General features: G+C 41.0%; 2 protein-coding genes across 3 annotated transcripts; one reads left to right on the top strand and one right to left on the bottom strand.

Annotated features, from left to right (window-relative positions):
- Positions 1 to 71,496: 71,496 nt before the first annotated feature.
- Positions 71,497 to 520,189, bottom strand: LOC124555196 (dedicator of cytokinesis protein 3). Its single transcript, XM_047129040.1, has 33 exons — positions 520,103 to 520,189; positions 461,364 to 461,512; positions 251,415 to 251,499; positions 218,576 to 218,611; positions 218,215 to 218,360; positions 218,025 to 218,106; positions 217,578 to 217,896; positions 214,028 to 214,275; positions 209,339 to 209,501; positions 202,695 to 202,964; positions 196,209 to 196,399; positions 191,867 to 191,967; positions 183,059 to 183,302; positions 174,620 to 174,809; positions 172,630 to 172,775; positions 171,840 to 171,944; positions 170,515 to 170,790; positions 167,520 to 167,679; positions 163,112 to 163,260; positions 162,879 to 162,964; positions 150,415 to 150,577; positions 144,931 to 145,173; positions 136,945 to 137,139; positions 124,157 to 124,298; positions 123,621 to 123,790; positions 112,919 to 113,134; positions 100,448 to 100,579; positions 95,398 to 95,582; positions 94,162 to 94,321; positions 92,852 to 93,024; positions 85,926 to 86,125; positions 84,395 to 84,474; positions 71,497 to 72,352 (listed from the first exon to the last, which is right to left on the bottom strand). Exons 2-33 carry the CDS (start codon positions 461,510 to 461,512, stop codon positions 71,912 to 71,914), a joined length of 5,646 nt encoding a protein of 1,881 aa, XP_046984996.1. The 5' UTR covers positions 520,103 to 520,189; the 3' UTR covers positions 71,497 to 71,911.
- LOC124555197 (innexin inx3) lies at positions 406,527 to 417,135 on the top strand. Of its 2 annotated transcripts, none has more exons than XM_047129041.1 (7): positions 406,527 to 406,684; positions 412,773 to 412,958; positions 414,138 to 414,352; positions 415,212 to 415,430; positions 415,526 to 415,691; positions 416,021 to 416,250; positions 416,436 to 417,135. In XM_047129041.1, the coding sequence occupies exons 2-7, from the start codon at positions 412,796 to 412,798 to the stop codon at positions 416,625 to 416,627; spliced, it is 1,185 nt and encodes a 394-aa protein (XP_046984997.1). In that variant the 5' UTR covers positions 406,527 to 406,684; positions 412,773 to 412,795; the 3' UTR covers positions 416,628 to 417,135. The 2 variants fall into 2 exon arrangements, with proteins under 2 accessions (XP_046984997.1, XP_046984998.1); XM_047129042.1 differs by lacking the exon at positions 406,527 to 406,684 and adding an exon at positions 407,211 to 407,282.
- Positions 520,190 to 553,843: the final 33,654 nt, after the last annotated feature.

Raw genomic sequence — 553,843 nt, 5'->3', positions numbered from 1 at the left:
CGAGCAGCTTACCGTACTGCGAAGAACTGCGTCGGCAGCCACTGATGGATATGGGCTCGAGACGACCGCACCTCATTCGACAGCATGACATCTACATCTACATATATGCTCCGCGAGGCACCTCGCGGATTGTGGCGGAGGGTACTTCGTGTAACACTGTCAGTTCCCCTTTCCTCTTCCAGTCGCGAATTCAAAAATGGCTCTGAGCACTATGGGACTTAACATCTGGCGTCATTAGTCCCCTAGAACTTAGAAGTACATAAACCTAACTAACCTAAGGACATCACACACATCCATGACCGAGGCAGGTTTCGAACCTGTGACTGTAGCGCAGCCGCGAGTGGTTCACGGGAAGAACGATTGCCGGTAAGCCTCCGTGTAGTCCGCCCGGGTAGCCGTGCGGCCTAAAGCACTGCTTTCCGAGCGGGAAGGCGTGCCGGTCCCCGGCACCAATCCGCCCGGCGGATTAGTATCGAAGTCCGATGTGTTGGACAGTCTGTGGATGGTTTTTAAGGCGGTTTTCCATCTGCCTCGGCAAATGCGGGCTGGTTCCACTTATTCCACCTCAGTTACACTATGTCGGCGATTGCTGCGCAAACACTGTCTCCAGGTACGCGTACAGCATAATTGCTTTACCACGCAAACATTGGCATTACACTCGTCTGGTGTGAGACGTTCCCGGGGGGGGGGGGGGGGGGGGGGGGTCCAATGGGGGTCGAACTCACAATAACCCTGGGTTCGGTGTGGGGCGGCGGTGGGGTGAGTGGACTGCTGTAGCCTGTTGTGAGGTTGTGAACCACTGAGGGCTACGGCGGGGACGTAGCCTCTCTGTCGTTTCTAGGTCCCAGTTCCATACAATACAATACAATGCCCGCGTGTGGGCTCGAATCTCTCTAATTTCATCTTCATGGGCTTTTCGAGAAATATGCATAGGAGGAAGATGCTTCAAATGGCTCTGAGCATTATGGGACTTAACATCTGTGGTCATCAGTCCCCTAGAACTTAGAACTACTTAAACCTAACTAACCTAAAGACATCACACACATCCATGCCCGAGGCAGGATTCCAACCTGCGACCGTAGCGGTTCCAGACTGAAGCGCCTAGAACCGCACGGCCACACCCGCCGGCATAGGAGGAAGAAAAACATTTGTCAACTCTTCTAGGAATGTACGCTCTCGGAAATTTAACAGTAAAATACAGCTGATACAGAACGCCTTTCTTGAAGCGTCTGCCACTGGAGGTAATTGGTCATCTCCCTAATGTTTTCGAGCTTCCTAAATGTATCTGTAACGAAACGCGCTGCTTTTCTTTGGATCTTCTCTGTTTCCTTCGTCAACCATATCTGGCACGGATTCCACGCTGACGAACAGTATTCAGGTACTGGTCGAACGAGGGTTTTGCAAGCTATCTCCTCTGTTAGTGAACTATGTTCCGTGAGCATTTTTTCAATGAATCTCAGTCTGGCATCTGCCTTTCCTGCGATGATTTTCATGTGGTCGTTCCATTTTAAGGCGCTCTGTACACATATTCCCAGATATTTTATGTAATTAACTGTTTCCGGTGGTTGTTCTGCAATCGCGTACTGATACAGTAATTGATCTTTCTCTCTATGTACGCACAATACGTTAGATTTGTTTATGTTCAGAAACGACAAATTCCAATCTCTGCAGCACTCAGACAACGAATGAATTCGTTGGTGACAAATGAAAATTTGTTCCAATGCCGGGATTCTAACCCATGTTCAAAATGGTTCAAATGGCTCTAAGCACTATGGGACTTAACATCTGTGGTCATCAGTCCCCTGGACTTAGAATTACACTACTGGCCATTAAAATTGCTACACCACGAAGATGACGTGCTACAGACGCGAAATTTAACCGACAGGAAAAAGATGCTGTCATATGCAAATGATTAGCTTTTCAGAGCATTCACACAAAGTTGGCGCCGGTGGCGACACCTACAACGTGCTGACATGAGGAAAGTTTCCAACCGATTACTCATACACAAACAGCAGTTGACCGGCGTTGCCTGGAAACGTTGTTGTGATGCCTCGTATAAGGAGGAGAAATGCGTACCATCACGTTTCCGACTTTGATAAAGGTCGGATTGTAGCCTATCGCGATTGCGGTTTATCGTATCGCGACATTGCTGCTCGCGTTGGTCGAGATCCAATGACTGTTAGCAGAATATGGAATCGGTGGGTTCAGGAGGGTAATACGGAACGCCGTGCTGGATCCCAACGGCCTCGTATCACTAGCAGTCGAGATGACAGGCATCTTATCCGCACGGCTGTAACGGATCGAGCAGCCACGTCTCGATCCCTGAGTCAACAGATGGGGACGTTTGCAAGACAACAACCATCTGCACGAACAGTTCGACGACGTTTGCAGCAGCACGGACTATCAGCTCGGAGACCATGGCTGTGGTTACCCTTGACGCTGCATCACAGACAGGAGTGCCTGCGATGGAGTACCCAACGACGAACGTGGGTGCAGGAATGGCAAAACTTCATTTTTTCGGATGAATCCAGGTTGTGTTTACAGCATCATAATGGTCGCATTCGTGTTTGGCGACATCGCGGTGAACGCACATTGGAAGCGCGTATTCGTCATCGCCATACTGGCGTATCACCCGGCGTGATGGTATGGAGTGCCAATGGTTACATGTCTCGGTCACCTCTTGTTCGCATTAACGGCACTTTGAACAGTGGACGTTACATTTCAGATGAGTTATGACCCGTGGCTCTACCCTTCATTCGATCCCTGCGAAACCCTGCATTTCAGCAGGATAATGCACGACCGCACGTTGCAGGTCCTGTACGGGCCTTTCTGGACACAGAAAATGTTCGACTACTGCCCTGACCAGCACATTCTCCAGATCTCTCACCAACTGAAAACGTCTGGTCAATGGTGGCCGAGCAACTGGTTCGTCACAATACACCAGTCACTACTCTTGATGAACTGTGGTATCGTGGTGAAGCTGCATGGGCAGCTGTACCTGTACACGCCATCCAAGCTCTGTTTAACTCAATGCCCAGGCGTATCAAGGCCGTTATTACGGCCAGAGGTGGTTGTTCTGGGTACTGATTTCTCAGGATCTATGCACCCAAATTGCGTGAAAACGTAATCACATGTCAGTCCTAGTATAATATATTTGTCCAATGAATACCCATTTATCATCTGCATTTCTACTTGGTGTAGCAATTTTAGTGGCCAGTCGTGTACTTAAACTTAACTAACCTAAGGACATCACACACATCCAAGCACGAGGCAGGATTCGAACCTGCGACCGTAGCAGCAGCGCGGTTCCGGACTGAAGTGCCTAGAACTGCTCGGCCACAGAGGCCGGCCCAATCCATGTCTTCTGCTTCCTAGATAGATGTGTTAACCAACTACGCCACCTTGGCAGAGTGGGTAGACAGAACTGCACAGGCTATCGAAGCTCGCCTCCCCCCTCAATCCAAATTCTCATTTGATGCACACTATCAAAATAGAGTCCCCTAGCCCTTTTTTCTCTTTTTGCTCGTCGCATCACGCAAAGTCCCGCACGAGATCGAGCGAAGAGTGCTCTGCACTGAATAATCATATTACCTATCACGGCGCATATACACTGGTAAGCCAAAACATTACGATCACTGCCAACCGCGACGTTGGGTGTTACCTAGTGGCACTGTGCGCACATGACGCAGTAGCAAAGATATGTAAGCGGAGCTGGCAGAGACGGGAGATCTCCCTAGCGAAGGCATGGGCTGCAAACGGGGACATCCATTGAGGTAAGCGACTTTGACAAAGCACAGATTATCATTAAGCAGAACCTATGAACGAGTATCTCGAAAACGGCGAAGCTAGTCGAATGTTCACGCACTGTCTTATCTACGGAGAGAAGTGAAAAGACAGTGAAACAACGATTAGGCGCTAAATGGTTGAACGTCCACGACTCTTCACAGAACGTGGCGTTCGAAGGCTTGTCTGCTCTGTAAAGTAGAATAGATGGTGATCTGTGAGATCTCTGCCGAAAGAGCACAATGGTGGTGCATGCATACCTCTACGCGTTCACATGTTGACCAAACAACATCAAATGGTTCTAAGCACTATGGGACTTAACATCTGATGTCATCAGTCCCCTAGACTTAGAACTACTTAAACCTAACTAAGCTAAGGACATCACACATATCCATGCCCGAGGCGGGATTCGAACCTGCGACCGTAGCAGCAGCGTGGTTCCAGGCTGAAGCGCCTAGAACCGCTCGGCCACAGCGGCCGGCCAAACGACATCATCAAGTATGATTGCAGCGGGCATGGACCTCTGGGGTTCGACCGTCGATCACTGGAAACGTGTCGGTCCTTCGGGTGAATCCCGTTTTTGCTACACCAGGTTGACGATCGTCTCCACAAATACCGTCATCGAGGTGAACGGCGGCTCGAAACGTGCAGCGCGCCACGGACACAGGCTGGAGGGATCACCATTTTGCTGTGGGAGACATTCTCCTATGCTTGCATGGGACCTGTGGTAGTAGTCGAAGACACGTTGACAGCTGAGAATCCTGCATCCGTTCATGCTTAATGTCGTCCCCGACGGCGATGTCATTTTTCAGCAGTATAACTGTCCGTACCTCGGAGCGAGAACCGTGCTACAGCAGTTTCAGGAGCACAATAGTGAACTCACGTTCATGTCCCAGCGAGCGAATTCGCCTGATGTACATCCTATGGAACTCATCTGGGTCGCATCGGGCGTCATCACCGCGTACGCTTATCAGCAGCCCGTGATTTACATGAATTACACGACCTGTGCGTATATATCTGATGCCATATGCCTCAACAGACCTACCAACAAACTGTCGGCTCCCTGATACGCGGAATCAGTGATGTATTTCTTTCCAAAGATGAACGAAGAAGCGATTAAGCAGGGAGTCATAATGTTTTGGCCCATCAGTTTATGTCTATGTGACTGGTGTCTGTTCTTTCGGACATGTCTGAAAGAGCAGACACCACTCAAAGAGATAGATTTGTTTCTTTTGTGGATCAGTTGCCACTCCCTGCAACAAGTGTTGATCCTCTGCAGGTCTTCCTGCAACATTCTAGTGTCCCAACTTCTCTGTATACAATAGCACCACCCACAAAAAGCCTCATGGAACTTCCAACATTGTCTAGTATGTCACTTACAAATATTGCCTTGGGATACGCTCGAAGTTACTTTTATGTCTGCAGACTTCTCTCCGCTGAGAGTGGGATGTTGTATTCTGTTTGTTCGAAACTCTTCAATCCAGCCACACAGTTGATCTGATATTCCTTACGCTGGGATTTTGTTCATTAGGTGGCAGTGCGGAATTGTATCGAACGCCTCACGGAACTCAAAGAAGACAGCATCTACCTGCGTGCCGGTATCTACTGTTTTCCGGGGCTCGTAAACGAATAGAGCGAGTTGGGTTTCTCATGATCGGTGTTTTTGAAATCTATGTTGTTTCTGGCAGAAGAGATTTTCGGTCTCCAGAAATATCATAATATCCGAGCATAAAAACGTGTTCCAAAATTTGGCAACAGACTGACGTCCGAGATAAAGGCCTACAGTCCTCTACCGCTGTTCGACGACCCTTCTTGTAAACACGAATGAACACTTCGTTCCTCCAGAGACTTACTATCATTGTGCTGGAAGAATGGCAGGTACTTTCGCATATTCTATGTAGAATTGTTCTGGTATCCCATCAGGTCCAGTAGGCTTTCCTTTGTCATTACTCTGCAATTCACATCGAAGTTATTGGCAGAGGGTTCATCGAACCAAAAAAATGTTCAAATGTGTGTGGAATCTTATGGGACTTAAGTGCTAAGGTCATCAGTCCCTAGGCTTACACATTACTTAACCCAAATTATCCTAAGGACAAACACACACACTCACACACACACACATGCCCGAGGGAGGACTCGAACCTCCGCCGGGATCAGCCGCACAGTCCACGACTGCAGCTCCTGAGACCGCTCGGCTAATCCGGCGCTTCACCGAACCACTTTCAGACTATTTTTCAACCGTTCCACTATCGAATAGCACGTGAGAAAAGTGAACACCTAAATCTTTCTGTGTGAGCTCAGTTTTCCCTTGTTTTATTACGATTGGCATTTCTCTCTATGCAGTTGGGAGTCTATAAAATGTTTTCGTATTCGAAGGAGAGAGATGGTGAGCGGAATTTTGTGAAAAGTTTTCGCTAGAACGAAAAAAGTCTATTTTAATGATTACCATCCCAGCTTGCAGATCCTAAAAAATGGTTCAAATGGCTCTGAGGACTACGGGACTTAACTTCTGAGGTCATCAGTCCCCTAGAACTTAGAACTACTTAAACCTAACTAACCTAAAGACATCACACACATCCATGCCCGAGGCAGGATTCGAACCTGCGACCCTACGGTCGTACGGTTCCAGACTTTAACTTTAGCGCCTAGAACCGCTCCCCCCCCCCCCCCCCCCCCCCCCCTGTCGGCTGCAGGTCGTATCCATGATACCCTCTACAATATTTCGAGATAATACAAAAAGAACTATTCTTCTTTGTACATTTTCGAAGTCCTCTGTCAATCCTGTCTGGTAAGGATCTCTAACCGTACAGCAATAGTTTAGATGAGGGCGCACAATCATAATGTAGGCAGTACTTTTATTATTGTTAAATCTTCTGAGAGTTTGCCGACAAAACGCAGTCTTTGGTTCAATTTCCTCACAACGTTTGCTGTGTGACGGTTCCGATTTAAGTTGCTCATAACTGTAGTCCCTAGGTATTTGGTTGAATTGTTATGTACCGTTTTTTCCCAAAACTATCCCGTAACTAATATAAAATCTGGGTATAAAGACCCATCAGATCGGAATAATTAATCAACACGGAGAAATGAAATGCATATCAGTACAAATACTAATGATTGTCAATAGTTAGTTATCTTAATTTACGTTTTGTTCGGACTTGCATGGCATATATAAGTACGCAGGCACTTCGGAGGCACATTGGGATGAGCTGCCAGCGCTCGAGTGAGCAGAAGAGTCACGTAGATGGGCAGAGGAACCACCCTCGAACGAGTTCTTAGAAGGACATGCCAGGAGCAGTTTAGATTAACGCCATGCAGTCCACTGGACTGTCTTCTGTAGTATTGCAGCTGGGTGCCGCATGCACCACAGCCAACACAGATACGATTTCCTTCGGTTAAGGCCCCCAGCTGCGACCGTCTTACAACTCAGAGGTGGAAAGAGAAGCAACACTGTTTTTAACAAGATCCAGGAAGAACCGTTGAGAACAAAACGTAGAAAACTCTGTTTCTTTGGAACACAACGGACGCCATGTGGAAAACGGATTGAGAGCTTGCAGTTTCGGACAGCTTTGTAAGTGTAGAACGCCGCCGAACTTTGGGCCCACAAAAAGTAAATACTTATGCAATATGAGAACGGCCAGGATTAGCTAATGCAAATAAACTGGAAGTTAAGCAGAGAAACTCGACTGTGCTGCTGAGGTCCCACCTCGTTGCCACAGAAAGAGGGTGAGATGCTTTTTCCACCATGAAATGGTATGAAGCGTGTTACTGGTTAATCGGCTGAAGCAAAACTCGAGGAAGGGGACCAGCATCTTTTAAGAAAGCTCTTTACTGGTGGGCTCTCGGAATATCTGCAGCTCGGCCAATCTGAACAAAGTAAAGAACACAGAACGCAGAAATACGAGTATCTATTTAAGAATCATTCGGTTCAACTTTGGGACTGTTCACCACCGGGGCCTTCACCGACAGACTCATCCCCCGCCGGCCTCCATCGCCGCAAGGGTCCATCTCCGACCAGATGGTATGAGCGACTTAGAAAGATTTAGGGCTGATTTGAACTTAGCTGCAGGTGCAGGTCGTTGCTGCAGTGCCACTGAGTGATTCTGCAGCTGCTTCAGCTTCCACTTACAGACTGCTATGGTCAGATCGAGCTGCAACAGTTACAAGATCCATAGGGACAGTAAAGTCATATTTATACACTACTGACCGTTAAAATTGCTACACCAAGAAGAAATGCAGATGATAAACGGGTATTCATTGGACAAATATATTACACTAGAACTGACATGTGATTACATTTTCACGCAATTTGCGTGCGTATATCCTGAGAAATCAGTACCCAGAACAACCACCTCTGGCCGTAATAACGGCCTTGATACGCCTGGGCATTGAGTCAAACAGAGCTTGGATGGCGTGTACACGTACAGCGGCCCATGCAACTTCAACACGATATCACAGTTCATCAAGAGTAGTCTGGCGTATTGTGACGAGGCAGTTGCTCGGCCACCATTGACCAGACGTTTTCAGTTGCTGAGAGATCTGGAGAATGTGCTGGCCAGGGCAGCAGTCGAACGTCTTCTGTATCCAGAAAGGCCCGTACAGGACCTGCAATATGCGGTCGTGCATTATCCTGCTGAAATGTAGGGTTTCGCAGGGATCGAATGAAGGGTAGGGCCACGGGTCGTAACACATCTGAAATGTAGCGTCCACTGTTCAGAGTGCCGTCAATGCCAACAAGAGGTGACCGAGACGTGTAACCAATGGCACCCCATACCATCACGCCGGGTGATACGCCAGTATGGCGATGACGAATACAAGCTTCCAATGTGCGTTCAACGCGATGTCGTCAAACATGGATGCGACCGTCATGATGCTGTAAACACAACCTGGATTCATCCGAAAAAATGACGTTTTGCCATTCGTGCACCCAGGTTCGTCGTTGAGTGCACCATCGCAGGCGCTCCTGTCTGTGATGCAGCATCAAGGGTAACCGCAGCCATGGTCTCCGAGCTGATAGTCCATACTGCTGCAAACGTCGTCGAACTGTTCGTGCAGATGGTTGTTGTCTTGCAAACGTCCCCATCTGTTGACTCAGGGATCGAGACGTGGCTGCTTGATCCGTTACAGCAGTGCGGATAAGATCCCTGTCATCTCGACTGCTAGTGATACGAGGCCGTTGGGATCCAGCACTGCGTTCCGTATTACCTTCCTGAACGCACCAATTCCATATTCTGCTAACAGTCATTGTATATCTACCAACGCGAGCAGCAATGTCGCGATACGATAAACCGCAATCGCGATAGGCTACAATCCGACCTTTATCAAAGTCGGAAACGTGATGGTACGCATTTCTCCTCCTTACACGAGGCATCACAACAACGTTTCACCAGGAAAAGCCTGTCAGCTGCTGTTTGTGTATGAGAAATCGGTTGGAAACTTTCCTCATGTCAGCACGTTGTAGGTGTCGCCACCCGCGCCAACCTTGTGTGAATGCTCTGAAAAGCTAATCATTTGCATATGACAGCATCTTCTTCCTGTCGGTTAAATTTCGTGTCTGTAGCACATCATCTTCGTGGTGTAGCATTTTTAATGGTCAGTAGTGTAGAATTTCAGTATCCTCAAGCTTCACTCTGAAGACTTTCTTTCCTATTCGTATGATCAATATACTTTCAACTCCGGCCACAGATGCAATATATTCCCTTCTCTAGCGCTATCTCTATTTTTATACTAATGTCACGACAATAACGGTACAGCTTTGTGATAGTATATATTCCCTTCTCTAGCGCTATATCTCTCTTATACTAATCCCACGACAATAACGGTACAACTTTGTGATCGTAGTCGTTTCATTTTGGTGCGGGATTGTTAGAATCTTACCAAGACCCTTTGCTCAGATGTGTCAAGGTTTTACTTTAGAATAGCTTATGCTTCTCAAGTGATTTATGAATCACTTTAATGTAATAAACTGAATTAATTGTGATTCTTGTTTCAGTCAGAAGTCATTGAATTCCTAATTCATTATTTAGGAGGGTGTCTAATTAATTTATGTTAAATAACAAGGCCATTTAGCATACACTTAGACTACCTAATCCACGTCGACTTACAGAATGGACATCCTTCAAATTTGTATTATTCATAGTGTAAGAGAAATTTAATGTATTCCTTTTAATACTCACGTGGCGGATCACACACTTTTTACTGTTCAGAGCCAACTGACACTTATAGCATCATGCAGATAACTTGTATAAATTATTTTGCAATTCGTATTGATCTCCTGATGATTTACTAGACGGTAAATGAAAGCATCATCTACAAACAGTGTAAGAGGGCTATTCACATTGTGTCCCACATCGTCTGCACAGATTAGAAACAGCAGAGGGCCTATAACACTTTTTTGGGGAACGCCTGATATCACTTCTGTTTTACTTATCTGATTTCCCATCAATTACTTCGACAAGATGGTCAATTCAACAAGGTGGCGTCCATTGGTTTCGTATTTGGGAGGAATGAGGTTCAAATTCTCGTCCAGCCATGGAGATTAATGTTTTCCGTAGTTTACTTGAATCAGTTAATCTGAACGTTGGGATGTTTCCTTTGAGACGGACATAGTCTGTTTCCTTCCTCATGCCTGTCCCACCTGAGAATGCACTCCATCTCTAACAACCTCATCGGTGCTAAGCTCCAGTCTTCCTTCCGTCAGCGTATAGTGTGTTTCCTGACGCGTGTAGTGTGCCTGTTCGCGGGCACGAGCAATTGAGACCATTATGTCTTCAGTCGATAGCTATGCTTTCTGTACACGCGAGAGAGCTCGCACTTAAGCAGTGCTACAGGGACATACTTCATTTCAGATATCTCAGTATACGCTGCAACCCCCGCACACCGCCCACTGTAATGAGGTGAATGAGTTACGCTCCACCGAACGCCTACTGATCTCTATTAACTTGTCAAACGGACCAGTGACCGTTTCTGCTGTCACAATTGCACCGACGTCGAGCGCTTCCGCCGACGACCGACATCGTCCAAAGAAGGTCAATCTTTTCAAATCAGTACACCAGTACGTACATGGTTTCTGTGAAACCGATCTCAACGCCCAAACGTACAGACTTCGGACGACTTTGGGTGGAATTCAGATCAGTTTGTTACCTTCCGTCAAATCGGCCGACGTTTGTGAGAAACTTAAAAATTTAATACGAGAAAGGAGGAGTCTGTGGCATCCTGAGGATGAGAAACATATAACAGGGACATGTCTCGGAATGTATCATCTGAAACTGCTACTATACTCGAAACCACAGGTTTCGAACAACTTAAAAATTCAATAATAATGTATTGAACGTTATCTTGTATCATATTATATATGTTCTGTGGCTGCCTGTAACAATTTCAGCCTCATGTCTATACTTTGTGCAACATGTCATCTGCAACACAGGCTAGTATAAAAAATTTTGGGTCTAGATTATAGCCTCAAGAAGTTGTGTGTTCAAGTGATAAAGGTGGCGTATGTTAATTTTGATGCTTAAAGTTACTGTAGGGAACTTTTTTGGGTTGTGGCTTGTGAGCTTTAGTTGTGTATTGCTTATTAATAAAGGAAATGAATTTCCTGTATGATCCCGCGATCATTGTGAATATTTCATGAATAAAACCGTCTAAATTGCATGTTAAAATTTATTTATTTATTACGATGTTTCGGCTAGTGCCATTATCTGATATCTGCAGTTAATATGAAACGAACATAAAGAGCTAGCAAATGATAATAAATTAAAATGTTAAAAAACATGTTTGGAGGTACACTCACCAAAAGTTTTATAATGTAACTTTGAATGTTCGTCTTTTAAAGGCGATCTGTCTTTTCACAAGTATGAAGAGACAAGAAAAACATTAAATAATGAAATAAAATTTGAAGGCAACGTCCCTAACACTAGCTACACCTGTCGACTAAAACTTGCATCGTTGACTTTTTTTTAACCAAGTTATTAGGGTGTTCGTTGTATATTGCTTATTAATAAAGGAAATGAATTTCCTGTATGATGCCGCGATCATTGTGAATATTTCATGAATAAAACCGTCTAAATTGCATGTTAAAATTTATTTATTTATTACGACGTTTCGGCTAGTGCCATTATCTGATATCTGCAGTTAATATGAAACGAACATAAAGAGCTAGCATGGGTTTTAGTACTGACACAGATCAAGCCTTTAAGAGGACACATTTTTTGGTGAATGTACCTTTAAAAATGTTTTTGTCCTTTTAATTTATGATATTTTATTAGCTTATTGCATTAAAAAAAACACCTGTCTCTCTTTATGTTCCTCTCATCTTAATTGTAGATATCTGATAACTGCAATAGCCGAAACGTCGTAATAAATAAAGAAAATTTAATAAGCAATCTAGACGGCTGTATTCACGAAATATCTACTGGTTATAGCTATCTTTAAGTCAGTAGGTTGGTGATTCTGTTATATGAGGTGGTTTTGCAAATGTGCGCTGTATGTTTTTCTACTGTTCAGTGCTTTAGGTGATCAGGATACCTTATTTTAAAATTTATGTTTGTCTTTCATGTATATGCAGAAGACAGTTATTGAAAGTTAGTTGACATATGTGTGTTTTGCTTAATTTATTTGAAATTGTGCAGAGTGTTTGTAATCTTGCTTTTCAATGTCATCATGAATCATCTCGAGTATGTAATAGAAAGTTTTTCTCTTCATCTCATAGACTCAAAAAAATTTCTGGTTATTCCAGTAACTAAGGAAAGAGTGTACAGTACTAGCCACGTTCCTTTCGAGACAGTTGTATGTTAGAGATGACTGCTAACCACCCTGATACGCCGGCCGGAGTGGCCGTGCGGTTCTGGGCGCTACAGTCTGGAGCCGAGCGACCGCTACGGTCGCAGGTTCGAATCCTGCCTCGGGCATGGATGTGTGTGATGTCCTTAGGTTAGTTAGGTTTAATTAATTCTAAGTTCTAGGCGACTGATGACCTCAGAAGTTAAGTCGCATAGTGCTCAGAGCCATTTTTGAGCCACCCTGATACGTCAAAAATTGATGGATGAAATTGGACGCACTGTGACCAAGCTGTCGGCCGATGTTATCGGGAGACCTCTGGCGACAGAACCTGCTTATCTTTTTTGGTGCCACTGTGTACGCAGCATGAGTCGCCCAGATAGAAGCTCAGCAAGACTACCAGGTAGGCATGGGAAATGAGACCGCTTGTCTCGAGAAACTCGAGAAATTCTCGATGCATTTCTCGTAAGGCAGACTCTTGGGAATGTAAGCACGCTTCTGACGTCACGTTTCTCGGAGTCTGAGGACAACCGGCTCGGTCGTCTTGCAGAGTGGGCCAATAGGGTGAGTCATACACGGCGGTGAGGCCTTTCTACAGTGAATAGCAGAATCTTTTGATAAGTGTAGCATTTCAGGACACGAAAGAATATAGTTCAAAATCAAACAATTTAGTAATGCTTGGCATTGTCAGGGAACGGGGAAAGTAATCTTATGTAATTTGTTAAATGTAAAGAAATCTTTTAATCGCTTAGATTGCGTGTATATATAAAAGGTAAAATATTATGACTGAACTAGTTTCAGTTCCCAATACAAACATCCTCAAATCTGCAAACAAACACAAAAACACAAAATTACCTTAGAAAAATCATTTATTTCATTTATTTATTTTTTAAAGTGTAAACTTCAAGCTTAAAATGTCTGAAGTAAACACAAGTACGAATCGAATAGCCTATAATTCATAGTATAAAAGACAGCATCTAACGTACGGAATGAACATCAAATGAAATGTTATATGAACGTGAATCACAGGTAACTTTACAGTGTTAAAGGACAGAATTTTGTTTCAAACGTACCATGCTCGCTTTAGACGCACGATGAACAAAAACTGGATGCACCTGCAACAACCATATCATGCAATAACTTGCACTGGTATAAGAGTAGTAGTAGCAGTAGTAGTAGCTTTATTCATCTGTAGAGCTCTTTTACAAGGATATAGGACATGTCAAAGTATTTACAAGTTTAGATCAATTTAAAATAATCTAATTCGTATAAACATATATTTACAGACTTCTAGTTAGAGACAATCATTAGATTTACTCCTGGTATATAATACTTTTTTTTACAAATAACTTATTGAATAATATAATGCAACACTGTTCACTCATATCTCACTATCAGTCACTGAACACACTATATGCACATTGTTTCATAACACTTCACTCACTACAGACACACACGCACACACACACACACACACACACACACACACACACACACACACACAAACACACTGTTTCATAACACTTCACTCACTACACACACACACACACACACACACACACACACACTGGTGATCTCTGGGCCATTTTCTGTATCGCAAATTCCCATTTCCTATCCTGAAAAACTGAGTCAGCATCCCTCCATAATGAGTGAGATGTTGAACTCAGAAAGAGGAAGAGGTGTTAGTATTGTGCTATGCATAGCTTGGGGGTAAGTATTTCTAGAAAGGAAAAAAGAAGGAAAAAACAAAAAGTGAAGGTGTTATGTGGAATGTTGGATATTTTATAATCATTATTATTTATTTGTATAACATTTTTATCAAACCCCTACTCTGTTTTAGCTAAGTAATCCTTCAATGTGTAAAATGTACTGCGTAGCAGGTACTTTTTAGCTGCCCTTTTAAATAAGTGCATTTTTGCAATTTCTTTAATCTCTTTTGGTAAATTATTATACAGTTTTATTCCTTGGTAGTAAACGCTGTTTTGAGTTTTATGTTTATTTTTTCTTGGTAAATGTAAGTTCAGTCTGTCTCTTGTTGCATGGTCATAGGCAGAGCTGTTAGTACAATAATTACTAATGTTATTTTTTATGTGTACAAATGACTGGTAAATGTATTCACATGAACCAGTTAAAATCCCCAGTGTTTTGAACAGATCTTTACAATGAGCTCGACTAGTATTTTTTGTTATTATTCTTATGGCACTTTTCTGGAGTTTGAAAATCGTGTTCACATTTTGTGCGAATGTTCCCCAAAAAAGAATGCCATAGCTAAGAACTGAGTGTGCATATGAATAACATGTAACTAAAAGAAACTGCATGTTAAACACTGATGATAGGATTCTAAGGGCATAACATGCTGATGACATTCTGTTTGCAAGTACCTTTGTGTGTTCACACCACTTCAACTGAGAATCAATATTCATTTCTAGATATTTTGCATTTGTTACACAGTCTATAGCGGTGCCATCTACATTTAAATTAACATTGTCATTTTTTTCTCTTAGAGCTGAAATTCATGGCATTAGTTTTCTTTATGTTCAATTTCACTTTATTGCTTATTGACCAATCATAGATTTCCTTGAGAGTTTCATTTGCTTTCTCAGCAAGGAGTAATATTGCTGTCATCAGCGAAGAGAATTTTTTCACCATGGGTAACACCACTGGGAAAGTCATTGATGTATATCAGGAATAGTATTGGTCCTAATACGCTACCTTGCAGAACCCCTTTATTAATGTATTTTGGTTCTGATAAGTGTTTTACTAAATGTTTAGATCTATGTGAAGTACGTGTTATCTCTACTCTTTGTACCCTACCTGCTAGGTATGATCGAAACCAGCCATTAGCTACCCATCTTATTCCAAATACTTCTAATTTATATAATAGAATCTTGTGGTCGACTGTATCAAACGCCTTAGAAAGATCCAAAAATATGCCTGTGACACACTGATCTTTATCAAGAGCATCAATCACAACTTTTGTGAATTCTACTATGGTTGACTCCATATTTTTGCCACTTCGGAATCCAAACTTTGATTCGCTTAAAAGTTTGTATTTATTCAGGTAATTCATTAATCCGTCTTTCATAATTGCTTCTATTATTTTTGAGAATGCTGACAGCAGGGAAATGGGCTGGGAATTTTCTATGTCTTCTGCATCATCTTTCTTAAGCAAACTGTTTTAACTGCTCTGGAAATGTTCCCGATGTGAAGGATTCAGTTATTATATTTGTTAAGGGGCCTAGTATAATCCCTATGCATTGTTTCAGTACACACATTAGTACTTCATCTAAGCCTACTGACTTCTTACTTTTTAGTTTTTGAACAGTTTTATTTACTTCATTCTCTGTGATTGGAAGTAACATTATTGTATTTAGTGCAACATTATTTATAGGTGTTATATTTGTATTGGGGAATTTTATGCTATAACTTGTCTACAGTACTTGAAAAATGCTAGTTTACATAGTTTGCTAAGTTTTGTGGGTCATTTATTACTTTATCCCCCTCCCTTATCAGTATGTTTTTCTGCGTTTGTTCACCTCTCTCCATTTCCTTTTTTATAACATTCCCGACTGCTTTGCTTTTATTCTCTACATTATATGTTATTTTGTCATTAAATGACTTTTTTGCAGCAGTCAGCACCTTCCTATAGATCTTTTTGTATCTATGATAGAAATTTAAGAATTCTGGGTCATTGCTAATCTTATTCATGGAACTGAGGTGTTTAAGTGTTTGTGCGGACTTCTTAATAGCTGCTATTATCCATCTGTTTTTGTGAGATGTTGATACAGACATGCGTACTTTTGGAAATGCCTTTTCAAAGTTCAATTTAAACAATCTGGAGAGTTTCATATTCACATTGGTTTCCTTATACACTTCATCCCAGCTTTGTTTTTCTGGTTCTTTTGAAAAATCTTTTATTTTGATTTCTGATAGATACCTTTTGTAGGCTTGTAGTTTAGGGAATGATTCGATGCCTGATTTTACTATTGTTATTTGATATTTGAGAGAGATGGTCTGATAGTCCGATATCTTTTACAGCTACATCACGTTTTTCCCTGTCCATATTTGTGGCCACATGGTCAATTACTGATGCAGTCATTGTAGTAACCCTTGTTGCGCTATGGACCAATAGGGATGTGCCAAAACTTTGAAGAATATTTATGAAGGTGCTGCTGGATTCATTTATGATACTAGTGTTGAAGTTAATGTCCCCACACAGAATTACGTTGACTTTATCTAGAACTTCTGTTAATTTATTGAAAAAAAGTGTTCACACTACCACTGGAAGATCTATACACAAAATGATTAATTTCTTGGTGATACCATGCCCTGTTAATTCAATAGCTGATATTTCAAAGTATTTGTCTTCACTTACTGTACTGAGGTCATGTCTTGATTTGAACTGTGTTCCTTTTCTGATATAAATGCATGATCCTCCATCCCTTGAAGTAGTTCTACAGTAAGAGTTTGCCCTTTCATATAATGATAATACTACATGTTGGATTTCTGGGTCTCTACACCAGTGCTCAGCAATACAAACTACTGCGCAGTTCAAAGATTGGAGCTCAACTTCTAACAGTTGTATTTTTTTACCGATTGCATGTTTTAGTGGAGGATTGTTAAGTCTTTGAAATGCCCATGTTACTCTTTCCATTGGTTGTTTTTATTTGCTATATCTGGTATGTGGCGAGTTAAATGAAGAATTTAGTGGTGACAGCAGCAACAAACATGAAACTGATTCTATACCTGTAAGAATACGCAAAAACATTAGAAAGTAATCTTCAAGTTTAAAATGCCCGAAGGAAAGATAAACAAAGCTAATAACCTATCACTCATACTGGAAAAGTCTGCAAATGACGTTGGAGCGAACATCATAGTTAAATGCTACCCGAAAGAGCTACATGCAGCTTTAAAGTGTTTCACCGCGGGAAATTTCTTTAAAACGTACCACGGTCTTATGAGACGCAAGCTGAACAAAAATTAGATGTATCAGTAAGAAAAATATTGTGCAATAACTAGTATTTGTATAATACGCAAGTTCACCGAAAAATTTTTTCGTTGTAACAGCATAATAAAAATGAGACTGTATCTACAGCTGTAGGAGCCCACGAATCATACAAACGTATACCAAACAGTAAAACATTAAATCTAAAGTTAAAAGCTATGAAAAAGCTATAGCGAAGAACATACCATGGATAATAAAATCATAGTCAAAGCTAAATTATAAAAATGCCATCGTTACACTGTTTGTGTATCCAGTTGGGCTAACTTGACAAGTACCCTTTCAAAGTCATAAGAAAAATGACTTCTGTATGCACTCGGTCGGGCCGAAGCGAAAGTTGACAGGAGAACGTACAGGTGGCGCGCAAGTACATACAGGTACATAGAACTACAAATAAAAAGCAATAAAAGAGAACATAGTTACATTTGTTGTAGATAGGGCACAACAACATTTAAATTAACTTGGCAAACAAAAGTAACTATAGAAACAGAAGACAGAAACTCGAGTCAATATTAAAAACAAGCAAATTACAAGCAGAAAGGAAACAGCAAATTACAATCAGAAAGTGAAAAAGCAGTATGGCCTGTTGGCACAAGATATTACAATGATTACATTGCCATTGTAACACATTACAAAATCGAATTATCAACCACAGCGAGAGAACAGCTGATGCAAATGTAGCGCCACAACGAATCGAGTAAATGCGATCCCGGCTTGCAGTCATACGCGCAGTCGCAGCTAGATGGCGGTAGACACCAGCGGAAGCTGACAACCTCGTGCCGGAGATGTTACGGTCTACCATCAATATAACTTGCCAAAAACTCTACAGGCACTCATCAAAAATACAAGAAAATTGTTCTGGTTAAATTCCTTCTGCTCATTTAATACTCGTCAGGAGTCCTCTTCATACAACTGTGTATCTCTAATTCCTCAAATAAATCGTGCTTTCCAGACAACGAATTCGCTTAGGACACGCTTGCAACACCGAACAGACCCAAAACCTAATACGTTTAGTAAGTCGAGTATTTACAAGACCAACTGAAATGACTGCGATCGTTGCTATATCAGCCAGACGGGCTGCACCTTTGATGCACGCTTTAGAGAACATGCTCATTCCCAGAACAGAACAGCTTTGAGTGGGCACATCTCTATGGAGAAATACACGGGGTGAGCGCTGCATAGAGATGTTGCATAATACCCCTAAAGGAAGAAAGCTACATTTACTCGAGGAGTACTCAGCAGTTGACAACGCATGAACATTTGTTCACCAAATGTCGCTCATAGCGTCGGAAGATGACCGTCGTAGACCGAGACTGGTCATGATTGTGTCATAAAAAAGTGATTTCGTTAAAAATAAAGGAAATCTTGTAAGACCAATAAGAGTTTTTCAGTAATTTGACATCGAACTTTTAATGTAGTGATATCAAATGTGAGCTACGTAGCACAGGAAACTCTCCATAGATCCCATAGGAGATGGGGCTCAACATCATCAACTTATCACACAAGAGGCAACACGGTTCGTGCAGTTGTTCACTGGAGCGAGACGCATTCAGAATAGGCGATTTGTTCGGATCAACGGCGGTACTGCTCACTTTAAACTGGTGATCATGTTCAGACGGTGATCTCTCCTCTCTCCTTCCAGCCCTGTGTGGCTGGATAATTGAAAGAACTCAAAACTAAAGCGTTTGCAGGCAGAAATATGCGATCGTTCTTCTAGTTTCAGAAGCCATTTTCTGACCGATTGTCTCCAGGCTGGAGTAACTGAGAATAAGAATTATATCTGGTGACGTGATATTCACTTAGCGAATCGCGTTGAAAGCAAGAGAGAAATACGACGTGGAAAGCGAAGTCAGTTCACCTGTTCACTAAGCGTGAAATTAAGCTTACAGTTCATATATCATTGTTCAAACTGAAGAGCTCATATATCTGCATAGAATAATTTCCTAATCTAAAATTTTTGAAAGCATTTGAAGTAAGAGGCTTCTTTTCGAGCGTTACAGAGTCATAGAAGCAATACAATAGATCTTCAGTGTTCAGAAATCTGCATTTTTTTACGGGCTGGAAAGTAAGACACGCTCTGCCAAATGTGGTGACCTTAGTGACGTGGGCGAAGAGCAAACATGTTCTTCTTATGACAACGTTTAATTTAAATCGTGCTGGAGCCAAGAGCTTTAAATCCTTACCCCCTCCACCACAATAGTCACAAAACACTATCGAAGACAGTGCTGCCAAAGCAGAGTTACTAAACACAGCCTTCCGAAATGCCTTCACAAAAGAAGACGAAATAAATATTCCAGAATTCGAATCGAGAACAGCCGCCAACATGAGAAACGTAGAAGTAAATATCCTCGGACTAGTTACACAACATAAATCACTTAATAAAAGCAAGTCTTCTGGTCCAGACCGTATTCCAATTAGGTTCCTTTCGGAGTATGCTGATACATTAGCTCCAGACTTAACAATCATATACAACCGTTCGCTCGACAAAAGATCCGTACCCAAAGACTGGAAAGTTGCACAGGTCACACCAATATTCAAGAAAGGGAGTAGGAGTAATCCACTAAATTACAGGGCCCTATCGTAAACGTCGATATGCAGCAGGATTTTGGCACATATATTGTGTTCGAACACTATGAATTACCTCGAAGAGAACGGTCTATTGAAACACAGTCAACATGGGTTTAGAAAACATCGTTCCTGTGAAGCACAACTAGCTCTTTATTCACATGAAGTGTTGAGTGCTATTGGCAGTGGATTTCAGATCGATTCCGTATTTCTGGATTTCCGTAAGGCTTTTGACACTGTACCACACAACCGGCTCGTAGTGAAATTGCGTGCTTATGGAATATCGTCTCAGTTATGTGATTGGATTTGTGATTTCCTGTCAGAGAGGTCACAGTTCGTAGTAACTGACGGAAACTCATCGTGTAAAACAGAAGTGATTTCTGGCGTTCCCCAAGGTAGTATTATAGGCCCTTTGCTGTTCCTTATCTATATAAAAGATTTGGGAAACAATCTGAGCAGCCGTCTTCGGTTGTTTGCAGATGACGCTGTCGTTTATCGACTACTTAAGTCATCAGAAGATCAAAACAAACTGCAAAACGATTTAGAAAAGATATCTGAATGGTGCGAAAAGTGGCAGTTGACCGTAAATAACGAAAAGTGTGAGGTCATCCACATGAGTGCTAAAAGGAACTCGTTAAACTTCGGTTACACGATAAATCAGTCTCATCTTAAAGCCGTAAATTCAACTAAATACCTAGGTATTACAATTACGAGCAACTTAAATTGGAAGGAACAAGTAGAAAATGTTGTGGGGAAGGCTAACCAGACTGCGTTTTATTGGCAGGACACTAAGGAGACTACCTACACTACGCCTGTCCGTCCTCTTTTAGAATACTGCTGCGCGGTGTGGGATCCTTACCAGATAGGACTGACGGAGTACATCGAAAAAGTTCAGAGAAAGGCAGCACGTTTCGTATTATCGCGAAATATGGGAGAGAGTGTCACAGAAATGATACAGGATTTGGGCTGGACATCATTAAAAGAAAGGCGTCTTTCGTTGCGACGGAATCTTCTCACGAAATTCCAAGCACCAACTTTCTCCTCCGAAAGCGAAAATATTTTGTTGACACCACGATAAAATAAGGGAAAACAGAGCTCGTACGGAAAGATATAGGTGTTCATTCTTTCCGCACGCTATACGAGACTGGACTAATAGAGAATTGTGAAGGTGGTTCGATGAACCCTCTGCCAGGCACTTAAATGTGATTTGCAAATTATCCATGTAGATGTAGATGTAGAACATGTTGGACGCTCTGGGCTGGAGAGAAGTCGATGCACTAACTCACCGCAAAGGTGTTGCATTTGGTTCAGGTCGGAATTCTGGGGAGGCCAGTCCATTCATGTATGTTATTGTCCACGAACAGTTGTCTCACAGGTGCTACTTCATGACAGGGTTGATTGTTATGGTGATACAACCAGTCAGCGTCTCCGAACTGTTCTTCTACTGCATATGCTGCACAGTGCTCTAAAATGTGCTTATATGTAATGGTTCAAATGGTTCAAATGGATCTGAGCACTATGGGACTCAACTGCTGTGGTCATCAGTCCCCTAGAACTTAGAACTACTTAAACCTAACTAACCTAAGGACATCACACACACCCATGCCCGAGGCAGGATTCGAACCTGCGACCGTAGCAGCAGCGCGGCTCCGGACTGGAGCGCCTAGAACCGCACGGCCACCGCGACCGGCATATGTAATGTGCTTATATATATTATATATAAATTTTCCTTATATATAACGAATTTAGCGTTCCCTTAAACTGAAAAAGGGGACTACACCCTAATCACGATAAATTCCCCCTTACCATAAACTATAGCCTCCACCATACTTCACTGTTGGCGCTACACATGATGGTAGGTAACGTTCTGCAGACATTCGCCAAACCCAAACCCTTCCATCGGAATACCACAGAGTATAGCATGATTCATCACTCTAAATAACTCGTTTCCAGTCCTCCACTGTCCAATGGCGTCCCTCTTTGCAATACCTCCAGAGTCGCTTATCACCGACCATAGAATGTGTGGCTCACGAGGAGCTGCTCGACCATTGTAGCCCATTCTTTTTAACTCCCTAGCACACTCATTGTGCTAGGTGGGCTGATCATAGCACTTTGGAACTCACTAGTGACTCCTTCCTCTGGTTCCATGCCATTTTTACAACCATCTTCCGCTGTGCTCGACGGCCCCTAGCCGTCAGTATCTGAAGTCCGCCTGGTTCTGCTTTAGCTGTGGTTGTTCCTTCGTGTTTCTACTTCGCAATCGCATCACGAACAGTCGCTTTGAGCAGCTTTAGAAGGGTTGAAATGACCGTGGTGGATTTGTTGCTCGGGTAACATACAATAAATACTCTACGTTCGAAGCCACGAGCTCTCCTGACCGACAAATTCTGCTATCACTGCTTCTCTACAGACAAAGCAATACTCCTTGACTCCTTTTATACTGGCGGCCCCACCTCTCGTGACATCTATCGATCAATTTCGCATTGCCTAGGGGTGCTAGATACTTTTGATCAGATAGCGCTTGTGTGTAGCAATAGGTTATTTGATAACATTAGATCGTCCTCTATTCAGTTAGGTTGGATGCTACCAGATAGACGGCGTGATTTTTCACACGCTCTGTTTTCGTCATCGATTTCTTAGTCACTGGTGCCCTCAGTATCATTCCATCACTCCTCACATACACTACTGGCTAATAAAATTGCTACACCAAGAAGAAATGCAGATGATAACCGGGTATTCATTGGACAAAAATATTATACTAGAACTGACATGTGATTACATTTTCACGCAATTTGCGTGCATAGATCCTGAGAAAGCGGTACCCGGAACAACCACCTCTGGCCGTAATAACGGCCTTGATACGCCTGGGCATTGATTCAAACAGAGCTTGGATGGCGTGTACAGGTACAGCTGCCCATGCAGCTTCAACACGATACCACAGTTCATCAAGAGTAGTGACTGCCGTATTGTGACGAGGCAGTTGCTCGGCCACCATTGACCAGACGTTTTCAATTGTTGAGAGGTCTGGAGAATGTGCTGGCCAGGGCAGCGGTCGAAAGTTTTCTGTATCCAGAAAGGCCCGTACATGACCTGCAACATGCGGTCGTGCATTATCCTCTTCAAATGTATGGTTTGGCAGGGATCGAATGAAAGGTAGAGCCACGGGTCGTAACACATCCGAAATGTAACGTCCACTATTCAAAGTGCCGTCAATGCGAACAAGAGGGGACCGAGACGAGTAATCAATGGCACCCCATACCATCACGCCGGGTGATACGCCAGTATGGCGATGACGAATACACGATTCCAACGTGCGTTCACCGCGATGTCGCCAAACACGGATGCGACCGTTATGATGCTGTAAACAGAACCTGGATTCATTCGAAAAAATGACGTTTTGCCATTCGTGCACCCAGGTTCGTCGTTGAGTACACCATCGCAGGCGCTCCTGTCTGTGACGCAGCATCAAGGGTAACCGCAGCCATGGTCTCCGAGCTGATAGTCCATACTGCTGCAAACGTCGTCGAACTGTTCGTGCAGATGGTTGTTGTCTTGCAAACGTCCCCATCTGTTGACTCAGGGATCGAGACGTGGCTGCACGGTCCGTTACAGCGTGCAGATAAGATGCCTGTCATCTCGACTGCTAGTGATACGAGGCCGTTGGGATCCAGCACGGGGATCCGTATTACCCTCCTGAACCCACCGATTCCATATTCTGCTAACAGTCATTGGATCTCGACCAACGCGAGCAGCAATGTCGCGATACGATAAACTGCAATCGCGATAGGCTACAATCCGACCTTTATCATAGTCGGAAACGTGATGGTGCGCATTTCTCCTCCTTACACGAGGCATCACAACAACGTTTCACCAGGCAATGCCAGTCAACTGCTGTTTGTGTATGAGAAATCGGTTGGAAACTTTCATGATGTCAGCACGTTGTAGGTGTCGCCACCGGCGCCAACCTTGTGTGAATGCTCTGAAAAGCTAATCATTTGCATATAACCGCATCTTCTTCCTGTCGGTTAAATTTCGCGTCTGTAGCACGTCATCTTCGTGGTGTAGCAATTTTAATGGCCAGTAGTGTATCAAATACTCTGCGTAACTCTACGTAATCTACGTAACTGCAATATCAGCATGGCGGAAAGTGTCTCCCACAGATGTTACCGAGGAAAAATGTTTATTTGAGAGGCGACCAAATAAGTAGGAATTTTTTTCCATAGTGTATTATTTTTATACCGGCCGGGGTGGCCAAGCGGTTAAAGGCGCTACAGTCTGGAACCGCGGGACAGCTACGGTCGCAGGTTCGAATCCCGCCTCGGGCATGGACGTGTGTGATGTCCTTAGGTTAGGTTTAAGTAGTTCTAAGTTCTAGGGGACTGATGACCTTAGAAGTTAAGTCCCACAGTGCTCAGAGCCATTTGAACCATATTATTTTTATGGTTGCTATGCCGATACACAATATCACTAAAATCTTTGTACTTGTAGGACCTGCAGGTTTAGGGAAACAGGTACATCTATTCTGATAGCGGATCCATCACAAACAAGACACGGAAAAAACAGCTGTGCAGTCATAATACGTCGAAGTGATGAAAATGGGGAGTTATCGCTGCAGTAATATGCTACCGAATTAGCCGAGAAAAATCGTTAGTTTGGGAGGCGACCAAATGAGTAGCCATTTCGGTTCCCTGTTTGTGCTGATGGAATACTTTCCCTTTTTGTAATCTGGACTAAAACGCCCTGTTTTTACGACTAAAATGTTTTCTTTCTCAAAAACTGCTAATTCTATAGCTACGAAATGTGTACTGTTATTTCGTTAGAGCATAACAATCATAAAAATAATAATGCAAACAGCTGAAATGGTGAAGGAAATGGAGAACTGCACGGCTCTGGAACCAATTATTCTGGAACCTACGTTCCTATGTGCCTAGCAGAAAAGTTGAAGATAATAGTGATCCGCTTTGGTAAATAGATCATATCAGGAAGCTTCTTAAGAAAAGCCATCAGCTACATAATAGGTATAAATCGAAACATAAATCTGTATGTAGGCAGATGTTAACTGAACGCCTTCGGATATCAGAAGGGCAACGTTTGAAGCATTTAATAAACTACCGTAGGAGAATACAATCATAGGACCTTTCTCAAAACCCCAAGAATATTTTGGTTGCATGTTACGGCTGTTAAGTGGCACAAAAATGTCCTTTGTAGACTGTGTAGACTAACTGACAATGAATCGTAACCTGCTATTTGTTACACCTACACCTGAGACTGTGTCATTGTTCAAACTATTACAGCTCCTGTCCGAGAAGTGTAATACCATTTCCTTATTCAGTTAACTGAACACGCAGAGTTTTCTGCTTACTTTTTAGTGCTTTGCATCTTGATGCTGATTGTTTCTACAACCTCAAAGCGATCGCTGTGTCTAGCCTCTGTGTAAAACATCGTCAAAGCGCTCAAGCGTATTGTCAACAAGCCTTATACATTTCGACCATGGGCACGGTACGAAACTACCCGTGCTACGTAATTTTCAGAGAAGACTTCTATAACTGTTTTACAAGAGGTTTCTCACGTATCCCACTTATAAAGTAGTAATTTCCCCAATAGATTTTAAAATAATAAAAATCTCCTCCAGCTGTTGTAGCATGTCTTTGATACATGATTATTAGGAAATGGAAATTTTCAATGATGTTGTCAGTTACTTCTGCAGCTGAGTCTGATTGGCGATAGAAGGATCCAACTACAACTTGTATCCCATTCGTTACTTTTTTGTACCAGAATCATTTCACATGCTGTTTTAGTTCCTCTACTTCTTTTCTATTGCTGCAGATACATGACTTGCTATTCCATAAAGCCTGCGTTTTCGGTAAACACTTTGATTTGATCCTGCGAGCTCGCTACCTGCAAATTCTGGCTTTAGCCAATTCTCAGAACCGAGAATCAAGTGGGCTACACAACTTTTCAACAGTGATTCAAATTACGACTATGTAGAACTCCTGGACTCACTAAAACCATCTTCTTAAATTCTCTCTTTCGAAGCTTTTTGGACTGATGTGATATATTTTAAGTAATCATTTTGAGTGAGATAACTGACAGGTAAGACCATAAACTTGTTTCTTACTCAATATGACAACTGCCTACGTATGCTCATTACAGAACTTTGATCTTGGTACTGTATTTGCATATGTCTAGATTAAGAAATGAGCGAATTGTGTGGATGTACTTCTAGAGCTGGTAGTCATCTTAAGCATCTTATTATGTATTGGAGTAGTTCATTGGAATTTGATGTTTTGGGCAGGCTTCTAAATTCGACAGTGAATTGGCATCACTTAGTACAAGTAAGATGGATGCATAGGAATTATGGGCAAAGTTTATGCAGATTGTAAATCGTGGGCTGGAGAGTTACGTACCTAGTCAGTGGATAAAGGATGGAAAAGACCCACCATATGCTGAGGAAGCAGAGGCTGCTGCACTCTAGGTTCAAAAGGGGAAGCACAAACGGCGACAAGCGAAGGTTAGTAGAGATTCGTGCGTCTGTGAAAAGATACAACTACCACCATCACACCTTAGCAAAAGATATGGCAGAGAAGCCGAGAAAACTCTGGTCGTATACAAAATCGCTAAGCGGGTCTAAGACTTCCTTTCAGTCCCTTGTTGACCAGTCTGGTGTGGCATTTGAAGATAGTGAAAGCCGAAGCTTTAAATTTCACGTTCAAGAAATCGTTCACGCAGGAGAACCGTACAAACATACCGTCATTGGACCATCGGACAGACTCCCGTATGGACGAGGTAGAAACAAGCATACCTGGCGTAGAGAAATAACTTAAAGGTTTGAAAACAAATGAATCACCAGGTCCGGATGGAAACCCAGTTAAATTTTACAGAGAGTACTCTACTGCATTGGCCCCTTACCTAGCTTGCATTTATCGTGAATCTCTCGCCCAGCACAAAGTCCCAAGAGACTGGGAAAAAGCGCAGGTGACTACAGTACATAAGAAAGGTAAAAGAACTACAAAATTACAGACCAATCTCCCTAACTTCTGTTTGCTGCAGAAGCCTTGAACAAATTCTCAATTCTAATACAATAAACTGTCTCGAGGCTAAGCAGCTTATGTCCACGAATCAGCATGGTTTTAGAAAGCATCGCTCGTGCGAAACTCAGCTTGCCCTTTTCTCACATGATATACTAAGAACTATGGTTGAAGGGCAACAGGCAGATTCCATATTTCAAGATTTCCGGACAGCATTTGACACGGTGCCCCACTGCAGGCTGTTAACGAATGTATAAGGATATGGAATAAGTCCAATGATAATGTGAGCGGCTCGAAGGCTTCGTAAATAATAGAACTCGGTCTTCGTCAAAGAAAAGGGTATCGTCAGGAGTGCCCCGGAGAAGCGTGATAGAACCGCTGTTGTTCTTTATATTCATAAATGATTTTGCGATCAGGGTGGGCAGCAGTCTGCGGTTGTTTGCTGCTGATGCCTCGATGTACGGTAAGGTGTCGAAGTTGCGTGACGCTAGGAAGATACCAGACGGCTTAGACAAAATTTCCAGTTGGTTTGATGAAAAGCAGCTAGTCCTAATTGTGGGGAAAAGTAAGTTAATGCGAACGACTTGGAAGAACGAACCTGTAATGTTTGGATACAGTATTACTAGTGTCAAGCTTGACACAGTTAAGTCGTTTAAATATCTGGGCGTAGCGTTCAAAGCGATATGAGGTGGAACGAGCATGTGGAAACTGTGGAAGGGAAGGTAAATGGTCGACTTCGGTTTATTGGGAGAATTTTAGGAAAGAGTCGTTCACCTGTAAAGGTGACCGCATATAGGGCGCTTGTGCGACCTATTCTTGAGTACTGCTCGAGTGTTCGAGATCCGTACCAGGTCGGATTGAAGGAAGACATCCGAGCAATTCAGAGGAGGGCTGCTAGATTTGTTACGGGTAGGTTCGAACAAAGCGTAAGTGTTACGGAGGTGATTTGGGAACTCAAATGGGAATCCGTGGAGGGAAGGCAGCGTTCTTTTCGGGAAACACTATTGAGAAAATTTAGAGAACCGGCATTTGAAACTGACTGCCGAACGATTCTGCTGCCGCCAACATACATCGCGCGTAAGGACCACGAAGATAAGTTACGAGAAATTAGGGCTCATACGGAGGCGTACAGATAGTCGTTTTTCCCTCACTCCATTTACGAGTGGAACAGGAGGGGAAATGACAAGTAGTGGAAAAGAGCACCCTCCGCCACGCACCTTACGGCGGCTCACGGAGTACCTACGTAGATGTAGATAGGGACAAGAGATAAGAAGTGCTCTGCCTGTGGCTTCTTGTTACTTTTAAGTAGAAAATAACTGGGGAACAGTAAGCATTAGGAAACAAAGCCACCTAACTTACGGCTTTTGTAAAGTTACAGGTTTCAACAAGAGGCAGAGACGTCCGTTCTCTTTGAACACAATGCCTTGCTATAACTCATACATTAAGAATACTTCGTGGCAAAGTGGTTGTGTAAGGCACACGATGTGCTTGGGACATACATAGACATCTATGGTGGCAATCTGGCGGGAACAGTTTCCGGCCGACTACAGGACAATGCATTCCAGAGACGTTTTCCTCGAAAAAGCCCGACAGACAAGGACTTTCTCTCGCACATTACCCCTCGAGAGGAGGGAGATTTTCAAACGGTGAGCGTAACTGTGGGACTGGACTATGGCACGAAATCTCGAGTCCTAAAATTACAAGTAAATATCACAGTGACCGATCTGGTTTAATAAGAAGGCGCCAAAAGAAAAGAAAGATAAGGACTCCTATTAAAGGGAGACGTATGCCACTAGTTAGAAGTTGCAAAGTATTACTTTTTTACAACAAAGGGAAGAGGCCTGGCTTGAGGCGGAGGCTTTGGTGATCGCCTGTTGGCTCAGTTCGAAATCGATCAGTTGAGTGCGTTACCGACACCAGCCGCCTATAAACCGTGGGACAAAGCTTCACTCTTGGCTGTGGCAAGGTAGGCGACGGAGATGCCCCAGCCGCACACCGAGCGAGGTGGCGCACACTGGACTCGCATTCGGGAGGACGACGGTTCAAACCCGCGTCCGACCATCCTGATTTGCCGACGCAGTAGCTCAGCGTGTTCGGTCAGAGGGATAACTGCCCTCTGTGACAGAAAAACTGAGTGAATGGATGGACGATGAACTTGAACAGGAGTCATGGGACGTCCGCCCCGAGCAAATATAATGACCAAAAACGAACAAAATGAGATTTTAAAAAAATTAGGTTTTCCGTGAGTTCCCTAAATCACTCCAGGTAAATGCCGGGATGGTTCGTTTGAAAGGTCACGGCCGATTTCCTTCCCCATCCTACCCTAATCCTATGGGACCGATGGCATTGCTATTTAGTCCCCTCCCCCAAACCAACCAACTAACCAAACCCAGCTGCACAGTTATGGCTGAGTAATACACTACCGCTAATTAATTTCAATACACCCCTGGTATTTCAGATTTACAACACAAATCAAACGTTATTTCTCACAAAATATAATTGTGTGTGTGTGAATTCCTAAGGGACCAAACTGCTTAGGTCATCGATCCCTAGACTTACACACTACTTAAACTAATTTATGCTAAGAACAACACACACACCCATGCCCGAGGGAGGACTCGAACCTCCGACGGGGGCAGCCGCGCGAACCGTGACAAGGCGCCAAAGACCGCGCAGCTACCCTGCGCGGTGGATGTGGTGACATATAGAAAGTCTGTCACCAGTAACATTCGTTATACTAGTATTTTTATTTTAGTTAATAAAACCAAACGCCATGTGAGATCACAGGGCACTCATTTCATCTTTTATTTCAGCTTAACATGTTGAATATATTGGTTCTGGATTGGGATTCGAACTCGAATGTTGCCATTCGCGAGATATGATCTCTTCGTGACGATACAGTTCCAGCAATTCCTCGTTTGCTAAATATTTCAAACTTCTCAAGGCCTCCAAGCAAGGTGCGTGTCTGGAGTCAAATCCTGGTCCGGTACGAAAGTATCCATCATGTCTTTTGAAGCTCTAGCATCAGCACACCTAGTTGCTGGTAGAAAATAATTTTTATTTTTAACATCTTTCCATTTTTGACAACAATAACGATATGTGACGGATTCGACTCCCAGTGAAACAGAGCTACCCGTCGCACCATTTCGGGTTCAAACATGCCATTCCTAGCTACTGGTGGAAAAGAATTCGACTTTTAACGTTTCTTCGTGTGTAGTCAACGACGATCTGTGGGGGTTCAATTCCCAGTCAGCAATGAACTCCTCGTCACATTATTTCTGATTCAAACACGCGCACATCTCACCATTCATGGCTAGAAGACAATGGCGATGGGCGCTGGCTCGAATAAATGGAATGAATAAACTGATCACTTGTCTCGTCATTTCAGTTTCAAACATCTCGATACTGCTGTGAAAATTCGATACCCAACATTTGATTGTGATTAGTTAACAATCCGATTAGGCGCTGGGTTCGAAACCCCCTGCTTCACAAAACCTTAGGTCATGTCATTTCAAGTTTGTTATTCGTAAGTCAAACCATATTTAATATCTTTCGGCGTTACTTGACAGGGACAATAATTGCTGTATAGGAGTCCCTGTCCAGTACAGGAATTTTCTTCATTTAGTATCAAGTTCATATTTGTTAATTAATACTGGCTAAAAATGAGGTATATCACATCGCTTTATGCTTAGTCAGCAATGAAAATCAGACCTGTGTTCTAGTCTGGCTCAAGTACGAAAACTTTACTTTGTTAACATTACCTATAAGTATGCTCAAATTTGCTACGTGATAATGGCTAAAAATGAGATGTATCAGGTTCCTTTAAGCCAAGTCAGCAGTAAAAATCAGTCCTGTGTTCGAGTCCTGGTGAGGCACGAAAATGCTGTTTCTTAATCTTTGCCTACAGGTGCTCGGTTTTAATCCAGATCCAGAACAAAACAGTTCGGCATGCCCTTTAAAGTTCAGACACATACACAACTAGCTTCTCACGAATGACGCATATCTTTACGTCACTTTACGTCGGACAACAAGCGCGGTAGATGACTTTCGAACTACACATCGAAACACGAGCCACCATGAGTACAGTGAAATTACTAGTGATACTTTGTTGATGGTGATGATAGACCACTTGGCGTTTTTAATCGTTGTTTTTCTAACTAGTTAGTTCATTTACCAGCTAATGCAAAACCACTTACCAAGCGAATGACTCTTAATAGGGGTTTAGAAAACCTGCTGGAGAGGTATCTTATGTGGGCTGCATGCAAATCAGGCGAAACGCAAATAAGGTCGACCGGATAGTTCTGAGCATGATAGTAAATGGATGGAAAAGTCAATATTTTTAGATAGTGGAAGACAGTTCAGCTTGAGTCTTTTCTCTTTTTTTTTTTTCAGATGGTCCTAATGGCAAACATACTGAGTATGTTGCAAGAGATCCTCTGTATTCATATTCATATTAATGACATCAGCTGAACACAGAAAAGGTCTGATGATAAGGATAGTAACTCTTCCATGTATAAGCGGCGATCAAAAAGTTTCTGTCCGAAGGTCGAACAATCCAGAATCGGTATGGCAATCAGGCGAAATCGCCGTGAGCATATCATCTCTCGGCGTACCAGGTTAAGATGCCCGTGTGGTGAAACACCGTTTCCTGCTGCTTGAAGAAATCCGTAATTGTGTGCTACACATCCTCGTCCGGCAGGAATCGTCGACCCTTCAAGACCTTTTTTAAGGGACCGAAGGCGTGATAATTGCATGGGGAGAGATCACTACTACAGGGAGGGTGTCCGCGCACCTTCATTTTGAGTTGGCGTCACTTTTGCGTTACGACATTTGTGATATGGGGACGCGCTTTATCAAGAAGCACCAGCAACCCTTGTCGCAGTTTTCCCGCACGTTTCGTCTTACGGCTGTTAATATACCCGCACCGGAGCCATGCGGGGGAGGGCACGATAGTAAATGAACGGAAAAGTCAATATTTTTAGATTGTGGAAGGCAGTTCTGTATGAGTCTGTTTGTTTTTTATTCAAAATGGTCCTTGTGGCAGGCATAATGGTTATGTTACAAAAACGGGAACTTTTTGATCGTCCATTGCGAACATTAGCCTGCATATCAGCTCACACAACGTGCACGCCAGTATTGAAGGTTGCCTCACTCCCAGGCAACCCCTGTGGGCTTTCCGCTGTAAAAACAGGAATTCTGTGTTACGGGTGAGGGTTAACGCTTACTACGAACACACCCTTTCTTCAATTTCTTCCCAATACGTCTTATAAACTTACAGTAGGTCCAGAGTTACAAAGTTCTATTCAATTTCAGCGTGTGTACACCCGTTTAATACGTGCAATGGCTTTCCGTAATGCCATGTTGTCCCGTCTGGTGAACGTTTGCCTGTAAGCAAATTGTCATTGCTTTATCACAAGCGGTTTCAAATGAGTTTTTCAGCAACACATTTCAGTATTAATTACCTGCAACGCATTTCAGTATTAATTACCTTTCGGGGCGCCCGGCTCTCTCAAAAATCACTTTAGACCTTATGTTACAGTGTTACACGTGCATTTGCCAACACCCTGAAGCACCCTTTCTGTACCTGTTGTATCCACAGAGGCTCGTCATGTGCAATGCCGCTCATGTTTTGGCAAATATTTTCAGTTCCACTTTTGCAACTAGTAAGTAGAGTCAGCTTATTAAGCGAAGTCTGGTGTCAACAGAAAACAAGGATTATGTGATAATTTTGGCTGATCAAGTCCACCCCGTGTTTGTTCCCCAGTGGTGATGCTCGGTTCCAAGATGACAGTGCCCTCGTTCATACAGCTCGCATCATCCATGACAGATTTTGTGAGTGTGAGGATGAATTGCATCTCCCCTATCCACCACAGTCAACAGATCTTGATAAACTTGAGCCTTTGGTCTACTTAGGAGAGAAGGATGTGTGATTGCTATCTGCCTCCATCATTGTCACCTACACTTACCACTATTTTGCAGAAATAACAGTATATGATTTCCTTGAGAACCATGCAGGATCTGTATTTATTCATTCCAAAATGAATGGAAGCCATTTTCAAAGCCAACAGTTTTCCGACACTGTATTATGCATCGTAATGTGTTGTGGTTTTAGTGTTTCACATTTTTACCCACTCCCTATATGTATTCTGTTTCATTCATAGATAGTGCAACTATGCACTGTTTCATGCAACACCATGTGATTGGAGCATTATTGCACAGAAATATGTGTCCTGTAGCACATTTCCTTCATTTCCTGATGCCTGTAAAATCTGCATCACTGCAAAACCACTACTTCTTGCTCTTATTTTTCTGATGAGTAGAATATTCAACTTCCTGCAGCTGAAGTCAGCTATCTTAAAGTTCTCTTCGGATTTTGGGTGTCTGAGTGACTTGGATCACTCATTGATGTGTTTTCATAATTCGCTGCATGTGCCAAGTTCAATATTGTTTTCATGCTAAACACAACAAACCGACTGTCACTTCACAGTATGGAAAGTCTGACATTGCTACACTGATTTCTTCAACTTCTCCTTGCAGTGAAACTGGAGTTGTTATGGTTTTTGAGTTTTTCATTCAGTATATTTCTGCCATTTCTTTAGTATATCTTCTTGAAGAATATAGGTACCTTCTCTTGCTCGTTTGATTTCAAGTCTAAGATACATTGTCAGTTCTTCATAAATTGTAATACCAAAAATTTTCTTTACTTTTTGTAGGAGATCTTTCATTTGACAGATGTTTTCTCCAAATAGAATCCCATCATCAACACGTAAAGCAAAATACATTTTCCTGTCAGTATCTGATTTGTAAACACACTGGTCAGATTTCGGTTGGATGAGTTTTTTATTCTTAAGAACTTCATTCAGTTTCTTATTCCAATGCAAAGAAGCTTGTTTCAACCATACAGTGACGTTTTGAGCAGAGAAATTTTAAAAATGAGTGCTTTGTATCCCTCCAGAGCTTTCATTGAGGATCTTTTAGATGACAAATAGTTTGGCTTTAGGAAAGGCAAAAGCACCAGAGGGGCAGTTCTGACTTCGTACTTGATATAATGAAAGCAAGATTGAAGAAAAGTCAAGATATGCTTGTAGGATTTGTTGATCTAGAAAAAGCATTTGACAGTTTGAAATTATGCAAGGTTTTCCAGACTCTGAGAAAAATAGGAGTAAGCTGTAGGGAAGGATGAGTGATATACAATACATACAAGAACGAAGAGGGAACAATAAGACTGGAGGATCAAAAACAAAGTTCTAGGATTAAAAAGGGTGTAAGATAGGAATGCTGTCTTTCACCCTTACTGTTGAATCTACAAATTAAATAAGCAATGACTGAAATGAAATAAAGGTGCAAGAGTGGGATTAAAATTCATAAACATATCAACAATAAAATTCACTCATGAGATTGCTATCCTTAGTGAAAGTAAAGAAGAACTTCAGGACCTGTTGAATGGAATGAACAGTCTAATGAATAGAAGATATGGAGTGAGACTAAGCCAGAAAAAGACAAAAGTAGTGAAAAGTATGGGAAATGAGAACAGCAAGAAACTCAACATCAAAATTGATGATCATGAAGTTAAGGAATTCTGCTACTCTGGATGCAAGATAACCCATGACAGACAAAGCAAGGACATAATAAGCAGACTAACATGCACATTCCTGGGCAAGAGAAGTCTGCTAGTGTCAAACAGGCATTAATTTGAGGAAGAAATTTCTGAGAATGTATGCTCGGAGCACATCATTGTGTGGTAGTGAATTGTGGACAGTGGGAAAACTGCAACAGAAGAGAATCGAAGCATTTGTGTGCTAAAGAAGAATCTAAAAATCAGGTGGACTGATAAAGTGAAGAATGAGGATGTTCTCTACAGAAATAGCAAGGAATGGAACACATGGAAAATAAAGTCAAGTAAAATGGGGCCACATGATAGAAGATGTGGTAAGGCATCAGGGAATTACCTCCATGGTACTAGATGGAGCTTTAGGGGGTAAAAACTGTAGGGGAAAACAGAGACTGGAATACGTTCAGCAAATAACTGAGGATGTAGGGTGCAAGTGCTACTCTGAAATGAAGAGGCTGGCACACAAGAGGAATTTGTGAGGGTCTGCACCAAACCAGTCAGAAGACTGATGACCAAAAAACAAATAACTTACAAAAAAACTTGCTCTTTCAGCTCACAATTGAGAAAGGTTGTTTTGACATCAAATGTTATAATTATCAAATCTTTGTGTGCAGCAAGTGCACAGTTTGCACAACAGAACTAAAAATATCTTTAAAACTGAGTTTTCCTTGATCCTGTTGACATCCTTTTTCAACTAGCCTATCTTTGTACTTTCAATTATCCTTTTTCTTGAAAATACATTTTCCTGTAATAATTTCTTTTTCACAAGCAGTTTCTTTAGCCACCAGAGTCCATGTTTCATTTTTATTCAATGATTCTTTCTTTTCATTTAAAACCTTTATCCAATTTTTCTTGTCTTCACTTTCAGTGCGTTCCTTGTATGTGAGCATAACATATCACATCTCTTTGGCAAATTTGTTAGACATCTTGATTTGTGATATGTTTCTTGGTCTTCTTCTGGAGTTTCTCTTCTTTTTTCTTCTGGATCTTCTCTTACTCCTTCCACAAGGACTTCTCTTCTTTCTTCTTCAAAAATTTGGTCTCCTCTTTTTTGTCTTCATATCGATGAGTGAACTCAACCATCTCTTGTTTCAGAAAAATTTCCAGTCTTAGGATTCCAAATGACATACCCAGTTGTCTGTACATCCTACAAGAACAACTCTTTCTCCTTTTACAGGTTATCATAGCTTGTGCTGCACATTATTGTTACTAGATTTGCCATCACACATGTTTCCCAACAAGGCATTCCCTCTGTTTACATGATTTTGTCCACACAGTTGCACAGTTCTGTTATTTTCATCAGATTATTGAAATTTAGGTGTCCTAGGTTTTGTGCCACTGTATAGTTTGCTTCTTTTGTGTCATTAGTGCCTCCTTTTTACTTTCATTTTTTATGTCAATGGAGTACTGTCAGCTTTTTCATTCTTTGTCTTCAAAAATAGCATCTTCATCTTTCAGAATTCTCATCTTTTTCTTATCAAATAGTGCCACTCCCCTTTTCTTCAGGAATAGCATTTATTGAAAATAAATTTCATGACAGTTGAGGAACACATGGCACATTTATCAACAAGACCTTTTGTGACTCTACTTCACCAACAAGTTTCGAACATATGAAATTACCATTTTCATTCTTAATTTTTGTACCTTCACAGCTTTACACGTTTGATGTAACTTTCCTTTCATTTGACATGTGCTTGTTGCCACCACTGTCTGTAACAAACTTGGTATCCATTTTATCAGTCTTCTTTTCTTGCTTATCTGTCACAAATACTTCTGGAAATAAACTGTCTTTGATGGTTTTTCATCTGCTGATGTTGCTCTTTGTAGTAACATTTTTCATTTGAATGATTTGTTTTTTTTGCAGTACTTACACATAGGCAGCCCTTTATTGTCCAGTACTTTCCCAGATGATATTACCACAGGTGGAACAGTGTCTCTTGTTCTTGTTACCACTATGTTTCTTTTAACACTCATGCACATAGTGACCTAAACATCCACATCCAAGGCACGTCACTGATTTTTCATTGTTTTTATACTGATCTGTTCTCTTGTAGGCTACAGCTTTGAATGCAGTGCATATTTCTTCTTCATTTATCTTCACTTTATATTCTTCTACATCGACATCTACATCTACATCCATACTCTGCAAGCCACCTGACGGTGTGTGGAGGAGGGTACCTTGAGTACCTCTATCGGTTCTCCCTTCTATTCCAGTCTCGTATCATTCATGGAAAGAAGGATTGTCAGTATGCTTCTGTGTGGGCTCTGATCTCTCTGATTTTATCCTCATGGTCTCTTCGCAAGATATACGTGAGAGGGAACAATATACTGCTTGACTCCTCGGTGAAGGTATGTTCTCGAAACTTTGACAAAAGCCCATACCGAGCTAATGAGCGTCTCTCCTGCAGAGTCTTCCACTGGAGTTTATCTATCATCTCCATAATGCTTTCGCGATTACTAAATGATCCTGTAACGAAGCGCGCTGCTCTCCGTTGGGTCTTCTCTATCTCTTCTATCAATTTGGTATGGATCCCACACTGCTGAGCAGTATTCAGGCACTGGGCTAACAAGCGTACTGTAACCTACTTCCTTTGTTTTCAGATTGCATTTCCTTAGGATTCTTCCAATGAATCTCAGTATGGGATCTGCTTTACCAATGATCAACTTTATATGATCATTCCATTTTAAATCACTCCTAATGCGTACTCCCAGATAATTTATGGAATTAACTGCTTACAGTTGCTGACCTGCTATTTTGTAGCTAAATGATAAGGGATCTTTCTTTCTATGTATTCGCAGCACATTACACTTGCCTACATTGAGATTCAATTGCCATTCCCTGCATCATGTGTCAATTCGCTGCAGATCCTCCTGCATTTCAGTACTATTTTCCATTGTTACAACCTCTCGATATACCACAGCATCATCCGCAAAAAGCCTCAGTGAACTTCCGATGTCATCCACAAGCTCATTTATGTATATTGTGAATAGCAACGATCCTATGACACTCCCCTGCGGCACACCTGAAGTCACTCTTACTTCGGAAGACTTCTCTCCATTGAGAATGACATGCTGCGTTCTGTTATCTAGGAATTCTTCAATCCAATCACACAATTGCTCTGATAGTCCATATGCTCTTACTTTGTTCATTAAACGACTGTGGGGAACTGTATCGAATGCCTTGCGGAAGTCAAGAAAAACGGCATCTACCTGGGAACCCGTGTCTATGGCCCTCTGAGTCTCGTGGACGAATTGCGCGAGCTGGGTTTCACACGATCATCTTTTTCGAAACCCATGCTGATTCCTACAGAGTAGATTTCTAGTCTCCAGAAAAGTCATTGTACTCGAACATAATACGTGTTCCAAAATTCTACAACTGATAGACGTTAGAGATATAGGTCTATAGTTCTGCACATCTGTTCGACGTCCCTTCTTGAAAACGGTGATGACCTATGCCCTTTTCCAATCCTTTGGAACGCTATGCTCTTCTAGAGACCTACAGTATGCCGCTGCAAGAACGGGGGCAAGTTCCTTCACGTACTCTGTGTAAAATCGAACTGGTACCCCATAAGGTCCAGCGGCCTTTCCTCTTTTGAGCGATTTTAATTGTTTCTCTATCCCTCTGTTGTCTATTTCAATATCTACCATTTTGTCATCTGTGTGACAATCTAGAGAAGGAACTACAGTGCAGTCTTCCTCTGTGAAACAGCTTTGGAAAAAGACATTTAGTATTTCGGCCTTTAGTCTGTCATCCTCTGTTTCAGTACCATTTTGGTCACAGAGTGTCTGGACATTTTGTTTTGATCCACCTACCGCTTTGACATAAGACCAAAATTTCATAGGATTTTCTGCCAAGTCAGTACATAAAACTTTACTTTCGAATTCATTGAACGCCTCTCATATAGCCTTCCTCACACTACATTTCGTTTCGCGTAATTTTTGTTTGTCTGCAAGGCTTTGGCTATGTTTATGTTTGCTGTGAAGTTCCCTTTGCTTCTGCAGTAGTTTTCTAACTCAGTTGTTGTACCACGGTGGCTCTTTTCCGTCTCTTATGATCTTGCTTGGCACACACTCATCTAACGCATATTGTACGATGGTTTTGAACTTTGTCCACTGATCCTCAACACTATCTGTACTTGAGACAAAACTTTTGTGTTGAGCCATCAGGTACTCTGAAATCTGCTTTTTGTCACTTTTGCTAAACAGAAAAATCTTCCTATCTTTTTTAATATTTCTATTTACGGCTGAAATCATCGATGCAGTAACCGCTTTATGATCGCTGAGTCCCTGTTCTGCGTTACCTGTTTCAAATAGTTCGGGTCTGTTTGTCACCAGAAGGTCTAATATGTTATCGCCAAGAGTCAGTTCTCTGTTTAACTGCTCAAGGTAGTTTTCAGATAAAACACTTAAAAAAATTTCACTGGATTCTTTGTCCCTGCCACCCGTTATGAATGTTTGAGTTCCCAGTCTATATCCGGTAAATTAAAATCTCCGCCCACAACTATAACATGGTGGGGAAATCTATTCGAAATATTTTCCAAATTATACTTCAGGTGCTCAGCCACAACAGCTGCTGAGCCAGGGGGCCTATAGAGACATCCAATTACCATGTCTGAGCCTGCTTTAATCATGACCTTCACCCAAATTATTTCACATTTCGGATCTCCGTCAATTTCCTTCGATACTATTGCACTTCTTATTGCTATAAACACGCCTCACCCCCTTCACTGTCCAGCCTGTCTCTGCGGTATACATTCCAATCTGAGTTTAGAATTTCATTACTGTTTACATCTGATTTCAGCCAACTTTCTGTCCCTATTACTATGTGGGTATTGTGACCGTTTATTAATGACAGCAGTTCTGGGACCTTTCTATAAACGCTCCTGCAGTTTACTATTAGCAGATTAATATTGTTATTCCCTGTTGCATTTTGCCTACTCCTACCTTGCCGCATCTCAGGAGGCGTCTTGTCGGGCCTAGGGAGGGAATTCTCTAACCAAAAGAACCCACATGTGCACTCCACGCGCACTCCGCTACCCTTGTAGCCACTTCCTGCATGTAGTGCACGCCTGACCTATTCAGGGGCCCTACATTTCTCCACCCGATAGCAGAGGTCGAGAAATTTGCATCCCAGATCTAAGCAGAATCGTCTGAGCCTCTGGTTTAAGCCTTCCACTCGGCTCCAAACCAGAGGACCGCGATCGGTTCTGGGAACGATACTACAAATAGTTAGCTCAGATTCCACCCTGCGAGCGAGGCTTTCCGCCTTCGCCAACTCCGCCAACCGCCTGTATGAACTGATGATGACCTCTGAACCCAGACGGCAGGAGTCATTGGTGCCGACATGAGCAACAATTTGAAGTCAGGTGCACCCAGTGCTCTCTATCGCCGCCGGCAGGGCCTCCTCCACATCTCGGATGAGACCCCCGGCAAGCAGACAGAGCGAACACTGGCCTTCTCCCCCGACCTTTCCGCTATTTCCCTAAGGGGCTCCATCACCCGCCTAACATTGGGGCTCCCAATCACTAATAAACCCCTCCCCCCCATGTGCCTGCTCGGACCTTGCTGAAGGAGCGGCCACATGTCCACTCACAGGAAGAGCAGGCGATGCCACACGGCCAGCCTCCACATTGACCCTCCGCCTCGTGCGCCGCGAACGCCGCTGAACCCGCCACTCCCCTTGGGGAGAGGGTGGCCCAACCGCGCCCGGTACCCACGAAGATGTCTCGACAGCAGGGACAGTGGGTGAAGCATGTAACACCTGGGGTGTACCATGCAACGCACCAGACTCCCCACTGCCGCTACACTCCGAGGCAGCAGCCTGAAGATGGCTGACCGCGGCCATCAACACGTTCAGATGTTCGCGAACAGTGGCCAGCTCCTCCTGCGTCCGTACACAGCAGTCACACATCCTATCCATCCTAAGAAATCAATTTACTGTAGAGAGTTAATTAACTTTTAACTAGACGGCTAATTCACTAAAGGCGGCTGATAGTTGACTAAACTGTGGTTACTAGACACTTCTTGTAGAAAACAATGAAAATAGCACTACCTGTCTCTGGACTGTATTCAAAACAAACACTAGCACTACTGGCACTGTGGCTGACTAAAGGGACTCTCTCTGGCTGTATTCAAAACAAACACGAAATCTATGGAACACTATTACTAGCACTCGACAATTAAAGCTTCCTAAAAGCAAAACCACATGGAAGAAGAAGTGACAAGTAAGAAAAATACAGTTAATACTTAAATTAACGTAGCTCGCTGCACAACAGACGTGACACAGATGGCAGTTACGACGACACTTCTTCAGACAGAATTATTGATTTCAGGTTTTCCGTTTTCTTCTCCTTAGTGGTAGAGACCCAAGCATTTCCAAAATGTATATGTTCACCAGGCAACTGTGTTGTTATCCTTGTGATCAATGCTTTTCATCAATATTCTGCTCAATGAGGTTCAGTCTGCATACTAGGGTTTGCACCTTAGCAATACTGAACATCATATCTAGATTTCTATCACATTCAGAGTTGTAGTACTCTCTAAATATCTGAGTCCTCTGTTGGTCTGTATTCTTCTGGTATACCTTTGTAAGTGCATCATACCTTTCCTCAGATGTTTCACAGATAAGGATATGTATTTCAACATCAATATCAAAGGTTCTCAAAATATAGTATTCTGTAAACGTGTATTTTTTTCACATGTGGATTTTGTTTCCTGAGGTCTCTTGATATTGCTAATGTATCCACCAAGGCCTTTTGCTGTGAGCATCACATTTATTTCCAAGTCCCATTGCAGAAAACTTGCAATGTCTTTTTTTTTTTTTTTTTTTTTTTTTTTTTTTTTTTTTTTTTTTTTTCACACTGTTTAATGCCATATCTTCTGCTGATGAATCCACATTTTGAAACATGAGTCCCAAATCTTCATACAGGAAAAGCTCAGTCTTTTTACACCCATAAATTTTCACATTTTTTGCTTCCCTAGATTTCCAGCAACACTGAGCCCATAACGGGCCAATATATCTGTTGTAAAGTTTGGAAATTGTTGTATATTATTTGAAACACTATATGGGATTTCTTTTCCAAAGAATACATTGAAAAATATAGCTACAAAGAACAAGTGGCCTCATTTTTTCATTTAAATGAGAACCAACTCATGTTGTCAACATATTAGGGCAACAATGCACTGATACCAGTTGTGGCCTTACATTAACGGGCACATATTGTTTTGTCCACTATGATCTTTTCTTAAATTTCAGCATAGCTCAGTTTATGGAATCAATACCAGAAATAAGGATAATTCTCAAAAAGATCTCAAGTCAGTTACATTGACCAAGAAAGGTCTCCGTTATTTAGCAACACAGCCTCAAAATTATCATATGCACCTCTGTGAATTGTACATTTACATGTTTTGTGGCAAATTTATTATTATCCTTCAAACAAAAATATGTTTAAGATTTTTTGTCTTATTCCATATCCATGAGGACCATTTGACATAAAATACATGGAAGGGACATTATCATATCTCATTTCTATATGTTTTGTGTGTAATTGTTCTATGGCATATTTTTTTGTTGATGATCTCTTCATGAGGGAACAAAAAATACAGCTAATCTAATTTAACATAATTTAATCAGATCCAGCAGTTTTCCTAATTAACACATAATTTAGGGGCAACATGTTGTCTGTTACGATGAACTAGCCATCATGACCTGATAACCTATTTAAAACTGGATGAACACTAACTCTGTTGCCTATATCTTCACATTCCAAAATATAGTCCATTAAGGTGCTACTACCCTCCATAGTTCTGGTGGGATAGTTTACAACCAAGGTTAGTGTATACTGTAAGTGTTAAGTAAAATTCCTATGTCATGTTTTCACTAAGACACCTAAAAAAATTAACAGCTAAATCACTAAACAATATTATTTGCCCCCTTTTATCTGAAAGATGACATAACAATCATAGCATGTAGGCTTTCACGGCCGGCGTCTTCAGTAATTAAAACTTCCGGGCTAAGAGGCTGTGGTCCAATAGTAGAAATACTTCCCCCTGATGTTTCGTTGCAGCTGCGGGCAACATCATCTGAGGTAAGTCTACGACTGGCTGCTAGGCCGTGGAGGTCCTGTTTATATAGAGTGCATAGAGGGCACCACCACTAGTCACGTGTTGTCAACAGTAAACCTGTCTCTGGCTGGCGTCATTACTCTCGATCGAAGGTAATCGATTGTCACATCTTTGGTACAAAATTGATCGCCATATCTTATCTAACTTCAAGCCTTCTTCTTTCCTGTTAAAATTATTGTGGTTCTTAAAAATCTCTACAGCCTCTCTATACATACGTGCATAATAATGCGATGTCTTAGCTAGCACGCTCGTCTCACTAAATGTTCTGCTACAGCCGATTTGTCCATGTGTCCCAGTCGACAGTTCCTTTTGTGTTCAGTTAGGCGAGTATTGATACATCTTTTTGTGGTTCCAATGTAAACCATCCCACAACTACACGGAATTTTATTCACACCAGGAGTAGCTAAAGGGTGTCGTGCATCTTTCGCTGATCTTAAGCATTCACTAATCTTCTTGGTGGGTCTGAAGATTGTTTCAACTCTGAACTTGGCCAGCACTTTCCCGATACGGTCCGTAATATTGTGGATGAATGGAAGACAAACTTTCCCCACCGATGGTTGTTGTTGTTGCATGTCCAGACATTTTTCTTCTGGGATGGAGTGCTCGATCTATCTCCTTGCCAGCGTACCCATTTTTCTGGAAAACGGTTTGCAAGTGGTTTAGTTCCTCTTGCAAATAAGCTAGCTCACAGATTTTATTAGCCCTGTCCACTAATGTCTTGATAATACCTCTCTTCTACTTTGGATGATGGTTCGAATCCTTACGAAGATAACGATCGGTATGCGTATCTTTTCTGTAGACTTTTTGACCCAGAGTTCCATCTGCTCATTTAATTACTGAGACATCCAAAAAATTAATCTGTCCATTACTCTCTGTCTCCATAATGAATTGTCGACTGGGACACACGGACAAATTGGTTGTAGCGGAACATGTTTTTGAAATGGGTGACCATGAAATAAAATTTAGTGAGACGAGCGTGCTAGCTAAGACATCACATTATTATGCCCATATGTATAGAGAGGCTGTAGAGATTTTTAAACACCACAATAATTTTAACAGGAAAGAAGAAGGCTTGAAGTTAGATAAGATATGGCGATTGACTTTGTACCAAAGATGTGACAATCGATTACCTTCGATCGAGAGTAATGACGCCAGCCAGAGATAGTTTTACTGTTGACAACACGTGACGAGTGGTGGCGCCTTCTACGCACTCTATATAAACAGGACCTCCACGGCCTAGCAGCCAGTCATAGACTCACCTCAGATGATGTTGCCCGCAGCTGGCAATGAAACGTCAGGGAGAAGTATTTCTACTATTGAACCACGACCTCTTAGCCCAGAAGTTTTAATTACTGATGACATAACAATGTTTCAAATTCTTCTAAAAAAACTCTTAAAACTTCCCAATGGGGATCTGTAAAGTCCAATAATTATAATTGTGCTGTTAGGCAGTATGAGCTCACATGTAACTGCTTTCATATGTAATTCTGAGTAAAAACTAATAATGCCTTAGTTTTAAATTTGTGATTATTTCTCACATATATGGAAACTTGTTTTTTCTCCATATTACTTCCACACCAGGAAGCTGCTAATTTATAATCTTCAACATCTAAAATTTCTGTTCATGTATTTTCATTGTGTGCTCATACTGGCAAAGTGCAGTAACTCAATTCTACCTCCTAGCTCATTTAGGTAAATAATAAGCATAGTATCACATACAAAAAAGTAGACATAGAATAACTAAATCACTTTAATGAGGACACCAATTAGAAGTTACATACAACATGAATGTACATAGCTAGGCCAAGTTCAAACAGGTAAACATTGTTGTTTGGTTGGTTGGTTGATTTTGGGGAGGGGACCTAACAGTGAGGTCATTGGTCTCATCAAATTAGGGAAGGAAGGGTAAGGAAGTCAAAATCATGAACTTTCAAAGGAACCAGCCTGGTTTTTGCCTGAAGCAATTTGGAGGAATCACAAAAAACCCAGACACAGGTTTGAACCATCGCCCTCCAAAATGTGAGTCCAGTGTGCTAACCATTGCACCATCTCACTTGGAGGTAACAATTATCCCAAGAGCTCAGGTAGTGCTGTCTGTGGGCTGTGAGCCCTGAACTCACTGTGATGCTGCCTTCTCTGTATGACTGTGCCACCACCTGTGGGCTGGACCTGCACTGCCAGGCACTGGCCTTGGTGACTTGAACCTTAACAAGTTGAGCTGGAACCCCATACCTGGTTATGTTCACGGCCAGTGTGGTTCCTGTGCAGTAGATGTGGTAACATAAGCTTACCACAGTGCTTTCACCTAGTGGAGACAACTGTGAGATTGTACTCCTCTGGTGACACTGCCCCACAGCATAGAATGGTGCGCAGCCCTCAGGAAAGCATCATCAATGTCTTCCAGGGCACTATTGACAGGTGATCGTGGAGAACCCAAAAGTCCCTGTAAGCAAGCACCGGACATTAGGGTTGGAAATGACCCTGGCAGTGACAGCTCCACAGTAGGTGGTGCATGCAGGTGAGATGCTAGTTGCAGGGGGTGCTGACACAGGAACAGGTCCATAGGGTGACTGAGACCTCAGGGGTGAGGGCAGGAGCTGGCTGGCATGGTACCTACTGATGATCAGGCACCACCAGTTGCTGCTGAAGCATGTCCACACCCAATCCCTGAAGCTCACTCATAGAGGTAGAAAAGGCATTAGAGGCGGGTGAAGTACACAAGATTATGCTCAGCATAGAGGGTTGGGAGGATGGAAGAGAATGAGAGGATCTGGATGCTAGGAGGCAGGGGGGCCCCAGTGTTGCGTGGAGGGATGGTGGAGACTGGTCCCCCATTTGTTTGCAATGGTGCGCCACCAGACTATCCTCCATCTGCAGCGAGATGACTCTCCAATCCACTTGAAGGTGACAATTACTGGGATCCAGCACTCACAGTTACCAAAAATGTAAGTCCAGACACAGAAGCCCAGCATGTATTATGGTGACAGAGGTGCCCAAGGAGGGCACAGGACAGGCAGCTGGAGGTTGAGGACCATGCATGGCTGGTACCTAAGCAGCAGCTCAACCAGGCTCTTCTCAACCAGTGGCATGGACCTGTAAGAACTGAGAAAATGGGTGAGTGCATCTTCAGCAAGAGCATACCCTATATACTTCATCTGTGTCTTAAAAGTCTGGACAAGATTTTCCACCCCCTTGTTTGATTGTTGGTGTAATGGGGGTGCTTTGATGTAGTGGATACCATGTTGCATACAAAAGCCGGTCGGAGTGGCCGTGCGGTTCTAGGCACTAAGGTCTGGAGCCGAGCGACTGCTACGGTCACAGGTTCAAATCCTGCCTCGGGCATGGATGTGTGTGATGTCCTTTGGTTAGTTAGGTTTAATTAGTTCTAAGTTCTAGGTGACTGATGACCTCAGAAGTTAAGTCGCATAGCACTCAGAGCCATTTGAACCATTTGCATACAAAAGTATTGAAACGTATGTGGGATAAACTGTAGGCCATTGCCCATCAACAGGGTGTGGGGAAGGCCTTTGAGAGAGAAGGTCCAGATGCATACAAAAGCCGGCCGGAGTGGCCGTACGGTTCTAGGCACTACAGTCTGGAGCCAAGCGACCACTACGGTCCAGAGACCAGAGTTTACAGTGTACAGAAACTGATAGTAGACATCTATGATCAACAACCAGTAAATGTCCAGAAAGTGCCTTAAAGTCAAGGTGGACTCACCCCCATAGCTGTGAAAGTTTGGCCATGGAAAGTAACACTGCTGCAGGGCAGCCCTATGACCTGAATGCTTGGAACAAGCAGCAATTGAATATTCAGTTTTATGATCAATCCCTGGCCAGTAGACATGTCAGCCTGCAAAGATCTTCATTCATGATGCTCCCCAGTCAGTGACCATGGTGTAGAAGGCAGAGGATGCCATGCCTGATGGATGCTGGAATGACCATGTGCAGCACAGCATGTTCTGTAGACAACAAAATAACAACATCAATGAGACTCAATCTATAGCACAGCAAAATAATTATGAACAGAATCTGACGCACAAGCCAGAGGCCATTCATGCCCACCACACTGAATGTACTGTTGCACCTGATGAATTACAGGATCTGAGCTGAGTGAAGCTGGGGTTGGGAGCCATAGAAAGGCAGGGGAGGGCATCAACATTCAATTGCTGAGCTGTTGGGTGAAAGTGGATCTCATAACGCTGATGAACTGAGGAACAGAGCCCCCTGTTGAGATCTATGTGCCATCTTGTCTGGCAGATGTGCCATATACCTACATAGGGAAACTAAAGGCTTATGGTCCATAATCATGCAAAACTTGACACCAATTGTGAGGTGGATCTGTCCATGGGCTACATGTGCTCTCGTTAGATGCTGCCATTGCTGTTTGACTGTGCCACTGCCTGGCAGTCAGACTGGTGCCACCAGGCATCAGTGCAGGTGAATTGAATCATAAAATGGTGAAATGGCTCATCTTGCCTTCTTATTATGTTCATGGCCAGTGTGGCATAGCTGCAGTAGATGTGGTAACATATGGTTAGCACAATAACATCATTAAGTTTGTTTTGTGAGCCTCTAGTCTTACACTGTGTGCTACTAAATGTACTGTCCAATGTCTCTATTCTTGCAGAATTTGTATCTATGGTTACTTTAATCTCTTTCAATGATGTTGTCTAGATGAAGAAGATAACTTACAATAGGAACACCTTAACATAATTAATTACAAGACTTTTATGATGTGTGAGTGTGGTCCCTTTATTCTCTCATCTAACAAACCTGCTAATCTGTATGTCTCCTTCCTACTAAGCTGCAGGTATTCCCACCTCTCAATATTATCAACCTGGATAGGTCTCTCAGAAGCCTGCAGCAACCCTTTCAGTTGGCAGTTAACTTGCTATACAGCCTTATTAAGTCAAGGCTGATCCATGGCAGTGAAAATCCTTAACAGGAATCACATTTGTTTGCACAGTAGCTACTCATAAAATGTCCAGGTCACTCCTGATGTTATACTTCTGCTTCCCCAGGTATCAGAACCTGATCCTTCTCAATCATCCACTGTGAACTAGCCAAGATTCGCACTTGGTTTCACAATACTTGTGACCTGCAATCATGATCACAAACTTCCCCTACAATTGTTGGCCTGTATCCCTCCATTGACTGCTGTCTAGCAGCAAGAGTTTTCATTTCCTGTCTGACTTTATTTCTGATCTAGTGGAAATATTCTTCCTACCAGGCTGCTGCACCCAGTTTACATTTACTGGTACATGACACTCTTCAGCTCTTGACTCAGGTGACATTTCATCTTTATTACTCAATTTGACACAAAATTTGGTCTTCAAACCAATCCCACTTTGCATATTACCTGATACCTTTGCCCACATGCCAAGTTCTTTTCCCTCCCTCAATTACGCAGCTCAGATTTTGTGGCTGCAAGTTCTGCCTGAAGTGCAGAAGTTCCACACTCCATTTCAGTGACTTACCTGTTTCTGCTGCAAATCTTACACATCCTTTGAAGGGCCTCATTTGATATTCACTTTTCTATCTGCCACCCCCTCCCCCCCCCCCTCTTCTACCACTCCCACACAATCAATCATATAAAACCAGACTTTACAGTTCCCACAGAACACCCACATATCAACTAATCTATGACAGCATCCACATTTATCACCCATTGTAGTATGGATATTAAGAGACACTAGTGTTAAAAAAAAACTAAACTCAGCTTAAAGTAAAGACACAACACAAACAAAATCACTCTTTTTAAATTTGTGTTGCTAGGTAGTTCACTTTTTAATTTCTCTTAGGGATAACTATCAGACAATTGCACAAGAACAAGCTCTAATGGATGAAAAGTTAATTGGAACTACAACACAAATTCAGGTGTTCTAATCCTTAACACATGTCATAACAGAATCATACCTACAGTGCGAAGAATCTGTTACAGAACAATAAACTGTTTCCTGTCATTAATAGAACCGATACAGATAAGCTATCAATACCGCAACTACTTAGTATAATACATGAATTGTCTACTGTGTAAAACATGTAAAATAACAAATAAAACCCAGTTTAGAACATTTGTTTATTTTTACACATGACTAGCATCAGTCACTTGTACAACACAAACACTTCCTTCAGACAAGTTTTGATAGAAGAATACATGGAGCTCCTAACAGGTATAATGAATTGCCAGGTGCTTGATGTCATAAGAATACTGAAGAAAGTGCGCTCTTTGACATAAAACCTAGCCAACAGTCAGCCACCACAGAGTTTAAATCCATCCCATTCATGACAAGGGACAAATAACATGGCTACACCAGTAATTCTCTGAGCCTGGATATCTGCACAATCTGGCGAACTTCTTGGTTGTGGCAGTTCCTGGATGAAGTCTTTATCTGCCAACTGACAGTCGTCAAGAAGGCAGCTATGAGGAGGAGGTATTTAGACAGTTATACTTTGCGAATATGCGAGAGATTTGACCAACTGTCAGAGTTGAATGGAGAGGAAGCTCTTGTAGCTGTAGATGTAGGGAACATGCAGCAGTCCTCAGCAGTTAGGAGGCCTAGGTTAGTTGCAACAGAAAGAAGAAGGTTCTGCTGGTAGGTCGTTTGCATGGTAGAGGTGTGGGCCAGCAGTTGCAGGAAGTGTTGGGGAGTGAGTACCAGGTCACCAGCACTGTGAAGCCTAGTGCAGGGTTGGCTCAAATAACTGACAGCATAGGGGAGCATAGGGGAGTTATGTAGGAATTTTACAAAGGAGGATCAGGTAGTGATAGTGGGTGGACCAGGGAACAGTCTTGATAGGGATGGGGAATGTGATGTTGGTGGTGACCTGGTAAATATGACTAGGTACTCAAACTGGTGGCACTAATGTACATTTCATGCAACTGTTTCAGCATCATGGTCAGCCTCATATTAATAGGGCTGTTAGGTGTGGTAACATGCGGCTGGAGAGGGCGCTGATGGCAGAGGGCATGGGTCACATTTCAGTGGTGCCAGCTGAGTCTATCAGTAGATCAGGTTACACTAGGCATGGCCTCCACCTCAATAGGTATGGGAAGGGGAGGCTGGCAAAGCTTATAGGTGACAGTGTTGTGGGTGGTGGTGGTGGTGGTATCACTCATGGAAAAATTCCTGTAGTAGTTGGTGTTAGAGGTGCACCATTTTTAGACTAAAGTCAGCTGATAGGTATACCTGGTTAAAGGAAGTCCCTCTAACTAAGGGCTCACCTTCCGAGGATGTCATGTTTCCATGTAGAGATGGAATTAGCATATGTCATCAAAATATAAGAGGTATTAGAGATAAAGTTAGTGAACTGCTTATAGATGTTGACTATGAAATTATTGGTATGTCGAAGCACCACTTAAATAATTTGACAATTCAGAGGCTTCCTTTACCAGGATACAGATTAGCTGGCTGGTTTTCAAGGAGTTCCTTGCTGGGTGGGGGAGTGGCTGCGTACGTAAAAAACAGTATTCCATTTGAGTCCATAGATCTTCATGGCACGGCACTGAACAGATATTTGAATGTTGTGCAGGGGCAGTTGAATTTAGTGAAACTAAACTTCTTATTCTTGTTGTTTATAGGTTCCCTAACTCTGACTTCAGAGCATTTTGCTCAAGGTAGAGAAGGTTCTTGGTTCACTTTGCAGGAAGTATCAGAAATTAGTTATATGTGGTGACTTCAATATAAATTTTGTGTATGATGGTGCTAGATAAAGGATGTTGGTAGATCTCCTAAATTCTTATTATCTGATGCAGACTGTGTTTTTCTCAACTAGGATGCAGGGGAACAGTAGCACAGCCATAGGCAATATTTTTATTCATTCTTCATTACTAGATGGGAGTTCTGTTAGTAAAAGCGTGAATGGCCTTTCAGACCATGATGCACAAATTTTAACACTAAAAGGGTTTTGTACTCAAACAAATGTCACATGTAATTACAAACTATGTAGGAAAGTTAATCCAACAGCAATAGAGAGTTTTTTAAACTTTGCCAAGGAACAAGAGTGGCAGGATGTTTATAGTGCCGAGAACATAGATGATAAATATAATACTTTCCTTAACACTTTTCGCAAGCTCTTTGAGAGTTCTAAATGGGCTACTAGCAGTAATAGGCAGCCCGGGTAGCTGACTAGTGGGATGAGGATATCATATAGAACAAAGTGGAAATTATATCAAAATGTTAGAAGTAGTCACAATCAAGCTGCAGTAGCCCATTATAAACAGTATTTTAACGTGCTTAAAATGTTATTAGGAAGGCAAAGAGTATGTGGTATGCAAATAGAATAGCTAAATCACAGGATAAAATTAAAACCATACGGTCAGTTGTGAAGGAAGTGTCTGGTCAGCAGCACAAGGTCGATGATATAAAGTCAGTTCACAGTAAAAATATTTCTGTTACTGATAAATCAGATATATATATATATATCTGATGTCTGAAATACTCCTCTGATACAGACAAGGGGGAGATTGAGTCAATAATTAAATCACTGAAGACTAAGGAATGTCATGGTTATGATGGAGTGCCTAGCAGAATATTACAGTACTGTGCTGTGCATGTTAGCCCTGTATTTAGCCACATTTGTAATTTCTCCTTTAGAAATGGTCAGTTTCCTGAACGATTAAAGTACTCCATAGTAAAGCCACTTTATAAAAAAGGGAAACGGGATAATGTAGACAATTTTAGACCTATTTCTGTGCCATCAGTGTTTGCTAAATTTATTGAAAAGGTTGTGTATGTAAGGATTTTTGATCATTTTATATCACACAATTTGCTATGAAATATACAGTTCGGCTTTAGAAGTCACTTAACAACTGAAAATGCTATATTCTCTTTTCTCTGTGAGGTACTGTATGGGTTAAGCAAAAGGTTTCGAATGCTAGGCATATTTTTTGATTTAACTAAGGCGTTTGATTGTGTTGATCACAAAATGTTGCTCCACAATGTTGAGAATGGCTGTGATGTGGGGTCTGAGTGTGGTACGGTCAAGTGGGGGGTGCCCCAGGGATCAGTGTTGGGGCCACTCCTGTTCCTTATTTATATAAATGATATGTCCTGTAGTATTACGGGTAATTCTAAAATATTTATGTTTGCTGATGACACTAGCTTGGTACTAAAGGATGTTGTGTGCAGCATTGGCTTGGTTTCAAATAGTGCAGTTCATGACCTAAATCACTGTAAGACTCAGTTTTTACTGTTTCTAACACACAATTCAACATAACCTGACGTTTTAATTTTACAGAATGAGCATACAATTAGTGAAACTGAACAGTTCAAATTTCTAGGTGTTCAGATAGATAGTAAACTGTCATCGAAAGCCCATTTTCAGGATCTTGTTCAAAGACTTTACTGTTCGAACTGTATCTGAATTGAATGATTGTTCAACACAAAAATTAGTCTACTTTGCTTATTTTCATTTGCTTATGTCAGATGGTCTTATATTCTCGGGTAACTCTTCCCATTCTAAAAGGATATTTTTGCCTGAGAATTGGGCAGTTCGGGCAACAAGTGGTGTATGTCCACAAACCTTTTGTCGACCCCTGTTCATGGGGCTGAGTATTTTGATATTTGCCTCTCAATATATATATTCCTTACTGTTATTTCTTGTTAAGAATATAAGCTTACTCCAAAGACTAAGCAGGTTTCACACAATTAATACTCAACAGAAAACAAACCTGCATTTGGATCGAACATCCTTAACTCTTGTGCAGAAAGGTTGCAGGATACTGCTGCATCCATTTTCAATAAGCAACCACTCAAATTAAAAAATCATAGCAGTAATCCACGCACTTTCAAATCGAAACTGAAGGGTTTCCTCATGGGTCACTCCTTCTATTCTGTCAAGGAGTTCCTTGAAAAGTAAGCTGACTCTTATTGTACTGTTGATTGCATTCACTTAAACTTATGGATTGACTTTTTTGGGTTCATAAACATTTTATTTTTATCCGTTATTACTTTTAAGTTGTAATTTCATGTACTGACACATTCCATGACCTTGGAGATTTGCTCCTCCATTTGACCCTACAGAACTTGACATGTTCTGTTTGAGTTGTTATGTCTATGCCTGTGGTCTAGGGATAAACAGCACATTATCTGAATGTAATGTCTCACAGTATAAACAGCTTATTGCCTAAATTTACAATGCATTTCACTTTCTGACACACCAGTAATAACAGTTCTGTCCAGTAGCATTTTTTTTGCTGTATGTCTTTGAATAGAGCATATCTCAGACCTCTCCAGCACCCATTTCCTGGTAATCACCAGTGGCTTCTGCAATGATACTGTGCCCCTTCACCTTGTCTAGAAAATGTCAGCCACTGCTCATCAGTTTGGAGAGCAATTGCATTCCTGTTGATGTACTGCTGAGGAAACTAGAGTTTTATGGGGTGAGAGGGAGCACTTTAGCTGTGATAAATTCTTATTTAAGTAGCCAAAAACAATTTGTTTCAGTCAGAAATGTAAATTCTTCTGTAATGGAAATCAGCACAGGTGTACCAGAAGGGTCTATCCTTAGACCCTTCTTCTTTATTTACCTAAAGACATAGCCCACCCTGCCATATGTTAGGCTGGTGATACAACACTACTTACCACACATCAGAACATTTCAGATCTGAATACCCTAACAAAAGAAACACTTGATCAGGCCCTGAACTGATTTGCAGCCAATAAGCTCCTATGCAATCCTGATAAAGCCCAACAAATTTTAATGGGAATATCAAATGAAGTAGACAATAAGTCAGTAAAAGTCTTAGGTATTCACATTGACTCAAAACTCTATAGGGAGGAACATGCCAATCATGTATGTGAAAAAATATCTTGGGTGACATACCTTATCTTGAAACTATGGGAAGGTAGTGAGCTTGGAGTACCTTAGGGTGACATACTTTGGACTATTCCAGTCACATATTCCTATGGTCTGATTCTATGGGGGCACTCCCCTAACATCAAGAACATCTTGAAATTACCAAAAATGTCTTACATATAATATGTAAAAGAGGTCATAGGGAGCACTGTCGTCCTCTTTTTTCCAAACTCAGAATATTCACATTTATAAATTTATACATTTATGTGTCTGTACTCTATATTAAAAACAATATTTCAGAATTTATTACCAGAGGGGAAATACATGAACACAACACCAGGGCTAAGGGTAATTTAGATATACCATGTTACAGATTAGCAATAACAGGAAATTCAGACAAAGTAAACCCACTCAAAATGTTCAGTAAACTGACAATTCATGTTCAGTCTATGAATATACATTTTTAAAAAAATTAAGTGGTACAGTTGGCTGTCAGATCATCCAATCTATGACATTAAAGAATTCTTCGAGATGCCTGAGGAGGATATTAGAATTTAAACGTTGTCTGTAGTTAAACATATTATTGTGTGCTGAGGTTAATCATGTGTAATTACATAGTGTATACAATACACAATACACTATGTACAGAGTATACTATACAATATTATATTATATTAGATTAAGGTATAGCTTATTGCATTAGCTTTTAGAAACTATACTGGTGTAATTTGGTACACTACCATGCTTAGAATGTATACTGTAATGTACGGACACTAGTTTATTTTATTGTTTTGTATGTACTACTACATCCTGTATGATGAATCCAATATCATTGTAAAATGATCTATGATGAATAAAATTCTTGGTTCTTTACTTTTGTGAAGTGATGCTCCACAAAAAAGTCTGTGATTTGCAATTCACACTCAAAAGCAACAGAGCCAGGTGACCCATTTTTATATGATGAGAACTGTATTATATTAACATGCAAGACATAAATATGGCTCAAAATTAATTTTATAGGTTGTGATCCAATCAGAATACCTGACTACAGTGTTTAATGTTATTATCATGCTTTATATCTCGTTACTCTTCCTTTTAAATGTGATTCTCCATGGAATATTTTTGCCAGGAATTCATATATTCCCATCAAGACATAGTGAGTATTTGTGGATTATTAAGTTTTACTGTCAATGTCTGATTTCTTACAGTAAATATATGCAACAATCTGTCTGCTTACTCTATAGCAACTCAGCCACACTGCACATTTTGAGGTCGACGTATGGATTCATGGAGAGTTGCTAGCACAAGTGTCAGCAAATGTCTAAAGGGGTGTCTAATTCCTATTAAACAGTTTTAGCACAGAGTAACTATGTTCACTTCATAACTATTTCTCTGACATACAGGTCCTTATGGACAAAAATCAAACTTTTGTCGTTGACGGTCGAGTTGAAGTTTTTCAGAGACATTCATATAGTGTAGTGTTCACAAAGCAAGCATCTATGACCATTAACACATCTTACTGAGCTGAGCCTCTGAGAGGGCTTAATTTGTAAAGGTTTTCTTCAGATTGTGTTAAAGAATTTCTTCTAACCAACTGCAGTTTCATTAAATAAAACAGAAAATAAGAGCCTACAGTGCACTGGTCTGCAATGTGATTTGAAATATAAAATGGCATCACAAAACATGTGGAAACACTGAACTAATGAGACACTGCTGGGATATGATCTCTTTCATCAAAATTTCAGTTGCTGAACCTCATAACACAAGCTTAACAATAAGAACAGATATTACTTTTATGAAGTATGGCATTCCTGGAGTCCAAGAACTAAATTTTCTGTCTCATTGTTTCATGTTACATGAGGATTATGTAGCATAAATCATTTAAGTGGAAACAGAATGCCAAGTGAATTTAGTGGAACAATTCAGGACTACTCGTAGAAATAAATTCACTGTCACACAGTTGTTGAATATTTGCAATGATGATGCCAAGTCTTAGCTGTGCTAGCTTGTCAGGCTTGCTTTATATGGGCCCTCAGAGGGAAGGTGTGAGGCCATTTGTTGTTTATGCAGTATTATCTGCTGATACTTTCTAATGTCATTTTTCAGGCTACCTAAAGAGGTATTCAAGTAGATTTACTCTTGCATTCCTCATTTTGAAGCTTCCCAGTGTGGAATTTGTCTGTTAATGGTTATATTACATAATTTCAGCATAAGAATACCAAAGCTAGTGATATTAGTTTCCACTCATGCAACATATGGTACTTGAAATATTGAGGTATATAATTTTCCATCATAATTACTATTTCTCCGAAACAGAAATGAATAAAAAACATCAAGTGGGGTGACTAGGAACATCTTAAATGTATTTTTGTATATTAAATCAAAACTTCTCAAGATATTCACAAGAAACATTTTTCGTGGCTGCAAGATGTATTACTGAATATGACAAAGCAAATTATATATTTTTATCTCTCACATTTTGTTTATTTATTGATTTTTTTAAAATTTCTCAATGTTCACACTCACCCCATGGGTCAGTGTCACTTTGAACATGGAAATGTTTGCTTGTTCTGTGGAAGACATCTACATCTACATCTACATCCATACTCCGCAAGCCACCTGACGGTGTGTGGCGGGGGGTACCTTGAGTACCTCTATCGGTTCTCCATTCTATTCCATTCTCGTATTGTTTGTGGAAAGAAGGATTGTCGGTATGCCTCTGTGTGGGCTCTAATCTCTCTGATTTTATCCTCATGGTCTCTTCGCGAGATATACGTAGGAGGGAGCAATATACTGCTTGACTCTTCGGTGAAGGTATGTTCTCGAAACTTTGACAAAAGCCCATACCGAGCTACTGAGCGTCTCTCCTGCAGAGTCTTCCACTGGAGTTTATCTATCATCTCCGTAACGCTTTCGCAATTACTAAATGATCCTGTAACGAAGCGCGCTGCTCTCCGTTGGATCTTCTCTATCTCTTCTATCAACCCTATCTGGTACGGATCCCACACTGCTGAGCAGTATTCAAGCAGTGGGCGAACAAGCGTACTGTAACCTACTTCCTTTGTTTTCGGATTGCATTTCCTTAGGATTCTTCCAATGAATCTCAGTCTGGCATCTGCTTTACCGACGATCAACATTATATGATTATTCCATTTTAAATCACTCCTAATGCGTACTCCCAGATAATTTATGGTATTAACTGCTTCCAGTTGCTGACCTGCTGTTTTGTAGCTAAATGATAAAGGATCTATCATTCTGTGTATTTGCAGCACGTTACACTTGTCTACATTGAGATTCAATTGCCGTTCCCTGCACCATGCGTCAATTCGCTGCAGATCCTCCTGCATTTCAGTACAATTTTCCATTGTTACAACCTCTCCATACACCACAGCATCATCCGCAAAAAGCCTCAGTGAACTTCCAATGTCATCCACAAGGTCATTTATGTATATTGTGAATAGCAACGGTCCTATGACACTCCCCTGCGGCACACCTGAAATCACTCTTACTTCGGAAGACTTCTCTCCATTGAGAATGACATGCTGCGTCCTGTTATCTAGGAACTCCTCAATCCAATCACACAATTGGTCTGATAGTCCATATGCTCTTACTTTGTTCATTAAACGACTGTGGGGAACTGTATCGAACGCCTTGCGGAAGTCAAGAAACAAGGCATCTACCTGTGAACCCGTATCTATGGTCCTCTGAGTCTCGTGGACGAATAGCACGAGCTGGGTTTCACATGACCGTCTTTTTCGAAACCCATGCTGATTCCTACAGAGTAGATTTCTAGTCTCCAGAAAAGTCATTATACTCGAACACAATACGTGTTCCAAAATTCTACAACTGATCGACGTTAGAGATATAGGTCTATAGTTCTGCACATCTGCTCGACGTCCCTTCTTGAAAACGGGGATGACCTGTGCACTTTTCCAATCCTTTGGAACGCTACGCTCTTCTAGAGACCTACGGTACACCGCTGCAAGAAGGGGGGCAAGTTCCTTCGCGTACTCTGTGTAAAATTGAACTGGTATCCCATCAGGTCCAGAGGCCTTTCCTCTTTTGAGCGATTTTAATTGTTTCTCTATCCCTCTGTCGCCTATTTCGATATCTACCATTTTGTCATCTGTGCGACAATCTAGAGAAGGAACTACAGTGCAATCTTCCTCTGTGAAACAGCTTCGGAAAAAGACATTTAGTATTTCGGCCTTTAGTCTGTCATCCTCTGTTTCAGTACCATTTTGGTCACAGAGTGTCTGGACATTTTGTTTTGATCCACCTATCGCTTTCACATAAGACCAAAATTCCTTAGGATTTTCTGCCAAGTCAGTACATAGAACTTTACTTTCGAATTCATTGAACGCCTCTCGCATAGCCCTCCTCACACTACATTTCGCTTCGCGTAATTTTTGTTTGTCTGCAAGGCTTTGGCTATGTTTATGTTTGCTGTGAAGTTCCCTTTGCTTCCGCAGCAGTTTTCTAACTCAGTTGTTGTACTACGGTGGCTCTTTTCCATCTCTTACGATCTTGCTTGGCACATACTCATCTAACGCATTATGTACGACGGTTTTGAACTTTGTCCACTGATCCTCAACACTATCTGTACTTGAGACAAAACTTTTGTGTTTAGCCAACAGGTACTCTGAAATCTGCTTTTTGTCACTTTTTCTAAACAGAAAAATCTTCCTACCCTTTTTAATATTCCTATTTATGGCTGAAATCATCGATGCAGTAACCGCTTTATGATCGCTGATTCCCTGTTCTGCGTTAACTTTTTCAAATAGTTCGGGTCTGTTTGTCACCAGAAGGTCTAATATGTTATCACCACAAGTCGGTTCTCTGTTTAACTGCTCAAGGTAGTTTTCAGATAAAGCACTTAAAAAAATTTCACTGGATTCTTTGTCCCTGCCACCCGTTATGAACGTCTGAGTCTCCCAGTCTATATCCGGCAAATTAAAATCTCCACCCATGTAGAATGTTAACCTTGTCATAATGAAAGTGCATGGTATTTTGTGTATAAATTTAGTTTTGAAAGCAACTTATTTACAGTATTTGAGTATTATTAATGACTAGAGTTTCTTCTTTAATTTTTCCTGTTGTGAACTGTTTGCATTAACTACCACTAAAGCAATGGCAGATTGCTTCATTTTTTTCTTTTTGCTCTGCAGATATCCAAACAGAATTAACTAACAAAATGGTAAGGAAAGTTTTGCTTTGTGCCAACTGAACAAGCCGCCTATTTTAATTTTTAATTTTCAACCTTCTTCCATAATGCAATAAAATTAATTCATTATTAGTTTGTTGCTATTACTATTATTATTGTTAGTCATCCACTCGCAAGAGCTTTATTATCCCTATTTTTTACCAATGCACATGACTAGTGAATCTGGAAAAATGGAATGTTGGATGTTTGATCATGCACGATATGTACATTTACCTGGGTGTCTCATTTCCGAGGAAATAGGAAAAGCCCAATAACAAAAAATAATGGCTGGCCAGTGACACAGGTAGAACTCTGCAACAGTTTCTGTTGATTTAACATTGTGATGACAGATAAATTTGTGTTACAGTATATTACTCAACAATCTAATAAGTAGTTTTGGCTCTGGTACTGCTACAGATATGAACTTGTGACCATGGCCATGGCTTACTACTGGTTCAGCTGCTGATTATAGTGTTTCAACTGTAAATGGAAGACTATATTTGTTGATTTTGGTCTGCTGCTGTTCAAATGAGTTATGCCAATGAATAAATTAAGGTTTCTTCTTGCTTTTATTTACACACCTACTTACAGTAATGTGCACATTCCAAGTAATCACGTGCATGTTTTAAGGTTGCTGACACAGGGCAAGAAGTGGTAGCCAGTTCTGGCAATCAGAAGTGGATACCACCAGTTTTACCGGCCAGTAAGCTTATACACAAAGCCAATAATGGCTTCCAATATTTTCTCATCTGTGGCCGCCAGTGTGTCATCACAGGTGGTAGATTAAACAGTGTTAAGTGTTTCTTGGTGAAAAATATGGAATGTGACAGTGATAGTGAGTTTGAGGAAGCTTTTAACCAAGTGGTGGGCAAAATTGTTGTAACTTTAAGTGAGAAGGTGAGAACCATTTTAAATCAACATAGAGTGTGGGTAAAAGACTGGGTAGGTCAAAGAGAAACCCTTGGAGCATCATCCACTTTGTTTCGTGAACTGTCAGTGGAAGATCCTTTAGAATACAAGAGACAATTAAGAATGACTTGAACACTTTAATGAGCTTTTGAGCATAATTGAACCACAGGTAGCCAAGAGAGATACTATTATGAGAAATGCAATAACTCCCAAACAGAAACTAGAGGTTACACTGCGGTATTTAGCAACTGGCGATAGTTTTCAGTCTCTAGCATTATTATTTCGCATACCAGCCACCACAATTTCAAGATTCATTCCTGAAGTTCTCCAGTTAATCATAAGTGGATTACAACACTACTTAAAGGTGAGTTTTACTGGTTGATTATTGTATCATTTTATAAAAGTAGAATTTTAGAAAGTCATCTAGGCATACCTTCTATTAATTATGTAATTATTTTATCAGTATTATTTAGAAACAAAAAATCTTTATCCATAATCTAATATTACAATACTTTGTCAAGGGAAATAAAAAGTTCATCCATTTTTCCTAAGGTATTATAATTGACCAAAAATTTTTTACAAATGAAACATTACTTTATGTAAGCATTAACTCAGCCTTTATTTGTGGAGAAGTTACTGAAATTTTCTGTAGAGCATATCATCAACTGTGAATAGATGTGAGTCCAAACTGGAAAGGTCTTCCTCTTCATCTGACACATGAGAAGAAGTATTTCCATATGGTGATGCAGAAGTAACTAGTGAATCTGGCGGCAAGTATTTTAGCTTCTCATTGGTGATAAGGTTCTGGAACTTTTCTTGCAAGATTGCAGAGCTTCTGGCAGGAAGTGATCTCAATTGGCCAGCAATATGTTGGCCAAACAGTTCATACTCGTCCACAACTTTTTTTTTGAAGATTAACAGAATTAACTAACAAAATGGTAAGGAAAGTTTCGCTTTGTGCCAACTGAACAAGCAGCCTATTTTTATTCTTAATTTTCAACCTTCTTCCATAATGCAATAAAATTAATTCATTATTTCTCCAAAACAGAAATGAATAAAAACAAGTGGAGTGACTAGGAACATCTTAAATTTATTTCTGTATGTTAAATCAAAACTTCTCAAGATATTCACAAGAAACATTATACTACAGTGGCACTTTTCTGAAAAATACAAATGCGACATCACAGAAATTTTGCGATGATTTGCAGATTTCTTTAGTATTTTCTTCTTTATTTTCTTGAGGCTCAGTAAGGACACTAATGAGTTCCTGTTGTCCATCATCACATTCTTCAGTGGGACTTTTCCGAAAAATACAAATGCAATATCACAGAAATTTTGCGATGATTTGAAGATTTAAGGTACTATTTGCTACTTTCATCTTGCAATTTTTTGTAACTTGTTAATTGCACTTTCAACTTTGGAAAGTTTTGAAATGCGTCTTTTCTTTGCACCTGACATCGCAAATCGGTTCTCTTGCGCCGACGTTCCAGTTGCTTTTACTGTGCTCTTAGCAATGCTATCATCCATCATCCATGTCTTCGGTATTTTCTTCTTTATTTTCTTGAGGTTCAGTAAGGACACTAATGAGTTCCTGTTGTCCATCATCACATTCTTCAGTGGGACCTTTCTGAAAAATACAAATGTTACATCACAGAAATTTTGTGATGATTTGTAGATTTAAATAGTATATTGTTTGGTTTTGACATAGACTAATAAATCAATAAATTATATTTTAATGTTTATTTGTTTTGTTGAAGATACCTCAAACTTTGGAAGAGTGGAGTCATATACAAAATAGTTTTGAGATCAAATGGAATTTTCCGTCCTGTTGTGGTGCATTGGATGGTAAACATATAGCCATCAAGCGTCCACCTGGAAGTTGTGCAGAATCCTTCCCCACGTGACCCGTGTATGTGTTTCGTGTCTTCGTAATATTGCTGGTCTCTTCGTATACAGCTCCCAGGTCAAATGAAATCAAAATAGATTTCTGTGACCGGGAGCCATCAAGTGAATTAATATACATTCTCATAACCATGAAAGACCAAAACAAGTTAGTAGTTTCAACTTTCTGATTTTATATTATTTCCACATTATTAGCAATCAACCATTAATGTCTTAATGAAGCTATTTCTGTCTGTTTTGTAGAGAAATTTGCTTCTATTAATTTTTTTTCCGCTGAGGCAATTAGTTTATTTGAAACAAAATGTATCATTCCACACTATTGGCTAGTTTCAGCTTCGTTCAATTTCAAGTGCAAATTTTCATTTTCTGGGACGAATGACATTATACCATAATATAGAGCCAAACATGATAATACAGTACTGGACCTCCGAGAAAATTGGCATCATGAAAACCACACGAAAAGATGAATATAAGGTACTTCAGAGTGCATCTGGACATATAAATGTGCAATTAGAGCAGAATGAAGCATTTTAGTGTGGTTTATGAAATTCCGATGCTGGCTGGAGTAGTCTCTGATGTCCTGTTCCTTTTATGACACTGTAAGATCTCATAATGCTATATATATACGAACATATGTAAACATTTACTTGAAGCTGACTAAGTAGGCAAGTTTGGTCAGTAGTTTTGAACTAAATATTTTGTTTCAAATATAATGACAGCTGTAGCAGAATTTTACAAATCTGCCTTCTGTGAAACAGTGTTTTTTGATCACTAGGCACTTGTCTAGTACTTCCTCTAGACCTGAAGTTACTTCCTAATTTGTGTTTATGTCTTAAATTTATAGAACGCCATTCCATGATAAATTGTAGACTGGCAGCATACCATGTTTTATCATTTTAACTCCGCACATGGCTTCATATTTAATGCTAGAGTAGAAAATAAGCTGTCAGTTGTAGAGTTTCTTTGCCTCACAGACAACTTTGTTAATTTTTTGTACATTTTGAAATAGTCATGAGATTCATTGTCCTTTATTCTGGTGTAAGCTACACAATAAACTTTTTTTCTTTTTGGCAAGAAATTTGTATTCCATCCTACTACCTTTATGCAGTGCTTTGTAGATGTAAACCTAATGGAAATGCTACATAACAATATTGCAGAGCACAAATTTAAAAAAAAAAATCTGTCAAATTCACCCCATAGCAAAATGTTATGGTACTTCGAGCTGTGAAGTCTAATTTTGAAATGATATTTTGCCAAGAACGGCTTCCTTATTTGCATCCTTTATCTGGGTGGGATTTGATAAAACAGTCGCTCTATGTACAACTCTGTATGTCCTCTCAACAACATGCCGCAGGGCTGCACATGGTCACGTGATGCCCTATTACGAAATTCCACCAGAAATGCAACGAAAAGCGTATGGGCAGAGCAGGCACCAAGCCTGCCTACATCATCGTAGCTGCACATGCGCAGTACAGCCTGTTGCCCGGCGCTGTCTGGTAACTGCTCAAACAAACCTTTTGACTTTACTGGCCGCCACTCGCTAGTGGCCATGGAAGGCGCCAGTACCCCTATACAAAAGGCCAGTAGCACCATAATTGGTGGTGGCCAGTACTGGCTAGTTATAGTGGATGCCACTACTGGCCCCATGTACAGCAACCTTTACTTGTGAAATTCCAGTTTGAATATAAGGCCTTCTGGCGACCTTGATCCAATACCTTGTGGGAGTACCAATGAACAACATACAAAAAAGTTGATGAAAGGAATCAAAGGAAAATCATTTAGGGACCAAACAAGAAGGTAACTTTATGAAAGCAATGAACATGTTACTTAGTACGCATTATATGTATGGATCTCAAGGCGAAAAACATATAAAGGCTCAGAATTGAACACTGCCAAAACGTATAGTTTAAATTTTGTATTAATGCACATAATTTTTAGCTTCTTCTCTTTTGAATCTTCAAATGAACTGATTTCTGCATGGCATCAAATGATTAGTTAATGGATTTTTTTCCTTGCTTCCAATGCCACCAACATATTTCTGAAATTCTATTTGTATGTGGCACTAGACTGCACATAGACAGTCAGTTTTGAAGTGAATAGTGTTTGACATCTTATTGTTTCATCACATGTAGGGCAAGGTTTATTTCCAACTACTTTTTATTCCATTGTAATAAATTTTCATTGAAATCTATTAAAGTAAGGTGTTTTATTCATTTGTATCTTGGGGAAACTGTAATCATGACTGAAAGTTTTACACTTCAAAGTTTCACATACCATATGCTGCATGTCCCTGCGCTGAAATTATATAACACCAAGGTTCAGCACCCAATATTTTGATTAGACATATTACCTCCCAGTAGCATCTCATTAGCTCCGTGTTTCCATTTGTTTTGTGGTGCCACTGTACAGTTCGAATCGTGTTGCAGACCAGTGCACTGTGGGTTCTTATTTTCTGTTTTATTTAATGGAGCTGCAGATTGTTAGAAGAAATTCTTTAACAAAATCTGAAGAAAAGCTTTACACACTAAGTCGTCTCATAAGCTTGACTCAGTAATCTGTGTTTATGGTAATATATACCTACTTTGTGAGCACCAAGTTTTTTTCACTTTACAAACATCTCTGAAGAACTTTAACTTGACCATCAATGACTCCAAGCACTCCAAGGCATTCACACAGTTTATTGCATACATTCGTATTGTATTGTAAGAAATCAGACAATGGCAGTAAATTCATTACGCCACAAACACTCACTGTGGCTTGACAAAATAAGGGTTAAACAGAACTGAAGGAGTTGAAGTAGTCTACAAAATGTTAAGGAAAAATATTTCTTTGAATGTGTAAAGTGTTTGCTTAATAGCCTTCATGTTGTGTATCATAACGTTTCAGAAACATTGTTATTGAAAGAAAATAGAGGGACTAAGGAGTGATGCAGAGTCTGTTGCTTTTAATTGATGATGCAATAGACCTACAAAATGTTCAATGATGTGTATTTTATTAAAGAAAACACACAAACATATTTATTGATTAGATAGTTAAAAATGTGCAGTACTCAGAGTTTTTCTGTTCAGGATCTCACAACTCTTGTAAAAGTTGGATTTTGTTTGTGTTGATGAACAGTTAGTATATTTACATAGCTTTTTATGTACCTTTTCTAGAATCACACATGCATTTGTAACCCTGGTGAATTGTTAACTGAATGCTTATATTCTCAGTTGTTCCACAGTATAGGATGCAGTTTACTGAAAATGCCACAAACCGTAATAGTAAGATATGTAACTTACCAAATAGATATTTGGTCCATTGATACAGTTAGTGAGTGACCATTAAAGTCTACACCCTGCCCTAAGAGAAAAATAAATCTGGATCGTACACTTCCTTCTTGTCTTTATCTCTTTCTCTTATTCCACATCACATACCTTTCCCATGTGCTATTTTCTAAATGTTTATCTTAACAGCCTCCTACCCTGCTCCCACCAAGGGATATGGATGAACCACCTCTCATGCATGCATTATATCTTCATGTGCATAAATATATTTTGTTTTGGATTTTTCATTGGTTTAAAGGCATATAAAAATAACATGTATTGTTCTGAGGAAGGCAGTTTATTTTGCACAGTTTTTTTTAGATTATGAATGAGCTCTTCATTTTTTCCATTCACAAACAACAAAAGTGAGCTGCAAAAAAGTTGTTTGTAGCGACAAAGTTTTGATTTGATAAAATTTATTTGTGGACATATTTGTAACTATTCCATTACCACTAAATCTTCTGAAAGAGTGGAACTGGAAAGTCTGCAACTAGAGTGATATAGACAACTAGGTCAACACATAAAGCTGAAATACCACAGTTACAAAGTTACAAGCAACAGAATGATACTGTATAGAAACAACAGAGTTTGATATATACATTTATGATGCATAAAAATAAATGTGAGACATATAGCAGTATGCTTAGGTACAAAACAAACAACTTATGTACTGTATCACATTCTGAAACACTTGATTTAGGTTTCAATATTTGGAATTAGATTATTATAGCCACCAATTACAAATATACATTTCAAAACACATTCATGAACTAAATAAAACACTTTGTCTAAGATTAACAATTATATCTCAGCTCCATTTTCACTTATTGTGTTATAGTTGTTCATTGTTAAACTGTGTTGTTACTTTCATAAACAACAGATTTTTTTTTTTATAAATACATATAAGGTGTATTACAGTGTGTGTGTGTGTGTGTGTGTGTGTGTGTGTGTGTATGAATGAATACCAAATATTTTTTCACATGTGTGACAACAAAATAAGTTCTACATTGCATAAGGAAGTAAATGATAAATATGTGGCTGACACATGGAAATGAGCAATACACTTCATTCCAGGGTTTAGTCAAAACCAGTTTCTTATTGCCTACAGAAACTTATGTAGACACATACAGATCAAATTATGACATTTCTTTCAAAATTCTTCTCTTGAAAAGTAAGAGAGACCTTTAAAGTCTATCATTAAAAAATCTAAGTGGATCTCTCTGACATTTTTGTGTTTTTTCCATTTAAGTTAAACGTTAAAACTCGGTGTGGAATTTCCTCTTAAAATTTCTATGTAATACAATTCTCATTTCATATTCAGCAAACTTCAGTCAAAATCCTGGTTAGTGTTTGATTTCACAAGTGCAGCAACAGACAACTTGAATGAGTGGCAATACTAGCCATCAATGCAATAAAGTGGGGATCAGTTCTATCATAATAATGAGGTACAGTCCATATCCTAATGATGAGACAATTCTGGCAGTACAGTTAGCATCAGACCACAGAATGTTAATCACATTATCCTACTATGCACCTATTAAAAAAGGTAGTGAATTATTATCTTCTTTTTATTCTAAACACAGAAGCTATATATTAATGAATATAGTTTTCAAATATGTGATATTGGTGGTAAATGATACATTACTCTTTTCCTAACAATATCCTTATAAGACACGAGACATAATTGGGAAAAATGTCAAAAATGCTTTGAGAAAGATTCATTAGAGCACTAAATTGCAAAATAATGGAACAAGTAAGGACCTCTGCTTGCTGCAAAATAGAGGTGTTGAGTGGTGGGTAGGTACGTAAACAAGTACTCAGCTTATAAACTCACATCCTTCTTCATAGCACACATGCAGGTACAAATTCACACAGCATGATTTAATATGTTTAAATTATTATTTATGTACCTATTCACTGCTCAACATCTGAATAATATGGTGAATGGCTGACTTCACTTATTCTAATGCTCATATTCCACCAGATATTTTCACTATTGTACTAATATTCACAATATTTAGAAATAATTTAGAAAAATATTGTAGCTTTATAGGACTATCCATGGATTACAATATCTTCTTCAGGGAATGATGTCCTAAGATAACTTTTCTAAAAATCTGGAAGAATTACAATACACCAATAACAGTTGAAGTGATGTACAAAATAATCACTCTATATATAATGACAGATTTAATTGGGGATTTGTCTGATTTATATGAGGATACTAAATAAGTACTTAACAGTTTTCAATGTGGGATGGTAGAAAAAGGAAATCATACATCAAATGAAATGCTATTCTTAAAATTCTTACAGGGTGTCTTTGTAAGACATTCTCAGGAAATTTTACTTCCTTCTACATACATATCATGCAAAGATTACAACAGTTAAAATAGATAAAAAAAGAATCACACATTAAGGCCCTTTTTTACCTACACACAACATATATTTCGAATTCTAAGAGGAACAAATAAGTTGTCATTTAATGATTGTGGTGTATTGGCTTGCACAACTCAAATATGAATACAGATTTCTCCAGAAGTTTCAGCAATGTCTTTGTTGCCAAGTACTAGAACACTCACAGATGAAAACCACACATATTTCTGAGATAAAATGGTGTCAGAAGACTTTGAGGCTTACAGTGAGGGACTGATGACCTTTGCAGTCTGGTCCCTTCAACCCCCACAAAACATTGTTGGTTCTGTCATTAATAATACACCAGTAAATAAGAAATCTTCATCCAAATAGGTATTAACAATTTGAATAAACATATGTGGAAAAAGGATCCACTTTTGTACACAACAGAAGATTCAGTGCAATGCAGTATAAATCACAGCAACTGAGGCAGTTTCAGTTGTACTCATTGATTATAAAATTAAATGTAAATGTCTTGACACTTATGGGGCAACGTGATGTACTATGAAAAATATATTGAATATCAGATAGTCTGAAAGTAGGAACTGATGGATGTCATATCCATCACAACATTAATAATATGTTTACAGCTGCAATACATCAGTCTTTGTATTTTGAAGAAAACCGATATTGCTTTCAGAGTTAGATGTGAATAATTTAATATCTTGAACATCAAAGCTGCCAACATTTCAGCATAGAAAAGACAACAACTGAATCAGTGACTAATGATAACTATGTGGCTGTGAGTTAATCATTCAATAGGTATTGATATTAAATGATCTATTAACAACTATAAGTAATATTGTGAGTAGGAATCTGGCAGAATTTTGTCATATACATTACCAACATGAATATACGCGATAATGTAAAATAAGTGAATTATGAACCAAATCCAACTGGTTGTTTTCCTTTGTCATATGAAGTTGATAGACTGTACACATGGACTGTTCTAATGCTACCTACACCTCAGTTTCCCTAGATCCCCATGTACCATATCCTTGAAGGCAAAATTACCTAACAAACTTGCTTGTATGAAAGTCTTTTGGAATGTAGATCAGCCATTCATTCATCAATTAATTCCTACATGCTACACTATTTTCCACAATAAACATAATAGAAAATTTTGAATAATTTTCTAATATTACCTTCAGGTAGTCACAAATATATATTTTCAAATTGTAAATAAAGACCACTTATAGTTACCTTTTACTTTGTCTTAATGTTACAGCTCATTGTGCAATGGAGGAGTTTCTTCCTATGAATTTCTTAGCTTTTTAATGTGTACAACAACAATGTCACATGTGACTGAAGAGCTACAGGTATTTCTATGATATTAAATATCTTGTCTGTCTAAAAGACTGGCAGTTTCAGTTACATGCTACCTGAGTTTAATGCTTGTAGCATAACAAAGACATTATAGTCACTATCAAATGACAATTCTCTAGGCTGATTGTGCCTTTTAATTCGCTACTGTACGCCTGTGATACATATTCTTTACCACAGGTCAAAGAGGAATACATTTATTTTATTTACAAAAATATTCTCTACAAAAAGAATTACTGAAATGTTAAAACCATAATCTCCTCATGAAATAACAGTCTTCAGATACTTGACACTAATCCACATGAAATCATTTCTTATCTGTCATGTTTCCCACAAACTATGGAAAAATAAAGCAGTCTCATAAAAAATATACTGTGGCAAATAACAGAAATTAACATCTTCCTTACACTTTAACTGTTTCATATTGCTTGTTTCAGTGCATCCACAGAAAAGAAAGAATGCACAAAAATTATAAATAAGAATTTCAGTCAACTGTATTTGAAATGTGAGAATATTACCACGAGTGTCATGGTTCCAGTTCTCTGATGTCTAGAGCATTAGCATCAGCAGCTGTTGGACCATTTCACTTTCTACATAACATAATGTCATTAACTTCTACTTCACCTGATAGTACTTTTTATGCTTTGTAATTCTAACAATGTAGTCATACATCCATAACTTTATTCATTTCACTTCTTCTTTATTCAAATATCATAAATTAGTACCAAAGTAATAAAATATTTGAATATAAAATTATATAGCATATCTTAATAGAAACATGTCATTTAGCAGTTCCATACAAAAATTTGCAGACTGCAATTTGTTCACAGAAAGAGACTAGAAAAAAAACTATAACTTACAGGAACAACTATCTCATTTGTCACATTAAGGGGTATATTTTCACTGTGTGATGAGATGAGTCTTAGTGCATTGTCAATCAAAGTATCAGCAAGTTCATTGTCATTCAAGATTGGCTACAAAAGTTGTGTACAAGAATTTCTGTAAATGTTAAATCTTTACATGAGCTGCTGCATGTAATCTCAAATCTCAAAAATGTATTAACCAATTATGAATCTAGAAATTATTGTGAGATTTATCTCTCAATTCGAATTTTAAAAAATGAAGCTTATGAAATATTTTATTACCCACTATTCCAGTAGGTTAAACACACAAATATGGACACTGTACAGTTGGTTTTACATACTGGTTTGTAGGTATGATATCAAATAATGACACTATGTAAAATAAATTAGATTACTGATTCATTTGTGGAAGACTGGTAAGCTGAGTTTTTTCATAATATAAAATGTATAAAATGCATCATTGCAACCTATTCTTGGATACTGTACAAATGACAAGAATTTGCTCTAGATCAGATTGGCAGTGGAGTCTGGACATCTGATAGGCAGCCCAATTGATGACTGATTCAATCAGATAACACGATAGTTTCAAAACGTCATTTGCTTTTACGCCACAATCTCTGGAAAGAAAGATTTTGTGAAAAGCTACTAATGTCTGTTCAAGAATCAATTTTCAGCAAGAAATATAAAAATAATTTGCTGTTTTCTATATTTCTCAGAGTTTTGGTGAAGTTACCATTAATAACAATGTATATAAAGGACTTTAAACACTGTTTCTTTCCTACAATGTGTCACTGAATGAAATGGGACAAACACTCTGTATCACAGGTATATAGGCAAATAATGGCCCACAAGGTACAGAGATGGAAGTTTAAAATTTCATGAGGGAAAAGTAGAGCCACAGAAATAATATGCCACGATAATTGTTGTCATGAGAAGGAAATAATTTTGACAACAATAAAAGAAATGGGTAATGGCTTTCTTTTTTATTTCAATATTTATCAAAGAAGACTTTCTGAGTTACCTTACTTTAGTATGTACATCTGTTACACATATAAATAAAAATAACTTACACTAACAGAATTTATGTGATTGCTCCATATACAGGTTTCTTTCTCTCATGTAATCAATGATTAACTAATTATCTGTACAGTTTCATTCTATAATACTATCATATTTACATAATTCCCTCATTAAAGGAAAAAGATAAAGATAATACATTAGGAATAGTTTTTTACCAGTTTCACAAATTATAAAATCACAAATGTTTCAAAATCAAATTAGTTTCCTGAGGATCAGTGTACATCCACTTATCTTTGCTATTCATTAAAATAGTGAAATTATGTATCACCCCTGTTTGTGTTATTTTTGCTCTGTTCTACCATAATGAGAACATAACTATGAATTCCTTATTCATTACTCCAATATACAAAAATTACAACAAGTATGTAATCTTGATATCACTTAACATGCTAGCTATAGTATTGCAAAACGTATGATGACAACACAGCTTTGGTGTTCACACTTCACATGCTGTGAACTAGTGTCTAAATCCCACATAGCATAGACATTCAAATGGTCAAACAAAAATGGAGTATATTACACCAACAAACACTTTTGTTAGCATTGTATCTCTCTACCAAAAACCTGACCATCTGGTTGTTTGATTATTTTTTTAAGAAAACATTTGAACTGAGTGCCACAATCAGAAATTAAGGACTCAACAACCATTGTTTATAAATATGAATGAAAAATTCACAGTGAATATAGTAAAATGTGGCACAGAAATGTAAACTAATGAAAACTTCAGTTGCACCTATTTACGTGACTCCATATAATCAAATATTACATTCTCTCATATGCATAATGTAGTAATTATTGAAAGACACATACTACACACAAAAAGTTTTTCACAGACAGTCTGAGCACAAAAAAATGCTCTTTTATAGTATATTCTCATCCTGAACATCCATCTTTCATTTGAGAACTTGGAATACAAAATAATTGAACTGAAAAACATGCAGTATCGCACTAACTGGCATGAAAGTTCATTGCAGTTAAGAACATAGAACTAAGGTACTAATACTTCATAAAAGGTTCCTGGTTGCACAGCAGTTTCTTGCTGAAAGGTCACAAATTTAGTGGAAGAAATGTATGGAATATGATAAACATACATAAATTATTGCACAAACTGAAAAGAGTAGGCACACTCTTTGGTGCTGGAGTTCAGGATGTTTTTTGGTATGTACACACTGGACAGCAGCAGTCACTAAATGGACTCACAGCACAAATATGATCAGTAAAATTTACTGTACGTTTTCATTTTTCTTTGGAACTGAGTAATTTTCTGCAATACACAATGGTAATGTAATTACACCACTGTCGACAAAGGAAGGTAAGTGTTGATTTCGTTCCAAGGTTCCACTGCTTGTTCTTGGAGGGGAAGTTTCTGGTGATATATTTGGAATCATGTTGGCTGTTGCTTTTGGAGGAACTGGTGGTGGTGTAGGAAATGACTGGGTGCGAGGTGATAGAACTGGTGGTGAAATGTTCACCTCACCAAAATGTGTTGGCAATACAAAGTCTTCATATGGCATATTGTTAAAATTGTTGGTTGGAGTGGTGCGGGACATTGGAAACTCTGAGTACCCAGAATCACGCAGGTCATGCCCATCACTACTGCTTTCAGTTTCAGCATCAGCATTAATATCCATAGCTGAATCTATGCTGCCTACAATTGATGAACCCTGTAATCATAAAGAAAAAACAAGATATTTCAGAAATTATTTTGCAAGTGGTTAGCACTGAGGCACACTAGGAAATATCTCTACATATAGGTTTATAGCTCTCAGTTCACTTTATATTACAGGTCTGCACACAGGAACATTTATAATATAATTTGTTCTTGCAGTTTTCGATCACAGATACAAGTGACATAATGTTGATTTTTCAGATCAGGTTAGAAGATTTTATATATAATTATTACTTGTTACTTGTGAGAGGGAATAGCTATATGCTGAAACTTCTATACTGATCTGAAAAATCACTAACTGAATTTTCACATCAGCCATCAATGAAGTGTCATAATGCTACAACTGTTTGGGAATGGTGAAGTATTTATGAAGAATACCAAATACTGGAATGGTATGTCATAATGCTAATGCACAAACACTACTGTTCATGAAAATTGCAACACCAAGAAGGAGACATGTTATTACAATGATATTTATTCCACTGATTACGGACATGACAATATATAAATTATTAGAATTGCAGAACTATACAAGTGCCTTGACTGTTAGAATTCACTGTAGTGAGAAAGCTGCAGTGCTACAAACAGAGTCTTTAGATGTCATGGAATGGGCTGAAAGAGAATCTGGATATATTACTGAAAAACATACTGTCATATGGGTATTAGGCATGCCTATAAAACATCAACACTGTCCACAGGAAAAACAGAATGAACAAGGTGCTGAACAACCATACCCCAGACTAGTTTGATGGGAAACCTGTCAGGTACATGTGCAGGACAGGGAAGCAGACGTACATGTCTTTCTTCAAAGAAGGCCTTCACATTCCTCACCACATGTTACCAGGCTTTGTCCTGTTAAAATATGATAAGTGTAGCTGGTTTTAGGAGGGGCAATGCCTCAGGCTCTAAGGCTTCCCTGATGTAGTGTTTGTAGTTCAGATTTCCCTCAATATGTAGGAGACAAGATTTCATGTTATAGGTAATGGCATTCCAAAACCATCACACTTGCCATTTGTCCACTATGCTACTTAACAATGCTGTCTGCCCCACTGTGTTCACTGTGGTAGAAAGAAACACATACACAGCCATCACTACATTCTGCCACTCAGCATGGCAGTAAAGGCATTCCGTCATTGCAGTCCAAAGCAGTGTTGTTGACAAAGCTGTTCTGTCAGTTACAGCCATGTGAACTAGATAGCAGTTGCCCCTCATTATTGTCACATTGTGTAGTTCAGTACCCACTCACCACAGAGTGTGATCTTCTTCTATCCACTAGTTCCACACACCCATCACTGTCATATCAACATGCCTTGTATGGGCCACAATGTCAGAGTATGATAAACCTGTTTCCCAGGGGCCAAACATTCTGTCTTACTCAAACCCACTCATACACTGCTATTGCATTCTTTGACAGTGATGAAGCATACTGGCATTCACTTTCAAATTTCCACTTTCTTTGACAGCTTTGCACCAACTGGACAAGGCATAATCACTGACCTGTCTGAACACACAAAAATGGGCACTGCTAGGCCTATGTACACACCATCTCTCTGCAATCTTAATAACTTATTATGATTCCACTGTTGTACACATCCTCCAACTTTGAAGTGGTTCAGACCATTAATTCAGAGCACTGTAATAGTCACAAACAGTAGCATACATTTGTTTTACTTTTGCACCAACATTTAGAGCTTTCTCAATCACTGCAGATACACCGGGTGATCAAAAAGCCAGTATAAATTTGAAAACTTAGTAAACCACGGAATAATGTAGATAGAGAGGTAAAAATTGACACAGATGCTTGGAATGACATGGGACTTTATTAGAAAAAAAAAAAGTTCACAAAATGTCCGACAGATGGTGCTGGACAGCAAAATGTCAGTGACTGCACATGACAATCATGTATAAAAGGAGCTGTAATGAGAGAGAGAATCAGATGCGCCAGCAGTCACAGCATGTTGATGTTATCTGAAAAGGTGCTTTTAGTGAAGCTGTATTATCAGAATGGGGAATGTGCTAGTTCAGCATTACGATCCTATCGCCATAGGAAGGGGATTCGAACGGGTAAAGGTACGTTGACAAATGCAGATGTGGCGAGAATGATTTCGAAGTTTGAAGCCACGGGTAGTTTAGACGATAGACCCTGTAGTGGCCAACCGAGCACAAGGCATAATGCTGCTGAGACAGTTCAGGAAGAAATGGAGACTGTAGCGGGTTCGTCTATGCACGGAGACTTGTGCAGTCACATGTCGCACCGGCATTCCATACACTACTGTTTGGTTGGCACTTAGGCGTACTATCTGATGCTATCTGTACAAAATCCATCTTCATCATGAACTGTTACTTGGCGATTTAGTGAAGCAGAGGGCAATTGCGGTGTGGGCGTTTCAAAAGATGGCGGAAGGTGATGATTGGTTGAGTAACGTGTTGTGGGCCGATGAAGCTCATTTCACGCTCCGAGGGTCTGTCAACACCCACAACTGCAGAATTTGGGCTACCAAAAATCCTAAAACTGTCGTGGAAACTCCATTGCACAATGAGAAAGCCACAGTATGGGTTGGATTTACCACATCTACCATTATCGGGCCTTCTTTCTTCGAGGAAATGCGTGATTCTTGTTTTGTAACTGCTACCGTGACAGGTGAGAGATACGCCAATATGTTACAGAATCGCATCATCCCCAGCCTGGCTGATAAACACCTGCTGGAACGTACGATGTTTATGCAGGATGGCACTCCACCCCATATTGCTAGATGCGTGAAAGATCTCTTGTGCGCATCGTTTCGTGATGATCGTGTGCTCAGCCACCACTTTCATCAGGCTTGGCCTCCCAGCTCTCCAAACCTCAGTCTGTGCGATTATTGGCTTTGGGGTTACCTGAAGTCGCAAGTGTATCGTGATCGACTGACATCTCTAGGGATGCTGAAAGACAACATCCGACGCCAATGCTCACCATAACTCCGGACATGCTTTACAGTGCTGTTCACAACATTATTCCTTGACTACAGCTATTGTGGAGGAATGGTGATGGACATATTGAGCTTTTCCTGTAAAAAACATCTCTTTGCTTTGTCTTACTTTCTTATGCTAATTATTGCTATTCTGATCGGATGAAGCACCATCTGTCAGACATTTTTTGAACTTTTGTATATTCCAAGAATGTGTGTCAATTTGTACCTCTCTATCAACATTATTCCATGATTTATTCAGTTTTCAAATTTATACTGACTTTTTGATCACCTGGTATTTTTCAAGGCCTCTGCTATCATTTTTCTCACAGTATCAACATTTGTTTATCAATGTTGTTTCAAGTGAAATAAATGGCATGCGGCACCACAGCCTGATGCAAGTGTTTTAATTGGATGCCACTTCAGCAACTTGCATGTCCTGTTTCAAGTGTATGAAATATCTTCAATGGACAGCCATCTTTCCAATAGTTTAACTGCAATTTTTCCTCTAAGGAACCTCCAAAAAATACAAATTCAACATTCAAACCTCTTTTATAATTGCACAAAATCGTGACAACCAATTTGAAATCTCAGACTGTAGGTTAAATGTACAATATGTGCTTTAATAGTACACATATATTATATAATGACAGTCATATTTTTGTTTAGATTTGTTTCTTAGATAATTAGTTATTTTCATGTACCATAGGTTACTTGCATGATAGGGTGTATGGAACAAGGCAATTTACAGATTGTTAACATAAATTGTATTTCAATATGGCTATGTATTGACCATTTGCAGATGAGTTCATGTACCAGATAAGAATATTTAGTTTAGTAACATGTGTGTGTATGGAATACATTTGTCCCAATTAATTTGAAATTTATAGGTAAATTTTTTTTCTGTATGATAGGAACTGCTCAGAAAGAATTTCTTTAACTTCACTATCTATCAGGAATGTAACATTATTTGCCTTTTTGTTATGTGTAGCACGAGACATCTGTTTGCTATATGATTAATTCTGTTTTGGCATAGTTAATAACTTTCGTAAGAGCCTCTACACTGTCAAATTCAGTTCTCTTGCAGCTTGTACCTTACATTTTACACAGTATGTCTAGCCAGATCTGAAATATTTTCAGCATGTAATACATGGCTTCTGGACTGAAGGACATTCTCTTAAGACTGTAGTATGACATTTAACCATGATATTTCTCTCAAATTTTTTCCACACACAGTGCAACCCTGCAGAATTGTTTTGATATATGTGTCATATTTATGCAAGCGATCTCTACTTTTAGTTTTAAACTGTGTGGAGTTATATTATAAGATCTTTATCCTGTGATGCAGTGCAGTAAGATCTTCACTATTATAAAATAATAAAATCTCAATCTTCTCTTAAGACTTCAGGGGAAAATGGTCCTATAGAGTGTTCCCACTGCATTATTACTGACTGAATATGTTTTCTTTTGTTTCATTGACACTGCTCAGTTACATCACTTATTATATTCTGCATACATTATTTAGCTTGTTGCAGTGCTCTGTTCAGGTACCTGACAATTGAAAATGAAGCAGTGTTAGTGTCAAGAGTAAGTGTAAACCTAAATGAGACCACCAAAGCTAAAGCTGTGCAATAGCCTACTGCATTCTCTTATGACATATCTCTTCAGATTCTTGCAAGAATCTGTTTCCATAATAGTAAATCATCTGATTCAACTTTTAATCTGAGCAGTTAGTTTACAGATAGGCATTTAGTGGTCAGTCCATGCCAAAAAAGAAAAGAAACCATAATGTTTGGACACGGCATTAGTTGTGTCCTGCTTGACACAGTCACATCATTTAAACATCTGTGTATAATGTTGCGAAATGATATGAAATGGAACAAGAATGTGAGGATTGTGATAGGGAAGGCAAATGGTTGCCTTCAATTTCTTGGGAGAATTTTAGGAAAGTGTGATTCATCTGTAAAGGTGACTACATATAGGATGCTAGAGTAACCTATTCTTGAGTACTGCTTGAGTGTGTGTGATCCGCACCAGGTTGGATTGAAAAAAGACATTGAAGTAGTTCAGAGTTGAGCTGCTAGATTTGTTGTGGTAGGTTTGATTAGCATGCAAGTGTTACAGATATGCTTTGGGAACTCAAGTGAGAATCCCTGGAGGGAAGAAGACATTTATTTTGAAGAACACTACTGAGAAAGTTTAGAGAACTGGCATTTGAAGCTGACTGCAGAATGATCCTACTGTCATCAACATACATTTTGTGTAGGGACCACGAAGACAAGATACAAGAAATTAGGCTAATATGGGGGGCTATAGATAGTCATTTTTTCCCTTGCTCTATCTGCAAGTGGAACAGGAAAGAAAATGATTAGTAGTGGTACAGGATACCCTCCACCAAGCACTGTGCAGAGGCTTGAGGAGTATGTATGTATATGCAGATGTAGATGTAGAAATGTGTTTGACGTACTAGTACTACTGATGCCTCCTTTGTTGGCAACGTTTTACAATGCTGAGTTTTCATTTAATGTCATATAACACACAATTTAATGTCTTATTACTATTTTTGGTCAGAAAATTTATGTAATGTGACAAATAAGCATTGTTGTGATCAAGATTGAAGCCACCAAATGGTGCAAACATAATTTGTGACTACAATTTATATTCAATGACTTCCTAAAAGAACTTACAGAAAACTAATTGCATTTTCTGATGACTGTGCAAACTTAATTAACCATTCAGCGATTGTACCAAAGGTGATATGATCAAAACCATATATACAAAAACTTCAGAGGGAGCACTATATTCTACATGAATTGGTGTACTTTGAATTACCATCTATAGAAAGACAAAAGAGATTTGCTGTGAGGAGGATCAAACTTAAAGTCGGCAAAGACCATATTCATACATAAAAGTTATTAACAGCGGATTTTAACTGTGTGGGTTTTATAAAACAATTTGTTTCTCATTAAAATTGTAGCTTGATCACTTGGTGGATGTCCAATTTCAATTATGCAAATAAAATTCTTGAAAAGACTTCAATATGGTGGAACCAACACATATTAGCAGTGCTATCAAAGATATTAGCAGTGCTGACAATGATAAGTGAGCACTTGACCACATATTTACTATTCATCAGGTAACATTTACACATCTGGTGTTTTGTCACTGCCTGAATTTTGCTTTTACAGACAAACGATCTATATCACACATTAAAAAAAGTTTAAGCTTTAGCATATTAATATTGGCTATGCATCTCATGATGATAAAGATGTGCATCAATTTTAAATAACTACATTATTTACTTGCACTGAATATTTAATGTGTGAGTTGTTGCACATAGTACAATTGTATACCAATGTTAATGTAATTACATGCCAGTTTGTTAACTCAGTTTCATTGAGTGGAAGGTATTGAACTGTGACAAAAATAAAAATTTCATTTCAAGACTATTAACAGTAGTGACCTATTACTGACCATAAGTTTGTGTGAGTGGTAAGTAATGCATTCATATCACTTATGGCAAAGTATAAGCATCTTGCCTTAGCCCCAATGTCTTTTAGACAGACACAGGTCAAGTATATATATTTTAAAGCAGCTGAAACCAACTGTCAAAGAAACAAGCTATGGGCTCAAAATCATATTACAAACACAAAAAGAAATTATTTTTAATAAGACAAACATGATTCACTCTTTAAACACAGTGGAGATCGACTGAAATGCTAAATGTTGATAATTTTCAAGAACTTCTCTGAATTATCACTGAAATCTCGAGAGATGCGAGGACATATACTGAGACCTGCTAAAAGGAGATCGACAATTCAGTAACTTTCAGTCCTGTCATTGTGTCTGTGATCTTCTGAGTGCAATCAGCTAACAAAAGAGCTCAAATCAATGGTGTAGGAGCATAGACTACACAAGAAGAGACCAACATAGAAACTCAACAGACAAGCTGGTGCACTCTCACTTGCAGAAATGAACTGACACTTAGAAATGGGAACATCCTCAAGAAACAATGATAAAAATAGCATACAAAAGCAACAACTCTATGCCAAAATGTCAAAAAACAAGAAGATTGAACTGACATCTACCAAAATCTAACTCCAATGTAACAGCTGTGATGCTCTATACCTGCAACAGACAGGCATATTTTTGAAATAACATAAGAAAAACAAAAGATGATGGATGTAAGACACCTGCCATTCAACATTTGCAGAACACGTCTGGCAAGAAAACCACCACCCTACCACAATAGCAAAAGACAAGAAAATAGACAGATTCAGCAACCAGAAACATCTCCTATACTTACAAGAAACTTCCAAAGTAATAACCCCAAAACCATTGCTGAGCTGAAAACAGACATTCAGGTGGTCATCAACAGCCTCAATATTCTGACACTTCAATGAGCCATGCAGAATTTTGCTATTCATCTGCGCCACATCATCGCCGGTAATGGCAGGCATATTGAACATATCATAACCTAAATCCGAATATGATTTGTGATGTTTATATGTTGAATAAAGTGTGTGCATGATGATGATGGTTGGTTTGTGGGACGCTCAACTGCTCACCCAAAGTGTGAGCATGCTGTAGTTTGTAACTAATTTATGATTTTTTTTCATATAGTTCAATAATAGTCACCCTGTATTCACATTTCTGTGCTGGGAAGTATCAGTGTCCTCTGGCCATTTTGTGTGTTTTGTTTTGCTATTGTGGGATGCATTCATATTTTGTTTGTTTGGGTAGTGCTGGAAGCAACTGCTATCACTCTGTGAGTGTTTATATTTTCCAAAGAGAGAGAGAGAAGTGTGTGTGTGTGTGTGTGTGTGTGTGTGTGTGTGTGTGTGTGTTTGTTTGTGAAGAGAGCTAACATGTCCTAGCTACTGTGTGTATAAGTTATTGCTTTACTATGGTGCACTGGTGTATGATCTAAGAAAGGGATATTGCCTAGTGTGTGATATTATTTTGTGGTGTCTATGGGGATTGTTCTTTCTCAACAATATGTTTTACTAGTATAAATAGCGTCTAATTACTGAAGTTTTTCTGGATATTAATTATGTGTTTCTTCTCTATAACTGATGTGTATGGGTCTGTCTGTTTGGGGCGTTTAACTGAATTTGTTTGTCCATATTGCTGTAAACCTTGTCTTTAATGCAGCCCCACAAAAATGAGTCACATGTGTTCTGATCCTGGGAATATGATGGCAAGTTCAAGCCCATGCCAGTGCCCTCTAGGTACCCAAAGCCAGAATACGGTCCCCAAAGTGCTTCTCCAGGACTTCAAACATTCTCCTGCTTCAATGGGATTGAGCTCCATCTTGGATGAATCACATCTTGTTCAAATCAGGGTCACTTTGGATAATGGGGATGAAATCATCTTGACTAATCTTCACATACCGTTTAGTAATCACTGTACTGTCAAGTAATATCACTCCGATTATTCCGTGACTGGACACTGTACACCATACAGTCACCTGTTGAGGGTGAAGAGACTTCTTAATCATGAAATGCAGATTCTCAGTTCCTCCCAATGCACCAATTTTGCTTATTGATGAACCCATCCGAATGAAAGTGGGCTTCATTGGTAAACCAAACCATATTAATTCCCATCATACCCCATGGCTAACCGCGCAGTTTGAACATCCTAACCCAAATCATTCAGAAGTTATGATGATTTTATTTCACATAGTTCAATAATTGTCACCCTGTATATTAAGTGAAGTGAAAGTTCTGTGTGAAAAAACTCAACAAATACACATGGAAGATGAAGAAGAATACAAAAAACAACAAAAAGACTGTGAGTAAAAAAGAGAACAAAAATTGTTAATAGTAATAAGAAATGCATGTGAACTGTTAATGACCATAACAAATAAAACTGTAAGAGGAAAAACCATATTGTTACAGTGACCACTGAAGATGCCTTAAAATAAAGCTAAATGCATCTGGTCTTACTACGACTTTTATTACAGTTGCTAAAGATGGCAATTAATCTCTACAACTTGTATATGTGCAACTGCAGAAAAAAAGCAGATGAAAAACGAAGAAGACAACATTAATATGAAGGGCTTATTTCAATAGTGGTACATGTCCATTACCTCCACTTTTCTGTCTATAATGCTTCTGAAATTAATGATCCAAACAAACAGAAAGAAAGGTTCATCTCTAGCAAGAAGCTATATGCTTGAATATTTCTGGTATCTCAACTGCAGGTTTTTCAGCACTCATTTAACTTTAGGACTCTGTATCTCACAATGAACAAAAATGGACTTGTACCACTATTGAAATAAGCCCTTCATAAGATGTCCAGTACAGCATTTCATGGAGACCTTCACCTGAAGTACCAAAATATCTATTTCAAGCTTCATCATGTGATACAACACATCACTTTAAATAAATTTAAATAAGATAAATTTAAATAAATTTGTAAATTTAATAAGCTTCAACCCAAGCATGTGAAGGTAACAATCAGAAGCAGTTCACATGCAGCTCAGAGACCAAAATCATTAGCCCAAAAATGCTGGCTTTCAACTGAAATTAAAACATTACACACACACACACACACACACACACACTCACACACACACACACACACACACACACACACACACAAAATGCATGCTGAATCATAAATTGTATGAAGCACACTTGCACTTAGCTGACACTATAAGCAACAACACCCTTCTCTGCTATATGCTGAACAAAGATGACAAACACACTTGTAATATCATAGAACAACTAAAGTGAAGACAGACTAAGAAACTAAAGATGCTTATGGACAAACAAATTCAGTTAAACACCCCAAACAGACAGACCCATACACATCAGTTCTACCCATGTTTCATAAGCCTCGCAGACACCAAACTTAATGAAGAAGAAACACAGCTGTTACATGAAGGTTTAAAACACAATGTAAACACAGAAATAAATGAACATTTCATAGAAAGTCTGATCATGCAATCTGAGAACATGTTATCTCAAAAACAGAGGAAAGACACAAGCACCATGAACATATGCCTAACAAGAGAATTAATAGGCAAATAAATTAAAAACATCACATAATGAGGACATGAACACAATAAAGCAAGAGACATAACCACAGAAGCTAAAACTATAAAAACTCTTTAAGAAAAACTACACTGAGACAATGCAGTTACAACAAAGGCAGACAAAAGGAATACATTTTTCCTTATGGATAAACAAGAATACAATAATAAGATACAAGAATTCAATTCACAGAATAAAATCACAAAACTAAAGTCAGACACAACAAGAAGGTTCCATACACAAATGAAAAATTAGGCACACTGGATGACAGACAAAAACCAATCTGCGCATGATCCTAATGCCCCAAAGCTCACCAACCAAAGCTTCATAAAGTGTGAGACCAGCTGTTAACTACAGAAAAGCATCCACATACATCCTCATCACACATATACTACACATACACAACAGTGTAAAACACAAACTGACAGTGAAAAACATAGAAGAACTAATAAACCACATGAAAGATCTATATATTCCAGATACAGCTATGTTGGTCCCAGTTGATGTAGAAAACATTTACTCCACAATCCCAGTCAAAGAACATACAAGATAATAGAACAAGACCTAGCTATTTACAATCAGTTACCACAAGAACACATAACAGAGAGTGAGTAACAAAAAGAATAAAAATTGTTTATACTAATGACTAAAGCATGTGAACTGTTAATTATCATAACTAACAAAATTATAAAAGAAAATACGAAACTGTTATAGTGACCTCTGAAGATGCTTTAAAATAAAGCAAAACGTGTCTGGTCTTAATAAGACTTTTATTGCAGTTTCTAAAGATTGCATTAAACATATACAATTAAATGACTTTATTGTAGGAGCACAGACTAAATTAACTTTATCTTGGAGGTACAAGTCAGAGCCTCTCAATACTTAATAAAACGATTTCATGGATATGAATTGCAAAAGTTCCATCTATGTCCATCAATAGTATGGTTTCTTTAAGGCAGTAGGATGATTATACAATGTAGCAGATTACGATGCACCACACAGCACTGAGACCATGTGGAGATTGCAGCCATCCTCTTCCTTCAACCAAATACGTAAAAGAAAATGTTTTGTTGTGGCATAGGCAAGTGTTGTAAACAGTATTTCTGTAGATGTTAATATTGGCAATATATCTCAAAGCCAAAATTAAGACATGTGTATGCAAACCTAATGGGATGAAATCCTCATTGGTAATGATAAGCATCTCATTTTATATAATAGCCTTGTTTTTGCAAAATATTCAGTGCTATACTTGAAGCTTCTTCATTGTGTGTCCATGGGTTGGTGAATATGCTGTCTTAAAGTTTCTTGGGCATCCAGTCAGATTGATCATTGTGGAATGAAATGTTGATGGTACATTACACAATTGAAAATTCATTCCACAATGATCAATCAATCTGGCTGCATGCCCAAGAGACTTTCAAGCAGCTTCTTCATTAATCAAAGTAAACCATGAGTTGTATTCTGTTGATAACACATTAATACATTGTTTAATTTTTATTTACAGCAGACATATCTAGTTAAACTGTAATAAAAGATATGCCTGTATTTCATCACACTGGCAGTATGACTCTTTTCATCTTGTTGCAACTGCAACTCTATATACTCATGCTACACTTTGATAGCAATGAAAGCAAGTGTGTAAGCTGCTTTGTGGCTGCATGTCATTAATGTGATGAGAGATCCAGTTGATTTGATATGTTAAAGTTCAGTTTCAACTGCATTATTAACATACATGTGCCTATTTTCAATGTACAGCATCTTTGGTCCTTTTTTCCCCACCATCACTTTTGTCTTCTGTAATTTCCATCTTACATATGGCCCAAAACAGCTGCTAGAAAGTTACTGATTTCCAGTTGCTTACAGAATTAGAAAAACATGGAAGCACACCTGACAATTACCATGGAAGAGCATGAGAAAAAGAGGAAAATTAGGATACATCTGTGGATTTCTACAAAAACACTGAGTAACACCCTAGTATTTTTTTAAGTAAAAATATATAATTAGCTTTGTTTTCAAGACAGAAGTTACTGATATATGTATTTCACATACCTTTTTAATGAGTCTCTTTGGTGGGGCTGGTGGCATTTGTGTTGTATCAATAAATAAACTAGTGTTTCTTCGGTCTGGAGCTGCAGAAAAAATTTTCAATTAAACATTTTCATTTTATCAATAATACTTGAAATTTTGTATAAAATAGTTAATTTCAAGGAACAAAAGCTGTAAATCACTATTTATAATAATAAATATTTTTTACCACTGAATTCTCTCTAACAATCCCCCCCCCCCCTCCCCAAAAAAAAAAAAAAATATATATATATATCACTCTTTTTAATGTTTCTAACTCTTGAAGATGAAATAAGTGGTAACAAAACTTGCTATTATACTGACAAAATAAGACAAGCATGTCAGGTCATCCAAGAAATGGTTAATGGAGCAAGGAATCCTTCACCCTCATATGAGTATAAACACTTCAATTTCTTACCTATGTCCAGTCAGCTTCCAATAATCTGCTCCCTGGTCTTATATTTGACAACTCTATTAGGAATTATAGTGGGTCACAGAGGAAAACACATCATGAAAGCCATCACTTTTGTCAAGAGCCTGAGAACTCTTGTGACAGATCTGGATTCAAACAATGTAATGGTGACCCTTAATGTACTTTTTCTGTCTGTGATGGTACCAAAGGAAGAGACACAGAAATAATCAGACTACCTCACTACAGCTTCATAGCAACATATTTTCTGATCATTATGTATAGTATTAAGTGACACAGTACATAGCACGGGTCCATCATAACTGCAAGCCTTAGAAAAACCCATTTGTAGAGTATTTTTAAGAATGGACTTTAGAATAAACTGCTCTGCATGAACCAGTAAAATGTCTAGGCTACATTAAGCTTTTTTAACCTGACAGCAATGGCAACACTGCATTGCATCAGTTCTTGAATCACATGAATCGTGCCCAGTCAGATTATGATGGAAATGTAGAGAGATCAGAACCATTCATTCCAGGCATACTGGCTGAATACATGCTGAACAGAAATCTTAGTCATTCTATAACTTGCATACCACACACTAAATTACATCTAAACATGAGTGGTTTCAATCACTCAAAATAGAACAGGGCGTCATGAGCATAGTAATACAATGAACAAAAATCTCACATAAATACCAAAGCAAAACACTTATGGTTTGTGTTTGAGAAGAAACATTACAATCAGGATGAAAAAAGGACAGAATTTATGTATGAAGAATAAAGGTGGTTTTGTGACAGAGAAGAGGATGATAGACACATTTATAAAACTCTCATTAGTTTACAGATATGTGAGTCTCCGAGATCTGGGTTCTCAGACCTTAAACTGAAATATTCTATTTCAAAATCAAGGACATGATGAGAATAGTACTGCATAATGCTACAATGGTGGGTCACAAGCAAAGAATGTTTTATTTCTTGGCTCTTCAGACACAAATACTATTTAAGCACTCTTCAGAAATTATAATTAAAAACAAGTCACTATAAAGGAAAAACTGTACCTAATTTTAAATGATTTTCAACAAGTGGTTAGAAATGAAGTACTAACTTTGTCCTCTTGGAGGTAGAGGTGGTGCCTCATCTGTAGTTGCCTCTGACCATGAATTCCGAAGCTGACTGCCATTGCTGTTCTCAGAACTGTTGTAGCTAGCTGGAGCAGGACATGAGAGTAGTTTACTGAGTGATCTTTGATGCGTTGGTTTGGGGGGTCTTGGCATTGTAGAAACTGTGTCACCTTCTGTAGAATCTCTACAAACATGAAAAGATAATTGTGAGCTACACATGGGTGATAATAATCTTAAAGACACTCCTAAACAAAACTTACTGATATTGTTAATTAATGTTGATAGCAAAGATTTATTTTAAAATATTGAATTATCAAAAAGAAAAGTTGTTCCCAAAACAGTTCTATATTCTCAAGAGGAAATTTACATTTGTAAGTCACTGTTGTCTACTTCATTATGATCTTATGATGAACAACTGTAAATAATCGCCTTTTTCAATTTCCTTATAATTGTTGGATCAAGTAATTATTTTAGTCTTTATCTACCTAAAAACTCTGTTAACACTTGTGCTAGTTGCTATAGCCCTGTATGTAATACTTGGATACTCACCATGTCATCAGGCTGCTGGCATGCTACAGTTCTACAGTTTGAATTTTCTGCCAATAGCATCTGCATGGACTAGCCACCAGGGGCCACCTGTGCTGGGACACATGACTTGTGTACATGGCATGGCATTTGCTCTGCCATCTACTGGAGCCCTCCTCTTTGTAAGCGCATTCCAGCAGGTTCTTGCTCTCATATTATGTTCATGCTTATTGTCAGCAACTGCTTGTGTCAGTACCTAGATTGTTCCTATGCCCTCAACTGTTGTTTGCTTGTATATGGAATGATAATAAACTTTTGTTCGCCCTGGCTGTGTTGTTGTGTCTTACAGTATGATCCAATTGGTGACAAGTCTGGTGTTCACTTCCATGTGCTCAGTCTATTTGCTGGTTCCTATGGATCTTCCATCCAAAGAGGCAGAGCTCCAATCTCTCCTGAAGCAGCAGCAGGCTCTTACAGTTGCTATCACGAACTTGTCAGCCACACTGACTATGCAGGCTTCCACACCATCAGCATATCCACTGCCATTTCCCCCTGATGACAATGCGATGAAGACTGGGAGGCTTACAAGAAGTAGCTTCGGCAACACTTCCTCACTTTTGGAGTCACTGATTTAAACATGTGTAAGGCTTTTCCTCAGCTCTACCAGTTCAGCCATTTCACCCCACTCCAGGAACTTGCATCACTTTTGTTTGATGATATGTGTATGTTGTCATCAAATTAACACCATAAATGTACAGTTCATTGCAGCAACTGATTAGCTTTGCCTCTGCGATGACTTTAAATTTTCAGTTAATGTACAGCCTATCAATGACACCTACATTTTACCCTTTCCAGACAAGTTATTGGCTAAATTCACCAGGGGCCAGTTTTTCTCCAAAACTGATTTATCTGAAGCCTATTTACAGATTCCACTGGATAAGGATTCTAAATGGCTCCTTGTGATTAACACAGCCTTTGGGTATACCAATATTAGTACCTCCTGTTTGGTGTAGCTAGCACCCAAGTAATTTTTCTGTGTTTTTTGGAAGAGCTAATAATGTGTGTTCTGGGATGCATCAACTATCTTGATAACACCATCATGATGGATCAATGCATCCGTGGAAGAGCATTTACATAACTTATGCACCTTGTTCACAGTCTTACATACTACAGGGTTGAAATGAACTTGGTCAAGTCACACTTTTTTCAGTCATCCATTGTGTATATGAGGTTTGAGGTTTCTCAGTATGGCGTTAAGCCTTCACTTCATCAGTTACTGTGGCCACAGCTCTGCCTCACCCTACAAATGTGAAAGACCTCCAACCAATTTTAGGTGAAACTGCTTACTGCCAAAAATCTATTACACATGCTTTCAAATCTAAATTACATTCTGCTTCTTGTTTGGCTACTTTCCATTCTGGTGACCACTGGGTTTTGGCTATGGTCACCTTGCAGTATGGGCTCAGGGCCACTCTCACTCATCGATACGAGGAGGGTTCCAAACTTCTGACAACTTATCCATCAAAAACACTCAACTCTGCACAGCAGCACTACTTCCTAGTTGAAAAGGAAGTGCTGCTATCATGTATGCCCTCAAAAAATTTCATGTGTTCTTGTACAAGTCTAAGTTCCACATCATTACTGACCAAAAGCCCTTGGTTTCATTGTTTAATCCTTCTGCTTCATTGCCTGACAAAGCAGCACATCATCTCCAGCACTGGGCCTAGTTTCTGTCTCACTACAACTATGAAATAAATTTTTGGCCTACTGTGCAGTATGCCAACGCTCATGCTCTGTCTCAGCTTCCAATTGGGCAGTTCCTATTTTTGATCAGAAATAACTCCTCTGTTTTCACTTAGGTGTTGGGGCACAACTTACAGTGGAAGGATTTCCTATTACAGGCTCCCAGATCACAGCTGCCATTGCTGCCAATATGATTTTGCACCAACTGTTTCAGATCATTCAGCAAGGTAGGCCGTACAGGCCTCCGGGCAGAGCTTCTGATCCTTTGTGTAACTATTTTGCCCTCTGTCAGTCACCTAGGGCTGTGACCCGAGCTGCCTCTAAGACAGGATGTGCTTCAGCTCCTATATCAGGGACACTGGGAGGTCTCGCATACCAAGTAATTGGCCTGTCTGCATATGTTTTGTCCCAGTATCAATAGTGACACTGCACACCTTGTCGCAGCCTGCTCTCAGTGTGCTACCCAACAGGTGGCACCATGGGTGATGCTCTCGTGAACCACATTGCAACGTCCATGGGAATGCATCCATATTGTGTTCCTCGGACTCTTACTAAATTCTTACTGGTTGTTGGTAGTCAAAGCTTTCTCTTAATTTCGATAAATTATCCCCTGTCCTTTGATGCAAGCCATATCTACAATTCATGCACTCTCCAAAATTTTATCTATGGAGCACTGCCCTATACACTTACTGTCGATAATGGTCCACAGCTTGTGTCTCAGGTCATCTCTGATTTCTGCACCCATCAAGGCAGTCACCACATGACTGCTTCCCCTTTTCACCCCCAGTCTAATGGCTGGGTAGAACATCTCATCCGAATGTTCAAGGTTCAAATTTAGAACTACTTTACGGACTCCTCCTATGGACAGTGCCTTGAATGCTTCTCGAATTTCTGCACGTTTACACCAATGGGAGATTGGAGTCCAGCCAAGACACTCCATGGTTGCCAGCCATGCACTCTACTGAATTGGTTCACGCTATCTCATGCCCATAAGCATGGTCCTCATCAATGTTCAATCATGGCTCCGAAGTATGTGCTTGGGGGTTTGACCACCGACCAACGTGGATTCTTGCCACGCTCCACAGCTGCTGAGGCCACTGCCTCTGTATGGTGCACACCAGTTTTCAGCTGGTGGTGCACCACCATGACCAGCTGCACCCCCCACCACAGCAAGGGCTGCAGTTCTGCCATTGCCGCCTCTGCCTCCCCCTTCTTCCTCAGCACCTGTTCCAGCCTTGCAGGGCATCCCTACTGCAAGGGTGGACCTAATCTCCATGTGGATGTTGCCATCTCCTGAATTTGCTGCAGGGTCCAGCACCCTGGCACCTCCTGCACCTGCTGCTAGGTTTTCCCATGATGCTACCCTGCCACCAGCAAACCTGCCTCCAGCTGGACTGACACCTTTAGGTTCTCCAACAATGGCACCCCCAACCAAGCATCTGGTGCCTTCACTGCCAGCATAGTCCCACCACATCGAGGGACCAGATGCTACCAGGGCCCTTGTCACCGATCCTCTCTTCTGGTACTTTGGAGTGGGGGGGGGGGGGGGGGGGGAGCAGCTACCTTGCAATGTCCACAGCCACACCCCTACACCCCTTTTACCCTTAATCATTGATTCTAGCACAAAATCTTCTTCTGCCACTATGTTCATCACCTGCGGCATTCGCTCCAGAGGCCATGAACATTTCAACAGTTGCCCCGATGCCTACATCACTGTAATGTCCTTTCCCCAAGGGGAGGGAGGGGGGGGGGGGCTATAACACTGTATATAATACATGGAGACGTGCAGTGACACCAAGCCACCACTGCCATGCTGCACTTCAAATATTCCACCAATGGCGTCCACACAGGCCAGCCAACAGAGGCTGCCAGTGGTGGGCCATCTGAGTTCTGCAAACAGCACCGTATCCACAGTGCAGTCTACCGGAGCCCTTTTCTTTGTAAGTGCAATGCAGCAGGCACTTACTTGTTCTCATACTGTGTTCATACTTATTGCCAGCAGCTGCTTGTATCAATACCTGGATTGTTTCTCTGTTTGTGTCTGTTGTTCACTTGTATGTGGAAGAAGAACTTTGGTTCAATGTGGCAGTGCTCTTGTTTGTCTCTTTATAGTACAATACCCTACCAAACATACAGAAAGGAAACAAAAGACAAGAGGGAACAGAGAAGCAGGTGGGTGCAGCACTTGCAAAGCCAAATACATGTCAAATAGAGAAAAGGTTCTTACTTCCTTGACAAGTAGACAGGTTAATTTATTCTTCCTCAAACAACGTATTAGGACCTAAGGTTTCCCTCCTGTGTTTTTATGAAATAACAATCACATAGTAACACCAGGGAAATGAGGGAGGAAGTAAGCTACTATCTGAGAGGGGGAAGTTAGCATGTAAATATAATCAGAAAAATAAGTCAAAATATTATGACAACTGCACACTGTTAGAATGATCGCCACATGTTGGTGTTGCAATCATGTTGGAAATACAAAGCTGGTTGGCTGTTCATGTGCGATTGTTGTGAGTACCTATGGAAAGTGGCTGAAGGATGGTGAAACGGTGAGTACGCTACAAGGTGTTGGACATTCACACCTTGTGGTGTCACCACCAGCCACCATACTTGCTAGGTGGTAGCTTTAAATCGGCCGCGGTCCATTAGTACATGTCGGACCCGCGTGTCGCCACTGTCAGTGATCGCAGACCGAGTGCCACCACATGGCAGGTCTCGAGAGACGGACTAGCACTCGCCCCAGTTGTACGGACGACTTTGCTAATGACTACACTGACGAAGCCTTTCTCTCATTTGCCGAGAGATAGTTAGAATAGCCTTCAGCTAAGTCCATGGCTATGACCTAGCAAGGCGCCATTAGCATTATATTGCATTTATCTAGAGAGAGTCTCACTTGTCTCATCAAGAACGATGTATACAAATGATGGATTAAAGTTAAGTATTCCAGCAGCTACGTACTTTTCTTTATAGCATTCATTACGTATCCTGTTTCAGACCTCATGCCATCCTGTGTGAGTTTAAGCGCGTGCCTTTCGGCTACTTCCGAGTGGCGTGGCTGTCTTGCTACGCCACTACACACCTCATTACCGAACACGAGTTCGGACACTTCCTCAGTCTGTAAAGAAGGATAGGCAGCAAACTGTGGCAGATATGATGACAAAGTACAATTCTGGTGCAGACACAAATGTTTTGGAGTATACACCTCAGTGCACACTGTTGAACATGGGGCTCTGGAACACATTTTTCCCATGTATTCCCATTTTGATCCAATGACATGATCAGTTATAATTGCAGTCAGAATGGGAATATCAAGATGTTCACCACAAACTCATGACTGCAGTTCTCTAGCCAAATATCATTCTGTTCCCTTTCATGGTGGTATTAATTCATATAAGTTAAATCTTGTCTTTTATAGTACTCTAATTATATATATATATATATATATATATATTCCAAATCTGGAATACTGAGTGATGTGTCCTTGGATGTACTGTACTCAGCACATTTGTCTTTCTCATTTTTCTCTCTTTAAGTCATAATTAAAGAACTTCTGTTTCCTGAAGATTAGAGGACATCAACTGCTCTTCCATGCTATTGTTGGCCACACAAAAGTTCTGAGTTTGATGGTTGAAAATGTATTCTCTGTCTGCACAGTGACATGGTGAGTGCTGATTAACCTGTATCTGCACATATAGTTCACAAATGCTTTCATGAAGGTGGCCTGTGTGCAAGATGACCAAGTATGTATACCATTTATTTAGCATAATATGACAAAAGTTTGCATTGGTTTAAATCAGCAGCAATCATTTCACTTTGCAAGTAAGTCCCCATTTTATGCTGAAATTAAGTCTCATCGTACACTTAGAAGAAGAGGGACTAGAGGCATATTAGATGCACAAAATGTCATTGGAACTGTATAATACATAAGTGACTGTAAGCTTTTCATGTAACTGCATATTTTTTCAAGCATGCAAAGAGATTTTGGTCCTCTACATGACACCATGATCACTTAGAGTATTGGGATAACATACAGGATATTAACACAAGACAATTTCCACAGTAACAGGAAATCATTCTCTAAGACAACAATTGCTACCGAAACAGGAGATATCTAGGTATCCAAGAGTGGAAGAAACCCAGAAGACTAAGAATGGAGTATCCAGGTAAGTAATTGGATCTTAAGATGCTTGGATTGATAACTGACAAGGCTGATCCCTTATCCACAGACTCTAGAACAGTGACTTTCAAAGTTCCGGAGTACAAATAGCAACTGAGCTTGTTTACACTCATATTAACATAGTGTAGCATGACTGCAGTAATAGGAAGGTAAGTTTTTTTTTTTTTTTTAATTGTCTCTATAAAAGTTACATGATTCTGTTGTATTTTATTAAAAAAGTTAGCATCTGTGCTTCAATGTTTTGGAAAGTTCTCTTTGGAAGATGTTTTATTAAGTTTTGTTGTTCTCCTTAAGACATTATGCACTTATAATATTCAAAGAGTTCTTTATTATTAAAAACTGATTTCCATTTTTTGCTTTGTTTATGAAAATTTAAGGACACAATACTAAGCTTATAGCTCCCCTATCTTATTGTTTTAACCTGGAAGTGAAATGAAGATACACATGAACACATTCCCGTTTTACCTGTTTAGGCTTACAGGTGGCAGTGATGAATATTCAAGAGTTCCTCGAACTGTTATACGTCCCATATCTGTCAGGCTGTAGCCAGCTGAACGTGGTCGTGACTCACGCATTGGTATTGGTGGTGGCGGAGGTGGGGGTGGAGGTGGTGGTGGCACATGGCTCTCATTCATTTCCTAGAAATTGAGATGATGATGTTAGTTTCAGTTTTGAATAAAATACATTTAGTATCAAAATAAAACATCCCTCATTAAAATGTGCACCAAAGTTTTATTATGTTTCAGACAATGACCCATTACTGTTTTCATACCAATAAATTCACCAATTTGCACTCTTGCTTTTACAATAAAAATATTCTGAAAATTAGTTATGTTCATATATAGCTAAGCTATGACAAAATAGTTTACAGAACAATTAAGAGGGCACAAAACTGACATAAGGTAAGGATCAGTTTACAAAGAGTTATTACAGGTGTATCTAATTATGAATGGAACACATATGAAATACACCAGAACAGCTTTCTTCCAAAACTAAAAACATCTTAATGTGAACACTAAAAACTTATAAATGAGAGCAGACTGCATCCGTGGCTTTGTCCCCTCTAAAATAATATTTTCATGACAACTGCTTAATACCTTCTGGCAGGTTAGTCTTTTTACCCAGAAACATTTGCACGTTAATGAACTTATGTGCAAGATAAGATCATGCTCCAATTTTGATTTAAGGAAGATCACTGGGTGGGTTTTCAAGATGTCAAGATGTGGATTGGTGGGAGGGATGCAAAGTGAAAATTGTCCTCTAGATTTTATAATACTAGACTGGCACGGCAAACCTTGAGAATTTGCATTTCAAAAGTAAAAAATTTCATAACCTTTTGGCCCTGCTTCTTTGCCTACAACAGTCTTTCAGAATTATGAAAAAGCACTGAGATGATCAGTCACATTATTTGGTAGGTGGAATTTAATAACAGAGTGGTGAGGAATATATATAGTGGTACATGATGTACCTCCCACATACACTGTAAAGTGACTTGTAGTGTGTAAATTGTAGTTGTAGATGGAAATAGAAATTTCACAAAGCTTGCTGTTTTTATAGATTTCTCAGAATTTCTAAAAGATAATTTCAATCAAGTTAAGCAGAAATGCATATGTTTCAGAAGGTGTGATACTTTGTTTCATATGTCATCTCTGACTGAGGACATATCTTTGTCCCAATGAAAAATAGATTATCAGTTCCCCTTCTTGAAATACCATCACCAACCATCAGGCACATCATGCTGAATATGTTCTACAATCATGCACTATAAGACTCACCACTGGCTTGCTATATATATCTTCATCATCTGTCACCTGATCATCCATAAGAGCAAAGTGGTTATATGGTCCTCCACTGGAAGTAGAGGAACGATTACTGCGACTTTCATTGGGCTGCATGAGCATCTTCTTCTCCATAGGAAGGGGTGGTAGAGGCATGCTGCAATTGATTATCAAATTTTTAAACCACAAGTTATTGTAAGAACTGACTAAAAAGCTAAACATGTACAGGACCCTCAAATCTATAGATTTGCAGTGATGTGAATTTGGGTTCTTCTAGTTTTGTTAGAAGGAAAGAGATACCATTTATCTTTAGTGCTTCAAAGAGGAAGAATGAAGCTCCCAAAGGGGCCATGACGATGGGCAGAAACAACACTTTGCTCAAGGTCATACTTAAAAAACACTGCATGTTGTACATTCATACAGTGACAAAGGAAAATAGCATCATAAGCTGTCAGCTGTCAAGGGTAAAAGGAAAGGCAACCACTGATATGCATTATTCCAAGAATAGAGATTGAGAAAAAAGTTTCCAACCTTAAGGTTTCATGGAAAAAACCTCTTTCTTGAACGGTCCCACTTTCTGGAAGTGTCTCTCAAAAGTTAGGAGGGGCTTAGTGACTGTCTAAAAGAGTATGCTATGTCCCTATCTGATGGAGAAGGTTCTGTCAAGACCATCCACTGTAACTTCCTGAGACACACACTGTCTCAACAAATCACCTAAATCCATGCAACAGTAATGTACAAGTACCCATGCAAAAGTAATGTACAAGTACATAGTCTGAGAAGTTATCAGACATTCTTTAACGGAAACAATGTATATTCAATTTACATCTCTTTCTGGCAACAATCCTGAGTGTCTCAATTTATGTCATGCTATTTCATTTATAAAATCCACAACTCACTTCACCCTTGTGATTGCTGTCTATAAGAGGTAAGTATTGTGTTCTATTGTGAATAATAAATAATATTATGTATTTTTTTATCCTGAAAAATTATTTCCATATTAAGTAAAGCAATCAAAGTGAAAAAAGCATTCATCAGAATTTACCATTAGCTAAAAGTGAGTGGTTGTCTTTGATCATACACTGCTGATATTAAATTTAGGATTGTCATTTATCACACTACACTTAAGTTGTGATATCTGGATTAAATAGTGGATTTACCTTCAAGCAGTTTGAACAAACATCTGAGGAGATGTGAAAGCATAAATAATCATTTAACACCATGCAGTGATACCTTAGAATACTGCCACAGGAGGTTGAGTCTGTACAAGAATGTCCTCTTGATGAGCGAATAGCAACTAGCTCTCTCAGTCCTTGACGTAACTGTGACAGCCTCTCCAACAGTCTACGGTGAAGTGGTTGCACACCCGGAGGGGCAAGCTGCCCATGAAGTGCAAGACCAGTCTCTAGGATATGGAGCTGAAGCACAGAAACAAATGTGTGGAATAACATATTTAGAAATATTAACAGATTATAAGCATCACTTCCTATATATAAAGAATGTAACTGAACATGAGTGGGTATGGTGCAAACTGATATCAAGAAGTGATCATGGGAGCAGAATTATATTTTGTGGATGCCTATATATGGTCTCTGTACATGAACATGCTTGGAGAAACTCAAAATCCACTTCTTCTAGTTTTTGCTTTACTTTGTACAGAGACAAGTAAGAATTTTTTGGCCCACAGAATAGACATTTCAAGAGCTTTTATGCACACCCAGCTGTCATTGAAGGCTAGGAAGTAGGCTTTGGAAGTCAAAGTGGCTAAATGAAAAGTATTTGCTCTTAGATCACATTACTACTTGTTTAATACTATCCAATCAAACTTTAAAGAGGGATGAAAGAGTCAAAGCAGACGAAAAAACATTTAAAATTTGATTAAGAAGTAATTTCTCCACTCTCCTCCCTCCTTCACCCACTTCTCGCATATTGGCTTGTTAATAGATGCTACAGCCATGTGGTTAAACTGCCGACATGTAAGATGCAGCATCAGATACTATTTCTGGGGCTTCAAGCTCATGTGAGTACAATCATACCTTCAGTTTACATTTCCATATATGTACATACTCTGCAAGCCATCAAACAGTGCATGGCGGAGGGTATGTTTTACTAGTACTAGTCATTTTCCTTTCTGTTCCACTGACAAATACAGGAGGAGAATTACTATATGCAAATTAAAGTGGGATGGCCACTATCAGCTGCAGAGGGAAATTATGTGGAATCAGTGTCGATGAGCGAAAATGTGTACCAGACCAGGATTAAAACCCATGATCTACTTTGCAGTAACCACTGCGCCATCTGGGACACATCGTTATCACAACTGCACAGTCTATCTTGGTATGCCTCACGGTTGATCCACACTCCCACTGAACACAACCTATCCACAGTCCCTGTCCATTATACTCCTGTTCACTACTTAGAGATTCCCACAGGAGGTCGGAAGTATTGGTGCATTCACACTGAAGAAAGTGGATCAATTGTCCAGCCAAGCTTTGAATTATTTGAAATCAACACGTCTAATGCTTTGAAAGAACAGACACCATGCATATTACGCAGTTGTGAAACACTATCTGCAAATTGAAGGAGGATGACTGCTATCAGCTGCAGTGAGACATTATGAGTAATCAGCGGCGATGAGCGAAAATGTGTACCGGAGCAAGATTCGAACCCAGGATCTCCTGCTTACTAGGCGTGTGCAGTAACCAAGGCACTATCTGGGACACAGCATTATCACAACTGCACGGACTATCTCAGTACGCCACACGGCCAAGCCACACTCCCACCAAAGACCACCTATCTGCCATCCCTGTCCATTATACTCCTGTTCACTACTTAGAGATTCCCACAGGAGGTTGGACGTACTGTTGCATTTGAGTGCACTTGGTGGGAGTGTGGATTGGCCATGAGGGGTACCGAGATAATCCGTGCAGTTGCGATAATGCTGTGTCCCAGATGGGACAATGGTTACTGCACCTGCCTAGTAAGCAGGAGATCCAAGGATTGAATCACGATCTGGTACACATTTTCACTCTTAGCCACTGATTCTGCATTATGTCCCACTGTAGCTGATAGCAGTCACTCCTTTTCAATTTGCATATAGGGCTTCACAGCTTCAGGAGCTGCGTGGTGTCTGTGCTTTCAAAGGAACAGAAACCACGCATTCAAATAATTCATAAGCCTGGCCGGGCAATTGATCTACTTTCTTCAGTGCAAATGCACCAATACATCTGTCCTCCTGTGGGAATCTCTAAGTAGTGAACAGGAGTCCGAATTCCAGTCCAGTACAAGTTTTCACTCATAGCCGCTGATTCCGCATAATGTCCCACTGCAGCTGATAGTCGTCATCCCCCTTCAATTTGCATACAGTGTTTAACAGCTACAGAATCTGCATGGTATCTGTTCTTTTGAAGGAACAGACACCATGCATTCAAAAAAATTTGAAAAATTATTGTGTTTATGCCTATGTACAGCCCCTGAACTCTCTTATCATATGTTCATGGTCCTTACATGATATGTACATTTGCAGGAGCAGGATCATTCTGCAGTCTACTTAAAATGCTGGTTCTCTAAATTTTCTCAATATCATTTCTCAAAAAGAACATTGACTTCCCTGCAGGGATTCTATGTGTTGACCAAACCTACCAGTAAAAAATCTAGCAGCCCCCCCCCCCCCCCCCCCCTCTGAATCTCTTAAATGCCTTCCTTTACTATGATCTGGTGGGGATTACAAACACTCAAGCAGTACTCACAAAAACCATGGGCTATCAAAAGCCAGTATGAAAGCATTAACTATTCTCAGCATCCAGATACTCTTTTTGTCATATATCTAACTTTTTGTTATACCCTTGTGTTTTGCCTTTTCTTCCAGACCTCTTCCATCCTTATCTTCCATGCTGCCACATTCCATAACAGGGCATTGAGCAGTCTTACAGTGACAGGGCAATATCTTAGAAAGTTGCTGTTCAGGAGTCTCATGGTCTAACAAGGAGATGCAGCCTCACTTAAGGAAGTGCCATTTATCTTGAGGCATAAAAAAAACAATAGTTGCTCTACAGATACAATTAAAAAACCCATGGCTCTCATGCTTTGAAACAGGTGTTTCTTCTTCCAGAGAAATGAGGAAAGCATATACAAACTTTTTAAGGTCTACATGAGAAAATATCCAATAATCCAAAGCAACGGTATGGTAAATAATCAGGAAGAAGAAATTAGAATTTTTTTTTGTTTGTTGCCTTCATGCCGATAAGGAGTTTTTTTCAAAATCTTTATATTATAATAAAAAAAATAAAAAAATGAAAAACACTGTCCATATTATGGCAAATGTCCCTTTACTCTCAGTAAAATAGGATTGTTTCTAAAAACTGGGTTCCCAATAAAGTCGTATTAGAGACCACTAGTGGGATATTCAAATCAATGGGAATCTTTTTCTATTGAGAATGGGCTATTGTTCTGGATGAAAGAGCAGTTCTGGAAATATTAACTCTGGCAGAAAGAGTTCCATATGCCTGATACAAATGATCCACTGTTAAGCATAACACATATATAGAAATACTTTGTGCATTTTCAATTTCTTGTATGATATGAGGAGGTCATCTTTCTTTGTTAATACATTTCTTACACTTTGATGAACAAGTTCAAATTTATTTTGATTTTTTGGCAAAGAGACTCCAACACCTTGACATAAATTGAAAATGTGATATTTCAGCCCAACTTTTCTCAGTTTTGAGTCCATCATCTTAACATTGGGACACTTCACTTGTCACTTGTCCTCTTCCAGTCCTCTCATTATTATATCTTTACAGTAACAGTTTCTGGAATGTTTCATAAATATTTTGATATACCTCACAAGGAAATGAATCAACACACTTGCAATATCTGATAAGCAATCCATCACTCTTGACTGGAATCCACAACAATGTATCTTCAGAGATCTGTTGCCATTTGCCTGTACTATCTAAACAGGTAAATATTATGGAAGGAGTGAAGGTAAACACTCATCATATATCCATATAATTGAAACACTGAGCCACAGACAGGCACATAAATAAGGCTGAGCTGTAGCTAAGCTTTAGGAGATAGGACACTAGACGTTGTCCTTTGTTATAGCTCACAAAGTAAAAAATAAAAATATGGAAAAACTGAGGCTACATTGTCCATGCAATGCGGCACAATTGTCAAACTGTTAGCTCTAAGGAACAACATTGTTCAGAAGCTTAGCTACAATTTAATCTTGTGTGTACGCTTATCTACTGCTCAACAACTAATCTATATAGCACATAGCTTACTTCACTTCTTCCATTGTTTGCATTCCATCCAGGACTATGAAGAATCATGTTCATGTACAAATTATGATACAAGCATCGAATTTATTGCCTAGATTACCCAGTCATGCACATTCTTAATCAGCATTTCCACTGTTCATTTATCATCCTCAGTCAGATAACAAAATTCAATCTCTTTCACTTTTCTTTAATCTCTTGCTGCTCCCCATAATTTTTATTTGCTATTGCTTTTTGATGTTGTTATTTTTCAATGGAGTGACAAAAACTTCTATGGTCCTCAGTATTGTTAAAATATGTCAGATACTGTGACCACTGCATAGATAGTTATGTGTCCCCTCCTGTGCCCGTCACACTCTTGCTGTAATCACCCACCACCACCACCCACCACACAACAAATTGCATGGATGCTGCAAAAGGTCTCTATGAAATCAATCTATACAGATACTAATTTAGTTAGTCACTCTTTTTATGAGACAGATTCACAGAATGTTACTTAATTCCACTGTTTTCCCTAATCCATCGTGAATACTAATATTTTATTCAGTTATTCTAAATTATTTAGACCCTAAATTTTTTATTGCAAACTCCAGATTTATTTATTCCTTGATTTAAGAAAGTCAGGGTACTGTCACAGTAGTTGTTCAATCAGTAGAGCACTCCAAAGCTGGAGATAGAATCAGCATAGTAATTTTTGTCTGCTACTTTCTTAGGGACTTAAGGGATTATGTTCTTATACACATCACAAAAACATGATAAATACAACAAATTTAAGAATAAAATAACATGAATAATGAGTGTAGTACACATTTCCTATCTAAATTTGTCCAGAGAAATAAGAAAGAGAGAGAAAAGAGAGCTATGAAGCACAGTTTTCACACCACTAATGTCATTATACTGAAAGTGTTGTATGCCACCTATTAGATGGAGATTGTAGTATTATCACATATACACAAGGCATTAGACACTAACGAAGAAAGTAACATTTAATGTGCAATATTTACCTGATCAAGTGTAAGATTCTTCAAACGTTGTACATGTTCTGAGAATTCAGGGTGGTACTTCACAAACTCAGGATTAAGAAATGCTTGTTGGTATTTTGCTATGCCACCCATAACATTTGCATCAATTATCCCCTAGAATGATAAAACAATACTGCATTGCTCAATAAACACATGTTTTGCATTAACATTCATTCACAACAATTTGATGTAAATTTCTTAAATGAATTCTTCTACATTTGATTAGTACGTATTATAACACCAAATTTAAAATCAACATATTCAAAAAATGTTCTTCTGTTCCATTATTTACAAGTAATGGGGTGAGAAAGAATTTTCAGTCATCTTAATGTTTTTATTAAAGGATTTTGTCATATTTTTACTTGTGCACTGCTACATTTTTCTTCATAAACAGCAAGTGAATGAAACTAATCAACAGGGAGAAAGAGGATGAAGATACTTTGGATCCTGTATCTAGACCAAAAGTGATTTTTAATGTGGAGCAATAGCTATGCAAATCACTTTAAAAAATAATGATTTTTTTGCCAACTTCAGCCTAACATGGATCATAGGAATCAGCTGGTTTGCAGGTTAGACCTTTCTTTACCTCCCAGTCTCTCTTAATTCTGTAATATTGCTACCTAGTTTTAAGGAAAATTTGTGGGAATATGTAAGAAAGTCACTCTGGACCATGGTGTTAGCAACTGTTTGCCAGTAAGCATGCAGTTTCTTGAGCATTATTAAAGTTTCTTCTTTATTGTTGGCAAACAATGCCAAATCATCAGCAAATGCTAGGCACTCCACTTTCAAACTCTGTTTCTTTGGATCTTAATAGATTTCTTCTACTCCTTCCTCTTTTGTGACATCATTCCATTTTCTCATTATCTCTTCCATGATGATCATGAACAAAATGGGTGACAGTTCATCTTCCCACCTGTCTCTTGTCTTAATCTCAATGGGCTCTAAAATTTCCCCATTAACTGAATTCTTCCAAAATACTGAAGAGGGTCTGCTGGATGATTGAGTTATATGCTTTTTTGAAGCAAACAAACAAAACTACAGTATTTCTACCTATTATTGTTGCCTTGGTATTCACTCATTTGATGGTAATAACAAAATTCCTCGGTAACTGTTTGGGTCAATCCCTTTTATGGATGATCAGACAACCCAATGTTACACACATACCATATGTGAGCATTTGTGGACAGATTAAGTCATCTGCACATATACAGGTTTATGCTGTTTGTAGTTCTGTATCAAGTACAGTAAGAATATCGGATTGTGGGCAATAAAGTCAGGAGCAGAAATCTAACTGGCTCAAGTTACTTGGCATACAGTAAGATGGAACTTCAGGTAGAAATGTCATATAATTAGAGTGAAACAATACTCTGTGGGTCAAGAACTAAGAAGTATGTCTCCGTTTATTTCTACGATAATGATAACATGCTGGAATCATGACAAAATTGAGGACATGGCTGATTCCTATAGCGGTGTGCACAAAAGAAGTTAGGTGGTAGGGGGAAGTGCCTTGTACCACATGATGCTCCGCCCAATAGCTTCTTTCTACCACATCTGTCTACAGTGTGCAATTGGAGGAGTGCATAGAACTTTTAGCATTGACTATCATGTTAGTTTAGTATGGTCAGGGTACTTAGCTACTGTAGAGTTCATTATGAGTGAAACAATGCAAAACATGAGAAGAATAATATTACGAAGTAACAGTGATAATTTTTCAAGCATATAAATGTTTACAGGGAATGTCAGAAGTAGAAACAGTGGCCCGGTGTGGCACTACACCAGTATTGCCCATTACCATGGTAGGCAACAGCTGGAGCATGGGGTATGGGTCAGAGACAGAAGGCACACTGGTGGAGCCATAGATGTCTACTCCATCTCTTTCTGTGCAGAGCACACCACACAGCTACTTCTTCACAGCGCATCACTACAGAATCACAATGGGCCAATTTTGTGTGGCTTATAGACTGCTGCAAGTAAACACTAGATATTCCTACAAATTATCTAGTTGTCTATATTCAGCAACTGAAAATGTCTGTTAGTAACAAAATAACCATTAATTCTTGCATTATGCAAAGAACTATTACTCACCAACAATTAATAGTGTAGACACATAAATAATAAGGATACAATAAAAGATTAACAGGAGGAAATAGGTAAAAATGAGAAAGCAACAGCGTTTCATCTGATAGTGTGTAAGATATTCAATTACATCCTATCTAGGCACAAATACAATAAAGCCACTTATCATTAATGATAACTGTTAACAGTCAATTTTTAGTCTTTAATTTTTAGTATTTATGGTTTTCAGAATAAGCAAGGTTGAAAATGTAATTGTATTGAGTGCTCAGTATAGAATAATTGATAAAAATATCAAAGGCCTAATCTAAATATTAACAAAAGCAGAGAACAAAATATAAGATAGTTGCAAGTGGTCATACTGAACCATTATCATTAACTGGTTTACATTCAAAAACATAATACATATCAAAGAAGAAAATGGCTGAAGCTAATTGGTCATCCTATGAAAAATGAACAAGTAAGGAAATTTCAGTCATTAGATAATTTTGCTACCTTATACTGGCAGCATGCCAACTCACCTGCTAATATTTTGGTAGTTAAAAGAGATACCTGTAGTGTTATTAATTATTACTGAATTAATAAGATTTGAAATACATTTTCTGCTTTTTTTATTTTCATTTGACCTTTAGTTATTGACTGTCAATTATGTGTGTGACGATATCATTAAAATTATGTTTGATTAACTGACTGACTGATTTTTATTGGTCCAGATATATCATACAGCAAAAATTAACTCTGATACATTGTAATTCTGTGATTGTTTTGATGAATATTTGCTTTCCCTCTGGTATATCAGTTCTGCACATTTTTGTTTTGTAGTAGTTTGCCTGTTTTCAAGAAGTAGTCTCTTTTTTTTCAAGGTTTCATTTCACATCTAATTTTCAAGTGTTCTTCTGGTTGATGTTATATTTTCTTTGGTTAAGCTCAAAACAAGAAAATAACTATTTATCCAGTAACAAATGCTGATGCTCTCTCTAGTCATTAAGCACAGCTAGTTGGGATAAATAATATACTGCTTACAGCATTGATACTCTATAGTGGAAATCAGTTAGAATAATTAATGGTTGTAGGACAAATGTTTTTGAGAATGGTTTTATAATGAACTAGATGCTAACATAAAATTTAATCTATTCAATAATAAACTCATATCATTTTTAATAAACTCATATCATTTTTAACTTTCCACATAAGATAATCCAAAAAAAAACATTAAACAACCACATAAAAAAGCACAGATCACTATCAGGATCAAAGTATTTTGCGAAAGGAAGAGAGAAATGTGTCTGTTGGCAACAATAAGTAGAGATCATGCAGTAGTTGCACACTACAATTTTAAAAAGTTATTAAAAATCAACTAACATCCACAGAATGTCAGAAATCAGTAATTCTGACAACAGACTTAGGGCTGTATGGAATGAAGTGATACAAGAGACAGGATAACAAGGCACAGAACACGATAACATCACTATTGAACTGAATGAGTCCTGAGTAGCAAACAAATTTAATAAACATTTCTTAAATAGAGTAAAAAGTATAGTGGCAAACAGTTCAAGAGAAAAATCACAGCAGTAGGTTGGAAAAGCAACGCTTATAAAATTCAGTCATATGAGAGTATCACCAACTTCTTCTGAAATTAAGAAAATTGTATATTGTCTCAAAAATAAAATCTCATCTGGTTTAGATGGTGTTCCGAATAGAGTACTAAAGAATTGTTCCCATATAGTAAGCCTGGTCTTATCTGAAATATATATAATACATTGCTAACTCAAGGCATTTTTTCCAATGAGACTGAAATATGCCACTGTTAAATCACTCTTTAAGGAAGATGATATGAGAGATGCCAATAACTACTGACTTGTTTCACTGCTGACATAATTTCCCAACATTTTTGAGATGGTGATATATTCTAGAAGATTTTACATTCTGTTGGGCCCACAGCATACTATACATTTGTATAAGACATTATGGAAATGAATGCTCCAAACCAGCTGCATTAAGGTGATATGGTGTTTAATATTTTACATGACAGGCCTATTTCGGCTTATTGACATCATCAAGTGACCTGCAAAATGACATAAGTGAGATTATCTGTACATAAATTGTGGCTAGAATGAGATTTTCACTCTCCAGTGGAGTGTGCACTGATATGAAACTTCCTGGCAGATTAAAACTGTGTGCCGGACTGAGACTCACACTCGGTACCTTTGCCTTTCACGGCTAAGTGCTCTACCAACTGAGCTACTCAAGAGCGACTCACTCCCCAGCCTCACAGCTTTACTTCTGCTAGTACCTCATCTCCTACCTTCCAAACTTCACAGAAGCTCTCCTGCGAACCTTGCGGAACTAGCAGAAGTAAAGCTGTGAGGACACGGTGTGAGTCGTGCTTGGGTAGCTCAGTTCGTAGAGCACTTTCCCGCGAAAGGCAAAGGTCCTGAATTCGAGTCTCGGTCCAGCACACAGTTTTAATCTGCCAGGAAGTTTGATATGAGTGCACAATTCACTGCAGAGTGAAAATCTCATTCTGAAAACATCCCCCAGGCTGTGGCCAAGACATGTCTCCACAATATCCTTTCTTCCAGGAGTGCTAGTTCTGCAAGGTTCGCAGGAGAGCTTCTGTGAAGTTTGGAAGGTAGGGGACGAGGTACTGGCAGAAGTAAAGCTGTGAGGATGGGATGTGAGTCATGCTTGGGTAACTCAGTTGGTAGAGCACTTGCCCATGAAAGGCAGAGGTCCCGAGTTCAAGTCTCGGTCCGGCACACAGTTTTAATCTGCCAGGATGTTTCACAAATTTTGGCTGTTTTACTTTTATATTTGTGTTGGTATTTATGTCTAGTCAGAAGTTTAGAAGAGTATCTCACCTGAGCAACCATAATATCCTCAGTAAATGACAGTTTGGATTTCAGAAGAGTTGCTGTACTGAGAATTTCACTTAGATGTTCACTCACCAAAGTTTACAAGCATTGAATAACAGAATAGCACTGGTTTGTATTTTCTGCAACCTATCTATGCAACATGTGTGAACCACAGAGTGGCGAGAAATCAAGTACGAGGTTCCCCAAGGCTCAGTCTTAGGTCCACTATTATTCCTCATAAATCTAAATGATCTTCTGTCTAATATACGACAAGCAGAATTAGTTCTTTTTGCAGATGGCACTAGTATAGTACTCAATCCAAGCATGCATACAGAAGAAATGTTAATTATTGTTCTTAAAAGTATCATTGACTGGTTGTCTGTGAATATTCTCAACCTCAGTTTTAAAAAGACACATCATATTCAGTTCTGCACATGTAGGGGTACACCAGTGATTAATGTAACACATGATGAAGAAATAATAAATAGGATGGAAACTTCAAAATTCTACATATTCATATTTGTGCAGCTCTAAACTGGAAGAAGCATCATTTTGGAGCTCCTAAAACAATTTAGTTATGTCACATTTTCACTAACAATCATTGCAAATGTTGGAGAGGGACAAATCAGCATGTTGACATATTTTGCAAATTTTCATTCAATAATACCAAACGGTATAATGTTTTGGGGTAACTCATCTCTAAGAAAGAAAATCTTCATTGTTCAAAAATGTATTGTAAGAATAATATGTGGTGCATCTTGTAGACATCTGTTTAAGGAGTTGGGAATTTTGACTTTTGCTTCACAGTATATTTATTCCCTGATGAAGTTCATTATAAATAATCCACTGCAGTTCAAAAAGATCAATGATGTACATAATTATAATACCAAAAGGAAAAATGACATTCTTTAATCTACATTAAGGTTGTCTTTAGCACAAAAGAGGGGTGCACAATGCTGCAACAAAAAATTTTTGTCACTTGCCGGTGATATAAAATATGTGTTAGAAGAATCTCTAGTATTGTAATGTCTAGAAGGTGGTGGGTAGGAATTACTAACTCATGTCTGTTTATTTAATGATAATAATACACAAAAATTTTTAAAAACGTATAAATGTTTAGCATGTAGCCATATTTTCAAATCACGTGAATTCGATGTGAATGTAAAATGATTCACTCCACATAATTATGATTTATTGTAAAAATTTCCCCCTGGAGCATGAAACTACATAACTATTGTTCCACAATGTATTTCAATAATGTATGCAGGGTTAACTGACACACACATTTTGTGGTTAACTGATCAGTGGTGTAGTTATACCCACAAAAAACATCTCTTATGCCTACTCTTGTATTTACTATATCATACATAAATAGAAGTATAATTTAGCACTGGAACTAGGTATACTATGAATTACAGTGTCAAAAATGTCAACAATAAGACAGTGGACCACCAGTCATTCAGATTATCCACCATAACTGCTGAAAGATGCAGTCATTCATCATAATCACAAACCAATTTTCTTGTGGATATTAGACACAACCATTGGTATCCTTTCACAGTATACAGAAAAGCATTTGCTCTAGAAATTGACACTGTCAATTATAGGTCATCAAATAAACATTTGGAAATTTTCACAGAACTTAGAGAAAAGACACTTTCTGTATTATTACTGCTTGTGATATCCATTATGGTTTAACCACAAAAAGATGCATGAATCTGCTAAAAGGGATTGTAAAATACTTACCAAAGAAATGGGAAAGGGATGACACAACTGAACTGGAATGGCTCACAATGTTGATGAAACGGAACTGACTTTAAATGAAAAGACAGGTTTGAACTGCTAGACATACAGGTTCACAAGCTGGAAGAGGCAGCAGCATCCACTATGTGGGAGTCGCCAGTAGTGTTCAATATGACACACTGCAGAGCATGTTAACAAGCTATGTCTTGTAAGGTATCTTTGCCTTATGGTGTTGTTTGGTATAGGAGTCGAGTAGTGGCTAGCGCACCGAACCTATTTGAGGCTGGAGTGCTGAATGAGATTTTCGAATAGTTTCATGGTTTAAGAATAGCCTGAGTACTAAATGCATAAATAGACAAAATACAAGTGTACATTAACGAAATTGTCTTTAAAGTAGTTGGGACATGGTTACTGTGACTAGAAGTCATACAAATGTTATTGTTGTCGGAAGTTGAAATGGGAGTGGGTACATATAGTGCAGTAGAAAAAAGTATATGTGTTTGTATTCATTTTGTGATATACAAATAATAAAGATTTTTGATATAGCTGTGGTATTTGAAGAGTTATTTATCTTCCTGAACGAGCATCATATTGAGGGACTTGGTACTGGATTGTCTGGTATTTATTCCTCCCACAACAATACCTTACAAGTGAAACCATGACCAGACAGTCTCTGGTATAAGAGTATGTGGGGGAGAATAAACTGACATTATGAGGTTAAAATTAAAACAGAGATTGCAAAAGAACTGGCAGCATGTGCTATCAATAGCCTTGATGATACCCACCGTCAAGCAGAGAGACAGTGTGGGCTAAAATGAATGTAGTTTTTGAACTGTGAACTGAATAAATTCAGTGCATTCATATGATTTGGATGATGGAAAAAACTATGAGGACATCATGAAGCAGCCTTCAACACTGAAGAGGATGCAACAAACCACAACAATAACAGTTCAAGATAACAGGAAGTAAATATGCATAGATTTTAGTTAACCTAGTTAGGTCACACAAAAAGTTATGCAGAAGATGAAGAATGACAAAGTATGCATGACGTGTTTCAGAATTATTTCTACCTTCAGAAATCCAAGTGCAAAGACAGCACAAGACAAGAGCATTACCAGTTGTGTAAGTAGTCTCTCATCTCATGTTACATACACAACTGCTAACACTCGTATCCTTGTGCTATCTTTGCACTTGGATTTCTGAAAATGAAAATAAATCCAAAACATGTCATGCATACTTTGGATGAATAAAGTCATTCTTCACCTGCTGCATGACTTTTCATGTGACATAAATAGCTTAACTGTAGATCTATGCCTATTTAGTAGAATTGTCTCTAGCTTCCAACATGACTTAATGTCATACCTTCATAAAGGAAAAGTAAGATAATGAGAAACAAAGTTATAGATTAGGCAGAGCAGTGGTGCAGTAGAATATTTGTTTGAAACAGTCATACTTTTGAAGTGTGAAATAGTGAGTGGCAATTCAAACTGGACTGAAGAACTAGTGAATAGTGAATAGTGAATAGTGTTTTATTCGTCTCATAACATACAATTTCTAATCATATGATTAGTGTACAGGAGACACATCAAAAAATGGATAACACAACTTAGGCCAAATTGGTACAAAAAATTTTAACATTAATATAAACTTTCATTTTTCTTTCCTCCCTTTTGTGAAGGACAGCTACATTTACACACAAGACTATATGTAAATTTATCCTGCTCAAATGTTCAGTTCATCCTTCATGAACTCCTCAACAGTGTAGTAGCAGCGTTTGACAAGTATATCATATAGCTTTGTTTTCAGTGTCTCTAGGTTCATACTCAGAACATTCTTTCATTTTAGCTTGTTATGAATTTTCATTGCCATATACTGAGGAGACTGTGCATATACGTTTAACCGATGAGTGGGAAGCATAAAATTGTCTTTGTTTCTCGTGTTATATGAGTGATTGAAACAGTTTTTCTTGAATAACTCTAAATTGCTATGTAGAAAGATTAATATCATAGATGTATAAGGAGGGAATTGTTAATAACTGTTGTTTTTCAAATAGTGGGCGACATGATGTCCTTGGATGGGCAGTACACATATTCCTTATTATTCTTTTCTGTAGCTTTAGTATGAGCAATATGTTTCCAATTTGTTAAGACAGAACTATTACAAAATTAAAAATTATTCATCATAGCTCAAACTGGGAATGATGTTAAATGTAGTGGCACACCTTCTTCAATGTCATGTCATGGGTGACAAAAGGAGGAGATAGGTTATCAGTGAAGTGGGAATACAAAGTCAACTTAATGCTTTCATTGATTTCCTAAGGAAAGAGAAGGAAGAACAGAAGGCACAACAGGAAAAGCAGGAGGAGGCATGAAAGAAAGCATTTCAAGAACTGTGAAAAGGTCAGCAGAAAAGAACAGCAGGACATAAGAGAACTTAGAGAAATTTTGATATCATCATCTAGTAAGCTAGGAGAAGATATGAGGATTTAGAAAGTGACAATCAAGAACAAAACTTGCAAATGTGGATGAAGGACTACAAAAACAAGACCAAACTGAAGCAGCTGCAGATACAAGTGAAGAAATCTGAGTGAGCGCAGATTTATATCAGGTAGACTGAAAGAAAAGAGCAATATGCAAACAATGGATAATAGGGAAGAATGTACACAATGGGCACTTTGGAAGAAAAAGAGACTGCAAGTTTTATTGTGTTGTAATGACAGTTAGGGCACAGTGGCGTTTAATACAACTTTACAAGTGTAACTTATGTTACCTGTTAGTAGACGCTTAGGCACATTTTAAAAATGTCATGGGCTAATAGCAACATTTAATACAGATGACTGTATCATGCAAGCACAGGATGCACTCACAGCAGCCACATAAGGGGTTGCTGGAAGCAATTCTGCACATGCACGGGGCCCACTGCCACCACAGGCTGCCAGCACTGAGTGAGAGCAATGATCTACAGCTACTACATCAAGACAGCGCTGATGTTTACAAACAAGACTACCTGTACTAAAGTGTGGGCATGTGACGTGCAGTCCATCTCCCTATTATGGACTGCAAGTGGTTAGCATCACACCCTTGAAAGTGCTTATGTGCATAAGTGCAAGTGCGAAAAAAGGTGCATAAAGAGAGAGAGAGAGAGAGAGAGAGAGAGAGAGAGAGAGAGAGAGAGAGAGAGAGAAGAAGTGGAGATACAGAGCACATGAAAGTGTAAGATGGATTGGAAGTAAAGGTGTAAGATAACTGATTAGGGGCTAATGTTTCAAGTCTAATTATTTTTGCTTAATAGTTAACTCTACTTTATCTTTTCTCTGTTTGCCATGTTAAAATTGAAGGACACTGAATCACTTGAGAAAGATGGATTTATTTATCATGAGTATATATGCATGTGAGAGTATATGTTGGTATTCTCTCTAACCTTTCCATAATGTTGAATGGTTGTACGGAAAATTAGTGCATCATGTCAGTATGTGAATTCACTTTTATTGCCTGAGAGCTTTTGTCTGTTTTTGTTTTTTCTGTTTTCCAAATTTTCTTGCCAAATTTGAAAAAATAAATTAGTGTGGGGTTATAAGATATCTTTACCTTACAGAGATCTTTGGTGTAACAGTCAAATGGCAGCTAGCCTGCCAAACAGAATTGTGGCCAGAGTGCTGAGTGAGATTTTGGAATAGTTTTCTGGTATAAGAATAGCCTGAATGCTAAATTTATAAGCAGACAGAGTATAAGTGCATATTAATGAAAATGTGTTTAAAGTAGTTGACCCATTGTTGTCACAACTAGTGGTCATACAAATGGTATTGGTGTTAGAAGTTGAAATGGGAATCGGCATGCTGAGTGGAGTAGGAAATAGTGTATGTGTCTGTACTCATTTTGTGATGAAGAATTAGTTTCTGTATAATAAATAGTTCTCGATATAATTGTGGTGTGTGTGTGTGTGTGTGTGTGTGTGTGTGTGTGTGTGTGTGTGGAGGGGGAGGGGGTGCTTCATCTTTCCAAATTATCAGCATATTGAGTGACTGTACTTTACTCAGTATTTAACCTCCCTCCCCTACATATTGATACCTCACAATTTGTTGAAAGAGATGCACTTGTGGCAGTGGTTGCAATAATTAGCACTTCAGGAACAGCTGCACTCCCATTACTTGTGTTTCTTAGAGTGAACTTTGAAAGATCACATACTGCTCAGTAAGCCATTTGGCTCTCAATATGAAGCCTTAACCTTGGCCTGGATGAAGAGTGAATTACATTTACCAGCTCTACAGCACATCACCTAATGCGAAAGGCAAACAAAAGAACATCCTATGCTCATAATCTTGGACAGTTGTGAATGCCACATAAGCATAGCTCCATTTATCATGTGCAAAAGAGAATTGTACTATTCTGATTACTCTGCCACCTCATATAAGCCACAATTTGGGAGTTTTTCTTCCTCCAAAAAATTCTATGATTCAGCATGCTGTGATTTTATGGCAAGTGCAGGGGCATCAATAACAATCCATGATATTGCTGGTCTGATGGGCAGAGCATTTCCCCTCAACTTCACTAACCAAAATATGTGCAATGGTTTCAGGGAATGTGGCATTGAACTACTAGACAGAAACATCTTTGAAGCTCAACACTATCTGATAGCATTTGACTGGTGAAACTATGCCACCTCTATCAAATCAATGAGTCAAATTTTACTGCTGCTTATCATCATGAGCAGATAATAACTACACATCTGAACACTGCTCAACCTACCAAGAGTCTGATGTCTTAACTATGAGGAATCATCTTAACCAGAGTATGTTTCTTGTGATGAAGACAGTGTGGTGTAGTCCTCAGGAAATTTTGTGATTGTGAAGGCCCAGAGCACAGATTTTACAACTTTTTAAGTTTATCCATATTTTGCAGCTTCATTACATTATGTTGCTATCTTCCTACATCTCCTAAAAGATATTCATTTTACATAAGTATAACTGGAACAACTAAATTTATGTCAACAGATGAAAGAATTTGTCTAAACCATTTCAATTAAGATTACTTTGCTATCCAAGTATGATATTGTTTCCTTGCGCTCTGAGAGAATCCATGGTGTATTAGCTATTTATGAGTCTTTTCTGGCTGTTGTTATTCTGTTATTGTTATTTTTATGTCAGTATATTGTATTCAGTAAGGTAAAATCACTGTTTTTTTATGATAAGTATAATGTTTTTGAATGTAAACCAGTTAATGATAATGGTTCAGTTAACCCCAGTACATGACACTGTTAACCTGCTGCAGGAAGTTAAGTGGACCACTTGCAACTATCTTACTTTTTGTTCTGTGCTTTTGTTAATATTTATATTAAACTCTTAATATTTTTATCAATCATTCATTGCTGAAATCTAAATACAATGACATGTTCAACATTTACTTATTATACAAAATATAAACATGAAAAAAATTAAAAGTACAAATGGCTCAGTCAAACTAATTTTAGCTTATATATTGAATCATTCTCTGCACTTAAATATTGTTCTGTTTGACAGGATACATGGCAAATTATGTGCAAAGAAAACATGGAAATTCCTACAGTAAATTCTGAATGATTTTTCTTTTCCAAGTTAAGTTATTCCCATCTGTGTTTTACTTTACTTTATCAGAACAGAACTTGTACATATTTCCATTTATCAGAACAGAACTTGTACATATTTCCAGTGCATTTTTAGTTGTGTGCAGATGCCAATCACTGTAGTGGAAAGTTCCCTCTCTGAATGTCAACATTATAATTTTAGAGGAGAAATACTATATCATACCTGCAACCTCATGCTGAAAGGGTTGATATTTCTCTTTGGTTCAGCAGTATACTGATTCACAAGTTGCCGCAATTCCTTGTTAACACTTTCCATTGTTTCACATGCAAACTGCACTGGTGCCAATTCCTCCACTCTTTTTTCAATGACTTCAAACCATCTAAGAATTCCTGGTAAGGAACTGCTTGTAACAAGTATGGTCCTCTCTATCCATAGACTCTAGAATTAAATGACAAAATAAAATTTATTCATATAATCATGAGGAAGAAGTTACATACTATTAAATGTTGCAAGTTTGAATACAAAAAATTATTAAGTATGATCTGCTGCGGCAAAGCAATAGGAATTTTGTAACATTTCCATAGAGCAAACATAACACTGTAACATAACTAATCTTCACATAAGGGCAAGATAAGGTAAAAATACTACTAGATGTTATTTTCATTAGACTTATCTTGATCAGAGCAATACCGAAGTGATCTGCACTCCTGGCAGAACTCCCAAAACTGTGCACCACTATCCCCCCTACACCCACCCGCAAATTTTGTAATTCTCACAACATATTTAATAAAAATTAAATATTGTTGAAAAATATTACTTAAATGGGCTATATTCATGAAATCATTGCACAAAACAAATTAAATGTGTCATTGTAGTAAATAATTACAAAGTATATAAACTTCATAACAATTGAAACTAAAACAATATTTATATCTCATGGTTTATGGTAGCTACTGCACATTGTTTTATAAGAAGAGGCAAGTCTGTGTTGCACAGCCTGTGAGCAGGCTACTGGCCTGACTAGGTAGAATACAGCCTTCTCTAGCCACTGAACTAGGAGCAGGAGGGTGATGGTGTATAATTAAGAATGAATTTTATTTTCTCATCATAATTTATTAATAGTGCACAAATAATTAATCAGGTATAAAAGGAAAGGAGTTATAATGAATAGTTGAGAAAATATTCCAGCTTAGAATTTGCATTTTCATTATAATCCTATTCTGCAGTCCCCTGCTTTGGGCAAAGCAAACTCATTGATTATATTGCTGATGAAGATCAGTCACAGAGCATACATCTGTTTACATGACGGTTCAACTTATATGAATGGAGTATAGCTGTCTATAGACATAATGACTAACAATTCTTGTAATATTATTTTTCAACCACAGAAGGATTTTTCTTGAATTCTTTTTTTAATTTACACAGCAGATCATACTAACTGAAATCTGGGAGCAGCAAAAGTAGTAGCTGGAGTGGGGGGAGGGGGGGGAATCCCTCCACCATATTTCTTTGATTGCACCACCACTGCATATTACGCCATTCCTCAGTTAGCAGAAATCGACAAAAATCAGAAGCCTTGAGTCACATAGCACATTTGCTTCAGCACCTACCTCATCAGTCTCTGAATGTCTACAATACTGTAGTGATGTAGCAGGAAGAACACTGTGCAGGTGACAGCTGTATGAACATAGTGTATGTAAATCATGTTAATGACAAAAATCTTTTCAGTAACAGTTGTTTTTGTATGATGATGTTACCTGGGCAAAAAGACACAGCAGAAATGGCACTGTGGCACCAATGTGCATTTACAGTTGCAAGCCAAGAGAAAGGCTCAAGGTATAAGATATGAAAACATGGCAGGAGAACTCACATCAGTTTAGCACCCTCTCTGTGCCTCCACTGTTGGTTCGGGCCTATCTCACTATCCCTTTATATGGCCCAGATCATGAGACATACATGCCTCTATTAGATTTCAAAAAGTTCTGTTAATTAAATAACAATTTCTAATTTTTGTATCAATGTTTCTCAATTTTGTATTTTGGCCTACACTAGTAGCTTCTAATACATGTATGACGTTTCTTAGTTTCAGTTTCTTGACAGCACAGAATATAACATCTACTTTATGTGATGTAAGTAAATTCTTAGATAGGTTACACATGGAAAGTTTTTTTTTTTTCTACCTTGGTTATCACCATCTGAAGTACATAGTTATTTATAAGTATCTCTAGGGCTTCAAAACGACTGTGTGGCAACTACAAGAGATAGCTAAGACACATACTTCAGTGATTACCCAACAGAGGATCTCTGTAAGCTTTGATTCAGTAGAAGTGAGTCAGTTGAGACATTGCAGCAGAAATTTCATAGTAGATAGCAGCAGGAGTTTAATGGATTAAAGACTAGTACAAGAAATTAAATGAGATACGATCTTGTTGCAACACAAAGAGCCACACTGTGTGGCATGTACGGGAAACATTTGTGAGCAGCACAAACAAATCAATGAAACATCTGCAGGTAACTTCATTTCGCTATGTGAGAATGCTCAGACTCACTTATATTCAGTCTTTATCACAGTCTTCCAGCACTGGATTTTATATCCCACCCATCGTAACTCTCCTCTTCTGTAATGGCCTCCATGGCTCCAGGAGATTATTATCATATTGGGTAATTGCAAAGATAATGTGCTCGTGGTCCCATGTCTGCAAAAGCTGGAACAGTTTTGATGATAGGTCATGAATTCAGTTTCTGATATTGGAAATGGAAATGCCATGTGGCTAGGGCCTCCCGTTGGGTAGACCGTTCATCTAGTGCAAGTCTTTCGAGTTGACGCCACTTTGGAGACTTGCGTGTTGATGGGGATGAAATGACCACTGGTATAGAACTTTTAAGTGTTACAGGGTTTAGGTTAGCATCTCACTATTGTAGATCAGAAATGGAGAAAGGAGGAGTTGCCACATTCATCAGGAACTGTCATAAATTTAAGAACATAGACATTCATAAATTTTGCCTAGAACAGCATATGGAAGCATGTGCAACAGAATTAGATTTTCACAAAAAATCTTTCATAATATTAAGTGTATATCGAGCACCTGCAGGTAACTTTAATCTGTTTGTAAACCACCTTGAAGCTGTACTGGCCCATTTAACAACCAAAAACAAAGAAATAGTGGTTGCTGGTGATTTCAATGTAGATTTCCTTAAAGACTCTCCCAATAAGAACCTATTTGAGTTAGTAACACTATCATTCAACTTAATTCCCACAGTAAAGTTCCCCACTAGGATAACCACTTGCTCACAAACAGCCATTGATAATATCTTTATAGAAAAGTCAAATGAACAAAATTATATTACAAAACCAATAGTCAATGGCCTCTCAGACCATGACATGCAGTTCCTTCTGTTAAATGTTAATACTGAACAGGATATAAAATCTGTTAAATCTGAGCTCAAGAGGGTAATCAGTAAGCCAAAAATTGATTATTTTAGAACACTCCTCAGAGACATTCACTGGACTGATGTTTACAGTGCTCATGGCATGAATGAAAAATATAACATTTTTGCTAATAAAGTGCTTACCTTATTTGAACACTGCTTTCCCCCAAAACTTACCAAGGTTAGAGCAAAGTCTACAAAGAAGCCATGGATTACTCGAGGAATAGGGGTATCTTGTAAAACAAAAAGAAAACTGTATCTGTCAATCCGAAACATTTCCAATGTTGATGCTATAGCACATTATAAGAAATACTGCAAAATATTAAAGACTGTAATACGGATGTCAAAGCAAATATATTACAAGGAAAAGATAGTCATATCAGATAACAAAATAAAGACAATATGGGATATAGTGAAGGAGGAGACCAGTAGAACCAGACATGAAGAGGAACAAATAGCATTAAGAGTAAATGATGCATTGGTGACAGATGTGTATAGTGTTGCAGAACTTTTTAACAAACATTTTATAACTGTTACTGAAAAGATGGGGTTGTCAGGTTCGGTAGATGCTGCTATGGATTACCTTAGACCAGACATTTCAAGTAACTTCCATAATATGAATTTGACCCTCACTACCCCAACAGAAATAATGTCCATCATAAAATCTTTAAAATCAAAAACATCTAGTGGGTATGATGAAATATCAACAAAGTTAATTAAAGAATGTGATTCTGAGCTAAGTAACATATTAAGCTATCTGTGTAACCAGTCGTTTATCAGTGGAATATTTCCCGAATGGCTGAAATATGCTGAAGTTAAGCCACTGTTTAAGAAGGGAGATAAAAAAATAGCATCAAATTTCCGTCCAATTTCACTGTTGCCAGCATTCTCAAAAATTTTCGAAAAAGTAATGTACAGTCGTCTTTATAACCATCTTATCTCAAATAACATACTGTCAAAGTCACAGTTTGGATTTCTAAAAGGTTCTGATATTGAGAAGGCTATCTACACTTACAGTGAAAATGTACTTAATTCATTAGACAAAAAATTGCAGGCAACTGGTATATTTTGTGATCTGTCAAAGGCATTTGACTGTGTAAATCACAATATCCTTTTAAGTAAACTAGAATATTATAGTGTAACAGGAAATGCTGCAAAATGGTTCAAATCTTATATCTCTGGCAGGAAACAAAGGGTGTTATTAGGAAAGAGACATGTATCAAGCTATCAGGCATCATCCAACTGGGAACTAATTACATGTGGGGTCCCACAAGGTTCCATTTTGGGGCCCTTACTTTTTCTTGTGTATATCAATGACCTTTCATCAGTAACATTACCAGATGCCAAGTTTGTTTTGTTTGCTGATGATACAAACATTGCAATAAATAGCAAATCAAGTGTAGTCTTAGAAAGATCAGCCAATAAAATATTTGTAGACATTAATCACTGGTTCCTAGCCAATTCTTTGTCACTAAACTTTGAAAAAACACACTACATGCAGTTCAGAACTTGTAAGGGGTGTCCCAAGAGAATATGTCTAACATATGATGACAAGAAGATAGAAGAAGTGGACGGTGTTAAATTCTTGGGATTACAGCTTGATAATAAATTCAACTGGGAGGAGCACACCACAGAACTGCTGAAGCGTCTTAACAAATCTCTGTTTGCAATGCGAATTTTGTCAGACATAGGGGATATAAAAATGAAAAAGCTGGCATACTATGCTTACTTTCATTCCATAATGTCATATGGGATTATTTTCTGGGGTAATTCATCAAGCCAAGCTAAAGTTTTCCGGGCACAAAAACGTGCAGTAAGAATTATATGTGGTGTGAACTCAAGAACATCCTGCAGAAGCCTGTTTAGGGAACTAGGGATACTAACTACAGCTTCCCAATATATTTATTCCTTAATGAAATTTGTCATTAAAAATATATCACTTTTTCAAACCAACAGCTCAATTCATGGAATCAATACTAGAAATAAGAATAATCTTCACAAGGATTTAAAGTCACTTAGTCTTGTACAAAAAGGTGTGCATTATTCAGGAACACACATTTTCAATAACTTGCCAGCAGCCATAAAAAGCTTAACAACCAATGAAATTCAGTTTAAGAGAAGCCTAAAGGATTTATTGGTGGCCAACTCCTTCTACTCCATTGATGAATTTCTGAGGAAAACCAACTGATTTGTATATAAGTACAACATAACTTCTGCACAATTTCAGTGCAGTAATGTGTTCACTGAAAATTTGTGTGTGTGTGTGTGTGTGTGTGTAAGTATAATCTAACTTCTGCACCATTTCAGTGCAGTAATGTGTTCATTGTAAATAAGTATTACAGTAGTTGTATTACATGTTTCTTACCTTATAAATAAACATAAAACTTTTTTATTTTAAATTCAGTGCAATAGTATTTGTAAAATGACTCTTAGTGTTCATTAAAAAATGACGATCATTCCACTTGGGACCTGTGGAATGGTACATTAGCTTATTTGTTTTAGTTTAAATATTTGTCATGTATTGTTGTTTTTCTGACATGTTCCACATCCTGGAGGACCTCCTCACTACGGATCAATTGGAATGAAAGTAAATCTAATCTAATCTAATCTAATCTAAGGACAACACAACACCCAGTCCCTGAGTGGAGAAAATCTTCGACCCAGCTGGGAATCGAACCCGGACCGTGAGGTACGACATTCTGTCACAATGACCACTTAGCTACCAAGGGCGGACAGTTTCTGATATTGATGGTGATACATTGAGCAATTTTAGGCAAGAGTAAATGACAATGCCGACATTTGTTGAATCAACTGATGTACCCCTTTTTGTGTCATTTGTAAATACTACACAGATATGTTCTGAAGTCCCAGAGGCACTTATGAATTACTGTATAAAGCTTCAGCTGTTTGTATTTCATGACACTGTTCATTAGATCATAGTAGAAAGCCTGGTAGGGAGACAGTTGTCCCATTACTCAGCCAAACCAAAATATACCATATAGTCTTTATGAGAAAAACTACTCTGTTACATGGCACCAGCTGTAGTTATTCTACAAAACTTGTGAGAGAAGTGTGCAACATCAGGAATTGTATAAATAAAATGGGCCAATAAGTAATAATTTGTTTTGAGACAAAGACAAAAGTGTATAATGGTTTTTCTTGTCAGTCGATAGTTTTCTAGAACTCAATTCCCAATATGCAATTCAAGCAAAAAATCAATAAATGAGTATATGAGACTAAACACAAAAAGACAAAAAAGCTTTCTTCTATGTGACAAAATCTCACTACTTAAGTTAGATGTAAAATTGGATGCTTCTGATATTAATTGGTAGAAGGGCATATGTGAATAATAGCTCAGCAAATGCAAAACAACAACTGATATTAGAGCATTCCTTGCAACAAAACCAGGGGAATTATACTTGTAAGTTTTCAAGCTAGCTTTTGTTTGTGTATGCTTGTGTTCTTGTGCATGTGTACATATGTATGTCTTTATGAGACATGAGATATGGAATGTTTCAGATTTCCTGTAAAATTATATTACTTGGATATTCTGATTGACACCTTAGAATAACAAAAGTAGAAACCACATCTTGATACTGATAACTGATAAATACAACTAAAGGACACCCACTCAACACAAGTTAAAATTATGTGACAAGAAAAGAGCAATCATTACATTTATGAATTCTTCTGTCACATCTTGGTTGAATAGTTTAATATTTAAGATTAAAAAACAAACAAATTTTATTTTTGTTTTACTAATATTTGTTTATTTTGAAACATTTTTTGCTTATTGGGCCACCGTAGGGAAATAATTAGATGCTGGCATCTGCCAGGCCACAGTGTTTTTCTGAAGATGGCCCAGTAAGCTGAAGACTGGACTGAAATAAACAAATATTAAGATTAGTAGAACAAAAATGCAGTAAAAACAAATGTCTCGATGCTGCAATTAGAAAACAACATAATCAGTACTGATATTGATATTCTCTAGTTTCTTCTCTGCATTTTAAATTGTTTATCCAATTCGTATAGAGGGATCCTTATTTTTATGCAGTTGTTTGACTTTGTGTTCTCCACAAACACAAAGATTTGTCAGAAATTAGACACACTAAGGGCTACTAAAATTTCATAGGTACATAATGCCTCAAGTAAGTCACAGATGCTAAATGATATGGATAAATACATCATAACAAATAAAATCTCACACACATGTTCAAAAACTGTAAAGATAAAAATAATGGTTTAGCAGTGGATCAAGGAAAATAGGAAACAGGTGTTGTGAACTGAAATGAAAATGAAACAGTTGCTACCCTGCTCCCTCTTAACTGCCCAATCTGTACAGTGCTATCATGTTTGCAGTGTGGAATTGTAGAGTTGTCTTCATTTTTCTATTAATATATCTGCAGTCCTTCCTAACCACTCTTATAAGGAAGAAGGATTGAAAGCAAGGGCTGGAGATAAGAGGCCTTGCAATCAACAAAGTTCTCAACTCTATCTTCATTTGCTTGACCTTTATTCTCCTCCAACATTCTAACTTGCCTACTCACACTTATTATCCAGGTTTCAAAGCAAACATAACACAGACATTCAAATAACTCATTATACAAATACCATTGTCACCAATGTATACATTTAGTTACATCCCGCAAAATATTTAGTATGGTTTTCAAATATATGGGATGTGTAAAGATTGGTTAATCCAAATAATAAGTATAGCCCCATGAGTGCAGTGCCAAAAATGCCGAGCTGAGTGAACTATATGCAGAGTCCTCATAAAACTTACTCTTCTGTTTGTCAGGCCACTGCAACAGAAGCCTATAAACATCATTTACACCACATGTAAGATTGGGAATAGCTCAGCACTATTTAATATAAGGTTTAGCAAAGGGGTCTCATGTCTTCTGAATTCATCTAACACACACACACACACACACACACACACACACATACACACACACACACACACACACACACACACACATAAAGAGTTTGTTTTATTGGGCAAAGAAAAGAAATGTTCTCCTTCATTTGCCACATTATGTTTCATAAACATGTCCATCAGATGCAGTCAACTAATACATAATACTCTTGGAAGCCCCCATAATATTTTCTACTGACTCCACATCACATTTTTTCATGTCTACTGTGTAGTTGACACTAATGGTGTCTATAAGGATTTGAATCTGAAAAAGATCTTTTTGATACACTCAGACACATGCTTCCGTTCCCATTACATTATTAACATCCACCATTTTGAACACAGTATCTGTCAAAGCCCCCTGTTTTAAATTAGCATTACACAGTAACCTATGTGCCTTCTGCAGCTTACAATGGGAGGCACTTTAAAATCTGAAGTATTAGTTTGTACAATAACTGATGGAGGATTATTCTGCATGACATGTTGCACTACTTCAAAGATATGTGGAATATGATAGGTATATGGTACCCCAGCTAATTATGTGGAATATGATAAGTATATGGCCCCCCAGTCAAAGTAAATCACAATATGAATGTGATCTGAAGTAATGACAGTAAAAAAAATAATTAATTAATTATATTGTGTAAAGAAAACTTATGTTAAACTGACACATTCCACATCAATATGTAATGTTGTATTCATGATCTATGGCACAAGTATTAATGTGATGTAATTGTTCAAAAATTGTTCACATGTTAGAAGACGGTCTTTCAGTTTCACCCATTACTCACAGGATACACCTGACCCTTTTCAAATACATTTTAATGGTAAATGCTAAATGGACTGCAATCTGTATCACTACTGCAGCAAAATGACATTAATGATTACTCCTATTCTTTCTGTTCCCATCCAGCCACTACAGACATTAATACTGACAAACTGAAAGAATTGGAGCTTTTTTCAGCCCTAAGATCTATACAAAGAGCAGTTATTTCAAACAATTAATTAATTTCTTCCCCCGTGTAGGCATTCTTTTTATATTGCCATGGGGCATGCTGCTTGCTTTATGAAGTAATGTGCTGCACATCACCAGTTGAAATCCCATCACCAGAAATGATCTGTTATTTAGTAGTTATCATTTCAGGAAGGTTCTCACAACTTATTATGTTTTGAACATTAGCATGTTCTGGAGTATTCTATGTTTGTACAAATAGCAACACTTTCTATCCATGAATCCAGTTCTAATCTGGCTGTAATGCTGGTGCCTGTTATTAAACGTGCTTTCAGTGGTAAGTGTTGTACTTCATTTATGACCCTGCATTTGGATTTGAACTTGGTTGTGACTATGATGTCACATTGTTTGGTGGAGATGTCAGGAACTTTAAGATATCTACATCATTGTGGCTTGAATCAGGCAACATAAAAGCTGTCAACTGTATGGACAAGAACTGGAATAGCAGCAGTGCATCATGCTCAAGGTCCATATATTGAGGAGACCAACGAATTCCAAGCCAGCAGTAATTCAGCTGCACATCAGGTATCCACCAGTGTTTCACAGAGATGCTGGCCATGACCTGACAAAATGGCTGAAAGGATTCAAGTGAGTTGCCAAATACAATAAATGAGGTAACATGTGTTTTGCAAACATGTACTTTTATTTGGATGGCACAGCCCAGCAGTGCCTTCAGAACAACAAAGAAAAGCTGAATAACTGGGACAGATTCCAGGCCAAACCATTTTGAAAACATTTGGTGACAATCTACAGCAAGTTTGCTTAGCAGAAGAATAATTGAAGAACAGGGTCTAGTGTCATGAGGAAATGACACAGTCGTACATACAACCCTATGCAACATTGTGAATCCAAGAAACAGACAAAATCTTACATTTGATGTAAGACATGAAGCACTTTTGGTAAAGGATGGCACAACATCATAAGAATTCATCAAGCAGTGCCAGCACATTGAAGAAATGCAGCAGAAAAGAATCAGATGAAAGAACAAAGGCCAACTCCTGAATGTGATTCCTATGGCAGTTTTGGGAGATCACCATGGCCTCACCTCTCATATGCCAGGTAGTAAGGGAAGAGATACAGTAGTTTATGGCAGTCAGAAGTGTTGGACCGAGTATACAAGAGACAGCAGCCCTGAATGTTGACTCTGTATGTCAGGAGCTAAGAAAAAATGTTGAAGAAGACATGTAACATGTTTTAGCACCAATCTGAATCACCTGTCAAATGCACCATGAATAATGGACTCTATCAACTCAGACTTTTACCATAGCCACATGTTGATTACAACCTAGACTGCTTGAAAGTGTCAATAGTATTTCTTAACTACTGGAATGCAGCACGGTTTGAAGAAATATTATTTTAGAGGTATGTGACCACACAACTAAAAATCCTGTAAGTCAGAGTTCAAAAATATCAACCACAATAACTTTTGTTTCATTAGTTGAAAAAAAGGATAAACTTTATATAAAAGTAGAATTTCCAGGGAGGTTCCGGCAACTACATAAACACGGTGTCACAACATTTCATAGCTTCATGATTTAATAGATTAAACACTCTTCATTACACACCTTAAATTCATTTTCCTTGTCCACCGGCCCTTTGTGAACAGGTCGATCAAGCTGGAAGGTGCGAACATCATTAACCTGATAGAAACTGGAAATTTTTTCTGGTATATCAGCTCCTGGTGGAAATAATGGATTTTCCTCAGGGATAGGTTTTACATTACAGATCTGTATGTCTGTTATCACAGTCAAGGTTATAATAGCTAGATATTCTTTAAATTTTTGCATTTTTGGAAATAAATATTTAATTCCTTCCACTGATATTCCGCTTCACACACACACACACACACACACACACACACACACACACACACACAGCTATATTCTGTTAGCACTATGGGCAGCCTGGCTGGAAGAATATGCCTCAGAATGCAACAATAAAATAGACACAAGGAAAATAACACAAAGTGAAACACAGCTGTCAAAAGGATTTCAATATACGATTTATAAGAAGTGAAAGTATTTTATAAAAATAACTCTCAAGCAGAATATCACACAACAATGTCTGTTACAATTTTTCATGTAGAAATCTAAAAGGATACATTGTCCATCTGAATTCATAATTGTGTCATCAGGTGGTGTGTTTTTCATGAGGATCTGGGCAGATGGGAATTCTGTTTGCAGCCTCTGAGTAAAAGCACCTATCCTCTCATATTCCAGACCTCGATATATAAACAGTTTGTTCTGAAAATACATCCACACATACAGAATCATTGATGAGAAACAAATCACTAGTGTCAAGTAATAAATAAAATATAATGCTAGCATCACCTCTTGGTTTACTACTTTTTTCCAAACTTAATGACTTCATATGCTTGAATGAATGAGTGTTCACAGTGAAAGGTTGAGAATACACAAAGTAATCCCAGTTACTCAGTGAGCATAGTTTAAAAATTCAGAAATTAAATGTTCTCTAGTAATTTTTCATGTAAAAATTTAACTTCAAGAACTAGTATTAGCAAAATTGTGTTACATAAAACATTATGCATAAGTATACAAACTTTGAGGGTGGGGGGGTAGTAATATATCAAATAAGGTATGTTTTAAAAACAGAAACACAAAGCCACTAATTACTATAACAACATACAAGATGAAAAATAATAATTAACACATTTAAAAAATCATAAATAATTATCAAAACAGCTGGGGAATTACGTTAATGTGAAGAGCATTCAAAATTTATTGCAATTTCACTTTAAAATTTTTACCTTTTAGCTTACTAAACTTAAGGCTTTGTTCAAAGCACTCCCATTCTCTGACAACAAAAAATTTTCAAAGTTTCTTTCATTATTTATATGCTTTCTGGAGTGCATTCATTGGGATGGTGTGAATTTTTTTTTTCAATCAGTTTTCTTGTATATCATCTATGGTTTGGAAACAATGTTGTTTCAGCAATGTCCAACCAGATCAAGTGGCAGTGTTCACACAATTTAGCAGCATGGGGAAGGACATGGATCTCTAAACTTAGCTAAAAGTTTAGTGTTGTTTTTGTACCTGCCTCCTACCCAACACTCTAGCTATATGGTGAATGGTTGCCTTTAGTCTTTCCATTGCTTGTACTCCATAAAGAACATATTAATGACTTCAAACTAAATAGCGCTTCTTACTGAATTCCTCCAAATTGTAGAGTAACAAAATAACTTTTTCCTTTAATATACTTTTTAAGTGATACTATCACCTTATTTTTGTGAAATATGTACAACAATCATTTATACTGCTATCTTATTGATGCAAGAGTTACTTATTGGTAGGGATGATCAGCTACAGACTATAAAAATAAGAAATTACCATTGGTTCTACATGCTAACTAAGAATATAAAGGTATGTTGATGAACTAAAAATAACTCACCAAAGTTTTTTTTTTTTTTTTTTTAAACATGGCGTCCGGTACAGTTGTTTATAGTGAGAAAGTGAACAAAAGTTATAGTTGTGTGGTGAAAAACGGAACATACGTAAGTTATAACAGTGAAATAGTGAAGCTAAATGAACGTGTATCAAGCCTGCAATTAATTGTAGATGTACTAAGGCAGGACATTGCGCATTTAGAAAATGAAAATGCCGAACTGAAAAAGGCGTGTAATATCCTGATCGCCAAAGCAAGTAAAACACAGAACTGGGAGCACAGGACTAGCATGATCACGGAAGAAAGAAGCGAAAAGGTGATAAATACAACGAATGGAACGAACCGCGGCAATAAAAGCAGTTTCAGTGTCCTACCTACAATAAACGAGTGCTCTGAAGTGGATATAGGCCTAAAGGCAGAAACAACAAGGCAACATATGTTTACTACGCCAAAAAGGGTTGGTCGTGTGAAACCCAGTGACTGTAGAATTACTGTGGTAACAAAAAACCGTTTTCATGCACTAGATTCAGATATAAATGTGGAATCCATGGAAAACTGTGACGACAACAACACGCCGAATCTATATAGTGACAAGCACATGAGCAGAAACTTCCGCAATAAACGTGAAGACAAACTCAAAGTGAAAATATTCTCTGATAGCCATGGACGTGAGATCACAAAAATACTACGTTACAGTCATTGTATACAAGCAACTAGTATTGTCAAACCAGGTGCACCCTTCCAAGAACTCGTTAGAAACATAGAAACTGAAAATGATCGTCATATTGTCGTCATAGCTGGAGCCAATAATGTATATAAAAACGACCTCCACAGTGCAACACGAAACCTTAAGGCAATACTAAATTCAACAGGAGAGAAATCAGTTTTTGTAGTCGGAATTCCACATAGGCATGACCTTTCGGAATGGTCATGTGTGAACGTGGAAATCATAAAAGCAAACAGGCAATACTCAAAGATTTGCAGGGCCTACCAAAATGCATATTTTATAAGTATGGACTCCTTGCAAAGAGACTGTTACACGAGACATGGCATGCACCTTAATAACAGAGGCAAGAAGATTCTGTGCCAAAACATCAGCATGATACTGAAAGCATCTGACAACCAAGAAGTAATTGCTGCTCTTCCAGTTCCTTGCTTGACGCAAACAGAGCCTGAAGAAATGGTTACTTCTATTGCAGCAGTAGAAGTAGAGGTGGAAGCAGCAATTGTACCTACACACATAACAAATGCTGCAGCAGCAGTACCTACCACACTTCATTTACGGGATTCAACAGCAGCAGAAGATGAAGCAACATCCTAATCTCCACTGTCACTAGTTGCCACAACAATGCCTACAGCAGCAGCAGCAGTACCTATCACACTTCACCAGCAAGATTCAACAGCAGCAGAAGAAGAAGCAACCACCTTATCTCCTCAGTCACCAGATGCCACAACAGTGCCTCCAGACACCATAACAGCAGTTCCATCAATTCCTCTAGTAGCAGCTTTATCTACAATATCATCACAAGGAGGGAAGAGTAGGTATACAACAGTAGATGTGCTACCACTCCAAGTGAACAATTTTTTAGTAAAAGGCAACAAGAGGCAGAAATCCAAAAGATAATCCCTGAAAAATATTTGAAAACCAATCACCATAGTGTTCAGTGTGTAAGCAATAAGAGCATGGATCTTAAAATATGTTACCTTAACGTTCAAGGACTGAAAGATAAAGAACTTATTATAAATGAGTTTGGTCTTGATAACCAGTTTGATATTTTTTGTCTGAGTGAACACTGGGCTAATGAGAATGAACTTGCAGTTGCCAAATTTGACAATTTTAGTATAGTAAATAGCTACTGTAGGAAAGAGCACATTAGAGGTGGTGTGGCAATTTATTCCAACCAGTCACTCAATTGTACAATAACCAAACTAGACCTAAATTCCTTGTGTGATGAACAGCACTTTGAAGTTACGGGTATAATCATTAATAGTCATAAGCTAATAGTAGTATCCATGTACAGATCACCAAAGGGAAGCATTAACATATTTTTAGAAAAAATGGACATGCTATTGAGTGAATTAAGTAATATTAAATGACTACATTATGATATTGCAATAGGAGGTGATTTGAATGCTGATTTTGATGTTACTAAATGTAAGGGTAGTGTTGCAGATCTGGAAAACTTACTAAGACAATACAATTTACATCATGTTAATGACGGGCCCACAAGAAACAAAGCATGTTTAGATAACATCTTTGTAAACTTCAAGACCACTGAAAACACATGCGAAGTTGTAGTGTTCCCATTCTCTGACCATGACTCCGTATCTCTAAATTATGCAAGTAAAATTCCCCTCAATAGGAGCAACGCAAACAGACCTGTCCCAACAGTTGTGATTACCAGACCCATAACTGAGGATAAAATTAACACATTTCGTAATTCCCTTGCTGACAGAGACTGATTTGGCCATTGTAGTGTCGATGGACATTACACATCAAGTAATGACCTGCCAGCCAAAATAATATTTGATAGGTTTTTTAATCCATCTTGACCCTATTTAACCATAGCATTCCCATAAAGAAAATCAAAACAATGGACAGCAGCCACAAATCCAGATCTCAAAACAGACAAAATATATGGTACACTAAACAGCTGACAGATCTAAAGAAACAAGTTTTGTTACTGTACAACATATACAATAGTATGAAGTCTGACTGTGCCAAATCAGCCTATGTGGAATGCAGGAATGAATACAAAAAAGCCATCCTGCAAGCCAAAAAAACCTACAATGCCAACAGCATACTTAATTCCACCAATAAACACAAAACTGCTTGGAAAGTAATTAACATTGCTGCCAGAGATACTAAAAAAGACAAAATTAATATCCCACCACAAACACTCAATGAGTTTTTTATTAATTCAGTGAAAGAAATAGGATACACAATTATCAAACCAGACATTAGTCCATCAGAGTTACTCTCCCAAAATTGGGGTAGACAGTCACTAAATACAAGCATGGTAACCTTCTCCGAAGTATTGCCTAGTTATGTACAAGGGGTCATAAAACAACTGAAATCATCTGATAGCTTAGATATATATGGCATATCATGCAACCTGCTAAAAAAAGTGTGTGGCCGCATTCTCTACCCCTTAACCCATTGCATAAACAAGTGCTTACTTGAGGGATATTTTCCTGATGAGTTAAAACTGTCTAGGATCGTCCCAGTATACAAAAATGGAATAAAGACTCTCCATCTAGCTACAGGCCTATTTCAATAGTACCCGCATTCTCCAAGGTAATAGAATGCATCATGTACCAACAATTATCATCTCACTTTGAGAATCTAGGAATAATTAACGCTACACAATACGGGTTTAGGAAGAATCTGTCGACCATTGATGCAATCAACACAGTAGTCAGTTACATCCTCAAAGTTTTTGAGAACAAAGGCTTTGCTCAGGTCTCATTCTGTGACCTAAGCAAGGCCTTCGACTGTGTTGAGCACATGCCACTACTAGAGAAACTATAATTCTACGGCATCAAAGAAAACAGTCTCAGACTATTAAAAGCTTATCTCAACAACCGTAAACAGGTAGTTTGTGTTGGTAAGGAAATGTCAAACATAGAAAATGTTAAAGTAGGTGTGCCTCAGGGATCTGTACTGGGGTCCTTCCTGTTTCTGATAATGCTCAGTGACCTCCCCTCGTTTATTAGATCCACCGCTGTATTGTATGCAGATGATACGACTTTTCTCCATAGCAGTAACAATCTTAATTATCTTAAAACCTATGCTGAAAATACACTCACTCATGCAGCATATTGGTTCAGAGCAAATGGTTTCCTGCTAAATGAAAATAAAACTCAGCAGATAATCTTCACTCTAAGAGACAAGCCACTATCTGATGACCCTAGTTCTGTTAAATTCCTGGGAGTTTATTTAGACGAAAAGTTATCCTGGGGCCAACATGTAAACTATATTAGTAGTAAACTATCTAGAGTAATTTATTTATTAAGACAACTCAGAAATTGTGTACCTGAAACATACATCAGATCATCTTATTTTGCATTTTTCCAGAGTATAATATCCTATGGCATTATCTTGTGGGGTAACTGTAGTCATATACATGACATCCTATTATTGCAGAAGAAAGCCATTAGGATAATTACAAATTCTTCACATAAGGCTCACTGCAAACCCTTATTTACTAAACAAAAAATTATGACTGTAACAAACCTCTATATATACAGTGTCTTAATCTTTACGAAGAAGAACCTAAAAGATGTGAAACGTAGAGAAAATGTACATTGTTACAACACAAGAAGCATCAAACACATATACACGCCTTACCACAGACTATCAAAATCAATAAATAGCTATGAAGTCACAGGGCACAAGCTATTTAATAAGCTGCCACATGCCATACAGGATCTTCCTGAACATACATTCAAAGAAAGACTGCATGAATGGTTTATTGCCCACCCATTCTATGATATCAATGAATTCTTGAACTGTAAAATGCAGTAATCCAACAGATGACCCACTGTACATTTATTGTAATATAAGCTAAAATATTTCAGTAGTCAATACCTTATCACACTGTATTATAAATTGTAACTTCATTTGACGTTGTCAATTGCTGTAATGGCCTAAAGACAATAAAATCTTTATTATTATTATTACTTATTTAAATAAACAAGAATCTATCAACATCAATTATAATAACATACCAGAAATTGAAATCTTTTAGTGGTTGAATATGGAGGTAACTGTTTAGTGAGAAGTAATAAAATAAAGAACCCAGGTTTTTTTCCAAACACTTTGCTGAAGAAACAAAAATGTCTTTAAAAGTAAAACATTTTCAAACACCAATAATAAGGATCTACATCTACATGATTACTCTGCTATTCACAATTAAGTGTCTGGTAGAGGGTTCAATGAACCACCATCAAGCTGTCTCTACCATTCCACTCTCGAATGGCGCACGGGAAAAACGAGCACTTAAATTTTTCTGTATGAGCCCTGATTTCTCTTATTTTATCATGATGATCATTTCTCCCTATATAGGTAGGTGCCAACAGAATGTTTTTTGCAATTGGAAGACAAAACTGGTGATTGAAATTTCACAAGAATATCCCGTTGCAACAAAAAATGCTTTTGTTTTAATGATTGCCACTCCAATTCATGTATCGTGTCTGTGGCACCATCTCCCCTATTTTGCGATAATACAAAATGAGCCGCTCTTCTTTGAACTTTTTCAGTGTCATCTGTCAGTCCCACCTGACGCAGATCCCATGCCGCACAGCAATACTCCAGGACAGGGTGGGCAAGTGCGGTGAAAGCAGTCTCTTTAGTAGATCTGCTGCACCTTCTAAGTGATCTGCCAATGAATCGCAGTCTTTGATTTGCTCTACCCACAACATTATCTATGTGATCATTCCAATTTGGGCTACTTGTAATTGTAATCCCTAAGTATTTAGTTGAATTTATAGCCTTCAGATTTGTGTGTCTTATGGTGTAATTGAAATTTAGCGGATTTCTTTTAGTACTCATGTGAATAACTTCACTCTTTTCTTTATTCAGGGTCAGCTGTAACTTTTCACACCACACAGATATCTTATCTAAATCATTTTGCTAATTTTTTTTGCTCATCTGGTGACTTAACAACATGGTAAATGACAGCATCTTCTGCAAATAATCTAAGAGAGCTACTCAGATTGTCTCCCATGTCGTTAACATAGATCAGGAACAATAGAGGGCCTATAACACTTCCTTGGGGAATGCCGGATATTACTGCTGTTTTACTCAATGACTTTCCATCTCTTACTATGAACTGCGACCTTTCTGACATGAAATCATGAATCCAGTAGTGCAGCTGAGGTGATATTCCGTAGGCACACAATTTGGTTAAAAGACGCTTGTGAGGAACACTGTCAAAAGCCTTCTGGAAATCTAAAAATATGGAATCAATTTGAGGTAGCCAACTTAAAAGTTGAACAGCATATTGACACACTGTTGTGGTCTTCAGTCCAAAGATTGGTTTGATGCAGCTCTCCATGCTATTCTATCCCGTGCAAGCATTTTCATCTCTGAATAACTACTGCAACCTACATCCTACTGAATCTGCGTACTATATTCACTGTTAATCTCCCTCTACAATTAATTCACTTCCGTACATGGCTAGTCTCCAAACATAACAGCCATGTAATGTGGTGCATTATCTCAGATGTAAGGAAAAATTAGTTATCAGTCATTTGAAAATGTTTTAGGAAACCCTACCAAAATCATCATAGGGTGGTAAGGATTTGAACTATGCTCAGGTCCAATACAAGTCCAGAGTCTTAACTACTGTGTCACCTTGCTCTAGGGTAATAGAAAACATTTTTATACTTCCAGATTTCATCTTCTTCAAGTTAATATCCACTAAACGATGTTTGCACTGACTTTTTCATAGCTTCTTGGTTTTCTGCAGCATGTACGAGATGTGTGAAAAAATTAATGAGACTGATCTGCCATCTACCAAACATTTCATTTTCTTCACACAACAATTTCATTCATCACAGCAGCTATACAGTGGCAGAATCATTGTTCCCAGTCTTGGTAACAGTCTGAAAGGCTTCAACTAGTAGAGCTTTTAAAATGTTGGTCACATTCTTTTGAACGTTATCCAGTCCCAAAATGATGTCCTTTTAAGACATTTTTCAATTACGGGAAAAGAAGAAAAAGTCACAAAGACTCAGATTAGGGGAATAGGGGGGCTTTGGAACAACAGCAATGCCTTTTGAGGTCAACAATTCTGTGATAGAAGTGGATAGGGCATTGTCATGCTGCAGCATCCACTTGTCTGCAATGTCTGGTCTGACTCAATTCACCCTTTTCCTAAGCCTTTCAAGGGCATCTTTGAAAAAACCTTGGTTGACAGTTTGTGCTAGACAGATTCCTTATGCACAGTACCCCTACTGTCAAAAAGCAACTCATTCTTGTTTTGATCTTTTATTTGCTCATTTGAGGTTTTTTCAGTTGAGGAGATGTCTCACTGTGCCGCTCCTCACTTTGCTGCTTTGTCTCAGGACCATACTTAAAAATCCAGAATTCATTACCTGTCATCATACAACTGAACCATTCATGGTCACTGGCAATCCTCTCAAGAAGATCAATGCACACCTTTCTTCAACTGTCCTTCGCTCAGCTGTGAGGTCTTTTGGCACCAGTTAGGCACAAACCTTCCACATGTGCAAAACTTTGGTCAAAATTTGATGTACTGTAAAAGTGTTAAATTTAACAGGTCATCCATCATCTTTATTGTTAAATGTTGGTCTGATCTCACAATAGCATGTATATGTTTGACATTTTCATGTGTCTTTAAAGTGTTTTCAGACTTCCAAAAATGATTTTCACCAGTGAAAAACTTGTGTCCTTGATAAGGAACATTCCTCATAGGCCTGTTTCAACTCACACAAGTCACACTTGTGGATTCCCCGTGCTTAACACAAAACTTGATGGCATAGCATTGCTCTATATTCCATTGTTCCATTTTCATTATGTGCAACAAAAACACAGCTTCACTAATGTCCGTATGATGCTGAAACTCAGACTGAGCATCAGGAAAGAATGAATTCATTGGTCTACACAAGTAAAACAACACAGCATTGCCATATCACTCACAGTGTTGTCAGTCTGATTACTTTCCTCATGCACCTGGTATCAGTGATTAGGTATCATTTATTTTCATCAGTTGTCTATCATTTTTCGGTCATGATTTCCACTTTTTCTCCATGTTCTCTCCTGCCTTTAGTTATCAACTGCAAGTTCCACTACTTTTTGTTTTATATGATATTTCTTTAATGTACCTTCTTTCTCTTCTCTAATTATACTGTGTAGTTCTTGGTCTCTGGCAATATATTTAAGATAATGGCATCATAATTTATCATTCCCATCAGCCAGGGTTTCTTAAGTTACAATTTAAGTCATATTAAATCACATATACAGTAATTTCATGTTACATTTCTGAAAATTTCATTTTACTTTGAGATCCACACAGCCCAATTTATAGAGTGAGATACTTAAAAGAACCCATACCATATCTACCCAGAGTTAGTAAATATATCTAGGTATAGTTTTTGCTAAGTTATAACAGACAACATGGCACATTTTCTAACTGTCAACATCATCATCATCATCATTATCATCATCATCATTATCATCATCATCATCACCACCACCACCACCAGCCACCAGTTCAGTAATTTGGGATGTGGCCTCTTTGAGTAAGAGTGCAACACCAGATCCCTGCAGGTTCTTACATTTCTACCTGTCTTGGACTTTCTGTTGTCAATCCATTCCAGTTGTATTTCTTAAGTCTCCATCCCATCTGTCCAGTGGTCTTCCCCTTGGTCCTTTTTTGGTAAATTAGGTTCCACTCTAGTACTTGTTTTCAGCACCTAGCATCTTTTCTTTGAGAGACCTTACCTGTACACTGCCATTTCAATATATACACTCGTTCCATTGTGTCACTGACCTTTGTTGTCTCCCTGATATTAGCTATTTCTTTGTGTAGTCCAACATTGACCTTTCCCTTCCTTTTCAGTTTACTATTAGTTTTCAAATGTATGCAAGTAATTTTTGATATTTATGGTTCCTGAATTATGACACCAGCTTACATTTTTTTAAAAATTGAAGTAGATAGTTTTTTTCAGTGACATTGGGAAGAACCTTCAAAACTCAGTTCAGTGTCATAACATTGTGGAACTTGATCAAACAGCACTACAGACCGTTTCCCTGCTGTCAAGAGAAGAGTTTCCACAAATGTCTCTACAGTAAGCATACATGTAACTCAGGTAAGGTTTTTGTGGGTACTTGTGTGCTCAAAGCCTGCTGTTGTAGTGATCAGACAACTTGCTCCTGAAGCTATTTAGACTTTCATAATGTATACAATAGTAAAAAATGTGGATATGATTTTTGTTTGTGGTGAATGTCACCAAACGGTTAGAGCAGTGGTGTGGTTGTACAGCAGAAAGTATCCTGATTGTGCCAATTCCTTACTATCTCTCTTTGCAAACATTATCAAAAAATTACAACAAACTGGAATTTAGAAGAATAAAATATGCCTACAAAAAAAGAACAGCAACTGATGAAAGAACAGCAACTAGCATTCCGTCAATAGTGACATACAATCCACATGTAACCACAAGGCAGCTTGAAGGTGCAAGTGGTACCAGACAAAGGAGTGTTCTGGAAAAATTAATGGCTACTGCACTTCAACCTGTGCACATTTCACTCTATCAATGGCTTCATGACAATGTCTTTCAAAATCAGTTATAGTTCTCCAAAAGGAGCTACAAAAAATGGCAAGTTGTTACAGTGTTTCTATGCAAGATTTTATTTCTGGATGAATCATTGTTTCCAAACCTTGTGCAAATCAGACTTCACAGTATTCACTAATGGTCAGCTGGATATCCATATTGACTGAGAAATGTCCCTGTTTTATCGATGGAACTAAATATCCACAAATATCTGCAGTTCATAGCAGATATGTTGCTACAGTTGTTGGAAGATATCCCACTGGACATAAGTCATTTTATGAAGAACAAACATGAATGATTTTTTGCCCTTACTTCACAAATAATTTCACAACTTGTTTACAGAACATTTGGTGACTTTGGATCATTCATTCAGAAAACATAAAATGGCTTGCACAAAGTAAGGGAGTGTACAAGAAAACATTAACAACTCATAAATACAGGAGATAGCTTATAACATGAGCCTGTCCTCTGATAAGTCCAGATGAATTTCAATGATTTTATAGCATGTATGAATGCTCAACATCAACATTTTGTGCACTAGATATGATAGTCATACTAATATGTACATGAATTGTGTGTGATTCATGTATTTGTTTGCATGTGGCACAACAGGCAAGATTTTTGTTGGAGTTCATCTCCTGATGGGAGGACAGTGATTTGCAGCATTGTTATCCTGTTAATATTTGATTAAGTTCCACACATGTTATATCAATGAAGTCCACCTTGAAGGTTTCCACAGTGCCACAGAAAAAGTATATAGTTATAAAAATGTCAGAATCATAATTTGACAGCCATTAATCTTAAAATCTACTTGCATACATCAGAAACTTGCCACACTGTCCACCATAACTTTGCAAAAACCTCATCTTGATGCATTTACTTGTTCTAGATATACAGAGTGGGGCAACTGAAAGTGGCCCATGTGAGTGGATATGACTGGACGTAAATATATGCATATAACCACAACCTAACAGGATGGAGCAACTGCCCATACAACCAGTTGAAACTTGGAGCACATTTACACAATTTTCATGCCTCACAGAGTTGTTAGCAGAGGTCAGTCTTGTCATGGCCCTTGCTGGCCACCCAGTTCACATGATCTGTCAGTGTGCAATTACTTTGTGTGGGTAGCCCTCAAGTCTCAGGTGTATTACAACAACCCCCATAGTCTTTAAGAATTGCAGCAGAACATTTTGGATGAGTCTGCTGCAATTCTGGTATTACATCTTCAATCCACCTTCATAAACTTGCTGACCAGGGTCCAAACGTGCCAAGAGAAGAGTGGTGGTCGCTTTCAACATCTGCTATAATCAGGCTAGTACTGTATTTCCCTTCCTCTACTGTGTTTCTTTGCTCCCTGGAACTCTGTTCTCTGGGCCACTTTTATTGGCCCCACCCTGTATTTTGTATGGCCTGTCTTAGCTGCCCCCATTATACAGAGATAATCTGTTAAAACCCTGATTGTGAAGCAAAGCTGCATCATCAGAATGCACAAATAAGACTAAAGAACTGCAGTGAACAAATTCTTATCAACCATAATACGCTGCAATTTCCTGAGTTAAGTGAATGTACTGTTGAGTATACTATGTCTGTTGAATGGGATGTTAAGTATCGTGACCTTTTAGTATGGTCATCTAAGCTTAACAGTAAAACTGCAAACACAGCATTCATAGTTTGTGAAAACAAACTGACAGTCTGAAGGGAGATAAAGAGTATTTTTGGTATGATGTCTGAAACTACCCTCCTCAGTTTCCCAACCAACAATGTAAAGCAACTATACTTTTTATTTCCTTTTACTGGAAGTAATATTATCAGCAACAAGACAAGATACAGAAGAAGATTATCAAACAACACACTCACACATCAACAAGATAACTGAGTAAAAATTACTAAGGAGTATAGGCAAATGTCATAAATAACCAGACAGAACATATTTGCAATAGTTCATTTTACTGGGAATGATAATAGTTCACTGTGTTAGCTCATCTGAGAAACAAATATAACTTTACACATTTTGTCAACAAATGCAGCAGGAAATGTACTGTCTTGTAATTTGCTGATACAGTAAAATTCAAAAGGTTTATCTAATGCTCTAAAACAAAGAAATAACTCTGTCTAACAACAGGTGGTAGTTATAGTCAGTTAAAGGAGACATAAGGAAAATCTATACATATTTTTACATACCCTAACAAATAATGGAAAGCTCAAACCATAAAATCCAACTCTGAAGTATTCTGGCTCTGGTCTAAGCTGTGTTAGAATGTTATCAAAGAAACTGGCCTGTGTCTTAAGAATTTGGCTCAGTTTAGCATAGTCAAAGAGTCTATGCTCATAGAGATCAGCTAATTCTTTGCAGAGGGGGATGCCTTTCTCCCAGCACTGCAACAGAAATAGAAAATAATGATTTTATTTTAAGCACATGATAATAAACATAGACAAAATAAGATCAAATAAATATAGAAGATAAAAAAACATACCCTTTCATTGTTAGATTTTACTCAAAATCCAGTAGTTACTGAAAAGACTGAAATAATAACAGTAACAAATATGGGAAAAACAATCTCATCAGATGTGTGAAATATAACACAAACTGCAATGAAAGAATTAAATAAAGTGCATAAAAATCTCGATTGTCTACTCTCTCCTCTCCTCTCTTCTCCTTCCACTAAATATCACATTCCAGGCTACAAAATATAAGATAATTTTTATTTATCAGTACTAATGTGTTTGCTATTCATTATCCCATAAATAGTAATATCTGATTATCAGAAGTTGGTGCAATTTCTGAATGATGTGACAGAAAAACAGGAAAATCTACTAATCCAGCCTTTGATCTGTACTATAGCAGCATCATCAAATTTAATAGATACTTGCAAATTTTATTAAAATTGTAAAGCTGATATTCATATCTCATTATTCTAACTAGTCTCTCAAGACTTTCACCTTCATCTGTCATCATCATCATCATCGTCACTTGGACAGTTTCCAGCCTCTGGTCGGGTCTGCATGGAACATAGGCCTCTCCATCGTCTTCTGTCTTGCCACCATCTCTCCATCTTCACCTAGGTCCAGTATTCTCCTTTCTTCTGGATGCATTCCTCTACTCCTTTCAGCCATCTGTCTCTTGGTCTTCCTCTTGATCTCTTTCCTTCCAGTTTCATCTTGTGTATCCTCCTGGGTATCCTCTTCTCCTCCATTCTCTTAACGTGTCCATACCATCTCAGCCTTGATTTTTCTATCTTCCCCATGTAATGGTTCCACCTTCATTAACTCTCTGATCCTCTCATTTCTTAACCTGTCTATCTTTGTCACTCCAATACTGTTTTTCAAGGATTTCATCTCACTAGTTTGTACTTTGTCTTTCTCTCTTCCTTTCATAACCCAGGTTTCTGATGCATTATGTCAGGATCGTGACATAGTATGACCAGTATATAAGCTTTTCTACTGATTTGGGATACATCCTTGCTCCATATCAGGCTTCTCAACCCTCTTCTGAAATGCTTCTGCTTTTCTCCCCCACTCGTTTATTTCTCTGTCGTTTTTTCCATTTTCCTGTATCAGTCTTCCTAGGTACTTGAAACTCTCCACTCTCCTCAATCGTTCCCCAACAGTTGTTGTTCCAGCTGTTCCTCCCTCCTTCTTTCTTGTTGTGATAATCATCTCACTCTTACTTACACTAAATTTCATCCCATATTCATGTACTGTTTATTCCCATACATCCAACTGCTCTTGTACTTCCTCCTCCTTATTCCCCAAGATCACCAGATCATCTGCAGGCACCTTAGCTTTCATCTTTCTTTCATCAGTTACTTGTGCTACTGTACTCGTTATATCATCCATCACTACAACGAAGAGTAATGGTGAAAGTGCGCTTCCCTGCCTCAAGCCACTCTTCTGTTCAATCCAAGCTGATCTCTCTCCTCCCACTTTCGCACAGCTAACACTTCAATGGTACATTTCCCTTATCCTCCAAATAATCTGTTTTGTTAGTCCTATGTTCTCCAGGGCTTTCCACACTTTGCTTCTGCGTACACTATCATATGCTTTCTCGATGTCCACGAAGGTCATTAGTAGATCTATCCCATATTCATAGTGATGTTCCTGCAGTTGTGTTACAGCCAAAATTGGACCTTCCTGTTCTAAAGCCATGTTGCTCTTCTCTCGTTCTTCCTTCTAATTTTGCCTGAATTTGTGCTTCCAAAGCCGGCCGCAGTGGCCGTGCGGTTCTAGGCACTACAGTCTGGAGCCGAGCAACCGCTACGGTCGCAGGTTCGAATCCTGCCTCGGGCATGGATGTGTGTGATGTCCTTACGTTGGTTAGGTTTAATTAGTTCTAAGTTCTAGGCGACTGATGACCTCAGCAGTTAAGTTGCATAGTGCTCAGAGCCAGAGCCGTGCTTCCAAAATTTTCTCAAAAATCTTTGCACAATGACTCATCAATGTTATCCCCCGATAGTTCTTGCACTCTTTTCTATTTCCCTTCTTAAAGATTGGGACAATTATTCCCTTCTTTCACTCTTCTGGGATCATCTTCTGTCTCCACACAATTTTCATTACTCAATATAGCCATTGTATCCCCACCTCTCCTGCTGCTCTCACCATCTCTACACTTAGCTCATCCAGACCTGGTGACTTCCCTCCCTTCATCTTTCCCAATGCCTCTTCCACTTCTCCCCATGTAAGGTCTTTTTCGATTTTCTGTTCCTCCTCTTTTTTCTCCTTGGCTTGCTCCTTCTCATTCAGGTCTCCATTCAGGTTCAGGAGTTCTTCAAAATACTCATTTCACATATTCTTGAGTTCCTCCTTATTCATTACATCTTGTCCACTTTTGTTCACAATTCAAGCATAATCTGTCATACCATTTTTCCTCTTACTTTTAATCATCCCATCTAACACCTTTTTTAAACCTTCAGTATCCTCCTCCATCATTCTGGTCCACTGTTCCATCCACTTTCTTCTTTCCTCCGCCACCACTCTTTTTGCTTCTTTTTTTCTTGCCTGATACTCTTCTCTTATCTCTACTGTTCTCTTCTGGAACCTACCCTAAATGCTCTATTCTTCTTCTGTATTATATCCTTTGTTTTATCATTCCACCAGGGTGTTTCTTTCCATCTATTTTTGTTGCTTGTCCTTCCACATATTGCTTCCATCACACTTACTAATGTTCCCTTGAATCTACCCCATTCCTCTTCTACCATTTTTGGTTCATCCTTTGGGATGCTTTCCTTTACTACTTGTAGTACTGTAGCCTGCTTTCTTCCTCCTTCAACATCCATACTCTTATATGTCTTTCCTTGTTTTCTGTCCCTTTATTATTCGTAGTCCCTCTCAGGTTCATTACCAGCAAACGGTGGTCGCTATCCAAGACCTCTGATGGTATTACCTTAATGTCAATGATGTTCCTATTCATCTCACTACTGTACAGGAAGTAGTCAACTATCGACTTTCTTTTTAAGTCTTGACTGTACCAGGTAATCATGAGGCTCTCTCTTTTCCTGAACCAAGAGTTCCCAACCAGCAAGCCATTCCTTTGGCAGAACTCCAATAGTCTTTCACCTTCCTGATTTCAGAAGCCCCAACCCTCTGATCCAAACACACTTTCACAGCCTTGTCTTTCTCTTCCAATGTGTGCGTTTAAATCCCGCATTACTATCATATTCTTCCTTCCCATCTGCTTCTGCATTTCCTCTTCAAACTCCTGCTTCTCCTCAGAAATGCAACCCACCTGCAGCACATACACTTGTATTACCTCTATGGTCGTCCCCTTGAGTGATATTTTGGTCTTCATCATCCTCTCACTTATTCTCTTCACTCCCTCTTTTAATCCATCTCTTACTATTATTCTGGATCCAGTTCTCTTTCCTCATCATTTCCACTGCAGTACAGTCAGTAGCCTTTCCTCAGTTCTCTCCTTCCGTCTCCTTTCCATCTCATTTCAGCAGTCAGTGCAGCGTCATGGATCCGCGCAGCCTGCTCCATGGAAGTCCACCTGCTGTTCTGGAGTCTGAAGATGATCCTTAAGGAATGAGACTGGTCACTCTGATTAAAAGAACCATGCGATCAAGACTGTTTTTTAAGTATCATAACCCCAATAGGTCTAACTTCCTTCTTTCCATCATGTTTATCTTCTCCTCCACCTTTCCAGTAAATGTTTGTATATTTAATGTTCCACATCTTAGTCCTCGTTTATAGCCAGTTTGTCATTAATTAAATCTGTCCGTTCCAAGGCCCATTCTATTTTTGAAAGGAGAAATCATAATCCACTGCTGGCTTGCTGGGCCTATCGTAGCTTTACCAGAGCCCTGTTAGCAACCATTTCTCAGGGTTCCTGTGGGACCTTCACACCTACCGTAGTGGTCCTGGAGCACACACAGTACCCACTATACCTCGCTCCTACAGGCAATCCCCTACTTCATACCATTGCCCACCTCCCATGACTTGGACAAAGGGTGGGACTTGTTTATTCTGGTGTAATTGGCATAATCTCCAATGTTCTGGTTATTGCTTTTTTCAGTATACTTCTTTAATTATGTCAAGATTGAGTTGTTTTGAAATAGCTATCATATCACCTATTTACTTCTACCTAAGTAATATGGTAAAACCATTTTCATGAAATAATATAATAATGAACCTCAATTAATTAGATTAGTATCTCTCTTGCTAATGATCATTTACTGAAATTCTGTTCATGTTTCTGCAAGTAAAAGTAACCACCAACAGTTCTGAGTAGATTTTTGGGAATAGGAAAGAAGCTTTAGTAGAGCATGAAGTGAGACTGTAGCAAAGTGGAGGCATCAGAACACTCCATAAATGTGGAAAGGTGTGTAGTACATCTACATCCTCATCAGTACTCTGTAAACCACTGTACAGTGCACGGCAGATGGTACTTCCCATTTCACCGTGTACTAGGACTTCTTCTCATTCAAATAATGTATGGAATGTGGAAAAGATTACTGTTTAAAGTGTCTGTGCATGCTGTAACTAGGTTAATCTTGTATTTTTGGTCCCTAAGGGCATGATACTGTAGCATATTCCTAAATTCCTTGTTTAATACTGGTTCTTGAAATTATTGACGTAAGCTTTTGCAGGATAGTCCACATCTATCTTCAAGTGTCTTCCATTTCAAGTTTTTCAGCATTTCAATAATGCACACCCATGATTCAAACAAACCTGTGATCACATATTCTGCCCTTCTTTGCGTACATTCAGTACCTCCTGATAGCCCTGTTTGGTATGGGCTCCACACTCTTGAACAATACTCTAACATGGCATGTTTGTGTGTTTTGTCAGCACTCTCCTTGTAGAAAGGCTTCACTGTCCCAGAAATCTACTGATGAACCAAAGTCAGCCATTTGCTTTACCTACAATTGAGCCTATGTGATTGTTCCATTTCATATGCCGACAAATTGAGACACTCAGGCATGGACACCTACAGTATTTTTTCTTGGGGAGAGGCAAGGCTCTAAACTGCAATTTTTAATGAGTTGGTCAGTTTCAAGATATGTCATGCCATAATACCAAATTTTACAGATTATAAGACGCACTTTTTTCTTCAAAAAATGCCTCCAAAATTAAGGTGTGTCTTATACTCGAAATTAATATAAAAATGTCCAGTGTTTGATTTAAAATTCCTGCCAGCATTAAAAATGGTCATGCATTTGATGCCATGGGAAACCAGATCTGTCTGACAACACTAGATTTAACTGGTAGCAGCAGTGCACCAATGCAACAAACATGAGTTGCGGGGATTCACAAGCTTGTTAACAATGTCTCCCTTCCACACTGCCATCACAAACCCAGAACGCTATCTAGGTCATTGCAGTCTATGATGCCTTTGAATTTGAATTGAGTTGATTTGTGTTATTGCAACAGTACAATATTTTTGTTAGTTGCTAGTTTCATAATGGAAAGAAATTAAAGGTATTCATATGACGCGAGCTATAAATTGAGAGTAATAGCATATGCAGAAGAACATGCAAACAGAGCAGCTGAGTGGCATTTTGGCCCTTCATGAACGGAAAAAACCTTTAGCAACTGGCAGGCTAGTAAAGAACAACTGAAAAAAATGAAGAAGGCTCAGTGTTCAAATAGAGGACTGACTGCAAAATGGCCAAAACTAGAAGATGATGTATTGAAATGGGTTCAAGGACATGATCAAAATGACATTGGAATTCATACAAAAACGATTCAAATACATGCTCATAAGCTAGCACTACAATGGAACTTAACAGACTTTAAGGGTGGAGTTGATAGGTGCAACAGATATATGAAGCGTCATGGACTTAGCATCCAAAGCAAACCAAAATAGCTCAGAAAATGCCACAAGAGTATGAAGAGAAAATATTATCTTCCTATTGCTTTATTATTCAACACTGAAAGAAAACTAGTGTGGAACTAAGCCAAATAGCAAATATTGACAAAACTCCACTTACATTTGATGTGCCAAGTAACAGAACTATTGCCATGAAAGGTGCTAAAACTGAAAACATGTGGACATGAAAAAATGCACTACACTGTTCCCCTTTCATGTTGTGCTGACAGTACTAAACTTAATCCAATGATCATTTTCAAGTGCAAAACAGTGCCAAAACCTTCTGAAATTCTGCCAGGTGTTGTTCACATACATGGCAAGAGTTGGATGGATGAGGCAGGTATGAAATTATGGATTAACAGAGGTTGGGAGAGAAGGAAAGTTGCTTTATTGAAAAACAGTTCTCTTTTTGTGCTAGATCAGTTTAGTAGTCATTTGAAAAATTCTGTGGAAGAGAAACTGAGTTAGGGAAATACAGAGCTTGCTGTTATTCTGGGAAGACTTACTTCAGAACTGCAACTTTTTGATATAAATAAAACATTTAATGTCCATATGAGAGAGGTTACAGAACAAATGAATAATGAATGAAATCCAACATGATTTCACACCAAAGGTAGCTTTAAAATGACCTACAATCAAACAAGTCTTAACCTAGAGTGAGAGAAGACATAAAAGAAGAAAGCTCAGATGACAATTGTCAGGGAGTTTAAAGGTCAGTTTGGTTTTATAAACTAAGATTTTTTTAGTCTGGCTTTGTAGTTTTATAATAAAAATGGTAAAAATGTTACTTTTTTTTTTTAAACTGCTTAAAAATTAAGGCGCCTCCTATAGTCCAAAGCATCTTATAGTCAATAAAATACAGTAACTAAATTTTAAGGTGACACAAAAAAATTATTATAACCTTGAGAATTGATGGCTATCCACTCATTATATGAATAAAAATTCTGTAGCCTACTCCAAATTCCATGTGGTGGGCAAGTGTCCTCTTGGACCACTTTGCAGATGCCTATTCAGCCAGATATTTGTATGAGTTGACTGAATCTAGTTATGACTCAATGACACAGTAACAAAAAGCATACCACTTTTCATCATACTGTGTTGTGAAGTGTACAATTTTACATTTCTAAATATTCAAAGGAAGCTGACAGTCTTTGTATTGTTTTTAAATCTGATCAAGATCTGACTGAATATCTGTGCAGCATTCTTTCAGGCAGTGTCTCATAATAGGTAACTGCATCACTGGGAAAAAAACATTACTTGAGAAATGGAAAATACAGTAGACACACTTAATAAAGGAGTTATCAACCATCTACAAATTATATTATTTATGTGGGTAGTTGTATTATATGGTAAACGAACAACAACAAGAAGGAATAGCAAACTGAGCTGGAGAATATAACATATCTTTTACTAAGGAGAAACTTCTGCTGCGAAGAAATGCCATTCTGGAGGCAATGGAAAAGAACCTTGCAATGACATGCACAGGTGCTGAGTGCAGATTGTACCGTAGACCTTCCTCTCTCATCGCCCTCCATTCTCTACCATACACTCCTGCTCCCATTCTAGACCACAAAGTAGAGTACAGAGCAAAATTTTACAAACTGTTATAAACACTCACTTAATATGTGGTACCACTATAGGTTAGTCTACAGTATTTTATCACTCTCTTGTCATTTTTGTGAACACTATCACCACTCTCAAATCCCTCCCAGTGGGATCAATAGAATACAATGAATGCATAAGTGATGAATGAACAATAAATGTTGCTGAACCTACTCACTTTAGAAGATCTGCAGACACACAATGCTACAAAAGTGAAAAAAAAAAAAGATTTGTACAAAGGCTATAACATATCTTACCTTTCCTCGGTCAAAGTAATGAATAATTTGCTGATATAACTGCTCCTTTCGCTCCAGCTCTGTGAGACCAGGATAGTGTGGATCTGATACAAGTGTTTTGTCTGACCAACTTAGCTGGTCGGCATACAGCTTCATTGTAAAGCCAGCCTCTGTATAATTTTCAGCAGGCAAATGCAAGTCATGCAGCTTGTAAATGTATCTCAGATACATTTCTTTGCGATTTATTTCATTTTTATAAAAATTCTGAAAGAAAAAGGTTACAATTAAATTATAGCTTTAAAAATAGAGTGCGATTAATTATGGGTATCTAATCATTTACCAGCTTTGTAAATATATTGCATAATAATAATAATAATAATAATAACCTTTATTAGTCCATAATAACATTACAGTATGGCAAATTGTCATCTTTTGTACATTAAATACTATTACATAAACATTTATAACCATTTATGTATTTTTATATACAAATGCAGTATTAGCAATAATGAAGTCCAAAAATCTTTGAGTTAGTATAAACATACTATAGGAAACACTTGTTTCAATTTGTCCTTAAAAAGATTTCCACAAAGTTACTTTATGTTATTTGGCTACTTGTTAGCTGCAAGTAGACTGTGATCTGCAGCTCTTTTATTATTCCGTATCCTATGATAAGCACATCTGGTTTGAGTATTGTAATTATGACTGTCCATATTCATTATATTTGTTTCTTCACTCTTTTTTATCAACATACTTGTCTTAAGGATATACTATTCTAACTGCTCTTTCCGGTAGCCTGAATATCCTATCCATGCAGAGTGTGTGTGCCCCACCCCACATTTCAATACCATATTGAAAATGCGAATGTATTAATCCATAGTGTATTTGTTTAAGAACAGGAGAAGTTATTATATTTATGAGAGATTTTAGTAAGTTAACATTGCAACTAATTTTTTTACTGATGTGCCTTGTGTGCTCTTTCCATGTAAGATGTTCATCAATCACAATACCTGCATATATAAGTTTATTGGTTGTTTCAGCTTTAGACAGTGATTCAATATTTATGTCCACTTGAGATTTTTTACAGTCTTGTACTTATTCAATGTAAGTTTACTCAAGATTAGATGTTCTGTGATTACATCAAAGTTATCTTTATTGTTTTGCATTTGTGGCTGTTCAGCACAGTACAAGATAATAAATGATGTAGCGCCAACATAGTACACTACTTTTGAGTTTTATGGCTCTGTTATGTCATTAATATACACAAGAAACAAAAATAGCCCAATAATTCTTTCCTGTGGGACTCCACAGCTGTGAGTCTTCTATGTAGATTTTACTTTGAGTATTTTATCTTTATTCTTAGAACATAGTTTATCATGCTGTCTTCTATCTCAAATATAAGAACTTTAAGAAATTTAGTTTAATCCTCTTATACCATAAGTTTATACTTTGGATCAAAGTACTGCATGATTCACAGAATCAAAGATCTTAGGCAAATCCAGAAAAGTTCCAATGTTGCTGCATATTGCCCTTTCCAGAACCCATGCTGCAAGTTATTTAGAAGGTCATATTTACAGCAGAAAGCTTCCATTTGATATAAAATTACTCTTTTCAGCAACTTGATAAGTCAACGAAACTGTCTTATGATTATTTATGTCAGTGGTTGCTTCTGTTTTATACAATTGTCATATGTCAGAATTCTTAAAAGGTCAGGAAATGCCTCCTGGCCAATTGAACTGTTTAAATCAATTACGAATTTTAACTGAGTTTATTTTGTAGTACTGATTCATCAATTTATTCTCTGCAAGCCATATTAAACTGTTCAGTAACTGTTTGGTTCCCATTACATTCAGATTTGTATTGACTACACATATATGTGATGTAGAAAATATCCCAGTAAATTCCATTCAGTAATCCTTTTCCTTTGCCTGAGCTTCTGCCCATTGTTTCAGAGGCATGATTTTATCAAACATGTTTAATTTCATTTTACCCATAGGTATTCACAAACTCTTTCTAATGTAAACTCAACATATGAAATTCTTATTGAAACAACAAGCAAAGACTTTCATCTTGGTTTGTTGCACTGTATAAAACAAGCACAACAGTTTAAGTACATCAGTTCTCTTAATGTTGCTGTCAAACTATTTTGCTTGGACACTTACACTGTCACCTAGACTGTGAATTGCACAATGAAATCAAGGGCTACATGTGGGCTTTATTCTCCTTCCTCCTCTTGCTGACACTTTTTTAAAGAAAATTGTTTCTTTGGATATTTCACTTTATTGTCATGAATAAAACAAGTAAATAATGATTACTTTAAAACTCTGTATAGACAGAATTTTTCCAAAGATTTTGCATGAAGTAAAAACTACAAAATTTCACTAATATCAACAAAATCTTTATGTCAAACTGAGAACTTTCCATGTTACTGTTATAACGAGAGTTCAGTTAAGTAATTACTATTCATAGTTGTGGCACTGATATTTTTAAAAGTTCAGAAATTGATATAACCGTAGTCAGATTTAGGTTCAGAGAAACTTTTGCTTCAAGTAGTAGAAAGAAGTCTGTGTCCTTCTTCTTGACTCTTGGCTTCAACAATATTTGTGTTACACCTCACATATACAAGCAAATTAGAGTTTAATTGCAGAAATTTCTTTCATAGGTGAAATATGTCAAACAAAAAAGTAAATTATTGAATTACAATGTAATTTGCAGTTGATGGGGTGACACACTCAATTACTTAGTTATTTCCCAGAAAACTAGATCACAACTCTTCCTCCATGTTCTATGCCATTTGTCATTTAAAGCATTAGGTGTGAATTACAGAACAATAATGCCATACTGGTTATTCTGAGGTACAAAAATCTAGCTGCTCTAATTAACTAAGGATAAGTATTAATTTCTGATTTAACTAATTTATTTTCTAATTTCACTTTGTGAATCATTTTTACAACATTTCACAGTCATATAATGAATTTCTCATTTAACCACATTCATTATTGTTTCCACCGTTTTCTGTCATACACATTCACTTTTACATCAACAGCAATTGATAAGTGGTCACAGATAAGATTGAAACAAACAACTGCTTACAGTTCTGTAACTTGGACAAGAATAATTTTAGCAAGGTGCATATATCACAGCCCAAGTCTTCTTATTAATCATTTTCTGATTGTCTCACAGATATGACAAAAGAAAACAAGTAGATTAGCATTTGCTGATAATTGCCTGACACACATTCACAAAACAGTTAAAACTAAATCCATAATGTGGTACAACTGTTAAAACATACCAAAAATAATGATTGCCTGAAAATCTAGTATACTGAGATGAAGACTTGAACTGAAACAAATTATGGGATCTAGACCAATTCTGTAAAACTTTTTTTTTGAGTTGGCAGACAATGGAGAAATGGACATATTACGAAGTACAGTTATCACTTCCATAAATCAAGCACTGATATGAGCAGAGTTCTATCAGCGCTGGTATAGAGACTGATAATTAAAGGCAGCAAACTTTATAGTCATCTCATAGACTGACTGGAGGTCAGATGGTGAATTCAACTAATATTATTGCTCACAGGACATGTCAAAGATAAATGTGGTAGTTGCTGCAATTTTGTGCAAAACTGAAACTTTAACTCAGTTGGCTGCATGAAAAAAATGTCTGTTGTTAACTAGCATCTTTCATTTCCATCCCATTATATAACATCAGTCCTCTTAGCTCAATGTGGAGTTCTTATACTGTGTGGTAATAAATTAAAGTGCAGCTACTCATGGAGGTCCAGAGTGTGCTTTATCTATAGTTTGGCAGCAAAACTTGATAGATATGCTAATTCGTTACTGTAGAAAATCAGTTTCAATTTTGGCCACCAGGTGCAAGTCTGGCACTGTACACTGTTTGTATGACAGTATGACATCCACACTGTCATTTTACATGTCATAATGTGAGTGAGCAGTGTGGCTATTGAGAAGAGAGACAGTGATCTGGAATTGAAGCTATTTGTGTTAATGACAACAGTTGCAATGTCACAATGAGAGGGTGTTGCCAACTGAAAGGTCTGAGGAGAGGCACAGTATCATTAAATAGTTCAAAGAAAATGATAATGAAATTTGAAAACACAGGTGAGCTTGGTGTGGCACCTGGAAGAGAAAGGTGTCCTATCCCAGTGGAAATTATTCACAAGGTTGCTGTTGCTGTAACTGACCACGGAGGATGTGCCCAAGGTAGTGCTAGTACCAATGCAATGTCATGAAATTTGTCCACCCATTGCCAACAGTATAGAAAGTTTTGCAGTCCAGTCAGTGCAACAACTGGAACCTCATGTTCAGCATCAACATCCTGAATTTGCTCTTCAGTTTTCTGGCAATGATTGAAGTTGACATGTGACTGGGCAATATTGTACAGAATGATGAGGCACATTTTACACTACACGGTGCAGTGAATACACAGAACTGCTCAATCTGGGGTACCATTAAACAATGTGTTGTGCACAAATAGCAGCTGTACTCACCATATGTGACTGTGTCATGTGGATTCACAAGCACCTTTATTCTCGGTCTGCTCTTCTTTGAAGAGAAGACATCCAGAGCACCTGTCAGGTGTACCATGATATGTACACGTTATCAAGACCTCTTTGTCCAGTACCTGTTCCCCACTTTGGAAGAGAGTAAATGTGTGGAAACAACTTTTTCGTGCAAAATGGAGCAACACTTCATGTTCACTCACTCAGTGAAAGATCTGCTTAATGCAACCTTCCATGAATGTGTTATTTCCAGGGGTCCTCCAGATTCATGGTCTGCAACATCACCTGATCTGAATCCACGTGACTTTTGGGTTTGAGGATATCCAAAAGAATGCATTTACCAGGGACACATTTGACCTCTACCTGATCTGAAGGGCAGTATACAGGAACATGTTGCTCCAATTCAACCGGAATTGCTGTGAGTAGCTGTTGATCATGTTGTTTTACAGATGCAGCATCTCGTTGATGTCTCCAGTACCCATATTTAACAAATGGTGTAAGCTGTGATTCATAATAAAATCAACATTATGCCTCTCTCACTTGTTTGACCTTTTCTGCCCACATCCAGGCAATATTCTGTGGAATGACGAGGCACATTTTACACTACATGGTGCATATGGAAACATTTCTATACATCTTTCTTGCATTCACAGTGTCAAATTTGCACCTGATGGCCAAAACTGGAACTATTTTTTTCCCAGCATAGGTCAGTTCCACCTTTAACACATTCAACCAAGCTTCACTGCCATATGATAATTACAGTCCACACTGGACTTCTGTGAGTAAATGCACTTTTATTGTAACCACCTGGCATTATCAACAAATTCTTGTAGTTGTGAATCAGCCGTTATGAATACATAAATCTACTGACAAGAGACTATCTGTTTATATTCCAATTAATACAAAAAAACACCAGAAATTAATATTAGAATAGCTATTTTTAATGGCCAAATATAGTTAATGGTAGTGTAGTGACTCACAAGAAGATTGACAGTGCAGGACATTCGTTTGTCCCTGTTCTCATCCCCCTGTATGACACTTCTGTAGTCCAGCAGCCTCTCCAGCAGTCTAGTAACAGAACTTATGAATGCTGCTCCACTGTCTTTCCAGGCAGGGTCTTCTGACTGCACACGCTCTAGGAGTCTGTGGAAAAACTTGGCATTTATTTCATGACCAAAAAAATATAAAAAGAACTTCATCTTTATCAGTCTCTGTTGTCATATTTCCTTTTTTAATACACGTAGCAAATTCTGAGATGGTTAATATTTTCCTAAATTATGAGGTAAATCACTTGGGGATTAAGTCTCTTTACAAGACCACTGACATTACAGTGATATTGCACAGTAACAGCTAAATCAAATGGAACAAAAACAAATGCAAATGGGAAATGCTAGCAAACTTTATTCAGCAGAATAATAACGTATTTTCTCTTGTATATTTATTCACTTTCAAGCATTAATTAAGTAAGTTAGGAATACGAGTAGTAGAATGGCCCAGTGACTGAATTATATGATATAAGATTATAAGACACATGTATATGAGGCCTTTTTAAAAATTAATATTTTATTCATCTCAGAAATATTTAATTCTTGTTTCCTTGAAAGTACTCCCTTCCCCTATTCACGCACGTATTGCAGTGGTGTTTCCACTTCCTCAAGCAGCCCTGGGAACCTTGTCTTGGAATGTGCTTAAATGCTTGTCATGAATGATCCTTCTTGTTGTCGGGGTCTTCAGTCCGAAGACCAGTTTAAAGTAGCTCTCGATGCAACTCTGTCCTGTGCAAAGCTCATCATCTCCAAATAACTACTGCACGCCACATGCATTTGAAACTCCTTACTGTACACATCTCTTTGTCTCCCTCTGCAATTGCCCCCCCCCCCCCTTCCCAACACATACACACACTTCCAAGTTCTTTCTTACCTCTAACAGAATTACAGTGTGGCATGTGCCAGAGTGGAAGTAAATTTTTATACATGGATTCCAGAGAAGATGGCATCTGAAGCAAGATGCTATATGGGTGTGCTTATGCAGCAAACAATGGAGGTTCTGAGTACCATTCAATGGCTAGGTGTTCCATTTCAGAGTCTATAACTTTTCCTTTATCTTTCCCTATGTATAATGAATTTTCTCTTCTCCATGATCCATAAGATGAGTAATTAAAAAGTCCCTTATTTAATTACAAAAAAAAATTAAAAAAACAGTGGAGTTGTCACCTGCATTATAATTTCTCTTACAGTGTCACATTTCAAAAAAGTTCAGACTAATGTACACATTGTTGTCTTCCACAATTTATTGTTAATGTCCAAAAGAGGTCTCTGCCAGTTTAATACTAGACATAACAATTTTCAAGTTTTCTATAGTTTGCTATAGAACAACACCAGAACTACAAGTTCAGGATGTGCATAATTTCCTTTTTATAACTGCTTCAACAAAAGCTACTACTATTTATTTCTACAAAATCAAAATCTTACAGCCATGCAAAATAAATTAAAAAATAAGATCAAGAAACTAAGGAGAAAACTATGGAGGTGTTTTATAAAATACAAAACATTGTTAAATAGTCATAAAACCACACTCATAATACTCACAATGATGAAGTGATAAGTACATACACATTTGCTGAAGATCATAAATGTTCTTTAGCTTTCAGACCAAGGTTATTTATTCAAAGGAGGAGGGTTAAGCTCAACAGACAACGCCATTGGCTCCATATGAGAACACATGTACTAATGACTATACATGATTTCTTTCCCTCATGTGTTGCCATTTAGTATTATAACTTCTATTTTTTGCATTTTATACCAATTACTTAGTTATCTATTGTACAAAGATTCCAAAAAACAATAAAATTATAATGCTGTGTGACATGCAGTAGCATGCAGATTATATCATGAAACTAAATTTTGGCTGTCAAGTTTACACAAAATTTGAAATACATTCCAAATATTTTTCAAGAAGGCTAATGCTATATGCAGTAATGTGGAAGCTGCCCTTTACTTTTTTTTCTTTCTAAATCTTCATGCAATTAACAGGCACATAATAATCAAGTTTAGCATCACAGGTACCCCCAGCAGAGCTTTTCTGCGTGCTGTTGCAGTGAACAAGAGATCTACTGAAACATGGGCAGAAGGATTTGATATTAAATCATAAGGATACACTACCAATGAACCAAATTAACACAAAAAGAGAGAGAGACAAAGAAGGATTTGTGTCAGTGGCTGCAAGATACACACAAATTTAAATACATACTTACACTGCACTTAAGTGTTCCCTTGTTAGCAAGAAAGAAATAATGTATAAAAATTACTATTGGAATAATTGAACAAGAAAATGTAGTTTAGCTATGATGCTGACTGAAACTGACTGAAATTATTTCACTATGAACTTTCATGAAGTATTTATAGTAACTGATATCCAATTAATACTTTCTCTCATTAATTCTTTCTTTTAGAGAAATTAGATTTTTATGACATTGTAAGAAAATTCTTTACTATGAATTCTATGTCTTCAAGGAAACACAAAACCACATACCACAGGAAAACATTAAGAACTCTGAAATTAAAAGAAAAATGTTTTTTACACTGGGGGAGAGTGTTCTACTTTGGTACACTTTTAAGAATTTTGCCTCTATCCAGCCTTGTAATAGAAGTTTAATATATTTTCTTATTCTATTTCTAAATCATGGTATTCACTTTTTCCATGATGCAGTCTTTTTCTGAAATTACAAAAATTACTTTAGAAAATAAAGATTTTTCCAAACGTGAAAACATGTTCCAACGTACAACATGGTCATGTACCTACGAAGAAATATTCAACTGAAATTTAAAAGTGTTGCAACTTAGAAAATCTTGTCAATAGTCTATCTGTTGCATTATTACTGCACTACACACCAATAATCAGTTAGCGAAATCAAATTAAGCAGAAGAATTATCAAACACTGGCTACAAGTTAAACACATTTTGTAATAGAAGCTATTTGAAACTAACATAAATTTCTGTTGTCAAGGCAGGTAAAAATATTAAGACATCAAAGAAATTCAGTTCATTTGCAAGTATCATACATTCCACAGTAAAGACCGCCTTCTGTTTCAAGGTATAAGATGGTGCACGACCAACAAATTACAACTCAACTGTCCACATGTTATGTAAATAGTTCTAGAAATATATAGCATTTCACTCACCATAAAATTCTGAACCTGATGAATTAACAACACTTTCCAAATAGTTTTAATACAGGTTGACCTAAAAATCTGCTAACATTTGGAAATGCACTAATTCATGGAATAATGCAAGTAGAGAGGTAAAAATTGACACACAACTGAAATGACATGAGGTTTTATTGAAACCAAAACTAATGCAAAACCTGGCTGACAGGTGGTGCTGGACAGCAACATGTCATTGTGACTGCATGAGAATCGTGCATAAAATGACCTGTAGGGAGACAGAGAGTCAGCAGTGCCAGAAACCATGGCATGTTGACTTTACCAGAGAAAGAGCTCTTAATGAAGCTTTCCTATCAGAATGGAGAATCTGCTAGTGCACCTTTATGATAGTATCACCATAAGAAGGGTACTCTCATGGGTAAAGCTCATGTTACAAGTGTCACTATGAGGAAAGTGATCACGAAGTTTGAAGCCACAGATTGTTTACACCACGGGCCCCACAGTAGGTGACCAAACAAAAGTGCTACTGCTGTTCAGACAGTTTATAAGAAATGGAGACTTCAGCAGGTTATCTTCACATTATGAAGTCAGCATTCATGAAGTCACATGTTGCACAGGGATTCCACACACACATACAGTTTCAAAAGCACTAAGACTCATGCTCCAATGCTATCTGTATAAAATCCAGGATCATCAAGATCTGTAATCCACTGATTTTGTAATGTAGAGAGCATTTGTGGTGCAGGCACTTCAAAAAATGAAGGAAGATGACAATTAATTGTCTAATGTGATGCGGACCAACGAAGCCCATTTCACACTCCACTGGTCTGTCAATAACACAACTGCAGTATTTGGGCTACCAAAAATCCTACAACTGTCATGGAAACCCCATTGCATGATGAGCAAGACACAGTATGCTGTGTATTCACATCACATCATGATCAGACCCTTTTGCTGTGAGGAAATGCCAGGTGCTGTTTTTCAAACTGTTAGCATGATGGATGTGAGGTACACTGATATGTTACAGAATCATATCAACCCTAGCCTGACTGATAAACACCTGCTGGGAGGTATGACTTTTATGTAGGATGGTGCTCCACTCCTTATTGCTACACATGTGAAAGAGCTCTAGAGCACATCATTTGGTGAAGACTGGGTGCTGAGCTGCAACTTCCATCATGCTTTGCTCCCAGTTCCCCAGACATCTATCTGGGTGATTGTTGGTTGTGGGGTTACCTCAACTCACAAGTCTACTGGGAGCATCCAACCTTAGTAGGGATGCTAAAAAACAACATCCGATGGCAAGTTCTCATCATAGCTGCTGATATGGTGTGCAGTGCTACTCATAACATTGTTTATTGACTACAGGTATTGTTGATGAATATGTTGAGCATTCGTTATAAAGAAAACCATGTTTGCTAAAAACTGAATTTTATGCTAAGTACTGTCTTTGTTTCAATAAAACCCCATGCCATTTCAAGTAAGTGTGTCAATTTTTACCCCTCTACCTATATTGTCACATAGAAGAAGGTCAAATTAGATGAATGACAAACACTAACTTCACTTAACGAGGGTTTATTCAGCACTTGCACATACAATAGTGTGGAATGAACTGCCTCCAGCCAGAACACATACAGTATATATACAGCTACAGAACCTTCCAGTACAATGATTCTTGACATTTGTGGATACTTCTAGAATGTACTCAAACCAAATATAGAAATTGAAATTGTACAATCCAGGTGAGTTTTGAACCCACAACCCTCCATTAAACACTCTAGTATAATAACCACTACACCATGGAGCTACTCAGCTTCTTATGCGACATTGTTCCCTCCTTAAGTGAATAGCGTCTCAGTGTTACATTGTCCTAGTCCGGGATGAGTCATCGGTCCTGCAAACTCCAACTCCTGATGACTGATTCTCGATCTAGCAGTGATATTCTTAGAACTTCTTTTGTTGTTATGCTCTTCATCACCTTTCCACTTGTTGCCTGTTGCTGGAGCTTTGAATTTACCCTGGGTTGCAGGATCCTTATAGGGCTTCATTCGAAGACCATGGACCGTATCTCTGACCTTTTGCCATCTTGTGTCGGGGTTGAAATCTTCAACTTCATAAGTAATATCAGACAACTGCCTTACAACCTTATAAGGTCCAAAGCAGTGCCTGAGGAGCTTCTCCAAGAGACCGGCCTTCCGAACAGGAGTGAAGATCCAGACGAGGTCACCAGGTCGGCAGACAACAGGGTGGTGGCTCACGTCATACCTTTGGCAAACGTTTTCTTGAGCCTGCAGTGTGTGGAGTCGAGCTAACTGCTGAGCTTCCTCAGCTCTGGTTAACACATGGCTGATGTAGTCGTCGTCCATGTCATCAGGATATAGTGGAAACACAGTGTCCATCATAGTAATCGCCTCACGCCCATGCACCAGGAAAAATGGCGTAAATCCTGTGGTGTCTTGTTTGGCGGTGTTTTAGGCAAACATCATGAAAGGTAGCACCTCATCTCAGATGCTCTGCTCAACATTGACGAACATTGATATCATGTTGGCCAAGGTCTTATTAAGAGGTTCAGTAAGCCAGTTAGTTTGCGCATGGTAAGCAGTCATCATGTGATCAGTAATGTTGCACCAGCGGTTTATCTCTGTCACAAGATTCAATTGAAAAACTTACCCTCAATCCGTAATTAATGACCTTGGGGCATCGTGTTTTAATACAATGTCTTCCACGATGAATTGGGCTACCTCGGATGCTTTGCATTCCTTCACTGCTTTTGTAATGGCATAGTGTGTCAGATAATCAGTGCAAGCAATAATCCATCTATTACCACTAGCAGACATTGGAAATCTTCCAAGGAGGTCAATCCCACCATGCTGGAAAGGTGTTTTGGCTGGTGGAATTGGTATGAGTTGGCCAGGTGGTTTCTGAGGAACTGCCTTTCTCCTCTGGCACTCTCGACAGTGTGACACAGAGTGACGGACACTCCTAAATAAACCTGGCAAGAAAAATCTCTTTCAGATTCTATCGTATGTCTTAATAAATCCTAGTTTTCCGGCCTCAGGTGTGCCATGGAATTTCTGCAGAACATCCAAGAGCATGTGTTTAGGAATCACTGGTAGCCACCTCTTTCCAAATGGATCAAAGTTTTTCTTACAAAGAAATCCATTAACTACCTTAAACTGTCCTTTCACATCCTCTGACCGAATTAAGGCAAGCATAATTTGAGATATCGTGGCGTCCTTCTTCTGCTCAGCAGAGAGATCCTGGAGTGCAATGAGACAGTCACTATCTTCATCAAAGTTTGATGGTCTTGCATAGGGTTTCTTGAGAGACAGTCGACATCTTGGTTTTTCTTCCACTTTTGTACACTATGGTAATGTCATACTCTTGAAGACATAGTGCCCACCTGGCGAGTCATCCTGTTGGATCCTTAAGACCAGTCAACCAACAAAGTGAATGATGGTCTGTAACAACTGTGAATGGCCTTCCATAGAGATACTGTCAAAATTTGTGCATGGCCCAGATCACAGCAAGACATCCTCTTTCTGTAGTTGAGTAGTTTCTCTTGGCTTTTGTAAGTGTCCTAGAAGCATAGGCTATAACCTTCTCTTTTCCATCCAAAATTTGCACCAGAACAGCACCGATCCCATACCCGCTGGCATATGTGTGTAGTTCTGTAGGTGCTCTCCCATCGTACAGACCAAGTACAGCGTCAGTCGTCAGAGCTTTTCGCAGCACATCAAAAGAATATTGTTGAGCACCACCCCAGATAAATTTTGCATCAGCTTTTAACAACTCTTGGAGTGGCCTGGCTTTAATACAAAAGTCTTTGATAAAACAACAGTAATAAGAACATAATCTGAGGAAGCTTCTCACATCTCTAATACTTTTAGGAATAGGAAATTCCATTATAGATCTCACCTTTTCTGGGTCTGGTTGCACACCTTCGTTTGACACAAAGTGTCCAAGTATTTTGATTTCTTTTGCCCCAAAGAGACACTTCCTTGGATTAAGTTTCAGTCTGCCTTGTTGGAGACACTTAAGAATGGCCCTCAGTCTTTTTATATGTTCATCAAATGTCTCTGAGAACACTATAATATCATCTAAATAACAAAGACACATCGTCCACTTCAGGTGCCTTAGAAGAATATCCATCACTCATTCAAAAGTTGCTGGCGCATTACACAAACCAAACGGCATTACCTTATATTCATACAGACTCTCAGGGGTGATGAATGCAGTTTTCTCATGATCAGCCTCATCTACTTTGATTTGCCAGTATCCCATGTCCATGTCAATGGTTGAGAAAAACTTAGTGCCCTTCAGACAATCTAGTGTAGTGTCAACTCGTGGAAGAGGGTAAACGTCCTTTTTAGCTATCTTAATTAGCTTCCTGTAATCAACAAAAAAGCACCAACAGCCATCCTCATTCCTGACAAGGACCACTGGCGATGACCATGGCTCTGTGAAGGCTGAATGATGTCATTCTTCTTCATTTTCTCTACCTTGTTGCAAATTATTCGACATTCCATTGCTGACACACAGTATGCTCTCTGGCTTATTATTTGATGGTCTCCAGTGCTAATCCGGTGCTTCACCGTCAATTTGTTTAATTTTCTCTTCACCTGTGGATTGAAGCATTCAGAGAACTCCTGAAGAATGTCAAGTAGTTTCTTCCGTTGTTCCTTAGTGAGATCTGGTGATAGTCAAGCTAGAAGATCTTGTCTCATAGTGGTAGCGCTAATTTCACCCACAGACTCAGCATGGGAGGTTTCTATGGTGCTCAGCTGTTCTTCAATTAACAGCTCAGCGTTTGCTACCCACATGTGTCTCAGAAGGATCTGCAGTTCTCGGCGACAGTTAACTATCCACAATTCACCGAATCTATTCTTAAACGAGACAACAGAGGCTGGAATGTCCAAGTTATTCTTCAGTGGTATGCCTCTCTTACATTCAACTACAAGAACCACGGGTTGATGCATGGCACGACACATGACAGTTAACTTTCTAGCACTGATTGCAGTAATGGTCACTTCATCCAGCACACATAGTCTCCACAAGCTCGGATGCGCATCTTCCTGCCCACAGTATCTCATCTTTTCTAGCATAATCTTCGAGCGCCTGAGAAGCTTTCAGAAAGTCCCATTCGAGAATGACGTTTTGACTACACTCTTGTAAGACAATGAATTCTAAGGGCTATGTATGTCCACTTATACCCACATGATGGTGCATCTTCCTGTAGATTTTACATATTTCGCATTAGCCACCTTCAGCAGAGATGTTTTGCTGTCGATGAATATGGTTTTCTGCAACTGGCAATGGTACTTCTTCGAAATGACTGAATATGATGCTCCACAGCCCAAAAGAGCTTCGGCTTGTTGGCCATCCATGAGGATATTGACATAGTTTCCTATCATTTTTGTAGTGATTGACAGTGGAGGATTTTTCTCTTCAGTAGCCTCGCCTCCAAAGAAGGTTACACCCTTCAGTTTTCCAGGTTGCAGCTGCTAGATGATTGGCTGGAGCTTCTAAACGGTGATGGAGACCTCGATCGGCATGTAGGGGAGAGTCCTCTCTCAAGTGCTAGCTTGCGGCGATGGTGACCTACTTCGTCCTGCACCCACATCTTCTTGTTCATCTTCGTCGTCCCGGAGTTGGCATTGGCTAAGATTGGCCTGTTGTCCTCTGGCACAGACGTCATCAAATATCTGCCACCTTTCTCAACAATAGCACACCATGTGTCCCAGTTGTCCACAGTGGAAACATACTGGTTGGTTATCCTGGGTCCTCCAGACATCAGTCTTCCTTGGTGCCCAAACAGGTTCCTCATGTGGCATTGTAGGAACATAACTCCACCTGGGTCTTGACTTTTTCACCATTTTAAAGGGAAATGAAGGATGAGAGATTGGGTTCAATGTCTGTTCCACTTTCTCCCTTATGATGCTTTGAAGTGTCTTGGTTTTTTGCTCACCGTGCAATCCAAGTGCCTTCTGAACTTTGTCTCTCATTATCTGATAAAAAACACCTGTGGAATCAGTTGCTTTCTCCATCACAGACATTGATACAACATTTGGAAGCCATTCAAACTTCTTGCATGTAATTCTTTTTTGATGCATTGTCTCGATATACTGGCACCATTTTATGAAGTCGTCTGCTGTCGAAACCTCCTTCAGGAGTAGGGCTTGATACATGTCCTCAGCAACACCCTTCATGAGATGTGCGACGTTATCTTCCTCTTCATTCTAGGATCCACTATTTTACACAACTCCAAGACATTTTAAATGTAGGATGCTGTAGTTTCTTCTGGACGCTGTGCTCTGCACTTTAATTTATCTACAGCCTTGCACTTATGTCATTGTGTGTCACTGAAATACTTGCGCAGTTCTGCCTGGAATACTTCCCAGTTCGTGAACTTCTCCTTGTTGTTCTCATACCATTGCTTGGCAGTGCCCTCCAAGTAGGAAAATACGTTAACCAAACACACGGTGTCATCCCACTTGTTAAATTTGGTAATACGCTCACTTGTTTGGATCTTGGCCATCATCACCAGAGAACCCGGAAGGATGTCTCATGTGGTGACACACAGTTGCTGTCATTGTAATATCCTCTTCTTCTGTCTCCAATAGATTGCAGTCTGTTGAATATGGCTCGAACTCAGGTTTCTTGCCACGTAAAAGGTGGCTCTGTCGTGGCCTGATGGGAGCCACTGTGTCGTCAATAATGTGCGCTATCACAAGTTCCAATACCCAGCGCCTCCACCAGAATAATGTCACACAGAATAAGGTATAATTAGATGAATGACAAACACTAACTTGCCTTACCAAAGGTTTATTCAGCACTTGCACATACAAAAGTGCAGAGCAAACTGCCTCTGGCCAGAACACATACAGTATATATAAAGCTACACAACCTTCCCATACAATGATTCTTGACCTTTGTGGATACTTCTAGAATGTACTCAAACCGAATATAGAAATTAAAATTGTATGGTCCAGGTGAGTGTTGAACTCACGACCCTCCATGCAACAGTCTAGGATCATAATCACAACACCACTGAGCTACTCAGCTGCTTCTGTGACAATATTATTCTATAATGTTATTGATTTTTTAAAATGTTAATGGACTCTTGGGTCAACCTGTATATTACACAGAACTTAAATGTGTAGAGAGTGAAATGTTTCCTGATTCTGTGCAAAACACAACCTCATTTCTAACAACAGCAAAAACTATAGAAAAAGGTGGAAACTGCTTATCATGGTATCTAGTGTGATTTCCTTCATGTGATTCTAAAATCAGTCACTAGATGAAGTACCAACAAAAAATTATGTATTCCTAGGTACTTCTTTTTAAATACTTGACTGAGGTATTTGTAAGAGATTTTTGAATTCTAATTGATGGCTTATGTCTGATCTGAATGTAGAGATCAATATGGTGTATTGTGAAATCAATGTCCTGTCTTTAGCTCTTTCGATATTGCCAAGCAAATCCATGATGCCTTTATGCTGAGAGATTAAGCCTAAACCTAATACTATCATTGTTTTTCCTGTAAGTGTGGATTATAGAGCTCCACCACATCAAAACAGGTCTCAGGGACAAATCACACGAGTATCATCATGCTCTGTGCTTTAACACATCTGTTATTGCCAATGCTGAGACAGTTCTTTGGAAAACAGCACAGTCAAATTCCTTCCTTATTTATCTGCCTTTCATTCCATTTTCATTGAGTAGGTTATGCACTGCCACTGACTTCAGTATGAAATATTGTCCTCGTCCGTACAAATTGGGCTCGAATTTCACCCGTGGCTCATGTTTTAAACATATTTTATCTAACTGGGAGCATATTTCACACTGTATTGAGTGGAAGCTCATAATCACACATTTCTACATCTACATCCATATCTATACTCCGCAAGCCACCTTGTGGTGTGTGGCAGAGGGTACTTTGTGTTCTTCTGTCACTTCCCCCATCCCCGTTCCAGATGTAAATGGTTTGTGGAAAGAACAATTATCGGCAAGCATCCATGTGAGCTCACATCTCTCTAATTTTATCTTCATGGTCTTTACATGAGATATACGTGGGAGGAAGCAATATATTTGTTGAATCTTTTAGGAATGTATGGAACTTTAACAGTAAACCACATTGTGATGCAGAACACCTCTCTCGCAATGTCTGCCACTGGAATTGGCCAAGCATCTCCATGATACTTGTGGGCTTTCTAAATGAATCAAGAATGAAATATGCTGCTCTTCTGGAATGAATCCCATGCTGGGAATCTCGGTCAGGCACCTTCTTCCCAGCAGTTAGTTTTATGTGGTCATTCCACTTTAAATTGCTCTGTACACATACCCCTAGATATTTTGTGGAGGTAATTGCTTCCAGCGATTGTTCTGCAGTCATATACTCATACAATAATAGATCTTCCTGCCTACATATATGCAATACATTACTTTTTTATGTTGAGGATCTACTGCCTCTCCCTGCTTCAACTGTCAGTCCCCTACAGGTCTTCCTGCATTTCGCTAAAATTTTCAGCATTGCGATATCTCTGTATATAACAGCATCACTGATGAAAAGCCTCAAATAATTTATGATGTTATCTACTTTGCCATTTATACGCATTGTGAAAAGTAATGAACATGTAACACTTCCTTGGAGTACATCCAAAGTTCATTTTATGACTGAAGACTTCTCTCTATAGAGCATGACATGTTGTGTTCTGTTTACTAGAAACTCTTCAGTCCAGTCACACAGTTAGTCTGAAATTCTGTATGCAGTGCAGAACTGTATCAAATGCCTTACAGAAGTCAAGGAATATGGCACCTACTTGGGTACAAGTGTCTACTGCCTTCAGGGTCTTGTGAACGAACAGAGCGAGCTGGGTTTTACATGACCGTTATTTTTGGAACAAATGTTAATTCCTACAGAGAAGAGTCTCACTCTCCAGAAAAATGTCATAATATGCCAGCATAAAACAGGTTCCACAATTCTACAGCAGATCAACTACACTGAGAATTATCTTACATACAGTTTGTTTGCAAACCCATGTTTACTAGAATGTTTTTACTTCCATTATTGCATACTTCCATTCATGGCAGTTTCTACTAGATGTTTTAGAGAATTTTGCATTTACCAATGGTTTCACCCAGCTGAAGAATTATGAAAAATTAGAACCAACCTTTTCATAATAATTTAATCATCTGCAATCTGCACACAGAAAAAATTGAAGAAATAATGGTATAAATGAATTAACAATAATTCCTTTACTTAAGGAAAAAATTACTTACATTGTATTGAACAACTGCCTGTATTCATCATCACCCTTATTTTCACTAATCAGAATATCTAACTTATCAATGAGCTCAGACTCTACCTGAAGAGGAAGAAAAATAATAAAAATTATCACAGTGTGGAGAATATTGAAAGACATGAACACAGTTTTCTTAAAATTACCACATGAATAAAGTTATAAGATAGCCATAATTAGGTCATTATACTTCAAAGGTGTATAAACACTCACTTGCTTGAAATTTCCTTTTGCTTTTTGTTCACATTCCATCATATCAAAAAATATGTTCAGAGTTGCCTTACGCAGTTCTGCTTCTGGTACCAAGGTTACTTCCAAGAAGGGTCCAACCATTGTTGGAATAAAATTTATTTTGTGCTCTCCTATAACAAAAGAAGTGAGTCTAATTGAGCAAACCTGTTTCCCTTCTGTAATTCATAAAATTAAAAGCAACTGTGTAACAAACATTTTATTGCCTCAACATTTGTATGAACAAAGACACTTCTGAAATTTTTGTATCATCTGAGATAATTCCTTCACTACTGCATCGAGCTGTTAAGACAAACATATATGTAAATAGTAAACTAAGATAGAGGATAGCTAACTTAAATGTTCTGGAGTTAGCAAATTCTCACTTTATATTATGAGACAGCCATATTCTGTTTGTTTTGGAGTGGAATGAAGTGACTATTCATGATAAAAATTAATATAAAACAGTTTTTAGTATCAGCCATATTTTTATTACTATCCACAAAGCATTTTGCAAATTAGCACTCTCATCCAACTGAAATACACATGTAAAAATGAAATGCTTCCATCTGAAAATGAGAGGTGCAAATACCCTAAATATGATGTGAATGTTTATTTAAAAAAAATAACTGTGACAGATACCTGTTTTCCACATTTCAGTGCTATAAAAAGAAAATACTAATCAAAATTCCCAGAATTTTAAATGCATTTAATTTTATAGAATGGTAAAAATGTATTTTATGCAACCCCGTACATCTTGACTTTTATGCACTTTACAAGATACCACTGATTTCCCCATTAAATAGCTGAAGTCCATGAGAGGGTGAGTCAAAACAAAATATGTCACCAGAAGTTTCAAAAACTGTCAAATCTCATCCAAATGGAAGACATGGAAGAACAAGCAGTTCTCACACCTCTTACACATCAGACCATCCAAGACAAATGTCAAATTGAATTTGGAAAACTGATGAACAGCTGCAGTCAAATATACTGACAAAGACTAAAACAAGCAAATTTGGCTGTAGTTTCTCAGAGTCTGGCAATCTCCAAAGAGTGGTGGTATTCCACACAAATGAACCACGCCAACTCTACTACGTGATGAGTTCAATGCGGTCTGTAAATCTAAATGATATGACACATTGTGCAACTAAGATCACTTGATAAGCTCTCCTATTTTGATGACCACCACTAAGAAGTTAGATAACAGTTTTACTTTGCATGCCGAAATAGTAAGAGGCATAATCAAATTTATAGCATTCTTTTCATTTATTTCAAATAAAAAATATCATCATCAGTTACAGAAAATTAAGCTTGGATACATCATGAATGTGTATAGGGTATCAGGAAAGATTTGCAAATGAGGCCAAGTTGTTTAACTCTACAAAGTGAAGTTTTGTTGGTAACCCACATAAGCTTTGTTTCTGAAATATGGTGGAACAGTGCAGTTTGTCATCAACTACAGCTAGTGTCCAATTGGTTACCTCTGCCACCAACAGATGGTGCAAGACACCAATCTGTTAATTCACATGGCCCATACATGATGAATAAAACATGGTAACATGCAAATCAAGATGGACATGGTGTTTGAAAGTTGTACTGCCTTAGGAAAAATAAACAGCAATTGTAGCTCATCCCACAGATCTTTCTTTACAGGAAAATATATTCGTAAATGAAATGAAGAAGCTTAATTATTAATATACAAATTATGTACAAAGATGTCAGAGACAGTACAATCAAAACCACAATTGAAATAAGGTGTGCTTTAGTGATATGCTTTCTGTGAGAACAACTTATGAAGACTAAAAGAATAAGTTCTGCCATGCTCCACAATCCAATAAATATCAGAAACTGGATACCGCACATTAATTTCAAGCATCCTAGAAGTGACACCTTCAGAATATAACAGTCTGTCTAACGAAAATGAGGCAGATGGAAAACAAGAAAGTAAAATGTTTATTATTTTAAAAGTAATTGCGATAACTGTTAATACATTTATCGCTCTGTGAGACAAGATGGTTAAGGCCTTCATGGAAAAACGTTTGGAGTTGCCTATGAAATGATGATTGTATTCATGTGTGCACCTCTTCGTCCAAAGAAAATTGACGGTCATGAATATCTTTCTTCAGGATTCCAAAAATATTGAAATTGCATGTGGAGAGATTGGGACAGTACAGAGGATGTGGATGGGCCTACATGTCACTACGGTTGTTTTGAGTGCGCTGCAGAAGTTGCCCTGGGAAGCCCTTAAGCGTCCTCCACAGAGTCCTGACCTCTCCCCATGTGATTTCCATATTTTTGTAGCCCTGAAGAAAGGCATCTGTGGCCATTGATTTCTTCACATGAACAGGGGCAAACACGGGTACAATTAAGGTTCCATAGGCAATTGCAAACATTTATCCATGAAGGCGTTGACAGTGGGATAAATGTACTAACAGCTATAATGATTAGCTGTGACATAATAAACAGTTTACTTACATTTTTCCCATCTGTCTTATTTTCATCTGACTGTCCCTTATATGCAATCCCCTATAACTCAATTATAGCTGCAAAGTGAAATAGGTTACTTTTACATCTGTGTGGGTTGGAAGCACATACAAAAGTTTGTAAGCTGCCTCAAGATCCTTTTCTTTATTGTATTTTTTTTAGACAAAAGTGCTGGCTGACATGAATCTATTAATGATAAATTACATCTGTGTAGAACAAAATTAAGATCAGTCACCTGTTTCTTTTTAGATTTATTGCAGAGCAAGTAGTCATTTGGACACTGTAAAGGATGTTTCAAGTCCTTATTGCCACACTTCAAGATCTGATAGATCATACAAAGATCATGATTTGTTTTGTTAAGAAACAATGGATTTTCAATACATTGTTTATGAATACTGCTCATGGATGAAGTATGCAGTGCAACTCAGTGGCAGTTGTTGGCCTGCTTCTAACCCTTCAGTGTGCTTTAACAGCAGTAGTAACTGTTATTGTATTGTTGTTTACACATGATATTCTGAAACCAGCATGAACTATAAATTGTTTGAGAACACTGGCATGATTATAAGGGTTACTAAAAGTTGTGAGACTTATTTTAATTATGATCTTCCAAAATTCTTACATGTACATCTTTCCAAAGTACTCTCCCCATGACAACAACATAAGGAAAAGATAGATTGCTACTCACCATAAAGATGACATGTTGAGTTGCCAGCAGGCACAATGAAAAGATACCTACACATTAGCTTTTGGCCAAAACCTTCTTCAGAAAAGGAAACACACACATGCATTCATCCAATCAAGCAAGCGAACCTCACACACACATGAATGTCATCTCCGGCAGCTCGGATCAGATCTTACTCTTCCAATGTTCTATGCACCACCACTCATTTCATCTAAAAGACTGAATGGAAGTCTCACAATAGGTTTAGGTACATACCATGACAGTCTCTAAACTGAATCTGCATTTTTTTATGAGTACGGAACCACATTGGAATAAAATGTCTACCTTTGCTCCTTTAATTAATTACTTTGTTTATTATTTTCTGCTGACTATTGCTCACATTCTCGCAGAATACATATTGCTTTATTTAGTCCCATATGCAATCTTCCATGATTAGCAGACCTTCACTGTCAGGGACCCAAAAATAAGCATCAGTTCTTGTTTGTTTTGAATTTCTATTAAAGTACACTTTATGAAGATCTCACAGTTTCATTTTTCATCTTCATATGACTCATTTCTCCTTATGCTTTTCTCACAAAGTCTTTTTCACAGCAATTGCAAAGCTACGCCAGAATTTTCTGTATGTCCCAAATACGATTTCCTTTCAATGCTCCATTCAGTTACAGAAACAATAGTAAAATTTAAATTTACTAAATGAACTAATAACTAACAAAGAAGCTCTTACAAATAACTACCTCCATAGATGAATACTTATTTACTTTATAAATTACACATCCTGTTTATGTATGCCTCTCTCATTTCCTGGTCGTGAGTGACTTTCCATTTTGTCTACTACTTCTCCCATTTCCTCCACCTTTCTAAGTTGTCTGTTCCTTAATTTCTTATGAGAAAATTATTTGTTCTAGGAGAACATAATTCATTTCTAGCAGTTGAAAAGACCTCCACCAGTTACTGTTGTCAAGGTGGATTTCTTTATTAAATATTAAGACAATGATGTATGAAGTTATGTTTTGCTTGCTTAACTGTGTAGAATGAAACAAATTACCATACAATACAGCTCTTGATTCTGTTGGTGATACAAACATCTATGACAATGATAAATGTGTATACAAAAGTAACAGTAATCTTGGGATGAAATACAACACTCTAAGATACAAAAAATTCAGTAACTATTTCTCAATGTACAAATAATTAATAACATAACATTTACTATCTTCCAGCTCTTACCTAAGCTTGACCACATTGAGAGAATCTGAAATCCCATTAGAACTCTCATGTCTCCACACTTTTCTATTATCTTCTCTCTTTTCACTTCACTAAACTTTTCAAGTTGTAGAGATGGTTGTGTTAAAAAGGCAACAGCTAGGTTGAAATAACTGCTCCACAGCTGAAAAGAAAACATACAATTTTTAACAGACTGGAATAAACATGTACAAAATTAAAACTTATTATTTATTTCAGTCAGAGCTGCAAAATCATAAAGGTGAACATGAACAGTTTCTGCTGTCCAAGGCTGTATTGAGAACTATATAGGTTGTTTATAATATACAAATTTTTAGGAAGTCATTCATGACGACAATTGTGGTATGGAAAATGGCAAACAACCAATACAAATTTTAGAATGGCCAAAACCAGTCAAAACCACTTACTCATTTTGCAGTTATGACTGAAATAAAAAATCTATTTTAACTCATTAACAGTTCCTATAACTCTCAAATACAAGGTGTTGGCCACTATAAAGGCTGATATACAAGGAAAATTGGTGTTATCTGCTAATCTTGGGGGAAGGGGGGGGGGGGGGGGTGGGAAGTAGTTTCCAAAGTTATTACAAGCTTTCTCTCACTTCACTATTGAAGATTTTTGTGCACTTTGTAATCAGTAAGCTACACTGAGATGAAGAAGCTTCATGAATGTGATCATTTTATATGTGAATTAGTTAGTTTTATGGTATTCTGATTAATAATAGGTGAGTTGCATCAAAGTAACAATATCACCATAAGTAATTAATCGATTTCTTTCAGCATTACTTGTACATTATTTGATTTTCTGTATGCAATAAGAAGTCATTCTGTGAATGTATTTATCAAATATTCATGTTTTTATGTAGATACAAGTTTATCTAAAAAAAGACGTGTGTGTGTGTGTGTGTGTGTGTGTGTGTGTGTGTGTGTGTGTGTGTGTGTGCGCATGCGCACTTGCTTTTTGTTGTCTGCTAATGCAGAATGCAAGATATGAAACATATATGCAGCAATGTTGGGAAACTGAGGAAAGTAGATACCCTACTGTTTTTCAGTTCAACTGTATAACAAGGAAACTGTGTACTGACATCTATTTGATAATTATAACTTCACCGATTCTCTTTTCCAATTCTTTCCACCTATGTTCTACATCTACAGCTGCATTTGTACTCCACAAATATCTTATCATGTGAGGAGGCTGGCACTTTTGATACCAGTATTGTTTGCCCTCATCCCCACTCCATTCAAAAGTGGTGTGTGGGAAGAATGACTCTCACTATGCCTCTGCATCAGTTCTAATTTCTCTGATTTTCTCATCATGGTCATTTTGTGAGATGTATGGGATGTTGTAGTACGTCAGCTTATTCTTCTTGGATTGTACGATGATGTTCTTAAATGAAATTTCATTTGGTTGCTGTCTCAGTTACAAGTGTATTGCCTGCTAAGCCCCTTAATTGGTTGGAAATTGTGTTCCTTTGTGAGCTCATTGAACAACTTCAACAAATCAGTGATTATTAGCACTCATGTCCCAACAAAAAGACAAATAAAGGAAGGTGTGCATTCACTGATCTAAACACTGGCAGTTGTGGGTGATCATTCCTGCAAGCAACTCTCTGTTCAAATCCTTCTAGCTTTCATCTCATTTCTGGTTTCATATAACTTTTAAAAAATTAAAGGTGTTACACCTTTGTAAAATAAGTAGTATCCATTTGCTTTCCTACAGGACACTCAACGTAACTTTCCACATAGACAATTTTCTTGGTCCAAGGAAAAATGGTTCATGCGTGTAACTCCTATCAGCTACTGGACAAATTATGTTATTCCTCTTAATTCTGGAAGATTCCATAATACATTGCAAAACATTTGCATACTGCATCTGAGCTCTTAGAGAAATTGTATAGTGCTCATCTTTCAGAGAGAGTCCATATGTCCAGTCTGCCATTGATGTGTCAGCACAATAATGCAACAACATTCTTTAATTCTCTTGCTATGTCAAAGGAAATGATGAGAATTTTCAAAAACAACCACTTCACTGGAACAGTATAAAGCTACTGTTTCAACACCTACCAGTGTATCAACTCGTCATCTTCTCACACATTTGTCATGGTGTTTGTCAGATTATTTGCCAAGAGTTTCTAATTTCTAACTATAGGTGATTAGCAATGAATATACCACAAATAGATTACTAATATTATCTCCAATTTTGTGTGCTAAGTGAATGGTATCACTTTGACATCAGATTATACCATAAGTGTATGACTTTTTGTATCACAGTTTTCCTTTCACAAAAGCCAAAAAATAGTTTTAGAATAAGCAAGTGAGGTTTTTTTATTCACTGTCTTGCTATCAGGATATTCACTGAAAAATTATGTGTGTATATGCTGAACATGCCTTGTACAATCATAAAAAAAATGGGTAGCACAGATGTAAGTGTAAGCTAAGAGCAATGAATAGATTACAGGGATTGCATGGTTTGTCTCTGTCCTTTTGCAAATGTTGAAGAACCAATATAATAGCTTGTTCTTCGGCAGTTATGGAAGGATCTCAATATGCGATTGACACATCTGTATGAACTAAAGGAAGAGAACATGAAAACAGACTGAGAGAAAGGAGAAAGAGGCAGTATACTACAAGATTAAGATAATAGAATTATGAAACACATAAGATGAAAATAAATGGTCAACACAACATGGTACAAGAGCTTACTGTTTGTTATTTTTATAAGAAAAAACAATTTCTTACTATTTTCGTAGTCAGACTACCACCCATTGTTACAGTTGTTAATGAAATATTGTACTGAAGAAAATGTAATCTCAGAGCTTGTAGTTATTACACATAACTTCATAATTTTTCACTATTGCTTACAATCAATTTAGCTGAATTCTGAAATACACCCATACCTCATAATTGAGTCACCAGATTACAGAACAAAATTACACTGATAGGACATACATAATAATTATGGTAATCAAATGGAAACATACCTCACTATCAAAGTGGCAACAGCTGTCAAGGAAATTAAATGTCAGTGGCTGTGCTAGTTCACGAAGAGCATTTAGCATAACATTGTTGGCTACCATGCGCATGACAAGCCAATCAGGAGGGAAAACTTCCTGTCGCACTAATAATCGAAATACTAAAAATACTCTAAGCAGGAAGTCCTTCTGAGACTTTCTGTCACTAAGATGCTCCCATAATCTCTTGTAATGAAATTCATCCAACAGCTGCAGCAATCCAACAAGGCAAGACACAAGAGAACCCTGGAGGCACAAAAGAAACAGTTATTAAATAGTATATGTCAAAGGAATCTTACAGTCTTACACACTGACTACAATTTTGAATCTGTATGTTGACAATGCATTCAGTGGGGGCAACATAATCCATCATACAGTTTCAGATAAAAAAAATCCAATTTTATATTCAGAGGCCCTTCTATAATTTATCTAATGCATGTTTCTTGTAATTAAAGCAAAAAACAACTAAAGTCTTTGGAAGAAGAATAAAATCTTCCTTGTATGATTCCAATCAAATTCCTTAACAGAATACCTTCATCTGTATCCTGAAATGTTCAAATGAAACTTAAGCATGGCACTATCAGACATGGACAATTAATTTAGTGGCCTTATTCTGAGTAAACAGTTACAGAAGCGAATGACAAATTGGTGGAGGAGGGGGGGGGGGAGGGGGGGGGGGGCGGGTTACATGCTACAGTGCTGCTGCTTGACTACTGTACCTCTTGCTTGCCACAACAGGAGTCTATTCACAAGTCAATTCAGAAAACTTGTAAATATCTTATACCTGTTTAGATTGCTGCTTTTGGGCAGAAAGACTTGAGCAAAAAATTTTGCATGGAGACAGTGAAAGATACAACGGAAGCAAATTAAAATTTTAGATTGCAACTATAATGTGGATCACATAATATTTTCAGTATAATGTTAATTTACTCTTGTCAAAATTCTGTGAAATGGGCTTAATACCTCCAATAGGACCATGACTAGTGAAGCACTGTAGTACTCAAATCAACCTTCGGGTTGAGGGCAACTTTTTCAATAGTAATCCTCACTTGTAAAATATATGTGTTCTTTCCTTCCACATAACCTATTCTCAGCCAAAGAAGGAACTTGAAATGAAAGCAGACAATTTATAAGTAATTGAGAATGAAGATTGAAACCTTTCACAAAGTATTGTTTCTCTCTGATATAGAACTGTGTGTTTTGATAATGATGCAGAGTTTTAAGAAGTTCCTATAATTTAAGTAAGAACTTAAACTAACAAAGCATATCAAATTAATGATTCAATGGTCACTCACCAAAACTGATGCAGAACGATCTATAATGATGAGAACAGTCTGTATTAGCATTTCCAATGTATTCAGGCACAAAATTTCAACATCATGATGCAAGCAATTATTAACCTGTAATTAAAACTCATAGCAGTTACATTAAATTGAAAGAAGATATCGCATTAGCAAAATACAGTAGATTTTAATGACTTAATAACTTAAACAATAATAACAAAAGTAAAAAAAATATGTGCCAGTCATGTTATTAGTGAAGATGGCTGTAAATAGCTTAATAGTGAGATGGTAGTAGAGTTCTGCAAATCTAATTGATCATTTGGGTACAAATAGACACATAACAGAAAACACCATGATTAGAGAAAATGAAATAATCATTCTAATATATTCTATGACGTATTTGTGTAGTGGTTAATATACAGACAAGTAGCTACTCTACCATGTCAATTAATGAAATCACTGAATTATCACTAGTTAAATGGAATTTGAAAATGTTACATGAATACCTTTCATACATTATTTGTGAAGTAGATGGCAGAAAACACTTCAAAGAAATTCTTGTACATTGTGAATATATAGTTATATCTCTCATATTATATGCTCACTATTATTATGTCACAAATATATAGTTATATCTCTCATATTAAATGCTTACTATTAAAAAGCATATGATAACTACAACCATTCTGTATTGTCCCATATAAGTGCAGAAAACCAGTAAAAATCTCAAAGAGAAAATCATTAAACTAGAAAACAAACATAATTTTTATCATTTTCAATACATATTTTGAAGAAGACGTACCTTTCCTTGTTCCTGAGCTTGTTTTTGCTTGTAAAGGAAGCTAAGTATTTCAGAAAGAATGTCCGTACAGAGACGCAGTTCATCTCTATGAGCTAGGTGATGTCGGAGATGTTTACAGCTGATTGCCAGAAGTAAGTTTCTGGATTCTGCAGCAGTACATAGACATAGTTTCCATTATCAACAATTAACAGTATTATTCTTAAAGTATGCACACAAGCTCACTTGAGAAAAATGTAAGTCAACCCTGATGAAATATTTATAGGATCTTTCAGTGCAACATACCATAGTGTCCTTGAAATAAATAATATTAATAGGCACTGAACACTGATACCTATTGTAACCCTATATATGACATACTACAAATAACCTTAAGGTTAGGCACCACAGCTGAAGAACTTGTATATAATGTGAAAAACAATCAAACAATTTAAAATCAGAGAGGGTAAAATAGTCTGTATTAAACTCAGTGGAAGTTCAAATCTGCAATAGCTGTTTATTGTGTTTTCACTGTATGATAACCAGTTTCATACCCTGGAGGTATGTCTTCAGGTCATGTAAAGCTAATACGTCATGTGTCATTCCTTTGTTGACATGAGAAATGTGTACCAACATAATTAAATATCTGTCAACGATGTAAAACACAACTGACTTGCACAGCTCATCATAAACTCTCACTGCAGCTATACAGGTAGATTATAAATTTTACCCACAGTACACAGTATCCTACTGCAGAATACAGTTTGTGGCACAATAGCAAAAGTCTGGCAACGTATTCCATTACCCACAGAAGGATATTCAGTTTTACAAACGTGTCAAAAATGCACAGTTGGGAACTTACTTTTTAACATTTGCTTGGCTCTTGCATGTTAATATTATACGTTATTCGAAACCAAGTTCCACCAAAACAGTAATTTCTTGAGAATTAAGCCCACAAATTTCCTGTTCAGTGAACGAGGTGGCATTGTAGTATGACACTGGATGTGTATTTGAGAGCATGGTAGTTAAAATCTTCATCTAGCAATCTACATTTTGGATTTTCAGGACTTCCCTACACTGATTAAGGTAGCTGTCAGGATAATTCTGTTATAGTGACATTGCCACTTTTCTTCCTCATGCATTACCAATACAAACTTGAGCTTTGTCTCTAAGAACAATGTTGTCAATGAGAAATCAAACCTTAATTTTCCTTCCATATTTCCTCCAGTTCATTACTTTATCATCATTTTTAACTGATCCTTACACATTTGTCTTTAGATTGGGTCCAAAATGATTTCAACCTGGCCTTGCCATGTTTCATAACTTTCATCACGTTGTTTTCCCTCTGTTCTTCCCCTTATGTCAAGATGAAGTAACTACATTCAGCAAAGAATGAAATTAAAATGACAGATATAGCCCATGTATTAGAGATTCATAAAGCATAATAAGGCATCAAATTCTTGAAGTGATGTTATGGGAATACTTTCAGAAACAACTTTTTTTAATAGTGAACAATTTTTTATTCCAATGAATTTTAATGGAAAAGTCTAACACTTCACTGAAGACACATAGCACACATTTGAAGTTACAAACTTTACCATTAAGAAGGGGTGGAAGTTGAATATCATCATAATAATTGTGTGAGGCACAACAGATGTATGATACATCAAGTTTTATGCAAGTAATTGATTTATAAAACTATATTCTTGTAATATTGTTACTAATGACAGTCGCAGAATGCATTTCTTGGATGACATCTTGTGGAAAAGCACACAACTAAATGAAGAACTAAATATACTTAGTGCAAAATACATGAGAATTTTTTTAATTCTTTAATGTTGTCAGAAATGGAAAACATCCCTTTTTTAAGTACTAGCTTGATCAACTTTCTCTGAACAGTTCAAACTTTAATCTTTTGGTTATAAATGTCTGGCTTGATAAAATTGTCATTTCTAAACATTATTTATCAAAAATAAAAATCCAGTGTATTGTCAAGCCTAAAATATTTACTTACCATCATCAGCAAAGAGTTTACTGGTAACCATATTGCGAATGGCAGTAAGCTTTGCCTGGGTGAGTTGGGGTGAGAGATCCCTTGATGGTAAGCTCTCTAACATCATAGTGGCTAGCTTTGTTACCTCTAATGCTGGTAATACTTGTATTAGCTGCTCAAATACTGCACTGATGCTATGCAAAAGAGCCACCTGGGAATAAATTATTTATGGTTCACAATAATTAAGTATTGCTTAACAAATAATAAAAACACTACCTTTCTCATAATATAACATAGTTTTACACAAATTTAACAATTTTCCACATTTAAAAATATTAATAGGTATGTCTTCTTCATGTTTGTAATCTTCTGTATGTAAGTAACCACTTTAACATCATTGCTTGCAATTTTACACACACACAACACACACACACACACACACACACACACACACACACACACACACAGGTGAACCAGACCTCCACTGTTAAATTTTCAGAGATGGTTGTATGGACCAAAAGAAGAAAAAAATGCCTAGTATACATGGGCTCTATAATGCATATCTAAAGAGCTACGAGCACCTCAACCTTGCTACTGTGATACACATCTCCTCTACTGAAAGCTCTTTGATTTCCATATTTTGAGAGTTGTTAGTATGTACCGAAACAAGAAAGAAATTTTCAGTAAACATAGGCTTTAAAGTGCATACCTTAAGAGCTATGAGCCCTTGTTCATTTTTGTTCCTGTGAAACACCTCTTTTCTACTGAACAAATGTTCATAGCTTTTAAGGCACGCATTTAGAGCCCACATTTAAGGGGCATTTTGGTCTTGTTCTGGTCCATACAACCTTCTTTCAAAATGTGGAATGCAAAGAGCTTACAGCAGAATAGGTATGTTTCACAGCATCAAATATGAACAAGTGCTCACAGCTCTTAAGGAACACATTTTAGAGTCCATGTTTACCAGGCAGTTTTCATTTTTGTGATGTGTAGCTGGAGTCTGTGCAAAGTAATATTAGCCACCATGTTTTTCATGTGACACCCAGTATCAATGAAAAGTGTTGGTTTGTTTTCCATTACAAGCAAAGTTATTCATAAACCTGAATTTTAAATGCCTTTCAATGGAGTGATCCAAAATTAGTCTAGTGTGTCCTACGTTTTATCAATATTTATTAACAATAACAGTAAAACACAAACAATACCCAGTACTTCAACAGACACAAAGTACTGCTGCAGCACAGTGGTAGCAGTCAGCACTGGTCAGGTCAGTGCTGCCACTGGTGGAGTACTGGTTATACTTCATGTTTTACTGTCCCTGTTATTAAATATACATAAAATGAGCATCACATAAGACTAATTTGGGACTACTCTCTCAAATGGGTGCATAAAATTCCGCTTTGAAAATCATGTTACTTGTAACAGGAAACAAACTGATGTTTTTCATCAACAATGAGCACTGCATGAAAGACGGACAAGCAGTAACTGCTTAGGCTGCCTCCAGCTAAAAATTGCAAAAACAGAATTATAAATATGTGCTGAAACAGCAGAGAAAATGTGCCTGATGACTGTTAGGAAGGCACCTTGTATATATGATGTCCTATTTATCTTGACCAACCAAAACAACTTTTTGTCCAGAAGTCAAACAAAAATATATCAAGCAAATGTTGTCTAGTTACTAGGGGGACATTAACCAGTACGATGATTTGTGTAAAAATATTCATTATGAAGATATGAATGGCGTTACATCTTTTTAAACATCACCATACATTTTTGTTTGGTGATCAACTTCTTCTCCTCAAGACCTGTTCAAAAATATATCACTGGGTACAATTCACATAAGCTCGAAGTTCTTAAAAACATAAAACTAAATTGACTGACTCCCCTGTACTACCACACAGCACAGGTACCTTGCTGGAGTTGACAGTAAACAGTAAAGAAATGGAACAGAGAGAAAATGCACACCAGTCACTCACTCAACAATAATGAAATTTTTTGACTGAGTACACCTGTGCATAGGACTCAAACAAGGACTTGTGCCTATATGGGTAATATTTTGTGGATAAGGTTGTTGTACAGATAGCACAAGTGAAGACAGCACAGGTTACAACAAAGTACGGAGACAGAAAACGCAAGTGGGAAGGGAGAAACAGATGGGACATCTGTAAGCATGAAAGGGAAGACAAAATTCAATGGTTGGATGAAAAACCTAAAAAGCAAAGAAGGATGAGGAGAAAAACAGAAGGATGTAACTAAAACATAATGGAGGGGTAGGAAGTGGGTATAAAAAGTGTGGGGAGTCTGACTACCTCAGTAACATATAATGAACAGGGAGATGGAGAGGGAGAGGGAGAGAAAATAACAAAGTATGCAACTGTGAAAATGAAAAAAAGGAAACTGTGAAAATAAAAAGTACACTGATCAGCCAGATCATTATGACCACCTACATAATAGCCAGTATGTCTACCTTTTGCAGGACAACAGCAATGACATGTTGTGGCATGAAAGCAGTGAGGCCTTGGTAGGTCACTGGAGGGAGTTGGCACCACATCTGCCTGTAAATTCCAGAGCTCTGCTGCCATTTTCAATCACATCCCAGAGATGTTCAGATCTGGCAAGTTGGGGGGCTAACACACCAATAGGAACTCATCACTGTGTTCCTGGAACCACTGCATCATACTCCTGATCTTGTGACATGGTGCATTAACTTGTTGAAAAATGCCATTACCATCAGAAAACATTATCGTCATGAAGGGTCATACATGGTCTGGAACCAGTGAGTGATACTGCTTGGCCATCATAATGCCTTGCACAAGCTCCACTGGTCCCATGGATGCCCACGTGAGTGTTTCCCAGAGCATATTGGAACCACCGCCAGGAGCTGTTCCCCTGGAAGACAACAGACTCATGCCCTCCTATCAACATGATGAAGAAGATATCAGGATTCATCAGACCATGCAACACTCTGCCACTATGCTAAAATGTCCAGAGTCGATGGTCATATACCCATTTGAGTTGTAGTTGTCAATGTCGTGGTGTGACACTGGCACAAGCATGGGTCGTCGGCTTAGAGGCGCACCATTAGGAGTGTTTGGTGGACTGTATGTTCATACACACTTGTACTCTGTCCAGCATGAAAGTCTGATGTTAGTTCCATCACAGTTCACTGCCTGTCCTGTTTTACCAGTCTGACCAGCTTACAACGTCCAACATCTGTAATGAGGGGCGGCCGCCCAATCCCCTGACATCTGGATGTGGTTTCATCTTGGTTTTGACATGTTTTGAAGACACTCACCACAGCACTCCTCGAACACCCAACAAGTTACTCAGTTTCCGAAATGCTCATGCTGAGCCTCCAGGTCATCACACTCTGCCATCAGTCAAATTAAAACAGATCACGCACCTGCCCTAATCTACACACATGCAGCACACTCACTGACATTACATGCACCATGTGTGTATCTGATTAGCACTCATTCCTTGCCAGATGATGCTGCTATCACCTGAATGGGTTTATATCAATAATAGGTCAGTGGTCATAATGTTCTGGCTGATCAGTGTTTAAAAGAACGAAGAAGAAAAAATATTAGAAGTAGAAAGCAAGAAGAGAAGATGGCATGGCTGTTAAGGATTTAAATACTGAAGTAAGAAAATTCAGCTACTGAATAATCCAGTTTACCGCAAGGAAAAGCTCTTAGGTCACCATCAATGTGGCAACAATGAATTCACATAATATTATCATAGGTTTGATTCTTATCACTTTCAACAGAAAGTGATGAGTATGACCATTTCAAAACATCACAGAAATTTTTAAGTGAGTCAATTGTGGGTTCTTTGTAAAATATTGTATATTGTACTAACTAAATGAAACACTTTTATAGCGTTGTGTCACAAACTTTATTATTATTGTGTGGACTAGGTTTCAGGTTACAAGCCCATTCACTAGAATATAACTGATCCCAAAGATGAGAACCAAGGAAAGATAAACATGTCAACTTTTTAAACTATTGATTCTTGACATGAACTGTAAAACGTATCCCTGTTGACAATTTTGACGAAATTACAAGATTCATTAGGACAGTGTCTACAGTAACTATGACTGAAAATATTTACAAAATCCATTATGACAGCATTTACAAGAACTATGACTGAACATACAATGGAGTAGAACTATGCACAGGAATGGAATTTTGTTAATGTAAATGAAGGTACTCAGGTTCTTCTCCTCCCTAGAGTTGCAATATTGCCTAAAAGGGACAAATAACTGATTTCAGTCTGTTCATTCAGTAATAAATGTGGTGATACACACATCTGTTTCTTAATTTCCAAAATTTCTAACTGAATGAGCTTTGGACCCTTTCCCTCTATGTGGAGGACTTCTATATCTATTAAATTTTTGTTGTTTTCATTTATGCAATGTTTGGCAAAGAATGAATCTGGCTTCTCTAATTCCCAACATCTATGGTATTCTTGGAGCCTAATAGAGATAGAACTCACGGTCTGTCCACGTTTACCTTTTATATGCAAAAACTTGAAATAGGATGATCAACATTTTAAAAGCAAAGGGTTTCTGTGTGTTCTTCTATGTCCCACAGACAGTAAATAAATGTCTCCTCAATTCAAAAGATAAAAAACTGGACAACATAAGAAATGAGGTTTATAAAATCATCGGATAAGAGTGTCAGTGTTGCTCTATTGGACAGACTGGACTGTCAATCTGCACGAGGATCCGAGAACACCATAGAAGTTGAAGATTAAAGGAGCCAGATTTATCATTTGTAAAACATTGCATAAATGAAAACCACAGACACATAAAAGATATAGAAGTCCTACTCATGGAAGGAAACAGCGCAAAGCTAAATCACTTAGAAATTTTAGAAATTAAGAAACAGATGTGTGTATCCACACATTTATTACTGAATGAACAAACTGAATTCAATTACTCACCCATTTTAGACAATATTGCAACCCCAATGTATGAGAACAACCTATGTGCCTTCATTCACATATATAGCAAAATTCCATTTCTGTGCATAGCTCTACTCCAATGTATGTTTTTAGTCATAGTTACTGCAAATGCTGTCCTACTGAATTTTGTAAATCCATATGTAATTTTTCCAAAACTGTCAACAGAGATACGTTTTACAATTTAAGTCAAGAATCAATAGTTAGAAAGTTGATTTGTTTATCCTTGATTGGCTCTCATCTTTTGGGTCAGTTATGTACTAGAAAATGGGCTTATAACCCAAGAAATAGGCCATGCAGTAATAATACAGTCTGTGAAACAAGGCTAAAAAAGTGTTTTGTTTAGTTAATATAGTCACATACTTTTCTATGCTGTCACTCAGTTGAAAACCACAGAGCTTCTCATCAGCAGTATAATTTGGGATTTATAGAAGAAAGGGAGGAAGGAAGAATAGGTTTCAATGTCTCATCAATGACATCGTCATTAGAGACAGAGCAGAAGCTTAAATAGCAGATGAATAGATAGATCTGGGGAGAAAGGACAAGCAAATTTGTTCTCTTCTCTCTCAGTCCATTATTTGTGTATTTATTTCCTCTCTTTGTATTTTTGCTGTGTACAGTTTGCTGTGTAATGTGTCGTCTTCCTTAATCATTTTCCGCAAAAATTTACATTGTGTTTGGCCTCACCTAGATCATCATACACTCAGTATGTACAAATGTACAACAGTTGTATTATTGTGTTGGAGGAGTATGTGTATGCAGCATACAACACCCCCCTTGCTGATTAATAAATACCACAAAACCGCTACAGAAACTTGCTACTCTTCTGTATGTGATACTCATGATTTCATCACTGAGATAACTATTCAAAGAGAGAAAATTGTGGCAGTAGAGAGAGAGAAAGATATGTGGAGAATGGAGGTGATAGGGTAATGCTGGAAAATGAGATATGGTGGTGACAGATGGATTAAACAGGGATGGGGAAGATACTCAGCCATCACATAGTGGCATTTCTATTTTGACCTGCAGGAAAAATAGCACAGGTGGATTAATTATGTTACTTATGTAATAGCCCTCGCTTAAAAGTATACTGTGGTTGATGGATAGGGGATAAATATACATGGATCAAATACTACATTTGAAGGTGTCATTGTTGTAAATGACATCTTGTTTCACCAGTGACAGTCAGGCAAAGAAGTAAGTTGGAAGAGTTGACAGCTACACTCTGGAACACAACAACATACTTTTGGATAAAGTGTTTTTCACAACATATAACGAAGTTGAAAGTCAGAACCAGACTGAGACTCCAAACAATAGTTTTGAGGTCCTGTTGGAATGAGTGGTAAGCAGAACACTTTAAGATGGATTGTTAGTTGTAGCATTTCAGATTCCTTGGGTATTTTCAAGGGCTTTCAAGCTGCTGCACCAACAAATGCACCTCACTTTGACCAGGACTGGATGGTAAATTGCAAACCATATCCTGATAACAGGTCTTGGGGCTGAAAGTTAATGAGGGTACTAGCCATTTCACTGCCCTTATGAATTTTAACAGCAGACTGATGCATCATCAGATACTCTTAATAATTCTGAGCCATCCTGAATCACCTCTTCTGTTAAGACATAGGAAACATTTTGGCTGCATGTTACTACTTTCACTAATACTAACAATGTTTATTGCCTGCATTCAAAGGCATCTTCTAAATTTCTTTCACTGCTTAATTAGAAAGCGTTTATTGTGGGATGGAAGCATTGCTAACAAATTTCTCTGCACCAGTAATCATGAGCATCTCATTTGAAACTTGCTAGATGGCCTAAATCAGAGGCTCCATGATATCTTTAATAATCTGAGAGGTAGACAACTCAACTTGATGGAAGGAAGGAAGATTAGCATTCAACAGTTCCATTTTTGCTATCTTGTGGAGAGCTGTAGGGCCTCCTAAAAGAAACACACAATCATCACAAAATGGAGACAGTGACTCATGTTGCAGAATATGTGTAACGTGCACAAGAGGATGTTTTACCAGAGTAGCCTTACTGTAGAGACATGAGCATCAACCTGTAGAATCCACAAGGATGGAAGTTGGTCTTCCACTTTAGCCACTATTGACTCGTATAAGAAGCAGGGGTCAAATCCCCCATCCATCCATCCAAATTTATGTTTCCCACGGTCCCCCTAAAGTGCATCAGGCAAATTCCACTATTGTGTTTTTGAAATGGACATTGTTGATTTCCTTTCCCATCCTTCACCTATTTGAAACTGTGCTCTGTCTCCAAGGAACATATCCTCAACAATAAAATAAACCTTAACCTTTTTTCCATTTTTTGGGTCATCCACAGCTAAGGAGAAAGTAAATTCTTATTACATCTACTTATTATAAATGATTATTACATCTCATCAACTCAAAATCTAAAGTAACCTGACTGAAAATACATACAAAAGATGTTCCAAAAATAATAATTAGATTATTCTACAGAAAAGGAATGAATTTATTAACTATTAACACAGGAATTTAAATTACAAGAAGGCTTTTCTTTTATAAATTAATGTTAGCCCATCCATGAATAGACAGAGAGGTTGGCTAGTACTCAACTCACAGCACAGCAGACAGTTAAAAAGAGAGAGAGAGAGAGAGAGAGAGAACGGTTGGGATAATACAAGAGGTCAGCAGTTCACTAAGAGCACTGAACACTGCTTTATTTTTTGTCTCCCTTCCCTTTTATATGAGGGTGATGGAAAAGTGCTAAGTGAGATTAGATCTCAATTGCAAAAGCTGTAAACATTAGTTCCATTTCAGCACTGTCCATAATGTGCTCCAAATTCAAAAAGTGTCTGCAGAATTGAAACAGCAATGTATTGACCTGTGTGGTCTTCTGCAGCTTGATGAACAGCAATGTGATGGCTTCCTTGCAATAACTGAAATCAAGGGCCATTACTAGCAACCAAACATGAAGACAGTGTGTAAGAAATGCTATAATCCCTCATCACTCAAATCACTGGATTTCTGAACACAGCCATCAGTAAAAACAGGTACACTTACCATCTTAGAGGATGAAAAGTGCATCATCTCTGAGCTTTAGATGTCATGATGGAGGCTGATCAATAATGCATCATAATCAAACTATCTGAAAAATTATTTTTAATTTGCAATCATTTGAAATGATTGGCTTGTTATTTGTAAGTGTCCTGTTGCAACAGTTGTGAAAACCACAGACCTGGAATTTAAGTGCCTTACATACTAACCAAACTCAGCATTAGATCTTTCTCACTTTTTATATGTATTTCTATGATCTGTACTCAGAGTTGTATTTCCCGTAAGTAAGTACTACTAATCCTCTCTGTCTCTCTCTGAGAATTTAACAAATAGCTGAGCTGAATTTTGTTTTATTCTGTAAGGTTATACAGAAATAAAATTATTATCATTTTATTACATACAAAATTAGTTATTCTGCAGGGAATAGGACAAGCCTTTTTACAAAAAAATGTCCATGCATTTGTACCTGTGTTGGTAAAATTGCATCATATGAAGTGGCCAATGTCTTGTTTAAAGCTGCAAAAACATTATAAAGATCCCTTTTAAAGCTGTCTTCATACTGTCCACCAGTAGCCCGAGCACACAATAGCCGTGATTGAATGATAAACTTGAAAATATATTCAAGAGAGTGGAAGCACTTTTGTAACGGTTCTTGCTTTTCAGCTGATACAACCCAGCTTGCACAATGTTCCACACTGCTCAGTAAACCCCTGAAATATAATATAATTCACATCATTAGTATTCTTGGTATCTACAGTGATCATAACAGAAAGAATTAAAATGCATTTATAATGTACTTAACCACAAATAAGCACTTATTTTAACGTGTGTTGTATAATATTACATTTAGAAGTCTGAGCATTAATAGGAGATGCAGTTCATGTTTTTGAGCCCCTCTCACTTTTGTGACCATGTGGAAGGGAGATAAGCACTTAACATTTTAACATCCAGATGATTTAATATTACTTGCAATCATAATGAGCTGATAGAGACAAAAGAAACAAAATTCCAACACTGATCAGTGGTTTCATAAAAACTGATGCAGATTCTTAAAATGAGGATTTGCCATCTACTCATTTATCACAACAGATTTTCAGTACTTAATTTGTAAGGCCAGGAAACAAGATAATAAACAAGCTTTTTGTTTATTTATTGTATGTAGTCTATAGAGATAATATACAGAACCTTCAATCACTCCAGAAAAGGACATATCACTACAAGCATTTCTTAAGATTAATTGAGATGCTGGGTGCAGTATCCAAGTAAGTCAGTTTGGTTCACTGGATTTCCATATTTGCTAAAGACATCTCAGTTAAACCACTAAATATTATTATAGACAGATGAAAACACATGACATGAGCATCCATCACATACAACATTGCTCTCCAGTGTTGTTTGAAATTTACAATATGAATGACACCACGACTTCCACTAATTCTGGTTTTTGTTAGTAGGACACTACATTGCTGTTTTTATTATCCTTACTCGTGTTTCATAAAATGAATGAAATTGTAAGTAAAGTGATTTAGGCATAGAAATGAAAGTAAAGGAAAGAAGTAACTGCTTCAATACAACTCTCAAGTATTGTAAATTGAAATGAAAGCATGATGATAAATATATGGGGACACAAGATATCATGCTGCTGCAGCCACTGACAGTATCAGCTGCTTATAGAATTGATCTATCTTATTACTTTTTCCTTATGAATGTGTTGCACCATCAATACTAGCAATGAAAGCAAAATAACTGCCACAACCTGCGGCAAAACTGCCAAAATGTAATAGTGTCTTGCCACTGCCTAAAGATTCTTGTATGTTGTCTGTGATGGATGTACCAAATCACTTTTCTGCTCTCTAAACTCAATCTGTTCTGTGTGTGAAGAGAGGCTCATTCAGTGATTTTGACATTACATTACCATAATCATACACTTTGGAGAGGGGTGTCTGAGATGACGAATGAGGTCAAAGATTTTTTTTAAGGGAAAATAGAAAAGATTAGAATGTGTAAACAACAACATACTAGTTAAAACAGTTACTCATTCTCTCAACAAAGATTTTTTATTTGTTGTCAGCACACTGCTATACCTCTGGAATCTGACAGTGAGATCAGTGCCCTGTGATGTCCACTAGTTAAATAGTTTTATGTTCCATGGATCATTCTGCATGATAAATCATAAGGATGTGGAACAAGCCATTTTACTGTAAATACTGCAACATACTGAACATTTACAAAACCTTTTTTTCCTAGTATACAGATATGAGACAATAATTCCTATGAACCACCTTGTACACTTTGCAATAATACAAATTCTTCTATGGAATAGAAGAAGTTGTCAAGGAGAAACCTTTTCAGTTTGTTTTCAAATTTTACTTTGCTGTCTATCAAACATTCCATATCGCTGGGTAAGTGATCAAAAATTTTAGTTACAGCATTGTGTACTTCTTTTTGTGCTAAAGACAATCTTAATGTGGAGTCATGAATGTTAGTTTACCTGCAGGGATTGTAATTATGTACATCATTGTTTCTTCTGAACTGCAGTGGGTTATTTACAACAAACTTCACGAGGGAATAAAATGCTATGAAGCAGTAGTCAGAATGCCTGACTCCTTAAACAAATGTCTACAAGATGAACATGAGTGAGTATCACATAGTATTCTTACAGCACATTTCTGAGCAATAATGACATTCTTTATTCAAAATTTTTCTCCCCAGAATATATGAGGTGACATAAGTCATTGGACAGCAATATGCACTTATACAGATGGCGGTAGCATCACACACACAAGGTATAAAAAGGCGGTGCATTGGCAGAGCTCTCATTTGTCCTCAGATGATTCATTTGAAAAGGTTTCTGGGGTGATTATGGCAGCAGGGCAGGAGTTAACAGACTATGAATGTGGAATGGTAGTTGGAGCTAGATGCATGGGACATTCCATTTTGGAAATTGTTGGAGAATTTAGTATTCCGACATCCACAGTGTCATGAGTGAGCCGAAAATACCAAATTTCAGGCATTACTTTTCATCACAGAAACACAGTGGCAAGAGACCTCCAGTTAACGACCGGGAGCAGCAGTGTTTGAATATAATTGTCAATGATAACAGACAACAAGCAACATAGCATGAAATTACCATAGAAATCAATGTGGGATGCAGGACGAATATATCTGTTAGGATGGTGTGGCGAAATTTTGCATTAATGGGCTACAACAGCAGATGACTGACATGAGAGCATTTGCTAACAGCATGCAATTGCCTTCAGCACTTCTCCTAGGCCTGTGACCATATTGGTTGGACCCTAGATGACTGGAAAACCATGGCCTGGTCAAATAAGTTCCAATTTCAGTTGGTAAGGGCTGATGGTAGGGTTGGAGTGTGGTGCAGACCCCAAGAAGCAATGGATCCAAGTTGTCAATTTGGCATTGTGCATACTGGTGGTGGCTCCATAATGGTGTGTATGTTTACATGGAACGGAGTGGGTCCTCTAGCCAAACCGAATCAATCATTGACTGGAAATGGTTATGTTCAGCTACCTGGAGATCATTTTCAGCCATTTATGGACTTTCTGTTCCAAATAAGGATGGAATTTTTATGAATGACAATGGGCCATGTCACCAACCACAGTTATTCACAATTAGTTTGAGGAACATTCTGAACCATTCAATCAAATGTTTTCGCCACTCAGATCAACCAACCTGAATCCCATTGAACATGTATGGGACATAATTGAGAGGTCAGTTCATGCACAAAACTGTGCACTGGCATCTCTTTTACAATTATGGATGTCTACAGAGGCATAATGGCACAATATCTCTGCAGGGGACATCCAACAACTTGTTGAATCCATGCCACTTCAAGCTGCTGCACTATGCCAGGCAAAAGGAGGTCTGATATGACTTTGTCACCCCAGTGTACTGAATGATAATATGAAAAATATGTCAACTTATTGATTTGTCTCTCCCCGAAATATGTAATGATTCTAAGTGCAAATGTGACTGAACTAAGTTGTTCTAAGCATTTCAAAACATGCTTTTCCCAGTTTAATTTCTAATCAATATGGACACTTAAGAATTTTGAATTTTCCATGCTATTTATTATTTCCTCACCATATGTTACACTTATCATTGGTGTAGTATCCCTAGATGCACAGAACTCAATATGCTTGTATTTAAAATTGAAGGAGTGGCCATTCACAAAAAAACAAGTCAATAATACATTTACGATACTTTTAAGAACACTGTTTACCATGCCTTCTGTTTCTGTACGCATGCTTGGATTGATAAAATACTAGTGTCATCTGCAAAACGAACTAATTCTGCTAGTTATATATTAGACAGTAGATTGTTAACATATATGAGGAACAATAGCAGACCTGAGACTGAGCCTTTGGGAACACCATACATTGTATCTCCACAGTCAGAATCATGTCCCCCGACTACATTAATTGAATTAGCAAGCACAACTTTCTGCATTGTTTTAGTTGTATATGACATTATCCCATAAAACTTCAATTTATCTATGAGGAAACCATGATTTACACAGTCAAATGCCTTAGAAGATAACAGAAAATACCAACTGCCACAATTTTATTATTTAATTGCTCAGGTGAGATACTATTCTATGATACATCACCTTCTCAAAAATTTTTGAAAATGAAATCAGCAATGGCACAGGTTGGTAGTTATTGACACCTCTCCTATCACCTTTCTTAAATATGGGTTTGACAATGGCATATTTCAGGCTCTCTGGAAACATTACTCCTCCAGTGGCTGGTAAGAGGGACTAGTTACAAGGACCTGGCCACTGACATCAAGTCAAAGTGAAAACCCAGCTGCCAGTCTGCTGCAAGACACTTCAAACTGTGCTGTACTGGTGTCTTTCTCTTGCATACATGGTACTTTCATACCCTGGCTCTTTACTGGATTTCAACTGGACTAGGTTTTGGACTGCTGCTCTATGTATTATTGACAGATTGGCTTGACCATGGACTATCTGGATTATTCTCTTGGTGTGTTCTACGGTTTACAAGGACCCAGCATAAACTGGAATTGTGAACTATCAACTGATCACAGTGTATCTATATTTTCTGTGTGATAAAGAGAGTGTTGCACCATAGCAGGTGATAATGAGGACTCAAACTTGGTGCATGTCTGAGAACAACACACTAAATTTAGTAATTGTGCATCTGTAAGTCATGAAAATGTGGATCAAACAGTATGCAAAACAAGATAATAATGAAAGCAACAGTGGCAACTTCAAATGCAATACCTGGCGTGGCAAGAGGAACTACAGAAGCAACCTCCAGAACAACACCAGCAGCTACAAGTTATAATACAGCAGCTCATCAAGCCAGCACAAAATCCACCATCACCGCCACCATTGTACCATTTCATTCAGAAGCTAATACAGAGGCTTACGGAGGATCACTCTTCTCTCACGTCATTCGCAACTCAAACATGGAAGGGAGGGATCAGTTAGTGGTACCAGAAGTACCCTGCGCATCACTCTGCTAGGTGGCTTGTAGAGTATGTTGTATAGGTGGATGAAGGCCAAGATTGGAACTCATACTACAGATGTCTGCAGATCCACTTCTACACAAGTAGTATAAATGATGTTGCAAAACATAGTGTTTTTGTGGTGTCTAATAACCACCAAATACTTCATCTTTTACAAAGATAATTCCCTCTCAATAAACCTGAGTATTTGTATTTGTCTGAAGTCCATAGTTTGCTCCCTAAGCACTATGAGAAGCAAACATATGTTGTAGTGGCTAGTTTCACATTTTTTTCATTCTTGCAAAAGGTCTTTAAGAAAGAAAGTTTTCATTGCACAAAAATGTGCAGTAAGAATAATACGTTGTGCTCAGTCATGATCATATTGAAAATATGTGTTTCAGAAGTTGGGAAGAGGAGGAGATTAGTGTTTAATATCCCATCAACAACAAGGTCATTAGAGACAGAACACAAACTTCGATCAGGGAAGAATGGGAAGGAAATCAGCCATGTCTTTTCAAAGGAATCATCCCAGCATTTGTCTGGAATGATTTAGGAAAATCATGGAAAACCTAAATCAGGATGTCCGGACACAAGTTTGAACCGTCACCCTCCCAAATGTGAGTCCAGTTTCCTTATTACTGCGCCACCTCACTCAGTTAGGAGTTGGGCATTCTGACTACTGCTTCACAGTATATTTATTCATTCATGAAATTTGTCGTAGTAATCCATTATATTTCAAATGGAACAATGATGTACAAATTACAATACCAGAAGAAAAAATGACACTCATTATTCCTCATTAAGGTTTTCTTTAATGCAAAAAGGGGAGCAAAATGCTTTATCCTTTACCCAGTAATATAAATTCAAATTCAAATACAGAGAAAAAAAGTTTCTTCTTGACCTCTCCATCTATTCTGTAGAAGAGTTTCTGTTACTGTAATGTGCAAAAGGTGGTAGGTAGGATTTACCAACACAACTTCTGTGTATCTTTTTTCTCTTTGGGGAAAAGAAACCTTAGAAATGTTCAGAATGTAACCATATGTACAAATTTATGATGTGAATGTAATATGACTTGTTCCACAACATTACAATCTATCATGGAAACTGATACATGGAACATAAAACTAACAAACTATGGTGGATGGGCATATGACCTCAAAAGGGCTGACCAGTAAGTCTTGTGTGAAACTCAGACTTGTAAACAATCCTTTGCTGAATCATTAGTGCTTGATTGAATAATTATATATGTTCTCAATAAAAAAAAAAGTTTGTTACAGCACTGAAATTAACAAATGTTACTCTGAAAGAATAGCAAAGAACTTCTGAAACGCCACATGCACGACAGCACAATTTTGAGAAGAGCGGCATATTGTCTCTAAAACTGCTAAAAATACTGAAGGCAGCACAGCAAAATTTTGAGGAAAGTGAGTTAAATTCTGTAAAAAGTAATTGCGATTCCTGTCACGGTAAGCGTGATCAGAACTCATCACATTCATCTTTGTCTTCTGGCTTGGGACTCAAATTCTAACATCCATTTAGGGACAAAGCCCAAACAATAAATCAGCAGTGGCATGTATTTGACTCACTGTGTTCCTGTAGTTCCTCAACCACCCAACCACAATATAAAAACAACAGGAAGTGGTATCCAGGGTGTGCAGATTGTTTTACTAAACATATGCGCACTTAGTGCCCATATACAAAAATGCACTGTTCACAGTGATATAAACAAGCACATGTGGCAGAAGTTAGCAAAAGCAGCACCCCATTGCACCAAAACCGCTGCAGCATCACAAACACATTACCGCCACAATTGAACCTGTTACAGGGTGTCCACAAAAGTTTTCTCTCCCACTAAGTATCAACAACCAATTTTAAAATTTCTTGTTGATGTCAGTTCACCATTTTCCATTATAAATTAAGAAACACGTGCTCTGAATGGTTCTCCATCTCTTCAGCCAACATCAGAAAGGTTACAGTGCTACAGCAAGTACCACTTACTTTTGCACGCTAAATGGACAACAGTGTTATACAGACAAGTCAACCATCCAGTTGCTTTCTGAATTGTGGCATCAATCAGGCACAAAACATTTCTGGGCTGGACACTTTTTCATCTTTTGGTTTTAAAATAGTTGATGACATAAAGATTGTATAAGCAGTTGTACCGACTTGATGATCTTCAATCAACACACACCAATTTTTCTGGCATACACCATGTGATCAAAAGTATCTGGACACCTGGCTAAAAATGACTTACAAGTTCGTGGCACCCTCCATGGGTAATGCTGGAATTCAATATGGTGTTGGCTCATCCTTAGCCTTGATGACAGCATCCACTCTCACAGGCATGTTCTCTTCCAGAATTTTGACTACCTCTCGGCATGCCCTGAAACGAAAAATATCGTCCCATCCCCTCCCTCATTGGTATCCTGACCCTCACTTAACCTATGCAATATCCTTGTCCACACCAATTCCACCCCTCGCCCCATGGCTCCTATTCTGGTACTAGATCTAAATGCAAGATCTATCCTACACATCCTCCCACTACCACCTACTCCAGTCCTGTCATAGATATCTCCTACCCCACCCAACTAAAGGGCCATGTAATCTACAAATTTAACTGCAACCATTGTGTGACATTCTATGTGGTTGTGACTACTAACAAGCTGCCTGTGCACATGAATGGCCACCATCAAAATGTGGTCAACAGACAGCGGGACCACCACGTTGCTGAGCATGCCGCCACCTAACACGATGTGCTTGACTTCAGTGACTTTTTCACAGCGTGTGCCATCTTGATTCTTCCCACCAACAGCAGTTGTTCTAAATTGCACAGGTGGTAACTCTCACTGCAACATACCTTTCATTCCCAAAACCATCCTGGCATCAGTCTTCATTGGTCCCTGTTCTCCACCTATCTTCTTCCCTGCTGCCACTGTGCCCCTAGAAGTGCCTTGTATCCTAGCAGTGTTCCTGCATAGTCTTTTCCTCTCCTCCACTTCTCTCCTCTTCACTCTGACGTCCCTGCCCCCCCCCCCCCCCTCTCCCCTGCAGCACAACCACTCAATGCTGCACCTAGCAGTGTACTATCCTGTCCATGCTCCCACAAGTATGCAGTGTAGAAACTTCCCCTACCCATACCCTGACAACTCTCTTCTCCCGACAGCACACCTATTCTGTAACCCCACTATCAACCCAATTACAGATCACAATTCATCTCAGTCACAGTCAGGCCTTGACAGTCAGAGATGACAGTGGCCATGTGTGTGTGAGTTACACATATGTGAATGTGTGGGTTTTATGCCTACGTCTGATGATGGACTTCAATGTTCCTGACTGCCACTCACTGCCTACATGTCAATGACTTTTAAGTTTTTTTCCTTCCTATTAAATTTGATACATTTTCAAGTATTTTAGTTGGAGAATACTGCAAAGACTCAAGAACCAATATCTGATTCGTCCCAAGATTTTTTTTCTTAAATGAAGTAAGACTTTCTCACCAGAAAACACTTGTGCTGTATGATAATGCTTTGTTAAACTGCACTGAATAATTCATATCAAAAGAACATTTTGTTTTACTCATTGCTTTTATCGCATTTATGAAATCACATCCTTCTCATACAGAGTTGTGCATACTGTGTTCCATCTATGTTAAGTGGTACTTCATTTACAACACTCTAATTATCATAAGAATTTTCAGACTGATCACTTCTTTATTTTGATTTCAAACCTGTAAGAAAAAAATAGTCTGCTTCAAATTAAGTTACAAACTTTTCTTACTCACTTGTATACGAGGGCTGCAGCAAAATGACCCTTGATATATGCATCCATAACTGGCTTGAAGTGTTCAAATTTGCTGTCTTCTAGCAAACTGAATATGCTCACCTAAAAAAATTACAATAAAGAGATTAAAAATTTCATCACCTTGCAGTTATTAGACTTTGTAATAGGTGCAGTACAACAAACTCTCTCTCTCACTCACACACACACACACACACACACACACACACACACACACACACACACATACATAAAGCACAAAGCACAATATGTGAAAAGCTACCAAGTAATAATCATGGGTACTGTTCAACGTGTATCTTTAAATATTGTGAATGTGACAAGTGTATATTGCTGCATCACTCTGAAACAGTCATAAACTGGATTCAAGAAAATTTGGATAATGAAATAAATAAAAAAATGAATAATTTTGATTAAATAATATTCACTCTACAGTTGCTACTACACTATCCTTATTAAGTATCTTGTTTTATCCGATGGGTTCATTGGTAAATTGTGCACAGCTTGCATATGCATATTAGTTAGCACCTTTTCTCATGGTTGGATATGAACTTTCTAATATGTTAGGCCATGTTTGTGGCTATTTCTTCAAGTAACATTGCAATGATATATCATACAGGTATAAATACATCAACAGTAGATGTTACGCACTGGACTATCTGTCCATATCACTATTGAGTTGATGTTTTATGTAAGCTAGCTTTATCTGATTTGAAACTCTTGATAGGAATAATATTTCTGTATTTAAAGCAGACCACTGACTTAAAAGCAGGAGTGCTGAATTGTCAATAGGCACAAACAAAATAAAGAAAACTTGTTAACTTTAGTAGTTATACATTGAAAACACCCCCATTCCCACCCCTCCAAATACACATCTACGCCCCTACATGATGCCAGCTAGACTAACGGTGCCAATGCAGCATTTTGAGATGGACTGGTTGTGGTGAGGAAATCTTTGGGTGGGCTGGGTAGAGGGAGAGGGAGGTGGTAGCAGTAGGCAGGGAGGGGAATGGGGGAGGGGGGTTGGGGGGAGGGCTAGCAGCTCAGAAAGAAGCAGTTGGTTTGCCAGTTAGTATTGCAGGAGGAAGGGGTGGCCGGTATATGGGCTAAGCATGTAAGGCACGATTTGAGGGCACACACTCAAGATGACATGAGTATGTATACTGGGAGAGGGTGACAGGACAGAGGAAAGAGAAACAGTTGACTGAAGGATGAAGGGACAATGGGTTACCTGGGACTGATGCCAGTAACACTGCTGTTAACATTTCCACAAAAAACCTCAGTGCCACAGAAGTTTCAGCCCTAACCAAAGGCCTCACCTTCAGCTCTTCACCCAAGTCTAAATATGTTGAACTTGTCAAACATCCACTCTCCTTCTCCTATTCCTTACAGTGGAAACACTTCTTTGCCACCAATCCATCCAACAAAAATCAACCTAACCCCAACACTGGACCTTTCCTCTCCCATTTCATACCACCAACCAACTGTGGACCTCCCCCTCCCCTCCCCTCCTGTCTAATCACCCCTGGTTACCTTCCAGGAATTCCTTACCTCCAACTTGGCCTCCTCATCCTTCCCCAGGTCTCTTCCTAAGAACACTAACCTTTCAGCAGAAGAAAGGACTACCATACACAACCTGAAAATAGATCCTGTCCTAACCATCCTCCCTGTAGACTACAATAAACCAAGACTCCATGAAGCTCCATGAGAGGCACCAGCATTGCCCACCAGCAGTGCATGCAGCTAGTTGTGGCACTGCAAATGCGGCACATTTTGTCTGTGCACCATGTGACATGAATCTGCATCTCATATGATGCTCATGGAAATCCTTTCATTGGAATATTTAAGATGCTGCACAACCACTAGGCAGCCCTTGCTCTCACCCCAAGCTCAACACTGGCTGCTCCTTGCAGCTCATCCATCAGTAGACGATCTTCATAAGTAGTCTTTGGCACTGACTCGATGTTTGACTGGCTTTCGACCCAGTGTGGCCCAGGACTCTGACTGACTTACCAATTTGACTGTACCTGACTGAACTGGACACCAACTAGGACCAGGACACATCCCCATCTAGGACATCAGCTGGACATCAACCAAACACCAACCTAAGTCACCAAGTTGGACTATTGTGTGAACTCTATTGTTCTACGAGAAGTATCTCTAATTTTCTGTTTGATGTCAGAACCATGAATTGTTCATTTGTGTGTTACTAATAAAAGTGTTCTTCCATTGTAATTTTATTATGTGCCATCTTTTGCACACAGTAAAGACCAAGACATAAAATACTAATTGTATAGAGTATACAATACGGGTTAAAATTGTGGCTCAGCAACGGAGCTACTCAAGCACACTGCACAGACAGACTCAACGTTTCATCATGTGCCTGAGCTGATGCATGAGATGGGAAAGCACTCGCTGGTGAAGGCAGCATTCAAAGTTAGAGTATCACTTTAAATCAGTCATGAACGTTCAACTTCATTTACTACGAGAAAATTTTTCTTTCCAGTAACAACACTGGAATCATTCCACTCTGCAGCTTTTTATTCAGGTTATTGGTCCAACAGGATTAGCAGAGGGGAATCTGCAGAGAAGAAAGGTAGATTAGGATTTAATGTCCCATTGATGATTACTAGAGCTACAACATCAGTTCAGATAGGACAATATTTGGAAAAGATAAGGGGTACACCTTTTTCAAAACAACCACCCTGGCATTTGTTTTATCAGTTTAAGGAAACCAACAAAAACCTAATTCTGGATGGTTGTATGGGGATTACAACCTCTTCCCTTTTGCATATGAGTGTTTTTCCTCAACCACTGAACCATCTTCACTTCTTGTTGTTTGATATGATGGCTCTCTTACAAGAGGATCAGTTGTGAAATTCAGCAGCACAGGCTTCAGCCTGGTAGCTGCTTTTTAATAAATTCCTAGCTCAAAGCAGTGGAACAGTTTCAGATTGTCAATGTGAGATGCACTGATTTACAGTTTCTTCAAATGTGATGGAGCTATCACATTTAAAGAAATTGTAAGTCAGGGTATCTCACATGACAGTGTTTTCACTGCTTTTAGTTAGGAACTTATTAGAAAAAGGCTACTGAGCTGAACCCTGCTCTGCTGTAATTCACAAAATCACATTTCAGTGCTCACTACATCACTCTTGTTTAATGCTGAAGACGGTACACTGAACTATCCTATCTCTGACTGTCCAAACAGGTGCAAAAAAGAAGTAATATTAGGGTTGACCATTTCATCAATGAGAGTGGCATTAGACATGAAGTGCAAGCTTTAATTAGAGAAATAAACCAGCAAAGTCCTATTCAAAGGGACTATTCTGGGATTTGCCATAAGATATTTAAGGCAACCATTAAAAACCTAAATGAGGATGACCAGATAGAGATTTGAACTGTTGTCTTTCTGAACACAAGTCCTGTCTTTTACTACTCCACCAACTCACTTGGTGACATATAAGAGCAGTGAAGTGTAGTAAATGTACTGTGTATTTGAATTAGTTTTCCAGGCCTGTTATTAAGGTAGTAAGAAATGGTGGTCAAACTTATTTTTCTTTATAAGTGATCTGTAACAACTACAACTTTTAATTTTAAGATGACGATATAAAAATAGCTACAATTATTTCAAATGAATACATATCTACAGTTTCAGACCTATTTGAAATTAGTCAAATTGCTTTAATGACTAACAATTTGCATAATTTAGAACAGTTATTGTCATTACTTTGAGAGATAAATAATAACAAACTTACATCCAGTTAAAGCCATATGCTAAAAACAGTTATATAAATACAGATTGCTTTCTTTAATGCTGGACTATTGTGTTTTATGTAGATTAAATAGAGATCTAATCACCAGTTGAAGTTTTTTTTCTGACCACAATTATTTATTTGAAAGCAGCTCCTATTACTGTGTTGAGCATTATGTTTATTTATTTCAGTTTCAAATATGGTTAAGAATTATATCTCATGATTCTCTTTCCTTTTGTTGTCTAAAAAAATTCTTGTACCGTTTTCAGAAACTGCTTCCCTCATTTTAGCATTATGCATATTCCATAATAAATTATGAGCTTGGTACATCATTCAAGAAACCTTTACAGATGATATGCCATATCACAGTTAACAATCAACAACTTATATTTAAAGAAAGGAAAGTTTGTAGGCCAGAGCATATGAGTTCACCACAAAAGAAATGCTGATTATTGCTTAAAACAATCACCATCATTTTCTAAAGATATTGTCAGATATTGGAACAAACAGAACTACAAGATCACTAGAAAAAAATGTGTAAAGTGAAAAAATGTTGATTTTCAACTCTCTTACCAGAGACTGGAAGACAAGACCCGAGTAAGATGTAGAGTTCCCTTCTTCTGTAGAAAACATGGCAAATAAAGCATCAAGGACATCCTGTAAGAATTTCACTAGTTCTTCTCCATCAAGTAGTATAACTCGAGATAGTGCTTCCTGGATATTTTCTGGGTGTTCCTTCCACTGGAGGAGTGATAAAAGATCCGCTGAAAATATAAATTTATGCACTGAAACTTTGTCACTACTTTCACACCCTTTATTGAAAATTCAGCGTGGAAAAATCATAAAAAAGCAGATCAAGATGTATTACTTTTCAGGAAGCGAAACTAAATATCAAGTTAGCAATATAGTCTAAATTATCTTAGATTTTCAGGCTAAGGATTTCTTGCCAGTTATGCTAAAGATATATCAAACATCCAAGTCAACAAGTATATGACCTTTCAATATAAGGGATGTGAATATATAATACGTGGATACAGATGCACGAGGTTACGGTGACAGCTATGCCAATTATGTTTGTACATCCCTCTCACCTCAATTACTGTTCTATTACTGTTCTAGCACATGAGAGTTGAAACCACTGATCTTTCCTTTCTTTTTTTAGTTAATATCATGTGCTAGCATGTGCACATGGGGTAGTGCCTGTAGTTGTTTTAATGCCTTTTGAAAGTGTGTGGGGAAAAGCACTAACTTCTTCATTGATTTGCCAAGAAATACAGAACAAATGAAACGTTAACAAAAATATTTATTGATGTTACTGTACATTACTGAAACTCATTCTCATCATTCCTGAAATGCATCAAAGTAAAACCCAGTCTCATTATCATTTATTTAGTGTTGGTAACAATATGCTAGGTCTCAATGAAGCCAGTTTACTTTTTCCTTACTCCAACTTCTTATAAAGTGTATGAGTTTATCTACATCATGAAGTAGGTTGTGTTTATGTTATTATGGGGGAGTGTGGAAGTAAAGGAAGGAATTGAATTATACTTAATGCTAGGAAAAGCTCCTAGCAAATAGCACTATAGGATTGCCAAGCAATCCATAGCTGATGTGCAAATCACCATCTTGACTTGTTCCACATCTTAGAATTCCATATGCATGAATGGAACTATTGATGTCAGTTTATCACTGTATTTAAGCATTTCATATATATTTCCTCAAGTTAGCATTTAGCATTTCATATATATTTCCTCAATTTAGTTAAGTTCTGTTCTAATTTATAAGATTTTTTATGTAGAAGCATACTTTGTTTGAAGTTAAAAATCACTTCTCAACTAAGTTTGACTTCTTGCCAAATAGCAAGTGACATTCTGTGAAGATTCTGTTTCAAAAACAGCAAAGATGGAAGAGACAGAGAGAATTTATTAGCCCTTACACTTGGACTTCACAGCCAAATTACATACATTGATGAAATATGCATTTTTGATACATCAAATATATTCCATTGGATTTTATAACTGCTATTATTGTGACCATGAATATCTTGTAAAATGTAGTTTTTTTAACTCTCAGTCTATTTATTTCATATGTGTTAAGACTCAGCATGAGCAATGACAGTAATTAAAAGATGTATAATTTTTCTTAGGGTCGTATAAGGCTGCAGATATACTGAATTTTGTACTTTTCCACAGAATTTCAGAACCAGTGTGTCTCATTGTGACTAGTACTAGTACTAATACTAGTGAATCATAGTATACATTTCTTGTTTTTTGTGTCAAATAAAGAAATGAAGAAGATATGAAATTACTGCATCAGTTAGACATATTTTGACTTGGCTGATCTGTATATGCAGTTTTTTTTTATCGTTTTTGTAATGATAATGAAAAACCTATAAAGGAAGAAATGCAATGTTTAGAAAATATTGCAGATGATGCAACATTTTTCAGTTACTGTTAAAGATAACATCACTTGTTAAGTAGTCATCATTAGTAACACACTGTTCAGTTCCTTCACATAAACTGTCAACAGGTATGTAAGTCACAGCTAATAAAATGCTAATGAATTCCTGTTTTATTGTTTCCTCTAACCATTTATTGCTTCTAGGTTACTTCAATATACGTCAACTTTTAGGTATCACCAGAGAAAACAACATCAGACAAAGTTAAATCAGATCATTGTGTGGTTCACATGAAGAAATAAGGCAAGAAAGAAACAATTCTCTCAAGGTCAAGAATAATCAACAAGACATGTAGACTGTCCACACCTTCACGAATCACACACCCACGCTGTACATTATCACAGTTACTCCCACACCTTCTTCCTCAAAATATTATGGTTTTCATGTGGTAAATGTTTCTGTAACATACCAATCACATGAGGGCTATACAATAAATGCTCATGAAGTCAATGAGGCTTTCTGCTACCCTGTCCTAAAAGTTTTCTTTGTTTATAATACAACACACCTCAAAAATTATCACTAAACCACACAACAATTATAAATATTTAAATTAATCTCCTGACCTAGGGCTCCATGCATTTTCTAGTTCTTGGGAGAAGAGTATTTTGCACCAAAGACTCCCAAGATATTACTGCTGCAATTTAATCATACATATCAAAGATAGCAGTGTGCTTTAGAGGAAACCTTGGAGATAACGTCATTTATAATGTCATCTCTAAACAGTTACACATTGGCCAGGCTGTTTTTGTATTAATTTTGACTCAAAAGCTCTCTCTGTAAACCATAGCAGCAGTATATTTTCATCAGGAAGAGATGTACACCAATCAAAGCTTACATCAGTTTATAAGCCACCAAATTCCAGTTTCCTCCTTCAGTGGACTGAATGACTTCAGAAATCAGAAAGTAAACTTTGTGTAGGAGTTTTCAATTGTCACATTAGTGAATGGGGATTGAGCTCATTGATGACAATGCTGAATTACTAAAACAATAGGCAGGTGGTAGTGAGCTATCTCTTATTCTTAGAAGTAAATTGTCACCTTCCTTTAACTGTAGCCATTGGTGAAGAGGGTATAATCCTGATTTGATTTTTGTCAGTAATAGCATATCACAGCAATGAACTGAGACAATATGCAGCCCTATTCCTCATTCTCAACACACCAATCCTGTGCCAGCTTCACTTTGCTATATGAGTACATTATGTACCATTTTACCACAAGGATAGCTTTAAGAAAACAGATTCTCCAAAATTTTCTGCTACTTTGGACACTATGACATAGGGCATGAAGCCAGTTCCTAAAGCAATTGACCATTCATCAAAGTTGTTAAGAGGAGTTCCTGTAAAATCTATTCCCTGTGGATGTCACACCAATTACGTTGAGAACAATGTTGAGGTGCCTTGTTGTTCTGAATTATGATGTAAAGTTCCTTTGGACATACATGCATGTCCAAAGGAACTTTGCATCATAATTTGAAATAACACAGGCACTGTAATATCATATTTAGAGGGAAAGCTGTTGGAAACTAATTGGAAAACTAGACATGTCAGTCAGTAGCCAGAAAGCCTGAAGACTCTTAAAGAACCTCAACAGAGATCCAACTATAACCAACACACATTCAAATGTAACAGCTAATCAGATTACTGACCAAATGGTCATGCATGGTAAAACAAAACATCAAAATAAACCTAAGAGACCTGAGTGGAAGCTACCTCTGGAGAGGAATGAAGAAACATACAAGATTTTAATATCACTGAACTGGAAAATGCAATAAATTAGTACAAATCATGGGAAGCTCCTGGTTTGTATAATATCAGAGCAGAATAAGTAAAGAACATCTATGTGTTCACTAAGGAATGGCAGCTACAACTCTTTAATAACTGCTGTTTAGGTTCAATATTCCAAAATTATGGTGGAAAGCACACATAATGGCCAGTCTATACCCTGGAAAACACAGTGGGAATCCCAAACACTATATACCAATACCTCTCCTGTGTCAGTTATACAAGATATTCAAAAGAATGCTACTCAGCTGACTCATTCATGCTGCTGACCAACAGCAAACAGGCTTCAGACTAAGTGAGAGCATTGTTGCACAGGTCTTCAGCCTAACTTAGCATATTGAAGATAGTTTTAAAAACAAACACATCACAGGAATAACCTACATTGACCTTAGTGCTGCATACAATCATCACACTCCCTCATAAAAAGTATTTACTCTCACCAAGGATCCAAAACATACCATGCCGATGTCAACACTGTTACAGAATCATAGGTTTCTCTCTGATTTTAAGGGGCAACAAAGGAAGTGAAGAATCCAATAAAACTGGTCTACTTCAAGGAAGTGTGCTAGCTTCATTGCCATTTATTATTTATACAAATGACTATCCAGTTCCTTACAATACAAGAAGTTTTAACTGTGCCAATGACATGGCCCTGACCTCCAGTGGAGGAAGATTCAAAGAGATAGAACTATCTCTTGATGGTGCTTTGAAAGAACTAGGCACATTCTGTAAGGCAAACCACCTGAAGCTCAACCCCTCAAAAACTCCACTTTTTGCTTTCCATCTCCGCAACAGGGAGGCATCAAGACAATAGAATGTGTCTTGGAACAGCATCCCCTTGAAAGATGGTTTCAATCCAAAGTACCTAGAAGTAATCAGCTTCAGACAACACTGCTCCTAATTTCAAACAGAAAACTAGCACTTGAAATAACATCTTGAGAAAGTTAAGAGGAACATATTGGGGAGCTAAGCCACAAGTTCTTAGAACCAGTGCTCTGTGCTATTCTGTAGTGGAGTATACCTCCTCTGTTTGGTATAAATCATCTAACACCAAAACTGTGGACCCTGCACCAAACAAAGCTTGCAGGCTGATTGTAGGATGGTTAAAACCTAACCCTTATGAGAAGATTTACTGTCTTGCTGGTATCGCACCGCCAAATACTCAGTGAGAATTTGCAGCCAATCATGAACAACTGAAGGCTGAAACCGCATAAGCTGTCATGGTTTGGCCACGAGTTATCTCAGCCTAGGCTAAAATCAAGAAAATTTCTTCAGACGAGGCACCAGACTCTTTCAATAGAAATCCATGCCACAAGACTGGACAGAGCCATGAGAACATCTTCCAGACAGTCACAGCGATGAGTGGGGTGTTTGGATGTCCCTTAACTGCTTAAGAACTGGTGTCAGTAAAGCAAAGACCCCCAATGTACTACAGATTTTCACTTCAGAGGGTAACAAGTATGAGTATGGAGAAGAACAAACTGTTGTACAGCCAGTGATAGTGGCCACTTTGTCCACTTACCTTTCCAATGCAGGACATTATGCTTACAAAAGATAGTGCCCTAAGTGTGGTCCAGGTCTAGACAAATGTCATCTGATTTGTAAATTTGATTGATAATATTTCTTAATGTTCTTTTTTTTGTAAATATTTGTATGCTGTGTCTAACTGTGTGTACAGTAAAGGTAGGCTTCTTACATTAGCAAAGAAATAAATAAAGACTGAAGTACTCATGGAATCTTGCTGATACCTTAAAAGCACATTCATTACTTATATATGATGACAATGAAGTGTGGCACCTGCCCAACTAATGCATGGTATTAACAGGAGGTAGCAATACCACACTACTAATCAATGACACCCATGAACCACTGCACTCTAAACAATATGTGTCACATTGTAATTCTGTCAGAGACTGCAATAGAATTGGAAGGGTATCTGAACAGAAATGGATAGCATCCTGAAAAAAAAAAAAACGATATGATTGAACATCAACAAAAATAAAGCATGGATTATGGAATGAAGTCGAATTAAATTAGGCAACATTCAGGGAATTAGATTAGGAAATGAGACACTAAAAGTAGTGGTTATTTTGGCAGCAAAACAATTGATGCTGGTTGAAGTAGAGAGGATATAAAATGCAAACTGGCAATATCAAGAAATATGTTTCTTAAAATGAGAAACTTGTTAGCATATGAAACAAATTTAAGTGCTAGGAAGTCTTTTCTGAGACATTTGCCTTGAGTGCAGTCTTGTACAGAAGTGAAATGTGAACAATAAACAGCTCAGACAAAAATAGAAATACAGTTTTTTAATTGCTGTGCTGCAGATGAAAGCTGAAAATCAGATGGGTAGACCCAATAACTAATGAAGAGGTACTAAATCACACTGGGGAAAAGAAATTTATGGCATAAACTGACTTAAAGAAGGGACTGGTTGATAGGACACATTCTGAGGCATCAAGGAAATGAATGTTGGTTGCAGTAGTTATGCAGTGAAGAAGTGGACTGCATAGGATTGACTAGTGTGGAGGGCTACATTAAACCAGTCTTCAGACTGAAGACCACAACAACAAAATCCCTTCACACATTTTTACTTCTGTGCTTTTAAGTTTTAATGATTGTGACTCTAAACATTTGATTTTATTGACTTTCTGTTATTTACACATTACACAATAGCCAGTTTAGCAACACTGTTGCATTTCATACATACTGTAAGACTAATAAATATCATGGAAAATATCCTGTAAATGAGGATTACTACATTCCTAACTGAGTTACACTCTATTCTTAAATGTCAATGTTATATGAGAATACAACAAACCATTCTGGGTTAGTTTTGTCGAACAGAGCAATGTGTGGACATATACTGCCTCCTTGCTACTGCGAGAGAATGGTGATGACACAGATGGGCCTGCATCGTCTCGTACACCTGATGGAAGATTCAGGTACATGGAGGGTTCCAGTCGTGTCCGTTCCTCACATTTATAAATGTATAACTCATGCTGACCATCACTCAGTGTTGCTCCACCTTGTTCCATTAGATGCGCAAATGAGAATCCAAACAGTCTTTTGTTATCCATTTTGTCACGAGCTGCAAAAATTTGGAGCAAATAAATATAATCACATTGGTATTAAAAGCTAAAGTAAACAATATCAGTCATTTCTACGCAAATGATGATTATTTTATGAATTCATAATTGTTATAAAGACAGATATACATTGAAAAAAGGAAAAAGGAAGATTGGGTTTAATGTCCCACTACATTGAGGTCATTGGCGACGGAGCACAAGTTCAGACCATGTCAAGGATGGGGAAGGAAACCAGCTGTGCCCTTTCAAAGGAACCATCCTGGCATTTGCCTGGACCAATTTAGGGAAATCACAGAAAACCTCAATCTGGATGGCCAGACACAGGTTTGAACCATCATCCTCCCAAATGAGCCCAGTGTGCCACCTCACTCAGTTATATAAATTGAAACATAGGGTGTAAAGCACATGTGTGGGTCCTCTATATTAGGTTTCCCACTACTTTTATATAACTTTAAAAAAGTAATCTGTGAAGTGCAAATAGAAATTCAAAACTGTATTAAAATTTTATTAATCACAACCAACAGGAATATTGGATTCTGAGTTCATAAGTTTCTGTAAGCATTATAGGAAACAATGTTCACAGTAAATAAGTTTACTTTATATGGTACATAATGACTATGATACTTCAATACTAATCAGTACAGTCACTTGTGATTGTTAAGAATGTAGTAGAAAACAACCAGCAACTAAATAGTGCATTTACAAGAAATACCAGCTTTTTGACAGTAGTAACTTCCTCTATTAAGTATCCATAGATTAATCTGTAGCTGGATATGACAGGTACTTTTGACAGGTAATATAGTCTTTCAACAGATAATATATATCACCTATTGGTAAGGTAGTTAAGTTTGAATGTGTAGTATATCAGAAAAACACATCACAGCTGCTTCTCTACCACAATATATATTGCCACAAAACAAAATAAATGAGACTGCTTATATTACTATGGAATAATCTGCTGTGGTATTAGTGTATAGCTGAACTTTGACTTTTAATTGCACCCTTACTGTGGTAAGTTTTATCAAAATCAGCCGTCTAACAACAAAATGTCACTGACTTGACCTCATATTCCAAGGAGGAAAGAGAAAGCTTGCAAGATATCAGCTACAGAATTGATTGCATGCAAAAATTTGGAACATAACTCTGACAGCACACAGTTATGACCTTCTGAAAGTACAGCTTTTAAACTTTCAGTTGCACTGGTGGTTTATGACTTGCTCCACCCCACTGCAGATGCCTAATGCCTGAGTGTGAAGTTCTGTATAGTGGACAGGGTAACAGATTTATGAAATACTGTTTTGACAATGGTAACATGGTTTGTTCATTGTGTCAAAGTATGTGGTTACTAACATGTAGCTGGTGCCAATGATCTCTTTGCTTAGAACATTTTTGTGTTGCTATTCACAAGTGCATTGTAAATGAATGAAATGAGTAACGGTGGCATTAAAGAAGTAGTGTAGTGTTATTTTATCATTATCATCACTGTTGTGCATGGTTTTCTCTGGATTTTAAAGCTGGCAGTTAAAGTGAAGTACATTTGCAGGGTATGTGCAATTCTTCACTGAGATTGGCATGATTAAATTGTAAATCAAAAATCATTAACTTTATTTCATAATAATTCTTCACTTACGTAGGTTTATTAGTTCTGCTTTTGAGGAATATATATAGCTATGGAATATCATTATAAGAATACTATTAAAATAATATTGAACATTTCTGGAGAGCAAAAACCTCATCTGTGAGAATCAACATGAGTTCCAAACACAATTATCACATGAAACCCAGTTCACACTGTTCGTCCACAAGACCCACAAAGAAGTAGATGCTGGAGCCCAGGTAGCTGTCATGATCCTTGACCCCTGGAAGGCATTCGATACAGTTCTGCACTGTCGCCTAATGAGAAAAATATGAGCATAAGGAATATCAAACAAACTGTGCTATTGGACTGAAGAGTATTTAGCAAACAGAACACAGCATGTAATTCACAACAGAGAGAAGTCTTCATATGTAAAAGTAACTTTGGGGAGTACCCCAAGGGAGTGTTGCAGGACCATTATTTTTCACAATATATATAAGTGACCTAGTACATAACATCAGAAGTTCTGTGAGGCCCTTTGTGGATGATGCTGTTGCACACAGAGAAGTCACAACACTAGAAAAATGCATCAAAATGCAGGAAGACCGCAGAGGGCCAACACTTGGTGCACAGAGTGCCAATTGACCCTCAAAATAAACAAATGTAACATGCTGTGTATACATAGAGAGAAATATCCATTACTATATAATTACATGACTGCAGAACTATCAATGGAAGCAGTTATTTCCATAAAATATCTAGGAGCATCTGCTTGGAGTGATGTGAAGAGGAATGGCTACATAAAATTAATTGGCATATGTCAGACAGAGAGTCATTGGAAGCATCATCAGGAAATGTACTCCATCAACAAAGGAGGTAACTTACAAAACCTCATTCGACTAATACCTGATTATTGCTCATCTATCTAGGACCTGTACCAGTTAGGATTGATAGAGAAAATAGAGAAGATCCAAAGAAGAGCAGCATGTTACATTACAGGTTCATTCAGTAAGTGTGAAAGGGTCATGAAGATGATCAACCAACTTCACTAGAAGATGCTGCATGAGAGGCACTCTGCATCAGCTTGTGATTTACTTTCAAACACCATGCATTTCTATAAGAGACAACCAATATCTTACCTCCTCCTATGTATATCTGATGAAAAGACTATGATGATAAAACTAAGAAAGATCAAGTACACATGGAGGCTTACCAGTAATCACTCTTCCCATGAACCATTGGTGACTGGAACAGGAAAAGGGTGAAGTGACAGTGGCGCACAAAGTATCCTCTGCCACCCACACTGCAGAGTATAGGTGTCAATGCAGAATGTATATGTGTGTGAGGTTGACATATTATGTACGCATATTACTTACTACTTTTCACGAAGGATAACATGTGTTCTCAAACAAGATTTCAAAATATTAATTGAAGGAGTTGTGCGACATAAACAAAAGTTGGTAGGCACATTTCTACATCTGAAAACTGGCGTCTATTCAAATTTTGTACCAACCACTTAAAAGTGGCTCTAGTAGTTTAGCAACTGTACATTATTGCTGGCAACGATGGTCATGAGAATGTACAGTTGCAAGGAGACTGGGCTCAGGACAGCCATGTGGCACAACCGAGAGGGAAGACCATCGTGTTTGGCACGTGGCTATGGTGCATCATACTCCACCTGCAGCAGCAGTTTGAGCAGCAGTTGGCACCACAGAGACACAATTAGCTGTTACAAATTGGTTACTTCAAGGACAGCTCAAAGACAGATGCCCTGTAGCATGCATTCCACTGACCCCAAACCACCACCATTTACGACTTCAGTGGTGTCAAGCAAAAGCTCTCTGGAGGGCAGGGTGGAGGTCGGTTGTATTTTCTGATGAAAGCTGGTTCTACCTTGGTGCCATTAATGGTCATGTGCTAGTTAGAAGAACCTGCAACAAACCTGTCTGTTTGCTACACACACTGGACCTAAATGTGGAGTTGTGGTCTGGGATACAATTTCGTATGGCAGAAGGAGCACCCTCGTGGTTATCCCAGGCACACTGACTGTAAAACTGTGTGTCAATCTATTGATTTGACCTATTCTGCCGTCATTCATGAACAGCATTCCTGGGGGTGTTCTCCAACAGGATAACAATCTCCCAAACATCGCTGTTGTAACCAAGCATGCTCTACAGAGTGTCGACATGTTGCCTGGGGCTTCTTGATCACCAGATCTACCACCAATCAAGAACTTATGGGACATCATCAGATGACAATTCCAGTGGCATCCACAAATATCATTAACAGTCCCTGTATTCAATGACCAAGTGCTACAGGCCCCCAAACTGACATCTGACACCTGCTGAATGCAATCCATGAATCTTTGTATGCTTCATTCAACATTTTGGCAGTTACACTGGTTAATAACATACCAACATTTCACATTTGTAATGGTTTATCTCACCCTTATGGTTTATCTTGCCCTTACATTAACCTGTGATCTTGCAGTGACAATTACTTAAATATGTTACCTCGGCAAATATATTCCCAAAATTTCATTACTCTACATCAATTATTTTTGGATTTTGCGATTTTTTTCTGCCGGTGTACAATGGGCAGATGTGTCAACCTCCCCACTTCTCTTCCCTCACCTTCAACATCCCATGAGTAGGAGTGCTCTGGTTGTCACTCTGCTGTACAGTACTTTGTGTTCAGGCAATAGGTAGCTGCAATGGAGAGCAGCGTGCGACAAAAAGGCAGTGCACAAAAAAGTTGAAAAACCGGTACTTCCAGAAGGTCATAACTGCATACTGTCAGAATTATGCCCCACATTTTCATGTGCGATTGATTGCTGGGACTGATACCTTGCAAATGTTCTTTTTTCTTCATTAAATATGAGGACAAGTTGGTGACATTTCCTTGTAAGTGATAGTGGGAAAGCAGTGTACTAGAGATGTTCCTTGCTGTGCACCAGAAGACAAAAATGCCATAACTGTTTACAGAAAACAACATGAAAAAATGCTTTGAGCAGCAGAGGGACCGAGTGTAGAAATATGGGGACTCAAACTCACCCTACTTTGAAGATAACATCCACCAAATGCAAATATTTTGTAAGTACACAAATGTGCAACATGAGTCCTTTTGTGACAGACCACGCTTGACACATCCTGACTGACTGCAAGAACTTCATTCATTCTAAATATCAAAATGCCTCTTACAAATTATGAATAAATTAAACTATATTTTTGTTTAATATACACATTTACACAAAATATGTACATATATTGTCTGCTGTATCACTGTATTCACTGTCAAAGGAACTGATAAAATACTAATAATAAATATGTAACATTTTCCCATTCTAGAAGTTTAGGAAATTCTCAAAATGTTCTCTAATTCATTTAATGGATATATAAATGCTCCAGATCATGCTCTGTCTTTTCTAACATAAACTTTGTTTGGAGTGGCATGAGAATAAATTAGGGTCTCTGAATAATTTTATACAAAATTGAAAGGGCAATAGCACAATGATTTCATAGATCCTAGAACTCATCCAACCCCATCCAGTTTTCCATTATATAAAAATTATTTATATTTATGAGAAATAAGAAAGAAAATTTCACTGCTAAAGGCATACCCACTGCCACAATACATGATGCAAAAAAAGTTTCTTTGAGGTTTACAAGGGAAAGTGACTTAATAATGACACAATTTATGCAAAAGGTAAAGAGTTCAGATAACATGGTCTCTAAAATGAGATCTTTGTGAGAATGTTTAATTAATTATAGTAACAAGAATTGTGTGACTATTGTAAAACTAATAAAACAATGGAAAATATGAGGTGGAATAACAACAATATGAAGAGGATATATGACTACTCACTAAGCAGAAGAGGCATTGTGTGGCAGAAAGGCCAACTGATAAAAGGCTGCTAGATATTGGATTTAAAATCAGAGAAAAAATGCATGAAGTTTGATACAGTACATTATCATGAGCTACATATCTTTTATATTAAGAGTGATGTGTTGTAGAGCAGCAGTATCATGTACTGTCTCCTGTAACATTGTAGAAGCTATGAGAAATGATGGACATTCATCAGAGGACGGTGGCCATGTATGTGTGAGTTATGTTATCTGTATGTTAATATGTGTGTGTGGGTTTTTTTTTTGTCTAAATCTAATGAAGGGCTTAGGCTAGTCTGATGGCTTATAATATTTAGCAGTCTTTTTCAATGTGTCAGTTTGTCGTTTAGCACCTCCTCTATGTGGTGAGTAGCAAAAAAGGAAATGAGCGTGTGGCACTGTTGGCTGGGAGGCCCCATCCGGGGAAGTTCGACCACCGAGTGCAAGTCTTATTTCAGTCAGTGCCACACTGGGCGACTTGCATGCCAGTGATTAGGACGAAATGATGATGAGGACAACACAACACCTAGTCCACGAACAGAGAAAATCTCCAACCCGGCCAGGAATCGAACCCCGGCCTGCTTTGTGGGAGGCAAGCACGTAACCACTCAGCTAAGCAGCAGTGGGTAGCAGTCTACCCTTTTCATATTGGACAAATAATATAAATATTTTAAGTCTGTAGCATAATTCATTACTTTTACTGACATAAATTATTCTGTTACAAAATTTTACTATGGCTTTTACAGTCACTTCATAAAAAATAAACAGCCTTGTTTGCTAAGTATTATATTTTTAGCTGTGGAAATGAAATGAGGTAAAATAAACTGTTTATATAAGGCATTCATGTGAAATTTATGTTTAAATACTGAAAGTTTAAGTTTCTTGATGATGGAAAATAATGTCTTGCTGCACTCACTTGAACAATGTCGATATTCCAACCGTACATGTGAACCATAAAATTTTTCAATTGGTACAGCCAGTCTGACTGTTTCTGACCAGGCAGGTGAGTTGTGATGATAAATAATCATCGAGTGATATTCACTACTTCCATCCATTCCTGAAGCACCCCACAGACAATTCTGCAAACAAAAATCAGAGAATAAAACCCTATTCTTCAGACTGTTTGCCCTACATATTTTATTGTGAAATAACACATTTGCCAAAACAGTAAAGCACAAAAATTGTGAGCCTGTCTACCAATGTTTATTAATCTATTGTTGCCATTATTTTGTGGTGTCCATTTGTAATAATATTTCATTCTGTGTTCACTTCACTGTTTCCAAGCTTCAGCAATGTCAATATTTATTTATTTATTTATTTTGATCCAACATCAACTAATTACAAAAAAGGTTTTTTTTTTTTTTTTTTGTTCCAGTCTTCTGGATAAGTCAGAGCCTTACTTACTAGGGTTACATATTATTGGCTGGCACTTTAATCTACACAACTTTTTCTAAATTTAGTTGAGAGAACAGAATAACATATATGGACTATACATAACAAATTGTTATTACCATACTTAGATTAAGGAATCTACAGTTTGTGACATAGTATTCATATCTGACATTCAATTATTTACAGTTTGTGACACAGTCTAAGATCTGAGATTACATATATTTTTAGATAGATGATCTCCCCTCATACGAGTTTACTAAATCTAGAAACTCATCTATTGAATATACAGGATTGTTTAGGAGCCATAATTTTAATTTTGTTTTTAGTTTTGTAATGGGCAATTTGGAGATATTAGGATGGAAGCAATTCAGTAGTTTTATGCCTGCATAGTGAGGGCTTTTCTCATAGAGTGTTGTTCTATGAGAGATGATGTGAGGTCTCTCTCAACCTCTAGTGTTATGATCGTGTATTTCTTTATCAAGTGTTTTGTTACTGTTTACTGCCATAATGATTATCTTCAGCACATACAGGTTATGAACAGTTAGTATTTTAAATTCTTTAAACAAATTTCTGCAGGACTCCCGGCAAATTTATTTCCCATAATTCTAAGTGCCTTCTTTTGTAAGATAAGTACACTTTTCATATTACCTTTACTGCTGGATCCCCATACCTCTATCCCATAGCTTAGATGGGATTCAAATAGTGCAAAATATATTTGCCTCAGAGTGGTGATGTTACAAAAAGGTGTCAGTTTTCTTAGGACATATATGGTAGTACTTAGCTTTTTGCAAATATCATTCACATGATCAGACCAGTTTAACTCTGCATCAAGTATCAGGCTAAGAGATTTGGTTTTCATGAGTTTTTTGCCTCCCAAGATCAAATTCAATATAGACAGATTTATTTGTGTTTAATTTTAGTTTGTTTTCATTAAAATACTGCAGAATTAAGCCAGCTGCAGTATTGGATTCTACTTCGAGCTGCGAGTAGCTTGGATTGCAGCATATTAACATGGTATCATCTGCATGTAAGATAGCTGTTGCATGGTTTGTTGTGGACTGAATATCATTAACATAAATAATAAAAAGAAGTGGTCCTAATATTGACTCCTGTGGAATACCAAAATTTATGTCAGTGGTGTTTGATTTGTATGCTCCCTCTGTAGTGCTAATAGACACAAACTGCTTCCTATTTGTCAAGTAGGACCTCATCAGATTATGGGCTGTGCCTCGAATACCATAGTTCCACAGTTTGTCCAGCAATATGGTCATATCAACACAGTCAAATGCTTTTTGTAAGTCCAGAAAGATGCCACATACATGTTCTTTATTATCTATTGCTTGAGTGACACCTTTGATTAAGTTGGATGCTGCTGTAATAGTGGACGACCCCTTGACAAACCCATACTGCCCCTTAGAAATAACTTTTTTAGATACCAGGAAGTTCCAAATTCTTATGTATATTACTTTCTCAAAGATTTTGGATATTATTGGAAGAACAGAAATGGGTCGAAAGTTTTCTACTAGATTCCTGTTTCCTTTTTTAAAAATAGGCACAACTTGAGCAATTTTCAACTCATCTGGAAATAGACCATCTTCCATATGAGAGTTGATAACTGTTGATAAAGGTGATGCAATTTTATGTATACATTTTGTAAGAGTGTCCAGACTAAGACCATCATATCCTGCTGCATGGGAATTCTTTAACTTACTCACTACTTTAATTACTTCTTCTTTACCTGTTGGCATCAAAAATATACTTCCTGACACTGGTGTTCCACTGAATTTGTATTCATGATTTTTAAGCTGATTGTTTATGCTGGAGCCAACAGAGGCAAAGTAATTGTTAAATAGATCTGCTACCTTATTCTGATCAGTTTCTATTGTGCCATTTATTAGTAAGTGATTTTCAGTTGTATGCTTCTCAGATTTACATATTTCTCTATTTACTAGAGACCATGATGTTTTGGAGATATTATTTGAGCTCTGAATGACACTTTCAAAATGTTTCTGTTTTTCTGAAATTAGGAGATCTGCATAGTATTTCTGACACTTTTTGAACTCTTCTTTTAATTTTTTATTGCTCAAGTCATCTAACATAGCATACTCATATCATCTTAGTTTTTCTCTAGCCTCAGTGACTGAAATGATATCCAGTTTCGGGTTACAGCATGTGACTGAATTCTCTTTTTTATCAAGGGGCAGGCTTGGTTAAGAATGTAGAATAGTACACTTGAGAATTTGCCATAATTATGAAGTGTCATTAGAACACTGTTCCAATCCACATTCCTTAGCATATTATTCAAATGAGTTATATTTTGGTCTGTATTCATCCTAATATATCTATAGCAACTGTGTGTAGGAGCCTTTTTTATGTGCACACTTAGTTCTACTGCATGGTGGTCTGACAAAGCACTTATAATAACAGAAGATGTAAGATTGTAAAGACAAATACCGGTGATTATGTTATCTATTGCAGACTGGCATGTTTCAGTCTCCCTGGTTGCAGTGTTTATCAGGTATCTTACATTATATTCAAGCAGAGTATTCTTGAATTGTCTAGTGTGTAACTTATCTGCTAATACATTTATGTTGAAGTCTCCTATAATTACTAACTTGTTCAGGTGTGATATAAAAACATTCTCTATCATGTCACAAAATTTTGTTAAGAAAACTTCGAAGTTTCCACCTGGTGGTCTGTATAAACATATAACATAAATTTCATCATTTGGTACCTTTATACGTGCTGCACTTAATTCAATTGTTCCTTCTAATGAATATTTACTTACATTTACAGAATTAAAATCAAACGTCCTTTTTACATACATTGACACACCCCCACCTTTGATAGTAGATCTGCAAAACTTATTAGCTAGTACCATGTTTAGAGGTTTAAAAAGTTCTAATTTGGCATCAGATAGCCAGGGTTCACTAATACCAAGCACATCAGGCATAGTTTCATTTACAAACACGGCTGATTGTTCATATTTCTTGCTCAAGCCCTGTACATTCTGGTGGATTATTTTAAAGTTGTAAATATCTTGTTGTATATTTCTCTGCTTTACTGACTTAAATAAGGTCATATCTCTATGTCTCTTGTGGGCTTTTACCAAATTCCGATGTAAATATTTGAATATTTGTGTATTAAAAAAAGTGAACTAAAAAAAAGGCTTAACTTCCCCAAACAGGCCATGAAGGCCCCAACAGTACCGACCAAAATAAGTGAACAATTGACATGAAAGGAGTTACTGTATAGCTATTTGGATCATTGTATGAAAAGAACATAGTGACATTAATTAAACTTGGATTTAAAATCAGAGGAAAAAATGCATGAAATTTGATACAGTTCATTATCACGAGCTATATATTTTTCATGTTAAGAGTGATGTATTGTAAAATAGCAGTATCATGTGCTATCTCCTGTAACATTGTAGAAGCTATGGGAAATCATGAACATTCATGAGATATTGTGACATGTAATATCATTCATATTTCTGGGAACTTGCTAAACCATGAGTTACACTGGAACCACAAAGAGAACATTATACTGATATGTGTAAATGTTCTGTAGATTAGTCAAATGAGAACAACACTGTTGTGGAGTAGAGTTCTAGAAAAAAATGTTAAATGTACATGTATAGTCATGATCTGGAAGTGAAAAGAGTACTACTATATCATTTGGCAAAGCTGTTACAAAGATGGATAGTGAAAGCTTCTCCTTGTTTTGGTTGAAATGCTTTTGTTTACTATTATGGATTCAGTGTGATAACAGAGTAAATTGAAAATTTTACTTGCAAATACACCATATTTGTTAGACATATAGAGAAAGAAAAGACTTGAAAGCATGAAAAAACAAAATGTGCATGTGTCTAAGATATGCAGACTTATGCCATGACAAACTGAGGCATCATTTCTGAACAGGAGAGGAAAGCAAAGAAAATGCTCTACAGTTGCTAGAAGTGGTTTGACCAAATGCATACAGAACATATTTGACTGTTTGAGAAACATCAAAACTTTGTGTTTACAGTAAACGACAACAGTCATAGTACAAAACAACCAAATAAATATTATAAGGAAGTTTTGTTTCATTTCAGAAAGAACTTGTCACTGAAATAACTATAGTTATAGTACTTCCTTTCAGAAAATGACAAATTCATTATGAAACCATGAGCTATACTATTTTGTGGTATACAGAATTTATAACACAAACTTACCTCAAGAATTTTGCCATCACTGTCAAGGAGAAGAATAGTTACTTCAATATTCTTTCCGGTAGATTTCCCACCGCGTTCAAATTCACCTCTGTCGAGAGTGAGATAGAGATCATTACGTACATCACCAGGCATTATGACATCAGAGAAACCTAATTTTTTGGTTATACATATATTTTTGAACAGAAGAGGGTTTTCTTCCCGTACCTGTGTTAATTCACCATGCAACATACGTAATGAAATTCCAATACCTGCAAAAACAATCTGAAATTATCTATGGAAATATAACCATTAAATTACTATATAAAAGGTAAAGACAGTTGAATACAGTTAGGGGTATACAAAGGGCAAAGATGAGCTTACAGGTAAACTGTGACATAATGTTATTTACATGTAAAGGAAATGTCCAGAAATGTATCAAGATTTATTTCACAGTAAATACAGAACATAAAACTGTGTTCTCCATACTGAAAACCAGGGAGATCATGGAGTTCAGTACACTCTTGATACAAAGACAGCAAGATAGCTGAACTCTTTACTTTTATTAGAAAAGTCTAATTTTTTCAATCAAATGTGTTGCTAATTGTTCTTGTAAGTTGGAGTCCACCAAAAATGCATACTCTCTAACAAAGAGAAATTAGCTTCTTTTGAGACTATCAGAGTATCACCAAAGGGCAATACAAGATGAAATGCATTTCTTTTACACCACAGATCACACAAAAATCCTTCTATGGAATCCTATGGAAATGCTCAACTAATGAACCCTGGCATTATTGTGGTGCAGCTTTCTGAGTATGCAAACCAAATAGTTGTTGTTTTGGTTAGTAACATACTTAGTTATGTACAAGCGGAGGTAAGTATTTACAAACTGGTAAAAAATGGCCACCAGTAAAAATGTATGTTTTGGCTTGGAGCATACTTAGCAATGAACAAGCAGTGGTTTTATAAAACTGAACAGTTGAAGAATGGTCACCAAATATTATGTACAGGTAGTAATTTGTTTTTTTTTTGTGCCTAAAATGTAGCAGCAGCAGTCATTCACTGTCAAATACGCAAAATTTAGAAGTAAAACATAAGAAACAAATTAGAGGCTAATAGAAGAGTGAATATTTGTTTCAGGATGCCAAGAATTAAAAAGCAGTATGGGTAAGCATTCATATAGACTTGAGATGTATGAGCAACATGACACTGTCACCAATATGGGCACTATAAAAGTTTATCCTTCATCATGATAAGTACCTCAACAATTAAGGCAATTACATAGAAACTTTCTGGAATGAATGAGCTGGAATTTACATTACATGAACCATTTCCATAGATACCAAGGAGAGAAGTCCCTGATGCAAGATAGGAAATCAAAGGTGCAGATTCATTCAAGTGTAATAATGTTAATACTGCCAGTTATTAACTACTATAATATAAAAGATTGAATAAGATTTTCTTTATCACCAAAAACACTGTAATAAAAGGTCATTTTGTTATATATTTGTTTTAAGAATGCATGTACACTGTCTAGTCACATTAATGTGGCCACCTATCAAAAGCTTGAGTAACACTCTTTAGCAGTTTGGACAACTGTGAGATGTACAGGAAAAGAGTCAGTAAGGTTCTGGAAGATACTGACAGTGATGTGGAACCATGCCAACTCCAGCACCATGGCCAGCTGCAAGAAGTTTCTCAGTTGAGGATTCATGGCACGAACTCCCTGACTGAGATGGTGCCATAGATTCTCAATTGGATTTAAATCCACAGAGTTTGGTGGCCAGGAGAGTATGGTAAACTCATCCTGGTGCTCTTTGAAACACACTTGCACACTGCAAGTTGTGTGGAATGTTGCATTGCCCTGCAGGTGTATGTCATCATGTTGAGGAGAAACAAACTGCATGTAGGGCTGGACATGGTCCCCAAGGATAGATGCATAATTGTGTTGATCCATTGTGCCTTACAGAATGACAAGATCACCCAGGGAAGGCCACAAAAACATCCCCCAAACCATAACATGCCCTCCTCCAACCTGGACCCTTTGCTTTCAGACATTTCACATCATACATGCCAATGGCCATCTGTCCGATAGAGCATAAAACAGGATTAATCTGAAAACAGCACTTGCTGCCACTCGATGGATGTCCAGTTGTGGTACAGGTGTGCAGATTACAGCCTTCATTGCCAAAGAACAGTAGTCAGCATGGTTGCCTACATCAGGCACCTGCTGTGGAAGCTCACACACAGCAATGTTCACTGAAAAGTCATTAAGGAGACACTGTTGGCAGCCCCTTGGTTCATCTGGGCATTCAATTATTGAACAGTTGCACATCTATTCACCTATATACATCTCTTCAGCTGTAGTTTACCCCTGTCATCTATGGCCTGTCGTGCACCACAGTTTCCTTGGCACTGGTTTTGGATAGAACCATTTTTCCATGGATGGTGAATGGAAGGAAGAGAGAGAGAGAGAGAGAGAGAGAGAGAGAGAGAGAGAGAGAGAGAGATAGAGAGAGAGAGAGAGAGGCAGAGAATGGGGGGAGACGGAGGGAGAGAGAATACCAGAATTTCCTTTCCAAACTGGCCTTATATTTCATTAGACACTATTACAAATATCAGAAGAATGGAATTGATAGCAAATATGCTAGTAAGATATCTGGTATATTAATTACTTTTTCAAGGTGTGACTTGTTTTATTTCAGTTCTGTGTCACTGCTAAAAAAAAAAAAAAAAGGATGACATAGTCAAATGAAGAAATCTGGCCCATTAGTGTTTCTTATGCATCCATATTAACAGTTAGTGTATAATGTGTCTTATAATCACAGGCCAAAATGATCTGTTATCAGTTTCCGACTCAGTTTTATGAAAAGTAGAGTAGAACTGGCTAGCAAGTCTAATAATAGCAGGTAAATCAAGCTTTATTAAGTAGCACTGATCTTTCGAGGAATGTCAAAAGTGAGTGCTAAGAAATGTTAGAAAAATTGAAAATATTGTGGAGGTTGCAAGAATTACTAAATCAGTAGTACAAGTCTGTGCTCATGTTACAAGGTGTCATGAGATCATTAATGAGTTCATGCAACTATTTCAAGTGTATCAATGCAGATGTCCAAGCCAAATATTTTATTCCCAAATGAAAATAACAGAAGAATATGCAAACACTGGGGTACTAACTTATACATGCAAAAAAACCAATCCAAAACATTAAGCACCTTTCACTTTTCTTTCATTAAATTTAAATCTATTAAACTAACTGAAGTACCATATACATGAAATTTATAGCCCATTTTTCCTGTATTGAAACATACTTTCATCAAGGGTTTCACTGAACATGTGCTTTTTATTCAGAAGTGTAAATATATGAAAGTGTCACTAAATCTTGGTGATTTGTAACCAAAGTAATCACAGCTATCTGAAACTTGTTGAGTTCCATAAATACTACAAAACCAAACATACGCACTCACAGATTTTATAGGCCTGCAGAATAACAGACAGAGACATAAAAATAGCTATGATGGAAGTGATGCAGGCACCTTTAACTAACTCAGTAATTAAATGTAAAATGATCACTAACCATAGTTTGGCTGCCCAGGAAGTATATTATATTTGCCTGATTGTTTTTTAATAATTAGTTCATGCAGTTGATGGAAGTCCTTCTCATCACCCTGAAATACTTTAAATGTAAATTCTCGTTCATCATTGGCAGGTTCCTTGCTCTGTAGAATTTCAGTAATAGGTAATACAGCACAGCCATGAGGTCGTCGAAAAAGCTGGTGAGGTGGTATCGCATGAGTGGAAACTTTCTTTGATGATTCTGAATAAATCATACGACCCACTCTCATAACATGTGCCACAAGGTACAAATCTCGATTGAGATCAGCATTTCCAAGATCCTGAAAGTATTTTAATTTAAATTAATATCACAGGTAGAATTAAAAAAACAACTTTGCTAAGATGTGACAGTTGACATTTTACTATGATATAAAATTGACAGCATATAGATTATTTTTTGGTTGCTTACCGTAAATATGGTGCAGTTACTGTGAAGCTTTTCCACATAATTTGAAAAGCCCTCCTTCGAAATTTTCACCAGGAATCTTTCACTGAAAAAATGAATGTGTCTTCTTTTGATTGCTGTCTTGCATAATTACAATATTCCATTTTTACTTAATTTACAACACAAAAATATTATATGGAAGGTCTTACACTACCTGATATATTTAGCTTTCTTTGTATCATACAATGAAAAGTAAACTTCTGTATCTTCTCCTATATGGTGGCCAAAATCTCTCATGCAAAAATACAGATGGTGTGTAAGGACCTTCTGTGTCTCTCTTCTCTTCATTGTACCCCTTGCCTATATAAAAAAATAAAAATGTGAATGCTGTATGATGCACACAATCTCTCTCTCTCTCTCTCTCTCTCTCTCTCACACACACACACACACACACACACACACTTAATGCACCTTGCAGCCTAAATATAAAGCTTTCTCATTTTATTACTGACATAAATTTTAACAGTTTCAACATTATTGAAGAAGCATATTTCTATGGATTACTTGTTACTCACTGATGCTCCTTGGGAGTTCTCAGAGCTCAAGACATGCTAAAAAAAAGGAAAAACAATTGTATTAGAAAAAATATTAGTTACAGGCATCCAAAACATTTAAATTTCAGCAAGTGTATAGCAGAACATCTTGGGAAGGTTAGTAGCAACAGGACACATGTAATGTGTGTGTAATGGGAAACATGGATAAATAAAGATGTAGATTATCCTCAATATGCTTGTTAAGAGTCACTTCTTTTATGTACATCATGTCTGCTCTGTGTGAAAAAAGGTGATAGCATGGGAGGAAGGACTACACAAAAATGTTTGTTCACCATGGACGAGCATATCTCAGTTGTGTCTGTAACATATTTCCTTGTGTCTTTAAAGACAGAGAAAAGCAAACTGTTTTGTAAAGCTCCTTGTGGTGGCATATTATTATTATTATTTCATTTTGGGTACTTGTAGACATAGTTGCTTCAACCTGATTGTTTTTTGAGCTTTAGCTTGCACCCAGTATTCTTGTATTCATTGTTTTAGTGTCTCATTCCTTTCTGCAATTCATGTCTTCCCAATTTTCAACATTGGCTGTTACTGAAAACTGTGGTGTGTTTCACATCTTTTTTTTTATGTCTTCATTTGTGATCCCCACTTCTTGAAGATCTCATTCATCTGCAGCGAACCAGTGACCCTTAGTTCTTTTGTCCAGAAAATAGGTCAAACTCGGCTTTGTTATTCTATCCCAGCACATGTGTGTTATGTTTCCACAGAAGCAGTCCTCTTTTTCCACAAAGTGTCTGTCAGCTTTTTCACAAGCAAGTAGATTTTGTTATTAAGCTGCCTTCTGTACTCACCATCTGCTCTATCGGGTCTATGATCTGATCAAATTACTGCATAATAGTGCCTCAGCTTGATGTTAAATGACAGAGATCATTTACTGCAAACACCTGAAATACATTTAGCCAGCTGTTAAGCCACTTCCATTTTATTGACCATAGCTATGGATGCTCAGTCAAGTCCAGTACTATCCAATCCCCTAGCTACTTAAAATTTTCTCCTCTTCTAATTTTTGCCTGCTCTGCATCTAGCTGTCTAGGCACTGTATTTATGTTAGTAATAAATTCTATTTTTACAAAGGAGATCAGAATGCTCACCTTAATCGAATGGGCTAGCAGGTCATTGATTTGTTTTGTGGCTGTGTCTATGAGACCACAATATCATCTGGAAAATAAGGTGGTCAACTCCTTGTATAATACAAGACCTGATTTCAAAATCATCTAATTATTATAATTATAAATGTCATCTCGTGACACATGGACCTCGCTGTGGTGCCTGTACAATGCACGTAGCCATACTCTAGGTGCAGCCGCATTGGAGTTGTATCTGTGGAGACTCCAGACTAACATAATGGTCCTAAAGAGGGGCAGCAGAAATTTAAGCAGTCATGTGGGCAACAGTTTGGATGATAGACTGGTCTGAACTTGTGTAACTTTATGCTTTGTTGGCACTGAAAACAGCTGTAAGCAAAGGGAAACTATAGGCATTATATTTCCCAAGGGCATGAAGCTTTACTGTATGGTTTGATGAATATGGCATCATCTTGGATAAAATATTACAGAGGTGAAATAGTACTCCATTCAGTTCTCTGGGTGGGGACTAATCATGTGGATGCCATCATCGGGAAAAACAAAACTGGTGTTCTATGGGTTGGAACATGCAATGTTATATACCTTAATTGGTTAGGTGGGCTGCAGAATTTTAAAGACAAAATGGCTAGGTTGAAAGCAGCTACAGTGGGAATTTGTGATTTGTAGTGGTGGGATGAACAGGACCACTGGTAAAGTGAGTACAGCATTGTAAATTCAAAATCAAATACAGGTAATGCAGGAGTAGCTCTAATAATGAATAAGGGAACAGGAATGAGGGTAAGCTACAATGAACAGTATAGCAAATGAATTGTCATAGTCAAAATTGATAGAAGTCTCACCACAGTAGTTAAGAGTACATATGCCGATTAACTCCGCAGGTGAAGAAGAGATTGTAAGAATGTATGATGAGATGAAATAAGTTATTCAGAATGTTACAGGAGATGAACTCTTAACTGTGATGGGAGGCTGGAATTCGACTAAAGGAAAATGGAAGAGAATGAAAAATAGCAGGAGAACATAAACTGATAGAAAGGAATGAGAAAAGAAGCCACTTGCATGGAGCATAACTTGTTTTTTTTTTTAAAAAAAAAAAAAAAAAAAGAGAGAGAGAGCTAGAGGCACCATTAGGTTTCAGATTAATTTTATAATGGCAAGACAGAGATTTCAAAACTAGATTTTCAAAATGAAAAACATTTTTGAGGACAGATTTGAATACCGCCCACAGTTAATTGGTAATGAACTGCATATTAAAACTGAAGAAATTGCAGAAAGTTAGGAAATTAAGGCGATGAGATCTATTTAAGTTGAAAGAACTAGAGGCTGGTGAGAGTTTCAAAGGGAGAAGTGTGTAACTATTGACTGAAACAGGGGAAAGGAAGATAGCAGAAGACAAATGGGTATCTGTGAGATATGGTATAGTAAAGATAGCAGAATAACAACTAAAAGAACAAGGCTCAGTACAAAACCTTGGATAGCACACAATATATTGAATTTAATTCGTGAAAACAGAAAATATAAAAGTAAAAGAGCCAAAGAAATACATATATTTTAAGAGTGATACTGACAGAAAGTGCAAAAAGGTAAAACAGAAACAGCTTGAGAATAAATGCAAGGCTGTGGAATACGTTACTATGGGAAAGATTGATTCCACAGATAGTACATTTAAAAAAACTTTTGAGAAAAGTAAAGCAGCTGTATGAATATCTGTGTAATGTAATGTAATGTAATGTAATGTAAAGAGCTCAAATGGAAAGCCAGCACTAAGCAATGAAGGGAAGGCTGAAAGATGAACGGAATTTACAGAATGGTTATACAAAGGAACCAGATTTGAAGATGATATTATTGAAGGGAAGAGGAGAGGAGCAATGGAGGGAAGTGTAAGAGATAAAATTTGTTTTTTTCTTCTCCTACAGGCCAAAGTTACCCACAAAGGGCCAATAACACCACAGCAATTGGACTTTTCTGGTATATCATACCTAGTACAGCTGAATATAAAGCATATTTAATGGAAGGTTCGAGTTCAGTTCATTTACTCTGTTCAACCTGGGTCTGTGCCAGCCAAAGATGCAGCAATGCTCCACCATACTTGAACAATAAACATGTACTGGGTGTCACACCTAAGAGTCGTCAGGCGGATATTTCTAATTTCGTTTTTGCAATACGAAGCTGGAGTCAGCAGAAACAAATACTGCTCATCACTTCTTTAATGTGAAACCCAATGTTGACGAAAAGTCACAATTTGTTTCCTGTTACAAGTAAAATTGTTTTTAAAGCAGAATTTTACGAGGCCAGTTAATAGAGCGGTCCAAAATTAATCTAGTGCGATGATCTGTTTAGCAAAGTATATTAACAAATGGTTCTAATGGCTCTGAGCACTATGGGACTTAACATCTGAGGTCATCAGTCCCCTAAAACTTAGAACTACTTAAACCTAACTAACCTAAGGACATCACACACATCCCTGCCCGAGGAAGGATTCGAACCTGCGACCGTAGTGGTCGCGCAGTTCCAGACTGAAGTGTCTAGAACCGCTCGGTCACTGCGGCTGGCGTATATTAACAAATACAGTAAAACATGAAAAAACCTGTACTCCAATATTGACTGAGCACCAGTGTTGCACAGTGTTAGAGGCCAGGGCGGAGCCGTCAATGTTGGAGTACGGTTCTGCCATATCAATAAAACGAATATCGCACAGAACTAGTTTGGGGCCACTCTATCGAATGGGTACATAAAATTCCTCTTTAAAAATCATTTTGCTCAACCAAAAAAAAAAAAAAAAAAGTCCAAATGGCTCTGAACACAATGGGACTAAACATCTGAGGTCATCAGTTCCCTAGAACTTAGAACTACTTAAACCTAACTAACCTAAGGACATCGCACACATCCATGCCTGAGGCAGCACTCGACCCTGCGACCGCAGCGGTCGCGCGGTTCCGGACTGAAGCGCCTAGAACCTCTCGGTCACAGAGGCCGGAAATCATTTTGCTTGAAACGCGGAACAAACCGATGCTTTCCATCAACAATGGGCGTCGCATGAAAGACGTTAGGAGCATTATTTGTTTAGCCTCACACGCGCTACACACTGCAAAAAGAAGTTGCAAACATCTGCCAAAACACCAGAGCGAACGCGCCTGATGGCTCTTAGGAGGGGCATCCTATATAGTTTCACGTGAAAAAAGACAAAGATAGGAAGTAGAAATCAGTCAGGGTCCTGGCAAGGATTCCCACACTGGCTTGCTAACGCCCAGAAACCGAGCAATGTTTTCTGTTGCATTACAACGCCTTTCATTTGCGTCATCAGTAAGAGAAACGAGCCTCTGACAGTGGGAAACAAAGAATGGCAAAGCTTCCCACTCTTGCCTCATGACTTAATTCGCTGGCCATCAATATCTCAATGAGAGTGCCACAATCGCTGACCTTGAAAGTCACGTCAACAGCCGTTTATTGCGCACATGTGTTCAATGAGTTTGCCAAACATGGGCTTGAGCTTTTACGATTACTTTGCAGGAAACGCCAATCGTTACTGAATAGCAAACGAACCCCATCTCCTAAGTCGCCAGTAACATCCACATAGTACCGGTGATGAAAATACCGATATTTCTGAAAAAGCCTTCGGCGATCGTGGTTACAGACTCGGGTGTTCCGTAAATTAGCGAATTTTTAAATACTACTGGACGCATTCCAGTTATGACCACAGGCCTAATTTCTAACAAAGCCTGAATTATAAGTCACTGAACTCGCATTCGGGAGGTCAGCGGTTCAAATGTCCGTCCGGCGGTCCAGGTCTCTGTTTTCTGTGGTTCCCCTAAATCGCTTAAGTCGAATGCTGGGATGATTCCTCTGAACTAATTTTCTTTGTCATCCGTCTCCTCTCCGAACTATGCTCCGTCTATAATGACCCCGTCATCGACGCGACGTTAAATCCTAAACTTCCTTCATTTCCTTCATCCAAATTTTACCGTATTATTCTTTCTAAACTCGCCGTTTTCATCCATTCATAGTGACAAACAATGGCCCTTATCTGTTGTCTACCTTCTTGCTCATATTCTTACTGGAATTTCACTGTTCTTTTGTATTTAATGTTAATACGCTCTCAAAACAAGTCATGAAACATGCTTGTCTGTTGTCATCCAGGCAGGTTTACTTTTACAAACATCTAGAAGTTATACTGTCAGCACACAAATATTTTTGTCAAACCACCTCGTCACACTTTTGACGTTGACTAAGCTTCATTACTAGGTCCTGAAGGTCTGTTGTACATATACGTCACCAGTCGAAAATTAAATAGCGAGGCGTCTAATTCAGGTTCACTGCGTGCGTTATTTGAAACTTCTGTACTAAATGATAAAATTATTTTTTTACTTTTTTCCAATGAATATAGTCATCATCAGTGTACGTTTCTTTTGTTTCTTGTGTGTTTGTTTTTCCTTGACAATCATGTAAAAGGACAACGGTATGGTTAAATGTTCAAGGTGTTCAAATGTGTGTGAAATCTTATGGGACTTAACTGCTAAGGTCATCAGTCCCTAAGCTTACACACTACTTAACCTAAATTATCCTAAGGACAAACACACACACCCATGCCCGAGGGAGGACCCGAACCTCCGCCGGGACCAGCCTATGGTTAAATACTCATCACATTTTTACGTAGTGAAATATTGAAATCAATTACGGTTTCTTAAACTGGAGGATGAGATTAATAAACATTACAGATACACATTACAGAAACTTAAGTCATCCTTTACTATTTACAATATATCCTGCCACGGCTGGGGTAACTTTTCAATTCCGCGACTGTAGAAATCACGTGGCTTTTAGACGAAAAACTCGTAGAGCCACGTTCGGAGTTGCTCATATGTTTGGGCTCAACGATTTCCCTCTTTACTTTACGCTAGCATAAAGACACCATTTCTTGTCATCAGTAACGATGCAGGACAGGAATGGTCGTCGTTGTTCACGAGCCAGTCGATGACGAGTAAGCAGATACGCACATATGACTACCCGCTGATTTTTTGTGATTCTGGCTTTGAGCATGTGGTACCCATACACCCGAGTTTTGAACCTTCCCCATTGCATGCAAATGTCGCACGATGGCGAATCACAGTACATCATAATTGCCAGTTCAAGTGTACACTGATATTGATCATTGTGGATTAAAGCGTTTAAACGATATTCACCAAACCCTCAATAATGTCAAAAAGATCTTCCTTAAAACGGGAAAACCATCTTCTTGCCGTGCTCTGTCCAGTGGCATTAACCCTACAAACGATGCAAATGGTTGCGGCTGCCACTGCTGCTGTAACTCCTCTATTGAAGTCAAACAGAAAAATATGTCGAAGAAGTTCAGATTTCTTCACTTGGCGCTCCGTTTTCTAGCATCAACAGCTCCACGCACTATTTCAAAATGACAATATGTAAACACAAATAGTAACGGTGAACTATAAATAAAAATGACAATCGATAAATAAACCCATAGCATCCTGAATACCAACATGCAAAATAATACTTCTACGGGCGTTTTATATCTCATAAAAAATGAATAAAGAAACACCGGCTGGATCACAACTATTTATTACTGCCCACCGGTTTCAATCTGCGCCGCAGATCATCTAAGGCTGGTGCAGTAATAAGGGAATAACAATAAAGACTCACAAAAAACTAAAAAAATTCCTCCCTCCCAAACAGGCCATAAAGGTCCACCGATACCGACCGGTCGCCGTGTCATCCTCATCCCATAGGCGTCGCTGGATGCGGATGTGGAGGGGCATGTGGTCAGTTCACCCCTCTCCCGGCCGTATGTCCGTTTCCGAGACCGGAGCCGCTACTTCTCAATCAAGTAGCTCCTCAGTTGGCCTCACAAGGGCTGAATGCATCCCGCTTGCCAACAGCACTCAGCAGACCGGATGGTCACCCATCCAAGTGCTAGCCCAGCGCGACAGCGTTTAACTTCGGTATTCTGACGGGAACCGGTGTTACCACTGCGGCAAGGCCGGTGGCAATAAAGACTTATCAAAGAGTGAAATTACAATACTGCCGTCAGAGCCTGTGGAAATAGCGTCAAAACACTAGGAACTCCACATACCTGGCGCAATAGAGGGCAGTTTGTCAACAGTAGCGTAAAATTAAGGTAAAATGCAACGAATTTGATGGGAAAAAGTCATAGGCTGGTACATTAAAATGCCGTCAAAGTGATTCTTCCGTTACAAAAAATATATATAACAAAATAATTAATGAAAATTATGAATTAAGAGAAGTTACTGAAATACATCCCAGTATGTATGATGCGTTGTACGCAATAACAGATAAAATACAAGTGTAATAAACAACCTCGCATCAGCGTACACTCCGCTGCAGAGTGAAAATCTCATCCTGGAAACATCCCCCAAGCTGTGGCTAAGCCATGTCTCTGCAATATCCTTTCTTCCAGGAGTGTTAGTTCTGCAAGGTTCGCAGAAGAACTTCTGTGAAATTTGGAAGGTAGGGGATGAGGTACTGGCAGAATTGAAGCTGTGCGCACGGGTCGTGAGTCATGCTTCGGTAGCTCAGATGGTAAAGCACTTGTCCGTGAAAGGCAAAGGTCCCGAGTTCGAGTCTCGGTCTAGGTGTTGTGGACTGAGTGTTGTGTTATCTTCGTCATCATTTCATCCTCATCACCGGCGCGCAAGTCGCCCAATGTGGCGTCGACTGAAATAAGACTTGCACTTGGCGGCTGAACTTCCCCGAATAGTGGCCTCCCGGCCAACGATACCATACGCTCATCTAATTTTTTTGTTCACTATGTACCTTCCTGAGAAAAAAAGGGACAGGAAATGGTCTAAAAGCGTTGCTGAAATCTGCTGATATATCACGGTTTCAGCTCGTGATGCTATGTTTAAGCAGCAATGGAGATGAACCTGCACTTTTGCAGTAGAGTTCAGCCCGATACTGTGCGCAGTTACCGACGTTTCTCGAAAATGTTCACTGTGTATTGTGACGTGGTTTATATCACTATACTTCACTTTTCTCACGGTATTGAATACCGACAAATAGGTACTTTGTCCCATTAAAGACAATCGTCTTTGCTTTGATACGCTGGTGTCTCAATAAACTAGTGACACTTGCAAAACCCTTGTTTACGTATACTGAACCGTTTAAGAAATTTTGGGGTGCTCACTGAAATGACAGAAGCCATGAGATAGCGGTATTCACGTATACAGATGGCGGTATAAAGGTATACACAAGGTATAAAAGCGCAGTGTATTGGCAAAGCTGTCATTTGTACTCAGGTGATTCTTGTGAAAAGACTTCCAACGTGATTATGATCGCACGACGGGAACAGACATACTTTGAATGCGGAATTGTAGTTGGAGATAGACACATGGGACATTCCATTTCGTATTCGTTGGGAAATTCAATATCCCAAGTTGTGCCGAGAGTGCCGAGAATACAAAATTTCAGGCATTACCTCTCACAAAAGGTTTCAGATAGATTATATAATGGTAAGACAGAGATTTAGGAACCAGATTTTAAATTGTAAGACATTTCCAGGGGCAGATGTGGACTCTGACCACAATCTATTGGTTATGGACTGTAGATTAAAAGTGAAGAAACTGCAAAAAGGTGGGAATTTAAGGAGATGGGACCTGGGTAAACTGAAAGAACCAGAGGTTGTACAGAGTTTCAGGGAGAGCATAAGGGAACAATTGACAGGAATGGAGGAAAGAAATACACTAGAAGAAGAATGGGTAGCTTTGAGGAATGAAATAGTGAAGGCAGCAGAGGATCAAGTAGGTAAAAAGACGAGGGCTTGTAGAAATCCTTGGGTAACAGAAGAGATACTGAATTTAATTTATGAAAGGAGAAGATACAAAAATTCAGCAAGTGAAGCAGGCAAAAAGGAATACAAACGTCTCAAAAATGAGATCGACAGGAAGTGCAAAATGGCTAAGCAGGGGTGGCTAGAGGACAAATGTAAGGATGTAGAGGCTTATCTCATGAGGGGTAAGATAGATACCGCCTACAGGAAAATTAAAGAGACCTTTGGAGAAAAGAGAACCACTTGCATGTATATCAAGAGCTCAGATGGAAACCCAGTTCTAAGCTAAAAAGGGAAAGCAGAAAGGTGGAAGGAGTATATAGAGGGTCTATACAGGGGCAATGTTCTTGATGACAATAGGATGGAAATGGAAGAGGAGGTAGATGAAGATGAAATGGAAGATATGATACTGCGTGAAGAGTTTGACAGAGCACTGAAAGACCTAAATCGAAACAAGGCCCCGGAAGTAGACAACATTCCATTAGAACTACTGACAGCCTTGGGAGAGCCAGTCCTGACAAAACTCTACCATCTGGTGAGCAAGATGTATGAGAATGGCGAAATTCCGTCAGACTTCAAGAAGAATATAAAAATTCCAATTCCAAAGAAAGCAGCTGATGACAGATGTGAAAATTACCGAAGTATCAGTTTAATAAGTCACAGGTGCAAAATTCTAACGCGAATTCTTTACAGACGAATGGAAAAATTGGTAGAAGCCGACCTCGGGGAAGATCAGTTTGGATTCCGTAGAAATGTTGGAACACGTGAGGCAATACTAACCCTACGACTTATCTTAGAAGAAAGATTAAGGAAAGGCAAACCTACGTTTCCAGTATTTGTAGACTTAGAGAAAGCTTTTGACAATGTTGACTGGAATACTCTCTTTCAGATTCTAAAGGTGGCACGGGTAAAATACAGGGAGCGAAAGGCTATTTACAATTTGTACGGAAAGCATATGGCAGTTATAAGAGTCGAGGAACATGAAAGGGAAGCAGTGGTTGGGAAGGGAGTGAGACAGGGTTGTAGCCTCTCCCCGTTGCTATTCAATCTGTATATTGAGCAAGCAGTAAAGGAAACGAAAGAAAAGTTCGAAGTAGGTATTAAAATCCATGGAGAAGAAATAAAAACTTTGAGGTTCGCCGATGACATTGTAATTCTGTCAGAGACAGCAAAGGACTTGGAAGAGCAGTTGAACGAAATGGACAGTATCTTGAAAGGAGGGTATAAGATGAACATCAACAAAAGCAAAACGAGGATAATGGAATGTAGTCGAATTAAGTGGGGTGATGCTGCGGGAATTAGATTAGGAAATGAGACATTTAAAGTAGTAAAGGAGTTTTGCTATTCGGGGAGCAAAATAACTGATGATGGTCGAAGCAGAGAGGATATAAAATGTAGACTGGCAATGGAAGGAAAGCGTTTCTGAAGAAGAGAAATTTCTTAACATCCAGTATTGATTTAAGTGTCAGGAAGTCTTTTCTGAAAGTATTTGTACGGAATGTAGCCATGTATGGAAGTGAAACATGGACGGTAAATAGTTTAGACAAGAAGAGAATAGAAGCTTTCCAAATGTGGTGCTACAGAAGAATGCTGAAGATTAGATGGGTGGATCACAAAACTAATGAGGAGGTATTGAATAGAATTGGGGAGAAGAGGTGTTTGTGGCACAACTTAACTAGAAGAAGGGATTGGTTGGTAGGACATGTTCTGAGGCATCAAGGGATCACCAATTTAGTACTGGAGGGCAGCGTGCAGGGTAAAAATCGTAGAGGGAGACCGAGAGATGAATACACTAAGCAGATTCAGAAGGATGTAGGCTGCAGTAGGTACTGGGAGATGAAGAGGCTTGCACAGGATAGAGTAGCATGGAGAGCTGCATCAAACCAGTCTCAGGACTGAAGACCACGACAACAACACCTCTCACCACAACGCAGTGGCCGACGGCCTTCTCTTAACGACCGAGAGCAGAGATGTTTACGTAGAGCTATCAGTGCTAACTGACAAGAAACACTGCGTGAAATAACCGGACAAATCAATGTGGGACGTACGAGGAACGTATGCGTTAGGACTGAGCGGCGAAATTTGGCGTTAATGGGCTGTGGCAACAGACGACCGACGCGAGAGCACGACATCGCCAGCGGCGCCTCTTCTGGGCTCGTAATCATGTCAGTTGTACCTTAGAGGACTGGAAAACCGTGGCCTGGTCAGATTAGCCCCGATTTCAATTGGTAAAAGCTGATGGTAGGATTCGAGTTCTGGCGCAGACGCCATGAACCCATTGGACACAAGCTGTCAACAAGGCACTGCACAGACTGGCAATGATTCCATAATGGTGTGATCTGTGGGTCTTTGTTTAAGTGGAATGCACTGGTTCCTCTGGTGGAAATGGTTATGTTCGGCGACTTAGAGACCATTCGCAGCTATTTAGCCGCGCGGGATTAGCCGAGCGGTCTCGGGCGCTGCAGTCATGGACTGTGTGGCTGGTCCCGGCGGAGGTTCGAGTCCTCCCTCGGGCATGGGCGTGTGTTTTTGTTCTTAGGACTTAGGATAATTTAGGTTAAGTAATGTGTAAGCTTAGGGACTGATGACCTTAGCAGTTAAGTCCCGTAAGACTTCACACACATTTTTGCAGCTATTTATGGACTTGGACAATTCCAGCAATTGGTTTGGCCACCCAGATCGCCCGACATGAATCTCACCGAACATTTATGGAACGCAATCGAGTGTTCAGTTCATGCACAAAACCCTGTCTCAGCAACGTTTTCGCAATTATGGACGCTTATAGAGGCAGCATGGCTCAATATTTCTGCAGGAGACTTCCAACGACTTATGAGTCCATGCCACGTCAAGTTGCTTCACTGTGTCGAGCAAAAGGAGGTCCGAGACGATATTAGGACGTATCCCATGACTTTTGTTACCTCAGTATACACTACTGGCCATTAAAATTGCTACACCATGAAGATGACGTGCTACAGACGCGAAATTTAACCGACAGGAAGAAGATGCTGTGATATGCAAATGATTAGCTTTTCAGAGCTTTCACACAAGGTTGGCGCCGGTGGCGACATTTACAACGTGCTGACATGAGGAAAGTTTCCAACCGATTTCTCATACAAAAACAGCAGTTGACCGGCGTTGCCTGCTGAAACGTTGTTGTGATACCTCGTCTAAGGAGGAGAAATGCGGACCATCACGTTTCCGACTTTGATAAAGGTCGGATTGTAGCCTATCGCGATTGCGGTTTATCGTATCGTGACATTGCTGCTCGCGTTGGTCGAGATCCAATGACTGTTAGCAGAATATGCAATCGGTGGGTTCAGGAGGGTAATACGGAACGCCGTGCTGGATCCCAACGGCCTCGTATCACTAGCAGTCGAGATGACAGGCATCTTATCCGCATGGCTGTAACGGATCGTGCAGCCACGTCTCGATCCCTGAGTCAACAGATGGGGACGTTTGCAAGACAACAACCATCTGCACGAACAGTTCGATGACGTTTGCAGCAGCATGGACTATCAGCTCGGAGACCATGGCTGCGGTTACCCTTGACGCTGCATCAGAGACAGGAGCGCCTGCGAAGGTGTACTCGACGACGAACCTGGGTGCACGAAAGGCAAAACGTCATTTTTTCGGATGAATCCAGGCTCTGTTTACAGCACCATGATGGTCGCATCCGTGTTTGGCGACATCGCGGTGAACGCACATTGGAGGCGTGTATTCGTCATCGCCATACTGGCGTATCACCCGGCGTGATGGTATGAGGTGCCATTGGTTACAAGTCTCGGTCACCTCTTGTTAGCATTGACGGCACTTTGAACAGTGGACGTTACGTATCAGCTGTGTTACGACCCGTGGCTCTACTCTTCATTCGATCCCTGCGAAACCCTACATTTTAGCAGGATGATGCACGACCGCATGTTGCAGGTCCTGTACGGGCCTTTCTGGATACTGAAAATGTTCGACTGCTGCCCTGGGCGGCACATTCTCCGGATCTCTCACCAACTGAAAACGTCTGGTCAATGGTGGCCGAGCAACTGGCTCGTCACAATACGCCAGTCACTACTCTTGATGAACTGTGGTATCGTGTTGAAGCTGCATGGGCAGCTGTACCTGTACACGCCATCCAAGCTCTGTCTGCCTCAATGCCCAGGCGTATAAAGGCCGTTATTACGGCCAGAGGTGGTTGTACTGGGTACTGATTTCTCAGGATCTATGCACCTAAATTGCGTGAAAATGCAATCACATGTCAGTTCTAGTATAATATATTTGCCCAATGAATACCCGTTTATCATCAGCATTTCTTCTTGGTGTAGCAATTTTAATGGCCAGTAGTGTATATGGGAATAGCAATATATGGCATATCACTGTTAGCTAAAATTACAGCGGGAAAGAAAAACATTGAAAATAAACGAAATTTTGTCAGCTGTTGACGTATAATAACACAAAAAATTATTAAGAGTTCCAGCAATAAAACAATGTTACAGAACCAAAATGTGTTCAAGCAACAATTTATCGTAGGGTTCCAAGAGATTTAAAAAAAAGCGCAGGTCATTACTGTTTTAAAGTCAGATCGTCGCACAGACGAACATAATTATAGGTCTATATCGCTGACGCCAATCTATTATATAACGCTTTTTATGCTCGCTCATTATGATGTTTTTAGAGAACGAAAATTACCTCTTATAGGAAAGAACATGGCTTTCACAAACAGATACACTGTAAAACTCAGCTCGCTCTGTTCGTTTGTAAGAGGGCCGAAGACAACTGCGCACAGGTTGACGCCGTGTCCCTTGTTTTCCAGAAGGTATTCGACACTGTTCCGCACTATCGATTTTTGGGGTTTTCCTAAGGGGTTGTTATAGGGTCGTTACTGCCTACGCTAGATATAAATGGTCTAGGGGATACGCCAGAAGCTCCGTGAAGCTGTTCACCTCTCAAGTAGATCAAATGTATTTTCCCATCACTGTAGTATAAACTACAGTGGTAGAGAACAGCGGAAGACAACAGCACACAGAAGCAGTCCTCAGCGTTTTATCAACACTTTTGGATGAATCTTACTTTCAGCTATTTCCAAGCAGATGAAATGACCGTCAGTTTATAATGCTTACACCTTTAATGGCCTAAATTCAGATTTATTACTCATCTGCTTGTTTTCAATCCACCTCTTCTACAAACGCCTCTTGTGGGTTGTAGTTTCACCAAAGCCGATCATTTACCACTGCTCAGATCCTGCCAATTGGTCATACAGTAACCTTTACTAAAATCCCACTTTTACCATTAGCGTACGACGATGTACAGCATTCAGCTATCCTCTGCAGCCGTTGAGAGATATAACTAACAAAATCATTGATACGAGGCTGTTAAGCATACTACTATCGCTCAATGGTCATACTAATGTACCTGTCATATTCTATTCTCGAGGTCTCCTGTAAGTCTCATAAATTTTGCACGTCATATTCTGATCTGAGTCTCCTTTAAGTCTCATAAATATTGCAATCTTCCTTCATAGTGCTGTACTCTTCGAAAACATCGGTGCAGAAGCACTGCGACATTCTTTAGATCGGCCTATATTACAAATTTATATTCCTATATTCTGAAGAAAAATGGCACTTATATTCCACGAAAACTATCAACAAAATGACGGAGTGCTAGCAGTCACACGAGGGTAGGACTATGAACCGCTGCTTTGCGTACACCTAACTCGTGTGATCGAATCTGTAAATGAATGTGGCTTCCTCCAATTGTGAACTCAATGTCCTAACAACGAGGCCCCACACTCGATCAGACACAGAATCCAACGTAACCGCAGGCTTTTATTCACCTTTTGGCTATGTCGCTCGTTATGCAGATTCTTTGGATTTCAAAGTTACGCTTTAATACTGCACTTCCTTCACAGACGAGATGCAAAGCTCATCAGTGAAATTCTAACCACCATGCACTTACGCTAAAATTATATGCCAGCACCAAACTTCAGCCTCTCTTGTTTTCATTGCACTCTCGTCCACAACAGAAAGGCAAAACTTTGTCATTCATTCTTCACAGTCATCTACATTGCAAGTTAACAACTTCAACATATCAAAGATGAAATTAAATCGACGGCAAAACATATTCGTGAACCTTGTCAAGAAGGCATGGCGGAGTAAATCCATGACTTCTTTCTACATTTCTGATGGAGTATAGAATCACGCTTTACTTTACATAACATTAATGGCTAGAGAACAAGATGAAAGGACGATTAGAATATACAGTTACTATTTTAAATACTATGAACAATAGGGATACAGAAACCGGCAATTGTAGCCGAGGTCGCTGACGCGCGCTGGCGCTCGGCTTGGTGGTAACCGGTTCGAATCCCAGTGATAGAAGAAATTTTAGTTGCCAAGACTTGCCCGGTAAGGCGGGGGCAGGAGGTAGTGGATTACAGTTCCTGATTTAAGACTTGGCGCCAATGCCCTGAACTAAATTACAACCTCATCACAGTGTCAAATGGTGTGAGGGCCTATGACACAGTTGATGGTGGTCCGCCCGTCAGATGGGAACGTTAATCTCAGTGGCTACGTTGGTTAAAGAGGAGCAGGCTACCTGCTGGCACCGCGTTTCGCCTTCACTCACTGTCATCGTCATCAACAACACAAATGCGGACTAGAAGTCTGCAAGTATGCTTCAGAGTATTGATAAACAAAGCACAAAACGCACACTTCGCAAAGGAAAGGTACCATTGTGCGTGAAGAAACAATACCTTTCCAATTAGGCGACCGACGTGCCCCTCGGAGTCTCCCATCCAGCAATGCTACACGACTCCCCGTTACTGTATTTTAGATCTTTCTTTCTTTCTTTCTTTTACTTGTGCTTTGTTTCCCGCGGATACGCAGGGTCGGCATGGTTAATCGGATGTGGCAATGTTAGTTGAAGGGGTGGCTGGATGCCCTTCCTGCCGCCATCCCGTACCCCCCGGGACGGAATTAGTGTACCCCAACTGTCTGCGACTAGTGTAATCCATGGAATAGTGCGAAAGTGTTCAGATGTCTGCGAGCCGTGTAACTGAGGCGGGACGTGGGGGCCAGCCCGGTATTCACCTAGGGGGATGTGGAAAACCGCCTAAAAACCACATCCAGGCTGGCCGGCACGCCGGCCGTCGTCGTTCATCCGTCGGGCGGATTCGATCCGGGGCTGGCGCGCCTACCCGAGTCCAGGAAGCAGCGCGTTAGCGCTGTCGGCTAACCTGGCGGGTACTGTATTTTAGATCACAATTTCGAAATAAAATACAGATCTAATAGGGGCGTTCCATATTTTTTACGCTTTTTTCCCATCATTACAGTTGCAAGTATGTAGTACTTTCGTCTAACCGTAGGTGAATGGCAATCACTAGAAGTGTAATCCCTACACAGTAGAACTCATTTTTCCAACTGCTGTCATAACAAGAGCGCCCAGCATGGACTATCATAATCAAGGACAACGCTTGACAAGTAGTTTCTGTGGAAGGAGGGAGTGTGCATTGTCACGGAAAGACTTGTTGCAACACGACAACGTTTGTCCCGATACGAATTGGAGAACTATAGCTGCCATCGCTGAAACGGGGCTCCACGTACTGCCACACCCCTTTTAGTCTCCGCTTCTGATTACCGCCTGTCCGGGGTTATGGCGCAACATCTGCACAGACGTCATTTCGCAGACCTCCAGGAACTGCGAGCATCTGTCCCGCAGTGGTGCGACAGACACCAGAAAAGTAGTTCGAGAAGGGACTACAGAAGTTAACAGGGACAGTTCCGGAGAATATAGTGACCTGGAACTCCATTTCAGCGATGACAGCCGTGGTTCCCTGACTCGTATGCGGAAGAGCGTTGTCTTGTTGCAAAAGCTCTTTTCGCAACGGTGCACACTGTCCACACACTGCCACCAATCGCCTGTAAATATTCCTTCCACAGAAATCCTTCCACAGAAATCGCGTCGTCCAGTGCTATCCTTGATGATCATAATCCATGTCGTGCTCTCACGCAATGAGAGCAGTTGGAGAAATGGGCTGTACTGTGCATGGATTACACTTATAGTGATTGCCCTGTCACCTAAGGTTTGAGGAAAGCACTACATACTTGTACCTGTAATGATGAACCAAACGGCTCAGAATGAATGATACGAAAAGTAAAGTGTAAGTCAATATTGATCGCCCCTCGTACTTCACTCGAATACTGACACTTATGTCGTATATGATATAATTCCAATTCCTTCATTCAAGATTTGCTAGGTTAAATTTACTTCGTAACAATGGCATCGCAAACTTATCATAATGTCTATACTCTGTTTTCTTTTCATTACGTACGTTATACACTGAAGCTCCAAATGCATGCATATTCAAATACAGAGCTATGTAAACAGGCAGAATATGGCGCTGCGGTCGGCATGTTACTGCTGCTACCATGGCAGGTTATCAATATTTAAGCGAGTTTCAACGTGGTGTTATAGCCCGCGCGATGGGACACAGAATCTCCGAGGTAGCGATAAAGTGGGGATTTTCCCGTACGACCATTTCACGAGTGTGCCGTCATTATCGGAAATCCGGTAAAACATCAAAACTCCAACATTGTTGCGGCCGGAATAAGATTCCGCAAGAACGGCACCAACGACGACTGAAGAGAATCGTTCAACGTGACAGAAGTGCAACCATTCCGCAAATTGCTGCAGACTTCTATGCTAGGCCATCAACAAGTGTCAGTGTGCGAACCATTCAACGAAACATCATCGATATCGGCTTTCGGAGAGGAAAGCCCACTCGTGTACTGTTGATGACTTCACGACACAAAGCTGTACGCCTCGTCTGGGCCCGTCAACACCGACATTGGACTGTTGATGACTGGAAACGTTGCCTGGTCGGACGAGTCTCGTTTCAAATTGTATCAAGCGGATGGACGTGTACGGATATGGAGACAACCTCATGAATCCATGAACCCTGCATGTCAGCAGGGGACTGTTCAAGCTGACGAAGGCTTTATACTGATGTGGGGCGTGTGCAGTTGGAATGATATGGGACCCCTAATACGTCTAGATACGACTCTGACAGGTGACACGTACGTAAGAATCCTGTCTGATCACCTGCATCCGTTCATGTCCATTGTGCATTCCGACGGACTTGTGCAATTCCAGCAGGACAACGCGACACCTCACACGTCCCGAACTGCTACAGAGTGGCTACTCTTCTGAGTTTAAGCACTTCCGTCCGCCGCCAGACGCCCCAGACATGAACATTATTAAGCATACCTGGTTCAAATGGTTCAAATGGCTCTGAGCACTATGGGACTTAACATCTATGGTCATCAGTCCCCTAGAGCTTAGAACTACTTAAACCTAACTAACCTAAGGACATCACACAACACCCAGTCATCACGAGGCAGAGAAAATCCCTGACCCCGCAGGGAATAAGCATATCTGGATTCCTTGCAACGAGCTGTTTAGAAGAGATCTCCAACCCCTCGTACTTTTACGGATTTATGGACAGCCTTGCAGGATTCATGGTGTCAATTCCCTCCAGCACTACTTCAGACATTAGTCGAGTTCATACCATGTCGTGTTGGGGCTCTTCTGTGTGCTCGCGGGGGCCCTACACGATATTGGGCAGTTTCTTTGGCTCTTCATTGTATATGGAGCAGAATATGAGACATCTCTCTGTCAGGCGTGAGTTGTTTTCCTTGTGTTATTTGCTGCCACCACACTACCGTTCAGTTATCTTCTGAGGGAGAAGCTATTCACTGTTGCAGTTGTATGAAATGCATCCCCCACCCCAACACCTAACCCCAAATGCTGTTCAGAATATGGTCGCATTTTGGCAATCGATCACAGCAATGCCTTCAGACAGGTAGTCCAGTGCAAGATACCTGCCTAAGAGATAGGGACAAGGTTGAAAAGTGATTTGTATTCGGATGGAAACAATAAGCACACTTAAAGAGACAGACATAGTTACTCTGCAATTCACACTTGAGTGCAGCAGCTGGATACAACCACTTTCAGACTATATATTCCTCTACTGTTCCACTCTCGTATGGCTCATGCGAAAAATGAACACCTAATTCTTGCCGTCTAATCTTTGATTTCCCTTGTTGTATCATGATGGTCATATCCTCTTACGTTGGTGTGACTTTCGGGACGTGCCCATACAGCCATCTCAACAGTGGAAGATACGACTGTGTGTCTCGTCAATTCAGACCATTCATTAAAGCCAAGCCGTACCCTGGTACGAAGTTACATATGCTTAGACTTGTCATGTAAAATGGAAATGAGCGTTTGGTGTCACTGGCCGGGAGGCTCCTTGCGGGGCAGGTCCGGCCGCCTTGGTGCAGGTGACATCATGTGACGTCATGCAGGCGATTTTCGTGTCATTTACGACGCTACGACGATAAGGACAACGCAACACCCAGCCCCGAGCTGGAATCGAACCCGGCCTCTTCGGTTAGCAGTCAGCTAGAGAAGGAAGTTGATGATTGAAATTTTGAGAAAAGATCTAGCTGCAGCGAAAATTGCCTTTGTTTTAATGATTTGCACCCCAGCTCGCTTATCCTATCAGTGGTACTCTCTCCTCCATTTCGTAATAACACAAAACAAGTTACCCTTCTTCGAAATTTTTCGATACCCTTCGTCACTTCTATCCGGTAACAATCCCGTACGGCTTAGCAATACTACAGGAGAGGAAGAACAAGCGTAGTGTAGGCAGTCTTCAGTACATTTGTCGCATCTGCGAAGTGTTCTTCCATTAAAATGCTGTCTTTGGTTCGCCTTCCACACAACATTGTCTATGTGATGGTTCCAGGTTTGGTGGTTGCTAATTCTACAGTAGGAAGCCAACTAAACATTATGATTCAGGGTGACAATCATTGAACTATATGAAAGAAACGTAAATTAGTTACAAACTACGGTGTACAAACATTTTAGTCAACATGTAAACGTCACTACAAATGTTCGGATTTACGTTATGACATATTCGATATGTCTGCCATCATTGGCGATGTGTGGCGCAGACGAATAGCGAAATTCTGCATGACCCGCTGAAGTCTCAGAACATCGACGCTTTCGATTACCTCCTGGATGGCTGTTTTCAGCTCAGCAATGGTTTTCGGTTTATTGCTGTACACCTTGTATTTAATATAGCCCAAACAAATGGGGCCTCTGGGTACCCCAGAACCAGAATACGGTCCCCAAAGTGGTCCTCCAGGACATCAAACGTTCTCCTGCTTCGACGGCGTCGAGCTCCGTCTTGCATGAACCACATCGTGTCGAAATCAGGGTCACTTCGAATAATGGCGATGAAATCCTCTTCCAATACCTTCCCGTACCGTTCGGCAGTCACTGTGCCATCAAGGCATAACGAACCGATTATTCCGTGACTACACAGTCATCGGTGAGGGTGAAGAGACTTCTCGATCGCGAAATGCTGTTCTCAGTCCCCCAAAGGCGCCAATTTTGCTTAGTGACGATCTATCCAAATTTAGGTTGGCTTTGTCGCTAACCCGACCGTACCATCCGCCTACTGTGTGACTAGGGCCTCCCGTCGGGTAGACAGTTCGCCGGATGGAAGTCTTTCGATTGGACGCCACTTCGGCAACTTGCGCGTCGATGGGGATGAAATGATGATGATTAGGACAACACAACACCCAGTCCCTGAGCGGAGAAAATCTCCGACCCACCCGGGAATCGAACCCGGGGCCCTAGGATTGACATTCTGCCGCGCTGACCACTCAGCTACCGGGGGCAGACATCCGCCTACTAATTTCCATCATGCCCCGCGGCTAACCGTGCAGTTTGAACGTCCTAACGCAAACCGTTCAGAATTTATGATGATTTTATTTCATATAGCTTAATAGTTTTCACCCTGTACAATCCCCATTAATAGAGAAAAGAGACCCTTAGGACAAGGTACGGAGGAGTGAACGGGCGTCGGCTTTCGCACTAAGAAGCCTCTGGTACCAGCCGAGACGCTCTGTCGTCTCTCTGGGTCGACCGCTTCCTTCTTGACGCTGTGTTCGGCCGTGGTTTATCCATTCCTGTCGACATCGTCGAATGATGGCACAGCTCCTATTCCGATGTCGAGCGATTCGCCGATTACTCCACTCAGCTTCTTTTAGCCTAACTACACGTCCTCTCTGAAATGCTGACATCTGCGTATACTGACTCGCCTGTCTGCGAGGCGTAGTTACTGTCCAACTGAGTACACGGAATTTAATCCGCAGCCTTTATGCCCTGGTATCCTTGCCAGCAGCGCAGTGAAATTGTGCTGCAGCGTCACACATTCATCCTTCAGCCGCCAAAGTTTACGAAAATGGTTCAAATGGCTTTGAGCACTATGGGACTTAACATCCGAGGTCATCAGTCCCCTAGAACTAAGAACTACTTAAACGTAACTAACCTAAGGACATCACACACATCCATGCCCGAGGCAGGGTTCGAACCTGCAACCGTAGCGGTCGCGCGGTTCCAAAGTTTACAATTTCGCATTACCCGTCGATATCTACATGAACAACAATGTTTGACCATTTCCATAAGTCCTTCGTGGTACGCCGCTTTTGTTTTTGTCTTAGAGTGCACATTAAGGTGCAAACACCCCACATCAAATAAAAAAATAAAAAAAAGAAAACATGATGAAGGTATTCGCGGAGAAATACGAAAACGCTGAAAATACAACTTACAGAATCAGCATGGACTTCTTAAAGATCGTAACCTGCAAATATAACTGTGTCCACGCAGAGATCCTGCACCATGCTACGGACTGTCTAGCATCTACGTATTTTTAAATCTTGACCTTAGGGACGCCAACGAATAACCACAAGATTACGCAGTAATTTCACTTCAGAACAAATAAGTAAAATGTATAGGTATTATCTTTATGCCTTTTCCCATTCGATAATCTAAAGGAACTTTATTCGATGCTAGTTACAAAGACATGTTATTACGAACTGTTATGAGTTAGTCTTGGTTCTGTATGTTGTTATACTTTTTCTTAATGAAGTGCTTGCATGGTATGTACACCTAACGCCTAATACAACAAAAATTGTAAATAAAAGAATAAACACACTACTAATTTGTCTTCTCCGCTCGTAAATAGTTGACTCGATAAAAGGTAAAGTCTTATATCTTTTTGGCTGGAATTCTCCTGGGCGTTGTTCAACAGCCTAACTTGAATGGCTTTCTTTCGCGAAGTGTGCATTGTGTCTTAAGAGTATCAGTCTTGTGTAGCTGGCTGTCGTGACTGCGACTAGAGTTTTAGTGTTACACTACTGGCCATTAAAATTGCTACACCACGAAGATGACGTGCTACAGACGCGAAATTAAGCCGACAGGAAGAAGATACTGTGATATGCAAATAATTAGCTTTTCAGAGCATTCACACAAGGTTGGCGCCGGTGGCGACACCTACAATGTGCTGACATGAGGAAAGTTTCCAACCGATTTCTCACACACAAACAGCAGTTGACCGGCGTTGCCTGCTGAAACGTTGTTGTGATGCCTCGTGTAAGGAGGAGAAATACGTAGCATCACGTTTCCGACTTTGATAAAGGTCGGATTGTAGCCTATCGCGATTGCGGTTTATCGTATCGCGACATTGCTTTTCGTGTTGGTCGAGATCCAATGACTGTTGGGAGAATATGGAATCGTTGGGTGCAGGAGGGTAATACAGAACGCCGTGCTGGATCCCAACGGCCTCGTATCACTAGCAGTCGAGATGAGAGGCGCCGGCCAAGGTGGCTGAGCGGTTCTAGGCGCTTCAGTCCGGAACCGCGCGACCGCTACAGTCGCAGTTTCGAATCCTGCCTCGGGCATGGATGTGTGTGATGTCCTTAGGTTAGTTAGGTTTAAGTAGTTCTAAGTTCTAAGGGACTGATGACCTCAGATGTTAAGTCCCATAGTGCTCAGAGCCATTTGAACCATTTTTTGAGATGACAGGCACCTTATCCGCATGGCTGTAACGGATCATGCAGCCACGTATCGATCCCTGAGTCAACAATTGGGGACGTTTGCAAGACAACAACCATCTGCACGAACAGTTCGACGACGTTTGCAGCTCGGAGACTATGGCTGCGGTTACCCTTGACGATGCATCACAGAGAGGAGCGCCTGCGATGGTGTACTCAACGACGAACCTGGGTGCACGAATGGCAAAACGTCATTTTTTCGGATGAATCCAGGTTCTGTTTACAGTATCATGATGGTCGCATCCGTGTTTGGCGACATCGCGGTAAACGCACATTGGAAGCGTGTATTCGTCATCGCCATACTGGCGTATCACCTGGCGTGATGGTATGGGGTGCCATTGGTTACGGTATGGGGTGCCATTGGTTACACGTCTCGGTCACCTCTTGTTCGTATTGACGGCACTTTGAACAGTGGACGTTACATATCACCTGTGTTACGACCCGTGACTGTACCCTTCATTCGATCCCTGCAAAACCCTACATTTCAGCAGGATAATGCACGACCGCATGTTGCAGGTCCTGTACGGGCCTTTCTGGATACAGAAAATGTTCGACTGCTGCCCTGGCCAGCACATTCTCCGGATCTCTCACCAACTGAAAACGTCTGGTCAATGGTGGCCGAGCAACTGGCTCATCACAATACGCCAGTCAGTATTCTTGATGAACTGTGGTATTGTGTTGAAGCTGCATGGGCAGCTGTACCTGTACACGCCATCCAAGCTCTGTTTCACTCAATACTCAGGCGTATCAAGGCCGTTATTACGGCCAGATGCGGTTGTTCTGGGTAATGATTTCTCAGGATCTATGCACCCAAATTGCGTCAAAATGTAATCACTTGTCAGTTCTAGTATAATACAGGGTGATTCAAAAAGAATACCACAACTTTAGGAATTTAAAACTCTGCAACGACAAAAGGCAGAGCTAAGCACTATCTGTCGGCGAATTAAGGGAGCTATAAAGTTTCATTTAGTTGTACATTTGTTCGCTTGAGGCGCTGCTGACTAGGCCTCAGCGTCAGTTGATGCTAAGATGGCGACCGCTCAACAGAAAACTTTTTGTGTTATTGAGTACGGCAGAAGTGAATCGACGACAGTTGTTCAGCGTGCATTTCGAACGAAGTATGGTGTTAAACCTCCTGATAGGTGGTGTATTAAACGTTGGTATAAACAGTTTACAGAGAATGGGTGTTTGTGCAAAGGGAAAAGTTCTGGACGGCCGAGAACGAGTGATGAAAATGTAGCACGCATCCAGCAAGCATTTGTTCGCAGCCCAGGAAAATCGACTCGTAGAGCTAGCAGAGAACTGCAGATTCCACAATCAACCGTATGGAGAGTCCTACGAAAAATGTTAGTTATGGAACCTTATCGCCTGAAAGTGGTTCAAGCACTGTCTGCAGCTGATAAGATTAAAAGAATCGATTTCTGTGATTTTATCCTTGCTCAAATGGAAACAGATGAATCTTTCGTTTCAAAAATTCTGTTTAGTGATGAAGCAACTTTCCACACTAACGGGAAAGTCAACCATCACAATGTCTGTATATGGGGCACTGAGAATCCGCGGGAAACAACTCAGTATGAACGTGACTCGCCTAAGGTGAACGTTTTCTGTGCCATTTCAGCCAATAAAGTTTTTGGTCCCTTTTTCTTCGAAGGTGCTACTGTAACTGGACTACAGTATCTGGAGATGTTAGAGAATTGACTGTTCCCTCAGCTCGAACAAGACGCACAACAATTCATATTTCAGCAGGATGGAGCGCCACCACATTGGCACTTATCTGTCCGTAACTACCTGAACGTCAACTACCCGAGGCGATGGATCGGCCGCCAGGCAGCCCGTGACAGAGCACTTCATCACTGGCCTCCAAGAAGCCCTGATCTTACCCCCAGCGATTTTTTCTTATGGGGGTATGTTAAGGATATGGTGTTTCGGCCACCTCTCCCAGCCACCATTGATGATTTGAAACGAGAAATAACAGCAGCTATCCAAACTGTTACGCCTGATATGCTACAGAGAGTGTGGAACGAGTTGGTGTATCGGGTTGATATTGCTCGAGTGTCTGGAGGGGGCCATATTGAACATCTCTGAACTTGTTTTTGAGTGAAAAAAAAACCTTTTTAAATACTCTTTGTAATGATGTATAACAGAAGGTTATATTATGTTTCTTTCATTAAATACACATTTTTAAAGTTGTTGTACTCTTTTTGCATCACCCTGTATGTTTGTCCAATGAATACCCATTTATCATTTGCATTTCTTCTTGGTGTAGCAATTTTAATGGCCAGGAGTGTATATTTCTGTTTCTGATCTACTGGTGGGGGGAGGGGGTTGTAATTATTAAACTTACGGTACCTGAGTCAGTGTCGACGGAAAATTATTTGCCGTACCGCTACCCAACTTTAGACTGTGCGCTGCAGGATTTGCGTTATTAGTAGTGTTAGTGTCATGAGTTGCCGTTAAACGCCGGTACTGGTACGGCGACGTTGGGTTGAAACAAAAGCCTCAGTGTGCATTACGGTTGCAGACAGTCAACATGGGTCTGGACAGCGTGAGCAGTGCTTTACTCGTGAAGCTATTTTATCGAGATAACAGCAATAATGCTGCTGCTCTTCGCGAGTATCGACGCTTTACAAGAATATGGAGAGCTCCTCTTCCGCAACGGCGTTGAAAAAGATTATTCGGATATTCGAATTAACTGGCGAGTTGGGAATTGCTCCAGCGAGAAGCCGACGCCAATTGCGTCAGAAATTGTAGAAGTAGTTGCCGTTGCCACGGCTGAGCGCAATGGTTGGTTGGTTGGTTGGTTTGAGGAAGGAGACCAGACAGCGAGGTCATCGGTCTCATCGGATAAGGGAAGGACGGGGAAGGAAGTCGGCCGTGCCCTTTGAAAGGAACCATCCCGGCATTTGCCTGGAGCGATTTAGGGAAATCACGGAAAACCTAAATCAGGATGGCCGGACGCGGGATTGAACCGTCGTCCTCCCGAATGCGGAGCGCAATGTGCAATCTTCAAGCAGTGCAGTCAGCTGGATATCCCATGGTCCAGAGTTCGAAAATTGCTGCGAACAATAATTGTGAAATGATATCCGTAGCCGCGCGGAGTGGCCGCGTGGTTAGAGGCGCCATGACACGGATCGTGTGGCCTCTCCCGCCGGAGGTTCGAGTCCTCCTTCGGGCATCGGTGCGTGTGTTGTTCTTAGCATAAGTTAGTTTAAGTAGTGTGTAAGTCTAGGGACCGATGACCTCAGCAGTTTGGCCCCTTACGAATTCACACACATCTGAACAGTTTTTGATATACTTTCAAACTTCAGATTACTCACCAACTTTTGCCACGTGACACCAACATTCGAGAAGACTTCGCTCTTACGTTTCTTACAAGGGTTCAAGTTGACGACATGTGACCTTGTAAAATTTTGTGGAGTGATAAAGCACTGGGAATCGTCACCGCCAAGAGACGTTAATGAAGTTCCCCTGCATAGTGAACGCGCCACTGTGTGGTGTGGCTTCACGGCACAGTTCGTGATTGGCCCATATTTCTTTGGAGAACTCAGACGCCAACGACCGAGGACGTGCAGCACGAACGGCACACGTTACTGTGATGTGCTGGGCCAGCATGTGACCCCTGCTCTGCAGGAGAGAGCTGCTTTGGATTCAACTGTTTTGATGCACGAAAGAGCTCCATCTCACATTGTTAGTGAGGTCACTCTGTTACTCCGTAACACACTTGGAGAAAACCGAATCATTGTCCGATCGTTTCAAACTGCGTGACCACCAAGATCACCAGATATGAACCCGTGTGTGAGATTTCTGGCTGCATGGTCACCTAAAGGTCGGGGCTTATTAACGGGACACTTACACACGTTAGAGACTGAAGATGAACATAGCGAGGGAGGTTATCAACATTCCATCTGAAATGTTTCGGACAGCAGTAGAGCAATGTCTAGTGCTGCTACAGACTTCCGTGGATGCAGATGGTCGCCACATTAAGCAGCGTTTGTAACCTGGAACGCAAACATCGTACGCAGTTGACAAATGTTACCCTCTCATGTGCAAATTTAAATATGTTTCTTTCAATGGTTTATCCGTTATTTCTCTTCCACATGTCCTTACAAAAGTTTCCTACCAATGAACCAAAGTCTGCCATCTGGTATATCAATGACTGAGTGAATCTATGTGATCATTCTACTTCATATCCTCCTCCCGCCCCCTCCCCCAACAAATTGTTCCACCCAGCCTATGGTGACCGGTTATCTTGTGCGAATGTGCTACAGCACACAATAAATATCGCACTAAAATTTGGCCATTTATCGTAGAATGCGATCCGGAAATCGCACTAAAGTTACGTCATTTCTCTTCTAATGCGTGCTGATATGCAAAATAAAATGGACGAAAACATGTTTTGTAGCACTCTCTCAGAGATAATTAGAAACCAGTATCGAAGGCTGTGCTACGATCAACTCACAGAAAACCTGTCTGTCTTTGTCTGCGCATGCTCTAATGTTAGTTCATACCATCTGGCATTGGTCACAGCACCCGGTCAGTATTTTTCTTTGAAATTGGGTGTAACATATCGTGCAAACGTACAGTATGAATGCTTTCAGAAGAGCACCTGCCAAAGTGGCCGTGTGAGTGGTCAAGTTCACTGACTGGTAACTCGTACACATGGGTCCGATTCCTACTACTACTAACCTTTTCTCATCTATTTCATTTCTCATAATATTAAACAATTACTTATAAAATTTAAATATGTCTAAACAGTTCAATTTATATACACAAAATTAATATATTCAATTTAGTTACGATTACTACCCTTGTAAGTCAAAAGGCTATATGCCACCAAATTGTAGCACAGTGATAAAAATTTTGCACAAACCAGCACTGCACCCAGGAATTTGTATAATTTGGTTCAAGTGGTTCAAATGGCTCTGAGCACTATGGGACTTAACATCTGAGGTCATCAGTACCCTAGAACGTAGAACTCATATCCATGCCCGAGGCAGAATTCGAGCCTGCGACCGTAGCGGTCGCGCCGTTCCAGACTGAAGCACCTAGAACCGCTCGGCCACAGCGGCCGGCTGTATAATTTGAATGAGCCCAATTTGAGTCAATGATGTCACAATCGCAGGATAATACGTTCACAGTTTTACATTTATGAATATTAATGCAAGATGCCAATCTCTGCAACAGTTTGAAAACTGTCTCTTACATTTGTGCATCTTTGAACATGGTACTCCATTACACGTAACCATGGCAAAAAGTCTGAGGTTACTGTTAGTATTGCCTACAAGGTCATTAATATACAACACGGACAGCAAGGATCCCTACCCAATTTCCTTTGGCATGCCAGAAATTATTTTTACATTTGTCGATGACTGTCCATCCGGGCCATGCTGATCTTCTCTGAATCGTCCCACTTTTAGTATATACGACGCTTGACGTGGTGTAAAGAGCGACGCCATGGACAGTGAATGACTGGAAACGACTGACTCAGAATTAGGAATTATTCTTTATCCTGTTGCAATCTGACGGAAGGGTTTGGTTTTGGCGAATGCCTGGAAAACGCTACCTGCCGTCATGTGTAGTGCCGAGGCTGAAGTACGGAGGACGTGATGTTACGGAATGGGGATGTTGTACGTGGTTAGCGTGTGGTACTTCATTGCGCTTAAGGAAGCAGTAAATGAGGGCAAATATAAATACATTTTACAGCATCGTATACTGCGTACAGTAGATGAGCAATTCGGAGACAACCAGAGAATTCACCCTGTCTTAAAGCGGCGTCTGTGAACAATGATTTATAGACAGTATCATTCCTGAAATGGACTGCTCCAGTCCGCCCCCCCTCCCCCCTCCCCCAGAATCCAGACCTAAACCAATGGAGCACCTTTTTGATGAGTCAGAACGCCGACATCACTCCAGACCCCAGCGTCCAACATCACTACCTTCTCTGGGTTCGGCTTTTGAGAAAGAATGGAACATAAGAACATAAAGTGAAGCTGAAGTAATTCTTAATGGACATTAACTTGGTTTCAGGAAAATCGATGTATTCAGATCTTGCGCTTAGTAATCAAAGTAGAACCAGAATAGCTTAATGGGCGAGACAGAGGAGGATATCACACCAATCGAAGGAATCAACTTACTATAGAATGTACGACTATGTTCCTAATTCACAACTGAATAAGCTGATGTAAGGGCGTCGTAGTTCATCTGAATTCCCTTCCAACATTATGCATGCTCTAAGCTGTGTGACCAGTTCCTCGACCACTGAAAAAAAAAAGTGCTCGATGCATTGCCAGCCGTTATGTAGCAGCTGTAGCTGTGCTTGTTCAGCGAGAAATTCTGCTTAGTTGAGCGAGACTTAGATTGCTTCGTTTCGTCCCGCACACCATTTCATTCCAACGGAAACTCTCATTCCAGTGCACACTCACTGCAAAGTGAAGCTTTCTTTCTGGAGCCAAAGTTTGGCTCGTAACATTTCTGGATATTCACCTTGCTGAAATCTGATTCGGTTGTCATGCATGACTGTGCTTACTTCTTATTTAAGATAGGCAGTCATATACTCGAAGCTTGCTATCCGAACTGCTGGCGTGGATGTTACACCAGGTGACAGATAAATTTCATAGAACAAGCAGCACGTGAACACTGAATCACTGCATTTGTAGTGCTACAATTCCATAGCCAGCACGTCACGCTTTTATTGTAGTGTAAACAGATATAAAATATTATAACTTTTAACAAGTTCTCATGTCCCATGGTTCAAATGACTCTGAGTACTATGGGACTGAACTGCTGAGGTCATCAGTCCCCTAGAACTTAGAACTACTTAAACCTAACTAACCTAAGGACATCACACACATCCATGCCCGAGGCAGGATTCGAACCTGCGACCGTAGTGGTCGCAGACTGTAACGCCTAGAACCGCGCGGCCAACCCTTCCCCCCAAATTAAGTGTCTGCAAAACTGCTTGCTCCAATAATGTTCGAATGTGTGTGATATCTTATGGGACTTAACTGCTAAGGTCATCAGTCCCTAAGCCTACACACTACTTAACCCAAATTATCCTAACGACAAACACACACACCCATGCCCGAGGGAGGACTGGAACCTCCGCCGGGACCAGCCGCACAGTCCATGACTGCAGCGCCTTAGACCGCTCGACTAATCCCGCGCGGCGCTCCAATAATGGAATAGCCTTATAGCTACTTTATAACTGGGACGGTGGTAGAAGTACCTAACTCGTCAAATCTTGTTATTTCTTTTGCATTGCACCATTTCAATCACTTTTCTAGGAGTCAGTTCTGCTCTTTATATAGCTGTTGGCTGATACGAAGTACATGACACTTCCACATTTAATAAACATATACGAGGGTAATCCCAAAAGTAAGGTCTCCTATTTTTTTATAAGTACATAGACTTGTTTATTTCTACAATGGTTTACATCAGTTTACAGCTTGAACATTTAGCTATTTTTCAACGTAATCACCATTCCTGTCGATGTATTTTTGTAGACGCTGTGGCAGTTTTTGCATGCCCATGTCATACCAGCGCGCCACCATGCTGTTCATAAAGTTATGAACCACTTCTTTCACCTCGTCGTCTGAGCTGAATCGCTTTCCAGCTAAATGTTCTTTTAAGCTAGGGAACAGGTGAAAGTCACTGGGCGACAAGTCAGGACTATAGGGTGGGTGGGTGGTTATGTTCCACTGAAACTGTTGTAGGAGAGCAACGGTTTGCGAGCTTTGTCATGGAGCATGTGTACGCTCTTGCTCAACGTTCCTCTTCTCCGGTTCTGAATTGCCCGTTTGAGTTCTTTCAGGGTCTCATAGTACCTGTCAGCGTTAATTGTGGTTCCAGTGATTCAGCTCCGACGACGAGGTGAAAGAAAAGGTTCATAACATTCTGAACAGCATGGCGGCGAGCTGGTATGACATGCACACACAAAAACTGCCACAGCGTCTACAAAAATGCATCGTCAGAAATGGTGATTATGTCGAAAAATAGCTAAATGTTCAAGCTGTGAACTGATGTAAACCATTGTAGAAATAAACAGGTCTATGTACCTATAAATGAAATAGGAGACCTTACTTTTAGGATTACCCCCGTAAATGAGCCATAGCCAAATGCATTTGCATATGACACTCTCGCAACACAGTACTGCATACTTTCCGTATAATCTGACGTTTTGTACGCTCCCTCCCTGTGACTTTTGAATATCACAGCTACAACATTCCGAGTGTTAACGTAAAAGTTGATTTTCTTAAAATATTTGACAATTAATCGACGACCATTTGTCCATGTTACCCGAACTGATTAACAAAACTGAATTTAATAACTACTATAAAGAATAAAATCTGGAGGTAGTAACGACTTAAGAGCAACAAGCTGAGCTAAACTTTCTAAATCTGGAGAAAGAGGTGGGAAACAGAGGAGTGCTCTCATAGACTGGTGACTGTTCTCGCGACTGCACTAAGTAAGTGGACACCGACAATTTTTCCAACGTTGGTAACGATAGAAGTACACAGCAACCACTGGCGTTTAAGGTGCTTCAATATGTATGTTGTATAAGTGGAAACTAAATACGTCATTGCGTTATAGGTACGTCAGAAACCGAGCTCTGGCAATTACGAGACGTGTTCCATCAGTAATTCAATACATTTTGCATCTGAAAGCTGGTTTGTTTCATTCAGGATTCGAATACACCATGTAATTTCCCTCTCTTTTGGCTACAAAACCACATTCTTCAACAAAATCTCCGTTGAATGCGACGGCATTACACCACCTTACTGCGAGGGCCTGTATGCTCGCATGGTACCACTCCACTGGTCGACATCGGAGCCGACGTCTTGCTGCACCAATAACCTCCCCATCATCCACGTACTGCTTCCCGTGGAGTGCATCCTTCATTGGGCAAAACAAACGGAGGTCGGAAGGTGCGATATCTGGACTGTAGGGTGGAAGAGGAAGAACAGCCCAATGAAGTTTTGTGAGCTCCTCTCGGGTGCACAGACTTGTATGAGACCATGCGTTGTCAAGAAGAAGGAGAAGTTCGTTTGCATTTTTGCGGCATCGTTGCGACGTGAAGGAGGACACCAAACAGAACAACCCTTCACAGTCCCAGAAGACCGCCGCTATGACTCTACCGGCTGAGCGTGCGGCTCTGAGCTTTTTCTTCCGAGGAGAGGTGGTGTGGTGCCAGCCCATGTACTGCCGTTTGGCTTCCGGTTCGAATGATGAATCCATGTTTCATCGCCTGTGACGATGTTCGACAAAAAATGGTCACGATCAGTCTCGTAACACGCAAGCAATTTCGCACAGACGGTCCTGCGTTGCTCTTTCTTGTCTTCTGTTACACGGCGAGAAACCCAGACGGCACATATCTTTAAGTATCCCAACTGGTGGATGAGTGTGTCAGCACTGCCAACAGAGACGTCCACTTGTGCAGCGAGGTGCTTGATTGTCATCCGGCGATCACCTCGAATGAGAGTGTCCGCACGTTCCAACATTGCAGGAGGTAAAGTTGTGTGCGGGTGGCCGGCATGCCGGAAATCGGACAGGTTTGCGCGGCCTGTCCGACTCACCCTGTGTTTGTTCACAGCCAGGTCACCGTAGGCATTCTGCAAGCACCTATGAAGATCTGTGATGCTCTGGTTTTCCGTCAAAGAAACTCAATGACGACTCTCTACTTGGAATGCACCACCGTTACAGACGCCATCTGGAAGGCTACGTAAAGCGCCGCCACCTTTCGGAACTTCATGGAACTATAGGAGCTGAAGCGAGAATATTCCATGGCATCTCACAAAAAAATCCGCATTTTTCAATTGAAAATGACCGAGAAAAAATGTATTGCACTACTTATTGCATGTCCCTCGTACATATTATATTAGGGTGATCATATGATTTTGTACAGCCCTTATAAACTGTGACTACATTTAGATATGTGGTAAATTATAACGAGTGACAACTGTAAAACTCACGACATTGTACAGCTCCACTATGCTGACGGTATCAGGATCCACCATATGCACTCCCATACGAGGCACCAAGTCCAGGCCAAGTTTCCTGCAACAAATACAGAGCCGATGAAAGATTATTCAGCAGCGATTGCCAGAGAAACACAATCTGGATACCAATAGGTAAGATGTAATCAGGTATCAGTTTCTCTTCCTGTAGCTATTTGTTTCTAATTATAACTAAATCAAAAACTGTTAAAAGAAAGTTATAAACTAAAATGGTGACACGGTCGGGCGAAAGACAAGTCTAGAAATAAACATTTTCTCATGATATGCACGAAAGATGCTAAAATATATGGTTATGAATTGTCTTGTTGGAATATATTACGTTAGTTTGGTGAAGCAAAGTTTTAAATCCGGAGGTTCGAACTTTCCTAAGGTAATGGATGCTGATGAAAATTATCAGACTTTGTACCAGCCGCGTGATACCCAATGTCGACGTTTTCGTGCAGCATAGCACCCCAAAAAGGATGCTAGATATGATCCTGAAACAACAAAGTTTACATCTGTAGTGTGCGAATTGCGTTGCAGTTACCTTACAAATTATCACTCGGTTTCAATGATATCCGCTTTGTTATTGAGCACGTTTTAGAACGTGATGCTGAACGAATGAGATATACGAACTCTGGGTGTGATTCCGGCATCGTTGTCAGTTTAACCTATAACAAACAGCAGATGTTCCTCGACATATATGGTAAGCTGCAGAGGGCAAAGCCATAAAATTTAGTCAATATCGGGAACCGCGAGGCTGCTTCGGTCGCAGGTTCGAATCCTGCCTCGGGCATGGATGTGTGTGATGTCCTTAGGTTAGTTAGGTTTAAGTAGTTTTAAGTTCTAGGGGACTGATGACCTCAGATGTTAAGTCCCATAGTGCTCAGAGCCATTTTTTTGGCAATACATTCCAAGACCGCTATACTCCAACCGTCCTTCCTTCCTCCGTATCTTATTAGAATAACTACGATACTGCAATGCCTGTGTTATTCTGATTTACGATGCAAAGTTGCATGCATGTCCGAAGTAACAGGTATTGCGACGACTACAGCCGTTATAAAATACATTAAAGGCATTCGCAGCTGATGGTTGTCCATACTCGCAATTGCGAATACATTTGGTGTATTTCATAACGGCTGTAGTCGCCGCAGTGCATGCATGCATGTCCAAAGGAACTTTGCATCGTAAATCGAAATAACACAGGCCCTGCAATATCGTATTTATCCACTGACACCGGGCAAGCGACGTTCAAGTAAAATGTCTCTTGACGACGTATGAAAGTTTGGGTCTGGCCGTGAGTTGTGACGGATAGCCAAATGGTAAGGCAACCGCTGGCGATAAGTGGGAAATCCGGGTTCGAGTCCCGACTAGACACAAATTTTCACTGACGTCATTCCATTCTACAGCTGATGATTCGCAATTGCGAATACGATTAATGCATCAGAATGACGTTCGGCAACAACGAGATAAGTAGATACGGGTGTCTGTTAGAAATAGAATGTAGGAAGGCAAGCCATGGTCTTCCCAACGAACAGCGAGCAAGGAAACCAAAGGAATATCTAAATCCTAATGACCGGTTATCGCCTGTTACCTCGTATTTCGTAGTACATCCTTCTCGTTGTGTAGCGCGTAATAGTCCTGCCATAGTCTCACAGAAGGGCGGATACATCGTCGATTAAAATCGTACAGAATAAGATCACTCACAAAGCTATTGAACATTCCTAATTCTTAAAAAAAATACCTGAGAGACACATCCAGCGCCACTCAGGTCCGACGTGGTTCAAGATCCCGTACCAAAATGAAGATTGTTTTAGAAATAATATAATACTTGGCTAATCATACAACGGATATACAGCCAGCGCTCACCATGCAGTAAAAACTTACGCTTTAAGCTGGTTGGCGTGATTGGCAGATGGGACTCTACGGTTATAGTTATCGAGTCGAGAGGAAGCAGCATCACTAAAGTGGTCCCTAGGACTAGCACAACTACTGGAACCAGCTGACAGGTTCCAGGGAGTTCGTTAATTGGTAGGGTCCGTACTCTGTCAGAATAGAGAAATACTAAAGATGAGTATGTACGAGGTGCATTCAAGTTCTAAGGCCTCCGATTTTTTTTCTCAGGACTGGAAAGAGATAGAAACATGCGCATTGTTTTAAAATGAGGCCGCGTTCATTGTCAATACGTCCCAGAGATGGCAGCACCGTACGGCAGATGGAATTTTACCGCCAGCGGCGAGAATGAGAACTGTTTTAAATACTTAAAATGGCGACGTTTTCCTTACTTGAACAGCGTGCAATCATTCGTTTTCTGAATTTGCGTGGTGTGAAACCAATTGAAATTCATCGACAGTTGAAGGAGACATGTGGTGATGGAGTTATGGATGTGTCGAAAGTGCGTTCGTGGGTGCGACAGTGGAGAGAATTGTTTAGGGGGATCGCCGAATGACTGTTGAACAGATCGCCTCCAGAGTTGGTATATCTGTGGGTTCTGTGCACACAATCCTGCATGACGACCTGAAAATGCGAAAAGTGTCATCCAGGTGGGTGGCACGAATGCTGACGGACGACCACATGGCTGCCCGTGTGGCATGTTGCCAAGCAACGTTGACGCGCAACAACAGCATGAATGGGACTTTCTTTTCGTCGGTTGTGACAATGGATGAGACGTGGATGCCATTTTTCAACCGGGTAACCGCCAGTGCTGAAAAAATGATGGTGTCCATGTTCTGGGACAGCGAGGGCGTAATCCTTACCCATTGCGTTCCAAAGGGCACTACGGTAACAGGTGCATCCTACGAAAATGTTTTGAAGAACAAATTCCTTCCTGCACTGCAACAAAAACGTCCGGGAAGAGCTGTGCGTGCACTGTTTCACGAAGACAACGCACCCGCACATCGAGCTAACGTTAGGCAACAGTTTCTTCGTGATTACAACTTTGAAGTGATTCCTCATGCTCCCTACTCACCTGACCTGGCTCCTAGTTACTTTTGGCTTTTTCCAACAATGAAAGACACTCTCCGTGGCCGCACATTCACCAGCCGTGCTGCTATTGCCTCGGCGATTTTCCAGTGGTCAAAACAGACTCCTAAAGAAGCCTTCGCCGCTGCCATGGAATCATGGCATCAGCGTTGTGACAAATGTGTACGTCTGCAGGGCGATTACGTCGAGAAGTAACGCCAGTTTCATCGATTTCGGGTGAGTAGTTAATTAGAAAAAAAATCGGAGGCCTTAGAACTTGAATGCACCTCGTAGAATATTGCACTTTTCTCAGCGACATTGATTTATAATCGACATTCTATTCTGCAACTTTTCACAAAAAAATCAGAGTCATTAGTTTAATGCCTCAGACCTTTGGGTATATTCATCCGTTTTATGTCTGACCAATTACTGAGTCGTGAACCTGTCGATCAAGTTCTTTCGTAAAAGTATACGATGCAGTCAAATGAAAACGAGACATATAGGGAAAAGGTAAGTAAACTACAAATTATTTCAAAAGTAATCGCCTTAACAGTTAACACATTTATCCCCTGTGAGACAGTACCTTCACGGAAACATGTTTGTGATTACATACGGAACCATGATTGTACCCTGACGTGCACTTCTTCTTCGTCCGAAGCAAGTCGACGGCCACAAAAGTGTTTCTTCAGAATTCCAAAAATATAGAAATCTCGTGGAGAGAGATCGGTACTGCATGGGGGATGTTAAGGGCTTATCAGCGAAACCCTGGCAATATGTGGGCGGGCAGAAGTTTCGCTGGGAAGCCCTTACAATCCTCCGCACAAGCTCAATCTCTACCCATCCGATTTCCAAATTTTTGGAGCCCTGACGGAAGACATTCGTGGTCGTCGATTTGCTTCGGACGAAGAGGTGCACGCCTGGGTACAACAATGGTTCTGTAGGAAACTGCAAACAAGTTTCCATGAAGGTATTGTCTCACAGTGCGATAAATGTAGTAACAGTTATAGTGATTACATTTTAAACAGTAACCAGTTTACTTACTTTTTCCAACCTGTCTCGTTTTCATTTTGCTGCATCTTATACTACGTTGTCTAGAAACCTTTTTCCTCTCACCTACAAGCAGTTCCGTTACTCGTAACTAAACCAGTTGTGCGAAATCCATAAGTAGGTCAGTGATGTGATTCTCCCGACAAGGACACTAGAAACGGAAAAATAAATGTTATTTTAACGCATCGTCGGCGTCGAGGTTATTAGGGACGAAGCACAAGCTAGGAAATCGGACGCATTTTTTTCCAAGGAACCTGAGGCAGTTAACCCCGTGGAAAAACTCAATCAGGATGACTGATCAAGGATTTTAGCCCTACTTCAGAATACGAGTACAATGTCGTATCCAATGCGCCACCACTCTCGTCGTGGAAGGGAAAAGACTATACGATGCTTTGAGTGTGATCTGACTTACAAGCAACGCAAATACACTGAAGAGCCAAAGACACTGGTACACCTGCCTAATATCGTGTAGGGTCCCCGTGAGCACACAGAAGTGACGCAACATGATATAGCATGGACTCGAATAAAGTCTGAAGTCGTGATGGAGGGAACTGACACCATGAATCCTGCAGGATTGTCCATGAATCCGTAAGAATACGAAGGGGGAGGGGGGGGTGGAGATCTCTTCTGAGCAGCACGCTGCAAAGTATCCCAGATATGGTCAATGTCACCTGTCAGAGTCGTATCTAGTCGTATCAGGGATCCCATATCACTCCAACTGCACATGCCCCACACCATTACAGAGCCTCCACCAGCTTGAACAGTCCCCTGCTGACATGCAGGGTTCATGGATTCATGAGGTTGTCTCCATACCCGTACACGTCTATCCGCTCGATACGATTTGAAACGAGGCTCATACGACCAGGCGACATGTTTTCGGCAGCAATTTCAGGAAGGGTTGCACTTTTGTCACAATGAACGAGTCTCTTCAGTCGTCGTTGGTCCCGTTCTTGCAGATCTTTTTCGGGCCGCAGCAATGTCGAAGAGCTGATGTTTTACCGGATTCCTGATATTCACGGTACTCTCGTGAAACGGTCGTAAGGGAAAATCCCCACTTCATCGCTACCTCGGCGATGCTGTGTCCCATCGCTCATGCGCCGACTACAACACCACGATCAAACTCACTTAAATCTTGATGTGCATTTTCATGTTTTCGCGGCGTAAAGACTGTTCCATAAAATTTCGGGCGTGCAGCCGCATAAATTCAGTTTATTCTTCTAATATTTCGGCTGAATACCATCCAGCCATCATCAGAGCAAGCCGAGGTGACTAACGTTGCAGCACTTGCTCCATCCTTTTAACTCCACTTGCTCTGTCCTTTTAACTCGAGGAGCGGGGTTACTGAGTTCTTTAAGTTTTTTATTAAGATGCCGTGTCCGTTGGCGACGAATTTAATTAATACAGAGAGCGGCTTCAGCTTGGATGGAATCCGGCAATTCCTGTAATTAAATCACAAAGACGTCGCGACGGTTCAGCTCTCCGTGACACATCGATATCACTGTGTGGATCGACTGCGCAGCCATAGATTTAATTTCCATGTGTATGTTAAACCTCTTTGCCGCCTATCAACGTCTCTGGCGCCTTGTGTATCTTTGGCCGCATATGCAGTGGTTCAGTCCTCGAGTTAAAAGGACGGAGCAAGTGCTGGAGCGTTAGTCACCTCGGCTCACTCTGAAGATGGCTGGACGGTATTCAGCCGAAATATTAGAAGAAGAAACTGAATTTATGCGGCTGCACGCCCGAAATCTTATGGCACTGTCTTTACCCCGCGAAAACATGAAGAGGCACTTCAAGTACCTCTTCGGGGAGGAGATGGTTTTAAATGTTCGCCAAAGACACTCGAGAGCGAGGTTATTGTGCTCTTTAATTTTTTTTTTTTTTATTATTATTGAGATGCCGTGTCGGTTGGCGACGAATTTAATTAATAGAGATAGCGGCTTAAGCTTGTATGGAATCCGGCAATTTCTGAAATTAAATTACAAAGACGTCGCGACGGTAAAGCTCTCCGTGGCACATCGATATCACCGTGTGGATCGACTGCGTAGCCATAGATTCAATTTCCATGCGTATGCTTCGACCATAGATATTGGTAGACTGGTCATGACGTATATTTCGTGGCACCAACATCTCTACTGCTATACCACGTGACTATTGGCAAAACAATGGTGGTATCCTGTTGTGCTTATGGTTGTACCGAGCGTTTTGTGAAGGGAAGTAACATTAAATTTCACGTGTAAGTATTATTAGTTTAATTTAGCGACATTTCTTGAATACTGATAAGCTATTGTGTGTATCATATCCTTACCCGGAACGCCACAGTTACGTAAATTGAAGTGCTGTGTGTGTTTCCAGGCGCAAATTGCAATCGTATATATTTCTTGAAATGGTAAGCTACAAAGCTGCTTTTTCCCTTTCGTATAGGTTTCCAAAGGATGAAGGGCGCAGGCAGATGTGGATACAGGCAGTGAAACGAAAAGATTTCAAGCCTACTGCGCACACACGCATCTGTTCGAAGCACTTTGAAGAATATATATATATATATATATATATATATATATATATATATATATATATATATATTGTGTGTGTGTGTGTGTGTGTGTGTGTGTGAGAGAGAGAGAGAGAGAGATATTTATTACCAATAACCCTTCCCACTCCAAAAGCAATGGCAATGTGCATTGCTACTACATAAGAAGAAAGGATGATTTTTACTATCCTAGATTAAATCTGACTTTGGTACAAAAAGGGGTGAATTATGCTGGTATTATTTTAAAGAGCAATTTGCAAAAACAAGTTAGGGGTTTGATTTCTCATCAGGGTTTAGTTATATTTTGTACTTCCCAGTCACAAAACATACGAATATCAGAAACAGATACTGAATACCATTTGCAAAAAGGTAGTTGTATGGCCTTTGCTAGTTTCCAGATAATAAGCTGTAATGTTTGGGATAAATAATATGCTGCTACAAAAATCTTTGGTCATTTACCAAAAAGCATTAAAAGCCTGACAGATAGCCAACCAGCATTTAAAATCAAACTAAAAGAATCTATGAATGACAGCTCCTACTCAGTTGACTATTTTTAGGTATAAATAAGTGACTGGAAGAATTGTCATGTAATGATAGTTCTACCTTTCATTAAACTGACACATCATTGCAAAGTATCGTATTCAAGATCTGTGGAACAAGTATTCATGTAAGTAAGTACTGATTTTGTAGATATCTTATTTGATACACCTACGACACAAACTGTTTAAACCAAAAACGAGCTTTCAAATGGAACTGCTTTACGTTTTGTGAGTGAACGACACAATTGAGTTCGATACATTCGATGTGAACACGTGTGTTTACGTTACAGGTTTCGTTGTTTATGCCGATTTATGAAGTCTATAACACTTTCTACAACCAAGGCACTAAAACACACACACGCAATATTTACATTTTATGCAGTGCATAACGCGTATTGTTAGTAGAGAATGCATCTCATAATTGGTAACACTGAAATATTCGCAGCGAATATATTGCCGAACATCGAAAGTGTTTCAGCAGTTCACAAAGTTCATTGTGAAGTAATGGCTGTAAAACTAAATTTGTACAGTGGTTACGCAATAATTTATCACTTCTAGCTGTGTTTACATAAGCTACATTTAATGTGGTGAAGTTAGCAGGAAATCCACTGAGAAATACTGGAAGTGAAATCAGGAATCAGAATGCTGCCTTGAACTCCCGCCGACGTTCTGCCAACAGTCACGTGATTCTACGTTGCAGCCACGCCAGATGTATAGCCGCTGCACTGCTTGCCCAGTCTATTAGTATCTATGGTCGAAGGTTACACCTCTTTGCCACCTATCAACGTCTCTGGCGCCTTGTGTATCTTTGGCCGCATATGCAGTGGTTCAGACCTCGAGTTAAAAGTATCTCTGTATTTGAATAGGCATGAATATACCAGTTTCTTTGACGATTCAGTGTATAATAGTTTGAAATGTTTGAGTTTCATCTTTGGGTGTTCTATCTTATGGATTGCTGAGACAATCGGTCAGTTCTTCTGGAACTATACCATGTCAGCATTGTTGAAATAAGAATTCGTATTCCTGGATCCAGTCGATATCAGTGTCTACTGAGACGCAGTGTTCCTTCCTGGGAGGAAACGAGAAAACCAGTCTTTGAATTTTCGAATTTATGGGTAGGTTTTTTTAATGACTTGCACAGATCGTGAAACATATAATCTCTCTGGACGTATGTGGGGCCGAAGCCAAATTCATTCATAAATACATCAAACGCGCATTTAACAAAGAATTAAAGTACGTCCAATAAACAATTTTCATTAAAGAATGTGAAAACAAAATTGTAATATTCTAGGTGTTACAGAAACTTTAAAGAAGCTTAAAGTCATTGGATAATGCGAGATAGCGCAAATTACTTTACAACAAACAATATACATTGATAATGCGAAACAAACATAAAGGATAAGACGTTTTAGGTATTCTGTAAAAGATTAATATTTTCGAAAACGCAAATAATTGCATAAAAGAACAGTCAACATTTATCCTCCAGTTTTTCCGTGTCGTTTGTTTTATTACTTTTTAAAAATATTCTACACTATAAAATTAGCTAACACTGATAAATTATCGTTCGACGATGCAGTGGAGAGCAGCTAAGTAGAAGTAAATTTACTCTTTCCTCTTGATTAGATGAGCATATATGGTGACGTATTGTCTTACAAGCGAGTTAACTGAGAAGGTTACGCTTTAGAGCCAAATGTATGGGGGGTAACAAAACCTTATTTCTTACGAAAAACGGCGCCTTTGTTGGTCGATGTAATGATAGTAATATAACTGCATTTGTAATATATTGAGTCAAAGTTTCGTCATTTGTTGAGATTTGCAGAAAATTATTTTTATGTAATTCATAAGAAAAAATGTGTTAGATACTGCGTTCGGTGATTTACAGGCACTTCAATCTGCATTTCTAGCGCCTTTCATGCTCTTATTTACCTGCTGATATCATAGTTCTTGAAGAATATCAATGATTTACCATGGGTAAAATCTTTTATAATAAATCTACCGTGCCTAAGACATAGGTTGCTTTATTTTTGCATCCAGTGTGATAAAAAGGGCTCCGCTGAATCCGAAATTTCTTAGCCACCATCGCCAAAGTATTTACGAGAACGGGATAGGCTTTACTTCTTGCAAAATAACGTTAAACTGCTCAGATCCTGTTTGTCCTTCGTCAAGGCACTTTATTATTGAGGTATTGGGTAATATTAGTCTATTGATGTACTCTGCATTACATTAATTACTGTCGAGCATTCGCTCTGAACTCGGTATTTCATTTAGAAGGTAATTAAAGCAAATTAATGAGTTTGTTGACAGCAGATCAACCTGTTAAAGGAGAAAGGTTTCTGTGAACGACTGAAATTCTGGGAAGAGAATAATTAATCATTTCGGTAGACAGTGAACAGCGTCAAAATTAGCGCTATATGTTATAATTAAAACGAAAAGAAGCGCTAGATAAGACCTGTAAGCAGGTTTACTTGTTTCGTTCCGTTTTAGTTAGAGCTTAACATTCAATGCGGCAAAATTATTCGCGGTTGATTTTCAATAATATCTTGTATTTATGAGGAAAAAATGAGAACATCTTTGATAAAGCAGTCACAAAATAGGGCGTGAGAGATCACCTACATCTATACTAGACAATCCATCGTACGGTGTGTGGCAGAGGGTACTTTCGTACCACTTTCCTCCCCTCACCCTCCCCTGTTCCAGTCGTGAATGGTCCGCGGGAAGAAAGATAGTTGATAAGCCTCTATGTGACCTCGAATCTCTCTAATTTTACCGTTATTGTCTTTTCGCGAGATAAACGTATGGGTAAGCAACACATCGATTGATTCTTCCAGGAACATACGCTCTCATAATTTTACCAGTAAACCAAACTGTGATGCACAACGCTTCTCTTGCAGTGTCTGCCACTGGCGTTGGATGAGAATCTCCATGATGCTTTCGCGCTTCCTAAATGAATCTGTGACGGAACGCGCTGTTCTTCTTTGGATCATCCCCGTTTCCACTACCAATCTTATCACGTGCAGATCCCAGGCTGACGAGCAATATTAAAGAATACATCGAATGATAGGTTTGTAAACTACCTTCTTCTTGGATGGATTCTTCTTGGGAATTCATGCATTGAGTGTCAGTCTGGCATTTGCCTTACCTGAGTTTAGTTTCATGTAGTCGTGCCACTTTAAATCGCTCCGTACGCATATTACCAGATCTGTAATTGAGGTCATGCTTTCCGTCATTGTTCTGTCATCGTGTGATCATATGACAATGGGTGTTTTTGCCTGTTTATGCGCAATACGTTACATTTGTTTATTTTGAGGCTCAACTGCCAGTCCATACACCAAGCGTCGATTGTCTTCAGGTCTTATGTATTTCGGTACAATATTCAAGCGTTGCGACTTCTCAGCTATACTCGCGAAAAGCCTCACTGAGCTTCCGATGTTATCCACTGGAGCGTTTAGGTATATTTTGAAAAGTAATGGTTCTGTAACATTCCCCTGGGGCACACTTATTTTTAAGTCTGAAGATTTTTCTCTGTTAAGAATAACATGTTGTGTTCTGTTTGCTTGTTATTCTTAAATAAAGGCACAAAGTTGGTTTGATATTCCGTGCGCTAGTATTTTATTCAGTAGGCGACAGTGCAGAAATGTATCGAACGCCTTCTGGCAGTCAAGGAACATGGAATAACTAGGCGCCGGTACCTACTGGTTTCTATGTCTCGTGGACGAGCTGGGTGTCACACGATCGTTGTCTGCCGCATACATGTTCGTTCCTACAGAGGAGATTTTTAGTCTTCAACTTTTGTAGTTCTGTCTTCCTCAGTTACGTGTGATATTACGGTATACTGATAATTTTTACTTATGGACCGTCAGACAGCATCTGAATAAAACACAATTTTAGTGCCATAAGCGTTTGCCTTTATTTTCTGCAAGGCATCATCAGTGGCAGGTTGCGTGGACAATTTCTTACATCTTACGCTCCTGTTGCATTTTTGGTGTTGTTCTTCTTCTCATGGATGCCAATTTGCGGTTTTTTTCCACATTCCACAGCACTATGAACTGAACGCTTGTTTCAATATAATGTTTTGGTTTCTGTTCAATGTAATGTTCAAACAGAAACCAAAACATTACATTGAAACAAGCGTTCAGTTCATAGTGCTGTGGAATGTGGGAAAAAACCGCAAAGTGGCATTCATAAGAAGAAGAACAACACCAAAAATGCAACAGGAGCGTAAGATGTAAGAAATTGTCCACGCAACCTGCCACTGATGATGCCTTGCAGAAAATAAAGGCGAAACGCGTATGGCACTTAAATTGTGTTTTATTCACATGCTGTCAGACGGTCCATAAGTAAAAATTATCAATATACCATGAGATTTTCAATCTTCAGCAGTGTCATAACAAGGGAGCATAAAACGTGTTCCAAAAATTCTGCAACACTCATCTGACGTCAGTGATATAGGCCTACTGTTATGTGCGTCTGTTCGACGACTCTTCTTGAAAACTGGAATGACCTGCGCTTTTTTCCAATCACTGGGAGCGCTTCTTTTCTCCGGAGACGTATAGTGCAATGCTGATACAAGAGGAAAAACTTCACCCTCGTACTATATGGAATCGTATAGGTATCCCATCAGATCCAGTATTCTTTCTCTGTTGAGCGATTTTAGTTGGTTTTCTATCCCGCGGTCACTAATTTTGATATCTGCCATTTTGACTTCCCTGCGACGAATTTAAGGATGACCGTAGTACGATCTTCCCCAGTGAAACAGTTTTGGAAAAAGTAGAACAAGGTTAGTTGGAGGAACAACAGACGCTAAATTTCGTTGACTGGTGAAAAAAATAAACGAAATTTATTTTGAGCGTAGGGTTCAGTGCTTAACCGCTGTACCACGTTTCTGCGGAAGAGGAACAGGATATAAGGGAACTTGCAGTATTTAACTTGTCGTCTACGTGGCTGCGCCCAGTGGAATTACGCGCCCATAAAAAAATCACTTTTGCGCACAGTATTCCTGGAAACTACCTGCAAGCCGACACTTCTAGTCCGCCAAAAACGTTCCGTATGTCCGCAGCGAGGTGCTGTGCCGCCCTGGCCGACGCCGCTATGCAAATGACCAGCAGCGTAAATATCCTGATGCCGATGGTCGACATAACATTCTGCAATATGACCTCTTACATACGCATACTGCACTGGTTCTACGAAGGTAATCCCAAAAGTAACGTCTCCTATTTTTTAATAAGTACATAGACTTGTTCATATCTACAGTGGTTTACATCACTTTACAGCTTGAACATTAGCTATTTTTCAACATAATCACCATTTCTGACGATGCATTTTTGTAGACGCTGTGGCAGTTTCTGTATGCCCATGTCATACCAGCTCGCCGCCATGCTTTTCATAAAGTTATGAACCTCTTCTTTCACCTCGTCGTTGGAGCTGAATCGCTGGACCACAGTTAACGCTGACAAGCACTGTGAGACTCTGAAAAACCTCAAACGGGCAATTCAGAACCGGAGAAGAGGTCTGTTGAGCCAGGGCGTACACACTCTCCATGACAACGCTCGCCCACACATCGCTCGGCAAACCGTTGCTCTCCTGCAACAGTTTCAGCGGAACATAATCACCCACCCACCCACCCTCTAGCCCAGTGACTACCACCTGTTCCATAGTTTAAAAGAACATCTGGCCGGAAAGCGTTTCAGCTCCGACGACAAGGTGAAAGACGAGGTTCATAATTTTCTGACCAGCATGGCGGCGAGCTGGTATGACATGGGCATACAAAAACTGCCACAGTGTCTAGAAAAATGCATCGACAGAAATGGTGATTATGTCGAAAAATAGCTAAATGTTCAAGCTGTAAACCGATGTAAATCTTTGTAGAAATAAACAGGTCTATGTACTCATAAAAAAATAGGATACCTTACTTTCGGGATTACCCTTGTAATTGCTTTAACGTTTAAACCCTGGATTTCCTTCTTATATGATGCATCCTCTATCCTAATTCGGAGATCATGTTATGCACTGTCACATTAAAAGTTTTGTATTTGTTATTACGTGGATTATTTTACGACACATATTGTGTGCTCATAGTATTTCATACTTCATATACAATTTTACAAAGGTAATAAACACAATTATATGCAGAATCATAGTTATAAAGGAGATTGCCTTCATGTTTTAAAGTCAAATATAGAAGACGAGCGCATATAACGCTAGGACTGAGAGGTGCTACGTGCAGCTTACGTCACTTGTGTACGATTTAGATCTTTAGTTACTTATGTTCTGGTACATTACATTTACCATCTGCTGATCCACTAGCATGGACCATATTTTATTTTACGTCTGTTTTAAAGTATACTGTGGCAAGTGGAAGAGACATGATTTTTAAAATCCAGTGATTGTAATTTGGTTTTGTGTTTCGCACTGTAGTTTATGAAGACCCAGTCGTAAGTAAAAATTTTTTGATTGTGTCCGACAGAAAATAAATTAGATTGTAAAAATTTCAGGATCACTACTGTTGTTCGTGCATCCCCAATCCAGTCATCTTCAGCAGTCGTTGCCAAACCAAAGCTACCAATGCGAATCGATACCACAGATATTAGCGACGGCATGCTGCAGTCCACAAAGACGTATGGGAAACGCTACTGAAGACGACGCCTCCCCTCCCAGCATAGCAGCGCCCTCACGCTGAAGTCAGTATAGTATAGAGCTAGCAAGAGCTCTGCCCCAGTTCCAGACGTCAGCTACGGCAGTCAACATCATCGAGTAGGACAGTGACAGTTAAAGTTCCTGAGGAAATGTACTTCCTAATGTTGAACATTGATCCTCAAGCGAAGTGATGTTAATTAGTGCGTCAAGTGATGTTCTGCTATTCCGTGACAATTGTAAATTATCCAGTACTACTATGTCAAAGACATGTGTCAAAATTAAGTAAATCTTTTATTCAGTTCTGTAATAAACTTAACTGATATTTCACATGTAGCTAAAAATGAACCATCCCCAGAGCACTCAAAGAACCCACAGCTGTGGCCGGACGAAAGTACACTACTGGCCTTTAAAACTGCTACACCAAGAAGAAATGCAGACGATAAACGGGTATTCATTGGACAAATATATTATACTAGAACTGACACATGATTACATTTTCTCGCAATTTGGGTGCATAGATCCTGAGAAATCGGTACCCAGAACAACCACCTCTGGCCGTAATAACGGCCTTGATACGTCTGGGCATTGAGTCAAACAGAGCTTGGATGGCGTGTACAGGTACAGCTGCCCATTCAGCTTCAACACGATACCACAGTTCATCAACAGTAGTGACTGGCGTACTGTGACGAGCCAGTTCATCGGCCACCATTGACCAGACGTTTTCAATTGGTGAGAGATCTGGAGAATGTGCTGGCCAGGGCAGCAGTCGAACATTTTCTGTATCCAGAAAGGCCCGTACAGGACCTGCAACATGCGGTCGTGCATTATCTTGCTGAAATGTAGGGTTTCACAGGGATCGAATGAAGGGTAGAGCAACGGGTCGTAACACATCTGAAATGTAACGTCCACTGTTCGAAGTTCCGTCAATGCGAACAAGAGGTGACCGAGACACATAACCAATAGCACCCCATACCATCTCGCCGGGTGATACGCCAGTATGGCGATAACGAATACACGCTTCCAATGTGCGTTCACCGCGATGTCGCCAAACACGGATGCGACCAATATGATGCTGTAAACAGAACCTGGATTCATCCGAAAAAATGACGTTTTGCCATTCGTGCACCCAGGTTCGTCTTCAAGTACACCATCGCAGGCGCTCCTGTCTGTGATGCAGCGTCAAGGGTAACCGCAGCAAAGGTCTCCGAGCTGATAGTCCATGCTGCTGCAAACGTCGTCGAATTGTTCTTGCAAATGGTTGTTGTCTTGCAAACGTCCTCATCTGTTGACTCAGGGATCGAGATGTGGCTGCACGATCCGTTACAGCCATGCGGATAAGATGCCTATCATCTCGACTGCTGGTGATACGAGGCCGTTGGGATCCAGCACGGCGTCCCGTTTATCCTCCTGAACCCACCGATTCCGTATTCTGCTAACAGTCATTGTATCTCGACCAACGGGAGCAGCAATATCGCGATACGATAACCTGCAATCGCGATAGGATATAATCCGACCTTTATCAAAGTCCTAAACGTGATGGTACGCATTTCTCCTCCTTACACGAGGCATCACAACAACATTTCACCAGGCAACGCCGGTCAACTGCTGTTTGTGTATGAGAAATCGGTTGGAAACTTTCCTCATGTCAGCACACGTTGTAGGTGTCGCCACCGGCGCCAACCTTGTGTGAACGCTCTGAAAAGCTAGTCATTTGCATATCACAGCATCTTCTTCCTGTCCGTTAAATTTCGCGTCTGTAGCACGTCATCTTCGTGGTATAGCAATTATAATGGCCAGTAGTGTAGTTTCGCCTGGTCATAACACGATATAATGGGCCACTACCCTACGTGAGACTCCTCTGCTTTTTTACACGACGGGCAAGTTTCGGAGTACTCTGTTTCCGTGTCAAAATTCGAGGGCTATTTTTGTTCAGTTGTCCACAGATTTGCAGAAGATAGGATTTAATGGCACTGAGGGCAGACAGGTAAACGATCGCGGATCTGGCGCTTGCGGCTGCGAGTGGGGTGGGCGGCTTTAAGTGGCTCGTTGCACGGGGGGCCTGCGGTGGAGGGGCTGCGAGGAAGTGGCCCACGCGCTCCGCGGGAACCGCGCCAGCCGCTCACGGCCATTCCCAGCTACGGCTCAGCCGCGCGCCAAAAGCTGGTCATCTCAAAACTGCAGCTTAACCCACTTTGCAAGTACAGGGCGAGCCTAAAGTCTTTCCCTGGCTACCAACATTTAATTCTGAGGAGCTACGGTAGAAACAGCTATGCGGTTTGCTGCAAATGGTAGCTTAACTAATGAAGTTTTTGTGCCTATACTTCTACATGTGCTTTGACAGCTTTTGATTTCTTCTCTCTCTCTCGTTATAGGAGCCGTAATTTAAGAGCGCTATTGTCACAATGTCGTCTATGCAGGAGAAATCGGATTGTGAGTTTTGGTTTCATGAAACATCGCCGCCTATTACAGTTCAGAGACAGTAATGAAGTACCTGGGTCGAGGCCCGCCAGATATGAAGAGCATCAAAGATTAACATGAAAATTTTAAAGAACTAGTAATGATGGTGACAAAGCAAGAATCAGTAGACATGTAGTGACGAAATGTTGATACCATACGTACATAATTTCAGCGCAGTCCGCGGAAATCGACGCATGTTTTCTGAGAACCAGGCATACTTCAGAGCATTGTGGTAAAGGTTCTAAACAAAAATCTGTATTTCCATGCACACAAAGCTACACGTACGGGACACTCCATTTCCGAAATCGTTATGGAATTCAATATTCCGAGATCCACTTTGTCAAGGATGTGCCGAGAATACCAAATTTCAGACATTACCTCCTACCACAGACAACGCAGTGCCTGATGGCTTTCCATTCATGACCGAGAGCAGCGGCGCTTGCGTAGAGTTGTCAGTGCTAACAACAAGCCACACCGCCCGAAATAACCGCATAAATTACTGTAGGTCGTACGACGAACGTATCCGTTAGAACAGTGTGGCGAATTTGATGTTAATGGGCTATAGCAGAAGATGACAGACACGAGCGCCTTCGCTAATAGCACGAAATCGCCTGCAGCGCCTCTCCTTGGCTTGAGACCATATCGGTTGGTCCCTAGACGACTGGAAAACCGTGGCCTGGTCAGATGAGTCCCGATTTCAGTTGGTAAGAGCTGACGGTAAGGTTCGATTATGGCGCAGACTCCACAAAGCCGTGGGTCCAGGTTGTCACCAAGGCACTGTGCAAGATGGCGGCGGCTCCAGAATGGTGTGGGCTGTGTTTACATGGAATGGACTGGGTCCTCTGATCCAGCTGAACCGATAGTTGACTGGAAATGGATATGTTCGGCTACTTGTAAACCATTTGCAACCATTCATGGACTTCATGTTCGCCGGCCGGAGTGGGCGTGCGGTTCTAGGCGCTACAGTCTGGAACCGAGCGACCGCTACGGTCGCAGGTTCGAATCCTGCCTCGGGCATGGATGTGTGTGATGTCCTTAGGTTAGTTAGGTCTAATTAGTTCTAAGTTCTAGGCGACTGATGACCTCAGAAGTTAAGTCGCATAGTGCTCAGAGCCATTCGAACTTCATGTTCCCAAACACGTCACCGGGCCACAATTGTTCGCGACTGGTCTGAAGAACACTCTGGACAATTCGAGCGAATGATTTGGGCACTCAAATCTCCCGACATCAATCCAATCGAATATTTATGGAACATAATCGAGAGGTCAGTCTGCGAAGAAATTCCTGTACTGGTTACACTTTCGCAATTATGGACGGCTATAGACGCCGCGTGGTTCATTATTTCTGCGGGGGACATTCAACGACTTGTTGAGTCCATGCCACGTCGAGTCGCTGCACTACACCGAACAGAAGGAGGTCCGACACGATATTAGGAGTTATCCCATGACTTTTGTCACTTGCTAGGTACATCAGTCTAAAGGTTTCTTAATGTTTGGAAAATAAAGTAACAAGAAAGCTGTTTAAAAACAGCACAGAATTCTGGAAAAATACGAACTATAGGCTATTCAACACAGGACGATTTTCAGTTGCTCGCTTCTAGCTGGAGGGCTAGCCCATAGGGATGAGCTTACTGACTGACCGGCTGCAGAAATTATCTGAGTCAGGTGAAAATGCCCAGCCACAGGCTGGTCGTACCCGCTGCCATCAACACATCTAACTCGGTTCTTGAGTCCTTAGGTAGAACAAGCAAACCGCAGAGAGTTGAGCAGGGAACAAGGAGTGCGAAACGCCCTCTACTAAGGAAAAATGACAGAAACTCTAACTTTCCTGACAGTAGGTGGAAACGACTGAAGAAACAGCGTTACCCTCATTTACACACTCGTATAGCCAGAGTCTGGGATAGTGTGTTCACAATCTTGGCGCTAAGTGAAATACCGGTAATGGTGAGTGCACACCCCGATTTTATGTCTAGTGAATTATGGGAAGAGGTGTCTTGCATAAGGCGGAATTCCTCTTCCCATTTCGTAGCAAGCAAGGACGTAGCACGAAGAACTGCAACACCACAAGATGACTAGTGAATTATGTTGATGTGATATTCTAAGTATTAACGTAAGCAAATTATTATTCATAGTTTGGTTTTGCTGCTCTTGCAGTGGCCGTTTTTGTAGATGGAATTACTGTATACACTGATAAGCCAAAACATTATGACCACTGCTCACCGCGACATTCGATGCCACCTGGTGGTGTTGCGTGCACCCGGCACGGTAACAAAAGTATGTGAGCAGAGCAGACACGGACGAGGGATCGCTCTAGCGAATATACGGGGAAGTCTATAGAGATTAGAGACTTTGACAAAGGGCAGAATATTATTACGTAGAGCCTGCGAACGAGTACTCATAAACGGCGAGGCTGGTCGAATGTTCACGTGCTACTGTCATGAGCATCTACAGAAAGAGGTAGAAGGGCAATGAAACTACCACTAGCACTAAATGGTTGGATGTCCACGCGTCTTCACAGAGCGTGGGGTTGGAAGGCTTGCCTGCTCTGTAATGTAGGATAGATGGTGATCTGTGGCATCTCTGCCGTAAAAGCACAATGCTGACGTTTGTAGAAATGTTTCGGAGCACACCGTTCACTGTTGAACGCGGAGCCCCGCATTAGACCACCTCTACTTGGTCACATGTTGAGCCAACGACATAGTTACGATTGCAGTGGACACGAGACCATCGGGACTCGACCGTCGATCAACGGGAGCGTGTCGGCTCTACGGGTGAATCACATTTTTGCTACTCTAGGTCGATGGTTATCTCCACAAAAGCAGTCATCGAAGTGAACGGCGGTCCGAAGCGTGCAGTGCGCCGCGGACGCAGGCTTGTGGGAGAAGTGTTATGCTATGGGAGACATTATCCTGCGATTGCAGGGGACCTGTGGTAGTAATCGAAGACAAGCTGACAGCTGCGAACCACCCGCATATCATCATGCTTGATATTTTCGCCGACAGCAATGTCATCTTTCATCACTATAATCGTCCGTGTGTCGTAGCCAGAACCGTGTTACAGTGGTTAGAGGAGCATTATAGTGAAAGAACTTGCCCCCCTTCTAACAGCCGTGTACCGCAAGTCTCTAGAGGAACGGAGGGTTCCAAATGATTGGAAAAGAGCACAGATAGTCCCAGTCTTCAAGAAGGGTCGTCGAGCAGATGCGCAAAACTATAGACCTATATCTCTGACGTCGAACTGTTGTAGAATTTTAGAACATGTTTTTTGCTCGAGTATCATGTCGTTTTTGGAAACCCAGAATCTACTATGTAGGAATCAACATGGATTCCGGAAACAGCGATCGTGTGAGACCCAACTCGCTTTATTTGTTCATGAGACCCAGAGAATATTAGATACAGGCTCCCAGGTAGATGCTATTTTTCCTGACTTCCGGAAGGCGTTCGATACAGTTCCGCACTGTCGCCTGATAAACAAAGTAAGAGCCTACGGAATATCAGACCAGCTGTGTGGATGGATTGAAGAGTTTTTAGCAAACAGAACACAGCATGTTGTTATCAATGGAGAGACGTCTACAGACGTTAAAGTAACCTCTGGCGTGCCACAGGGGAGTGTTATGGGACCATTGCTTTTCACAATATATATAAATGACTTAGTAGATAGTGTCGGAAGTTCCATGCGGCTTTTCGCGGATGATGCTGTAGTATACAGAGAAGTTGCAGCATTAGAAAATTGTAGCGAAATGCAGGAAGATCTGCGGCGGATAGGCACTTGGTGCAGGGAGTGGCAACTGACCCTTAACATAGACAAGTGTAATGTATTGCAAATACATAGAAAGAAGGATCCTTTATTGTATGATTATATGATAGCGGAACAAACACTGGTAGCAGTTACTTCTGTAAAATATCTGGGAGTATGCGTGCGGAACGATTTGAAGTGGAATGATCATATAAAATTAATTGTTGGTAAGGCGGGTACCAGGTTGAGATTCATTGGGAGAGTGCTTAGAAAATGTAGTCCATCAACAAAGGAGGTGGCTTACAAAACACTCGTTCGACCTATACTTGAGTATTGCTCATCAGTGTGGGATCCGTACCAGATCGGTTTGACGGAGGAGATAGAGAAGATCCAAAGAAGAGCGGCGCGTTTCGTCACAGGGTTATTTGGTAACCGTGATAGCGTTACGGAGATGTTTAATAAACTCAAGTGGCAGACTCTGCAAGAGAGGCGCTCTGCATCGCGGTGTAGCTTGCTCGCCAGGTTTCGAGAGGGTGCGTTTCTGGATGAGGTATCGAATATATTGCTTCCCCCTACTTATACCTCCCGAGGAGATCACGAATGTAAAATTAGAGAGATTAGAGCGCGCACGGAGGCTTTCAGACAGTCGTTCTTCCCGCGAACCATACGCGACTGGAACAGGAAAGGGAGGTAATGACAGTGGCACGTAAAGTGCCCTCCGCCACACACCGTTGGGTGGCTTGCGGAGTATAAATGTAGATGTAGATGTAGAACTTTCGGCTACCAAATTCGCCTGATGTGAATCCTATGGAACCCATCTGGGTCGCTATCGGGCTCCATCACCGCGTACGCAAATCAGCGGCCCGTTATTTACGCGAATTGCATGATATGTGCGTATACATCTAATGTTACACACCTCCACAACATTACCATCAAACTATCGGATTCCTCATACACAGAATCACTGATGCTTGCATTCCAACACAAATATGTAGCGCACGTTTATAACTGTGAATTATTGTTTATCCTAGAGCAACTCACAGGAAATAAATGTATAATTTGTTTTGAAGAAAGCATGAAAAAATCGTCTGCTAATGAATTGTGAAAAATTCGAAACCGTTAACGGTACTTTTTAAGTAAAATAACCTAAAACAAATTTGTGGCAGGCTGCTGTACACCATCGACAATTTAATAACAACTGCATTCGTAACGATAAAAGCTTGCTCACTCAATGTTGGTTAATCCTAATCTACGCCTGTACAACTGTTATACATGCTGTCCCATTTAGTAGTAGTAGTAGCTTTATTCATCCGTAGGTATCGTTTTACAAGGATATAGGAAATGTCTTGATCAACCCAAATAACTTATTGTCCAGAAGCAAAATAAAAAATGTTTCAAGCAAATGTTTTTTAGTTACCAGGATGACATTTATCAGCATGACTGCCTTTGTGCAACTTTGTTAGTTACGAAGATGTGAACGGTAGTACGTCTTTTTTAAATAGCGCCACCACGGGTAATTCGGTCAACCGTCTTGGCTGCAGACGGTTGACTCAATGATCGCTGTGAATTTTCCTCGTGTTTTCATTTGTTTCTTGTCGACTCCAGCAAGTGGACGAGTTACTTTACCCGGGTGACAAGCACTGTGTGGTAATACAGGAGAGTAGAAGTCAGTTTTGTGTTACGTTTTTAATAACGTCATGTTTATGTGAATGGGATACTGTAATTTTTTTTTTGAACAGGCCTTGAAGAGAGGGAGTGGATTACCGAATAAAGAGTATGGAGTGGAATTTAAAAAAGATACACCACAGTTCACATCTTCGTAACGAACAAAGTTAAAAGAAAATCAATCATACTGGATAATGTCCCCCTGGTAGCTAAACAACATTTGCTTGATACATTTTTTTTCAATTTGGCTTCTGGGCAAAAAGTTATTTGGGTTTGTCAACATAAATAAGGACACCGCATCGCGACCCAGAACATCAGCGATAAGCTAACGATGAACTCTTAGTTGCTATCACTGCAGTCGTTTCCTGATCGCTACAATACGTAAAACAACACTCACAATAATAACAGAAATACGTACGAGACGTTACGTAACCTGTCGTCTGGCGTTACGCGTGCTCCCTAGCTGGAATAAAAACTTGTAACTCCCTATTGCTTGACTGAAATAAAATCTTGCCCGTCTCTATTGTACGAAAACCGCGGAAAGAAAAAGGCTGAGCAGTTTACTGCTGACAGAAATTCTGATGCACATGGGCAGAACCGACAGTGGCCGTTTTAGACGCAGCTGCATGTAGAAGATTTATACAATTTGGTGCAAACGTCACAGCAACAATGGACATACTGTTACATTCGCAGATGATACTGACACAAGATAGCTAAAGACCAGACTGGTTCCCACGTTACGCCTCTCTGTAGCACAAACATGCACTCATACTTCTGTGTGTGATCTCTTCATTAACATCTACATCTTCGTCCTTGCTCCGCAATCTGTCTTACGGTGTGTGGCCGAGTGAATTTGACGCAGCTCTTCTCCCTTGCCTGTCCCAGTCCCGAATGGTGCGAGACAACAACTAATGTTGCTAATCCTCCGAGTAAGCTCGAATCTCCCCAACTTAAGCTGCAAGGAACACAGAAAATGTTGTGTGGATGGCTAACCAAAGACTACGTTTTATTGGCAGGACACTTACAAAATGTAACAGGCCTACTAAGGAGACTGCCTACATTACGCTTGTCCGTCCTCTTTTAGAATACTGCTGCGCGGTGTGGGATCCTTACCAGATAGGACTGCCGGAGTACATCAAAAAAGTTCAAAGAAGGGCAGCACGCTTTGTATTATCGCGAAATATGGGAGAGAGTGTCACAGAAATGATACAGGATTTGGGCTGGACATTATTAAAAGAAAGGCGTTTTTCGTTGAGACGGAATCTTCTCACGAAATTCCAATCACCAACTTTCTCTTCCGAATGCGAAAATATTTTTTGACACCAAACTACAAAACTACAAAGGGAGGAACGACCACCACGATAAAATAAGGGAAATCACAGCTCGTACGGAAAGATACAGGTGTTCATTCTTTCCGCGCGCTATACGAGTTTGGAATAATACAGAATTGTGAAGGTGGTTCGATGAACCCTCTGCCAGGCACTTAAATGTGATTTGCAGAGTATCCATGTAGATGTATATTATCTCCAGGGTCTTTTTTGCGAGATACATATATGATGAAACAATTCGCTGGTTGACTATTCTACATGTGTGATTTTACCAATAAACCCCACGGTGATACACAATGCTTCTCTTGTAGCGTCTGCAACAGGAGGTGGATGAGCACCTTCATGAAGCTTTCATGCATACTGAACAAATCCTTGACGAAATGCACTGATCTTCTTTGGATCTACTCTACTCATCAGTCTTACCTAGAAAGAGTCCCAATGGAGGAGCACTCAGGTATCAGTCAAACGAGGGTTTTGTTAGGTACCTCTTCGTGAGTGGACTTTACATCACGATGATTCTTACAAAGACTCTCAATCTGGCATCTGCTGTTTCTACCACAAGCTTCATGTGGCGGTTCCACTTTAGGCCGCTCAGTATGTATACTTCCAGATATATAATGAATGTGACTACTGCCAGTGACTTTCCAACAATTGTGTACTCAAAAACTAACTGGCGTTTTTGGCAATTTTCACGCAAAAAACAACTTTTGTTTATGTTGAACTGCAAACCTCCTCACCAATCGTCGATCCTCTGCAGGTGTTCTGCATTTCACTATAATGTTCCAGCGTTGTGACTTCTCTATACACAACAGCATCATCCGTAAACAGCCTCTTGAAAAAATGGTTCAAATGGCTGTGAGCACTATGGGACTTAACATCTTAGGTCATCAGTCCCCTAGAACTTAGAACTACTTAAACCTAACTAACCTAATGACATCACACACATCCATGCCCGAGGCAGGATTCGAACCTGCGACCGTAGCAGTCCCGCGGTTTCGGACTGCAGCGCCTAGAACCGCGAGACCACCGCGGCCGGCAGCCTCTTGAAGATTCGGACGTTATCCCCTAAGTCTTTTCTACATGCTGTGAATACTAATGACCTTACAACACTCCACTGTGGTATGCCAGAAGCTACTTTCACGTCTGTAAGTGAGCAACTGAACAGCTGCTACCTAGTCCAAAGTTCAAGATCCAGTGTTGCAAGTCGAAGTTTGGTTTGCAATAGTAGCTTGCCTCAAGTCCAGTACTGTGAACTGTAAAATACTATAAGATAAGCATGGACCGATGTGAAGGTACAGCTGCTCCGCATTTCAGGCAGTACCCACGACCACAAAGCAGACATGCAACATTAAATAAATTTGTGACGAACACTCCTGATCTCTTGTTTTTATTACCTAAAACTTCATCCGCGAAGGCCTCGGAAGGTCCAACGGTACCGACCGACCACACTGTCATCGTCAGCCGTTAGACGTCACTGGAGGCGAATATGGAAGGGCACGTTTGGCAGCACACCGCTGTCCCGCCCGTTGTCAGGTTTTGTGACCGGAGCCGCTACTTCTGAATCAAGTTGGTCCTCAATTGGCCTCACAATGTATGACTGGACCGCGCTTACCAACAGCGGTCTGCAAACCCAGACGGTGACCCATCCAGGCACTAGCCAAGATCGACAGCGCTTAACTTCGGTGATCTGACGGTAACCTGTGTTACCACTGTGGCTTTTTAGTACTTACTGTCCGATATTTCTGTTTCTTACCGTCCGAGAGAAAAAGGTTGCGAGATCTTTTTGTCGTGGAGAAAGCTAGTTCTCTGAAAGGCTGCACGTCACGGGGACTGCTGGGATTTCCCGGCGCTTTGTACGGCAACCGTGTGGCAGCCGCTCCCGCGAACACAAGAAGCGACTGTGGAGTGTCGTCGCTACTACGGGTCCGCAATTTTGTCCCAAGCATAAATAGACTCAGAGGGACATAGACACGATTCCCAGGTAGATGCCGTGTTTCTTCACTTCCGCGAGGCGTGTGATACAGTTCCCCACAGTCGTTTAATGAACAAAGTAAGGGCATATGGACTATCAGACCAATTCTGTGATTGGATTGAAGAGTTCCTAGGTAACAGAACGCAGCATGTCATTCTCAATGGAGAGAAGTCTTCCGAAGTAAGAGTGATTTCAGGTGTGCCGCAGGGGAGTGTCGTAGGACCGTTGCTATTCACAATATATATACATGACCTTGTAGATAATATCGGAAGTTCACTGAGGCTTTTTGCGGATGATGCTGTAGTATATCGAGAGGTTGTAACAATGGAAAATTGTACTGAAGTGCAGGAGGATCTGCAACGAATTGATGCATGGTGCAGGGAATGGCAATTGAATCTCAATGTAGACAATTGTAATGTGCTGCGAATACACAGAAAGAAAGATCCCTTATCATTTAGCTACAGTATAGCAGGTCAGCAACTGGAAACAGTTAATTCCAGAAATTATCTGGGAGTAGACATTAGGAGTGATTTAAAAGGGAATGACCATATAAAATTAATCGTCGGTAAAGCAGATGCCAGACTGAGATTAATTGGAAGAATCCTAAGGAAATGCGGTCCGAAAACAAAGGAAGTAGGTTAAAGTACACCTGTTTGCCCACTGCTTGAATACTGCTCTCTGGTGTGGGATTCGTACCAGATAGGGTTGATAGAAGAGATACAGTAGATCCAACGGTGAGCAGCGCGCTTCGTTACAGGATCACTTAGTAACCGCGAAAGCATTACGGAGATAACAGATAAACTCCAGTGGAAGACTCTGCAAGAGAGACGCTCAGTAGCTCGGTACGGGCTTTTGTTGAAGTTTCGAGAACATACTTTCACGGAGGAGTCAAGCAGGATATTGCTCCCTTCTACATATATCTCGCGAAGAGACCATGAGGATAAAATCAGAGAGATTAGAGCCCACACATACGCATTCTTATTACTTGGAACTGTTGGGAACTCATAATGTGCTCAGCGTTCCTATTTTATGAAATGTCGACCTTATCACTACTACGATACAGCATATTTATATACAAATTTGCCGGCCGCTGTGACCGAGCGGTTCTGGACGCTTCAGTCCGGAACCACGCTGCTGCTACGGTCGCAAAAAAATGGCTCTGAGCACTATAGGACTTAACTTCTGAGGTCATCAGTCCCCTAGAACTTAGAACTACTTAAACCTAACTAACCTAAGGACATCACACACATCCATGCCCGAGGCAGGATTCGAACCTGCGACCGTAGCGGTCGCGCGGTTCCAGACTGTAGCGCCTAGAACCGCTCGGCCACTCCGGCCGGCGCTACGGTCGCAGGTTCGAATCCTGCCTCCGGCATGAATGTGTGTGATGTCCTTAGGTTAGTTAGGTTTAAGTAGTTCTAAGTTTAGGGGACTGATGACCTCAGATGTTAAGCCCGATAGTGCTTAGAGCCATTTGAACCATTTGATAAATGGTCGAAACACAGGGACGCTGTTGCCTGTCATCTGCCAGTGGGACTCGTAAAACTCGATGAAACTTACACTCTAACTAACCGTACACTCAGGCGCAATGTTATTGTCAGACTAAGCTATATACAGTACTGACAGTGAAAACACGTCTGCTAAGTGAGGTGTCCGTCTATGGCTCATCTGGTAGATCCTTGCTAACAAAAGCCAAAGTTCTCTTTCGAACACAGATCTGGCACGCTATTTTCATCTATCAGCAAGATTCAGAGTGGGTTTTGAAGCACATACCGGGAAATGAAGCAGAGAAGGATGAACTCGGTTAGCAGTTATGACAAGCAGAGGATCCACGCCTGGTGCAGGGAGAGGCAACTGACCCTCAACATAAACAAACGTAATGTATTGCGTATACATAGACAGAAAGACCCATATTTGTACGGTTTCCCGATTGCAGAACAATCATTGGAAGCAGTTACCTCCATAAAGTATCTAGGAATGCGCGTACTGAGCGATTTTAAGTGGAAAGACCATATAATATTAATCGTAGCATAGGGCAGCTGCCAGACTGAGATTCACTGGAAGTACGCTCAGGGAATGTAGTTCGTCAACAAAGGAAGTAGCTTGCAAAATCCTCGTTGGGCCATTAATTGAATATTGTTCGTCATTGTGGGACCCGTAATAGACAGTATTGCTAGAGGAAATAGAGAAGATCCGAAGAAGAGTTGCGCGCTTTGTTACAGGTTTCACGACAGCGTCCCAGAAATGACTAGCCAATTCCAGTGGCACACGCTGCAAGAGAGGCGTTCTGCATCATAGTGTGGTTTACTGTTGAAGTTCCGAGAGCGTATGTTCTAGATGATTCAGCAAATATATTGCTTCCACCTACGTACCTCTCATGAAAAGGCCACGTAGATAACATTTTAGAGAACCGAGCCCACAGGGACTTACCAACAATCGTTCTTCCTGCGAAACAGGAAAAGAGGGGTGGTGGGGTGGGGGGAGAGTGACAGTGGTACACAATGTACCTCCGCCACACACTGCAAGGTGGTTTGCGGAGTGTAGGTGTAGATGTTGATGTGGGAGTGAAACGGACACGAAAGCACGAAAGGTTCGTCCGACGTGCCCGCCGGTTGTGTTCTTACCGACTAACAGACTCTTGCTGTACGAGTTTAATTCGAATCGCGAATATTACGTATCTGTCACAAGAACACACACACACAAATATACAATGAATTTCTTCGGCACAGAGGACAGAAGCACTAGGAATTGTAGGTGATAAGCAAATAGTGTAGTCAGCGCTAGAAATGTAAGTGAAGGAGTGAAGTTGACCGTCCAGGAAATGTGCGGCTTACTGTCGTTCAGAACCATCTCTTCTTAATACGCTCAAGTGAACAGCTGATTAAAATTATTTTTTTAAACTTATTTCTCAGTAAGTGTACCGTTTCTGCTAACAATGAAGATTCGAAAGCTCTTTGGACTTATACAGTGCCCAGATTTTCTATACTGCTATGAGATTTTCATTATTTTTGGCATGACGTCTTGCATTGGTTCTGCGACCATGTTTTGCTCAATAATATATTCCTGTCGTAGTCACTAAATTCCTTTTATTGTTCCTCTTTATATGGCGTTTTGCTTTACAGCATCGTCAAATCTTGTGGATACATAGTCTCTAGTCGAAGTTGAACAACTTTCTCAACATCATAACCATTCTGGCTCTGGCCGTGCGGCGCATCATAAAGCAAAAGACTGCCCTCTGATGTTGAGTAAGATGTTTAATCTCGGATAGATACTATCTATCCATAAGATCCGATGATGTTGTAAAGCGAAACGCCTTATGAGGAGTAATGTTAAAAAGAATTTAGCGACCAAGACAAGGGTATGTTTTTGAGACCAAAGTTTTTCCATAAATAAAAGGTTTTCTGAAGTAGCAGCTCGTGGTGATTTCTTCGGCATGATGTCATTCATCAGGTAGCAATAGTCTCTCGTCTAGTACACGTGCTGCGGCTTCTGCAGCTACGGCTCCTGTAGCCGAGCAACCGATTCCACAGAAGGGGGAGTAAAGCCTTAATAGTGTGCCAGAGTGCAGGTAGGGGGCCGCGAATAAAGCAGCTGCAAAAAAAGTCTAGAGACACGACGCCTCTACGGTCAAGGGCTGACTTCAAAACAAGTAATAGAACACACGCGGCACGCATATGACAACTGTTTACACGCCGACATACCATCAAACAGTTCACGTCAAATACTACACTCACAGATGTGCACACGCTTCTTCATCAATATTTAGCTGGTGATGGTGTGAGAGATGGTAGCGTACAGTTATTGATCGTCTTACGTTTCGCTAATGGCCTGCGATAAATCCTAAACCTCTCCACAAAGTCTCATGGAATGTGAGCACGTGCCCTTGTTGATACTGACCTGTCTGGTGGGAGCGAGGAGGGGGCAATTATCTAGCACTAGGTTTCTCTCACTTCGTTGTGATGTTATGGATGTCACTGGGGCCGGTAGCTGTGGCCGAGCGCCTCTAAGCGCATCAGTCTGGAACCGCGCGACCGCTACGGTCGCAGGTTCGAATCCTGCCTCGGGCATGGATGTGTGTGATGTTCTTAGGTTAGTTAGGTTTAAGTAGTTTTAAGTTCTAGGGGACTGATGACCTCAGATCTTAAGTCCCATAGTGCTCAGAGCCATTTGAACCATTTTTTTGATGTCACTGGAAATGCTTACGGAACACCAAACCGTACGAGCTTTCCTCACAGTCGTCCATACGACACATATCGATTCTTGACTCATTGCGCTAAAGGACAGAATAGAGACACTGACTCAGAACTGCGGTATGCTACGACACCCGTGATAATAAGTCATGAAGCACGTACTCTTAAGAATGAATAGCTAGGCATTAGAAACACGTACATCTACATTTGCACCTATATGATTGATCCTGCAATTCACACTTAAAGTGTTTGGCACAGGATTCATGGAACCACTTCCAGACTATTTCTTAACCGTTCGGCTTTCGAACAGCACGTAGGAAAATAATGGCTGTGAGCGCTATGGGACTTAACATCTGAGGTCATCAGTTCCCTAGAACTTAGAACTACTTAAACCTAACTAACCTAAGGACAACACACACATCTATGCCCTAGGCAGGATTCGAACCTGCGACCGTAGCGGTCGCGCGGTTCCAGACTGAAGCGCCTAGAACCGCTCGGCCTCATCGGCCGGCACGAAGGAAAAAAAGGAAAAATTACTACCTAAATCTTTTTGTGAGAACTCTGATTTCTCTTATTTTATCACGATGGTCGTTTCTCCTTGTGTATATGCGAGTCAACTAAATATTTTGCCATTCGGAGGATAAAGTTGAATATTTAAATTTCGTAAAAAGGCCTCGCCGCGAGAAAATAAGACTTTGTTTTAATGATTGCCACCCAAACTCGTTTATCACATCCGTTACACTCTCCATTCTATTTCGCGGTAAGACGAAGCGAGCTTCCTTTCTGTGAATCTCTTTGATGTCCTCTGTCAATTATACCTGGTAAGGACTCCACACCGCGTAGCAATACTCTACGGAAGGACGGACAAGTATAGTGTAGGCAGTCTCTTTAGTAGACCTGTTGCTTTTTTTACGGTTTATGTGATCTTTCTAATAGCTTTTATTTATCTCTCTTACGGGATGCATGCAAATTAGAGAAACGTGAAAGGAATCACTGTCCGAGTAAACGATATAATCGAACTTAGTTGACAACATCGGTAGCTCCGTGAGGCTATTTGCAGACGACACGGTTGTCTACAAGAAAGTAGCAACATCAGAAGACTCGTACGTACTCCAGGAGGACCTGCAGAGGATTAATGCATGGTGCGACAGCTGGCAGCTTTCCCTAAACGTAGATAAATGTAATATAATGCGCATACATAGGGGCAGAAATCCATTCCAGTACGATTATGCCATAGGTGGTAAATCATTGGAAGCGGTAACGACCGTAAAATACTTAGGAGTTACTATCCGGAGCGATCTGAAGTGGAATGATCACATAAAACAAATAGTGGGAAAAGCAGGCGCCAGGTTGAGATTCATAGGAAGAATTCTAAGAAAATGTGACTCATCGACGAAAGAAGTAGCTTACAAAACGCTTGTTCGTCCGATTCTTGAGTATTGCTCATCAGTATGGGACCCTTACCAGGTTGGATTAATAGAAGAGATAGACATGATCCAGCGAAAAGCAGCGCGATTCGTCATGGGGACATTTAGTCAGCGCGAGAGCGTTACGGAGATGCTGAACAAGCTCCAGTGGCGGACACTTCAAGAAAAGCGTTACGCAATACGGAGAGGTTTATTATCGAAATTACGAGAGAGCACATTCCGGGAAGAGATGGGCAACATATTACTACCGCCCACATATATCTCGCGTAATGATCACAACGAAAAGATCCGAGAAATTAGAGCAAATACGGAGACTTACAAGCAGTCGTTCTTCCCACGCACAATTCGTGAATGGAACAGGGAAGGGGGGATCAGATAGTGGTACAATAAGTACCCTCCGCCACACACCGTAAGGTGGCTCGCGGAGTATAGATGTAGATGTAGATGTAGATGTATGCCTGTATTCTGATACGTAGTTCGAAAGGTATAATGGATAGAAATTAATTTAAGATAAAATTCAACTCAATTATGGCAGCAGTAGCGATCACCACACAAGAGCTCTTTATCATGTATACTACTGAAAATAAAGAGGCGTACGGTTAGTGCGGTTGATGGCTGCCAACGTGACAGTTCCGAAGCAACTCCTACAGTGGAACGCGACACCCGTCCTCCCATCGCCCACTGCGGTTAAGCTACCTCAACTGGCAGGGACGGTAAGGTGTGGCTCTCTAACATTTCAAACAACGCCAAATGTGCGGCAACACGGTTACACCACGTATTTCGCTATCGTATGGATATGACCTGTACTCAAGCTCTCCGAATTATTCGAAGGTAAGATACCAGCGGAAATAGGCATGGGTGATTATAGAAATGTTTCATTCACACTTATCGCCAAAAAAGAAGTAAGAATTTGCCACGTTATTTAAAATAAACGAACCAAACAGAAAGAAATGACAAAAGGTACTCCAGAATCGAAAACTAACATCCAACAAGAAAATCTTTGTGTTTTGCACGATTCTGATCCAAATTTCGAGTAACGAGCCGGCTTACAGGTTTATAGGCTACATTTACTTGATTCCTTTGAGGTTACCGAGCGAGGTGGCGCAGTGGTTACCACACTGAACTCTCATTCGGGAGGATGACGGTTCAATCCCGCGTCCGGCTATCCCGATTTAGAGTTTCCGTGATTTCCCTAAATCTCTTCAGGCAAATGCCGGCATGATTCCTTTGACAGGGCACGGCCGACTTCCTTTCTCTAATCCGACGAGACCGATGACCTCCAGCGACATTTAGCGACTTGCAATACAAGCATGATGTGGCCAGCACGGGAGCACGTTGCAAAGCATGCACTGCCGTCTGTGGTGATCACACACAAATTTAGGAACCACGGAAAAATGGAAAAGAGCGTTTGGCGTGGCCGGGAGGCCCCTTACGGGGCAGGTGCGGCCGCCTTGGTGCAGGTCTTACTACATTCGACGGCACATTGGGCGACCTGCGCGCGGGATCGACATGAAACGATGATGAAGACAACACAACAGCCAGTCCCTGAGCGGGGAAAATCCCCGACCCACTCGGGAATCGAACCCGGGCCCCTCAGGACGGCAGTCCGTCAGGCTGAGCATTCAGCTATCGGGGCGGACACTGGGAACTATCTGCCGCCTTTTGTAATGTCCAGGGGACCATCATAAACTTCGGTGACTTCAGTGTAATTATTTTCTTTGAATAAAAGTGTCATTACTGCCCGTCTCATTGCGTATTTATTTCAGTTACTTTCAGGACTATACATTAGCGATTCTTCCTATGTCTGGCCCAAGTTTCATCGACCTATACTGTTTGGCAATGAAACATCATGCGAAAAAGATTTTTTCATGCACTGACGATGGAGCAGGTTACGAAGCGGTGGTATCAAGTTCCCTCGTCAGCGAATATCATGTTATATGCAAAGAGTTTTTTAAACGTTTCATGACAAATGTTGGTAAAGAAATGTCACTTGGAAACAGTATCATCTTCCTGTTCGGATCAGTAATATCAGGGGATATCTAATGTCAGAAAAAGCAACGGGAAACAGACACAATCGTTTTCTGCTTTAATTTAGAGTAAGATATTTTTTCCTCTATTCACTAATTTGGTATTAACAAAAAGTCTGACCGACAAGACAATCGCTGCACAAAAAAAGCTTCATTGTCGTTTTTATAATGTGTATCAGTGATTGTAGATATTGGAATTCCAAATGAAGTTAATGCCATTGACGCACACGAAATTGTTGTAATTATAACCATAACACAGCAGTTTATCGTGCTGAAGATTGTCTCAGAATGTTAACAGGTCAATTTCAGTTGGAAATAAAGTGACGATAGTTGCCTAAGATGGAAAGTCAGAATGTATTGTACGTCGAAAGCTGAACTGGACAGCTTCGTAGGTAGATAGCAGTTTATGAATTTGTATATAAATATGCTGTATTGTAGTAGTGATAAGGTCGACATTTCATAAAATAGGAAAGCTGAACACACTATGAGTTCCCAACAGTTCTCAAGTAATAAGAAACTGTACTGTTTCATTCGTACTTGCTCTCTTATGTCGGAACGCTGCCTTTTACTTTATTACGATTCCTCATACCATATTTTCTACAAATGGTCTGCAAAACTTGGCGTTATGAGCGCAATCGAAACTTGCGGTGACTTACTCGTTACAGGTGAAGAAAGGAAGGCGGGTGTGGTTATCTACTTGCGACTATGATAATCTTTTATTATGAGTCCGTCCCGTTTTACGTGTAAGTCTTTCGGATCAAAGCTGAGAACAGCTCAGCATCAAATGTAGAAAACTGTTTAGCATGAAACAGGCTCTGCCATCCCAAGTCACGTTAGCATTTGGGCACGAACAAGTATATTAAGGAAAAAAATCACTTTATCCCAACCGGGAATGATCACTTGGCTTATTAAACACGTAAGGACACATTTACGACGGCAAGAAGGGACATCTCATTTAGCAATGCCAGCTTAAATTAGAAACGCGAAGTACCGACGGTTATGGGCTGTTCTCAGCGACGCTTCACCTAGAGACTTTACGGTGCGGTTTATGAGTTCTGGTGTGTCACCGGCAGATAAGGTTACAGCAGCCTATCTTTTGACACGGGCAGCTTAGTGGCACGCATTAAGCGCGGGACGTTTGCTAGATACGGGGAAGTGAGCAGCAGTCCTGTTGGAACCTGTGGACTTGAGAGACTAGGAACCACGTGTCAGATCATTTTGTGGAGTCCACCTGAATGGTTGGTTAATCCTAAGTTTCGGTCACACTGTAGCACTCACAAATTTACTCAAAGCTATGTAAATTTCGCCAGACTAAAGTGTTTGATAAATATGTAGCAGAATGATCTGTCCACTATGTAAGATTAGAAAACTTGTGTCACCATTAACAGGACTTGATGTCACAAAGAGCGTAAGGAAGAGGAGAAAAAGAAAACTATTAACTCCTGTCCATGCAGATTTTTTCTAAATTTTCCCTGCAAACCCTATAGGACGAGTACGGAGGGCGAGATCGACAATAATTTGAATGTAGGTGACGAACTTTTATCGTACCACAGGAACAAACCTTTGAAACAATGTGTTCCAATCTCCTGTTTAGCCGGCCGAAGTGGCCGCGCGGTTCTGGCGCTGCAGTCTGGAACCGCGAGACCGCTACGGTCGCAGGTTCGAAACCGCACCTCTCGAATTCACGGCTAGTCTCAACCACTCGGTCGAACAAAAAAAATGAATATGCAGTGGCGTGAATCCAGTATCACGTCGTCTGTCCATCAATACTGGCAGTTACGGCGTTTTGCCTGACTCTTAAACTGCGTGTTCTGGTATTATTGACGGCCGGGGTTCTAGGTTCTAGGCGCTACAGTCTGGAACCGCGCGACCGCTACGGTCGCAGGTTCGAATCCTGCCTCGGGCATGGATGTGTGTGATGTCCTTAGGTTAGTTAGGTTTAAGTAGTTCTAAGTTCTAGGAGACTGATGACCTCAGCAGTTAAGTCCCATAGTGCTCAGAGCCATTTGAATCATTTTTTTGATATTATTAATTTGACACGGAATCAAATATCTACTATTCCGACGATTACCTGTAAATCTCCAGTATCATGTGATACCACCTAAGAAACAAACAAAATAACAATAAAAGTGACGTGTATTCTAAGAGAAGTACGTATCATACACTACTTTTCTTTGTAATTGACTCCATTATGAACTTACTTCAGTGTGAATTTTAGATATAAGTGTGTGAAAGGGCTGTTTACAGACTGAATTGATAATCTGGATACCAGTAGCGCAGTACCAAATGCCAGAATGTATCGCAAAACCTCGTCACGTTTTAGGGAGATTCAGCCCAATGCATTAAGTAGTCTACGTTTCCTGCCGTGTGATGAAAGGATAAGGCGGTGGACTCCGTTGAAACATGTTGACAAGCCCTCGCACTGGGCATTTTTTGACCACTCACACTGCAGCTTCACTTTTGTCCTTTTTGTACGCAGTTTCGTATGTTTCCAGTACTCCTTCATACAGTAGCTATGCTGTTGCTCTTGTTCTTCCGTCCATGTTCTTTTGTTGTAAAAGTTTCTAGTCAGCCCATATGTTCCTCAATTTTTGAGACTCGATCGCCTATCGCAGCTTTCTATAGCACATTTTTGTAAATGGTCGCCGCGTCTTACTAGCCGAGCGGTCTAAGGTGCTGCAGCCATGGACTGCGCGGGTGGTCCCGGTGGGGGTTCGAGTCCTCCCTCGGGCATGGGTGTGTGTGTTTGTCCTTAGGATAATTTAAGTTAAGTAGTGTGTAAGCTTAGGGACTGATGACCTTCGCAGTTAAATCCCATAAGATTTCACACACATTTGAACATTTCTCACCGAGGTACTCGTAACTGGCCTACCTCTGTTTCAAGGTATTTCGGTCCATATTTGTCCTTCATTATGAATTTGGTCTTTTTTATCGAGATCCTCAGCCTCGTCCCGCTGTCAATCCGTTCTGGCTGATCTCGATTGTCGCCTGTTCTTGGCTTTCAAACAGTATCGCAAAGTCGCCCACTAAGACCATAAAGTTTACTCCAATTCCTCCCGACTTTTTCCCTAAGCAAGTCAGGCTTCTTCCTTTATTTTCAAGTTCTGATTTCCAAATTGTCACAATATTTTGTAGAACACAGCTGAATAGCAACGGCGATAGCCAGCCACCTTGTCTCACGTCTCTTTTGATTTCAAAAGACCAGGATAGTTCTCCAATCAATTTCATCTTGGAGGTTGTGTCTCTGACGGCCTTTTTGATTATGTTCGCCAATTTGCGTTTGACCCCGAATTCCCTAACGATCTCGTCCAGGGTCTCTCTGCCCACCGAGTGAAAATCTTTTTAAAGTGAATGAAAGCCACCACAATGTTCCTTGAACTCAGCGTTCTGTGATGGATGAGTGACTTTAAGTTAAGGATTTGCTCGGAGCAAGAGCGACCTTTCCGGAACCCTCCTTGATACTCCCTGAGTTGTTTACCTAGCTTCACCTCTGTTGTGCTGAGAAGTATTTTTGAAAGAATTTTGTAGGTGACCAGAAGGTGGGACAAACCTCTATAGATTTTAACGTCCTGTTTGTCTCCTTTCTTATGAAGCGGGACAATCAGTACCGTTTTCCATTCTTCTGGTAACGTCTAGGTCTCTCATACCGTCTGAAAGATTTTGTGTAGGCCATGCATGTCTATTTCAACATTTCTTCTGTTTTTGATTCTTCTTCACCGGTCTTATTATTTTTAAAGCTTTTGATGGTTTCTTTGATTTCTTCCGTCGTCGGTGGTACGTCGTGTCCTCCAGCAGTGCCAGAAGTTGTAGTTTGGAGGTCGGAGGTCAGCTTTGTGGAGATTATGAAAATATCTGTCAATTATATCGCAATTTCCTTGGGTTTTTTTTTCAGTCCAGTTTTGCCCTGCATGATAATGGATCTGTATTCAACACGTACAGGGGTTCAGACCCCATCCAGCCATCCAGATTTACTTTTTCTGTGATTTCCCTAAGCAAATTAAAACGAATGACAAGACATGGGTCCTATCAAATGGTCACGGCCAATTTTCTCCCTCATTTTTCCCCTTTCGAAACTTGTGCAGCATCCCTAACGACCTCGTCATTGACGGAAACTTAAACCCTAAACTTCTTCCCTTCCTTCCTCAGTCCACATTGTGCAAATTCATTTGTAAATCCTAACCTCCTTTAACACTTCCGATGATCATTTGTTCAAGATCTTTTTTTTTCACTTTCATTAATTGAGGCAGTTATGTCTAGCATCCCCCTGGATAAATAATTGTATTCCCTTTCGAATAACAAATCATTTCATATGTTTCTTTGCTCCGGTGAATGACTTCCTTATTAATTAGCCAACTGAAATAAATGTGCACTCTACGAAGATTACAGATTGCTGTAAGACCCGTGTCTAGACGTTGTAACTTGGTCAGATTTCCTAAGCTTTCAAGGGAGATACCTTATACCTCACACAGTAACGTATGAACGACGAAGGCGTTATTCAAAGCGTTCACAGTTAGACATTGTTTCTTTTAGGAAAAGAAGAAATTAGAGAAATAACACTTTATTCTGCTTACAGCACCTCATCTGTGTACTGTGTAGCTTCTGCTGCTGCTGCTGCTGCTGTTGCTACGGCGAAAGTTAAACTGTTTGTGCGTTCGGTGTTGCATCAAGATGTGGCTGTTTAATTCCTCTGGAATACGAGTTCAGTGTCTTCATCGGATGTTTCTACCGGCCATCAGACTCAGACACATCCGGTATGGGATTATTCAAATAGAGACTACACACGACAGGACGAAAATACTCCTAACATGCGGTGGCAAAAATAGAGGGCAACCAACTTCCCTTGCATCAACTGTGAAAAGTACCCGTACATAATAGGTACAAAAATATTGCGTAGATCCAGTCGTCTCGGGTAGACAGCGATTTGCGGTTGGTTGCTGACGATGCTGTGGTGTACGGTAAGGTGTCGAAGTTGAGCGACTGTAGGAGGATACAAGACAACTTAGACAAAATTTCCGGTGGGCTTGATGAATAGCAGTCGGGCCTAAACGTGCAAAAACGAAAGTTAATGCGCATGAGTAGGAAGATCAAACCCGTAATGTTCGGCTACAGCATTAGCAGTGTACTCCTTGACACAGTCACGACGTTTAAATATCAGAGAGTAAAGTTGCAAAGCGATAAGAAATGGAACAAGCATGTGAGGACAGTCGTGGGGAAGGCGAGTGGTCGGCTTCGGTTTATTGGGAGAATTTGTGGAAAGTGTGGTTCATCTGTAAAGGAGACTGCATACAGGACGATAGTGCGACGTATTCTTGAATACAGCTCGAGTGTTTGCGATCCGTACCAGATCATACTAAAGGAAGACATCGAAGCAATTCAGAGGCGGGCAGCTAGATTTATTACTGGTAGATTCAAACATCACGCAAGTGTTACGGACAGGCTTCAGGAACTCAATTGAGAACCCTTGGACGGAAGGCGACATTCTTTTCGAGGAACACTATTGAGAAAATTTAGAGAACCGGTATTTGAAGTTGACTGCAACATACATTACGTGTAAGGACCACGAAGATAAGATACACGAAATAAGGGCTCGTACGGAGGGATACAATCAGTTGTTTTTCCCTCGCTCTATCTGCGAGTGGAACAGGAAGGGAAATTACTAGTAATGGCATGGAGTACCCTCCACCACGCGCCGTGCGGTGGATTGCGAACCTTCTATGTAACTGTAGATGCAGATTTCGTAAACCTTGCTTTGAGAGGATCTACACAATATGAGAACGAAAATATATTCAATCTCAGTGAAGTACAGTCTACTAAAATTGAACAACTATGTGTAGAACTACATTAGCTCTGAAGTAGAAAACAAAAAAATCGCGAGTAATAATTGTAATTTAATACTGTTTAACATTAATAATTTATAGCATTAGAACTGTTAACGATCTGGACATACAGGTTTGTATGAAAAACAACGTTGTTATAGTGACAAGTGCAGATGCTTTGAAATAAAGCGAAACGCGTACGGCATGAATAAGACTTTTATTACAGTCGTAAAAGACGGCATATAACATATATTATTCGTATAACTGCGACTGCTAAAATGAGTCACAACATCAAGAAAGACTCAGATACATCCGGTATGGGATTATTCAAATAGAAACTACACACGACACGACGAAAATACTCCTATCATGCGGTGGCAAAAACAGAGGGCAACCAACTTCCCTAGCATCAACTGTGAAAAGTACCCGTACATAATAGGTACAAAAATATTGCGTAGATCCAGTCATCTCGGGTGGGCAGCGATTTGCGGATGGTTACCAATGATGCTGTGGTGTACGGTAAGGTGTCGAAGTTGAGCGACTATAGGAGGATACAAGATGACTTAGACAAAATTTCTGGTGGGCGTGATGAATAGCAGTCAGGCCTAAACGTACTGTGGTGTACGGCAAGGTTTTCGAAATGATTACATAGGAAAATTATATTAAATTTCAGCTTCCAGTTGCATAAGCAAAGAAATTTTACCTAGGTTTCGGATATAGTAATGTGGCCTTCTTCAGAAATGTCACAATATAAAATTAAATTAACACATGCCAGATATTGGCCTTGTCAGATTTAAAATATTAGTACTACAGTACATGGTCCTACAGCAGATTCTAAACTCGGAAACTGTCAGTCGGCGCTTCTTTAGGAATAGTTAAACGCAGTGTTGCCACAAATGTTTGGATGTCTGCAAATTGTGCGCCTCTCAGAATTCCAGAGAAAAAGACAAGTCTGCAGGTGGTCGAGTAGGGGAGCGCGGGTGATATTCGAGAACAGTACGCGGCGATTAAGCAAGAACTTGCATCGCAACGTGCAGACGTTGTCGTGCAGTAGAGCCCGTTTTCCCCCGTGTACAACTTCAAAGTAGCCTACCCCGCAAAATATTTGCGGTTGAACGTTTGAAATCAAGTAACGAATTCCCCTTCCTTAATGCCACTGACCTCGAAAAAGGTGATCTACGGTATCTTACTTTGGGGATTTTGGAGGTGATTCTTCTCGGAAGGTGGGAAATCGGTAAGACTGTATCACTGATGGTCACTTGGGCTCCGAATCGAACCGGTAGCACAGGTCTCATATCTGCGATGCAGCATTGCATAATAAATGGATTTCGGTCGCACATATCAACGACATCTCTAGACACTCCCATCCATGTTGCCTACAGATTATCAGATCAATTTTTGACGTTAAAACTGGAAATATATCTTCCCCTTATCGAAATGTTTGTGAAACGTGGATTTAACAGTGTCCTTGATAACACCCAAGTTCTCCGAAGTTAATCTCAGAGATTGTCAATGATTTTGTGCCATTTTCTGTCGCATTTTCTCGGTGCTGGCTGTTGTCCTTGTTGATGATCGATCTGAACGTAACGTAAGGCAACTGTTTCCTTTCCAACCTAAAAGTGGTTCAACACGTTGTTAACACGTTTCCCATTTACGGCTCTTGCTGCATATATAGCATCAGCACAGCATGTTTCGTTATAAATTGCGGAAGCTATGTTCGACTGGACGTTACATTGTATTGGCTATAATACGTAAATCCACGCCAGCAAGTGTATTCGACGCAACGTGGCGCTCCTATCGACATCCTGCTCCACGCGTATGCGCATGAAAGCAGTTACACAAACATTGTCATTTAAATAGTGATCAGTTCAACGAATTTTTAGAAGTTCTTGTACAAATGTAATTTTCTGCACTTTGGGATTCAATTAATATGTCAAAGAATTTAAGCGCGTCGTTCCGTTCAACAGTTCGTTATAAATCTCATTTCTTTTCCGTGGATACTAGATCTTAATTACACAGCGTAATTGATTCTACATATGATTTTTTTGGTGTATGAAATTTAAGGCAACAATAGTGATTAAAAATAATTCTCAGTCCATTGAGTGTAATTTCGATCCTCAGTGAGGAAAGGCAATCTTCAATGACAGGGTCTAAATCACATAATTCAGCATTATCTATCTGGGAGGTGTGTGAATATCTCGATCTAGCCAAGCATATTTAGGTTTTCCGCAATTTCGCTAAGTCACATAACGTTAATGACAGACGTTTCCCGTGAAAAGGTTAGCCTATTTCCCGCCTCCATCGTTGCTCAATCGGAGCTTCTGCCCCGCCCAATGACCTCGTTGTTCGATAGTACCTCAAACTGTAACGACACTTTTTCTGTTTGGGCGTATTCTAAAAGACTGTATTTATTACCTTATCATAGCGTAAGAATACAGCTGTCGGACAGATGATGCTCAAATAGTCTTTCACGATACAAAATCTAAACGTAATAAGTACTGAAGCACATTATCAGGTGTATATCGATTATGTTCAATAAGACAAAAATGGAGTAGTTCACTAATCTGAAAACATCCTAGATTATATTCAATAAGACAAAAATGGAGTAGTTCGCTAATCTGAAAACATCCTACTTATTCCAGTTGCTAAAATAATACAGTCTCTGTAAGACTGTTCTAAAAATCATTTCCGTATTGCGGGCTCAAAGTATTATAATACTTTGAGAGATGGTTCACTCTTCCGAGTTCCTTCTTAGGCTCATCGCAGAAAGTCCTCGACCGAACCACCGTGACTGGAACTGACAAATGACAACAATTAATCTCAATTAAAGACCCTGCAAACAAGAGAGACAAAACAAGTCACCAGTATGAGAGTTGTTAAAGGACGTTGCCAGTTCAATGCTTCGCGAACATTCCACATTGCTCTTTTCTAGCGTAAAACAACTTTAGTTAGTATGCTTCAAACATTTTAAATTTATACAAGACAGACTGCAGTTGTAAGAGACGAAGGATATGAAAGAGAACCAGCAGTTGAGAAGGGAGTGAGACAAGGTCGTAGCCTATCCCCGCTGTTATTTAATATGTACATTGAGCAAGTTCTGAATGAAATCAAGGAGAAATTTGAAAAGGGAACTGAAGGTCAGGGAGAAGAAATGAAAGTTTCGACGTTTGTCAGTGACACTGTAATTCTGGGAGGGACGGCAAGTGATTCGGAAGAGCAGTTGGACCGGTTGGTTAATATCTTGAAAAGAGGTTATTAGGTGAACAGCAACAGTAGGAAAACAAGGATAACAGAATGTAGTCGAATTAAATCGCACCATGCTGCGGGAATTAGATTATCATATGAGACATTAAAAGTAATAGAAGAGTTTTGTTATTTGGGCAGCAAAACAACTGACAATGATTGAAATAGAGAGGATACAAAATAAAGAATGGCAACAGCAGCAAACGCGTTTCTGAGAAACAGAGCTTTATTAAAATCGAATATAAATTTATGTATAAAAAAAGAAGGGATCGGTAGATAGCAGACATCCAGAGGCATCAGGGAATTGTCAATTTGATTATGGGTGAAAGTGTGTGTAGTGTGCAGGGTGTAAATACCATAGAGAGAGACCAAGGCCTGACTACAGAAGGCAGGCTCAGATGGAAGTAGACCGCAGTAGTTATGCAGACAAGAAGAGGCTTGTACTGAATAGACCAGCGAGGAAAGCTGCATCAAATCGGTCTTCGGACGGAAGATATTAACAACAACGACAATAACGACGACGACAACAACAAGACACTACCTGGGTTCAGTTCCCGGCCGGGTCAGAGATTTTCTCCGCTCGGGGACTGCATGTTGTGTTGTCCGTACGATCGTATCATCATAGCTGACATTACACTATGAAAATGGCTGAATGGCCAAGGCCCGAAAGTAAGTAACTAGGAAAAATAACAAAAAAAAAATAGAGAAGAAAGGGAAGATGGTCGAGTTCGTTTCGTTGACTGCGCCGTGAGCAGATGTCAGTAGAGTTGCGCTGTTACCAAAACTACGGTTCGCTAATTCTAGTACAGTACCTAAATGACACAGCAAATGCTAGGATTGATTACCAGTAGTATGGGTGGCATTGGTAGGGAAAGACACGTAAATGAATGTCTAAGATAGGAACTGGGAGCCGAAGACTTTTCTTTCTTTTTTTATTTGTTTGTTTGCTTGTTTTGTACATAATTAGAAGCACACATCATTCAGTGTTAGTCCATTGTGTATTTTATTTCCTTACGGAATATAAATTACATTTTATAAGTAATAAAAATCAGCTCATCGCGTAATTCCTAGACTTTTATGTAAGCAAAGAAATTACTTTTGATGCAAGTACAATTTACATGCACAAACATAAAAAACTTTATAATTATTGTTGTCATATTGTACTCAGTAGAACGCTCCTCATCATGATTCAAAGGCAAGAATTTCCTGTTATTATTGATAAATACGAAAGCTGTTTATGAGTAACAAAAACGTATTTTATATAAGCTCAACGAAGTATTGAAGGGATGTTCGATACATCTTTGTTTTACTTTTTTTTTAATTTTATCTTTTTTTTAGGAAATTGCGTTTTCTAGCGCTATGTTAATTGGTATTTCTTTTATTTTTACTACAAAATTCCTCTTCTTCACAGCACAAATCAACACGTTTTGAATCAAACCTGAATTAAATATTGACAATTTCAATTTTACTATAAATGCTGTTTATTTTTAAGCAACATACAGGACGATAACTATGTAGAACAAAGACGTTCCATAGGTTACACGGCCCTTTAGATATCCTCATTCAGTTTACAGTCGGTTCACCGCTTCCAGTTTCTATGAGAATCTAGTAAGACACTGATCAAATATGTAAGCAAGGCGATCGATATGAGGCACAGCCCGACAGGTGTCTAACACACCTAGCGTAGGGGTAATGCAGGTCCGATCTTAACTGACCCAGGCTACTAGGAAAACTACAGTAGTCTACACTTACTTACGACAGTCTACTGTAGTCAACAGCAATTTTGCAACTCTAGATATCAGCAATAGGACAAGGATGGGGAAGGAAATCGGCCATGCTCTCGGAGGAAATAAGCGATCGCAGTATTAATTTGAAATGTTTTACGGAATACATAAACCACGATCGTAGGACTGTGATTTGAAACTCGATCCACCCAAACGCACTCTCCAAAACGGACTGTATCCGCATGGCTGTGATAAGTAGAGATTCATAACATTGCTAGTCGCTGGATTCTTGTTATTCAGTTACAAGAACCGGTGGTATTAAAATCATTGAATAGACTAAGATCAGGGTACAGATCCAGAGAAAACCAACTGTGAGTGTAATGAAGATTAGAGAATCAAATACATGTACGCTGTCCACTATGCGCTACAGCTTGCGCAAGCGATGAATTAACTCGACTAAAAGGCAATGCATTCGATGAAGAAAGAAATGTGATCCAAATAAGTATAACTTAATGAGTTTAATATTTTTAGCTGTGTCTCAGATACGCTACTGATACAAGGAGAATAACCGATGCATCTCTAGACATTCTAATACCTGACTCTGGTAAGTCTTTCATTTTCAAATAACTTCCGGGAGTTCAGCCAGGTAACACTTTCAGCGACCGCTGATATTTCGGCGGGAGAACACCCCGCCATTTTCAAGGCAAACTGCATCGGACAGGAGGCGTACATGCAAATTTAAAACCTCGGTTCTCGGACTGAAGCAGGAAAGATAACGCACACACTGAACACTAGTGCCACCAAAGATGATCAGAGTCAGAGCTATCGATAGTGATTCTATGAATTCGCAGGTGAGGTAGCATTGACTCTGTCCCTCTGTTTTTTGACAAGGGAGAGAGCCTGATTCCAAACAGAGTTCAAACAGAAACCTCCATCCCTGTTAACGTGGTTGCTCGCTAATTTAATCTCAACTGCCTCCCTGTCCCAATAGCTGGGCGTGCATTCCAATATCTCGGTGTTATTATGTAACATTGGCTGACCAGTATCCAAGCAATGTTCGGCAGTAGCAGATCTACTTGGCTGCTGTAATCGTGTGTGCCTTTTATGCTCAGTACATCGGTCCTCGACGGTCCTGATAGTTTGACCAATATATGCCACGCCGCAGCTACAAGGAATACGATATACACCCGCCACGCAGTCCAAGATCATCCTTAACGGAACTCAAAAGTGCTCTAATTTTAGATGGAGGTCGAAAACACATTTCACATCGTATTTCCGTAAAATACGACCGATCTTGTTGGACGTGTTTCCTACGTAAGGCAAAAAGGCAGTAGACTTAGGTGTTGACTCAGAATTATCATCAATCACCCGATGTAGAGTTGGCCGATAGCGCAACGCACGTTCAATCTGTCTATCACTATAACCATTTTGACGAAATTTAACTTCAAGATGGGACAGCTCAGCTGGCAAAGTCTCAGCGTCAGAAGCGACATGTGCCCTGTGTACCAAGGTACGAAGTCCTCCTTCGGATGGTGACAACTGAGCCGGCACAGTACGCCGCCTGTCCGTTGCAGTTTGCCTTGAAAATGGCGGGGTGTTCTCCCGCCGAAATATCGGCGGTCGCTGAAAGTGTTACCTGGCTGAAGTCCCGGAAGTTATTTGAAAGTTGTATACGACAGGAGAAACTCAAGTCTTTCATGTTACAGCATTCTAGCTCCTTTCAATATCCAGTTTAGGAATACATATCGCAAAACATGGGCTGTAGGAAAACTAGAGCAGAAGAGAATCGAAGCATCTGAGATATGGTGCTAAAGAAGAATGTTGAAAATTAAGTGGACTAATAAGGTAAGGAATCAAGAGGTTCTCCGCAGAGCCGGCAGGGGTGGCCGAGCGGTTCTAGGCGCTACAGTCTGGATCCGCGCGACCGCTACTGTCGCAGGTTCGAATCCTGCCTCGGGCATGGATGTGTGTCATGTCCTTAGGTTAGTTAGGTTTAAGTAGTTCTAAGTTCTAGGGGACTGATGACTTTAGAAGTTAAGTCCCATAGTGCTCAGAGCCATTTTGTTCTCCGCAGAATCGGCCAGGAAAGAAATATATGGAAAACAGTGATAAGAAGGGACAGGACGATAGGACACCTGCTATGACATCAGGAAATAGCTTCCATGATACTAGAGGGAGCTGTAGAGGGTAAAAACTGTAGGGGAAGACAGAGATTGGAATACATCCAGCAAATAATTCAGGACGTACACTGCGAGTGATACTCTGAGAAGAAAAGGTTGGCACAGAAGAGGAATTCGTGGCAGACCGCGTCAAACTAGTCAGAAGATTGCTGACTCAAAAAAATATCGCAAATTTGTGGAACTGGGGACGCTGCAATTGCAGATTTCCCCGGAGGAACTCGTAGCGTCAGCGGCGACGTGCAGACCGCGGCGGCGCATCCGGTGCCAACGCGCCGCGCAACAGGCGGAATGAATCAGAATGAACCGTTTCGCGGCTGTATCCGCTGCGATACTGCCGCTTCGTACGTCGCACAGATATCTAGGGCCTGTTCGTTAATGGCTCTGAGGGGGAGAAAGGAGGTCAGCTGTCGGCAAGTCTTGCTATCAGCAGCAGCATTAATATTCCGGAAGTGTACGTAAATACGACAAAAAACAAAAATGTTGCAATTTAGATTTGATGATTGGATGTACAGTGCTATAGACTTGCATTTAGCCTTCAATACTGCGATTAGTAGTGAACAGCAAACAAGTGACAGATCTTCGTGTCTCCTGTTCGCACATATTACGTTTATAGTTCACTTCATACTATTGTTGCGCTCGAAGGGGAAGATAAACGATTACACTATTTCACCTCAAATCCATTTCCTGCCATTCCGATTTACATTCCTCTTTGCTTTCCTAAATCGTTGAGGTTGATACAGAGCTGGTTCTTTCAAACAGACCGTGACGGGTGTGACATACTTAACCTTGCCCAGCTTAGGAAGCGGCCCCCAAACGATACAATAAAACTAACAGAAAAAGCTGTCGAAAAACTCCCTCGATTTCGCTTCGTCACAAGTTCCAAAACCAGATCCGTATTTATAGGAAAAAGATCACAAGTCATCTTCATTTGAGCAGTCTGCTGTAACCGATCCTTGCGCTGAAGACATTATTCTTACATTTTCGTACTTAAAAACACTGTTAGTATCTGGAATACAATAAATACAACAATGTATGTGATTCCTATTATCCAGCTAAGTTGTCTATTAACAGAGCATAATGTTCTGGCGTCGATCTCTTGTATAGCTCTTCATTACTGATACACCAGAGGTTTTTGTCACATATATTATTACATCACTGCAAAAATCCCGGTGAAGGCTGATGGTCGAACTATAAATCTCATCTTCAGCTAGCTGATTCCTCGAGCGACTTTACACGAATATATACACTGAAGAGCCAAAGAAACTTGTACACCTGCCTAATATCGTTAGGGTCCCCGCGAGCACGCAGAAGTGCCACAACACGACGTGGCATGGACTCCACTAATGTCTGAAGTAGTGCTGGAGGGAACTGACACTATGAATCCTCCAGGGCTGTACATAAATCCGTAAGAGTACGAAGGGCTGGAGATATCTTCTGAACAGCACGTTGCAAGGCATCCCAGATATGCTCAATAACATTCATGTCTGGGGAGTTTTGTGGCCAGCGGAAGCATTTAAACTCAGAAGAGTTTTCCTGGAGCCACTCTGTAGCAGTTCTGGACGTGTGGGGTGTCGCATTGTCCTGCTGGAATTGTGGAATTGCCCAAGCCCGTCCGAATGCACGATGGACATGAATGGATGCAGGTTATCAGACAGGGTGCTTACGTACGTTTCACCTGTCAGAGCCGTACCTAGACACATCAAGAGTCCCATATCACTCCAACTGTATACGCCACACATACCATAACAGAGCCTCCATCAGCTTGAACAGTCCCCCGTTGACATGCAGCGTCCGTGGATTCATGAGGTTGTCTCCATACCCCTGCACGTTCATCAGCTCGATACAATTTGAAACGAGACTTATCCGACCAAGAAGCATGTTTCCAAGCACCAACAGTCCAAGTCGGTGTTGACGGGCCAAGGCGAGGCGTAAAGACTTGTGTCGTGCAGTCATCCACGGTACACGAGTGGGCCTTCGGCTCCGAAAGCCTATATCGACGATGTTTCGTTGATTAGTTCGCACACTGACACTTGTCGATGGCCCAGCATTGAAATCTGCAGCAGTTTGCGGATGGGTTGCACTTCTGTTACGTTCAACGATTCTCTTCAGTCGTCGTTGGTCCGGTTCTTGTTGGGTCTTTTTCAGGCCGCAGCGATGTCGGAGATTTGATGTTTTACCGGATTCCTGATATTCGCGGCAAACTCGTGAAATGTCCGTACGGGAAAATTCCCAATTTATCGTTGCCATGGATATGCTGTGTCCCATCGCTCGTGCACCACGTTGAAACTCACTGAAATCTTGATAACCTGCCATTATAGAAGGAGTAACTGATCTAACAACTGCATCACACACTTGTTGTCTCATATAAGCGTTGCCGACCGCAGCGGCGTGTTCTGTCTATTTACACATCTCTGCATTTGAATACGCGTGCTTACACCAGTTTCTTTGGCGCTTCAAAAAATGGCTCTGAGCACTATGGGACTCAACATCTGCGGTCATAAGTCCCCTAGAACTTAGAACTACTCAAACCTAACTAACCTAAGGACATCACACACATCCATGCCCGAGGCAGGATTCGAACCTGCGACCGTAGCAGTCGCGCGGTTCCGGACTGAGCGCCTGAACCGCTAGACCACCGCGGCCGGCTTTGGCGCTTCAGTGTGTAATATACGGCACGTACAACAGCGTGCTGAAAAGTAATGCCTCCGATTTTTTTAATGTGGGAGGCCAGTTTGTTGATACTGTCACATTAGAATGTTTCACTTTGTTGACGGAGCCACAAACTCAACGCTGCAAGTATGTACACACGGAGAACAAAAATGCATTTCTGCCGGAAGACGATGATATCCGGCAGAAAACCCGATTTCCATGAGATGTTAACGACGTTTGTTTTATTTAAAAGCTTTAAGACTTTTCGCATAAAAATTCGGAGGCATCACTTTTCAGCACATCCTCGTAATCCGGATCACTACAATTGCTTCGGTGAATTGAGTTCCAGGATAAATTCGACAGTGTGACAATTAACTCGAAATTAATTGTCGTCTTAGCAGAATATTTCCTAAGTTACTTTGGATTCACTGTATTTTTAGCACAGTGCTTTCACAGGGAAGTTGATTACTTGAACACGAAGTAGGTGATGAACTAGGAGTGGTCTTGCTAAAGGAGGCATTCCGTCATTCGTACGTTACGATTTAGGAAAACCAAAGGAAAAATTCGTCATCTGCTTCGGTATTGCTCAGCTTTACCGATCTGACGCAAAGAAACGCACAAGTTTCAAAACAGGTTCTCCTCCGTTTCTGTAGTAATTTGCGGCGCAGCCTTTCTGCGGTATGTTACGTAGCAAATGACTTGCAGTTGTAGATCCCCTTACATTCGGATTTTGCACCCGAGGTCTATTCACGGCACCAGACCGCGAGAAAATCCTACTGGACTGCAATCGGCATAAAATTAATGAGAAGCTGGAAAGAAAATGGACAGTAGATGTCAAATATGACACCAAGTTTTCCCAGGTTTACTGAGAGGGTGAAGAAGAAAACACCATTGAACGTAAATAAGAGAAATATTGCAGCAAAAAGCGAGAGCTGCCTACACAAAAAAAGAAAAAAGCGAGACAGCGAAGATAAATAGGCATAAGAACAGCAACTAATGAACTATAAATATGTATGGCATGACAGTGACAATTTATGCAGAATGCAGATCTAACAAAACAAGTAAAGTAAAATCCAAGTAGTTTTCCGAAATCAGAATTATTTAAGGTTGAGGGGTTGATCTGGTGGAAGAGACCAGACAGCGAGCTCATCAATCTCATCGGATTAGGGAAGGATGGGGAAGGAAGTCGGCCGTGCCCTGTCAAAGGAACCATCCCGGCATTTGCCTGAAGCGAATTAAGTTCAAATGGCTCTGAGCACTATGGGACTTAACATCTGAGAACATCAGTCCCCTAGAACTTAGAACTACTTAAACCTAACTATCCTAAGGACATCACACACATCCATGCCCGAGGCAGAATTCGAACCTGCGACCGTAGGGGTCGCGCGGTTCCAGACTGTAGCGCCTAGAACCGCTCGGCCAATCCGGCCGGCTAGTGAATTAAGGAAATCACGGAAAAACTAAGTCAGGATGGCCGGACGCGGGATTGAACCGTCGTCCTCCCGAATGCGAATCCAGTGTGCAAACCGCTGCACCACTTCGCTCGGTAATTACTTAAGGTGAAATATCCAAAGCGATTAAATAAAAGGCGTTGTATTTCACATGTATTCCAAGTATGTCTCACACTACGTAGTTTACACTCCTGGAAATGGAAAAAAGAACACATTGACACCGGTGTGTCAGACCCACCATACTTGCTCCGGACACTGCGAGAGGGCTGTACAAGCAATGATCACACGCACGACACAGCGGACACACCAGGAACCGCGGTGTTGGCCGTCGAATGGCGCTAGCTGCGCAGCATTTGTGCACCGCCGCCGTCAGTGTCAGCCAGTTTGCCATGCCATACGGAGCTCCATCGCAGTCTTTAACACTGGTAGCATGCCGCGACTGCGTGGACGTGAACCGTATGTGCAGTTGACGGACTTTGAGCGAGGGCGTATAGTGGGCATGCGGGAGGCCGGGTGGACGTACCGCCGAATTGCTCAACACGTGGGGCGTGAGGTCTCCACAGTACATCGATGTTGTCGCCAGTGGTCGGCGGAAGGTGCACGTGCCCGTCGACCTGGGACCGGACCGCAGCGACGCACGGATGCACGCCAAGACCGTAGGATCCTACGCAGTGCCGTAGGGGACCGCACCGCCACTTCCCAGCAAATTAGGGACACTGTTGCTCCTGGGGTATCGGCGAGGACCATTCGCAACCGTCTCCATGAAGCTGGGCTACGGTCCCGCACACCGTTAGGCCGTCTTCCGCTCACGCCCCAACATCGTGCAGCCCGCCTCCAGTGGTGTCGCGACAGGCGTGAATGGAGGGACGAATGGAGACGTGTCGTCTTCAGCGATGAGAGTCGCTTCTGCCTTGGTGCCAATGATGGTCGTATGCGTGTTTGGCGCCGTGCAGCTGAGCGCCACAATCAGGACTGCATACGACCGAGGCACACAGGACCAACACCCGGCATCATGGTGTGGGGAGCGATCTCCTACACTGGCCGTACACCACTGGTGATCGTCGAGGGGACACTGAATAGTGCACGGTACATCCAAACCGTCATCGAACCCATCGTTCTACCATTCCTAGACCGGCAAGGGAACTTGCTGTTCCAACAGGACAATGCACGTCCGCATGTATCCCGTGCCATCCAACGTGCTCTAGAAGGTGTAAGTCAACTACCCTGGCCAGCAAGATCTCCGGATCTGTCCCCCATTGAGCATGTTTGGGACTGGATGAAGCGTCGTCTCACGCGGTCTGCACGTCCAGCACGAACGCTGGTCCAACTGAGGCGCCAGGTGGAAATGGCATGGCAAGCCGTTCCACAGGACTACATCCAGCATCTCTACAATCGTCTCCATGGGAGAATAGCAGCCTGCATTGCTGCGAAAGGTGGATATACACTGTACTAGTGCCGACATTGTGCATGCTCTGTTGCCTGTGTCTATGTGGCTGTGGTTCTGTCAGTGTGATCATGTGATGTATCTGACCCCAGGAATGTGTCAATAAAGTTTCCCCTTCCTGGGACAATGAATTCACGGTGTTCTTATTTCAATTTCCAGGAGTGTAGTTCTAAGTCTAGAGGACTGATGACCTCAGAAGTTAAGTCCCATAGAGATCAGAGCCATTTGAACCATTTTTTGAACCTCACTGTCTCTCTTCCTGCACGTCCGCATTGCAACATGGTTCAAATGGTTGTGAGCACTATGGGACTTAACTTTTGAGGTCATCAGTCCCCTAGAACTTAGAACTACTTAAACCTAACTAACCTAAGGACATCACACACATCCGTGCCCGAGGCAGGATTTGAACCTTCGACCGTAGCGGTCGCGCGGTTCCAGACTGTAGCACCGAGAACCGCTCGGCCACTCCGGCCGGCCCGCATTGCAAGAGGTGGTTATTCAGGCTTCTGACAGGTGTTCAACTAATGTGACTGGATCGTGTAGATTTCTCGGTAGTGTTGCGAATATAGAAAATTATTAAATGGAGTCTTAAAAACTTCGAACCATAACTCGGTTATTAACTCCTCGTATGACCATTTTGATTCAGATTTTGCTTAGTTTCTTTGCAATACTATAGCTGAATGGTTCCTTCAACATGGCCACTGCTCATTTCGTTGCCTATGCTTACCCAAATATTTTTATTCAGATATTAATCTTCATGCTTTCTTTCATTGCTTTACACACGACGTTAGACCGGAAGATTTAATAAAATCTGAATGTGAAGGAAAATCTACACTATCACTCAAAAGTTTTCCAATGCCCTGAAAGTAAGATAAAAAGAGCTAGTTATCAGATTAAAATACGAATTAACTATATTGTTTGCCGGCCGTGGTGGCCGTGCGGTTCTGGCGCGGCAGTCTGGAACCGCGGGACTGCTACGGTCGCAGGTTCGAATCCTGCCTCGGGCATGGATGTGTGTCATGTCCTTAGGTTAGTTAGGTTTAATTAGTTCTAAGTTCTAGGGGACTGATGACCTAAGATGTTAAGTCCCATAGTGCTCAGAGCCATTTTTGAACTATATTGTTTCCCCAGTGTCATGCTCAATATAACGTTCAAGAGTAGTGTTCCACGTTTTTAAAAATGAAATCGTTCAAAAGATAACTTTCCGTTGTTATGCTGTTCAGGTTCAAAGCATTGCATGCCGCTAATTTTGTATTGTGGTGGCATAATATAATCTTTACTCACTAGACGGCCTTTGTAAGACGTCAATAAATTTGTAAACACGGCTACAGGTAAGAAACAAAAATTTGGAAATTTGTGGTAAGATCTTATAGGCCCAAACTGCTGAGGTCATCGGTCCCTAAGGTTACACACTACTTAATCTAACTTAAACTAACTTAAACTATGGACAACACACACAGCCATGCCCGAGGCAGGACTTGAACCTCCGACGGAGGGAGCCGCGCGGACTATGACAAGACGCCCTAGACAGCGTGGCTACAGGTAAGAAAGGGGCATGTAGTTACGCACGAGATGTGAAAGAGTGAACTTCAGCGAGTGCTCAGTGTAAACATCGATAATGGGACGAAGAAAGAAACTTTGAACAAAAAAAGTTCTGCAATTGTGTCTTTACATGATGCCGGTCTTACTATGTGACAAAGAGCACGTCAAGAACATATTTCATTGGGATGTGTCCATTGTACCTTGCAGAGGTATGAGGATACTGGCCAGACTATAGACCGACCTCGAAACACTAGGCCAAAACTCGCATCAAAAAAGGATGACAAATATATAGCAGTCCTAAGTAAACGTGATCGCTTCAAAACAGCGCCAGTCTTAGCAGCGGAAATGAAATGAAATGATCGTATAGCATTGTTGACCGGGAGACCCCATGCGGGGTTGTTCAGCCGCCGTATTGCAAGTCCTTTTTAGCTGACGCCACTTCGGCGACTTGAGAGTCAATGATGGTGAAACACACACAACACCCAGTCATCTCGAGGCAGAGAAAATCCCTGAACCCGCCGGGAATCGAACCCAGGACCCCGTGCGCGGAACTTAACCATGATAGGCAAAAGCTGCTGAGCGTAAGTACTGTGGAAAGACGTCTTCAGGCAGTGAACATTAACGAACGTGTGGCACCTAATAAACCATTACTGATGGCTATTAATAGGCAGAAGAGGCTTCGCTGGTCAAGACAAAATGAATTTTGGGCAGTAAATCAAAGGAGAAAGGTACTTTTCACTGAAGAAATCAAGTTTGAGGACTTTGGCACAAAGTGAGGCAAGTTTGTTCGCCGGTTGCCAGGTGAACGAATGTTACACCAATGTGTATCTCCAACATTAAAGAATGGAAGGGGTTCCCTCATGGTCAGGGGGATGTTTTTACGGCATTAGTATGGCTGTCTGGCTCAGCAGCCCTCGTCGTTAATCCACGAGGCGTATTCGATCCTGTCAGGCTCTCCTCCCCGTGTCCTGGAAACAGCGTATTAATGCACTCGGCTATCCGGATGGGAATCATTGCACGATTTGATATACATTATAAGACAAAGAAACCGACGCCCAACGAAAGAATTATCAAAACTGGACGAAAATCGGTAGATGTGTTGTACATGTACAGACAAACAAATGATCATAATTTCATAAAAGTTGACTGGCTTATTCAAAAGAAAGAGATTCAGAAATCGACCAAGTCAGTAACGCATTGGTGCACCTCTGGCCCTTATGAAAATATTTATTCGTCTTAGCTCTGATTGACAGAGTTGTTGGATGTCCTCTTGAGGTATACCGTGCCAAATTCTGCCCAACTGGTGCGTTAGATCGGCAAAATCCCAAGCTGGATGGAGGGCATTGCCTATAGTGTTCTCAATTAGGGAGAGAACCGGCGACCTTGCTGGCCAACGTAGGGTTTGGCAAGCACGAAGACAAGCAGTAGAAACTGTCGCCGTGTGCAAGCGGGCATTATCTTGCTGGAATGTGACCTCCGGATGACTCGCCAAGAAGCGTAAGAAAAGGGGGCGTATAATATCGTCGACCAACCGCCGTGCAGTAAGGGGGCCACGGATGACAACCAAATGGATGATGCTATGAAAAGAAATGGCAGCCTAGACCATCACCCTAGACCACTCATCTATGGCGAGCGACAATCAGGTTGGTACGCCACCGCTGTCCGAGGCGTCTCCATTCCAGATATGTCTTCGGCCTGGAATTTCTTGGACTGGAGTAGAATTGTCTTCAGTGCTGAGTCCCGCTTCGGACTGAGCTCCGATTACCAGCGAAGAAGTGTCTGGAGACGCCCCGGATGGCGGTGGGATATCAACCTGACTCTTGCTCGCGATATGGCCTGACAACCAGGAGTGATGGTCTGGGGTGCCATTCCTTTTCATAGGATGATCCTTTTGGCTGTCATCCTCGGCACTCTCACACCACGGCGGTTCGTCGACGATATTCTACGCCCCCTTTTCTTGCCCATAAGGGCTCACATTTCAGCAAGATATGCCCGCTCGCACACGGCGCGAGTTTCTACTGCTTGTCTTCGTGCTTGCCGAACCCTACCTTGGCCAGCAAGGTCGCCGGATCTCTGGCCAACTGAAAAAGTTTGGAGCATTACGGGCAGTGCCCTCTAACCCATCTTCGGATTTTGACGATCTAATGCGCCAGTTGGACAGAATTTGGCACAATATCTCTCAGGAGGACATCAAACAACTCCAGCAATCAATGCCAAGCCGAACAACTGCTTGCATAAGGACCAAGGGCGGACAACCGCGTTATTGGCTTGCTCAATTTCTGAAGCTCTTTTTCTCAAATCATCCAGTTTGTCTGAAATTGTAATCATTTGTTTGCCTGTACATGTAGATCACATCCACCGATTCCCATCCCCTTCCTGTAATTTCTTCGTGGTGCGTCTTTTTTTCTTAGTATGTATAAGAGTAATCACGCAAAGCAAAATTAAAGTACAGTAATTATTTCATTTATGTGTTTTCATCTAGCGCAATCTATAGAAGAAAACTGTACCCCAAACCTTACGGGACTGAAATAAAAAAAGATTTCAATCCCATCTTGTCAGCTGCTTCAGTAAATATAACTTGTTTTAGTGTTTGGGCGCAATGACGTCAGTTTTCAATAGGAGTAAATGTTTGCATAAGTAACTGTACTTTCGTCGTTACAGAAACCTTTGAGGGCTATTTAAGCATCCTAATAGCGGTGAAGATGTTACCTGCCGTCGCTGGCATATAATGAGTGAAACTTTATACACATAATTTTAAAGTCTAGTACCAATGTTTGAGTGTTGTACGAAGTTTATTTAGTTTTCGCCTGCTCTGGACAGATAATTCATGTGTCACAGATGACTACGCTTCTTGTATCACCGTCATTATCTGAGGCCTAAGTTGATATGCTTCCGTGATTCGGGCTCACGTGGAAGTGTTTTCCGTCACTAATGCTACTGAGAGCGATGCGTATCGACGGTGCTTTCTGGCACACGAGACAACGGGTTCCATACATTCTCGCACCGTGTGTGCACCTAACGGAAAGCGGGTTCCAGGGAACGAGAAGCGGCGTGCTCCGGAGCTTATAATGGCGTCTTTGTCGCATTGGCAACCTGTTGTCTGGCGTTCGACCACCCCGGAAGTATTACCGCCAACACTGACGTAACAGCGTCTGCAGCCATCGGTAAGACGTGACAAACCCTGCGTTGAGACCCAGAGCAAACGATTAATCGGTGTGTTATTTTCGAAGTTTGGCTGAAGTTACTACTTTACTCGTACTGGCACACGCAAACGAACTCATCTGTTGAGACCATTCACTATTATGCGAAACAAAATGGATGCCAGGCATTGGGCAGTACATATCGCATTCTGCAGAACTATTTCGCTCCGTTACAGTTGCCAGCAGTGCCTCCGTCTTATACAGCGCCACTGTACTTGCTGGCGGAGTGTGATTACAGCCAAATGAATAACAAATGCGTTGTTGCAATAGTATCGGCGAAAATTTTAAACATCAGATGATCAGCAATCTCCGTATGAAGAACAGTGACATGTACATGATGACAGCAAGATCAGAACAGACTAGTACGGTACATTAAAGTCTAGTATAACAGAACAAATTGAGTTTGTATCTCAGTTTTGCATCAGACTGTAATGGTTCTTTATTTGGGAAACCATTACCACCCGCCAACCCAATTTTTCGATACCGTAAATTAATGGATATTTTTCTACGTAATGTCTCATATTTTTCACTCTGTTCAAATTTGGTTTCATTTTTATATGTAGGTACGTCGATATTTTGAGATGTTGAAATCGATATAATATCTAGTGTGAATATCTTTGTACTTATTGTTATCTTTGATGCTGGCTCGTGACTTTTGGCGCGGAAGCGTACAGAGTAGCCAAGTTTTTGTGTTGAATATGAACAGTCTTGACTTTGTGTTGGACATGAAAAGATGAGTCTGAGTTGTGGATAATGAAAAATGTTGTGAGTTTTATTAAGTGCAGTAACGGCTGCGAAATTATATTATGAAGTAATATTTTGAACATGCGAAAGTATAAGAAGTTTAATAAATGTGAATTTTTGTGAAAGATTGTCTTCGTAAGTTCTTCAAGTCGGCATAATTAACATCCGAGTGCCTTTCGCACCAACAGCGACAGTCACGCTACCTAGTCAACATTTTTAATTACGAGCCAAAGCCAGAGCGAGATCGTCGTTGGATTGTAAATACAAATTAAGTGATATTATTGGTTATTTTCTTCAGTGAATGTAATCAATTGATGTAGCAATACCTGCCACATTAAATACCTTTTAGTTGCGCAATAAACAGATCATACTTTGAGTGCGCGACGTGATAATTTTTGATGTAATTAACTGTTAGTGGAGGTATTGTTATAACACGTACACAAAATTATCAGTAAAATAGGAGAAAACAAGAGCCATTGTTTTATGGCAGCACTGTAGACACATGTTTGGAAATTTTAAAATTTCCTGCATTCTTCATGCCCGATATCGTTGAACATGAAAGGCACACTATCTGATCAAAAGTATCCGGACATCTATTAGTGTCTGAATGTCTGTGGGGGAATGGCAACCCATTCTTTCTCAAGAGTCGCAACCGGACAAGGTAGTAATCTTGGATGTTGGGATTTGCAGTGAAGTCGACGTTTAACTCATCTTGAAAGTGCTGCCTCTGGATCACGGGGTTCCGGGTTCAATTCCTAGCCGAGTTGGGGAAAAAATGTTCAAATATGTGTGAAATCTTATGGGACTTCACTGCTAAGGTCATCAGTCCCTAAGCTTACACACTACTTAACCTAAAATATCCTAAGGACAAACACACACACCCATGCCCGAGGGAGGACTCGAACCTCCGCCGGGACTAGCCGCACAGTCCCGGGTTGGGGATTTTCTCTGCCCGGGGACCGGGTGTTTGCGTTGTCCTCACCATTTCATCATCATCGTCATTCGTGACAGTGGTTATACTGGACTGTGTACAAAAATAGGGCTGTGTAAAAATTAGAACTTTGTATGGCCGCTGATGACCCCACAGTTGAGCGCCCCATAAACCAAACACCATCATCAACATCCCAAAATTGTTCCACGGTTTCAGGACGGGTCTCTGGGCACACCAGTCCATTTCAGGAAAGTTACCACCTACAAACCATTGCCTCACAGAGGCTGCTTTATTACAGGGTGCGTTCTCATGCTGGTACAAACAAACATCGTCTCCGAACTGTTCCCCTACAGCACACAACGCTGAAAGATGTGTTCATGTCCTTCCGAATTTAGCGTTTTTCTTAAGCGCAATAAAGGGACCACCCCGTAACCACCAAAAATACCCCTTTACCATAACGCCGGCCGGATTGGCCGAGCGGTTCTAGGCGCTACAGTCTGGAACCGCGCGACCGCTACGGTCGCAGGTTCGAATCCTACCTCGGGCATGGACGTGTGTGATGTCCTTAGGTTAGTTAGGTTTAAGTAGTTCTAAGTTCTAGGGGACTGATGACCTCAGAAGTTAAGTCCCATAGTGCTCAGAGCCATTTGATTTGAACCTTACCATAACACCATTTCCCCCGTACTTCATTGTTAGCACTACCCATGATGGCAGGTAGCATTCTCTAGGTATTCACCAAACCCAAACCTTTCCATCGAATTACCACGTAGTATAGCGTGATCCATCACTCCAAATCGCTCGTTTCCAGTCATCCATTGTCCAGTATCGTCGCTTTCTACACCACATCAAGCGTATCTAGCACTGATTACTGAAATGTGTGGCTTATGAGAGGCTCCTCGTCCTTTTACCGCGTTCTTTTTAATTGGCTCTGAGCACTATGGGACTTAACATCTATGGCCATCAGTCCCCTAGAACTTAGAAGTACTTAAACCTAACTAACCTAAGGACATCACACAACACCCAGTCGTTCTTTTTAATTCCCTACGCACAGTTATTGTGCTAGCTGGTCTGCTGACATCGCTTTGGAATCTACGAATGATTTCTTCCACTAATTTCACGCGATTTTTGTCAAACACCCTCCTCAGTGCTCCGCGACCACTGTCGGTCAGTACATGAGGTCTGTCTGGTCTCGGTTTGGCTGTTTGTTCCTCCACGTTTCCACTTCACACTCACATCACTAACAGTCGACTTGGGTACGTCTAGAGGGGTTAAAATATCCACGATGGACTTGTTACTCAGGTGACATCCAATGACTACTCCACGTTCGTAGTGACTCTCCTGCCCGACCTATTGTGCTGCTACCGCTTCTCTACTGACAAAGCAACACTCCCTGACTCCCTTTACACTGGCGGGCCCGCCTCTCGTGACATTACATACGGGTGACCGGATAATGCTGATCAGACTACGTAAAGTTCTCTGGCTAAGAAGGAACTACAGGGTGGCGCACGAAATGTGTTACCATTTTGTTTTTTAATGTAAAATTTATTGTCAATACAATCTGAAAGGAAGATATACTACAATGAAGAGCCGTCCATGGAGATTTGTTCTAACTCAGCACATACTCAATATGTCCACCATTTCGTTTCCTAACTTCCTTCAAACGAACACTGAAGTTAGTGATTACCCTACGGCACATGTCTTCCGTAATTTCACTGCAATCTTGAAGAATAAGTCTTCTGAGCTCCAGTAAATCACGTGGACGTTTCGGGAAAATTTTTTTCCTTTAGGTACCCCCAAAGAAAAAAGTCACATGGATTGAGGCCTGGACTATTGGGGGGGGGGGGGGCAATTTTGACCATCATTGAAGCGACCTGGAAACCTTAGTGAAATGATCCGCATGTCGAAATGGCCGTGTAAAAACTCCATCTCAGTGTTTGCAGTATGTAGCCTTGCTCCATCTTGCATGAACCACTGCGTATTGAAGAGCAAGGCAGTAGCAAGAAGCTGTGGAATGAAGCTATTGCGAAGCATGCTCAAATAACACTCGCTGTTCACAGTTTCTTCAAAGAAAAAAGGACCAATAAGTCCGTAACTGGAAATTGCTGCCCACGCTGCAATCCTCGGAGCATAATGTTGTCGTTCATGAAGCACTTGTGGGTTTTCAGTGGCCCAAAAGCGTACATTTTGTTTGTTAACCTCACCGTCTAAATGAAAATACGCCTCATCTGAAAACTAAACGTTGTTGAGAGTTTCTTTCCTATCCTCCGCCCACTGATCAAACAGTAGTCTCTGTTGCTTGTGTTCTTCAGTGAGCTTCTGTGCACAGGTCGTCTTGTATGGGTACATATGGAGGTCACTTTTAAGAATGCGTTGAACGGAGCGTCTGTATATTCCCAGTTGCACTGCTGCCTTTCTACACGATTTCCCGGGACTTCTCAGTACAGCAACTCGTACCGCTTCAACATTCTCCGGCGAACAAACAGGCTCAGGCCGAGGTCGCTTCGCTTCCAATACTGTTCCTTCCCATACAAATTTATCGTACAACCTGTGGATGGTCTTCTTGCAAGGGACCCATCGTGTGTTAAACTGTTGTCGAAAACGCCTCTGAGTCACAACAAGGCTTTTCGTTTTATGAAACAGTAACACAATTGCCGATCGTTGCTGTGTCGTCAGCTTTCCATTGTCAGCCATTGCTGCTTACTAGTCTCCTAGCGGCAGTATCGTGAATTACACGTCATTTCGTAACTCATTTGTTTTTCCAAGCTCTACTGGTACTGCTGTAGAGATCCCAGCGGGATATCTAATGTGCGTCGTAAATTGTGAAAGAAACAATTGGTAACACATTTCGTGCGTCACCCTGTATTTGCAGCGTGTTTTCGTTCTACAGCTGATTCGCTTTTTCTGGCTAATTTTTTACCGACGTTATGAGCAATGGAAACTGTATTTCTGCTATTGCTAACAATTATTAAAACTGTGGCTACGAAGGCTTTCCCAGCTTCATAATTGATAATGCTCTTCTTGGGGATGCAGCCGGATCATAACGTCTTCATGACACAATATTTCCGCGGTCCAACTGGCCGCCATCTTCAGGTAAGAGTGCTGGTGCACGATCTCGCCGGAACTGACTTCCTAGCGCAAGCGGCGGCCGCTATATAGGCCGCAGAAGACCCACAACGCGTGCGCGAGAAGGTGCCGTAACTGCCCTCTAGCGCAGTAAACAAATCGCGCCGCCAGTGGTGGAAATAGGCGAAATCGAAATATCGCTGTCAAAAATAAAAAAAATTTTATTCCGACGATCGAAACACAGACCGTTGTTTTTTAATGTCTCAAATGGTTGCCCCAGCATCTCGCTATTGGGACTGTGTTTTAAAAGAATCCATAGAGATTCGTTTCTCTGACAATCTTATTAATAGAGACAAGGGTTATCTTTTAAGTAAGGCTTGGGACCCGGTGTTATCTGACATTAAAAAACAACGGTCTGTGTTTCGATCGTCGGGGTAAAATTTTTTTAATTTTTAACAGCGATATCTCGATTTCGCCTATTTCCACCACTGGCGGCGCGGTATGTTTACTGCGCTACGGGGCAGTTACGGCACCTCGCGCACGCGTTGTGGGTCTTCTGCGGCCTATATAGGGGCCGCCGCTTGTGCCAGTTGACTGTGTGGGGAGACGCTGACTGCTGCAGTTACATCGTTAACTGGGGTCGCGGGAGCAACATGAGGAAGAAGAAGCGACGACGGAAACGTCCCGGCCGTGGGCCAGCGCCTGCGGAAGGGACAGAGCATCATCATCATCATCATCAGGGGGCCCCTCCGCCCCCCGCAAGAAGCAGCCATGACGCCGCACAACAAGCTTCGTGCGGCCACAGAAGAGGCAATAGCGGACTTCAAAGCCGCATTTGCGGCAGAGAGGACCGCCCTACGGGACGAACTGGCTGCGTCGCACCGAGAAATTCAGCGGCTGCGGGCTGAAGTGGCTTCTGCCACTAAAGCCTTGCGGCCCCCCGCACCTGCTCCCCCCCCCCCCCCCCCCTCGGGGCGGGAGCCCACAGAAGCAATGAACACGACTGATTCGGAGGCAGATCACCCTCAGCCGCCACCCAAGAAGAAACTGGCGGTGCGGATCTCCAAAGACTTAGACGAGCTGCTCGAACTGGCCGCCTCCCACAAGGTTGAGGCAGCCACCAAGCCAAAGGCAGCCCAGGTCTCCGAAGAAGGGTCAGACGAAGGCTGCTTTACAGCAGTCAACAACCGTCCGACACATACACCAAGACGCCGGGAACGAAGTGGCTGCCCTCTTTAGGGGGTCATGTGAGTTCTTCGAGCCATAACGTCATCGGCGCGTTGTGGCACAGGAAACCAAGATGACGCCGACTTCAGACATCCCATTCCCTGATCAACCAACCCATCAGACACTCTAGTCAGTCAGTAGGAAGTCAGTTCCGGCGAGATCGTGCACCAGCACTCTCACCTGAAGATGGCGGCCAGTTGGACCGCGGAAATATTGTGTCATGAAGACGTTATGATCCGGCTGCACACCCGAGAAGAATATTATCAATTATTAAAACTGTTCGTTTAGCAAGTGAAGTGGTAAAAGGCGAAATCTCTACTATGTACTGGGTATTTAGTTAGATGTTGTCGCCTCGATTTAAGTTTGCGACGGTTTTTCTAAACTGTAACACGTGAAATCCAGGATGTTTTTTTTTTTAACGTAGTCATTGCTGATTACCTCCTCCATACTCATAAAACAGTCTTTAAAGTTTAGCTGAAAAGGACTGGGATGTTCCAGAGTAACGTCAAGCGCCGGCACGCCGGGCAAGGATGTAAGAGCAGAGAGAGCTGTGAGACGACGTCAGCCAATAGTACGTTGACAGACCCCGCTCTAGGACGACACCGAGACAGGAGAGGCATCTGGGCCGAGGGAACATAAGCGTCGCTCCGACTGGCCGCGGCCCGAGTTGAAGTCGAGCCGACCTACGAACGCTACTGCAGTAACTTAGAAACTGTGCTGGTTCACTTATACACTCCTGGAAATTGAAATAAGAACACCGTGAATTCATTGTCTCAGGAAGGGGAAACTTTATTGACACATTCCTGGGGTCAGATACATCACATGATCACACTGACAGACCCACAGGCACATAGACACAGGCAACAGAGCATGCACAATGTCGGCACTAGTACAGTGTATATCCACCTTTCGCAGCAATGCAGGCTGCTATTCTCCCATGGAGACGATCGTAGAGATGCTGGATGTAGTCCTGTGGAACGGCTTGCCATGCCATTTCCACCTGGCGCCTCAGGTGGACCAGCGTTCGTGCTGGACTTGCAGACCGCGTGAGACGACGCTTCATCCAGTCCCAAACATGCTCAATGGGGGACAGATCCGGAGATCTTGCTGGCCAGGGTAGTTGACTTACACCTTCTAGAGCACGTTGGGTGGCACGGGATACATGCGGACGTGCATTGTCCTGTTGGAACAGCAAGTTCCCTTGCCGGTCTAGGAATGGTAGAACGATGGGTTCGATGACGGTTTGGATGTACCGTGCACTATTCAGTGTCCCCTCGACGATCACCAGTGGTGTACGGCCAGTGTAGGAGATCGCTCCCCACACCATGATGCCGGGTGTTGGCCCTGTGTGCCTCGGTCGTATGCAGTCCTGATTGTGGCGCTCACCTGCACGGCGCCAAACACGCATACGACCATCATTGGCACCAAGGAAGAAGCGACTCTCATCGCTGAAGACGACACGTCTCCATTCGTCCCTCCATTCACGCCTGTCGCGACACCACTGGAGGCGGGCTGCACGATGTTGGGGCGTGAGCGGAAGACGGCCTAACGGTGTGCGGGACCGTAGCCCAGCTTCATGGAGACGGTTGCGAATGGTCCTCGCCGATACCCCAGGAGCAACAGTGTCCCTAATTTGCTGGGAAGTGGCGGTGCGGTCCCCTACGGCACTGCGTAGGATCCTACGGTCTTGGCGTGCATCCGTGCGTCGCTGCGGTCCGGTCCCAGGTCGACGGGCACGTGCACCTTCCGCCGACCACTGGCGACAACATCGATGTACTGTGGAGACCTCACGCCCCACGTGTTGAGCAATTCGGCGGTACGTCCACCCGGCCTCCCGCATGCCCACTATACGCCCTCGCTCAAAGTCCGTCAACTGCACATACGGTTCACGCCCACGCTGTCGCGGCATGCTACCAGTGTTAAAGGCTGCGATGGAGCTCCGTATGCCACGGCAAACTGGCCGACACTGACGGCGGCGGTGCACAAATGCTGCGCAGCTAGCGCCATTCGACGGCCAACACCGCGGTTCCTGGTGTGTCCGCTGTGCTGTGCGTGTGATCATTGCTTGTACAGCCCTCTCGCAGTGTCCGGAGCAAGTATGGTGGGTCTGACACACCGGTGTCAATGTGTTCTTTTTTCCATTCCAGGAGTGTATATTACGAATTGTATACACTGAAGAGCTTGCTTATGTTTGTCTGTCGCCCCTTGCTTGCGACACGTCTATGTCTCACAAAGTTAAGTATTGCAATCATTGCCTTTTGTAATAAAATCGATTAACACAATTTGCTTGAATTGTTGTCTAGCGATCCGAGAAAGCAGCTCTCCTAGGAATGCTATATGGGCAGAAGACAACAAAAGGTGCTGTGGTCATTTAGGAAACCACCTCGGCAGTCCCACGAACTGATGTACCAACACCACGAGAAATTAAATTAGGCCGCGCCGGGTAGCCGAGCGGTCTTGGACGCCTTGTCACGGTCCGGGCAGCTCTCCCAGTCGGAGATCCGAGTCGTCCCTCGGGCATGGCTGTGTGTGTTGTCCTTAGCGTAAGTTAGTTTAAGTAAGATTAAGTAGTGTGTAAGCTTAGGGACCGATGACCTCAGCAGTTTGGTCCCATATGACCTTACCACATTTTCCAAAAATTTGCAAAATTAAATCAGGATGGGAGGACGTAGAGTTTTAACCTCACCTCTCCCAGATATGCGTCAAAGAGTCTTAACCACTACGTAGCCTCTCCCGGCAGTTTCAATGGAAATACTAAAAAATCTGCGTTTCAGATAGACAATTTTTCTACTAGGCTCATTTGTCTATTGTCATCACTGGCATCCGTTGTCCGCCCCCGGTAGCTGAATGGTCAGCGTGATGGATTGTCAATCCTTTGGGCCCGGGTTGGATTCCCGGCTGGGTCGGGGAATTTTCTCCGCCCAGGGATGGGTGTTGTGCTGTCCTCATCATCATCCTCATCGAATGCAGGTCGCCGAAGTGGCGTCAAATTGAAAGACCGGCACCCGGCGAACGGTCTGCCCGACGGGGATCTCTAGCCATACGGTTAAATAAATAAATAAACTGGCATCCTTATCTCCAGCTGTGCGTAAATACGCCACTGCAGCAAAATAATGTAGCGCAAGTTCTTACAGACAGCGCGCGAATTGTCATTCCTCACACCTCTCCTCCTCCTTCCAATTTCAATCGAGGTTGGGCGTCTCATCACTGGGAATATCCTATAGACACAGCGAAATAGCCTATGAAATCTAGGAAACAGCGCCTGACGCCCTCCGTTAGGTTTCCACGGTAAGATGAGTACGGCAGGCCTTAATGGTCGCCTCAGAGATCGCCTGTAAAGTAGCGCTTGGTACGAGGGATATTTTTTAACACTCTTCCTGCGCTGGGTGAATATCATGAAGTTAGTGTTAACGACTAAGGTGATAAGTTGCGAAATTTGCTTTTCAAATTCGTTGCTCTGACATAATTAAAATAATGCTCTTCTACGTCGTAAGACAGAGAACAAAAATGATAGATACATCTTTTGTTACTTAACGTTTTATATAAATTAAAAGTATGAATAGTATGAGCGATCTGCTCGTATAGTGTTACGTGCAGCACGCTAGTTTGTGAGACACGGAGTGAGCCAGACCCGAATCGAATGTGCGCGGCGGATTAATGACCGTGGGCTGGTACACGTGCCAGCCTGCGTATGGTTTTTAGGCTTATTCCCTTCTTCTTTTAGGCAAATTCTGGCCTGGCCGCCAAATTTCGCCTCACAAAATACATTAGACAAACATTTAAAATACGGTGGCACACACTTGACGACTGTGGCGTCAGAATGGGAATCCAGTCAAAATGTTACACGCGAGGGTAAAATAATTTATACTCTGATCACTTTATAAAACTGTCGTCTTTTTCAATCTTAATGATTGTAAGTGACAACACTGTCTGCCGCTGAGAAACACTTACGCATTGGTATACAAGTGGTACGAAAAATATATACCTCTGTTGGAGCCGTATGAAGCTAAGAAGGAGGATATGGGACGACACAAGTAGCAAGAGGCAGTGCATCATTGGACGTAACAGCCAATCTCTTCTGTTAGTCACAAGCGCTTCGGCGTGGGCGTTGAACATTTTGTATTGATTTTTGTGCTAGTGGACGTGTGTTAACGGCTATTTTGCTACAGTAGTGTACATTATGGGTAACATAAATGCTGTTGGTAATACTAGGCTTGCTACCTTTGGACCTAGCCGAATGAATGAAGAGGTGCACGATATTGGCTCAAAAAGGGCGCACAGGATAAGATAAAGGAGATACTGGACAGAGCAAGCCCACAGAATACGGAAATAAAGGCATGCTTTGAAAGAGAGTGGCAATAAATCTGGGACAGGACAGAAATAGGGAGGAGAACTCACCAGTTCATTCCAATCCCAAAAGAAAGATCAAGAACGTCTTACTTCCTTCAGACCAAGGGAGTTATACACTACCTGTCAGGACATAGTTCAATCCCAGCTCCTGAAAATACAACACACCACAGACATTTGTGAATGTGGAGCAATGGGCACCTTGGACCAAATCGTCTGGGAATGCGCCATTAGGCAAGATGTTGCAGACCAGGACATGAACGTCTTTGGTAATACAACAGTCTACAACATAATAAGGTTCAAATGGCTCTGAGCACCATGCGACTTAACTTCTGAGGTCATCAGTCGCCTAGAACTTAGAACTAATTAAACCTAACTAACCTAAGGACATCACACACATCCATGCCCGAGGCAGTATTCGAACCTGCGACCGTAGCGGTCGCTCGGTTCCAGACTGTAGCGCCTAGAACCGCACGGCCACTCCGACCAGCCAACATAATAAGGGATGAGGAGCTGTGGTATACGCTGAACACAGTGACAACTAAAATATCAGCTTATGAACTCCAAGTTTACATGGCTGAGGCAACCTAGAAGAGACCCTACATCATGATAACGAGACGCACCACGACAGAACATCCAACTACAACAACCTTTTGGAAGCAATGAACAGATGCGCCTCGGGGAGGACCAGGAAGGATTTTCTGAGACCCTGACACCCATCTCCCAATCTCTACAGCTTGGGTGGCACAGCAGCACTGCCCCTGTGAATCCCGTGTTATACCTCAGCGCGCTGGGTGGTAAGTATCCAGACGAATGAAGAATCTAGCTTGGTTCTGCTACCAGGTACAGTAGTATAGTATAGTGCGGTGTCGTGTAGTGTTACACGAGATAGCAGTGTAGCCCAGAACTGTAAATTACAAAATTTGTGATCCAGTAATGCAGCATAGTGCAGCAGACCAGTATCATGTACTATCTGGATTCTGGATGAACACATCTGCACGCCAGACGGCCAAATGGAGTACGTGAACTTTTTTATTTTTCAAAAGTTATTATTTTTTTCTTCGTCTCTAAATATTTTATGTAAATTTTTTCCTCTTAAACATCAAAATGCTTAGTTATACCAACACATTTGAAATTATGTTAAAATATTATGTGCTATACTCATGCCAAGTTCATATGCAACACGAGGTCTGCTCTTGTATCTAGATAACGACCTAAGAGAAAATAGATAATAAATAAATAAAACATCAAGAAATAATAAACATTACACGAATAATAGATCGACAGCGTCGGCTTGATAGCAACGTGTTAAGTAGCCTAAAGGAGACTTTTCGACAAAATCTGTAATGGCTCACTGGCTTAGTGCATAAATGACGGACCTTAAATTCAAACATTCAGGTCGATCTCCGGATAGTCCACAAATTTTCTTGTCTCTCTCTAGCTTATTGTTTCTTTTACTTTTAGCAAAGCTTTGTGTAATTTGAAAGTGCCAAGTTGTACCTTGGTTCAGTTTATATCTTAAACTACATATTCCTGTAAAGCTACTAGGAATGTTGGTTCCTAGGTCAGATGAAAGCAAAGGGATATTATGCCTGTTTAAGCACTGTGATGTTGAAAGCAACTGCAGCTTGAGAACAGCTTTACTTTATGGATTCACAGGTTCTTCAAGGAGTACGCTTTGTATTCGAAGAAGGTAGGAAGGCTGTAGTTTAGTGGTCCGTCGACGCCTTGGTCACCATAAGAATCCAGTGTCTTAAACACTATACAGTCTCAACCCGTTCTTTTAATGCTAACTACACGTTAATAAATTTTCTACCGACATTTTTTATTTTTGTTTAACTTCCAAACACACTGTTCTTCGGCAGTATGCTATGTGTATGAGTACGTGTGATTAAAGCAGAGAGAAAGAGAGAGAGAGATTCTACTTCTAGAATTAAAGCTGTTTCACACTGCCGCATGGTGCAGTCTGGAATGAAACTTCCTGATAGTTTTAAACTATACATCGTATCACAAGCCGAATACGGATCACCGACCTAACTAGGCAAAACACTTACCAACTGAGACATTGAGGGTGCCTCAGTGACATGTTCGGATCTTGAATCTGTCAATAACTCTCTCCTACTTTCCCAAATTCAGTGTCTTGGTGAATCAATACAGACGAAGTGAAAGTATGGCGTAAAATGGCTTAGCTACAGCCTCATTGTTGTTTCAAGAACGAATCTCTCAAAAGTAAGGGTCCAAGACCGCGTCCTGATCCGATACAAAATTGCAATCCATCAGACAGTTTCACCAGTTCTTAGTACTTTCCTCTTGCGGTAATTGTCGTATAATACCGCTTTCAGTGTCGCGTTCTAGTGGTTGTGTTTTGAGATCTCGAAGTGCTATTGATTTAGTCCTAATGTAGCTAGTTTTTGGCAGACATTAACATTTTATACGGACAGCTGCTGCAGTAGTAGCTGTGGATAGGTCTGGAAATACGATTAGGTATCACCTGGCATAAAAGTCCCATCGCGTACGCAATGAATCTTAATACAAACTTGCACAAGGTGTTGGATCGAGCATTTTATCTGTGTCATCACATAGCGGAAAAAAATTTCTTCGTATTCAGACACAGTGGCATGGATGAAATAAGTGTTCTTCAACTTATGAGACAAAAGCCTCTCATTTGCACCCATAAAAAAAGAAAATGTATCAGACGCATGCTCATCTTATATTTCAGTCGTGGGGATGAAACTTTTTGAATATAAACATTATTCTCTTTGATCTCCCGCGAGAAGAACCATCAAACGTAGCAGCTTAAGAATACATGGACTCCAATTAAGAGAACCTTACGGGTGTTTTAAGATACAGTGAGGATGTGAAAAAAATCTCTGTCAGATGAGTTGTTGCCGACAACACACTTTAACGTATAGTTTGTTGATGCCCAATATATCATCTTGCAGACTAGAGAAATGCTTAGAAACAGAGATTCTGCAGGAATATAAGAATATAGAAAAATATTAAGGGCGGATGTTGTTTCTACATCTACATCTACATCCATACTCCGCAAGCCACCTGACGGTGTGTGGCGGAGGGTACCTTGAGTACCTCTATCGGTTTTCCCTTCTATTCCAGTCTCGCATTGTTCGTGGAAAGAAGGATTGTCGGTATGCCTCTGTGTGGGCTCTAATCTCTCTGATTTTATCCTCAAGGTCTCTTCGCGAGATATACGTAAGAGGGAGCAATATACTGCTTGACTCCTCGGTCCGGTCAAGGTAAGTTCTCCAATCTTCAACAAAAGCCCGTACCGAGCTACTGAGCGTCTCTCCTGCAGAGTCTTCCACTGGAGTTTATCAATCATCTCCGTAACGCTTTCGCGATTACTAAATGATCCTGTTACGAAGCGCGCTGCTCTCCGTTGGATCTTCTCTATCTCTTCTATCAACCCTATCTGGTACGGATCCCACACTGCTGAGCAGTATTCAAGCAGTGGGCGAACAAGCGTACTGTAACCTACTTCCTTCGTTTTCGGATTGCATTTCCTTAGGATTCTTCTAATGAATCTCAGTCTGGCATCTGCTTTACCGACGATCAACTTTATTTGATCATTCCATTTTAAATCACTCCTAATGCCTACTCCCAGATAATTTATGGAATTAACTGCTTCCAGTTGCTGACCTGCTGTATTGTAGCTAAATGATAAGGGATCTTTCTTTCTATGTATTCGCAGCACATTACACTTGTCTACATTGAGATTCAATTGCCATTCCCTGCACCATACGTCAATTCGTTGCAGATCCTCCTGCATTTCAGTACAATTTTCCATTGTTACGGCCTCTCGAGATACCACAGCATCATCCGCAAAAAGCCTCAGTGAAGTTCCGATGTCATCCACAAGGTCATTTATGTATATTGTGAATAGCAACGGTCCTACGACACTCCCCTGCGGCACACCTGAAATCACTCTTACTTCGGAAGACTTCTCTCCATTGAGAATGACATACTGCGTTCTGTTATCTAGGAACTCTTCAATCCAATCACACAATTGGTCTGATAGTCCACATGCTCTTACTTTGTTCGTTAAACGACTGTGGGGAACTGTATCGAACGCCTTGCGGAAGTGAAGGAACACGGCATCTACCTGGGAACCCGTGTCTATGGTCCTCTGAGTCTCGTGGACGAATAGCGCGAGCTGGGTTTCACACGATCGTCTTTTTCGAAACCCATGCTGATTCCTACGTTTACGAACCTGATGCCGCTCAAGTGCTTACGCAGTTTAAACAAAAGCGTGCAAATCGTAATTTCGCAAAAGAAATTTGTTGTGCCTTCTTTCAGCTAGTTAAAAAACGCCTAGGAATGCAGAGGAATAACGGCGAGCAACAACCTCATCTGAAGATAAAACATGGCAACCTGTAAGGTTCTAGTCTCACAGAGATAAGAGTCCACATAATGTTCCATGAGTGGCTACATAGGGGTTCGTAGTAAGAAACCTGGATGAGAAGTCATCTTCCAGCAAGGATTTACCGGGATACGAAAAAACATCTTTGTAGAGGAGTGCTTTGGTACCCATTAACTGGAAGGTACGCTCCGGAGTGCCGTAACCCACTGGAATTGCGCAGTTCCAGTTTTATCGGCATATGAACTAAAAATATTACAACGTATCGAGTGCAAAGTTTATAGTTAACAACAACACTAAATACGCGTGTGTTTATTTATATTTCTTATATTTATTAAACTGACAATGTAGATAATATTTCCATAGTAACTGCACGTTATAGTCCAAAGGAACATAAGAAAAAGTGTAAAATAACAAGAAAAATATATAAAAAACATAGTATTATCGAGGGGCATACAAAAAATCAACTGTGAGAAAGCATACTTAGTATCTTCCCCCATTGGTCTTGGCCATGGCCGGAATAGGCTGCTGGAATTCTATAATTATCCTTCAATATATTACAAAGTAAAGGAAGTGAGTGTTTGTCGCAAGCGGTTCAGGTTTCAGACGAAGGCAGACTATACTCCTGCCGCACGAGGCTGCGAATTCGGCCGGGTTATGCCGGCGACCCCTGCTAATTGAATGAACGCCTCACAGCGGACGTCGGGGCAGATATCCTCCACTCCAGATGCCTTCCCGTGTGCGAATCTCATGAGTGTGTCAAACACACACCTTGGATGTAAAGATCCTTACTAAAGTTTCAGCACTGAAAACGACTGTTTGACAATACATTAAGTCCACGAAATACCACAAACAAGAATTCTACAATAAGATAACACAAAGAAACCGATATCATCAGATAATGAAAGTGGCGACGAACATCTGGAGCACGTCACATAATGTAAATACTTTGGGGTAGGAGAAAGTAAGGAATTAGCGCGCACTTACCCAAAGTTATTATTTTAACACTATCATAGTAAGTACGCTAAAAGCCATTGTATGTCAGATACTTGTAGTTTCCCTTCTTTTATCATACTAAACCAATTTAAATGTAAAAAAAAAACAGTAGAATAAAGTTAGTTGCTAATCTAAAGATGCAACTGCACACGATTCCCTACCCCATTTAAATTATCTGTCAGTTTCCGTTAGGAAATTACAATGCTGAAACGCAGTTAATCAGTAATGTAGAGCGTGTAACCACTTTCATTTTCTCCTTTCATCGGTTTTTGAATGTCCATTTCTTGCATAAGCTGTCATCAGAAACATAGTTTTGGGGTGTCTTCTCCGGTACATGAAGCATAATTCCAAGCAGAGCACACACACAAGTGTACCACAATTCTTTGTATTTACTACATCTCCACAAATGCAAAATAATTTATTAGATTCTTTACTGCGTGGAAGCAGATATTTCAGTGCGCCAATAATCTGGTTATCACAATCATCGTCATTGTCCTCATACCAAATGCTGGTATGCTGGAAACATCCGATACCTCCGATGACTTTGGTGTTTCTTCCTTACTTTTGGTTTTCTTTTTTCTTCTTTTCTGGCTGCTCAATAAAGCAACTACGTACAGCTTTCCCACTATTGTTCTTCAAAAGAGTCTGTTGTTTCTTTTCATTCATTACTTTCTCCGTCATTCCAGGTTCTTTTTGACTGGAATGCACACCGGTTCTCTTTCAGAGAAGTCTACCACAACATACAACGGTGTACTGAGAAGTAATTCTTCACAACCTTTTATGAGAAAACTCATAAAGCTTTTTAAAAAAATCAAAAATTATTAACATTCTACATCTTTATTCTTCATGTCTAGGTATTGGCAGCTGTCTGCCGCTAGAAGGCTCCGAATTGGAGTGTATAACATGGCGGTGTCTAACGTATCTATGTCGGTGAGTGAGAAACAGCATGCTGTAATCGCGTTTCGAATTCGAAGAGTTCGTTCACATATGGAGCACCCTCCCCTGCAGCACGAAAATACCAGATTTTCAGCTGTTTCCGAAAGGTAAACAGCACCTTCGAGGACTTCGCTTTGATAGTGATGAAGCGGCGCATGCAGAGCTGAAGTTGTGGCTCCGCCAAGAAAGTCAAAAATTATACAGTGACGATATCAACAAACAGGTCTCTCGTAGGGAGAAATGTGTTCGTCGGCAGGGAACTACGTTCAGAAATAAATATGGAGACATGAAGAATAAGGCTGCACCCGCCAGGGTAGCCGAGAGCGCTAACCCCCTGCTTCCTTGACTCGGGTAGGCGCGCCGGCCCCGGATCGAATCCGCCCGGCGGATTAACGACGAGGACCGGCAAGCCTGGATGTGGTTTTTAGGCGGTTTTCCACATCCCACTAGGTGAATACCGGGATGGTCCCGACGTTCCGCCTCAGTTACACGCGTCGCAGACATTTGAAACACGTCCGCACTATTTCACGATTTACACTAGACGCAGACAGTTGAGGTTCACTGATTCCGTCCTGGGGGGTATGGGTGGCGGCAGGATGGGCATCCGGCCATTCCTCACACTAACATTGCCAAATAAGTTGTAACCACGCCGACCCTGCGATTGCTGCGGGACTATGCCGTAAGCGAAAGAAAGAAAGAAGAATAAGGCTGCAGAATGTTAATGACATTTGTTTCATTTACAAAGCTTTAAGAGTGTTCACATACAAACAATTCGGAGGCATTCCTTTTCGGCATGCCCTCGTACGATAAGCTATTATATTAAGAAAGAAAATCCGTGTAATGATAGGGTGAAATAAAGTTTTAATAACGTATTAAGATGAAAGTAATCTTACTTACTTTCTGTATGCTGAAACTAAGAAACTGGTCAATTTTATTTGGGTGACGCTCGCGCGTTCCACAGCTCAAATTGCGCCTGTTTTCTTGCTCTTGATACTTGCTTATGGGAATCAGAATAGGGCAGCGATAGTCGGAAGTCGTCATGTTTACCGTGAGCATCAAATATTGAGCGTACAATTACCTGCTGCCTACAATTATCCAACCCCCTCCCCCTAATATTAAGAAGCCACATGAAATGAGACAAGCATGAGACATCAGTACTAGGGAAGGTGAATGGAAGACACAGATTTGTTGGAAGTGTTTTGAAGAAGTCCAGTGCATCAGTAAGCGAAATCACGTACAAGACACATGTGCACGCAATTCTAGAGGAATGATCCAGCGTAGGCAAGACAGTAGACATATACTACCTAATCAAAACTACGCGGACACCCCAGTAGAATGCGGAATTGACCACGAGATGTGGCAGGAAGTATTGTGTTGTCAATAGAGAAACAGCAACAGTAGAGTGGATCGGGCAGAGCACCTCTACGATTTCGAACGTGGACTAGTCATTGTATTTGACCGCAGTAACAAATCCATCAGGGATAAAAAAATAGTTCAAATGGCTCTAAGCACTATGGGACTTAACATCTGAGGTAGTCAGTCCCCTAGACTTAGAACTACTTAAACCTAATTAACCTAAGGACATCACACACATCCATGCCCGGCGCATAATTTGAACCTGCGACCGTAGCAGCAACGCGGTTCCGGACTGAAGCGCCTAGAACCGCTCGGTCACAGCGGCCAGTCATAGGGGGTATTTCAGACCTTCTAAAGCAGTCCAACTCGCCTGATGGTGATGTGATTGTGAAGTGGAAACGCGGAGGAACAACCACAACTAAGTCAAGACCAGGTAGATTCATGTACTGACGGATAGGAATCGTCAAGCATTGAAGAGGATGACTGCAAAAAATCGCGTGAAATCAACGAAAGAAACCACTCGTTAGTTTCAAATTATTATCAGCAGTCCAGCTGGCACAATGACAGTGAGTAGGGAATTAAAATGAATGCGCTACGAAGGTCGAGGAGCTGCTCATAACTCACACATTTCTGTATTCAGTGTCAAGCTACGATTGATGTGCCGTAATGATCAACACCATTGGACAGTGGCTGATTGTAAACTATTGATCTGGAGTGATGATTTGGGTTTGGTGAATGCCTGGAGGATGTTACCTGCTATCACATTTAATGCCAAGAGTGAAGTACGGACAGAGGAGGTTGTGCCACGGTATAGGTGTGTTTTTCATGGCTAGGGTGTGGTCCACTGCGCTTAAGAATACGCTAAATACGGAAGGATACCGATACACTTTACAGCATTATGTACTGCATGCAAAAGAGTAATACTTCGGAGACTATAGCTGACTGTATCAGCATCACAGTGCACCCAACCATAAAGCAGCATCTGTGAGGCATTAATTGGTGGACAGTTAGACTCGTCAAATCGATTAGCCTATCCAGAGTCCCAAACTGACCCCAAAGGAACGCCTTGGGGTAAGTTAGAGCCCAGACCCCAGCGTCCAACGTCACTATCTTCTCTGGTTTCAACTCTTGAAGATGAACGGGCTGCCATTCCTCTACAGACGTTGAGACACTTCACTGAAAGGGTCCGCAGCAGAGATCAAGCCGTCATAAAGGCGACAGGTGGACACACTCCATATTGACGTCCACTAATAGTTGTCCGGATACTTTTGACCAGATAGTGTAGAACGAATTCACAGACGCGCTGTTAGGTACGCAATAAGTCGGTATATCCCATAGGAAAAGTGTAACAGAGATATTCGTCGAGCTTAAATGGGAATCATTTGAAGAAGGGCGGCGTTGAAGAACCTGTATTCGAACAAGACTGCTGCTACCATCTTACCTCTTGCGTAAGGATCATGAGAGTAAAATGAGAGATAATAGGGCGCTTACAGAGGCATATACATAAGTCATTTTTTCGTCGCTCAGCACGCAAACGTCGATGAGAAGTAACCTCGCCTCGCGCTGTACTGTAGCTTGAGGAGTAGTTATGTATGTATAAATGTAATTGTAGATGTCCATCTCTAGTGGAAGCTAAACTCTACCTCTTTGGGTCTCCATTTCTCTCCAAGATTTGTCTTTGTGAATACTCCTGTCAAGTGATAACTGAATGGAACGAAAATACACTCATGAACACGTGGACATGATACTGCTACGTATGCGTGGACCAGAATAACCACGAGACTGTCAGTTTAGCATGGAAGGGCAGGAAGGGGACGTTGTCGATTCGGTGTTACGCGCACGTGCCATGAGGCTGTGATAGCAGCAGCTGTGCACTTCCGTACTGAGTAACTTCATATGTTCCCCGTTAACGTGCAATATTGCGTAACTCTGCACGGACTTAACAGTCTTATCACTCCTCTACGCAATTTCATAGTTAGTTTCTCTCATCTGGAGAGGTAATCTTTCTCCGCTCATTCTTTCGAGATGTTCATTCCATTTTCTCATATTTTCCTTGATGATATTAAATGTTTAAGTTCTTTCCTAATTCCTGAATTTCGAAAACTGTCGACTCTTGTCGACAGTTTCCGAAACTCCCTTTACTGCACTTAGAAATCTTATCTCTGTTGCTTGTATGGGACTTTCTTGACGTTTACTTACAACCCACGCTTCACTTCCGTAAAAAAGAATTAGGAGCTATTATTGTCTCATAAAATTCAACCTTGTTTGTTCCCTCGTTTTATTTTTTATGCATTGATAATTTGGTAACCTAAACAGTTAAAATGTTTTCCTTGTTCTATTGCCAATCAAAATCGTCAAATGGTACTGTTAAGAAATCTTACCTAATAAATGTATTTTCCTTTACTGATCATCTTCATTCGCTGCCAGTAATCTACAGCTACGTCTACATGGATACTCTGCAAATCACATTTAAGTGCCTGGCAGAGGGTTCATCGAACCACCTTCACAATGCTCTATTATTCCAATCTCGTAAAGGGCGCGGAAAGAATGAACACCTATATCTTTCCGTACGAGCTCTGATTTCCCTTATTTTTATCGTGGTGATCGTACCTCCCTATGTAGGTCGGTGTCAACAAAATATTTTCGCATTCGCAGGAGAAAGTTGCTGATTGGAATTTTGTGAGAAGATTCCGACGCAACGAAAAACGCCCTTCTTTTAACGATTTCCAGCCCAAACCCTGTATCATTTCTGTGACACTCTCTCCCATATTTCGCATAATACAGAACGTGCTGCCTTTCTTTGAACTTTTTCGATGTACTCCGTCAGTCCTATCTGGTAAGGATCCCACACCGCGCAGCAGTATTCTAAAAGAGGACGGACAAGTGTAGTGTAGGCAGTCTCCTTAGTAGGTCTGTTATATTTTCTAAGTGTCCTGCCAATAAAACGCAATCTTTGGTTAGCCTTCCCCACAACATTTTCTAAGTGTTCCTTCCAATTTAAGTTGTTGGTAATAGTAATACCTAGGTATTTAGTTGAGTTTACGTCTTTTAGATTAGACTTATTTATCGTGTAACCGGAGTTTAACAAGTTCCTTTTAGCACTCACGTGGATGACCTCACACTTCTCGTTATTTAGGGTCAACTGCCACTTTTAGCACCATTCAGATATTTTTTCCTAATCGTTTCGCAGTTTGTTTTTATCTTCTGATGAGTTTATTAGTCGATAAACGACAGCGTCATCTGCAAACAACCAAATCCTTTATATAGATCAGGAACAGCAAAGCGCCTAGAACACTACCTTAGGGAACGCCAGAAATCACTTCTGTTTTACTCGATGACTTTACGTCAGTTCCTACGAACTGTGACCTCTCTGACAGGAAATCACAAATCCAGTCACCAACTGAGACGATATTCCATAAGCACTACGAGCCGCTTGTGTGGTACAGTGTCAAAAGCCTTCCGGAAATCCAGAAATACGGAATCGATCTGAAATCCCTTGTCAGTAGCACTCAACACTTTATGTGAATAAAGAGCTAGTTATGTTTCACAGGAACGATGTTATCTGTACCCATGTTGACTGTGTGTCAATAGACCGTTTCCTTCGAGGTAATTCATAATGTTCGAACACAATATATCTTCTAAACTCCGCCGGCCGAAGTGGCCGTGCGGTTAAAGGCGCTGCAGTCTGGAACCGCAAGACCGCTACGGTCGCAGGTTCGAATCCTGCCTCGGGCATGGATGTTTGTGATGTCCTTAGGTTAGTTAGGTTTATCTAGTTCTAAGTTCTAGGGGACTAATGACCTCAGCAGTTGAGTCCCATAGTGCTCAGAGCCATTTTTTTTTCTAAACTCCTGCTATATATGGACGTTAACGACATGGACCTGCAATTTAGTGGATTACTCCTACTACCTTTCTTGAATATTGGTGTGACCTGTGCAACTTTCAAGTCTTTGGGTACGGATCTTTCGTCGAGCGAACGGTTGTCTATGATTGTTAAGTATGGAGCTAATGCATCAGCATACTCCGAAAAGAACCTAATTGGTATACAGTCTGGACCAGAAGACTTGCTTTTATTAAGTGACTTCAGTTGCTTCACTACTCCGTGGATATTTACTTCTACGTTACTCATGTTGGCAGCTGTTCTCGATTCGAATTCTGGAATATTTACTTCGTCTTCTCTTGTGAAGGCATTTCGGAAGGCTGTGTTTAGTAACTCTGCTTTGGCAGCACTGTCTTTAATAGTATCTCCATTGCTACCGCGCAGAGAAGGCAATGATTGTTTCTTGCCGCTAACATACCTCACATAAGACCTGAATCTCTTTGGATTATCTGTCAATAAATGGCACCTCAAGCCGAAATTTCTGTTAATCTTAATTCCCTGATAATTAGCTTCACAAGAAACATACCACACTGACAAATGAAGTATATAAAACAAAACACAACGCTTGCGTTACAGACTGCAACCGAAGAGTGAAAACGTCAACGTTTTAAGTACCAAATCCCACATTTGTCACAAGAATAAAAAATAGTACTCTCATGTCCTTAGAGTGTTTCTCAAACTATTCTGACACTATTCGGAGGCGATAGGATAGTGCAGTTCTTCGACGAAGGCACAGGTCGCATGCGAGCTGTCGGGGGCGCACAGCGGATGCACGTAATCGGTCAGTAGGTTCCTGTACCGTTCGTCAGAGACAGACGATCCCATGTAAACGTTCCTCACACGAAAATACCTCCACTACCGGCGGAAAGATTTTTACTTTTCCCGCGTCATAGTCTCATGTCTTTCTTGCAATTAGCGTACATGTCGCTGATGTGTTAATTTTACTCCTTGGATGTTAGTCCCTGATTAGTTTACCAGCAAAAAGTACTAAATAACTTTAGAGAATATATACAGTGCTTATGACAATTACTGTGAAAGTCTGCAACTTCGGGATCCGGAGGAATATTGTAAGGTACCCGCATAGCACCCATTAACATTCGCATTCAGTTTAGACTCTGTATCCACTTACCAAAGCCGTCACTCTAACTTAACGCCCACTGAAACAATGATAGCAGTGAACTTTGCGTACACGAATTGTTAATTACAAGCACTGGAAGACACATGACTGCGGTATTAGGAGCTTCCTCAAGCGCAGTTCAAATTCAGCCCTTGAATCTACACTACTGGCCATTGAAATTGCTACACCAAGAAGAAATGCAGATGATAAACGGGTATTCATTGGACAAATGTATTATACTAGAACTGACATGTGATTACATTTTCAAGCAACTTGGGTGCATAGATCCTGAGAAATCAGTACCCAGAACAACCACCTCTGGCCGTAATAACGGCCTTGATACGCCTGGGCATTGAGTCAAACATAGCTTGGATGGCGTGTACAGGTACGGCTGCCCATGCAGCTTCAACACGATAGCACAGTTCATCAAGAGTAGTGATTGGCGTATTGTGACGAGCCAGTTGCTCGGCCACCATTGACCAGACGTTTTCAATTGGTGACAGATCTGGAGAATGTGTTGGTCAGGGCAGCAGTCGAACATTTTCTGTATCCAGAAAGGTCCGTACAGGACCTGCAACATGCGGTCGTGCATTATTCTGCTGAAATGTAGGGTTTTCAAAGGGATCGAATAAAGGATACAGCCACGGGTCGTAACACATCTGAAATGTAGCGTCCACTGTTCAAAGTGCCGTAAGTACGAACAAGAGGTGACCGAGACGTGTAACCAATGGCACCCTATACCATGACGCCGGGTGATACGCCAGTATGGCGATGACGAATACACGCTTCTAATGTGCGTTCACCGAGATGTCGCCAAACACGGTTGCGACCATCATGATGCTGTAAACAGAACTTCATCCGAAGAAATGACGTTTTGCCATTCGTGCACCCAGATTCGTCGTTGAGTACACCATCGCAGGCGCACCTGTCTGTGATGCAGCGTCAAGGGTAACCGCAGCCGTGGTCTCCAAGCTGATAGTCCATGCTGCTGCAAACGTCGTCGAACTGTTCGTGCAGATGGTTGTTGTCTTGCAAACGTCCCCATCTGTTGACTCAGGGATCGAGACGTGGCTGTACGATCCGTACAGCCATGCGGATAAGATGCCTGTCATCTCGACTGCTAATGATACGAGGCCAGTGGGATCCAGCACAGCGTTCCGTATTACCCTCTTGAACCCACCGACTCCATATTCTGCTAACAGTCACTGCATCTCGACCAACGCGAGCAGCAATCTTGCGATACGTCAAACCGCAATCGCGATCGGCCACAGTCCGACCTTTATCGTTCGAAACGTGATGGTACGTATTTCTCCTCCTTACACGAGGCATCACAACAATGTTTCACCAGGCAACGCCGGTCAACTGCTGTTTGTGTATGAGAAATCGGTTGGAAGCTTTCCTCATGTCAGCAGGTTGTAGGTGTCGCCACCGTCGCCAACCTTGTGTGAATGCTCTGAAAAGCTAATCATTTGCATATCACAGTATCTTCTTCCTGTCGGTTAAATTGGGCGTCTGTAGCACGTCATCTTCGTGGTGTACCAATTTTAATGGCCAGTAGTGTACTTACAAAAGCCGTCACTCTTAACTTAACGTCCACTGAAACAGTAGAAGCAGTGAACTTCACGTACACGAATTGTTAATTACAAGCGCGGGCAGAAAGGTGACTGCGGTATTAGGAGCTTCCTCAAGCGCAGGTCAAGGATTCAGTCCTCGAATCTACTCTTCCGTAGCCCACGCGCGGATCATCGTGTAATTTGTGCGCCTGTTGCGTCATTACGCCGGGTGTACAGAGGCAGTGCCTCGGGAGACAGTGAGACTTGCGTAGCGGTTGTCTGCTGGCCTCTAGACACGCCGCCCGCCGTTAAGATTTATCGCGACTGGTATCGGGCGCGGCGCCAGCGAGTATAACGTGTCGCGAGAAGTGTATGGAGCACGATTCTGGCCACTGTCGCAACTTAACTGCAGGCGGATTCGGGCTAGCGTTGCAAAACGCGCACTGACTACGTAGTGCTAGTAGTTCCACGGTTAAGCACTCCGTTTTAATCTCTCGGGATTTCTATTCGGTTGTAATAAACACCAGCCATTTCGCTCCAGCGCAAACTGCCAATCTAGTTTACAGTTGCTCCAGTTTCGAATCTCGATAGTTTTATGCAAGTAGTGGAAGAAACACGTGGAACTCTTCAGATATTTCTTTAATAAACGTCACTGTTGCCATTATTCTAGTATACAGGGTGAGCCACGAGGAAAGGTACTTGGTTTGAGAGGTGATAGTATTAGTGATTCTGAACAAAAGACTTCGTACGGACGTACACCCTATTCTGAAACGTCTGCGAGATAGAACACTTTTAATACCATTTTTTATACTTTTCTTGAACAGCTCGAAATCCGCAACCTTCGGCGAAAACGTTTCGCATTGCAAAATTAAACTACAGTGAATTTCCTACAAAAATGTCATGTTCATTTTTTCTATAGGACCGAGAATTTTTGTGAAGGGAGCGCGAGAATATTGAAAATCTCGGGCGACTCGCATGCGCTGTAGCTTATATAGTTTCTGTAGGCCCGTTTGAGGTAGTATTTCGACATGATAGGCCACAAGTGGCCTGTATCAAGTTGTTCGTCTGCACTACTGTGGTACGTTGTAAACAATCATAATGTTCGAATAGCACAAAAAAATAAATAAGAATGTACATTAAATGTGTTCTATCTCGGAAACCATACGAAATAGGGCATTTGTCCATGCAAAGTCTTTTGTTCAGAATCACTAATACTATCACCCCTCAAAGTCTGTACCTTTCCTCCTGACTACCCTGTATTTTCAGATCTGAGAAACTTAAATGAATCATTCACTGACTTAACTTTAATGCCGTAATTATGGCAACGTACTGCTATTCTACAAATGGATAAAAGAATCCTGAAATAATTAAAATCGCCAGATGTGCGAAAGAAAGTATGGTTTTCTAAAGGGAAAGGAATAGAGAGGAGACCGCTACGGTCGCAGGTTCGAATCCTGCCTCGGGCATGGATGTGTGTGATGTCCTTAGGTTAGTTAGGTTTAAGTAGTTCTAAGTTCTAGGGGACTGATGACCTCAGAAGTTAAGTCCCATAGTGCTCAGAGCCATTTGACACTTTTTTTTTTTTTTTTTTTTTGAATAGAGAGGAGAGTTGGATCGTAACATGGGCTCCACAAAAGGAATGACAAAAGAGAAAGATTCCTTGAGTTCTGCAATAACTTTCAGATAGTAGTAGCAAATACACTGCTCAAAAATCACAAGATTGAGGATGTATACTTCGAAACGGTCAGGAGACACAGAAAGGTACATCATAGTGAGTTACAGATTATGAAATCAAATATTGGATTGTAATATGTTATCACGAGTAACTACAGACTTAGATCATAATTTAATGATAATGAAGAATACGCTGAAGTTTAAGGTTATCGTCAGGAAAAATCATTGCTCAGGGAAGAGGAATTATTTGAGGAATGATAATGTGCGTTCGAAATTGTCTTATGGTGTGTATACTGCGATAGTAAATACCACAGTAGGCAGTTCAGTTGAGGATGAATGGACATCTCTAAAAATGGTAACAACATAAGGCAGACAGGAAAATATAAGTAGAAGAAATGTAACTGGGAAGAAATTGTGGGTGCTGAAGAAATACTTCACGTAATCTGTGAACCGCGGGAACATAAAGATCTGCAGAAAAAGAAAGGTATACAGGTATATGTCATTTAGAAAACTTAGAAATGAAATGAATACGAGTCTAGAGCGAAAGAGCTGAAGGAGACATTTTAAAAAAGGAACGAAAAAGAAATTGTTTTCAGAAAGACAGATTCAGCATATACAAAAAACGATGAAGGCCTCTACGAGGGGGAGGAACTACCTGATAGCTTGATAGGACATGAAGTAAGTATCGATTTGGAGGACACGGAGGATCCAGCATTGCGTCAGAGCTTGATACAGTTTTGAAAGACTTGCGATCAAGTAAAACAGAAGGAATAGCTAATATTTCTTCGGAATTTCCTAACTCATTGGGGGGAACTGGGAACAAAATGAATATTTAAATTAGTGTGTAGGCTCTATGATAATAGTCAGAGACCAGTGGTCTTTCGAAAAAATATCATTCACACAATTCCGAATATAGTAAGGGCAGACAAATGCGTGAAATACCGTGCTATTAGCGTGACAGTTCGCATCCAAGTTGCCGACCAGAATAATGTACAGAAGAATGGAAAAAAAGTGAAGCTGTGTTAGATTCTGGTCAGACTGACTTTTCGAAAGCTAAAGGCACCAGAGAGACAGTGCTGACATTACGCTTCATAATGGAGGCTCGGCTTAAGAAAAATTCAGACACTATCTTCAGATCTATCAAGTTAAAAAAAGCATTCGACAATGTAAAGTTCAGCACGTTGTCTGAAATCGTCAGAAAAATAGGTATGTGCTGTAGAAAAAGAAAACAGTTAATACACAATATGTGCAAGAACGAACAGGAACCAGTAACAAAGCGAATATCAAAGAAGCAAGAAAGGGAATAAAACAAAAGTTCAGAAGTGGGATTACAACTCAGCGTGAAAGGATATCAGTGATAAAATTCGCTAATGACATTACTATCCTCTGTGAAAGTGGCTAATGACCTGTTGAACAAAATGAACAGTCTATGAGCACAGAATATCGATTAAGGGCAAACTAAACAAAACGAAAGTGCTGAAGAACAGTAGACATGAGACTAGCTACTTACTTAAAATAAAAATGTGGGCAACATCGTAGACGAAGTAAAGGAGTTCTGTTAACTTCGAAGCAAAGTAACATTTGGCAGACAAAGCAATTAGGACATAGGAAACAGATTAGCACAGGTAAAGAGAGAATTCCTCACCAAGAGAAGTCTACTAGTATCAAACGTATATCTTAATTTGGGAAATAAATTTACGAAACTCTAACTAGAATAGATCGAGAAAGGTGGCACAGTGGTTAGTATTCGGGAGGACGATGGTTCAGATCCTGACCCAATAATCCAGATTTAGGTTTTCCGTGATTTCCCTAAATCTCTTAACACAAATGCCGGGATGGTTCCCTTGAAGGTGCACGGCCTATTTCCTTCATCACTCTTCCCTAATCTGAGCTTGTACTTCGTCTCTAGTGCCGTCATTGTCGATGGAACGTTAAACTCTAATCTTCTTCCTTACTAACTAGAAGAAGCGACAGTATGATAGGACGTAAGACATCAGAGAATAACGAGGACGTAAGACATCAGAGAATAACTTCCTTGGAACTAGAGAGAGCCGCATATGGCAAAAACTGTGAGTGTAGATTAAGCTTGGAATACAGTATCTACAACAAATAATTGAGTACGTTAGGTGTAAGTGTTACTCTCAGGTGAGGAGATTGGCACATGAGAGAGACTCGTGGCGAGTCGTATCAAACCAGCCAGAAGGTTGATTAAAAAAAAAGCAAGTCCGTTAACCCAGACGCTAGCATGGATGAAACTTTTAGCTGTAAGTGTAGACAGTAGGTTCGAAACATCTGCATTTTTTATAAGAACAGAGAATGGGAATAGGATGCGGATGACGCTGCACATAAAGGAAGAGAGAAAGGAAGGAAGGTTAGAATTTAAAGAGTCCTCTACATCGACGCCGGAATTTGAAAACTTCTCTTTCTGAATAGCAGTCCAGTGTCATTATCACCGCGTCGCCCTGCACGATCACACGAAAGAAAACAAAATTCCGACATTCGTGTAAAATGTTATACGGGAATAACGGAGAAGCCACACGATGATAGGCTGGACTCTGTACCGCCACCGCTCTGCTGCGTTCTGGAAGGATCTTCACACACATGTAAATAAACTTTTAGTAATTTCTCACCGAAATCAGTTTAGCTCCTCAACATCTGTCCCACGCTGAGCCGGAACAACGCGTCAGAACGGAAACAAGCAGCGTATGCCGCTTCCAAGAAACTCTCGCTTGACGCGCTCGCTATCACGGCATGACTAAGCCCACTCACAGCCCTTAATGAGCTGGCGGTAATTCCAGTCATTCACATTTAGTGCTGTCTCGTCGGCCCTTCCCGCGAAAACCGGAAGACAACAACGTTCCCGTGAATATCAGAATAACAGTCAGGTACACGAAGGAGGGACAGACTGCGATACATTTTGGACAATATAGTGAGGGCATGGGGGAAGAAGAGAAGCAAGTAACCGAAGTGCACTCTCTTAAACTATCAGAATAACGTTTCCGCGGTGAAACTATTCATTATTTGTCAGATTGTAGGCTGCTACGGTCGCCGGTTCGAATCCTGCCTCGGGCATGGATGTGTGTGATGTCCTTAGGTTAGTTAGGTTTAAGTAGTTCTAAGTGTAGGGGCCCGATGACCTAGTGTTAAGTCTCATAGTGCTTAGAGCCATTTGAACCATTTCAGGTTATAAGGGGTTGCCTCGTCGTAAGAAGCATGACAAGCCGAGCTCGAAATTAATAAAACTCTGCTATTTCTTGACATAGGAGTCAGCACGTGGACAGCGCGCAGAGAGTAATGACCCACATGGCGTGACTCAGCTTGTCCGGTTCGGCAGTCGAGTCTGGCGTCTCGCGCCGCAACCTGGGCGAGCCAGCCACCGACTGGCCTTGCAATGAAACTGCCGTCTCTCCCAGCCGGCTTGCCTCGCATCTTCTCACTGTTTCTTTTTCCGATGGCGAGAATTCGTATGACGTAATTTTGTTTCAGGGGGAAAAGTCAAACTGTACAACAAATTTCGCAAAATAATAACGCGAGTACATTAACTGATTTCTCCGTTGGTGCTTGGCAGAATACGTATTTGTTATAATCATGACGATGATGCCGGGCCAGGCGGTCTAGCAGCAAAGTGCGTGCCTGGAAACCTACGAAGTCACGGGATCGAATCCCAGTTGGACCACGGGAATTTTCAACCCGCCTTTAATCTAGCTTTCACGTCTGAACGGCGGCGTAAAGTCCTTGTTCACCAGTCTTTGCACCAGTGTCCTAGATTAAATTCCAAACCTCCCCGTAGTGTCTCACGAAGTGAGGGCAGGTGACATGATGACGGTGGCACGTCAATCGGATGGGGCGTTAAGCTTGACGGCCCCTTTGGTGTCATTCAAGGAGAGTAAACTATGCACCTTCTCCCAGCATCATAAAACACTGCTTACATCTATCACGGTCACCTACACATATCAGATGCACTTAAACACACAACCCTCATAATTATCGGAGGACTGGTGTCACTGTGCGCGAAGAATAGAAAAACCTTTCCAGCTAACAACAATGCCACACGACTTCACTTTTCACCTCTCAACGATGTGAGGAGTAGCCAAGAACGATACGTAGTTTGGATTCCACGGTAAATTGTGGGTTCCCTATCCCAGCTGGATAACGGATAGATTAGGGACACAAAGACGCCGAAGTGGTGTCGAACTGAAAGACTTGCATCCGGCCATTGAGCAACGGGAATTAATTACTTAAGTATGATGATAATAATAATAGTAATAATAACTTGCCGAGAATTTGTATATAGCTGTACAACTGTATAATATATGGGGAGGTTGGTGTGTGTCACATACGAGGATTGTACACATCTGAAACGGTCTTCATGAAATGCTCTAACTGATAAACAGTAACAGTCCAAAGAGAAGTGATGTATTTGCATGTCAGGACTTGAACCACACAGTCTTTCAATACGGAGCTTCACGGTGTTGCAGAAACACCAGTCATCTAACTCAGTTCAAATGGCTCTGAGCACTATAGGACTTAATATATGAGGTCATCAGTCCCCTAGAACATAGCACTACTTAAACCTAACTAACCTAAGGACATCACACACATCCATACCCGAAGCAGGATTCGAACCTGCGACCGGAGCGGTCGCGCGGTTCCAGACTGAAGCGCCTAGAACCGCTCGCCCACACAGCCCGGGTAACTCACAGTTCATTAGCTGTACTTTATACTCCTTACGCGTGTAGCTACAAGTTTCAACGATTCAGGGTCGTCCTCAGACTCTGTTTTAGAATATTAGGCTGTAAGAAACTGTAGGCAGTATTCAGTCGGGCGCCATCAGTTATCAGTGACAACTAGGTCAGGCAACAATAGTAGCCAATACTGTCGAAACTGTGGGCCTCACAGTCTGGCGCTTTTTACAGCACACGAGTGCCACCGGTGCTATGCTCCAAGAAGGCCATGGTTCGCAGCATACTCAAGTGTCCTTCACAGTTAACAGAAAACGTTCCTCCGTTCATTTGCTTATCTGTGAAATATAACACCAATTGGGCTTATATGATGTACAGGGTGCATTGGCTCAAGTAGCGGAAGTTTAATTATAATTCAACTTCCGCTAATTGAGCTAGTGCAGACGGAAAACTATTTAGCGTAGGGTACCCAACATTACAGGAATGCTGTTCACACTCTGCGCTGCAGGATTTGCGTTGTTAGTAGTGTTAGTGCTATGACTTGCCGTTAGGCGCCGGAAATGGTACGGGGACGTAGGACAGAAACACAAGTATCAGAGGGCATTACAGTTGCAGACAGTCAACATGGGTCTAGACAAAGTGAGCAGAGTTTTACTCGTAAAGCTGTTTTATCGCAACAACAGCAATAGCGCCGCTGCTCTCGCGAGTATTGACGCAATAGAGGAATTCCGGGACGTTCTCCTTCCGCAGTGGAGTTGAAGAACATGATTCGGCAGTTAGAATTAACTGTCGATTTGTGAATTGCTCCTGGGAGAGGCGGACGGATAATTGCGCCACAGATTACTGAAGTGGTTACTGTTGCCATGGCTGGAAATGCTGCATGCAATGTGCGACCGTCAAGCAGTGCACGAGCTGTGTCACGATAGCTGAAGAGTCCACGGTCCACCGTTCAAAACGTGTTGCGAACAATTGTGAAATGATATCCGCAGTGTGGCTGCATGCTGTCGAGAATGCAGATGATCCTCACACTGGAACGTAAACATACACTACAGACCATTAAAACTGCTACACCACGAAGATGCCGTGCTACAGACGCCCAATTTAACCGACAGGAAGAAGATACTGTGATATGCAAATGATTAGCTTTTCAGAGCATTCACACAAGGTTGGCACCGGTGGCGACGCCTACAACGTGCTGACATGGGGAAAGTTTCCAACCGATTTCTCATACACAAACAACAGTTGACCGGCGTTGCCTGGTGAAACGTTGTTGTGATGCCTCGTGTAAGGAGGAAAAATGCGTACCAACACGTTTCCGACTTTGATAAAGGTCGGATTATAGCCTATCGCGATTGCGGTTTATCGTATCGCGACATTGCTGCTCGCGTTGGTCGAGATCCAAAGACTGATAGCAGCATATGGAATCGGTGGTTTCAGGAGGGTAATAAGGAACGCCGTGCTCGATCCCAACGGCCTCGTATCGCTAGCAATCGAGATGACAGGCATCTTATCCGCATGGCTGTTACGGATCGTGCAGCCACGTCTCGATCCCTGAGTCAACAGATGGGGACGTTTGCAAGACAACAACCATCTGCACGAACAGTTCGACGACGTTTGCAGCAGCATGAACTATCAGCTCGGAGACCATGGCTGCGGTTACCCTTGACGTTGCATCACAGACAGGAGCCCCGCGAAGGCGTACTCAACGACGAACCTGGGTGCACGAATGGTAAAACGTCATTTTTTAGGATGAATCCAGGTTCTGTTTACAGCATCATGATGGTCGCATCCGTGTTTGGCGACATTGCGGTGAACGCTCATTGGAAGCATGCATCCGTCATCGCCATACTGGCGTATCACCCGGCGTGATGGTATGGGGTGCCATTGGTTACAAGTCTCGGTCACCTCTTGTTCGCATTGACGGTACTTTGAACAGTGGACGTTACATTTCAGATGTGTTACGACCCGTGGCTCTACTCTTCATTCGATCCCTGCGAAACCCTACATTTCAGCAGGATAACGCACGACCGCATGTTGTAGCACCTGTACGGGCCTTTCTGGATACAGAAAATGTTCGACTGCTGCCCTGACCAGCACATTCTCCAGATCTCTCATCAATTGAAAACGTCTGGTCAATGGTGGCCGAGCAACTGGCTCTTCACAATACGCCAGTCACTACTCTTGATGAACTGTGGTATCGTGTTAAAGCTGCATGGGCAGCTGTACCTGTACACGCCATCCAAGCTCTGTTTGACTCTATGCCCAGGAGTATCAAGGCCAGAGGTGGTTGTTCTGGGTACTGATTTCTCAGGATCTATGCACCCAAATTGGGTGAAAATGTAATCACATGTCATTTCTAGTATAATATACTTGTCCAATGAATACCCGTTTATCATCTGCATTTCTTCTTGGTGTAGCAGTTTTAATGGTGGCCAGTAGTATAGTTCGCAAATAACAAATGTTGCCCTCTCATGTAGAAATTAAAGTGGTTTGTCTTTCAACGGGTTATTCGCTGTTTCTCTTCCGCATGTCCTTACAAATGTTTCCACAAAATTCGATTGTCCTACGATCACTCTTTTTCGTGGGGTCCTCTCAAACCACCCTATATATCCACTCTCCAATCGTTGTCTGCAACGCTAGGCACCTGGAATGTGAAGCCTGGTAGCGAATACTGCAGATCTGCATCTCGCACGCACGGGCGGTCCCCCTCACAGCACTTGGCAGATCCGCAAAATACTGGTTTTGTCAAGTATTACCATGGTATTAGTAAAAGTTTTCATCGCTTACAATTACCACTCATTATTTCCACAGCTCGTGGTCTAGTGGTAAGACTGCACTGCAGCTCAGCGTGTTCTGTCAGGGGACTGGCTACCGTCTGTAATGAAAAAACTGAGTGAAGTTTTCACCGATGGAATCTGAGAGGTGTGATGCCACAACCGCACAGAACTCCTGACGACCACTGGCGAAGAAAGAGATAGATAGAAGGAAAAAAGTTGTTAGCGTCGCAGTCTCTAGCTCGCGAGGTCCTTAGTACGATGCCAGGAGGAGGCGGAGAGTTTCTTCGCTCAGAGACTGGGTGCTAGTGTTGCCGTAATTATTTCATGTCATTTTCGTCACAAAGTCTACATCTACATCTACATCCATATTCCGCAAGCCAACTGCCGGTGTGTGGCGGAGGGTACCTTGAGTACCTCTATCGGTTCTCCCTTCTATTCCAGTCTCGAATCGTTCGTGGAAAGAAGGATTGTCGGTACGCCTCTGTGTGGGCTCTAATCTCTCCGATTTTATCCTCATGGTCTCTTCGCGAGGTATACGTAGGAAGGAGCAATATACTGCTTGACTCCTCGGTGAAGGTATGTTCTCCAAACTTCAACAAAAGCCCGTACCGAGCTACTGAGCGTCTCTCCTGCAGAGTCTTCCACTGGAGTTATCTGTCATCTCCGTAACGGTTTCGCGATTACTAAATGATCCTGTAACGAAGCGCGCTGCTCTCCGTTGGATCTTCTCTATCTCTTCTATCAACCCTATTTGGTACGGATCCCACACTGCTGAGCAGTATTCAAGCAGTGGGCGAACTAGCGTACTGTAACCTACTTCCTTTGTTTTCGGATTGCATTTCCTTAGGATTCTTCTAATGGATCTCAGTCTGGCATCTGGTTTACCGACGATCAACTTTATATGATCATTCCATTTTAAATCACTCCTTACGCGTACTCCCAGACAAATTATGGAATTAACTACTTCCAGTTTCTGACCTGCTATATTGTAGTTAAATGATAAGGGATCTTTCTTTCTATGTATTCGCAGCACATTACACTTGTCTACACTGAGATTCAATTGCCATTCCCTGCACCATACGTCAATTCGTTGCAGATCCTCCTGCATTTCAGTACAATTTTCCATTGTTACAACCTCTCGATATACCACAGCATCATCCGCAAAAAGCCTCAGTGAACTTCCGATGTCATCCACAAGGTCATTTATGTATATTGTGAATAGCAACGGTCCTACGTCGCCGAAGAGGCGTCGAATAGAAACACTTCCACCAGAGGCCGAACAGCCCCAGACGGGGTCTCACGGCCAATAACGCCACACAATCATTTAATTTCATCACCCACTGTGGAATGTGGTGATAATTTCAGGCTCTTCTTAAGCTTTCTTCGCTGCGTGCCGCTTTTTTAATCCGGTATTGTCTGCCAGAATCAATTTGTCTCCGACGATCTTGCCGCCGACACAGCGCTAAGCTGCAAGGCGGAGAAAAAGAAAAGTGGCCATTGAGAGCGTCCTTGGCTCTGGCTTATGATCTGTGCAAACCGGTCCGCAACGTGGCGCGCAGCCTGCATGCTGCAGCGCAGTGCTGCACTCTGGCCGGCGAGGCTGCACAGGCGACAGGTACAGCCGACGGCGCACTCCTAGTCTTCTTTTCTGTCTGCCGCGCGCTGCTGGCCAATGTTTCACGTAGCCATGAATTTTTCATAAACGCACATAACTTTAGCGGTGTGCCGTGTATGACAATGAGTCGTACTAAATTCTTATAGGAGGGTGAATATTAAGTAAGGGGTCAAACGCCGGGCGGTTACTCTTTACAAGAAAAGGAACAAAGAACGTTCGTATCATGTAAAGTGCCCAGACGTCCCGATTTGGCCAGGACAGTTCCGAACTTTGGAGACTAGCCCTCTTGTCCGCATCGGGTTCTGTCAGGACGCCTAAAGCTCTGATTTTCGGAAATCAAATCAAATTCTCAGCCATGTTTCAACTTAAAACTTTTTATATTTCTAGCATTGTAAGAGTATCTATACTTTATTTCAATATCTTACCCCTAATCTAACATACAATGGCGCGCCATATTACGGAAAGCGTTCACACAGCATACTTGATGGTGCTTTCAAGTTCGAGATGTTCAATGATACAAGCTTACTGAGCTGCATTTGCTCAGCAGTAACCTGTGTGCGGCAAAGGTCCCAAGTTCGAGTGTCGGTCCGGCACACAGTTTTAATCTGCCAGGAAGTTTCAACCCATGTGTTTCTTTGGCGTGAGTATTGTAGGACGTATAACACAGCTTCTTTATTCACATCGTTTGGACTTTAATCAGCTTCGCAACGCCCGATTGAGAATAGTCAAATGAAAGAAGAGACTTTTAAAGCAAAGTCTATGTTTTATTAGATTATATTTCTTATATTATCATTTGGAAAAAAATTGGAAATTTGTTATAAGTTCGTAGGGGAACAAACTGCTGAGGTCATCGATCCCTAGGCGTACACACTACTTAATCTAGCTTAAACTAACTTACGCTAAGGACAACAAAAAATGGCTCTGAGCACTATGGGACTAAACAGCTGAGGTCATCAGTCCCCTAGAACTTAGAACTACTTAAACCTAACTAACCGAAGGACATCACACACATCCATGCCCGAGGCAGGATTCGAACGTACGACCGTAGCGGTCACGCGGTTCCACACTGTAGCGCCTAGAACCGCTCGGCCACTCTGGCCGGCCTACGGACCACACACACACATCCATGCCCGAAGGGGAAAGGGGGGGGGCGAACCGTGGCAAGGCTCCTAGACCACGCGGTTTATCATTTAGTGCCTACTATTCGTTTCGTTGTAAGCTTTAATAATGTATACCAATTACAGAGCATTGCTCCTTTCCGAGTAGTGCGCAGTTATAAAATTGGTCCCAGTTTCGACTCCCAGAAATGGACACCGAGCCTTCATTAAGGCAGTTAGCACTGGTACATTACATTACACATAACGTGGTATTAATTTCTTCAGTGTTTCAAAAGGTGTTCAAAGTCGCCGTTATAGGACGCAATGCAAGCGTTCACACGTCACATTATGGATTGCTTCACTCTTACTGTTGTTCCAGGCAGTAACCGAATAGCATCACAGGCTACACGGACACGGAATTCAAGGATGTGCACAGCAGTAACTGGTTCGTCGTACACAACACATTTCAGATGCCTCCACAAATAAAAAGTCAAGGAGGTTTAGCTCAGTGGTTTAGGTGCTTAGGCACAAGGGCCTCCTCGTCCTATCCATTCCCTGGAGAAGATTCTGTTGAGGTGTTGGCGAACGATGATACAGAAAGGCGCTAGCTCTCCATCATACATCAGTCATATTACCTGTCGTAATGCTAAAGGCAGATTCTCCAGCAAAAGAAGCGGCGTGTTCTGCAACAGTTCCACATACGTGTGTCCATTAAGGCGCCGTGACAAGGCTAATGGTCCTAGTAAGAGGTCGAAAATAATCCCTGCTCAAACAGTGATGGTAACCCGAAGCTGACGGAGGATTCCACCATTCCGCGAAAGTTTTCCGTATCCCACAGATGACGACTGAGTAGGTATATGATTAATTAATACCATGTAATGTACCAGTACTAATTTCTTCATTGCCGACTCACCGTCCGTTTCTGGACATGCGTTGATATGAACTTTTTTGTTCCAGCTCCTGTCATGAATCACCTCATGAAGTTTGTCCTTTTACTTATTTTTTGCACTATGCAGGTTGGTCAGAAATCGTCTGAAAAGCTTGTAACGTAGTCACAGGGTGGCTTGTGCTGAGAAACAACTATTAAGAAAAAAAAATAGATACGTTGAACTGTTTCCGAGTTAATTAGCAATGAAATGAGCCAATCAGACCATTGCAAGCGCAAATTCAAGCGGCCCACCAAATACAGTTCCTGTCACTTATTCTCATTGCGTAGATGATAGCGCATGAGACTGCTCAGCCTTAGGCTCGGGTTCGATCCTTACTGCCGTTCCATATCCAATTCTTGTACTGCTTCCATGTACGGTTTCAGGGAACCAAACGAGCACGTTCGGCGACACCGTCCATGGCGCGCCGCTTGAATTTGAGCGCGAAACGCCCTAATTGGTTAACTTCAATGTTAATTAACTCGGAAACGGCCCAACGTATTGCATTTTTTTCTTAACCATTATTTCTCAGCACAATCTACCCTGCAACAACCTTACAAGCCTTTCAGACTGTTCCTGACCACTCTGCATAAATGTGAGCCTTTAGTACACGTTTAATGGGACTTCAATAGCATGACTGAATGAACTTATACTATTGTAAACTTATCTGAGACAAACTCGTGATTTATTTGTATTAGTTCGTGCAAACTGCCAGTAAGCGTCTAAGATGCAGTGCGTGGTGGCTGCTTTTAAAGAGTATCTACCCACAACATTATCAAAAAATTCCATATGCCTGAAATATATGAGGAGTTTGTTGAAATCCTACATGCAGAACCTTTAAGTGAGGTCGTGACACTGAAGCAAACTGTGGCGCCATTGTGTGTGAAGGCAATAAAGACACACACAGAATACAGGTAAGCGTCACGAGCAAATCTGGGCCAGCATAGATCGTAAAGTATCTCATTTGTACAAGCAATCAGCATTGCCTGTCTGAAGGCTCCATTCCGGCATTCATGTCACATGGTGTGAAGAGATCAGGATTCACCTACGTCGGAGTACCTGACGGGAGTTTGAAACATCGATCTTATCAAATAAGAGTCTAGCACGGCATATCTAACGTCTCATTCGTGGAAATATAAGATATAGTGAGCAGATATTTTTTATCACAATACTTTCCGTAGCCTCACATCACAGAACATTCATTCATCGCTAGCTAATCGTTTCTTCGGTCCGTTCCTAATACCGCCTAACGTGATAAATAATATTAATTTTGGAATTTATGTTTACAGCTCTTTTTCTGTACATAAGGTAAAATCGATGTCTGAATCTCACAAGTGGGATGGCAAAACGGTACATTTCTCTTTCGATGATCAAACATCTGTACGTACGCGACAGCCCATACCTCGGATTCTATTGGTGATAGAAAGGTGTTTTGCATAGCCCTTTGGCTAGGGACCATTTGTAAACCAAACAGAAAGATCGTCTTACTGTAACTATCCTACAGTTCACAAATTTGAACATTACACACTTCCTCCAGCTTAGGCAAATGGAGCAAATAGTTTTCTTCTTTTTGTATTATATGTGAGCTACTGTGCGCCTTAAGAGACTTACGTAAGCACTATTTAGTTGACGGGTGGTTCCTGAGAAAACTCGAAAAAACGTGTTTTGGGGTACTAAAACCAAGCCGCGGATTCCAAGAGTGCTTACGCAACAAACGGCTGGAATTTTTACGATATATTTCTAAGAGCCTCATCTCGGACAAACTTGAAAATTTCCTTGATATGTTTATCCGTTTCCAAGACACAGAGGTTCAAAGTTACCCTACTTGTAGACTTAAAATACGCACGTAAAATGCGGAGTGAGACTAAATCTAAATAACAATTAACAGCACAATATTGCTTGAATTTTAACGGTATATTCTCTAGGCCTGTATCTAGTACTGTCATCTTCCCATTTTCAAGAATATTTATATTTTTTTCGAGAAACACCTAAATAACATGGTTTTTGGGTCTCAAAACCGAGCCGCGAATTCCAAGACGGCTACATACAGTAAACGACTGAAATTTTCATGATATGTTGTTAAGATCCTGATCTCGAAAAAACTTGAAAATTTTATGATATCTTAATCCGTTTCTGAGAAACAGAGCTTCGAAGTTACCCTACATGTACACGTAAAATAAGCATGTAATATCCGCTGTGAGGCGAAAACGCAGTATATAAAGTGACGTAGCACTGAGAAATATGCTGTAAAGTGTCTCCGTTATCATCAGAAGGGTTCAGTGAACATCATGTTGTGGTACTGAAGCATATGCTAAATTGTTGTGCACGTAAAATCCGGTCTGAGGTGTAAAATTACTTTTGAGTTATTTCAATTTCACGTAAGTAAACTATCAAAATTTTACTGACCTATGAAGTTCTTTCCATATGAGTGACATGCCTTGCTGTAGCAGAGAAAAGAATGGAACCAGCGCAGAAATGCTTCTATCGGAGCACCAAAAAAACTAATATGTTTCTGCCTTAAAATACTCAGATTGAAAAGTTGGGTACCACCTAACTCATTCTGCTCTCCTCAGCACCTTCAAGAATTTCCCCAAAAGTTTTGGCACGCGAACATATTCGCGCTTTTTAAGCTGAGAAGCAGATGGTGGGGCGGAAAAGTAATAAATACTGGAAGTAAACAGAGGTTGTGGTATAGAAAGAGCGAAGTAGACAATGGCATTGTGAGAGAAAAACAGGGACACAGTGACAATGGAACATAGTTGACAGTGACAAAACAGTGCTAAGAAACGAGAGGTGGAGACAGTGCCGGTGGGAGAGGAATAAACAAAAATGGTTCAAATGGCTTTAAGCACTATGGGACTTAACATCTGAGGTCATCAGTACCCTAGACTTACAACTACTTAAACCTAACTATCCTAAGGACATCACAGACATCCATGCCCGAGGCAGGATTCGAACCTGCGACCATAGCAGTAGCGCGGTTCCGGACTGAAGCACCTAGAACCGCTCGGTCACATCGGCCGGAGAGGAATAAACAGAAAGAGAAAGTGGAAGTTGGTAGAGCCAGTGATAATGTGAGACAGAGTCTAAGACAATGACAACGAGGAAGAGACAGATAATGGCAGTGAAAAGAGACAGCAGCAGTGCGAAGGAATGAATGAGAGATTAGTAGTAAGAGAGAGCAAGAGGGAGACACTGGCTGTGAGGCAGGAGACAGCGACAATTAGAGAAACACCAAGAGATAATGACAATGAGTTGGGCTGAATGAGAATGGAGAAGTGGAAGTGGATAGGTATGAAACACTTACAGCGATGGACAAGTGGGTGTGAGCGAGTTATGGTTAGGGTAGAGGTTGTGGGAGTGAGATGTGAGTTGCATGTTAAAAAGAGCGTGATATGCCCGTATCCAAAAAATTTTAGGGAAATTTTTAAAGATGGTGAGGAAGATAGATGAAGCACCTGGCACTCCATTTTTCAGTCAAAATCTTTTAAAACAGGAGAATATTAGGCTTTTTTTGTGTTCCGACAGAAGCATTTTTCCGCTGGTTATTAACGTAGCAGAAGTTAATCTGCCTTCTTACACCTCATACAAATGTACACCGAGCGAGGTGACACAGTGGTTAAGACATTGACCTATTATTTGGGAGGATCAGGGCACAAATTAGGATCTCGGACACCCCTCTTTAACCCGTTCTGTATGCCAGAAGTACGTTGATAAGCTAGCATTAGGATTTCATTTTATTCATCCGCTTAAAAAAGTCAGTACAATATGCCTTGAAGTTTTATTGTAAATTCACGCTGCACCTATATGATTATCAAAGCATCCGAATTTTAAAAAATCTTTCCTCGTATAATAGTTCAGTAAATAAATTACGGAGTTATTGTTGGCCGGCCGGTGTGGCCGTGCGGTTCTAGGAGCTTCAGTCTGCAACCGAGCGACCGCTACGGTCGCAGGTTCGAATCCTGCCTCGGCCATGGATGTGTGTGCTGTCCTTAGGTTAGTTAGGTTTAAGTAGTTCTAAGTTCTAGGGGACTGATGACCTCAGATGTTAAATCCCAAAGTGCTCAGAGCCATCTGAACCAAAGTTATTGTTGCGTCAGATTTGTCAATCTCGAACTATCGACGACTTCCTCCGTCGAAATTGTCAGGCGATTAGATTGTAGTACCCCGTTAGGTACTTTAGTTGGTCGAATTATGTAACGGACACGTCACGAAGTCACAGAACTTTGTTATGCTACCATAGATCATGTCGACTGAAGAACATTGGTAGCAGTGCTGATTTTGTTAGGTGGTGGACAACCCAAGTGATTTCTCTGTTGCCTTTCAGCACCAAGCGCCCGTTTCCATGTACCATTAAAAAACTATGTTCACGTGTTATAATTTGTCGTCAACTTCTGCATGTTGTCAAGTGTTAACTTCTACGAAAACTTTAGAGAAATCTGTATAGAGGCACTGATTTTAAACCAAACATTATTTATGTCGTTTGTGATACACAAACTTAGGTCTCACCGAGAAGAGAAGTGACCACGAACACGCTATACAGGGCGGACAAAAACAGTCCGAAAACCTTGTAAGGGTATTGCAGGGTAGGTTGTGTTGAGAAATAACTGTTAAGAAAAAACTGGTACATTGTGCCGTTTCCGAGTTAACTAGCATGACGCTAGTCTATCAGGCCGTTGCGCGCAAATTCAAACGGCCCACCAGATAGAATTAGAATTAAGTTAATACCTTCTGCTGCTGACGGGCGTTGATATATATCAACGGGGACAGGTGAAAATGTGTGCCCCGACCGGTACTCGAACCCGGGATCTCCTGCTTACATCCACCGACGGCACGGAGGATAGAGCGTCTGCAGCAGCTGAAGATATTAACTTAATTCTAATTTCGTTCTAGACGACTGCAGGTCATCAATGATGTCTGTTCTTTCGGACATGTCCGAAAGAACAGACACCATATCCATATAAGTAGACAGAATAAATGTTGTTCTCATAGCGTAGATGATAGCACACGAAACCCGCTCAGCCTTTGGTTCGGGTTCGATCGTTACTTTCGTCCCGTGTCCAATTTTTGCACCGCTCTCTTGATCACTTTCAGGAAACCAAACGAAAAACACATTTGGCGACACCGTCTCTGGCGGGCCGCTTGAATTTTCGCGAGCAATGGCCTGATTGGCTAATTTCAATGCCAATTAACTCGGAAACAACGTAACGTGTCGAATATTTTTCATTACAGTTATTTCTTAACATAACCTACCCTGCAACACCCTTACAAGCTTTTTTGGCTGTTTCTGACTATCCTGCTTACCGCTTTGTAGTTGTTTTCAGTATTTGCGTATTTGAGTTCTGATGCCGTGAAACGATGCAAAAAATGACTCAGCTGCCCATAGGCAGCTCAAGTATAATGCTCGTACAGTTGCGTATAAAACGAGGAAGAGTAACTTGTCGCCTTTAGCAATTCATCTGTAAATAATGGAGGAATGGAGTCATTACGCAGGGCGACATCGTGTCGCAGCGTGCAAGCAGAGACAGCAGTGTTTGCCGAGCGCAGTGCAACGCCTGGCCGCTGTCGACTGCAGCGCAGCACCACTGCTTCACGTCATTTGCTCTCGCTCTCTTGTGCGGCAAAGCTGTTATCTGTCCCCAGGCCGCTGCGAATTCGAGCCAATAAGTGACGCGCCGAACGGGTAATGACGATTGTTCCTGTCTTGAATTACTTGGCCTCTTGGCTCGCTATCCACTTAAGTACTTTGTAGTTTGTGTGTGTTGTCTATCTGGGTCTTTTATGCCAGCATATTTCAGGTCTTCTCTGACTTCGGTGATCTGCTTGAAGTTCTTAATGCTTTCTGTGTACTCAAAGATCTGTCTGGTTTGACTGGTGTCCGGTATTCTCTTGATAAGCCCGTAAAATTTCAGTCTACTATTCTTTGTCATGTACCATGTTAGATATCTATCCGATCTCTTGTCTACTCCGCAGTCTGTAGCCTTCTTGTGTCTTACTGGGCCCCAGGATTTTTGTTGTTATTCTATCTAGTTTCTTGGTATTTTCTTGTGCATTTTTCCAATCAATGGCCAACATTTTTATACTTACAAGATTTCCGGTTTGAAGACAGGATTACGTTTCCAGTCTTCCAGAATACTCTATTCATCCTTTCGTTTCTCTATTCATGAGCTTTCTGTATTCTATTTACCTATAACGTCTTCCCAAGATACGTGAATTTATGAACACTCTTGATCTCGCTACTTTTTCCAATCATTTTTGGGGCATCTTTCTGGTCGGGCATATATTCAGTTTGCTAGAGAAAATATGTGATCACATTCAGCCTTCTTTTTCAAGATCTAGACTTGTTTTACTGCAGTTTGTGTGTTATGTGTAAGTACTTAGATATTATCAGTCGTTTGGTTTTGCTGCCTAACCTGACTCATTTCTGAGGTCCCTTTATCTTCAGTTCCTTTTTCTCATTCCCTGACAATTTTCTCTCATACTCTGTTAAACAATAGTGGTAAAATACCATCGCCCTGGCTCATTCCTGATCTAATTTCGATATTATTATTACATCGATCTGGCTGCAACTTACGGCATTTCACTTATTAAGGTACCGTACCCTAATTGTTAAAAGCTTTTTCGAGTAAACTATCATGCATGTTTATGCAGGCGTATAACAGATTACCATTACAAATTTATATAATATTTAGGAAGTCCGATTTTGAGGTTCAGTAGTGTATTAGACCCTTTCATCAGTTTTTACTATTACCGCATATTGGCGTTTCTGTTATTGATGTATCTAGCAATTTGTATTGTGAAACATTGCTAATGACTTATTCTGAAATGTGGACTGTTGTGTTGGTGACACACACAGGAATTACTCGCGTTTTATGGACGGCCCTTTTTGTTCTACTTTTGCTACGTCTTAGCGTTTACGTTGTCGATTTATATAGGCAGTCTGTCATTTTTTTTATGTTGAAGTAGTTATTACAGGAACTGCCTAAATTTCGGAAATGTTTTGTGACAATGAGCGGAAGTAATTTGTATACAATACTGAATTTTTGTTCGACGAAAGGTGAATTACATGCGTTGTGTAAACAGCCTTTAAGTTTCTGCTATTACAGGGGAGGCAACAGTTTGGCTCAGAGTTGGCGAAACCAACGAATGTGAAAACAGTAAACAAGGCTGTGGTAACAGACTGACACACAGCGTAGCCCGATGTCTAGGTTAGAAGGCAACAATTTTGTGATTCGGTGAAGCCAATGAATGTGAAAGCGGGAAAACTAGTTGTGGTGACAGACGACTTGTAGCGTAGCCCATGATCTATGGAAGTATGTCTCAACCTGTAACAGTACTGGCAGTGATAAATAGGTAGTAATGGAAGTTCCTTTAATACCTTTCGTATGTGCTGATCCGATTCTTCTGATCGGACCACATAGAAAGGAGATAGTTCTTTAAGAAGAATTTTACCGATAGCGTACATATTTTCGCAGATATTACCTTTTTTCTGGTCTGCGTTTGTCTCTAATCTCCTTAGAATTCTTGTAAGCAGCTAGGGAGAAATACCGAAACAGCCTAAAAAGCGCTCTATTCTGAGCGGACAATTAGATTTCACTCCATTGGGTTTTCAACCATGGCCTCTGAAGGTATTCGGTATAAGGATCTTGTCCTAATGGAACACGAAGGCAATTTAGTTAACTGATATCTCATGGTTTTATAGGCAGTCGTAGAAAGCGTCCGATGTGTGGTGGGGATATGAGCCTTAATACTCGGATGCAAGGTACATATGAAGATGCAAAAAGACTGATCATAGTTAGCTGCAGCATTCTAAAAATTCTTGTTATAAGGGAATTCTGGGTGAAAAGATCAGGAAACTTGTATTACTGTTGAACTGCAGTTATCCGAGAAGACAGAGGCTTCCGCAGAGTCAGTGCGGAAGATCGACGAGGTTATTTATGGAAGAAAAAAATTCGGTAGAGGCAAAAAACACGAGAGTGGGTTTTTGGAAGTGTCCAAAGAGGAACCCACAATAATTTTCTTCTGTTTCCTGCTCACTAGGCAGTTGCACTAACCACTACTCCACACAGTGGCTTTGCACAGGCTACCCCAGCACGCCTCACGCCTCACGCCTCAGTCCAAATTCCCATTCACGTCTCAGCCCACTTGGTATCCCCCCAAACTCGAACAGCATTGCAGATGCTCTCCAATTGTATTGGAATAGCACCTCAGCATCGAACGAAACAGGCCATCCTACCTGAAACCCCGGCATGGGTGCTTCAATCAAATGAAACGATATGGTTCCAGAGCGCTTTCCAAATCTCAAACGTCTGTGACGAATACATGCAGACTGAAGTGACGGATTGGTTTCAGGCAGGAGCCCCCATGTCATTAGATGCTAAGGTGCTATTTCAATATAGTTGGAGATCCTCTGCAATGCTGTTTAGTTTAGGGGAATAACAAGTGGGCTGAGGCGTGACTGGTACGCAGTGGTGCAAAGCCAGTGTGCCAGGATGGTGTAGTAGTTAGCGCATCTACCTAGAGGGCAGGAGGCCTGGGTTCGAATCCTGGCCGAGGTACGAATTTTCATTCGTCGCTTCAGTCTGCATACAGACATCAAAGATGTCTGAGGTATCTGGAACCATACAGTTTCATTTGTTTCTCCAAAGTTGTTGCCAGATGTACAAAGGTGCTGCTCAGCATCACCAAAGAGTACACCCTTCCAGGAACGACAGTAATTCCAGAGTGCTCTGTCGTACAAATACTTGAATGAGGAGTTCAAGCAATTCACAGTTAAACATGAAGTGACATTTAAGGATCCCGAAACGGGATCGACCATGGAACCACACAATACAAAATACTTTTTCATAGTTCTTTGCTCAAAAGTCTGTAGCGCAGAAGATAGTCAAATGGAGGATTTGTTTATGCATTTTTGAAGAGTGCGTCACCGTCTACAAGCACTAGCGTGATGAGTTGTTTTCGGTAAAATCCTGATGTATTCATTTTTATGTTTCCTGGAATTCCTAAGTTGTTTCTGTATTATTTGCCTGGAGATCTCCTTCAACGTAACTAAGTAAAAGACCCTTTGTTTTTACGGTAAATGACAGCCAAAACAGTTGCAGAATAAAGACTTATTAAAATTCTTGACCACGGTTTCGGTATATCTAAATACGTCATGCACGTTTCGCTTCCTTTTGTTTACGAAGTAGCATTAATGGCCAGTAATACGTGACGTTTCGTGCATACAAAAAAGTGAAATCCATGTACCAGAAAATGGTCTTATTTTGTTGCAAATCAGACAAATGAATTATCTCTGGCTACAGAAGTGCTGCTTTATCCGTCCCGCAGCGGAGCAGCTCCCCACAGTAGGTGCGCTGGATACAGCAATGCAGTAATGCAGCGCATAAAACGTGGCAATATGAAGAAATGTGGGTATAATGCCTTCACGCCATTAAATCCACTCCCTCCACGAGTTGGAGTTTCTCGTAAATATACATCGAAATGACTCCTTCTCAAGACTATTATATCAAGCAGTTTGCGACGTATCCCCAAATTAGTTGGAATAAACCATTACGGTTCTGTTATTTTGCGAGAAGTTCAGATACAGTAGTTTGTCTTCGACCTGTAGGTGCTTCACTGTAATATAACTATCAGGAGGGAACAAGAAGAATGGAAGAGCAAAAACGAAGTGCTCGGATTAAAAAGTGAGTTAGACAGGAACGTCGGCTCTCGCCCCCTACTGTTAAATCTACACAGCGAAGAAGCGTTTACGGAAATAAAAGAAAGGTTCAAGAGTGAGATTAAAATTCAGGGTGAACGGATACTAACGATAAGATTGGCTGATGACATTGCTATACTCACTGAAAGTAAAGAATTACAGGATCTACTGAATGAAATGGACACTCTGAGTACAGAACATGGATTGAGAGTATAACGAAGAAAGACGAAAGTAATGAGAAGTATCAGAAATGGGAGCAATGAGAAGCTTAACATCCGAATTGGGGATAAGGAAGTAGACGAAGTTAAGGAATTCTGCTACCTAGGCAGCAAAATAACCCATGATGGACGAAGCAAGGACCTGAAACGCAGACTGACTCTGGCAAAGGGACATTCCTGGACGAAAAAAGTGTACTAGTATCGATCATAGGCATATCTGAGGAAGAAATTTCTGAGGATGTACGTTTGGATCAGTATTGCATGGTAGTGATACATAGGATTTGGAAAAATCTGAACAGAAGAGAATCTAAGAATTTAAGATGTGGTGCTACATAAGAACGTTGTAAACTAAGTGGCCTGATAAGGTAAGGAATGAAGTAGTTCTCTACGGATTCAGCGAGGAAAGGATTACATGGAAAACACTGACAAGAAAAGACAGGATGATAGAACATCTCTTAAGACATCAGGTAGTAACTTGCATAGTACTAGAGGTAGAAAACCTGTAGAGGAATAAAGACTGGAATACACCCAGAAAATAATTGAGGACGTAGGTTGCAAATGTTACACTGAGATGAAAAGGTTGGCGCAGTGGCGGAATTCGTCGCGAGCCGTAGCAAACGAGTCAGGAGACTGATGACTCGAAAAAAATTGCTACCGTCGTGTATCGCGTTTATTTCGAACACTTCAAAGAAATTTCAAGTTTGTGCGTTGTTATTTCTCATTTACTGATCAAAGTACACTGAGAAACTGTTCGTGTTTTAGAAGCTTAAGAGGTCACAGGAAATGTCAGGAAACTTCACATCTACCATTTTTTTGTTTCCTCGAACACAATTAGTAAGACTTCAAACCACAGTGAGTTAAAAAAGTTAAATACGGCTTACGCTCGCTGCTTTCGTCAGCCAGTCACAGACCAGGATACGAGAAGTCATGGAAGCGTCACATCATCTCCCTGTAGTGATGGAACAATTTTATTCAAGGTTCGTTATGCATAAAAGTTCGAATGGTATATAGTAAGAAAGCAGTACCCTATATAAGTATTTATGCTTTCACTTCTACGGTATGTAACAGAACGGAAGTAACTGCAGCCGAACTTCCCAAGAGAGAACATTCGATGACATCCTCAACTCAAAACCAGACTATCAACATAACGTAGACCTGTGACTACGCTACTGATCAATTTGGCACAACTACCTCATTCCAAGATACAATAAAAATGCTATCGGCGCAAAGTAAACAGTGTCATTGTTCTGTTCTACAGACAGAAACAGATTGCAGAAACAAAGTGCGTGACGCCATGTTTCCTGTAGTGTGACTGGCTAATAGAAGCAGCTCGAACACACACCATACTGGATTACATCTCTGGGAAGCAAAAGTGCCGTAACTTATTTCCTTATTTAACCCTGAGTGCTACGAAAATGTCTCGTTTGTATGTGCTGACTCACTAAAAATTTGGTGTATCAGCAGAATCATCTCCACACACAAACTGGAAAGGCAAAACATCTTTACACATTTTTGCAATAATCTTCAAATTCTCAGATTTAAAAATGTTTGACGTCTCTTGGTATTAAACTAGCTAGCCGCGCTATTTTTCACAAAATCATACGCATATTTTAGCAAACTGGAAATCTCAGGTTGTTTCCGAGGTAAGTACCCGTTTTTACAAGCAAACCAAGCCATTACATCTTTGAATTTCTTGTTGTCACAAACGAAATCAAATTTGTGCCAAATAGTCTATTTCCGTTTGGTTTATTGCATTAAAGCGTAGTCACATTGTTCAAGGCTACATGAAGTTTTGTCCATGCAGTTACTTCTATTATTGCACTCGCAATTAACTTGAATTTACGCTGAAACACTAAACAGCGCTGACGAACAGTAAAAGAATGTTCACAGCTTGTATATTTCATGTAACTGGTCAATACATATGTTTTCAGAAACATGCGTCACAGATTATATGAAATATACGGTCTTACCAACACAGTGAAAAGGTGCAGATAAAGCGGTTAGAACAAGAACCTAAGGATGGAAGTAGATTTTCAATGAATTTGGGCCTTGAAATAGATGGACGATGTCGCTTTCGGCAATCATGTACACAGATATGTAGGTAACAAGTCCCACAGTAAAATTAAAACTTTAATGTAATTTTCAATCAAAACTTATTACTGTGGATGTATATATGTACAGCGTATCTCCGCAGATCTGTAGCAATGCCAGATATCATTCTCTATTGTTGTGTAAGCTCTGTCTTTAATGTGATCGGCGTCAACGTGACGTTAAACTCTACCCTTCTTTTGAGCTACATAAAAGAAGTCTGCTCTATTGACACTGTATTCAAAGAAAGCATAATGTGCTGCGGTCGGACTACGAGGCACTGACGGACTGAATCACGAACTTGAAGGAAGCGAGAATTGTTTTCGCGAACCAAGTGGAATCAAATAGACATCCGAAAACGGAAAACTTGGAGTACAGCTTGGCTGCTACGGGAACCATAGTTTTCAGCCAACTCGAATGTGCTCGAGCATTTCTTGGTTTCAGGATCTGCATTTACGCTCTCCAAACTACTATGAGGTGCGTGGCAGAGGGAACGTCGCACTGTATCAGTTACGGCTTTCTTACAGTTCCATTCACGAGCCCCCACCCCTTATCTGTGCTGCAAGTGCACCCTTCTACTATTCTTTCCCCTCTGCCTTTTGACTGGATGATCTTTTTAGTGCCGAAAATGCTTGGATTTGGTTTATGATTCTGGACACTCGCTTAATTCCCTTCCTCTCTCAGATTTTACAGAAGTGCGGATCGTGCAGGGAAGTTCGCCAAAGGCGATATTATTTCAGCTTTTGTGGTTTATCTTTTCACCCTCCCTTTCTGGCAAAAGTAACACACCCAAAAATCCAGCTCGCGGTAGCCATTCCGTTGTGCGTGACGGGCGGGGATCGCTGCAAGTACTTGCAAGGTGGTAGCCCGCTCACCACGCAGGGATCATAATGCTGGTGCCTAAGCTGGAAGCTCCCATGTATGGGGCGGGAGAACGGGTACTCGGGGCAACGGTTTACTGGCAAGGTAACGGTTGCTGTGGCTGGTGGTGCCTGTGGGGAGAGCCCTAGTTCGGAGTGGGTGGTTCTATGGGAGATAACTCGCAAATGAAGCGAATTAACTTTCTTCCGCTGGTGGCCGCAAGGCCCCCGCAGTCTCTTCTGAAATAGACTTATCACAATGTGCAGAGATATGACTCCAAAATGTTCCCTTACCTGGCTATTTCTTGGGACGAACATAGGGCTAAGATACAAGGGGAGAAATACTCCGCCAAATACTTAGTTTGTTCTAGGACCAATGGAGATTCCTTTTTTGCTACAAAGCCATTATCCTCTATTGAACAACTTGAGGACCAGTTTAGGGAAGTGGCAGTAATCTCCCAGAATGACAAAGATTAAGTTCTGATTAAAACGGCATCTCCCGCTCAGTCGTGGGTGCCACGCGTCTGTGACAATAGGGGCGATATTCCTGTAGCTATCACCCCCCCCCCCCCCATACCAGCCACCATATGGTACAGGGTATCATCTTCCACCACCATCTCCTTTTACGGACTGAGGACGAGTTACATGCCACTTCGGAGTGATGGGGTGTGCATTTTGTCCATAGTGTCGACCAAAGAACAAAAGGTTGGACACTGGAGCCTTCATCTTGGGTTCTGAAGGCGACTCAGGTGCATTGTTGGAAAGGTCAAGGTGACTGTGTATCAATGTGATGTGAATCCATATGTTCCCTCTCTCATGTGGTGCTACAAATGCAAGGTACGTCTTCACATTGTAAAACCAGTACTGTCTGTAGGGATCGTAGATGACAGTTGTAACACGAACATTCCTTGACCTCCTCCCCTTGTCTGCCAACTGCAGGGAGCATCATTTCCCCTGTTCACCGGACTGCACTGTCTTCCAGAGGGAAAAGAAAATCCAAGTAAATAAGACTCTTGACTGACTCACATATCAAGAGGCCAAGACAAAATGTTAGTTTGCATCACATATGTATGATAACATATGTTATGGCTATGACGACATCCTCCCTAGTAACTGTATCATCACCCTCTCTTTCCTATGTCCGGTCTTGAGTCACTCGACTACATCCACTCCTCTGGAGGTTACCCCCCCCCCCCCCCCCCGCCTTGTGCTTACGCCACAGCCCCTTTGGGAGCATTGACTCCCTACCCATTGGGGAAATCAGTCTCCAACCCCCAGCCAGAGAAGAAAAGCCATCCTCTGGCATCTGTTACCAAGAAGGGGTCTCTTCAGACGCTCACTTCCCAGGAATCTGCTGATCGGCAACCATATGCCAGCCAGTGGTTGAAACAGCCGCAGGTCGTGGGTCGTAGGACTTTGCCTCCCTCCTGGGTCCCAGGAACTTGGGCAAACAAGACATTGAAGACATTGAAATCATGTAAGGAAGAGAACAAAGAGTAGCCCTCCAAGAAAAAGGGGATTCTGATGGCTCCTGTGACTCAAGGCCCCCCCCCCCCCCATGTCCCACCTCTGCATCTAATATGGCGTTCCTGGTGTGGCCCTGGTGCCCACAACTTTGATCCAGAAACAATGTGTATTGATACCATATCCTCACAACTGGTAGCAACAGGTGGCCCTCAGGCATGACCTGCCTCTTTGGTCCTTTCACACCCCTACAGGATACTGAAAGTGTGATCCTCCAGTGGAAATGCAGCGGTTTTTTCCGCCACCTGGATGAGCTATGACATCTCTTATTCGTGTCCCTGCTTTATGCACCGCACTCAAGAAAACTTGGTTCTGTGCAATGCCGACCCCTATCCACCATGGCTGTTGGGGCTATATTAGAATCGTGCTGACTACGAAAGGGCATCAGGGGGTGTCTGGACATAAGTTCTGGAGTTTGTCTACAGCAAATGTGTGCCACCACTCAATATGACTTTGGAGGCTGTAGCTGTTTGTGAGGGTTTGTCTCTAGACTTTACTGCCTGTAATGTGTCTCCCTTCTGATTGTGAAGTGTCTGAGGGTGTTGACTGCACGGTTTTCTTAGCTCCCCCAGCCTTCCTAATACTGGGTAACTTAAATGCCCACAACAGCCTCAGATTGTAGTGCACACCGGACCCATTTAGAGGGGCACTAAGTTCTCAAGCCTATGGCGCAAGTCTAAGAAGTCACATCCTAGCTTGTCACAGAACTCGCGAAGTCCCTGGTTGAAGCCTTCCATTCGACTGAGAACGAGGGTCCACGATCTGTTATGGAGACAATGCTGTAGATTGTGAGCTTCGTTGAAACACTGAGCAAGGCTGGTATTCTCAACCTTTTCTGCCACTCACTGGACTGATCTAATGACCTCGGACAGACGGCAGGCATCGTTTGTCCCCAAACTGCGCCACTATGTGCAGTTGGTTGCGTCCGTTCCCTCACTGTCTGCCGGAATAACATCTACATCTTTAATATGCTAAATGAGGCCGCTAGGTGTGCACCTGATGTTCCTTTCCATCACTTGGTGCCATTTCGCTACGGAGTAGCATTATTCACCGTAAGTTTGAATTGCCGGTGGTTAAGATTCCTACCCTTCCATGTTTACCTGCCTTTGTGTGTGTCCGTCCATAATGTGAGATTTTATGTTCTGTTGTGCCTCTAGGAGAATTATTTCATATAAATGAATCAAAATGAACCAGTTTCTGAACTTCTATTTATCGGATAACACGGCATTTCTTCGGTAAAACTTTTTTTTTTTTTTTTTTTTTTTTTTCGATTAGCGTTGTTCGAATTCCCATAGTAAGAGACGGCTGGAAACAAAAGATTACACACCCGGGAACGGAGAATAACCAACAACTGTTCTTGTTTTTGTCTCGAGTACTACCGCCTAGATCCGAGCCGAACCGAAAAGTGTAGTCTCTTCTCGGGCATAGTATTCGAATATCCGACGTCATTTCTCATAAACACCTTGAATCTAGGTGTTCTCGGTTCTCTGATTTCTCAGTTGACTACCTCTTACTTCCAGTCTTCATCAATGCACAAGTCTTCCCCTCTTACTATAGCGGTTTCCTCTTATAAATATGCAGTATCACGTCGACATGGAGATCAGCAAGTACCTTCTGTCTTACGCAACGTTAAGAATTACGGTAACTGCTGGACGCGGCAGTTGCACAGCAGTAGGCGAGAAGTGCGTCGCCGGAACTGGTGAAGTTCAGTCTCCTTCACTGGCACGCCGCAGGGACTCATTAAGAATTCTAGGAAAATCCGTAAGGGAGAAATCCCACAGGCAATAAGCCATCGTCCAAACCCTTTTGAACGAGAGAAAACTGTAATTAATTTTACTTGTAATGCTTGCCATTATTGCCCGGAGAGGAGTCGTTGTGCTTAGAATTTGTGACAGCATATTTCAGATGCTACAGTCTAGATAAGAAATACTTCTGTCTGCGCCACAGCGTATGATTCCAATTCTCCGATCGTCATGTCCATTAAAACTGACACACATACTGATAAACATGTCAGCAGTTTCCACGAAGTTTAACATTAATTTTCCTGAGTTGGAGAGTAAGAAGTTCTGTAACGTGCAAAGTGAGGGTAGCAAGAACTATTGGTTGCGAAAAACAACACGGTGCTATGTCATGTTTTATTGGTCATAACGATCGGAGAAAATTATTATATTGCACGGATTTTTTTTGGAGGGGACGGGGGCGGGTGCGAGGTCAGATTCTATAATGTTAGGAATAACACGTAGATTATTGTGAATTTTGCATCTGCGGTTGACAAAGATATTAGTCGTTTAAACTGTGTCTGTGGACTTGAGTCCACAAACGAAAACATGTCTTTAATATTAATTTTTGTGTGTGTGTTTAGGCAGTTACAAACTAAACAAAAATGTCAAATAGACCACTCAATACAGAGTAGCACATTACTGATGCGGGAGGATTGATCGTAACTTAGAATCAAACATGAAACTGGTCTGTTAGAGAAAGGTGTGAGCCACCTTAGTGACACGACAGTTAGCTAAGTTCCTTATCGGCCGATACTTCTTATTGATTCTACAGGTTTTAATGCCTCCACTGGAGACGTTCCAGCCACGTTCCTCTAGAGCTGCAGATTGAAAGGTCTATTTATATGAAATTCTGTGACGCATGATGAGAGGATCTATGTTTCTTAATAAAATCAGAGCTGCCAATCAATCAGCACATGGTACATCTGTTTTAAATTCTCACGAAGTTCCCCGTTCTGGCTTTCAAGGGCTGTGCGCCACGCCTAGTCTGTGATATTGGGATACACACTACAGACCGAATGTTTCTTTAACCAAGCGCACTTTTGTCTTCAGTGTAGCAGTAAATACAAGGTGCCCCTGATTTCAAAAATTAAATATCTCGAACGTTTAAGATCGATAGACGAGTGCAACAAACGGTATATTGTGAGCGGCGCTGTAAGAATTTTATACAAAAGTTTCGAAATAGTTCGAAAAGTTGCTAACAGATGGCGCTGTAATCGCAATACGTGGTGCCTATAAATACTGCGTCGCAGCTCACAGCCTTCAGTTCTACTACGGGGGTGAAGCTCTTTGAGTGACATCTGGTAACTCGCCCTTGGTTCGCTGCCACGTCACTTGGAGCGCTGCAAGTTCATCAGTCCATTACCTAGCTATCTTATTGGCTAATTTGTAATCTTCCATGTTTGTTTTTGTTTCGTAGTTAACAGAAGTTAGTTTCATCACAGTGCACTAGTGATTACGACTTCTCGTGAGTATTGCACTCTTTGAATTGCCTTGTAAGTGTGTTACTCGTATTCTGATTGCGTTCTCGCATCTGTAATATTTGGTGCGATAAATGATTCCAAATTTGTTTTTGTTTCGTATAAAACAGACGGTGCTTTCGTTCCATGGTATTCTGCGGACTTACGTGTATCTGTTACTGCTTACGAGTCTGTGTGTGAACTGCTTGATTTAAATGCATCGTTATTATATTGTTCGTATTTTACGTTACTTTCGTTTTCATCCGTTTTCTGTGCTTTCTAGCATTTAATGGAGATATCCTTGTTAGCAGGTTTTGACGGTATTGATATACAGCTTCAGCTCCGGATCTATGGAGGCGGGGGTGGGGTGGGAGTCAAACCAAGGTATCTGCCCCGGACGGCAATTTGAGGAGCCGCCAAATTCGTATTCTTGACAAAAAAAAAAAAAATTGTTTCACGAAGCGCCTTGTATCCAGCGCACATTGGCCTACAGATTACTCACATGATTTTGAAACTCATCCCAGTTGATTTTTGAACACATTCTAATTGGATTTCTGAACGAATCATAAACCGTCTTTTGGAATGCGTGGATGGTGTCCGTGATGTGTCTGCCAGGGGAATCCCCGTCGCATCAAAAAATAAAACTTTCCCACAGACAAAAGGTGGAGGGCTATAAGAGCTGAGCCGAATAAACACGAACGGGTGAATGCCAATCGCTCCTTGTTTGTGGTTTCTTGAGTTTGCGAATGATAAGCGTTGTTGTAGCTATTAGCGAAATCCATAGATTTAGATTAACAGAGTGAAAATAAACGACTACTAGGAATAACAGGTAAGAAAGATTACATATCTTCTCGGTGTACCCAAGAAAATGAAATTTTGACAGAAAATTTTTGCCCGATCGCTAGACTACTAAGGGCCAGTGTACTGTCCCCGGTTAGCAGCCGTTTAATTCTATTTTCGGAACTACGCGAACATGTTATAACGCCTAACCGGAGAATAAACGCAGGTTAAATGGAAGAATATGACTGTTCCAAACTTATATAAAAATTTCGTTCTACTACGTTTCGATCAAATGCTTGAGAAACCGGAGCGTCTGGAAGAAATGCCGAAACCATTTCCTTACATAAAACGTTTTACTTGTAATAGAACTAATAGACATTTGATATTGGTACTTCGTGAATATTATCTTGTGTTATTTATGTAAATGTGGTAGATAAAATAACCATTTACCCCAAAACAGTCTCACTTATTTGGCGTGTGTTACAATTGCTGCAATATTGGAACGACCAATTTCGTTTTATCTAGCGGACATCGACAAAATAGACATAATAAAATCGAGAAACCACACCAGTCTTGAGTACTATTCGTATTAGCAGCTTTTTCATTATTAGACGACATTTTGATTTTTCACGTAGCAAAACGTTTGACGAACTTTGGTCTTACTTGTCTCTTGTCCGTACTGCTTTCATGTTTTCTATACTTAATTTTATGCCGTACAAAAGAGAAAGTTATAAGGTAATAGATAATAAAGACTGCAAATTTTCTGAAGTGTTCTTATTCTTCTGGTTACAAATAATCCCACTCAGTATTAGCTGCGAACTTCTTTTTTTAAGGGGGTAGGTTGTCAAACCGGCCGACTGGGTGTAGGAGAGGCACTACAGGACATTTTTATTTCTACTTTCCGGAGTATAGGTTTGATTACTTCCATTACAAAATATACACGTTTGGATTCCATAGAGCGAAGTGCAATGACGTGCGATAGAAGAATGATGTGTGAAGAGGCGTGGCACTGCACTTTGGCACACTTAAGCCCAAATAACATGTCTTATATTTCCTCGCACATATGTTTTATGTATCAGTTTTTTTTAATTTTTGACAGCCTATCTTAAATGCTCGAGTTGGAAAGGGGGGGGGCGGGAGAGAGAGGCGCCACTATAAAGTTTTTGGGAAATATTGTCGATCCGGGGCTGTTAAGCTTTATTATATCTTGCCACGGAATGAGCACGTAATGGTGTTGCTTCTTGCCACTGCCTGCCATGCATTTCACAGTATCTTGCAGAGTATGGATGTAGATGACCAGGCTAGTCTTGGTGACTAGAGCATTTTTCTTTGCATTTACTAAAAATGCGGCAGTAGCTACAAAGTCTTTTCACACGTTATTAACAAGTGTTGAAAAAGTACATTTTAGAAGTCCATGAACATTGTGGTGGCCTCTATAGAGTGCATTTACATCGAGCAGTTCACACGCGGATTCGTAAGCAGTAACAAATAGGCATGAGTATACAGAATACCATGTGACGAAACCAGTTTCTATTTCATATGAAGCAAAAACAAATATGGAATCATTTACCCCACCAAATATGACGGATGAGAGCAAAAATTAAGTAGAATACGAGCAATACGTTGCGTTGCAATTCAGTGTGTGCAATACGCACAAGATAGTCTTAATCATGACCATAATTTCCACTTGATACCAGCCACACGGTCTAAATTGCGGTATTGGATTTTAAGACAAATATAATAAATGAAAAATATCACCTAGTACTAGCATTTCGAAAAAGCAAAAATATTTATTTCTGCGCCATATTTCTCGTATTCAAAGTTCACTGCCACGGTACTTGGAGCGCTGCTGCCGTTCTGTTTCCATGTCTTAATACGGGCCTTACACTTCTGATATTTTGCTGTTTTGTGAGTTCTACCGTTGTAACGTGAAAATTGATTAGCGTGCTGAAGGAAGGGGATGAAATCATGTATTCCACTCAAAAACTTTTATTGGCTTTCGGGAGGTACCCATTCAGCCAGCCAAACACTGAAATGTCAGTCATGACAATACGAACGTAAGGACGACACAACAACCAATCCCTGAGCGGACAATAATCTCCGAGCAGGCCAGGAATCGAACCCCGGGCCCCATCGCTTGGCAATTGACCGTGCTGACCGCGCAGCTACTGAGGCGGACAAACGCGTTTTTCTGCTACTGGATTACCAAAACTTAGAATACTGTCCTTCGGCAACAAGGAGCAGTTTTCAAACGCGATTTAATGTTGCAAAACAACCCGATACGAAAACCATTCGCAAGCCCTCCTGAAAATATCACTAGCAGAGACTGATTTGAAGCGTTACGGCACGCAGAAACTAATAAGAGCCTACACATATATCCATTCATAATCCAAAGCCACCAGGTCATACCTGTACGAGCTGTGCGATAGATGGCCGACTTTGCGACCTAGTTTCTCGCAGTTATTGATAACGAAGGATTTGGTCTCTCTCTCTCTCTCTCTCTCTCTCTCTCTCTCTCTCTCTCTTTCTTTCTCTAATACGACGCACGCCAACTGGCCGGCGCGCCGACCCCCTTCTCCGAGGAAACACGGAGCGGCATTCTTGCCCGCTTCCGGAAGACTGAGCGGTTAATGTCCCGTGCTGATCTGGGAGATCAAGTGGCAGGAAATTCCACACAAAGCGTCACGCATGGCAACCCGGAATACCTGCTTAGAACTGACGTTTCTTCTCCGATCTGAGGGGACCTTAAATTCTCTGGGTTGTACAGAATAACTGTTTATAAAGCTTCTAAACAGTCCATCTATGCTTTTCTGCCGTGACCACCAACGGAAGCCAATACTGACTCGATTGCAAAATAATGCTCTCTAGTAATTCTTAACACGGCCTCTGCAACAATAGCTGAAAGATTTGGCAAAGTATCCATCCACAGAAGGAAAATGTTACACGCACCACTCAGCCTTTACCATCAAGTACAGTTTAAACTGTTTTGACGTTACCTTGATAGTTTACTTAGTGTTTGTGAAAAACACTGACGTGTGCTTTTTTGATACTGAGTGTGGAAAACTACTGACAGATGAAACGTAAGTTTTTGTTTCAAATTCTGTGATGCTGCTGTCTGAAAAACTCTAAATGAATGTTCGTAAATTTCACCACAGCTTAGTAAATTTGTTTCACTGCAATCTACCAATCACAAGCACAGAATGTACTGACATATAACGGAAAAAACAAGAACGCCGGTACAATCATAGCACATTTAAGCTCGCTGGTAAAAAAAATTCGTCGTGAACGGGTAAAAGAGCTGAATCTCTTAAATTGAATTCTCGGGGTAGCTGTTAAGTCACACACTTTACTAGTATCGATAGTCATTTGCTGCTTGTCTTAGAGTTTTGAGGCAATTTCTTTTCGATTGTGCGCAAACTTTTTTAAATCGTTTAAGGTATTGTTTTTATTGTCCCTCTTTGGAACTCTACGGAATATTAATAGGAGTCACCTGTAAACCTCTAACTGGGTTCAGGGCAAGGCGTTTAAATTTGACATAATTTGATCTGATTTTACTTGTTTAGGATTTATGATACAAGGGTAAAACAAATGTGGTCAGACCTTGTACCAGCCGTTTGAGTGACAGCCGAGTACAAAGTGAGGAAGTTGCACGGCATCAGAGCACATGACTGCGGCCATCTCGTGTCTCACCCACGGGACACACCATCTCGAGTCGTGCAGGTACCGAGCTTTTATCACCTCGATGCCGGGAAAGTGACCGCTGCCTGAGGCATTGTGCTTCTAACATCTACGTCTACATCTATACCCCGCAAGCACCTTTACGGTGTATGGCTGAGGGTACTTAGTGTACCACAGTCGCTTTTTCTGTTTCCTGTTCCAATCGCGAATGGTTCGCGGGAAGAAATATTATTGTAAGCCTCCGCGTGAGTCCGAGTCTCTCTCATTTAACCTTCATGATGTTTCGCGGGATATACGTAGGGTGAACCAATATATTGGTTGACTCTTCTCCGTGACGCTTTACACGCTTAATAACTGAGGCTGTAACGAAACGTGCTGCGCTTCTTTGGCTTTTTCCGTTTCCTATCAGTTCCATCTGGAACTGATCCCACAGTGACGAACAATATTGCAGTATTGGTCAAACGAGGGTTTTGCAAGCTACGTGTTTCATGGGTGGACTACAGATTCTGGAGGTTCTTCCAATGAATCTGTCTGTCATCTGTCTTGTGGTCGTCCCATTCAGATATTAATATATGTGACTGTTTCCAGTGACTGCTCTTCAGTCATGCAATCGTACAATGAGTATTTCTACATATTTATGTGTGGTTCGTTACATTTATGTTAAGGGTCAACTGCCATTCCAACGTCGTACATCTGCAGGTCTCCCTGCATTTAGCTACAATTTTGTAGCTGTGTGGCTTCCCTGTACGACAGCATCACTCGCGGAAAGACTCGTGGATCTTCCGACCTTATCCGTGAGATTGCTTACATATGCAGTGAAAATTAATAGCCCTGTAACAATCCATTGGGGTAGGCTAGGAAATTAGTCTTACGTCTGAAGATTTCACTCTACTGAAAATGATAAGCAGTGTTCTGTTTGCTAGGAAATCTTAAACCCGATCGTAAACCTGGTCTGATATTCCGTACGCACGTATTTTATTAATTATACAGTGTATAACAGTATCGAACGCCTTCTGGAAGTCGGGGAACACGATATAATCCTGAGCGCTGGTATCTACTACCTTTTAAGGTATCGTGGACTGATGCAACGAGCTGGGTTTCACACGATCGTTATTTGAGGAATCCATGTTCAGCCCAACCGAGGAGTGCCTTGGTCCCAGGAAATGTCAGAATAAGCAAGCGTTAAACGTGTTCAAAGATTCCACAACAGTCTGACGCCAGCGATATAAGCCTCTACGTCTGTTCGACGAGTCTCCTTCAAAACGGGAATGGCCCGAGGCTGTTTTTTTTTAATCAGTGGGAACTCTTGGCTCCTTCAGCGACGTACGGTACCAATCAGGTTTAAGAGTCGCTTCAACCACAGCGAATAGTAACAGCTGATGTGGGGGCCACGATGCGGCAAAGCTATCGCCAGTGCTCAACAAAAATTTGTGAGCAGGCTACCATTCATATCAATCTCATTCGTATGTGGTATAGATGCTACTGCCCCACATATGTACCTCTACTCACGCCAAGTCACCGGACACACGCACTAGCATGGGCACAGGAAAGCCACTATTTGATTCTCGAAGCACGAAACAAGTAGCCTGAACGCGTGCGTCTTGGTACTCTTAGGTAGACGCCGATATCAGAGTACGATAATATTGAAAACTACGCGAGGAAATGCATACCGATTGTTGGCATAAATAAAACTGTTTGTTGGCATAAATAAAATGCGGCACAGTTGGCATCGGTGGTGTAGTATGCTCGCTGAGGAGGGGGAGGAGATGTTAACATTGAATGATGTTCTGGTACACCTGCCATCGTCTCACTGGCGATATACAAAAAAAAGTTAACTCAAGCGCACCCGTCAGTTTACTATGGCACCCTGTAGGCAACTCTTTTCAGAAACCCTGTTTATCACCTCATGACTCCCGAATTATGTCACGGTAGTTTCAGGGACACATCACATGAGACTGTTTGCAAAAGTAACATTTAGACTTGTAGTTAATTGTAATTGTGTAGTTGTGCTGACCAAGGTTTCTGGACGTTTTCTTCATCCTGTGCGAACTAACTCGGCTGCCGTGATTCTATGTATCTGGCCATGCTGTATAGTAAGAGGAGGACCACGAGAAGCAAATCACGGTTCCAGGAAGCCCTCTAATGCCAAGATAAACACTCTTCAGCGCCTCGCGACCTTTCCAGTACTTGGACGCTGCCTGCCACGCAGCAAGACACGCACCTCTCGCCACTGAAGCAGATAAAATTACCTCTTAGACTAGGGGTTCCCAACCTTTCTGAGACCATTACCCCAGAGTGGAATCAGGTATTAGCTAATTATCCACAGCCCCCCCCCCCCCTCTCCACCTGAACTTTAGAATGAAAACTTACTTCGAATAGTCATTTTTAAAAATGACGAAAGATAAATATTTAATTTTTTAATTAAACCACGAACTAATGAGTCAAAAGGACAATTGGTTCTGATTATTTCTAGCAACCTTCTCTTACAAAATGATGAAGCAATTCTCAGCGCTTCGCGAATACTACCTGCAACTATTCGTCAGAAAAGAAGGCTAACTATTGGGATTGGGGGTAGATACTTGTTACATGTTTCATCTGCAGCACCACCTTTCCCAGCGACACTTCCTTCACCCATATCCTGCACCACGATCTAAAATAATCCAAAAATTAACATGCCAGCGCTACACTTCGACCTAGTGTTCGTAAATCACTTGATTTCTGGTCTCCTTACTTCTGAACTTGCAGAAAATGTAAGACTCACACTGACAGTGCTTTGTGCTTGACCACTGCCAATAATAATAATAATAATAATCTTTACATTGTTGCAAAACTCCCCGGCTGTAAAACACTGCCATTAAACCAGAATACAGCTAAACAATTAAGTGAAACAGAAAAGAAAGAATTAAAAAGAATCAGGAAAGTCTCGAGACCAAAATGAGAATGGTAAACCGAAATTAAGAGCTAATACAGACATTTGTGAAAAAATAGATCAAATGTCAGACACAATGAGGAAGAGAAGAGTTGTATTTTATGGACACACAAAACGACTAGATGAAAGAGGATAACAAAAGTTTTTTTAATTTTTTGACAAACCCAAAAACATCCATGACATGGATCAAAAAAGTTAAAGCAGACCTGAGAGGAATGGAAATAACGGGGGAAGAAATGGAAGAAAGAGAAACGTTCAGAGCAAAAGTAAAATGTTTGAAAATTTTCGAGGAGAAAACATAGAAAAATAGACGCAGTATGGACAGAATAGAGAAAAAATAGGGAAAGAATGAAAAACTACTGGAAAGAAAAAAGTAGAAAAACTGCACAGTTACTGTAGTGTTGTGCTGTCAAATAGCTCGTTCATTACTGCAAAGTGTGTAATGAAGCAATTTTTGATATACTGCGGGAACCACCTACAACTCGGAGGCGGCGTTTTCCTTAGAATTTAAAGCATATGCGATGGACTTGTCTGTTTTACTGTCATAGATGCATGGTATAAAGCAAAAAGTGTTTGTGTAGTGGGTGAACTGCGAGAAAGATGATCATACCTTAGATTCATACGTTGTAACCACCACCACCTTGTCACGCGTTTTAGAATATGGAAGAAAAAGTAATTACTAGTGACATACGTAATAAATATCTCAGTCTTACGAAGTAGTGATAACAGCAGGGATCTTATAAAAAATTGCGTTTCGTGACCGAAAAAAAATTGAACACCTTCTTTTTTAGCCCACAGATAATTAAATTTTAGAAACTACTTAGACAATAGAGCTCTTTAATTAAATTTTTCAGGTGCACCGATACTTGTCTCTATTACCAAATGTATTTTTATTTATTTACTTCTCGGACTTCCGGAAGTACGGACGAAGAATATACTCTGGACTAAGCTGTCTAGAATAACGCTCACCTGTGCACCCCAGCTGCAAACGAACTGCGTACTTCAGATATTCGGAGGTGTTCATTTATTTTGCAGATGAGGTTCATACAAGTGGAAAACGTCGCCGGAAGCAATATGTCATTTTTTGTTGGTCAGAAAGCTGTTTACCCTTTCAGTATTACCTGTGTAAATGCCATTCAAACCCTACTAGCCTGACCTGTGTCGCTGCATTACTCTTTCTTTCGTTTTACTAATTTTTTTCGCTACGCTGTGATCTCTTAAATTTTGAATACAGCTAACCTGATTTTACGCGGAGCCTAGCATCTAGCTACCATTTCGGAAGACGATTTGAAACTAATATCCGGTACTTATTCATAGAGATGAAAGTTGTTAAATCTTATTTGCTAATTAGTCACACAGTTCTAAAGCCATGTAACTGGTGGTTGCGCCTATGTTGACTGCCACCTTTACCAACCGAAATTAACTATCATGGGGTTTAGAAAATAGTTTTTGACACTCTAAAGAAGGGAAAACTGCACTTCTTTCCCCACTGAAATGGGGTCTATAGATTTTAGTTAAATGCGGAGGATTAGTCAGGGGGCGTCTACCTACGAGGCTTGGAATAACTTCAGGCATGACAGTTCTTACAATAGGAACTGTATGATTAGGATGTAGTCGGCGTTCACTCTGCAAGTACTACCGTAACAAAGTATTTACTCGTTTGATAATAATTACTGATATGATACGTTATTTTGAATCACAGAAGCATGGAACGCCACTGCTAAACTACTATATTAAACATGTAATTGCAGGTCATAGAAGGCTGCTTACTATATTGTGTGTTCATAGGTCAAACTTGAGAAAAGAATTAGCCACAAAATTGTTGGAGGAAATATTCCAGCATTCGTCAGTAGTAGTTTGGCGCCCAGGCAATATGCTGAGAGCTACATTCAAACCCGAGTATTTCAGTGATTAGAGAGGCGCCACATTAATGGAGGTATAAAATCGCAGCGGGTTTAGTTTTGTGTTACGATAGGAAGTGTGTGCGTGTTAAAACCCGTTTCTGATCATACCATTCGAGCATATCGACGACAGATAAGCAGCAGCATCACTTACTATGATTTGTTTGGGAAACTTTGCTAATAATGAAAAACGTGACAGTTACTACTGTCAAAAATTGACCCACAGTAAAGGAAGAAACCCATCTTACAGCCCTATCAGATTTAACGGACAGTTATATTTGTTTCAGTGCAATTGATAAAATATTCCACCGAATAGGTTACACCAGTTAGGATGGTTTCGGATCCTGGTATAAAAAGCATGAGGCATGATTGTGGCAGATCATGTTTACGTGTCTGAAACACACTGATAGCAAAAACATGTCCACTGCCCACCGCGAGACTGAGGGCCGTCTGGGTAGCGTACCGGGGACGTGAAGCAGCAATGAGAGTAAATAAGCGGAGCGGAGAAGGAGCGGAAAGTCATTCTAGCAACGATAAAGGCCGCAAGTGGGGAAATATATTGTCATAAGCTGCTCTGACAATGGGCAGATAGTTATGACCCTGCGCCTGGGAACGAGTATCCCGGAAAAGGCGAAGCCGGTCGACTGTTGGCGAGCTGCAGTCGTGGGAAACAATGGAAAGTGGTCGAAGGTCGGTGAAACTACTTGTCGGCGACAAGGTGGAGGACCTCCACGCCTCATCACAGAACGTGCAGGTTGGAGGCCTGCCTGCCGATATCTAAAGTCGAATAGGCGGCGATTTGTGCAGACCTGACTACAGAATTCAATGATTGTACAGATCAAAGTGTTTTGGAGCACACAGTTCAGCGTACATTCATGCGAATCGGCAGCAGACCCTGTGTGTCCCTATGTTAAATAAATAAATGTCGTGTGACTAGGGCCTCCCGTCGGGGTAGACTGTTCGCCGGGTGCAAGTCTTTAGATTTGACACTATTTCGGCGACTTGCGCGTCGATGGGGATGAAATGAAGATGATTAGGGCAACACAACACCCAGTCCCTGAGCGGAGAAAATCTCCGACCCAGCCGGGAATCGAACCCGGTCCCTTAGGATTGACATTCTGTCGCGCTGACAACTCAGCTACTGGGGGCGGACGTCCCCATCTTGACCGAATGACATTGTCAATTCGATAGCACTGGACACGTGATCATCTAAACTGGACCGTAGGTAAGTGGAAACATGTCGCCTGGTCGGATGAATAAAGTCTCTTGTTCCACCATGTCGATGGTGGTGTCCAAATACGCCGTCATCCAGGCGAACGGCTGTTTGAAATACGTACAGCGTCACGGACGCAGGCCAGATCTGTGGCAGAAGTCGAAGGCGCCATGACAGCTCGAGACTAATTCCACATTGTTATGGAGCACTTCCATACCTTCTGTATTTCCTGAAGGCGATGACATATTGCGGCCGGGTAATTCTCCGTGTCATAAGGGCAGAATCGTGCTACAGTGGTCTGCGGGGCCTAATAGTGAACTCAAGTTGTCTTGGCCACCAAATTGAAATGGTCTGAACACGATGAAACAGGCCAGGGACGCTATTGGGCTCCAGCTCCGCGACCACAGTACACCAGCCCCTGCTCTACAGGAACTGCCTTAGCTGTGTGTAGAGATTTGGTCTCACCACTGAAAACCGACCAAGGATACATGCCACGCAGGATCGCTGCCATACAGCCTACCAAAGCGAACCAACACGTTATTAAGGTGGTGGTCATAATACACTGTGCAGTCACATTAATGTGATTACCTGTCAAAATCCTGAATAACCAGCTTTTGCAGTGCAGACAGGCAGCAGTAGTGTCATTGAAGTTTTGAAAGGTGCCAGCTGCGCCAGTTTTTCGGTTGAGGATCTATGGTGCGAACCGCCGAGGGAGTGTTCCCACTGATTCTCCATAGAGCTTAAATCCGGCGAGTTTCGTGGCCAGAGAATTAAGGTAAAATCATCCTGGTGCTCTTTGAACCATTCACGTACACTGCGAACTGTGGGACACGTTGCATTGTCCTGCTGGTAGATACACATCTTGCAGAGGAAAAAAAAAACTGGATCCATTGGTCGACATGGTCCCCAAGGATAGATGCATGCTTGTGTTGATCCATTGTGCATTCCAGAATGACGAGATCAAGCAGGGATTGCCACGAAAACATACTCCAGACCATAACGCTCCCTCCTCCGGCCTGGACACTTTCGACGATTGTTACAGGATTTTGCTTTTAGACATTTCACGCCGTACGCACTAACGGCCATTTGTCCAATGGAGAGTAATACGTGAGTCATCTGAGAAGGCCATCTGTCGCCACTCAGTGTAAGTCCACTTGCAATGTTGGTTTGCCAGTTCCAGCCTTCGTCGCCGATGAACAGCAGTCAACATCGGTGCTTGAACCAGGCGCCTCCTGCGACGCCCTTACATAGCAACGTACGCTTAACTGTCGTTTATGGGGCACAGTTGGTACCATCCTTGGTTTATCTTGATCAGTTGCACAACAGTTGCAGCCGGCCGGGGTGGCCAAGCGGTTAAAGGCGCTACAGTCTGAAACCGCGCGGCCGCTACGGTCGCAGGTTCGAATCCTGCCTCGGGCATGGATGTGTGTGATGTCCTTAGGTTAGTTAGGTTTAAGTAGTTCTAAGTCTAGGGGACTAATGACCTTAGAAGTTAAGTCCCATAGCGCTCAGAGCCATTTGAACCATTTGAACAACAGTTGCACGTCTGTTCGCCCGAACACATCTCCGCAGCTGTCGTTCAGCCCTTACATCTATGGCCTGTGGTGCACCACAGTTGCCTCAGCGCTGGTTTTGGATATCAGCATTTTGTCATGCATGGCAAGCGAACAACTGACAAACTTAGCCGTTTCAGAAATGCATCCACCCTTGGCCCGAAAGCCAATGATCACGCCCTTTTGGATGTAAGATAAATCGCCCCGTTTCCGCATTACGACAAACAATGCGGGTTGATTTCGCAAAAAAAATTGACTGTAATTGATTATTAACTAACGACTGAAAGTATTCAGCTGACTATTTCTATTTAAAATTGGTAGTCCGACTTTTAGGACAAAATGTCTGACTAAATACGACGCCGAATCTGGCTTTTGTGGTTTTGCATCTGGCAACCCTGTCAGCAGAGGATCGAGTTCGCAGAAGCAGTTTATCAGTGCCATATGAGTGAAGTTGCTTATGACTCATCGGGCTGTCGAATGGAACTCACCCCTTCCGCTACAGACGGTGAAATCGGACGCTTGTGACTCACCTTTTTAACGTTCGTGACAGTGCGTCAGTGGCTCAGTATGCAGTCGCAGCTGACTAGTAAGTCCTGTAATATACAATCGCACCAAAAAGTATTGGCACAGTTACATTTTAGTGGTTGTAGGTTAAACGAAACATATATTTCAGAACAGAACCCATACATGTGACACCTTACATTACATAGTTTACAAATATGTCAAAATCACCTGTCCTTAAAGTAACATACAGTGTCATGAAAAAAAACATCGCTCTTCTGCACCCAAAAAAGTATTGGCACACGCATATGAATCGGACAGTGTGTTCGTTTTCTTCATTGATGTTCACCATCTAATAGCTAGTGTGCATCCCTTTAGCATCTATAACAGCACGTAAACGCCTAGGAATGCTTTGTATTAAATTCCGGGTGATATCAGGGGTAATTTTCGACCATTCCTCCAGGAGCACTTTCTCCAAGTCGTTTTTACCGGACGGACGCCTTTTTCTGACTTGTGTGTCAAGATGAGCCCACAGGTTCTCAATGGGGTTCAAATCAGGGCTCTGAGGTGGTGTTAGAACCCTTCTGGGGGCATTGTACAGTAACCACTCCCGGGTTTTCATGGCGGTATGTTTTGGGTCGTTGTCTTGCTGGAACTGAAACACCCCAGTAAGGCCCAATTTCTGTGCACTAGCGTGTAAATTACCTCGCAACACGTCAATGTATCTCATATGATCCATTGTGCCGTGAATTACAGCTAGATTTCCAACGCCGGAAGCCGCCATACAGCCCCAGACCATGATACCGCCCCCACCGTGTTTGACTGTGGGATGCATGTGTTTGATGTCGAGGTGCGTATTCGGCTTGCGCCAAATTTTCTTTCTTGCATCAAATCCGAACACATTGAACTTCGATTCGTCGCTAAATATCACAGTGTTCCAAAACTCCATCGGCTTGCTGATGTAGTCCTTGGCAAACTGCAGGCGTTTCTGCCGGTTAATTTCCGAAATGTATGGCTTCTTCCTGGGAGAACGTCCATGCATGTCAGCCTCATTCAACACATTTCGTATAGTCTGAACACTAACCGTCTTGTCGGACGTTGTCTGAACAATCTCAGCAATAGTTGCTGCACTTGTAGCAGGTTCCTTCCGAGCAAGTGCGATGATATGGCGACGCTCTCGGGTTGTAAGCACTTTTGGACGTCCAGGACGACACTTATTCACTGTTGTTCCAGTCTCTTTATATTTCTGAATGATGGCTCTTACCGTGGTGTAGCTCACAGACACCTCTGCTCCGATTTGTCGATAGCTTCTCCCTTGTGAATGGAGCAATACCACTCTCTCACGCAACGCCACTGAATGTTCCTTCTTCTTCGGCCCCATGCTGACCACTATCGCGCACTACAGCAACATACTGGCGACCGGGCCGTCAACAACACGCAGTGTCTAATGTGTCAGCAGATGGCGTTCCGGTACCTGAAAACCCAGCAATATACCGAGATGCCATGCTCTGTGCCAATACTTTTTGTGTGCAGAGGAGATACGTGTTTGCCCATAACACTGCATTTCTTTGTTAATGGTAGGCACTATGGGCAGAATTGTAATGTCTGGTATGTGAGGTAGCACGTACATGTACTGTGTACCGGAAAGTGCGGCGTTTGTAACCAGCAACGATAAATACGCACGTGTGCCAATACTTTTTGGTGCGATTGTAGTTAAGACAGAGTTTATTAGCCCACTATGATAAGCTTCCAGCGAACGTCGTCTACGAACGTAAGAAACATTCAGACTGAATGAGCTTTAAACAGCGCTGTTTTCTCAGAAGAAAGGCAGCACGTCACCCGAAGTCAAGATACCAACAATCGTAATAAACGCGGGGGAAAACGAAAGACCCAAGCACAAACGTAAGACTTTTGTGATAAAAGTGTGCCTTGTACGGTCTCATAACCACTGAGGCATAAAATCTTGAGAATCGTATCTCATAAGAGAGAAAATAAGCTTCAGCAGCCAGAAGGTTCTTGGCAGTCATTTCGGAATCATACATTCTGCAATAGGCCACACCATTCTCTCTGTCGTTCGCGCTGTGATATCGCACTGTGAAATTACTTCCTAGGAGACAACGTACTAAAATGTCGAATAACGACGTACATTATAGTGCGGACAAAACGCTTTTGCAACCTGGGACGGAGAGAAACGGGCACAACCGTTCCGCAGCCAGTAACACAATGCCTTAAAAAGACGCTTTCAAGCTGTAAAGAAAAAGTTCCAGGAGCCGGCTGGGCTGAGAATGGACGAGCTTCGGCAACATACGAATTCTAGCATTTAGTCAGAGCCAGTTATTCCTAGCTGTACAGGCTGGTGACTTACACGCTAGATATGGATGGTCTAGTATCATCACTTGAATTCTGCGCAATTATAATAACCTGTAGGGTCCCTGAACGGTAAATTCCACGAACCTGACTCCGTTCCTGTTTTTCTTCAGGGAAAAGAGCAGCACCTTCTCCCATCGTTGGAATCAGAAGGAACTACCTTGAGTGTCTCTGTAGTGATTTACCTTCAGGAAAATATGCTCTCGAAATGCAATCTATTAAGTACGAGAACTGCTACGTCCATGTTATGTACTGTAAGATAATTTTTGCCATTTAGCTGGACGTTTCTTTTACCCTGTCTCTATTTAACGAAGCGTTGAACGATAGAAACATCATTAAAATAAAAAGTTACTGAAGATAGTTCATAGATACGCCGTGACTCCGTTCCATCCACCAGAAGAGTCAAATCACGTGTGAATAGTGAAGTTGAAATCTCCAGATTGTGTCTGAGGCCTCAGTGTTCCAGCAAGCTTGAATGTAATTTGTTGGCCGTTTTAGCTCTCATCTAGGAGAATGCTTAGTTTACAGTTAAACTATCGGACCAGCAAACAAAGTAAATCAATGTGCCTAAAAAATTGCGGAAACTAAGGTCGCTCTAAGAAAAAAAGCTAGACTATGCACCGTCATCAGGTAACAGGTTACAGCAAGTAGAAGTGACTCATTGGTATATTGTAGGAACCTCCTCGTAAGTTAAATGAGGGGTGAAATCTGTCCGTATGGTATTATACCCCTCTGAAGGACACAGTATCGTTCTGAGCTGACAGTAATGAGATGAGTGCTGAGCTCTTACTATGCAGCTGGTCCCAATGAATGAGACTTAAACCAAAACTGGTCCGTTTGTTTCCGTTCAGACGCGAAGACATGAAAAGAAAGTTAAGGCTTAAAGTTCCCTCGGTAGCATGGTCACTTACAATGGAGCTGTTTCTTACTTGAACAGGACAGGGAAGCAAGCCGTGCGTGGCATATGAAAGGAACCGTTTCGACATTCGCCTCAGGTCGTTCAATAAAACAAGGAGAAAATTGGATCTGCAGGTCCAGATAGAGACTTGAAATACATTTCTCCCAATTGGTCAGTTTTTTACCGCTGCGTCTTCATACATCAGAACCTTTTGCAGTGGACACAAATAGAATTTTTCCAAAATAAAATTCCAGTCGTCAGCTGCAATATTTTATTGACTTAACCGGATTCCACAGATCAATCTGTCATCTTCGGAAGTTCAACGCTGGCTTATACTGTGGATAAGCAAGCGTTAAAATAGTATCGGACGAGTAAGAAAACCTTCGCTAATAGACCATAATGTTAAGTCCCATAGTGCTCAGAGCCATTTGAACCAATAGACAATAATAGCGTGAAATACCGCAAAATAACGTGGTGTATGTGGTAACTGCAACCAAAGACTGATAACTCGGAGTGAATTAATCACACTTACATAAAGTTGCTGGAAAAATGAAAGCTATAAATAAAATAATAAACGAATAGAACGGTGAGCCACAGAATAAGCTACCCAACAAACAACGCTTGTAAAGATTCGGGTTCTACTTTAAATCGATTATGGCTGTGGTTTCTGTTGTTTAGTATGGAGAGGATTACCGTCCATTCCATAGTTGGCTGGTCGAGTTTTTAAGTTAGCCGACCTCCAAAAATTGTCTGGCTGACGAGGAAGGACTCTAATTGAACTCGTAGATCCAAAATTTTTGGCGAAAGCTGTCGGAGAACTTTGTCGTAAAAAGAGCGTTGTTGTTTCAGAACGCCAATCGCTAGAGGTCTTATAAATGCGTGTATTGGAGTACTTGGGACGTCACGTGGTGGTATGTGTTTGTGACGAGCCCGTGTAAGAGTTCAAAAAAGAGAAACCAAACTGAAGAAACAAATAACCTCGCTTTCATTATTTTGCCACCTTCCTTTTATTCTGTAACATTCCATGCGCCTCCATCACAGTCAACTCAGTTGGCGACGCATGAAACGTAGTCATCTTCTGGTAAAAGAAGTAAGTAAGTATGGGAAATGGGACAATTATGACAAAGATAGTGCCTCGTAGCACACAAGAGGACATCACAGCTACGCACCATGCACAAAAACGTGCAAATGTCAGTCATCAGCCTGAAAAATTTTTAAAAACTAATCCGCTTTGTAGGCTTTTACACACTGAATGATACACAACCTTGGTTCAAATTATTTGTGAGTGGGATATTGCGTGTAAAGTTGAGTTTTTAATTAGTTTGAGCGTTAGCATTAAAAAAACTGACCCCGTATCTCGAATGGAAAAAATAAGGGATAGGCAAATGGAAATGAGACGTATGGACAAAAAGTAAAAACTGTATTTCAAAAGGAATCACCATAATTTTTTTGTGGCAAGTTCCTATGGGATCTAGCTGCTAAGGTCATGGGTCCCTAGGCTTACACACTACTTAATGTAACTTAAACTAACTTACGCTAACGACAACATTCACACCCATGCCGGAGGGAGGACTCGAACCTCCGACGGGGACAGCCGCACGAACCGTGGCAAGATAACCATAACTGTTAATACATATATTGCGTTGGACAAGGAGGCCGGTGCCTTCATGGAAAAATGTTTGCGGTTACCCACACTGTCATGATTGTACACAGGTGTGCACCCCTTCGTTCGAAGCAAATCGACAGATACGAATGTCTTTCTTCAGCTCTCCAAAAAATGGAAATTGTATGGGGAGAAATCGGGACTGTATGGAGGATGTGTAGCAATGGCTTCCCAGCGAAACTTTTGCAGCGTATTTGAAACTACCTTGGCAACATGTGGGCTCGATCTCTCACCATGAGATACCCGTATTTTTGAACTCTTGAAGAAAGACTTTCGTGGCCGTCGACTTGCTTCGGACGAAGAGATGCACGCCTCGATACAATCATGGTTCGTTAAACAGCACAGAGCACTGCCCGACTTTTTTCACAGTGGGATAAATGTATTAACTTATGGCGATTACTTTTGAAATAATAAAGTTTACTTCCTTTTTTCCATCTGTTAAACATTTGTCGTTGCGCGATAGATGGCGCTGTAATCAACGAACAACACAGTCGAGTTCCAGAACTGTAAGCCTACTATCTCGGAAAAAAATGCACTGGGTCAAAAACGGAAACGTTTTCAGTAATTCTGAAAAAAAAAAAAACGACGGAGTGTTCGTTTCAGGTGTGTCCTAACCAACGGGGTTCTTGGTTGTACGAATTATTTCACAGCAAAGGCTCAAAAAGTCGCCGTCCACTTGGATGCACTTATTTACCTGCACATGGAATGGTTAGACACAGTTGAGTGTTTCCGATGTAATCTACCGACATGTATTGGTGGTGCGTTGAATCACGTTATCGCGCGTTGTTGGCACTTCATTATAAACTTCTCAAGTAACCACATACAGAAGTCAGGCTAAATAAGATCTGTCGATCTTGCAGCCCAGGAATTTAGGCAGTTATGCTGGTAGGTAAACATGAGACTTGGAGTTAGAATCCACAGATTTTGGCTCTTAAAATTCAATGCAGTTGGTTGTGAGATATCTACGAGAATAGCAGACGTCCGCGGGGCACAGTATCTGGCATCGTTGAATAAATGAATACAGCTTTCGCACGTGTTTTGGCGGCTAGGTTCATCACTGCCTTTTCCGATCCATCGATGACTGTATACGCGATCTGATACTTCCGATGCTGCTACAGAATGTGCTGGACAACCGTAAATGTTGAAAAAAAAAAAAACACTGTCGCAAGTCCAAAGGAATGTCTGTAAGCAATACTGGAAGATAGTCCTCAAAGAATGTTCTATATTTCTCACCATTTAAGGTTCTATCGATAAATAATGGACCAATCAGTTCGTCACCAGTTATTCCACACCAAACATCCATATTCCACGAACGCTAAAGTTCAAATTGGCGTAACGAAGTGAGTTTCCCACATGCCAACAATGCATATTGTGTCGATTAATCGTACCGTGGTTCGTGAAGGTCGACTAGTCAGAGAAAAATACTCTAGCAAAGAAATTGTGGTCTCTGTATCTGCTGAGGCGACCAGTGGCAAAATGCTACTCTGTTCTCGAACTCATTGCCATGGAATTCCTGATGTAGAGAAATATGAAACCGATGATATTTATCACAGTTTCGTTAGTCTCTCCAGCAACTGTTTTTCGACGGTTTCCTTTTCGTGGTTGTACAGTTCCCACGGAGACCTGTCAAATAATTCGAAAAAAAGAAGCGCGTGATAACACCCTGTTTAAAAACCAATGAGCATAAAAGTTTACAGCATTATCGAAATTCCTGCAACTTTCTCTATAAATGTAAACCATTATCAGTTCTGGAACTGTCGTGTTATTTGTCGATTACAACACCATCTATCGCGCAACAACAGAAGTGTTAAATGCAAAAGTCAAATATTTTATGGTAGAAACAGATTCTACAATAAAAATGAGATATTACTATTTAAGATTTCAAAGTTGCACTCTGCGTCACTCTGGGGATGGGGTAGCGGGAGGGGAGCAACACTTGTATCGCCGGATACAACTTTTAAAAATATTGACTACGTACTTTGCTGTTTCTTAATCCGATGCGTAGTAGTTTTTGAGATTTCGTTGCCTCAAGATACTCACCCTATATATATACTTCGGAAGCCATTGTATAATGCATGGAAAAGAGAGAGCATAAAAACATTTTGTTTTCCTTCACTGTTTGGAGCAAGGGTAAAATAACTGACTAAATGGCGTTCCATTGCGAGATATGCGTCGGAGGTATCAGAATAGTTTTACAGTCCGTTTCAGGTACTTCTTCTTTAAACATCGTCTTTGACTGGTTACGTATCTATCAGCACATTACAGAATTCACAAGATCTTTCTTTATTCTGACCTGTTAAAGGTTCCAAACGCGAAGGGTAGACCGCGAAAAGGTCTTGTACACAGTCTACTTTGCAGTTCCTTTGCTCTTCCAGGATTCTTTCAAGAAATTTAATGCCCTCATTTGGTCTATCTGCAACTGATTTTGTAGCTTACCGCATTTCGCATAGCTTTTTAACGTCACGGGTATATATTTAATTTATGTGACAGTCTAGCGACAGACTGTTGTGTATGCAACTCTCCTGTAGTATTGGAACCCAGCCACATCCATCTTGATTTCACATGTGGCCTAGTTTCGAAAGACTGAACTCGTTGTCTTGGCGCAGAAGCCAGCTTACCACAGTAAAGTGTCCTAAACAGAAGTCGGCAGTAGCTGCCTGTTTGAATCAAAGACGCAGACGCACCCCCTCCTCCTCCTCAAAGAAATGGAAATGGCCTACGAAGCGTTTTGCACGCCTACTTTAAAGGGATCTATTGCTATAGAAGTAAAGAAGTATAGAAGTAAAAAAGTCCAGTGGTACTCACGGCCGACTCCCGACAAGGGTTAATATCCAACATCGAAAGCGAGACATCGCTTACAGAATCTAGCAGAGGCTAGTCAGCGAGGGCTAATGCGAGACGCCAACGAACTAACTGCGGATTCCGAAACTTGACTGCCGTTCTATTTTGATTGCTCAGTAAAGAGTATATCCAAACAGCTTTCGCTGTAACCGTTCCTGCTTTCCTGAGGTCGCCATTAGTGCAGCCGCTGTTACGTTCTCCAGAAGAATCTCTGTTCGTTTGTTTTGCAATAAGCTCTGCCAGTCTAACCCAATCGTAAAAATCACACACTCCTTCAATCGCTTTCTTGTCGACCGGTGTATGCCAAAATCACTAATGCCGTACGAGAAAACTAGCAGATTCATACTGACAGCTATGTCGTTTATAGGGGGAGGCATCTCTACATTCAGGTAAATTATGGTGATACACGAAGGAACTTCAAAAAGTAAGGAACATATGTCGTCCCACGTTCAGACCATTGCTCAACACACACACACACACACACACACACACACACACACACACACACACACACACACACACACACACACACACATAGATTATATATATATATATATATATATATATATATATACAGGTTTATCACACTGTGGGAGTGAAATGGAGCGGCAACTGGAAACTAACTCTAGAGTTGAAGTACGCGGGACAGGACCATTCTTGTGGACAAACTGTCTAAATTGCACCGTGAAATTCTGGCGGTATATCGACCAAATGCAATGTTGAGTTCAGCCGTAGTGAAGTGGTGCCAACAATTTGAGAAGGACCGCACGATGTGGGTGATGCTGATCGGGAAGGAAGGTCGTAGACATCAACCATAGAGGACAATAACCACGCAATCGAGGAAATAACACGCAGCAATGACAAATTGTCCGACGATGAGGACGTGCACACAGTGGTTTTCGAATGGTTGCCTGACCAAGGAGCGGATTTCTATCACTGAGGAACTGTAAGAATGGTAGGACATTCCAGACATTTTTTGCAGAGACTGGGTGACTATGCTGAAAAATAGTGTCATACGTCTGTCACTCTGAAGTGTCGTTCGTCATACAACAAAAGTTACTTTGCCTCTCATACCAACATACAACATACTTTAAGTTCTCTAGTATATGCGAGACCAACAAATCGGAGATTTTAGACTCGCTATTCAGATCCAACATCTTACTCTTTGCCAATGACCACTCTATTATGATCTTCTCAGACGATAATGCCCAGAATTCGGTCCATATACTGCACAACAGAGCCAAAACACGCAATTAAGAAATCTATGAATCTAAATCCAGAGTTTGTCTTTGAGGGAAAGGAAATTAAATTAAGAACATGGTAAGATGGCACTTGTCTTGAACAGTCATTAAATTTCGATTATTTAGCCTGCAGTATCACATAGTAATGTGCCTTTGAGATGTCGAGAGAAATTTAGCTAGATTCTAATGGATGTGCGACACACTCGAAACTCCGTATCGGAAACATGTCGCACTGAGACCCAGAAAAACTTTAAAATACGATAGCAGTCCAAATTCATATATGGTAGCGAAGAATGGATCCCGAAGGCCATCAACAGGAGCCGAATTCGAGCCACAGAAATGAAGTTCCTGCGAGGAAACAAATTACAGGAGAATGGGGAATGGGTCGCATCCGGAAAAAACAAGAATATCGGCAAAAATGGACCAACCATGCTCTTAGAGTGGGCACGAGCGACTACCAAAATGTTATTTAATACCAACCGATAGCCAAAAGATGTTTAGGGAGACCAAGGAAGACATGGACTTAATGGACTTTGGGCCTCACAGGCCTAACCATTGGTGGTCTTCGCCCTCGTCGTTAGCAAATGTCACATGTGCAAAATATTTATACCTCTTATCCAAATAGAACGTCAGCAAAGCGGACTGGGAGATGTGTAAATGTAGACAGCAGAGAAACTGGAAAACTATTCTGAATATGAAAATTCTCTCTTGCGAAGACAGAACGTGTAGGAGAAAACATGATACTTCGCAGCTTTCCCTCCAATTCTAGTGGGAGGTGTTCACTTGATTAGTGGCGTGATGCGAGGTAACAACTGTATAGAGGTGAATAGCTCCGAAAACTTAGACGACATCCAGCAATAGAACGTTAGCCGTATTTGTCGCGTACAGACAACAGTGAAGCGTGTATTCAAACGAAACGAGAGGGCCAGTTGGAAAATGCTTCGTGATATCTTTACTGAAGCAAGCAGAATGACCTTAGACTAACTGTATTTGACAAATACATACCAGACATAGAATAGCCACAATGCACTCCTCTCCCCCCCTCCCATTGAAAGTTTCACAGTCCACCACACCGGATTCAGTGATGCAGAAGCTAGAAATCTGTCAACCACATCATCGTCGTCATCTGTGTACGGATAGTACACCGTACGCCATGATTTCGCAGCTGCTGTCGAAAAAATACTTAATGTGGTATGATTTCAAGACAACCTTCATGAACTGAAGACTAAATGTATCGTAGCTGTATTCGATGTGTTCGTAAATTTGCGCCGAATTTCTTCACCACGCGATGCGCCATTGAGTTTTAAACTAATGTAGCCTTTGTCACAACGTCGTAAGCTAAAGTTTGCGGTTTTTGTCTGAAGTTTTAACGCAATGTGACAAAAGTGTAGAATGGAGAGAGGTGTGCAGCGAATATTCAAGATTTAGTACAAACTCGCATTAAAAATTATATTCACGCTTAAATAATAGTTTCGAACCAGATTGCTGTCGTAATGTTTTAAGGTATGTTGACACTGTAGTTTACTTTCCAAGAATAGTATTTTATTTCATATACAATTAAGTAAAATCTAGGATATTTTATGAGTGTACTGCATATGAGTTCGGAAATAATTTAAGCACAGCCAGCCTCGCGACTGAAAGGCATTTATACAGTATTTTATTTGCAACGGGTTCCACAATCAGAAACAAATTTTCTGAATGACAATGTGTCCCATTCGGTGTGGTAACTTGGATCAGAATAGCCTTTTATTTCGTCTTTTCCGCTACCGCACAGATTCGCTGTGTAATAAATTCCAAATTAATATGCATCAACTACAGTGCAAAAAAAAAAACGTGAAGCACCCTAAACGGATGGAAGAAACGAAATGAAACTTAGAGTTGAGACGGTATGTGTCGTAACTGCATTGATCACAAAACAGTCAAATTATAAAGAATTTGGTAGTATGAGTCCATTTATCAGTACGACGTTGCAACCCCCCCCCCCCCCCCTCTCTCTCTCTCTCTCTCTCTCTCTCTCTCTCTCTCTCTCGCGCGCCTGGATTTGTGCACTGATTTGGTTGGTAAGGGTCTCAAAACGCCGCTGTATCGTCTCCTGAGGCAAGTTTCCCCACAACTGTTGTAACTGGTCGTACATATGATGTATACTAGCACTGGGACAGAGTGGACATCCGTGCTGGTCCCACAAATGTTTCTATTGGGGACACATCTGGGGATTTTATTGGCCATGAGAGTACTTCAACATCACACTCAGTTCATAAAGACAGGTACAATGTGTGGACGAACATTACCTGTCGAAAAATGCCACCGCAATGCGGTCGCATGACATGTAATCCATGATGACACAGCATATTGAAGACGTAGTGTTGCGCCAACAGAGTTCCCTCAGTTATTACCAGCTGTGACCTAAAAGTCAAATTCGATGGGTCTCCAGGGGCGCTAGGAGTAACACCGCTGTCCGTCGATCATTCGGAGTAGTGCATAACGGTGATTCTTCGATGAATTGCATGCGACGCCATTAATGAACAATCCATGCTTCCCAGTCATGGCACCACTCGAAACGTAGACGTTCGCGTGGCGGTGTTAACAGGGTCCTATGCATGGTACGATAATTCCCTATTGCGAATGTTGTTAGTTTCCTACTATTAGTGTGGGATGATACAGACTGTTGCGTTTTAGGTTGGCAGGCGCAGATGTGAAGGGGTTAAGATGTGTTTTGTGCGCAATGCGATTAGGATAGCAAAGGGCATTCAAAGACCGGTAACGATCTTATTACATCCGGTGCTAAGAGACACACTTGGCCAACATACACGCGAGGTCACGCCCCTCCCCCTTCGCCCTCAGGGGAACCACCAGGAATTAATCAAGGTCATTCAGAGGGGACAGGAGTAAGGGGTGACCACGAATATAAGGAGCCAAAGTGTGAACCTTACCACTGGGTGTGATAAGATGGTTGTCTGTCTTTGAATACTCGCTGCTATCCCACATACGGTGGCGTATGCAAAAATATTTAGAAATTCTCAATACCAGAAGAAAACTCGAATAATGCACAATATCAAATACCACCTGTTGCAACAGATACTTCTAGGAAAGTTTGATGGCAGACGTAGTCTAGGACGTAGGTTATCGTGGCTAAAGTACTTAAGTCAGTGGTTTGGATTGAGCACAGAATCAATGGCGAAAAAAGCTAGGAACAAACAGAACATCGTGCTGCTGACGCCAATATTCTCTGAGGACGGGGCACTTGAAGAACGCGAAGAATGACTGAAATAATAGTTTTATGGCTGGGATTAAAATTTAGGGTGAAAGAAGATTCAATGATCACATCACTGTCCTCAGTCAAAGAGAGGTAGAATTACAGGACATACTGAATGGAATGAACTTTCTACTCGAAATTGGGGACCGCGAAGTAGACAAAGTGAAGGAATTCTGCTACCTTTTAAGCAAAATAACGTAAGACAGACGAAGCAAGGAACATTAAAAAGACTAATACAAAGAAGACATTCCTGGCCAAAAGGTCTACCAACATCAAACATCGGCTGTAATTTCAGGAAGAAACATCTGAGAATGTACGTCTGGATCAAAGCACTACATGGAATTGAATCATGGAAAACTGAAAAAGAAGAGAATCAAAGCGTTTGAGATGGGTTACTGTAGAATGATGATAGAAATAAGATGGGCAGATAAGAAATGAGATGGTTCTGCAAAGAATCGTCAAGGAAAGTAACGTAAGGAGAATATTAACAACAAGGGACAGAATTATAGGATATGTGTTAAGACATTAGGAAGTAACGTCAGTGGTATTAGAGAGAGCTGAAGAGAGTAAAAACCGTAGGGAGACAAGTATTACAATGTATCCAAAAAATAACTGAAGATCTTGATTGAAAGTGCTGCTCTGAGATAAAGAGGTAAGCATAGGAGAGGAATTGGTGGCGAGGCGCATCAAATCATTCGGAAGATCGATGAAAGAAAAATGTAAGGCAGCCCGTGCGACAAATTGCCAATAAAACAGTAGTACGGTAGTCAGTCTTTCCCACAGAAACAGCTAGAACCCACAATTTACCTAACACATACCCAACCGTGATGCTATAACATATTTGTTACGTTCTTGGGATTTGCGAACATTGTCTGTGGATTCAGAGAGTAGTATGGAGACACGAAGTTTGAAGAATTGCGTATGTTGGCAAATATTTCTTCACAGTACAGTGCACAGTGTTTCTCGGGAAGTCACCCAGAACAAAAAATCTTCTCAAGACTAGATAAACGGTTTCGAGAAACCTGGCTGCTGCTGGGCGCGTTAACGCACGGCGTAATCTGCATGTACGAACCATTCCAAGCATATAAGCTGTATTCGCTGCTGTACATGAAGATCCTGGTCCATCGGTGCTACAAACAGGCATCTCACGTACTAAAGGCAGAGGCTTTTGCGGATGAGGGCCGTGACGGTTGGCATTAGGCAGTTACCTACAGAAGCTGTGTAATAACTCTCTGAACAGCCCTCGGAAGGCCCTAATGGTACCGACCAACCGCCGTGTCATCCTCAGGAGATAGGCGTCACTGGATGCGGATGCGGAGGGTCAAGTGGTCAGCTAACCGCTCTCCTGACCGTTGTCAGTTTCCGTGACCGGAGCCGCTACTTCTCCATCAAGTAGCTCCTCAATTAGCCTCACAAGGGCAGAGTGCACCGCGCTTGCCAACAGCACTCACCCATCCAGATGCTAGCAAAGTCTGACAGCGCTTAACCTGGGGGACAGGTGATACCACTGCGGCAAGGCCATTGGTTAAGCTGTGTAATAGTCAGCGAGATTTCCCAACGAACATTGTTTGAGCTGATGAAACTAAATTTACCAGGGTAGGTATTGTTAATACGAATGGCCCAAAACACTATAAACCAGTAATCCCTTAAATAGGGATTTCAGACCTGATAATTCAATAATGTTTGGGTTTGGAATTTCGAACGCTTCAATAAGAGATCCGTATTTTCTTCCCCCAGATATTGAATTTCATTCAGTTCAATGTTTTCCTCAGATGCGTCTTTCCTGCTTTGTTGGATTGCGTCCTGTACAAGCAAATACATCCAAATGGATGATGCGGCGGTGCATCATGGTCCTGGAGGAGTTGAAAATTTGCTGGATTCATTGCAATAATCATTTCAGTGACCACTGCGATTTTTAGATACGAATCCCGTGTATTTCTTTCGGTGGTGCACTTTAAGTCGTTGGTATAATGAGGGAAACAGACACCGTGTTTAAGTTGACAGCAATCCTCCAAGCAGCCATAATTACGTCTGGTGTTGACACGTCTCAGAATGTTCATACTCATATTACTGTGTTCAGAGATATGTACTAACGCCAACGGAGACCATTTTGGAGACAGCTTGTGGTCTCATATAAATACTGTGAGCTTTTAACTGTAATGAGCTATGCTTCCTGTGGTGGTTCTAATTGTATTGAAAACATTACTATACTACACTTTCACATGTCTGAATAAAGAATGGTGGATTGAAAGCTGTGATTAAAGTACAAAATAAGTTCAGATATAGCAGTGTAGAAGGCTATAAAGCTTTTGGAAACTCAGTAAACGCTTCTTGTGGAATCGCTCGAAGCATCGTGGTCACGCGTTGTTGAATATCCGCACCATGACAGGAGATGGGACCCGGTACTGCCAGTGCGATTCAGAGATCAAGCGACTGTTAATGACGTGGTGTTTGTCTTCCCTGCCTCCCAAAAATGTCGGCTGACAAAATCCAACATTGTGTTCATCACCTATTTCGATAGCAAGGACATCATCCATCATGAATATCTACCCGAGGGAGGCCGGTGAACATCATGCCACTGTCTGTCGCTTGGTCGGGATATTCAGTAAATTATGACCACGGTGCTTCGAGCGATTCCACAAGAAGCGTTTACTGAAAGTTTCCGACAGCTTTATAACCGATGTCAGAAGTGTGTTGTAGAAAATGATCACTTTGAACGTCAGCAATGGTATTTTATCTGTGACTCATGCTTCCTTTATTTGCTGAGGCCATTTGTCGAACTTTTCAGATACACCGCGTACAACTTCACGACTCGGACACGACAGTAAGTTACCGGAAAGTGTTTGTGGGTCGTAGGATAAATGTAAATACGTTGGCCATATAGCAGTGTTGGCACATCACGTACGTTATCAGAGGTTCTTGCGGACGGAATCTCGGACGTCACTTTGACCAGAGTATTCTGTTTTAAAATCGATGCCTCGTCACAGAATGTAGAGCGTGCCCGTGAAGTTCCGGACATCCTTTATGTAAGTGACACGTCGTTTGCGGGTGTCACTGCAAAACAGTCAACTATGTTTCAATCGTGCATGCGAAATATGATGGAACCAGTGGCTGAACAGAGACTAAAATGAATTCTCCGTGGCGATCATTGTGGTTTTAGGATCGACCTAATTATAGACCTTTGTATGTTATTAAATGTTTATGCTCATTTACTGGCTGTTTGTAAGGGCTCTAATAAAACTTCTCTTCAACTTTCAGGGATACCACAGCAGTCAGTAGACACAGGCATTCTGAGGAAATTTACCCGAAAACTGTGAAACTTAAACATATTTCCGATAATAGGCCTACGCCAGAATTATCAATCACTGTACACACTATACACTGGCTATTTCATAATGTAACACTACACACGTTATCAGATATCAGGACCGTATCGACGATGTTCGGTTTACATTTTTTGTATCTCTACTTCCCATTTTGTTGCCTGAAAAACGGATTCAGAATCAGTCCACACTGAATGAGATGTTGAGCTCAGAAAGGGCATAAGGTGTTTCTACTGAACATTGCAGAGCTTTGGGAGTAAGGTGTCCGGAAAAGAGAGAAGGAAATACAGTGCGAAAGTGTTCTATTGCACATTTCACTAGATTTGCTTATTACATTTTTTTATCAAACCACTATTTTGAATCATCTAAATAATACTTCTCTGGACAGAGTGTATGCTTAACATTCACTTTTTAACTGCGTTTTCTAATAAGTTCGTTTCACTTATGTTTTTAATACTCTTGTCAATTTATTGCACAATTTTTATTTCTTGGTAATTGAGCACCACCTGCCTCACCCTATGTAAACCATACCATTGAGAACATCATGGGTGGTTGATACTGTCCAACAATTCTCGTAACGATCTCTTTCTGCACATCCAGCAATTCGGTGGTATTTAGGAGAGATTCTCTGTCGTTGGTAGGGACTTAAATTTGTGCTTTCCCTTAATTGCAGAGCGTCAATGGTCACTCTGCGAGCGGAGACAGCCTTTGAAGGCGACCTGAATACATCCAGGAATGCATCAGCGACTTGTTAGATCACGTTCGTAATGTAATTCGCCCATTCCTGAACGATATCAAAAACTGCATTTCAGGGGATGGTAGTTGTACAGTCTGCAATGGCCCATGGAGGTCTATCCAGACCCCGACTTGTTCTCTGGATTGCAAATTATCGAGAAAATTCCGATGAGGGGAGCTGCGTGGCCGCGGAGTAACTTAGTTGTTTAGACAGACTATGTATCAAACTTTCCCTCAGATGGAATGCTTTGAGAATCATGGTACTTCGATGGAACACCTTGTCTATTTTCATGGTTAACGAAAGTTAAAAAAGGAAAAACTTGTTTTATTTAATGATTACTTCAATTATAAATCAAAACTAATAGCACAGAAATCATATTAAGATTTTAAAAAATCGTCAAAAAGTCGAAAACCAAAAACTCTGTTAACAGATTTTCGCGTAGGACTTATTCACTTCCCGAAGAGTACCAGCGTTCCGCGGAACACATTTTGGGAAACCGTGATCTTAAGTACCTCAGACAGTCTTCAGCCTAATTGGCCAGAAACCATGCCCTCATCTGATTCAATGGAAACACTTAAATTAACATGTCAACATAATGTTAGACTCTGCTTTCCTACTTTCCTGAGTTTTAGTTACACGTTATCCTTTCGGTGTTGATAGTCTTATTTTTGAAGCGTCCCTTCTGTCCGTTTCGAGCAGATTGTGTCCACCGCTAGGCCTGAAGTCATAGTAGTCTATTTTAGGACGATTACGTGGTGTATTTTTGCAAGTGCATTTACAAGTACACGTACTGATATTTGCTTACGTTAGCTCTCTCTCTTCCGCTGTTGTTACTGTTGTTGGCTGTTCTGTAACAAAGTACGTTCCGAAGTCAGGAGACTATTGTTTAGTATACCTTCTTAGTTCCATTCCATGAAACATAATCCCCGGTTTGGAATCGAACTGAGTGCTTAAACCAGATGCTCAGATGATTATTGGATGCAGGCTTCCGACCTCGGCAGTCGGGTGGAGAACTGTAGGACTCTTTTAACAGATCACACAGGAGAATATTACAGATTCTGAATACGAAAGGATTTGTGTGAATAAAAGCATCAAAGGTTAGTCAAACATAAAAATCAGATTTTTTTTTGCAGACCGTTTGCCTCAAGTGCTTCGTGCTTGATAATGCAGGTATTATGGGGAGATTTCGATTTATCAGCTATAGACTGTCAGATCCGTGTGCTTCGTAGGTGTATCAGGAACAAACTCGTTTCATATTGGTACTTAACGTATTATCCGAACACTACCTTAAGTATTTAGTTGCAGAATCGACTCTAGAACGCAAAGTTTTAAATAGTCTGGCAACTAACTGATTCGACCTTTCCAATTTAGTTATTTTAGCTGAAGGTTCGGAAACTGAGACTTCTATAGCATAAATAAATACACATGTTGAAAGGAATATAGAGGGAAAAAAGTGACATGAAACAAATTACAAATTATCTGAACAGTTAACGTCAAATATTCGTGTTTGGGGAAGAAAACATTCAGTATGACCGAACAAAATTAAAGACTTTGTACAATACCCTGTAGACCAACATGAGTCGAGTAAGGATATGAACGATTAGAAAGACCACCGTGGTTCGAAGGCAGAATTAATGTTCCTGCGAAAACAAAGCAACTATCACCATAGATTTAAAAGATATCAGTTTTGTTAACAAATTCTGAACTAATACTAAAGGAGTCCCAGGAGAGAAATGCGAGAGACATTCAGTGAAATGGAAAGTAAATCTCCAATCTGGATGACAAAAAAAAAACCTAAGAAGTTTTGGACTTACGTAAAGTTAGTAAATGGAAGTCATTTTTCCAGTTGGCTAAGAAATACTTTATTCTGTCCTCCGAAACTGTTTTACTGCTGAAGATAGTACTACGGCTGCAGCATTCAGTTTTAGCTCGAGCACTTGAATGATAAGATATTGAGATTGAGCTCTGCGTAGATGAGAGTATCCACAATAGTAATTTGACAGTATTAATATTCACATGAAAATTGTGTTGCTTGGAATCAATTAACGCGATTGTATGAAGCATTGCTTGCTGCAGCGGAGAGTGTAGCACGAAGATACTACGTGACTTACATTTAACTATAAGGAACATGTGGCAACTTGAATGAGATTTTCACTCTGCAGCGGAGTGTGCGCTGATATCAAACTTCCTGGCAGATTAAAACTGTGTGCCGGTAGACCACTTGCCCGCGAAAGGCAAAGGTCCCGAGTTCGAGTCTCAGTCCGGCACACAGTTTTAATCTGCCAGGAAGTTTCATGTGGCAACTTGCACCACGTATTCATTTGACTCCACAAATGTCACGAAAATGTTCCTCAGCAGATTTCACAAACTCTATTTCAGTAATTAAGGTAGAATTCTATAGTTTGCGAAACTTACATACCACGGTTGGGTGTTTATTGCATTGTGGTCATGCTCGTCCTCTGCGTTATGGTATCCGTCCTTCCCCAATTAAAATGAGTGCGAAATTTCTTTTTTGCAAAAGGACTTAAACCTAAACAAGGAATAAAAATGTTTCGTACCGCTCTTAGAATCATTTTGTCACAATTCCTGTTCATATTAGTGATTTACAGTATAGAGAAAAACTATGGACGATTCCAACGTGCACATACATTAGAATGAGAGATCTATGCGTACGGATTTGGGTTTCGCTGATGACATTCATCTGGCAGAAACACCACAAAGTTTACAACTAATGACTATCAAGCTGAATGGAATGGACAGTCTTGTAGGCCTAAAAAATAAATGCTGATACAACGAACACAATGTGCATAAAAATTGGAACTGTCTGAACAAATTATTGTGGAACAGAAGGTGCTAAAAGATGCTGACGGATTTCCGTATCTCGGTAGCCTTATATATAATGATGGGCACATAGATGCAAACATTAGCACCAAAACTGAGAAAGCTTTCGCAGGCTTCCAACGAATGCAGTCCATATGGTAATTATATTCTGTGGGTATATCCACAAAGCTTAGGCTGCATTCCTCTATAATTAAACCGATAGCTGTATATACATGCGAGACCTGTAAAAATCGGCACACAAGCCCTATGTTTCTCACCAACGATACTTGAGGTGAATTTTGGTCAGTCATCGCTACCACATTTTAAATAATGGTGTGCTGAGTAGTAGTCTACGCAGCCTTCACATTGTTGCTGAAAGAAGATTGACGCTTGTGGGGCACGTTCTACGCTTAAAAATGGAAGAATCCCCAAATCAACACTAGTGAAAACTACGGGATGCATACATAAGTTAACGAAAACCTCGTATCACCACTGGAAACGACCTTTGCCAAAAGGTGGACATGAACAGGAAGAAAGCTGAAAACCTGACAGCTGATACTTCGCTGGAGAAAACTTCTTCCCCGTTATGCTCCTTAGCATTAAGGAACTAAGTAACAGATTTAAATATGCCCAGCCGTAAATTCACATCAGAGCTACAAAGTTGGAGGTAGACTTTAGCAGACGAAACTTCAGGCCAGACGGAAGCTTACAGCAGGAGCTGTGGCGTAAAAGTGGTTAAAATGCTTCAAATAAACTTCAGTATCCGGATGTGGGTCCAAGACTTACGGATGCGGTTGCGGCCAAAGGACTTGTGTATGGGGTGTTCATACAGATAGTATTTCTCTTATCCGCGCGCACACTTACTTATAGAAAAGTGTCTAAAGGATGCGCATAAAATACTAGGCTCTTACCTCTGACATCAGTCTATATTATACTCCGGAAGCCACCTAACTGTGTGTGGCGGAGGGCTCTTCAGGTACCACTGACTGATTCACCCCTCCCTATTTTTCCCATTCCACTCGCAAATGGCGCGCGGGAAGAATGATTGTCGGTAAACTTCGTATTAGCCCTAATTTCTCGAATTATCTCGTCGTAGTCATTTCGCGAGATGTATTTGGGAGGAAGTAATATGTTGTCAGACACAACACACACATTCTACTACCAGGTAATAAACAATACTCAAGAATCGGTCGTACAAGCGCATTGTAAGTCACTTCCTTCGTGGATGAGCTAAATTTTCTAGCGATTCTTCCTATGAATTCGTCTGGCATCTGCTTTTCCTACTATTTGTTTTATGTGGTCTATCCACTTCAGGCTGCTCTGGATACGTACGCCTAGATATTTTACAGTAGATACTGTTTCCAGCAATTTGTCATCGATAGTGTGTTTTTAAATTCGATTTCTTTTTCTATGTATGCGCAATATGTGACATTTCTTTACGTTAAGGGTCAACTGCCAGTGCCTGTAGCATTCATCAGTCCTCTGCAGGTGGTTCTGCATATCGATACTGTCTTCTGGCGTTGCTGTTTTTTTTACAGACAACTGTGAACAGTCTCGGGAAGCTTCCGATGCTATCTGCTAGATAGTTTATGTACATGAACAGTAACTGTCCTATCGCACTTCCTTGGGGTACTCTGGAGATTCATTTCGCGAGATGTATTTGGGAGGAAGTAATATGTTGTCAGATTCTTCACAGAAAGTGCTCTCTCGAAATTTCAGTAGTAAACCTGTCAGTGATTTTCCGTTAAGAGCGACGTGTTGAGTTCTATATGTAAGGAAGTCTTGAATCCAGTCGCAAATCTGATGCTATGCTCGGTAAGCTCTCATTTTTTCAGTAAACGGCAGTGCGGGACGGTTTCACGTTATCTACAGCGCTATTGATCTCATGGATCGTGTGGAGGAACAGAGCGAGCAGTTTCGTAAGATCTCTGTATACTACAGAATGATGAAACAGGTTTTATGGTTGCGTATTATGATCCATTAGAGACCGAAAATACACGACGTGACAAATGCAGCACCGAGGAGGAAACGAAATGAAAATTCACGGATTGAGGCGGTATGTCATGTTCCTGCAGCGATTACAAAATGGAGTCAAATTTGTATGAGCCCCTTCATCAGTATAAAGTTGCACCCACTCTGGCCTGGATTCGTGAACTGATTCGATTGGGAATGGTGTCATAAAGCCGTTGTATCCTCTCCTGAAGCATGATTGCCCACAACTGTTGCAAATGGTCCTTGATATCCTGGGTACTGGTACTGAGACGTATTGGACGCCCTGAACTGGTCCCACACATATTCTATCAAGGACACAACTACGGATCTTTCTGGCCACAGGAATAGTTCAACAGCATGCAGACAGTTCATAGACACATTCGATGTGTGTACTAGCATTGTCCCCTTGAAAAATGCCCCCACGATAATGTCGCATGGGATGTAACGCTTGAGAGCTCAGGATGTTGTGCTGTGTGTTGCCTCAGTTACTACCAGCCGTGACCTGACAGCAAACTCGACGGCTCCCCACACTATGACGCCAGGAGTAACACTCCAGTGCCTCTCCAAAACATTGCAGAAAAGGACCCCTTCCCACGTCGCTGCCATACTCGGCGACGTAGGTCTTCCAGGATATTAACCGCGATTCGTCGCTAACACAATGCGACGCCATTCATCAGCAGTCCATATTCCTCATTCACGGCACCAATCCAAACCCAGCTTTGCGTTGTGGTGTGAACGGCACCTCACGCATGGGAAGGTATTCCCTAATGCGACTGCTGCTGGTATGCGACTAGTATTGTGGGATGTACTCTTTTTCGGGTGGCTGGCAGAGATGTGAAAGGGTTACGATGTGCTTCGTGCACAATACGGTGAGGCTTCATTTTTGTCGTAAGTGGTCGACCGAAAACTTGGCTACGACTATACCTGCCCTCACGTTTCCATGGAGTCCGATAGCGGACAATCATCACATCCGAATGCCTCACAAATGTGGATACTGTCGACCAGCCAGCCAGCTGGAGACCCACAATGAGGCCCTTTTCAGTCTGTAAGGTACTGATAATGCTGTCTCACATAAGTACGAGTCATCTCTGTGGCCTTAACAATGATTACTCAGCAACTGACACTCCTTACATCTCCTACCACGTCTGGTATCAATACTAAACACTAATAACACTAACGCATTCTGGTGGCCGTTCTACCTGTCAACAGACAATTTCAGCTCTAAATCATTTACATATTCGCCGATGGTGTGTACGTGTACAAAGTTAGATTTTATCAGATCATGTCTTCTGGGTGCTTCATTTTTTTTCTCTTCTTCAGGACATGTATCTCCTTCAGTAGTCAATATTGATTGTGCAAACAGTGATTCAGTGATTTTGTAAAAGTCAACCCAGTCTGCTATCTCACAAGGTCCAGAAGGTAGCAAAGAGTGGCGTCCACATGCGGCCCTCCTTGACTAACTGTAGGCGTTCGATGCGATTCCACAGGGTTGGCCAGTGACGAAAATACGAGCTTGTATAATACAGTCCAGGCATGTGATTGTACTGAAGACTGACTAGCCAATACGGCTAGCACACCGTTAGTAACACGGAGAAATCGTCAGCTGTGAAAGTAGCTTCGGGCGTATATCGAGAGAAAAGAACCGTTACTGTTCGCAGGGCGAATCACCTAAAACTTGCTCTGCAAATACATTCAGTAATGGAAGGCGCCATTGATATGCGGATTTCACAGATTGGAATGGTAGGCAAGGGCTCTCCTATGCAGCATACACACAGTGTGTTAAGAGTTTCAGATGTGTTTGTTTAAAAAAAGTAAAAGTATTTAAATGGGGCAATGCCTATCGACAGCACAACAAAGTAGACTAAATTAGAACGTCAGTTGTTTGTTGCAGGAGTCTAGTGCAAGCAGTTTGAGATATCGCAGTTTGAACATTGCAAACACCGACAGTTGTCTCTTGCATGTTGTCGCAGAAACCAATGTCAATTTCACATGGGTGCATATGTGCAGCCCTAGACAGATGTTAACAGACAGATGTTAACAAGTCTGCGGAGGTGTCGTGTTGTTAAATGGGACATTGCCTAGGACAAACGAAAGACAAAGGTGAATGCAGTACCTCTGCGGCATCTGACACGCAAAGAACCAATGAACCCTCAAACCCCGTGCTCAAGATGACGACCACCAGCGACAATAAAAGGTTGCAGTCTGCCATGCAACCTTTGCTGCAAATGTTCTAGCATTTCAGTGTAAACTGCAGCGCAGGCAGCAGTAATACGCCGTTTCATATCATATGTGATTGTTTGAAGAGACTGGAGGTTGACGTCCATTGGGTTATCTTTCGCCGTACACGATACACGAACGAACGGTATACTTCCTACATTCACTATTAACCGAGAAGCATGTACGCCTTTTTCGCATTGGAAAATACCATCTTCCAAACACGTCATACTACGTCCACTACCACACAATGCGACAGGACCGTCGGAATGCAGTTGCAGAGTACACATAACACAATGTAAACAAATATAACATCGTGGCCTAGCATCTAAGCAGTAGGATGGAACAAACAGTTGTCGGTGTCTGCAGTGCTAACAATACGATAACTCGTAAACTACTTGCACTAGCTTCCTGCAACAAACACCACTAACATTATCATCTACGCTACTTTCAGCATTTTACTGTCAATAGGCATTGTGCCAGTTCAAAAAATTTTAACTTGTAAAAAAACTTCTTTCGTCAACGTCTCAAAATCTGAGTATTGGTCGCAAATACGTGTCCTTACCTACACACAATTATGTGAAAATAGCATATCGATAGTAGCTTCCATGTCAGCAGTATACGCCGCCCAAGTGTGTGTTAGGTGTGGTTTCATGGGAGCTTCATGTGGCTATTCGCGGATAATGTTTTGCAAATGTGGGAGTCACAGTGCATGAATATTAATGCTTGATGAGGGGAAAGATAATTGGCCGCCAGCGTGGGAAAAAACCGTAACATATTACACAAACATGAGAGGTGAAAATCTTTTTTATCGTACGATGGGTGATCAGTTACTGGAAACAGTAACGAGCTTCAGATAGCGAAGAGTATACGTCCGAGACCATTTAAAATAGAACGACTACATAAAACTGTACGCTGGAAAGACAGACATCTTACCGGGATTCATTGGAAGAAACTTAGGAAATTTATTCTTCAGTATTGTTCATTATTCTGAGATGCTTACCGTTTAAGATTAATAGAGGCGAGAGAATACTTAAAAGTGAAGCTTTTACCCTCTCCTCCTCCTCCTCCTCCTCCTCCTCCTCCTCCTCCTCCTCCTCCTGGATCGTCATCCAACTCCAGTGACTGAGGCTGCAAGAGCGGTCCTGTGCAGCACGATGAGGCTTACTGTCGAAATTCTGTGAGCGTATTCTCTAAAAAACATCAAGCAACAAATTACTGCCTTCCAACCACAGGACTTCTAAGCATTTTCGGTCAAAACTGATGGTAGCGGACACTAGACTGAATATTTTGAGATCAGGAACCAATGGGTGGAAATTAATATTTAAGGCGGCATGAGGTGTTGAATGAGCAATGCATATCTACATCTACATTATTTATCTGCTATTCACAATAAAGTGCCTGGCAGAGGGTTCGATGAACCACCTTCAAGCTGTCTCTCTCTACCGTTCCACTCTCTAAAGGCATGCGGGAAAAACGAGCACTTAAATTTTTCTGTGCGAGCCCTGATCTCTCTTATTTCATCGTGATCATTTCTCCGTATGTAGGTGGGGGGGGGGGGCGGCAACAGAATGTTTTCGCAATCGGAGAAGAAAATTGGTGATCGAAATTTCATGAGAAGATCCCGTCGCAACGAAAAAGGCCTTTGTTTTAATGATTGCCACTCCAATTCACGTATCATGTCTGTGATACTATCTCCCCTATTTCGCGATAATACAAAACGAGCTGCCCTTCTTTGTACTTCATTTCATCCGTCAGTCCCAACTTATGCGGATCCCACACCGCACAGCAGTACTCCAGAATAGGGAGGACAAGCGTGGTGTAAGCAGTCTCTTCAGTAGACCTGTTGCACCTTCTAAGTGTTCCGCCAATGAATCGCAGTCTTTCGTTTGCTCTATCCACAATATTATCTATGTGATCGTTCCAATTTAGGTTATTTGTAATTGTAATCCCTAAGTATTTAGTTGAATTTACAGCCTTCAGATTTGTGACTTATCGCGTAACTGAAATTTAGTACTCGTGTGAATAACTTCAAACTTTTCCTTATTCAGGGTCAATTGCCACTTTTCGCACCATACAGATATCTTATCTAAATCATTTTGCAAATCGTTTTGATCATCTGATGACTTTACAAGACGGTAATTGACAGCATCATCTGCAAAAAATCTAAGACGGCTACTCAGATTGTCTCCTACGTCGTTAATATAGATCAGGAACAATAGAGGGCCTGTAACACTTCCTTCGGGAACGCCGGATATTACTTCCGTTTTACTCGATGACTTTCCGTCTATTACTACAAACCTTTCTGACAGGAAATCACGAATCCAGTCGCACAACTTAGGCGATACTCCGTAGTTTGGTTAGAAGACGCTTGTGAGGAACGGTGTCGAAAGCTTTCTGGAAATCTAAAAATATGGAATATGACATCTTCTGTCCATAGCACGTATTACTTCATGAGTATAAAGAGCTAGATGTGTTTCACAAGAACGATATCTTCTGAAACCGTGCTATGTGTCAATAAATCCGTTTTCTTCGAGGTACTTCATAATGTTCGAATACAGTATACGTTCCAAAACCCTACTGCAAATCTACGTTATTGATATAGGCCTGCAATTCAACGGATTACTCTTGCTTCCCTTTTTGGGTATTGGTGTGACTTGAGCACTTTGTCTCTAGGTACGGATCTTTCTGTGAGCGAGTGGTTGTATATAATTGCTAAATATGGAGCTACTTTATACGAGGCGCCTGTCTGTAAGCAGCTGATGTTTCATAATTAACTATCAATCTGACGTTGGTGGCGATCTGTTAAAAACGATACACCACTGTCTGTCCACGGTGAACTTTCGTGTGTTTGCGGTTTACGACTGGTTGCCGATATGGAGGCATTATTCATTACAGGAACTTGCAGGCAGGCGCTAATTCGTGGTACAACAGGACGTAGTCCCCGGAGAGTTGAACGATTGTGCAAACAGAAATTTCGTAACAAGTGTCATCCCGATTGAAAGAAGTGTGTCGCTGTGAACACAAAGTTCCGAGAAACTGGTCCGTACAGTCCACAGAGCTGGCCAACGTTCTCGACAGGAAATAATTGTTCGCACAGTGGAATTTGAGATGATATTGGATCAATAAGTACCCACAAACTTGCTCGTGAGATGCACATTTCGGCAAACACAGTGTGGAGAGTGCAGGCGGAGCACTAAGTACAGCTTTCGAAGAAACATGTGCAAGCAGTAGAGCTAAAAGATTTTGAATACAGAGTTCAGTTCTGTCACTGTATTATCCAGCACTGAAATTGCCGGTCGTCACTTCAAGTAGTTGCGATGAGCTCAATTATGTCCATGAAAAAATTCATCTTCATTTTATTTCGTGAATAGAAACCCTACAGGTTTGAGAAACGCTGTATAGCTATCTGGTAATCCATCAAGGAAAGTGGAACTGCAACTGGACCCGAAGTATTTGAGTAATAACAAAACCAGCGTTTGACATTCCACGGAAGGTATGCAGTCTAGTTAATTTTGTCCCGCTGCATACGATTCTGTTCATTGCACATGAAAACTGTTGGAGATGGCAGGTTACGCTTGGGGCCTGAAGATACACCATTCGGTGTCGAAACTGGTAGCGTATGCTAAAAAGAATAAACGACGTAGATTCAAATGCAGTCGCTGGTTTTGTTGCCATTATTAAAGTACGTTGTATATCTCGTGAAATGACCACGACGGCAAATTCAGGGAAATTCGACCAGATACGGAGGCTTACCGATGCACGTTCTTCACGAATGAATCGAATGATTGTGCTTCAAAATTGTTCAAATAGCTCTAAGCACTATGGGGCTTAACATCTGAGGTCATCAGGCCCCTAGAACTTAGAACTACTTAAACTTAACTAACCTAAGGACATCACACAGATGTGATGGATTGGAACCTGCGATCGTAGCAGCAGTGCGGTTCCGGACTCAAGCGCCTAGAACCGCTCGGTCACAGAGGTCGGCAAATGATAGTGCTGCACCAGCTATCGCCATCTACATATACAAGAGTCTCAATTTTCTTGACCATCACAAATAATTTCTTATACAGAAGCAAAACAAAAAAAAATTCAAGCAAATGTTGTTTACCTGCTAGGGCGGTATTAACCAGCACGATTGCTGTGTTTGTAAATTTGTTCCTTACGAATATATGAACAGCGTTCGTCGTCTTTAAATAGCGCTACATTTTTCAAAAAAATGTGTTAAATCTTATGGGACTTAACTGCTAAGGTCATCAGTCCCTAAGCTTACACGCTACTTAACCTAAATTATCCAAGGACAAAAACACACACACACACACACACACACACACACACACACACACACACACACACACACACGCCCGAGGGAGGACTCGAACCTCCGCCGGGACCAGTGGCACAGTCCGTGACTGCAGCGCTCTAAACCGCTCGGCTAATCCCACGCGGCCCATATTTTTCATTCAGTAATCGAAGACCTCTCCTCAAGACAAGTCAGAAACGTATCACAGTGTACAATCAACGTAAACCACAGAAACAACCATTATGCACAAGTATGTAGTGTACGGTCATATGTAATGATATGAAATCTGAAGATGGCATAACAAGAGTTTCATCAGACTTCCTGGCAAATTAAACTGTGTGCCGGACCAGGACTCGAAAACTGAATCTGTGCCTTTCGCGGGCAAGAGGTCTACCGACAGAGCTATCTTTCATTCCAGGAGTGATAGTCCTCAAAGTATCACAGGAGATACTGTGCAGTTTGGAAGGTAGAGGACGAGGTACTTGCGGAAATAAAGCTGTGAGGACGAGTCGTGAGTCGTGCTGGAGTAACTCATTCGGCAGAGCACTTTCCCGCTAAAGGCAAAGGTACTGGATTCGAGTCCCGGTCCGGTATATAGTTTTAATCTGCCAGGAAGTTTCGTATCCGTTCACAGTCCGCTGCAAATTGAAAAATTCATTCTGAGAAAGACATCATCTACATAAATGCAGGGTATTAATGTCATGAATATCATTGTGTGGTCTATTTTGATGACCTACGTTCTAGGCTATAATTTTCCGAGCAGAAACATACATTTTGGAACGCCATACTGGCCGAATGGCGTCTGTTGTACAGTTGTGTGCCTCGTTATCCTAAGTCTAGGCTATTACGAATAAAGTTCTCAGCTGCAACTACACTGATGTGCCAAAACATTTTAACCACTTGTTTAATAGCTTGTTTGTCCGTCTTCGAAACGGAATAAATCAGTCTGCTTATCAGGGATTAGACAGTTCGTTGGTAGGTTTGTGGAGGTGCGTGGAATTGTCTATGCACAGGTCACTTAATTCGCGTACGCAGTGATGGCGCCCGATAGCGACCCAGATGGGTTCCATAGGACTTACATCAGGCCAATTTGGTCGCCGAAAGTTCATTATAATGCTCCTCAAACACGGACAATTATACTGATGAACGACATTGCTGTCGGGGGAAAATATCAAGCATGAAGGTATGAAGATGGATCGCAGTTGTCAGCGTGTCTTCGATTACTACCACAGGTCCCCTGCAAGCGCAGGAGAATGTCTCCCATAGCATAACACTCCTTCCACAAGCCTGCGTCCGTGGCGCACTGCACGCTTCGGACCGCCGTTCACTTCGATGACTGCTTTTGTGGAGATAACCATCGACCTAGAGTAGCAAAAATGTGATTCACCCGAAGAGCCGACACGCTCCCGTTGATCGACCGTCGAATCCAGATGGTCTCGTGCCCACTGCAATCGTAACTGTCGTTGGCTCAACATGTGACCAGGTAGAGGTCTGCTGCAGGGCTCCATGTTCAGCAATGTACTATGAACGGTGTGCTCCCGAACACTTTGCGTGCACCAGCATTGTGATCATTCTGCAGAGATACCACAGATAACCATCTATCCTACTTTACAGAGCAGAAAATACTCCGAACCGCACGCTCTGTGAAGACGCGTGGGCATCCAACCATTTAGTGCCTAGTGGTAGTTTCACTGCCCTTCTACCTCTTTCTGTAGATGCTCACGACAGTAGCACGTGAACATTCGACCAGTTTCGCCGTAATCCTTCAGTCTCTGCATAATAATAATCTGTCCTTTGTCAAAGTCACTTATCTCAATGGATTTTCCCATATACAGCCGACATTTTCGCTACGATGGTACCTCGTCCATGTCTGCTCCGCTTTCATGCTTTCGTTACTGCGTCATATGCCCGCAACGCCTCCAGGCGTCATCCAACGTAGAGGTACGCAGTGGTCACAATGTTTTGGCTGATCAGTGTAATATTTCTGCAATGTGCCAGCTTTCCTTCAGCACCTAATGCTTCTCCACATTCCAACAGGAAAATGAATGATCCCATCTTACCTGCTGTATCGAAGCCTTCACATGCATAAAGTTTCTCCCTGGCGCGATTTTTTCTCGCCTTCTAAGAGTATGTAGTGGAAACTGAAAATTTATGCTGGTACTCGAACCGGATTTCGGTTTGTATCAAATTTTCAACTGACGCAAAATATTCATTACGTAAAAGGATCACCACAAGTGAACAGATTATTTCATGACATTGCATCTACGCTGATTTCACCTCTGTCGATCCATTCTAGTGCATTTAATTTTATTTTCCTTCTAATTACCTAAGTTTTCTCTACTTACGTTTAGAATCATTTTCCTGGAGTCGTTTCAGCCCTTTAAAGAAAAGTTACGTCGACAGTTAAGGTACCATAATCAAATATAGTAGGTGAATCAGGCTGGCATTCACCGGAACAGGTGGTTAAAACCGCTTGGCGATAACAAACATGGAGGGTGTGCAAAGCGCATGGATGCGATCCACGACTAATATTCCTCCCTGTTTCCCTATGCGTCTCTGTACGAACATTTCTATTGACCTGGTGTGCTTCTGCTTAAAAACATACGGTACAAACTCACGCAGGAACTGGATATAGTGTCCTGGAAAAGCCATTAACATTTAATTGGAATTAACTGAGCGCGAAATTCAAAAACAGTTCATCTAGCTCGACGAAAAAAAAAACCCACAGGAAGTAACGGGGTACCAAACACTTTCTATACTGAACAAGCGGAGCAACTGGCAACCTTTCTATCATCAGTTTACCGTAGTTACTGGTCCACAATTTACCCTCCGGCAAACACCGTGCGGTGGCTTGCGGAGTGCATGTGTAGATAACTGTAGCAGCGACTATGATTTCATGTTTCACGCATATAACACAAGAAAGCGGTGACGGGCTTAGTGCGTTACATATTCAAATGAATAATAGTGGTTATGAGCAGAGTAGGAACCTATTTTACACTTACAAAGTAATCAGAAGAGTTTGTTCTACGGATAACACTACCGCCCATGCTGACACAGTGTACCATTATGAGAATAGCAGCTATAACACGAGATCAGTCCCTGGTGTCTAAATAGTGGTTTGACTTTCGGCGTATCTTAGGTGCAGAGAATGCTCTTGTTGTGACAGTTCAAAGGCGTAAAGACAATGTGCTGAGCTGCAAGACTAGTTTCATGTACACCTTACTACTTTGTCATTCTTTTGACGCGTATGTATGTCCTTGTAAATCCTTGAAGTCTCTCATGGTTTAGTTGGCCAGCATGTGTGAATCCGAAAACAAATGTGTGGGTTGATAGTTTTTAAATATATCAGCGGACCCGTAACACGCTGATACTGACGCTCTGCCGGCTCCGAGGCTTATGTGTGTACTTTATAGAAACAAGTGGATTAACATACTTGCAAGTGAAGTTACCCAAGTTTTGATGGTCTTGATGACACAGTCGTTGACCGCGTAACGTGAAATGTGTTTAGCCAGATAAACAGTTCTAATTTATGTCCCATGTGACTGTTTGTCGTCAAAAGGGAAAGAAGTACAACAGTAATTAATCAGAAGGTAGGATTTAACACCACTTTGATGTAATATAGCTGGTTTTGTTAAAACCGCCTCAGCTGAAGATCGACACGATAGGGTTAAGATCTAGATTTAACCACTGCGAAACCGATGAAAAGCATTTTCAAAAGCGTGCGATAGCAATCACTGCTAGGAAAGTGGGTAGACGTAATATTTTACGGGACACGACTTTAGTGTTAATACTCCTGTGTAATTCTTATTCCAAATGGATGGGTTATTGAATTTACAATAGTGCATCAGCTACGCCAGCGTTTGAATTTGTATTTCTTCACGTGCATGCTAGGCAATTTTCAAGATCAACTTTAAAATGTCATTTGTAAATACAATTTTACATTAACTTTCCTTCACAGACTTTTTGCTCTCTTCCTCTTGCCTCTCCTTTTTATTTTTACGCGGAAAGGCACCCATAGGATATTTTATCGGTTGCATCATAATGACATGAACGCGTTTCTGGATTTAAACACTATCCATCTGTCATAAAGTGATGTGTGGGTGCGACGTCTGAAGCGCGCGCAGCCCGAAGATGAGCAGCTGTTGGTAGTTGGCAGCAAGGACAGCGGCCCTGCTGGCTTGAGATGCCTGCCTGCAGCCTCCCCTCCCCACTCCGCGCGACGTACACGCCAACGCCACGCCACAGCCGCATCTGGAGTCAACTTACACAACTGTCTCGGCCTCTCGCTAGAACGCTTCTATGTGAACGCTTGCTCTCGGTGTAGTGCCGTGTGTCCGTGATTGGATTTCATCCGGGATTCCAGGTTTGTTCTGGCCCTTTCTTCTACTGTGTACTGGTGTGCGAGATACAAGGGCAGACTTTCAGCTGTTTCGCTTGCTTTCTTCTGTTCTGAGTTATTAAACAAAGCGCAGGTCAGGCGGGAACATCTGTGCGAGGGGGGAAACGAGCAGCCACTCTGCTCACAAAGTGCAGCTTATCTTGCCTCCTGCAGGTGTCTGCGTTCGCCTGCAACAGGTTGTTGCTTTCAGCCGTGCGCGGACAGGTTGTCCTAAAAGTGTCACAGTCGCTTTAGGCTAGTCTTGCTTTTATTTTACGTCATATATGGAGTGCTCCGAAAGAAGTTCAGCTTCCGTGAATAGTTGCATATTTAATATCGTGAAATTAGAGAGAGCTGTAACAAAAAAAATTAAAGGTCGACGCTTAAACAACGCGTTTGCGAATCCATATGCACCCTTTTTTTTCTCAACGTGTACAAAGGTCAAAGACACCTAATTTATGGAATATTGTGCCGATGAACATTTCTTTCCCTTGATTTTCTTTGATTGTGTAGAAGTAGGTAAGCAAGCAGTGAGAAGTAGTTTTAAAATCCTTATGCGATGTAGTCGAATTACTCTCTTCAGGTACTAAACGTACAGAAAACTAAATGCTACTTGAAGATTTTCTACATTTAGCAAGAATTTGTGTAATCTATCAGTGTTTATTTTATAAGCATTTCAATTAGTTTATATGTGCTGAAAATATTTATAACTGAATGCAGCCTAACACTAACTTATAATTAGAGAATACGAAACGAAGGATGGAAGTCAGTACAAAATATTTTCGCTAGAACTATTAAATATGAAAAATGTGTGCTAACCTAATTACAGGGCTTCATCAAATAGCAAGACGAGCTACAGCATAACTCTAAACATTCGAAGTGTTATCACAAATTTAAACGGCAAAACTCACTGACATAAGAGACTGACGTTTGTGAGATTTTAGAAAAGTGGTTCAGTCGTTTCTCATATTTTTTTATATTAGAAATAAGTTGACACACGAATGCGTGTATAGTAAATTGTAGTTTAGAACACACACACACACACCTCCAGCTCAATCTGATTAGTGTGTCGGAGCTACCCAGTAAATTTTCTATCATCGTAGGTGCAATTAAGAAATGCACAGTATTGCCAAAATTTAGTACAGTACCTTACTTAGTTTTTTAGTTATTGGGTTCCTACTCAAAGCTTGTTGTAAAGAAATGGGAAGTCTGGTGGTACTTACGTTCTCTCTCTGTTTCTTTCTTTCAAACACATACGTTACAATGAAGCCACCACCAATTTAAGATCGATGTAACGTTTTTATGTAGCTACCTAGAGGAATTTACCATTAGGTATTCCCGCAAAATGTAGCCTACTCTTACGACAAAATTGCCTTCGCTTTGTTGCGGGTTTTATCTAGATAGCAATGTGTACATGCTCTCGTAAATCGTACGAAGACTGTTCACTAGTTATCAAGCATCAGTTTGAATATAATAAACCATTTTCGTTGAAGAAGTGATACCGTTGTAAGGGAAGTGAGGAATAGACCTTTGAGCACGTCTACCAAAGTGTTAATGAACTTCATTTTCCATTTCACAATATTTACTGCACTCTTTCTGAGCACATTGTAGGCCTTGTTGAATTACGCTCCAGGAAACTTCCACAGTATATTCTGAATATCATCGTGATTCGCAGAACTAAGTGTTAAACATTTTGAAAGTAAGTTTGACGTTCTTTTACTGTGAACAGAGTTGAAATTTTGTTACGATTAATAGTCATTCAGCGCACGTGCGATAGACGGCGACCAGTGATACAGGTCAGCTTGGGAAGATTAAAATTCCAGTCAGAGCTGGCGCTGGCTGCTAGCAAATTGGAGTCAAGTGATGGAGATGGGCCCTCTCCCTCCTGCGCTTCCGCTCCCAAGCATTCGCGAAAAATATTTCGTGATACTACCAGTGATTTTTCTCACGCAGTCGTATCCGTAAAATCTGGCTGTGGACAAGAAATTTTTACTGCAAGCAATGTCGTATTCTGAGGCGTATTCGTGTGGCACAGACCAATATCTATCAGACAAACAGGCTTCACTATGGATTCCCAGGAAGGCAATGAAAAAGTGCACTGGCTCTTTTTTCAGGAAACGCCGGAAAAATTGTAATCCTTTCTCTCGTGCAGCCGGGACGATAAGCTTTTAACTACCAAAAGGCACTGATAATTTAATCGATAAATTAGAATTCTGGAAAGCTTTATCCTTCATCTGGTTTACTTGGTTTGGAATATGACAACTGATTAATTTGAAACCAAGGACATATTCACACGAGGGACTGTCTTTGGAATATACTGTTTTCATTGGGAGTAGACATTACAATTGTGGTGGAACAAGCAAATCTTCGCAAATTTTTCAAAGGTAGGAATAGTGACAAAGGCGGGGGAACCACCGACCTGAGCTAAATTAAGTTCCCGTGGCTTTCCCTCCCTGTATTACTCTCACTCCTTGCTGCGTTTGTGGCCAGTTTTTTACGTCAAATGCGTTTAAACAACTCTTAAGCGCATGATAGTGCTGTCTGGTATTGTCACATGGCGTTATTGTCTCCTGACACGAAGAAAACTGTATTTAGAACTTTTTCCTGCGGGTTTGTTCACCATTCATAGCTTTGCTTGTGTAGCTGCAGTTCATTGTCTGGGCAAAAGTGACGACTATGATCTCGTTTTTCTTTAAACGCGAAGAGCATAGAAAAGTTTTTCTTTCGAGTGGAGAAGTCAAAGATGTCGACGAACGTGCTTCGTGAGACATTGTGAGGAAATGAGATGCTGTTGCACAGAATCAGAATATTGAGACATTTCCGTTCGCGGGTGCAACAACTTCTGGGGGAGAAAAGTGCATCACAATTTACGATCAAAACGTTTCAGCCATACCTTGCATGGTGAAAGCTACATTATTTTACCACATACGAATGAAAAGTTTACTTTCTTTGGTAGCTGCATACTGGAATTTTGCCAGCACAAAACAATTCTTCTGCAAGGTTCACCGATTTAGATCGTTTAACTCTCCTCACATGGCAAAATCCGGTATCTAATGACCCCTACTGAAAGGTCGGTGACAGTGAGAAAGATTTAAGATTGAGCAACTACTGCGGGAACATTTGGTCGGCAGGTAGGGAGCTGTTATTCGCGGGTGGAATAAGGCCGCCATCCGGCGCCCGGCCCCAGCACATTCCAGCGAGCCCGAGCCCGTCCGTTACTTGCTTGCTGCCGCCGCCGCCGCCGCTGCCACCGCCACCGAGTCGGCTCTGTTGCCAAGCTGCCACCCTCACTTTGTCTCGGCCATACCAAATGCGGTTTGTTACGGGCTTCGACATGCCGCCTCCAAGAATTAGACGTTAGCTTTCACGACAGCTTACTCGTTTCGCGCTCGGTAATACCGATGGAAAAAATTCTCACGCTGCGGAAAATCGTACATTGCTGCGATTAATTAATGACTTTAGCCAAGCCATAAAGTACGATCACTTGTAGCACAACAGCTTTAAAAGTTTTTCGGTATTGTATAACAGCAAAGCATGAATGGCTAGGTGATTGTTTTAACAATAAATACCTTGGAAAACTTACTTAACAGTATGCAACGTTCATATAAATTTTCTGGCCAACGTGGTATGTTACTGATAAGTTCGTACCCTCTGCGACAAAAATGTTAAAAACGCGCCAATTTCCTCAGAAGTACAACAAATTCAATTTCCGCCCGCAGCCGAAGTCGGCTTCCAGGATAAAATCTGTCACTGTACCTGTCATGGCTTTCCAAATGCTATTACAGGCAACATGTTCGCAACAAACCCTGCACGCCCTTCTCGGGCAGAACACTCAAACATCACATTTCCAACACATGGGAAAAAGCCGTGTCCTGCTTATATCAGAGATTACAAAAAATGCCAACGTAAATTACAAATGAAGGACTCAAATTAATGTTGCATCAACACGAATAATTTTACATTTGTCTGTGATGTGTGCAAATAGGATTGAATCTTACTATCAAGTACTGTTTGAGTAACAACTGAGTAGCACATTGAAATAGAATCCTCAGCTTTTCAGACAGTGGGAAATGTTTGTAGCTGGGGTGTAAATGCAGAAAACTAATGGAGTTACCCAGAGGAAGGAGTCTGTTTGTCATGTCAACAATGAGATCATTAGGGATGGAGCTGAAGTTTCATTGTCCATGAATCTCAAAAGAAATTGTCCAGTCTTATATGGTGAAGCATCCAGCAGTTTTGAGAAACAGAAAACCAGACAAGGATATGAACACCAATCCTCCCAAATGTAAATATTTTATCTAAGGGATACCTTTTTTGAGAACATGAGCAAGAACTAAAAACATTCTGATAGATGAAAACAAAAGGAATTATTGCGACTGTTGTGGTCTGACAATGCTTTGGGATATTTCATCAAGAAAGGTACCTAAAATCATATAAATGCAGAGTCTGTTGAACTTGACAGCTACTACTGTTCATTAGTGACTATCAAAGTGATTAATTCACTCGTCATTTTGTTCCATTGAACCTTTCTCGAAGGAGAACATACAGGAATGAAAATGAGGTAAGGTATAAATCAACAAAGTGGAGCAGCTGTTCGAAACTGCCTTAATAATTTTCAGCAAACTGCTGTAAACTACTAGTGCTCATTCTTAAATTTAAAAGTAAAATTAGCAAGAAAGCCACTGAAAATAGCTGGTGCTTCCTTATTTACATTAAGCAGCTGTTGTTACCCCTTAGTTCTACCTCATGTCTACATAAACATTTTGGTTTGGACACTAGACTCCTACTGAGAGGCAGTAAGATACAAATACACTTGCAGCAATCCTGGTTCCCCCAAATCACTTCTGGTGGTGGCCAGAATAGTTTCTGTAAAGACATGGCAGATTTGCTACCCTGTCTTTGCCAGGTCTGAGTTTTTACTCCTCAACTAATGTCAACAACAAAACATGAAACTCTCAAACTTTCTGCATCATTTTGAGAATACTTACTAATCCACAAAGCTGAGAATTAAACACTGGAAAAAATAAAGGATTTCATTGCTTAGGACTTAATATTACAATAGGAAGGCAAATATAGCAGGAGTAATTTTTTTAAAACTTACTTTAAATATGATACTCTGTAAAATATTGTTGTGTTGAATTAAAAGGTGGATATTCCAGGACTGCCATTTTTGAATGATGTATGAAAGTCAAATATAGATGTGGAAATTCCACTTTCAAACAAACAAAATGTGTGCTGAGTATGCATGGGTATTTTAAAGAATCCTCTTCTGAGGCACATCATGAGAAGTTTTCTTAAGTCAAGGAAGATGGCAATGGAAAGATCCTACAAGAGGGACTACTGTCATATGTGTTTCACAGAAACAGATTAATATGTACCAAATACATATTGTTTTGACAACAATCTCATTTACAGAATGCCTCCTGGAGCTGATAAAGGGTACAGTAATATTTGCTTATGTGATGACTTCTTACTGTCATTTAAATTGAACAATAAAAAGTAATGGCATGTTAGCAAGCAGTACATCTATCAAAATAGTTGAAACTTCTCGTAGAGGATTTTAAAACTTCCTCCATCAATATACATATAACTGCATATAATTTATAGTGGTTAGTTTTAGAATAGAAGTGTAAAACTTGTTGCTCTGAAGGTGTAATTTCAATATCTTTAATATGCATGCTTCTCAGATATGAAAATGTCAGGTTATCTGAGTCAGCTGTATCAAAAAAACTTCAGGCACAGCTGTCCTGAAAGTAAACCTCAGCATTTGTTGGGTTTTGGAACTGGATATTCAGATTGTGGGGCTGTAAATGATTAAGGTTTCCGTATGTCAGATGATAACTAATGCAAATAAAAACAAATTTTAAAAGTAATTTTGTGATGGATGATGACACACATTGAGCCCATCACTGTTCCTCCAGCTGCTAATATAAATTTTGTCCACGAAATTATGCAGAAGTAAAATAGAGAGAGATCTTTTGCATATCTGTGTTTACCTTGCATGACTGTCTACCTAGTTAGTCAACAAAATTTGTGTAGCCTTAAACTGACAGAAAGAAAATGTTTGTTTCAGATAGAGGACACACGTAAAACAAGATGACTGTCCTTGGTCTGGCATCTGCTGTTGCTGGTTTTGTAAAGGTTCGGTATCTGCTTGACAGGGCAGTCATCGATAATGTTGTATTTCGCTGTCACTACAGAGTCACATCAGCAATTTTGTTCCTCTGCTGCATCCTGTGCACAGCTAACAGTCTTATAGGTAATGTATGTCTATTCTCTAGCCTTAACTGTTACACATCTTTTCATTTCTCTCTGTTACGATGAGGAGGTATTCTGAATATAACTCGACAATCCATTCTTTTATGTGCCTTGTTAACTCGAGCAGCTATTTATGTATCTTCTTTCAGTAAATATCCTTCACTCCTGCACTTTATTGTAGTTCTGTGTCAGGTATAACATAATCTTAGCCACTAAAAACTATTAAGGAGATCGAAGAGAGAAAAATCTTGTGGCAGTATTTCTGACATAAAAATGTCTGACAACAGATGTTGCTTGAAATTTGTATATAGATCACTGAAGGAATTTCCTTGTGTTGTTGTTATATGATACAATACACTTTTGGCGTCTACTCTTAAGGGGAAAATAAGGCACATTAATGAGGTTTGTTTTCAGTCTTTGTCGAGTAACCTGTCGTTTTCAATAAGTATTTGCCAGTTCAAATACTTGACCTGCTGTACTAACAAGTTTCCTGTTGTTTAGGTGAAGTGCTTTAGCTAAATACCTAGGTGGTCACCTTGAAAAAGACTATGGCTAATTTTTGCCTGTACTACTTCATTTGAGTTATTTTTTGGTCTCTAATGGCCTCCACATTAAGATGTTAAATCCTCTTTCTTCCTACTTTATAATTCACAGCAAGCAGATACATTCTCTTACACGCACTTCCACTTTACTGTGAAGGAAAATAGAGACCGCACACAAACATTTCTAACAAGCAGTAATGCTTTTGGATTAATTTATGTGGCTGTGTCATTTTAATATTTAACATTAATTACAAACATACCAATAGTTCTTTCCGAGTTGGACTATATTCTGTGGATTCATGGCATAATTGTGTTAATGTGAATGATAAATTGTCTTAAAAATTAAAATAAAATAATTAAGACTTGAAAAGTTAAGATTACATTTAAAATTTCTAAAAGTACCAGTAAGGTGTGGTGGTGGTGGTGGTGGTGGTGGTGGTGGTGGTGGTGGTGGTGGTGAACAACCAATCAAATAATTTTATGTGCAGCTAGAAGTCACAACTTGATAAGGAGACTTGCAATATTTCATCTGTGGTTAAGATTGTAAAAACAGATTATGACAGATGACTTGGTAATAACACTTTGTGTACATGTTCAGAAAGTGTGTGTCTCACTCTAAAAATCTATTATTTTTGTAGGTGAGCCTATAAATTGTATAAATGATGGTGCTGTTGCTTGCCATGTTATCAATACATATTGCTGGATAACATCAACATTCACATTGCCTCATCAACAAGGAAAGCCTGTTGGAACCCATGTTGCTCACCCAGGATTAGGCAATTATGTTGATGAAGATAATGAAACTCATTACCATTCTTATTACCAGTGGGTGCCATTTATGCTGTTCTTTCAGGTAAGTTCACAATAAAACTAAACAGATTTAATGTGAGAGAAAACCTGCTGGACTCTGTCTACATTTGTTATTAAAATCCAGAAAAAAGTCACTTCTGAATGTAACTTGTGTTTAGATACACAATTTAAGTTCAGGTTGGGAAATCATATGTTCACACACTTGCGTGAACAAAACTTTCAGGTAGTCTTAATACTCTATGCTCATACATAAATCATCAATGGAGTAATGAACTGAAGGAAAATCTTTAGTAAAAATATTATTCATAAAATTAAATAGGAATAGTGTCTGTCTATCTAGAGATAATAATGATAGTAATGTACATTCCCAGAAGTGCTTAAGAGATTCCCCTTAAATCTGTACCATTTATTTAAAGAACTCCAAATTAGAGGGATATTAAATTTGCAGAGCAAGCAATATTGACACAGATACTAGCTAGGATGAATGAACTATAATTGTTTTGGTGCCAGGATTTGCATAGTGACTATGCTGAAATAGCAAAATGCTACCCCAAGAGAAGTTGTTGTGACCTGAGGATTATAGTCTTCATCCACCATTGGCTGTTCAAAAAAGTTGCTGATCCCTGCTCCAGGAATCTAAATCCCCCATTTCTAGATTGTCTCGTAATGCTGTACTGAGCCAACAGATTCATCATACAAATACGCAGGAAAAATTTTTGTTGCCTTTCACTGAGAAACCTTACAGTACTGTAAGTATTGTGGATGACAGTCTATGAATTCAATGTATACATAAACATATGTCAACATTACAGATTTGTGTTAACAATTTTCTTGTATTCTGTACCTGCAAACAATAGACATAAAATTCTTGTTGATATGTAAAACACTTTTACTTGTTCTAGGGAGTTCTGTTCTATGTGCCTCACTGGATTTGGAAAAACTGGGAAGAAGGAAAAGTACGTCTGATAAGTGATGGTATGCGTGGTGCTCTTGCTACCACAAATGAAGACCGACGTGCCAGGCAGTCACGCCTTGTGCAGTATATTATTGACACACTTCACCTGCATAATTTTTATGCTTCGGGCTACTTCTTTTGTGAAGCTCTTAATTTTGTTAATGTGGTAAGTAAAAGGCAAGGAAGTAACTGCTTCAGAGAAATTTAAGCAGTTTACCTCTGGTGATATGATGAGACTTCTAATGCTTTTCCCTCATCTAGATTGGCAACATCGTATTCATTGATGTCTTCCTGGGAGGGGCTTTCATGACATATGGGACAGAAGTACTGAGTTTCTCAGGCCGCAATCAAGAAAATCGAACTGACCCTATGGTGGTAGTTTTCCCAAGAGTAACAAAGTGCACTTTCCACAAATATGGTGCCTCAGGTAATGTACACAAACTAAGTTTGTTTTCTTAAAGATAGAAATGCAACTGATGAAACAGGATTTATAAACAGATAATTTATAAAGCCTTTTCTTGTGTGACACACAAACTTTTTGGGAACAACTGAAAATGATTATATATAGATATTATTTGTAAATGAAAATATTCCAAAATTTTCTATCTGTAGGTGTTATTTTTCTGTTTATAAATACTTTTTAAGATGAAAATATGTACATATATTTCCACATCTTGATTGTCACCAAAGATCAAGTATCCATTATTTGTAACAAAATTGCACTGTTTTTTCTAAATAAACTCATTTTCATTGCAGGAACTATTCAGAAACATGATGCTCTGTGTGTGCTGGCTCTGAATATAATCAATGAAAAGATATACATATTCCTATGGTTTTGGCTTATTATTCTGGCAGTTCTGTCAGGGCTTGCGCTCCTGTACAGCCTAGTTATTGTAGTTCTCCCATCAGTCAGGGAAACTATTCTTAAACGACGTTTCAGATTTGGGTCACCAAATGGTGTTACTGCTATTGTGGAAAAAATGCAAGTAAGTGCATTTCACTATTGGGACTGGAATTTTACTGTATGATGAGTAAGCTGAAATATTAGATTTTAGAAAATAACCATTGATTGAAATTTAAGAGACCATTGATGTGTTTGTAGAATGCACAAATTAAGTACATCTTGTGAACAAATAGTCCAGATAAGAGTTTCGTATGTTTTCTTTTACAGATAGGAGACTTTCTGCTTCTGTACTTACTTGGACAGAACATGAACACTATTGTCTTCGCAGAAGTATTAGATGAATTAAGCCAGAAACTTAATGACTATATACACAACAACATGCCCACAGCACCATCAACGTTGGAACTGTATCCCATGTATCCACCGAAAGAGAAGTTTCCTAAAGAAACTGAAGCTTAGTGCTTTTTTTTTTTTTTAAATAAACTGTTACATAATCACTGATTATGAGAACTGTGATTTCTGAGAATATATATTTCTGAGCAGTGCTTTACCTTTCTCTTAGCCATGAGGTACTATGTTCTATAAGTTCATTCATAAAACTACTGTGCCTCATCAAAGTGAGGGATCTTAGCATTCCATTACGAACTAGATTAGATTCCTACATTATAAATAGGACTGTAACATTCTTCCAGAAGGAATAATGAGCCTTTGCAAAAGGTTCTTTGAGGTTACAATGTGTTCACATTGTGTGGTGGTTCTGTGATTAAAATTTATGATGTGCTTGCTTCATATAAGTTTCAGTGAGAAATAGCCTTTTGTTTGATAGGCTGACTCTGATGAAACAAATAAGACTGTATCTTCTAGTGTAATAGACAGGGGATCTGTCACTGTGTTCAGTAATAAATTTGCTTTAATTAATAGCAGAAATGAATGAATCTTGGGACGTAATAAAATTTTTATTCAATAATTCTTAATATTTTGTAATTTAATCCTTACCCAAATAGTGTGTGTGGTAACACAAAAGTATGCCATGGAGCAGGCTTAATTTACATGTGAACTTTTCACGCTACTGGATTATGAATGTGGGTGTTTGCAAATATAATGAATATTTCTGACCTTCAGTTATTAAACTATCCACTATGTCATGCGTAGAAACTGTTGTTTGTTATATCAGAAGCCTGACTACTAGTTCTATTGATTGACTTTGTGTTAAATATTATTTTATTTTGGTTAGAAATCCAAAGACTGTAGAACACTGACAAAATTCTCAAAGAGAGATGACTATATTTGTCTCTAATGTCAACTACATGGTGCATGGTTGAGTTATTATTCACTCCTGCTGGAGTGGCCATCTTAACAGCACAGTCTGTGAAGTAATGATGATTTACTGCCACCGAAAATGAGGTTGCTCATTTTTATGTTCTTGTAAACAATTTTGAAAGCTGTTACTGTATTATGACAGTACAGGTTATGGTGCACAGGCACTGTGATGTTCATAAAGTGTTCCACATTGTGTTAGAAAGGTCTGAGAGTGTGATCAGAAGGTGAATGTGATCACTGAAGGTACAGGTCACCTGCAAGTGTTGCAAATGTAAACAGATGGCAGACATACCAAGGGTGTCATTTTTATCCCATCTAAACATCTACCACTCCCACATCAGAATATTTCCACCACCTACTTGAACTGCACCGTATTTAAAAGTGAGATGAATCACTTAGTGATTTTTGACACACTTCTACTCTGTCAACACTTTGTACCAATGTGTACTGTGACTCAGCAGTCAAGATTTCATGCTTACTGTATCCAATAGTGGCTTTCTACATCCTTCATAAACACTGTGCTAGGGAAATTGAGTAAGCAGCACACATGTAATGCAGTGGCTTCTGTGCCCAACTGCAAGTAGCTGGTTTGCTCCACTGAATTAGCAAGGGATTTTCTGTATTCTGGGTTGTTATCCACAATTCAAAACTAAGATAGTTGATGACAACTCCTACCATAAGTACTTTGCTGCCTGTAGCTCTTACATAAGACACCACTGATTTTTACCCAGATAAAGGTCTTCAGAGTACACCCGTACTTTGTGGCAAATGAAAAGCTATGTCTGCACAACTACAGAGATGCTGTGTTCAATGTGTTGAGCATACACAACCATATGTACTGATATCACAGGTCTTCTCGATCAACTGCTTGACTGTCAAGCCAATGGACAGAATAACACCTGATAAGATCCCAGTCCTGTGACCAACATAGTGGCTATCTATATTTCAATTTCTCACATGTGTAAAATGTTGCTCTACTAGTATATGCTGCCCTTCAAGTAAGTTCCTTTAGCTGGAAGCTCATATGCTATTTCAAGAAAGAATGCCTAAATGTGACTTTAAGGTTCATCTAGCAGGCTTCGAGGAATGGCACATCTGTGCCATTTCTTCAGTATGAACTTGGTAGAACATTTATGGAATGTGGTGCACAGAGATCTATATTTACATACACATTCTGCAAGCCAACATACGGTGTGTGATGGAGGGTACCCTGTACCACTACTGGTCATATCCTTTCCTGTTCCACTTGAAAATAGAGAGAGGGGGGAAAACAACTGTTTGTTTGCCTCTGTACGAGCCCTAATTTCTCATATGTTACCCTTATGGTCCTTACGTGAAATGTGTTAGTGGCAGTAGAATAATTTTGCAGTCAGCTTCAAATGCCAGTTCTCTAATTTTTCTGAATAGTGTTCCTTGAAAAGAATATCACCTTCCTTCCATTTGGGTTCCCAAAGCATCTCCATAACAATTGCATGTTGTTCGAACCTGCTGGCAACAATTCTAGCAACCTGCCTCTGAATTGCTTCATTGGTTTCCTTAATCTGATGTGAAGGGGATCCCAAACACTTGAGCAAAATGAAGAAGAGATCACAATAGTTTCCTGTATCCGCTCTCCTTCACAGATGAACCATGCTTTCCCAAAATTCTCCCATTCAACTGAAGCTGACCATTTATCTTCCCTACGACAATCCTCGCGTGCTTGTTCAGTTTCATATCACTTTGTGGCAATATGCCCAGATATTTGAAAGACATGATTGTGTCATGCAGGACACCACTAATCCTAAATTTGAACATTACATATTTGTTTTTCTTACTCGTCTGCATTAACTTATATTTTTCTACATTTAGAGCTAGCTGCCTTTCAACACACCAATGAGAAGTCGTCTTGTATCCTCCTACTCTCACTCAACTTCGATACCTTCCTGTACACTGCCACATCATCAGCAAACAACCATAGATTGCTGCCCACCCTGTCAAACAGATCTTTTATGTATATATTAAATTATAATGGTCTTATCACACTTCCATGGGGCACGCCTGGTGGTACCCTTGTCTCCGATGGACAACTGCCGTCGAGGACAACATACTGGTTGGTTGGTTACATGTTCCATTCATCAATCTTATGGTGGCTGTTATGATGTGAAACGTGTCAGGTACCTAAGAAATGCACACATGAATTAAGTTTTTTAAAAGCCTAAAATTTTTATTATCCACCCCATTCTCTTAAATTTATTTATTCCTATTCAAAAATTCATCTATTGTATAGGAGGAGTTGTCAAGGAGATAAGATTTCATTTCATTTCATTTTATTTTTGAAACTATTACTGCTGTGTGTTAGACATTTTATTTCATCTGCTAATTTATCGAAATGTTTTACAGCAGCATATTTTACCTGTTTCTGTGCCAAAGACATGTTAAGCAGAGGACAGTGTAAGTCTTTCTTCTCCTGATATCATTATCATGAATGTCACTATTGTTTTTAAATTGGTCCATGTTGTTGAGAACAAATTTCATTACTGAGTAAATGTACTGTGAGGCTGTTGTAAGAATTCCTAACCTTTTAAACAGACGCATACAAGAGGTGCAACTAAGAGCCCCACACATTATTCTAACCACTTTCTTTTGAGCAGTGAATACTTTTTGCCTAAGTGTTGAGTTACTCAACTTCAACACCATACTGTACACTATATCATCATCCGCAAACAGCTGCAGATGGCTGTCCACCAAATCAACAGCAGTCCTATCACACTTCCCTGGAGCACTCCTGATGACACCCTCATCTCCCATGAGCCACACACATATCTGACAATTTATTCCATGTGCTTGTAGCAGCATTAAGTCTGCAGTGGGGCACCCTGTCAAATGCTTTTCAAAAATAAAAAAATATGGAATCTACCTGTCGCCCTTCATTAATAGGTCACAGCGTATCATGTGAGAAAAGGGCAAGCTGAGTTTTGCACAAATGATGCTTTCTTAAAGTGTGCTGATTTGTGGATATAAGCTTCTCAGCCTCAAGAAGATTCATCATCTTCAAACTGAGAATATGTTAAAGGATTCTGCAGCAAACTAATGTTAGGGATAGTGGACCGCAATTTGTGGGTCTGTTCTTTTACCCTTCTTGTATACAGGAGCCATATGCACTTTCTCCAGTTGATTTGGGAGTTTGTTCTGGGTAAGAAACTCATGATAAATGTTAGCCAAGTAAGGGGCCAGTGCTGAACTCTTTGCAGAATGGAATTGGGATACTATGTTGACGTGGCAGCTTACAAGTTTTCAATTCTTTCAGTTGTTCCTCTACTCTAGGCACACTTATTACTATGTTGTTTGTACAGGAGTCTGTTCGATGATCGGGGTGATATGTTTGTATCATTCTCGTGCGGGAACAATTTCTCAAATGCGAAATGTACAACTTCGGCTTTCGTATTGCTATCTTCAACTGCCACAGCAACTAATAGTGAGATTGGATGGAAGCTTCAGACATGCTATGAGATTTTACATAGGGCCAGAATTTTGTCGGGCTTTTGGCCAGATATTTTGCTAAGGTATGATGGTGGCAGTTGTATGCTTCATGCATGTATCTTTTCACAGATCCACGAGTCTCTGCTAGCCTTTGCCTGTCATCTTTTGCGTGTTCTCTTTTGAACTGGGAGTGCAACAGCATTTGCTTTCTCAGCATTTTCTGATTTTGTTGTTAAACCATGGTGGTTCTTTCCTGTCCTTAAACCACTAATTCAGCACACCACCCCAGAGCACAATTTACCACGTGTTTAACCTTTGTCCATCTTATTGGAACTAAGTGATGTCAATTCACTGTCTAAGTGAGATGCTAAACACTGCTCATATGCTCTACTAGCCTTCTTGACTGATTTATTAACGTCCGTAACCATAACAACATCGTGCTTACTAATTCCTGTGTCTATATTGACGCTCTCAATAGGGTCAGGCCTGTCAGTAGCTACGAAGTGTAAGATACTTCCATTGTGCATGTGATGCTGAACTACCTGCTCAAAACAGTTTTTAGAAAACATGTTCAGAAGTATTTCACAAGACCGTCTGACTGTACTCCACTGCCCAGGATGAATGCATAGAGGTCCCAATCGATTCTCGATAGGCTGAATTTGTTGCCAGCTGCTAATGAATAATCTTGGTATTTATGTGCTGTTGACCATAGACTGTCTTTGAATGACTCTAGAATCGAGCGGTCGATAAAAACATAAAACAATTAACTTGGTTTTGCCTCAACCTGTTATATGCAACCAGATAACTTCACTGACACATTCAACTTTGATTTCAATAGACACAACATTTTTGTTAATGGAAATGAACACTCCCCCCCCCCCCCCCCCCCCCTCCTATGGCACCTAATCTGTTTTTCCGATATATGTTCCATGAATTGCTAAATATTTGAGATTTTTATTTTGGGTTTCTACCAGCTCTTGTTCCCAACAATAATTTGAGTGGGAGAACTTTCCTGGAGCACAGTAAATTCAGGAAATTTATTATGAATATTTTGACAATTTACTGATAAAATTTTGACAGTTCAAGTAAGTTAACTCTGAACACGGTCCGACTTCCCTTTCTGTGTATCAACTGGTGATTTTTCATCAGATTACAGCCTAGCCATAAAAAACACACATGCACTCCATAAGTACTCTGCTACTCGAGTAGTTGCTTCCTTTGTGTAGTGCACCCCTGTCCTATCAAGGAGAGTTCTACAAATCCTCATCCAATAACACAGGTCCAGAAATCTGCAATGAAAACTGTCACAGCCAATGAAGTGTTTGGTCCAGACCCTCGGCTCCAATCCAAAGGACCCAATTAACTCTGGGAATAAGGCTGCAAATTGTTCAGCTTGCACCCCTTGCATGATGCAAGCAGCATTCACCACCTCCACCAGTTGCCTATATGAACTGAGGATGGCCTCAGAACCCATGCGACAGGCATTGTTGGTGCTGATGTGAGACATGACGTGCAGAAGACTGCACCCTGCATGCTTCATAGCGACAGTCGAGGTCACCTCAACATCTCGGATGGAGCTCCCTGACAGACATGCAGAGTACACATTGGCTTCCTTTCCAGCCCTGGACACTATCGTCCAAAGGGGACTTGTTAAACCATAAATTCTGCGTACAAGTATTTAGGAAGTGTGAGCAGTGATTTGTAGTTCAGTATCTCTTGAGTCTTTGTCAATATTCTATGCGGTGCAACATGGTGATTGTACTTTGTCAAACTGGCGGTACCTAGAACAAATGTTAGGTAACTACTAAACGTCTTTTTCTGTACTATTGTATGTTTTGTATGTAAATGATGATCTAGTCTTAGTTACAAAATTATGCTGCAGATACTACAGTGCTGCAAAAATTTCACTATCACTGATATCTGTGTCGAATGTTTGTGGGTAATTCTTTACTGTATAATCTTTACTATACACGTTGCGCCGAAATGAACTTTTTATAATTTCTGTACAGTGCTAATGCGAAAATCATTGGCCAGCCTTACAACCCTTTTTTTCCATTTAATTATAAATGTTGAATGTGTATAATGTAGCACACGGTCCACATTCTTGACCTGTGTTCCATATAGATCAGATAGCAGTGTTGTTATTGTGTTATTGACAGTTTTCTCGTATTTGTGGAGTGAAATGAAGTCTGCATTTGTATTATGTATGTACATGCCCATGACATATACTTCACTGCTATTCATCAATGTGCAAAAGATCATTCATATGCATAAGGTAGGAATTATATCAAGTTGTAGTCTTACCAAAATTATACTTGACAGTAGGCAGTCATGTCACTAGCAAACTGGCTGAGATACCAAATAATGCCTGTGAATTCACTAATCAAAAGTGTATGCAACTCAATTCAGCGGCATTCACCACTGTCACTCCATCTGTTGTTGGCTGTTACATTTTATTGAGTTTGTCTCAATAAACTCTTATCCGTATCCTATATCTAGCAAAATATTTCTCTAGACGTACTGTTATTACTATGTGATGAATGTTCTGAACTACTATATTTAGAAAATCAGTTATCCATAAGCTTTTGATCAGGCATAGTGTGCAAATGGGATTTCAAAATACCGAAAAATATTTTGCAGAAATCATCTATGCTTTCAATATAATTTTTTGTACTTTTTGTGATGGCTTTGATGAATGAAATTTGTGAAGGAACTGACATAGAGGGCATTAGAACTACGTAGTGACAGAACCTTCTGAATGTGCATGTTAGTTCTGTATAAAGTTCAGTGAATTGAACCATAACTCGGTGGCAACATGTTTAAGAATGTGTGTGTATATAGCTATGCTCATGATGAGATATCTAAGTGTTAGGTAGCCTCAAAAACCACTCAGTGGGAGCAGATTAGAATGCTTTGGCCATAGAAACATAGTGACTGGTATGACTCTTGTCAAAGTGCAATGAAGCCGTCTATAATAAAGACTTAAAAAGAATATATTTACAACTGATTCTATATATATATATATATATATATATATATATATATATATATATATAGAGAGAGAGAGAGAGAGAGAGAGAGAGAGAGAGAGAGAGGGGGGGGGGGGGAGAAACATTCCACGTGGGAAAAATTATATACAAAAACAAACATGAGGTGACTTACCGAACGAAAGCGCTGGCAGGTCGATAGACACACAAACACAAAATTCAAGCTTTCGCAACAAACTGTTGCCTCATCAGGAAAGAGGGAAGGAGAGGGAAAGGGTAAGGGGGTTTGTTTGTGTGTGTATCAACCTGCCAGCGCTTTCGTTCGGTAAGTCACCTCATCTTTGTTTTTATATATATAAAGTGCTTCATCTGAGTTGGTCATAAAGTGTAGCAGTGACGCGCAATCTATCTGTCTGTCTCTGAGATTGATATCTAATAAATTGAGGATTTACGAAGACAGCATTAATGCCATCATTTGTAAAGAATGAAATGGATAATTGTCCAATTTAAAATGCACAAATTGCAGGTTAAGATTTCATTGACATATGACAGCCCCAATTTTTGACACATCATTAACAAAGGGGATGAAATTTGATACTACCAGTTGGATCCAGAACAGAAAAGGCAGTCATGGTGCACAGATATTGGCATAAAATTATGAATGAAGATTACCAAAGAAACCATTACACTAACTTTTTGAACATTGCGAAAACTGCATTGTGCCCGATGGAGATTACTTTGAAGGCATTTTCCTCTTTTAGTAATTATTTTTTAATGTGATTCATTGGCCTTTTTAGATACATCTCGTATTTAAAGGACTGTAGAAGAGTGTTTAGCATTGTAGATCACTGTTTGCTGTACTTAAATTTTTCACGCAGTTCCCATGTCCCAGGGTTAACAATGTACCATATGACCAAGTAATGTAATTATCAACAAATGTTTTGCTTTTATCAAAGGGATGGGAAGATCATGGCTGAACTAAACCAGGCAAGTTGCAACAACAGAGGTAGGTCACAAAATGTAATGTCAACATGGAACAACATATACACAATCTGCAGGGTAGTGGAAATACATAGGGCATCATATAAAGCATTTGGAAATGTTGGGATACTGTAAAATTGTGCCAGTCATTGTCCTTTCTCACAGTCATCAGCTGCTCAGTGGTCTGCACGTATGATACTGATAATTCTTCTGAATACAACAGGCTGCAGATAGCTGTATGGAAATTAAAACCAAATGGTTCTAAATAAGTATCATTTAAATTTGGACAAGAATTATGTCCTAGTTAATTTTACAGGATTATATATTTGTTTCTCTCTCAGAGTGCAGGAGAATTTTGAGTTCAGTGGTGTCCTTCCACCAATACATTTTTAAAGGTATTATGGAATTCTGCATTTTAAAGTTATGGAATTCAGCATAAACACTGCTTTTATCCTGGCCTGACCATTCACCTATTATGTTCTCTAAACATCATTGGATTTAGTGAATTGATAACTTGCTCGTGATGCTCATCCTCTAGCTAATGTAGCTGGAGTTAAAACTCGACAACTATTTTATGTCATTCTTCGTTTACAGCATGTCTTTTGTGCCACTATATAGGATCACAACACACTTCCAGCAGCTTCTATAAATAATGACTTCGGGCATGTAATATTGTTTTACTGCAATATTTGTTTCTTTTCATCACTATGTATTATATGTAATGAATTTCTTACAAATAATAGTGATGTAATTTTTATACACAGCATTGTATTTAATTTAAAAATCAGTACTAAAATCCTGCTGCAGGCAAATCGACAGAAACTTCGTGGGCTTGCTCTTTCTTTCTGGTAAGCATGCACAAGTTTGTGTTCTAATTTCTAGGGATGGTTTACTACACTTGAGAAAAGCATTAGGTCATCAATAACAGCACTACCCAAGGTTTCAGGGCCTTGTTCATGTAAAATTGTCAATTTTTTGTATAGCAACAGCATTAGGAAGCTCAGATAAACTGTTGCCATCTAGTCAAATACATTTTGAAATGCATATACTCCCATATAAGAAGATCGCATTTGCCTAATGGGGTGCAGCTTCATCAATACACCTATTCATTCATTCAGCTACTTCTTCTTCTTCACTTCCTATTTTAGGCTATTTACTACTAATTAAGGATACCACCTTTTCCTTCATCTTCGTGGCCTCATTTTCCATTTGGTGTAAATTTATTCATTTTTACTAATCTTCATAAACAATAATGTATGTGGAATGGTTTTGTGAGAAGCACTTTTTTTAGTCTCATTTTCAAAACTGCAATTTTATTACTGCTGTGAGATGATAAATTTTTTCTGTCTTTATTGATTGTACAAGGAGGTCACAAATTGAAGTATAACAGTGTTCAACATTCTGTCTTTCACAAATAGATTCTGGTTTCTGACTTCAACACTGTTATGAATTGCTTCTTGCCTATATCAAAAGGCCTCTGAATGCTACTGTTGCAGTCTTACCCACTCTCTCAATAATAATGAATTGTTGTTGTTGTGGTCTTCCGTCCTGAGACTGGTTTGATGCAGCTCTCCATGCTACTCTATCCTGTGCAAGCTTCATCTCCCAGTACCTACTGCAACCTACGTCCTTCTGAATCTGTTTAGTGTATTCATCTCTTGGTCTCCCTCTACGATTTTTACTCCACGGTGCCCTCCAATGCTAAATTTGTGATCCCTTGATGCCTCAAAACATGTCCTACCAACCGATCCCTTCTTCTAGTCAAGTTGTGCCACAAACTTCTCTTCTCGCCCATCCTATTCAATACCTCATCATTAGTTACGTGATCTACCCACCTTATCATCAGCATTCTTCTGTAGCACCACATTTAGAAAGCTTCTATTCTCTTCTTGTCCAAACTAGTTATCGTTCCATGGTCTAATAATGAATAGATCATGTAAACTCACTTAAAAAGTAAACCTATGTCTACACTGCAGTTAAATTTGCCATAACTGATAAATAATAGGTTCTAAATCAATTGCATTCCATTTAAGAAGTTCAGAAAGCAACTGCAAAGAAAATGGTTCTAATGTACAGGTGGTGGACAGAAATACGGTAACACCACAAACATAACGCATTACATTATCATTCTTAATATGGTCTAGAAAAACAGTTCGCATTCAAAACAGCTTAGTCATCTCAGAGCGGATAAATGCAGTGAATCTTATACCATTCTTCCTGCAAAACAGTGACAAGTTCAGGTAATGATGGAGGTGGATAGCAATTGCACCCTCTTTCCTCCAAAGTAGACCACAAAGCTCAATAATAGTGAGATCTGGTGGCCTGAGTAGGTGCAAAAATTCAACCTCGTGCTTGCAAGACCAATTCTGGATAATGCAAGCTGTGTGAGTAGCAGCTCTGTTGTATTGGAACACACCATCGTTATTGTGGAACCAATACTGTACCACGGTATGTACCTGATCAGCCAAATGGTCACACAATCCTTGGCAGTAATGCAACCTTTCAGAGTAACAATGGGGATGAATATCATACCATGAAATTACTTCATAAATCATCAATGAACCCCCACAGTGTTTCATTCTTGGTGCACACCTCATCCAGAATTTGGAAACAGTGTGCAACAAGACTCACCTGACCAAATGACTTTTTCATTGCTGCATAGTCTAGGTTTGATGGATTTGGCACCATGTTTTCCTGGAATGGGAATTTGCATCACTGATAGCAGTTTTGGAATCCCAACTTAATTCCCTTTTGGTGTTAACAGGGATCATGAGTGTGATATTCTGTTCTACACTGACTTTTGCAGCTGTCATCTCAATATTTTTCATCAAAGTCCTCTGCAGTGACTGTCCATCATGATCACTCAACATAAATTTCTGTCCAAATTGTGCCTTAGCAGATGATGATTTTCCACTTGCACTGTATGTGGTATAAATCTTTAGACAGTGCTTCTTGAAACACTAAACACTTTGGCTACCTTGGTTACAGGAGCACCCACCATACAAGAAACAAAAATTTGCCCACTTTAGACTTCACTTAGCTCCAACAAAATGCACTCGAAACTACACAGAACACTATTCTCATCACAACTGATACTTGCAACATATTGAGGGCATTGCACAGGTGCCATTAATAGTCAAATGCAACAGGATAACTGGCAGGCTTGGATAGCATATGCATTTATGTTTAAGCATGTGTTTATGACAGTGTTTCCATGTTTTTGTACAACCCCTGTATATTTAAAAAAAAATTTTTTTTATATATAGAGCTGTGAAGGGTCTTGTTACAGCAAGATAACAAACTTGTCCAGTGGAGCAACACAAGGTGAAGCTAGCTTAACTCTTCACATTTTTTTTGACTGACAATGTGCGATGTAATGCCATTAATATATCTTAACTACACTACCGGTAGTCTGTTTAGGACACCAGGAAGAAGTGCAAGGTGTACATTACACATAAGCTATTAATGCTATTAACAAGTCGGCAGTTATCATGACAGTGGAGGTGGCAGGGAGATCAACATAAATATCTAAGACTCTTGAATGTTTTCACAAATCTGTTCAGAAAAAGGACAATTCACTATGTATGACTGCATAAACCATAACAGATCCGCCAGCATACTTCACTGTTGCAAGAAGGCAGTATGGGTTTTATGTATTATGTGGTGTTCTACAAATGTAAACATGACCTGCAGTAGGGATCAGTAAGTGTGTCAGTGAACTGCATTGCACATTCCTATTGGTAAATAGTCCAGGTTGTCTGTTCCTTGAGCTGCTATATGAATCTCGTATAGAGGTCTGCTCAGAGAGTTAAACGTTCTACTACTGCACTCTATGTATACATAAAAGTCTTACGTAACACGTAGAGCTGCTGCACTCACTCACCAAACTCAACCCAGAGAAATGTTTTGCCTCTGGAGTGAATGCCCAGCTGCATTTTAGAATAAACATGTGGTTTCAATTTTGAGTAATACCCCAACAGGCATACAAACCTCCACTATAATTAGAATAAATATCTGAAACACTACAATTTCTGTTACTTTCAGCAATTTATTATGAGATACTAGTTTCATTGTGTACTGTTGTTCATATTAAGATTGGATTATAAGGGCAATACACAATGAGACTGTTATTCAGTAAACAATGCTTTATAATTTTGTCTACAGCTAGCTGCAAGTGGAGCAAAATTTTTGCATTCTTTTTAGTATCATATTTGCTGATCTACTCTGATAAAAATTGTCAATACATGACAAATACACTGAGGTGACAAGTCGTGGAACAGCGATATGCATATATATACACAAATGATGGTAGTATCACATACACAAGGTAGAAAAGGGCAGTGCATTTGCAGAGCTGTCATTCCTTCTCAGGTGATTAATGTGAAAAGGCTTCTGACGTGATGTATGGCTGCATGATGGAAATTAACAAACTTTGAATATGGAATGGTAGTTGGAGATACACAAGTCAGACATTCCATTTCAGAATCTGTTAGGGAATTAGTCGGACATTTACAGTGTCAAGAGTGCCGAGAATACCACATTTCAGGCATTACCTCTCACCACAGACTAAGCAGTGGCCAATGGCCTTCACTTAACAACCAAGAGCAGTAGCAGTTGCATAGAATTGTCAGTGCTAACAAACAAGCAGCACTGCATGAAATAACAGAAATCTAAATCAGTGTTGGACATATGACGAATGTATCTGTTACCACAGTACTGCAAAATTTGGTGTTAATGGTCTATGGCAGCAGACAACTGATGAGTGCCTATCCTAACAGCACAAGATTGCCTGAAATGCCTCTCCTAGGCTCATGACCATATTCGTTGGATCCTAGATGACTGGAAATCTGTGGCCTGGTCAGATGAGTTCCAATTTCAGCTGGTAAGAGTTGACGATTCACAAAAATGAATAAATTTAAACCAAAAGGAAAATGTGGCCTCAAAGTTGAAGGAAAAGGTGGTATTCTTAAGTAGTAAATAGCCTAAAATAGGAAGTTCAAATGTGGTGCAAACCTCATGCAGCTGTGGACCCAAGTTGTCACGGTGCAAGCTGGTGGTGGCGCCATAATCCGTTTTCATGGAATGGACAGTGTCCTCTGGTTCAACTGAACTGCTCTTTGACTTAAATAGTTATGTTCAGCTGCCTGGAGACCATTTGCAGTCATTCACGGATTTCATGTTTCCAAAAAATGGTGAAATTTTTATGGATGACAGTGCGCCATGTCACCATACCACAATTGTTTGACTGGTTTTAAGAACATTCTGGATATTTCGCACGAATGATTTGGCCACCCAGATCGCCCTGAATCCCATCTAACATTTATGGGACACAATAAAGAGGCCAGTTTGTGTCCCAAATTCTGCACCAGCACACTTTTGCAATTATAGATGGCTATACAGGCAGCGTAGCACAATAGAGGACTTCCAGTGAGTTGCTGAGTCCATGCCATGTCAAGTTGCTGCACTGTGCTCTTACCATACTGACATTCCTAGAGAGCGATAACTGTGTGAATCACATGAGAAACTGACCATTGTTGCCAAGCTCTTCAAACTATGGTATTTAGGTACTTCCCATGTTTTGCTTTTAGTTAATCCTAAGTCCCTGTACTTTGATCATCTGATAATTTATTTTAATGAAGATATGCTAATACATAGATTCCAGCAAAGTCGGATATTTACTTTTTGTAATATATTTGTTCTCATAAAAAAACAATGGTACTCATAATTTTTCAGCTGCAAGTTGTTAAACATTCACAGATTCGTGATAACATATTATTGTTCTTTGGGTGAGACCAGTGATGACATCCTGTAACAGTGGTTTCTCCATTATATAATTATTTAAATAGACAAGCTGGTATTGCAACAACAAATTAATATTCCTAATTATTGATTTCAAATGTTCTGCAACTTCTCATTTATCGAGATGAACAATGATGAAGTCTATAATAACCAGCCAGTTTCATAAGTGAATGTTTGCTGCACAGTGCCTGTAGTTCTGTCAGTGAGGTTCTCCTTCTTATGAACAAAATAATATGGACACTTTGTAGTATGATCTAGAGCCACCCTAGCAGCCAAAACAACATGAAACCTTTCAAAAATCAAGTTGTATAAACTCTAAATGGTGGTCAGTAGCTTTTTGCACTACTATTCAGATTCCATGAGATATGTTGAGGGTAGTTAGCTTGAATTTAGTTATTTTCTGCAGCAGATCACAATGCCTCAATAAAATTAAAATAAGGTAATAGCATAGGTCAGGGGAAAATGTGTTCCACATTTACAGTCATGTGAATGGGGGCATTACCATCTCGGAAGATGATACCCTATTGTGGAAAAATGCTTGCATCATCAAATGAACATAATCACTTAACTTTACTGGTTTATAGAATTTACATTTCATTTCTCTGTACTTATAAAAATTGTGTTGTAGGAAAACAAACCCTCCAGATAATGCACTACTGAAGCCTCTTCCTCGCATTCACCTCATTTTGAAGAAATGCACTATTTTCGTCAACATTGTATCCATATGAAACTCAACACTCACTTTCATGGCAAAGATCTTATTAGAAGTAACAATCCTCTCCAGTCCTTACAAGTACGTTTAGAATGTCTTACACTGTTGTTCGGCAGACAGTTTTCATTCACACTCTTTGTGCTATCATTGCATTATAAATGGTAACTCTACATACCCCTAATAGTTTTTGAGAGTGTTGCCATGTATGCACCAACTAAGCAGCCACTGAAAATTACCTTTGTTGGAGTCTGTAGGACATCATCATCATAACGTGCAAACGGGAAGCATGGAACGCTTTCTGAGGTGACAGTGTTCTTAAGATAAAACAAGACAGTCAGTGCATTATGGGTACATAAGAAAACTAACTCCAGAAAAGTTTAGTTGTTAGCAATATATTTTGTCTGACCATAGTAGCTGCCGATTTCTGGACTAGTTACTCATTGCATTTTCTTTGCACAAAATATTTCTCACATTCAATATTCACTATGTCCCTAACAGCATGTCTTATTAACCCACACGAGCAAATCTGTCAGAATATGTACTGGTATCCGAAGACCTGGTGGTTTATGTCACAAAGCACACTGTTCACAAGTTACTGTTGCTGAGCAATTATTTTCCTAAGTTGCAGATACTATAAATTCTGCTATAGTACTGTATGAACTCTTACTGTCATTTACAAATGTTTTCATACTCACTGTTTTTATCTAAGTCATTACTCTTACACACCAAATGAGTTTTTATTACTGTGTAACCATCATTTCCCAGAAAGGAATGATTTATGAAGTTTGTTATACCTTTGGAGAATTTGGCAGATCTATGCTTTACCAAACTACGGCCATAGCTGTGATTAAAAACATTATTATTAAGTACCTTTTTTTTTTTTTTTTTTTTTTTTTTTTTTTTTTTTTTTTTTTTTTTTTTTCTCTGACATCTTTATCTTTGTGAATCTTGCAGCTATCACAAAGCAGTATTTTAGTTAGCTCTATGAATCTGATATAGTTGCTGGTATGTGAATGTGCACCTGTGTCTGACAGACATGTTACTCTGACTGATCCAAAAAATTTAAATGCAAAATGTTGTCAGTTTTTTTCAATTAGAGTACTTTTCTTTTCTTACCCTTTAGAATGGAATATTTTCCTTTCCAGTAAACAAACAAAATAAAATAAAATTATAGATTCAACAGAATTTGTTGCACTTTTTAAGATCTTGGGCCATTTCATTTGGGATCCACAGAAATTCACAAGCAAAAGACTAAGTTTTCATATTAAACACAACATAAGTCCATTACTGGGAAAAACAAACTTAATATGCCAAACAAGGGGAAAAGTGGCTGAACTTATGAGGTTCTTGTAAATAAGTATGTGGAATGTGCTGTTTAATTAGACCACCAGAGTACCACAACTTATTAGATCCCTCAGTTGGAAACTGCCCTTGGAGAGAATTTCCTTAATTTATCACAAGCTGCAGGAATTTTCCATCAAAATCATTTTTAAGTAGAGTATTATGGTGTCACTGACATCTCTGCAAAATGGTTCAAGTTATATTTCACAAATAGGACTCAGAAGGTGTCAGTATTAGAGATTAGTGAATTAAGCTATCAGTTGTCATCAGATTAGAAAGTAATTGCATGTGGCATCCCACAAGGGTGCATCTTAGGGTTGTTGCTTTTTCTTGTGTACATTAATGAACTCTCATTAGCTGCACTGCCAGGTGCAGAGTTTTGTTTTGTATCCAGATGATATAAGTATTGCAATAACTAGCAAGTGAAGCATAGTTTTAGAAAAGGCTGCTAATGATATGCTCATGGACATTACTAATTGGTTTATAGCCAACTCTCCATCATTGAACTTTGAAAAAAACTCACTACATTTAGTTCAGAATATGTATAAGTTTTCTACCCGGCATATGCACAGAGAATGAAGAAGCACAGGTAGATGATGTTGGCAGTGTTAAACTCCAGGAATTACTACTAGTTAATAATTTTGGCTGGGAAAAGCATACTACATAACTACTCTGTTTAGGAATTCATCAATGGAATAGAAGCATTTATGAAGTACCTGTCAACCAGGAAACAGGAAGATAAAATAGAAGATCACAGGCAAAGAGCAACTGTTAAGAGAAATATGCAGAAAACGTGCATGGAGTTGGAAATAATTTGTGGCCCATTTAAAACATGATATTTACAGACCACAATCAGACATTCAAAATTATTAGAAAACTAAACAGTGAGAAGAGAATATGGAAGTGAATCCCACCCCTTTATCTAAGTGGCTGCAGTGTTTTCAGGATCTATGGTCACAAACACCAGAGCTCCTCTCACATTCCAGCTTCCAGGGAACTATTCAAGAGAAATCATCACTAAGTGTGAATTTCAAGAAGTGGTAAATAAAATTTAAAAAAATAATGCCCAGGAGAAAATTCAACAATCTAGAGCTGTTCAAATAAACATGCAGGTCATTTACAGACAGATTCCTAAACTTTTTAAATATGATCTAGTCAGATGATATACCTGAAATCTACGCTAAATCAATTTTCATTCCTATAGCCAAAAAAGGAGACCTGAAAAACTGTGGAGTAAGCTTATTCAATGTGGCACATAAAATTCTTGCTAGCATCATCAAAAATAAAATGAACAAATACCATGAACACCTGATGAGTAGGGAGAAATATGGTCAAGGAAGATCGTGCTGGGTTGACTATTTTCCACTGAATGTGCTAACTGAAAAACATAGAAAATTCAATCTAAAAACACACATTGCCTTCATCAACTTCAAAAAATCTTTTGATAAAGTCAGCAGAAACATACCGTATTAGATTCTGGTAGCTGATCACGCTTCCCAGCAACTATTGATAATATATACAGTCAAGAAAAAGGACAAATTATCAATGTTTGATAGAATACATGCAGGGCTATGACAAGCATGCAGCCTCCACCACTCTTATTTATGTGAATAGTCATCCAAGAGTGAAGACCAATGCCACATTCGGAAGGACGACGGTTCAATCCCGCGTCTGGCCATCCTGATTTAGGTTTTCCGTGATTTCCCTAAATCACTCCAGGCAAATGCCGGGATGGTTCCTCTGAAAGGGCACGGCCGACTTCCTTCCCCGTCCTTCCCTAATCCGATGAGACCGATGACCACGCTGTCTGGTCTCCTTCCCCAAACCAACCAACCAACCAACCAATGCCACACAGCTTCATTCACATCAACAGAAAAGAGAAACTAGATGCCTTATTTTCTGCAGATGATTTAGCTCTTGCAGCATCTTCAGAGGATGACCTTCAGCGCTCTGTTCATAATTTACAGATTATATCCGAGAAAAACAGCATGGACATCAACACACACAAAAAAGAAATAAAAAATAAAACCTATGCCCTTATACAGAAAATTTGCTGTACAAAGTAAGGGCTGTTTGAAAAATAAAATTCTAGAAAGACTGAACACTTTAACATGTTTGCTATAAATTATCCTTTATGGAAGAAACAGACCCAGCTGAAAAAGACACCAGGTTTACAAATACAATGGCAGCCATTAATCACACAATGAAACCCTTCCTAGTTCAGAAGCAATCAGAATATATCTTTATAAGACCTTAGCAAAACAATGGACTCGCATTCGGGAGGACGATGGTTTAATCCCGCGTCCGGCCATCCTGATTTAGGTTTTCCGTGATTTCCCTAAATCGCTCCAGGCAAATGCCAGGATGGTTCCTTTGAAAGGGCACGACCGACTTCCCCCTCAATCCTTCCCTAATCCGATGAGACCGATGACCTCGCAGTTTGGTGTCTTCCCCCAAACAACCCAACCCCAACCCTTAGCAAAACATGTGCTGTACTATGGCTGTGAAGCCTGGACAGTAAAGGCAAAAGATGTAAAAAGACTGACAGCCTGTGCAATGAACTTCTTGAGATGAATGGCTGGTTACACCAAATGGGATCACAAAAGGAATGAAGATGTATTGAAGGAACATAAAACAGAACCCACCTACCAGAACAGCCAGAGGAAACATATGCAACAAATGAGCCCCAAGAGCATTCCAAAATCCATGCTACACTACCACAGAAACAGTGTAAGACCACCAGGTCAACCAATGAAAAGATGGCAGGAGAACCTCCCAATGAGACTGTAACAGGTCAGAAGGCCTAATACTTCTAATTCTTCTTACTGTATTTTAATATCAAATAACATAAAAAGAAACATCTGACATGGTCCACATCCATGGGGTTCTCCTCCATAAAGATTTATGGAACAGAGTTCATCTAATTTAACTGGAAGAAGGCACGAGCCTAACCCATCTGAAAAATGACAGTAAAACAGTCTACAGAGCTGCTGCTTCCTCCTCCCTGCACCCAAATATCTGTTGTTGGGTCCTACAACAAATCAGAACTTTGAATATAATGAGAATCTATAATGAATGATTGTTTTATGTTAATAAGTGCAGATGGTGAAAAGGCTCTTCACACATTACTGGGAATAGGGTAGTAATGCAGCTTCTGTGTGTTTTGACTCTGGAAAAGCATTTAATTCTGAAGCATCAATTTAATAAGCCATGGTTGCAATACTCTGACATAATATATTTAGAGATGAATGGAAAAATGTAGAAGCTGACCATGTGGAAGGTCAGATTGGTGCCTGGAGAAATGAAGAAACACACAAGACAGAACTGATGCTAGGATTTATAGCACAAGGTAGATTGAAGAAAGGCAAACCTATGTTTATAGCATTTGCAGATTTAGAGAAACCTTAGACATTGTTAACTGGAAGAGACACTGAAATTTTGAAGGTACTAGAAATAAAATACAGAGAGGGAAAGGTTATTTACAACTTCTCCAGAAACCAGATTGCTGTTATAAGAATCAAAGGTATGAAAGGGTAGCTGTAATTGAGAAGGCAGTGTTGTAGCCTGTCTACATGTTATTCAGTCTGTACACTGAGCAAGCTGTGAAGGAAACTGAGGAGGAATTTGAAAAGGAAATTACAGTTAAGGGAGAATAAATAAAAATTTTCAGATTTGCCATGGACATTGTATTTCTGTCAAAGACAGCAGAGGACTTGGAAGAGCAGCTAAACTGAATTGGCAGTGCCTTGAAAATATAATATAAGAAGAATACCAACAAAAGTAAAGCAACAGTAATGGAATGTAGTCTAGTTAAATTGGGCAGTGTTGAGGGAATTAAGAAAGGAAAAGAGACACTAAAAATAATAGATGAGTTTTGTTACTAGGGCAGCAAAAAAAACTGACCATGGCTAAAGTATGGAGGATATAAAATGCAGACTGGTAGTAGCAAGAAAAGTATTTCTGAAAACGAGGAATTTATTAACATCAAATATACATTTGAGTGTTAGGAACTCTTTTCTGAGGATATTTGTCTGGAATGTAGCCTTGTATGGTAGTGGCATATGGACAAGAAGCATTTAAGTGAAGTGAATAGAAGCTTTTGGAATGCAGTAGTTTGGAAGAATGCTAAATATTAGATGGTAGATCAAATAACAGACAAGGAGATACTGAATCAAATTGGGAAAGAAAGCAATTTATAGCAAAACTTGACTAAAAGAAGTGATCAGCTGATAGGACACATTCTGAGGTAGCAACAAATAGTAAATCTGATAACGCAGGGAAGAGTGGGGATTCGAAATTGTAAATGGAAACATACACTTGAATGCAATAAGCAGGTTCAAATGAGCAGTTTGGCTGCTAAGTGGTGTAAGTTACAAAAACTAAAAAATAAGCTGACACCACTTGTTGTTACTACACAGGTAGATGTTTGTATCTGACAAGTGTGTGGTTCCTAGTTCAGTAGTTGCTCACATTGAACAAAACTGCTGAGTGCCTTGGCAGTCAGGCAGTCTACATCCAACTGACCATGGCAGGCAAGATTGCTACTACCACCTGATAACAAATAAGTTTGGTAGTTCATGAAATGCAATGTTCTGACAAAGATCTTCAAGAGTTTGTCATGAAGAGGAAATAAAAATGTTGTTGGGAATGAAAGCACCTGGCTGAAAATGCTTCATATTTAGTACAATAAAGTGCATGGAGCATCTGATTTTTATAAACACCTGTCCCTGATGGAAAGATCGTCACAGAAGCAAAGAAAAATAATATGGTGGACCTACTGAACCTCATACCTCCTTGCCAGCATCATTTCTTTCTAGGTTTACAATGTGATCATGGCAACATTTCAAACAGTGAGGAAAAATTTGATGAAACCATGACATCAAATTAATGACAGTGTCTGAATTGTCATTCTGTGTTTTTCAGTTTTCCTTTTTCTTACCATCTCTTGACAGTAAAATAACAGCTCTGTTTTTTGGGTAGTTTGTCAACTTCTATTTCAGCTTATTTCCCTTCCCAAATATTTTTTTAAGTTAAGGATTTTGAAAGTTTTAATTTTCAGGTAATTAAAACCTTTCAAAAATACAATTATACATTGTGAAAGAAAGTCTACATTTACAAGTTACTGCCATACCATAATTTACTCAAGAAATATAACTGAGTTGCAAATTTTAAATTTACTCTCCTGAGAAAGTTGAATTTTGGACATACATCACTTGGCAGCCAACCTGCCCAAGTGTATTAGGTTGTGGTAGTTACGTAGAGGCTTGCACTTGACAGACTAACATAGAGAGCTGTATTACACCAGTCTTTAGATTGAATATGGTGGGAACAACAATGAGAACAAAAACATTCAACAAATTTTGATATTTAATGGAGATTTATTGTCAAATCAAAATATTTGCATGAATGGCCAGTGACAAAGTTTATTCTTAAGAAAACTATACAAATATTGAGGTGATGTGGAAAAGGTTTTTGAAGACTGCAATTGTGTATAAATAAAGAAAACTGTTGATCTGTACATTTCACTAAAGGTAAACAAACAGAAAAATGATAGTACTCTTAGGCACATTATCATGAATCACAACTGGAATCATTCATACTAGACATCTCAGGAGATAATAAAAAGTTTCTAAATTCTTTCATACAAAAAGTATGGGCTGCTACTGGATGTCTAATTGTATTATTATTAAAAGAACAGTTCAGATTGTAAATAGCTACTAAGTTTTATTTACAATAAATGGTTACAGTAAGGAGTTTTTCTAGATTCACTTGAAACCTCCAAAATAATTCTAATATTCAAAAAGGGTGATAAATATCTCCCCCATAACTACTGACGACTCTCTGTTGTGTCAATACTCTCAAAAATATTTGAATCACTCATTTACTTTCATCAATTAATTATTTTGAAAAGCATGACCTCCTTTACAACAACAAATAGGGATTTTGGCCATGTAAAAATTCTACTACAACTGTTCTGGAAACAGTTGATCAAATTTTAAGAGCTATCAAAAATATGTCACTTGTATTATTATGACCTTTTAACATATTACTAACAAAATTGTAGTATTGCGGTGTTCACAAATCTATGTTAGCACTAATTTCCTCCTAACTGAACAGCAGAAGATAGCTTGAAAGTTGATGCTGGTGTTCCACCCACAAAACTCTATCCTTCACCCCTTATTTTTCATTGTGGATATCTATGACCTACTCCATTGAGTATCACAGTATGTAATATGTTATGCTGATGATACAACTTTACTTACTTTGCATCATTATTCCAATTCTTGATAAGACCATGATTCTTGCTTGACTCTGCATTAAATTGTTCAATAGCAAATAAATCCGGAAAAAACCCAAAGGTTTATGTTAGTATTATCTAAGAAAATAATTGTGTCAGACCTTTTGGAGTACATATCAACCAAGTTTGCAAAAAAATCTTTTGAGTATCTTACCTCATGTTGAAACTGAAAGGGTCAGTAGCAGTTATCTCCATATGAAATATTTCAGGCTCTTTCAGTCATGTTTGTTATGACTTACTCATACTGTGACATTCCCTTCATATCAATAACCTTTTCAAAGCCAAAAGAAACTGTCTGTATAATGTGCAAGGCTGGTCCTTGGGAGCACTGTCACTTTATTTTTACAGCATTTAGAATACTGACAGTTGTGTGTCTGTGAATCTTTGCACTCTTTTATCCAGAACAATAATAAACAATGTGTTGCCAGGGAAGTGATTCACAAATATGAGACTAGAAATAAGGCAAACATTACATTTCAGAGCAAAGGCTAACAAAAATAGGAACTCCCATGAAGTGAATTTCCTCAAAAATTTTACTAAATTTCCTCCCCACTCAGTCCATTTCATTTAAAAATAAAATTATATAACTGGCTAACAGAAAACCGATGTTACAATACAAGAGAGTTCTATGATATGAACAATATTGATTTTAATATATGAGATGTAACTGTACTCTTTCATTTGATATGATCAATATTTAAGATTGTAGCTCTTTTTACCACACTACTGTTTTGCAGGAGTACTTCTGTGGAGTTTTAAAGGTAGGAGATAAGGCACTTATGGAAGTAAAGTTGTGAAGATGGGTCATGTGTCATGCTCAGGTGGCTCAGTTGGTAGAGCACTAGCCCACAAAAGGTAAAGGTCCCAAGTTCAAGTCCCACTGTGGCATGCAGAAAGTTTTACACTACTGTTATCTACATTTGATGAAATGTATTTCATATCAAATGATCAGTAGTGAATAAATAAAGATTAGGACTATGCAAATATCTAAAGTGACAATTTGTGGTAAATATAATATGGAACAGTCACAAAGTTTTATTTGTCAGTGTACCAGGTAGGAAGTTTTGGTTAACCAAGAGGATATTTTAGAACTGTGGTTTATCTGTGAAAAAGATTGATATAAAGTGCTTTTAAAACCTATCATGAAATTATGTTTGAGATTATGGGCTCAATATCCAACTAAACTGAAAGGGTATATCGAATGCAAACAAGATCAGTTGGGGAAATACCATAACAGCGATGAAAATTTTAAAGATATTTAGAGGAGGGAAAGGGAGAAGGGGACATAATATAAGATGGAAGAAGGGGAAAATCCATAAGAATCTGGCAGCTAACAGAGAAGTTGGAGGAGGGGGAAGAGAGGAGATAGACTACAGCTGGGGATGATATGGCAAATTGAGGCTGTATTAGTGACAAGTACCTACCAAAAGCTATAGATCAGAACTCCACCTGTAAAATTCTGCATTACTGATCCCATGTGAGAGAAGCAAAATTTTTTTCGTAATGAAGCAACCTCAAAGGCTACGTTTACCACGTTGCAAGACAGTGCCCTAAACATGGCAAGATAGTTTCTATTATCAATATCCTAATGAACAGGTCTGCAATCAACATACCAAACATAAGCTGCTTTCAACATTGGTAATATGCTGTGACCATCATTAAACACCTCTTGATTTTGTAATTGCTTTTGTTTAAAAAATATTCTGCTGAGTGTATCATGCAGTCGCAGATACAACATAAAAAGTGACTAATGCTTTATGACTATTAACAGATAGAACAGTACTTGTCACCACACCTCCATTTACATTTGATAGAAGTAATTATTTGTTTGTTACCAAACTGATCATGTGCCAAGAACTTCAAAGTAAATAAGGTTTCAGGTTTCAGTAGCAGACAACATATAGAATGAATAGGTTTGCCAAGCAGTAGGGAAAAGAATTTCACAAAAGAGAATGCTTATTTTCAAATGGACATTCAAGACAGTATAATACGTGATTAAAGACATGGTTTTTGCACTTTAAGAGATGTTGCATTATATGCAGGCAGCAGATGCTCATCAATCGCAAGTCCCAGAACAACAGGCAGGTTAGTAATCCGTGGTCTGCAAATTGGTTTTTCCTTTATTGGAGTTCATGTGGCCTACTAACTGGGATAATCTGAGATAAATCTTGAATTATTTCTAACAACAGATACATGTTATTCTACACTATATCACACAGTGATTTCCATTTTATTCAGATATATTTACAAGCTGATGATGATTTAATAGTAATGAAAAACAGTGTTGATGGCTCAACAAAATTCGAATATTCATTTTATGAAATGAGTACAGCAAATATGTTAAAATAGCAGTACAGTACTCACCCTCCTCCCCCCTCCCTCCCCACCTCCTCCCAACTTTCCTGGAGTTACCCATATTGCAGGGCTCAGGTGCCTTTGCTCATCATAGATATGGCACTTGTTATGGTGGTTCGGTGCAACTCTCAACAGCACAACACCATGTTAATTTAAGGGGAGGGTTATTGAGTATGCTATTAGTCAAGTCACATCTACAAAAATTCGCTAATATTTGTCTAGAACATTGCTCAGCTATGTGGGACCCACATCAAATAGGAGTAATAGGGGAGATCGCACTTATAAAAAGATGAGGAATGTGAACAGTTGTGGATTTGTTTGACCAGTGGAAGAATGTCTCAGAGATGCTGAAAACCCTGGACTGGCTTGAAGATAGACACCATCTATCCTGTAATAGCCTGCATACAAAATGTTGAGAACCAGTATTTAATGAGGAATCTAGGAATACACTATAATCCCCTATGTATCATTCCTATATGGACAGCAAAGACACGATTGGGAATTACGGTGGGAACAGAGGAATTTAAGTGGTGATTCTTCTCATACTCCATACACAAATTTAATGAGGAAAAGTCCTGACACTTGGCACAATGGAAAGTACACTTCCTCATGTACTTCATAGCAGTGATTTTTCAATTATGGATTTAGATACAGTTATAGAGCTGCAGTTAGGCAAATGGTCCGAAGAACTCAGCATATTAACTGTGCACTGACATATATCCAGTAAATCATATACCTCATACAGAGTGTTCTCACTATCGGGATTACTGTACATCAGGGGTGCTCAACTTTTTTATGTCTGAGATCTACTGCATGCAATTTAGTCCATTTAGAGATCTATTAACTCAAAAAATCATTAAGGAAAAAAAACACCATACCCAAAATAATCATTTTAATTACACAAAATACATAAAACATAATATTTCTCCATCAAAAGTTATAGCCCTACCACTCAGTTTTCAAGACATTACACATGTGAAAAAAGTTATACCACCATAAATGTTGGAAATAGTTTCATGATATACTTGCCTCTGTATGTCGTTGGCAAGTTTCTTATAATATGGTGAACAGTTTTTCAGAGCCAACCTTACACAGTATGAAAGATGAAGACTTGTCAGTTTATTTTTAGATTTCACTAGGTTCATAATTGAAAACACTCTTTCACATAGATCCAAAAATGCTAAAACATACAATTCCACTTTTAAAGGGTTAGGGTAGGTTTTTACACTCACTAATTTCCAAAAGTTATCTTCACTGTATTCTGACATTAAAGACATGTCATTTTGAAACTAACTTTCTCTTCAAGATCAGTCTCACTACAAGAGAAAAGAGTACTCATTTTAATTGAAATATCTTACACATACACTTTTTGAAAAGGTTGAGCTATGAAAGCTAGAACAGGTTCCATTGCCTTGAAATATAAAAATCAGTTTAGAGACTCTTGTCTTCAATGCTGTCAGGTTGGCTACATACTTCTTTGCGGCTTCTTGATGCAATTGTTTTTGTTGATCCACCAATTCTGACTGTATGCCAGGGAAGTGTTTCAAATTCACTTCCTGTAAGTGTGCTATCGAAAGAACAAGTTTTTGCATGAAACACTTTATAGAATCGCACCTCATCCCACAGCAAACCCTGAATATTATCCCCACTCACTGCAACCCTTGATCACAATGCACCAAATATAACAATTAGTTAGTAGTAAATAACCATCTAGGAGGAAAGACGCCTGCTTGGTGTGAGTGTTAAAGGTGGTGAAATGCAGATGGAGATGAAAGAGGTCACCTACAAATATTTTCCAAAACACTCATTGTCAACAAACTGGTATTTTGCAAAAGCAACTTATTTAAACAGATTTCAGAAAAAGGTTTTGGAAGATCGACTCATAAAGCCATGGTGATCAAGCAGTTGATCATGACAGATGGGTTGAGCACACCAGAGGTAGGTGATGTAACTTGTCAGATACATGGGATGTGTTTTTACCAGTGTAGTCAGTCACCAGCACTAGCAAATGCCCACAGCATGATCCCCTTCAGGTGTCCTCATTTGTAACCAAATTTTCCATTTTCTTCTCTGTTTTTAGCTTTACAGCTTTTGTTTTATAACTATAGTCACATATCAAAGAGGTGGAAGAATGGATAGGAAGAAATGAAAGGGCACTAGTTTTTCTTCCAAAATAAATCCTTCCTATGTGCTATAGGTTAAGTTTCCTTACTTTCTGGTAAAGGACACCTTTCTTAGCTTTAAAATCCTGGTGAGTTTTAAATGAAAATTCATCCTACTTTCTGCATCTTAATTAAATCAAAATGCTATCTGTGAAGGGAAGAAGTGGTGGTAGAGGCAGGTTGATACTTGCTATATACTGGTACTTGTTTGGACACAGTCTAGTTAGCTACACATGATAATATAGTGACAAGGTAGAAGTATTCAAGGATCCCCGGTGTTGTACAAAAATTTGGACATTCATACTGGTAAATTACTGAAACAGACTTGTTGTTCGATAATGTGTAAAAGCAAGTGTGTTACTGCTTACCATTGCCTGGCAGTTCATCATGGAGAAAAATCTTCTGAATATCCTGTCATTACCACAAACCAGTTGTTTAAAATAACAGTGAATATAGATCCCTGAGGAACTTTTTACAAATTGTGCAAATCAATAAGTAACTTCAGAATTTAGAGACATTGATGCTCAGAGAACCTAATGAATACAGATTTTTTTGGCTTGCATAATGGGTTACTTCCATCATGAATACCTTATTATTAATTAATCCAATGGGTCACCTAGAGTGTATCAAGTTAGATTCACCCATAAAGGCAACATATATGAGATACATTCTATTTTATAGCTGGCAGTTTGAGCAACTTGTGCAGGAATAATCTTGTCATATACTTCACATCTTTATGTCCTAAAGATAGTATTAATCAAACAAGTGTTGAGACCAAACTCCTCCCTACTCTCAACCAATTCCTTTATCAATTGTGTATCCCAGAGCCTGCTGAAAAATCTAGTGATGTATCTGTTTAATACATTGGTGTCTGAAATTGCTTAGTTTGTATCAACATAATCTAATCTCCACTGCTGAATGCCTTTCCTAAGAAAGATCAAATTTAAGCCCCTTCACTGTTGTCATCAGTGACTGAGCATTGGTTTCATGTCAGTGATTGCAGAAGGAATCCACAGTTAACTGTAACAAGAACCATCTTGGCATTTATTTCAAGTGATGCACAGAAAACTTGAATCAGGATGACTAGCTGGGAATTTGATCTTCATTCCTCTTTAATATGAGTGCCATTCCTTAACTACAGCAACTCCTCATTGGTTTTATTTTATATGAATGCCAATTTATTTTCTTGCAACGTCTCAGGAACTTATTCCACTCATCTACATCTACATGACTACTCTGCAATTCACATTTAAGTGCTTGGCAGAGGGTTCATCGAACCACAATCATACTGTATCTCTACCATTCCACTCCCGAACAGCGCGCGGGAAAAATGAACACCTAAACCTTTCTGTTTGAGCTCTGATCTCTCATATTTTATTTTGATGATCATTCCTACCTATGTAGGTTGGGCTCAACAAAATATTTTCACATTCGGAAGAGAAAGTTGGTGACTGAAATTTCGTAAATAGATCTCGCCGCGACGAAAAACGTCTTTGTTTTAATGACTTCCATCCCAATTCGCGTATCATATCTGCCACACTGTCTCCCCTATTACGTGATAATACAAAATGAGCTGCCCTTTTTTGCACCCTTTCGATGTCCTCCGTCAATCCCACCTGGTAAGGATCCCACACCGCGCGGCAATATTCTAACAGAGGACGAACGAGTGTAGTGTAAGCTGTTTCTTTAGTGGACTTGTTGCATCTTCTAAGTGTCCTGCCAATGAAATGTAACCTTTGGCTCGCCTTCCCCACAGTATTATCTATGTGGTCTTTCTAACTGAGGTTGTTCGTAATTTTTACACCCAGGTACTTAGTTGAATTGACAGCCTTAAGAATTGTACTATTTATCGAGTAATCGAATTCCAACGGATATCTTTTGGAACTCATGTGGATCACCTCACACTTTTCAATATTTAGCATCAACTGCCACCTGCCACACCATACAGCAATCTTTTCTAAATCGCTTTGCAACTGATACTGGTCTTCGGATGACCTTACTAGATGGTAAATTACAGCATCATCTGCGAACAACCTAAGAGAACTGCTGAGATTGTCACCCAGGTCATTTATATAGATCAGGAACAGCAGAGGTCCCAGGACGCTTGCCTGGGGAACACCTGATATCACTTCAGTTTTACTCGATGATTTTCCGTCTATTACTATGAACTGCGACCTTCCTGACAGGAAATCACGAATCCAGTCGCACAACTGAGACGATACCCCATAGGCCCGCAGCTTGATTAGAAGTCGCTTGTGAAGAACGGTGTCAAAAGCTTTCCGGAAATCTAGAAATACGGAATCAACTTGAGATCCCCTGTCGATAGTGGCCATTACTTCGTGCGAATAAAGAGCTAGCTGTGTTGCACAAGAACGATGTTTTCTGAAACCATGCTGATTATGTATCAATAGATCGTTCCCTTCAAGGTGATTCATAATGTTTGAATACAGTATATGCTCCAAAACCCTACTGCAAACTGACGTCAATGATATAGGTCTGTAGTTCGATGGATTACTCCTGCTACCCTTCTTAAACACTGGTGCGAGCGGTTGTATATGATTGCTAAGTAGGGAGCTATTGTATCAGCGTAATCTGAAAGGAACCTAATCAGTATACAATCTAGACCTGAAGACTTGCCCGTATCAAGCGATTTGAGTTGCTTCGCAACCCCTAAGGTATCTACTTCTAAGAAACTCATGGTGGCAGCTGTTCGTGTTTCAAATTCTGGAATATTCCGTTCATCTTCCCTGGCGAAGGAATTTCGGAAAACTGCATTCAATAACTCCGCTTTAGCGGCACAGCCGTCGGTAACAGTACCATCGGCACTGCGCAGCGAAGGTATTGACTGCATCTTGCCGCTTGTGTACTTTACATACGACCAGAATTTCTTCGGATTTTCTACCAAATTTCGAGACAATGTTTCGTTGTGGAACCTATTAAAGGCATCTCGCATTGAAGTCCATGCCAAATTTCGTGCGTCTGTAAATTTTAGCCAATCTTCGGGATTTCGCGTTCTTCTGAACTTCGCATGCTTTCTCCGTTGCCTCTGCAACAGCGTTCGGACCTGTTTAGTGTACCACGGGGGATCAGTTCCATCTCTTACCAATTTATGAGGTATGAATCTCTCAATTGCTGTTGCTACTACATCTTTGAATTTGTGCCACATCTCGTCTACATTTGCATAGTCAGTTTGGAAGGAATGAAGATTGTCTCTTAGGAAGGCTTCTAGTGACACTTTATCCGCTTTTTTAAATAAAATTATTTTGCGTTTGTTTCCAGTGGATTTGGAAGAAACGGTATTGAGCCTAGCTACATCGACCTTGTGATCACTAATCCCTGTATCAGTCATGATGCTCTCTGTCAGCTCTGGATTGTTTGTGGCTAATAGGTCAAGTGTGTTTTCGCAACCATTTACAATTCGCGTGGGTTCATGCACTAACTGCTCGAAATAATTTTCGGAGAAAGCATTTAGGACAATCTCAGAAGATGTTTTCTGCCTACCACCGGTTTTGAACAAGTATTTTTACCAACATATCGAGGGAAGGTTGAAGTCCCTACCAACTATAACCGTATGAGTGGGGTATTTATTTGTTACGAGACTCAAATTTTCTCTGAACTGTTCAGCAACTATATCATCGGAGTCTGGGGGTCGGTAGAAGGAGCCAATTATTAACTTAGTTTGGCTGTTAATCCCTCAGTGGAATACTTTTAATTTTTAATTTCAAATAAAAGACCATGGTTATTTCAAGTCAAAGAGCGTCAATGTTCTCACATAGTTGTGTAAAATAGCTAGTTCCAGTTATAATTTTTGCATCCTCTAGCAAATGTTGCCAAGTTTTTTACATTCAGTATTGCAGACAATACTTTCTGTATTCACAGTCAGTTACCAACACCTATATAAAACTGAGATCTAGCTGATGAGAGGGAAGAAACTAAGTACAATGTTCCACTTTTATGAGGGATCACTGGGTTTCTCAGTTTTGTTGACATCACAACAAATGAATTGATCAAGATGTCCAGCATTTTGTGTAAATGATACTGTCAACACAGTTGATATGCAAAAGATACCTCTCCAGGCCCTGAGTTGATAAAACTGTCACAGCTACAGAACAATGAATTTGATCACACACCATGGTATCGGTGGGACCCACATACTACATTATGATGATTGAATGGCTTCTTAGGTTCTGTGTTGAATGAGATTTGAAAAACTCAGATTTTTTGTGCTTTTTTGTGATCAGATGTAGAACACTGGTTACATTCTGTAAGCATCCACAATTTTTTGTTACATTTTCAAATCATTTTCTGCCACTTATTTTTGCAGAGAACATAGCGAGTGGCATTATGTGGAAATTTCATTTACTTCCAAATAGTTTTGAATCTCATGCAATTATCAGTTTCTTTTTAACTGAAAAATTATGTAAGTACGATAACTAATTTACCATCTCACAGTCTTATCATTATGGTAAGAATATATTAAGCTAAGCCACTGTAAGTGAAACTAGCTACTGAGGATTAGTATACTTCAGTCACTACTGGTCAGCAAAATAACATTTTTAACACAGTAATTGACACTTTATTTGTTTGTATTATGTATTACAACACAACACTGTATTCTTTAATGACAAGGCAACTTGCCATGGAGAGTAAGTACAAACTCTTAGCTTCAGTTACGCATTTTCACAGTGAATTAATAAGTGACAATGGCCAAGTTTTTTTAAAAAAAGTTTACACTGTGAAAATTAAGAACTGGTATTATGAAAATGTACTCACATCTTGTCTAAAGATAACTTGTAAGAATTGTCTGGATCTTATTATTCTGATCATTTCAATCTGTAAACTGCTTCATTCAACATAAATTATTTATTCATAAAATTTAGTAAGTTTCAGACATGTCTGGTTTTAACTAACATGGCTGTATTCACCTTCCCACCCCACCCCACCCTCTTTCTTCCCCCCTCCCTCTGCATATGTATATATATTTCAACTCCATAATGAAATTCAGATGGAGGTAGGCAGGACATGCAGCTCAGAAAATGGAAGTTCAAGAGATCATAAAAGACTAAGGAGATAGCCTTACAAAAGATGGATGGATGACATTAGACAATGTGTAAGAGTAACATGGCTGTATACCACTGAACACCATCATACATCGAAAAACCAACTGGAGGCTTTCATCCAGCAGTGGATGTTGAATGGCTTATGATGACAAATATACATGTATATTACTCTGGACAGTATTATCAAACTGAAACTATATATATATTTTCTGGATGGATAAAATGAGATAAAAGTTTAATCTTCATTAACCTTCTGTACCATACACTCTACTTTTGGTCACCAAATTAATCAGTCAAAGCAATGTTCTTCCAGGTACAACCACAGCATTTCACTGCTGCATCACCTCACTCTTTTCTAATCCTGTAGCTGTTTATAGTCTTTTGTAGGTAAACTGACTGCCATTTATAATGACATGAATATGCCTACATTGTTGGCGGAATATTAAAAGAAACCTAAGGTTCTCAGGTGATTAAGAAGATTGCACACAAGGCACAAACCTTTCCATCAGTAGTCATTGTAGGACCTTAGTGGTCTGCTACAGAAAACTGCCATGTAATGGGAAGAATGAGCTGTGATAAACATACTGCAGATGTACCTGATGTAGCAAGTGCATGTTGAAAAAATCCACAAAATTATCAATATTCAGTGTGGAACATATAGGGAATAATTAGCTACAAATAAAGCTAGTCACCTGAAAGGGATGGTCACCATAATTTTTATTTATTATTTGTTACCCCGAATTTTCTCATCTTGAGTAATCCACTTGTACTTCAAGCTTTTTTGCCTGGAGGCAGAACTGGACCTGAAGCACCATACACACACTACTGCTTGTTAGTGGGGTTTGGTAGCACATATACACTATGTGATCAAAAGTATCTGGACAGCCCCAAAAACATACGTTTTTCATATTAGGTGCATTGTGCTGCCATCTACTGACAGGTACTCCATATTAGCCACCTCAGTAGTCATTAGACATCATGAGAGAGCAGAATGGGGTGCTCCACGGAACTCACGGACTTCGAACTTGGTCAGGTGATTGGGTGTCACCTGTGTCATATGTCTGTATGCAAGATTTACACACTCCTAAACATCCCTAGGTTCACTGTTTCTGATGTGATAGTGAAGTGGAAACGTGAAAGGACACGTACAGCACAAAAGCGTATGGGCCGACCTTGTCTGTTGACTGACGGAGACTACTGACAGTTGAAGAGGGTCGTAATGCGTAATAGGCAGACATCTATCCAGACCATCACACTGGAATTCCAAACTGCATCATTATCCACTCTAAGTACTATAACAGTTATGCGGGAGATGAGAAAACTTGGATCTCATGGTCGAGCGGCTGCTCATAAGTCACACATCACGCTGGTAAATGCCAAATGACACCTCTCTTGGTGTAAGGAGCATAAACATTGGATGATTGAACAGTGTAAAAATGTTGTGTGGAGTGATGAATCACAGTACACAATGTGGCGGTCCAATGGCAGGGTGTGGGTATGGTGAATGCCCTGTGAACATAATCTGCCAGCATGTGTAGCGCCAACAGTAAAATTCAGAGGCGGTGGTGTTATGGTGTAGTTGTGTTTTTCATGGAGGGAGCTTTCACCCCTCATTGTTTTGCATGGCACTATCACAGCACAAACCTACATTGATGTTTTAAGCACCCCCTTGCTTCCCATTGTTGAAGAGCAATTTGGGGATGCCAATAGCATCTTTCAACACGATTGAGCACCTGTTCATAATGCACAGCCTGTGGTGGAGTGGTTACATGACAACAACATCCTTGTAATGGACTGACTTGCACAGAGTCCTGACCTGAATCCTATAGAACATCTTTGGGATATTTTGGAACGCCGACTTTGTGCCAAGCGTTACTGACCGACATCGATAACTCTCCTCAGTGCTGCATTGCCATTCCCCTAAAAACCTTTCAGCACCTGATTGAACGTATGCCTGCTAGAGTAGAAGCTGTCATGAAGGCTAAGGGTGGGCCAACACCATACTGAATTCCAGTATTACCGATTGAGAGCACCACAAACCTGTATGTCATTTTCAGCCAGGTGTCCGAATACTTTTGATCACACAGTGCATGTGCAGGATGTTGACAATTTGAAGGGACACTGATATGGAAACATCTCTGCTGTTACTTGGCAGATTCAGCTAAACAGGAGGTAGAGCTGTAAAAAAATTATATGAGAAGGGCTTTATAATTTGTTGGAGGTAGATAAAAAGGACTTACATAAAGTCCTCTCTTTACATATTATGCTGTATAGTGACACATTCATAATTCAGGATAGCACTCCACTGAACAAATATTAATATTTCAAGTGCTTCTACTCTAATCCGTAAATGAGCCTAATCACTACTTATTCAGGCTAACTAAGTGGATTCAGATTCTCCCTAGAAATACCATCTTCCAAGGAATAATTCATCTTCCTTGCTGTGTTTCAGTGGCTCTTCCTTTGTCACTCACCTTCAACTATTCTTTACTGCCTTATCAACTTAATGTGGATTTTTCTATATAGTCACCTGTCCTGGCTAAGAAGCTTCAAGATTACATTTTAGGGCTGATTTTCTGTACCATTTGGTAGATATTGTGGGCTGACCTATCTGGCATGACCTTATGTCACTCAGCAAGTATAGCATGTCACTGCTGACCTGTGCATTCAGTCTTACTGGTAAAGTTGTCTAAAGATGATGATGCATACCAGCACAGTGCTCTTATAGCAGTAGTAGTAGTAGTAGTAGTAGTAGTAGTAGTTGTAGTAATTGTTGTTGTTGTTCTGGAAGTGGTAGTAATTTTATTCATCTGGGGATCACTTTTCTAAGGATAATGCAAATTTAATGGTATTGTGGTTTAAGGACAGAAAACATAATTTATTTATATACTTACAGGTAAAGTTTGACAAGAATGGGACAGGTAGACATGGAATATTGCATTCTCGATCCACACCATTAATGATAACTCCATAATAGCTCCATAAGCTATCACACATATCTGTTGTTTTAGCATCAAATGATAGGGCACATAGAAAGGAAACTTATACTTTCCTAAATCTTCAAGCACAGTGAGATGAATAACTCTGTCACCAATGCCATAATTTATCCAGTAACATAGTTAGCAGCCTACCATAGTAAGGACAATTACTTATGCTCTCAAAATAAATTATTTTAAACATTCATACAAACACTTATGGGAATAGTGTTGCCTCCAGAAGAAGGTTCCCGTCACTCAACTACAAGAAATGGCTAAGTAAGAGCAGTGTTGGTCTTAGCACTCGATAATAATTCAGAAGGGTTGGCTTCAGCCTTGTAAAACTGGTACTAATGTCTGGGAGAGTGGTGTGCTAACCGTAAGACCCTACATATCAGAGTCATCAAGTCAGGCTGGGGTGTTTGCAGGCTATGGGGCAGCAGTGCCCCCTCCCCCTAGGACTAACTCTTTTCTCCTTACTTAATCTAAAAAAATAAGAGGGTGAGAGGGAGAGGCAGGGGGTGAGGAGGGAGGGGGGGAGGGAGGGAGGGAGGGACGGAGGGAGAGAGAGAGAGAGAGAGAGAGAGAGAGAGAGAGAGAGAGAGAGAGAGAGAGAGAGAGAGAGAGGAGGAGGAGGGGGGATTCTTTGCAACATAGCTTTCAGACTGAACAGTCTCCAAAATTCTCCCTATTGTAGTTAGTAGATCAAGAATCTACCCTAGAGAATTTGGAGACAGTATGATGATCCTATATTTCTATGACCTGAGGCTACCTCCCCTCCCCTCCCCCCACCACCTCCCCTCCCCCCCACCCCCCACCCCCCAAGAACAAAATCCTGGGATTGACCATGTTGATGTTCTATGACACTGCTGGAAAAGGAAGGTGTGGCATTCAGTAGGCAGGACATGGTTATCATTTTGCTGAGAGGTTCTGCATTCATAAAAATATAAACTCTATACAATTCTGAACATTGTATCTCCCAATGATCTTCCAGTAAATGTTTTTCTGTCATTCTCTTGTTGCTACATCTCAACTATTATTTTACGTTTATACGCTATTTCTGGAAATACAGTTCATAATCAGAAGCAATTATGATTTGGATCAGTCTTTTCCTAGTCCATTGGTACATACATGTCCCATGGTACTTCCACTGGAAGGATTTTACTGTCAGTAACTGCAACTATAAGGAATTTTCTTTCACACACTGATGAGCCCAAACATTATCACCAGTGCCCACGGGTATCTAGTGATGATATGGGCCACAAATGGGGAAATCCACTGACATAAGTGACTTTGACAAAGGCCAGATTGTTATGGCTTGTCATCTGGAAATGAGCACATCAGATACAGTGAAGACGGTTGGTTGTTCAGATGCCACTCTTGTGAGTATCTATGTAAAGTCGTTGAAGGGGAGTGTTACCATGTGTAGCCGAAAAGATGTTGGACATTCACGCCTCATCACAGTATGTGGCAGTTGGAGGCTTGCCTACTCTATAAAGCAGGATGGGTGGCAATTTATGGTATATCTGACAACATAGTACAGTACTGGTGCTGGCACAAGTGTTTCGGAGCATAAGATTGAGTGCACATTGTTGAATATGGGGCTCTGCAGCAGATGACCCCTGTGTGTTCCCATGTTGGCCCAAAATCAATGAAATATGTCACCTGGTCAAATGACTCGTGTTTCTTGTTACACCAGGTTGGTGATCATGTTCAAATACACCATCATCCAGGTGAACTGCTCCTCAAAACATGTAATATGCAATGGGTGCAGGCAAGTGGGACAGTATATGCTATAAGATACATTTAGCTGGGCTTCCATGGGACCTATGGTAGAAATCAAAGGCACCATGACAGCTGTGGACTATATGAACATTATTGTAGACCATCTGCATCCATTCATTCTTGATGTCTTCCCTAACAGCAATGGCATCTTCCAGAAAGATGATGTCCATATCAGAAGGCCAGAATCATGCTACAGTGGTTTGTGCTGCATAATAGTGAACTCTGACAAAATTGTCTGGTCTGAACTCAATGGATTACCACTGGGACACTATCAGGCATCAGCTCCAGTTCTTCAAACCATCAACCCATAAGTTCCAGGACTGCATGATCTGGCCATAGATGTTTAGTTTCACGTACCTCCAGAAATATATGAAGAACTTGTTGAATCCATACCACAGAGAATTACTGCTTTGTAGCTTTCAAAAGAGGAACCAACACACTGTTAAGCCAGTGGTCTTAATATTTTTGCTCATCAGTGTTAAGTTACAGAAGTTAGATCATTAATAGTCCCAAGTAGGAAAGCCAGGTCACAAGTGATTTACAAGAGGAAGTGGTACATAGACTGGGAGAGTAAATCCACAAACAAGAAATAAAGATACTATCCCACAAAATGAATAATAAAGAAAAAAAGGGAATGAACTGTTGTTTGTGTGAAACAGTCACATGAGAAAAATTAATTTAATGGACAAGGTTGTTAATATTATGGGACTTTTTAAAAGTGGGTGAGTGGGGATGACAAAAGCTTTTTAAAGAAAATGATATTCAGCTTCCTGACAACATAAACTGCATGCTCCAGCACCAGCCATCAGTTGCATCAAAACAGCTGTTAGAGACATCACAATGCTCATTAAGTCACTTATAAGCAGTAACTCTTTTTACTATAATATTTCATACAAAGTACTGAAATCTTATGTTGAAGTATTAGTCCCTGACCTACATGAGTTATATTTATAACCATTTGATGAGTCAAGGTGTATTTCCTGAAAGACTGATATATGCAGTAGTAACTCTTATATATAAAAGTGGAGATAAGCAAATGACATTTAATTCTATATCCATCTCCCTCCTCACCCTTCTTTTCATGAATTTTTGATAATGCTGCTTAAAACAGAACCACAGTTTGAAAATAAACTTTTATCACAGTTCAGCTTGGTTTCTGTAGAGGCTTCTGTACTGATAAAGCAATATATGATCTCACAAATTCAATTCTGGAAGAACTAAACAAGAAAAATTAGCCTGTTGGCTATTTCTGTGAGCTTGCCTGGACATTAAATTTTGTAAATCATAAAATTCTACTAGGGAAACTAAAATGGTATGGCACTGGTGGCATTCCCCTTTCATGGATGGAGTTTTAACAGTGGAAAACAGATTGACCCACTAAGAAATTATATGGCAGGAATAAGACTACATTCAGAATGAAGAAACATTAAGTATGATGTCCCACAAGATTTAGTACATTGCTTGCTTCTGTTTCAGTTTACACAAATAGTTTACCTTGGAAAATGGAGGACTCTTCAAAAACTGTAATGTTTGGTGATGACATGTGTACTGGTATGGCCTGCAACACATCCTTACCAGGCACAGCCAGGAAAACAAAGCAGATTTACAACTGGTCCACAGCAAGCAGGCCTCTATCTAAAAAAACTCATACTATGCAATTCCAAACAAAGAAAAATGACAGATACCAGAGAAACAAATCAATGGGAAAATGCTGGATTAAGCTCTGTGTGTGAAGTTCCTTGCCATCCAGGTGGATAATGGAATAAGATGGCACCAGCACATGGACACATTGACTGAAAAGCTCAGTTCTTCCTGCTTTGCACTTAGAAATATCCACCATTGTGCTGACCTGTAGATGTGATTGCTGGCATATGTTTCCACTGAGTGCTATTATATGGTATTATCATCTGGGGCAATGCAGCTAAGGCAAAAAAGTATTTATTCTGCAGAAGTCTGCAGTAGAAATATTGTGTCAGGTACATAACAGAACATCTTGCAGAAGCCTCTTGAGTGACCTAGGAAATGTTACAGTTAGGTGCAAATACACATACTCATTAATGGTATTTGTGGTTAATAACAAAAGTGAATACCACAATACTAGAAGTAAATTATAATTTCCACATACACAATGCATCCCTAACTAGGGTTCAGAATGGAGTTTTATATTCTGGTAACTATAACACGATATCAGTTGACATCAATTTGATAATCCACAGATATTCAAATCTAAAGTAAAAGAATGCATCAGTGACCGTTCCTGCTACAAGTTATCAGAATATTTTGACTCACAAATGTAAATTCCACATAACTCTAGTACTTATCTAAAACAAACCCTCACTATGCTAGAGTATAGACAGCTGATAGCAGTCTGTGCAAATTACATAAATGCTTTGTTTTGAAGTATTAGACAGAGTCTGCGTAAATTACATAAATGCTTTGTTTTGAAGTATTAGACAGAAACAGCAGCTGAGGTGCATAAGAAAAGGAACAGCGGCCTTTTCCAAAGTCTCTCTTAATATACATACATATACAGTAAGTAATCTAGAAGTATTTCCTATAATTATTAGTATTATTAGATTAACATTAGTCATTATGTATTCTTTACAGAAGAAGTCTACAGTTTCTGCTTCTGCCTGTTAATGTATGACTTGACTCATTCCACATCCCTGAAGGTTCTCCTTTGTTATGGAATCTACAGAACATGACATGTGAGTGAATGAATGAATGCTGCCCAGCAACTTGTTTTAGCTAGTACCTGCTACTGCAAACAAATGAACCATTTCTGCACACTTAAAACATACACAGAATATTACAAAAACTTATCCAGCTTGCACATCCTCTTGCATGTAGTAATCTCAAAGGGTTTCCTGAGGTCTGTCATGAACATGATCCCATGCATTACTCACATCCAATTATAGACATGATTCATCTGTACTGGTAACATAGTTACAATCCTCCAAGACCAACTGTAAATCAGCAACTTCATGAGCAGAAGTGAGCAAACACATCTTATGTATAACTCTGCTCCAAAATGTCTATATTACGCAATTCCATTTGGAGTGTTTGTTTGGCCATAGATTTGGAAGTATAAGATCTGACATCCTGCAGCAGTTCATGCTGCACAGAAAAATTATTTTAGCTGTGATGCAGGACACTTGCTGGTGAAGTATATATAGGGATACTTGCACATTACTGCCACATGTTCCAATCATTGTAATTATGTGTTGCCAGCTTAAATATTCTGCTGATGAACTGGTAAATATAATAATTGGAGAACAGTCTTTGGTTACATTGTCACTTAAGACTGGCATGATATTTCCAAATAGCAAAGATTGAGATGGGTATCAAGTACTACACCCAGTCAGTTCACATATATTCCTCTTTTTGAATCAATTCAAATGCTTTTGTTGTTACTAGTCCAGAGAGTGTGCCAAGTAAATGCCACTGCAGATTATTTAAAAGTTGAATATATACTAGGATTATTAAAGATCAATATTTTGGTAACAGATTTTCTCTCTATCATTTGTTTATATTATTAACTCTAATAGACTTACAGAGCACATAAACTGTTCTACATTCTACCACTGACTCATGAAGCAACAGAGTATTTGTTCAGGCATGACAGTGCTCTGCTCAGGAAGAAACTGCCAGTAGCCTTGTGTCTTGAATCATTCTAGCATTAATTTCATGTAAAACAAGAAACCTCAATCTACATGTCTAAGCTGAGGTTTGAACTATGGTTTACTGACTTAAAGTGTTACTGTCTTATTGCAGTGTAGTTGTACTTACAACAGAAAAAAGAATACATCACCTTAATGTAAATGTATAGTGCAATGGTTAAAAAGCTGCAAGCTATGGAAAGAGAAGAAAAGCACAAAAGTTTCCCAATTTGTCATGAAATATGATACATGTGCATTATAAACCAAGCATGAGCACACTACTATAAATATTGTGCTATGGAGATGACAACTATTGTCAGTGATTTGCAGTGGTTGTGTGATGAGATATCATTTTCTAATGTAAAGGCCTCTATAAATTGTTGTTTCTTGTGGTCTTCAGTCTGAAGACTAATTTTATACTACTCTTCATACTAGCCTATCCTGTGCAGGGGTCTTCATCTCTGAATAGTTACTGCAACCCACATCAATTTCAACCTGTTTACTGTGTTCAGCACTTGGTGTCCCCCTACAATTCTTACCTCCCCCCCTCTTTCCTCTCCACTTCCCTCCAATACGATATTTACGATTTCTTCATGCCTTAGAATGTGTCACATCAACTGACCTCTTCTTTTAGTAAAGTTGTGGCATAAATTTCTTTTCTCCCCAATTCAACTTAGTGCTGCCTCATTAGTTACACGATCTATTCATCTAGTCTTCAGCATTTGTCTATAGCACCACATTTCAAAAGCTTCTATACTCTTCTTGTCTAAAATGCTTACTGTCAATGTTTCATCCTGTATAAAGCTGCACACCAGACAAATACCTTCAGAAAAGACTTCCTAACACTTAATTTTACATTAGATCTTAACAAATTGCTCTCTGTCAGAAACGTTTTCCTTGCTATATCCAGTCTGCATTTCATTTTACCTCTAATTTGGCCATCATAAGTTATTTTGCTGCCTAAATAACCTAAATAACAAAACACATCTACTACTTTTTGTGTCTCATTTCTTAATATAAGCCCTACAGCACTGCCTGATTTAATTCAACTACATAACACTACCATTGTTTTATGTTTTTTGATGCTTGTCTTTTCAAGACACAGTCCATTCTCTTCAGCTGCTCTTCGAAGTTCTCTGCCAAATCTAACAGAATTATAGTCATTGGAAAACCTCAAAGTTTTTATTTTTTTGGCCTTTAACTTCAATTCCTTTTCCAAATGTTTTCTTTAGTTTCTTTACTGCTCGATCAATGAACAGATTGAATAACATCGTGGATAGGCTACAATCCTGTCTCACTGCCTTCTCAAGTACTACTTCCCTTTGACTCCTTCAACTTTTACAACTGCAGTCTTGTTTCTGTAGAAGTGTTGTGTAACCTTATGCTCCATTATTTGTTAATTATTGTTTTATCCCAGCCACCTTCAGAATTTAAAAGAGTGTATTCCATTCAACATTCAATGCATTAGAAATAACAACCAACCAGTTACAAAATACAGTTTTATTAAACCTTGACCATGGTTTCAATGGTTTTAAAACTACCTTCTTCAGAAGGTGTAGGACATATATTCACATCATTTATAGTCAATGTGGAAGTGATAAAGTGTTTTTATGTCATACATCTCCTGAAGAAGATGGTTTTAAAACTACTGAAACCATGGTCTAAGTGTAATAAAACTGTATTTTGGAGCTGGTTGGCTGTTATTTGTAATGTATTGAAGCTCTTGCATGCATAGCTGTTGAAGCACAGCCAAGTTAAAAAAAACACAGCAAACATTATCAAAAGCTTTCTCTAAATCTGCAAATGCTATAAACATAGGTATGTTTTTCTTTAAGCTATCTTCTAAGACAATTCATACAGCCAGTACTGCCTTGTGTGTTCCTAAATTTCTCTGGAACCCAAACTGATATTTCCCAAATTTGAATTCTACCAGTTGTTCAATTATTCAGTAAATAATCTGAGTCAGTATTTTACTACTACAATGTATTAAACTGATAGTTCAGTAATATTCGCACCTATCAGTAGTTGTTTTCTTTATAATCGGAATTATTAAATCCTTCATGGAGTCTGAAGCAATTTCAGCTGTCTCATATATCTTGCACAACAGATGGAATGGTTTTATCTTGGCTGGATCTCCTAAGGAACTCAGTTATTCTGAAGGAATGTTGTCTACTACAGGGGCCTTGTTTCAGGTTAGCTCTTTCACTGCTCTGCCAAATTCTTCTCACGGTATCATATCTTCTAGCTCATATTAATCTGTTTCCCCTTCCCTTTCTATAATATTGTCTTCAGGTTCCCTTGTAAAGCTCCTCTATATACAGGATGTTTGAAAAATATTTCTATAAACTTTGGGGACTGTTTCTTTACACCAAAATAAAGACAAAAACTTGTGATAAACATGGGCTCTAAAATGTTTGCCTTACAAGCTATGACCTATTTTTCATGTTCAATACTGAGAAACATATCTCTTCTACTGCATGCTCTTTGATTTCCATATTTTAGGAGGAGGTAGTATGAACCAAAGCAAGAAAAAAATCTCCAGTAAACATGGACTCTAAAATGCATATCTTAAGGGTTATGAGTACTTGTATATCTTCAATACCGGCAAACACATTCTTCTATTTTAGAGCCAATTTTTACTAGAAAATTGTGAAAAATTATTTTTGAAACGCCCTGTATATATATTACTTCCTGTTTTCAACAATGTGTGTTGAATAGTGTGCTCCAGAACACCTGTGCTTACACCACCACTGAACTATAACATTAGATTTGCCACAGAACACTTGCGTATCCTATTTTATGGAGCGGGTAACCCTCTGATCTCGACAGTTTGTGATGCCATGTGAGTGGCCAACATCTAGTCACCTACTTGTATTTTCAGTGTCCTTCAGCTACTTTCCATAGATGCTCATATCAGTAGCATGTGGTAGCATGTGAACACCAGGTCAATTTCGTAGTTTCAAAGATGCTTCTTCCCAGGCACTGGACAACAACAACCTGGCCCCTGTTAAAGTTGCTTAAATCAGTGGGTTTCCTCATCTACGGCCTGTATCCTCACCAGAATGATTTCCCTTTCATCTTTGCTCTCTTTATATACTTTTCTTACTATGTCATGAGCCTGCAACCGCACCAGGCAGCATTCTGTCTTGCAGTGAGCAGTGGCCATAATATTTTAGCTTACCAGTGCATTTAACATTTGAAGCAAATACTTTGCAAAACTCCCATTTAACCAAAAAAATCAATACCCTTGGTTAAAACACTGGCTCTTATTTGGCTAGTTGTTAATGTGAAATGAGCCACATATTTACATGAACGTTATGGTATCTGGGTTTCAGAATAAAACACTCTTTAAGTTGATGTACGAGGCATAATGAGAAAGTTTTACGAACCTGGTAGTGTTCAAGCAGTTAACTTCTGTATTAGATAGGTACTATTACCAATGTTTTTGGGATTGTTGAAATCAATACAAATTTAGTAGCATATACTAAATATTAACAATATTGTCTCAATATCTAAAGACATATTCAACATTTACATGTTTTCTTGTATTAAAAAATAAGTCTCTACACCAGCCCTGACTGCAACACGCAGACAGTTGCTAATTCAAATTTGTAAAGAAACTTCAGCAAGATTTTGTGTGTCTTTTTCCAAAATGTGAAATTCCACATACTTAACATTCAGCCCACATTAAATTTATTGGTTAAAATTAAATTTAGACAATAATTACAACATGAAATATTTAATACCTGCACATGAAGTTAATTTTTTTAAAAATTGCTCTGAAGCTATATTTGCCATGGATTCAGATGTTTAAAATTTCATCATACTGCATTGGTATTATTTGAAAATGTATGAGCACAATTTGCACATGCATAATTTGCTTGTAATTTAACAGTAGGCACTTGATGATAATAACAGGTCTAATTCACTGATGATTTCATCAGTTTTTACCAGTGATAGCTGCTGTTATACATCACATGCATATAATTTTTGTATGGAACTATTACAGAAATGATTTTTGCTGCATGTAGTCATACATCTAAAGATATTGATAATTTCCTGTGTTGTAGAAGGACCAGATTCCTTCCACATCTACTGATTTAGTCACATTTTTCAAACAAAACCAAAGAAAAAGAGTATGGTTGTCATGAGCTATTTTTAACCCTGATGTTAGTATTTTCTGATGTGAGAACTCAACTCACCTCTACTAAACTGCCAGCTCTCAATAAAATCCAGTAGCATTTGTAAATCTGTAATATAAGTATGTGTGCTACAGTAAAGATGTATTTTGAAATATCTTACCTGTTTCCCCAGTCTATTTTTGTGGTAATACGAAGCTTGAGCTCGCGCATCTGGTCCTGGGTAAGAGTGCCAGTTAATAACTGCCTTCGCCAGTCCAGCAGTTCGCACATCACTTTCCGTACAGTTGAAAAACGGTACACCTCCCGCATCTGGCACAAATAATAATCATCCACTAATCTTACAAGCTTAATTCTCAACTGCAGTTCTAAAGTGTATTTAAGGTACATTATATATACATATGAGGATGAATCATTAATTATGAAACTGACAAGATTATAAGGAGAAAACAAGTGGCGAGAGATGACGACAAACTGCTAAGCTTAAGAACAAAGTTAAACATGTGGAAGGTTGTGTAGTGGAGATAGGGAGGAATACGAGAATAGAAGGTTCAGAAAAATGACATCGGTGTGGAACATGCATGTGAATGCAGGGAGGGTAGTGGCTAGCACCTATGAAAGAGGCAGGGGTAGGGTAGAGGATTGGTTGGTTGGTTTAAAGGAGGGGAGGGGGGGAGGAAGGGACCAAACTGCAAGGTCATCGGTCCCTTGTTCCCAGTAAAATAATTACACAAGGGAAAGAAGAAAAGAAAGGAGATGTACAGAACAATAACATGAGAATGGAAGAACCAGAAGAACAACAGAAGGGCAACCAACACTACTATGGGCAAAACAGGAAAAGAAAACCACAGAGAGAAGCAAGAAACAAGTAGAAGGGATAAAAACAAGAGAGCAGATGATCATGGCTGGCCAACCACGAGAATAAAAAGGAAAAGCCAGCCACTCTATGACACATTAAAACATCCAGCCTAAAATCATTAGAGTGGAGAACACAAAGGGACAAAGGACATGCGCGAAAACTTATACAGAATGATAAAACCCACCATCACATATAAAACGTTAAACTAAATTATCTGATGAGGCGTTGTCAACTAAAATTAATGGCAATGAGTCCGGTAACTGAAGAGTCTGTTGCAGGGCAGCCAAAGAAGGACAGCTCACCAAGATATGGGCCACTGTCAGACGGGCTCCACACCGACACTAAGGTGGGTCATCGCAGTGCAGGAGGTAGCCGTGTGTCACCCCGACATGGCCAATGCAGAGCCGACAGAGAACCACAGAGTCGCTGTGAGAGGCCCACGTGGAGGTCTTCCACACAATCGTAGTCTCCTTAATGGCACGCAGTTTTTTTCTGTGTACTGAGGTTATGCCATTCTGCCTCCCAAAGCCGCAAAACCTTGCAGTGTAGTAGTGAATGCAGGCCAGTTGCAGAGAAGCCATTCTCCATAAGCAGTTTCCGCATAGAATGTTTGACCAGCCTGTCAGCTAATTTGTTGCCCGGGATTCCTACGTGACCTGGGGTCCAGACAAACACCACTGAACAACTGGAACATTCCAGGGCACAGATGGACTCCTGGATGGTCGCTACCAAAGGATGACGAGGGTAGCACTGGTCGATAGCTTGTAGGCTGCTCAAGGAGTCAGTACACAGAAGAAACAAATCCCCAGGGCACGAACGGACGTGCTCAAGAGCACGATATATAGCCACCAGCTCGGCAGTGAAAACACTGCAGCCATCAGGCAAGGAATGCAGTTCAATATGTCCTGCATGGACATACGCAAAGCCGACGTGATCATCAACCATCGAGCTGTCGGTATAAACCACTTCATGAGCTCGGTACATGTCAAGAATCGAGAGGAAGTCGCAGTGGAGAGCTGCAGGGTTAACTGAGTACTTAGGGCCATGTGAAAGGTCCAGGCGAAGCCTAGGTGTACACCATGGAGGTGTACATGAATGAACCTCAAGTATAGGTGGTAAAGGCAAGGACTCCATTTCAGAAAGAAGGGATCGGACACAACCTGCAATTGGAAGCCCTGACCTGGGCCGCCAATGTGGGAGATGAACCGGTGTGGGTGGGAAAAGGCGATGGTAATTCTGATGCGCAGGAGAACTACGAACATGTGCAACGTAACTAGCCAGCAGTTGTGCACGCCTAACCTGCAATGGAGGGACTCCAGCCTCCACCAGGACCCTGCTCACTGGACTCATCCTAAATGCCCCTGTCGCTAAGCGAACGCCACAGTGGTGCACTCGGTAGAGCAAACACAACGCTGAGGGCACCGACGAACCATAAACCACGCTCCCATAGTCAAGGCGGGATTGAACAAGGGCGCTGTAGAGTTGCAGGAGTGAAGAGCGATCTACACTCCAGTTGGTGTTGCTCAGGCAGCGGAGGGCATTCAGGTGCTGCCAGCACTCCCGCTTAAGCTGACGAAGGTGAGGGAGCCAAGTCAATCGGCCATCGAAAACCAGTCTTAAGAATCTATGTGTTTCCACTACAGTGAGTGGATCGCCATTAAGGTAAAGTTCTGGTTCCGGATGAATGGTACGACGCCAACAGAAGTACATGACACATGGCTTTGCGGCCGAAAACTGGAAACTGTGGGCTAGAGCCCATGACTGCGCCTTGTGGATGGCTCCCTGTAGGCGCCGCTCAGCAACACCATACTGTTGGAGCCGTACGAAATGCATAAGGCGTCTGCATGCAGATCAGGTAAGACGGACGGCCCTACAGCTGCTGCTAGACCATTAATGACCACTAAAATTAGAGATACACCCAATACAGGGCCCTGTGGGATCCCATTCTCCTGGATATGGGGGCAGACTATGGGAGGACACAGAAAGTACGAAGCGACAGGAAATTTTGGATAAAAATCGGGAACAGGCCTCTGAGACCCCACTCGTATAATTTGGCAACGATATGATGTCACCAGGTCGTGTCATACACTTTTCGCAAATCAAAAAAGACGGCAACCAGGTGTTGGCGTCTGGAAAAGGATGTTTGGATGGCAGACTCGAGGGACACAAGATTATCAGTGGTAGAGCGACCCTGGCGGATGCCGCCCTGACATGGAGCCAGTAGGCCACGTGACTCCAGGACCCAACCCAACCGCCGACACACCATACATTCCAGCAGCTTACAAAGAACGTTGGTGAGGCAGATGGGCCGATAGCTATCCACATCAAGCGGGTTTTTACCAAGGGACTGCCTTTCGCCGGGGGCAACATAAAGAGCGAGGGATCGCGTTTTCTGCCTCAGAAAGGATTGTTGTAGTCACCTGCTGAACCATCACATCGATGTTACCGTGTGAGGGAGATTCAACGGTGACAGCAGAGGTGAAAGTTTCCCAGTCCACCTTGTTTAAAGCCCATCTGGGCAGGCGTCCGTGTGCCTGACGCCAGGGAAGTGACTGGAAGATGGAGAAGTGGTCACTGCCACACAGGTCGTCATCTGCTCTCCAGTGAATGGATGGCAGAAGTCCTGGGCTGCAATTTGATAAATCAGTGGCCGAGTAACTACCAAGAGCCACACTGAAATGTGTGGCGGCCCCAGTATTTAAGAGGCAGAGGTAGAACTGAGACAGTAAAGTTTCGACATCTTTACCTAGGCCAGTAAGTACGGTGCCACCCCACAAGGGGTTATGGGCGCTAAGCGCCCATAAGCCCCATAAGCCCCTATGGGCGTTAAAATCTCCCAAAAGTAGGACAGATTTAGGGAGTTGATCAATCAGTGCAGCTAATACATTCAGGGGTACTTCACCATCTGGAGGAAGATATACACTGCAGACAGTTATTTCCTGCGTCATCCTTATTCTGAGAGCCACAGCTTCAAGAGGGGTTTGAAGGGGCACAGTTTCACTACAGACTGAGTTTAGGACATAAACGCAAATTCCACCTGACACTTGATTATAGTCGCTACGGTTCCTGCAATATCCCTTTTAGCCGCGGAGGGCAGCGGTCCGCATTGCCGGGAACCAGGTTTCCTGGAGGGCAATGCAGAACGCAGGTGTGAAGCTTAACAGCTGCCGTAGCTCAGCCAGGCGGTGGAAAAAACCGCCGCAATTCCACTGGAGAACGACGTCATCGTGAGACTGGGAAGGCATGGAACATTCAATGAGGCAGCTTACGCGTCAGGGTCACCTGCTGCCACCGACTTATTGCCTGAGCAGTCTATATCCATTTTGTTTGAGGATCCGGCGAGATCTAGGTCCTCAGCGGACGCCAGAATTTTCACCTCATCTGCAGACGCAGAGCTTGTAGGTAGCGGTGGTGTGGGTGCCACTGCAATTCACTTGGTCTTGGGGGTCTTCTTTTTGGATTTCTCTCGCTGCTCCTTGGGTTTCCCTGGCTGGGAGGACTTCACTGATTCAGTCTCTGGGACTGAGGATGAGTGTGAAGCCCTACGACCAGCTGCTTTTGGGCTCTTCAGCCACTGGCGGATGTCAACTTTCCCACGAGCAGAAACCTGGGAAGGGAGTGACCCAAGGGACCTCTTCCTAGCGAGAGGCGTCGAAGAAGACTTACGCTTCTCCGGCACAGAAGTGGAGACTGATATCCCCGATGGTTGGGGCGGTGTCGCTCCCGAAGAAGATGGTGCAGGAGCAACTTTTGCGGTCTGACGATGAGCTGCGCGCCAATTTAGAGTGGCCAGGTGTACATTTTGTTTGGCGTGTCCATCGGGGTTCGAGAGATAATCAGGTTACCACCGGTGCCTTCATCGTGGCCTTCGAGGGTGGTACATTACCTGAGAAGGTCAAGGTGATGGTCTACCACTGTGATGTAAAGCCCTATATCCCTCCCCCAATACAGTGTTTTAAATGCTGGAAGTTCGGCCATATGTCTTCCTGCTGTACTTCCAGCGTCACATATCGAGATTGCGGACGCCCATCACATCCCAATACTCCATGTGCCCCGCCTCCCATCTGTGTCAACTGCGGAGAGCACCATTCGCCTTGCTCGCCTGACTGCAAAATTATCCAGAAAAGAAGGGAAATCAAGGGGACAGGTGTAGCGTTCCGGCTCTGAGAAGTGACTGGGGTTGGCTGAGCTGATGGGGGTAGAATTGTTGTAGCGGCGGCGTAAGATGATTTCATACATAAAGGATGTAGGTATTCAAATTTCCTCTTAGCCTCAGTGTAGGTCAGTTGGTCCAGTCTCTTTTACTCCATTATTTCCCTTTTTTCTGGATTAGGGAAGGATGAGGAAGGAAATCGGCCATGCCCTTTCAGAGGAACCATCCCAGCATTTGCCTGAAGCGATTTATATTTTCCCTCGCTCTGTTTGTGAGTGGAACAGGAAGAGAAATGACAAGCAGTGGTACAGGGTACCGTCCGCCAGTACGGTGGTTTGCGGAGTATCTCTGAAAATGTAAATCCTCACACCAGCCTTACATATGCTGCTACAGTCCTATTCCGCATTAGCTGACCTTTATCTTCTTTTCCTTGACTCTTTCTCTTACTCTGGATCCTCTTCTCTCGCCCTGTATTATAATCTCAATGCCAGCAGTCCTCTGCCCTGCCCTCTTCGACACTGTGGGAATGCCAGCCATCTTCCCTTTTTGTTACAGAGAATATAATGTTTCCTTTTCCACAAAGAGTTACTAGGTTTTCGGAAAAAGATATTTCTCAGGTATGTTTTATACTTCTGAGATGCCACGGCGGGATAGATAGATCTTTGTAACAAAAAGACAAGAGTTTTTTTTTCATTAATATGTTGTTAATCGCAAGTAAAATAATATGAATTATTACAGGTGTCCATGTTACGATATGGAATGTACTGTCCCTTCACTATACCCTTTTCATTATAGATTACAATTCTTCACAACCATGACTCCCACCTTACGATTTCTGACTTCATGGAGAAAATGTGTAGGCCTACTACTGTTACGTAAATCTACATCTGTTGTAGTAAGGGAGGAGCGGTTCTAGGCGCTTCAGTCTGGAACCGCGCGACCGCTACGGTCGCAGGTTCGAATCCTACCTCGGGCATGGATGTGTGTGATGTCCGTAGGTTAGTTAGGTTTACGTAGTTCTAAGTTCTAGGGGACTGATGACCTCTGATGTTAAGTCCCATAGTGCTCAGAGCCATTTGAACCATTTTTGTTGTAATAAGGAAAATAACGCGAAGACAGCTGAATATTTGTTAACACGCTGACTGCCACGCGATTAGCGATAGATGTTTCAATGCCAGGCCTGGGCAAGCACACGACGTTAGGCATGAAGATCTGTTGTGGCCGCCTCAGCTGCGCTGTCCTGCTGTGACCGCTGGAGGCCACAGGGCAGTCAACACGTTAAGTAATAGCACATTGCAGAGTGCAATAATTCCTTTACTCAAGATATAGTAAATGTTTTAATCATTTGTATGGTCTTAGACTTTCACAGGAGTTAATAGTGACTGTATAGCACAGGCCACACCAATATTCAAGAAAGGAAATAGGAGTAACCCATTGAATTACAGACCCATAGCACTCACCTAAACTTGCAGTAGGATTTTGGAGCTCATACTGTACTCGAACATTATGAATCACCTTGAAGAAAATGACTTATTGATACATAACCAACACGGATTCAGAAAATATCGTTCTTGTGCAACACTCTTTATTCCCATGAAGTAATGAGTGCTGTCAATAAGGGATCTTAGATCGATTACATATTCCTAGATTTCCAGAAGGCTTTTGATACCGTTCTCCACAAGCGACTATTAGTCAAATTGCGTGCGTGTGACTGGATTCGTGATTTCCTCTCAGAGAAATGGTTCAAATGGCTCTGAGCACCATCGGACTTAACTTCTGAGGTCATCAGTCCTCTAGAACTTAGAACTACTTAAACCTAACTAACCTAAGGACAGCACACACATCAATGCCCGAGGCAGGATTCGAACCCGCGACCGTAGCGGCCGCGCGGTTCCAGACTGTAGCGCCTGGAACCGCTCGGCCACCCAGGCCAGCTCCTCTCAGAGGGGTCAGAGTTCGTAGTGATAGACGGTAAATCATCGAGTAGAACAAAAGTGATATCTGGCGTTCTGCAAGGTAGTGTCACAGGCCCTCTGCTGTTTCTGATTTACATAAATGATATACGTGATAATATGAGCAGCCCCCTTAGACCGTTTGCAGATGGCGTTGTAATTTACCGTCTAGTAAAATCATCAGACGATCAATTCCAATTAAAAAATGATCTAGAGATAATTTCTGTATGGTGTGAAAAGTGGCAATTTGCACTAAACAAAGAAAAGTACGAGATCATCCACATGGGTACTAAAGGAAATCCGATAAATTTCGGGTATACGATAAATCGCACAAATCCAAGGGCTGTCAGTTCGACTAAATACCTAGGAATTACAATTACGAGCAACTTAAATTGGAAAGACCACATAGATAATATTGTGGGGAAGGCGAAACAAAGACTGCGCTTTGTTGGCAGAACACTTAGTAGATGCGACAAACCCACTAGAGAGACAACCTACATTACACTTGTCCGTCCTCTGCTGGAGTATTGCTGCGCTGTCTGGGATCCTTACCAAGTAGGATTGACGGAGGACATCGAAAAAGTGCAAAGAGAGCTCGTTTCATGTTATCGCACAATAGGGGTGACAGTGTCACTGATATGATACGAGAGTTGGGGTGGCAGTCACTGAAACAAAGGCGGTTTTCTTTGCGGCGAGATCTATTTACGAAATTTCAATCACCAACTTTCTCTTCCGAATGCGAAAATATTTTGTTGACACCCACCTACGCGAAAATATTTTGTTGACACCAACCTACGCAGGGAGAAATGATCATCATAATAAAATAAGAGACATCAGAGCTCTAACGGAAAGATTTAGGTGTACCTTTTTCCCATGCCCCATTCGAGAGTGGAATGGTAGAGAAGTAGTATGAAAATGGTTCGATGAACCCTCTGCCAGGCACTTAAGTGTCAATTGCGGAGTAACCATGTAGATGTTGATGTAGACACCGGGTGTCCCAGGACGAATGGTCAACATTCAGGAATATGACAAGTCACGGATCATTCAAAGCAAAAAAGTCTATTAGACGTGGCTCTAAAATGTATGCCTTACGAGCTATGAGCACTACTTGACCTTCAATACTGTGAAGCAAATCCCTTCTGGTGCAAGCTCTTTGCTTTCCCTATTTTGAGAGGTGGTAGTATGGACCGAAACAAGAAAAAAAAGTCCAGTAAACATGGACTCTAAGGTGCATACCCAAAGAGCTATGAGCACTTGTTCATTTTCACTGCTGTGAAACACATCTCTTCTACTGAACAATTGCTCACAGTTCTTAAGGCATGCGTTTTTGAGCCTATGTTTACTAGGCTTTTTTTTGTTTTGAATGATCACTCCTTGCAAATCCCTGAATATTGACTATTCCTCCTGGGACACACTGATAGACATGGGAAGTGGGGGGGGGGGGATGGGAGAGGGGGGAGGTAGAGAGAGGGAAGAGGGGGGGAGGGAGGGGGGGAGAGAGAGAGAGAGAGAGGGGGGGAGGGAGAGAGGGGGGAGGGAGAGAGGGAGGGAGGGAGAGAGAGAGAGAGAGGGAGGGAGAGAGGGAGGGAGGGAGGGAGGGAGAGAGAGAGAGAGAGAGAGAGAGAGAAAAAGAGAGAGAGAGAGAGTTATTAAGTGAGAATTTATTTGTTAAGAGCGCTTGTAGGTTTGATTGTCACAACCATAGAATTGGACAAAAACGTAAACATGCCAGCCACAAGTAAATCGCAGCTGTGTACAAAAGTTACCACGCTGGCAAGAGTAGCATCGCCAATGACCGGCAAAATACTGCGCCATCCATTCACGTCGTTACACGTGAGTGCCATGGATTGTAGATCTGCCATCGGCAATCATGGCTGGTTGCTGGAATCTCCTCAAAAATCTTGCGAACTATTTCCCTACAGCATTTCTCTCGCTCTAACTCCAGCATAACGAATATGTCGTTACAACTTTGCTGCTTTCATCCCCATTAGTTTATTCATTTTGTTCCGTGAATTTAATTCAGTTATCTTGCTCTAGGGCGAAGTATCTAAACCAAGTAGGCGAATGTTCGAACTTTCATACTGCTCTTCATTTGCACGGCTCCTTAAAAATTATTCTATCAAGTTCCTGCTGGTAGTATGATTATAGCGAAATATCTGAAAAATAACAAATAACGGTTCGAATCATATCATTATAAATTGTATGCTACAGAAATCGACCGATGTTATGGTATCCAATAAGCATAATTAAATTCACCACTCTCTCTTTCTAGCCTTCAAACCACTCTCCCCCAATTCATTCTACTACATTTTGGAGGGCATGGTGCTCACACGACATTGCTTTCCGGACTGCATTGCCAGAGTAGGTGGTCGTTGGTTATGTCAAGGCGCTCACTGGCGCTGTTGTCAGCGTCGTTGCTGACTATTCACCTGAGCCTCTGTTAATGCGCACGGAGCATTGTCTCTCAAGCGAAACTGCTGTGACAGTGACACCTACATAACAGAGTGCGTACGCAGCAATGAGTCATTACTGAGAATCATAACAAAGAGAGCGTTCAGTTCCAAGGACTCAACGGTTGGGCGAATCTCAAGTTCGCCAGCAGGAATGAGAGATTTTAAACTGTGGCAGTTTTTTTTAATGTAAAAAGTGACTGTCGAGCAGACGGTCTGCCACCGTGCTCTAAATGAATCGCATTGTAAATAGGTGGCTTCACTCAAAATGTGTATCATCCCTGGTCTGTACGTGTTCTCTCGATTCATTAGGTTAAACTTGGAGAGCACTGAAACATGGAAGCGTTTACTTATGGTTGTGATGAGCTGCTTATTTGTTCAGTCTGGCTAAGATGAAGTTTAATAAGGTGAGGCGAGTGGCTTATCTAGGGCAAACTTGTAAGGAAAAAAGCACCTGTTACTAGTTGTGTTCATTGCACAGCACATCCTTACATCCTTGGGAAACCGGCAGTTTGCGAAGATCGATCTTGACGAAGGACGCACATAATTAAGCAAATGAATTTCTGCCAAAACATGGAAACTACATTTATCTTCTACGATATTAGAACGAATAATGTCGTCTCTCAAAACACTGACGAAAATTGCAAATTTTGAAATGAACAAGAGAACAAAATAATGCCAAAGACGCTGACGGTAACTGCTTGAACATATACTGATGAGCCAAAACATTATCACCGCCTGCTAAATAGCGTGATGGTCCACCTTTGTAACACAGTACAGTAGCGATTCTTTGTGGCATGGATCAGCAAAGTCTTTGGTAGGTTTCTGGACTATGTGTAACCAAATGTCTACACACAGGTAATGCAGTTCCCGTAAACTATGGGACGGTCGTTTGAGGGTGCTGAGTTGATGCACGATAGTGTCGCAGATGTGCCCTATTGGATTCAGATCAGATGAATTTAGTGACCAAGGCATTAATTTGAGTGCACTATCATGTTCCTCCAAACAGTGTAGCACGATTCTGGCCTTGTGACACGGAAAGTTATTGTGCAGGAACATGCCATCGCCGTCGGGGAAGACATCAAACACGAAGGGATGCAGATGGTCCGCAGTAATGGTCCTGCAGTCCACAGCTGCTATTGTACCTTCGATTACATGCACAGTTCCCGTGGAAACCCAGGTGAATGTCTCCAACAGCATAAAACTGCCCCTACCGGGGCTGCATGTTCAGAGCAGCCGTTCGCCTAGATGACGGCGTATCCAGACACTGGTGTAACAAGAAATGTGATCATCCGTTCAAGCGACATGTTCCCGTTGATCCACGGCCCAGTTTCGATGACTTGTAGTTTCACCGTCCTTCAACCACTTTCCACAAGTGTTGACAACAGTTTCGCCGTTTCCAAGGTGCTCGCTCCCAGGTGCCATGCCATTACAGTATGTCACTTGTCAGTTTCTTACGTCAGTGGATGTTCCTGTTTGCTGCCGGCATCGTTGCTGGAATGGTTCCCCGTTCGACTCTCCTCCGCTTACAGATAAGGGCGCGCACTGCATTATTTCTAAAATTTTAGCTGCCGAAACGCACCTCTTCTCCCCCCCCCCCCCCCCGCTCTTCCCTACCCCTTTCGCAGTCATAAAAATCACAAGTTGCGGTTTTTGACAACTTGTGATAAAACTTATTATGAAAATTATTTTTTACAAAATACTGACCAAAATTCAGGTTTTTAAAACATAATTTCTTACAATAAAACCACAAGCTTTATTACAAACAGCAGGTGCTCTCATCTGTTCCCGTAGCAATGCCACTTTGCTCAGTAATTCTGCTCGATACATAACGGCAGAAACTGGTATTCCTTGTGACTGTGACGTCATGTTTTCAGCGGTTGCCTGCAACAACGTTCAGACAGTAGCACTGTAGCTGTTCGGTGAAAGTGTTGTCCAACTTCTCATAGAGTCAGGAAAAACAAATCACGATGTGACATGGTGAGACACGGAGTTAGATGTTTAGTAACTGTTTTAAATGTCATTTTTCTTCTACTGATTGAGTCATATTGGAACTGGAATGATTTAAATTCATATTCATTATTACAAATATGCAACACGTTAGAACAGTAACGTCCCTGTAATACGAAAGAAGCTCAACGTATCTTTGGTACACTGTAGATCTCTGAGGTTGCTCGCAGCCGTAAACTAAAATAGTCGACACGTAGGTTACCGACGTGTTCCGATCAGAACTAAGGAACGAAGCTCAACATTTGTAGTTACGTTGCGATTTAATACACGTGTAGTGCACCATTTGGGTAACGGCCTTGCCGCAGTGGATACACCGGTTCCCGTGAGATCACCGAAGTTAAGCACTGCCGGGCGTGCTCGGCACTTGGATGTGTGACCATCCAGGCCGCCATGCGCTGTTGCCATTTTTCGGGGTGCACTCAGCCTCGTGATGCCAATTGAGGAGCTACTCGACCGAATAGTAGCGGCTTCGGTCAAGAATACCTTCATAACGACCGGGAGAGTGGTGTGCTGACCCCACGCCCCTCCTATCCGCATCCTCCATGAGGATGACACGCCGGTCGGATGGTCCCGGTAGGCCACTCGAGGCCTGAAGACGGAGTGAGTAGTGTACTATTTTAAATCTCCGGTGCTGTGTTGTTCCAGTGAGTTAAAAAAAAAAAGATACCCTGAAACCTGTGAGGTGCCTGAATGATGTTCCGGCGCGTTGCGTCCGAAATTAACCCCTGAGGGGGAGCCAAATGAGAACGAGAAGAATGGAAAAAAGCAAGTCAACTGTTCATTACTTCAAAAGTAATCTCCTTAACTGTTAATACATTTATCCCACTATGAGAAAAGATGGTCACTGCCTTCATGGAAAAATGTTTGCAGTTGCCTACGGTACCATGACTGTATCCGAGCGTGCTCCTCTTCATCCGAAACAAACTGACGGCGACGAATGTCTTTCTTCACGGCTCTAAAAATTCGGAAATCGGAGGGGGAGACGTCTGGGCTGTATGGAGGGTGTGCATGGGCTTCCCAGCGAAATTTCTGCAGCGTAGTCGAAATAACCTTGGCAACATGTGAGTGGGCGCTGCAAAGCCCTTACACTTCCTCCATACAGTCCCTCTCTTTCCCCATACGATTTCCGTACTTTTGAAACCATGAAGGAAGGCATTCGTGGCCGTCGATTTGCCTCGGACGAAGAGGTTCAGTCCTGGGTGCAATAATGGATCCATAGGCAACCACAAACATGTTTCTATGAAGGCATTGACCGTCTTGTCTAACACTGCGATAAAAGTATTAACAGTTATGGCGATTACTTTTGAAATACTAAACAGTTTACCTACTTTTTTCCATAAGTCTCATTTTCATTTTACTGCCCCTTAAACTTTTTTTACCATGTCAGGTGCCCGTAACGCCAACAGGTGGCATTCAGTTTCGTGGTGGGCAGTGCTCACAACGTTTTGGCTCACCAGTGTAAATTACGTAACAAAAATTACAAAATTAAATTCCTATTCTCAGTACATTAGGGCGAGGTTCAGACGAAACAAACAATTCCCAAACTCTTACAATGCTCATTGGTAGGCCTTTAGCCAGATGTCGAGTTGGCTCTTGTAAGAACACAAGACATGTTTACTAAGAAATGTCGCATTGTTTTATGACGTTTGTCGCTGACAGTACCTTGATGGTATTTTGCGGCAGGGCGTCCGAAACAGTGAATGTACCGTATTCGGAACACGATTCACACAGAGTAATAGAGAAGCAGCCTCTTCTGAACCTGAAAGAATATCATACATAATTCCTCTAGATACTGTTCGGCCCCACACGTTGGTTCTACGCCGTTTCTAAATAACTGCTTATGGGTTGAAGGTGGATGACTGCGCCGAGAAAAAGAGTTTAAAAGCTTGTTGCAGCAAGAGTAGTCATCGCCCAATAATAAGAAGCGTATTACAGATTTTACACAAAAGCTGATTTTTAGGCCAGTTCGATAAATATCAGTAGTTAGCATTATTCCGTCCTAAATGACAGCATCTAACCTCTTACGAAATAATTATCTTACTAATATAAAGTGCACAGACGGACACTGTGCGCTTTACATGTTTCTAATGCCTTCCGTCATACTCCACGTGTTGTACATTATCTTGCATCTTTTTCTGCCCTGTCAGACACGCAAAAACCGAGTGTAAACACTACATTATATGTCACACTGAATAGTGGTAGATATATTTTGTCCCCAGAACGATCTGGAATCGAAAACTGGATAACTTTTACTATTTATCTTCGCAACGGTGAACTACAAGGTCCGTCCAAGAAGTTCAGAGAATGCTTTTATTCCAGGGGTATAAGTGACGCCAGCGCAGTAACCATGGTCAGCACGAATTAAAAACTGGAAACAACAGATGTGCATTGTAGTAGACAGTTGTGACTAGGCTGTATTAAATAGTGGACGTGCGGCCGCAATACGTCAACGTTATTGCAACACAAATCGCAATGGAGGGACATCTCTACATTAAGTGTTCAAGGAATTTTCTAGACCGCTTTGAAAAAGAGAAAAGCGTGAGCAAAGTTTGTCCCGCACACATTGGCTCCCAAACAAAACGACGCCATGCGGCATCCTGCCGCGACCTCACTGAAATGCAAAACGCAGACAATTCTTTCTCCAGAAAAAAAAGAAAGAACCGCCAAAATCGTCACGCGTGACGAGACCTGGTGTTATAAGTATGGACCTACCACAAATCGAGAAATGCAGAAATTCACAGGAAGGGTCAACATTCTGACGACATAACTGACATTCAAGCTGATGTGATGTGTGACTTGAACAACATCTCGAAGGAATATTCTGACAGATTCACATAGTTATAGGAACGTTCTGTCCGTTGTGCTCAGATCGAGGGGTACGATGTAAGACACCTGACTCTTTAAAACCACCTTCTTAACTTTTCTCTACTTTTCATTAATCCAGTCTCGAAACTTTTAGGACGGATTGGGAATATTAATTTCTTCCTCGCGTCTAGCCAGAGCATTACATCCTGTATTTGTTAATAGCTGTTTATGAACAGAAATTTCAAAATATCTAACGTATAGTATCTAAACAATATAAACCCACCACCAGCACCCAAAATCCTCCAAATAACGTTGAATCTACAGTGAGATCATTACAGATCGAGTGCTACAAAGTTGCAGGAAGCAGGGTTCAAACAATTTCCCATAGACCACAGCAGCATTTGCCTGGGGTTTAGCAAGATCCCTTAAACCTAACTCAGGATAGCTGGAGGTTGACATTCGTCCAAAGTGACAACAGAAAATTTGTGCCAGGAAGTGAACTAGAAACTCGACTTCTTGCTTTTCGCTAGCAGTCGCGTCATCCAAGCAAGCATCTTGCCTTCTCGTTGCCCTTCGATGTCTCTCGCCCCCCCCCCCCCCTTTCCCCCATAACTTATTGGCCAAACACTTGTCTATATTATTAGGCGACTATCCCGAAACCCAGAACCAGTACCAGTTGCTGGCTACCTATCTAACGGTTTCCAGAACTAAACGCCGCCCGAGCACGCAATGAAGGCGTCTCTGGAATCGTATATACAGGGGCATGTGGTCAGCACACCGCTCTCCACGCCGTAAGGCAGTTCACGAAACCGGAGCCGCTACTTCTCAATCGAGTAGCTCCTGTTTGCCTCACAAGGGCTGACTGCACCCCGCGTGCCAACAGTGCTCGGCAGGCCAGATGGTACACTATGTGATCAAAAGTATCCGGACACCCCCAAAAACATAGTTTTTCTTATTAGGGGTATTGTGCTGCCAGGTACTCCATATCAGCGATCTCAGTAGTCATTAGACATCATGAGAGAGCAGAATGGGGCACTCCACGGAACTCACGGACTTCTAACGTGGTCAGGTGATTGGGTGTCACTTGCGTCATACGTCTGTACGCGAGATTACCACACTCCTAAACATCCCTAGGTCTACTGCTTCCGATGTGATAGTAATGTGGGAACGTGAAGGGACACGTACAGCACAAAAGCGTACGGGCCGACCTCGTCTGTTGACTGACAGTCGAAGAGGGTCGTAATGTGTAATAGGCAGACATATATCCAGACCATCACACAGGAATTCCAAACTGCATCAGGGTCCACTGCAAGTACCATGACAGTTAGGCAGGAGGTGAGAAAACTTGTATTTCACGGTCGAGCGGCTGCTCATAAGCCACACATCACGCCGGTAAATGCCAAACGACGCCTCGCTTGGTGTAAGGAGCACAAACATTGGGCGATTGAACAGTGGAAAAACGTTGTGTGGAGTGATGAATTACGGTACATAATGTGGCTATCCGATGGCAGGGTGTGGGTATGGCGAATGCCCGGTGAACGTGTAGTGCCAACAGTAAAATTCGAAGGCGGTGGTGCTATAGTGTGGTCGTGTTTTTCATGGAGTGGGCTTGCGCCCCTTGCTGTTTTGCGTGGCACTATCACAGCACAGACCTACATTGATGTTTTAAGCACCTTCTTGCTTCCCACTGTTGAAGAGCAATTCGGGGATGGCGATTGCATCTTTCAACACGATTGAGCACTTGTTCATAATGCACGGCCTGTGACGGAGTGCTTACACGACAATAACATCCCTCTAATGGACTGGCCTGCACAGAGTCCTGAGCTGAATCCTATAGAACACCTTTGGGATGTTTTGGAACGCCGACTTCGTGCCAGGCCTCACCGACCGACATCGATACCTCTCCTGAGTGCAGCACTCCATGAAGAATGGGCTGCCATTCCCCTAGAAATCTCCCAGTACCTGATTGAACGTATGCCTGCGATAGTGGAAGCTGTCATCAAAGCTAAGGGTGAACCAACACCATATCGAATTCCAGCATTACCAATGAAGGGCGCTTTGAACTTGTAAGTCATTTTCAGCCAGGTGTCCGGATACTTATGATCACATAGTGGATCTAACGCCTTCCAGAGTCAACATAAATTCGATTTTCAGTATTTTGAGTGATTATTGACCGAATTCAAGAATTTTAAATGCTGTCAGAATCTACTCATTAACAGGTATAATCTTATGTTAGAAGTTTAACACATTGCGACAAGTATTACAGTTAGAAACAGTGTGTTTGTCTTGAGGCAGAGTAACGCACGGCGCGCAAATACACGGACTTTATTCATCCAATATTTGGGAATGAGAGCGCTTATCGACTTCCAATAAACTTTACACACAATTTCAAACCTTTACGAAACTTTCTCTCTCTGACACCCCTCACAAAACGACGAAAGGAAGAAAAGGCTACTATTTACTACTTTTTGCTGTTCATGCAGTAAAACTTCAGCATCAGACATGACGTTTTAATTTATTACTGCTTTACTACCCACTCTACTCACAACACAATTTGCAGATCTGCATATACCACTGAATGTACCTGCAAAATTATACCATTGTTCAGGAAATATGGCGGCACAGACGTTTAGATGCTTGAAAAATTAGCTTCTGCTTCAAAAGGCGCGCAGTAAAACTTCAACATGGGGCATGACGTTTTAATTTATTACTTCTTTACTACTGACACTCGTCGTAACACCTTTGCAGACAGTATCTACGTATACCTTTTCAGGGTTTCTGTTGCAAATACACTTCTCGAGTTTGCCACCGGATCGTACTGTGTAAATCCCACAATATTTCATCAGGGCAACTGCTCGACATCTGCAGGTGGAATTATTTGTTACTGTCACTGCTGCAAGGCGCGACTGACGATAATCGCTGTCGCTGTCGCTAACATGACGTGCCAACCTCAGGCACGTGTGGGTGCAGTATTAGCATTTATGGTGCTTTGCCAGTTAGTCCTGACTGATATGAGACTTGGGGAACCTTACGGGTAGGAATGTCCTGATAGACGGTATTTGTCTAGGCCTTTTAAGATAGGTGACTGACGGAGGAATACACACATACCCTCGTCGATTACGCGGCGGCGTCTGAATTTATCATACCGTGAGGAGGTAATACGCGTGCACGGGAAGACGCTCGCAGTTGGAGGAACGCTGCGCTCGTAGTGCCCGTACTCGGAGCCGCAGAAAGACGCTTCGTGTGTGCGCTGTGGGCAATGACAGTGCTGCCGGACGCTCCTGTCGTTAAAAGCTGAATTAAATCTCGGCAGCGCGTTGCGTCGAGTCGTGAATCGGAAGTTCTTGTTTTCCTTGTTCTGATTTAATGGAAGCCAGATTTGGATTCCAGGCGGAGCTTAATTTAAAACCTACATTCCTATTGGTAAGATTGTCCGCCGTACGGATATGTATGACCTCCATAACAACACAGTCTCAGAAAGATGACGCTGGGGATGTATCTACGTACATCACTGAATGCACCTGCGAAATCAAAGCATTGTACAACATGTAGTTCAGGAGATTTCTTTCGCTGACGCCATAGTCCCGCAGCGATCGCAGGATCGGCGTGGTTACAACGGATTGGGCAATGTTAGTTTTAGGGATGGCCGGATGCCTTTCCTGCCGCCACCCTGTACCCTCCAGGATGGAATCAGTAGACCCCAACTGTCTGCGTCTAGTGTAAATCGTGAAATAGCGCGGACGTGTGCAAATGTCTGCGACGCGTGTAACTGAGGCGGAACGTGGGAACCAGCCCGGTATTCACCTAGCGGGATGTGTAAAACCGCCTAAAAACCACATCTAGCCTGGCCGGCAAACCGGCCCTCGTCGTTAATCCGCCGGGCGGATTCGATCTGGGGCCGGCGCGCCTACCCGAGTCCAGGAAGCAGCGCGTTAGCGCTCTCGGCTACTCTGGCGGGTCTTGTAGTTCAGGAGATATGACGTCATAAACAATGAGATTCGTGAAAAACTTGCTTTTGCTTAAAATGGAGCGCAAATTACCCAGACTAAATTCATTCAATGTTTCATAATGAGAGCACTTAGCGACTTCCAACAATCTTTAAGCATAATTAAAAGCTTTTCTAAACTTTTTCTCCCTTACTTGGTTAACGTCAAACATTTAATACATTAAGTCATTTGTAAAGCAGACGGATGTCTAAAGCGGTTTTATACATGGGAGTTCGATTTCTAAGAATCGGAGGTTTACTGGTAAACAGAGATTCACAATTACGGGAACTGCGCCACTGCGAATATACAAATATATCCCATGGTTGCGCTTTCCATGGTTTTCGGGCAGTCCATCGGTAATAATGTGCTAGACGTTTTCTTGAAACAGAGTCTCACAGAGCGAGGCTAGGAACGATAGGATAACAAGCTGCAGACTTCTCATTGCAGTGACGTGCTATTACCACTTGTGGAACAAGTACCAGAACGGGGTAACGTGAGCAACAGCATCTCAACTTACGGACTTAAGTCTTCAGTGATTAGAAGCCTCAGAACAAACCCTGTCATATGGCGTTGATCGAAGTACCTCACACACTGGTTCATTACTCTTCTCCACCTAGGCGCTGAATACAACGTGTTGCCAGTCTGCGTTCGCACAACGCACAACTAACCCTCAATAACGCTATATCTCAACATCCCATCTCACAACCATATTTCCCTCCAACATTCACTAAGAGACCCTCAAAATTCCAAAACACCGACACTGCTCCCAGTCGCACACTAAAAAAATCTTAAGCCCAACCGGACAACATTGTGTACATGGACATAGCTCCTCCCCATGCAACATCTTCCAATGTCATTCACACCTTCTTTCTCTCTAACCGAGGCTCAAAACTCATCAGACCAAAATCCCTCTCATTCGAACTTAAAAAGTACCTCCCAAACCTCTAGATACAACAGATCATTCCCAGGAAAGACTGAGACATAATAAAGTCCGTGAATCCTAACTGCCGGCCGCTGTGACCGAGCGGTTCTAGGCGCTTCAGTCTGGAACCGCGCGACCACTACGGTCGCAGGTTCGAATCCTGCCTTGGGCATGGATGTGCGTGATGTCCTTAGGTTAGTTAGGTTTAAGTAGTTCTAAGTTATAGGGGACTGATGACCTCAGATTTTAAGTCCCATAGTGTTCAGAGCCATTTGAACCATTTTTTTGAATCCCAACTCCAATACTGATCTCTACAAAATACCTCGCATTACCTTTGGTCTCAAACCCTATTCAGCAACTCTCACCACCATCCCTTAGGCCAAATAATCCCAACCTCCCCGCCATCCACCCACCCTCTCTGCTGTGATCAAAAAGGTTGACCTCGAGACCACAGATGAGGATGTGGCATCTGAAATAAACTGACTTCCTGGCACGAAATGGCCATGCTTGACCGTAGACAACGTTCCACTGCTCTCCAGATGTCAAAATGGGGATAATGGCCCTTAAATGCCTGTCAGGCAGACCACGAATTTTCTTTGACGTGGCCTGCTAGGGTCTTCTAGACACTTCTCATCGATAGCGTACGGATTTTTTCTACATATATATCTACATACATACTTCGCGAGCCACCATAAAATGCGTGGTGGCGTGTACCCTGTACCACTGAATTCCTTTCCAGCTCCACACGCACATAGAGCGCGGGAAAAGCAACTGTCTACAAGTATATGCCTCCGTACGAGCCCCAATTTCCCTTATCTTCGTGGCCCTTACACGAAATGTACATTGGCGGCAGGAGAATCTTTCTGCAGTCAGCTTCAAATACCGGAAAGAACGTCACCTTTCCTCTAAGTTTTGCTGTGAACACATAGTGCTTAGTGGGGCGATCTCACTGCTGTAGAAATAATTCAAAAGGCAAGATCGCTTAAATTCTGTTTACTAGATGACCGGTTTCAACACACTAAAGGTGCCATAATCGGATCTGTGAAGATATAACATGACAGGTTTGAGGGAGGGCTTACATAAGTTACACTATATGCATAACTATTAGTACAGCACCATATACCTGAATGTACCTTAACATTTATAAACCATTTAGATATGACGATACATGAGGCAGACCAGCCGATATAAAATCATTGTCACAAAAAATAAAAAATAACTGCTCTCATGGTCATTCTTTTCCTTCAGATATGTAAAACCGAAGTCACAAGATAAAACTATTTGGTACATGACCGCTGCTCGACTAACAACGGTCGGCATCACACTGCCCTACCCCGCGCCGGTTTACCTGCTGCGATTCTAGTGGTTCACAATCGCAGCAGGAAAACAATGAGCATCAGAGCAGTTCTTTTTATTTTTTGTGACAATGATTTTATATCAGCTGGTCTGCCTCATGTATCTTTATATACAAATGGTTTATAAATGTTAATGTACATTCAGGTATGTGGTACTGCACTAATAGTAATGTATATAGTGTAACTCATGTAAGCCCTCCCTTAAAATCAAATGGCTCTGAGCACTATGGGACTCAACATCTGAGGTCATCAGTCCCCTAGAACTTAGAACTACTTAAACCTAACTAACCTAAGGACACCACACACATTCATGCCCGAGGCAGGATTCTAAACTGCGACTGTAGCGGTCGCGCGGCTCCAGACCGTAGCGTCTAGAACCGCTCGGCCACCCCGGAGGGCGCCCTCCCTCAAACGTGTCATGTTATATCTTCACAGATCCGATGATAGCACCTTTAGTGTGTTGAAACCGGTCATCCAGTAAACAGTATTTAAGTGAGCTTGGCTTTTGAATTATTTCCTCCAAGTATTCCCATTTGAGTTCCTGAAGCATTTCCGTGATACTTACGTGTTGTTCCAACCTTCTGGTAACAAATCTGGCAGCCCGTCTCCGCATTGCTTCGATGTCTTCGTTCAATCCGAGCTGGTGCAGATCCCAAACACTCGAACAGTAATCAAGAATGGGTAGCACTAGTGTCCTATATGCGGTCTCCTTTACAGATGAACTACACTTTTCCTAAATTCTCCCAATAAGCCGGCCCCTGTGGCCGAGCGGTTGTAGGCGCTTCAGTCCGGAACCGCGCTGCTGCTACGGTCGCAGGTTCGAATCCTGCCTCGGGTATGGATGTGTGTGATGTCCTTAGGTTAGTTAGGTTTAAATAGTTCTAGGTCTAGGGGACTGATGACCTCAGATGTTAAGTCCCGTAGTGCTCAGAGCCATTTTAACCATTATGCGTTTGTTTTTGCTACTCATCTGCATTAACTTGCATTTTTCTACATTTAAAGCTAGCTGCCATTCTTCATACCAAGTAATAATTTTGTCTAAATCCAAAGCTTTAATCATTTTGGAATTTTCAATTCCGTTTCAACCAGATGCAATACTGCTCAAGAATCGTCTAGATTCATAAAAGACCGCATTGGAGACCGTCTACCCTCGGCCAGTTGCTCGCATCGTGCCCAAATCTTTAATACAAAAGCTACGGCCTCGACAGATACATTTCTCACTGCGATGGATCCGCGCCACAGGATGCTATTTATTAACAACCAGATCTGGTGTACCAGAGGAGGGTGTGCTCTTGAGTGAGTTAACTCAGTCCTCAAGACAGCTGATCCGTGGTTAATAGAAGTGGTGTTCAAAGCTCCATCTGATTTTCCTAATTTAGGTTGTCTGTGTTCTCGCTAAGTCACTCAAAGCGGATGTCGTGATCTTTCTTACAGTAAGGTCGCGGTCGATCCTCAGTCTTGTGTTGTTTAATTCGAATCTCTGTTCGGTCTGCAAACTCTAATCTTGTTTATATCCTTCTGGCATAGGAAGCACGACCAGGAGTGGTGATAATTCCCCTCCACCCCCCCCCCCCCCCCAATAAAACAGCAGACTGGTTGCTTTGAAGCGTTACAGATGGTGCAGAACTGATACCAACTAATCAAGTGACCGTCCACCTGAGTCATGACAGTGAGGCGATGTATGTGCCAGTCAGCTGTAATGAATGAGCGCAGGAAGATGGATCGACGTGGAGATGTGACAGAATGGCAGGAAGGGGCTATCGTGTATGGATGTGCCCATGAGCTCACAGAGAATCAAGTTGTCCGATTTCTTGTGCATCAACGTGTTTGCAAAGAGTCGTGTACAGCTCGCCGTCAAGTGACGCGCTGTTACGAACAGCGATTGTACACAGATCCTAACCGACATGAACCTGAGACGAATGTCACGCCTCCTCAGTGACAAACGATAAAAAAAAAAAACAGACAGGAACTCTATTCTCAGTGAATTCAGATCCATCTCAACCAGTTTCCGAGTGAACATTGCGGACAGAACTCTGTACCTGAGGATATTTTTGTTCCGTCGTTACAGCTGATACGAAATGCGTGTTTTCCTCACCAGACACGTTTCGCTTTATTGAAGTAAAGCATCAGCAGTGGTCTGTAATTAAAGATATTTACAATTTGATTTCTTTTCTAGATCGAAAAGCATTTCGTTAAAAATTATTGGTTTTTACTGATGGTAATTTCTGTTTGGGTTGTGGCCTACATCAGGAAATACCGTCTGCTAGAATGTTTCTGGTTTCTTCGTTTGTTAGGCACTGATAATGTGGTCTAATTTTACGCTACTTTGCAGAACTACGCGTCTTTTACGTTTAACACGGCACAATTTCGTACACCACTCTTCACTGTTTATTTGTATACTTCTAAGTGTCTGCTGTGTTTTTTAGTGTCGTTAAAATTGCCACTAGTTTTTCTTTGACCTACATTTCTTTTCTTTCTTTGTAGTTCATTATATGCCTCATTCTTTTTTTTATGTTACTATGTACTTATATACTGTGTAAGAGAAATGAAGGAATAGTGATCGAGTTTTAATTTTTTGTGGTGAGTAGCTGGGGGAGGGAGAACCAATGATGGGCATAGGAGTGTGATGGAGAGTGAGTTGGAGGGAAAAGTTAAGGGGCAAGAAGTAAAATGAAATGGGGGGAGGGGGGAGGAGATTGAGTAAGAGAGAGTGACGGATGGAAAAAGCCCCTTTTTATATAATTTCTTCAATTATTGTATATATTATCTGGTTTCCAACACTTATTTGGTCACAGAGCAACGGTTTATTTTATGTTGATGCTTTGTGGATATGGAGGTTTTCTTGGAAAGGGAGGAGGCGTTTGTCTTTATGATTCTTATGATGTTCATACCTTTTTCAATAGTGTTTGATTTGTGGTATTCCTGTTTAAGATGGTCTGCAAATGTTGAATAGTTTGTACCGTATGCAATGGACATCTGTAGTCAGGTTCTTCACCAAAGGCCATAGCTCACAGCGACACACAAAGCTGAACGTGTTCATTGTGCCACACAACACAAACTGGACAGTAGCTTACAGAAGGGATGTAGTGTCATCCGACGAGTCGCGACTTAGCCTCTTCCAGATGATGTAAAGTGTCGAGTGCGCCAACATCCCAATGAAGCGTTCAACCTGTAGTGTTTGGAGGGCGCAGTTGAGGTCGGAGGTGGTACTGCGATGTTTTGAGGGTGTTTTTCGTACGACGATTTGGGCCCACTCAGGTTATCGTGAACGTGAACCAGGATGTTTATTTCAACACCAACTTAGTGCCCGCTGATTCGCTCGCGTAGACCGTGTGGCCTCCAGAAATTGTTTATTTTTTTGTTTTTATTATTCGAATTTTTATGTTGTTCACAAATTGCAACACCTTCTAAGCTTTCCACGCTAATTAAGGCCATCTAATCATGGTATTTTCCGAATGTACTTCTTACCAAAAAGCGATTCTGTTAGCGGGAGTCCAAAGGTTTTGTTAATCATGTCTCTTGCGTTCTTGAGGTATTATTTCCATAGCAACTTTCATCCACTGACGAAGATTTCTTTATATCTAACCGAGAAGTGACAAACCAATTTTCATAAATTTAGCATTAAAATTTTTTAATGTAACGAAATATTTTCTTAAAAATTTTCATCCCCTATTGCACTCCCTTAGGGGTTGAATTTCCAGAAACAGTTAAACATGAATTTTTTTACTTCCAACAGAGAAGCCAAATACCAATTGTCACAGATTTAGCCTTAGTAGTTCGTTAGAAATTATTTATTTTCAAAAAACACTTTCATCCACTATTTTACCCGCTTACTCGTCGAATCTCCAAAAATTCTGAAACACTTATTCTTTAATACGTTTGTTTGTGTGGCCATCTTCCGCAGCAGCTGTTAACATCTGTTATTATAGGTTATCTGTCTTGGGCTGACTACAATGTAATTAAAAAGAATTATACCAGACGCGTTTCGCTTTTATTTACAAAGTACGATATCTTCTGTGATATTCTGTAACTTGGATACACACGTTTGTACATTTATTTTTTTATTCTTTTAGGTTAAAAACAGCGTTTTCTTTATGAAGTTGGTCTGTAAGCCACTTACGGTGTTTCTTTACGTAGTCTGCACCTTCCCCTCTTGCTAGCAGTGGTTGATGTCACAGCCTTCATTTCACATACGCAGTTTTTGGCATTTTGCGTTATTTCCTGCGCTGCACCATTTATAATTGACTTGATTTCTGGCTGTGTTGGGTGTTTAGCTTTTAAATTTGCAGTCTTTCTTTTGTGAGTTTTTTCATTTTTTCTATCACTGCATATGTACGATTTTCAACCTTGCTAACAAGATGGGAGAAAACATCGGCATTATTCAGAACACTCGCAAGATTAAGATGTGCTTTATATAGTTCCCAATTTAGGGTTTGTCTTTTGGCATAAAAAGACTTGATTTCGTCGTTAAACCAAATTTTTTGTGCTATTTGTTTCGTTTTTTGTCCAATGGCAAAACTGTTTGATCTGCAAGTATTGTTAAGCTTTATATGTTGGATAGTTTTATGCAGATTGAGATGTATCCTTCTAAACTTCAAATAATATTATACCTAAATATATTAATGTACAGGCTATATAATGATTATACAGAGATTTAGGAACCAGATTTTAAATAGTGAGACATTTCCAGGGGCGGATGTGGACTCTGACCACAATTTATTGGTTATGAACTGCAGATCAAAACCGAAGAAACTGCAGAAATGCAGGAATTTAAGGAGATGGGACTTGGATAAACTGAAAGAACCAGAGGCTGCAGAGGGTTTCAGAGGGAGCATTAAGGAACGACGGACAAAAACAGGGGGAAGGAATATAGTAGAAGAAGAGTGGGTAGCTTTCAGAGATGAAATAGTGAAGGCAGCACCGGATTAAGTAGGTAAAAAGACGAAGGCTAGTAGAAATGCATGGAAAACAGAAGAGATCTTGAATTTAATCGATGAAGGGAGCAAATATAAAAATGCTATAAATGAAACAGGCGAAATCGAATACAAAGGTCTAAAAAATGAGATCGACAGGAAGTGCAAAATGGCTAAGCAGGAATGGCTACAAGACAAATGTAAGGATGTAGAAGCATATATCACTAGGGGTAAGACAGATACTGCCTATAGGAAAATTAAAGACACGTTTGGAGAAAAGAGAACCACATGTATGAATATCAAGAGCTCAGATGGAAAACCAACCCTAAACAAAGAAAGGAAAGCAGAAAGGTGAAAGGAGTATACAGAACGTCTACACAAGGAAGTTGTACTTGAGGGAAATATTATGGAGATAGAAGAGGACGTAGAAGAAGATGAGAAGGGAGATATGATACTGCGCGAAGAATTTGACTTAAATCTCCGAAATACTGCACATTGTTCGAACCTGCCATTAACAAATCTAGCAACCCGCCTCTGAACTGCTTGAATGTCTTCGTTCAATCCGACCTGGTGCGGATGCCAAACACTCGAGCAGTAATCAAGAATGTGTCGCACTAGTGTCCTACATGCGGTCTCCTTTACAGATGAACCAGACATTCCTAAAATTCTCCCGATAAATCGACGTCGACAATTCGCCTTCCATATTACAATCCTTACATGCAAATTCCAACTAGATATTTAATCGATGTGACTGTGCCAAGCAGCACACTACTAATGCTGTACTCGAACTTTATGGGTTTGTTTTTCCTACTCATTTGCATTAACTTACGTTTTCTGCATTTAGAGTTAGCTGCCCTTCATCACACCTGAGCCGTAGCGACTTTCATTTTGGCGGCATGGCACTCCACTGGCGCCACTAACTACTTGGGCTGCCGATATCGATCAGATCATATGTCGCGAGCTAGTGTCTTTGGTCAAGCCGTGTGTTGTTGGTTCGGTCAGGTATGGGGATCGAGAAGCCGCGAGTGGTTAAATTGATCGGAGTCAAACGTTGCCGGATCGCTTAAGGGTTGGTGGCCGGCCGAAGTGGCCGAGCGGTTCTATGCGCTACAGTCTGGTACCGCGCGACCGCTACGGTCGCAGGTTCGAATCCTGCCTCGGGCATGGATGTGCGTGATGTCCTTAGGTTTGTTAGGTTTAAAAAGCAGTTGTAAGTTCTAGGGGACTGATGACCTCAGCAGTTCAGTCCCATAGTGCTCAGAGCCATTTGAACCATTTTAAGGATTGGTAGCGGCGAGTTGCGGGAAGAGCAGCGGACGTCGCGTGCAACCTGGTCGGCAAGTTTCCGGCCTACTCGGCAAGCTTAAATTTTACGCCACCTCGAAGACCGCTTGTACGGATTGGAGGGAATAACACCCCGGCTTGGAAACCGGGAGTCACGGCTCCTTCCCATCTGAGTGGAGTTAAGTGATTTTTTTTTAAACTTTTTGGGTACTTGATATTGCGACGCCACGTCCGTGTTAATGTGGAATTGGACCGGTTGTATTAACGCGTCTCCGAGTGATTGTGTGTATGGTCATTGGTCAGTGTAACTGATCGCAATTTGTTGTTCCAGGCCATATCCCGTGCAAGTGTACGAGTATTCTCTGTTATAAACTGAATCGACGAAATTAAATTTGTAACGTAAACTGTGTCGTAGGCAAAGCACCCTTTGCAGATGAGAATGTCTTCACCATTGCATCGGCAGGCGCTCATATTTCATCTTCTAATTTACAAGTAATTTTAGGAAGTGTTAAGCTTGTAACTTGTATGTGTAGTCGCTTTCGCGATAAGCTGAGATCTCCTGCATGTTAGGCATTCTCGTCTGTAGCCCTATTTGCGCAGATCACGGTTTCCTTCTTATGTGTGTAGTCAGGGAAGCTTTGGCAGCGGACGACGCGTTCTGTTCCCTGGGCCCAGAGCAGAGATGTGTTTTCCTTCTGCTGCGGCAGCACTTCCGTCGTCACACGGAGTCTGGGTTGGTCGGCAATCTGGTTCCTCCAGCAGCCGCCTCGCGGTGGCTCAAGTTAAGTTGATAGTTTGATGCCCATTAATAGAGAACCATTTGACTGTCCTATCTGGTGAATTCAGTAATCTCATGAGGTTTAAAGCGTGTTCCATAAGCCCGAAGTTACTCCTCTCCTCACTATACCTGCTCTTTAATTACTCGTTTAAACCTTGCACCCTTATTGCTGCTCCTGGAGTGCGTTAAGTTTTAACGACTTTTACCTACCAATATGAACTATCGAGCCTTTCCTTTTATCCACAGCCAATAGCAAACTCCACTTGGTGTGAAACTTGCCTGCTTTTCTCCTGCTGAAAATATGATGCTGAGAATATGATGCTGCAACAAATAGATATTAAGGATATTGATCTGCAATATTGCGAGTCCGTTCGTTTATCCTTCTTGTAACTGCGCTTTTTTACAATCGTTTGGAACATTGCGCTGGACGACAGATTCGCGATAAATACAAGCTAAGTAAGGGACTAGCACTGTAGAGTACTCTTCGTAAAATCGAATTGTGATTCCATCAGGACCTGGCATTCGGGAGGACGATGGTTCAATCCCGCGTCCGGCCATCCTGATTTAGGTTTTTCGTGATTTCCCTAAATCGCTCCAGGCAAATGCCGGGATGGTTCCTTTAAAAGGGCACGGCCGACTTCCATCCCCGTCCTTCCCTAATCCGATGAGACCGATGACCTCGCTGTTTGGTCTCCTTCCTCAAACCAACCAACCAACCAGGACCTGGCGACTTATTTGGTTTCAACTCTCAATTGTTCCTCTACACCAGGGATACTTATTACTATGTCGTTCATACGGGAGTCTAAGCGATGGCCGAATTACAGAACGTTTGCACGATTCTCCTGCATGAATGTTTTCTTAAATGCAAAATTTAAAACTTCGTGTTTACTTTTGCTGTCTTCTGCTGCAACGCCAGACTGATCAACGAGCGACTGGATAGAAACCTTAGACCCACTTAGTGACTTTACGTAGTACCGCAATTTTCTCGGATTCTCGGCAGAACCTTTTGCTAAGGTTGACGGTGGTAGCTGTTGTATATTTCGCGCATCGATCTTTTTACACACACTGGAATTTATATTAACTTTTGCCTGTCGTAATATGCGCGTTCTGTTTTTAACCGAGAGTGCAACAATCTTTCCCTCCTCAGCATTTTTCGAATTTCGTTGTTAAAACAAGGTAGGTCTTTTCCTTCCCTAACCCACTTACTCGGCACATCCTTCTCCAGAGCATGATTTACAATCCGTTTAAACTTTTCCCATAAATCCTCTTCGTTCATTATACTAGTACTAAAGGATGCCATTTCATTGTGTAAGTGGGAGACTAACAACTGTCTATCTGCTCTTTCTTCCCAAAATACTCTCCTAGCCTTCTTCATTGATTTATTAACTTTAGTAACCGCAGTTGCGATGATGACGTCATGGTCACTAATCCCTGTCTCTATATTAACGCCGTCGATTATGTTAGGCCTACTCGTAGCCACAAAGTCTAAAATATTTCCACTGCATGTGGACTGTCGAATTAGCTGCTCAAGACAGCTTTCGGAAAACGTGTTCAAAAGAACTACGCAAGGCTGTTTGTCTGTACCCCTGCAATGAATCCATAGAAGTCCCAGTCTATACGTGTAGGTCACCTCCAACTAATACTGCATAGTCTAGGTATTTCCGCGCTACTGACCGTAGACTTGCAGCCACTGACTCTAAAACCATCGCAGACGCATCCGGTGACCAGTAAAAGCATCCTACAGTTAAGGAACGGCCATCCCTCCACTCACAGGGTGAATAGGTGAGGCCCTCTGCCTCGAGTAATGCAAACGCGTTACCACCCGCCACTCCTACTGTAAGAGCGGATCCACCGCGCCGACGACGTTGGGAGGTGCCTCGGCAGCTGAGCCCATAGGCAAACAAGGGACTTCTGAGGTTTCACGCAATGCGCCAGATTCTCCGCCCAGCTGTTCGCGAACTCCAGCCTGCTCCTCCTGTGTCCACACACAGCATGCACACATCCTACCCATCCCAGTATTATTAACTTAAGATTTGGCTATAAAAACGTAGACAGGAACCTAAATATGCAACTTGCTAAGTTCCTGAAGTGTCACGAAGGAAGGCTGAATCCTTACGATTTGTGAATCTGATTATTCAGTAGAAATGAAAACTGCGCTACAGGCTGCCTGATAAAACTTTAAATTTACAAAAACGCGAGATTACACCTTTTAAATAGTAAAAACACGCACGAAATTAAAGACATGTGCTATTAAGAAAACACAGAAGACGCTAAATACGTAACGTGTCGCTTTCCAGGTGTGTACCAGATGGCAATAGGCGCTTGGTTTACCACATCATCGGTCTTGAAAGATCTGACGATGATATCCTGCTCTGTACAAACAGTAACACACAGCCAAACCATTTACCAGCGTGAGGGAGCACTGAACTGTGTGCAGCGACACCTAGTGGCAAACAAAACAGAGGTGAAGCTGTGTTAACAGGTACGCTCAAATGTGTGATCTGTTTTGGTTCAGATGGCTCTGAGCACTATGGGACTTAACTTCTGAGGTAATCAGTCCCCTAGAACTTAGAACTACTTAAACCTAACTAACCTAAGGACATCACACACATCCATGCCCGAGGCAGGATTCGAACCTGCGACCGTAGCGGTCGCGCGGTTCCAGACTGTAGCGCCTAGAACCGCTCGGCCACCCCGGCCGGCGTGATCTGTTTTGTCTCAAATATTAGCATGAATGTTAGGAAGAATAAAAAGCATTATTTTGTCATTATTCCGCGATCAGGGATAGTAACTGATACTGTTGTGTTGTTGTTGTGGTCTTCAGTCCTGAGACTGGTTTGATGCAGCTCTCCATGGTACTCTATCCTGTGCAAGCTTCTTCATCTCCCAGTACCTACTGCAACCTACATCCTTCTGAATCTGCTTAGTGTATTCATCTCTTGGTCTCCCTCTACGAGTTTTACCCTCCACGTTGCCCTCCAATGCTAAATTTGTGATCCCTTGATGCCTCAGAACATGTCCTACCAACCGATCCCTTCTTCTAGTCAAGTTGTGCCACAAACTTCTCTTCTCCCCAATCCTATTCAATACCTCCTCATTAGTTACGTGATCTACCCACCTTATCTTCAGCATTCTTCTGTGGCACCACATTTCGAAAGCTTCTATTGTCTTCTTGTCCAAACTGGTTATCGTCCATGTTTCACTTCCATACATGGCTACACTCCATACAAATACTTCCAGAAACGACTTCCTGACACTTAAATCTATACTCGATGTTAACAAACTTCTCCTCTTCAGAAACGATTTCCCTGCCATTGCCAGTCTACATTTTATATCCTCTCTAATTCGACCATCATCAGTTATTTTACTCCCTAAATAGCAAAACTCCTTTACTACTTTAAGTGTCTCATTTCCTAATCTAATCCCCTCAGCATCACCCGATTTAATTTGACTACATTCCATTATCCTCATTTTGCTTTTGTTGATGTTCATCTTATATCCTCCTTTCACGACACTGTCCATTCCGTTCAACTGCTCTTCCAAGTCCTTTGCTGTCTCAGACAGAATTACAATGTCATCGGCGAACCTCAAAGTTTTTACTTCTTCTCCATGAATTTTAATACCTACTCCGAATTTTTCTTTTGTTTCCTTTACTGCTTGCTCAATATACAGATTGAATAACATCGGGGAGAGGCTACAACCCTGTCTCACTCCTTTCCCAACCACTGCTTCCCTTTCATGCCCCTCGACTCTTATAACTGCCATCTGGTTTCTGTACAAATTGCAAATAGCCTTTCGCTCCCTGTATTTTACCCCTGCCACCTTCAGAATTTGAAAGAGAGTATTCCAGTTAACGTTGTCAAAAGCTTTCTCTAAGTCTACAAATGCTAGAAACGTAGGTTTGCCTTTTCTTAATCTTTCTTCTAAGATAAGTCGTAAGGTTAGTATTGCCTCACGTGTTTCAACATTTCTACGGAATCCAAACTGATCTTCCCTGAGGTCCGCTTCTACTAGTTTTTCCATTCGTCTGTAAAGAATTCGCGTTAGTATTTTGCAGCTGTGACTTATTAAACTGATAGTTCTGTAATTTTCACATCTGTCAACACCTGCTTTCTGTGGGATTGGAATTACTGATACTATCGAAATAAAAAGAAATAAAAAATGGTTTTACTGTAACAATTTATATTTTGACGGTGTCAGCTATGGCCTTCGTATACGGAATAAAGAGAAAATAATACTTCCTTCCCTTCCTAACCTTCATGCTAATATGTCAAAAGACATACGTCACACATAAATTGTACCTGTCCACACAGGTGTATCTTTGATTCGTTTGCCATGAGGTGTCACAGCCCACAGTTCAGTGCTCCTCACACTAGTGAATAGCTTGGCTGTGTGTTATTGTTTGTACGGAAATGGATATCATAGCTACAGATCACAACCCCAATAATGTGGTAAAACATTTTATTAGACGACATTCTCGTGTGTTGCTACCTATCATCTTTATCTGTGTTCACAGAGCATTTAATTTTTATTTTACTTTACTGTATATCAAGCGAACCAGACATTCACCTGTGAGTTGGAATCCCACATTCCCGCAGTCTATCCACTAAACTGGCTAGAGCCATCCTCTAGAGTTAGTTTGATGTCGGGCCTGGTGACCTAGTGGCCAGTCTGCCTTCGGCAACGACGGTGTGTGGTCCTCCGGGCTGGGGCAGGCAGGAAGTGTTTACGTCGGTGTGGCGAGTCACGAGCGTGCAATGTGCCTTAGCTGCAAATGTGACATCTGTGCAGATTAACATGGAGTAACGGCTCACACTGGCAGAAAAGATACCTTGAAGTTTATTTTCGACATGAATCTTCCTAGATCAAACTCATTTGAAGTAGAATCATGGCTGGAAGAAGTCGCGAAAACCACCCATGATAATATTGTGGATATCAACAGTGTTGTTCAAGTCAAACTGAAAATCTCTTCAAAAATGGTTCAAATGGCTCTAAGCAATATGGGACTTAACATCTGAGGTCATCAGTCCCTAGACTGAGAAATACTTAAACCTAACTAACCTAAGGACATCACACGCATCCATGCCAGAGGTATGATTCGAACCTGCGACTGTAGCAGCCGCGTGGTTCCTGACTGAAGCGTCTAGAACCGCTCGACCACAGCGACCGGCCGAAAATCTCTTAAATATGTGATAGAATAATAGAATATTGCGGCGATATTTTGAAATTCAAACAAAGAGGCGATAACGTTAGCGATGTAGTAGTTATGCATGCAGGACTTGGTATCTGCACAGTCAGGATTCTCGAGCTACTCTTCGAAATTATAGCAGAGCAGATAAATTCGGTAATATCGCCTTACGGCAAAGTGCTCAAAAATTTGTGGAAAGGTGGTCTAACGCGCATAAATTCCCGGTGCTTAGCGGAATGAGTCAGGTTAACATACACTTTCAGAAGCACGCACCTTTGTGTATCACAGTAGTGGACAGCGCGCTATAGTAATACATTATGGACAACCACGCACGTGTGCTGGCTATGGCTTGCTGGGCCATGTCCGTTGAATAGTGCATACAACAACAAGTGGGGCAGATACTTACCGGTGAAACTACGAGACCCCCATCCCCCCCTTTCCCTCGTGGCAACAGCACTGACCCAGACGTACGAAGCGGCGGCCACCGGACTCAAACCCGTGTCTCAAACCGTGGATGTCAAAATGGTTCAAATGGCTCTGAGCACTATGGGACTTAAGTCCTAAGATCATCAGTCGCCTAGAACTTAGAACTACTTAAACCTAATAACCTAAGGACATCACACACATCCATGCCCGAGGCAGGATTCGAACCTGCGACCGTAACGGTCGCGCGGTTCCAGACTGTAGCGCCTAGAACCACTCGGCCACTCCGGCCGGCTAGTGGATGTCACTTTAAGTGATGAAATGATCGTGGACACTCTCATGGAAATTACTGACGATGCCAAGCTGAAGGAGCTGAACCAAAGAACAATAGAAATGACGAATGTTTTCCATGAAGTTCGAGCCTCTGGGAACCGGAACGAATCGGGCACTATAGCAACATACACTACTGGCCATTAAAATTGCTACACCACGAAGATGACGTGCTACAGACGCGAAATTTAACCGACAGGAAGACGATGCTGTGATATGCAAATGATTAGCTTTTCAGAGCATTCACACAAGGTTGGCGCCGGTGGCGACACCTATAACGTGCTGACATGAGGAAAGTTTCCAACCGATTTCTCATACACGAACAGCAGCTGACCGGCGTTGCCTGGTGAAACGTTGTTGTGATGCCTCGTGTAAGGAGGAGATATGCGTATCCGCATGGCTGTAACGCATCGTGCAGCCACGTCTCGATCCCTGAATCAACAGATGGGGACGTTTGCAAGACAAAACCCATCTGCACGAACAGTTCGACGACGTTTGCAGCAGCATGGACTATCAGCTCGGAGACCATGGCTGCGGTTATCCTTGACGCTGCATCACAGACAGGAGCGCCTTCGATGGTGTACTCAACGACGAACCTCGGTTCACGAATGGCAAAACGTCAGTTTTTCGGATGAATCCAGGTTCTGTTTACAGCATCATGATGGTCGCATCCGTGTTTGGCGAAATCGCGGTGAACGCACATTGGAAGCGTGTATTCGTCATCGTCATACTGGCGTATCACCCGGCGTGATGGTATGGGGTGCCATTGGTTACCCGTCTCGGTCACCTCTTGTTCGCAATGACGACACTTTCAACAGTGGACGTTACATTTCAGATGTGTTACGACCCGTGGCTCTACCTTTCATTCGATCTCTATGAAACCTTACATTTCAGCAGGATAATGCACGACCGCATGTTGCAGGTCCTGTACGGGGCTTTCTGGATACAGAAAATGTTCGACTGCTGCCCTGGCCAGCACATTCTCCAGATCTCTCACCAACTGAAAACGTCTGGTCAATGGTGGCCGAGCAACTGGCTCGTCACAATACGACAGTCACTACTCTTTATGAACTGTGGTATCGTGTTGAAGCTGCAAGGGCAGCTGTACCTGTACACGCCATCCAAGCTCTGTTTGACTCAATGCCCAGGCGTATCAAGGCCGTTTTATGGCCAGAGGTGGTTGTTCTGGGTACTGATTTCTCAGGATCTATGCACCCAAATTGCGTGAAAATGTAATCACATGTCAGTTCTAGTATAATATATTTGTCCACTGAATACCCGTTTATCATCTGCATTTCTTCTTGGTGTAGCAGTTTTGACGGCCAGTAGTGTAGGAACAAAGCCTGACCCATAAGACTAATTCAGATGCTGAAAAGAAAGAAAAAACCAAAGGGAGCTTATATAAAAAGAAGTGGAGACTTGCATGTCAAGGTATTAATGATGTAATACCACAACTTCAAGAAAAACCAAAAAGGAGTAGTAGGCAACAGCATAAAAAATTCTGAAAATCCTGATTCGAGACAATCTGCGTCAGGTTCGATGGATGTCGATGCGATAAACCAAAATGGGTACACACCAAGAGGTGCTTAATGACACAATCGGAAGACTGTCTTACAGTCCTATGCCAGATCATCATCAGTCCGAAGAAACAGAACGCAAACAGGGGACTGGGCAGAAGAAGTGGAAGAAACGGCTGTGAATAGCGACATGGCTGTGACTCCGGAAACGGTTGAAGATTCATTAAAAAAAGAGGATACCCCGAAAGAACAGATTTTGGACCGTGAGCTTGCGCTGGAATACCTCGCGAGAAAAGATCATTAATTCCCAACATGTACCTTACAACATGTACCAGCCTCAAACCTATAAGACTATTTCACTGAATATATATAATATCCAATCGTATCTGCAACTACGCAATCTGCAAGACCTCTTATATGCTGGACATATAGACATTATGTTACTTTAAAAATCATGTGATATTTAGCTGGAACAAATAGCTGGATGCAGTACCATCACCAGTCCACGAAATGGAGGGGATTTAGGTACAGCCTTTATAACGAAAGAAGGGATTATGATTAAAGATGAATAAAAGCTATCAAGCATCAGATGGCTCGCTGTCACCGTTAACTATACACGGATAATCAATGAATACGCTCCATCAGGAAGCAGCAACAGGCGACATAGGGCAAATATTTTAAAGAGGAAAAAGAGTCCCATTTTTTGGAAGCAACCAAACCCACCTAATACACCAACGGAAAAAATCGCAACACCGAAAAATAGTTAACGTAGGGTAATGAAATTTTGGGAATACATTTCTACAGGCGATATATTTAAGTGATTAGCACTGCAACACCACAGGCTAATAAAAGCGCAAAATAAGCCATTTCAAACGTGAAAGACTGGTACATTAATAATCTGTGTAACCGCAAGAACGTTGAATGCAAGCATGAAAACGTGCATGCATTGTGTAGTGCAGGTGCCGGATGTCAGTTTGTAGGATATGTGTTGCTCTTCAACAACAAACTGAAACGGGTGTCTTGCGACGTCCGCGCCGAACAGATACAACGAACGAAAACGAACAAAATGAGATTAAAAAAAAAAGCGGTCTAAGGCGCTGCAGTCATGGACTGTGCGGCTGGTCCCGGCGGAGGTTCGAGTCCTTCCTCGGGCATGGGTGTGTGTGTGTTTGTCCTTAGGATAATTTAGGTTAAGTAGTGTGTAAGCTTAGGGACTGATGACCTTAGCAGTTAAGTCCCATAAGATTTCACACACATTTGAACATTTTTTTTGTTAATACAAGCACGGTTAATGCAGTTTGTTGATGACGCTGGAATTGTCGTCCGATGATGCCCCATATGCGCTCGAATGGAGACAGATCTGGGGATCGAGCAGGCCAAGGCAACATGTCAACACTCCGTATGAGGTATGTGGGCGAGAGTTATCCAGTTGGAAAATAACCCCCGGTATGCTGTCCATGAACGGCAGCACAGCAGGTCGAACCACCAGGCAAGCGTACAAAATTGCTGCCAGGGTGCGTCCTATAGTCACGAGAGTGTTCCCGCTGTTATTCCAACGCAGACAGGTTGGTTGCAGGCTCTCAAATGGCCTGCTCTTAACCGATACACGTCCATTACTGGCACCGAAGCAGAACCAGCTTTCATCAGAAAACATATCAAACCTTCACCCTGCCCTCCAATGAGCTCTCGCTTGATACCACTGAAGTCGTAAATGGCGGTGGTTTGAGATCAGAGGAATGCACGGTACGGGACGTCTGGTTCCGAGCTGTCCCTGATGTAACCGATTTGTAAGAGTTCGTTGTGTCATTGCGGTGCCAACTGCTGCTCAAATTGTTGCTGCAGGTGCAGTATGATGCGCCAGAACCACACGCCGGACACTATGGCCTTCCTTCTCGGTAGTGCCACGTGACCGTCCGGGGTCCGGTCTTCATACGACCGTGTATTCTCGTGACCACCGCTGCCAGCGATCATGTACACTGGCTACTTTCTTGGCGAGTCTTTCTGCAATATCTCAGAAGGAACATCCATCTTCTCGTAGCCCTATTACACAGCCTCGTTCAAACTCAGTAAGGTGTCTTTTTCACCTTAAAGGCATCCTTGACGAACATCAACTCACCACGTCCAGTCTCTGAGTTAACTAACGCTCACGAACAGTTACAGCGAAAATCTAATGGAAACCTGATTTGCATCCTCATAATGGCGCTACTAGCCTCTCCGCTAGTGGGATCGACAGAAATCATGTTTCAGAACATTTAACGAACTGAAGAAACCAAATATAACTCCCCAGAGTTTGGCTTGTAGGTTTGTCTGACCATGCCGCATTCCTACTCCAGTTAATTTGAGTAACATTTCACACTAAAGGGACATGGAAATTCAAAAATTCTCCTCTCCAAGATGCAACACGTCGGTTTGCATTTAACGAAATATGTAGGGTATGCGAAAGGAAATCAGCACAATACAACTCGATAACAGAGTGGTGGTTAAAACATACCAAACCAAAAATAACGAAAATGTTTAAAACTTACGCAAGGGAAAAGAATACATGGCAAAAGAAAACAACCCAACATTATTTTACTTGTCTAAGAGACTTACACAAATTTTTCTCGTCAGTAATAGACATTACGTCCAGGTAAAAAAATCAAAGCAAAACATACAGTCATTGCAGTCAAAAGGCTATAACATAAGGTCCAGGTCAGAGAATGTGATAGAGGAAGAAGAACCATTCATGTTCCGTGTCATCCGTGAAAATAAAACGGAGAAAAGGAAAATAATAACACATCTAAAGCTGGGTAAGAACACCACACTCCTGCAGCAAAACTAAATCAAATATCCAGTCCACAAACACCTGGAGGAGCTACTGGCAACGAAATACATCGACGAAGAATACAGCAGGAACTACTAGATAACCTTCAAGGAAAATTAAGCACAGCTGAAGTCGAAACTCTCATGAAGGTGATCGATGAAGCGGAACTGCAATATGATGTATCAAAGGAACTGCAATATGCTGTATCACGAAGTCCGAAAATAAATCTCCAGAACACAACGGCCTCAGTGCGGAATTTTACCATGATTTCAACAACAAATGAAGTCTACGTTATTGTGTATGTATAACGAATTACTGCAACCGATTTTTGACGTTGCTAAAGAACTCGTGAAAGAATCGCTGTCTTAATCCCTAAACAACCAGGAAGCAGACCAATTAAGTTACTGGACAGTGACTACAAAATCATGACATGCATCATTTCGCACAGACTTACAATGCTAATGAAAGCGATAATCGATCGGTACCAGACCAGTGTAGGCATGGACCGGAAGATCCGCCACAATTTATGGAGTACAGGGATGTAATCGCTAGTTCAGAGAGCTCTGCAAAATCAAGTGTGCTTTAGTTTCACTTGATATTGCGTCAGCATTCGACAGAGTACGCCACCAATCTCTCATAAGCACCATGCAGGCAATGCGATTTCCAATACATTTTACGAACCTTCTACGTGAACTTTTCAGCAAAAGTGTTGCAAGAGTAATGATCGATGGACAGCTGACTAGAAAAATGGAAATAAATAGCTCTGAGAGGCAGGGTCCTCCGATATCGGTGGCTCTATTTGCCATCGACATTGAACCGTTGTTTATCACACTGATTCAACATTGATGGCATATATGTGCAGCATTACGGCTAGCTAATAGCGCTCTCTAAAATGAAATGCTTGGACACTGAATACGGAAGCAACATAAAGCACACGCTCGCTGTTAACAACAAGAATATTCTTGCGAGTATGTGTGCATGCATACAGAAACATACATTACGAAACTTGACGAAATACAAAAAGTAGCCTTTGTCAGTATCTGCATAACGTCAAATATTAACTGTGTAGTGCAAGTGCTGCCGATGCCCAAGCCACAAGAGACGACAAAAGGAATTATGCCAGCTTTAGGCCATTTTGCTACTCAAGTATATATTTTTAGAGTTAAATTTGATATGCTAATACTCACCACAGGAGATGGAGGATTCAATCTAACAGATGAAAAAAAAAGGTCACAGACACCATGTTTGTAACATATACAATATGTGAAGGACGTCACCCAACAGTGTAACGGCTCATTTGTTAAACAAAACAGCGTCGAGTAGCAGCAGCCTCCCATTGATGTGCAACCTAAACCTAGTTACACAAATGAGAATAAGACTCATTGACACATAATGAGGATATTCCGGCCCTTGGCACCCACAACTTTGACACGAAGCTATAGTCACTTCCGAGGTCACTCACAGAACTCATCAGCTGGTATCCTTCCTGGCAGTATAACTGAAACTTGGCAACAACGCAGAATATGTTTGGCCACTCTGTGACCGACGAGTTACTTCCTTGATGGCATAGAACTATCCTGCTAAATTCACTTGATATTATCGTGTCATTTCAGTTGAATGATGTGAGTGATTTTCTCTTGAGATGTGACATAAGGATATCAGTTAATGCCTTTGAGTCCACGAAAGTCGTTCCACACAAGAAATGCAACTGCTTTCGTCTCTTATGTTACGATTTATGTCATAGCGGCTACTGGGCCAATAAGAGACCCACGCTGCACCTCTTGGCTAGCTCTGAGGCAATATGCTTGCCTACCAGGAGCAAACCTGCTTTCGTTCGCCTTTCTAGACTCGCTGAAAGCCAGATTTTTAATTTTTTTTTGTAGCAGAGCTACAAGCAGGCAGATGGAAAATAAATAAGGGAATCGTAAGACAACGCTCGAGCAAAATTCGTCTTGCTGTTTTCAGTACTCCTTAGTGTCAGGGCGAAAACCTTATGGTACTGCAAAATTCGTAATACCACTTTTGTTTTTGTTGTGAATACATAATTTTATCCATGAACTGCCACATTTTCATAATACTTGAGTATGATACAGGACATGAAGTAAATACAGTCCTTTTCGGAGGCAAAGGTCGGCAATATCCTACTATTCTATCACTATCTATCTATCGCTTCCGCATTTGTCCCGCATTGTGCGCGGGGTTGGCGTGGTTAAATCGGGTTGGGCATGTTAAGTTGAAGGGGTGGCCGGATGCCCTTCCTGCCGCCACCCCGTACCCAATCTGGCTGCGTCTAGTGTAAATCATGGAAAAGTGCGGATGTGTTTCAAATGTCTGTGAGTCGTGTAACTGAAGCGGGACGTGGGGACCAGCCCGGTATTCACCTAGAGAGATGTAGAAAACCGCCTAAAAACCACATCCAGGCTGGTCGGCGCACCGGCCTTCGTCGTTAATCCGGCGGGCGGATTCGATTCGGGGCCGGCGCGCCTACGCGAGTCCAGGAAGCAGCGCATTAGCGCTGTCGGCTAACCTGGCGGGTTCGGTAATATCCTACTAATCTGTGTTAAAATAGGCACAATCGTCTTCCAGACACTTAATGCTTTAGTAAGATATACTGCCTTCGTGATATTTCTGTATTAAGTCGAATATAATTTGCATTAGTAAAGTGAATATTTAAATTGCATTCTCAGTTAGTTTGTTGAACACAACAGTAAAAAGAAATTAATCAGCAACAGTATATTCTTTCACAATATCTAAAACTATCTGACAATGCTAAAGTAGTTTACAAATTCTACGCCGGTATAAACCTACTGGTTCTAACTATGTCATTAAACCAGTGTAGTTTGAAGAGCATTTTCGTCTATAAATGAATTGCCTTGACGGTTGATCGTCAAGAGTGGGAAAGGTTAAAGTTTAGGAGTATACGATTAGAGGGACAAGTGCCTGAGAGATGACTTCCCTATCAATACAAGTGCCTGAGAGATTACTTCCCTATCAGTCTCCTGGATAATTTTGTTTTTCAAATCAACAGAGTGCATTATCATGCAGTAGCACACGTGATGTAGTTTTTTCGGTCGATTTTCTTACACTGCGACCGAAAGCTGTCTCAGTTGTTGGCAAGAAATTCCAGCTGTGATGGACACACCCTTGGAGAAGAATTCGTAGTGCAAACACATTTTTGGAGCTATCAGATGGAAAATGTTGTGCTCACACTACTCTTTGCTCGAGTTTACGTCTTTTGGTAGGGCTCAACCTTTAATTTATTCTTAGGAAGTTAACGATAAAAGCATCATAACTCGTCACCATTAACAGTATTGTATAGGAATGCTCAGTGAGCGACCTGATGACGTTCAAACAAAACTGCAAAAATAAACATCTTTCTTGGAAATTCTAGTCTCCACAGCTTCAATAACATGCTTTTTCTTCACTGACTGAAAGATACTTGTTCTTCCAGCACCCATGGTGTTTCACAGTTTCATGAAACACAGACTGATTACAATACAGAGTAGACTGCAAACTGAATGGGATACAAGTCGGGAAAACAAAACACAAGTGGTTTGAGCCTGTCCCGGGGATCACAGAAGTAAGGGACTTCAAACTGTAGAGAGCGTGGGAGCCCTGACGTAAAATTGTAAAGTGTTGGGTATATGCCTTCACCACTACAACTTCAAACTACTAAGGGGACAAAAACACATACAGTGGTTTTGGGGTCCAGACCTTGTTCATCCAGAATTTGGTAGAGAGACTTACAGGTAAAAATACTTTCTTATTGTAAATTTTTTGATGCCTGAGAATTAGTTTCAGAACTAAAACTTGTTCTGGGCGAGATCTATTTGGTCTCAAACCTGCTTGATACACGACAGTTTTGCATTCTAGATGTTTTTGTGTTCGATTCGGGAGACACTGAGACAGAACTTCATACTGGACAGGAAGAAGAAAAATCCCTCTACAATGATTAACATTCGTCCTGTTTGGCATTTCATGAAGTCAATGTATCCGTACAGTTTCCCAGCCATCCGGAATTTTCTCAGTTTGCTACATGTTTTGCGTGACTGAAGTAACGTCTTTCAGGAGTTGTGCAACGATTTCGTCTTCACCAAATGATTTATTATCTTTTAATGTTTCAATTTGTCTCGCAATTTTCTCTTCATTTGGTGCTTCTGGATTTGCACTGGGGGGATTTCTGTTGGAGATTCTTCCGTGGGCTCAGGGAAATTTAGGAGTTTTTTTTAAAATATCTGCAAAATTCTCTGCAGTTTTCTTGGTTGTTAAGTTCCTGTGTCCTTTTTCCTGCTTGAAGCAGAGATTCTGGGGCTGGTACTCATTTACTTTCGTTTTAAAGGTTTTTATTTAAAAAATTCTGGTGATTTTTTTAAAAGTCATTTTCCATTCCACGGATTTAACTGTTCTCATATTGTCTTTTTGTTTCTCTAATTAATTTTGAAGTACCTTTTCTCGTTACCAAGAGCATGTCACATGCATCTCCTGGTTTGTTACTACTCCATGTTTTGAATGCCTTGTGCCGAGATTTAACTGCTTGTTCACTGACTTGATTCCACGAAGGATGGTTTTTTTCGCATTTGTAAAGGAGTTTGGTTTTGGACCCTTCTGATAAGTTGTCGTTGTTAATTTTGTGCTTGCATTTTGTCGAGTTCGATTACTAATAGAGGTGGTTGGATTTTTCAAGTATCGAATTTAGGAATTACTGACATCCGTTTGCTGGATTTGTGGGGCTTTCAGTTTAGTTTCACTCACGTCAGATAGTGGTCTGCAGCAAAATTTGCTCCTTAGCACACTTGAACATTTAAAATCTTCTTGTGGTGTGGGTAAGAGATTGCAGAATTAACATATATTCTTGTTGAGAATTCGGCATGTTTTTTTTTCGTTTTGGGGGTTTTTCTTACAGTGGAATGACATAATTAAGAAGCTGAAATTTCTTCACAGTTCTTTCAGTCTTTTTCCATTTTGATTAGACCATTTGCGCACACCTAAATCACTTATCGTTTTCCTGAATTCTCTTTGTTTCCCTAAATGTCCACGAAAATCGCCCATTAGAATTTTCACATGATTCTATTACCACCCACGAGGTATTTACTTTTTCTGGGTTTGTTTAATTTTCTTGGCTGATCGGCATATGTGCATTAATAGCACTGTGTACATTTTATTCGGACAAGGAAACTGTCATTAACCTTTCGTTCAAAGGCTTTACTTCGATTCCGGAGCTAGGAACTTCTTGTGATTCTGCGGATGCAGCTACCAGACAGGTTTATTTTTTAAAATTCTTTTGTCTGTTTTACTTTAGAGCAGTTCATAGTTTACAGTGTCCATGGTGTTCTCATCTGGCAGTCTTGTTTCTTGCATGGCTAAAGTCATAAATTCTTGTCCTTTATGTTCAAGTGGTTCAAATGGCTCTGAGCACTATGGGACTTAACTTCTGAGGTCAACAGTCCCCTACAACTTAGAACTATTTAAACCTAACTAAACCTAAAGACATCACACACATCCATGCCCGAGGCAGGATTCGAACCTGCGACCGTAGCGGTCGCGCGGTTCCAGACTGTAGCGCCTAGAACCGCTTGACCACTCCGGCCGGCGTTCTTTAAGTGTTTCTTCCATTTTGTAGAGCTTTCTGGCTTTAGGGGTGAGTGACTGTGCGATAAACAAATAAATAAATAAATACATAAAAATAAAAAACATAAAAAATGGTTTTAGGCTTGAGTTTGTCAGAGGACTAAAATATACTCTGATTTGGGATATAACATTCCAGCCTAGCCTCTCCAGAATCTCATTGACTAGTTGCGGCACTGATGCGGAGGATTTGTTTTCTCCCGGTGTAATTTTGTGATTACTAAAACGCTCCATTGCTGTACTACGAATTACGGGGTAGAGTGTGTAAAAACTAAGTGATTAAGACTGGAGGGTTTAGTTCCACAATTTAAAATACCGGCACCATCTCAGGTGAACAGACGCCGGCCACAGTGCCGCTTGACCCAAGTCAAACGCAAAGCAGATTTTGTTAAATGAGATGCTACTTTTACTAGTTCCGCTATACCGAGACCCGTTTTCTTCACTTTCGCCACCGTTGAGGTTTTGATTGTCACCCAAGCAAGCGGCCCCCACGGGATTCCATCACCGAGACCAGAAGGGGCCTCCTCCTTGCTCGTCAGCTACATACACAGGATGTTTCGAAATTACACCGATAGACTTCGAGGGGATGTAGAAGGTGTCTTGAGGAACAAAATGATGATAGCAACCCGGATCTCGAGACGCCATCCAACGATGCTACCGAGCATCGAACTTAAAGGTGCCAGCGTCTGCCCCTAGACCCATCCTATGGTAATAGGAGTCACTTTGTACGCAAACAGATCGAGGTTAGAAAATCAAGCAATGTACCTGACAGCAATCTCGACGTTAGATGGCGCTTGAACGTGACCACGCCTCTCATACTAACACTGTAGAGACAGCTAACAGCGGCCGGCCGGTGTGACCGAACGGTTCTAGGCGCAGTCTGGAACCGGTTCGAATCCTGCCTCGGGCATGGACGTGTGTGATGTCCTTAGGTTAGTTAGGTTTAAGTAGTTCTAAATTCTAGGGGATTGATGATCTCAGATGTTAAGTCCCATAGTGCTCAGAGCTATTTGAACCATTTTGAGCTAACAGCGATAGCGGCAGAGGGGAACGACAAACACGCAGTAGAAATACAGCGCACAGTCACAGTTTGTCGGATGTCGCATTGTGGAGACGTTCACCTGGGCCGAACAGAGCAACATGCATTTAGCGTATGGTGAAGCGAGAGGCAATGGGCACGCAGCGTTACGCAGCTATGGGTAACGATATTCCAATAGACGTCAGCTGCATCATTTCGCGTTTGCAGCCATCTATCGGCGTCTGGGTGAAACGGATGGTTTCGCGGGCCGTCGACACGATAGAGGTCACGCGCGAAGCGCTCGCACGCCACGATTTGCGGGAGACGTACTAGAGAGGTTGAAAGCAGGGCCATCTGCAAGCAGAAGCAATGCAAAGTCCCCACTCAGCGCTTTGGCGGGTCCTGCATGAGGAGTGAACGCTTCCCTTCCATCTTCAGAAGACGCGCGCGCTGTTGGCCCACGATTCCCCTCGCCGTGTGGAGTTTGGGCAGTGGCTCGTGCAGCGTGACGGCAAGTAGCCGTATTACGCTGCGTATGTGTTGTTCACGCTCGAGGCGTAAGTCCCGTGTGGGTGCGATCAACGCATGTGTGGGTGGAGGCGAACCCTCACGCTACTCACGACTGAGGTCATCAGGAACAGTTCACCTTCAGTGTGTGGGCCGGCAAGGTCCACGATTACTTGATTAGACCCCCTATGCTTCCCCCTCGACTCACAGGCGACAGCTCTACAACGTTCATCCGGGAAGTTCTGCTGGAATTACTGGAGGAGGTGTCACTTGCAGACCGTCGACGTCTGTGGTTACAGCACGATGAATCCTCCAGACACTTCAGTCGAGCTGCCAGAACCCAGTTCCACATCCACATCTACATACATATCCGCAAACCGCCGTACGGTGCGAAACGAAGGGAACCCCGTGCCACTACCAGTCATTTCTTTTTCTGTTCCAGCGAGGGAAAAACGACTATCTATATGTCTCCATATGCGTCCTAATTTCACGTACCGTATCTTCGTGGAACTTACGCGAAATTTATGTTGGCAGCAGTAGAATCGTTCTGCAGTCAGCTTCGAATCTCGGTCCTCTAAATTTTCTCAACAGCGTTTCTCGAAAACAGTGTCGCCTTCCCTCCAGGCATTTCTGTTTGAGTCCCCGAAGCATATCCGTAATACCTGCGTGTTGTTCGAATCTGCCAGGAACAAATCTAGCACCCCGCCTCTGAATTGCTTCGATGTCTTCCTTCAAACAGACCTGCAACGAGTCCCAAATACTCGAGCACTACTCAAAAGTAGGTCGCACTAGCGTCCTATAAGCAGTCTCATTAATAGACGAACCACACTTTCCTAAAATTCTCCCAATAAACCGAAGTCTGCCATTCGCCTTCCCTACCACAATCCTCACATTCTTGTTCCATTTCATATCGCTATGGAACGTCACGCTCAGATATTTAAACGACGTGACTGCATCAAGCAGGATACTACCAACGCTGTATCCGAACATTGCGGCTTCGATTTCCCTATTCACCCAAATTAATTTACATTTTTCTACATTTAGCGCTAGCTGCCATCCATCACACAAACTAGAAATTTTGTCTAAGTCATCTTGTATCCTCCAACAGTCACTCAACTTCCACACTTTCTCGTACACCACAGCACCATCAGCAAACAACTGCAGATTGCTGCCCACAGTATCTGCCAGATCATTTATGTATATAGAGAATAATTGCGGTACTATCACACATCCCCTCGGGCACTCCTGACGATACCATCGTCTCTGATGAACACTCGTCGTCGTGGAGAACAAACTGGGTTCTATTACTTAAGAAGTCTTCGAGCCACTCACATATCTTAAACCTGTTCTGTATGCTCGGACCCTTGTTAACAGTCTGCAGCTGGGCACCGTGTCAAATGCTTTCCGGAAATCTAGAAAGACAGAATCTGCCTGTTGTCCTTCATCCACAGTTCGCAGTATATCATGTGAGAAAAGGGCAGTCTGAGTTTTGCAAGAGCGGTGCTTTCTAAAACTGTGCTGATACGTGTACATAAGGTTTTCAGTCTTTAGGAATTTTATTGTATTCGAACTAAGACTATGTTCTACGATTGTGCAGCAAACCAATGGTAAGGATATTGGCCTGTAATTTTGCGAGTCCGTTCTTCTACCCTTCATAGATACAGGAGTCACTTGTGCTTTTTTTCGTCGCTTGGGACATTGCGCTGGATGTGAGATGCGCGATAAATGCGAGGCAAGTAAGGGGGCAATGCCGTAAAGTACTCTTTGTAAAACCGAACTGGGATTCTATCCGGACCTTGGGACTTACTTGTTTTCAGCTCTTTCCGTTGCTTCTCTATGCCATGGATGTTATTACTACGTCGTCCGTCCAGGAATATGTGCGATAATCGCCGCGCGGGATTAAAAAAATGGTTCAAATGGCTCTGAGCACTATGGGACTTAACATCTGTGGTCATCAGTCCCCTAGAACTTAGAACTACTTAAACCTAACAAACCTAAGGACATCACACACATCCATGCCCGAGGCAGGATTCGAACCTGCAACCATAGCAGTCTCGCGGTTCCGGACTGAGCGCCTAGAACCGCTAGACCACCGCGGCCGGTCGCGCGGGATTAGCCGAGCGGTCTAGGGCGCTGCAGTCATGGACTGTACAGCTGGTCCCGGCGGAGGTTCGAGTCCTCCTTCGGGCATGGGTGTGTGTGTTTGTCCTTAGGATAATTTAGGTAAAGTAGTGTGTAAGCTTGGGGACTAATGACCTTAGCAGTTAAGTCCCATAGGATTTCACACACATTTTCTGTGCGATGATCAGATGATGGTATGTTTCTACGATTCTGCTGCGTGAACGCCAGTCGTTGTGGCCGACCGGTTCTAGGCGCCTTCAGTCCGGAACCGCGCTGCTGCTACGGTCGCAGGTTCGAATCCTGCCTCGGGCATGGGTGTGTGTGATGTCCTTAGGTTAGTTAGGATTAAGTAGTTCTAAGTCTAGGGGACTGATGACCTCAGATGTTAAGTCCCATAGTGCTTAGAGCCATTTGAACCATTTTTTGCTGCGTGAACGATTTCCTAAATGCGGAATTTAAAACTTCGTCTTTCGTTTTGCTTTCTTCTACTGCCACCTCAGATTGGTCAACGAGTGACTGGATGGAAACCTTAGACGTGCTTAGCGATTTTACATAGGACCAGAACTTTTGGAATCCCTGGATTGGTCGAGGTGGCCCTGTAACGTGGCCGCCTCAGTCACTTGATGTCAACCCGCTGGACTTTTCCTGTGGTGTCATCTGAAGAGTGTGATGTACGCAACCCCCGTGAAGTCAGCAGAAAACCTAGTGGCAAGGCTACATGCAGCGTGTGAGGTTGTTCGCACCATGCCCGGTATTTTTGAGCGAGTGAGGCACTCAATGATACGCAGATGTATGACGTGCTCAGACGCCAGAGGTAGGCACTTTGAGCACCTACTATAATTGTATTTAATTCGTAAGTGGTGAAAATATTTTTGCGGGGAGTAACATCAATCGGGGGAACTAATTTAAAGAGGTGAACAAAATATCTCGAGCGCAATGGAACATTTAGTTTTTAACGTTTGTTTCATATGTCATTTACTTTGTGCAATGTATATACACACATCAAAAAAGTTTTGCATGACCCCAGTTCCCAGATCTTCTGAAGACAGACGTTGACTGTGGATATTGTATCACAGACACAGTCCCTTTGACTGTTCAGAGATGTCACTAAACCCGCCCAAAGTTGTAAACAACCATGAATGAGCAGCGCCTATTAGAGGGAGGGGGTTCGACAGCCGATCAGTTCCACTCATTCCACCAGGAGGGAGGTACACGGCTCGTGTTGTCTGTAGTTCAACCATGCCTAGATGGTCAATACCGCGGTTCGATCGCGTCCCCATAGTTACTTTGGGCCAGGAAGGGCTCTCAACTAGGGAAGTGTCCAGGCGTCTCGGAGTGAATCAAAGCGATGTTGTTCGGACATGGAGGAGATACAGAGAGACAGGAACTATCGATGACATGCCTCGCTCAGGCTGTACAAGGGCTACTACTGCAGTGGACGACCGCTATCTACGGATTATGGCTCGGAGGAACCCCGACAGCATCGCCACCATGTTGAATAATGCTTTTAGTGCAGCCACAGGACGTCGTGTTACGACTCAAACTGTGCGCAATAGGCTGCATGATGCGCAACTTCACTCCGACGTCCATGGCGAGGTGCATCTTTGCAACCACGACACCATGCAAGCGCGGTACAGATGGACCCAACAACATGCCGAATGAACCGCTCAGAATTGGCATCACGTTCTCTTAACCGATAAGTGTCGCATATGCCTTCAACCAGACAATCGTCGGAGACGTGTTTAGAGGCAACCCGGTCAGGCTGAATGCCTTAAACTCACTGCCCAGCGAGTGCAGCAAGGTGGAGGTTCCCTGCTGTTTTTTGGGGGGGGGGGGGGGGGGGGGCATTATGTGGAGTCGATGTGCGCCGCTGGTGGTCATGCAAGGCGCCGTAACGGCTGTACGATACGTGAATGTCATCCTCCGACCGATAGTGCAACCATATCGGCAGCATACTGACGAGGCATTCGTCTTGATGGACGACAATTCGCGCCACCATCGTGCACATTTTGTGAATGACTTCCTTCCAGATAACTACATCGCTCGACTAGAGTGGCCAGCATGTTTTCCATGAACCCTATCGAACATGAGGCAACGGCCCTGCCACAGTGGATACACCGGTTCCCGTGAGATTACCGAAGTTAAGCGCTGTCGGGCGTGGCCGGCACTTGGATGGGTGACCATCCAGCCGCCATGCGCTGTTGCCATTTTTCGGGGTGCACTCAGCCTCGTGATGCCAATTGAGGAGCTAGTCGACCGAATACTAGCGGCTCCGGTCAAAGAAAACCATCATAACGACCGGGAGAGCGGTGTGCTGACCACACGCCCCCCCTATCCGCATCCTCAATGAGGATGACACGGCGGTCGGATGGTACCGATGGCCTGAAGACGGAGTGCCTTTTTTTTTATCGAACATGCCTGTGATTAAATTGAAAAGGGCTGTTTATGGACGACGTGACCCACCAACCACTCTGACGGATCTACGCCGAAACGCTGTTGAGGAGTGGGACAATCTGTACCAACAGTGCCTTGATGAACTTATGGACAGTATGCCACGACGAATACAGGCACGCATCAATGCAAGAGGGCGTGCTACTGGGTACTAGAGGTACCAGTGTGTACAGCAATCTGGACCACCACCTCTGAAGATCTTGCTGTATGGTGGTACAACGTGCAATGTGTGGTTTTCACGAGCAATAAAAAGGGAAATGATGTTTATATTGATCTCTATTCCAATTTTCTGTACATATTCCGGAACTCTCGGAACCGAGGTGATGCAAAACTTTTTTTGATGTGTGTGTTTTTCTGTACCGACGGAATAAATGGTAATGTACATTCCTTGGATCCTGCTTTCGGCTGCCCGCCACATCTACATCTACATCTACATCTACATCCATACTCCGCAAGCCACCTGACGGTGTGTGGCGGAGGGTACCCTGAGTACCTCTATCGGTTCTCCCTTCTATTCCAGTCTCGTATTGTTCGTGGAAAGAAGGATTGTCGCTATGCTTCTGTGTTTTTCTCTCTGATTTTATCCTCATGGTCTCTTCGCGAGATATACGTAGGAGGGAGCAATATACTGCTTGACTCTTCGGTGAAGGTATGTTCTTGAAACTTTAACAAAAGCCCGTACCGAGCTACTGAGCGCCTCTCCTGCAGAGTCTTTCACTAGAGTTTATCTATCATCTCCGTAACGCTTTCGCGATTACTAAATGATCCTGTAACAAAGAGCGCTGCTCTCCGTTGGATCCTCTCTATCTCTTCTATCAACCCTATCTGGTACGGATCCCACACTGCTGAGCAGTATTCAAGCAGCGGGCGAACAAGCATACTGTAACCTACATTCTTTTTTTTTCGGATTGCATTTCCTTAGGATTCTTCCAATGAATCTCAGTCTGGCATCTGCTTTACCGACGATCAACTTTATATGATCACTCCATTTTAAATCACTCCTAATGCCTACTCCCAGATAATTTATGGAATTAACTGCTTCCAGTTGCTGACCTGCTATTTTGTAGCTAAATGATAAGGGATCTATCTTTCTATGTATTCGCAGCACATTACACTTTTCTACATTGAGATTGAATTGCCATCCCCTGCACCATGCGTCAATTCGCTACAGATCCTCCTGCATTTCAGTACAGTTTTCCATTGTTACAACCTCTCGATACACCACAGCATCATCTGCAAAAAGCCTCAGTGAACTTCCGATGTCATCCACAAGGTCATTTATGTATATTGCGAATAGCAACGCTCCTACGACACTCCCCTGCGGCACACCTGAAATCACTCTTACTTCGGAAGACTTCTCTCCATTGAGAATGACATGCTGCGTTCTGTTATCTAGGAACTCTTCAATCCAGTCACACAATTGGTCTGATAATCCATATGCTCTTTCTTTGTTCATTAAACGACTGTGGGGAACTGTAACGAACGCCTTACGGAAGTCTAGAAACACGACGTCTACCTGGGAGCCCGTGCCTATGGCCCTCTGAGTCTCGTGGACGAATAGCGCGAGCTGGGTTTCACACGATCGTCTTTTTCGAAACCCATGCTGATTTCTACAGAGTAGATTTCTAGTTTCCAGAAAAGTCATTATACTCGAACATAATACGTGTTCCAAAATTCTACAACTGATCGACGTTAGAGATATAGGTCTATAGTTCTGCACATCTGTTCGAGGACCCTTCTTGAAAACGGGGATGACCTGTGCCCTTTTCCAATCCTACAGTGTCTACACGTATGGTTCCTCCCTGTTTCTTTGGATTCATGGTTCCTGTTCTTTAAATTCAATAAAGGCGCCGAATGTTTAAAGTTATTCATCTAATGCGGCCGACTGCCATACACTCAAGCGGAGTAGACGGCGATGGCTGCTGCCTGCGTAGGCTGACGTTCGCCCTCGCAATTTCGACGCTGTTGTTCTCTGCCTGCAGCACCCTGTATACTACACCGCACAACGTTAAATACTGTATAGAGTGTTCCGCGAGACAATACACTGCGGATAGAAGACCGTGTCCAACGCCGTCAGCCACCATGGCTACAGAGCATTGCATTCATAGCGCACACGACCTGTTCATTCAGCAGCTTGCTCCACTGGCGATCGTGGCAATCAGTCGCGATCACCGAATATCAAAAACATCAGGTCTCGACCTGTCCGAAGACAGTTATTTAGGTACATGATCGATAGGTCATTTGAACGATTATTTCATCGAAATGATGTGGAACGAGTCAGTTTACACGTTATGTATACGTGATTAGTGTTAACATCAATGAACGCATTATTTTTTTACTTCTACTCACGAAATTACACTTTATTCCTGGCTACCAGTTTTTAAGCAGAAATTCGTCAGCTGAATAGACGGATCTATTCAGGAGAAACGATTTTAAATTAGATTTAGAAACTGCTTCACTACCTGTCAGACATTTTATGTTATAGGGAAACTGATGAAAAACTTTTGTTGGTGCATACTGAACTCTGAGCAACTGACAGCTTTAACAGTGGAGCAACTGACAGCTTTAACAGTGGATAATAAAGGTCACTTTTCCCTCTAGTGCTGTAGATATGAACATCATTGCTCTTCTCAAATTGTGATGGATCACTTACGACAAATTTCACTGGCGAATAGATATATTGTGACGGCGTAGTTAAAATGCCTAGCTTCTTGAAGAGGTATCTACATGACGGCCGTGGGTGTACACCACATATTATTGTTACTGCTCGTTTTTGTGCAATCAGTACGTTCTTTCAGTTCTGTTCGTGCACAACGTCACGTCTGCTGCCGGAGGGGAGGCCTGGCCCTATAACTTTGTCGCTCGTCGTTGGTGACGTTGCCGTTAACAGGGTCCTAACCTATTTTGTTCCTCAAGACACCTACTACGTCCCCTCAATGTTTTTGGGTGCAATTCTGAAACACCCTGTATATCACTGCCTGAAAAAAAAGTGAAGCACCCTCAAGGGCAGGAGGAAACGAGATGAACGGAACTTCGCGGGTTGAGGGTGTGTGTGACGTTGTTTCAGTGATTACAAAATCGAGTCACATTTACACAGAACTTTGCAGTATGAGCCCAATTATCAGTATGAGGCTGGATACATGCACTGATTCGCTTGGGTAGGATATCATAAAGCCGTTTCATGCTATCTCGAGGCAATCTAGTCCACAACTTTTTGTAGCTGGTCCTTGGCATCTTAGATACTGACCCTGGGACAGAGTTCACGTCGAAGCTGTTCTCACACATATTCTACTGAGGATATAGCTGGTGATTTTATTGGTCGCGGGAGTGCCTCAACATCACACAGACGGTCCATAGAAAAACATGCCATGAGTGGACGAGCATTATCCTGTTGAAAAATGGTACCACGATACTGTCGCATGAGAGGTAACAAATGAGCTCGCAGGATGTCTGTGACGTCAATTGTGGCATCAGAGCTCCCTCAATCACTACAAGTCGTCACCAGAAGGCATACCAGCTGGCTCCCCACACCAGGATGCCACGAGTAACATGTTGTGCATCTCCAAAACAATGAAAGCATTGTCCCTGTCATTCGGTCACCACCATACTTACCAGCGATGGTCAACTGGGATAATCTCGAACCGCGAAGACCCACAACGGCGTCCCTTTCAAACTCCGCCAGGTGCAGTTAACACTATCTTATACGAATACGCGCCATCTCCATGTGCTCCACGAGGATCCCTCAGTATCTGTCGCTGTTTAAGTCCATTATATGCCGTATCAGGCATGGAAACAATTCTTAACACGAACAAGACTAATGTACTATAGTGGCCGTTGTGGGTGTCACAGAGAATTACGCTTCTATAATCACTTACATATCCGCCGATGGTGTGTACGTGACCGAGCGAGGTGGCGCAGTGGTTAGCACACTGGACTCGCATTCGGGAGGACGACGGTTCAAACCCGCGTCCGGCCACTCTAATTTAGGTTTTCCGTGATTTCCCGAAATCACTTAAGGCAAATCCCGGGATGGTTCCTTTGAAAGGGCGCGGCCGACTTCCATCCCCATCCTTCCCTAATCCGATGGGACCGATGACCTCGCTGTTTGGTCTCCTCCCTCAAACCAACAGACCAACCAATCTCTACCTCAAATTGTTCAGTTCAGTTCAGTGGTGCGTACGTACACAAAGTTTCGTTGACATCCGACCATGCGTTCTGGGTGCTTCAGTTGTTTTTCAGACGGTGTATAATTTAAGGGATTTGCAGCAATTAATAACAAAGTTCACAATAATGAAACTAGACGTAGGGATACATCCATGGAGAAGAACACAAGATCCCGCATCACAAAAGTACACATTGGTACAGGTCTGCCACTTTTGAAGTGTTTGCAAAAACAGACAATGTCTCATGGGATACCGCAATCACTGGTTATACAGTGTTACTTATAATCCGTCTTGATTGCAAAAATGTTTATTCACATGACCGGTTTCGGTTCCTCTAGAACCATCTTCAGATCTGAAACGATGATGATACTAATTTACTATTTCACAAATGCAAACCTTTTTCATCCTATCCGATCAACATGAAATGTACCAGAACATACCTGTAATTTCGGTTACAGGAGTAACCCGTCCACCCACAGCAACCTTCACATGCTACGTCACATAAAATTGGTTGGCAGAATGCACGTCATTTATATTTATTATAAAACTATTACCGACAGGTGGCGTCTGGTACATTTGTTACATTACATATGCACAAACTGTATTAAGTAGATTTTTGTAACTTACTTATATCACTAAAAACACTTAATTTAAATCTATAGATGTCAAGGTTAAAATTTGTACTTCTCAAAATTAAAATACACAATAAAATTATCATTTGTGTATGATCTAAAACAAAGGGCGATTTGTATATCCATGGCGCTGGTGTAGACTTGTTTTCCTCCATGGTCTGCTTCCGTGGTTCCCATTATTTTGGTGTTGTGCAGCGAGCCGTTCAGTCGTCTGATGTCCATCAAAAAAATGCTTCAAATGGCTCTGAGCACTATGGGACTCAACTTCTGAGGTCATCAGTCCCCTAGAACTTAGAACTACTTAAACCTAACTAACCTAAGGACATCACACACATCCATGCCCGAGGCAAGATTCGAACCTGCGACCGTAGCCGTCGCGCGGTTCCAGACTGTAGCGCCTAGAACCGCTCGGCCACATATGTCCATCGCCGTGGGCAAGAAGGCCATGCAGGAGAGCCCCGTCACCGACGTTAGGCGCTGTACGCATCCTCCAACCGTCTCATCATGCACCGTCTCTCATCCCTCGGCCCGGACTTCTACACGCAACAGTAATCATCTCAGTAAGTTGTCATAAATACTAAAATAGGCGTTATGATTGAACACGCTGTGCTCGTTGAGGATTAAATCCGGATCTTTCTTTTTCTGGATGTATGTTTCAACTTCTTCCAAAATGTTAAGAAACCGTCCCTTATGAGCTCTTTGTAGGATGTCTAAATTTTGTTCAGTGTTCGTGACAGTGCTTTAAGGCAGCCACATGCGCCCCAAACGCTGTTTTGTGTTGAGAGCAAGTGTGCTCCCAGAATCAGGTTTCAAAGTTCCTACCAGTCTGCCCTATATATTGTTTACAGCAATCATCACATTTGATCTTATATACACCTGAATCCTGAAACGTATTCCTACTATTACATATTTTGTGCCGGAGCTTCAATTTTAGCGTGTTATTTGTTCGGAACCCTATTTTAACGCCGGATTTACGAAGTGGACAGTGGAAGAATTACAGATAAGATTAGAAGATGCCTTCGTAAATCCGACTTCAAAATAGGGTTCCGAACAAATAACAAGCTAAAATTGAAGCTCCGGCACAAAATATGTAATAGTAGGAATAAATTTAAGGATTCAGGTGTATGTAAGATCAAATGTGATGTTTGCTGTAGACAATGAATAGGGCAGACTGGTAGGAACTTTGAAACCAGATTCTGGGAGCACACCTGCTCTCAACACAAAACAGCGTTTGGAGCGCATGTGGCTGCCTTAAAGCACTGTCACGAACATTGAACAAAATTTAGACATCCTACAAAGAGCTCATACGGGACGGTTTCTTAACATTTTGGAAGAAGTTGAAACATACACCCACAAAAAGAAAGAGCCGGATTTAATTCTCAACGAGCACAGCGAGTTCAATCATAACGCCTATTTTAGTATTTATGACGACTTACTGAGATGATCACTGTTGCGTGTGGAAGTCCGGGCCGAAGGATGAGAGATGGTGCATGATGAGACGGCAGGAGGATGCGTACAGCGCCTAACGTCGGGCCGGTCGGAGTGGCCGAGCGGTTCTAGGCGCTGCAGTCTGGAACAGTGCGACCGCTACGGCCGCAGGTTCGAATCCTGCCTCGGGCATGGATGCGTGTGTTGTCCTTAGGTTAGTTAGGTTTAAGTAGTTCTAAGTTCTAGGGGACTGATGACCTCAGAAGTTAAATCCCATATTGCTCAGAGCCATTTGAACCATTTGAACCTAACGTCGGTGACGGAGCCCTCCTGCACGGCCCTCTTACCCACGACGATGGACATCAGACGACTGAACGTCTCGCGGCACAACACCGAAATAACGGGAACCACGGAAGCAGACCATGGAGGAAAACAAGTCTACACCAGTGCCATGGATATACAAATCGCCCTTTGTTTTAGATCATACACAAATGATAATTTTATTGTGTATTTTAATTTTGACAACTACAGATTTTAACCTTGACATCTATAGGTTTTAATTAGGTGTTTTTAGAGATAAAAGTAAATTACAAAAATCTACTTAATACAGTATGTGCATATGTAATGTAACAAATGTTCCAGACGCCACCTGTCGGTAATAGTTTTATAATTGATATAAATGACGTGCATTCTGCCAACCAATTTTATGTGACGTAGCATGTGAAGGTTGCTGTGGGTGGACGGGTTACTCCTGTAACCGAAATTGCAGATATGTTCTGGTACATTTGATGTTGATCAGATAGGATGAAAAAGGTTTGCATTTGTGAAATAGTAAATTAGTATCATCATCGTTTCAGATCCGAAGATGGTTTTAGAGGAACCGAAACCGGTCATGTGAATAAACATTTTTGCAATCACGAGGGATGATAAGTAACAAACTTTTGAAGTGAGCTTGACGAAGAGCAACTGAGTTAGTGAAATATTGAGTAGAATGAAGTGGAGTGGTTGTGTGTGTGTGTGTGTGTGTGTGTGTGTGTGTGTGTGTGTGTGTGTGTGTGTTAGTCTCTCTCTCTCTCTCTCTCTCTCTCTCTAGAAGTGATGATAAGATATACAGAAGAATTAGAAAATGATTTTTTCAATGTGATATGCATATTCTGTGTATTCTGTAACTCTCTGGAAGTTAGTTGTTTATATCATTGTAAAAAATGATAAAATAGCGAATAATAATAATAGCGTACGACTCAATAGATAGGGCCTAACAATTCCAAATTTTACAAGCGAGGAGACTAGATCCCAAAATTCGAGAACTCGTAAAACAAACGCTAACTGGCAAGAAATATAAAGTGAGATTTATTGGGAAATTTTCAAAACACTTTGACGTTCAGACAGGTGCGAGATACGGAGATGGACTCCTACCTACTCTGTTCAACGTAGTCCTCGAAAAGGTTATGGAAGAATGGAAGAAAGAACTCAAGAAACGTGGGTTTTGGAAGCTATTCCTACTTGGCTTTTCCACGAACAACCTCTACATACCATACCTCGTGTTTACAGACGAACTGGCGATATCTACAACAGGTGAAGAGACTGCCGTAAAACTGCTCGAGATACTTAAAGAATGTGTAGAAAATGTAGGGTTACAATTCTCATTCGAAAAGACTGAATTCTTATGTTCAAATATAGAATGACGAGCCTGAAAACAACATACAGTGAAATCAGCTGGATCTCGCTCATTAAATACCTCTGAGAATTTGACAGACCTTGAAAAAATCTAACAGCAAAGTCGCCTTAAAAAATTTGAAAGAGTATTAGGGTTAGTCGAAAACCGCTACAACAAAAACTCCATGTCAAGATGGACAAAAATTTGGCACTACAACACAGTCATAAAACCAACAGTCCTTTACGGAAGCGAAACACTGACACTTAACAGAAAACATGAACTTGAAGAAAAAAATTAAAAAGAGAGAGAGACCGCTTATTAGGAAAGTTTTGAGAGCAAGACATACCTAAGACGGTTACAGGTTGCAATAAATCAAACAATAGAAAAATTTCAAACCTCTAAACTGGCATTAAGAAAAGGCGAATGGAAAAGTCTTTGGTCATCTCAACAGATTATCAGAAAAGCAGTTGACAAAAAGGGTAATAGACGATGTGATATCACTTGGCTGAATGAAATTCGAAATGACCTCAAAAACGCTAATATAAGATCAACCGACATTTGAGATAAAGACGCCTTCAGACACATAGTAGATAAATGGGAAGTAGTATCAGAGCAACCAAAACAAAAGCAGTACAGATCGAAGTGGTCGGAAGAACGTAAACAAGCCAAACAAACCTTCTCGGAAAGAATGAATGCCTACTGGTCAACAAGAAGAACCTAAGGAAAATTTGACTGAGGTGTTTGCTTAACGTCATCCATTTATTGGGAGAATTCGCAAATAATAATGATAATTATTATTATTATTGTTATTATCATTAATACTGAAAAGGGACTTCAGCATATATTTAACATACTCTTTGAAATCTCTGCATCGTCTACCAGCCATTTTTAAAACATAACTACGCACAACGTCAAAAATGTTTCACCGTCTACACAGAAAATGTTCGAACAAAGAATTTATCAGTATCATATTTCCGAGAAAAGATACGCCCTTCATCACATAGCATTAATTAAGCTCGTTATGCTTCTTGAGTAACTTATTTTTCTTCTCCTGTAGTATCTCGTTAAATAGGTTTTATTCCGTTCAAAAATGGTTCAAATGGCTCTGAGCACTATGGGAGTCAACTGCTGAGGTCATTAGTCCCCTAGAACTTAGAACTAGTTAAACCTAACTAACCTAAGGACATCACAAACATCCATGCCCGAGGCAGGATTCGAACCTGCGACCGTAGCGGTCTTGCGGCTCCAGACTGCAGCGCCTTTAACCGCACGGCCACTTCGGCCGGCGTTTTATTCCGTGCTCTTGTACTTAGGCCAATGTACTGCATTTGATTTTTTTATCTATTCTAAACACAATGGAAGCTCAAACAAAAATTCAGACTTGACCTTTCAGCAAAAAATTATACGTCATCCCAGTCTATGTAACAACATAGTCAAAATTCTTGCAGTACTCGCTTTAGGGCAAAGAAATATACCTGCAGAACATTTTAGGAATGGGTAATTACTGTAAACTAATTTTTTATAACTATGATTATCAAACTAAATTACTTGTCCATTTTAACAGTATCTTACCACAAACAGTTGCTTCCAAATATTTCCCCATTCTCGTAGAACCAACGTAACTTCTCTGACGACTGGATCCTCCAGTGGTATCACTGACTCGAAGAGCCTACAAACAAGAAAAATATCTGATATAGCATTATGTTAACTGGTGACAGAGTTTACAGTAATCAGTGTAGCTAGCACTCGTTTCCAGTGGTCACTTGCAGTGTGGAACACGCCAAGTCTTATGAAGTCCTTACGACAATTAATGCGGAATGTGACTGGGTCAAAAGCATAAAAATCAGTTACAGCATTACAAAGTGACATAACATTTCGTCGTTTTTTTTTTGAAAATGTGCCTTTATTTACAAGGTTTTGCTATACGTATGTATGTGTTGTGTAATATACATTTTAGGTCATCGCTAGACAGATGACATACTCGATACCAAAAGCAATCCTTTAGTTCCTAATCGTATTCGCGATAAATTTCACGAGGTAGTTCAGCTCGATCAGCACCGACATGCTTCTCGACCGATCCTCATGCCTCATGACAGGGATTTGCAAAGGAACATTACTTTTCTGTTTATTTTATCTGTAGCCTCTCATGTAATGCAAAGTATGTTGTTTTTCACTTTGCTTTCAAATTTACTTGGCAGTTTGATCACGGATTCTGCCTTGTACATCGTTGTATCTCTTTCGTCAATTCAGTTTTGCAACGAAAAAAAAAATGGCTCTGAGCACTATGGGACTTAACATCTGTCGTCATCAGTCCCCTAGAACTTAGAACTACTTAAACCTCACTAACCTAAAGACATCACAAACACCCATGCCCGAGGCAGGATTCGAACCTGCGACCGTACCAGTCGCGCGGTTCCGGACTGAAGCGCCTAGAACTACTCGGCCACCGCGGCCGGCCAGCTTTGCAACGGGCTTTCAGTTTTAAATACCATTACAGAATCGCTCGCATACGCAATAATCTTTTGCGGAGATCTTATCATACTTACAAGTACAAACACAGAAACTGCAACCAGTCGTTTATACCATTAACTAGTTTTCGAACCTTTTTTAGGCTTATCTTCAGATGGGGCACCTGGAAGCTACGTATATGTTTATTTCCATAGCGTGTTACTGTGTAATGGGGCCTATATTGTCGCTAACTAGTACCCAGCATAACGCTATGGAAATAAATAAATGGCTCTGAGCACTATGGGACTTAACTTCTAAGGTCATCAGTCCCCTAGACCTTAGAACTACTTAAACCTAACTAACTTAAGGACATCACACACATCCATGCCCGAGGCAGCATTCGAACCTGCGGCCGTAGCGGTCGCGCGGTTCCAGACTGAAGCGCCTAGAACCGCTCGTCCACTCCGACCGGCTGGAAATAAACAAACGTGTAACTTCCATGTGCATCAGCTGAAGACGATTGTGAAGAGGTTCGGAAACTACTTAACGGAATAAATCAATATTAGTTGCAGTTTTTCGTATTTGTTACTCAGTAGATAGTCACGAGTTCTAGAACATCCGTAATGGATGCGCGTAAATCTTACAAGTCTTCCAGCGTAACTTATCTTCACAGAAGTTATTTTTAAATTTCACAGAAGACAACGGCAGGAAATGAAAGGAATTAGACTTCATTGACGTCACTCCAAAATAAAATTTCACATAAACAGGACAAGAAGTAAGGATGTTAGTAAAAGTTACTGCAGATACCAACAAAATGGACATTATAAAAATTAAGTATGAAGATCTGCAAGATTAGACTGGTACTATAGTCGTGTATAGCCACATTCGGTTCAAGAACTTTCCTACAAAACTAAAAAGATTCGTGTATCATAAGGATTACATGTTTATGCATTCTGTGTCAACAATAATATCTTCGAGACGGTTAGCCAAAAGTAAAAGTATTGGTACAAAATCGTATACAGAACTAAGCCATTTAAGCGTAGTTCAATGAGAATTTGCAAAATTTTGAAATGCTGATAATGACGAGTGTCGACTGCTGTCTATTCTTCTTGTCTGTGATGACGGATTTCAAAAACTGGAAATAAGTCTCATGCACCCATCCGACTTTTCAGTGTTAGTATAACTGAAATAACTGCGCGAGTCACAAAGGATTACGGAAACAGTTCAGTCTGATTAGTTCGAGAAACAACAAAATTACAGTTGATGAAGTTCAGTTTCCATTTCTCGAAGTTAAATGTACAAACTTTAATTCTCTCTCTATCACATACACACACAATAGGATATATACGCGAGGTTAGATTGAACCGTATGCCTCGCTGTACGTCGGTGAGTGAATCTATTGCTTTTGTCGTCAGCGCTCAGATTAATGAACTATTCGAGCAGACCCACCGCCCGCAGGAAGAATTTTAATCACTGCCATGTTTCCCCCATCGAATTCGATCTCTGTAGAAGTCCCCTCCAGACATATCCGTACGAGGGATGAAGTGAGTCACTCGACGTCGCAGTTAATTAAATGAAGCGACTTCAGCCAACAACTACACGAGGAAGTATTTCGACTTGCGGAGGCCGATTTCTAGACTACTGTACTACAAGTAATACGCCGATCAAGCACTTTTAGTAAATTTTTAACTAAAAAACAACGGGATTAAAGGCAAAAGAGCGGAATTTTTCGAGTTCGTCGAATCTTTTTAGGCCAACTACAAAAAAGGTTTCCAGGGAAATCAGCCGACAAATCTCTACCAAGCGAGATAGTGCAGTGGTTAAGGTACTAGGCTCACACTAGTGACAATCAGGTTTGATATCGTCGTCCACACATTCTGCTTCAGCTGTAGCTGGTTTCCATAAGTCACTTAAAAGTGAATCAGAGGTGAACCATGGATAAGATTGCGGCTACTTCCAACAGATTCAAACTGAGCTAGTGCGCCATCTCCAGTTACTGCGCTGTCGACAAGAGGATAATTTCTATGCTTCCTGCGGTAGCGTTCTCGCTTCCCACGCCCGGCTTCCCGGGTTCGATTCCCGGCGGGGTCAGGGATTTTCTCTGCCTCGTGATGGCTGGGTGTTGTGTGATGTCCTTAGGTTAGTTAGGTTTAAGTAGTTCTAAGTTCTAGGGGACTGATGACCATAGATGTTAAGTCCCATAGTGCTCAGAGCCATTTGAACCATCTATGCTTCCTTCTCCGATGATGCCAGCTGAATATGCGAAAAAATTGCAATCGAGAGGAGGGCTGTTAGTGTGCATCCTGTCTTTATTTGGAACACTCACTGCAGCTAGTTGCATTCTGTCATAAATTCCAAATGGCCTTAATTATGTGAATAAATTTCTGAAGTTTGTCGTGGATGCCATTTCCTAAGGCTTTTTCAACAACGCTTGTTCTTTGAAAACGAGATCACAGCGGTGAAATTATAGTCTGGGTCACTCTCATAGTATCAATAAAACTCAGCTGTGACCGACCAGCTTCTGTTCTTTCGGTGGTTTGTCACGCAGCTGATACCAGCACACAGCGCTACTGAGGCACAATTTTACCTACAGTTGTCCATAAGTGTACACCGGCGCTGAAACCAGAATACCAGTCGCGATCTAACACTGGAAGGAAGAATACAGTTAAACATCTCGTCGACGTCCTGTTCAGTTGAGGCTGAGCGCCAAACGGATTTTGAGAAGGAAGAGGGCAGCAATATTCTGGGGCGTTTTAAAGAAAGTACTCCGACTTTTGCTTAAAGTGATGTAGGGAAACGATGGGAAATGGATACCAGGATGACTAAAAGATCTGATTCCCATTCCTCTCAAACATGAGTCCAATGTCTTCATTACGGAACCAACTCGCTCGGTCACAAACGCTTGCCAACTGCTTCTTGTGAACCCCCCAAAAATATGACTTCTTGTCATTTTTATTGGAGAGCAGTTCAATTCTTTTCCCTGCGTTTATCCCGTATCTTCACAGGGTCGGTATGTTAATGATTGGATTTGGAAATCCAGAAGGTTATCGGATGCCTTTCCTGTCGCCACCCATTTCTAACCCGGGACAGAATTTGTGTACGCCAACTGTCTGTGTCTGGTGTTTCCTCATGTGAAAGTGTGCGAACGTTTTCTAAATGTTCGCGAATCATATACCTGAGGCGGTACTGGTTCTAGCACGGTGTTTACCTAGCCGGATGTGGGGCAAACGCCTAAAACCACATCCAGGCTGGCCGGCACACTGGCCCTTGTCATTAGTCCGCTGGGCGGATTCGACCCCAGGATCGGCGCGCCTCTCTGAATGCCGTAAGCGCTGCGCTAACGCGTGGCGCTATCCGGGAGAGTATACGAGGAACGTGGGTCCCCGACCACATGACACTATAATGCGGCGCGAGCACACACACACACACACACACACACACACACACACACATACACACACGACCGATGACAGAAATCGAAGACATACAGCAAGCTTCAAGATGTCAATATAAATGGAGCCTATCTAGACTTATAAGAGGCAACGAGTATATACGTGATCACAACTAGACACAGACTACCTACGCCACAGCACGGTAAATGGGACAACAGAGATTCAAATATTGATTCGGAAACAGATGAACATGGAGACACGGATGATGACAGGAACACATCAGCGTTACCAGGTATAGATACATATACTGCATAGTAGCAGATTACGCGACTGCAACAACATTGCAAGTAATGTATACATGAATTTAAATAAATAGGCCTAAGTAATAAAAAAATAAAACAACGAATTTTCTTGTTTGTACAAAGTGAAACAAGTAATTCTTTAGTTCTTCGAGACATTGTTTTCAAACATGTAATTGCGTAATATGTAAATTGTACAAGATGCAAACTGAAAAACATGTTTATAATACTATCCATAAAAACACATACGCAGTATAACAAGACTCCAGTACAGAAACATGAACGCACAACATTAATAAGAAGTGCCCTTCGGGCAGCAGAGGCTCGAGATCACCTCTCCGAGGCTCCTCTCCCCTTATGGCGCGGGCAGATGGAGAAAGTAATTGTAATAACAGATAGTACTCTCATGTGTCATAAACAAACCATATGGAGCTAACCTCGTGACACACACACAAACACACACACACAAAGACACACACACACGTACACACGTACACACACACACACACACACACACACACACACACAAAGCCACACACACACACACACACACACACACACACACACACACACACACGTACACACACACACACACACACACACACACACACACACAAAGCCACACACACACACGTACACACGTACACACACACACACACACACACACACACACACACACACACACACACACGTACACACACACACACATACACACACACACACACACACACACACACACACACACACATACATACTCATACATATACACATATAATTCAGGTGAGAGAAGCTCGAATTGTTTACCGAAGCCCTCTTACTTGAAATAGCCAGGTACCTAAATCTTTCTTTTCGTCTATTTTCTTCTTCTTAAGAATACAGCAAAATTTGTTTTCCTTTTCTAAAATGTACTTTATGTGTCACATATTTTTAATTAACAATGTAATTATGTAAAAGACAAAAAAAAAAACAGCAGTGAGAGAAGCTATAGAAAAAGATAGAGAGTCTGCTTCTGCAACTTTTTACTAGTTTTTAGTAGCAAAAGGCCCACCATGGTTACCAAGGCGGTGGGTAACTCTGTAATGTCAATAAGTAAATGCCGCGCGAGGTAGCCGCGCGGTCAGAGGCGCCTTGCCACGGTTGGCGCGGCTCTCCCCGTCGGAAATTCGAGTGCTCCCTCGGGCATGTGTGTGCGTGTTGTCCTTAGCGTTCGTTAGTTTAAGTTAGATTAAGTAGTATGTAAGCCTATGAACCGACGGCCTCAGCTGTTTGGTCCCATAGGAACTTACCACAAATTTCAATAAATAAATAAATAAATATCCGGCCGGGCCTGTCTAGGTGAGTGACACGCCAATTTTCAGTTTCTCACAGTACTGCTAATAGATTAAATCCCAAAATTCTAAACTACTTTAGGATATTTAGACCCATCCACTGACTACATTGAAAAATTTGTGTTGGTAATACAGAAACCACGGTCTTCGGAGGACCTTACCTCAAATGTAACTTTTCTAACAGATTTTCGTTATTTAAAACTTCGAACGCTCTCTACAAATGTTAACAACTCTTCGTGGGCGGCAGTCGGTCGTATAGAGCGCACTGGGCTTATGATTAGGTGAGAGGCAAGTTGGCCAGTATTTTGTGGCAGCGCGTCGGAGTGGAAGAAGGCGGGGGCGGAGCTTGTGCCACCAGCTGCAGAAAGTTAGCCGCACAAAGTTGCGCGCTGCCCAGCCTGCATTATTAACTACGTGCCGCGCTCCCAGAGGGCTAAAACGGAGGCGGCCGCCTTACTCAACACTACAGCAAGCAAGTGCACACACTAATATAATTGCATGAATGTTCGTCACGGTTTTTAGCAAATGATGTCTATCATAAGTGCAACCAGTACAGGTGGTAAACTTCCTTAGATACGGCTAAGGTAAAATTACATATGTAAACTCGGTGGCTTATCGTCCTAGTAAAACACCAAGCCATCACAGTTTGAGAAGAATAGTGATATCCGTAGCTACAACACTAGAAATAAAAGATGACCCCCGTTACTCATTACTAAAGCTGTCGGTGGCTCAGAAGGGAGTGAAATTAGTAACCACGTAAATATTTGAACATCTGTCCAACAAAACCATGTCTGAAAGCCTATAATCGTTTCTTCTGAACATCTTCTATGCCAAAGACAAATTTTTAATTAAAAAATAGTGTCAAGTTTCACTAAAAACCGTAATGAAAGAGTATCATCAGTTTCATTAGATGTAGTAAAGACTAATACACTACTGGCCATTAAAATTTCTACACCACAAAGACGTGCTATAGACGCGAAATTTAACCAACAGGAAGAAGATGCTGTGACATGGATATGATTAGCTTTTAAGAGCATTCACACAAGGTTGGCGCCGGTGGCGACACCTACAACGTGCTGACATGAGGAAAGTTTCCAACTGATTTCTCATACACAAACAGGAGTTGACCGACGTTGCCTGGTGAAACGTTGTTGTGATGCCTCGTGTAAGGAGGAGAAATGCGTACCATCACGTTTTCGACTTTGATAAAGGTCGAATTGTAACTTATCGCGATTGCGGTTTATCGTATCGCGACATTGCTGCTCGCATTGGTCGAGATCCAATGACTGATAGCAGAATATGGAATCGCTGGGTGCAGGAGGGTAATACGGAACGCCGTGATGGATCCCAACGGCCTTGTATCACTAGCAGTCGAGATGACAGGCATCTTATCCACATGGCTGTAACGGATCGTGCAGCCACGTCTCGATCCCTAAGTCAACAGATGGGGACGTTTGCAAGACAACAACCATCTGCACGAACAGTTCGACGACGTTTGCAGCAGCATGGACTATCAGTACGGAGACCATGGCTGCGGTTACCCTTGACGCTGCATCACAAACGGGAGCGCCTGCAATGGTGTAATCAACAACGAACCTGGATGCACGAATGGCAAAACGTCATTTTTTCGGATGAATCCAGGTTCTGTTTACAGCATCATGATGGTCGCATCCGTGTTTGACAATATCGCGGTGAACGGACATTGGAAGCGTGTATTCGTTATCGCCATACTGGCGTATCACCCGGCGTGATGGTATTGGTTACACGTCTCGAAATGATTCAAATGGCTCTGAGAACTATGGGACTTAACATTTATGGTCATCAGTCCCCTAGAACGTAGAACTACTTAAACCTAACTAACATAAGGACATCACACAACACGCAGTCATCACGAGGCAGAGAAAATCCCTGATCCCGCCGGGAATCGAACCCGGGCGTGGGAAGCGAGAACGCTACCGCACGACCACGAGCTGCGGACGTTACACGTCTCGGTCACCTCTTGTTCGCATTGACGGCACTTTGAACTGTGGACGTTACATATCAGATGTGCTACGACCCGTAGCTCTACCCTTCATTTGATCCCTGCGAAACCCTACATTTCAGCAGGATAATGCACGACCGCATGTTGCAGGTCCTGTTCGGGCCTTTCTGGATACAGAAAATGTTCGACTGCTGCCCTGGCCAGCACATTCCCCAGATCTTTCAGCAATTGAAAACGTCTGGTCAATGGTGGCCGAGCAACTGGCTCGTCACAATACGCCAGTCACTACTCTTGATGAACTGTGGTATCGTGTTGAAGCTGCATGGGCAGCTGTACCTGTACACGCCATCCAAGCTCTGTTTGACTAAATGCCCAGGCGTATCAAGGCCGTTATTACGGCCAGAGTTTGTTGTTCTGGGTGCTGATTTCTCAGGATCTATGCACCCAAATTGCGTGGAAATGTAATCACATGTCAGTTCTAGTATAACATGTTTGTCCAATGAATACCCGTTTATCATCTGCATTTCTTCTTGGTGTAGCAATTTTAATGGCCAGTAGTGTATGTTCAGTCTTATTAATTTTTCAACACGCTGTTCAGTAACCCATGAATGATCAGCATGTAGCCGTACTCAAACAATTCACGTGCACGAGGGGTAGTGGGAATGTTTAGTTACCACATCGAAAATATGCAGCTGCGTAGATAATTTTTTGTTTGTTTGTTTGGAGGTATATGTCCGCAATTATGGTACACACTGAAATCCTCACGGCACCGTACCTTAGCTCGCCGCTAGAAGACTCAAAACAAAATGTAACCTGGGACATCGTCTGATGATCCGTTTTCTTCATTTGAAGGGGAACAACGCTGAACAAACACATTCTGAGTTGGTGTAAACGTACAGCAATAATGTACCATCATAGAGGTGTCCCAAGAGGAAAGGTCAATATTCAGGATATGACAGGAACGATCACGCGAACAAAAAAGTTTAGTAATCATGGACTCTCAAATGCATACCTAAAAAGCTATGAGCACTTCATCTTCGGTACTGTGGGAGAAACCTCTTCTACTGCCAGCTCTTTGCTTTCCGTACTTTGAGAGGTGGTAATACGGACCAAAGCAAGGAAAAAATGTATAGTAAACATGGGCTCAAAAGTGCATCCCTTAAGAGCTATAGGCACTTGTTCATCTTCACCACTGTGAACGACATCGCTTCTGACGAACGAGTGCTCATAGCTCTTAAGGTATGTACAGGGTTATTACAAATGATTGAAGCGATTTCACAGCTCTACAATAACTTTATTATTTGAGATATTTTCACAATGCTTTGACTCGGCGCAGCATGTCCCCATCAATGAGTTCGAAAGCATCGTTGATGCGAGCTCGCAGTTCTGGAACGTTTCTTGGTAGAGGAGGTTTAAACACTGAATCTTTCACATAACCCCACAGAAAGAAATCGCATGGGGTTAAGTCGGGAGAGCGTGGAGACCATGACATGAATTGCTGATCATGATCTCCACCACGACCGATCCATCGGTTTTCCAATCTCCTGTTTAAGAAATGCCGGACATCGTGATGGAAGTGCGGTGGAGCACCATCCTGTTGAAAGATGAAGTCGGCGCTGTCGGTCTCCAGTTGTGGCATGAGCCAATTTTCCAGCATGTCCAGATACACGTGTCCTGTAACGTTTTTTTCGCAGAAGAAAAAGGGGCCGTGAACTTTATACCGGGAGATTGCACAAAACACGTTAACTTTTGGTGAATTGCGAATTTGCTGCACGAATGCGTGAGGATTCTCTACCGCCCAGATTCGCACATTGTGTCTGTTCACTTCACCATTAAGAAAAAATGTTGCTTCATCACTGAAAACAAGTTTCGCACTGAACGCATCCTCTTCCATGAGCTGTTGCAACCGCGCCGAAAATTCAAAGCATTTGACTTTGTCACCGGGTGTCAGGGCTTGTAGCAATTGTAAACGGTAAGGCTTCTGCTTTAGCCTTTTCCGTAAGATTTTACAAACCGTCGGCTGTGGTACGTTTAGCTCTCTGCTTGCTTTATTCGTCGACTTCCGCGGGCTACGCGTGAAACTTGCCCGCACGCGTTCAACCGTTTCTTGGGTCACTGCAGGCCGACCCGTTGATTTCCCCCGACAGAGGCATCCAGAAGCTTTAAACTGGGCATACCATCGCCGAATGGAGTTAGCAGTTGGTGGATCTTTGTTGAACTTTGTCCTGAAGTGTCGTTGCACTGTTATGACTGACTGATGTGAGTGCATTTCAAGCACGACATACGCTTTCTCGGCTCCTGTCGCCATTTTGTCTCACTGCGCTCTCGAGCGCTCTGGCGGCTGAAACCTGAAGTGCGGCTTCAGCCGAACAAAACTTTATGAGTTTTTCTACGTATCTGTAGTGTGTCGTGACCATATGTCAATGAATGGAGCTACAGTGAATTTATGAAATCGCTTCAATCATTTGTAATAGCCCTGTATTTTCGAGCCCATGTATCCCTGAGCATGGTCCTCCTGGGACATCATGTGTAACACAGTGGTTAGGTGGTGCAGATGTTTCCAGCGTGGACAAACAAATCTGAATGACGAAGAAGGAAATGGCAGAATATCTCTGAAGAAACGGAGGCCCTGTGCCCGAAGACAGGTGTATTACAATCGAGGTGATAGTGGAAACAGCGAAAAATCAGTCATTTCCCGGAAGTACGCTACAGCTGCCGTACAGGACGAAAATCTTCAAATGTGTGTGAATTCTTAAGGGACCGAACTGCTGAGGTCATCGGTCCCTAGACTTACACACTACTTAAACTAATTTATGCTAAGAACAACACACACATCCATGCCCGAGGGAGGACTCGAACCTCTGGCGGGAGGAGCCGCGCAATCCGGGACATGGCGTCCTAAACCGCGCGGCCACTATGCGCGGCCCTACAGGACGACTACGAATCTTATTTTTCCTCTAGCAGTGTAGAACAGTGTGCAGAGATTTACGCAAATTCTGGCCATATGCGTTACTTGAGTAAGTATTATTAGTAACTCATATTTGCAATCCATTTAGTGTGAACATATTTTGCGGGAAATAAACACCTCCCGGGGAATTTTCCGAACTGCGTCGCCAATGCCGTGGAGGGGTGGTGTAACTTTGTGATCTTCAATTTGCAGACCTCTGAAGAAAGGAAGTGCATGACCACAACCCGGCGACCGACCTTCTCTCACGTTTCTACACCACACATTTCCCCCCTGCCCCCTCTTATCCTGTTACATCTGCAGAGCATAATTTATCCCTTAATATGACTCTGCTGCACTTAGACGTAGTGTACATATTTAATATTTGCTTTTAATCTGCTTTAGTTGAAGATAAACTTTAATTTTATACCGTTAAAACAATAATTTTACTAATCTGCGATTTTTGCATCCCCTGCAAAGCAGAAATTATTAATCACAGAGAAAAAAATTAATAGGGTGTTCTTTGTAAGAAATTTAATGAAGTTTAATTTTCTACTGGGAAACATATTCGCTAGAAGACGCGGTTTTCCGGATATTCGAGAAAAATATAAAAAGTGGCCTTGAAACGCTCCCGACCCAAACGCTCATACCAACCGGTCAGGATTTTTAGTATGTTGTTCGTGACACTCCCTCATAGCACTGTGCAGAAATATGCGAGTACACGATTTTTTCCCAGATCGACATTTTTTGGTCTTCGTTGACTGGGATATTACGGGAGGCTGTCGAGACGAAACGTAGCGGAAGCTGTCTAAGGAGTGATTTTGCTCCATGTCAATGCCTCAGCTCATTCTGCACAGGACAGTCACACATGATGCTTCTTTGAACTATCAATTTTTCCTCACCCCGTATTCTCCTGACATGGCAACCAGTGACTCCTTCCTCTTTCCTCGGGTGAAGAATGCGTGGCAGGCATTTACAAACATTTGCGCTGTGGAACATTTCCGGACAGCCAAAATGCAAACTTCTACAACCAGGGTCTTCACCAACTCATTCAGCATTGAAAAAACGTACCGCATTGAAGGGTGAATACGCAAAGAAGGAATAACAGCATTCCCATATTTCATCGTCGCTGCTTCACGTTTTTGAAGAAACAATTACAAGTTTATGACTACCTCTCTACACAGCCTGTAAGTGTATTCACCCCAGAGAATTTCGATAAAACATCGTGGAAATGTTCTAAGAACATTCACTAACTCGTTAACTGGGCTGCCCTGAGGGAGAGTGATTTTATCCTCTGCTTCTGAGCATCTCCGGTGTGGCCTAAGGTCAGCTGAGCCTTCAGTGTCGGCTTTTAAAGCTGGCGTTGCTACTCATCCTTCAAGCAGCTCCTCGGTCATCCTAACGACGATGAACCGATATCACAAAAAATTCCTGGTGGTACCAGAGACTCAACTTGGTTCCTCTGAGTGGCAGTCAGAAAAACTGACAGCTCAGACATATTTCTAGAATGGTACGGTCAAACTAAGAACTACGCAACTTAGGGGAGCTGTCAACTGAAGCCAGGTCTTGCCAAATCACAGGACAAAAAATTAATCACCCCTACAGATATCATTACAACCATAATTTAATATCGTGTAATTCCACGCCTGGACTTGATAATCACTTGTTAGAAAGTTGTGCAGGTACGTCGCATCCAGATGAAGACACTCGCTGAGGATTTGATAGCGCAGTTCCACCAAACTGCGGGGATGCTGATGTCTGCGTTTTACCGGCTTCGCCAGTATGTTCACAGATTTTGTATGGGCTTCAACAGGTGATTTTGCTGACCAATTGAGATGTGATAGGGCGGGCGAGTGTTCAGAAAACCAGTTACATATTCTTCCAGCCTGACTGACTTTGCTGTTTTCGTCTTTATGGGCCTATGTGAGCAATGGTCTCTTGCGAGGTGACCAACTCCAAATATTCATTGCATAGAATTCTCGTCGCAATGATCTCTCGCTAACAGGTTGGTATGGGCCTTCAGTCACTGGCTGCACCAGTTCCTGTCGGGTTTGGAGGCAAGTTTTACTCACAAGCTGTGGAAAGCGTCACCGGTTTCTCTCAGTCAGGATCTTTTTCCGACCACAATTTTGACGTCGTGTTTCGTGGCCAAGTGTGTTACACCACTGTTGCAGACACATGAAGTCCTCCGCGAAACACCAAGAAATCCACCAACTTCACACACCGTATGGCCATGGCACAACCAAATGCGAATGCCACTTTTTTCTGCGACGAGGTTATCTCTACTAGATACACATGACGACAGTCTCCTAGTTACGGCCCAAAACTTAAATTTCGTAGCGTAATCACGTAAGGGAATAATATTGTATTAACGAAATTCCTGCGTTTCGCATGGAAGCAGTTTCGAATAGAATGAAATTTTTAATAATTCCTCCATACTTACGTGTATTAAGTCACTGCGCAAGGAAATCACGGAAAACATGCGAAATGTTAAACAAGGAAACTAGGAAGCGATTATAATAAAACTCCTCGTAATACCGTTTGGTCGATAACGACCAAGATTTTAGTTGTTTTCCTGAATCGATTCCTTTAACAATACCACGACTGAGTGCTTTAGGTCTTCGTTAGTGCTTTGATGTCCACGGAACGCGAAATCTCAGCATGAGAAAGAAAACCATTGGGGAATACGTGACACACAAACGTGTGTCAGAAAGTAACTGTGCTTCATTCACGTATCTCACAGAAAGGGAAGTGTGCAATTTCTTTCAGGCTTTCAGTTTTCAGCAACAGTGCGCGCCTTATCAGCGGACGCTGAGAACAGTGTTAAATTGATGAAGGAATAGCAGTTCATAGCTTCGTATGATTTAGAAAGACGAGAAGAAACGTCATTCGATATCACCGATGAGCGATTTCAAGACGGCTCCGGCCAATTACGAGAAAATCGTTTCATTTTCCTCAGCACCTGCTGGTGTTTATCATTTCATATACTGCATCTCCATGAGTCAGCATTAATTCAAAGAACTTACACCTCTGAAACATCGCACCAAGAATGCTCTCCTCTCTGACCAGTCACATTAATGTGACCACCTGTTAGAATCCAGAGTAATCACATTTTGCAGCGCAGACGTGGAGGAAGCGAGTCTTTGATATTCTGGAAAATACCGACAGGAATGTGGAGCCATGTCGACTACAGTGCCGTAGTCAGCAGCGCTACATTCCTCGGTTGAGGATCTATGGGTCGAATAGCCCGATCAAGGTGATCCCACAGATTCTCGATTGGGTTTAAACCCGGGGAGTTGGTGGTCAGGGGGTACTGTTAACTCATTCTGGTACAATTCCAACCACGCAAAAGATGGATGCATATGAGTGTTGATCCACTGTGCCTTACAGAATGACATGACGAACCAGGGAATGCTACGAAAACATTCCGCAGCCCATAATGCCCCCTCCCTGTTTGCTTGAGGACATTTGACGACGTGCAGGCCAACGGCCGTCTGTCCCATGGAGCATAGAACATGATTCATCTGAAACGGCCACCTGTCATGACAGCGTATGTGGCTGCATGGCTGCATGAACCAGGCACACGCTGCGATGACCCACACGCAGCAACGTTGAGTGAACGGTTGTTGAGGAGATGCTGAAACGGTGCGATTTATCTGACGTCCACGATCATTGGCTTTCGGGTCAAGGATGGATGCATTTCCGAAACGGCTAAGTTTGTAAACTGTCCGCGTGTCGCTCTGGTTAAAGTATACCGTGCATTGGCCAAGGTAGGGTTTGACAAGAACTAAGACAAGCAGTAGAAGCTCTTGCCGTGTGTGGGCGAGTATTATCTTGCTGAAATGCAAGCTCATAATGGCTTGTCATAAAGGGCAACAAAACGGGGCATTGAATATCGCCTACGCACCGCTGTGTTGTAGGGGTGCCACATGCCGCAGATGACAAACAAAGGAGTCCTGCTGTGAAAAGAAACGGCAGCCCAGACCATCACTACTGGTTGCCAGGCCGTTGGTAGCCCAACGCAGTCCGGGGCGTCTTCAGACACTTTCTCGTTGGCCATTGGGGCTCAGTTCGAAGTGGGACTCAAGACTGAAGACAATTCCACTCCAGTCAAAGTGATCCCAGGCCGAATATAAAAAAAGTCCAGAGGCATATATATTGTGAATCACATAAATCTTTCACCTCAAATATTACGGAAATGGAAAATGCTTTTGATGTGCGGTTTTCACAGAATGGATTCGTGATCAGGAGCTCGTATTGTTAGCCAATCAACAGACTGTAACGATTGTTAGAAAGGTATTTTTTGTGCAAACGTACACTTTTTAAAATGGAACATTGCCTGTTGACATTAATAAACTAAAAATAGGGTAAATTAGAATGTCAGTGGTGTTTGTTGCAGGATTCTAGTGCGAGTTGTTTACGAGATATGGTATTTTCAAAAGTTCCCACACCGACAATTGTGCAATATCTGTGGTAGCACACACTAAAGAACAACAGCCCGCATCTCGTGGTCGTGCGGTAGCGTTCTCGCTTCCCACGCCCGGGTTCCCGGGTTCGATTCCCGGCGGGGTCAGGGATTTTCTCTGCCTCGTGATGGGTGGATGTTGTGTGATGTCCTTAGGTTAGTTAGGTTTAAGTAGTTCTAAGTTCTAGGGGACTGATGACCATAGATGTTAAGTCCCATAGTGCTCAGAGCCATTTGAACCATTTTTTTGAACAACACAAGTGCCTACACCAGTTATGTGTATTCTGACCAGTAACGAGACAAATGGCCATCACAGGTTATGTTCAAAATGACCACTGGCAGCGGCAATACACGCTTCCAAGTCTGCTATGAAACAACTGCTGCATTCGTGCTATAATTTCAGCGGAGATGTCCGAGCAGGTTGCAGTGATACGGCGTTGCATATCATCGGGTGTAGCTGGTATGTCCTTGTAGAAAGCGTCTTTCAGCTGTACCCACAGAAAAAGGTCTACAGGCATCAAATCCGGGGTTCGGGCCGGCCAAGGTACAGGTCCAATCCAACGATTTGGAAGCAATTCGTGAAAACATGCTGTAGTACTTCGTGGACTATGGGCAGGACAGCCATCACGTTGGTGTCACAAGTTCCTCCCACTCTACAGAGGAACGTCTTCTAGCATCCGTGGAAGATCGTCTGTTACAAGGCTGGGATACTTCTATGGAAAACGGGCTTATGAGCTGATGATTCACTATCCCACACCAAAAGTTTCCATCGACGCTGACGTTCCACCTGACAAAACCGTCGGGGATTTTCCACAGACCAATTGTGCATGTTTCGGCGGGTTACCTGGGCATGATTGGTAAATGTGACTTCATCACTAAACAAGATACATGACGCATCTGGAGTATCCAATCTTAATGCCCATGTACAGGAGTTAATACGATTCTCATAATCGTTTGCATGCAGCTCTGGCCGGAGATAGATGTGATAGGGATGGAACCTATGTCGATGGAGATTGCATAGGACACTTGCCTGAGTCACGCCACTTCCTCGTGCGATTGCGCGGGAGCTAACGTGCGCATCAACTGCAGCAGCAACAAGACCATTCATATGCCCCTCTTCTGTCGTCGCTTGTTTCCTTCTGTTCTGCCGGCCGTTGTGGCCGTGCGGTTCTAGGCGCTTCAGTCTGGAACCGCGTGACCGCTACGGTCGCAGGTTCGAATCCTGCCTCGGGCATGGACGTGTGTGATGTCCTTAGGTTAGTTAGGTTTAAGTAGTCCTAAGTTCTAGGGGACTGATGACCACAGATGTTAAGTCCCATAGTTCTCAGAGCCATTTTGAACCTTCTGTTCTGTTGTCCTAATAAATATTCTATACTCTATTATTCTAATAATTCTAATAAATTTTGTTTTTTTCTAGATTGAGTGATGGCCCTGTCTAAAGAAGAACGAGTGGAGTTGGCACTCTTAACTGGACGAGAAGGATGGCCTTATCGCATTGTTGGGGAAGAATAACCTTCGACACCCTCATCGTCAACCTATTTGTTTTACTGCGTCGGGAAATAAATTACCAAGTTTAAAGAAACAGGCAATGTGTTGGGCACGCACGACCAAAAAATTCCCTATGTAGTCAGACTTTATGGACACCCTGTACAAGCACGTGTAAAATATTCAAACTCGATTTTCTCGGAAACAGGTGAGAGTTGCGTCTTCCCGTTTACATATGTTGAATTCCTAGTCGTGCCCTACACACCCTGTAAATATCAGTGAAATCAGTGATAGGAAGTTGGTACGGTCCCCTTGTTAGCCCTCTACCGTGCTACGTCATGCGGATGCGGTATGGAGGGGCATATGCTCAGCACACCGCTCTCCCGGCCGTTTTGCCAACTTTCCAGACCTTAGAGCCGCTACTTCTAAATCAAGTAGCTCCTCAGTTGGCATCACGAGGCTGAGTGCACCCCGTACTTCCTTCCCCGTCCTTCCCTAATCCGATGAGACCGATGACCTCGCTGTCTGGTCTCCTTCCTCAAAACAACCAACTAACGGAAAATCCTTAGCAGTACCAGGAATAGAACCCTGATCCTGCACAGAGCAGCCATCTGCTCTCTCCTCTCACTTACGGAGGCAGACTGAAGTTTGTTATTACAGGAGTAGAAATTCGCCTGTGAGCAAAACAAACCGCCAGCCCATTAGTATTTTATCGTAAGAGGAAGAATAAAAGTGACAAGGAAAATGCAAAACTACGAGAACACAGGCTGAATTTAGTTAATTTACTCTTCATAATCCGATACTTTGTTTTATTTTAAATTAAAATACTTGTAACACGGCTATGGGTCTCCAGGTTGACGGCATTTAACTTCTCATTTTTTGTACCATGAAGCAAGCGCAGAACACTTTAAAATCTGAAAATATTTCTATGAATTAAATTAAAAAACCACACCTTGAAAACATTACTACGATTGACATAGAAAATCAGTGGTACTTTGAATTTGAAAAAGAAAAAGACGTTGAAAGAATCGTTGCAGTTGCAAAGCTCTTCGCAAGACAAAGTTAAGGTTTTACACGAGCCAGACACACTAATGCATGGATTCCCAAATTTCTGTTTATCGCGCCTGTCTACAGCCAAAAATGGAAACCTTGTACACCCCCTTCACAATAATAATACTGTATTACCTACAGCAAGCACCTGAAAATGCGACCGATTAGCTCATTGTCTTGAGGGGACGGGTACGGAGGTTAAAAGGAAAGTAGCAAGGACTTGGAGAGGAGATGGGGTCGTGAAAGGCGAAACGCATATGTATTAATTTCTCTCTCGACACTGCCAACATAAATGAGGTGAGTGCGCCTGGTACCGATCATCCACTATCGTGTAAATACAGCACGGAAGTAACACGGATTCCTGAAGACTCATTATTAGAGCCCCAATTTCCATTCACTAACATATCTTAAACATGTGAGGAGTCATGAACTGCCACCAGACCAAAATTTGTACAATGAAGCAAAAAACAATAAAAATACGCAGTATCAACATTCAGTTTCACTTTTACATTTATATTTACTTCACTTTGGCACATAATTTTATCCAAAACGTTGGCCGACGAGCACCAGTTCTGTTCCATAGGAAGTGCACGCACCTGTGGGTTGGCGGCACCGAAGTGGAGCCAAGTCAACATTCCCCATCTCAAGGAGCGTGGTGGCTAAACAACACTCTCTCTGCAACACGCACGCCTTTGACGTAAGCCGTTGACTAAAACTGCGCGTACAACAACCACAACGACAAAATTAAGAATTGTTTCCTCAGTCATTTTGGGACAAGGTCTCTTCTTACAATATTGGTAAGTGTGATGAGTACACTCAGTTCTACACAAATTTATACTGATGTTCACACGTTCGTTGGATTATGAGCGGTAGAGCATTTGTTACAGGACGAACATTTGAATTTAGTGTTTTATGTCAAGGGCCTGCAGGTGGAGGAAGCAGGAGAGTAGAATTATCGCTGCGGTGAGGAGTGACGTGTGAGGGGGAGTGTTTATGTGTTTCAGACTCACAGCTGACAACTGAAGAGTTCGCTTCAACGGTATAAATTTGACACGGAAGAAACATGATTCGAGACTCCGCATTATACAGATAGACGCTCATCTTCAAATGCGTTACTCACATGCATCAAAGAAAACTAAACTGCTTTAAAGGTGTTGTAGCACTCACCAATTAGTAGAGAAAAACGACATTTCAAAAACGTATTAGCCATTTTAGGTAGTGTTAGACAATTTTATAGATATACAATTATTACCACTACTGATTAATCGCTCATTTCGTCATTATTTATGTCAAAGCCAGACGATACACAACGAGACAACACCACTTCCCTCGCATCTTTGGTGCCACAAGAGTAAGATATTGAAGATGGCGCCAAAAGAGGTTTATCGATACGAAATGTTCCGACTTGTTCTGACATGCCACGAGAAGAACAACTAAAAATGTGGGTGACAAGGAAACACTTTTGTTTTGGCGACTAACATTTTAACATAGACATGCAAAGGACATGGTTAGGCTTAGTGTGTTATATTTTACACACAGTTCTATGAAACAAAGCCCTCTAAAATTGGCAAATTTTTTCAGTTCTAAAGTAATAACTAGTTCAACCAAATTACCATAAATTTTACATAATATTCAATTTGTTCATAATTCACACGAGGAAAGAGAGTACCTATTATGCCTATGCAAGTTATTGCAACATTTTCATCGAAGACAGGCAGGCCGGCCGAGGTGGCCGTGCGGTTGTAGGCGCTACCGTCTGGAACCGCGCGACCGCTACGGTCGCATGTTCGAATCCTGCCTCGGGCATGGATGTGTGTGATGTCCTTAGGTTAGTTAGGTTTAAGTAGTTCTAAGTTCTAGGGGACCGATGACCTAAGATGTTAAGTCCCATAGTGCTCAGAGCCATTTGAGGCATTTGAAGACAGGCAAATTATTTGTATCCCTCATAAATTTCTAAGCACAAGATATTAATAAAAAATTCTTCGACAGATGCATTCATTCCCTAAAACATTCAATACACGCATTCGCATGGAAATTCGGACTCTACTCATTACAGAGATGGCCAATTAAAAAACAAAAATGGCTCTGAGCACTATGGGACTCAACTGCTGTGGTCATAAGTCCCCTAGAACTTAGAACCACTTAAACCTAGCTAACCTAAGGACATCACTCACATCCATGCCCGAGGCAGGATTCGAACCTGCGACCGTAGCGGTTGCGCGGTTCCAGACTGTAGCTAGCGCCTTTAACCGCTCGGCCACGCCGGCTAGCGGCCAATTTCAAGTGCGCTACTTATTTGTAGCAAATATTGTGAAAATAATTAAGTCTGTTGGAATACATCGCAATGAATAGAAGAAAAATGCCAATTTCTTCAAATGGCTCTGAGCACTATGGGACTCAACATCTTAGGTCATAAGTCCTGCCAATTTCTAACAGATCGGTGAGGATGCAAGCAGTCTGAAATAGAAGATAGCTCACACAAAGTGCTTCGAATGGTGGCAATACTGGACGACCGAACTACGGCCTGCCGCAACTATTCGCCCCGCTACGAGTAATAAGAGCAAAAAAATAAGTTCATAAACTTTTTAATATAAATAATTTATTGTAGACATATACGATTTGCACACACATTTTGTAATAAAAGCAAATAAATCAATGTGAAAGATGAGCTTGCATATTTTTGCAAATATTTTCAGTTATTGGTTGAATAGAAGAAAATGCACAACATAATTCACTTGCAATATTGAGTTTGCTTCTGTATTTCGTTTTCACTGCTGCAACTGCTGAAAACGCGACTTCGTACAAATAAGTGGTTGTGAATGGTAAGTACAGTTGCAGTGCTTGCTTAGCTATGCTGGGATAAACTTTCAGATATTTTACCCAAAATAATGACTTATCCATCTTCTCAAAGTCATATCTGGCTGCAAAATCGTTTTTAATTTCCAAAGCTTGTTCTTGCAGTGTTTCCGACCGCACATCTACGTCAACGTGGAAAGGATCTGTTGCCAGTCTGTAAATGCTATTATCAGACGACCTAGAGAAGTAACGTCTGAAATCGTCAGTTAGATGCTGCAAATAATTTCATATTTTATCCGTAGTATCAGTTTGCATAACGTCCTCCATAAAGAGTGCTTCTTGCAGATTTCCAAAGAATTTGGAAAAACAGGAATAACTGCAGGCTGCAATTTTACATTTCCAAAGTTGCAAGTTATCAGTATACGCAGTGACGGCGTCCCGATGATAAATTAAATGTTCGAATCTGCACCTTACAATTTCAAGTTGAGTGAGTTCAGTGAATCGAAAATATCTGACAGATAAAGCCAACACAACTGGAACATTTGGCTTTCGGAGATGCACACACAATTAAGTTTCGTTTTGAATTTCCAAAAACTGAATCACTTCATCTCTAAGTTCAAATAATCTAGCTAACATATTTCCTTTTGAGAGCCAGCGTACTTCCGTATGAAATAGCAATTTTTTATGTTTTGTTCCCAAACCTTCACAAAGGACAGTAAAAAGACGAATACTTAACGCAGACTTTTTAACATGATCCACAATTTTGATGCATAATTTTAAGACGTCGTTAATTCCGTTTGGAAGTGTCTTAGCTGCTAAGACTTGATAGTTTATAACACAGTGAATTGAAATAACATTCAGATTCTTTTCTCTGACCATCTGCGCGAAGCCTGAGCGAGATCGAAGCATTGACGGGGCGCTGTCTCTGCATACGCCGATCACCTTTTGCACGACAGTTCATATTTGCATAAGAAGACAGATATCGCTGTCAGTATATTAACCGCTTTTGAAGTAGTTAGCTCAGTAGGAAATAGCATCCCGTTTTTAATTGTTTCGTTTGGTATGTATCGTAAGAAAACTAACAGCTGACAACAATTTGCAACATCTGTACTCCCGCCTACCTGTATTGCGAAAAATTCCGATTCTTTCACGACCTGCGCTACCAGATTTGTTATGTCTTCGGCCGTATCATCTTTCGACGTTTCACAGTGTTGTCAGAAAGCGATATCTGTGAAAGTTTTCTTTCTTAGCCTTTGCGATGAGTTTCGATAAATCCTAGGAAGCTAGGATCGCTTTTTCAGAAGAATGAGCAATAGATCCAGTACTATCCAACTTCATACGTTTCAAACTCGCACAATTTGCAGCAAAACTCTCCATCGGCTTACCTTTCAATGCGCTATGTTTAGTCTACAAATGCCGTTCGAGTCAACAAGGTCTCTTGGCATCATTGTTCAATGCTTCATAACAAATAACACATGGCAGTTGGTAGCCACCATTGTTTTGTACAGCAACAAAACCGTATTTAATGGTTCAAATGGCTCTGAGCACTATGGGACTCAACTGCTGTGGTCATCAGTCCCCGAGAACTTAGAACTACTTAAACCTAACTAACCTAAGGACATCACACACACCCATGCCCGAGGCAGGATTCGAACCTGCGACCGTAGCAGCAGCGCGGCTCCGGACTGGAGCGCGTAGAACCGCACGGCCACCGCGGCCGGCCGTGTTTAATGTAATCATCACTGTATTTATTTGCGTTTCTTCGGCAAACTCATAACGACGTAAAAAAAGAAAAAAAGGGATAGCTTTACAAGTAAACAGTTTACTTTAACATCAAAAGTATACTCGACTAAACAGCTTGTTTGATCGATACTGACCGAACAACTCAGTTCAACTAAGACTCGAGCGCCAGCGCTGCTTAGAAACAAAGCCACTACTGCCCACAATTACTATATTATTGCAGCTGTGAGAAATCCTGTTCAGAAGACAGTTGGCGCGAAGTGTTCCGAATCGGTCCGACGTGCGACGATCGGCCAAATTTTCACTCGTCTACGGTGCTTGCACGCTGCCGATTCCAGCTGTCGGATTGGATACGGTCAGTTATTGCGCTTACATTCAGGGTGATGATGTAAGATGAAAATGAATCTCAGAGTATACAGGAAACACTGGGTGCCCAGTAGACAGTTTGTCGTAAGTACTAACACATTTGTCTTGACTAAATAGCTACTTTTTTAACATCATAATGCGATGGTATCGCTCTCCCCGTCCGACCAAGGGGTGGGGGAGGGGGGGAAGCGAGGTGCGCCCCACAGTCTGAAAACCATTGCAGTAATGTGAACCCCGCCTTTGTTAGACGTCAACATACAATAACCACTTACATACGGCGGGTGGCAGCACTAGCAGTGGAAGGTATATAAAGCGTCTCGGAAGGACGCGGAAAACATTTCAGTATTTCAATCGTTCTGATAATGCGGAGACGGAGCTATTTATCTGATGTCCGAAAGTGAATGATAACTGACTTTTGGGCGAAGGGAAGGAGCATTTCTGAAACGGCTAATATTGTAAACTGTTCACGTGACGCCGTGGTTAAAGTATATCGTGCATTCCTAAAACCGGGCAAGAGAGTGATACAAACATTGGACTTAGGACGGTAATTAGGATCGAACCCGATCCAGCGGCTGAGCAGTTTCGTGCGTTATCATCTACGCTGTGAGAACAACGTGCGCTAATTGTATCTGGCGGACCGCTTGAATATGCTCGCACAATGGCTTGATTGGCCAACTTCAACCCTAATTATCTAAGAAACGACGCAAAATATCGAATTTTTTCCTTAGCAGTTATTTGTCAGCACATCCTACCCTGCAACACCCTTATAAACTTTCCAGATTGTTTCTGAGCACCCCGTGTATTAAAATGAAAGGATCAGCCTCGGCAAGTCCACTAGATCTAGTATGTAATTAGCACATTTGACGACTTGTACTCGATCGTCATCGTAGTGCGTGGCAGAAAGCATTTACAAGTCCAACACTGCGTTTAACTGCATAATACAGTTCAGTCTCTGAGAAGAGCACTGCCTCCTTACTTTCAAACCTGTGCTGGCAGTATAGCTAAGAACAAGATTTTCATATTCGCATTATTATCGAGACGCAACGCTTAAGTAGCCAAACGTAAAAATATTCCCCTGATCTGGCATGAGCCCTAACTTTGAATGTCTATTTCGATTAAAATTCATGTGTATGACACAGCTTAAATATAAAATATCTTGTTTCTGTTATTGATACTGTCGGACTGCTGTTACGGTCTTCAGAGGCAGTACCAGACACAGTTTCACACGCTGACTGCAAACTGCATAATGCTGCGATATTTAGAATTACACTGCAGTTCTGAATTTTTAAACTTGTTTTGCAGCAGGGAATAATAATAATAATAATAATAATACTATTACTACTAATAATAATAGTTATTATTATTACTGTCCGCAGCTCGTGGTCGTGCGGTAGCATTCTCGCTTCCCACGCCCGGGTTCCCGGGTTCGATTCCCGGCGGAGTCAGGGATTTTCTCTGCCTCGTGATGACTGGGTGTTGTGTGCTGTCCTTAGGTTAGTTAGGTTTAAGTAGTTCTAAGCTCTAGGGGACTGATGACTATAGATGTTAAGTCCCATAGTGCTCAGAGCCATTTGAACCATTTATTATTATTATTATTGTTAAGGCACGTAGTTATGTGTAACCTTGGATGTAAGCAAAATGAATGGATAGATACCTTAGTTAGTAAACCGTTAAGGTAATATGTAGTTACATGTAATAAGCAAATAGCGTTATCACAGTAATTACGAAATTAGCTGGGAAATGTCATTACCCTAAAAAAGTTGCTAATTAAAATACAGAACGGTACTGCTAATAAACAATGAAAAGGACGGTATTCTGTAATTTCTAGGTGGAAGGTCAGTATGTATACCAGCAATAAATAAGAAGGTAAAATCTATGGCGTGACATGGTTCTTCAGAAAAAATATGTTTTTTCTTATTGATGTTAAGAGTACAGCGTCGCTCTTGTGCGTGTATGTACAATCCCATCCTTAATTAAGTAACTTGTGTTCACTGCAAAACTTAAATTTCATTCAAATCGATATTGTAAAACCGCATATTTTCTGTGAAATATACCAGTGATCTGTATTCTAAGTACTCGTTGAAAAGAAGGAAAACTTCGACTGGTTTTTGACCGGTGTCTCACTTCCGTCTGGTCTTCCATCTGCGCTGCAGAATGGACATACCCTCTAATACAAAGAAAAACGACGCACGACGAAGTAACTGTCCGAATGGGAGGGAAATCAGCAGATGTGACGTACATGTACAGACAAACAAATGATAACATTATCAGGAAAAATTGATGATTTATTCAAGAGAAAGAGCTTCACAAATCGAACAAGTCAATAACGCGTTGGTCCACCTGCGGCCCTTAAGCAATCGTCAAAAACCCGAGCTGGTTGAAGGCCCCTGCCCATAATGCTCCAAACGTTCTCAAATGGGGAGATCCGGTTACCTTGCTGACCAAGGTAGGGTTTGACAAGTACTAAGACAAGCAGTAGAAACTCTAGCCGTGTGCGAGCGGGCGTTATCTCGCTGAAATGTAAGCCCAAGATGGCTGGCCAGAAGGGCAACAAAACGGGGTGTAGAATATCGTCGACGAACTGCTGTGCTGTAAGAGTGCCGCGGATGACAACCAAAGGGATCCTGCTATGGAAAGAAATGGCACCCCAGACCATCACTCCCGGTTATCGGGCGGATGGCAGGCGACAGTAAGGTTGGTATCCCATCTCTGTCCGGAGCGTCGCCAGACACGGTTTTGCTAGTCATCGTGGCACAATTCGAAGCGAGACTCATCACTGAAGACAATTCTGCTCCAGCCAATGAGATTCCAGGCCGAATGTGCCTGACACCACAACAAACATTTTTGTTGGCGTACAGAAGTCAATAGTAGTCGGCGGCAGTGGCGCCTTCAGCTCAGCCCCTTTCTGTGAGCCGCCTATTAATGGTCCTTGTGGTCATTCAAGCACCAGTTGCATGTCAGAACGATGGCACTGATGAATCCGGGGCTCTGAATGCCTCTCTGACGATTACTCAATTCTCATGTTCTATCTCTCTCTAGGTCGACCGCTTCCTTCTTGACGCATCGTTCACAATTCCTGCCAGCATCGTCGAATATTGGCATCGCTCCTACTCAAATGTCGAGCGATTCATCATCTCTCAAATTCTGATATTTGCGTGTTTGTTCACGCGACTGCCTGCGAAGCATAGTTACTGTCCAACTGAGTACATTTAATTAAATTCGAGAAGACGTTATGCCCTAGTATCGACATATCCCCTGCTTACTGTCCTTTCCAGCTGCGCGGTGAAATTGCGCTGCAGCGTCACACATTCGTCAATCGGTCGCCTAAGTGTACAGTTGTGCATTTTCTGTCGATACCTTACAAATATCATTTTATGACCTATTGGCACAACTCCTTCGTGGTGCGTTGCTTTTTGTTTTCTTAGTGTGTATTATGTAAATGTCTCTGGTGTATGTAATTTTCCGCTGGTCTTAATTAAAATTAAACTTCAGTACGTGATTTACTTTATTCTTGTCATTTAAAGAATAATTTGATTTCCTCGAACTTGGTCATGTACAGGGTGGTCCATCTGACGTTTCGGATGAGATTATCTCGAAAACTGTACATCGGGTAAAAATAGTGGGTAAGATAAGTTCGCAAGCTCAAAGCGGGACATCAAATGATACTACAGGTGACCCCCAGCCCCCGCCCCCTTGGGTGGGACGGGCGGCAACTTTTAAATCTTAAATGGAAACCCCCATTTTTTATTGCAGATTCGGATTCTCCATAAAAAAGTTATCAAGTTTTGTCCAAAACATTTTTGTAAATCATTGACAAATGGCGCTGAAATCGAGAAAAATTAAAATTGGGGAAGAACTCCGATTTCTTTAGAATGATCCGAGAAGGACGCATCAAATCGATACAAAATGTGCACCAATTCTTTCATTACGCCTTCGTCGCCGACTTCGTTGTTCCAGCCATTGATTATTCTAAAAAATAGTGAATAAATACATATACAGGGTGGTCCATCTGAAGTTTCGAAAGAGATTATCTCGAAAACTATACATCGGGTGAAAATAGTGGGTAAGACAAGTTCGTAAGCTCAAAGGGGGACATCAAATGATTCTATACGTGACCCCCTGCTCCCACCCCCTTGTGTGGGTCGGGGGGCAACTTTTAAATCTTAAATGGAAACCCCCATTTTTTATTGCAGTTTCGGATCCTCCATAAAAAAAAGTAATCAGGCGTGCGGTATACTGAGTCATAGTTCGCATTCTTTTTTTTTATGTATCCTACCCGCCACAGTTTTTGATGGAGGGAGGCGGGATGGTGTTAATATCTCGTTAGGGAACTCTTCACAATTGCATTACTCACCCGACTGTGGCGCTACCGTGGCCAAACTGCGAACTATGACTCAGTATACTGCACGCCTGATTACTTTTTTTATGGAGGATCTGAAACTGCAATAAAAAATGGGGGTTTCCATTTAAGATTTAAAAGTTGCCCCCCGACCCACACAAGGGGGTGGGAGCAGGGGGTCACGTATAGAATCATTTGATGTCCCCCTTTGAGCTTACGAACTTGTCTTACCCACTATTTTCACCCGATGTATAGTTTTCGAGATAATCTCTTTCGAAACTTCAGATGGACCACCCTGTATATGTATTTATTCACTATTTTTTAGAATAATCAATGGCTGGAACAACGAAGTCGGCGACGAATTGTCGGGAGACGGAATGACCGAACATGTACCGTGTTCTGTCATTAATTTGCCTTTGAATAAAACACAGAGCAGCCCTGAGATATATCACCGGTCATTAAAGTATCTTACAACAATTTTCCGTGCAAGCTATACAGACAATCATTCGATCACTGGTCTCAAATCAGTGACGTTGTTGGTCTTCAACGCTAGTCAGACACTTGCCGTGCAGTTCTATTCTAAAAGGTGGTGGTACAAAAAATAATAATCACATTCACCGTTCTGTACTGAATGGCGGCATTTTCTTTCCGAAGCCTGAACCCCGTGCGATAACAGAATCATTTATCACCATCAAACAAAGTGTTGTCTTCTCGCGGCGATTGTTGTCTACATGAATTACATACCTATCATTTTATTTAATTAATTGGAATACTCACTCTGAAAATTGTAACTGCTTCAGAAAACCGGAGGGAGGGAACACTTCAGGCACATGACTGGGCTGCTGACCTGACGGCAGGCAGAGAGACGTGGCTTTAAGAGCCCATCGCTCGGCCGTATATTACCCCCGGCAGAGACCACGGTGCTCACTTGATAGCAGACTAAGTGGACCTGGCGCCTTCCTGGCGGGGCTGTTAGGAGCGAAAATCCCAACACCTACGCGAAACTGAACCCGTGACCACCTGTGCACTACCCGCTCTACTCGCTAAGCCTCTACGGCCACAAGGAATAAATAAACAAATAAAGTCTTCTACTCTAACGGTAGCGCCCATAGGAATATATTTAATATCATTTCGGTAGACTAGTCGTTCAACCGCATATTTCCCGTGTGGCCTTTCTAAATACGCTGTTAGAAAAAAAAATCGCAACGCCAAGAAGCAGTTGTGCGACGTAAACGAAAGTTGACTGGCGTGTTTCTACATCTAAAAGAAGATGTCTATCCGTATTTCGCACCAACTGAATGAGAGTGGCGCTAGTAGGGCCACTATGCCATGCAAATCATGTTTGCTTTAAATACACGTCTACATATACATGGTTACTCTGCAATTCACACTTAAGTGCCTAGCAGAGGGTTCATCGAACCATTTTCATACTACTTCTCTACCATTCCACTCTCGAATGGCTCTTTCCGTTCGAGCTCTGATTTTTCTTATTTTTTTACGATGATCATTTCTCCCTACATAGGTGGATGTCAAAAAAATATTTTCGCATTCGGAAGAGAAAATTGGTGATCGAAATTTCGTAAATAGATCTCGCCGGAAAGAAAACCGCCTTTGTTTCAGTGACTGCCACCCCAACTCGTGTATCATATCAGTGGCACTTCCACACCTATTACGTGATAACACGAAACAAGGTGCCCTTCTTTGCACTTTTTCGATGCCCTACGTCAATCCTACCTGGTAAGGATCCCATACCGCGCAGCAATATTCCCTCAGAGGACGGACATGTGTAATGAAGGCTGTCTCTTAAGTGGGTTTGTCGCATCTTCTAAGTGTTCTGTCAACAAAGCGCAGTCTTTGTTTCGGCTTCCCCACAATATTATCTATGTGGTCTTTCCAGTTTACGTTGCTCGTAATTGTAATTCCTAGGTATTTAGTCGAACTGACAGCCCTTGGATTTGTGCGGTTTATCGTGTATCCGAAATTTATCGGAATTCCTTTAGTACGCATGTAGATCACCTCGCACTTTTCTTTGTTTAGTGCCAGTTGCCACTTTTCGCACCATATATAAATTCTCTCTAGATCATTTGTAATTGGAATTGATCGTCTGATGATTTTACTAGACTGTAATTTACAGCGTCATCTGCAAACAATCTAAGGGGGCTGCTCAGATCATCACCTAGATCATTTATGTAAATCAGGAACAGCAGAGGGGCTATGACACTGCCCTGCGGAACGCCAGATATCACTTCTGTTCTATTCGATGATTTACCGTCTATCACTACGAACTGTGACTTCTCTCAGAGGAAACCACGAATCCAGTCACACATCTGAGACGAGACTCCATATGCACGCAATTTGATTAATAGTCGCTTGTGAAGAACGGTATCAAAAGCCTTCTGGAAATCTAGGAATATTGAATCGATCTGAGATCCCTTGTCGACAGCACTCACTACTTCATGGGAATAAAGATGGCTCTGAGCACTATGGGACTTAACATCTGAGGTCATCAGTCCCCTAGAACTTAGAACTACTTAAACCTAACTATCCTAAGGACGTCACACACACCCATGCTCGAGGCAGGATTCGAACCTGCGCCCGTAGCGGTCGCGCGGTTCCAGACTTAAGCGCCTAGAACCGCTCGGCCACACCGGCCGGCTGGGAATAAAGAGCTATCTGTGTTGCACAAGAACGATATTTCCTGAATCCGTGTTGGTTATGTATCAATGAGTCATTTTCTTCAAGGTGATTCATAATGTTGGAGTACTGTATATGCTTCAAAATCCTACTGCAGATTGAGGTCAGTGATATTGGTCTGTAATTCAATGGGTTACTTCTATTTCCTTTCTTGAATATTGGTGTGACCTGTGCTACTTTCCAGTCTTTAGGGACAGACCTTTCGTCAAGTGAGCGGTTGCATACGATTGCTAAGAAAGGAGCTATTTTGTCTGCATACTCTGAAAGGAACCTGTTTGGTATACCATTTGGACCGGAAGACTTACCTTTCTTAAGTGATTTGAGTTGTTTCGCAACACCTAAGAGATCTACTTTATGTCGCTCATGCTAACAGCTGTTCTGGTTTCGAATACTGGAATATTTACTTCGTCTTCTTTGAGATTGGATGTGGTGAGTTGATGCTAAGGCCTTTAAGGCGACAAAGACGCAGTTATGAACGCCTCACTGAGTTTGAACAAGGTCGTGTAATAGGGCTACGAGAAGCTGGATGTTCCTTTTGCGATACTGGAGAGACACTTGGCAGGAATGTAGCCACCGTACATGATTGCTGGCATCGGTGGTTACAAGAACGTACGTTCGCAAGTAGACTGGGTTCCGGACGGTGACGTGGCACTACTGAGAGGGAAGATCATCGTCTTCGGCGTATGGGTCTGGTGCATCGTACTGCATCTGGTGCAGCAATTTGAGCAACAGCTGGCTGTAGCGTGCATTCCACTGACCCCAAACCACCGCCATTGGCGGACTCAGTGGTGTCAAGCGAGAGCTCATTGGAGGACAGGATGGAGGACTGTCATGTTTTCTGATGAAAGCTGGTTCTGCTTCGACGCCATTGATGGCCGTGAGTTGGTTAGCCTGTCTGCGTGCTTGGCAAACTGGATCTACGCCTGGAGTGCGATTTCGTATGACAGCAGGTGCGCTCTCAGGGTTATTCCGCGGACCCTGACGGCGAAACTGTACTTCAGTCTGGTTATTCGACCTGTTGTGGTGCAATTCATGAACAGCATTCCCGGGGGTTTGAGAATTTTTAACATTGTGCCGTCCCGTCAGCAACTGTGATAATTAAACATATAACACGTCAGCCTCAGTTGCAAATAGAAACCAGTCTTCACCTAGGTTTCAGCCAAAATAATTTGACCCAATTTGTGGATAACTACAGCCGGCCGGAGTGGCCGAAGGGTTCTAGGCTCTACAGTCTGGAACCGCGTGATCGCTACGGTCGCAGGTTCGAATCCTGCCTCGGGCATGGATGTGTGTGATGTGCTTAGGTTAGTTTGGTTTAATTAGTTGTAAGTTCTAGAGGACTGATGACCTCAGAAGTTAAGTCCCATAGTGCTCAGAGCCAGTTTTTGGATAATTACTCTGTTAAAAACTCGGTTGGTCTAGCTAACAGACTCTAAACTTTAATCTGCTCTGATGTTTCTAAACTCGTCTCCTTTGACATCTCAAGTCTGTGCACTAACGTGCCAGTAAACCAAACTTTAGACATTTTAGAAGTTAACTTGCGTTTCCACAATAAAATTACCCGACACTGAAATAGATGAATTAAGGACTCTTTTGCGGATTATCTTGAAGTATGACTATTTCTCTTTTAATAGAAGAATGTATTCTCAACCATCTGGTCCAGCAATTGGAAGCCCTCTGGCAGGTATTTTATCTGAAATCTTTGTAATTTCTATGGAACGCCTTTTCTTTCAAAATAATGCAGATTTAGCGAGCAAAATTAGCTTTTATGCAAGATATGTAGACGACTTACTCTTCATAATTAACGGCTCGCAAGGTGATATAATTTTGCCGAGTAATAGCTAGTTTTTCTTACGGGCTCCGAATTCGTTTATAGGGTACTCGCTTTCCTCAGAAGTAAGTTCGGTTACATATTACTCTATTATCAGTTTCAATGCTTATATTAATCCAATTACTAACGTAAAGGTAGCTACTGTTAAGCATCTGTACTTCTATGCGCGCATGCCCATGATCACAGCGGTGCTCGGTACATAACTGCTCGCTGCGATTAGTTCCGGCGCAGTTCTCGCGGCCTACCGACCTCGTCCAGGGAGTGGGGCCTGCTGTTTCTCTTCAGCTAAGTAATGTAGATTTATGACTGGTTACTACGGTGCTATAGTTTTATACTTGACATGGCCAAACTTTGGCATGCAATTGTTTAGTGTCAACAGCTTCTGAAGAAGACAAAATTATTTTGGCTGAATCCTAGGTAAAGATCGGTTTCTATTTGCAACTGAGGGTGACGTGTTATATGTTTAATTTCAGAGGGTGTTTTCCAACACGATAACGCTCGCGCAAATATCGCTCTTGCAACTTAACATGCTCTACAGGGTGTCGATATGTCCATTGGCCTGCTCGATCATCAGATACATCTCCAGTCGAGCACATATTGGACATCACAGTCAACTCCAGTGTCATCCACAAACAGCACGTCCCTGTATTGACCGATCAAGTGCACAGGCATGGGACTCCATCGCACAACCTGACATCCGACACTTGTACAGCACAATGCATGCACGTACGAATTCTTGCATTCAACATTTTGGCGGTTATACCGGTTAGTAATGTACTATCATTTCACATTTGCAATGGTTAAAAAAATGGTTCAAATGGCTCTGAGCACTATGGGACTTAACTTCTAAGGGCATCAGTCCCCTAAAACTTAGAACTACTTAGACCTAACTAACCTAAGGACATCACACACATCCATGCCCGAAGCAGGATTCGAACCTGCGACCGTAGCGATCACGCGGTTCCAGACTGTACTGCCTAGAACCGCTCGGCCACTCAGGCCGGCTGCAATGGTTTATCTCGAGCACTTACATTAGCCTGTGATCTTGCAATGTTAATCACTTAAATATGGTACCTAGATAAATGTACGAGTATTCCCGAAATTTCATTACTCTACATTAATTATTTTTTGGTGTTGCGAATTTTTTCCGTCAGTGTAATTGCTTCTATCACCATCAAATTACTGGCTTCTTGAAGCTCAAAATTTGGTGCTGCATCGACGATGTTATACGTCCGACTCATACAATCACAGTCCTTCCTACACAGGAACCATAACGATAAAAAGACTTTTACTTGATAAAAAAAATGAAAGCCTGCAGCATACAATTACAGTCCTTCCTACACAGGAACAATAATGATAAAAAGTCTTTTACTGGATAAATAAAACGGAAGCCTGCAGCTAATGATGACACATTCTATGCACAAACTCCAAGTACTTGCAGACTGCACCGAGGAGATAATGATTTGAGTAAAAACCTATGTCTGGAGATGAACCGCCTCGCACATACAGGAACAAACGTGTTGAACAATGTGTCCTCCCCTGTCGCGCCTGCTGGCTGAAAGAGCGACATTAACTTTGTGTGACTCTGGTCATTTCTACATGTGCAACCGTCTTACGAACATTTTAATAACGCCCAGGAACACACAAAACATACAGCATTATTGAGTCACAGAACGAATTCCGCATTTTTTGCTTACAGTGATAACCTGCATTCCGTTATCAAATTGCATCGCTGTGAAATTCGATAATCAACACTCGAGTTGGTGAATGTTTTCACATTTCAGAAGGAAGGAGGACGGAGATTTTCCACAAGTGATCTACAATGGAATGATCATATAAAGTTGATCGTCGGTAAAGCAGATGCCAGACTGAGATTCACTGGAAGAATCCTAAGGAAATGCAATCCGAAAACAAAGGAAGTAGGTTACAGTACACTTGTTCGCCCACTGCTTGAATATTGCTCACCAGTATGGGATCCGCACCAGATAGGGTTGATAGAAGAGATAGAGAAGATCCAACGGAGAGCAGCGCGCTTCTTTACAGGATCATTTAGTAATCGCGAAAGCGTTTCGGAGATGATAGATAAACTCCAGTGAACGACTCTGCAGGAGAGACGCTCAGTAGCTCGGTACGGGCTTTTGTTGAAGTTTCGAGA

This window comes from Schistocerca americana, chromosome X (assembly GCF_021461395.2).
Source record: "Schistocerca americana isolate TAMUIC-IGC-003095 chromosome X, iqSchAmer2.1, whole genome shotgun sequence".
In the NCBI taxonomy this organism is placed as follows: domain Eukaryota; kingdom Metazoa; phylum Arthropoda; class Insecta; order Orthoptera; family Acrididae; genus Schistocerca; species Schistocerca americana.
Note: the sequence above shows the minus strand (reverse complement) of the source record. Positions and strands in the feature narration are given on the sequence as shown.

Coding starts and splice junctions, on each gene's coding strand:
- LOC124555196 (XM_047129040.1), bottom strand. CDS start 461,512: ATGCGGGAGGTGTACCGTTTTTCAACTGTACGGAAAGTGATGTGCGAA. Junction 209,502..214,027: donor GTGATGGCAAAATTCTTGAG/GTAAGTTTGTGT, acceptor TTTTGTTTGCAG/AATTGTCTGTGGGGTGCTTC. Junction 123,791..124,156: donor TATGAATTCAGATGGACAAT/GTATCCTTTTAG, acceptor CTGTGATAACAG/ACATACAGATCTGTAATGTA.
- LOC124555197 (XM_047129041.1), top strand. CDS start 412,796: ATGACTGTCCTTGGTCTGGCATCTGCTGTTGCTGGTTTTGTAAAGGTT. Junction 415,431..415,525: donor CTCTTAATTTTGTTAATGTG/GTAAGTAAAAGG, acceptor TCCCTCATCTAG/ATTGGCAACATCGTATTCAT. Junction 415,692..416,020: donor CCACAAATATGGTGCCTCAG/GTAATGTACACA, acceptor TTTTCATTGCAG/GAACTATTCAGAAACATGAT.